The following is a 478,501-nucleotide window of genomic DNA, read 5'->3' on the forward strand; positions in this document are numbered from 1 at the left end:
TTTTTTATTCTAATGGGGTATTCAAGCTTCTGAATATGGCGGGTCACAGTGACTTCATAATTTAAAGGTAGACTCAGTGAGATTACTTTGCCATGAGCAGAACAGAAGATATTGGGCGTGTATGAGTGCTAAGGCAAAAGCAGCCGACTGGAGACAAAAGTTAAAGAATGAAGTCTGGGGAGGTGCATCTGTGAGAGCTGAAAGTTGGACATTAATGTGGTTTTCTAACACCAAGGCTCAGATCAAATGGCAGTGTTGCCATTCTTTACACAAGGTTTTCTTTTTAATGTTGACTTCTTAAGGGTAGGGGGCAGTATTTTGACGTCCGGATGAAAAGCGTGCCCAAAGTAAACTGCCTGTTACTCAGGGCCAGAAGCTAGGATATGCATATAATTGGTCTATTTGGATAGAAAAAACTCCAAAGGTTTCAAATGTCTGTGAGTATAACAGAACTGAATTGGCACGCAAAAACCTGAGGACAAACCATCCAGGGAAAAAAACATTGAGGTCATAGGATTTCCCAAAGGGTTTCTATGGGAAGCCCTATTTATGAAGAACCTGGTTGCAGTTCCTATGGCTTCCACTAGATGTCAACAGTCTTTAGAAATTGTTCAATGTTTTTATTTTGAGAAAGGAAGAAGTAGGGCTATTCATTCCATGTGTCACTCTGAAGGTCCCTACTATTTTGGTGTGCGTGAACAGGAACGCTCTTCACATTGTTTTTATCCGGTACTAGGAACAGTTTATTCCGTCTTAAATTTGATCGATTATTGACATTTTAGGATAGCTGAGGTTGGATTAGGAACGTTGTTTGAAATGTTTGGACCAAGTTTACAGGTAACTTATTAAATACTTTGTAGTCATGTTGGGCGAGTTGGAAACGGTGTAATTCTGAATCAAACGCACCAAATAAATGGACATTTTGGGGATATAAAGAAGGAATTTATTGAACAAAATTACCATTCATTGTGTCACTGAGACATTTGGGATTGCAAAAAGAAGATCTTCGAAGGTAAGGCATTTATTATATGGCTATTTCTGACTTTTGTGTCGCACCTGCCTGGTTGAAAAATGATTTTCATGTGTTTGTATGCGGGACGCTGTCCTCAGATAGTCACATGGTCTGCTTTTGCCGTAAAACCTTTTTGAAATTTGACACAGTGGCTCGATTAACAAGAAGTTAAGCTTTATTTTGATCTATTACACATATATTTTCGTGAATGTTTAATTTTGATATTCCTGCATTTTGAATTTGGCGCTCTGCAATTTCACTGGATGTTGTCAAATCGATCCTGCTAAAGGGATTGGCGCGCGAAGGGATCCATAAGTTAATGTTGAAATAGACATGTTTCTAACCCCCGTATCACATACTCACAAACTGAAATCATAATATAATGTGTGTACACATTTTAAAATCAATCAGTGAGAGAGCCTCAAATGTATTTGTATATATCCACTGTACACACAAATCACGGCAAATTGGTTCCTGTTTCAGTCATGTCTTTGGTCACGTTTGGGTGGGTCAAACACCCTGATTATTTGTTGACAAAAGATTCCCCCACAATGCAGGCGATGGCTGCAGGATGAAGTCATTGAGGAGCAACTGCAGAAACTTGCAGTCAACTGCAGTCAAAACTTCATGACCTTTGATCACATAATTTTTGTAAAGTTCATGCAGTCGACAAGTCTGAAAATGTTTATCCTCAGAATGCTACAGACTTTGAAAGGCGGTGACCATAAACTTGACAAAAGGGGTCTGCTTGAACGCACCCATTGAGACGAGCATGATGCAATACTTTGCTGTCACACAGAGTACCTGTGCATGTGCACGAGAGCGCTTCACTCTGCTACAACGTGGTAGCTACAGGACCAAAATAATGAAGAAGTTTAGCCTCTTGAGCCTTATACTACAAATGTAGTTTGAGTAGTTAGTGAGGTAAATTTGATCAACTTTTAGTTCAACTAGGGATAACTGGTACCACAAATGTGGTTCACCTTTTAGCCAGAGGGTTATACTATGAATCAAGCTAGATCTACATTGGGTTTTCCAATAATCCTATATTATTTTTGTGTGTTAAAAAATAGTTGTGTTAAAATACACATATTTTGTAATGACAAAATGCAGTTGAAACACTTTTTTATGTGTAAATACAATTATTTTATTGATAGGAGTGGGAGAAAGGGTGCATTTACTCGCCCATGGATTGATGTTGCAGCATTGTCTCAGTGAAGAATTTGCCATTAGACTAGCCACTCTAGCAGTTACAAGCCTGCTAGTGTTAGCGGCAGGCAGACTGGAAATATCACCGGAATAATATAGATGAAGCCTAAGCTGGAATGTGAAGCTAACTTTAGTTGGCTAGCTTTAGAAAATGGAAATGAACCCACTACTGTTTACTTTGCATCCAAGTAATCCCGCTGAGTCTACCTTTAAACATAACTCATGACCTGACTCATCACCGTATGCATTACTGCCCCATTATGACAACCCCCCCCAAAAAAACTAAAACACATAAATGGCTTCTAGCCTCCCACACATAGACTTCTTTCTGTCACTAACACTCAAATTGAATTGACATAACATAAAAACAAAATGTAAATGTTTTGATATCTAAAAACTAACAAACTAAACTTGAAATAAAAACCTAACAGAAAACAAACAAACGTATAATAAGACACACATGTTTAGTAACTGATAATGGAATTTTTATGTTTAAATTAATGATTAGAATATTCCACCCTGAAACCATATAATTGTATGAAATTGATTAGAATCATAAAATTATTATTAATGATGTGTGTAGTTTTAGTCAGTAAAAGTAGAATTAATGATGTGTGTAGTTTTAGTCAGAATTAGGGTGAAACAATATATCTGTACAATATATCTTTATAGTATCGTAAACACAGACTGAGCAAAATTCGGTGCCGACCTGGCCAGGCTGGGAGATTTGGGCGGGCAGGGAGTGCTTCTCACGGTCTCCCTAATCTTTGTCGGCTGGGTAGTGATACAATATGTGCGTAGGATACCTGCTGTTTGTATGTGAAGGTATGTGCGTAAGGAGCCAGTATAAAATGGATGGGTTTGTCCAACGGACTAGGACGTCCTCGTTAATAAACATTTTGACTATTGTAGCTGGGACTCTGTCTGTTTCATTCAACCATAATCTTACAAATTATGGGTTGCAGACTGAGCAGTTTAATTGAAGTTCAGTTTATGAACATTGATAACAGTAACAGTAACCTAGCCTCTTGAGGAACTCATACACCTCTAAGCATCATTGGCACTACAAAATTATAAATGTTCAAACATTTAACATGGCAACACAACAGATTAACAGGAATGACATTTACTATCATGGGTGGCCTAAAAAGTGCTATCTGATTGCCACGCCCATACTAAGCCACACCTATAGACGAGGGTTCTTCCAGGAACCCTCTGCTACATTGAAACATTTTAAGGTTCATCCATGAACCCCTCAACTGACCAAAGGTGCAAACATGAACCATTTCAAAATGAGTTCCTTTAGGATCTCCAGGGATTTCTTGAGTCACCACTAATTCTAACAGTGTACCTACAGTGCCTTCAGAAAGTACTCACACTCCTTGACTTTTCCACATTTTGTTGTGTTGCAACCTGAATATACAGTACATGTCACGTTTTAGGGAAGACCCAGAGGCAGGCAGTGTCGAAGTAACAAGAGGCGGCAGGCAGAAGTCGGCAATCCAGATCAGAGTCCAAAGGTACCAAAGGTACAGGCAGGCAGAATGGTCAAAACCAGGAAAACTAGAAAACAGGAACTAGAAACAGACAGGGAGCAAGGGGAAAAATGCTGGTAGGCATGACAAACGAAAATAACTGGCAACAGACAGAACACAGGTATTGTCATGCCCTGATCTGTTTCACCTGTCCTTGTGATTGTCTCCATCCCCTCCATCCCCTCCAGGTGTCGCTTATTGTCCCAGTGTATTTATCCCTGTGTTTCCTGTCTCTCTGTGCCACTTTGTCTTGTCAAACAGCGTTTTTCCCGTTCTGCTTTTTGCATTCTCCTTTTTCTAGTCCTCCCGGTTTTGACCTTTGCCTGCCTGACCACGAGCCTGTCTGCCACCTCCTGGTTTAGACCTTTTTGCCTGTCCACGACCATTCTCTTGCCTACCCCTTTGGATTAATAAATATTGTAAGACTCCAACCATCTGCCTCCTGTGTCTGCATTTGACTTTCGCCTTGATAGGTATAAATACACTGGGGATAACAGGGAAGATGGGCAACACCTGGAGGGGGGTGGAGACAAGCACAAAGACAGGTGAAACAGATCCTGGTGTGACAGTACCCCCCCTTCTCTACCTAGGTGCATACCTGGTTGATCGGCATGCTGGAGTTGGTAATCTTCAATGAGGTCTGGGTCTAGGATGTCCCTAGTGGGGACCCAGCACCGCTCCTCCGGGACATAACCGTCCCAGTCAACCACATACTGGAATCCCCTGGCCCGAGGTTGAACCTACAAGGAGACGCCTCACTGTGTATGCCCGTTGGGCGTTGATGAGATGAGGGAGAGGAGTGGGCTGTGAGACATGAATTTGGTTCTAGACACATGAAAAGTGGGATGCATATGGGGCAACAGAAGACGAACAGCAGAAGGGCTGATGACCTTGGAGATGCGGAACGGGCCGATAAACTTGGGGAAAAGTTTGTGGGACTCCACCTGGTGGACAGCCATACTCTCTGACGATACCGGGGGGCCAGGTCTGGTGGCGGTCCGCTTGTCGCCAATACCTGGAGGTGATCTTGAAAAGGGCCGACAGGGCTCTCTTCCAGGTACAATGACAGCGGCGGACAAACATCTGGGCCGAAGGTATGCCGACCTCTTGCTTAGGAAACCTCTAGTGACTCCCCATCCCGCGTGCGGGAGCCTAATCATCGACTGACACTAATTAGCATAACGGAACGGACATAAATGTTCCTAGAAAATATTCTTATTCATGAAAATCACAAGTCAAATATATTGAGACACAGCTTAGCCTTTTGTTAATCACCCTGTCATCTCAGATTTTCAAAATATGCTTTACAGCCAAAGCTAGACAAGCATTTGTGTAAGTTTATCGATAGCCTAGAATAGCATTTTGTCCAGCTAGCTGCAGGTAACTTGGTCACGGAAATCAGAAAAGCAATCAAATTAAATCGTTTACCTTTGATGAGCTTCGGATGTTTTCACTCACGAGACTCCCAGTTAGATAGCCAATGTTCCTTTTTTCCAAAAATATTATTTTTGTAGGCGAAATAGCTCCGTTTGTTCTTCACGTTTGGCTGAGAAATCGCCCGGAAATTGCAGTCACGAAAACTCTGAAAAATATTCCAAGTGAGCTCCATAATATTGACAGAAACATGGCAAACGTTGTTTATAATCAATCCTCAAGGTGTTTTTCAAATATCTATTCGATAATATATCCACCGGGACAATTGGTTTTTCAGTAGGACCGTTTGGAATAATGGCTACCTTTGTATTTTACGCGAGAATCACTCTGGGAGCCATCAGGTGACCAGTTGCGCATTGTAGCCGCTTACGGGTATTCTTCAACACAAATGCGTAAAACTACGTCACAATGCTGTAGACACCTTGGGGAATAAGGAGAAAAAGTAATCTGGTTGATAGCCCATTCACTGCTCAATAGGGACGCATTGGAACGCAGAGCTTTCAAAAGATGAGTCACTTCCGGATTGGATTTTTCTCAGGCTTTCGCCTGCAATATCAGTTCTGTTATACTCACAGACAATATTTTTACAGTTTTGGAAACTTTAGAGTGTTTTCTATCCTAAGCTGTCAATTATATGCATATTCTAGCATCTTGTCCTGACAAAATATCCCGTTTACTACGGGAACGTTATTTTTCAAAAAATGAAAATACTGCCCCCTAGTCACAAAAGGTTAGGAAAGAGCAGGTGCTGAAAACCCAGGAAACACTCAAAGGGCGAGAGAACCGTGGCAGAGCAAGGAAGGGTGTTGCGGGCGTATTTGACCCACACTAGTTGCTGGCTCCAGATGGTGTTGGCGGAGACCAGGCGTCATCTCCAGGTCTTGTTTGACTCGCTCCGACTGGCCATTGGACTGGGGATGGAACCCAGAGGACAGGCTGGGTGATGACCAGAGTGTGCAGAATGACTTCCAGAACCTGGATGAGAACTGAGGACCCTGGCCGGAGACCATGTCCACTGGGAGTCCATGGATCCTGATGCTGCACCATGAGCTGGGCAGTCTCTTTGGCAGAGGGTAGCTTGGGGAGAGGAATCTACTGTCAGGATGGTGGTGTTGCCATTAGATGGGGGGAGACCCATGACAAAGTCCAGGGATATGTGAGAACAGGGATGGTGAGGGACAGGCAGAGGTTGAAGGAGACCAGTCAGAGCTTGCAGAGGAGTCTTGTTCTGCGCACAGATCATGCATGCGGCAACGAACGCAGAGATGTCAGGAACCATGGTAGGCCACCAAAAGCGTTGTTGCACAAAGGCCAGGGTCGGACAGGAGCCCGGGTGGCAGGCAAGTCTGGAGGAGCGGACCGCATCAGGAACAAATATCTGGTTATCTGGGCCCCCCCGGGGTTCGGCTGGAAATGCTGTGCCTCACGAACCTGCTTCCCTATTCCCCAGCTGAGTGCCGTCGCCAGGCACAAGGTGGGAAGGATGGTCTCGGGTTCTGGGGTAGTAGCCATGGGGCTATAGCGATGTGACAGCACATCCAGGCTTGACATTCTTGGATCCCGGTCAGTATGAGAGGGAGAAGTTGAACCAGGTGAAAAGCAGGGCCCAGATAGCTTGCCTGGAATTGAGAAGCTTGGCAGTGCAAAGATATTCCAAGTTCTTGTGGTCGGTCCACATAATGAAAGGATGTTCTGCCCCCTCCAGCCAGTGTCTCCTCTCCTCCAACGCCATCTTCACCATGAGAAGCTCATGATTCTCCACATCGTAGTTCCTTTCCTTGGTGTTGAGGCGATGGGAAAAGAACGCGCAGGGATGTAGCTTGAGGTTCATGGCAGAATGCTGGGACAGGACAGCCCCCACTCCGACATCCGAAGCATCGGCCTCCACCAGGAACTGGCGGGACGGTTCAGGATGAACCAAGATGGGAGCTGTGGTGAAAGGATGTTTGAGATCCCGGAACACCCGGTCAGCAGCTGGGGACCATGTGAACGGAACCTTGGGAGAGGTGAATGCAGACAGGAGGGAAGCCAGGGCTGTAACCCCAGATAAATCAGCGATAAAATTAGGCTAATTCCAGGAATGTTGCAGCTTTCACCTTCCCGGGATCCATCTATACACTCCCTGCAGTGATGATGTAACCCAGGAAGGTGATAGTGGAGCGTTGGGATTCACATTTCTCTGCTTACACAAAAAGCTGGTTCTCCAGGACGCATTGGAGAATATGTCGGACTTGGAGCACGTTTATTTGGGCAGAGCGGGAGAAGATGAGGTATGCGTTGGATGCGGAGACCATCCTTAACCAGAGCCTGGAACACAGATGGCGCGTTGGCCAAATGGCATGGCCAGATACTCGTGGTGACTGCTGGCCGTGTTGAAGGAAGTCTTCCACTCGTCCCCTTCCTGTGTCTGCACCAGGTGGTAGGAGATCAGTAGGTCCAGCTTGGAGAACACAGTGGCCTCCTGGAGGTGCTCGAAGGCCGAGGAGATGAGTGGTAGCGGGTAGCGGTTCTTCACCATTGTCGTGTCCTTGGCTATGCCGGATTAAGTGATATGACATGCTATTCTATAAAATAATTTCTCCGCAATTAATATCACCTGATTGAGCTAATCATGTAAATGTAATTAACCAGAGATTCGGGCACCACAAAATAATATTTATAGAGCTGTTATCTTCCGAATAAACTCTTAAAGACCTAGTAATATTTTACATCAATAGCAGTCAATATCAATCGTCATCTTAATTCAGTCTCATCTGAAAGTTGTAAATTCTTGGTTATCTGCACGAACCCTGGCTAACAATTGGAATCAGCAATACAAAATTGGCTTTAATTATTTATTTACTAAATACCTAACTAATCACAAAGAATTACACATACACATAATTAAATCGTAACTTGATTACAAATTATGTCATAAAGGAAAATGTCCCAAGCAGGCGGAACAGATTTGACAGCTTGTTACACAAAAGAAAAGGGGATGGGTTTGAGTGAAAGAGCGGGAAGACTGAGGAAAAAGGGGAAGAAGCTGTGCTATCGTAAATACAGTATCTTATGCATTCTAAATTACCGCCCATTTGGAAGAGGAAAATACAATAAATATTTACTCTGACCTGCGCTTCGGTAGGTTGGTCGTAGATGGGTTAGGGTTAGTCCTTTGAAGAATGTCTCTGGTTGTCAATTGGATAGGTTGTATTAACGTCGTTGGGTGATAGACGGGATACTCTGTCTGTTCCTTCCTAACCTGCGTTTGCAGCTGCTGTTGCGAACTCAACGGCTAGGAGGTATCACTTCTGTAGTGAATAAGAGTTCAAAGTTCATACCATTCGCAACCAAAGCTCACGCTGATGTTGGCTTCATTCTGTAGTTATTATCTGAACCATTCTGACATCGGACCGTCGTCCTACGTCCGGAACAGGAAGTTCTATTGTCGTCAAGGATTATATAGGAAGGGAGAGGATGGCGTGTTTGAAAAGTTTTATAGCCCACGTCCCTTCACAGGGCGGGCCACTGATTGAGCAGCCCTATCTTATGAAAACCCACATCTCACATTTTAGAAGCTAAAATAAAATTTCATCCCATCACAGTTAATTCCATATTCAAACATTGAAATTGAACAACAATTCCACGTGAATCCGATAACTCTGATGTGTAGACTTTCCAATGTAGACTTTATGTCATCTTATCATTGATGAGAATGTCTCAGATGACAACCGAACTGACATCATATTCATTAAGTACCACCGCATATGTTCAATTGTTCGGATTACCAGAATATAGTTCATTTCCCCCCACCTACTGATGTTCCCAGAATCTCTATGTTAACCAAGGTTTTTGCAAATGTAACATCAGTAGGGTAGAGAGAGAAAAGAACAAACCTGAGCATGCTGGGGAGACAGAAGGACGGATGAACCCTGCCGCTAGGGAGTCCTCAATTTAGGTCTCCATAGCCTTGGTCTCCGGACCCGACAGAGAGTACAGTCATTCCCGGGGAGGAGTGGTGCCTGGGAGATGGTAAATCCCACAGTCATAGGGTCGGTGCGGTGGAAGTGAAGTGGCCCGGGCCTTACTGAACACCTCCCGGAGGTCCTGGTACTCCGCAGGAATGGCAGAGAGGTCCGTGGCAACTTTCGAGCCCCCAGGAAGATGTCCCGGGGTAAGCTGAGCTGACTTCAGGCAATGAGCGTTGCAGAACGGGTTCCAGCCCATGATCGCACCAGCTGACCTGTCAATAAGGGGATTGTGTTGCTGGAGCCAAGAGAATCACAATACCACGGGAACCTGAAGAGACTTAATGAGCAGGAATTGGATCGTCTCATTGTGGTTCCCTGACACACGTCGGTGGATGGGGGTGGTATTGTGGGTGACCCAGCCTATAGAGCGCCCGTCCAGCGCTCTAACGTCCATGGGAATGGAGAGGGGCTGAGTGGGCATGCCCAGCTCATATGCCAGGAAAGCATCCATAAAGCTCTCATTGGCCCCAGAGTCAGTGAGTACCCAGAAAGATTTTGATTGGTTCCCCCACAGCAAAAAGGCATGAAAATGGGTGTGAGTAAGGGGAGAGGAAAAGTTATCCGTATGGCCCACCAGTGCACTCGCTCCTATCGGTGAGCCTGGTCTTTTAGTGGATAGGTGGAGGCGAAATGACCAGTAGTCCTGCAATACAGGCAACTCTTAGTGTGAAGCCTGTATAGCCATTCGGCTGGGGACAGCCTAGCTCTGCCAAGTTGCATTTGTTTGGGAAGAAGTAAATCGGCAGTCTTCAGAGACTCTCGGGGGAACTCGGGTAGCCTCGGGTTCTTTTGGCAATAGAGTTGTCGGGGACTTCCGGGATGCCTCGGAGGCGAGGTGGAATCCTTGGGCGGGCGAATTAAATCTAATCTCCTCTCCTTCCTTCATTCCTTTAGTTGCCCATCAATCCGAATGGTCAAATGGCATGAGGGAGTCGAGATCCGTCAGTAGTTCCTGGGCTGCAAGCTCATCCTTTACTTCCTCCGACATTCCGTGCAGGAACATGTCGAATAGCGCTTCCAGGTTCCAGGCACTCTCAGCTGCCAACATGCAGAAATCCACCGCAGTCTGCCACACTGCAGGGGTCTTGCTGAAGCAACTTCTAGGTGGCCTCTCTCCTGGACAATGGAACATCAAAAACATTCCTTACCTCCTCCACAAACTCCTCCAGCCTAAAGCATATGGCCAACTATTGTTCCCATAATTCCGTAACCCAGACGAGACCCTTCCCAGACATTAGCGTGATGAGGTACGCTATCTTAGAGCAGTCCGAGGGGAAGATGGAGGGCTGCAGCTAGATGATGAGGGAACACGGAGCGAGAAACACCCGGCACGTGCCCAACTCTCCATCGAAGTGTTCCGGGGGAGGTAAGTGGGTTCCCTGGAAACCGAGGTGGCTGGGGAGGCAGTGCTGCTAACAGTCGGCTTACTGAGGGTCTGGGAGGTTACCATCATGGTAGGCTGCCTAACAGACAACCCGTGGAATTGCTCCAGCAATGCGTTCAATGCTTGGTCATGGCGTTCGGCCAAGGTCTGGAATCCTTCGATCAGACCACGAAGGGGCAGACGAAGCGGTCTTCTGGTCAGGCTCCTGAGATGGGCACATCGTGCACCACTCCCGAGCATACTACTTGCCAATGTCCAGTCTCTTGACAACAAGGTAGATGAAATCCGAGCAAGGGTAGCATTCCAGAGAGACATAAGAGACTGTAACGTTCTTTGCTTCACGAAAACATGGCTCACTCGAGACACGCTATCGAAGTCGGTACAGCCAGCTGGTTTCTTCTCGCATCGCGCCGACAGAAACAAGCATCTTTCTGGTAAGAAGAGGGGTGGGGGGGTATGCCTTATGATTACCTCTCTGGGATATGTGGAACGGTAGCGTCCCAAATGGCCAACATCCAGTGAAAATGCAAAGCGCCAAATTCAAATAAATTACTATAAAAGTTAAACACCCATGAAATCACACATTCAACACATTCAACATACCAAATTAAAGGTACACTTGTGTACCATCTACTGCATCTTGCCATCTTTATGTAATACATGTATCACTAGCCACTTTAAACAATGCCACTTTTATATGTTTAGATACCCTGCATTACTCATCTCATATGTATATACTGTACTCTATACCATCTACTGCATCTTGCCTATGCCGTTCTGTACCATCACTCATTCATATATTTTTACGTACATATTCTTCATCCCTTTACACTTGTGTGAATTAGGTAGTTGTTGTGAAATTGTTAGGTTAGATTACTCGTTGGTTATTACTGCATTGTCGGAACTAGAAAATCACAAGCATTTCGCTACACTCGCATTAACATCTGCTAACCATGTGTATGTGACAAATAAAATGTGATTTGATTTGATTTGAAGCAACCCCTCGTGCATTCCAATGGTGGCTCATTGGGAGGAAATGGCGTTGCGAAGCTGGTCCGAGTCTACTGGGTCAATCATGGCCAGTTCGTACCATCACGTTTTAGGGAAGACCCAGATGCCGTGTTGAAGTAACATAAGTGTATTACTTGAGCAGGGGGCAGGCAAAACGACAGGTCAAGGACAGACAAAGGTCAGTAATCCAGTGTCATGTGACAAGGTACAGAACGGCAGGCAGGCTCAGGGCAGGCAGAATGGTAAAAACCGGGAAAACTTAAAAACAGGAACTAGAAACAGACAGGCGCAAGGGGGAAACCGCTGGTAAGCTTGACGAACAAAACAAACTGGCAACAGACAAACAGAGAACACAGGTATAAATACACTGGGGATAATGTGGAAGATGGACGACACCTGGAGGGGGGTGGAGACAAGCACAAAGACAGGTTATAAATATCAGGGGGTGACAGTAAAATTGATTACGTTTAGATTGTTTGTCACTGGCCTGCACACAATACCCCATAATGTGGAAATTAATAACACATTTGTTCAGGAGTAGAAATATGCTAAACAAGTCCCACAATCATTTGCTTGGACTCACTCTCTGTACAATAATGGTGTTTAACATAATTTTATAATGACTACCTCATCTCTGTACCCCACACATACAATTATCTGTAAGGTCCCTCAGTCGAGCAGTGAATTTCAAACACTGATTCAACCACAAAGTCCATGGAGGTTTTCAATTGGGTCTCAAACAAAGAGCATGGTGAAGTTATTATTTACACAATGAATGGTGTGTCAATACACCCAGTCACTACAAAGATACAGGCACAGATAGAAGGGGTGACACAGACATGTCACACAGGCTATAAAGCTGAAGCATCAATTTAGAATCTTTTCTCACTACCAACTATGGTAGTGAGAGGAAGTCCAGTTGCAGGCAGTGGGAGAGGATGGAACTAGGTGAAACGGTGCCAACATTCTGCACATTTTCTCATTGGGGAAACATCTGATGTCAATACATTTTTCTGTTTCCAAAACTATAATATGCTACGAACACTGCACTGGGTTTAATAGGAGTGCAAGATTTAATTGTGTACGCAGAGGAGGCGTTCCCTAACAGAAATGTGCAAATACATGAAACAATGCGCCAATGGATCTCACTAATTTGTGCTTGGCTTTGCCCACCACTTTGCTTGTTCTGCCCACTGTGTTTAATAATTTAATCCCGCTGTAAACGACACAGATTAACTATTTTGGGTTAGTTATAAATACACTATATGACGAATAGTATGTGGACACCTGCTTGTTGAACATCTCATTCCAAAATCATGGGCATTAATATGGAGTTGGTCCCCCCTTTGCTGCTATAACAGCCTCCACTATTCTTGGAAGGCTTTGCATTAGATGTTGGAATATTTCTGCGGGGACTTGCTTTCATTTAGCCACAATAGCATTTGTGAGGTCGGGTACTGACGTTGGGCGATTAGGCTTGGCTCACAGTCGGCGTTCCAATTCAGAGAGGTCCATCAAAAGGTGTTAGATGGAGTTGAGGTCAGGGCTCTGTGCTGGCCAGTCATGTTCTTCTACACCGATCTCGACAAACCATTTCTGTATGGACCTCACTTTGTGCATGGGGGCATTTTCTGGCCGAAACAGGAAAGGACCTTCCCCAAACTGGACTTCCCCCAAACTGTTGCCACAGTGTTGGAAGCACAGAATCATCTACGATGTTATTGTATGCTGTAGCATTAAGATTTCCCTTCACTGGAACTAAAGGGCCTAGCCTGAACCAAGAAAAATAGCCCCAGACCATTATTTGTTTTTTACCATCATCTTTGAAATTCAAGAGAAAGGCCATAATGTATTATTCCAGCCCAGGTGTAGTTTGGCCACTCGATGGCAGCAGTGTAAGGGCAAAGTGTTCGACTGATCCTATGAGCCATTGCATTTCTGTTCAAAATGTTGTATCAAGACTGCCCAAATGTGCCTAATTTGTTAATTAATAACTTTTCGTGTTCAAAATGGTGCACTCTCCTCAAACAATAGCATGGTATTCATTCACTGTAATAGCTACTGTAAATTGGACAGTGTAGTTGGATTAACAAGAATTGAAGCTTTCTGCCAATATCAGATGTGTCTATGTCCTGGGAAATATTCTTGTTACTTACAACCCCATGCTAATCGCATTAGCCTACATTAGCTCAATCTGTGTCCCGTGGAAGGGACACAGATCCCGAATAAGTTTGGATCAACAACATTGTAGTTACTCTACGATACGAACCTAATTGACTGAGTGAAAAGAAGGAAGCCTGTACAGAATAAAACATTACAAAACATGCAATACTAAAGTAATAATGAAAAAAAGCATTTAACTGTTCTGAGTACCACTCTCCGTATTTTCAAGCATAGTGGTGGCTGCATCATGTTATGGGTATGCTTGTAATCATTAAGCACTGTGGAGTTTTTCAAGCTAAAAAATAAACATAATGGAGCTAAACGCATGCAAAGTCCTAGAGTGCAAAATCCTAAAAATGCACTTTGAGATAAATTCCCCTTTCAGCATGACAATAACCAAAGGCCAAATCTACACTGGAGTTGCTTACCAAGAAGACAGTGAATGTTTTTAGTAAAAAAATAAATAAATGGACTGTTTTGACTTAAAAATCTACTTGAAAATCTATGGCAAGGCCTGTAAATGGTTGTCTATCAATGATCAACAACCAATTTGACAAAGCTTGAAGAAATCTGAAAAGAATAATGGGCAAATGTTGCATAATTCAGGCGACTTACTAAGAAAGACTCATAGCTGTCATCGCTGCCAAAGGTACTTCTACAAAGTATTGATGTGAATACTGTTTTTAAAGATATTTCTGTATTTAATTTCCAAATATATGTACAAACATTTCTAAAAACATGTTTTCACTTTGTTATTGTGGGTAGATGGGTGAGAATTTAAATTAAAATGTAATCATTTTGAATTTAGGCTGTAACACAACAAAATGTGGAATAAGGCAAGGGGTATTAGGCACTACCACTCAGGGGAATTAGGAGAGTCCATTAGCAAGGGTGAGAAACTAAAATACCTCTTTCTTCTTCCAGACGTGAAATGAGTCAAAACATATTTTTTTCAATTGTTGAACAACCTTCCTGACAATGATTGAACATGAGAGCTTTTACACCTGTATTCACCATGATTTGACCAAACAAAGAGTAGAAAACCCTCTCACCCTCATGTGCCTCTCTCTCTTTATCTTAGAAATTATAGTGAAACCCTTATTGCCAATCTGACACTCCTTAGAGAGTGACATGAGTGACTCATTCAAATGTGTGGTGCTCTTCTACGTAATAGAATGTAACTCAGGTCAGGTTTCAACATGGAAATATATTGACTAACGTGTCTCTGTAATCTTTTGTGGAATGAGATTAGCTTGATTAAGTGTGCGCACACACGCACGGCTATGATAACCCAGGTGGGTTGTTGCTGTTGTGGGGCCACAGGACGAGGAGATATGAGGCAATGGAAATGAGAGATAACTTTCAGGTTAGTGTGACTTTTCTATCCTGGTGATGTTGATGACATGTAGCACACATACTGTACTGAAGTTAACTATGATTATTTGAACACACATACTGTACTGTAGTTAACTGGGATTATCTGAACAACACACAGAGTACCATAGTCAACTGGTATTATCGGAACAAGACACAAACTGTACTGCAGTTAACTGGGATTATCTGCCTGTGGCCAAAAATGCCTAAAGTTAGCTGGGCCGCTGTCTGGACATTGTGAGAATAATACTCTATACTAGAATTGAATGATTATTTATGTAATATTGCAATAGAAGTAGCTAGTTAGCCTTCACAATAGTCCTTTGTGCCTCTGCACATAGTGACAAATATCGTTTCATATAATTTGACGTCCTCATTTGAACACCTCCTCCTCAGAGGGTGTAGTCATGAATACGGAATGGACTTTAGTCCACATTGTAAATTGTTTAGTCCACACAGTTCCTAATAGAAAGCATAGCTACATGTGCACAAAGTAGAGAGACTGACCTGTGGTTTTTACTTCATGATCATTTTGTGGCCACATATAGCTGTAGGAAGCCTTCGTGTCTGACTATGTTTCTCATAACCTTAGAGATTATAGGCCTACAATTGGTATGGTAAGACTGTCTAGTAACATCAACTGTTGATTTTTCATTGTGGAATAGAAACACACACACTTTCTACCCAGGTCTGGTATGCAGATGGTGAGCATAATAAAATGCTTCATGAATGTGAACAAAAGTTCAGCGGCTTAGTGGCTATAATGTCAGTGTTCTTAATCATTCAAGCATTAGTTTTGTAAGACATGGATCCTACACTAAAACTACCATGATTGAGTTGTTTCAGTGGAATGCTCTATTTGCCAAGTTCCGCAATTCTCGTAGACAAAACAGGCTTTCCACAGCACGATATGCAGCAACAGTAGACAGTAGTTTTCAAACAATTGGATTGGTCTTGGTGATAAAATTCTATCAAGGTACACTCTACAAAACAGATTTGTTGCTCTTTTCAATTCCGTGCTGAAAAATATTTTTGTTTTAGTGATATCACGCTCTGGGTTTTGGTTGTGTCATTGTGACTTAGATTTTGTGATGAAAAAGAAAACTTAATGCTGACGTTATGCCAATTTTCCATAACACATCCCACACATTCAGACAAACCTGAGTCAAAGCTGCAAACATATATTTTAAATTTGTAAAATCATTTTTAGTTATCTATCTATAGTTACAGGGTTGACGTGTTATGCTTGAAACGCTGAGTTTTCCAACACAAAACACCAGAGGAGTATCCTACAAAGCAGGTTTGAGGAGTTAGCGAGGCAACTTTGGTCAACTCTGAGTTCAACTCGAGATTACTGGTCACTCCAAGATCGCATAGCAGTTCAGACGTCTTTTGTCCTCGTCTTGTCGTGTCCTGTATATATATATATATATTTACAACTTTTTTCACATACATTTTATTTTTATTTTCCATCAACTCATCTTCTAAACACTCTCCTGCAACCAGCCTCACCAATTTATATTTATAAAAAAGTAATCCTCCAAGAAGCTAGCCAGAAACTCCAAGAAGCTAGCCAGAAACTAGCCAGAAGCTAGCCAGGAGCTAATCCAGAAGCTAATCAGAAGCTAGTTAGCTTCTTTACTGGCAAATCGTTAGTATTCAGCTAACCACGGTTTGTGGTCATCAGCTATCCTTTAGCTCGAAAATCTATCGAAAATCTATCGCCAGTTTTGTACGGCGCAGCGCGGCTCGGAACGGAACATACCGGACCAATTTTTCTCTCCATGTCCCTGGATTTCAACTGCTCTCTGGACATTCATACCCGGATCTCACAGCTAGCTAGCTGCTATCCGTGTGACAGTCGGCTTTCGTCAATTCCGGAGCAAACATCGATTGTTCCGGTGCTAGCCAGCTCCGTCAATCACTCCCGAGTTCCATCATTCACTCCTGGGCTGCAGTCACCTATCCGGACGTGTTTTACTGCCTACGCGGAGCCCCACCGGGCCTTCACAACTGGACTGCCGACGTTATCTACCTGAAGGAGATCCGGCTGGCTCCTCCGTCACGACGTTACCTGAACGCCCATCTGCGGCCCGCTAACCGTTAGCTGTCTTACCGGCTGCTATCTGAATAGACAATCGGACAATTTATTTATTTTTATTATTATTATGTTTTCTTCTCGGGCCTCTATAACTATATCTATTGTTCTTATTTTTGTTGTTGTTGTGTGATTTGGATTAATCCCCTCTACCACACGGAACCCCACTAATCTACTGACCAAACGCAAGAGGTGGCTAACAACAGACCTCCATCCTATGCTAGCTTGCTACCGATGGCCTGGCTAGCTGTCTAAATCGCCGTGACCCTCAACCAACCTCTCCACTCACTGGACCCTTTTGATCACTCGACTAAGCATGCTTCTCCTTAATGTCAATACGTCTTGTCCATTGCTGTTCTGGTTAGTGTTTATTGGCTTATTTCACTGTAGAGCCTCTAGTCCTGCTCACTATACCTTATCCAACCTATTAGTTCCACCACCCACACATGCAATGACATCTCCTGGTTTCAATTATGTTTCTAGAGACAATATCTCTCTCTTCATCACTCAATACCTAGGTTTACCTCCACTGTATTCACATCCTACCTTACCTTTGTCTGTACATTATACCTTGATGCTATTTTATCACCCCCAGAAACCTCCTTTTACTCTCTGTTCCAGACGTTCTAGACGACCAATTCTTATTGCTTTTAGCCGCACCCTTATTCTACTCCTCCTATGTTCCTCTGGCGATGTAGAGGTGAATCCAGGCCCTGCAGTGCCTAGCTCCACTCCTATTCCCCAGGCACTCTCTTTTGACGACTTCTGTAACCGTAATAGCCTTGGTTTCATGCATGTTAACATTAGAAGCCTCCTCCCTAAGTTTGTTCTATTCACTGCTTTAGCACACTCTGCCAACCCGGATGTTCTAGCTGTGTCTAAATCCTGGCTTAGGAAGACAACCAAAAATTCAGACATTTTAATTCCAAACTACAACATTTTCAGACAAGATAGAACTGCCAAAGGGGGCGGTGTTGCAATCTACTGCAAAGATAGCCTGCAGAGTTCTGTCCAACTATCCGGGTCTGTACCCAAACAATTTGAACTTCTACTTTTAAAAATCCACCTCTCTAAAAACAAGTCTCTCACCGTTGCCGCCTGCTATAGACCACCCTCTGCCCCCAGCTGTGCTCTGGACACCATATGTGAACTGATTGCCCCCCATCTATCTTCAGAGCTCGTGCTGCTAGGCGACCTAAACTGGAACATGCTTAACACCCCAGCCATCCTACAATCTAAACTTGATGCCCTCAATCTCACACAAATTATCAATGAACCTACCAGGTACCTCCCCAAAGCCTTAAACACGGGCACCCTCATAGATATCATCCTAACCAACTTCCCCTCTAAATACACCTCTGCTGTCTTCAACCAAGATCTCAGCGATCACTGCCTCATTGCCTGCATCCGTAATGGGTCAGCGGTCAAACGACCTCCTCTCATCACTGTAAAACGCTCCCTGAAACACTTCAGCGAGCAGGCCTTTCTAATCGACCTGGCCGGGGTATCCTGGAAGGATATTGACCTCATCCCGTCAGTAGAGGATGCCTGGATATTTTTTTTAAATGCCTTCCTAACCATCTTAAATAAACATGCCCCATTCAATAAATTTAGAACCAGGAACAGATATAGCCCTTGGTTCTCCCCAGACCTGACTGCCCTTAACCAACACAAAAACATCCTATGGCGTTCTGCATTAGCATCGAACAGCCCCCGTGATATGCAGCTGTTCAGGGAAGCTAGAAACCATTATACACAGGCAGTTAGAAAAGCCAAGGCTAGCTTTTTCAAGCAGAAATTTGCTTCTTGCAACACTAACTCAAAAAAGTTCTGGGACACTGTAAAGTCCATGGAGAATAAGAACACCTCCTCCCAGCTGCCCACTGCACTGAAGATAGGAAACACTGTCACCACTGATAAATCCACCATAATTGAAAATTTCAATAAGCAATTTTCTACTGCTGGCCATGCTTTCCACCTGGCTACTCCTACCCCTGTCAACAGCACTGCACCCCCAACAGCAACTCGCCCAAGCCTTCCCCATTTCTCCTTCTCCCAAATCCATTCAGCTGATGTTCTGAAAGAGCTGCAAAATCTGGACCCCTACAAATCAGCCGGGCTAGACAATCTGGACCCTTTCTTTCTAAAATTATCTGCCGAAATTGTTGCCACCCCTATTACTAGCCTGTTCAATCTCTCTTTCGTGTCGTCTGAGATTCCCAAAGATTGGAAAGCAGCTGCGGTCATCCCCCTCTTCAAAGGGGGGGACACTCTTGACCCAAACTGCTACAGACCTATATCTATCCTACCATGCCTTTCTAAGGTCTTCGAAAGCCAAGTCAACAAACAGATTACCGACCATTTCGAATCTCACCATACCTTCTCTGCTATGCAATCTGGTTTCAGAGCTGGTCATGGGTGCACCTCAGCCACGCTCAAGGTCCTAAACGATATCTTAACCGCCATCGATAAGAAACATTACTGTGCAGCCGTATTCATTGATCTGGCCAAGGCTTTCGACTCTGTCAATCACCACATCCTCATCGGCAGACTCAACAGCCTTGGTTTCTCAAATGATTGCCTCGCCTGGTTCACCAACTACTTCTCTGATAGAGTTCAGTGTGTCAAATCGGAGGGTCTGTTGTTCGGACCTCTGGCAGTCTCTATGGGGGTGCCACAGGGTTCAATTCTTGGACCGACTCTCTTCTCTGTATACATCAATGAGGTCGCTCTTGCTGCTGGTGAGTCTCTGATCCACCTCTACGCAGACGACACCATTCTGTATACTTCCGGCCCTTCTTTGGACACTGTGTTAACAACCCTCCAGGCAAGCTTCAATGCCATACAACTCTCCTTCCGTGGCCTCCAATTGCTCTTAAATACAAGTAAAACTAAATGCATGCTCTTCAACCGATCGCTACCTGCACCTACCCGCCTGTCCAACATCACTACTCTGGACGGCTCTGACTTAGAATACGTGGACAACTACAAATACTTAGGTGTCTGGTTAGACTGTAAACTCTCCATCCAGACCCATATCAAACATCTCCAATCCAAAGTTAAATCTAGAATTGGCTTCCTATTTCGCAACAAAGCATCCTTCACTCATGCTGCCAAACATACCCTTGTAAAACTGACCATCCTACCAATCCTCGACTTTGGCGATGTCATTTACAAAATAGCCTCCAATACCCTACTCAACAAATTGGATGCAGTCTATCACAGTGCAATCCGTTTTGTCACCAAAGCCCCATATACTACCCACCATTGCGACCTGTACGCTCTCGTTGGCTGGCCCTCGCTTCATACTCATCGCCAAACCCACTGGCTCCATGTCATCTACAAGACCCTGCTAGGTAAAGTCCCCCCTTATCTCAGCTCGCTGGTCACCATAGCATCTCCCACCTGTAGCACACGCTCCAGCAGGTATATCTCTCTAGTCACCCCCAAAACCAATTCTTTCTTTGGCCGCCTCTCTTTCCAGTTCTCTGCTGCCAATGACTGGAACGAACTACAAAAATCTCTGAAACTGGAAACACTTATCTCCCTCACTAGCTTTAAGCACCAGCTGTCAGAGCAGCTCACAGATTACTGCACCTGTACATAGCCCACCTATAATTTAGCCCAAACAACTACCTCTTTCCCAACTGTATTTAATTAATTAATTTATTTTGCTCCTTTGTACCCCATTATTTTTATTTCTACTTTGCACATTCTTCCATTGCAAAACTACCATTCCAGTGTTTTACTTGCTATATTGTATTTACTTTGCCACCATGGCCTTTTTTGCCTTTACCTCCCTTCTCACCTCATTTGCTGACATTGTATATAGACTTGTTTATACTGTATTATTGACTGTATGTTTGTTTTACTCCATGTGTAACTCTGTGTCGTTGTATCTGTCGAACTGCTTTGCTTTATATTGGCCAGGTCGCAATTGTAAATGAGAACTTGTTCTCAACTTGCCTACCTGGTTAAATAAAGGTAAAATAAAATAAAATAAAATACGAAAGTGACTCACATTTTAGCCAGGTAAATTTCTATAGCATCAAATCCATCAACTCACAGCTAACTCCACTTACCCTGAATGAAATGATTGAGCCACGCGTTGAGAACCAATGTAATCAGATTCCCTCCCTCTAAGCAAAAATGACATCATCATCCCAATCATCTGAGGAAGACAACTGATAAAAGATTTTATTAATCAAATGTTTATTTGTGTGTGAAAACATTGCAATGTTTAAATGTATCACATTTAAGATTTTGTAATAACAAAATGCATTTTAAACTTCATGCACAGTAAAATATTTTTATGACTTAATACAATTATTTTATCAAAAAGAGTGGGGAAAAAAGTTGCTTGTGGTTTCCAGTCACAAACTCCTGTTAACGAACTTGGATACCTCCTGCGCCTTGACCTGTTGTTTCGGCCTGTTGTTTCCCAAGTTGTACTTTTATTTTGTTCATAACAGTTTGTGTCAACGCCTGCTAGCAACTAGTCAGCTAGCTAGGTTGCAATGGAGCCCGTTTTGCCTGGAATAGCTAACAAATGTTTCCAGCGCTCTTGTCCGGGACAATATTGACAATCCGGAGTTCCAATGCCGCAATTTTTAGCTTGCGGAGGATTACAGGAATGAGATGGCTATCCTTAGCAAGTACATTTCAATTCTGTAAATTGGAACTTTCTTGTTCTCAACTTTTGTGGCTGGACGTCACTAAGGCTTGATGGATATATCCCGGCCTTGTCATCTATCCCTATCTGAATGGCCTGTGATACCTGTAACTTACCTGCCAAGGATGTCATCTCTATCTGCTTCTCCTACTCCATCCTGTAGTGGATTAGACGGAGAATAGCAAGAGGAGGGTTCCAATCAGTGCTGGTCCCATGCAACTAGTCGTGGAAACCGAAGACAGCGGTATGCTGCTAAGTGGACTGGAGTGTCTGTGAGAGGTCCAGAGACGATTGTCATGAGAAATAGTGTTGCAGCCCTGGTGGCTGATCTACCTATGCCTTCATCGCTGGGACTGCCTGTGTCTGCGTCGTCTGTGCTGACTCCAACTACGCTGAATCCAGCAGCAGCAGCTTTGTCTTCGGAGTTCAGTTCCTTTCCCTCTCTCTGGATCTGATGGGGCACTGCCTGCTGTGGGAGGTCTGGACCTATTGCTGGGAGCAGCCATCGTATGCTATCCTGCTTCTCATGAGTCCATGAAAGGTGTGAGGGGAAGGAATGGGCGGATTTATCCATCCTCTTCTCCGGCCGTGGTACTGGGCAGTTCAATGGTGAGAAATGTCTCAGTCCCTGGAGCAAAAAACGTTGTGTTATCCATGTCACAATGTATAAATGATTGGAGATAGGCGCTGGAATATGTAATAGGGGTTTTTAATACTCTATCCAAAAATACAACATGCCATGAAATGCACAGGGACAAAGCCCAAAACCAACATGTATTCAAAAACACAGAGATGTGACCAAAACAAAAGAGTGAGGTTAAACCTCTAATAAATACATGGGACGAGACCCATAATAACAATACATGGGACAAGACTCGTAATAACAAGTCACGGGACGAGACCCGTAATAACGAGTACACAATACACACAGAGCCGAAACAACAAAGCACAAGTAAATCAAATCAAATCAAATCAAATTTTATTTGTCACATACACATGGTTAGCAGATGTTAATGCGAGTGTAGCGAAATGCTTGTGCTTCTAGTTCCGACAATGCAGTAATAACAAGTAATCTAGCTAACAATTCCAAAACTACTGTCTTGTACACAGTGTAAGGGGATAAAGAATATGTACATAAGGATATATGAATGAGTGATGGTACGGAGCAGCATAGGCAAGATACAGTAGATGGTATCGAGTACAGTATATACATATGAGATGAGTATGTAAACAAAGTGGCATAGTTAAAGTGGCTAGTGATACATGTATTACATAAGGATACAGTCGATGATATAGAGTACAGTATATACGTATGCATATGAGATGAATAATGTAGGGTAAGTAACATTATATAAGGTAGCATTGTTTAAAGTGGCTAGTGATATATTTACATCATTTCCCATCAATTCCCATTATTAAAGTGGCTGGAGTTGAGTCAGTGTCAGTGTGTTGGCAGCAGCCACTCAGTGTTAGTGGTGGCTGTTTAACAGTCTGATGGCCTTGAGATATAAGTTTTTTTTCAGGCTCTCGGTCCCAGCTTTGATGCACCTGTACTGACCTCGCCTTCTGGATGATAGCGGGGTGAACAGGCAGTGGCTCGGGTGGTTGATGTCCTTGATGATCTTTATGGCCTTCCTGTGACATCGGGTGGTGTAGGTGTCCTGGAGGGCAGGTAGTTTGCCCCCGGTGATGCGTTGTGCAGACCTCATTACCCTCTGGAGAGCCTTACGGTTGAGGGTGGAGCAGTTGCCGTACCAGGCGGTGATACAGCCCGCCAGGATGCTCTCGATTGTGCATCTGTAGAAGTTTGTGAGTGCTTTTGGTGACAAGCCGAATTTCTTCAGCCTCCTGAGGTTGAAGAGGCGCTGCTGCGCCTTCTTCACAATGCTGTCTGTGTGAGTGGACCAATTCAGTTTGTCTGTGATGTGTATGCCGAGGAACTTGCTACCCTCTCCACTACTGTTCCATCGATGTGGATAGGGGGGTGTTCCCTCTGCTGTTTCCTGAAGTCCACAATCATCTCCTTAGTTTTGTTGACGTTGAGTGTGAGGTTATTTTCCTGACACCACACTCCGAGGGCCCTCACCTCCTCCCTGTAGGCCGTCTCGTCGTTGTTGGTAATCAAGCCTACCACTGTTGTGTCGTCCGCAAACTTGATGATTGAGTTGGAGGCGTGCGTGGCCACGCAGTCGTGGGTGAACAGGGAGTACAGGAGAGGGCTCAGAACGCACCCTTGTGGGGCCCCAGTGTTGAGGATCAGCGGGGAGGAGATGTTGTTGCCTACCCTCACCACCTGGGGGCGGCCCGTCAGGAAGTCCAGTACCCAGTTGCACAGGGCGGGGTCGAGACCCAGGGTCTCGAGCTTGATGACGAGCTTGGAGGGTACTATGGTGTTGAATGCCGAGCTGTAGTCAATGAACAGCATTCTCACATAGGTATTCCTCTTGTCCAGATGGGTTAGGGCAGTGTGCAGTGTGGTTGAGATTGCATCGTCTGTGGACCTATTTGGGCGGTAAGCAAATTGGAGTGGGTCTAGGGTGTCAGGCAGGGTGGAGGTGATATGGTCCTTGACTAGTCTCTCAAAGCACTTCATGATGACGGAAGTGAGTGCTACGGGGCGGTAGTCGTTTAGCTCAGTTACCTTAGCTTTCTTGGGAACAGGAACAATGGTGGCCCTGTTGAAGCATGTGGGAACAGCAGACTGGTATAGGGATTGATTGAATATGTCCGTAAACACACCGGCCAGCTGGTCTGCGCATGCTCTGAGGGCGCGGCTGGGGATGCCGTCTGGTCCTGCAGCCTTGCGAGGGTTAACACGTTTAAATGTCTTACTCACCTCGGCTGCAGTGAAGGAGAGACCGCATGTTTTCGTTGCAGGCCGTGTCAGTGGCACTGTATTGTCCTCAAAGCGGGCAAAAAAGTTATTTAGTCTGCCTGGGAGCAGGACATCCTGGTCCGTGACTGGGCTGGATTTCTTCCTGTAGTCCGTGATTGACTGTAGACCCTGCCACATGCCTCTTGTGTCTGAGCCGTTGAATTGAGATTCTACTTTGTCTCTGTACTGACGCTTAGCTTGTTTGATAGCCTTGCGGAGGGAATAGCTGCACTGTTTGTATTCGGTCATGTTACCAGACACCTTGCCCTGATTAAAAGCAGTGGTTTGCGCTTTCAGTTTCACGCGAATGCTGCCATCAATCCACGGTTTTTGGTTAGGGAATGTTTTAATCGTTGCTATGGGAATGACATATTCAACTCACGTTCTAATGAACTCGCACACCGAATCAGCGTATTTGTCAATGTTGTTGTCTGACGCAATACGAAACATGTCCCAGTCCACGTGATGGAAGCAGTCTCGGAGTGTGGAGTCAGCTTGGTCGGACCAGCGTTGGACAGACCTCAGCGTGGGAGCCTCTTGTTTTAGTTTCTGTCTGTAGGCAGGGATCAACAAAATGGAGTCGTGGTCAGCTTTTCCGAAAGGGGGGCGGGGCAGGGCCTTATATGCGTCGCGGAAGTTAGAGTAACAATGATCCAAGGTCTTTCCACCCCTGGTTGCGCAATCGATATGCTGATAAAATTTAGGGAGTCTTGTTTTCAGATTAGCCTTGTTAAAATCCCCAGCTACAATGAATGCAGCCTCCGGATAAATGGTTTCCAGTTTGCAAAGAGTCAAATAAAGTTCATTCAGAGCCATCAATGTGTCTGCTTGGGGGGTGGGGGATATATACGGCTGTGATTATAATCGAAGAGATTTCTCTTGGTTGATAATGCGGTCTACATTTGATTGTGAGGAATTCTAAATCAGGTGAACAGAAGGATTTGAGTTCCTGTATGTTTCTTTCATCACACCATGTCACGTTAGCCATAAGTCATACGCCCCCGACCCTCTTCTTACCAGAAAGATGTTTGTTTCTGTCTGCGCGATGCGTGGAGAAACCCGTTGGCTGCACCGCCTCAGATAGTACTCACAAGACCAACGGACATGGGAACAATAACCGACAAGACAATGGTGAACAGAGGGCACATATATAAAATAACCAGTCAGGGGAAATGGGAACCAGGTGTGCGTAATTAAACAGTTCAGTGACACCTAGGCCGGTGATGTAGACCTCCGGAACTGGTGCACGGAATGAGCAGCAGTACCGGGGGAATCCGTGATAGTATCCCCCGATGTGGTTTCGAGGACGACCACAGGGACGCTGTGAGTGTCAGTCAGGGCCAGTTACAGCTGCCAAAGTTGTGTCGTCATCAGACGGGCCAGTTGCAGCTGATGAAGTTACGGCAGCATTGGTTGGACCAGTTGCAACAGCGTCGGATGGGCCAGTTGCAGCAGTATCGGACGGGCCAGTTGCAGCTGCCAATGTTGCCAGTGGCGTCGGATGGGCCATTGTTGATGTCTCCATTTAGGGTCGGTTATTCTGTCACGTTGTATAAATGATTGAAGACAGGTGCAGGAATACGTAATACGGGGTTTTAATACACTACCCAAAAATACAATATGCCCAAAACAAACACGCATACAAAAACACAGGGATGTAACCCAAACAAAAGAGTGAGGTTAAACCTCTAATAAATACACGGGACAAGACCCGTAATAACAATACACGGGACGAGACCTGTAATAACAAGTCATGGGACGAGACCTGTAATAACAAGTGCACAACAATGCACGGGACGAGACTCGTAATAACGAGTACACAATACACACAGCACGAAAGCCGAAACAACAAAGCACAGATATTCACAAGACCAACAGACATGGGAACAATAACCAACAAAGACAATGGTGAACAGAGGGCACACATATACAATTACCAATCAGGGGAAATGGGAACCAGGTGTGTGTAATGAAACAGTTCAGTGACACCTACAGGCCGGTGATGCAGACCCCCGGAGCTGTTGCACGGAATGAGCAGCAGTACCAGGGGAATCCATGACAATCCAGGAGCACAAGAACAGGACATCAATAAGCTGCATCAGGAAATTGAGTCTATCATAGTTCTTATTGGATTCAATTACATTATGAAGGGCAACTCAGAACAGCTGAAGATGGATTTAAAATAACTGATTGGCTCTCTGCTTGACACTAACAAACGCCCCATAATATCTGTCCCTGTGCCCTCCCTAAATCGTGGCATTAAACATGTCAGCAGACTTTTAGCCCTCTATAACTGTCTAAGTGACTATTGTAGCTCTGTGGGTGTAACATTTATTGATAGTTTTGATACCTTCTGGAAACAAAGCTTGTTTTATAAGGAGGATGGGGTCCACCCAAATCATTTGGGTTCCTGGATCCTGTAACATGGTTATTAGGCTGCGTTGAGAAAATGACTACTCTATGACCCAAGCCCAGCTCAGTTTATCCCTATCATTGTGTCACTGAGTTATCATAATGCTTCAGCAAATGTACATTATCCCAGGGACGTTGGAAGACACAATGTAAGTTACTTAATTTATGTCCCTCTAATTGGCCTGAATCCCTCTGCTGATCCTACAGCTATTGCATGCAGTAATCATGCACCTTTGAACCAGAGTTATACTGTTTTCACTGAGGCAGTGGGCCCTAGTAGGAAGTCCACTGTGTGCAGCTCACTCTGAACTAACATAAATAACATGAGCATGTCTACTTCTGATAAGCTTCCCAGTAAAGCAATGAAAACAATCAATAATCCCAGAAAAGTGCTACAAATAGGCCACGTTTAACATGTGTAGCTAAAGAAACAAGGTTAATGAAATAAGTAATATGCTAGTAGCATATGATATTCATATTCTGACAATCTCTGAAACTCAAATTTCACAAATTTCTTGTTAACAAACTACAGTTTTGGCAAGTCGGTTAGGACATCTACTTTGTGCATGACACAAGTAATCTTTCCAACAATTGTTTACAGACAGATTATTTCACTTATAATTCACAGTATCACAATTCCAGTGGGTCAGAGGTTTACATACACCAAGTTGACTGTGCCTTTAAACCGCTTGGACAAGTCCAGAAAATTATGTCATGGCTTTAGAAGCTTCTGATAGGCTAATTGACATAATTTGAGTCCATTGGAGGTGTACCTGTGAATGTATTTCAAGGCCTACCTTCAAACTCAGTGCCTCTTTGCTTGACATCATGGGAATATCGAAAAAATCAGCCAAGACCTCCACGAGTCTGGTTCATCCTTTGGAGCAATTTCCAAATACCTGAATGTACCACGTTCATCTGTACAAACAATAGTACGCACGTATAAACACCATGCGACGACGCAGCCGGCATACCGCTCAGGAAGGAGACGTGGTCTGTCTCCTAGAGATGAACGTACAGTGAGGGAAAAAAGTATTTGAGCCTCTGCTGATTTGATCAGTCTATAAAATAAATGATCAGTCTATAATTTTGATGGTAGGTTTATTTGAACAGTACAAAAACAGTACAAAAACGCATGTCAAAAATGTTATAAATTGATTTGCATTTTAATAAGGGAAATAAGTATTTGACCCCCTCTCAATCAGAAAGATTTCTGGCTCCTAGGTTTCTTTTATAGAGGCAACGAACTGAGATTAGGAGCACACTCTTAAAGGGAGTGCTCCTAATCTCAGTTTGTTACCTGTATAAAAGACACCTGTCCACAGAAGCAATCAATCAGATTCCAAACTCTCTACCATGGCCAAGAACAAAGAGCTCTCCAAGGATGTCAGGGACAAGATTGTAGACCTACACAAGGCTGGAATGGGCTACAAGACCATCGCCAAGCAGCTTGGTGAGAAGGTGACAACAGTTGGTACGATTATTCGCAAATGGAAGAAACACAAAATAACTGTCAATCTCCCTCGGCCTGGGGCTCCATGCAAGATCTCATCTCGTGGAGTTGCAATGATCATGAGAACGGTGAGAAATCAGCCCAGAACTACATGGGAGGATCTTGTCAATGATCTCAAGGCAGCTGGGACCATAGTCACCAAGAAAACAATTGGTAAAACACTACGCAAATGTACTGCAAATTGTACTGAAACTAATCTATGAAACAAAGATGAATGATAGTAAAAAGCTTTGGAGCACCTTAAATAAATAATTTTGGGCAAAAAGGCTAACTCAGCTCCATCATTCATTGAATCAGATGGCTCATTCATCACATAACTCACTGATGTTGCCAGTTACTTTAATTATTGTTTCATTGGCAAGATTAACAACCAGGCATGACATGCCAGTGCGGCTTTTGACATTATCGACCATAGTCTGCTGATGGAAAAACGTATGGTTTACGGCTTTATACCCACTGCTATATTGTGGATAAATATTTTCCAGAGGGTGTTCTTTGATGGAAGACTCTCATACATAATCCAGGTAGAATCAGGAACTCCCCAGGGCAGCTGTCTATACCCCTTACTTTTTTCAGTCTTTATTAATGATATGCCACTGGCCTTGAGTAAAACCAGTGTGTCTATGAATGCGGATGACTCAACACTATACAGCTCAACAACTACAGTGAGTGAAATCACTGCAACACTTAACAAAGAGCTGCAGATAGTTTCAGAATGGGTGGCAAAGAATTAGTTAGTCCTAAATATTTAAAAAACTAAAAGCCTTGTATTTGGGACAAATCATTCACTAAACCCTAAACCTCAACTAAATATTGTAATAAATAATGTGGAAATTGAGCAAGTTTGAGGTGACGGAACTGCTTGGAGTAACCCTGGATTGTAAACTGTTATGGTCCAAACATGTTGATACAACAGTAGCTAAGATTTTGAGAAGTATATCCATAATAAAGAGCTGCTCTGCCATTTTAACAACACAATCAACAAGGCAGGTCCTACAGGCTCTAGTGTTGTCATACCTGGACTACTGTCTTGTGGTCAGGTGCCACAAAGAAGGACCTCGGAAAATTACAATTGGCTCAGAACAGGGCAGCATGCCTGAACCTTAAATGTACACGGAGAGCTAACATTAATAGTATGCATGTAAATCTCTCATGGCTCAAAGTGGAGGAGAGATTAAGTCTCCAGCTTCAGTGATTTTTGCAGTTCGTTCCAGTAATTGGAAGCAGAGAACTGGAAGAAAGGAAGCCAAAGGAAGAATTGGCTTTGGGGGTAACCAGTGAGATATGCCTGTTGGTGCGCATGCTACGGGTGGGTGCTGCTATGGTGACCAGTGAGCTGAGATAAGGCGCCGCTTTACCTAGCAGAGACTTGTAGATGACCTGGAGCCAGTGGGTTTGGAGACGAGTATGAAGTGAGGGCCAGCCAACGAGAGTGTACAGGTCGCAGCGGTGGGTAGTATGTGGGGCTTTGGTAACAAAATGGATGGCACTGTGATCGACTGCATCCAATTTGTTGAGTAGAGTGTTGGAGGCTATTTTATAAATGAAATTGTCGAAGTCGAGGATCGGTAGGATGGTCAGTTTTACGAGGGTATGTTTGGCAACATGGGTGAAGGATGCTTTGTTTGCGAAATAGGAAGCCAATTCTAGATTTCATTTTGGATTGGAGATGCTTAATGTAAGTCTGGAAGGAGAGTTTACAGTCTAAACAGACACCTAGGTATTTGTAGTTGTCCATATATTCTAAGTCAGAACCGTCCAGAACCGGATGCTGGACGGGCAGGCAGGTGCGGGCAGCAATCCGTTGAAGAGCATGCACGGCCATGGAAGGAGAGTTGTATGGCATTGAAGCTCGTCTGGAGGTTTGTTAACACAGTGTCCAAAGAAGGGCCAGAGGTATACAGGAGGGTGTCGTCTGCGTAGAGGTGGATCAGAGAATCACCAGCAGGAAGAGCGACATCATTGATGTATACAGAGAAGAGAATCGAATCCTGTGGCACCCCCATAGAGACTGCCAGAGGTCCGGACAACAGGCCCTCCGATTTGACACACTGAACTCTATCAGAGAAGTAGTTGGTGAACCAGTTGGTGAACCAGGCGAGGCAATCATTTGAGAAACCAAGGCTGTTGAGTCTGCCGATAAGAATGTGTTGATTGACAGAGTCGAAAGCCTTGGCCAGGTCAATGAATACGGCTACACAGTAATGTCTCTTATCCATGACGGTTATGATATCGTTTAGGACCTTGAACGTGGTTGAAGAGTTTGTCATTCAACTAGCCATGTGCGACAAGCACTTGTAGTTATAACCCTGCTAGAGTTAGCGGTAGGCTGACGAGCAATATCGAACGTGGTATGGTTAGCTGAAGCTGGTTAGCTTTAGAAATCCCTGAGTACATGTTGCTTGCTACATAGGATACCCCTCGGGTGCCTAATTTCTTAATAATGCGTATGTACAAACTATACCCTAAAACATGCGTGTACCAGTTTTCACACAAAAAGTTGTCATTTATAAAAACTGAACTTGATGTGAGAATGTGCTTAGCTTCCCATGCGCACGCACAGTTTTTAGTGGTTGAATTATTGCATTGCCAGTAGCCTAGTATTTTGTGCAAATGGGGGATATCATGACACGTATTCACAGCAAAACAACAAGTAGGTCTAAATATAATAAGATGCAATCATTTGCCATTAGTAGGAAGAGTGAAAATACAGTATTTCCTATTATTTATTTAATTCCCATGATCATTGCAGAATTACATTCCTCACTTTTTCTGACTGTGATATTTTCATACTGGCGAAGTAGCTTGCAGCCTACAACATCTCATCTCTGATTTAATTGGACTCACTTCACAGTAGTAAATAGATAAGCTATTTCAACTATTTGACTCCATGTGATCTGATACAGAGAGCAGTTTATCGCTAAAACAGATGGTTCACCTTAGCCTACTGTAATGTCAAATGTCTAAAGTAAACAATATTCAATTTATTAACATAAGGCATATTTTTATAACTCATTGCAGACTAAATTCAGCCCACCTTTTCTGGCCATGGTGGGTTCATTTTATAAGGGAGCGCAGTTTATAATATACATTCAAATTTAACAGCTGATATTTAGCCTTGAAGTGCAGAGGCTACCACTGTAGTTTTAATTTGTTTGAGTAGACATATTAAACAATGTATAAAAATGTGCAGGCAGTGCAGCATATTTAGGTTCAGGAAAAAGATAATGCAAAACATTACTGAATTCAAATTATCTGTTTACAGGTTTCGTTCAGAAACAGTCAGATACAGTAAATGTCACTGTAAAAGTTTAATATGGTTGTGGGCCACCAAGAGCTGCCAGAACAGGTTCAATGCGCCTTGCTCTGGAACTCTATTGGAGGAATGTGGTGTTTCAGGTGCCAGAATTTCCTATAAGTGTTCAGTTGGGTCGACGCGCAAGCGCACATGAGACCTCTCTTTCAAAGTCACTGAGATCTCTTCTTCTAGCCATGGTAGCCAAAATAATCGGCAACTGGGCATTTTTATACATGACCCTAAGCATGATGGGATGTTACTTGCTTAATTCACTCAGGAACCACACCAGTGTGGACTTTGTATCCCTCATTTACTCCAGTGTTTTGTTTATTTTGTCAGTTACCTATACGTGATTAAACTGTTCTATGTAGTGTTTTATGAAAATGCACACACAATGTCACAAGGACATAAAATGCACTCTATTAGTGGAACGACCCAAGTATTGGCTTGGTTGCTGTGGTCGACATAGGAAATGGATTTCAATGGTCACCAGAATCTGACACCCATTTTCACCCCAGTTGTATAGAGGATAAGAACAACAGGATCTCATTGCAATGCCTTAGAGACATGGATGGGACACTTTTTGTCAATGGCCCCCGTGGGAGGCCACTGAGGTTTAAGGTGAGCTTGGTGGGGGAATTGAATGAGTTTAGCCAAGTAATATAATTCCATGTGCTCGCTTAAAAGGGAGAGACAAACAAAGCTGCACAAGTTGTTTAACACCTCTTGAAAACATTTGAGAAGAGAAAAGCGAGACATATCATGTTTCTCTGTACATGATTAGTTGTTTTATTTCCCTTGTTGTAACTCAGTAGAAGGCCCTCAGACAGATTCCTGTGGGTGTCTGTCTGAGAATATGTGTCTGTGTAACACTGCCATTTTTTTGGGCATGATTTCATATTCTGAGAGACGAAGTGTCTGTGTGTGCGAGCATAAATTTGTGTGCGTTCGCAGGGGGGTCTGAAGAACAATTTTTAAAAATCACCTAATTTCCAGGAAAGTAGAAATAATTTGTTTTCAATAAAAGAGATTCACAGAACTACATGAATAGCAGACTGCTGAGTGCTAAGCTCCTCCCCCTCCTCCCCTTTCCTCCCTCTTCTCCCCTCTCCTCCCTCTCATCCACTCTCCTGTAACTCTCCATGCAAAACATAGACCTACAGTATGTATATATTGTGTTTTTTTTGTGTATTGGTCTAGATTGCATAAAGAAGTTGTTATGATTTTTAATGTAGTAATATTGGATTTATGCTACTAAATAATGTGGACCTCCATTCAACTCCTCTACTTTATACCACGCACCACAATATACAACATTTTGTTAGCTTTAATATATGTAGTAGAGTTTCATATTCCATGACGTGGTTTCATAAAATGTGCATTTTGTTCAGTCTAAAGGCAATATCTCTCTCACCCTTTTTACAATGTTTGTACTCAAAACCACTATACTGTCTCCTCTGTTGCATCTCCTACAGACCTCTTTTCAAGCCACCAGTTTAATTCCATCTATTTGCGTCTATAGAATTTATTGTATGGTTTTATTATTATTTGTTCTTATTTTTATTTTCCTATGACGAACCATAGCTAAAAGAGTGTGTGTCCAAAAAGGTTTGCTGCTAGATGTTCATTTTGCCTGTAGATAGGTTTTTGAAAGAGTCTTGTGGTCTCATAATTCACTTTCCCCCACTCTATTTGTCTTCAACAAGTGGGTGTGTCTTCAACGGGTGGGTGTGTCTTCAACAATTGGGTGTTTCTTGAACAGGTGTCTGTTGGGTGTTCAACTAGTGTGTGGGTGTTCAACAGGTGGATGTGTTTCAACAGGTGGGTGGGTGTTCAACAGGTGGGTGTCGTCAAGGTATTTGGTCTGTAATGACTCAGAAAGAACCCCCATTTCTAAGAACCTGAACAATCAAACAAACAAAGAAACACAAAAACAAACATGCCTGGTTGTAGCAGGAGGCTTGTCGGCCACCCTCACTAATGTTTACACTGTCTGTACTAGTTCTGGTTCACTGCAGGTCACTAGCTTTACCCATGTGTTAAACATTAGGAGAGAAAGAAGTTTGCCTATGCCTCCCGTTGATGTCCTTTGCTTCTGAGGACGTACACTATCTCTGTGTTCTCTTTGATCTGCATGATGTTGAGGTGTTCTCTACGACTGTATGTGCTGTAAAAAGGCTGTGGCCCAGTCAGTATGATAATATTCTCTCCTCTTGCTGGCACATCACTGGCTCCATCAAGGCTGTTCTCTGGAGTACATTACACTGCATGCCAACATAAATAATTGACACCCAAGATCTCTGTGTTGTTTTTATACATACAGATGTTTTGCTTCACACACACACACACACACACACACACACACACACACACACACACACACACACACACACACACACACACACACACACACACACACATGAGCAGACACACAAAAAATCAAATCAAATCAAATGTTATTGGTCACATACACATGGTTAGCAGATGTTAATAAGAGTGTAGCGAAATGCTTGTGCTTCTAGTTCTGACAGTGCAGTAATATCTAACAAGTAATCTAACAATTTCCCAACAACTACCTAATACACACAAAACTAAAGGGGTGAATGAGAATATGTACAAAAAATATCTGGATGAGCAATGGCCGAGTGACATAGGCAAGGTGCAATAAGATGGTATATACATATTAATACATATGATATCAGTAATCTAATATATGTAAACATTATTAAAGTGGCATTATTTAAAGTGGCATTGTTGAAAGTGACTGGTGATCCATTTTCGAAATTGGCCAGTGATTGGTTCTCAATATAGGCAGCAGCCTCCCGGAGTTAGTGATTGCTGTTTAGCAGTCTGATGGCCTTGAGATTGAAAACAGCTTCTGTGTCTCGGTCCCAGCTTTGATGAACCTGTCCTGACCTCACCTTCTGGATGGTAGCTGTGTGAACAGGCAGTGGCTTGGGTGGTTGTTGTCCTTGATTATCTTTTTGGCCTTCCTGTGACATAGGGTGCTGTAGGTGTCATAGAGGGCAGGTAGATTTCCCCTGGTGATGTGTTGTGCAGTCCACACCACCATCTGGAGAGCCTTGTGGTTGAGGGCGGTGCAGTTTCCGTACCTGGCCATGATACAGCCCAACAGGATGATCTCGATTGTGCGTCTGTAAAAGTGTGTCAGCGTTTTGGGTGACAAGACAAATGTCTTCTGCCTCCTGAGGTTGAAGAGGCGTTGTTGCACCTTCTTCACCACACTGTCTGTGTGTGTGGACCATTTCAGTTTGTCTGTGATGTGTACACCGAGGAACTTGAAGCTTTTCACCTTCTCCACAGCTGTCCCTTCGATGTGGATAGGGGGGTGCTCCCTCTGCTGTTTCCTGAAGTCCACGATCATCTCATTGAGTGAGAGGTTGTTTTCCTGACACCACACTCTGTGTGCTCTCACCTCCTCCCTGTAGGCTGTCTTGTCGTTGTTGGTAATCAAGCCCACTACTGTTGTGTTGTCTGCAAACTTGATGATTGAGTTGGAGGCGTGCATGGCCATACAGTTGTGGGTGAACAGGGAATACAGGAGGGGGCTGAGCATGCACCCTTGTGGGGCCCCAGTGTTGAGGGTCATGGAAGTGGAGATGTTGTTTCCTACCTTCACCAAATGGGGGCAGCCAGTCAAAAAGTCCAGGACCCAATTGCAAAGTGCGGGGTTGAGACCCAGGGCCTCCAGCTTGATGATGAGCTTGGAGGGAACTATGGTGTTGAATGCTGAGCTGTAGTCAATGAACAGCATTTTTACTTACAGTTGAAGTCGTAAGTTTACATACACTTAGGTTGGAGTCATTAAAACTAGTTTTCAACCACTCAACAATTGTCTTGATAACAAACTACAGTTTTGGCAAGTCTGTTAGCACATCTACTTTGTGCATGACACAAGTCATTTTTCCAACAATTGTTTACAGACAGATTATTTCACTTATAATTCACTGTATCACAATTCCAATAAGTCAGAAGTTTACATACACTAAGTTGACTGTGCCTTTAAACAGCTTGAAAAATTCCAGAAAATGATGTCATGGCTTTAGAAGCTTCTGATAGGCTAATTGACATAATTTGTCAATTGGAGGTGTACCTGTGGATGTATTTCAGGGCCTACCTTTAAACTCAGTGCCTTTTTGCTTGACATCATGGGAAAATCAAAATAAATCAGCCAAGACCTCAGAAAACAATTGTAGACCTCCACAAGTCTGGTTCATCCTTGGGAGCAATTTCCAAATGCCTGAAGGTACCACGTTCATCTGTACAAACAATAGTACCCAAGTATAAACACCATGGGACCACGCAGCCGTCATACCGCTCAGGAAGGAGACGCCTTCTGTCTCCTAGAGATGAACGTACTTTGGTGCGAAAAGTGAAAATCAATCCCAGAACAACCTTGTGAAGGACCTTGTGAAGATGCTGGAGGAAACAGGTACAAAAGTATCTATATCCACAGTAAAACAAGTCCTACATCGACGTTACCCGAAAGGCCGCTCAGCAAGGAAGAAGCCACTGCTCCAAAACCGCCATAAAAAATCAGACTACGGTACAAGATCATACTTTTTGGAGAAATGTCCTCTGGTCTGATGAAACAAAAATAGAACTGTGGCCACAATGACCATCGTTATGCTTGGAGGAAAATGGGGTGGCTTTCAAGCCGAAGAACACCAGCCCAACCGTGAAGCACGGGGGTGGCAGCGTCAAGCTGTGGGGGTGCTCTGCTGCAGGAGGGACTGGGGCACTTCACAAAATAGGTAGCATCATGAGGGAGGAAAATTATGTGGATGTATTGAAGCAACATCTCAAGACATCAGCCAGGAAGGTAAAGATTGTTTGCAAATGGTTCTTCCAAATGGACAATGACCGCAAGCAAACATCCAAAGTTGTGGCAAAATGGCTTAAGGACAATAAAGTCAAAGTATTGGAGTGACCATCACAAAGCCCTGACCTCAAACCTATATAAAATGTGTGAGCAGAACTGAAAAAGCGTGTGCGAGCAAGGAGGCCTACAAACCTGACTCAGTTACACCAGCTCTGTCAGGAGGAATGGGCCAAAATCTACCCAACTTATTGTGGGAAGCTTGTGGAAGGCTACCTGAAATGTTTGACCTAAGTTAAACAATTTAAAGGCAATGCTACCACATACTAATTGAGTTTATGTAAACTTCTGAGCCACTGGGAATGTGATGAAAGAAACAAAAGCTGAAATCAATCATTCTCTCTACTATTATTCTGATATTTAACATTCTTAAAATAAAGTGGTGATCCTAACTGACCTAAGACAGGGAGTGTTTAAGTGGATTAAATGTCAGGAATTGTGAAAAACTGAGTTTAAATGTATTTGGCTAAGGTGTATGTAAACTTCTGACTTCATCTGTAGGTATTCCTCTTGTCCAGATAGGATAGGGCAGTATGCAGTGTGATGGTGATTGCATCGTCTGTGGACCTTTTGCGGTGGTATGCAAACTGAGGTGGGTCTAGGGTGGTCGGTAAGGAGGAGGTGATTTTATCCTTGAAAAGTCTATCAAAGCACTCCATGATCACAGAAGTGAGTGCTAAGGGGCGGTAGTCATTTAGTTCAGTTATCTTTGCCTTTTGGGTACAAGAACAATGGTGGCCATCTTGAAGCATGTGGGGACAGCAGACTGGGATAGGGAGCGATTTAATATATCCGTAAACACACAAGCCAGCTGGTCTGCGCATGTTCTGAGGACGCGGCTATGGATGCGGTCCGGGCCAGCAGCCTTGCGAGGGTTAACACGTTTAAATGTTTTGCTCACGTGGCCAGGGAGAAGGAGAGGAGGGGCGCAGTCCTTAGCGGCCCACGACGGTGGCACTGTATTATCCTCAAAGCGGGCAAAGAAGGTGTTAAGTTTGTCTGGAAGCGTGATGTCGGTGTCCGTGACGTGGCTGTTTTTTTTTTATAGTCTGTGATTTCCTGTGGCCCCACATCTCGTGTGTGAGCCGTTGAAATGCTACTCCACTTTATCTGTGTACTGGCATTTAGCTTGTTTGATTTCCTTGTTGAGGGAATAACTACACCTTTTATGTTCAGCCATATTGCCAGACCTCTTTTCATGGTTAAATGCGGTGGATCGGCATTTCAGTTTTGCACAAATGCCGCTATCCATCTACAGTTACTGGTTAGGCTAGGTTCTAATAGTCACAGTGGCTACAACGTGTCCAATGCACTTCTTTATCAACTCACTCACCAAGTCAGCATATAGATCGATGTTGCTCCTTGAGGTTGACCGGAAACATATCCCAGTCTGTGTGGTCAAAACAATCTTTAAGCGTGGATTCCGATTGGTTAGTCCAGCGTTGAATTGTTCTAGTCACTGGTACATCCTGTTTGAGTTTCTGCCTATAAGATGGTAGGAGCAAGATGGCATCGTGTTCGGATTTGCAGAAGGGAGGGCGGGGGAGGGATTTGTATGCATCGCGTAAGATGATAACAGTGATCGAGTGTATTAACCCCAAGCGTAGTGCAATCAATATGCTGATAGAATTTAGGCAACCTTGTTCTCAAATTTCCTTTGTTAAAATCCTCAGCTACAATAAATGCAGCCTCAGGATATATGGTTTCCAGTTTAGATTGAGTCCAGTGAAGTTCCTTGAGGGCCGCCTTGGTGTCTGCTTGATGAGGAATGTACACAGCTGTGACGATAACTGACGAGAATTCTCTTGGGGGTAATACGGCCAGCATTTGATTGTAAAGAATGCTAGGTTGGGTGAGCAAAATTACTTTTTTTCACCTTTATTTAACCAGGCAGGCCAGTTGAGAACAAGTTCTCATTTACAACTGCGATCTGGCCAAGATAGAGCAAAGCAGTGCAACACAAACAACACAGTGTTACACATGGGATAAACAAACATACAGTCGATAACACAATAGAAAAGTCTATATACAGTGTGTGCAAATGTAGTAAGATTAGGGAGGTAAGGCAATAATAGGCCATAGTGGTGAAATAATTACAATTTAGCAATTAAAAACTGGAGTGAGAGGGGGCGGAGCTAGCATGTTGGAGTGAACAGCTGTGCGTGAGAGGCTCCTGCAAAATTTTTGCGAAATAATCTAATTTAACCTACTTTATGGCACTTTTTACAACAAACGTTTCTTTCTAATACAAGATTGCAACTTTTTATATGAAAATGCCGAGGCCTACTCCCCACTAAACAACGAGACAGACATGGCGGGAGGCACATGCAACAACCTGACACTTACAGAACTTACCCGGGCTTTGGGGGAGCTACGTGTTGCTATAGCTGAGGATCTCAAGGCCACTATTGCTGAACTGGACATCAAAATCGAGAGCATAATTCGAACGGTCGCTTCGCATGGCCAGAGTATTGTGGAAGCTATGCACGTTAGAGAAGTTAGAGTTAGAGAAGCTATGCACATCATTGCAGGATAGTGTGCAGAGGCTTTCTGTGAAAGTGGTGGACTTGGAGGGCCGATCCAGACGTAATAACCTTCGCGTCTGGCAGAGGGGGTAGAGGCGGGCTCTCGCCCCACCGACTTAATCACCAAACATTTGAAGGATGCAATGGGATCGGATGTTTTGGCTTCGGATCCCCAGCTGGACCGTGCACATCGCTCTCTTGTCCCAGTGCATGGACCGGGCCAACGTCCTCGCCCAGTAATCATCTGCTTTCACAGTTTCAAGACCAAGGATCTTATCCTGCGTGAAGCTCGAATGAGGGGCAACCTGTCACATAAAGGGCACCCATTCCGCGTCTATGAGGATTATGCGCCCGATGTGGCAAAGCATCGCACCGTCTACAGAAATGTCATGACCAAACTCTACAAACTCCATCTTCGCCCAGCCTTGCTCTTCCCTGCAAGACTAAGAATTACCCCGCCTTCCGGTGAGAAGATTTGGCTCTCCTCGGTTTTGGACGCAGAGAAGTTTATCCGGGGATATACGCCAATCCCCGGTACAGGTTAGAGTGCCTTGTCATTGTGTGTTAGGGTCTGCTCATGGACTCGAATCCGTACTATACCATATTGGGTGAAACCGTATTAAACGGGCTCAACAAGGACTACCGAACATGTAAGACGCTGAGCCGACCAATGGATGGCGGTCAGAGCTCTCACTTAACGTTAAATTCACTTTCATCCCGACTGTGTTCAGAGCGATGCATATTTTTACTTCCAGGTTTGATCACTGACACCTTCGGATGGATATACTTATATTCCCCCATTTTTGTTTTGTTTTGTTATTTATTTTACATTCCTTACATTATTCTTATTACCATACCATTTATTTACTGCTTGCAAGGGACTGGGGGTGATGGTTGGGCAGACGCAGACACCTGGTTAGCAAGTTGATGATTTGTGCCGTTCTGCCTTTGTCTAGCCGTGGGCCGCTCGCCCGACTAGATTCCCACCAGCCCTCTGTAGTGCTTGTGCCTGTGTAGGTGTGCGTACATATAATTACTATTTGTACTCTATTACTATTTTCTCTTAGCATTTTAGTATTATGCATGTGTATATTTTAAATCAGTGTAGATTGTTATTCTGGGGTATGAATGTTTGTATGTGTATATGTGCATATGGATGTATATACATATTTTTTAAATATATATTTTTATATATGCATTTTTTGTGTGGGTGTGAATGTATGTGTGTGTGTATCTATGTGTGGGTGTGTATGTATGTATGTATGTATGTATGTATGTGTGCATGTGTGTGTATATATATATGTATGTGTGTATATATGAATATATATATATATATATATATATATATATGTATGTATGTATGTATGTATGTATGTGTGTGTGTATGTATGTATATGTATGTATATATGTACACATGTATGTATAATCTATATGTATATTAATATGTATATATGTATATATGTATGTATGTATTAAAAATATATTTTATTTTATTTATTTAATCTTAAAAAGGAAAAAAAATCTGTGTGTGTATGTATGTATGTGTGTGTATGTACATGTGTATGTATGTGTAGGTATATGTGTATATATATATATATATATATTATTGGGGGGTACGTTTAATTTAGCAAATCCTTGTTCCGATCTCCTGACCCATAGTATGTAAAGGTACGGCTGACTATGTCGGTTGCGGATGGTTTATGTTTTGACCGGCAGTGCTTAGCAATATAATCTTGTGAGGCTATATCTTGCTTATCTCTGGGATTGACCCAGGATGATGCTTAAATGCGCAATATGTTTAAATTGCATCTTATTCTGTTTAGGTTTATTAGATGCTAACTGAACACTTTATTCGCGGGAGCCTCCTCAGTTCATATGTTAGTAGAAGTTCTAGGATAGTGAGAGGTGAATGTATATTTGGGATTTTATTTTTGTTTTACCTCGTTCGTGACCGAATGATTCACAAAGTTAAATCTGCATCTGGGGAATTACTCTCTTCCCCCAAAGACATCATTGACAGATTCCGGTAGCTTTATGAGACTCTATTTATTTTTTTTATTTTTTTATTTCACCTTTATTTAACCAGGTAGGCTAGTTGAGAACAAGTTCTCATTTGCAACTGCGACCTGGCCAAGATAAAGCATAGCAGTATGAGCAGACAACACAGAGTTACACATGGAGTAAACAATTAACAAGTCAATAACACAGTAGAAAACAAAGGGGGGGTCTATATACAATGTGTGCAAAAGGCATGAGGTAGGCGAATAATTACAATTTTGCAGATTAACACTGGAGTGATAAATGATCAGATGGTCGTGTACAGGTAGAGATATTGGTGTGCAAAAGAGCAGAAAAATAAATAAATAAAAACAGTATGGGGATGAGGTAGGTGAAAATGGGTGGGCTATTTACCAATAGACTATGTACAGCTGCAGCGATCGGTTAGCTGCTCAGATAGCTGATGTTTGAAGTTGGTGAGGGAGATAAAAGTCTCCAACTTCAGCGATTTTTGCAATTCGTTCCAGTCACAGGCAGCAGAGTACTGGAACGAAAGGCGGCCAAATGAGGTGTTGGCTTTAGGGATGATCAGTGAGATACACCTGCTGGAGCGCGGATGGGTGTTGCCATCGTGACCAGTGAGCTGAGATAAGGCGGAGCTTTACCTAGCATGGACTTGTAGATGACCTGGAGCCAGTGGGTCTGGCGACGAATATGTAGCGAGGGCCAGCCGACTAGAGCATACAAGTCGCAGTGGTGGGTGGTATAAGGTGCTTTAGTGACAAAACGGATGGCACTGTGATAGACTGCATCCAGTTTGCTGAGTAGAGTGTTGGAAGCCATTTTGTAGATGACATCGCCGAAGTCGAGGATCGGTAGGATAGTCAGTTTTACTAGGGTAAGCTTGGCGGCGTGAGTGAAGGAGGCTTTGTTGCGGAATAGAAAGCCGACTCTTGATTTGATTTTCGATTGGAGATGTTTGATATGAGTCTGGAAGGAGAGTTTGCAGTCTAGCCAGACACCTAGGTACTTATAGATGTCCACATATTCTAGGTCGGAACCATCCAGGGTGGTGATGCTAGGCGGGGATGCGGGTGCAGGCAGCGATCGGTTGAAAAGCATGCATTTGGTTTTACTAGCGTTTAAGAGCAGTCGGAGGCCACGGAAGGAGTGTTGTATGGCATTGAAGCTTGTTTGGAGGTTAGATAGCACAGTGTCCAATGATGGGCCGAAAGTATATAGAATGGTGTCGTCTGCGTAGAGGTGGATCAGGGAATCGCCCGCAGCAAGAGCAACATCATTGATGTATACAGAGAAAAGAGTCGGCCCGAGAATTGAACCCTGTGGCACCCCCATAGAGACTGCCAGAGGACCGGACAGCATGCCCTCCGATTTGACACACTGAACTCTGTCTGCAAAGTAATTGGTGAACCAGGCAAGGCAGTCATCCGAAAAACCGAGGCTACTGAGTCTGCCGATAAGAATATGGTGATTGACAGAGTCGAAAGCCTTGGCAAGGTCGATGAAGACGGCTGCACAGTACTGTCTTTTATCAATGGCGGTTATGATATCGTTTAGTACCTTGAGTGTGGCTGAGGTGCACCCGTGACCGGCTCGGAAACCAGATTGCACAGCGGAGAAGCTACAGTGGGATTCGAGATGGTCAGTGACCTGTTTGTTGTCTTGGCTTTCGAAGACCTTAGATAGGCAGGGCAGGATGGATATAGGTCTGTAACAGTTTGGGTCCAGGGTGTCTCCCCCTTTGAAGAGGGGGATAACTGCGGCAGCTTTCCAATCCTTGGGGATCTCAGACGATATGAAAGAGAGATTGAACAGGCTGGTAATAGGGGTTGCGACAATGGTGGCGGATAGTTTCAGAAATAGAGGGTCCAGATTGTCAAGCCCAGCTGATTTGTACGGGTCCAGGTTTTGCAGCTCTTTCAGAACATCTGCTATCTGGATTTGGGTAAAGGAGAACCTGGAGAGGCTTGGGCGAGGAGCAGCGGGGGGGGGTGGGGCTGTTGGCCGAGGTTGAAGTAGCCAGGCGGAAGGCATGGCCAGCCGTTGAGAAATGCTCATTGAAGTTTTCGATAATCATGGATTTATCGGTGGTGACCGTGTTACCTAGCCTCAGTGCAGTGGGCAGCTGGGAGGAGGTGCTCTTGTTCTCCATTGACTTCACAGTGTCCCAGAACTTTTTGGAGTTGGAGCTACAGGATGCAAACTTCTGCCTGAAGAAGCTGGCCTTAGCTTTCCTGACTGACTGCGTGTATTGGTTCCGGACTTCCCTGAACAGTTGCATATCACGGGGACTATTCGATGCTATTGCAGTCCGCCACAGGATGTTTTTGTGCTGGTCGAGGGCAGTCAGGTCTGGGGTGAACCAAGGGCTGTATCTGTTCTTAGTTCTGCATTTTTTGAACGGAGCATGCTTATCTAAAATGGTGAGGAAGTTACTTTTAAAGAATGACCAGGCATCCTCAACTGACGGGATGAGGTCAATGTCCTTCCAGGATACCCGGGCCAGGTCGATTAGGAAGGCCTGCTCACAGAAGTGTTTTAGGGAGCGTTTGACAGTGATGAGGGGTGGTCGTTTGACTGCGGCTCCGTAGCGGATACAGGCAATGAGGCAGTGATCGCTGAGATCCTGGTTGAAGACAGCGGAGGTGTATTTGGAGGGCCAGTTGGTCAGGATGACGTCTATGAGGGTGCCCTTGTTTACAGAGTTAGGGTTGTACCTGGTGGGTTCCTTGATGATTTGTGTGAGATTGAGGGCATCTAGCTTAGATTGTAGGACTGCCGGGGTGTTAAGCATATCCCAGTTTAGGTCACCTAACAGAACAAACTCTGAAGCTAGATGGGGGGCGATCAATTCACAAATGGTGTCCAGGGCACAGCTGGGAGCTGAGGGAGGTCGGTAGCAGGCGGCAACAGTGAGAGACTTATTTCTGGAGAGAGTAATTTTCAAAATTAGTAGTTCGAACTGTTTGGGTATGGACCTGGAAAGTATGACATTACTTTGCAGGCTATCTCTGCAGTAGACTGCAACTCCTCCCCCTTTGGCAGTTCTATCTTGACGGAAGATGTTATAGTTGGGTATGGAAATCTCTGAATTTTTGGTGGCCTTCCTGAGCCAGGATTCAGACACAGCAAGGACATCAGGGTTAGCAGAGTGTGCTAGAGCAGTGAGTAAAACAAACTTAGGGAGGAGGCTTCTGATGTTGACATGCATGAAACCAAGGCTTTTTCGATCACAGAAGTCAACAAATGAGGGTGCCTGGGGACATGCAGGGCCTGGGTTTACCTCCACATCACCCGCGGAACAGAGAAGGAGTAGTATGAGAGTGCGGCTAAAGGCTATCAAAACTGGTCGCCTAGAGCGTTGGGGACAGAGAATAAGAGGAGCAGGTTTCTGGGCATGGTAGAATATATTCAGGGCATAATGCGCAGACAGGGGTATGGTGGGGTGCGGGTACAGCGGAGGTAAGCCCAGGCACTGGGTGATGATGAGAGAGGTTGTATCTCTGGACATGCTGGTTGTAATGGGTGAGGTCACCGCATGTGTGGGAGGTGGGACAAAGGAGTTATCAGGGGTATGACGAGTGGAACTAGGGGCTCCATTGTGAACTAAAACAATGATAACTAACCTGAACAACAGTATACAAGGCATATTGACACTTGAGAGAGACATACAGCGAGGCATACAGTAATCACAGGTGTTGAGTTGGGAAAGCTAGCTAGACAGTAGGTGAGACAACAGCTAATCAGCTAGCACAACAACAGCAGGTAAAATGGCGTTGACTAGGCAACGGGGCCAACAGATGAAACAAACAAGCAGAATAGAGTACCGTGATTAATGGACAGTCCAGCGTGCATCAGCTATGTAGCCAAGAGATCAGTGTCCAGGGGGCAGCGGTGGATGGGGCAGGGAAGCTGGACTGGCGAGTGTTATCCAGGTTAAAAAAACTAACAATGACTAAATAGCTTGTAGCTAGTTAGCTGGTTAGCTTCTGGGGGTTCTTGAGTGTGTACTAAAAATTACAAATAATAGCGATTCCGTATCACATTGGGTGAGGCAGGTTTCCGGAAGGTATAAACAAGTTAAAAATCAAAAAGAGATAGAAAGTAAATATGGATCCAGTGAGTGTTTGGGATATATATATATATACATCTAAAGCGGATCCTAACATTTTTGGAGGACTGTAATCTTCCTGCCCTGAACCAGGAAGATTCTAACTTCCTGAATAAGGAAATATCTCTTGATGAAATTCGAGAAACAATTAGATCTCTAAAGAGTGGCAAGACCCCGGGCCCAGATGGATACCCTGGTGAATTCTATAAAACATTCAGCAACATGCTCTCTCCCTACCTGCACAAAATGTTGGTTCAGGCCAATGAGGATGGAGCTCTCCCTTCTACTTTGGACGAAGCGTTCATTACAGTTATACATAAGAAGGGTAAAGATCCAGAAGAGGTAGCGTCATACAGACCAATATCTCTCCTTAATACAGACCAAAAGATTTTAGCAAAAACTCGGCGATTTAATTAATCACTAACCTTTGATGATCTTCATCAGATGGCACTCACATGACTTCATGTTACACAATAAATGTGTGTTTTGTTCGATAAAGTTAATCTTTATGTCCAAAAACCTCATTTGAAATTGGTGTGTTATGATCAGAAATGCATTGTCTCAAACAAACATCCGGTGAAAGTGCAGAGAGCCACATCAAATTACAGAAATACTCATAATAAACATTGATAAAAGATACAAGTCTTATGTATGGAAATATAGATAAACTTCTCCTTAATGCAACCGCTGTGTCAGATTTCAAAAAGGCTTTACGGCGAAAGCACACCTTGCAATTATGTTAGGTCAGCGCGAGTCACAGAAAAACATCCAGCCATTTTCCAAAGAAGGAGAGGTGTCAGAAAAGTCAGAAATAGCGTTATAAATATTCACTAACCTTTGATGACCTTGATCGGAATGCACTCCCAGGAATCCCAGTTCCACAATAATTGTTTGTTTTGTTCGATAAAGTCCATCATTTATGTCCAAATACCTCCTTTTTGTTCACGCGTTTAACCCAGTAATCCAAATGCATAATGCGCGATCACTTGTTCAGACGAAATGTCAAAAAAGTTATATTACAGTTCGTAGAAACATTTCAAACGATGTAGAGAATCAATCTTTAGGATGTTTTTAACATAAATTCAATAATGTTCCAACCGGAGAATTCCTTTGTCTTTAGAAATGCAATGGAACGCAGCTACCTCTCACAGGCGCACCCGTGATCAGCTCATGGCACTCTGCCAGACACCTGGCTCAAACAGCTCTCTTTCTCTCCCCCTTCACAGTAGAAGCCTCAAACAAGGTTCTAAAGACGGTTTACATCTAGTGGAAGCCATAGGAAGTGCAATATGACCCCATAGACACTGTATATTCCACAGTCAATGACTTGAAAAACTACAAACCTCAGATTTCCCACTTCATGGTTTCTCAGATATTTACCTGCCATATAAGGTCTGTTATACTCACAGACATCATTCAAACAGTTTTAGAAACTTCAGTGTTTTTTTATCCAAATCTACTAATAATGTGCATATTCTAGCTTTTAGGCCTGAGTAGCAGGCAGTTTACTCTGGGCACCTTTTTATCCAAGCTACTCAATACTGCCCCCCAGTCCCAAAGAAGATCATCTGAATAATTTTAAAAAATGCACAGCTCCCTAAACAAATCTTGGTTGACTCACAGGTGGTAACTAAAATTACCTACATTCTGAACTCTTTTAATCACATTTTCTTGATGGAGGCGGATAATTTAATTGGCTTGGAGGTCAACATGATCTTCCTTTGAAATTGCCTGACACTCCCTAGAATTCCTCCAGGTTCTCCTTCTTGCCCTTTTATGTCTCAGAGTTGCGTAGAGCCCTGAAATCAATTAATGTTTAAAAAATCCGTGGCCCTGATGAGCTAGACCCCTGCCTAACACAATTAGCTGTAGACACCATTGCTCCCCCTGTAACATGCACTTTAAACCTCACCCTAGAATGCATTGTAATCCCCAGGTTGTAGAAATCAGCATTTGTCCTACCTCTTTTGCAAGGAGATCCCACTCTACTGTATAACTATCGGCCCATATCTAAGTTGTCTGTTCTGACAAAAGTATTGGAGTCCCTAATCAATAAGCAGTTTAAGGCCTACCTCCAGGAAAACAATTTGAGTGGTATACAATTAGGTTTCAAGTCTTGCCATAGCCCTGTCACAGCAATGTTGAAGGTTTTGAATGATGTTCACTGTGCCCTGGATAGGAAGTTGCATTGTGTGTCTGTATTCATAGACTCGCCAAAGGTGTTTGACAATGTGGACTATACAGTCTTGGTGTAGAGATTAAAGTGTGTTGAGATTACTGGTCATGCTCTGGAGTGGTTTGTGAACTACATGTCAAATCAAACACAGTGTGTTAAGCTGGTTGTAAGTTGGACACCGTAGAGTTGTTCTCAGGTGTGCCACAAGGATCCATTTTAGGTCCCCTGTTGTTTGTTCTCTTTATTAACAACATTGGGAGACATATTGAGACAGCTGATGTACTTTTTCTCAGTAAAAGCACATGGATGCATGTTAAACGGATAAGCAAAACATTTTAGTGATATATGCGAACACGAGATTTGTCTTAAGATTACCTAAAGGATGCAATGATCACGCAATATTGGCACTCTGCACTTGAGACAGACCAAGTAAAGTGGAACAAAAGTAAACCTTGAATTTGGAGGTTTAAATATATATTCCTCTGGTGGCTGAGTTGACCCATCTTATGAAATTACATTGGTTTGGTGATAAAAAGGTTTAAGATCTTTGACAGGTTGATGGAGAATTTTTACAGGAAATAATCAATGCCACTTGATGAGGTTAGGATAGGGCTAAATGTGCCAGGTGTGAACTAATGTGAACAGCTAAACATGTATCCTTTGACCATGTGCAATTACGTGCAACTACGTCAACAAAGGGGCTACATTCGAAAAAGTTTACATTTAAGCGTCAGCTTCTGAGGCTTCTGTTTTCTTTTGTGTTCTGTTGCGTTTCACATCTCGTACCTGCTGTTTTGTTCTTCTATTACTTCTTGCTTCCATTGTTTTGTTTTCTGTTTCTTGTCTGTATTTATTCCATCCAACAACAACCATCAATAACATTGATTGTAACCATATGATTCATTATGTAATAGTATTGTAAAATGTAGGCCAAATACTTTACATCACCAGGTGAATTAAGTCATTAATGTATGCCTAACAGCGCTCATTTCAAAGCCTCTTGGTTAACAGTGCATTTAATAAACAACAATTAAACAAACAACTTAAACTATATTAACCTATTTAACTCTAATCACAAATTATGTGTTTTAAAAGGTTTGTAAACACTTGACTTTATGGGTGCCACCCTTAAGAGTTTGAACCTATAAAATCTAAGTGCCTGCAATTGACCAACAAAACACTATTTCCTAGATCCATTTGCACTGCTGTTTACTGGCTGTTGGATATAGGTATAAAGAGCTTCTTCTGCATCTCAATAAAAGACTAGGGCATGTGTTGTCACAGTTATTGAAATTGAATTGAAAAGGCCGGCCTGCTCTTGGGTTCAAACTTGTCTCTTGAGTTTGTCTAATTTCGTTTTACATTTTCTTTCCATCTTGTTTTTTTTACACATATTACATCATTGAGTAGTTATTATTCTTAGAATGTCGTGTGAAGAAATATGATCAACATTTTCATATCCTGATCTTTCATCTGTGCATAATGTTTGTGTAAACGGTTTGGTTGCAGCGGGCGAAAATAGTTTCACCACTTTTTTTTCTCTCTCCCTCTCTCTATTTTGGAAATACTTTAATTGAACTGATCTGATTCCAGACCCAGCTGTACTAAAAATACCATTCACTCTAAGTGTCTCTGTGGCTTTGGAGTGTACCAGCTTGGTTTAGACAAATTGGAACGACCCCTAAGTATATGACCCAAATTGCACTCTATTCTCTATATAGTGCACTACTTATGACCAGGGCCCAAATGAAATATATCAGGAAATAAGGTGCCATTTGGGACAGAGCCCTAATCAGCAGATTCACAAAACACTTTGAAAAAGTATGCTACGTAATTTAGCATGAACTAGAAATTCTTCATGAGATTGTTATGATGAGAGAGAGAGCTTTCCATCCATGCAGTTAAGTCAGAGCAGAGCTCAGGGTATTGTTTTCATTTATGTGGTGGTGGATGAGAATACTCATTAATAACACACCAGACCTGGGTTCAAATAGTATTCCAAATCATTTCAAATACTGTATCTGGGCTTGATTGAGCTTGCCTGGTGCAATGGAACTAATATAATGGTTGCAGAAGAGCAGGTAGGCTAAAGCAAACATTGAATGTATTTATTATGATTATTATTTATTAAAACTCATTTTTACCAGGTAAGTTGACTGAGAAAATATGATCTTTTATCAAATCAAACCAAATATTATGTGCCGTATACAACCTTTCCGTGAAATGGTTAGTTACGAGCCCTTAACCAACAATATGGTCAAAGAAATAGAGTTAAGAAAATATTTATAAAAAAATGTAAGTCAATTTTTTAAATAATATGTAACACAAAATAATGATAATGAGACTATATACAGTGTACCGAGTCAATGTGTACACTGCTGCTCCTCACTGTTTATTATCTATGCATAGTCACTTCACCCCCACCTACATATACAAATGACCTCGACTAACCTGTACCGAGTCAATGTGTGGGGGTACAGGTTAGTCGGGGTAATTTGTATATGTAGGTGGGGGTGAAGTGACTATGCATAGATAATAAACAGTGAGTAGCAGCAGTATACAAAAGGGAGGGGGTCAATATAAATAGTCCAGGTGGCCATTTGATTAATTGTTCAGCAGTCTTATGGCTTCGGGTTAGAACCTGTTAAGGAGCCTTTTGGCCCTAGACTTGGCGCTCTGGTACCTCTTTCCGTGCGGAACAGAGAGAATAGTCTTGGGTGACTGGAGTCTTTGGATGTCAAGAAGCTTGGCCCCAGTGACGTACTGGGCCGTACGCACTACCCTCTGTAGCGCCTTACGGTCGGATGCCGAGCAGTTGCAATACCATCGGTGATGCAACCGGTCAGGATGCTCTCGATGGTGCAGCAGTATAACTTTTTGAGGATCTGGGGACCCATGACAAATCTTTTCAGTCTCTTGAGGGGGAAAATTTGTTGTCATGCCCTCTTCACCACTGTCTTGGTGTGTTTGGACCATCATAGTTTGGAACTTGAAACACTCGACCCGCTCCTCTACAGCCCATCGATGTGAATGGGGGCATGTTCGGCTCTCCTTTTCCTGTAGTCCACGATCAGCTCATGTTGAGGGAGAGGTTGTTGTCATGGCACCACACTGCCAGGTCTCTGACCTCCTCCCTATAGGTGTCTCATCGTTGATCAGATCTACCACGCTTGTGTCTTCAGTAAACTTAATTATGGTGTTAGAGATGTGCTTGGCATGCAGTCGTGGGTGAACAGAGAGTACAGGATGGGACTAAGCACGCACCCCTGAGGGGCCCCCATGTTGGGGATCAGCATGGCAGATGTGTTGTTGCCTACCCTTACCACCTGGGGGCAGCCTGTCAGGAAGTCCAGGATCCAGTTGCAAAGTGAAGTGTTTATTCCAAGGGTCCTTGTCTTAGTGATGAGCTTTGTTGGCACTACGGTGTTGAACGCTGAGGTTAGTCAATGAACAGCATTCTCACATAGTTGTTCCTTTTGTCCAGGTGGGAAAAGGCCGTGTGGAGCACAATTTGACAGCAAGAACTTGGGAAAGAGTTACAGGAGGGAGGAGAGAGGATGAATGTGTCAATTGGAAGTCGGGGATGTTTAGGTGGCCATGATGGTATGCGGGCCAGATTGGAAATTTAGTCAGGACACCAGGTTTAAAACCCCTACTCTTACGATAAGTGTCATGGGGTCTCTAGTGACCACAGGGAGTCACATCCATTTTAACGTCCTATCCAAAAAAACAGCACCCTACACAATGTCCCCTTCACTGGGGTGTTGCTATATCCTTTAAGCAGTGCTCTCTACTGGCCCCCATCACCACTTCCAGCAGCATCTGGTCTCCCATTCAGGCACTGACCAGGACCCACTCTGCTTAGCTTCAGAAGCAAGCCATCAGTGGGATGCAGGGTGATATGTTACTGGAAATAGTATTCAAAGGTCTGTGACACGCAGCCAACACAGTGATCAGTTAGGAACGCAGCGCTGTGCGGCGTTGTTTAGACTGCCTGATGAGGCATGACGCTCACCCTGTTGCTCATTCACAAACAATGTTTTTTTTTAAATATGGAGAGACAGCGCAAGAGAGAGAAAGACAGAACACATGCCCTACAAATGATCTATTAGTGGCATATCAATGAAAAGTTATTCTAAAGTGCAACCAAGACAGTCAGACTGGTGACAGTGTCACAAACAGTGATGTCTACAGATGTATCAGAGCAAGGGAGGCAAACATGAGACTATGCTCATCGATGTCTGTCAATTTGCATGTGAGTGCCCGGAAATTACTCCAGAAATTACTCTCTTTGGAGAGTAAATAGTATTGACTAGTTTTTTACACCCAAAACTGCAAAGAGCCCCTTGAAACATTTTTAGGCTGCAATGTCTCTAGATATGTACTTTCATAGTTTACTCATCCTACTCCACCACCACAGCCAGCACTGTAAATGCCCAGACTGTAAAGATAATTTCAACAAAGAAAGAGATGATAAACTGTACCACGTACTGTTCATCGTCTGGGCCAGTGAACTGCTAGGTTGAGACTATAGTCCAGTAGCCACACAGACAACTATTTTCCGGAGATGACTGAAAGTGCAATACTGATGGAAACACTCGTAGTACATTAAAAGTCACTTCAACAATGACTGATCTGAGGGCATATTTGGGTTTAAAGTCCAACTCCGTGTGACTGGTGTCCCCTTCAAGGGATATTTTTTATGTACCCAGAGTTGGGCAGTATTTTTGATACATTTGAAATACACTATTGGGTCAAAGGTTTTAGAACACCTACTCATTCAAGGCTTTTTCTTTATTTTTACCATTTTCTACATTTTAGAATAGTAGTGAAGACATCAAAACTATGAAATAACACATGCAATCATGTAGTAACCAAAAAAGTGATAAACAAATCAAAATAAGTATTATATTTGAGATTCTTCAAATAGCCACTCTTTGCCTTGATGACAGCTTTGCACACTCTTGGCATTCTCGCAACCAGCTTCATGAGGTATTCACCTGGAATGTATTTAAATGAACTGGAGTGCCTTTTTAAAAGTTAATTTGTGGAAATTCTTTCTTTCTTAATGCGTTTGAGCCAATAAGTTGTGCTGTGAAAAGGTAGGGGGGTATACAGAAGATTTGGTAAAAGATCAAGTCCATAATGTCACGGCTGGCTGAAGGACTGGACCAAGGTGCAGCATGGTAAGCATTCATTTTCTCTTTATTAAAAATGACACCGACAAAACAAAGAACAAAACCAAACTGTAAAGCTTTGGGCTATGTGCCCTGAACAAAGTCAAAGTTAACTTCCCACAAAACAGGTGGGGAAAAGGGTACCTGAGTATGGTTCTCAATCAGAGACAATGATAGACAGCTGCCTCTGATTGAGAACCACACCCGGCCAAACACATAGAAAAACATAGACTGCCCACCCAAATCACACCCTGACCAAACCAAAATAGATACAGTGCCTTGCGAAAGTATTCGGCCCTCTTGAACTTTTCGACCTTTTGCCACATTTCAGGCTTCAAACATAAAGATATAAAACTGTATTTTTTTGTGAAGAATCAACAACAAGTGGGACATAATCATGAAGTGGAACGAAATTTATTGGATATTTCAAACTTTTTTAACAAATCAAAAACTGAAAAATTGGGCGTGCAAAATTATTCAGCCCCTTTACTTTCAGTGCAGCAAACTCTCTCCAGAAGTTCAGTGAGGATCTCTGAATGATCCAATGTTGACCTAAATGACTAATGATGATAAATACAATCCACATGTGTGTAATCAAGTCTCCGTATAAATGCACCTGCACTGTGATAGTCTCAGAGGTCCGTCAAAAGCGCAGAGAGCATCATGAAGAACAAGGAACACACCAGGCAGGTCCGAGATACTGTTGTGAAGAAGTTTAAAGCCGGATTTGGATACAAAAAGATTTCCCAAGCTTTAAACATCCCAAGGAGCACTGTGCAAACGATAATATTGAAATGGAAGGAGTATCAGACCACTGCAAATCTACCAAGACCTGGCCGTCCCTCTAAACTTTCAGCTCATACAAGGAGAAGACTGATCAGAGATGCAGCCAAGAGGCCCATGATCACTCTGGATGAACTGCAGAGATCTACAGCTGAGGTGGGAGACTCTGTCCATAGGACAACAATCAGTCGTATATTGCACAAATCTGGCCTTTTTGGAAGAGTGGCAAGAAGAAAGCCATTTCTTAAAGATATCCATAAAAAGTGTCGTTTAAAGTTTGCCACAAGCCACCTGGGAGACACACCAAACATGTGGAAGAAGGTGCTCTGGTCAGATGAAACCAAAATTGAACTTTTTGGCAACAATGCAAAACGTTATGTTTGGCGTAAAAGCAACACAGCTCATCACCCTGAACACACCATCCCCACTGTCAAACATGGTGGTGGCAGCATCATGGTTTGGGCCTGCTTTTCTTCAGCAGGGACAGGGAAGATGGATAAAATTGATGGGAAGATGGATGGAGCCAAATACAGGACCATTCTGGAAGAAAACCTGATGGAGTCTGCAAAAGACCTGAGACTGGGATGGAGATTTGTCTTCCAACAAGACAATGATCCAAAACATAAAGCAAAATCTACAATGGAATGGTTAAAAAATAAACATATCCAGGTGTTAGAATGGCCAAGTCTAAGTCCAGACCTGAATCCAATCGAGAATCTGTGGAAAGAACTGAAAACTGCTGTTTACAAATGCTCTCCATCCAACCTCACTGAGCTCGAGCTGTTTTTCAAGGAGGAATGGGAAAAAATGTCAGTCTCTCGATGTGCAAAACTGATAGAGACATACCCCAAGCGACTTACAGCTGTAATCGCAGCAAAAGGTGGCGCTACAAAGTATTAGCTGAATAATTTTGCACGCCCAATTCTTCAGTTTTTGATTTGTTAAAAAAGTTTGAAATATCCAATAAATGTCGTTCCTCTTCATGATTGTGTCCCACTTGTTGTTGATTCTTCACAAAAAAATACAGTTTTATATCTTTATGTTTGAAGCCTGAAATGTGGCAAAAGGTCGCAAAGTTCAAGGGGGCCGAATACTTTCGCAAGGCACTGTACATGAAACGCTCTCTACGGTCATGGCGTGACACATATTATGACAAGAACAGCTGAAATAAGCAAAGAGAAATAACAGTCCAGCATTACTGTAAGACATGACGTTCAGTCGATCCGGAAAATGTCAAGAACTTTGAAAGTTTCATCCAGTGCAGTCACAAAAACAATCATAATGGTGATACTGGCTCTCATAAGGACCGCCACAGGAATGGAAGACCCAATATAACCTCTGCTGCAGAGGATAAGTTCCTTAGTTAATGGTGATACTGGCTCTCATAAGGACCGCCACAGGAATGGAAGACCCTGAGTTACCTCTGCAGAGTACAAGTTCATTAGAGTTACGAGCCTCAGAAATTGCAGCCCAAATAAAAGCTTCACAGAGTTCAAGTAACAGACACATCTCAACATAAACTGTTCAGAGGATACTGCGTGAATCAGGCCTTCATGGCCGAATTGCTGCAAAGAAACCACTACTAAAGGACACCAATAAGGAGAAGAGACATGCTTTGGTCAAGAAACATGAGCAATGGACATTAGACGGGTGGAAATTTGTCCTTTGGTCTGGTGTCCAAATTGGAGATTTTTGTTTCCAACCCGTTGGGTCTTCATGAGACAAGGTGTGGGTGAACGGATGATCTCTGCATGTGTATTTCCCACCGTAGAGCATAGAGGAGGAGGTGTTATGCTGTGGGGGTGCTTTGCTGGTGACACTGTCTGTGATTTATTTGGAACTCAAGTCATGCTTAACCAGCATGGCTACCACAGCATTCTGCAGCAATACTCCATCCCGTCTGGTTTGGGATTAGTGGGACAACAGGACAGTGACCCAACATACCTCCAGGCTGTGTAAGGGCTATTTTACCAAGAAGGAGAGTGATGGAGTGCTGCATCAGATGACCTGACCTCCACAATCCCCTGACTACAATCAAATTGAGATGGTTTGGGAAGAGTCGGACCACCGAGTGAAGGAAAAGCAGCCAACAAGTCCCCAGCATATGAGGAAACTCCTTCAAGACTGTTGGAAAATCATTCCAGGTGAAGTCGGTTGAGAGAATGCCAAGAGTGTTCAAATCTGTCATCAAGGCAAAGGGTGGCTGCTTGAAGATTCTCAAATATAAAAATATTTTGATTTGTTTAACACTTTTTTGGTTACTACATGATTCCATACGTGTTATTTCATAGTTTTGATGTCTTCACTATTATTCTACAATGTTGAAAATAGTAAAAAATAAAGAAAAACCCTTGAATGAGTAGGTGCTCTAAAACTTTTGACCGGTAGTGTACGCATTTAATTACTTTTGAATTACCTTTTAGTATTTTGGAATATGTGTTACACTGGCCTGAACTATAATCAAATGTAATTTGTAACAAGATATTTCAAGAAATGTAATTTGTATTTTCAAAATACAAAATACTTTTCTACACCATTTTTTTAGAGTATTTTAGTTTGATATATTGGATACATTGGATACATTTGTTTTTAGAGTATCTTATATTTGCATCAAGACACATTTTGATGTATATTTTCCCCATCTCCCAGTATACCCATGGAAAATTAGGAAAGGTACACCAACATTAAAACGTGAGCAGGCTGATGCATTATGTCAGTGGCCAAACAAAGTAGACGTAATTTCTGACCCAAACTCAGCAACGTTTCTGACCCAAACCCAGCCTGAGAATGCAGGTTGTATTGGACCTCTAGTCTCAGGCACCCCTTTAATTTATTTGTCAGCCGGTTTAAAATTGCTCTCTGCCTGATGGTGGCCGTTGTCATTAGTGGGATTTATTTCCCTGTGTTCTTCTCTGGACTTGTCCATATGAAATTATGTAATCAGTTGTAACCCATCATTCAGTGCAGGTGGGGCAAAGCTTGTTTAGCATGTTATTTTGGCATTAATACGTGACACATATCAGTTTGCAAACAATGTTAAAAAATAAAGAAGCAGTCTCTTTCTTGTATTCTTGAGTAAGGCAGCTCCTAAATGTAGGTGTTTCAGCCTAGCTCAGTGCTTTCTGTGATGGTGTGGCAGCCAGAGGGAAATACAGAGCGTAGGGATTGGTAATATTCTCCAGTTGCGCCAGGATTGGCTCAGTGTTCTGTCACTCATGGGACACTACGTCACTGCAGAAATCTACAGAGAGACCTAGAATGTTCAAGCCCCTTGAGTGCTGCCATAGATTTACATCAAAAGTGCCCATCCGAGAAGGCTCAAGGTAATTGGCCACAGATAAAAAGATGTCAAATCACGTCATATCTACCATAGCTTGATTGGACAAAAACTGGCAAATCCTTTTCAATAATTTTCATATGACGACAAATTATAGATAAAACTATATTATAGATAAAACTAAATTATAGACATAAACTTTACACAACAAGTTTGAAATCGCAAATTAAACAATGAATGGTTTGGAAGGAATCAGTGGCGAACTGCAAGCATTGCAAAGCAATCACTAGCCTGCTATTCATTGGAGAGGGTGTGTGGTCCAAATCTGGGTTTAAGGGTCTCTTTTCCAAACTTAAAAGGATAAACATTAATTTGCAACACCATGGGCCAGAAAATGTTGAATAAATTGGCCATGCTGTCAATCCAGCATGACTTCTGCCGGGTTCAAGACAACTGAGAACTCTGAATTCCAAGTCGGGAACTCAGGCCTCTTTCTAGAGCTGAAAATATCTGAAGTCATGATTCAACCTTGTTTTTCTTCAAGTTCCCAGTTGTCTTGGAAGCACCATAATCCAGAGAATGCCTGACTTTGATGACAAATTTTGATGACAAAATTTGCCCGCAAGAAAGACCACCATGCCACCTTCCTGTTCATGTGAGCACAGCATAACAAGAGCAAAAATATATTGTATGGGGCTGCAAAAATGATGTAATATGCCAGGGAGATACAGTATGTATAATGTAGCTAAGAAAGTAATACTAAGTGTATGTTGTGTAGTAAGCTGTTAGTAGTCCATGTGCCTCACCCTAATCATTCGTTCCCTTTCCCCTCATATCTTAGCCCACTGTTCTGAGTCGGTGGCACACATGTAGCCTATAGCCCGTTTTAGAGAAATGTCATATGAGCTTTCATCGTCTGCTTATATGCCACCATTATTTATCCTACGGTTCTGAGTTGGTGTACAGGGAGAATATTGTAAGAACGGTCCATGTTCTGAATTCTGTCGCTGTACATTTCAAAAGTGCTGAATAAATAGTTATATTAACTACGTCAATCTTAGATCACTCATTAATGTCTTAATCTAAATTACGGATTGCCTCTTATCTGCTCATCGTTCCCTTATAGAATAGTTTGTACATCTAAATTGTCAGTAGAAACCACATTTGTTAAAGCAAGTCAGCCATATCATCTGAATCAGTCTGAATTAACTGTTTCACTGCTAGACACTGCTAGACATATGTGTTTAAAACAATATAATTCAGCACAATAAACAAAGGCAATCACATTCAACTACATAGAGGTCTGCAATCAATTATTTATACTGCCAGATTTTCCCAAATCTGTGGAGACTGGAGGGATCTCTAGTGTTATCCATTCCTGTGAACTGGTAAGTTAACTTATGATTCTTAATTAATGATGTTACATATAGAGGGAGTTTCTGAAAGATTGCTTTGTAAATTAATGAAAGAGAACGCAGCTCTTTTCTTACAGACTGAGGTCCATCCCATATTTTTATACAGACCACAATAATGAATTTTAAAATGGTCCCCTGTGATAAAACTTATTGCGGAATGGTAGACTTTGTCCAAGGGTTTTAAAACAGAGGTTGCCGCATGCATGTAAACAATATCTCCCAAATCCAATACAAATCGTTGTTTGAACAATCTTTCTCCTATTTTTAATACTAAGGCATCATTTATTTCTATGTTTAAAAAAATATCTTGGATCTTAACTTTTTAGTCAGATTTTCTATGTGTTTCAAAGGACAACTTGTCATCAATCCAGACACCCAGATACTTATTTTGAGAGACAAGCTCAATTTGGGTCAATATTTTGTGACCTAGAGAACAGCATGAGCTTGGTTGTACTTGTATTTAACACGAATGTAAGATTTGTAAGTGATTTCGGAATTGAATCAGTCATGCTGAAGTTCACGAATGGCCTGCTGCACTGAGGTGACACAGGAATACAAAACTGTGTCATCTGCATAGAGATGAATGTTACACAGTAATAACAGTGTTTCATGTCATTAATATACAAAGTGAACAATAATGGACCCAAATTCGAACCCTGAGGAACACCTTTTTGAATCGCAAGAAATTCAGATTTAACCCCATCAAGATGGCCTGAGTTCTGTCGCTAAGATAATTCTGAAACTATAAACAGGCTGTAAATCCCAGGCCTACTCTTGATAATTTCTTCAGCAAAACAGAATGATCAACGGTGTCGAATGCCTTTGACAGGTCAATAAACAAGGCACCACAGCTCTTTTTAGCATCCAAGGCATTGACAAGATCATTAACAACAAGCGTGGTTGCTGTGATAGTACTATGCCCAGGCCTAAACCCTGATTGGTTTATATTAAGAATACCATTTATTCGATAAAAAGGAACAAAGTTGTACATTAACCAATGATTCAAGAATCTTAGCTAAACAAGGTAGTCTTGAAATGGGGCGATAGTTGTCAAGATCATTTGTATCCCCACACGTATGGATTGGCAGCACATATGTAGATTTCTATGCTTTTGGAATACTTCCTTATAACAACATTAAATAAAAAATGTGGGCTACTGAGCCAGCAATAAAGGGAGTTGCACACTTAAGCAGACCAGGCTCCACATTATCAGATTATTTTTGTCTAATGTTAACAAAGCATCCAGGACTTCTTTATCGGTAAATATTTGAAAAGAAACCCCCTGACCAGCATTTTCAGTATCATTCAATAGATTTTCTCCATCTACATCCAAACTACTTTTTTCAAATACATTCAAATATAAAGCCCACATAGATAAAGTGGTGATTAAATGCATTAATGACATCAATTCTGTCAGTAATAGGGCCAGAATCTAAATCAATTTATTGGGGGAGAGAAGAGGAGACACAACCCAGTGATTTAATAGCCTTCCAAAATGTAGCTGGATTCCCTGTACATTCAGATAGTGTATTAACATAATAATCTGATTTAGCTTTTTTTACTAGTTTTACACACAGTTTTCTCAATCGCCTGAAGACTGCCAGTCCGGCCCGAATCTGTGAATCTAGCTTTGACCCAGGCAGCATCTCTGTTTTGAATGTCTTCAGATAGCTCTAGACTGAACCAAGGGAAAAATCGATTTTTAATTCTCAGTTTTTTAAATGGAGCATGTTTATCTACAATACAATTGAAAACATTTGAGAAGTGGTTCAGAGCCAACTCTGGGTCGGGTATAGATGCAACACAGTCAAAGTCACCAAAATAAAGGTCACAAAAATGTTCATTGAAATATTTAAAATTCCTCTTGTTGATAAAACACGGTTTGGATCAAGGCATCCATTTATCCCTGACACAAACAATGGTCCTGTGGTCACTAATATCCAAAGAAAAAGCCCCACTCCCAGCATATTTCTCTGGAGTATCTGTAAATATGAGGTCAATGAAAGTAGATTTCATGGGGGCCTTTAAGTTTGAAGGAGTGGTCTTTGTAATCTGCTGGGTCAAATTTAGATGTTTGTACTAATCATTTAAACAGTAGGCATCCTACATTCCCCATGCAAGATTTTAAAAAATCCAGCGATCCACACCTCTGGAGTAGTAAAAACAGCAATTAAATCAGTGAGTTCGTTTAGTACACACTTCTTGGTGGAGGGTGGACGATAGATTCCTATAACTGTTATTTTGAGTTTGAACCCAACTGAAGACTTAAAGCCAACAATTCAAATTGTTTAGGAATGGAGGTAGCCTTTAACAGACACAGAAATAATATTATTTGTGTAATTACCAACACCACCACCTTTGCCTTTCCTATCAGCCCCAAACACATTGTAACCATCCATAGTAACCTCAGAGTCCAGGGTTTTATAAGTTAACCAGGTCTCAGATACAATAAAAATATCAGGGTCTGCCTGAGAGAACCAGATCTTGACATGGTCCATTTTAGGTAATAAACTACGACTATTAAGAAGTAAAATTGTCAAACCTTTTCTGCATTTAAATTCATATGGAGTTTCAATACAAATCAGGTAACTTTAAGTTTTCAGAACATCAGGAGACTCAAAGATGGATTATACCTATTAGGAAAAGCAAATACAGTAGGAATACTGTCACCACTTTCAGATACAACATTTAATTTTTTTATTTCACCTTTATTTAACCAGGTAGGCTAGTTGAGAACAAGTTCTCATTTACAACTGCGACCTGGCCAAGATAAAGCATAGCAGTGTGAACAGACAACAACACATGGAGTAAACAATAAACAAGTCAATAACATAGTCAAAAGAAAAAAATAGTCTATATACATTGTGTGCAAAAGGCATGAGGAGGTAGGCGGATAATTACAATTTTGCAGATTAACACTGGAGTGATGAATGATCAGATGGTCATGTGCAGGTAGAGATTTAGGTAGAACATGTGGAACTCTCACAGTGACCAAAGAGGAGATGGTAAAAACTGATGTACATGCAATGCTAATATTGTCCTCACATCCATTTAGTTGACCAAGAACCTTTCCGATGTTTGATGAAAACAGCCGGGAGCTATTTTCACCCAGGTGAATTCCGTCTTCCACAAAGTAGCCAGGCCCATTCCAAAAGTAGTCAAAATTGTCGACGGAGGACATGGCCAAGTGGTGTTAAGGATTCACTCCATGGTGCTGAAAAGAAAGCTCTGCTGTTGGGACAGCTTCATGTAGGCCCTAACATGTGCAAACTTCAAAAGAGTCGTCATGTCAATCATTTGAGAATTCCTGTGGGTTGAATTCTCTAATATACCGTCTACTTGATTAGTTTGATCTTTACGTTGATGTGAACTAAAGTAACCTGGTTTGGTTTAGCCAATCAGAAGCCCTATTACGTTTTTGGGCCAATTGTGTGAACTTTGGGTTCGCTGTTGACGGTGACTCGGACTCATGACAGCTCGAGATGTGAGGAGAGAAAAGAGATGAACACCATTGTTGAGCTGGAACTTTTACATCTGTGAAAATACAAATTGCATTTAGCAAAAAGACTGTTGCTTCATTTTACTCACTTGTTTCAAGTGTAGAGAAAGTAAAGTTTCATATCTATCTGTCAAACTTACCTGTACTGCTGTGGAGAATATAACCAGCGATCATCGAGAGCTCGAGAGGACAGCTTTGTTCCAAGACAACCTGATGACTTCTATTGTGACACTGGACATATTTTCTGTTGCATGCAGGGCATTTTTCACCATGGATTACAAATAGGCATCAGCCTTGGAATTATTGTTTCAGGGGGTTTTCTACGGTACCGTGGGTAACATTCGGTTTCCATTCATTTGCTGAATCATTTAATCACACATGAATTGAGCTTCAATGTGCGCCAAAGTTAGACTGAGCTTAAAGAGCGCACTCTAGTACCCGGTGGGGGGGGGGGGGGGGGTTCTGTTTTTAATAACTACATTGTGAATAATTGTATTTGTGTAACTGATCCTTTTTTATTCATAATATATTCAAGTCAAATTGTATTCAGTGTGTGGTTGTATTTTCTTTGAGTCAATCATTCATAAGCCTTAATATATCTATTATTAATTACCCTAGCCTTTTGTTTTTCAACTAACAAGTCAATATCATACAAGTTCATTTACTGAGATGTTCTTTTCACAGATAATCCCATGCTGATTCATCTGAGCCTTGTGGTGAGAGGGGTTACATATATCTTTGACATCTTTAATTGAGCTGCCGTAGCTCTTACAGTACCAGTGCAGAGACATGATGCTTATCATTAAAAACCCACATCAGATACTTATCTCCAGTTGAGTATCAAAAAGGTATCTGTCACAAAGTTGCTGCCTGGACCAGAGGAACGAGTGGAACATTATGGAAAAACCAACTGGCTGGAAACACTCACAGGACCACTCTCCTCCTTCTCTGTGTCTACAACTACAAATAATCTCCAGAATGTGCCTTTTCTCATGCTAAGTACATTTGCTTTAGATGCACAAGTCATACTGTACAGTAGTATGACGTTGAGCTTATTCATGACTTTGAGAGGTATGGCCGGGACAAGTGAAGCAACGGTTTGGTCATTTGGTCAGTCTGGTCATGCAACTTGGTGAGCGTAGAGAGGAATGTACAGTAGCCACAGTTAGACCTGTATGACTTCACTTTAATACGGTATTAGTGTTGTAGTGGTAGGAACTGCCAGAAAAAGACAGTAACAGCAAACTCTGGATCATTCATAAAGACACTGAAGCATAGCCCTGCATCCAACCCTGCTGTGGTTCAGGAATTACATAATAGTAATTAAGACTATCCGCTTGGTCTAAGTACCTCTGGTAAACTGGGTTACTCAGCACTGGGATGGAGTGAGATGAGATCCTCTGAGCTCTCATCTCAAGACATTCACTCCTAATTTTAATAAGACCCATAATGACCCATAGCAAGGTCAGAGGTCACCAGAGGCAGGGCAAGACTGGATGCAGGCCAGGCCAAAGTAGGGGAGAGGAAGGGAGGGCAGGCTCCAAGCCAGGCTGGTATTGACTGACCGCAGACTGGTGAATAGGTCAGAAATACAGTGGTTAAAAAGTAAATGGAGAAGAAAATATACCCTGCTGTCTTGAACTCAGTCTTGGAAGCCCTGAACTGCAGTGCTGAGTCAATGAACTGAGAAGAGGATGAGGACATGTGGAGAAGCCATGGCTGTGGGAGTGAGATGTGTGTCGAGGGAAAGGCAATAAAGAGACTGTGCTGAAAGGCTATGAGATTTATGGGCCTTGGATCTATCTGCTACACAGGGATGTTTAGCTGGCAGGAGCTGAAAGGGGGGGGCGAAGAAGGGACTGAGAGAGAGAGAGAGAGAGAGAGAGAGAGAGAGAGAGAGAGAGAGAGAGGGAGAAAAGGAGAGGGAAAGTGAGAGTATTGTTGAGCGAGAGCGAGAGTAAGCGAGGGAGAAAGGTAGAGGCATAGATCGTGTGGAAACAAGCCAATACAGCGACTGGTCCCTGTAGACATAATGACTGTAACATTGTAACGCTGTAATACTTTATAGTCACAGTCTGCCAGAGTGTGGTGGTCTGGCCAGAATCAGAACGATCTGGGACGAGCCATGAAGAACACTCAAAAAAAATGCTGGGTTAAAACAACTCGATTTGGGTTATTTGGTAACCTAGCAAGGGGTAAATATTGGACAGGACACACACTAGGTTATTTTGACACAGCCAGTTGGATGCGTGAATAACCCAACAAGTTGGTTATTTTCAGGAGGTGTGGCTTATTATGGGTGTGGCTTTCAGATAGCACTTATTGGCCACCTGTGAGAGTAAATGTAATTCCTGTTCATGTTAAGTTTACACTGCAAATTGAAAAGTTTATTAATTATTTTTACATGCTCTTCTATAATATTAAGATGATTTATTACACATTATAATAATGTATAACACCTTATTGTATCCCAACAATCCGATTTACCTAGGCTTTTAAGGAACCCAGACACTCAGACAAGCTACAAAAATGTCAATCTTTGACAGTAACGTGATAACTATTCAACATAATATGATGAACAGGAATGACATTTACTCTCATGAGTGGCTAAAAATAACTATCTGAATGCCACGCCCCTACTAAACTATGCCTCCAGTCTTCTGATCTGACCTGCTGGGTCATATGTCAATAACCCAGCACCAACAACCCAGCACCCAGCATCAATAACCCAGCACCAATAACCCAGCACCCAGCATCAATAACCCAGCAGTTTTTAAAGAAAATAACCCAACTAAGTGACCCAACGCCTGCAACCCAGAAATTGGGTCAACCAAACGACCCAGCATTTTTTAGAGTGAAGAACCACTTGACAGTGTCACAGGGGAAGAGAGAAGAAAGCGGCTGTCAAATGGAAAATTGAATGTACTCTGTCAGGCCAACACAGACCACCACACCAAACCAAGCATTCTGGCTGCCTCTTTTCCTGTCACTTTCTTACCTTCGCCTGCCTCTGATTGAAAATGTTTCATTCTCTCTTTACCACCCTCTTCAGGCACAATGAATCATCTATGTCAGGGCTCTCCAACTCTGTTCCTGGAGAACTACCATCCTGTAGGTTTTTGCTTCAACTCTAACGTTAACTCTAGCAGGCTTGTTACTGCGCGTGCATGTCGCACATGATTAGTTGAAAGCCAAACTCTTCATTGAGACAATGCCGCAACATCACTTCATGGGTGAGTCAGTGTCACCTTTTAATTGATGCTGAAATCAAAATGAAAGAAAAGTTATCTTGCAAATTCAGCAGGCTATAGTTTGAAATAGACTTTTACAAGTGTTGTCTTTATTTGATTACTTACCGTTAACACAGTCTTTGGTGTGCTTATCCAATGTTCCAGTACGAGCACCATTTTTACACTCCTAAATAATGTATTAGGTTATACAAGCATTTTACTTCGCGTGAAGTTTAAAATGCATTGTCATTACTTAATGTGATATATTGAAAAAGTCTATAGGTATTATTATTGTGTTAATTGACAAGTTGAATCAAGTGAACTACCTCTGGAACAGCTGGGGGTCCCTGAGGAGAGAAAGGAGAAACACTGACTGTTTTAATCAAAGGTTTGCAATTGACACAAGGCCAGGCAAATCTTTCACAAAACAGTCCAGGCCATATTCTTCTTTAAGAAGGCATAACACAGCACATTAGATAAACTGGAATGACACTCTTACTCACGGTTGCACAAAAAGCATGGTGCACAAACCCCAGCCCAAAATATTCTAATGAGCCACCTCCTCCACACTTGAATTATCACTAAATGAGCAAATAACCCTTTTGTGAACTGTAAAGAACCATTGAAACGCTTACAGTTCTTTGAGTCATGATGGTTGTACATAGAACCATCACTCTTCCCAAAGTACCTTCGAGGAACCCTCATTTTGTAGTTTTTACATGTAGCCTGTGTATAAGAGGTCCTGGTTGCCAACCACCTCCAGTTCTTCCAGGGCAGTGTAGTGTAACATAGGCCTCTGTAGGTTAAAGAGTGTTAAGGAGCCACACACATGGTTTTCCTAAACTGTAAATTTTATGGATAATTTCTGATGTGGTTACAGATTTATACCCCCCAACTAAGCACTGCAGCTGCATGTAATTACTAGCTCTCTCACCCTACTGCCATTCTCTCTGTCTCTCACTTTCCTTTTATTTCCTCTCTTTCTTTCTCTCTCTCGCGCGCTCTCTCTCACACACTTTTTTGTATTTTTCTTCCTCTCCCTCCTTCTCTCACTCTCCACCTTGGCTTCTGATACCCTGAGGCAGCCATATTATATGGCAGTTGCAGAGAGACAGACATAAATATAGAGAGAGAGAGACAAACAGAAATACAGAGAGAGAAATAGAGAGAGTAGAAATACAGAGAGAGAGAGAAAGAGACTTCTGACCTGTGATCCTGGGTGTGTTCCATGACCCAGACTGTGGCCACGCGGTCACCTCTGTCCCATCAAACAAACCTGGATGAATGACACTGTAAATCACTGAGCCCTGGAGCCGTTGGTGCTGGGCTGGGCACACACACACACACACACACACACACACACACACACACACACACACACACACACACACACACACACACACACACACACACACACACACACACACACACACACACACACACACACACACACAGACACACACACACACACACACCCATACAGGCACACACGCACACACACAGTTGGGGCTGGGCTGGGCATGCTCTCTCTGGGGTGAAGTCCCAGTGTGCGCTCATGCCTGTAACTTAACTCCAGCCAAACCAACTCATTAGGACAAAATGTGTGTGTGTGTGTTTGTGTGGTTTATGCGGTGAGATTTCATGATTTCATGTTTTTCTGGACGTGTTGTCATCACGAGTGCAATATATTCTAACAATATCTCTCGGATTCCAACTACCTGTAATATTTTCCATGATATTTTCCCACAATTGCACCCATTACTCCCACACATTATATCATTTAATTACCCTGTCTTAGCTTGCACAATATTTATTAAAATCACACGATACACTCCTAAATCAGTTCCCCTATTTAATGTGCTGCTGATTATAAAGCCTGTATAAAAATGATCACATACCTCATCAGCAAACACCTCACTACAGACTGAGACTTTGATAAGAGATGTTGGCCTCCGGTGAGTTGTTTTGTAAAATCGTAGGCTATCTATAAAACATTTATAAACATTTGCTTTGTTGTCCAGTGACTTCAGTCCACTGTTTAAATCATTAAAACGTGTTGATATAATAAAACTAAACATTGAGTAACAAAATGTTTATTATCATATTCTGCTGGTCCATATGCTCCAGCAGTATCGTCACAATCTTTGTCCGGGAAGTTCAGAGTTACAGTCATATTGTAGTCCATGATAAATGGCACTCATGGAAATTACATTAAGTTGCATTTAAATAGCTATTTCATGTCATGGAAAAAGTGTATCTCTTGCAGTGTGACCAGTGTTGATTCACCATGAGCTGGTGACTGGTTTTGAAGATCTGGGGTGCTGCTAGTTAGACAAAGTTTTAGTTGAGTTTAGCTACAATATATTGGTCGTTTTAGGTATAGTTGAGATCATGTCCCTGGTTAGATTTGCTATGACTTGGGTGATAGGATAGGATAGTCAGCACACCTACCAAACCAACCCTCCCTCTGTGCCCCCAGGAGCTCCAAAAAGCCCTTTAGCTATAACCTTAGCTTTTTATAAACAAACCATCATCATATTTTTCTTTCTTCATGGTAAGTTTAGCAAGAAGTCAGACCAGAACAGTCAAGGCCGAGCTTTGAGGGTGTTCCAGTGCTTGTCTTATTAATCCGTCTGAAGCCATAAAAGAAACAGAAAAATAAACATTTCAGCTCTGTAACAAGGAAGTTCACTTCACCTTCTTGTCCTTTTTCTAAATGAAGAATTTACGACTGTGGCTTTGAACTCACCACCAAAACAGTAAATCTAACCCATTAGAACAAAGCAGTAGAAAGCCATGGTGGGTTAGGAATAAAGCATTCTGACTCATTAGAGAGAATGAAAGAGCTTATTTGGTTGTGTTTCTTGTTAGGCCGCAGACACATGATTTGGTGGTGGAATATTAGGCATGCTGGGGGTATTGTAACTGAATCCTTGCCTTCCGTTCAGGCTTTGATAGGGGTTGTTGCAATGATTACAGATACTTCATTGTGTAAATCAATTCAACTGTCTCGCTAAAACACACATATATGCACGCACACGCACGCACACACACACACACACAGGACTGGAGTCAATTATTGGGCACAATGGGTTTTGTTTTTGATTGTTGAACAAGCAAATGAGACATGACATAGAAAAACATATCCCTTTTTATATGAACCTGAAACTGCTTTAAGTGTGAGTCTGTCTGCCCACTGGACGTGATGCATTCCATGGGAAATCAATACTACATTTTTATGAAAGCCTCTCTCTCACACTCGCACTCAGTCTGTCTCGCTTTCTCTCTCATTCTCTCTCGCTCTCTCTCTCGCTCATCGCTCTCTCTCTCTCCCTATTCATTGTTATGTATTTCTTGGCTTGGTAAGAGCCTAACACAATACAAGATGCATTTCATAAGGCCTTATTTTGAGGGCCTAGTTTTACCCTAATACAGAAGGCCTGAAACTCATACACATCACTAATGAACCAATAGCACATTCATCATTATCTTGTTATCCTATTTCCCATTATGCTCTCTTTCAGGTTGATTTTTAAGAATTGTTTTTTCAATATCTATGTTTGTGCATGTACATGTATTGATTAATTAATCTTACGCTACTGAATAATAAATTACAAGCATTTTCTGAACTAATCCAATATGTTACTTGGATTTAGTGCACCAATTACTGAAATTGTGTCACGTTCATCGTAACGAGGAGACCAAGGCGTAGCGTGATGAGAATACATTCCTCTTTATTAAATAAAGAATACTTAAACAAACAAAACAATAAAACGAACGTGAAGCTATAAACACTAGTGCTGACACAGACAATAACCCACGAAATGCCCAAGGAATATGGCTACCTAAATATGGTCCCCATATTGAGAACCAATCTAGGCAACCATAGACATAAAAACACCTAGACTAGAGACAACCCCATAAACAGACAAAAACACTAGACAGGACAAAACACATATATCACCCTCGTCACACCCTGACCAAACCAAAATAATAAAGAAAACAAAGAATACTAAGGTCAGGGCATGACAGTACAGGTGTGGACTCCCAGCCGCAAACCAAACCTATATGGGAGGGTCTGGGTGGGCATCTAACCTTGATGGCGGCTTAGGTTCTGGACGCCGCCCCCCTTCTTTACACTGAGGGCTGGGGACCCTCGATGGGGACCCCGGGCTGGGGACCGTCGTTGGGCTGGGGACCGTCGTGGGAGATTCCAGACCGGGAACCGTCGTGGGAGATTCCGGACTGTGGCCCGCCGTGGGAGGTTCCGGACTGTGGCCCGTAGTGGGAGGTTCCGGACTGTGGCCCGTCGTGGGAGGTTCCAGACTGTGGCCCGTCGTGGGAGGTTCCGGTCTGTGGCCCGTCATGGGAGGTTCCAGACTGTGGCCCATCGTTGGAGGTTCCGGACTGTGGCCCGTCGTTGGAGGTTCCGGACTGTGGACCGTCGTTGGAGGTTCCGGACTGTGTCCCATCACTGGAGGTTCCGGTCTGTGGCCCATCGTTGGAGGTTCCGGTCTGTGGCCCATCGTTGGAGGTTCCGGACTGTGGCCCGTCGTTGGAGGTTCCGGACTGTGTCCCATCATTGGAGGTTCCGGTCTGTGGCCCATCGTTGGAGGTTCCGGTCTGTGGCCCGTCGTTGGAGGTTCCGGTCTGTGGCCCGTCAGAGAGAATAAAGTAGACGGCACACGTCAAAAGTTTGATTGATGGCCCTATGTCCGGATGACTTGTGCATGCCCATATTTGGGCATCCGGTCAGGACATCCTGGAGGCAATTTATCACATGCTCTAGGGAGTGCCCATATTTGGGCATCCTGTCAGGACATCCTAGCGGGAACTTATCACGTGCTTATGCCCATATATGGGCATCCTGTTCTCACGCGTTAGAGGGTGTGCTAATTTCTGCATATTTGCATCTATTCCTTTGAAGTTGTCAGGATGATTGATGTCTAGGGCCCTCTTTGAACTGAGGGGATGTGTTTGAACATTTCAAAGAGTATGGCCCCCTCAACCCCTATTTTATTGACCTTAGGGCTGTTGTCTATGAAACAGGAATGTCTGGGGTTATTGGGTGTGGCAGACGCGTTATAAATAAAGCCCAGAAAAAGACATGCGGCCCCAGAACACTAAACAATATTAAAAATAAACATGGATTTTGTGATCAGTGGCAAAACAGTGATGACTGTAACAACGGAAGCAGGACCGTGGCTGAAACATAGAGAAAGGGCCAAGTATAAAGCCACAATATACGATGCGCCAAAAAAGCGGTTTCTAAGTGTGTATAGAACACACATACCACCCACAACTGCGCTGAAAGATCAAGTGCTGATGTCTAATGGACAGCATTGGGGGTATCAATTTGATTACCGGGCCTGTAGAGTGAACCTCTATACGGTAGCCGAAGGAGAAGAATATACCGGATAGACTGGACAGTTTTTCGCAAGGTTGTGTGTCCCGAACTTATCACCAATAGGCATAGCTTGTTCATGGGCTACGAGACCTGTTGGGAAGGTGCCCCTGACTATTTCACAGGGTGAAAATACAAAGAAAGAATGGACTTCAATGTGGCTGCGGGGAGTTTTATATCAGCAACGAGGAAACCCGCAACCAAAACATTTGTGATGGTGGCCTGACTGGGGATTTTAGGTTGCGCATGCTTATTCCTTTTAAAAGTTGGGATCTAATGGAATTGAAAATGTTAGAGTTGTTGGACGCTCTTTTTGTACAGAGCCAACAGCAGCAGAGCATTGTTCATGTAAGGAAGTGCATAATATATACGAATCCTGAGGATTATGATTCAAAGGAGCCCCAAGAAGGTACATCTTCAGAAGGGTCATCCCCGGAAGAAAACTAAGTACGGGCTGCATTAACCATAACCTGATACCCAAAGGACTGGTTCTGCAATAAAATGAGGGCCCTTAAAGCCTCCAGTTCTTCATTTCAGCCTATACCATGGATATTCATACAACATACCAGGACTCAGAAACGTCATGGGGGCCAGACCCTAAGGACTCTATGCCCCGCAGCCCAACATTCTACTCCCCCCTGGCAAGACCCTTGACACCCCCTACATGTACACAGCCTGAGGATGTGTTTGATGGGGTGGTCACTGCTATTTTTGTGGACACCATCAAGGCCTCTGTAGCCACACTTTTAGACGTGGTGATTGGAGAGTATATAAGAGAAAAATGCAACGGTTGTGAGATCAATCACCCCAGCCAGCGTCGTCATCCGTGCCTATACGACATCCCAAGATACTACTTTTTCAACCATTTTGAGGCGCTGGTGAAAATACTTTGGTCCTGCAGGTTTATACCAGCGTTGGTCAGAGCCCTGGAGTCTATGGGTCTTGTATCGTCTATTCCCAGAGTTTACGGGGTAACCGAGCCTTTCCTACATGAACTGAAGGAGGCAATCTACATGCACGAGAAACTCAAAGAGATCCGACACACCCTGGTGGGCGACAACAAATACAGGGAAGCTGTGGTGGCTGACGTGATGACTTTCTGGCTCAATAAACCCCAAGAGACCGAGTGACAATTTGTTATTTAGATGTAAAGCAAATTGTATATGTTGTTAGAGAGAATAAATAAATACAAATATTTTGAGAGAACTTACAAATGTTATGCATCAAATTATTGAAAATAAAGAGAGCAGTGTATCGTTCAACACAACCCATAATGCCTCGGCTAATGTAGAGCGTGTGTTGAAAATGGAACAAATCATGTACGACATATGGGCGAGAGTCTACAAAGGACACAACTGGTCTTGTGGATGATTCTGAAGAACTAGAAACAACTTTGTCTAAGATTTTACTTTATTTGTTTGAAACACCATTTAACTGTAACATGTATCATATTTGTTGTTAATATACTTATATAGCGGATGTGTGTGTTTTAAAAATTCAGCGACACAAGCCTGTAAATCTAAACCAAATATACAGGGTCTTGCATGCTGGGATCGTTGAGAAAACGGGGACATGTATCCTGCAACGAATCCTGAATTGTCTGTACACATAATACTTGATGTTTGCTTAAAATAAAAGTTCAAAAATTAAAATTAAATGTTGTCGTTATTTGAAAGTGGCTCATTAACGTTATTGTACCTCAGAGAGACAAGAAGGATGGCGGAGCAGATGTTGAAAAACATTTATTATAATCCCTCTAACCCCGGGTCTTATGGGGGTAAGGAGCGTTTACAGAGAGCTATAGCCGAAGAAACAGGTAGCCGGTTAAGCGCTGCTAAAGTGAATGAGTGGTTATCAGAGCAGGATGCACGTACTCTACATAAACCTGTAAGAAAACAATTTCCAAGAAATATAGTTTTTTCTACTCAACCCTTGTCCCAATTTCAGGCGGATCTATGTGACATGCGGAGGAGGAGATTCTAGATCAAAAGAGAGAAAAGGGTAAAAATGGGTGCTGGCCCCAAAAGTTCAACAGTTGGGTATTAGAGCACGATGTGGTGGAGGCATCGGGGGTTAACTTAAACCCTCATGCATGATAAATACAACATAATTTGCGTGTACACAGGAGTGCATTATGGAAGACAGCGGCTTCTACCTGGCTCTCCCCAGTAATGCTTCTGCACATATATATCGCAATAATCAGAGTTCGGATTATACAACCAATTTTCCAAAACCTATAGAGTTATCAGAGGCCTGGGAAGTAGGTCTCAGCGAGATTACATACCCCCATAGTTGGTATAATATCAAAGATAAGAACCGTGATTTTTATTGCAAAAGGATATCGGAACCTGCAAAATGTATTAAGCTTAAAAAAGGGTTCTATAGAACCGTCGACAAGATCGTCTCAGAGTTGAATGAACTCCTAACCCTGAACAATATGGAAATACTCCTGATATACAACCCTATACATAAACCTGTACAAATCTCAGGGGATGCTGACGGGGGTATAAAGACCAGCGGTAATTTAGCCTACATGCTGGGGATGGGTCCCAATAAATGGACGTATGTGAAAGATAAATTATTCCCATTCCCTGCGGATATACATGCAGGATTTTACCACATATTGTGTATACCGACATCATATCCTATCAAAGGGTCGGAGACAGCTGTGTGCCCCTCCTGAGAACAGTTCATATAGACGGAAAGGACTGGGACATAGTTACTGTCACCTACGACAAGCCACACTACGTACATGTAAGCAAGAAATATATTGAAATCATTCTGGTTGAGCTTAAAACGGATCAGAACAAAAACATAGAATTTACTTATGGTAAAACGATTGTAAAACTCCACTTTAGACCCACCAAACCCTCTCTACATATATAATATTAGTATTATATATTTTATAAACATAATACAAATAAATTAAAAAGGGCTATGGACCACCAACATCTCGACCCTAACCGCTATGTCTCATACTATGTTGCTCAAGTGGGTAATGGGTTACCCGGCTATTATATTTCGTAACCTCTTTAGGATGGTTTTACCGTTTATGAAAAGAGGCCTCAGCATAGCCAAACCACATTTAAAATCAGCGGCTAAAAATATAGTAAGTGAGGTTGTCGCCAATGCTATGACCAGAAGGGCGTCACCAGATGCCGAGCATCAAGAAGGCTCGGGGCTTATGTTGTTGTCTTGAGGACCAAAAAAGAGGCCTCTGGGTATAAGGTGCAGGCTTGCCCCTAAAAAGCGGAGGTTAACAATTAAAAGGTTCAAAGAAACTCAGGAAGTCAAAGACGTGGTAAAGTGAGGAGGTCTGGACCAAAAACGACAAAAATAATTACTCGGAAGTATTTTCTAAAAGAACAAGCAACATGGCTCTTTTACACAGCATGTCCTCTGAAGCTATAAAGACAGAGCTCGATCTTTTCACGGCCCCCTTAACACAGCATTCAATAGCAAGGTCCAGTTATGTGGAGATAGCCCCACTCTCTGTCATTACCGACAACGGTCCTATACGATTTTTTATACCAGGCCACGTTAACAACTATCTGGACCTCAACAACACCTTGGTGCATTTGCGTCTAAAAGTGACCAAAAGAGATGGTACTAATATTGCAAACGATGTCAAAGTGAGTCTCATTAACTATCCAATGGCCACCATCTTCTCCCAAGTGGATGTGACTTTGGGTGAACGCCTAATCAGTCAAAGCAGTAACCCCTCAAGACACAATTCAGCGCCGGGCTGTTTAGCAAGGATACTGCAGGAGTCTCTATGGAATCGACATACCCTTCCACCGGTGCAAACAAAGGACTGGAGGCACGCGCTCGCTACTGTGCCGAATCTCGAGAGTTTCATCTGCTAGGGCCTATACACTCTGACATTTTCTTTCAAGAACGTTTACTCTTAAATTCGGTTGATTTAAGACTAAAATTAACCAGGGCCAAGGATGAGTTTTCCCTGATGTTTGCCCAGGACGGGGACTTTAGATTAAAAGTGTTGGGGGCAACGCTTTTTATTTAAAAAGTGTCTGTATCTCCGGCAGTTTGTCTGGGTCACTCACAGGCTTTGATGAAAGGAAATGCCCTTTACCCTCTCCAAAGAATTACCATCAAAACATTTAGCATACCTGTGGGCAGTAGAATCTGCAATCAAGAAAACCTATTTCTAGGCTCTTTACCCCTCTAATACGGGCAGCTTACATAAAAACCCATTTAATTTTCAACACTTCAATGCAGAGTATGTATGTCCCTGCTAAGGCTTTCCAACCGCAATTTAATAACAACATATCTGTGCGAGAATTTTACGATCTATTCCTGGCTACCCGGAGGCATCTGAAAGATCCCTCTTTACCTATTGACCGAAATGATTTTGCAGAGGGTTTTGGTTTTTGCATGCTTTCAATGTATCACCTGATGATGACACCTCAGGATATCTTTCCGTGGTGTCCCAAGGTAACCTCAGGCTGGAAATGCGTTTCCGTACACCTTTAGCCTGTACCGTTAGCATGATTGTTTATGCATGCTCTGATTCAATCTTGGAAAGTAAATGCCCGAAGACAGGTCTTTGTGGATTATTATTAAGGATCGTTGAGCAAAGACATGAATACCCAAGAGTTGGAAGGGCTCATGAGCCGACTGATTGGAAAACAATTTTGTGGAGTGTTTGCTTGAGATTAATTACCTTTTGAGAAATGGCCGGAGCAGCCTGCCATGTTTATTGTCAATACCCATCCTAAACACATGCTGGGTGAACATTGGCTAGCTGTGACATTAGAAGAGGAAGGAGGAAGAAAAATCTAAACTTTTTTTGATTCCTACGGCTTTCCCCCCCGGTTTTTCACATTTCCCCAAATCTATTAAAGAATTTTTGACCAAAAACGAATCAAAGATATACTACAGCATCAAACAAGTGCAAGATAACCTTTCCACTACATGCGGTCACCACTGTGTTTTCTACCTATGCCAAAGAGCCTGGAGAGTTTCTTTTGAAGATGTTATGTCTCTTTATAAGGATGATTTTAAGAAGTAATGATAACGTTGTAGCTTGTTTTGCTAGAAAATATCAAAAGTGTTCAAATATGTGTCCTTTAAGACCGTGTAATCAAGGTGTATGTTCACGTCAAATGTTTCAAGAATGCCACGAATGTTAAATTGCTTAATTTTTCTAATAAAATGTATTGAATTGAATCATAGTCATTCAAAAGTCATTCAAAAGTCTAACCACCCTGAGAGATCGGGATTAGGAAAAGGTCCGGAGACGTTCAGGGGGGTTAATGAGTTATCATCAGTCCTTTCATAGGGGGGAGGAGTTGTTGGGGCATCTTTAGGGGTGCTGTAGCTCGTTGAAGGTTTTTGTTTTAAAGCTTGAATCTGTTGACGAAGCTTATAGTTGGGTACACCTGAGAAGAGAATGTTGAGCATTGCCAGGGCCTTCAGAAACTGAAGCCACCCGGGTGGTCTTCTGTCATCACAACCTTGTGGGCAGCTGTGGTGCTTTTGAGCAAGTCAAGCATATGTGAACCCCAGACAATAGCGCCCTGAAGGATAAACTCTCCTTGGTCATTCCAAGTAGCGGTCCCCTTCGAGTCTTTTATCTTGTTTGTAATGTATCTAACATTTTTCCTGTTATGTGCCGAAACATGGGTCAACATGTCCTGCATAACTTTATCTTCAACAGGCATTTGATCTTCAGCCGGTAAGCTTGCAGGTACAGGCATCACATACAGTGCCTTGCGAAAGTATTCGGCCCCCTTGAACTTTGCAACCTTTTGCCACATTTCAGGCTTCAAACATAAAGATATAAAACTGTATTTTTTGTGAAGAATCAACAACAAGTGGGACACAATCATGAAGTGGAACGACATTTATTGGATATTTCAAACTAGAGCCTCTTAAGGCTAGGCAGAAACTGCCCCCTTTGGAGGAATTGCGTGCCCATAGTAAACTGAAAAAAAATCTGTCAAAAATTGCTAATATATGCATATAATAATTATTATTGGATAGAAAACACTCTAAAGCTTCTAAAACCGTTGGAATTATGTCTGTAAGTATAGCGGAACTCACAGGGCAGGCATTCTTCCAAACTAGTTTTGTGGTCATGAAAGTTGGGGCAACTTTGACGTGATCGCCCCCACCCTTCCCAACCAGCTATGGATCTGGGGACACTTTCTATGTCTTCCACTAGATGTCCTCATTCAGTAGAGCGTTTAATCGTTCAAATCCCGCGAGTTTTGGCCCTATGGGAGTGAATTGAGTGAGTGCCGCGAGAAAATACCTGTGCGTTAGGGCGCGAATTGGTCCCAGCCATTCCTTTGTTCCAGCACTCCGGAGGAGAACTAACAATGACCGGTTAAATTTGAAAATTGTTTTGTACGTTTTGAACATCCTAAAGCTTGATTCTGCACTTAGTTTGACCTGTTTAGTCGACATATAATATGTAATTTTGAAGTTTTGATGCACAACTTTTCCGGACCAGAGGACATTTTGGGTGCATTTCAGCTGATATTGTTAGCAGATGCTAATACAAAGACACAAGACTTGAAACCAAACTATGTTTTGGGTAAGTATGAACCCTTCCAGTACATTCTGAACGAAGACCATCAAAGGTAAGGGAATATTTATGCTGAAATTGTGTGTTTCTGTTGACTCCAACATAGCGGAGAAATATTGCTTATATCTAAGCGACGTCTCAGAATATTGAATAGTGAGCGATTTCTGTAACGTTAAAAAGAAATGTAACAAAGCGATTGCATTAAGAAGCAGTGTATCTTTCTAACTATATGTAGAACATGTATATTTAGTCAAAGTTTATGATGTCTATTTACGTTATCTTGCGGCGCTACCTATATTTTCTGCTGACATTTTTGAGTATTTTCTGAACATATATAAATGGCATATTATCGAAGAAAAAAAGAAAAGAGGAAAAAAATGTACCGTGTAACATGTCCTATTACTGTCATCTGATGAAGATTTTCAAAAGGTTAGTGAATTATTTATGTTTTAATCCTGCTTTTATAATTTTATATTTTCTGGGACAAAATGGCTGCCTCTTGTCTTCGTTTTGGTGGTGGTCTAATATAAATATGTGGTGTGTTTTCGCCGTAAAACATTTAAAAAATCTGACATGCTGGGCAGATGAACAAGGTGTTTATCTTTCATTTGAGGTATTGGACTTGTTAAGGTTAAATATTTCTAAGAATATTTTTGCGTTCCATGTGCCACGTTCCAGCTGAATGTGGGAGGGGTCGTTCCCAAAAGGGAACCCTAACCCGTCATCAGGATAATTATCAAATCAAAAACTGAAAAATTGGGCGTGCAAAATTATTCAGCCCCTTTACTTTCAGTGCAGCAAACTCTCTCCAGAAGTTCAGTGAGGATCTCTGAATGATCCAATGTTGACCTAAATGACTAATGATGACAAATACAATCCACCTGTGTGTAATCAAGTCTCCGTATAAATGCACCTGCACTGTGATAGTCTCAGAGGTCCGTCAAAAGCGCAGAGAGCATCATGAAGAACAAGGAACACACCAGGCAGGTCCGAGATACTGTTGTGAAGAAGTTTAAAGCCGGATTTGGATACAAAAAGATTTCCCAAGCTTTAAACATCCCAAGGAGCACTGTGCAAGCGATAATATTGAAATGGAAGGAGTATCAGACCACTGCAAATCTACCAAGACCTGGCCGTCCCTCTATACTTTCAGCTCATACAAGGAGAAGACTGATCAGAGATGCAGCCAAGAGGCCCATGATCACTCTGGATGAACTGCAGAGATCTACAGCTGAGGTGGGAGACTCTGTCCATAGGACAACAATCGTAACAGTCGTATATTGCACAAATCTGGCCTTTATGGAAGAGTGGCAAGAAGAAAGCCATTTCTTAAAGATATCCATAAAAAGTGTTGTTTAAAGTTTGCCACAAGCCACCTGGGAGACACACCAAACATGTGGAAGAAGGTGCTCTGGTCAGATGAAACCAAAATTGAACTTTTTGGCAACAATGCAAAATGTTATGTTTGGCGTAAAAGCAACACAGCTCATCACCCTGAACATACCATCCCCACTGTCAAACATGGTGGTGGCAGCTTCATGGTTTGGGCCTGCTTTTCTTCAGCAGGGACAGGGAAGATTGTTAAAATTGATGGGAAGATGGATTGAGCAAAATACAGGACCATTCTGGAAGAAAACACCCAATTTTTCAGTTTTTGATTTGTTAAAAAAGTTTGAAATATCCAATAAATGTCGTTCCACTTCATGATTGTGTCCCACTTGTTGTTGATTCTTCACAAAAAAATACAGTTTTATATCTTTATGTTTGAAGCCTGAAATGTGGCAAAAGGTCGCAAAGTTCAAGGGGGCCGAATACTTTCGCAAGGCACTGTATCCTGGTTGGGATATCCAACAATTGTTTTTTTTATTAACCTGCAACCAGAATGACTGGCAGGGTTAGGATCATTGTGAGTAGACTACGTAATAATTTTAAACTTGAACAACCATTTTATTAAAAATCATACTAACTGATTGGATTAGTTTACGCTGTTCTGGTGTCTATATGCATCCATAGACGCATAAATCAACAGAGTGTTGATTTAACACTGCATGTACATTTATTCGTTTTTTTTACACTGGAACATTTGCTGTAAAATAATGTAGTGCCATACTTATGGCCCTGAAATGGTTTCAATAGTTATTAGCAGGTAGGTTGATACCTAAGTGTGTGTCAGTGTTTCATGGTTCAGGGTAGGTTGATACCTAAGTGTGTGTCAGTGTTTCATGGTTCAGGGTAGGTTGATATCTAAGTGTGTGTCAGTGTTTCATGGTTCAGGGTAGGTTGATACCTAAGTGTGTGTCAGTGTTTCATGGTTCAGGGTAGGTTGATACCCAAGTGTGTGTCAGTGTTTCATGGTTTAGGACAAGTTGATACCTCAGTGTGTGGTATCAAGCAAGTCTATTCTTAGACTGGAGTTATTGATTAGCCTCTGTCAGAGAAGAGGGTCTGAAGGGATCTGTTACTGTATGTTTTGTGTGTGTGTGTGTGTGTGTGTGCGCGTGCGTGCGTGTGTTTGTGTGTGTGCGCGTGCGTGTGTGCGTGCGTGTGTGTGTGTGTGCATTCTTCTCTGGGTGTTTCTATGTGAGACGGGAGAGAGAGAGAGAGAGATAGAGAGAATATATTAGAACTGTGAGAACATGAATGAAATAGAAGAGACAGCTGCTACAATTTACTCCATAAAGTTGGAGTATAATTTCCTTGTCAAAACACCAGCCGAAGAGCTGTGTGCTGTCAAACTTACCTTCTCAGCACAAACTTCCTGTTATAATATGTGCAGTGTGAGAAAATGGAGACAGAAAGAGAACGAAGGAACATTACTATGATGTGTGTGAGAGAGAGAGCGAGAGAGCGAGAGAAAGACAGAGAGAGAGAGCACTAAGGAAAATTCATGTGATGTAACTGACCAATAAATGTTGAAAGTGTTCAAAACAAGAGCGAGAAAGAGACAGGGTTTCAGAGATAAGGAAAGTGGGATGAAGCAAGGAGCTCTTCCTTCACTGTGTTAGGGAGTAAAATGTATAGAGTGGTACAGGGGCACATGGTAACAACACATCTTGGCTCCCCTCTCACAATTTATAAAGCTAGGGAAACCAGACATGCAACCAGCTCTCGTATAGCTTATCCTGTGTATCCCATGTTTACTGTGTGTGTGTGTGTGTGTGTGTGTGTGTGTGTGTGTGTGTGTGTGTGTGTGTGTGTGTGTGTGTGTGTGTGTGTGTGTGTGTGTGTGTGTGTGTGTGTGTGTGTGTCTGTGTGTGTGTGTGTGTGTGTCTGTGTGTTTCTGTAAGTGGCTGCTGTTCTGTATTTAATTTCTCAACGTTAGTCCGCCCGCTGCGTGGCCTCTGAGGTCCGGGCGGCTCATGTCCGTCTCATAGAGCAGCAGATGTATGCTAACTAGTAGCAGAACCTCTCTATTCTCTCCTCCCTTTGAATGGCCCTGTCAGGCCCCGGCCCCATACCAAAGGGTGTGCATCACCCCTGCCTGCTCTGTTTGGAAAGAATGAACACATTGCTGCTGCTTCCTTACGTTTTCTGAATCTATTTTACATTTACATTGACGTTTAAGTAATTTAGCAGATGCTCTTATCCAAAGTGACTTGCATTTGATGAGTTTACCAAATAAGATAGCTAGGTGGGACAACTGCAGGTACAATGCCTTTGGAAAGTATTCAGATCCTTTGACTTTTTCCAAATTTTGTTACATTACAGCTTTATTTTAAAATTGTTCCTCATCAATCTACACACAATATCCCACAAAGCAAAAACAGGTTTTTAGACATTTTTAGCAAGTTTATAAAAATATGTAATACACGAAAATATCGCATTTACATAAGTATTCAGACCCTCTACTCAGTACTTTGTTGAAGCACCATTGGCAGTGACTACAGCCTCGAGTCTTCTTGGTATGACCCTACAAGCTTGGCACAACTGTATTTGGGGAGTATCTTCCATTCATCTCTGCAGATCCTTTCTAGCCCTGTCAGGTTGGATGGGGGGGGGGGGAGGGGGGGGGGGGGGGGGGGGGGGTGTTGCTGCACAGCTATTTTCAGGTCTCTCCAGAGATGTTCGATCGGGTTCTAGTCCGGGCTCTGGCTGGGCCACTCAAGGACATTCAGACTTGTCCCGAAGCCACTCCTGCATTGTCTTGGCTGTGTGCTTATGGATCATTGTCCTGTTGGAAGGTGAACCTTCGCACCAGTCTGAGGTCCTGAGCGCTCTGGAGCAGGTTTTCATCAAGGATCTCTCTGTACTTTGCTCTGTTCATCTTTCCCTTGATCCTGACTAGTCTCCCAGTCCCTGATGCTGAAAAACATCCCCACAGCATGATGCTGCCATCACCATGCTTCACCGTAGGGATGGCTCCAGGTTTCCTCCAGACATGACGTTTTGCTTTCAGGCCAAAGAGTTCAATCTTGGTTTCATCAGACCAGAGAATCTTGTTTATCATGGTCTGAGCGTCAGTTTAGTAACTTGTGGCAAACTCCAAGTCGGCTGTCATGTTTATTTTACTGAGGAGTGTCTTCCGTCTGGCCACTCTACCATAAAGGCCTGATTGGTGGAGTGCTGCAGGTTGTCCTTCTGGAAGGTTTTCCCATATCCACAGAGGAACTCTAGAGCACTCTCAGATTGACCATCACATCCCTAACCAAGTCCCTTCTCACCCGATTTCTCAGTTTGGCCATGTGGTCAGCTCTATGAAGAGTCTTGGTGGTTCCAAACGTCTTCCATTTAAGAATCATGGAGGGTACTGTGTTCTTGGGGTCCTTCGATGCTGCAGAAATTATTCTGTACCCTTCTCCAGATCTGTGCCTCCACACAATCCTGTCTAAAGCTCTACGGACAATTGCTTCAACATCATTGTTTGGTTTTTGCTTTGACATGCACGGTCAACTTTGGAACCTTATATAGACAGTTATGTGCCTTTCCAAACCATGTCCAATCAATTAGAATTTATTACAGGTGGACTCCAAACAAGATGTAGAAACATCTCAAGGAGGATCAATGGAAACAGGATGCACCTGAGCTCAATTTCGAGTTTTATAGCAAATGGTCTGAATACATTCTGTTTTTTGCAAACATTTCTAAAAACCTGTTTAAAAAAAAAAGTTTTACTAGGCAAGTCAGTTAAGAACAAATTCTTATTTACAATGACAGCCTAGGAACAGTGAGTTAACTGCCTTGTTCAGGGGCAGAATGACATATTTGTACCTTGTTAGCTCAGGGATTTGATTTGATGTGGAAAAAGTCAAGGGGTCTGAATACTTTCCGAAGGCACTGTATATGTGATTGAGAGAGAGTTGAGTGCACTTGCGAACCCCTCCCTAGCTCCCTAATTGGTTCTTTGCAGTAAGTAGTCCATGATGCTCTCTCACAACAGACCCTCGGCCTATGGACTGATATGACAGCTGCACAGTATGCAGCAGAAGAGAGATAACAGTAGTTATAAAACAGCTGGCCAGCTGTGGCCTAAAATCAATATTCATATGAAATAATAAACAATAATAGAAAGTGTAAACATTGATCTCACCAAATAAAAAAAGAGAACAGATGTAAGAAATGTAGTCCTCCAACGATGAAAGGCATACCCTGGCCTAGTCGCTGCATTATGTGACGGTATACAGTAACTGTTAAATGTTTTGTTTTTACTCCAAAACTGGAACTATCTAGTCCATTGGACTCCAGTGCAACAACAGGGTTAGAGTGTGTTTCTCTCTTATCACAGAGAGTGATCTGACCTGATGGTTCTTCTCAATTATGGTCCTGCTGAGATCAGAGAAGAAGCCATCAGGACCACTCACCACTCCTAACTGACAACATCCCCTTTAATTATTATTCTAACAGAATAGAAAGAGTGAGTGGAAACTATATGCATTCCAGACTCTTGGTGGGGGAGCGGACTGGGGCTCTTAGCTCTTAGCTGGTAGGGTAGGCTGCATTTCCTCTTCATGGGGTCTAGCCTGTTCTGTTAGGAGGGCAGCATCAGGATGAGGTATGGACAATAGGACACGATAAACACTCCCAATACATATTAAGAAAAAAGGGTTTCTCAAGGGTTCTTTGGTAAAGGTGATGGTTCTAAGTGGAAACATAATGACTCAAAGAACCCTTTGAGCCCTTCAATTGTTCGATGCAGTTCACAAAGAGTTCTTTCCTCTTATAGAGATAATTAAAAAGTAGGGGCAGCAGTTCATTCTAATATTTTGAGGCTTGGTTCGCGCACATCTGATTTTGTGCAACTGTGAGAGTGTCATTCCATTTGATCTAATCAGTTGTGTCCTGCCATTTCATATTAAATGTTTTTTAGAATGTAACCATTTTTTGAAGGTTCGATAAAGAACCATGTTCATACAATTCTAAATGGAAGCTTTACTATGCTATAAATAACCCTTTCCTAATGTTCTATAAAGCACCAACAAGGGTTCTGCTACTGTTACAACCCTTTTTTGTGCTGTGCTTTTTAATTGTTCTTTATGGAACCTTGATGGAGAATGGCTGTATAAAGAACCATTCTCAATGTCAAATGTAAAAAAAAAAAAAGGGTTTTGAATAACTGGTTATCCATATTGTATTGTTAAAATTCCATTGGTTTTATTATTGTGTTAATTAACAAGTTGAATCAGGTGTGGTAGCTAGTAACGTTGCATTTGATAGCAGAGCTCCGAGGCATGCGTCGAAATCGCTAAGAAGTATACTTCAAAGTAGTGTGTCGATGCCTGTATCACTTTATCAGAAGCATGTGAACAATTACGTCCAAAGCTTTGTTTAGTCGAACAGCTGCCTGATTGGTTCGGTATTGCTTTGGTAGAAGAGAAAAAGGCTACTCTTTACACGCGCTATGGCATGTGGGACGTCATCTATAATCATTTGGCTGCTCTAAATTCTTTTGACCAGCAGATGCCACTAGTGTACACTGTGTTGATCCAAGCCTCGAGTAATTAACCTATTTCCGACACAACTGACTAGAAAGTCTCAATACTTCAAGAAGCTTCCTTTCCCCATCACTCGTGGTAGCATCTCAATTGGCACAAGTCATCTCAATTGGCACAAAATCACATATAATGTGTAATGGCATAACACAACAGATTAGGTAAACTAGAATGGCACTCTCACTCAGTTGCACTAAAAGAGCTGTGCGCAAACCACTCCCCATAATATTCTAATGGCATAACGTCCCTAAATTTAGATTATAACTCAAATAAAAAATAGCCCTTTACTGAAATTCATAGAACTATTGAAGAGCTCAAAGGACTCTTTGGATCAGTATGGTTCCACAAAGAACCATCATCCTTTCCAAAGAATCCTTAAAAAACCCATAACCCTTCTTTTTTTAGTGTGTATCTGCTTCTCTCTACTTTCTCTCTCCTTCCCTCCATCGTTACATCATGATGGAGGTATGTACATATTCTCATTCACCCCTTTAGATTTGTGTGTATTATGTAGTTGTTGGGAAATTGTTAGATTATATACACTGCTCAAAAAAATAAAGGGAACACTAACAACACAATGTAACTCCAAGTCAAAAACACTTCTGTGAAATCAAACTGTCCACTTAGGAAGCAACACTGATTGACAATAAATTTCACATGCTGTTGTGCAAATGGAATAGACAACAGCTGGAAATTATAGGCATTTAGCAAGACACCCCCAATAAAGGAGTGGTTCTGCAGGTGGGGACAACAGACCCCTTCACAGTACCTATGCTTCCTGGCTGATGTTTTGGTCACTTTTGAATGCTGGCGGTGCTTTCACTCTAGTGGTAGCATGAGACGGAGTCTACATGCTGCCTGCAACATCCTCCAGCATGACCGGTTTGGCGGTGGGTCAGTCATGGTGTGGGGTGGCATTTCTTTGGGGGGCCGCACAGCCCTCCATGTGCTCGTCAGAGGTAGCCTGACTGCCATTAGGTACCGAGATGAGATCCTCAGACCACTTTTTAGACCATATGCTGGTGCGGTTGGCCCTGGGTTCCTCCTAATGCAAGACAATGCTAGACCTCATGTGGCTGGAGTGTGTCAGCAGTTCCTGCAAGAGGAAGGCATTGATGCTATGGACTGGCCCGCCTGTTCCCGAGACCTGAATCCAATTGAGCACATCTGGGACATCATGTGGCGTTGCACCACAGACTGTCCAGGAGTTGGCGGATGCTTTAGTCCAGGTCTGGGTGGAGATCCCTCAGGAGACCATCCGCCACCTCATCAGGAGCATGCATAGACATTGTAGGGAGGTCATACAGGCACGTGGAGGCCACACACACTACTGAGCCTCATTTTGACTTGTTTTAAGGACATTACATCAAAGTTGGATCAGCCTGTAGTGTGGTTTTCCACTTTAATTTTGAGTGTGACTCCAAATCCAGACCTCCATGGGTTGATAAATTTGATTTCCATTGATACTTTTTGTGTGATTTTGTTGTCAACACATTCAACTATGTAAAGCAAAAATTATTTAATAAGAATATTTCATTCATTCAGATCTAGGATGTGTTATTTTAGTGTTCCCTTCATTTTTTTGAGCAGTGTATTATATTATAAATATTACTGCACTGTCGGAACTAGAAGCACAAGCATTTTGCTACACTCGCATTAACATCTGCTAACCATGTGTATGTGACCAATAAAATTTGATTTTGACTATAATGTGGCCTGTTTCTAACCCTGCAGTGTCCTCTGTCCTCTGCGCCAATGACCATTACTGTCCCTCTCTCTTCCCTCTCCTTCGCTTTATCCCTCAATTCTTCATCCTTTCCGCCCCACACCATGTCCCGGTCAGCCTTTCATTACATTCACCCACCAGAATGTGGAACCTCTCCACTTTATGTGAGTAGAAAACCGCAGTGTAGTTCTGGCTATAGAGTTGGGCTGCTTCCAAGCCAGAGAACTGCTGCTGTGCTTGAGAGTAGCTTCGGTGTGCAGTCTACCTGACTTCTCTCTATTCTAACAAACAGACACAAAAAACACAGCAACCCACTCGTCGGTGACTACTCTACTTCCCTCCATGTCTGCTGCATTGCTCTCAGGATGCTGACACTCGTCCATCGTATTATGAACTGCTTCCTCACAGGGCTGCCAAAAAGCCCCAAGTAAATATACAGTATTGACTAACCAGAACTTTAGAAACTGTATGAACTATTTATGCATCAGCGAGTTCAAGAAAATAGGCAGTCTCATAACAAGGTGTATCAATTGGTAAGCAGTCAGAGACGACTCAAATAACACAAAGGAAAGGAAAAGGGGATACCTAGTCAGTTGTACAACTGAATGCATTCAACAGAAATGTGTCTTACGCATTTAACCCAACCCCTCTTAACTTGGGTCAATAGAATGAGATTCTTCTATTGGGACAAAAGTGTGACATCACCACTTCCCTCTCACTGGGTGACAGACTTGGGTTCAATACAGTATTTAAGGTATTTCAATTACTTTCACATAGATTTTGAAGTAAGTCTTTATAAAGTTTTTGAAAATACAAGTAGTTCATTATTTAGTAATGCATTGGTAAATACACTTGGAAAGTATTTGCATATATTTGAAAAGCGTTTTTTTTAAATACAAATATTAAAATACTCCCATGCGTTGGAACCCAGCATCACAAAGCATCTCAGGGTAGAAAAAATGCCATTAAGTCTCTTAAGTCATAAGAGTCCCACCTAGTCGACAGATAATTAGGAGACCTCCTAACCAGTTAAGAGTTAACAGCAGGTGTCTTGATAATAGAAAAAGGCAGTGGTTCCTGCACCACATGCAATTGCTTTGTAGATGTTGAAAGAATATTTTGATATTTCTATGTTATCAATCCATAGACCTACATGGAACAGCCTATCTCTTGCAATTTTGACAATGATTTCATGGGGCCTATTTCACATGATATGCCTAAACACAAAATAATCACACATTTTCCGTTTGCTTATTGAAATAACATGCATAATGATTAAAGTTATACAATATCACATTGTTACACTCAACTAAAATAGAATCGCAACATGTAAAGTGTTGGTCCCATGTTTCATGAGCTGAAATAAAAATCCCAGAAAGGTTCCATATACACAAAAAGCTTATTTCTCTCAAATTTTGTGCACAAATTTGTTTACATCCCTGTTAGTGAGCATTTCACTTTTCCATCCACCTGACAGGTGTGGCATAAAAATAATCTGATTAAACAGCATGATCATCACCTTGTGCTGGACACAATAAAAGGCCACTCTAAAATGTGCAGTTTTGTCACTCAACACAATGCCACAGATGTCTCAAGTTTTGAGGGAGTGTGTAATTTGCATGCTGACTACAGGAATGTCCACCAGAGCAGTTGCCAGATAATTTAATGTTCATTTCTCTATCATAAGCCCCACCCAACATTGTTTTAGAGAATTTGGCAGTACATCCAACTGGCCTCACAATCGCAGACCACATGTAACCACCACAGTGTTGTGGTTTCTTGCAAGGGTTTATTAGGGTTGTGGTTGATTGTGAGGGTTTATTAGTGTGGTTGATAGTTGTGATGGTTTATTAGTATTTGGGGGGTTTATTAGTGTTGTGGTTGATTGTGATGGTTTATTTGTGTTGGTGGAATTTGGGGGTTTATTAGTGTTGCGGTTGATCGTGATGGTTTATTAGTGTTGTGGTTGATTGAAAGGGTTTATTAGTGTTGTGGTTGCTTGTGAGGGTTTATTAGTGTTGTGGTTGATTGTGATGGTTTATTTGTGTTGTTGAGATGTGGTGTGCCTGTATCTGCTATACCTTGCAGTTTGTTATTTATTTTCTGAGTTGTTTATTCTCAGGGCTCCATTGTCAATGAGACCCCGGTCTCAATTGGGTTCCCCTGAATATTTAAAAAATAATAATAATATTTGTAAGTCAGTGCATTCAACCAAGGTTGATACAAATAATTTATTGAATTACAGACATTTCTCTTTACATAAGAGTTCATCACCACTGAGTCAATGCAAGTTAAAATCACCTTTGGGAGCAATGAGTGAGTCTCTGAGAGCTTTCTGGGTAAGTCTCTAAGAGCTTTGCACACTTGGATTGTACAATATTTGCACATTGTTTTTTCAATTCTTCAAGCTCTGTCAAGTTGGTTTTCAAACTGGGTAACACCTTACTTGACACTCAACCGTTCGTTGCCTGCACCCGCACGCACGCCCGACTAAAAAAATTATATTGTGTTATTGACTTGTTTATTCTTTACTCCATGTGTAACTGTGTTGCTGTCTGTATCTTGGCCAGGTCGCAGTTGTAAATGAGAACTTGTTCTCAACTAGCCTACCTGGTTAAATAAAGGTGAAATAAATAAATAAAATAAAAAAGTGTCATAACAATGTCATAATATTCTATAATAGCTGACATAACTTGACATAACAAGCCAAAATATGGTCATAACACAGTCATGACCCATAGATTTACACCTGATTTGACATATATTGAGTTATTTTATGACACTGGGTGTCAAGTAAAGTGTTACTCAAAACGGTAACTAGGCCACTCAGGAATATTCAATGTAGCTTTGGTAAGCAACTCCAGTTTATATTTGGCCTTGTGTTGTAGGTTATTGTCCTGCTGAAAGGTGAATTTGTCTCCAAGTGTCTGTTGGAAAGCAAACTGAACTAGGTTTTCCTCTATGATTTTTTTTGCCTGTGCTTACCTGTGTTCCATTTCTTTTGACCCTAAAAAACTCCCTAGTCCTTGCCGATGACAAGCATACCAATAACATGATGCAGCCACAAACATGCTTGAAAATATTGAGAGTGGTACTCCGTGATGTGTTGTGTTGGATTTGGTCCAAACATAATGCTTTGTATATAGGACATAAAGTTAATTTCTTTGCAATTTTTTTGCAGTTTTACTTTAGTGCCTTATTGCAAACAGGATGCAGGATGTTTTGGAATATTTATATTCTGTATAGGCTTCCTTCTTTTCGCTCTGTCAGTTAGGTTAGTATTGTGGAGTAACTACAATATTGTTGATCAAACCTCAGTTTTCTTCTATCACAGGCATTCAACTCTGTAACTGTTTTAAAGTCAACATTGGCCTCATGGTGAAATCCCTGAACTGTTTCCTTCCTCTCTGACAGCTGAGTTAGGAAGGACGCCTGTATCTTTTTAGTGACTGGGAGTAGTGATACACCATCCAAAGTCTAATTAGTGCCTTCACCATGCTCAAAGGGATATTTAATGTCTGCTTTTTTACATTTTTACTCATCTACCAATATGTGCCCTTCTTTGCGAGGCATTGCAAAACCTCCCTGGTCTCTGTGGTTGAATCTGTGTTTGAAATTAACTGCTCGACTGAGGGATCTTACAGATAATTGTGTGGGTGGGGTACAGAGATGAGGTAGTCATTCAAAAATCATGTTAAACACTGTTATTACACACAGAGCGAGTCCATGCAATTTATTATGTGAATTGTTAAGCACATTTTTACTCCTGAACTTATTTAGGCTTTCCTTACAAACAGGTTGAATACTTATTGACTCAAGACATTTCAGTTTTTCATTTTTATAAATTAATTTTTTACATTAAAATGTATAAAAGCATAATTCCACTTTGACATTATGGGGTATTGTGTGTAGGCCATTGACCAAAAATCTAAATTTAATACATTTTAAGTTCAGGCTGTAACACAACAACATGTAGAAAAAGTCAAGGGATGTGAATTCTGTCTTTAGGTACTGTACATGAAAGTGATGTCAATATTTAGCCTATTAAGCTATTAGCTATTATATAATGCAGTTATCTCGGTTTTTATACTTGTTTTTTTATCCTTGCTTTGCTTGTTTATAGCATTGCTAACTCTTAAGGCTATTTATATATAACTATTAAGTTGTCGGTGGTCACAAAGAGACAGATAAACATCTACCATTCTATGTTTTGCGTAGATGTTCTGTGTGTAAAGTGATGCAGGAGGGCAAACTGTGATCTAACAAAGCACTTAGCTGTTCTACGAGTGGTCCGAGGCAGACTTCAGATTAAGAACGATTTCAAGTGCAACGTTAATACAGACAGTTTTGGGAAACGGCTTGGAAATTAAGATCTTGCATAGGTTCTAACAATGAACTTAGCCTCAAGATGCCTTTGGGAAACCGGGCCCAGGTCTGTTTAGCCCAAGGAGTATTTGAAATGTATTTGAAAATAGTTTTAAATAGTGTATATATAGATTTTTCTATTTATTTTTTAAATCAAATACTTCAAATAGAAAATTCGGCAACATTATTTGAAAAATAATGAGAAAGAAACAGAGAAAATGTGTATTTAGAATACAAATACTTAAATAATGATGTATTTGAACCCAGGTCTGCTGGGTTGTTCTGGCAGAGCTGGCTTAGCAGTTTTTACTGGATGTGCTTCTTGTGAAGGTCACACAGGGGTTCATGTTCCATTCGATTCGGACCATACCGTGCAGCCCATAAAAACCCTGTCCAGACGCCTCCTGCTATCAGGCAGGGGATTGAGGTGGCGGGCCAGGACCAAGAGGATGGAGAGACCCAGATCCGTCCCATTCTGCAATCCTCCCAACATACACACACTCACACACCCAGACTCAGACCCGACCCATGCTGCAACATTACCGACCCACCACACACAATTAATGCCTGTACCTTGGACCTGTGAGTTATAGGCTGTCTGCCTAACATGAAGCATGGACAGATACATAGTGTAAGAGATGTCCCAGTGTCAGTCCACTGTGAACTTCAATAGGTCAAAGAACCGTCCACACTAGAGCCTTCAGTTCTATATTTTCACAGACTATATGGCCACACAACCAGGCCCTCTGTAGTTCACTGCTGATTATATCCAGATGCCTTATACACACTCACTCACACACACACATGCACACACACACACACACACAGGTCTAGTTTTTCCATCACACTGCTCATGTTATCGCAGTGGCATACTGTAGCCCCTTCATGCTGGAAAATCCAGATCGGACCGCTCTGGGCTCCAACGTTTCAAGGGTCGCTTGACATCCCACCACCCTCTGGAAAACCACCTCCTGAAGCCAAGTCATTGACTAGAATAGATCTTTATTAGTCCATTGTATAATTTCATATTTCATGGTGTAACACGCTACAGTATAATAATAACAAAATCACAGACGTAAAGAAGTACAGCTTCATAATCTTGATTCATCAACAATTATGTTTTTCAAACTGTTGGCACGGTTGATGTGGTTTTAAAAGCAGGTTGGTTTGTTTGCCGGTGCTTTAGGTAAAAAGGTTGAGTTATTTTTCCCCCAGCCAGCCTCGGAACCCAGTGCTACTGGGAGTCAGTGAGGTGTGTTTATGTGTGTGTACGTGGTTGGTACAGGTGTATTTGAAAGTGTGTGTGTGTGTGTGTGTGTGTGTGTGTTTGCATGTGCAGTGCATTGTAGTGCAGTGCAGCCTTGGAAAGTGTGAGAGATATAAATGGAATACACATCAGTGGAGAATTGTCTTTAAGCTATACATATTTCAATAGCTGTGCTGTCTCATTGTGTGTGTGTGTGTGTGTGTGTGTGTGTGTGTGCGTGCGTGTGTGTGTGTGTGTGTGTGTGTGTGTGTGTGTGTGCGTGCGTGCGTGCGTGCGTGCGTGCATGCGTGTTAGTTTTTTGGGGTTGATATCTTTAGCTTAGTCTTGGAATTCGTAGACTTTTGAGCAACAGCACAAGGTCTGGGTAGGATTTTGTATTCTCTCAAAAGAAGGCGAGCTCAGAGTTTGGGCAGGATTTGTGCTCATGTTTAGCTAGGGCAACCCATCTGTCTAGAGATTTTCCTTAGCTACACTGTAAAAAAATAAAAAATAAAATGAAACTTTGATTTAACAGTACATTACAACCAAATATGTTTACAGTGTACTATAGATACCCTATCGAAAGTCTGCACTCAAATCAAAAATTTCCCTCATAATAAGTTAAAATGTATTTAAAATGTGAGAATTTTTACTAGGATTAAATGTCAGGAATGTATTAGTATACAGTAGATCTCAATATATAAACACTTCCCAGACAGTGGCCTGGTTGCTCCTGGAGATGTATAATAGGCTCTTCTTTAGTCTTTTCTAATTACATTACTATTATTTCAGACAGTTATATCACTGTAATTAGAGTCTTAGCGCTGCAGTACATCGTCATGACGTGGGAGTCTGCCAGAGTCTAGAACCTGATCCATGTCAGCAGCTGGAACTCCATTTTGACTGGCAGGGACATTGATTTCCTCTTTGTTGTGAGCAGGCTTATTTTAGAGCTCAGGACTTTGCATGACTGAAGAATTTGCTGCTAACTTCTCCAAATAAATCAAATATTTCCAACAGTGCAACACCAACCAAAGCTGGCATTTCAGAAGGGTTTAGTATCAAAGCTGAATTTCACAGTATAAGAATAGAATAATTCAACTACTGTAATGATGGCAAGACATGGAATGAGTTCTATGACAAATTCTATGAACTTGTATTCATAGAATGGAATAGTATTACATTGTATTTCTACCCAACACGTGTTGGAGGCCCTGCAGTTGCACTTTACTGTTGTGTCCAGTTCACCTGTGGTCCTCTCATCTCTGGTCTGGTCAGGTTGGACCACACGTACAGTCTCTCAGCCATTGTTTTAGGTCAGGCTGGGCTTGTAAGGACTGGGGAGGCTGTTTTCACAGCTGTCCGGTGCAGCGGCTCCTCTACAGTGTATACTACAGCCCCCAACTCCCACCACCCCCTTGATATGAGGGCCGTGCCAAAGACTCCAAACATGCACGGCAAATTAGAGAGAAGGGCCTCATGGATGCTCATACACTCGCAGAACCATTGTGCTAAGCACCATCACATACAAGGGAAACATGATGTGTGTGTACACACCTGACATTACTTACGACCTCTTGAAGGTCATGAAATTGCCTTTACTGGACTTGTGTGATGACCTGTCCTGTTGTTTGTGTTACCTATAACCCCTGGTGAAAAACATAAAGCTGAATTTTTGGTGGAGAGGCAGACGGTCTAATTTGGGATATTTACATGCAATCTGATTCAGAGCGATGAGGAATGAGAACGGAAGAGGGACATTGTGTCCTGGCCATGCGAGTCGTATTTGTCACAGTGTTATTTTCATGCTCCTGACTGGAATAATCCACAACATGGCTTTGATGTCTTTGACCAATTGGACCCAGTGTTTTTATGCACTGTTAGGGCTGCCGGGCCGGGTGAGGGTAACCAAAGCGTTAAGACTGGGTGACCAAAGGAACTCTGCAGGGAAAAACTTAATATAAACATGGTGATGATTCACAACCTCAGAAATGCACACAAACATACAATACGCCCAAAATAACTTATGCATGACTTTTTTCAGTTTTGACAATGGAAAGAGAGATCAGAATCGTATTTTGTTTATTTGGAAACACACATCCTCCTGTTAGAACGAGAAATGCTGCCATCATTGTCCAAGTTAGTGCTACTGTGTATTTTCCTCACATGCAGGTACAGTACCACCACAGCTCCCAATGATATCGCAGTCGGTGTGTGTGGGTGCTGGGTGCATACGTGTGTAGCATACGGAATCGAGTGTGGGTACAGCCATGGAATGTGTCTTAAATTAGGCCCCAATGAGGTAGGCCTACACTGTAAAAACATACTCTTTGGATCAACCTAAAAAATATCTACTTCAAGTGATTACAAGTAAATTAGTTAGGTTTTCTTAATTGAAACTACTACATTTGTTGAAACCAAATATGTGATTCAATGCCAAACAGGGGTTGGAACCGAAATGATTGTCCACTCATTTAGTTCTGAACAGAACCATTATTTTTTTTGTTCCATTCCACTGTCTCGACCAGCAAAATAAAGGTCTGAACCGGTTCGAACCCCCAAAAAGCACTGATTTATATCGTTCCTTTCTGTTCATTTTTTAACCTCTGAAATAGATTTTTATTTGTTATTTAGCTTGACATTAAATTCCTTCACCAATCAGTGAGGATAAAGCAGCTTGCTATGAAGCAGGTAAGCAATTTAATTGGTAGGATTAAATCTATAGGAAAGTCATTGAGAGCTAATTGTATTTTGCCGAAACAGCATGGTTTATTCATACTGAAAGACAAACACACACATTGTGCTACCAGTCACAGTCCAGAGCGCAAGATGCAACTGAAATTTTGCCAGTGAGAAGAGAGCAAAAGGATGGAGGAAACTTGCCTTGAAACGCTGGGCATCTTGTTCTGACATGCATAATTTGAATTAGGCCCACAGAAATATACAGTTGAAGTCGGAAGTTTACATACACTAAGGTTGTAGTCATTAAAACAAATTTTTCAACCACTCCACAAATGTTTTAACAAACTATAGTTTTGGCAAGTCGGTTAGGACATCTACTTTGTGCATGACACAAGTCATTTTTCCAACAATTGTTTACAGACAGATTATTTCACTTATCATTGTTCATTGAATGTGATGAGCGGCAGGGTAGCCTAGTGGTTAGAACATTGGACTGGAAGGTTGCATGTTCAAATCCCCGAGCTGACAAGGTACAAATCTGTCGTTCTGCCCCTGAACAGGCAGGTAACCCACTGTTCCTAGGCCGTCATTGAAAATAAGAATTTGTTCTTAAATGACTTGCCTAGTTAAATAAAGGTAAAATAAAAATGCCAGTGGGTCAGAAGTTTACATACACTAAGTTGACTGTGCCTTTAAACAGCTTGGGAAATTATGTCATGGCTTTAGAAGCTTCTGATAGGCTAATTGACATCATTTGAGTCAATTGGAGGTGTACCTGTGGATGTATTTCAAGGCCTACCTTCAAAAACAGTGCCTCTTTGCTTGACATCATGGGAAAATCAAAATAAATCAGCCAAGACCTCAGAAAAAAACTGTAGAGCTCCACAAGTCTGGTTCATCTTTGGGCGCAATTTCCAAACTCCTGAAGGTACCATGTTCATCTGTACAAACAATAGTACACAAGTATAAACACAATGGGACCACACAGCCGTCATACCGCTCAGGAAAGAGACAGCTTCTGTCTCCTAGAGATGAACGTACTTTGGTGCAAAAAGTGGAAATCAATCCCAGAACAACCGTGTGAAGGACCTTGTAAAGATGCTGGAGGAAACAGGTACAAAAGTATCTATAGCCACAGTAAAAGTCCTATTTCGACAAAACCCGAAAGGCAGCTCAGCAAGGAAGAAGCCACTGCTCCAAAACCGCCATAAAAAGCCAGACTATGATAACCTATGCTTCTGATGGGAGGGGCAGGCAGCCTACAGTCGTGGCCAAAAGTTTTGAGAATGACACAAATAATAATTTTCACAAGTCTGCTGCCTCACTTTGTATGATGGCAATTTGCATATCCTCCAGAATGTTATGAAGAGTGATCAGATGAATTGCAATTAATTTCAAAATCCCTCTTTGCCATGCAAATGAACTGAATCCCCCAAAAACATTTACACTGCATTTCAGCCCTGCCACAAAAGGACCAGCTGACATCATATCAGTGATTCTCTAGTTAACACAGGTGTGAGTGTTGATGAGGACAAGGCTGGAGAGCACTCTGTCATGCTGATTGAGTTCAAATAACAGACTGGAAGCTTCAAAAGGAGGGTGGTGATTGGAATCATTGTCCTTCCTCTGTCAACCATGGTTACTTGCAAGGAAACACATGCAATCATCCTTGCTTTGCACAAAAGGGGCTTCACAGGCAAGGATATTGCTGCCATTAAGATTGCACCTAAACCAACCATTTATCGGACCATCAAGAACTTCAAGGAGTGTTGTTCAATTGTTGTGAATAAGGCTTCAGGGCACCCAAGAAAGTCCAGCAAGTGCCAGGACCGTCTCCTAAAGTTGATTCTGCAGCGGGATTGGTGCACCACCAGTACAGAGCTTGCTCAGGAATGGCAGCAGGCAGGTGTGAGTGCATCTGCATGCACAGTGAGGAGAAGACTATTGGAGATGGCCTGGTTTCAAGAAAGGCAGAAAAGAAGCCACTTCTCTCCAGGAAAAACATCAGGGACAGACTGATATTCTGCAAAAGGCACAGGGATTTGACTGCTGAGGACTGGGGTAAAGTCATTTTCTCTGATGAATCCCCTTTCCGATTGTTTGGGGCATCCGGAAAAAAGCTTGTCCGGGGAAGACAAGGTGAGCACTACCATCAGTCCTGTGTCATGCCAACAGTAAAGCATCCTGAGACCATTCATGTGTGCGGTTGCTTTTCAGCCAGGTTCACTCACAATTTTGCCTAAGAACACAAAAATGAATAAAGAAATTCTGACCAACTCCAAGCATTGATTATGCAAGAATGGGCTGCCATCAGTCAGGATGTGGCCCAGAAGTTAATTGACAGCATGCCAGGGCGGATTGCAGAGGTCTTGAAAAAGAAGGGTCAACACTGCAAATATTGACTCTTTGCATCAACTTCATGTAATTGTCAATAAAAAGCCTTTGACACTTATGAAATGCTTGTTATATTTCAGTATTCCATAGTAAAATTTGACAAAAATATCTAAAGACACTGAAGCAGCAAACTTGATGAAAATTAATATTTGTGTTATTCTCAAAACTTTTGGCCACGACTGTACACACACACACATCCACCACTTGGCATAGATTTCCAGCTGGCAGGCAGACACTGGAATAAGTTTGAGAGACAAAGTGAGGGCTTTGCAAAAGCACTTTTTTTCAATTTTTGTGGGACTTGAACGCTACCATTCAGCCACAAGAGCATTAGTGAGGTCAGGGACTGATATTGGGGCGATTACGCCTGTCTCACAGTCGGCGTTCCAACTCATCCCAAAGGTGTTCAATGGGTTTGAGGTCAGGGCTCTGTGCAGGCCAGTCAAGTTCTTACACACACATAGCAGGATGTCTTATAACGGCTGGGTTAGAGTCCCACTCCTTGAAAGCGGCAGCTCTACCCTTTAGCTCAGTTCAGATGTTTCCTGTAATCCATAGGTTCTGGTTGGGGTATGTGCGGTCACTGTGGGGACGACGTCATCGATGCACTTATTGATGAAGCCATTGATTGATGTGGTGTACTCCTCAATGCCACCGGAAGAATCCCAGAACATATTCTAGTCTGTGCTAGCACAACCGTCCTGTAGCTTGCATCTGCTTCATCTGACCACTTCCGTATTGAGCGAGTCACTGGTACTTACTGCTTTAGTTTTTGCTTGTAAGCAGGAATCAGGAGGATAGTTATGGTCAGATTTGCCAAATGGAGGGCAAGGGAGAGCTTTGTACATTTTTCTGTGTGTGGAGTAAAGGTGGTCTAGAGTTTTTTTCCCACCAGGTCGCACATGTAGCATGCAGGGAGAAATTTGGTAGAACAGATTTAAGTTTCCCTGCATTAAAGTCCGTGGCCACTAGGAGCACCGCCTCTGGATGAGCATTTTCTTGTTTGCTTATGCCTTATTCAGCTCAATGAGTGCGGTTTTAGTGCCGGCATCGGTTTGTGGTGGTAAATAGACATTTATGAAAAATATAGATGGCAAATATCTTGGTAAATAGTGTGGTCTACAGCTTATCATGAGATACTCTACCTCAGGTGATCAAAACCTTGAGACTTCCTTAATATTATATTTTGTGCGGCAGCTGTTACAAATCGACACACACCGACACCCCTTGTCTTAACGGAGGCAGCTGTTCTATCTTGCCGGTGTATGGAAAACCCAGCCAGCTGTATGTTATCCATGTCTTCGTTCAGCCACGACTCTGTGAAACATAAGATATTACAGTATTTAATGTCCAGTTGGTAGGATAGTCTAGATCAGAGCTCATCCAGTTTATTTTCCAATGATTGCACGTTGGCTAATAGGACTGATGGTAGAGGCGGATTACCCACTCGGATCCTTACAAGGCACCCCGACCTATGTCCCCGATATCTCTGTCTCTTCTTCATGCGAATGACAGGGATTTGGGCCTTGTCTGGTGTCTGAAGTAAATCCTTTGCATCCGACTCATTAACTAAATAATCTTTGTCCAGTACGAGGTGAGTAATCGCTGACCTCAAATCCAGAAGATCTTTTCGGTCATTAGAGACACTGGCAGAAACATTATGTACAAAATATGTTACAAATAACACAAAAAACACAATAGCACAATTGGTTAGGATCCTGTAAAATGGCAGCCATCTCCTCCGGCGCCATACTGGGGTCTTTAAACTATTTACCCATTTAATAACCAGACCTTCATACAAACTTGCTATGCTGAATTATTGAGGCACAATCAAACATCTGCATTATGCTGCCAGGCAATTTACTGCCTACTGATGTACATCTACTGTAAGGCTCGCCTTGGTAGCTCTCGAATCACCTCAAGGCATGCAGTCCGTCATCTCCTCCTCAGGCAGCTGGTCCGGTGCTGGTTCTGGATGCTCAGGGGTTCCGGGTGGGCTGTGGACTCAGGTCAGGGGTTCTCAGCTATTTCCACTGGACCAGAAAGTCAGCGCCAGCCACGGTCAAACCACTTTTGGTGGTCCATCCAAAGAAAAGGATAGGAGAGAGAAGTGAACGCTCCACCACTTAGGACTGTGCGTAATGAAGAGAAACTGGAATTTTATTCAACCATCAAAGGTTTCAGACCCACTGTCACTCTAATATGGCTCAAAACGACATTAAATTGTTAAGGAACTACTACCACATATCAGTCCAATTGCTACAGCATTCTCACTAACAGGTGTAACAAATATTAACAGTGAAAATGTAATTATGTTACAGCATACCAATTCATATTTGGTGTTTTATATCACTTGCACTTGTTGAGGCCTTAAAAAATATATATTAACTTTCTGTGGCACAGTCAATAAATCACTCAATGTACATGCAAAAACATTGATATTAAAAACAATTCCAGTAGAGCAGGCTGGCTATTTTTTTATATATTTTTTTATAATAACTTAAACATTTTGAGGTGATGGGACTTTTCATTTAGCTTTGAGTCAGTACCACATACATTTAAAGTAATAATGACTTCTCATTGACATTGAGTTGAACTTACTAGAAGCATTTAAGTTAAAAATGCCTTGGGGTTTACAGTGTGGGGTTTATAGTGTATAGGGTCACAGTGACTATCAGTTTGAGTAATGACTACGAAATCACTTTAAGTAACTTTACTCAATTTTATTTGGTTATGCACAAGTCATACGTACTGTAATTAAAATGGTATTCAAGTTCAAAAGTTTCAAGAAAGGTATTAAATCAATTCAATAAATGTTACAGTGGGGCAAAAAAGTATTTCGTCAGCCACCAATTGTGCAAGTTCTCCCACTTAAAAAGATGAGAGAGGCCTGTAATTTTCATCATAGGTACACTTCAACTATGTTGCTGGGCAACAGCCCCAAAACATCACTGCTCTAGAGGAGATCTGCATGGAGGAATGGGCCAAAATACCAGCAACAGTGTGTGAATACCTTGTGAAGAATTACAGAAAACGTTTGACCTCTGTCATTGCCAACAAAGGGTATATAACAAAGTATTGAGATAAACTTTTGTTATTGAACAAATACTTATTTTCCACCATAATTTGTGATTTTCTTGAATTTTTTTTCTCATTTTGTCTGTCATAATTGAAGTGTACCTATGATGAAAATGACAGGCCTCTCTCATCTTTTTAAGTGGGAGAACTTGCACAATTGGTGGCTGACTAAATACTTTTTTGCCCCACTGTAGGTCCATAAATCATAAGCAACCAATCAGTTATTCAAGGAAAAATCAACAAGAACAAACAATTTGACTACAAAAGAAAATAAATATAATCAAAATTACTGCTTGTTTGTTTGAAAGTATTTGTTAGAGAATATTTGGAGTTTGGAGTTATTCCTTGTGTGGTTGGTCTGGTGGAGTGGTTGACGGCCTGTCTGTGTCCTTTTTTGGGGGAAGTGGAAGGGGTGGGGTCTGGGCTTTCAGCGGTTAGATGGGGTGGCAGTTGTGTGGCCACTGCTGTATCCAGGGTTGGTGGAGGGGTTGGTGCTCGGACTGGAAACTGGAAATTGTGCTGCTGCTGGGGCTAGGACTGGAATCCATGGGTTGGTGCTGGGTACCAGGAACCAGGACACTGGGGCTACTGCAGGTGCTGGGTCGAGATCTGGTTCTGTAGAGGGGAGGAAGGACAACCTCAGGAGCAAGCAGACACACACTCAGCTACATTAAGTGCAATGGGTTTCTTCAAAAGTTTTGAGTAATGACAGCACATTGGGGTTTACAGTGTGGGAGTCTGGAACCAGGGCCTTCGACTAACCTCGTCTCCCGTGGCAATCCATCCTCAGAACTGATTGAATCCATTTACCTCACAGCAACGCGATGAGAAGTCAAATGCACCAAGACATGAGAGAGTTCTGAAAATAAAATTACCTAATGATCTTCCCCTCCCTAATCCTTCATAAGAAGATATGAAGAAATGCAGCTAATTTGCCCAAAGGCAGAAGGATAAAAAACAATCACAGAGTGGTGGAGTCCTCGTCTTCAAAAAAATCATACTCCATTTACATTTCCTATATCCAAACATCAACAATGCACGACAGACCAACCAATGAGCTCTCAATGGCAACAGCCCAAGTGTGCATACTATGTGCATACACAAGTCGGCACCTTATCCCTTATGTAGTGCACTACTTTTGACCAGTTCCAAAGCAGTGAACAAATGAAAATAATAGGGTATCTTTTCAGATGCAACCTCGGACCTCTGAATGATCGCTGCACTCTATGCTCGGAGCTCATTGTCTGTCTGGTTTGCATGCAAAAATGGCTGTCTCTCCACTATATGCTAATCCCGCACAGCTGAAACCAGTCACCAGAAAAACTGTGGTAGTAACGACACAGAAAAAAGACACATCTAGTGTCTAGCCAGAGCAAAAAATATCATGTTAAGGTTAAAGCTCTGATCGAAACCAATACAGTCAAGGAGAAAAGTGTATGTGCATGCGTGTTAGTTTTTTGGGGTTGATATCTTTAGCTTAGTCTTGGAATTCGCAGACTTTTGAGCAACAGCACAAGGTCTGGGTAGGATTTTGTATTCTCTCAAAAGAAGGTGAGCTTAGAGTTTGGGCAGGATTTGTGCTCATGTTTAGCTAGGGGAACCCATCTGTCTAGAGATTATCCTTAGATACACTGTGCGTGTGTGTGTGTGTGTGTGTGTGTGTGTGTGTGTGTGTGTGTGTGTGTGTGTGTGTGTGTGTGTGTGTGTGTGTGCGTGTGTAAGCATCTCTCTCCCCTGTCCAGTCCGTGACTCCTACCTTCCTTTTTTAAATAGCTTTAGTTAAAGGTCGCAAAGAGTCAAAATCATGTTTTTCATTAAATGTAATGACATTTTGATGCATCCAGATGAAAGTCGGACTACCAACGTATTAAAAATGACTGTTGCTTCTACATTGATCAACTTTGGTCATAAAGTTACTGGTCTCACCACCATGTCAAACACTTGGACTCAGGAGACATCACCAAAAGCCACATTTTAATACACCAATGGTAATATTTTATTCTCTTACATAATTTAATTAAGTACTGTCTCATAAGCAACATCGCAAGAAGCGCGTTCGCAGTGGGCATTGTCCAAAATTTGACAACAGTGTGTCACTAAATATTATCAGAGATTTTCCTTACATACAGGCCAAATATATTTGGTAAAGCCAAATAGCCAATTTGTATTTGAAAAAATAACCAGAGAATTATTAGTGTGAAGCCATTATCTGAGATGAATACCCCCCTTGCGGCTGAGGGAGAAAGTCGGGCCTATGAGGAGGAGTCTTGGTTAGACGGGGGAGCGGTATAGTTTTTGACCGCACTTGCTCGCACTTACTCACATGATATCTTGAATTCACTGCACACAATAGCACTGCACATTGTAGCCTGCACATTGAGACCATTCTGAATTCAAGATGGTTGGCAGGACCAGAGTTTTTCGAGAAACCAGAAACACAATGACCAAAGAATCCACAGCTGGGCTCTATCCCTCAGGACGACCCCGAGGTAAGGAAGAATGTCACTATAAATAGTGTGAGAGCGTGACAGAGTAGAGTCCAATTAGCAAGCTGATTGAGCACTATTCAACATGGAACAGCCTCAAGACAGCCGTTGCTTGACTGCTGAAGCTAAGAGGACTGCTGCTCCGATCAAGCCAGAACAGAAAGGTTTGAATTACCTGCTCAACCCAGCTCAAGCTGTCTGTCAAGATACAAAACATCACTATGGAGGAAGCTGAGGAAGCAATTATCTGCTACGAGCAGAAGCAGCACCTGAAGATAGAGGAAGGGAGACAATGTGCTAAAGGAATCAGTAAGATGGACCCAATCATGGATAAATGCCTGCTGAGATTAGGATGTTGGATTAGTAAAGGATCCATGCCTATGGAGCTGAAGAACCCCATGATATTGACAAAAGATTCCCACATCTCCAAACTGATCCTACGACAGATTCATGAGCAGGTTGGTCATTGTGGGAGGGGACATATGCTGTCCAGACTTAGCCAACGCTTTTGGATGCCCTGTACCAATTCATTGGCAAGAAAGATCATCAAGAGCTGTGTCTTCTGTAGGCGTATGCAGGCCAAAGCTGGAGAACAAAAGATGGCTGACCTTCCACATCACTGTGTGACCCCCTAACCTGCCACACTTTACCCATGGGGGTATGGACTACTTTGGTCCTATACAGGCCAAGTGAGGCCACTCTCTTGTGAAGCGATAGGGTGTGATTTTTACCTGCCTTATTTGTCGTGCCATCCATCTAGAAGTTGCTAGCTACTTAGACACAGCTTCCTGCATTCATGCTTTGCGTAGATTTATCTCCTGAAGAGGCCATGTGTCTAGTATTAGGACTGATAATGGCACACACTTTGTGGGTGCACAAAGGGAGCTGGCAGAGGCTCTAAACGGACTAGATCACAATAAGATCCACAACACGTTACGGAACGTTGGAGTAAAATGGTCATTCAACCCTCCCTCAGGAGCCCACCATGGAGGAGTATGGGAAAGGCTGATTTGACTACTGAAGGATATTCTTGCATCAATCCTCAAAGAAGAAGCACCAGATGACGAAGCGTTGCAAACAGCTCTGTGTGAGGTTGAGGCAATCAGTACATACACTCTTCTGGGAGAGGTGGGTTAGGGAATATCTCCCATTGATGCAGGAAAGGAGCAAGTGGAATAACCATAGGAGAATCATTCTAATTCTCCGTTTGGAACGTTATTTAAGATATATGTAAACAACATTCTAAAGATTGATTCAGTACATCGTTTGACATGTTTCTACTGACTGTTACGGGATTTTTGGACATTTCGTCACGTTATAGTGGACGCGCTTTGTGACTTTGGAATTGTTTACCAAATGCGCTAACCAAAGTAACTAATTGGACATAAATAATGGACATTTTTGAACGAATCGTGCATTTATTGTGGACCTGGGATTCCTAGGACTGCATTCTGATGAAGTTCATCAAAGGTAAGCAAACATTTATCTTGTATTTTCTGGTTTCTGTTGACTACAACATGGCGGCTAATTTGCCTACTGTTCTGAGCTCCGTCTCAGATTATTGCATGGGTTGCTTTTTCCGTAAACTTTTTGGGAAATCTGACCCAGCGGTTGCATTAAGGAGAGATATATCTATAATTCCACGTGTATAACTTGTATTATCATCTACATTTATGATGAGTATTTCTGTTGAAACGATGTGGCTATGCAAAATCACTTGATGTTTTTGGAACTAGTGAATCTAATAAGCCAATGTAAATTCAGATTTTTTTATATAAATATCTGATTAAGATAATTCTAGGTTAGTGATTAATTGTATCTCTATTTCTGCTTTGTGTGAATGCTATATTTCACTGGAAAATGGCTGGGCTTATTGTGGTTTGGTGGAGACCTAACATAATCGTTTGTAGTGCTTTTGCTGAAAAGCATATTTGAAATCGGACACTGGTGGGATTAACAACAATATTAACTTTAAAATGATATAAGACACATGTATGTTCTAGGAATTGTAATTATGAGATTTCTGTGGTTTGAATTTGGCGCCCTCTATTTTCACTGGTAGTTGTCATATCGATCCCGTTAGCGGGATTGCAGCCATAACAAGTTAAGACAAAGACTAGCATTTTATCCAGGCCCATCACCAAGCTCTGTCTGCTCATTGTGGCTGACTAAGCCTATGAAAAAAGCAACAGGTCAGGGTTTCATAGCAGCAGGCAGAACAGTTGAAACTGGAGCAGCAGCACTGCCAGGTGGACTGGGGACAGCAAGGAGTCATCATGCCAGGTGGTCCTGTAGCATGGTCCTAGGGGTCAAGTCCTCTGAGAGAGAGAAAGAAAGAAAGAAAGAAAGAAAGAAAGAAAGAAAGAAAGAAAGAGAGAAAGAGAGAAAGAGAGAAAGAGAGAAAGAAAGAGAGAAAGAGAGAATTAGAGAGAATACTTACATTCACACAGGACACCGGATAAGACAGGAGAAGTACTCCAGATATAACAGACTGACCCTATCCCCCTGATACATAAACTACTGCAGCATAAATATTGGAGGCTGAGACAGGAGGGGTCAGGAGACAATGTGGCCTCATCCGATGAGACCCCGGACAGGGCCAAACAGGCAGGATACCCCCGGACAGGGACAAACAGGCAGAACACTATTCCTGGAGTGATTGATGCATGTCGGAATGATCATGTGGTGAATGAAGAAAAAGTGAAGAGTCCATCTGTTCTTTTATTTTTTTTCCTACTCAAGGGCAGTTAGGGTATATTAACTACAGAGTCATAACATGTATCCCAAGACCAATGCAGTGTGATCATTGTAAAGCTTTTGGTCATGTTTCAAATGTTTGAGGAAGGGAGAAGCCGAGATGTCCAAGTTGTGGAAAAAATCATATTATGTGTTATAAAATGATGAAACATGACATGTTGCAATTGTGGTGGGAACCATGAAGCCACATCGTTTGAATGCCCCACAAGGGTGAAAGAGAATGAGGTGGCTAAAGTCAGGGCTATCCAGAAGCAGGAGCTGTTAAAAGGGTTGAGGGTTTGAATGGTGCACTTAAAGAGTCCATGGTGGTGGATAGGCCTTCACTGCAAGCTGCAGGGGTTGCCTTTCACCAGCAGGATCCTGACATTTTAAAGTAAAGGTTAAGAAGGTGAACTTTGTGGCCTTTATAGCTATGATAATAAATGGCACTGCCAAGGTGGAGAGAAGGTTCAGGAAGATATAAATCATTGTGGAAGCGGCGGAACGGTTCCTGGGGCTGAAAGATTTTTCGGCAAAGGAGTTACATGGAATATTGTTACAAGCCGTACCACCCTCTCAGGCCATAGAGCCTGAGAAGGGAGATATGGATAATTGAAAGAAGGAAGAAGTGGGAGTTTTGTTTTGTCAATGTACTATTTTTATTTGGGTGGATTAAGTCAGTTTCCATATCACGTAAGGATTTTCTTTTTACCTTGTTTTGGTTTCATCCTGTCCATTTGGTGACAGCAATACTACACCTTTTTGGGTTGTAGTCCGCCATAAAACCAACAGAAGAAGAATGGCAGTGTTTGCTTTAGCAATCTCACTGGAATAAAGACCTCCTACATTCCTGTCATTATTGAAAGAGATTGTGATATCACACTTCTCAAAATAGGGTTACGTAATGTTAGGTTCCTCACTTCCAAGGCAGTCATAGTCAATGAACCAATTACTGATCATACTCTTGATGTGATAGGCCTGACTGAAACATGGCTAAAGCCTGATGAATTTACTGTGTTAAATGAGGCCTCTCCTCCTGGTTACACTAGTGACTATATCCCGCAAATGTGGAGGTGTTTTATGACAGCAAATTTCAATTTACCCCCCAATAATGACTGCGTTTTCATCTTTTGAGCTTCTAGTCATGAAATCTATACAGCCTAATCAATCACTTTTTATAGGAACTGTTTACAGGCCTCCTGGGCCATATACATCATTCCTCACTGAGTTCCCTGAATTCCTATCGGACCTTGTAATCATGGCAGATAATACTCACATTTTTGGTGACTGTAATATTCACATGGAAAAATCCACAGACACACTCCAAAAAGCTTTTGGAGCCGCCAAAAACTCAGTGGGTTTTGTCCAACATGTCTCCAGACCTACTCATCGCGACAGTCATACCCTGGATGTAGTTTTGTATCGTGGAATAAATATTGTGAATCTAAATGTTTTTCCCCATAATCCTGGACTATCGGACCACCATCTTATTACATTAGCAATCGCTACAAATAATCTGCTCAGACCCCAACCAAGGATCATCAAAAGCCGTGCTATAAATTCTTAGACAACCCATCCACCTACCCAAGGATGTCAGAGTACAAAAATAGGTTAACCACCTAACTGAGGATCTAAATTGAACCTTGCTTGACTTTTTTGGGATAGGGGGCAGCATTTTCACTTTTGGATGAATAGCGTGCCCAGAGTGAACTGCCTCCTACTCTGTCCCAGATGTCAATATATGCATATTATTATTAGTATTGGATAGAAAACACTCTGACGTTTCTAAAACTGTTTGAATGATGTATGTGACTATAACAGAACTCATATGGCAGGCAAACACCTGAGAACAATTCCAACCAGGGAGTGGGAAATCTAGGGTTGGTAGTTTTTCAACTCAGCCCCCATTGAAGATACAGGGTGATATTAGTTATGTTTCACTTCCCAAGGCTTCCAAAAGATGTCAACAGTATTTAGAACTTGTTTTGAGGATTCTACTCTAAAGGAGGGGCTCATAAGGGCTCTTTGAGTGAGTGGTCTGGCAGAGTGCCACAGCCTCGGTCTGGCGCACTCACGTGAAAGGTAGCTATGTTCCACTTCATTTGTACAGACAAAGGAATTGTCCGGTTGGAACATTAACGAAGTTTTATGTTAAAAACATCCTAAAGATGGATTCCATACTTAGTTTGGCATGTTTCTACAGGCTGTAACGGAACTTTTTTAACTTTTTAGTCCGACGTTCGGCGCGACCTGAACGCGCTTTTGGATTTGTTTACCAAACGCCCTAAGAAAAGAAGATATTTGGACATAACTGATGGACATTATAGAACAAATCAAACATTTATGGTGGAGCTGGGAGTGCATTCTGATGAAGATCATCAAAGATAAGTGAATATTTAAAATGCTATTTCTGAGTAATGTTGACTGCCCAATATGGTGGGTATCTTTTTGGCTGCTTTGTTATCTAAAGGCTGTACTCAGATTATTGCATGGTTTGCTTTCTCCGTAAAGTTTTTTTTAAATCTGATACAGCAGTTGCATTAAGGAGATGTTCATCTAAAGTTCCATGTATAATAGTCATATCTTTATCAATGTTTATAATGAGTATTTATGTAAATTGATATGGCTCTCTGCACAATCACCGCATGTTTTAACACTACTGAACGTAACGCGCCAATGTAAACTCAGATTTTTTTATATTAATATGAACTTTATCAAACAAATCATACATGTATTGTGTAACATGAAGTCATATGAGTGTCATCTGATGAAGATCATCAAAGGTTAGTGATTAATTTTATCTCTATTTCTGCTTTTTGTGACTTCCTCTCTTTGGCTGGAAAAATGGCTGTGTGTTTCTGTGGTTTGGTGGTGACCTAACATAATAATTTGTGGTGCTTTCGCTGTAAATCCTTTTTGAAATCAAAGACTGTGGCTGGATTAACGAGAATGTTATCTTTAAAATGGTGTAAAATACTTGTATGCTTGAGGAATTTTAATTATGAGATTTTTTTTGTTTTGAATTTGGCCCCCTGCACTTTCACTGGCTGTTGCGGGGAGGTTCCGCTAGCGGAACGGGGTTAATACTCTAGACAGGTTAATACCCTAAATGCAGTAGCACCCCTAAAAACAAAAAGCATTGGTCACAAGAAATTTGCTCCCTGGTAGACAGAAAATAACCGAGCCCTGAAGCAGGCTTCGAATAAATTGGAACGGAAATGGCACTCCACCAAACTGGAAGTCTTCCGACAAACTTGGAAAGACAGTACCGTGCAATATCGAAGAGCCCTCACTGCTGCTCGATCATCCTATATTTCCAACCTAATTGAGGAGAATAAGAACAATCCAAAAGGTATTTTTTGATACTGTCGCAAAGCTAACCAAAAAGCAGCATTCAACAAGAGAGGATAGCTTTCACTTGAGCAGTGAAAAATTCACAAACTTCTTCAATGAAAAGATCATGGTCATTAGAAAGCAAATTACGGACTCCTCTTTGAATCTGCATATTTCTCCAAAGCTCAGTTGTCCTGAGTCTGCACAGAACTGTAGGATCAATGGAGACACTAAAGTTTTTTAAATCCTGTGTCTCTTGACACATTCATGAAAATAGTCATGGCCACTAAACCGTCAAGCTGCATACTGGACCCTATTCCAACCAAACTACTGAAAAAGTTACTTCCTGTGCTTGGCCCTCCTATGTTGAACATAATAAACGGCTCCTGGTATTTGCTGGTATTTTGGCCCATTCCTCCATGCAGATCTCCTCTAGAGCAGTGATGTTTTGGGGCTGTTGCTGGGCAACACAGACTTTCAACTCCCTCTAAAGATTTTCTATGGGGTTGAGATCTGGAGACTGGCTAGGCCACTCCAGGACCTTGAAATGCTTCGTACGAAGCCACTCCTTCGTTGCCCGGGCGGTGTGTTTGGGATCATTGTCATGCTGACAGACCCAGCCACGTTTCATCTTCAATGCCCTTGCTGATGGAAGGAGGTTTTCACTCAAAATCTCACGATACATGGCCCTATTCATTCTTTCCTTTACACGGATCAGTTGTCGTGGTCCCTTTGCAGAAAAACAGCCCCAAAGCATGATGTTTCCACCCCCATGCTTTACAGTAGGAATGGTGTTCTTTGGATGCAACTCAGCATTCTAAGTCCTCCAAACACAACGAGTTGAGTTTTTACCAAAAAGTTATATTTTGGTTTCATCTGACCATATGACATTCTCTCAATCTTCTTCTGGATCATCCAAATGCTCTCTAGCAAACTTCAGACGGGCCTGGACATGTACTGGCTTAAGCAGGGGGACACGTCTGGCACTGCAGGATTTGAGTCCCTGGCGGCGTGGTGTGTTACTGATGGTAGGCTTTGTTACTTTGGTCCCAGCTCTCTGCAGGTCATTCACTAGGTCTGACCTGTGGTTCTGTGTGGTTCTGGGATTTTTGCTCACCGTTCTTGTGATCATTTTGACCCCATAGGGTGAGATCTTGCGTGGAGCCCCAGATCGAGGGAGATTATCAGTGGCCTTGTATATCTTCCATTTCCTAATAATTGCTCCCACAGTTGATTTATTCAAACCAAGCTGCTTACCTATTGCAGATTCAGTCTTCCCAGCCTGGTGCAGGTCTACAATTTTGTTTCTGGTGTCCTTTGACAGCTCTTTGGTCTTGGCCATAGTGGAGTTTGGAGTGTGACTGTTTGAGGTTGTGGACAGGTGTCTTTTATACTGATAACATGTTCAAACAGGTGCCAATAATACAGGTAACGAGTGGAGGACAGAGGAGCCTCTTAAAGAAGAAGTTACAGGTCTGTGAGAGCCAGAAATCTTGCTTGTTTGTAGGGGAGCAAATACTTATTTTCCACCATAATTTGCAAATAAATTCATAAAGAATCCAACAATGTGATTTTCTGGATTTTTTTTCTCATTTTGTCTGTCATAGTTGAAGTGTACCTATGATGAAAATAACAGGCCTCTCTCATCTTTTTAGGTGGGAAAACCTGCACAATTGGTGGCTGACTAAATACTTTTTTGCCCCACTGTACTCTACGGTCACATGACGCAGGCCTCCTTATTGTCCCTAGAATTTCTAAGCAAACAGCTGGAGATAGGGCACTCTCCTATAGAGCTACATTTTTATGGAATGGTCTGCCTATCCATGTGAGCGACGCAGACTTGGCCTCGACCTTTAACCTCTTGAAGCTCGGGGGCACTATTTTTATTTTTGGAAAAATTACGTTCCCAAAGTAAACAGCCTATTTCTCAGGACCAGATGCTAGAATATGCATGTAATTGACAGCATAGGATAGAAAAGACTTTACCGTTTCCAAAACGGTACAAATATTGTCTGTGAGTATAACATAACTCATATTGCAGGCGAAAGCCTGAGAAAAGTCCAATCAGGAAGTGACTCTTATTTTGAAAGCTCTGTGTTCCTATGCATCCCTATTTGATGCCATTGAAAGGGATATCAACCAGATTCCTTTTTTTATGGCTTCCCTAAGGTGTCTACAGCCTTTAGACGTAGTTTCAGGCCTTTGTTTTGAAGAATGAGCGTGAACGACCACATTACGTAAGTGCTCAGAGTGATTCTTGCGCAAAAGAGAGAGGCAGCCATTGTTCCTTCCGGTCCTAGTGAAAAGCCAACTGTCCCGGTTTATATATTATTGAATAGATATTTGAAAAACACCTTGAGGATTGATTATAAAAAACGTTTGCCATGTTTCTGTCGACATTATGGATATAATTTGTAATTTTTGTCTGCGTTGCCGTGACTATTTCCGGTGGATTCCTGGGCATAACGCACCAAACTGATGGAGTTATTTGGATATAAAAAAATATCTTTATGGAACAAAAGGAATATTTGCTGTCCAACTGGGAGTCTCGTGAGTGGAAACATCCGAAGATCATCAAAGATAAACGGTTAATTTGATTGCTTTTCTGATTTTCGTGACCAAGCTTCCTGATGCTAAGTGGAAATAATGCTATGCTAGGCTATCTATAAACTTACACAAACGCTTATATTGCTTTCGCTGTAAAGCATAATTTCAAAATCTGAGATGACAGGCTGATTAACAAAAGGCTAAGCTGTGTTTCAAAATATTTCACTTGTGATTTCATGAATATGAATATTTTCTAGTAATATTTTTTGACTGTTGCGCTATGCTATTCAGCAGTTGCTTATGACAATTCTCCCGGAGCCGGGAGAGGTAGTTTTAATTAAGACATTACTGGAGACTCATCTCTTCAGTAGATCAAATGATTGAGTGTAGTCTGGCCCACCAGTGCGAAGGTGAACAGCAAGGCAATGGAGCGGCGAACCACCCTTGCTGTCTTTGCCTGTCCGGCTTCCCTCTCTCCACTGGGATTCTCTGCCTCTGACCCTATTACGGGTGCTGCGTCACTGGCTTACTTGTGCTCCGCCATGCTGCCCCTAGGAGGGTTGCGTTACTTGAGTGGGTTGAGTCACAGACAGGATCTTCCTGTCCAGTTTTGCTCCCCCTTGGGCTCGTGCAGTGGAGGAGATCTTTGTGGGCTATACTCAGTCTTGTCTCAGGGTAGTAAGTTGGTGGTCTGTTGATATCCCTCTATTGGTGTGGGGGCTGTGCTTTGGCAAAGTGGGTGGGGTTATATCCTGCCTTATTGGCCCTTTCCGGGGGCATCGTGTCTCCCGACTCACCACTGTCTCCGTCTCCAGTATTTATGTTGCAATAGTCTATGTGCCAGGGGCCTAGGGTCAGGCTGTTATATTTCGTTTAATTTTCCTATCTTATCTGGTGTCCTGTGTGAATTTAAGTATGCTCCCTCTAATTTTCTCTCTCTCCCGCTCTCTCTCCCCTCCATACGGACATGAGCCCAAGGATCATGCCTCGGGACTACCTGGCCTGATGACTCCTGGCTGTCCCCAGTCCACCTGGTCATGCTGCTGCTCCAGTTTCAACTGTTCTGCCTGTGGCTAGGGAACCCTGACCTGTTCACCGGACGTGCTACCTTGTCCCGGACCTGCAGTTTTTGACTCTCTCTACCGCACCTGCTGTCTCGTCCTCTGAATCCTCGGCCATGAAAATCCAACTAACATTTACTCCTGAGGTACTGACCTGTTGCACCCTCTACAACCACTGATTATTATTTGACCCTACTGGTCATCTATCTTGAAGCACAATCTGGTCATAAATAGCCATGTACTCTTATAACCTCCACCCGGCAAATCCAGAAGAGGTCTGGCCACCCCTCAGAGCCTGCTTCCTCTCTGGGTTTCTAACTAGGTTCCTGCCTTTCTAGGGAATCTTTCCTAGCCACTGTGCTTCTACATCTGCATTGCTTGCTGTTTGGGGTTTTAGGCTGGGTTTCTGTATAGGAATGTGTGACATCTACTGATGTAAAAAGGGCTTTATAAATAAATTGGATTGATTGATGGATGGATCGTAAGTCACAGAAAATTGAGGTTGTAGTGAATGATGCAGAAAAGAATTTGGGGGTACGAAGTGTAACGTGAAAAGAGTTACAGTGTCTTTTGAGTAGGGTGGTGCATTTTTTATTTGTGTAGAGAGTTATACACTAGTCTAGTAACAAACTCTGTTTCACGGAAACATGGCTCTCTCGGTATATACTGTCTGAATCGGTCCAGCCATCTTCATTCTCAGTTCATCGCACCGACAGGACTAAACATCTTTCCGGGAAGAAGAAGGGTGGGGGTGTATGTCTAATGATTAACGACTCATGGTGTTATTGTGATAACATACAGGAACTCAAGTCCTTTTGTTCACATGACCTAGAATACCTCACAATCAAATGCTGACCGTATTATCTCCCAAGATAATTTTCTTTGGTTATAGTCATGGCCGATACTACGACAGCCCTCAAAGAACTTCATTGGACTTTATGCAAACTGGAAACCACATTTCCTTAGGCTACATTTTTTGGAGCTAAGGAATTTAATGAAGCAAATTTGAAGAAAAGGCTGCCTGAATTCTATCAACAACCCCTTGGGTTGTGCCGTGGCGGAGATCTTTGTGGGCCTCTAGTGGTGTGGGGGCTGTGCTTTGTCAAAGTGGGTGGGGTTATATCCTTCCTGTTTGGCCCTGTCCGGGGGTGTCCTCGGATGGGGCCACAGTGTCTCCTGACCCCTCCTGTCTCAGCCTCCAGTATTTATGCTGCAGTAGTTTATGTGTCGGGGGGCTAGGGTCAGTTTGTTATATCTGGAGTACTTCTCCTGTCCTATCCGGTGTCCTGTGTGAATTTAAGTATGCTTTCTCTAATTCTCTCGTTCTTTCTTTCTTGACTCCTTGCTGTCCCCAGTCCACCTGGCCGTGCTGCTGCTCCAGTTTCAACTGTTCTGCCTGTGATTATTATTATTTGACCATGCTGGTCATTTATGAACATTTGAACATCTTGGCCATGTTCTGTTATAATCTCCACCCGGCACAGCCAGAAGAGGACTGGCCACCCCACATAGCCTGGTTCCTCTCTAGGTTTCTTCCTAGGTTTTGGCCTTTCTAGGGAGTTTTTCATAGCCACCGTGCTTCTACACCTGCATTGCTTGCTGTTTGGGGTTTTAGGCTGGGTTTCGGTACAGCACTTTGAGATATCAGCTGATGTATGAAGGGCTATATAAATACATTTGATTTGATATCGACTGTAGTACTCCGGGATGCATACAAGGCCCGCCCTCCCTTCTTTCTGCAAATCTGACCACGACCCAATTTTTCTCCTCCCTTCATATAGGCAGAAACTCAAACAGGAAGTACCCGTGCTAAGGACTATTCAACACTGGACTGTCCAATCGGAATCCACGCTTCAAGATTGTTTTGATTACGCGGACCGGGTAGCGTACGAAAATAATATTGACGAATATACTGAGACGGTGATCTACCCTAACCAGAAATCGTGGATAGATGGCAGCATTTGCGCAAAACTGAAAGTGCGAACCACCGCATTTAACCATGGCAAGGTGACTGGGAATGTGGCAGAATACAAACAGAGTAGTCATTGCAAGGCAATCAAACAGGCAAAATGTCAGTATAGAGACAAAGTGGAGTTGCAATTCAACGGCTCAGACACAAGACCTTTGTGGCAGGGTCGACAAACAATCTCTGACTACAAAAGGAAAACCAGCCACGTCGCGGACACCGATGTCTTGCTTCCAGACAGGCTTAAACACCTTATTTGCCTGCTTTGAGGATAACACAGTACCACCGGCGCGGCCCTCTACCAAGGACTGTGGGCTCTCCTTCACTGTGGCTGACATGAGTAAGACATTTAATCGTGCTAACCCTCGCAAGACGGCCCAGATGGCGTCCCTATCCGCGTCCCCAGAGCATGCGCAGACCAGCTGGATGCTGTGTTTACGGACATATTCAATCTCTCCCTATCCCAGTCTACTGTCTCCAAATGCTTCAAGATGGCCACCATTTTTCCTATACCCATGAATGCAAAGGTAACTGAACTGAATGACTATCGACCCGTTGCACTCACTTCTGTCATCATGAAGTGCTTAAAGAGACTAGTCAAGAATCATATCACCTCTTCCTTACCTATCACCCTAGACCCACTTTTTATGTTTTCCACCCCAATAGGTCCACAGACAATGCAATTGCCATCACACTGCCTTATCCCATCTGGACAAGAGGAATACTGATGGAAGAATGCTGTTTTTATTTAACTAGGCAAGTCAATTAAGAACAAATTCTCATTTTCAAGGATGGGCCTAGGAACAGTGGGTTAACTTCCTTGTTTAGGAACAGAACAACATATTTTTACCTTGTCAGCTTGGGGATTCGATCTTGCAACCTTTCGGTTACTAGTCCAACGCTCTAACCACTAGGCAACCTGCCACCCCCTGTTGATTGACTATAGCTCAGCATTCAACACCATAGTACCCTCCAAGCTCATCATTAAGCTCAAGGCCCTGGGTCTGAACACCGCCCTGTGCAATTTGGTCCTGGACTTCCTGACGGGCTGCCCCAGGTGGTGAAGGAAGGAAACAACACCTCCACTTCACTGATCCCCAACACTGGGGCCCCACAAGGGTGCGTGCTTAGCCCCCTCCTGTACTCCCTGTTCACCCATGACTGCATGGCCAAGCACGCCTCCAACTCAATCATCAAGTTTGCAGACAACACAACAATAGTAGGCTTGATTACCAACAATGACGAGACAGCCTACAGGGGGAGATGAGGGCTCTGAGAGTGTGGTGCCAGGAAAATAACTTCTCACTCAACCTCAACAAAATGAAGGAGATGATCGTGGACTTCAGGAAACAGCAGAGGGTGCACCCCCCTATCCACAACGACGGGGCCGCAGTGGAAAAGTTCCTCAGAGTACACATCATTGACAAACTGAAATGGTCCACCCACAGAGACATTGTGATGAAGAAGGCACAACAGTGCCTCTTCAACCTCAGGAGGCTGAAGTAATTTGGCTTTTCACCTAAACCCTTCACAAACTTTTACAGATGCACAATTGAGAGCATACTGTCAGGCTGTATCCCCGCCTGGTACGGCAACTGCAACGCACACAATCACAATGCTCTCCAGAGGGAGGTGTGGTCTGCCGAACGCATCACCGGGAGCAAACTACCTGACCTCCAGGACACCTACAGCACCTAATGTCACTGGAAAACCAAAAAGATCACTAAGGACAACATCCACCCAAGCCACTGCCTGTTCTTCCCGCTATTTTTTTAATTTTTAATTTTATTTTATTTCACCTTTATTTAACCAGGTAGGCTAGTTGAGGACAAGTTATCATTTGCAACTGCGACCTGGCCAATATAAGGCATAGCAGTGTGAACAGACAACACAGAGTTACACATGGAGTAAAAAATTAACAAGTCAATAACACAGTAGAAAAAAGGGGAGTCTATATACATTGTGTGCAAAAGGCATGAGAAGGTAGGTGAATAATTACAATTATGCAGATTAACACTGGAGTGATAAATGATCAGACGGTTATGTACAGGTGTGCAAAAGAGCAGAAAAATAAATAAACAAAAACAGTATGGGGATGAGGTAGGTGAAAATGGGTGGGCTATTTACCAATAGACTATGTACAGCTGCAGCGATCGGTTAGCTGATCAGATAGCAGATGTTTGAAGTTGGTGAGGGAGATAAAAGTCTCCAACTTCAGCGATTTTTGCAATTCGTTCCAGTCACAGGCAGCAGAGAACTGGAATGAAAGGCGGCCAAATGAGGTGTTGGCTTTAGGGATGATCAGTGAGATACACCTGCTGGAGCGCGTGCTACGGATGGGTGTTGCCATCGTAACCAGTGAACTGAGATAAGGCGGAGCTTTACCTAGCATGGACTTGTAGATGACCTGGAGCCAGTGGGTCTGGCGACGAATATGTAGCGAGGGCCAGCCGACTAGAGCATTCAAGTCGCAGTGGTGGGTGGTATAAGGTGCTTTAGTGACAAAACGGATGGCACTGTGATAAACTGCATCCAGTTTGCTGAGTAGAGTGTTGGAAGCAATTTTGTAGATGACATCGCCGAAGTCGAGGATCGGTAGGACAGTCAGTTTTACAAGGGTAAGTTTGGCGGCGTGAGTGAAGGAGGCTTTGTTGCGGAATAGAAAGCCGACTCTTGATTTGATTTTCGATTGGAGATGTTTGATATGGGTCTGGAAGGAGAGTTTATGCTATCATCCAGAAGGCGAGGTCAGTGCATCAAAGGTGGGACCGAGAGACTGAAAAACAGTTTCTATCTCAAGGCCATCAGACTGTCAAATAGCCATCACTAGCACAGAGAGGCTGCTTCCTATACACAGACTGGCCACTTCAATAAATGGAACACTAGTCACTTTAACAATATTCTATACTATTCTACTGTATCAGTCTATGCCGCTCTGACATTGCTCGTCCATATATTTATATATATATATATATATATATATATATATATATATATATTTTTTTTTTATTATTATTATTTTTTTAAATTTTAAATTCCATTCCTTTACTTAGATTTGTGTGTATTGGGTATATGTTGTGAAATTGTTAGATATTACTGCACTGTTGGAGTTAGAAACACAAGCCGCAATAACATCCGCTAAACACGTGTATGTGACCAATAAAATGTGATTTGATTTAGTTGGTGGCGGTAATGCAATTGGGTGTCTACTCGTCAGTATGCTGTGGTCATTTCATCCTTGAGAACTTCCACGGCTATCAACAATGGAAGTAGTGCTTCAGCAAGAAGTTGCTTCTCAAAGTGGATGCTGTCCCTACCATAAATGTGACTTCTAAAGCATCTCAAACAGCCAGCAGCACCAGCAAAAGTCAAGTATTACCATGGGCTACAGTGAGAGTGGAAGTCAACCAGGTAAGTGAAAGAACTAGTTTGCTATCTCTATGCTAACGTTAGCTAGCTATAGCGCATTTAGCTCACGTCTAACATCTAAATAACACGGATAAAACTAACCAAATGTATAAATGTCTGCCAGTTGTTCGTAACTAACTGCTGATGCTGTCATGCTATAGCTAGTACAAGCCTATGGGAAATAGTCATTTTGGCCACGACAGAGATAACTGAGATAGAGCTAGTTTTCAAGGTATTTGTGGGGGCTGGGCGTTGAGGTTATTCAGCCATTCTATGGCCCCAGGGTAGTTTTTTAAATCTTAGGATAAAGTTGCTTCCTTGTCACATTTGCTTCCTTTTAAAGAGGCAGCTGCTAATGTTAGCTTGCTATAGCTAGCTATCCTCTTCCTCCATTCCTGAATGAATTTGTGGCGAGTTCATCCTAGCTAGCAAAATAATTGAGCTAGATTTTGTTTGTGTACTGCCATATAATGATGACATAGCTTAGTTTGTTGGTATGGACTAGGAAATATCCTAAACCTAGCTAGCTAGACAGCAAGCTAAAACCAGGGAGAGAGGGAGGAGATAATGTACTTAGTGATTCATCTGCTGCAGGCTTGCTAATGTTCACTCAAATATGTATTTACACATGTAATTGATGAAATGAAATGTTTATTCTATAAAGATTGTAATTGTGTTATATGTTGTGAATATTGTAGAAAAATCCTCACAGCTATTTTCCATAGTAAAAACTGAAGTGACACTCACAGCTTACCATTACAGTTGGCTGCAGGCAATATGTTCCTCCACCATGTAAGTCATAGAAATTCCAATCTTGTGTTCTGGGCTTTCCAGGAGTCTTTGTGGTTTTTATATGCAGAGACTTTCTTTAGTGAAGCACCCCGCTCACCCTGTCTTTTCAGACTTCCTAGTAGTTTGATATGAGAGAAAGATTTTATCATTTTGTTAATTGCATTTTTATAGGGAAAAATTATTATGGGTGATGTTTTAGTCACTCAAAAGGCTTTTACATGGGAATCAGAATTACTTTTCTGGACCTTTTAAAACAAACACTGGTGTGAAGTTTAAACTTCAAGGGTGCATTTTTTGGCCTCCCCTTTCATGTCTCGATCCTCTCACCTTTTCCCCCTTTCCTCTCATTCCATTCTTCTTGCTTAATCTGAATAATGTCTCCCATTTATTTTTCCTGTTTGGATCTCTGGCCTGCTGTACTGACCACTAACAATTATTCAAGAGTGTTGTTCGAAATGGAGATGTGTTGGATAAAGGTTAGTGGGTGGGAGGAGGGAGGGAGGAAGGGAGGGAAGGGGTGAAGCTGTTAGCACTACAGAGGTGAGTAGGTAGACAGTTATGTTGCCTGGCTAAGATGCAAAAAATATAATTTGTTTGGAAAATGCTTTTTGTCTGCTGACACAAACAAAAATATTTATTCCACCCAGGCATCAACAGAGAAGTGTTCTAGTCTATGACAAAGGTGCAAAAAAGTACATTTCTCTTTCCCCTGTTAAAAATAATGTTTAGTGGAAAGAAAGTGAAAATGGCCATTTTTCCACTGAGCTATCACACCTGATTTATTTGAGATATTCCTGGAAGGAGTGCCCATCCCCGCAGTCTTAACCTACCCATGCAAAAGCCGAGCAGCTAGACTCCCCAGTCTCCCTTAATCAAAGACCACGCAAACATTTCGGACGGATCTGTGGCCGCCGCAGTGTATTTCCAGATATTAACATAACCGGCAGAGGAATAATTTATGATTAAGAATAATAATACAATAGAAGAGAAAAAACTGTCAAAGTAGAGTCCGATGGAAGTTCAGTGGCATGTTCCACTAGTAGCCACGGCAGGCAACAGTGACAAGGGACTGGTTAAAATGACAGGGGTTATTTACTGTCTGCCTTATGTTCCTTTTTTTTCTCCGGGTCAATTTGTTTTACAGTATGTGATCCTTTCGCTATTCCCTTCAAAGCATTGTAGTTGCATTCTACTGCTGGAATATATACAGTGCATTCTGAAAGTATTCAGACCCCTTGACTTTTTCCAGATTTTGTTACGTTAATTAAAGCCATATTCTAAAATGTATTAAATAAAAAAAAATATTCATCAATCTACACACAATACCCCATAATGACAAAGAAAAAACAGATTTACCTTATTTGCATAAGTATTCAGACCCTTTGCTATGAGACTCGAAATTCAGCTCAGGTATACCCTGTTTCCATTGATCATCCTTGAGATGTTACTACAACTTGATTGGAGTCCACCTGTGGTAAATTAAATTGATTGGACATGATTTATAAAGGCACACAGCTGTCTATATAAGGTCCCACAGTTGACAGTGTATGTCAGCGCAAAATCCAAGTCATGAGGTCGAAGGAATTGTCCGTAGAGCTCCGAGACAGGATAGTGTCGAGGCACAGAGCTGGGGAAGGGTACCAAAACATTTATCCTGTCACTGTAGAGATCCTTTTATTCTCTATGTTTGTTTGGTCAGGGTGTGACTCGGGTGGGAAAGTCTATGCTTTCTGATTCTTTGTTTTTGGCCGGGTATGATTCTCAATCAGGGACAGCTGCCTATCGTTGTCTCTGATTGGGAATCATACTTAGGCAGCCTTTGTTCCTTTTCTCATTTGTGGGTTGTTGTCTTTGTTAGTGGCATGTATAGCCTTACAGAGCTTCACATTTGTTTTGTTGTTTATTGTTTTGTTGGCGACATTTAAAATAAAAGAATGTACGCTTACTACGCCGCACATTGGTCCGGTCATTTCCTTGAAGACGATCGTGATAGAACAACCCACCACAAGTGGACCAAGCAGCATGGCCAGGAGGGGCAGACAGAGTGGAGGACATCATGGACCTGGGAGGAGGTGATGTCAGGACACGAGAGCCTGCTGTGGAAGCAGGCAGAGGCAGCGAGGAAGGCCGAAGCAGAGAGAAAAGGGGACCAGCGTTACACAGGGTCACGGCTGGCAAGGAAGACCGGGAAGGGAGCGTGGTACTGGTCAGGCACCGTGTTATGCGGTGAAGCGCAAGGTGTCTCCAGTACGCATTCACAGTCCGGTGCGCTCTGAGCCAGCTCTCCAAATGTGTCGTGCTTGAGTGGGCATTCAGCCATGACGGATTGTGCCAGCACAGCGCTCCTGGTCTCCGGTGCGCCTCTTCGGCCCAGGGTATCCTGCACGGGCTCTGCGCACTGTGTCTCCGGTGCACTATCACAGCCCAGTGCGTCCTGTGCCTGCGCTCCGCACGTGCCGGGCCAAAGTGGACATTCAGCCAGGACGAGTGGTGCCAGCTTTAAGCCAGCCTGGTGAGTCCTGTGCCTGCTCCCAGAACCAGGCCTCTAGTATGTCTCTCCAGCCTGGTGAGTCCTGTGCCTGCTCCAAGAACCAGGCCTCCAGTAGGTCTCCCCAGCCTGGTGAGTCCTGTGCCTGCTCCACGGGCCAGTCCTGGGTCTGCAGCGAGCGTTCCCAGTCCGGGGCCTGCAGCGAGAGTTCCCAGTCCGGGGCCTGCAGCGAGGGTCCCCAGTCCAGGGCCTGCAGCGAAGGTCCTCAGTCCGGGGCCTGCAACGAGGGTCCCCAGTCCGGGGCCTGCAGAGAGGGTCCCCAGTCCGGGGTCTGCGGAGAGGGTCCCCAGTCCGGGGCCTGCGGCGAGAGTCTCCAGTCCGGGGCCTGCGGCGAGGGTCCCCGCACCAGAGGCGCCACCAAAGTGGGGGGAGCCAGAGGTGGAGCGGGGTCTGCGTCCCGCACCGGAGCCGCCACCAAGATAGATGCCCACCCGGACCCTCCCCTGTAGTGTCAGGTTTGCGGCCGGAGTCCGCACCGTAGGGGGTGGGGGTACTGTCACGCCCTGACCGTAGAAATCCTTTTATTCTCTATGTTTGTTTGGTCAGGGTATGACTCGGGTGGGAAAGTCTATGCTTTCTGGTTCTTTGTTTTTGGCCGGGTATGATTCTCAATCAGGGACACCTGTCTATTGTTGTGTCTAATTGGGAATCATACTTAGGCAGCCTTTGTTCCTTTTCTCATTTGTGGGTTGTTGTCTTTGTTAGTGGCATGTATAGCCTTACAGAGCTTCATGTTCGTTTTGTTGTTTAATTGTTTTGTTGGCGACATTTAAAATAAAAGAATGTACGCTTACCACGCTGCACCTTGGTCCGGTCATTTCCTTGACGATATGCAGCATTGAAAGTCCCCAAGAACACAATAGCCTCCATTATTCTTAAACGGAAGAAGTTTAGAACCACCAAGACTCTTCCTAGAGCTGTCGGCCCGGGCCAAACTGAGCAAACGAGGGAGAAGGACTCCAGAGACAGAGCTCCAGAGTTCCTCTGTTGAGATGGGAGAATCATCCCTGCAGCACTCCACCAATCAGGCCTTTGGTAGAGTGGCCAGACGAAAGTCACTCCTCAGTAAAAGGCACGACAGCCCGCTTGGAGTTAGCCGAAAGGTACCTAAAAACTCTCAGACCATGAGAAGCAAGATTCTCTGGTCTGATGAAAACCAAGATTGAACTCTTGAATGCGTTTCATGAATGAGTGTTTCATCTGGAGGAAACTTTGCATCATTCCTAAGGTGAAGCATGGTGGTGGCAGCATCATGCTGTGGGGATGTTTTTCAGTAGCAGGGACTGGGAGACTTGTCAGGTTAGAGGGAAAGATGACAAGATGAACATAGCAAAGTACAGATCTCCTTATTTATTTTTATTTTCTCCTCAATTGGAAGTTACAGTCTTGTCCCATCACTGCAACTCCCGTACGGACTCAGGAGGGGCGAAGGTTGAGAGCCGCGCGTCCTCCGAAACACGACGCTGCCAAGCCACACTGATTTTTGACACACTGCTCGCTTTAACCCGGAAGCAAGCCGCACCAATGTGTCGGAGGAAACACTGTTTAACTGTCGACTGTGTCAGTGTCCATGCTCCCGGCCCGCCACAGGAGTCACTAGAGCGTGATGGGACAAGGACATCCCCGTCTGCCAAACCCTACCCTAACTTGGACAACGCTGAGCCAATTGTGCGCCGCTTCATCGGTCTACCAGATCCGGGATCAAACCCAGGTCTGTAGTGACGCCTCAAGCACTGCGATGCAGTGTCTTAGACTGCTGCACCACTCGGGAGACCAGAACAGAGAGAACCTTGATGAAAACCTGCTCCTGAGAGCTCAAGACTAAGGCGAATGTTCACCTTCTAACAGGACAACAACCCGAAGCATACAGCCAAGACAACACAAGAGTGACTTTGGGACAACTCTTTGAATGTCCTTGACTGGCCCAGCCAGAGCCCGGACTTGAACTCGATTGAACATCTCTGGAGAGACCTGAAAATAGCTATGCAGCGACGCTCCCCATCCATCCTGACAGAGCTTGAGAGGATCTGCAGAGAAGAATGGGAGAAACTCCCCAAATACAGGTGTTCCAAGCTTGTAGCCTCATGCCCAAGAAGACTCGAGGCTATAACTGCTGCCAAAGGTGCTTCAACAAAGTACTGAGTAAAGGGTCTGAATACTTATGTAAATGTTTTATTATTATTTTTTTACATTTCTAAAAATATATTTTTGCTTTGTCATTATTGGGTATGGTGTGTAGATTGATGAGGAAAATAACACATTTAATCAATTTTAGAATAAGGCTGTAATGTAACAAAATGAGGAAAAATCAAGGGGTCTGAATTCACTGTATTTTCTCAATCCAGGGGCAAGACAGCTCATTATCGTTCAATATCATCACAATGCAGTAGCCTATGTAAATGTAGTGATGATGATAAATGGCATTTGTACGAACTTGTTTTTACGCAGACTGGTCAGTCAGAGTCAGAAGTAGGACAGGTCTATCTGGTTGGGTCATGAAGTTCTCAACACCTCTATTTAAAGAATATTTTCTGTGACCTGAGTAATGTTCTATGCTAATCCAGCTCAGACGTTATCAATCTCTTCAGTCACACGAACTGAGGTGTTAAAAAACTTGTGTCCTGTCATAACACAAAATTTTTCTCTGTTGTTTTGCCGCCATTTTATTTGGGTAACGAAACGCAATGTTACAAGAATGAAAATAAAAGGGAACAAGAAGGGCCGCTTCCCGAAATGTGTTGTCATCGTTTGATATTCACAATCTACAGTAATCCCTCCGTCTAGAAGTTACAACAATCACTGAACTGAAGATAGTTTACATCTGGGAAGAGTGTGAGAGTCCTGTTTCTCCCATCTCCTCTGATTTTGAAATGTGTCATTACTAATCCATCTTTGACCTCATCTGCCATTTTAGAAGTGGGTTGAGCCAGTACACACAACTTCAACCGAAGACTATGTGAGAATACACCTGCTCCAGCATGCAAATAACCTTGTGTTTGGTCCCACTATTGTACCACCCCTCTCAGTGTCTGTCCATGCCGTCTCTGTCTCTGAGTGAGTTGTGAGAATGTTCCATGGGCCTCCTTGCAACTGACCCCACCCCCTCACTTCTGTTTCATATCAGCACAGCTCTGCAAATATTAGAGATTTGAATTCCATAGCTAGGACTGGGCCCGCCCCTAATATACCATCAAATTCCTGCCTGCCTTGTGGTTAACTCACAGAAAATATTGGTAATCAAGTGTCGTTGCTCTTCCCATCTTCCCAATTGCCCTGGTTTCTCCCCACTCTCTCTGCTCTCCCCAAACAGTGTTTCGTTTCGGTGTGACCCACCGGCTGTGGGTTGGTCCTGTGATCCTCGGGACCCGGCCCAGCAATATCTGGCATGATGTTTGCTGTGCTCTCCTCTTACCTTACCTCCTTAATTTCAAACTGGCCCATTCAATAATGCCTTCCTTTATTCATTTCCATGGTTTTGGCTTTTGTTATTTTTTTATGAGACACTTGAAAATGTAAAGCCCCTGTTCCGTTTTACAGAGATCTTCCATGATGTCACCCAGGGCCAGGAGCAGAGGTGAGGGACACAAGGAAATGGAACGTCACTGGCTCCTTCTCTCAATATTAAATAGTGTCCAACTTCCACTTGTGCTCTGTGGCAGTGTTCCTTGTCTTAGAAGGAGAGAGTTCCTGGTATAGAGGGTATTCTTTGCAAGCTAGACCATTACCCAGCTCCATGGTAAGACTATAGCTGTGTTCTTACACCATCACCCAGCTCCATGGTAAGACTATAACTGTGTTCTGTTCAGTTGTGTTTTGCTGTGCTCTGCTCTGCTCTGCTTTGCTGTTCTGTGTTGTTGTGTCAAATTGTGTTTGGTTTTCTGAGAAAGGTATTCAAACCATCCCATTTCAATAACTGCATTCAAATGTGTCCCGGGTCAGTGGTGGTGTCTCGACCAAAAAATGCTTTCAGGGAAAGCAGTGGCACGTGAGGTACAGTAATCCTAATCCTGTGCACGTTTTAGATTCTGTATTCACTGCATCATTGTTTTCACCCTAACCCACAGTCATGAAATATTATTATATATTATTCAATATTATTATTAGCTCAAAACAATATTGTAATATTACAACTCCAGGAAAGAACCTGTTCGTTATCTTTGTTCTTTTTGGGTGTTACCTTCTTTGTTAATTTCCCATTAGCACACAATCGCCAGCAAGCACAGGGAAGTAGTTGAAAGCTATCAGTTGGCCAGCTTTAACACTCTGGGTATGGTAGGAAATACATGTGAAATACAGAGAAAGTTAGGGTTAATTCCCATGGTTCTGATTGGTGCGACTCAGCGTTGCACCCTGGGATTTTTGCTGCGGTCCATTGTCCTGATTGATGACTGGGTTCCTGAAAAACATGACCTCATTACATAGACACACACCATACACGCACAGAGACATACACACTGAGACACACACACACACTGAGACACACTCACAAAAGAGGTCTAACTAACCACAGGGGCAGGATGTCAAAAAGACTCTCCTTTTGTTTGTGTGGGTACCAAAAATGGGCCTTTGCACGTCATAGATTGTGTCTAATAGTGTGATGACCCATGTCAACACCTTTGCAAGATGTTCCCCCTCTCTGATGCTCTTCCATTCAAATTTTGTAGCTCTCAATGACTGCCTTCACCAAATGAGCGACGTCAATAAATGGCAGCCAGCAACCAATGAAAGGGGAACGCACCACCAGAGCAGAGCATTCTCTCTCTCTCTCTTTCTCTTACTCTAATCTCCCAGAGACTGGGTCATTAATCTGATTGTGTTTTCCAAACGTGGAGTTCATCCTGTGTCACCGTCTTCAAGTCTCCTCAGGAGAGGGCGTACCTGTGACAGCACAGCACACATTAGTGTCGTATGTTAGAGGAATATCTGTTCTGCACCAGTCTTGTTTTGGGGCATATATCAGCTAACTATGTCAACCAAAGTGCCTCTGTCAGGTCAGGCATTTTACTAGGCCCCAAAACACAAATTAATCAAAACAAAATACTACTGTATGCATAAACATAACCTGCAGAGTGGTTTATTTTTATCAGAAGTAAAGGTCTGCAAGCAAAAGGTACAAATTCAGTTGATTGACAGCCATTCAATTTAAATATGATTTTTCTCCTCAATCAACATACGGAAAATAAGAGGTTCACATCTGGGACTGGGTTCTCATGAGACAACACTCCCAGATATATGAAACATACTCTCTTGGGTGCTGTTTTTAATATATTTGAAAGGAAAAAGTTTTACTGCATTGAATCCGACTGGGCCCCCCTGTTTAAAAAATATGATTCATGTTGTCCATAAGCGCACTGACTGAACAACAGACGCACACTTATATGCACACGCGCGCACACACACACACACACACACACACACACACACACACACACACACACACACACACACACACACACACACACACACACACACACACACACACACACACACACACACACACACACACACACACACACACACACACACACAGCAGCGTAGTGGAAAAAGCTGCCCTCCTTTTCCACCCAGACAATAGGAAATTGATTTATGACCTTTAATAGTAGTGGGGAAGGAAAGAAAGAAGGGAGGAGAGGAATAACACAAAATAATAAACAAAGCAACAATTGTCTCAACAGTGATATAATGATATGTGATGTCATTATGTAAGCTCTAGCATTCAAGCGAAGAGAGAATAAGCCTTCATCATCAGTAGGAATGATGTTGGCGTTTCAGTGTGGTCCTCTGTCACGTATTTATTAGAGCATGGTGCTTGCAGCGCCAGGATAGTGGGTTTGATTCCCGGGACCACCCACCCGTACATGCACACATGACTGCAATTGACTTTGGATCAAAGTGTCTGCTAAATTATATATTATACACTGAGTGTACAGAACATTAAGAACACCTTCCTAAAATTGAGTTGCACCCCCTTTTGCCCTCAGAACAGCCTTAATGCCCATGTTCATTCCAGTGCTTCCCCACAGTTGTGTCAAGTTGGCTGGATGTCCTTTGGGTGATGGACCATTCTTGATACACACGGGAAACTGTTGAGTGTGAGAAACCCAGCCATGTTGCAGTTCTTGACACAAACCGGTGCGCCTGGCACCTACTACCATACCCCGTTCAAAGAAGTTTCCGTGTGTGATCTATGGGTCAAGATTTTAAATTAAACAATCAATGTCTCACTTGTTTCAAGGCTTAAAAATCCTTCTTTAACCTCTCCCCCCCTTCATCTACACTGATTGAAGTGAATTTAACAGGTGACATCAATAAGGGATCATAGCTTTCACCTGGTCAGTCTACATCATAGAAAGAGCCAGTGTTCCTAATGTTTTGTTCACTCAGTGCATTATCTACTACGTATTATCAGGATATCTGGATGCATGTCCCCCCTATTTCATGAGGAAGTTTCCTGGTGTGATCTATGGGTCAAGTTTTAAATTTATCGAATTGAAACAGTGTTGAAATCTCAAACAAACGCAGCTATTTGAATTTGAAAGTTGTATATGAAACAATTGCCACATTCAGGCGTATCAGTTTCAGTGCAATCAGCATGGAACAACCAGTGTTCTTGAATCTACCATAAATACACAAAAGTCTACTTTTAAACTTGACTAGGTTACCAAGTTCGAGTCCATATTCACCACAGAATGCAAGGCAGGGCACGGGGCTGAGCTGGCTCCTTCCTTAATTCTGAATGTGAATGAGTGGAAATAGTAGCTGGTGTCTGATGGGGGTGCATGTGGAGAATAAGGAGAATGAAGGGGCTGATGTGGAAAATGTTCAAATACCGTGACTGAGTGCTTAATTTCAGGTACGCGTCGCACCCACTGCCACAGTTTTTATTTCACTGGTGGTAAAAAGCAAGATGGTGTGAAATCTCTACAGACATGCTTTGTTGTTGAGTCTGAGTCAGACATTATAATAATAAATGCATATCATTCGTTGTTATCTTGAACTAGAAACAAATGTATGTACAGTTTATATATGAAACAAATTAGATCTGTGCTTTTCTTTTACATCTAGGCTATTTGCTGTCTGAACAGCGTTTAGAGTGATTTTCTTAGCCATATTCTTATTTTGGCCATTGGGTTAGTTCTCTATAGGGGTCAGGATTGAAATGGTTTATACTACTGATCTGACCTGGCTGGCTGGAGGCTATTGCCCCAGGTCTAGAATACCTCTGTTGTTTAGTTTGATGTGGTGCCCGCCCTTATTCCCCTTGGCTGGTTGAAGTTACAACATTGAATAAACTAACTCTGAAAATTTAATAAACGAACTGAGAAAAAAAAAATCTTCAAAACCGTAGGTATGCACTTAAACTTTGATCTGATTCCAAACAGGTTATTGGAAGTGCGTCATGATTCAAATATTTCTTCCTTTGTAAAACATCTTTCACCCCCACAAGTGACGAAAGTAAAAAGTCAATGGTGGGCTATTTTTGTGTTATGTAAATTACTTTGTTAAAAAAAACACATTATGTGGTATTGGATTGAATATGGAATGAACCTCTCTGCCAAACAAGTCTGACTTGAGTAATACAAGCTCCGCATTAGCTATCCAAGACTGGGGGCGTACTGTAAACCCACAATCCAACAGAAGACAAGTGTGAGCCGAAAGCCGAGGCAAACTGTCTGACCCCCACTCGTCTGAATGTATTATTTCATGATTGTTTGAGCCTCTCCCTCCCTCTCTGACATCCGGGGGTTGATACAGGGACAACAGGGAAACTATGAAGCAGGTAAATAATCAGAGGACATTCAGAGAATACAAGCCAGAGGCCAGTATTACTAAGAATGGACCAAGGGCTTAGCTGTGAGGGCTGTGTCCCCCCAGTCAAAGGGGGTCGACTGGGGAAGAGGGCCCAAAGCCAGGGGCTCTGGCCCCTCTCCTTAGGTGATGTTGTCAAGCCTCAGGACAGGCAACTGTATCAACACTGTGTAACTGTGTCTCTGTGTGGTCCCTTCTCTCTAACCCAGACACTTGTGACCAGTCACTAGGGCCCACTGTGCACATCAGGCAAACATCAGGGAAAAACAGCAAACGTTGAACAACTACTGTCTCTTGGAAGCGATTTTTGGGGGTTTGAGGATGGGGTGATTTTGATGTCAGTTGTCAAAGAAGAATGCCTTTAAATTAACATTTTGACATACCTATTGCTTACTTATTGTTTTGGTAGTTCTCTGAACTGGATTTTGCAGTATGTTTTCGCCAACTAAACGTTCACAGAGCCATGCAGTCTACACAATGAGAGCCTAACAGGGCTCACTATTCCACAACGTCACCTTTCTTCCACATCGTCTAGCTTTAAATACAATCTAATTTGTGTGCTTTTTTTTTTTTTTACTTTAACATGACCATTAAGGCATTCAAGAATAGAAGCTATAAAAGTAGTGCCCGAGATTAACTTAATGAAATACTGTGATACCTGCAGTTATTTTTGGATGAACATCTAGGCATTAGCGTTAGAAGGTAATAACTCTCATGGTATTTTTCCTATAGGTTTTATGTGTTCTCCTTTGCGACATTTAAGTGTGCATTGAGACGAGACCTGAGCACTCTCACTCAGTTTCCATTCAAACTGTCTGGGTGCCCAACTGGCAAAAAGCTTTTTTATTTTTTTTAATGAGTTGGATAGTGTAATGAGTTATTTCCAGTGTTCTGTACCTGCAGATACACGCTCGTAACTCCTAAACGCTACAAACCCATGCCCCCTGTGACTCACTCACTTGATACCACTACACTGGAGACTGGACCTCAGTTGAGTTTTAAGCTAGGGTCCATTAGGTGGTGTGGTGTTTAGGCAAAGTACCGTATGTGTGTAAAGGACTGCTTTGAATGAGTTTCATAATTTTTTTTAAAGTATTAAATAGTGGGCCAATGTTGTAACCTGCCCTACTGTATCAGGTAGCTCTAACATTTGTATGTTCGGTATACTCTGTCTGGTTCTTTCCCCCGACGGGGAGTCTACAATCTGTCAATGCTAACACTGCGATGAAAATATGGTCTTTGCAGTCAGATACAGGACAGTCTAGCATCTGTTGTGGCAACAGAAAAGGCAACCTACAACACTGTCACCTTCAGGTACACACATGTTTTGGAAACCGTCATACAGGTCTATGGGTAATCTCTACTAAATAAAATGTGTGTACTGTACCTCCAGCCAAGTGTCAAAACAGCAAGCCTATGCCATCTAAACTAGAGGTTGCCCTTCACTGCATTCACAATGCTATGTATCAACAGATTGGAGTACCTCTACATAATATTGACTACTATTGTCTCAGAACTCAGGTCTCAAAGTCTTGAGGCGATCCTTTACACAGAAACAACTGTAGCCGTTTCTCAATTGTTATAATTGTTTTAAAGGATTACTAACTTACTTTCTCTTCGACTGCTTCTCAAGACACATTAAGCGGAAGAAGGAGAGAGGAAATATTAATTGGGAGGTGAGGTTTCTCTCCTCAGACCTTCTTGTCCTACGTGTTTCGAGAAGGAGGCGAGGAGACAGGACATGTTAAATCAATTAAAGGAGCCTTTCTCCACCAGTAGCTCCCAGGTTTGACAGTGTCTCCTTGCCATCAGACTCAGACCTCTGTAAGAACCAGACCCAGCTTGAGACCTGTTTTGACATCAGGAAATGCAGCACAAGTCGTTGGAAAGAATGAAGGAGTTTTGGCAAGCCCCTGGTTCCCGTGCAGCAATCTACTAATGACCTGCACAGCTGTGAGATGAGGATGAAAAGTACTGAATAACGAATGCAACAAGGCAGGCAAGCCACAGACTTTCCCTTCCTTTCTCACTACTAAGGAGTTCTGTGGGTTGGCTCATCCTCCAGTCAAGGTGGTCAGCAGTTTGACAGAGCAGTTTGGTGCATTTCTATACTTTCATGACAGCTTGTTCCTCCCACTTCCTTTGCTCCAACAGTGTTAATGTCTTGAAACATGCACTTACCTTCTCCCATTAGTTAACTGAGCCCATTCTGTTCTAAAAGGAATACAAGGTTCCACAAATACCTACAGTACTAATGTCAATAGTGCAACAATATTTGAGAATTGTGTTTAGTTGAATTCTGACTTAGACAAACAAAGAACCAAAATAAGCAGTTTATGAACGTCCAACATTGTTGTATGGACAACCGTGCTTTGTGTGAACTGAATAACTTTATTGAAAAACTTTATTGAAGGTGATCAATAAAGTTATTCAGTTCAATTCAAGACCGCCTTGAACTCCACTGAGGTAAGGTTTGGACAACTGGTGTTTTTTGATATGGTTGGCCTGAAATGATCTTCCAGTCAAATGAATTATACAGTGAATAAAATACAGATTTAAAAAACACCAAGTTCTCAGAGAAAACAAATTCTAACAATAATATGAATATCTCGACTCTGAACTGGAGCCAAAGGAACATTGTTATTTTTGTAATATTTTTGGCATGCAGGGTAGACCGACGCTTGGTTTGTAGGGGGAAGGAAGAAAATACTTCTTCTTTAGTTAAACGTTTCAACACACGCAGTGGCAGTAGGTGGTTGATGCCTGTCAAAACTGTCATTGTAACTTTGAAGGTACTGTATGTGGTTGAGGAAATGGTAGTGGCTTTGGCCAAGTGGCAATATCATAAATCGGCTATTTCTGGAGGTTCACACAGTCAGATCTTAAAGGGACAGTTAAAAATGTGATTTCCTTTTATTGAATTTCCTTTTATTGATTTTTTTTCCCACACTGAGGTCAAAATAACACTGAAATTGTGAAAATGTCATTTTTGTGTAAGAGCTGAAAAAAATGCCTGGAGTTTATACCTGTTCAGGTAGGATGACATTTTGGCCCACATCATAACATCACAATGTGATCTGATTATAATAGACCAATGACTGTTCATCTGGGTAAGGGGGTGGGCTCTAGATGATCCTATCAGCCAATCAGGGCTGTGTATGAAAATATCTTCAAAATTATTTCCTTACTCCCACACGATCAGACTGAGCATTTCAAGAGCCAAAGGAGGCTCAGGGAAATAAATTATAAAAAATATATTTGAGTTATTTTCATTAAATAAACACACACAGTGATTTACAAAGACTGCATGGGGGCTTTAATTGAGCATTTTTACTGGCCTTGCTGGCAGGTCCACGCACGCACGCACGCACAAACCAACAGTATGAGAAGACTGGCCTGGGTGCCTAGACACAACGGCTGGATGTTTAACCTGTGCTGTCTCTGCCACTCTTGGCCTCCTGTATTGACCAGGGCCTCTGAGGGAATCGGATGGAAACAGAAAAACTTTGTCTGCAAAGAAATCATTAAATATTACTATGCAATCATTTCATACTATAAAATTATGGTCTGCATTTGTTTTTGATTATTTCCTATAAAAAATAAAATGAGAAGCCTTAAAAAAGAACAAGTAAAATAAATAAGTCATTTATTTTGGGAAGTTATGAGAAACTGAGAAAGGGTTCGGTGTACTGAGGTGAATAGGATAGAAACAGGAAATAGCACTTGTCTCACTTCTTTTCAACGATCGCTATAGCATCTTGATTACATTATGTTGCTGTTGTTGTTTTGTCTATCTGCACAAGAACAAAGGTCTGAGATTGAAATAATACAAGGTCTGCACACAATTTTATACAAGTCTGGCCCCACACAGACTGGACACGACAGGATGAAGAAAGAATGCAAGACACAGTCAAAGGGTCAGCCTGAAGATTAAGGGCACAAACAGGTGCAGTCGCTGTTCATCCCTGTTTTGTAAATAGTGAAATCAAATCTTTTGCTTTTCCTGTTCCTCAGTCTGTTTGAGGATAAATACCACCATGTGGCTCCTGGAATAAACACAGAAATGACAGAACCACACTGGGTTCAAATATTATTTGAAATCTTTCAAATACATTGAGTGTTTGATTCAGGCTGGCCTTACAGAGGAAAAAATTATAATTTCACGTGATCACGTGACTTAATGTAAAGTTAATGTGATAACGTGACAACTTGTGAAGCAACATGTGAGCACACGTGAAAACACAATCTCATATGAAATCAATGTGATAACATGAGGATGCAAAATTTCAACGTGTGATAGCATGACACTACACATGTGACGTGAAAATATGATCTCAAGTGAAAAATGTTTTATAACATGGGGATGCAACATTTCAACATGTGATACCATGAAATTACGTGACAACATTTGAGCACATGTGAAAGCCGAGAGGTCAAACGTAATTTAGAAAACTTTACTTTAAAAAGGCATAGTTGACATGAATTCAGTTTAAACAGTCATGGTCCCCTGCAGGTTTAGACTAGATCTCTAGTTCCATGGATGTTCCAAGGATGTTTTTAGGATATTCTCAAAATGTGTTGTCATGGTCCCCTGGAGGTTTTTGTCTAGTTGCAGTGAAAATAGGATAAATCTACAACTAGTGTCTGTATTTTGACAACTAAATTAAGATTTTAATAGGCAGTATGCTGCTTACTTGGGACAACCTCACAACCTCTTGGTTGCTAGCCAGCTGAAGTTCTTGCAGAGCCACCAGGTCTATGGACATAATGGAGATTGGCAAAATATTTATTGCCAATAATAAATATCTGCACTTTGCCTAAAGTTTCAGAAAAAATCTAATGAATAATGATGAATTTCTATAAAATGACACTATGCTGCTGTATTCTGATTTCAATTGGTGTAAAATTGGGATTCAGCCTTAAAAGAGATTTAAACTAATAACCCATTGCTCGCTACCAACCTATAATGTCCTAATGAAGTGCAGCTACACCACCAGATCTGTAAGCGTGAAGGAGATATGGCCACAAACTTATTGGCAAGAACGCATTTCTGCACTTTGCTAAAAGATGCACAGAATCAAGTTAATAATTGAACAATAATGACCCCCAATGTCAAACTGGCAGTGCTCAAAGACACTTGACGTAGAATAATTCTTAGAGGATTTGAACATGCAACCTCTTGGTAGGGAGTGCATCGATTTTTCTGAAGTGCCACCAGATTCATACTTATTGTGTGGAACATATATTAACACTCAAGAAATCTAATCAAATCAAATGTGTCACCTGCGCCGCATACAACAGGTGTAGGTAGACCTTACAATGAAATGCATATTTACAAGCCCTTAACCTGTTAGAGCTCTAGGGGCGCTATTTCATTTTTGGATAAAAAACGTTCCCGTTTTAAGCGCGATATTTTGTCACGAAAAGATGCTCGACTATGCAAGAAAACACTCTGAAGTTTCAGAATCTGCAAAGATTTTGTCTGTAAGTGCCCCAGAACTCATTCTACAGGCGAAACCAAGATGATGCATCACCCAGGAATTAGCAGAATTTCTGAAGCTCTGTTTTCCATTCTCTCCTTATATGGCTGTGATTGCGCAACGAATGAGCCTACACTTTCTGTCGTTCGCCCAAGGTCTTAGCAGCATTGTGACGTATTTGTAGGCATATCATTGGAAGATTGACCATAAGAGACTACATTTCCCAAGTGTCCGCCTGGTGTCCTGCGTCGAATTCGGTGCGCAATTGCCAGCTGCTTCCACTTTACCATTTGATTCAGGGGAGAAAGCATGTGTCCAAGAACGATGTATCAATGAAGAGATATGTGAAAAACACCTTGATGATTGATTCTAAACAACGTTTGCCATGTTTTCAGTCGATATTATGGAGTTAATTTGGAAAAAAGTTTGCGTTTTGAGGACTGAATTTATGGATTTTTTTTGGTGGCCAAATGTGATGTATAAAACGGAGCTATTTCTAATACACAAGGAATCTTTTTGGAAAAACTGAGCATCTGCTATCTAACTGAGAGTATCCTCATTGAAAACATCAGAAGTTCTTCAAAGGTAAATGATTTTATTTGAAGGCTTTTATGTTTTTGTTAATGTTGCGTGCTGGATGCTAACGCTAATGCTAACGCTAAATGCTAACGCGAAATGCTAACTCTAGCTAGCTACTTTTACACAAATTATTGTTTTCCTATGGTTGAGAAGCATATTTTGAAAATCTGAGATGACAGTGTTGTTTACAAAAGGCTAAGCTTGAGAGATGGCATATTTATTTCATTTCATTTGCGATTTTCATAAATAGTTAACGTTGTGTTATGCTAATGAGCTTGCTGATAGATTTACACAATCCTGGATACAGGGTTTTTTTCATAGCTAAACGTGACGCAGAAAACGGAGCGATTTGTCCTAAACAAATAATCTTTCAGGAAAAACTGAACATTTGCTATCTGAGAGTCTCCTCATTGAAAACATCTGAAGTTCTTCAAAGGTAAATGATTTTTTTGAATGCTTTTCTGTTTTTTTGTGTAAATGTTGCCAGCTGAATGTTAATGCTAAATGCTACGTTAGCCATCAATACTGTTACACAAATGCTTGTTTTGCAATGGTTGAGAAGCATATTTTGAAAATCTGAGATGACAGTGTTGTTAACAAAAGGCTAAGCTTGAGAGCTAGCATATTTATTTCATTTCATTTGCGATTTTCATGAATAGTTAACGTTGCGTTATGGTAATGAGCTTGAGTCTGTATTCACGAACCCGGATCCGGGATGGGGAGATCAGAAAGGTTAACCAAAAATGCAGATTTAAGAAAAATACCCCAACAAATAAGAAATAAAGTAAAAAATAATTAAAGAGCAGCAGTGACATAGCAATAGCGAAGCTATATACAGCGGGTACCAGTACAGAGTCTGTGAGGAAGCACCGGTTAGTCGAGGTAATTGAGGTAATATAGACACTATCGTTCAAAAGTTTGGGGTCACTTAGAAATGTCCTTGTTTTTGAAAGAAAAATACATTTTTGTCCATTAAAATAACATCAAATTGATCAGAAATACAGTGTAGACATTGTTAATGTTTTAAATGACTATTGTAGCTGGAAACAGCAGATTTGTAATGGAATATCTACATAGGCGTACAGAGGCCCATTGTCAGCAACCATCACAACTGTGTTCCAATGGCACGTTGTGTTATCTAATCCAAGTTTATAATTTTAAAAGGCTAATTGATCATTAGAAAACCATTTTGAAATGATGTTAGCACAGCTGAACACTGTTGTTCTGATTAAAGAAGCAATAAAACTGGCCATCTTTAAACTAGTTTAGTATCTGGAGCATCAGCATTTGTGGGTTGCAAAGAAAAAGACATATCTCAGACCGGCAGTAGGAAGGCCTTCCTGAAGAGCCCAGTGGCTTTCAGTGTGGCACCGTCATAGGATGCCACCTTTCCAACAAGTCAGTTCGCCAGATTTCTGCCTTCATAGAGCTGCCCCGGTCAACTGTAAGTGCTGTTATTGTAAAGTAGAAACATCTAGGAGCAACAATAGCCCAGCTGCGAAGTAAGCCACACAAGCTCACAGAATGGGACCGCTGAGTGCGTGTAGCGCGTAAAAATCATCTTTCCTCGGTTGCAACAGTTCCAATCTGCCTATGGAAGCAACGTCAGCACAATAACTATTTCATCGGGAGCTACATGAAATGGGTTTCCATGGCCAAGCAGCCGAACACAAGCATAAGATCACCATGCGCAATGCCAATCTTCGGCTGGAGTGGTGTAAAGCTTGTCATGTAGTGTCTCTCCGTCATAGTAATTCATTTTTCAATATAAGGTACGATCATCACTGCTCATTAAGAAAAGGTTGGGCAAATATATGTGTATTTGTGCCAACCATTAGTGGAGGTGTAGGAGCAGTTAAAGTTTTTGATGGCTATGCTGATGAGAGTTGAGCAACTCCCTTGACACAGTTCTGATAACTTCGCAAGAGAATGTGTCAGTAATGAGATAGAAGCAGTAGAAGAGTAGAAGTAGAGTAGAGTAGAAGCATGGTGGCTAGGAAAAAATCCATAGAAAGGCCAAAACCTACGAAGAAACCTAGAGAGGAACCAGGCTATGAGGGGTGGCCAGTCCTCCTCTGGCTGTGCCGGGTGGAGATTATAACAGAACATGGCATGGTCAAATAATAATAATCACAGTAGTTGTCGAGGTTGCAGGAAGTCAGCACCTCAGGAGAAAATGTCAGTTGGCTTTTCATAGCCGATCATTAAGAGTATCTCTACCGCTCCTGCTATCTCTAGAGAGTTGAAAACAGCAGGTCTGGGACAGGTAGCACGTCCGGTGAACAGGTCAGGGTTCCATAGCCGCAGGCAGAACAGTTGAAACTGGAGCAGCACGGCCAGGTGGACTGGGGACAGCAAGGAGTCATCATGCCAGGTTGTCCTGAGGCATGGTCCTAGGGCTCAGGTCCTCAGAGAGAGAGACAGAAAGAAAGAGAGAAAGAGAAATAGAGAGAGCATACTTAAATTCACACAGGAAACCAGATAAGACAGGAGAAGTACTCCAGATATAACAGACTGACCCTAGCCCCCCAACACAAACTACTGCAGCATAAATACTGGAGGCTGAGACAGGAGGGGTCAGGAGACACTGTGGCCCCATCCGATGATACCCCCGGACAGGGCCAAACAGGCAGGATATAAACCCACCCACTTTGCCAAAGTACAGCCCCCACACCACTAGAGGGATATCTTCAACCATCCTGAGACAAGGCCGAGTATAGCCAACAAAGATCTCCGCCACGGCACAACCCAAGGGGGGGCGCCAACCCAGACAGGAAGATCATGTCATTGACTCAACCCACTCAAGTGACGCACTCCTCCTAGGGACGGCATGGAAGAGCACCAGTAAGTCAGAGAATCAGCCCCTGTAATAGGGTTAGAGGCAGAGAATCCCAGTGGAGAGAGGGGAACCGGCCAGGCAGAGACAGCAAGGGCGGTTCGTTGCTCCAGAGCCTTTCCGTTCACCTTCACACTCCTGGGCCAGACTACACTCAATCATATGATCCACTGAAGACATGAGTCTTCAGTAAAGACTTAAAGGTTGCGACCGAGTCTGCATCTCTCACATGGGTAGGCAGACCATTCCATAAAAATGGAGCTCTGTAGGAGAAAGCCCTGCCTCCAGCTGTTTGCTTAGAAATTCTAGGGACAATTAGGAGGCCTGCGTCTTGTGACCGTCTTGTGAGCACGTGTAGGGATGTACGGCAGGACCAAATCAGAAAGATAGGTAGGAGCAAGCCCATGTAATTCTTTGTAGGTTAGCAGTAAAACCTTGAAATCAGTCCTTGCCTTAAAACCTCTGTTGACTCCCCATCCCGCATGAGGGAGCGTAATCATCACCTGACACTAATTAGCATAACGCAACGGACATAAATATTCCTAGAAAATATTCCTATTCATAAAAATCACAAATGAAATATATTGAGACACAGCTTAGCCTTTGTTAATCATCCTGTCATCTCAGATTTTCAAAATATGCTTTACAGCCAAAGCTAGACAAGCATTTGTGTAAGTTTATCGATAGCCTAGCATAGCATTTTGTCCAGCTAGCAGCAGGTAACTTGGTCACGGAAATCAGAAAAGCAATCAAATTAAATCGTTTACCTTTGATGAGCTTCGGATGTTTTCACTCACGAGACTCCCAGTTAGATAGCCAATGTTCCTTTTTTCCAAAAATATTATTTTTGTAGGCGAAATAGCTCCGTTCGTTCTTCACGTTTGGCTGAGAAATCGCCCAGAAATTGCAGTCACGAAAACGGCGAAAAATATTCCAAAATAGCTCCATAATATCGACAGAAACATGGCAAACATCTGTTTATAATCAATCCTCAAGGTGTTTTTCAAATATCTATTCGATAATATATCCATCGGGACAATTCGTTTTTCAGTAGGACCGATTGAAGTAATGGCTACCTCTGTATTTTACGCAAGAATCTCTCTGGGAGCATCAGGTGACCACTTGCGCAATGTAGCTGCTTACGGGTATTCTTCAACATAAATGCGTAAAACTACGTCACAATGCTGTAGACACCTTCGGGAATACGGAGAAAGAGTAATCTGGTTCATAGCCCATTCACTGCTCAATAGGGACTCATTGGAACGCAGCGCTTTCAAAACATGAGGCACTTCCGGATTTAATTTTTCTCAGGCTTTCACCTGCAACATCAGTTCTGTTATACTAACAGACAATATTTTTACAGTTTTGGAAACTTTAGAGTGTTTTCTATCCTAAGCTGTCAATTACATGCATATTCTAGCATCTTGTCCTGACAAAATGAAAATACTGCCCCCTAGTCACAACAGCTTTTAACAGGAAGCTAGTGTAGGGAGGCTAGCACTGTAGTAATATGATCACATTTTTGGGTTCTAGTCAGGATTCTAGCAGCCGTATTTAGCACTAACTGAAGTTTATTTCGTGCTTTATCCAGGTAGCCGGAAAGTAGAACATTGCAGTAGTCTAACCTATAACCTAATTTTCTGCATCATTTTTGGACAGAAAGTTTCTGATTTTTGCAATGTTACATAGATGGAAAAAAATCTGCCCTTGAAATAGTCTTGATATGTTTGTCAAAAGAGAGATCAGGGTCCAGAGTAACGCCAAGGTCCTTCACAGTTTTATTTGAGACGACTGTACAACCATCAAGATTGTGAGATTCAACAGAAGATCTCTTTGTTTCTTAGGGCCTAGAACAAGCATCTCTGTTTTGTCCGAGTTTAAAAGTAGAAAGTTTGCAGCCAGCCACTTCCTTATGTCTGAAACACAGGCTTCTAGCGAGGGCAATTTTGGGGCTTCACCATGTTTCATTGAAATGTACAGCTGTGTGTCATCCGCATAGCAGTGAAAGTTAACATGTTTTCGAATGACATCCCCAAGAGGTAAAATATATAGTGAAAACAATAGTGGTCCTAAAATGGGACCTTGAGGAACACCGAAATTTACAGTTGATTTGTCAGAGGACAAACCATTCACAGAGACAAACTGATATCTTTCCGACAGATAAGATCTAAACCAGGTCAGAATTTGGGCTTCCAATCTCTCCAAAATAATGTGGTGATAGATGGTATCAAAAGCAGCACGAGGACAGATGCAGAGCCTCGGTCTGACAGCATTAAAAGGTAATTTACCACCTTCACAAGTGCAGTCTCGGTGCTATGATGGGGTCTAAAACCAGACCGAAGCATTTCGTATACATTGTCTTCAGGAAGGCAGTGAGTTGCTGCGCAGCAGCTAATTCTAAACATTTTGAGAGGAATGGAAGATTCGATATAGGCCGATAGTTTTTTATATTTTCTGGGTCAAGGTTTGTCTTTTTCAAGAGAGGCTTTTTTACTGCCACTCTTAGTGAGTTTGGTACACATCCGGTGGATAGAGAGACGTTTATTATGTTCAACATAGGAGGGCCAAGCACAGGAAGCAGCTCTTTCAGTAGTTTAGTTGGAATAGGGTCCAGTATGCAGCTTGAAGGTTTAGAGGCCATGATTATTTTCATCATTGTGTCAAGAGATATAGTACTAAAACACTTGAGTGTCTCTCTTGATCCTAGGTCCTGGCAGAGTTGTGCAGACTCAGGACAACTGAGCTAAGGAGAAATACGTAGATTTAAAGAGGAGTCCGTAATGTGCTTTCTAATGATCATGATCTTTTCCTCAAAGAAGTTCATTAATTTATTACTGCTGAAGTGAAAGCCACCCTCTCTTGGGGAATGCTGCTTTTTAGTTAGCTTTGTGACAGTATCCAAAATAAATGTAGGATTGTTCTTATTTTCCTCAATTAAGTTGGAAAAATAGGATGATCGAGTAGCAGTGAGGGCTCTTCGATACATTTGCATTCATATTACATTTTTCCTGCAGGAATATCGTAAGATTTGTATACTTGGACATTGATTCAGCTTTTCCAGTATTAGTAGCCATATTATATGTTCAACATTTGCAAAACAACCAGTTTTCATAACTCTGAATATTCTTATAATTTTTGTCCAGAAGGAAAAGGCATGCTGTCGCAAAAGGTGAATTGATTAAACCTATCGCGGTGATAAAAAGTGTATTGTTAGGAGCTCTCCCCAAACAATAGCATGGCATTTTTTCACAGTAATAGCTACTAGAAATTGGACAGTGCAGTTATATTAACAAGAATTTAAGCTTTCAGCTGATATAAGACACTATGTACGGCCATTTGTTGTCTCTCTAAAATAAGTGATCATGACACAAGGCACTGCATGATTTACAACTGTCCCGTTGACGGGACACCGATCCCTATTAATTAAAGGCTGATATAAATCCATGTGATATTACATTCATAGCTAGTCACATGTTATTGTGATACTCACAACATGCCAGATTAGCTACAGTTACCCACTTACAACTAGTTGATAGACACTGAAATGTAATGTTCCCTTTCTGTGAATCAGCTGCCATTAAGAATTCAGAAGAAGCACAGAAATCTCCTGTCAGTGCAGCTCTTGATTTTCACAAGGTCTAACAAAAAAAATTCAAAATTGACAGCATCATAAGAGGTGCGTAACTTTGGGCAAAATAACATTTAAACCCTATAAAATGGTACATTTCCATTAACGGTAGGCACAAATACAATATATTTTAGACCATGCCCCCAAATATGCTATTGAGCCCCCACCAGCACATTGCCCCACCTACATTTCAAAGTGCAGCAATGATTGTACCTAGTCCTACGTTCGTAACCAAGTGCAATGTGGGAATTTAACACATACGCCTGGGAAAAACCCACTTGATCGGCCCTCCAACCGATAATTAGTAGTGGGAAATACATCTATTATCCCTGAGCACCAACTTCTGACATCACCTAATAAGGAAATTACCTCAATAATAGCATTTGGCAGTTAAATGTAACAAACCATTATTTATAAAAAGCAATCTATTAATATGGTTTTTGAACTCTAAACTTTGTTTACAAGCATGATAGTTGTACTTTAAGTTTGTTTGACGCAGCTTGTTGGCCAATTGGCGTTTTTCAATTACTTCAAAGCACATGAATGCTCTCAACTGGGTTTTACGACTTCACAACTGGTAAATTCCCACCGCCCACAATATATATTGAATATATTGAGTCATAAAATGTACCCTTATACTAGATTAGTACAATGTGAGTTCCTACGTGTACCTGTGAAGGTACCTTATGTGTACCTTATACCTTTTTATACACGAGGGAATAAAACTGTACTGTAACCATACTCTTATTTGAGATTTTGTGGATATACAGAAACTATACACGCCCCTTTAGATTTGAGTCAGTATGTTGGCAGCAGCCTCTCAATATTAGTGGTGGCTGTTTAACAGTCTGATGGCCTTGAGATAAAAGCTGTTTTTCAGTCTCTCAGTTCCAGCTTTAATGCACCTGTACTGACCTCACCTTCTGATGATAGCGGGGTGAACAGGCAGTGGATGCCGCGATTTGCCTCATATGAAGCCAAAGGCACCATAAGGTGATGATTTTTTAATTTGCTTTAAGGAAAATGCAAAGGTAGAATGGTTAGTCAGGCTGGATGGGTTAGCATATAACGCCAACGTCTAGCAGCCCAGCAGTTGTGAGTTCAAATCCCATCACTGACTAATTAGCAACTTTTCAACTACTTAGAATGTTAGCTAACGCTTTTAGCTAATCATTCCCCTAACCTTAATCATTTAACCTAATTCCTAAACTTAACCCTAACCCTTAATTCAGTTAGCTAATTTTAATGACCTAGCAAGAATTCATAACATATACTACATTTTGCAAATACGTAATATATTGTATATTTTTCTAATTTGTAACATATTGTACATTTGGCGAATTGTAGTTCAAATCAAATAAAATGTTATTTGTCACATACACATGGTTAGCAGATGTTAATGCGAGTGTAGCAAAATGCTTGTGCTTCTAGTTCCGACAATGCAGTATTAACCAACGAGTAATCTAACCTAACAATTCCACAACTACTACCTTATACACACAAGTGTAAAGGGATAAAGAATATGTATATAAAGATATATGAATGAGTGATGGTACAGAACGGCATAGGCAAGATGCAGTAGATGGTATCGAGTACAGTATTTACATATGAGATGAGTAATGTAGGGTATGTAAACATTATTTTAAGTGGCATTGTTTAAAGTGGCTAGTGATACATTTTTTACATCAATTTCCATCATTGAAGTGAGCTGGAGTTGAGTCAGTATGTTGGCAGCAGCCACTCAATGTTAGTGGTGTCTGTTTAACAGTCTGATGGCCTTGAGATAGAAGCTGTTTTTCAGTCTCTCGGTCCCTGCTTTGATGCACCTGTACTGACCTTGCCTTCTGGATGATAGCGGGGTGAACAGGCAGTGGCTCGGGTGGTTGTTGTACTTGATGATCATAACATATAATACGAAATTGGTGATGGACATCCACAAATTAATACCTACCCAATGAAATGTTATCAAATCAAATGTATTTATATAGCCCTTCGTACATCAGCTGATATCTCAATGTGCTGTACAGAAACCCAGCCTAAAACAGCAAGCAATGCAGGTGTAGAAGCACAGTGGCTAGGAAAAACTCCCTAGAAAGGCCAAAACCTAGGAAGAAACCTAGAGAGGAACCAGGCTATGTGGGGTGGCCAGTCCCCTTCTGGATGTGCCGGGTGGAGATTATAACAGAACATGGCCAAGATGTTAAAATGTTCATAAATGACCAGCATGGTCCAATAATAATAAGGCAGAACAGTTGAAACTGGAGCAGCAGCACAGCCAGGTGGACTGGGGACAGCAAGGAGTCATCATGTCAGGTAGTCCTGAGGCATGGTCCTAGGGCTCAGGTCCTCCGAGAGAGAGAAAGAAAGAGAGAAAGAGAGAATTAGAGAGAGCACACTTAAATTCACACAGGACACCGAATAGGACAGGAGAAGTACTCCAGATATAACAAACTGACCCTAGCCCCCCGACACATAAACGACTGCAGCATAAATACTGGAGGCTGAGACAGGAGGGGTTATATCATCTCTAATCTGGATTTGGGTACAGAATAATACAAAATGCTATGAGACCAGATTGTTCCAACAGACTGTTGTGTGCAAGACGTGGAAATGTCACACGTAAAATCATGTGGTTTTCCACATGTGAAATCATGTGGTTTTCTGTAAGGATAGTGCCGGATGGGCAGGGTTTGCAACATTTGGGACATGTCTATTGGTTCCATTGCAAGAGGCAAGTTCAATCAGGCAAAGCTAAAGTATTTGAAATAGTCCAAATAGTGTTTGAACCCAGGTCTGGACCAAACGCTAGACTATAGCCTGGGGAATAGGACTACTGTTATAATAACAATCTTTAATTTAGGTATCCAGATACTCTACTATGTATGAATAAATGGACCATCTACCATCTATTTAAAGTTGCATGTGTGCTCTGTTCCTCAATAGGGTGTGCATCCAGGGCCCATAGGGCTCTACTACAAAAGTAGTGCACTATATAGGGAATTGGGTGCCATTTGGGACACATCCTGTGTTTTTTCCTCCCTCAATAGGTCAATCTGTCATCGTACCTCATTATGGAGAAATGCAAACAAACTGTGAGCTTGCTCTGATGTTTGGACCTTTTACACCACAGATTTCAGTGCTCCGTTGCATGCAAAGTGACATAACGGTTGACAGCACATGCTCTTGTGTTATTGTGTGTGTGTGGTTGGAGGGGAGAAGATTACACTAACTTTCCATGCTGCTCATCTCCTCTGATGTACTAGGTCGACTTTGCTTTGTTTTAGAAGACAGGTGGTATGGATGGCCTAAACCAAGCCAATTTACAGTACCTAAAGTGTCCACAAAAAACACAAAGTCTGTGAGATGTACATTATACCTGGAGTGTATCTAATTCTAAAAGGTCTCTACACGCATCTGGCAGTGAGGTGAGTGTTTTAGTGACAACAACAACAAAACACAAACACACACACACTCGCGCACACACACAGCCACACACAGACAGCCTACACAGAGGGGTTGGGTTAAATGCGGAAGACACATTTCAGTTGAATGCATTCAGTTCTACAATTGACTAGGTATCCCCCTTTCCCTTTTCACAGTAAGGGGACAAGAGTGTTTTAGCGACAACAGAGAACAAACATGGGACAACTACTAACAACCCTGCAACTGATTTAGAGCTGCCAAGGAAACATTGTGCCTTTCATTAAGGTGATTGGCTCATAATCATGCTCCATAATTTTCCTTAGAGTACAAGGGGCAGCGCAGGATTTGGGTAAGGATGCTTAATTCATCTCCACGGGAAGTTTGTTTGGGATGTGAACTCGTAGAACCTCCAGGAGACTCTGAATCAAATAAACTATTCAGGCGTCATGCTGAACATGGAAGAAGTGGTGAAACAGCCAGTGGTGAAAGTAAGACCTGGGTTCAAATACTATTTGATATAATTTCAAATATTTTAGTTGGGCTTGATTGAGCTTGTCTGGTAGAGTGGAACCAAATTAAAAGTTGCAGAAGTGTAAACCCCTGTCCATCAGGCAGGCTAGAGAAAACACAACGTATTTGAAAGACTTCAAATACTATTTGAACTCAGGTCTGGTGATGTTGACAACAGAAGGAGTGGTGAAGCCATAGAAATAGAGTTGTAGGGGGAAGCAGTGGTGAGTAGAGGCCCGAGACCTCATTTCTGTCCAAACTTAAATACACAGGATATGTAGAAAGCACCTGAAGTATCACTGAATCATGTAGCGCTACAGTAATATGACACTTTTATGTTCGCATTGAGGTTGCATCACATCCGGCTGTGATTGGGAGTCCCATAGGGCGACGCACAATTGGCCCAGCGTCGTTCGGGTTTGGCCAGGGTAGGCAGTCATTGTAAATAAGAATTTGTTCTTAACTGACATGCCTTTATTTAACTGACATGCCTAGTTAAATAAAGGTTACATTTATTTATATTTTTTTAAATGTATATCAGATGCTTGCATTGCATTTTCTTTACTAACACTTTCTGACTTTCCAAAAGTTCCCCACTAACCTCAGTCTGGTATTTACACACACTTTTATATTGTCCTTCTCTTTGGCCTGCTTCCGGTTTCTGTCACGACTTTTCCCTCCTCCACCAAGTCAGTGTTGAAAAACAGGGGTTGCGTCCCAAATGGCACCCTTTTCCCTATATAGTGCAATTGTTTCGGGCCCTCATCAAACGTAATGCACTATACAGGGAATAGGGTGCCATTTGGGACATACAGAGGAAGTAAATGGTGAGCAGCAGGTTATCCTGTGGGGAGGTAGATAGACAAGAATAATTAGGGGGTTGCATTCCTCCCGGTTCTATAAATACACTCTACGTTTCCTCTCCTCCTGTCTGCGATTCTCATTAAAACCTTGCTGGAAAATCAGCCGGCTGCCTTCGGGGTGATGGTGGGACTGGGACTGTCTCCCAAATTGCACCTTATTACTCTCCTAGGACAGGGCATGCATGTAGGCCTATCAAGTGGCAGGGGAGTATAACCTTCAGTAAGTTACTAATGCAGTATTCCTGTCAAAGTGCGATGGACACCTCCACAATGGAACTCTCCCTAAGAGGGGACAGTAATGATGCAGTAACAGGAAGAAATAGATAAACATAGAACTGACTCCCAGGATCATTACGTTGAATGTATCTGTGACTCCCCTGTGGTTTAACTCACCTTGGTTCGTTCCATTTTCCCTTGTGTAACCTATCAGCTCAGTTCATATGGGTCTAAATGTGGGGGGGGGGGGGGATGTGTGTGTGATGTTAGTGTTGGTTAGTCGTGTATAGGCTAAGCGATGCAGAATTATAATTGTGAAAACACTTTCTATTTTATTCTGTTTTATTGTTTTCCTCTCTCAGGGAAGATTATGGTTGAGACAGCTTTAAAACACAGATTTCCATTATGTTTTAATAAGTGATTTGATAAATACAGTATATTATTTCCTCTAGACCCATTAGTGAGACACAGGCCTACAGGAAAGACAGCCAACAACAATTCCACTTTATATGTTTCAGTAATTGGTAAAGAGGGAGAGAAGCAATGTAGAATGCCATGTTTTAATAAACTAGAAGTGTTCATGAGTCTACAAATGTGTGTCTGATTGGGGATATATATAACTTTATTGATCCCCAAGGAGATAATTAAGATGTCTTAGGCTTACAAGAGCACAACATGGCGGGTAGAAGCAGGTAGCCTATTGGTTAAGAGAGTTGGGCCAGTAACCAAAAAGTTGCTGGTTTGAATTCCTGAGCTGACTAGGTGAGAAATCTGTCGATGTATCCTTGAGCAAGGCACTTAACCCTAATTGCTCTGGATAAGAGCGTTGCCTAAATTACTAACGTGTAATAAAGTGCATTAAACCTTTTTTGGTATTACGCAAAACTCAGCCAATATCAGTCACATGGACACGGAAGCATGAGACAGCAAATATCATGTGTATCCATATCAAGAAGTCCTGGTGAACTGTAACACTTCACTGAATAGTAGAAGATGGGATGATGATAATGATGAGATGGTGAGAGATGTACACAAAACATTAAGAACGCTTGCTTTTTCCATGATGCAGAATGATCAGGTGAATCCAGGTGAAAGCTATGATCCCTTATTGGTGTCACTTGTTAAATCCACTTGAATCAGTGTAGATGAAGGGGAGGAGACAGGCTAAAGAAGGATGTTTAAGCCTTGAGACAATTGAGACTGAGATTGTGTATGTGTGCCATTCAGAGGGTGAATAGGAAAAACTAAATATTCAAGTACTTTTGAACGGGGTATGGAAGTAGGTGCCAGGCACACTGGTTTGTCAAGAACTGCAATGCTGCTGGATTTTACACACTCAACAGTTTCCTTTGAGCATGAAGAATGGTCAAACACCCAAAGGACATCCAGCCAACTTGACACAACTGTGGGAAGCATTGTAGTCAACATGGGCCAGCATCGCTGTGGAACGCTTTTCGACATCTTGTAAAGTCCATGCCCGGACGAATTGAGGCTGTTCTGAGGGCAAAAGGGAGGGGTGCATCTCAATATTAGGAAGGTGTTCCTAATGTTCTGTACACTCAGTGTATAGTAATCCACTTTACTGACTGCTGATAGACGTGGTTCAGTGCTTGCAGCTCTGATGTTAGACAAAAAGAGAAAGAAAGGGAAGAGTGAAGGAGAAGAGAGAGAGAGAGAGAGAGAGAGAGGAAAGGCTGAGTTTTATTGATGCTCTACAGGTTCTGTGGTTAGGTTACGTGAGGAGGATGTCGTACAGTCTACACGCAGCTACAGGAAAGAAAGCTTATAGCAGTGTGTCCCAAATGGCATCCTATTTACCATATAGTGCACTACTTTTGACCAGGACCCATAGGACTCTACTACAAAAGTAGTGTACTATATAGGTAATAGGATGCCATTTGAGATTTGACCAGTGATTGTTGTTACTCTGCTTCTGGTAATCGTCTCTCCAGCCGAGCTGGGCTGAACTCTATTGAACCTTTTGCTGCTTTGGATATTGAAGACAAGAATTATAGTAACTGAACTGTATACTGTGCCACCACGTAGGGTGAATTTTTCAATTAAAACTTAAACTCTGTTCCGATATTAAAGCACTTTGGTTTGAGAGTCTCAGATTCCAGAATCTGAGGGTTCTAGTAAAAATAACATTCTTTCCATATCTTACACATAATTCCTAAAGCTCTCGTCCTTTCACACATTATTTCCATTAACAGGCCTGCTTCATTAGCAGACAGTGAACAGCTAAGGTCTCGCTCACCCAGGGTCCAGGGACCACACTGCCTGGTGCCTGCTACACTGCTGGAACCTCTGAAGCTGAGCCCACCTGTTACCGCTGCTACCATGAGGACTCGAGCAGATGCCCCCCGAGGAGGAAATGACATCACACGGTTGTTGTGTCCACCCTGGACAGGCAGCAGTGTTCAAGGGTTTAAAGTGAAGCAACCTGGGTGAGAGAGGAGTCACAGACGCAAACAAAAGCACACACACACGCACACATACAGACACACACACGCACCCACCCACACAAACAAATAGACAGACACACAGACAGAGACACACACACAGACACGCGCTCAGATGCAGACAGACAGAGACACGCTGAGACACAGAGAAACACACACACACAGACAGACACACCGCCCACACATGCACACTCACACAGCCCCATGGGTGAAAGATTGAGCATGGTAACCAGACCCGGCAGAGTGATCATGCGTCCAGGCCGGGCCGGCGGCGGCCACACAAAATAATATTTTAGACCTCCAATCTGTAGAAATAATTTAAGTGTGTGGACTGGGACCATGCCGGTGGAGGCTATAGTGGTGGCAAGGGACAGAAATATGTATTCACATTAATGCATAACATAATGAATAGAATACACTGCTAAAAAAAAATAGGCTTGCTTGAATGCTTAAATGGAGTGGGTTCTTAGGGGGTTCATCAGCCCACGCACGCTAAACCCCACCCAAGTATGAATCCATAAATAACTTAGTCGCTTGGAAGATACTCAATTTCTGGAGGATAAACTTGTCCAACCTGGGGCTCAGTCCTCACAGTCATTGACTCAAAACTTAGCTCACATCCAAGCTTCCCATTTTGAAGAGGTGTAGATTGACTAATACTAATTCTAGTTATAGTTAATTGAATAATGGGTCATCAGAGTGTGGACTTAACCTCTCAGAGCAGAAACAGAATGCATTATTTAATCACCAACCAGTTTGTATTGTGTGGACGTAGGCCAAAGCATGAATGGCAATGGCACCACAACACATCATGACTCCCTCATTAAGTATGACTGCAGCCCACAAGTGTCAACACCAGCCGAGAGAACGGCTGATCGAAATGAAGCAATGACCTCAAAACATCTGCTCTTTACAACAGCAGTCAGAGTCAGAGAGTGAAGCCTCGTACTCATCCACTAAAACGTGATATTTTTAAAAAAAAATTAAACCTGCGACAAAATCTACACAGCAGTAACCAAGGCAGATAAAGACATTGGTAACAGGGGTTTATTTTGGAGTGATTTCTCTCTCTACATCTTCCCAACCAGCCTCAACACCCCTCACTGCCCTCCACTCCCTGCCCTCTCTCCCATCCACGCCATCAACGCCCTTCCCTCCCCTCTCCACTACCCTCCCTCCCCTCTCCACTACCCTCCCTCCCCTCTCCATTCCCCGTCCTCCCCTTCCACTCCCCCCACACTCTCTCCCCTCCCCCTCCACTCCCCCCCCCCTCCCACCCTCTCTCTGATAGTCACACACGTTATAAAAAGCGTGCACTTTTAATATGCGCGTGTGTCCAGCGGATAACGTCAGCGCTTTGGGAGAACGGCTCAAGGAGTGTTTCATTATAAACCAGTACCATTAAAAACTTGCTGGCTGGATCTGGCTTTTGGCTTAGACGTCCTTCTCAAGGCTTTTTATGAGACTATTTTTGATCCTAAATCGATGCGGGAGAAAGAAAAGGGGATGGAGGAGACAGCCTGGGGTAGGTAAGGGGTAGTGGCATGACCTCACCAATAAAAGGTAGTGTGGGTGAATGTAGTGGTTGTTTGCACACCATCAGATTTCATATTGCTCAAATGAACGGTTCAGGACTGACTTCAGTATCTGTCTGTCTGGCATGCTCAGATGACCAAACCAAGATCACATTCATCATAGTCACCAAATGGAAGAAAAAAGACTGAAACAGGGTGGATCTACAAAGACTGTCCAACAAGAAACAACATTTTTAGTTTTCCACTGTATGCCCTAATGAACATACAGAGGGGATAAGTGGCTGTGTGCGTGCAGGTGCTTCAGGAAGTTGTGGGGGGGCAGAAGAAGAAATCACAATCACGCAAGCTGCTGCATGTGGTTTAGTTCTCCTTGCCAATACCTCTCACACTCCCCTTCCCAGACTTTCTCCCAGGGCTATCCAGTCCCCCCACTATCTCCTCTCAACTACCTGCCCCCCTGCGTCCCCTTAACCCTCCGCCCCTCACTCCTGACCGCACACAAATGGTTTGAATAAGAGGCCTGCATGACTGGGCCATGGGCTGCAGATGAAATCCCGAAGAGTGATAGTTTACTTAGCCTAAATACCCCCGATTAGACAAAATGAAACATTGTTGTTATGCGGTGGAAACTCAAGGACCTATTGGCCGAGCCTGCTCGGCCTGTTCCGGAAAGGCTGTGCTGCAGACTTTTGTCATGCGAAAACTGTAAGATCTGGCATGGTTGGAAATGAAGCCAAATAACAATATCACCAGAAGTCTCCCCTAAAACAAAACAGTGAAACAGAATATGAAAATCATCAAACACAGATTTACAGAGCGAAGGAGGCGGCACACGCGAGTCAGGCTTCCGTAACTACTGAAAAACACATCAGACCACAAACGTTCTGTCCTGCCTTATGGAATGCTTCATGATGTCACATTTTCCCCTTCACACGTACAGCCTCTCCATGACTTCTAGTTCTAGGCTACTGCTGTAGGCTCTAGAGCTAGGCTACTACTACTCACAGTCAATACTTCAAGTGTGTCACTGTGCTAGGTAAAGGAAGGGCTGCTCACATTATATGATACAAGTCAAATTCAATGCAACTTTATTTGTCATCTTGGGAAATTATTTTTGAAATCCATTATGAATATTTCCCACCAACTGAATATTTAGGCTTGAACTCCAAGAGCAGAGGTAAAAATGAACAGGACTCCTGTTCAATGTCACCAGATGTTAGATCAGTCTGACTGTCTCCCTTATCCATTCTCACCAGTACTACTCAATCATAAGTCAATAAAGAGGTAATTCACTTATCACACCCTGATCTGGTTCACCTGTCCTTGCAATTGTCTACACCCCCCCAGGTGTCTCTTATTATCCCTGGTGTATATATCCCTGTGTTTCCTGTCTCTCTGTGCCAGTTCGTCTTGTTTGCGAAGTCAACCAGCAATTTTCCTTGCACCTATTTTTCCCCAATCTCTGTTTCTAGTCCTCCTCGTTTCGACCCTTGCCTGTCCTGGCTCCGAGCCCGCCTGCCTGACCACCAGTCTGCCTATCCCCTTGTACTGTTTTGGACTTGGGTCTGGTTTCTGATCCCTGCCTGGCCTGACCTTGAGACTGCCTATCTTCTGGTACTGTTTGGACTCTGACCTGGTTTATGAACTCTCGCCTGTCCCCGACCTGCCTTTGCCTACTCCCTTTCCTATAATAAATATCGGAGCTCTACCATCTGCCTCCTGTGTCTGCATTTGGGTCTCGCCTTGTGCCCTTATATTACTGTTCCTAGGCCTACTTTAACATGTGCAGAACACACACACACACACCGACTGACTGACACACTGTAACAATATAACAAGATTAGACAGAGATCCAGATGAGGAATAAAGCAGCAGTGGAGACTCATAAAAAGGAACAGCAGCTAAGAGAGCAGTGAGGCCTGTGCCCCACAGTAGCCATACTACTGGTGAATCCCACACCACAGAAACACTCCTGTTAATGTTTTTATTTAATCTAACTGCATGTAACTCAGGCCATGAAGCAAGGATGTGCATATTCTTGGTACCATTTGAATTTTAGACTGATCCAATGAACCATTGCATTTATATAAAAATGGTTCTCTCAAGACTGCCCAAATGTGCCTAATTTGTTTACTAATAACTTGTCATGTTCAAAACTGTGCACTCTCCTCAAACAATAACATGGTATTATTTCACTGTAATAGCTACTGTAAATTGAACAGTGCAGTTAGATTAACAAGACTAAGATTTCTGCCAAAATCAGATATGTCCATGTCCTGGGAAATGTTCTTGTTACTTACAACCTCATGCTAAACGCATTAGCCTACGTTAGCTCAACCGTCCGGTGGACACCGATCCCAAAGAAGTTAATTAAGAACAAATTTTAATTTACAATGACGACCTACCCCCAAACATGGACGACACTGGGCCAAATGTGCACCGCCCTAATGGGCTCCCAATAACGGCCAGAAGTGATGCAGCCTGGATTCAAACCAGGGACTACAGTGACACCTCTTGCACTGAGATGCAGTGCTTTAGACCGCTGCACACCTCGGGAGTACATCCAGCTCTGTAATGCACAGGCTATATTCCATTTTGCAAATACTTATATCCAAAGCCACGTAATACCATGCATGTACAGTGCCTTGCGAAAGTATTCGGCCCCCTTGAACTTTGCGACCTTTTGCCACATTTCAGGCTTCAAACATAAAGATATAAAACTGTATTTTTGTGTGAAGAATCAACAACTAGTGGGACACAATTATGAAGTGGAACGACATTTATTGGATATTTCAAACTTTTTTAACAAATCAAAAACTGAAAAATTGGGCGTGCAAAATTATTCAGCCCCCTTAAGTTAATACTTTGTAGCGCCACCTTTTGCTGCGATTACAGCTGTAAGTCGCTTGGGGTATGTCTCTATCAGTTTTGCACATCGAGAGACTGACATTTTTTCCCATTCCTCCTTGCAAAACAGCTCGAGCTCAGTGAGGTTGGATGGAGAGCATTTGTGAACAGCAGTTTTCAGTTCTTTCCACAGATTCTCGATTGGATTCAGGTCTGGACTTTGACTTGGCCATTCTAACACCTGGATATGTTTATTTTTGAACCATTCCATTGTAGATTTTGCTTTATGTTTTGGATCATTGTCTTGTTGGAAGACAAATCTCCGTCCCAGTCTCAGGTCTTTTGCAGACTCCATCAGGTTTTCTTCCAGAATGGTCCTGTATTTGGCTCCATCCATCTTCCCATCAATTTTAACCATCTTCCCTGTCCCTGCTGAAGAAAAGCAGGCCCAAACCATGATGCTGCCACCACCATGTTTGACAGTGGGGATGGTGTGTTCAGCTGTGTTGCTTTTACGCCAAACATAACGTTTTGCATTGTTGCCAAAAAGTTCAATTTTGGTTTCATCTGACCAGAGCACCTTCTTCCACATGTTTGGTGTGTCTCCCAGGTGGCTTGTGGCAAACTTTAAACAACACTTTTTATGGATATCTTTAAGAAATGGCTTTCTTCTTGCCACTCTTACATAAAGGCCAGATTTGTGCAATACACGACTGATTGTTGTCCTATGGACAGAGTCTCCCACCTCAGCTGTAGATCTCTGCAGTTCATCCAGAGTGATCATGGGCCTCTTGGCTGCATCTCTGATCAGTCTTCTCCTTGTATGAGCTGAAGGGACTTAGAGGGACAGCCAGGTCTTGGTAGATTTGCAGTGGTCTGATACTCCTTCCATTTCAATATTATCGCTTGCACAGTGCTCCTTGGGATGTTTAAAGCTTGGGAAATCTTTTTGTATCCAAATCCGGCTTTAAACTTCTTCACAACAGTATCTCGGACCTGCCTGGTGTGTTCCTTGTTCTTCATGATGCTCTCTGCGCTTTTAACGGACCTCTGAGACTATCACAGTGCAGGTGCATTTATACGGAGACTTGATTACACACAGGTGGATTGTATTTATCATCATTAGTCATTTAGGTCAACATTGGATCATTCAGAGATCCTCACTGAACTTCTGGAGAGAGTTTGCTGCACTGAAAGTAAAGGGGCTGAATAATTTTGCACGCCCAATTTTTCAGTTTTTGATTTGTTAAAAAAGTTTGAAATATCCAATAAATGTCGTTCCACTTCATGATTGTGTCCCACTTGTTGTTGATTCTTCACAAAAAAATAAAGTTTTATATCTTTATGTTTGAAGCCTGAAATGTGGCAAAAGGTCGCAAAGTTCAAGGGGGCCGAATACTTTCGCAAGGCACTGTATAGAGAGATTTTTTTTTTATCCCAGCCCTTGTCCCCACAGGAGGTCTTTTGCCTTTTGGTAGGCCGTCATTGTAAATAAGTATTTGTTCTTAACTGACTTGCCTAGTTAAATAAAGGTGAAATAAAAAATAAAACATTTAAAAAATAAAGGATGTTGTATTTGTAACAAGATACACTTTGATGTATATTTGACCCATCTCTGATAGTATTATGTGATCAACAGTTAAGCCTTGTTTACACTGCAGACCACAATGCTCAAATCAGTTTTGTTTTTCAAATCCGTGTTGGAATATTGACTGTCCAAACAGCAAGTTACAAGTGACCAAATAAGATGTGTGTGTGTGTTCAGACAGCAGTCATTTGCTGACATGGCCATGCTAGTTGTCATAGTAACAACAGGTGAGTGCGCAGTGGTGTAGGCTGATTGGTTGTGGATATTGTGCTTCCTATCACTTTTGCCACAAGCTAAGGTCAACAATGCCTGCCGTGGACGTTTCCCAGTTGTTTTGAATGTTCAAAATCATGGTGTAAGAAATACTTTCAAGCCTCAAAGGATAAGATGATCTTATTTTCAAAACAAGTCCTTTCTGGCTAACCACAACAGCCAACTAGCTACTGTATGTAGCTGTTTAGGTTTCTAGCACATTCACTAATTTGTTTATAAACAATTAACAAGCTAGTTAGCTGCCACCTGTTATTGTCTACCTGTCAACTGAGTAGCAGGCAACAAGATATGCCAAATAACAGTCTAAAAACCACTTGAGTGCAATAAAAAAACACTTAAGGGTGACTTGTGTTCAAACACAAGTCGCCTGGCCAATAAACATATTTGTATCTGATTTCAAGCCACCTACGAAGCTGGTTTGAAATGTGGCTTCAAATATCCGACATGTGATTTTTGGCTGTTCAGACTGCAGGAGAAAGTACAGATTCGAATTGGATATGCCCCAAAAATTGGATTTGAGTCACTTCAAACTGCCAATGTGAACAAGGCTTTAGTGCTCCTGCTCCTATCCCAAAGTGATTTGGCTACAGGTTACCATCAGAAGACCCTCTCCGTCCCTCCGTCTGAACAGCTGCACATTGCTCAGACAAGAAACCATTTTCTCCCCAATCAAGGTGATTGGAGCTCCATTTCCAGTCTGTCTGTCCTTTGAACTCGGGATGCCATGGCCTGAGGGTGTGGGAGGAGGGGGTTATGGGGGGATTGGGGTGGTGCTTGGCAGGCACTTACTATGTTATACAAATGCTTGCTTGCACGGATATGGCAGCAAAGCACCCCACTCCCAAGATCTACACCACACCACTGCATCTCATCCATGGTTGTGATGTTGATGCACACCTGCACACGTCTTCAAGACCTGGAAAGGCTCACTCGCACGACAGGACTTTTTGTTCATTAACTACCCTTATTCCAAGCTCCTCACACACACACACAAAATGGTTTAAAATAGTACTAGATTGGAGTTACCTGGCTTGTAATTATAGAGGAACCCTTATTGGTGCTCTATAGAACCCTTTTTTGAAGGTTCCATAAAGAACCATGCTCATAAGGTTCAAAATGAAAAAGGTTCTATTTAGCACCAAAAAAAGGATTCCGCTGTGGTTATAACCCTTTTTGGGCCAATATAGAACCCTTTTCTTTGGTTCTTTATAACACCTTTATGAAGAATTGTTCTATAAACAACCTTTCATAATTTACTTTTTACTGTGTCAGCCATATTATATTGTAAAAATGATATAGGTGTTATTTTTGTGTTGTATAAGTGTTATTATCAATATGGTACCACATAGAACAGAGGCATTATTGTGCCTTCTTCACGACTGTGTTGGTGTGTTTGGACCATGTTAACTCCTTAGTGATGTGGACACCGGGGAACTTGAATCTCTTTACTTGCTCCACTACAGCCCTGTCGATGTAGAAGAGGGTGTGCTTGGCCCTCTGTTTACTATAGTCTATGATCAGATTATTGGTCTTGATGACATTGATGGAGAGGTTGTTGTCCTAGCACCACACTGCTGACACTGTAATTGGGCCTAAATCAAGGCAGTGCAGTTGCAGCTTTCCTGAAGTCTCCCAGAGGTGTGTTGATTGTTAACCTAACGTAGCAGGCATAAAAGAAACTACTGAGCAGTGTTTCTTTATTTCTGGTCCTGATTAGGGGGGAAAAAACTGTTGGGAGAGGTTCTCTTCTGCACTGTTCAACCAATCCAGTAAATGTGGAGGAGTTAAGATGGAGTGTCACCATATTAACGTCCAAAAGCGGAAGTTGTGTCACAGGCTCACTTTCCATTTCCCCTGAAAACCAGATGCCATCCGACCCCACAGTGGGCGGTTGACTGTTGACTTCAACAGGGGGTGTGTAGAGAGAGGTGACGTGCTGGCTGGCTGGGTGCGTGTGTATGTGCATGTGTGTGTGTGTGTGTGTGTGTGTACAAAACTGCCAGTGCCCCTCAGGTGATGCTAATCGTACTACTCATTATCATACCTCTTACATTGATCACTTCCAGGGGATCCCAGAATCCAGACATTGGGATGAAAGTGCAGGGCAGTTCTCTCTCATTGACTTTATGTTTCTGACCTGTGGAAAAGAGAAGATTGCTGGAAAACTCAAGTCTGTTGCCATTGCATTTGTCCACAGTCACACAAAAAACAACAGAGGTTTTAATCAGGCAACATAATCAAACCATATACACACACAAACCAACACAGATATACATACACACACACTTAAATACAATTGATTCTCTGGTCTCAATCACAAGCCATACTAAGTGTTTCAGTGGAGCCCACATCTATGGTCATTTTCACAAGTGGCAATATTGACACATAAGATACAACACACCTGAAGCACAATGGGCTTTTCCATGACAGTGTTAAAGCAGACTATGCATTTTAGCCTTTCCAAAACCAGTTGCCTACATTACCATCTTGTTTCTAAACATATAAAGACAGATGGTGGGCTCTGGACAGCCCAGCTCCACCTGTGGATGATCCTGAGGTATTCCCAGAAGACCCACCAATGAGCAGCAGATACCCCACATTCCACCCTATTTCCTATATAGTGCACTTATTTTGTACAGGGCCCATTTAGGGAATAGGGTGCCATTTGGGATGAAGCTAATGTGTCAGTACAGACTGCAGAGGCATTCACAAAACATGGGTTGTATTCACTATAGTGTTGCTGCCCTCTGCTGGTATGTAAACATTTCAGCTCTTCAAAGGTGCCTAATCAAATCAAACAAATGGGACCCTATTCACTACATAGTGCACTACTTTTGACCAGAGCCCTATGGGCCAGGCACTTCCGCCATGGATACCCTAACCCCTATTTTACTAAACATGTAGAAATCAGGAGGGAGGCAATGAGATAGAGCACCCATTGAAATATAAATCTATATATAACTAAGTAGCCATGTGCTTTGTTGCACTTACACATGTGTAAGACCCTAGAAGTGTCATCGCCTGTACTTTAGGTAGCCCTTACTGCACATTTATACACTTTTTATGTCAAATTAAAATGTTTCAAAAAGTATTAATAATACCAACAATCTTTTGACAAACAAAGTTGATTCGGTCTACACATTTCAACATCGGTTTGGTGTTTGTAGCTCAAGAGCAGGTGCGAATCTAGCTCTGGTCAGGGGCTTCAGTGCAGCTAACGTTAGTGAGCTTGCTAACGCTAAACCTTTGTTCATCAACGCTGAAACTCTTGACTGGTTTAGTGGCATGATATAATATTATTTTGTTACTCACCAGCACCACTTGTAATTTCTCCAAAATACAAAAAAAATAAAAATGTTTTGAAGCATGCGCATCCAACGCTAATGACGTATACTATTTCACATTTGAAACAATGAGATTGGATTGGTTGAAATCGGGAACGTCATGAATCGGGGAATATTAGAAGAAAGAAAAAATTGTAGAAAATCACATTTGGAATCTTCAGCTGAGGACAGAGGAACAAGCTGGATGAAGCACTCAGGGCTCCCGAGTGGCACAGTGGTCTGAGGCACTGCATCTCAGTGCTAGAAGTGTCACTACAGACCCTGTTTATTTTATTTTATTTCACCTTTATTTAACCAGGTAGGCAAGTTGAGAACAAGTTCTCATTTACAATTGTGACCTGGCCAAGATAAAGCAAAGCAGTTCGACACACAACTACAGAGTTACACATGGAGTAAAACAAACATGCAGTCAATAATACAATAGAAAAATAAGTCCATATACAATGTGAGCAAATGAGGTGAGATAAGGGAGGTAAAGGCAAAAAAAGAAGGCCATGGTGGTGAAGTAAATACAATATAGAAAGTAAAACACTGGAATTGTAGATTTGCAGTGGAAGAATGTGCAAAGTAGAAATAATGGGGTGCAAAGGAGCAAAATAAATACAGTAGGGGAAGAGGTAGTTGTTTGGGCTAAATTATAGATGGACTATGTACAGGTGCAGTAATCTGTGAGCTGCTCTGACAGCTGGTGCTTAAAGCTAGTGAGGGAGATAAGTGCTTCCAGTTTCAGAGATTCTTGTAGTTTGTTCCAGTCATTGGCAGCAGAGAACTGGAAGGAGAGGCGGCCAAAGGAGGAATTGGTTTTGGGGGTGACCAGAGAGTAATACCTGCTGGAGCGCGTGCTACAGGTGGGTGCTGCTATGGTGACCAGCGAGCTGAGATAAGGGGGGACTTTACCTAGCAGGGTATTGTAGATGACCTGGAGCCAGTGGGTTTGGCAACGAGTAGGAAGTGAGGGTCAGCCAACTGGTTCGATTCCAGTCTGTATCACAACTGGCTGTGGTTGGGTTTCCCATAGGGCGGCACACAATTGGCCCAGCATCGTCCGGTTTAGGGTTTGGCTGGGTTAGGCCGTCATTGTAAATAAACATTTGTTCTTAACTGACATGCCTAGTTAAATAAAAGTGGTGTTGGAAGATGTTGATATCCCTCTGTAGGTGGGTGGTGTGCTTTGACAGGTGATTGTTAATTTACTTTACGACCTCGAGCTAAGAATTTAACTCGAGAAGAGATAACAAATAAATCAGATTGTAAAAAAGCTTTTCTTTTTAGTCATCACATGGCTAACGGCAGCATACTTTCTGAATGTGATACTACTGGCCAACTTAGAAAGAAAACACAATATAGCTAGCTAGTTAATCGCTAAACTTCCAGCAGCCTTTTCTAGCCTAGGCCCATCTGTTTTCTAGCTAGCTAACTAAGTTTTGTCTAGCTAGCTAGCACCTTACTTACAAACAATTCTAGATCAAACTGATTGTCTTGCAGATGGAAAGAACAGGCTGTTGTAGCCTCCCAACAGGTCGATGCATTGGCGAACCTGAGTCACCTGGGCCGAAACTGACTGGGCATTCCTAACTTACTGTTCCTAACTCTGGTAAGGTTGGGGCCTGGGTCGATGTACAGAGGCCTCCTCAGCTGCTCCTTCAAGTAGGTGAATGTGCTTTCAACTCTCCCTGTCTCTGTTACTTGCTTTACTTGTTTGCAATCTTTTCTCCTAATTTTCTCCCTCTGCTCCTTGAAGTTTATTTGTGTGATGATTGTGTTCCAATGTATAGGATGTGTAGAGCTTGTATTTTGTAATGGTATGGTTGCCTGTCAACTCTCTCCCCCTCCATCCCTTATAGAAAATGTTTTCTATAAACCTACCTCATCTGGTGACTTGACAACATGTGTTGTGGGAAACGGGTTATCTGTGAAGGATGACTTCCTTCTAGCATCCCACTCAGATTCTAGGCATACTCTACATCTATGACTTCTCCAAACCAACACTAGAGGGCAGCCAGCTATTACATCATAACCACAAAGTTGATGTGAGAAATTGAGAATCTTAGCATTGCATAGCCAAGCAGGCCTACTAATTTCTGATTTGACAAGCAATGTATTCTATTGCTAGAGTTCAGTGGTACTGCCCTGGTTGAGCCTCTGGTCTGATCCCCAGCATAAGTGCGTGTTGCTTCACAGGAATGCTTTAGAGAAAACACAGGGTACCTGGCACAGGTGAAATGGGGTCATCAAACAGACACTGCCTTGTGTGTATCTCAACAATCCACATCCTTGCATCTTTTCTCACATCTGCACTCATCTGATAAAACAGTATAGGTGAAAGTCATATGTAAACAGCCACCTAAGGGGACGTGCATTGACTTATCCTTGACAATAAAGGTTTGCTGTCTGGCCCCATGTGTTTGTTGAACTGAAGTAGATAGGCAGGCATTAGGCTAGTACAAAATGTTTGCAATGTAGCGGTAATATTAATCAAGTGCTTAATAGACAGTAGCTAAGAACATTTCTTTGCATGAAAACAAACTGATACTTGCCAGTAATGTAATTAAATCCTCCAAGACCTTCATTGACTCCCCATGAATGAGAGGATAGACTTCAAGGTGATACTTCTCACTTTCAAGGCCCTATGACCCTGCCCCCTCCTACCTCTCACAGCTCCCCCAGCCCCACTGCCCTGACTTTCAAACCAGACCAACTTGTTTACAGAGGCATGTTAAAGGAAAATTCCACCCCAAAACTATATTTTGGTATTTGTTTCATTAGTCTATTGTTAATATTCAGTCAGGCACCAGATTTCAATAACACATGATGTGTGGTTAGCTGATATGCAAAATACCTATCCAGGTGTTGTAAAATCTGCCATGTGTCAGTAACGTCTGAGCAGGGTAACACAACCAAGGTCAACAAGGCAGCATGATGCGTCGTTCAGAAACATGCATTTCTCTTCCATAAAATGTTTGCGGTTTCAAACTAGTTTCCATTGGGAAACAGAATCCTACTTATTATTCCATATGATCAAGCTATGTCACTTTTATTTTGAGCCGACATCGCCCCCGGTTCCAAAACAAATCACTTTTCATCTGGTAATTCAGGCACTACTCTCACTATAAACCAGGGAGTTTCAAACTGGGATCCGTGGAGGTACAGCAGAGGTCCGCGATTACTATTTTATTTAGAAAAACATTTGTGGAATTTGTGTGAATATCGCTTGCTATAACAGAATGCCATTGTGGATACCATTTGTATGTCTCTACGTCCAGTCTGAAGGAAGTTCTAAGTAATTTCACAAGTCAATGCTAACTAGCATTACTTCAATGACTGGAAGTCTACAGGAACAGTATTATTATTCATTTATTTGTTTGGGGGAGAGGGGGTAGATCAGTTTTAATATTGCAGATTGTGGCTTCTATCAATGTAATTGTCTGCATCATTTCCAATCCCCCAAAATTATTGGGGTAAATATACAGTACCAGTCAAAAGTTTGGACACACCTACTCATTCAACGGTTTTTCTTTATTTAGACTATTTTCTACATTGTAGAATATGAGTGAAGACATCAAAATTATGAAATAACACATATGGAATCATGTAGTAACCAAAAAAGTTTTAAACAAATCAAAATATATTTTATTTGAGATTCTTCAAAGTAGCCACCCTTTGCCTTGATGACAGCTTTGCACACTCTTGGCATTCTCTCAATCAGCTCCATGAGGTAGTCACCTGGAATGCATTTCAATTAACAGGTGTGTCTTCTTAAAGTTAATTTGTGGAATTTCTTTCCTTCTTAATGCTTTTGAGCCAATCAGTTGTGGTGACAAGTTAAGGGTTGTATACAGAAGATAGTCCTATTTGGTTAAAGACCAAGTCCATATTATGGCAAGAACAGCTCAAATAAGCCAAAAGACATGAAGGTCAGGCAATCTGGAAAATGTAATGTTTCTTCAAGTGCAGTCGCAAAAACCATCAAGCGTTATGATGAAACTGCCTCTCATGAGGACCGCCACAGGAAAGGAAGACACAGAGTTACCTCTGCTGCAGAGGGTAAGTTCATTAGAGTTACCAACCTCAGAAATTGCAGCCCAAATAAATGTTTCACAGAGTTCAAGTAACAGACACATCTCAAATTCAACTGTTCAGAGGAGACTGTGTGAATGAGGCTGGTGGAAATCTGTCCTTTGGTCTGATGAGTCCAAATTTGAGATTTTTGGTTCAAACCACTGTTTTTGTGAGACGCCGAGTAAGTGAACGGATGATCTCCACATGTGTGGTTCCCACCGTGAAGCATGGGGGAGGAGGTGTGATTGTGTGGGGGTGCGTTGCTGGTGACACTGTCGGTATGAGAACATTAACTACCCCTACACTCTGTATTTTCCTCTGGCTGCCCTACCACAGATAGCACTGAGCTAGCCTGAAACACCAGCATTTTGGATCTGCCTTACTCAAGAAAGTGTGTGGCTTTATTAACTCAATGATTAATTTTTACATTGTTTGCAAACTGATATGTGACACGTATTAATGCCAATGTAACATGGCAAAATCTGCCCTTAATGACGGGTCGCCACTGCTAACGATGTGTTCCTCTGATCAAACATTACAACAAAATAAATGGGCATGTGCCCTGAATCCCCAGTTTTGGGAATTTTATTCTCCCTGACTGAGGGATGGGAATGTGGCTTGATTGTTAGTTCTCAACGATGGTATTATTAGTTCAATATCTGTCACGTCCTGACCTTAGTTCCTTATTTATGTCTCTGTTTTAGTTTGGTTAGGGCGTGAGTTGGGGTGGGCATTCTATGTTTTGTAGTCTGTGTTTGGCCTGGTATTGTTCCCAATCAGAGGCAGCTGGCAATCGTTGTCTGATTGTGAACCATACTTAGGCAGCCTGTTTTCCCACTATGGGTGTGGGTAGTTATTTTCTGTTTAGTGTTTCGTCATCACCTTACAGGACTGTTCGTTTGTCGTTTTTGTTGTTTTGTTCAGTGTTAAGTTGTTTTATTAAAATAATGGACACTTACCACGCTGCGCATTGGTCCTCCTCTCTTTCTCCAGACGACAACCGTTACAATGTCTTTCCTGCATGCTTTCTATCTGGTTTTAGCCGTTTAAGGCATGATTTCCCAAAGTCGGTTCTGGGGACACACCTGATTCAAATAATAAAAGCTTGATGAGCCACCCTTTGCCTTGATGACAGCTTTGTACACACTTGTCATTTTCTCAACCAGGTTCACCTGGAATGCATTTACAACAGTCTTGAAGGAGTTCCCACGTATGCTTTTCCTTCACTCATCCCAAACCAACTCAATTGGGTTGATGTTGGGTGATTGTGGAGGCCAGGTCATCTGATGCAGCACTCCATCACTCTCCTTTTGGTCAAATAGTCCTTACTCATCCTGGAGGTGTGTTTTAGGTCATTGTCCTGTTGAAAAACAAATTATAGTCCCACTGAGCGCAAGCCAGATGGGATATCGCTGCAGAATGCTGTGGTAACTATACTGGTTAAGTGTGCCTTGAATTCTAAATAAATCACTGACAGTGTCACCAGCAAAGCACCCTCACACCATCACCTTCTCCTCCATGCTTCACGATGGGAACCACACATGGGGAGATCATCCGTTTACCTACTCTGCGTCTCACAAATACACGGCGGTTTGAACCAAAAATCTAAAATTTGGACTCATCAGACCAAAGGACCGATTTTCACCTGTCTAATGTCCATTGCTCGTGTTTCTTGGCCCAAGAAAGTATCTTCTTCTTATTGGTGTCCTTTAGTAGTGGTTTCTTTGCAGCAACTTGACCATGAAGGCCTGATTCACACAGTCTCCTCTGAACAGTTGACATTGAATTGTGTCTGTTACTTGAACCCCGTGAGGTGCAGTCTGAGGTATTTTTTTGCTGATTTCTGAGGCTGGTAATGAACTCATCCTCTGCAGCAGAGGTAACTCTGGGTCTTCTTTTCCTGTGGCGGTCCTCATGAGACAGTTTCACCATAGAGCTTGATGGTTTTTGTGACTGCACTTGAAGAAACTTTCAAATTTCTTGAAATGTTCCATATTGACTTACCTTCATGTCTTCAAGTAATTATGTACTGTCATTTATCTTTGCTTATTTGAGCTGTTCTTGCCTTAATATGGACTTGGTCTTTTACCAAATAGGGCAATCTTCTGTATTCCACCCAGACCTTGTCACAACACAACTGATTGGCTCAAATGCATTAAGAAGGAAAGAAATTCCAAATTGGTCCTTTTAACAGGGCACACGTTAATTGAAATGCATGTCATGAAACTGGTTGAGAGAATGCCAAGAGTGTGCAAAGCTGTCATCAAGGCAAAGGGTGGCTTTTTAAATGTAACCTTAATTTAACTGGGTAAGTCAGTTAAGAACACATTCTTATTTACAATGATGGCCTACTACAGACGATGCTGGGACAATTATGTACTGCCCTATGGGACTCCCAATCACAGCCCGATGTGATGCAGCCTGGATTCAAACCAGGAACTATTGCGCTGGGATGCAGTGCCTTAGACCACTGCATCCCACTCAGGAGCTCAGGAGTCTAACACTTTTTTGGTTACTACATGATTCCATATGTGTTATTTCATAGTTTTGATGTCTTCACTATTATTCTACATTGTAGAAAATAGTTTTAAAAAATAAAGAAAAACCCATGAATGAGTTGGTGTGTCCAAACTTTTGACTGATACTCTGTCTCCTTCCTAGTCTGACTACGGTTGGGTACACAACAGCCCCAAGTTTCTGTGCAAAGCTCCTCCCACCACTAAAGGAACCTCCAGCATGAGCACCATTTTGGAGGCACTACCAGACGTTGGCTCAACTGCCAGTGACATGGCTTTCGAATGGTCGCTCAACAAGAAACACTCAGACTTTATCCCCAATGATTTACATATACATTTAGTCATTCCGCAGACGGTCTTATCCAGAGCGACTTACAGGTAGTGCATTCATCTTAAGGTAGCTGGGTGAGATGACCACCAGTTTTAATATTAAAGTGGAATAATGTTGTCTTCCTCAGATTCTCCTTGGTACATACCTAAATTAATACTTTGAGACGGCCCCCAAGTAGATGATGAAGTACTTGCAGGCAGTTGTCCTTCCCCAGCCAGTCAATCATGGAGGGGAAGACCAAGCTTCCACTGCCCTATAACTACCTGAACCCTGCTGAGATGGAGAATAGTGTGACCATATGAGATCTACGGTTCCACAGAGAATGTTTATCACAATGTACCCAGGTTGCACCCAGAGCTATGCAATTAATAATAGTAGTAATAATAATAGCAATAATAGTAGTAATAATAGTAGTAATAATAGTAATAATAATAATAGTAATACTAATAATAGTAGAAGTTGTAATAACAATAATGACCTTTTTGGAGAGATAAGGAATCTAAAATGACACAATTTTGCCATCTTGCCATGGCTTCAGTAATACCAATGACCATGTTTTCTTGCCCTTCCTCTTATGCTGAAATGAAGGAGAGAAGTAGAAGGTTCTCAACCAAAGTGAGACGAGGTGCAACCAAAAACTTATGACTGTTTTTTTATGACACACACTTCTGCAAATTTTGTCTGATTCAATGACCACAATAAGCAGTGTCTATCCTCAGTAATTGTTTTATTAAATGTATGTAAAGTTGTCTCCGGTTGGAGCAGCATAAAATCTGTATTTTAATGGAAAATAAATTCGATAAAGCAATCAATGAAGCTTTATTGTTATGAGAAAATAAGAAAAAACAGACAACATCCACAGAAAGAGCTGGATGAAAACAAGAAAGGCATATGGCTCTGATAAAAAGTAATGGACTATATAGTTTGGGAAACAGCCATAAATCTACATCATTTTGATAGTAACCCCATAATGTACTGTACATGGGCAGATAAAAAAATGTATACTCTAGGAATTATACAGAAGATGGGAAGGATGTGAATGTGGCTTGATATTGATAATACGCAGGAGTGAAAATGCAAGACGGTGAAAAGAGATGTTATCGTAGGCTGTGTGTGACTGAGAGAGAAAGAGAAAGGACACCCCTCTTAGCCCAGCCAGAGACAGAAAACACTATCCTCCTTTTGTCCGAGATAGGAGGACTAGACTAGACAGGGGGTGGATGCTTAAACGTTCCACCTCTTTGAACAACCAAGTATTTCTCGATGCTTAGAACATGTGCGCGTTACGCAGCATCTGAAAATGAACAATGCGTTTATGAGATTCACTAAATAAAGGATTTAAAATACCGAAACCTCAGATTTATGAAGGAGTTTAATAACAAATAACAATGAATAACTCTGTGCAGAACCAAACTGTTGCGAACTGGAGAACGGAATCGGTTATCATTTCTCTGGTCTTCTCGCTCATCTTCTTCGTCGGTACCTTGGGGAACGGATTGGTCCTCACTGTCCTCCTCTGGAACGGACAGATGAACACCAAAACAACAAACCTATTTATTCTGAACCTCGGCGTGGCAGACGTGTGCTTTATAGTGTTCTGCGTACCTTTTCAAGCCACTATCTACACTATGGATGAATGGGTATTTGGACCGGTCTTGTGCAAAGTCGTACACTTTATCATCTACCTTACCATGTATGCCAGCATCTTTACGCTCACCGCTGTGTCGTTGGACAGGTGCGTTTCACTTACCGTTAACAACTGTTTTTTATATATATTTATATATATATTTTCAGCAAAAATGTATATTGACAATATAACAATAAAATCATTAAACTCCAACTATATATATATATATATATAGTTGAAATGGGTCATGATAGTTTAAATGGGTCGTATGTTGTGAAAGATAACATTTTAAGTAGTTTAATGATTTTATTGTTATATTGTCAATATACATTTTTGCAGAAAAATACTTGTTCATTGCGGAAGATCAGTCTTGTTACCCCATGTATATACAGTACTGTAATGGTATGAAGATGGTCTATAGGCAAATAGCCTAAAGAGGGAAAGTGAGAAAGGGTGAATGTTAGTCATTCTAGATCATTTTGTTCAGGGACACTCTCCGACATAACTCTCCGGCACAACTCCGATAGAACATATACAATTTGCCGAAATGCAACGTCTTCCACGTAGTCAAAAGTTTGGAAACACCGACTCATTCAAGGGTTTTTCTTTATTTTACTATTTTCTACATTGTAGAATTACAGTGAAGACATCAAAACTATGAAATAACACATATGGAATCATGTAGTAACCAAAAAAGTGTTCAACAAATCAAAATACACTACCGTGTAAAATAACATCAAATTGGTCAGAAATACAGTGTAGACATTGTTAATTTTGTAAATGACTATTGTAGCTGGAAACGGGTGTTTTTTATTGAATATCTATATAGGTGCGCAGAGGCCCATTATCAGCAACCATCACACCTGTGTTCCAATGGCACGTTGTGTTAGCTAATCGAAGTTTGGCATTTTTAAAGGCTAATTGATCATTAGAAAATCCTTTTGCAATTATGTTAGCACAGCTGAAAACTGTTGTCCTGATTAAAGAAGCAATAAATGGGCCTTCTTTAGGCTGGTTGGGTATCTGGAGCATCAGCATTTGTGGGTAATATTACAGGCTCAAAATGGCTAAAAACAAAGAACTCTCTTATGAAACTCGTCAGCCTATTCTTGTTCTGAGAAATGAAAGCTATTACATGTGAGAAATTGCCAAGAAACTGAAGATCTCGTACAATGCTGTGTACTACTCCTTGAACAGAACTAACACATTGTGCCATTGGAACACAGGAGTGATAATTGCTGATAATGGGCCTCTGTACGCCTATGTAGATATCCCATTAAAAATAGCAGTTTCCTGCTACAATAGTCATTTACAACATTATCAAAGTCTAAACTGTATTTCTGATCAATTTGATGTTATTTTAATAGACAAAAAATGTGATTTTCTTTCAAAAACAAGGACATTTCTATGTGACCCCAAACTTTTGAACGGTAGTGTATATTTTATATTCTAGATTCTTCAAAGTAGCCACCCTTTGCCTTGATGACAGCTTTGCAAAAACTTTGCATTCTCTCAACCAGCTTAACCTGGAATGCTTTTCCAACAGTGTTGAAAGAGTTCTCACATATGCTGAGCACTTGTTGGCTGCTTTTCCTTCACTATGCGGTCCAACTCCTCCCAAACCATGGGTTGAGGTCGGGTGATTGTGGAGGCCAAGTCATCTGATGCAGCACTCCATCAATCTCCTTCTTGGTCAAATAGCCCTTACACAGCCTGGAGATGTTATTGTCCTGTTGACAAATAAATGATTGTCCCACCAAACGCAAAACAGATGGGCATATCGCTGCAGAATGCTGTGGTAGCCATGCTGGTTAAGTGTGCCTTTGAATTCTAAGTACATCACTGACAATGTCACCAGAAAAGCACCCCCACACCACAAAACCTCCTCCTCCATGCTTCACGGTGGGAACCACACATGGGGAGATCATCCGTTCACCTACTCTGCGTCTCACAAAGACACAGCGTTTTGAACCAAAAATCTAAAATTTGGACTCATCAGACCGAAGGACAGATTTACACATGTCTAATGTCTATTGCTTGTGCTTCTTGGCCCAGCAAGTCTCTTCTTAGTATTGGTGTCCTTTGGTAGTGGTTTCTTTGAAGCAATTCGACCATGAAGGCCTGATTCACGCGGTCCCCTCTGAACAGTTGATGTTGAGATGTGTCTGTTACTTTAACTCTGTGAAGCATTTATTTGGGCTGCAATTTCTGAGGCTTGTAACTCTAAGTAACTTATCAGAGGTAACTCTGGGTCTTCCTTTCCTGTGGTGGTCCTCATGAGAGCCAGTTTCATCATAGAGCTTATGGTTTTTGCGACTGCACTTAAAGAATCTTTCAAAGTTCTTAATGTTCCGTATTGCCTGACCTTCATGTCTCTTAAGGATCTGACCCCCTTTTTTTTTGCCTAAATGTCATACCCATATCTAATTGCCTGTTGCTCAGGACTTGAAGCAAGGATATGCATATTCTGATACCATTTGAAAGGAAACACTTTGAAGTTTGTGGAAATGTGAAATTAATGAGAATATGAAACATTAGGTCTGGTAAAAGATATACAAACAAAAAAACATGTTTTCAAAAAACAATTGTTCCGTCATCTTTGAAATGCAAGAGAAAGGCCATCATAAAATTTTAGGCGCAATTTAGATTTTGGCCACTTGGTTTTAGATTAACTGTCTTCAAAGTAATGACTCGGGACGTCGGGTTTGATATGAAAGCTTCTTTTAGTAATAATACTTGTTCACATTACAATTAACAACTTTAGATTGTACAGAGCAATGCAAACAAGATGCTAGTGAAAAAGTCAGCTTAATTAAGTAATGATGGACTGTCATTTCGCTTTCCTTATTTGAGCTGTTCTTGCCATAATATGGACTTGATCTTTAACCAGATAGGGCTATCTTCTGTATACAACCCTTACCTAATCACTACACAAACAATTGGCTCTAATGCATTAAGAAGGAATGAAATTCCACAAATTATTTTTTTTATTGAAATGCATTTCAGGTGACTACCTCATGAAGCTGGTTGAGAGAATGCCAAGAGTGTGCAAAGCTGTCATCGAGGCAAAGTATGGCTACTTTGAAGAATCTCAAATATAAAATATATTTTGATTTGTTTAACACTTTTTTTGGTTACTACATGATTCCATATGTGTTATTTCATAGTTTTGATGTCTTCACTATTATTCTACAATGTAGAAAATAGTGAAAATAAAGAAAAACCCTTGAATGAGTAAGTGTGGTACTGTATATCACTGCATTGGTTACAACCTGACCATTAGGAAACTTCAAGCATCAGTTGTTCTGGACGGCTGTCTGATAACGCTCTCGGTAGCTGATGTGCGCAAGACCTTTAAACAGGTCAACGTTCACAAAGCCGCAGGGCCAGGCGGATTACCAGGACGTGTACTCCAAGCATGCGCGGATCAACTGGCAAGTGTCTTCACTGACATTTTCAATCTCTCCCTGACCAAGTCTGTAATACCTGCATGTCTCTTGCAGACCACCAAGGAAGCGAAGGTAACCTGCCTAAATTATTATCGCCCCGTAGCACTCATGTCGGTAGCCATGAAGTGCTTTGAAAGGCTGGTCATGGCTCACATCAACAGCATCCTCCCGGATACCCTAGACCCACACTGCCCTCTCCCACCTAGACAAAAGGAACACCTATGAAAGAATGCTGTTCAAAAAACATCACAGTGCCCACATACCTCATCTCTAAGCAAAGGGCCCTGGGACTAAACACCTCCCTCTGCTACTGGATCCTGGACTTATTGATGGGCCACCCCCAGGTGGTAAGGGTAAGCAACAACATGTCTGCTACGCTGATCATCAACACTGGGGCCCCTCAGCCGTGTGTGCTTAGTCCCCTCTTGTACTCCCTGTTCACCCACTACTGCATGGCCAAACACGACTCCAACACCATCATTAAGTATGATGACACAACAGTGATATGCCTGATCACTGACAACGATGAGACAGCCTATTGGGAGGAGGTCGAAGACCTGGCAGTGTGGTGCCAGAACAACAACCTCTCCCTCAATGTGAGCAAGACAAAGGAGCTGATGGTGGACTACAGGAAAATACGGGCCGAACAAGCCCCCATTAATATCGAAGGGGCTGTAGTGGAGCAGGTCGAGAGAGGTTGAGATCTTCAAGTTTGTTGGTGTCCACATCACCAATGAACTACCATGGTCCAAACACACCAGACAGTAGTGACGAGGGCATGACAAAATCTTTTCCCCCTCAGGAGACTGAAAATATGTGGCATGGGTCCCCAGTTTCTCAAAACGTTGTACAGCTGCAGGTGACAAGTAAAGTTTGCTTTGATTAGATGAGCCTCAAATCAGCAATTTTTTGTTAACCAAATTCAATACTCTCTCGTTGATCTCCATACAAAAATACCGCACTTCGTGGTCTTGTTTTTGTGGACAGATTTCAGGCAGAGTAAACCCTCTCGCTTAGTTTCTTCCTCTCTAATACAGTCTAACGTCAGTGTTTAGGGTACAATCAGGGCAGGGCAAAGACCTTCTGAGGGGCAGGTGCTCAAAGTGAAAAGAAATAGGGATTGTGTGACATCACAAAATCTCAAATTTGAATACACCAATGGTAACACCTTATTCTTATTGGGGCGGCCGGTAGCCTAGTGGTTACAGCATTGGGCCAGTAACCAAAAGATTGCTAGATTGAATCCCTGAGCTGACAAGGTAAAAATATGTTGTTCTGCCCCTGAACAAGGCAATTAACCCACTGTTCCTAGGCTGTCATTTTAAATAAGAATTTGTTCTTAACTGACTTGCCTAGTTTAATAAAGGTAAAAAAATCTTATCTAATTAAAATATATACCACAGAAGTCTTATTCAGAGGGGTGTGGTTTACATAACTAGGTAGTGTCAAAACTGCAGCGTGTCAGCAAATATCATTTGAGATTTAAGGCAAAGATACTTATAGATTTCTGCTTTCATTTGTGTCTGGTGCTAGCTAGTAATTGGGCAGATTCAATTATGCTGACCCGAGGGAAACCGGGCAAAGGCCTGTTAATGTGATCTGGTAAAAACGTGGAGGGAGAAGCATGAGTGCCCTTCTCAAATCATGACAGTAATCTATACAGAGTCATTTTTGTCAACAAGGCAGCAGGGTGCATCATTCAGAAACATACATCTCTTTTCCATAATATCTATTTTTAAATGTTCTCACTTGTTTTCATTGGGATGGCAGATAAAGCTCAAAAGCAATCCCTGTTGCATGTGAAAACACAGAACCCCGCTAACTAGCTAGCCATTTCACATCGGTTACATCCGCAAATTTGCTTGAGATAATATCACTACAACACTGCTCACTGAGTCCATGGTTTCAGTTTCTTTCCATTTGTCAAATGGCAGATGCACAGAGCAGAATTTGGCTGCTGGAATTAATTTGTGTGTGGACGAACCTGCACAGGGCAATCAGATGAAAACATTGTGACTGGTTGTTTTTATGCCACATTAAAAGGTAATACATTTTTCTTAAGTTAATTGACATGTGTTCTACTAGGCCTACACATCTTATGAAATTAAAAGGGATTTTATATGTAATTCTAAGATTAGGTCCATAGTGCACACAAGCACACAAAAAAACAGTGGTTCTCAATAGTAACAAATAGGGGTTATTTGGCTTGTAACCATAGCATAAACCTTTTTGTTGTTATACCTTTTTTGAAGGTTCTACAAATAACCATGCACATAATGTTTTAAAAGGAATCTGTATGGTGCTATAAAGAGAATTTTTCGAAGGTTTGCCTCATGCAAGGCTATGCGAAGTTGCTGGATATTGGTGGGAACTGGAACACACTGTCGTACACGTCGATCCAGAGCATCCCAAGCATGCTTAATGGCTGAAATGTCATGCAGGCCATGGAAGAATGGGACATTTTCAGCTTCCAAGAATTGTGTACAGATCCTTGCAACATAGGTCCGTGCATTATCATGCTGAAACATGAGGTGATGGCGGCGGATGAATGGCACGACAACGGGCCTTAGAGATACCATGACGAGATCCTGTGTACTGAAATTGCCATCGATAAAATGCAATTGTGTACGTTGTCCGTAGCTTATGCCTCCCAACATTGAAATCAGAAAACCACTTGGCCACACAACGCCAAACGTCTGCCCGGTACTGTTGAAACCCGGGATTCATTTGTGAAGAGCACACTTCTCCAGCGTGTCAGCAGCAATTGCAAGTGATAATTTGCCCACTGAAGTCCGTTACAACGTCGGATTGCAGTCAGGTCAAGACCCTGGGGAAGATGACGAACACACAGATGAGCTTCCGTGAGACGGTTTCTGACAGTTTGTGCATAAATTCTTCGGTTGTGCAATCCCACATGTTCATCAGCTGTCCGTGTGGCTGGTCTCAGATGATCTCGCAAGTGAAGAAGCCTGGATGGGCATGGTTTTGACTAAGTGTTTTACTACAGAGTAAAAATGACACAATCACACTCAACTCTGGTTATTAACACCAACAGGTTATTTTACAAACTGGGTGTTAATTTAACTCCTGAATAAATAAACATCTCATTCATTTTATGGAGAGTGGAGTTTTACTGTACCTTTAGTATTTTTCTTTATTTAGACAGATACATGGCATGAAAGAAGGAGATGGGAATAACATACATATGTAACATTTACAAATGTTGTCAAGTGCTTAAATGCATAGTTTGAAAGAAGATTCATGTTAGAAATGAGAGGATCGTCCAGAGCCGTGGGCATGTGGGCAACACTCCCAGCAACAAGCTAATGTGTGCTTCCCCACCGGAGACCAAGGTTCAATTGTAGGATATGTTACATAAAGGGGTTTGTTTGAATATAAAAAAATGTATGATCTTTTTTTTTAGGTGTTTCCCAATCTCATTAAATCTCACATTTTTTGTTTGTTGAGCATTGGGCTTTGTTCCACAGTGTGCCAAACAAATTGGGGAAAACTGTATAATGTAATATTGAATAATACAGTAGCCACTACTGAATGGAATAGAGTATTTAGCATTTTCGGCATTATTTAATGCTGTTCCTTTTAAACAGCTTTAACTTATCAATGATATTCACTAATTGGATGGGTTATATTTAGGACAATGTTTTACATCTTTATGATTGTATGTTTAAATTTGAAAAGCATCTTATTGTGTTATTTAATATATTTTGCATGCTAAGCTTCCTGAAACTTTTCAGAATTAAGGGGACATTTTGAGGTTTACCAGGAATATTCCCTCTTAGTTCGTGAAGGGGTTAATTGATGTCATTTATAGGGAAAGGGAATTGAATTGGAATTGAATTTGACCCCAACCCTGCTGGAGTTTTGACTTTAATTGACAGAATTTATAGGGAGAGATAGTTGCATTGGAATTTAATTTGGGGAATTGACCCCAATCCTGCAACCCTCCCCTAATTTGGACCCCCACTCCAGTAAGTTTCTAACTGTCCCTAAATTCAAAATTGCACCTTGAGAAATGTACTATTCAAACTCTCAACCGTAAGTTGAAAGCCCAACTGTTTTCCTAGAGATCGAGGCCCCAGGGCACGTGCCATGCGTCCCCCATCAGTAATCAGGCCCTAAGTGGAAGGCCCAGAGCTAAGGATAAGCTCTGGGCCAAGACAAGGAATGACAATAGTACCAAGAGAAAGAGCCTACTGAACAATGGCTAAATTAACTTCAGGGTGACAAACTCTTGAACACACACTCGCACCTGTGTGGTTGAATAAAAATAGCATTGGGCAAACTCTGACCCTAAACATTGGCGCATGTCGTAAGCATGTGGTCTCTGTAGCTGCAGACAGTCACTATAAGGTAGCAAGGCGTACACTGATTACATTCTACACATACTCTGTCATTGACTTATGAGGATAGTTGGCTGGTGTCTCCTGAAGTATCTTTCTTGGAAACTACACTTATTCAGTTTCACTTGTAAATATCTGTTACTGTCTGTAGTTATTTGTTTTGTATGTGTGATTTCAACTAGCTCTCAACTAGCTCTCACAGTCTCATATCAGAATTAGATGTTCATCCATGTTTCTTAAAAATGTCAAAGTTGTTGCAAACGTGTTTAAGGTTAAGTTTAGAAATTAACTTCACATTTTTAAGGTGAGGGTTAAGTTTAGGCATTAACTCTGAAATCTTAAGGTTTGGCATTAACTCTGAATGCTTATGGTAAGGGTTAAGGTTTGGGACAGGGTTAAAAAAAACCTCTCAAAAGCAACTTTGTATTGCTGGATTTGAACTCACAACCTTTGGAATCAGAGGCTGATGTTCCCCTCCACCATCCCTGTCCACAATGCCCTAGCAAAACTCAAATCTACTTGAAGGTAACAGCGCCCACTGTTGCCCCTAGTGGCTGGTTTCCACGTCATCTCCCGACATCCTCAGATATGGATGGACGTTGAATACTGACTTGTATCAAGGGTGACCTGGTTGGTATGTATTGTGTTGCTGCAAAATGAATTGCCTCATTGAGGACTTAAAGTTTTCAGTTTCTGAATCTGAAACACAGCACCACTGGCCTGAATGGAATTTACTGTAGAAACAAGGACCCAGAGATCATACGTTTTGACACACACATACACACTCTTAAGTGTATATAATCAAATAAGGGCTCAATTAAACCTTTATAGTGGAAGATCCTCTGTATAGGGCGATTTAAATTTAAAGTCCCACTCCAGCAATTTTTGTATTTTTCCTGTTAAAAAACTATATTCCAGGTATAAATACATATTTTGATCAAAATTGTGTTTTTAGACACAATTGCGAAATTTAAGGGTTTGGCAATTCAAGGAATTTGATGGTGCACTCTGATGTCATCGGCCTCCCCCCCTGCTTGCAGGAACAATAGAGAACCAATTGAAGACCAAAGGCCAACCCCCCTACTTGTGCCAGAGGACACCTGGACCACCTATCAGGTGATCAATTAAGTTTTAGGGAGGCTGGAGTGGGTCTTTAAAGGCAATGTTCACTAGTTTGCGGAGACTACATTCACTGTTAATGCTGCATACACTGCATATGTCCGCTCAATCAGAAATTAGCTTTACATTTAAATTGCGCAATACCGCATAACTTTTGCGATAAGGTCGGAATCATGCCCTAAACCTTTGAAGTTATGTTTGGTTTTAATTGGGACCATATTTCACATCCCATCCTGTACAGAGAGGCACAAGAGGATCTTAACTTAATGTAAGCAAATGTGGGTGTCTTTGAACTTCAGTTCTAACCCAACCATTATGCAATATGCATGCCAACCAAATGTACTCTTACTCCTGTTTTTACTTGTAGTAGGCATAGTACCTTCTGGTCTGCCTTGAGAGCTCTCACGTCACTTTGGAAGTTACTAAAGGAATACATTGTGCGAGCCAAACCAAGATGTACTCTTAAATTACCGCTGTATATACTTCTAGTAGTACCCACTGATCCGCCATGACAGCTCTCATACATGTCTCTGTACGAGACCAAGCTGTTGCCTACCTGTTGCCTGGTGTCAGGGGCCATTAAAATGATGAGCTGGGTGATCTTGTGCTGTCAGTGGAAAAAAGTGTGTTGCAGGCTCATCTGTGGTGCTTCAGCGTTGTGTAGGTGAGTGTGACAGTGTCATTGTAACAGCTTGTGCCACAGAGTCGTGTGGTGGGGTTTTCTCTATCATGGTTGCTGCATATTTAAAGTAATGTCCTCTGTTGTTCAAAATCATTGTGCACTGTATGAAAAATACCACTAATACTAATTCAAATATATCTGTTTAATATGCATTGAATAGTATCATGCTTGCAGTGTGTCGCGTTTTACACCGCATCTCAACTGTTTTGAAAATAAATGTATGTGGTTGTTCAATAACCCAGTTTGTGAATTAATATGTTTTACAGAGTTTCACAGCACAGCAGGATTAACAGGTATTTTATGAATGCAGGCATAGCAAGCATTTAATTCATGTTACATAGACCCATGACATTACTAAAAACATGTAATAGTTTAGGATACGTGAGATAGTTTATATTTTCACTAATGAATGGCTCATCAGTCCATTGGGACTTCCTTTATTTCTCTCCGTCACCATGAAGATTATCTTGAGCAAGTGTCTCTCTATACATCACATAGTGACCCTTCAATTTACAAAAAAAATTTGGGCCCAAGTTATTCAGCACAAATGCAGACAAAAATGTATGAGCCCTGCGAAATCAAATCAAATCAATTGTTACTTAAATCAAATCAAATTGCATTTGTCACACACACATCAATAGCAGATGTTAATGTGAGTGGAGCGAAATGCTTGTGCCTCTAGTTCCGACTGTGCAGTAATATCTAACAAGTAATCTAACAATTTCACGACAACTACCTTATAGACACAAGTGTAAAGGAATGAATAAGAATATGTACATAAAAATATATGGATGAGCGATGGCGGAACGGCATAGGCAAGATGCAGTAGATGGTTTAGAGTACAGTATATACATATGAGATGAGTAATGTAGGGTATGTAAACATTATATAAAGTAGCATTGTTTAAAGTGGCTAGTGATACATTTATTACATCCAATTTTTAATTATTAAAGTAGCTAGAGATTTGAGTCAGTATGTTGGCAGCAGTCACTCAATGTTAGTGATGGCTGTTAACAGTCTGATGGCCTTGAGATAGAAACTGTTTTTCAGTCTCTCGGTCCCAGCTTTGATGCACCTGTACTGACCTCGCCTTCTGCGAGCGGGGTGAACAGGCAGTGGCTCGGGTGGTTGTTTTCCTTGATTATCTTATTGGCCTTCCTGTGACATCGGGAGGTGTAGGTGTCCTGGAGGGCAGGTTGTTTGCCCCCGGTGAAGCGTTGTGCAGACCTCACTACCCTCTGGAGAGACTTACGGTTGTGGGCGGAGCATTTGCCATACCAGGCGGTGATACAGCTCGACAGGATGCTCTCGATTGTGTATCTGTAAAAGTGTTTTTGGTGACAAGCCAAATTTCCTCAGCCTCCTGAAGTTGAAGAGGCGCTGCTGCGCCTTCTTCACCAAGCTGTCTGTGTGGGTGGACCATTTCAGTTTATCCGTGATGTGTACGCCGAGGAACTTAAAACTTTCCACCTTCTTCACTACTGTCCAGTCGATGTGGATAGGGGGCTGCTCCCTCTGCTGTTTCCTGAAGTAACCTCCTTTGTTTTGTTGACATTGAGTGTGAGGTTATTTTCCTGATACCACACTCCGAGGGCCCTCGCCTCCTCCCTGTAGGCCGTCTCATCGTTGTTGCTAATCAAGCCTAACACTGTAATGTTGTCTGCAAACTTGATGATTGAGTTGGAGGCGTGCATGGCCACGCAGTCATGGGTAAACAGGGAGTACAGGAGAGAGCTGAGCATGCACCCTTGTGGGGCCCCAGTGTTGAGGATCAGCGGGGTGGAGATGTTGTTTCCTACCCTCACCACCTGGGGGCCGCCCGTCAGGAAGTCCAGGACCCAGTTGCACAGGGCAGGGTCAAGACCCAGGGTCTCAAGCTTAATGACGTGTTTGGAGGGTACTATGGTGTTAAATGCTGAGCTGTAGTCGGTGAACAGCATTCTTACATAGGTATTCCTCTTGTCCAGATGGGTTAGGGCAGTGTGCAGTGTGATTGCGATTGCATCGTCTGTGGACCTATTGGGGTGGTAAGCAAATTGGAGTGGGTCTAGGGTGTCGGGTAGGGTGGAGGTTGTATGGTCCTTGACTAGTCTCTCAAAGCACTTCATGATGACGGAAGTGAGTGCTACGGGGCGATAGTCATTTAGCCCAGTTACCTTAGCTTTCTTGGGAACAGAAACAATGGTGGCCCTCCTGAAGCATGTGGGAACAGCAGACTGGGATAAGGATTGATTGAATATGTCCATAAACACACCAGCCAGCTGGTCTGCGCATGCTCTGAGGACGTGGCCAGGGATGCCGTCTGGGCTGGCAGCCTTGCGAGGGTTAACACGTTTAAATGTTTTACTCACGTTGGCTGCAGTGAAGGAGAGCTACCAGTTTTTGGTACTGTATTGTTCTCAAAGCACGCAAAAAAGTTGTTTAGTTTGTCTGGGAGCAAGACATCGTGGTCCGCGACGGGGCTGGTTTTCTTTTTGTAATTTGTGATTGACTGTAGACCCTGCCACATACCTCTCGTGTCTGAGCCGTTGAATTGCGACTCTACTTTGTCTCTATACTGTAGCTTAGCTTGTTTGATTGCCTTGCGGAGGGAATAGCTACACTGTTTGTATTCGGTCATGTTTCCGGTTGCCTTGCCCTGATTAAAAGCAGTGGTACGCGCTTTCAGTTTTGCGCGAATGCTGCCATCAATCCACGGTTTCTGGCTGGGGAAGGTTTCAATAGTTGCTGTGGGTACAACATCACCGATGCACTTGCCAATAAACTCGCTCACCGAATCAGCGTATTCATCAATGTTATTATCCGACACTGTGGGGAACATATCCCAGTCCACGTGATCGAAGCAATCTTGAAGAATGGAATCCGATTGGTCGGACCAGCGTTGAATAGACCTGAGCACGGGCGTTTCCTGTTTAGTTTCTGTCTATAGGCTGGGAGAAACAAAATGGAGTAGTGGTCAGATTTTCCAAAAGGAGGGCGGGGGAGTGCTTTGTATGCGTCGAGGAAGTTAGAGTAACAATGATCCAGAGTTTTGCCAGCCCGGGTCGCGCATTCGATATGCTGATAACATTTAGGGAGCCTTGTTTTCAGATTAGCCTTGTTAAAATCCCCAGCTACAATAAATGCAGCCTCAGGATATGTGGTTTCCAGTTTACATAGAGTTCAATGAAGTTCTTTCAGGGCCATCGATGTGTCTCCTTGGGGGGGATATACACGACTGTGATTATAATCGAAGAGAATTCTCTCGGTAGATAATGCGGTCGGCATTTGATTGTAAGGAATTCTAGGTCAGGTGAACAAAAGGACTTGAGTTCCTGTATGTTGTTATGATCACACCACGTCTCGTTAATCATAAGTCATACACACTCGCCCTTCTTTTTACCAGAGAGATTTCTGTTTCTGTCGGCGCAATGCGTGAAGAAACCAGGTGGCTGTACCGACTCTGATAACGTATCCCGAGTGAGCCATGTTTCCGTGAAACAAAGAATGTTACAATCTCTGATGTCTCTCTGGAAGGCAACCCTTGCTCGGATTTCGTCTTCCTTGTTGTCAAGAGACTGGACATTGGCGAGTAGTATACTCGGGAGCGGTACGCGATGTGCCCATCTACGGAGCCTGACCAGAAGACCTCTCCGTCTGCCCCATCTGCGGCGCCGTTGTTTTGGGTCGCTGGGATCCGATCCATTGTCCTGGGTGGTGGAACAAACAGAGGATCCGCTTCGGGAAAGTCGTGTTCCTGGTCGTAATGTTGGTAAGTTGATGTTGCTCTTATATTCAATAGTTCCTCCCGGCTGTATGTAATAAAACTTAAGATTTCTTGGGGTAACAATGTCAGAAATAATACATAAAAAAAAAAAAAATGTTTCCTAGGAATGCAAAGCAAGGCAGCCATCTCTGTCGGCGCCGGAAGTGTCAGAGTTATGCTGAAGGTGTTCTAAAGGAGGATACTTGGCTATATATATATTTCTCCTGATGAGCTGTGTGTGAGAGAAGAAGAGTATAAACAAGAATGGGGAATCAAAAAAGGTGATATCAACCATATTGAACAGAGGCCTACAAAATACTCAGTACTGTCTATATTTATTCATATAGATAGTATATATATAAGTATTATTGATGTGTTGCTTTACTAACCCTCCCGCCTGTCTTTTAATTCAGTAAGTTATGACAAAAACAAAATCAAACATATCCTTTGACATCCTTCAAAGCGATACAAATGCCGTATTTACACAGGCAGCCCAATTCTGATCTTTTGCAACTAATTGGTCTTTTGACTAATCAGATTCAATATTTTGTCATTAATTGGGAAAAATATCAGAATTGGGCTGTCTATGTAAACGCAGCCATGGTCTCACACATATGCCGCCATAGAGTGCCTTTGGAAAGTATTCAGAGCCATTGACTTTTTCCACATTTTGTTAGGTTACAGCCTTATTCTAAAACGGATAAAAAAACATATTTAAATCCTCTGCAGTCTACACACAATACTTCAGAATGACAAAGCAAAAACAGGCTTTTAGAAAAAATTAAAACCAGATATACATTTTACATGAGTATTCAGACCCTTTGCTATGAGACCCAAACATGATTTGTTTGGACATGGACATGATTTGGAAAACACACACCTGTCTATATAAGATCTCACAGTTTACAGTGCATGTCAGAGTAAAAACAAAGCCATGAGGTCGAAGGAATTGTCCATAGAGCTCAGAGACAGGATTGTGTCGAGACACAAATCTTAGGATGGGTACCAAAACATTTAGTACTTAGTGAATACTTATGTAAATGTGTTTCAGTTTTTATTTTTTAAATATTTGCAAAACTGTCTATTAACCTGTTTTTGCTTTGTCATTATGAGGCATTGTGTGTAGATTGATGAGGGGAAAAAATATTGAATACATTTTAGAATAAGGCTGTAACATTACAAAATGTAGAAAACGTGAAGTGGTCTGAATACTTTCCGAATTAACTGTATATTAGCTCTGATCATAACATATTAATCACAATGTCAGACAGCACTGACAGACCCATAGAGATGTTATATCTCTAAGGACAAACTTTGTGGTGAAAGACCCATACGGTTCACAATGGTGCACTTTAATGTCTCCCTCCATGCAGGAATATTGGATGTAAATAAAATCATTACGCACAATTAGACTACATGGATCAGTCGCGTAAAATAATAATCCCTTTGCACAAAGACTTTGTACTCTGAACAATATAACTGCTTAGTCTTTCTCTGTGCCAATCTGATTATAGAATATGGGAGAGAAAACAGAGGACCAGAAGAATACAGAGACAAATCACTGTGACTGTACTGGAGAGAAACCTCAACTCCTGTTATGTCATACACATTGTCCTCGGCGTCCTCTGCAACAATGGAAATATGGCCTCCTTAATATGGTTATAATTAAAGGTACAATCAGCAATATTGCCCCATCCCTCTGCTTTACAGCCAACCAAGTGGCACAGCTGCCATTTGGCTGCACTGTAAAAAGTGGGACGGCACTGTTGTTCATCTAAGTGCTTTTTCTGATTAGTATGATCCAAAATTACGCTTTGGTTCATTCAACCTATTCTATTCAATTTGTCTGAAATTAAATAACGAATTTGACAGATACAGTACATTCCATTTTTTTACTGAATGAAAGCTTTTAAATTGCTTTCAATACCTCATGCACATTCACATTGCATAGCGGGGGTGCGATGTAGCTGCGGCAGCATATCAGAAGAGTTGGAGGCGTGGACTATTGGGAGCTGGATTTCAGTTTATTTTTGGCTACCAGTGACAGTGGATGTCATATTCCAGGTAATGTGGTCAGTTTTTCTTTCTGTTTTTTTTTTGCATTACCTGTTCACTGCCAGCACTGAATCTTAAATTATATCTGTGCAAGTATTGGGATATTAAAGAGGAATAGCAATAGTGACCATTAATTAGATGGTCACTATTTAGTTACAATGTTGTAACCAGTTAATGTGAAAGTCTTATGAAAATAAAGTCTTTGGAGTCATTATTTCATATTATGTAACCAATTTAGGGTTAGGGTTAGGGTTAGGGTTAAAATGTATTTAGGCCTAAATTCAAACGCTAACCGGTGATAGACACCCGCATGGCTGATGTTTTGGCCGTGTCTCATGTACTGTAGCCTCGCACGAACCATCCTGATCTTGCGAGCTTACATTCTGTTTCTCTATACAGATACAGACTGGCCACGACCATAGTCAAACCATTTGAGCCCCGCCCTCTCCCTCCACCGTATGGCCGGACTAATCAGCATCCTATGATAATCTGAGGGCGTGGTTTAGTTCATGGTGACAACGAGAAGGGCCTGTACTGGGTGCTGAAGTCGAAAATCATAACAATGACATGACCGCTCTTGAGGAGGTTGGTTGCTATAGAAGCAGTTATAGCAGAACTGGAGGGCATAACTTGATTGAATGAATAGCAAATAACTGCGTTGAAGGCTTTTCTCAGGGGAGAAGATGCTTTCACTCTTCTCCCAACTGGATTCGGCAAGAGCTTGATTTACCAGCTAGCTCCGCTGGGATGGATCGAGAACCCAATTCTCACTGTTGTGTTGCTGTTGGACGCCTTCATGGAGGACCGGACTGGCTGCAAAGCTGGGGATCAATCAAATCAAATTTTATTTGTCACATGTTGGAGTTGTGCTTGGCCACGCAGTCATGGGTGAACAGGGAGTACAGGAGGGGACTAAGCATGCACCCTTGAGGGGCCCCAGTGTTGAGGATCAGACCCTTACCACCTGGGGACGGCCCATCAGGAAGTACAAGGATCCAGTTGCAGAGGGAGATGTTTAGTCCCAGGGTCCTTAGCTTAAAACCTGTTATGGATGATGTGAATTTTCGCAGCTTTTTGTTAAAAATCGCGCAACATTTCAAAGTCCTGCTACTCATGCCAGGAATATAGTATATGCATATGATAAGTATGTGTGGATAGAAAACACTCTGAAGGCTCTAAAACTGGTTAAATCGGGTCTGTGGCTATAACAGAACGTGTTTAGGAGTAAAAATCCCTGGTAAAACTGTTTACCAAAAACAAAAACAAAAATATTCGTCCGCCATTCAATGTATTGTTTAAGGCGACCTAAAATAAATGAGGACCCGCCTACAGCTTCCACACGATGTCGCCATTGCTGTCATTTTCTGATTTATTTATCCTTGGTTACAACACGAATAAGCCCCTCCTTTCTTGAGGATTGTGATGTTGTGAAACTGAAAAAATGGACGATGATTTCCAGACTTGCTGCTATCGAATACAGATCGCCCCGTGATCAATTTGATACATCATTAACGTTTATTAATACCTAAAGTTGGTTTAGAAAAGTCATTTGAAGTGATTTGTAAAAGTTTATAGGCGACTTTTGTAATTTTAAAAAGTGACGTTGCGTCTTGTAAATGGGCTTTTTGCAGCATCAGACTGGCCTTCAGCAAATTACATTTTGGGTATACAATGACGGATTTAATCGGGAAAAATACCCAATTGTGATGTTTATGGGACATATAGGAGTGCCAACAAAGAAGCTCGTCCAAGGTAATGAATGTTTTATATTTTATTTCTGCGTTTTGGGTAGCGCCGGCTACCGCAAAATCTGTTGTTTACGTGTCGTGCTGGTATTTTGGGGGGGTGCATGCTATCAGATAATAGCTTCTCATGCTTTCGCCGAAAAGCATTTTACAAATCTGACTTGGTGGCTAGATTCACAACGAGTGTAGCTTTAATTCAGTACCTTGCATGTGTAATTTTATGAAAGTTTGAGATTTATCGAGTACTATACTCGAGTACTATAGGTGGTGCTCTGAAATTTCCGCTGAGCTGTCCCTGTGCAGGGACCACCTCCGTAACAAGTTAATGATGAGCTTTGTGGGCACTATGGAGTTGAACGCTGAGCTGTAGTCAATGAACAGCATTCTCACATACAGTGAGGGAAAAAAGTATTTGATCCCCTGCTGATTTTGTACGTTTGCCCACTAACAAAGAAATGATCCGTCTATAATTTTAATGGTAGGTTTATTTGAACAGTGTGTGACAGAACAACAATAACAAAATCCACAAAAACGCATGTCAAAAATTTTGTAAATTGATTTGCATTTTAATGAGGGAAATAAGTATTTGACCCCTCTGCAAAACATGACTTAGTACTTGGTGGCAAAACCCTTGCTCGCAATCACAGAGGTCAGATATTTCTTGTAGTTGGCCACCAGGTTTGCACACATCTCAGGAGGGATTTTGTCCCACTCCTCTTTGCAGATCTTCTCCAAGTCATTAAGGTTAAAGGCTGATGTTTGGCAACCTTCAGCTCCATCCACAGATTTTCTATGGGATTAAGTTCTGGAAACTGGCTAGGCCACTCCAGGACTTTAATGTGCTTCTTCTTGAGTCACTCCTTTGTTGCCTTGACCATGTGTTTTGGGTCATTGTCATGCTGGAATACCCATCCACGACCCATTTTTAATGCCCTGGCTGATGGTACATGGCCCCAACGATCGTTCCTTTGATGCGGTGAAGTTGTCCTGTCTCCTTAGCAGAAAAACACCCCCAAAGCATAATGTTTCCACCTCCATGTTTGACTGTGGGGATGGTGTTCTTGGGGTCATAGGCAGCATTCCTCCTCCTCCAAACATGGCGAGTTGAGTTGATGCCAAAGAGCTCCATTTTGGTCTCATCTGACCACAACACTTTCACCCAGTTGTCCTCTGAATCATTCAGATGTTCATTGGCAAACTTCAGAAGGGCATGTATATGTGCTTTCTTGAGGAGGGGGACCTTGCGGGCGCTGCAGGATTTCAGTCCTTCATGGCGTAGTGTGTTACCAATCGTTTTCTTGTTGACTATGGTCCCAGCTGCCTTGAGATCATTGACAAGATCCTCCCGTGTAGTTCTGGGCTGATTCCTCACCGCTGTGAGGAGGCAGAGTCATTAGATCATTTATTTTGGTATTGTCCATATGTAGCTCATTTTTGGTAACAGGTCCAGGAATGGCTGAAGAATTGCAACATTTGCCTAGAACTAACACTACAGATAGCAATAGTGGGTGATTTGAAAAGCCATAGTCAATCAATCAATAATATAATTGTTATTTTAGCAAAAAAAATAATAATTAAATTTACAATCTGTAGAAGCTATGAGAATAGGAAGGTTCAATTATTTTGTGAAGCATCACAGCACAGTTGAAAAATATATGGCAAGTAGAAATCCGAAATGGATGATGTTGAGAGACAGATGGGAGGGGTTGAGGGGAGCTGAAGGGTGGGACTAATAACAAGATAAACAATGTAGGGCATAAGGGATCTGTAGAATGTATATAGGTTTGGAGCTTTTGCGAAATAGCATAGTTACAAATAGAAATCAAACTGGATGGACATCAGATATAGAGGAAGGACTAAGAACAAACAAGAGATAACTATTGTAAAGTAGACTATGTCTGTAGAGTGTGTATAAGATGTATGGATTGAAGGTAGAAGCAGAAGTGTTTATTAGTTTACTCCAATTGGGGGATCGGCGGAAGGGTTTACAGGGAATAATAATAAAGGTATATTCTTTAAAAAAGTATGTATGTCTATATAGGTATGTGTATTGTTGGGGAATAATCAGAATAGTTGGGTAACATAGATAAGATGTTTTATTTTCATTATATGCTTGTGAGTTACTTCTCATCAGAATTGATCTTGTTGTACTATAGTGGTGGCCATTTGCAGTTATCTGTTCTCTGTCAGGTTTCAGTTACTTGGGGCGCAGAGAGGGGAGAGGTCAAGCTTGTCTTCATATGTAAACATATATTTTAAACCAATTATCTCTTGGCTCCACGATGTCTGTGTGCCAGTCACTGTGTATCTGTGATCTTGTCCAGGAGGGGTGTATTTGATATATGCCTGTTGATGAGGTTTTGTTTTATGGTCCTGAGAGCGAGATAAGAACATAGTTTAGGAGACAAAGCTGAACGATAATTTATAGCCAATGCTGTCTGGCTATGTGTGTCTTTGCTATAAAGGATCTCAGTTGCAATGTGTAAGGACTCTCAGAAAATTCATTTATAGACACTGAATTGATCTGAGGGTCACAGGGTTGTGATGGAGCTCATATAATTAAAGATGGACATTATGATAACTCTGACTTGTGTGTGGTTTGCTCTCATGATTTGGTAAATACAGGAAATTTCCACTACATTATGTATATATGTGTATATATATGCATGCGTGTATGGATATATATATTTACCCCAAAAATATGGGGGATTGGAAATGATGAAGACAATTACATTGGAAGCAACATTCTTTCCGCAATATTAACCTGTTGCATCTCTAGGGGCGCTATTTCATTTTTGGATAAAAAACGTTCCCGTTTTAAGCGCGATATTTTGTCACGAAAATATGCTCGACTATGCATATTCTTGACAGTTTTGGAAAGAAAACACTCTGAAGTTTCAGAATCTGCAAAGATTTTGTCTGTAAGTGCCCCAGAACTCATTCTACAGGCGAAACCAAGATGAAACGTCAAACAGGAAATGAGCAGAATTTCTGAAGCTCGGTTTTCTAATGTCTCCTTATATGGCTATGAATGCGACAGGAATAAGCTTAGACCTTCTGCCGTTTCCCCAAGATGTCGGCAGCATTGTGACGTATTTGTAGGCATATCATTGGAAGATTGACCATAAGAGACTACATTTTCCAAGTGTCCGCCTGGTGTCCTGCGTCGAAACTAGTGCGCAAAGCCAGGTGCAAGTATTTTTCCATTTGATTGAGAGGAGAAACCATGCTTCCACGAACGATATATCATCGAAGAGATATGTGAAAACACCTTGAGGATTGATTCTAAACAACGTTTGCTATGTTTTCAGTCGATATTATGGAGTTAATTTGGAAAAAAGTTCGCGTTTTGAGGACTGAATTTTCAGTTTTTTTTGGTAGCCAAATGTGATGGACAAAACGGAGCTATTTCCAATACACAAAGAATCTTTTTGGAAAAACTGAGCATTTGCTATCTAACTGAGAGTCTCCTCATTGAAAACATCCGAAGTTCTTCAAAGGTAAATTATTTTATTTGAAGGCTTTTATGTTTTTGTTGAAATGTTGCGTGCTGGATGCTAACGCTAATGCTGACGCTAAATGCTACGCTAGCTAGCTACTTTTACACAAATTATTGTTTTCCTATGGTTGAGAAGCATATTTTGAAAATCTGAGATGACAGTGTTGTTTACAAAAGGCTAAGCTTGAGAGATGGCATATTTATTTCATTTCATTTGCGATTTTCATGAATAGTTAACGTTGCGTTATGGTAATGAGCTTGAGTCTGTATTCACGATCCCGGATCCGGGATGGGGAGATCAGAAAGGTTAAGCTGATCCACCCTCCACAAAAAAAAAAACAAAAAAAAAGAAGTAAAACCACAAGTCCAAATCTGTATCTCCATCCATGGCTAATTTAGGAAAGGGACAATTTTAGCAAGCTAGCCAGCTACCAGAGGACAATGACACAACGAGATGCAACAAATCATGTTTATTTCTGTTGATGTTTGCATTTGATGTGATTGGTGTGAAGCCAAATCCAAACTGGCTTCCCCTGACACTTGTTTTGGGTGAGCCAGGACCATTCACAGTTGACCTCACTTATTTGAGCTCAACCCCGTTTAGCAATTATTTTAGATTATTTTTATCGAGGGACGCCAAATGCTCGCTCGCTTCCCTTGCTATGGAATTCTGTGCTATGGGCGGCAACAATGCCATACACTTTTAGGCCAGACAGCATCAGATACATGGGCTACATGTACCCTGACTGTACAAAACATTAGGAACACCTGCTCTTTTCATGACATAGACTGACCAGGTCAAAGCTATGATCCCTTATTGATGTCACCTGCTAAATCTACTTCAATCAGTGTAGATGAAGGGGAGGAGACAGGTTAAAGAAGTATTTGTAAGCCTTGAGACAATTGAGACATGATTGTGTGTGCCATTCAGAGTGTGAATGTGCAAGACAAAATATTTAAGTGCCATTGAACATGGTATGGTTGTTAGGCTCACCGATTTGAATGTGTCAAAAATTGCAATGCTGCTGGATATTTTAAAGCTCAACAGTTTCCCATGTGTATCAAGAATGGTCCACCACCCAAAGGACATCGAGCCAGCTTGACACAACTGTGGAGTCAACTTGGCCAGTATCCATGTGGTACACTTTTGACACCTTGTAGAGTCCATGCCCTGATGAATTGAGGCTGTTCTGAGGGCAAAAGGAGGTGCAACTAAATATAATATTTAGGAAGGTGTTCCTAAATGGTTTGTGCACTCAGAGTACTGAGCCAGAGGGTCGTTGTTTCGCTCGCTCTGATGCTTTCTCCGGTGAGAGACATTCAGCCTCTTGTAAACTGAAGAAATATTTTGAAACAGAGAGATGATAGCTAAATTATTTTAGATGTTTTTTTCTTTTTTTCTTGGTACATTTTTGGGGGAAGCCTGGCTTCCATTGGCATCCACTAATACACGTCACTGCTTGAGATCATTGTCACGATCACTGATCATTGTCATGAAACCACACCTGCCCCACTCATGTTAGATGTTCAGATTGAGAAATTTAGGATATAAATAAATAATTGCACTCAAATTGAAAAATCATTCAAATAAATAAGGAGGACTTCTATCATCGTATCAATGACATTCCAGTGTTCGAACATGGGATTTCTGTTAATGCGACTCCGTGCAGCCAATGCCAATGTCTGCCACATTGAATACTAATGCTAGTCATTGCTGGCTTGCCTTAGTGGCTGTCACTGGTATAGTAAAAACACAATTCATTATTAAATGAATTACGGTGAATTATGAATTAATGAATTACTGTTAATTATTTGTATTACTATTAATATCACACATTAGGTTTACTACACTTTTTCAGAAATAAAATGCAAGCACCACTATAAGGTTTTTTCCAGCACCCCACAACATTGCTACACTAAAATATATCTTAGTTCCTTGAATAAAACACACAAATCCACTTAATCACTTCTTGAATGAATTTCAGTAGAGCATGAGAAAGCAAGTAATAGTATTTGCATTTAGGCTAAGCAGGGCCTGAAACTAAAGTAACCCCCATGGAAGCTGGTCCTGGGCCAAGCTGGGTGACTCTTGCTAGTACTCTGCCTAAATCTTCTGAAAACACTTTCTTGAAATTTCAAATGTGGCGCTTACCTGCTTACATGGGTTGAATGGGGGGTATACGTGCATGTCAATCTCTCCTGGCTCAAAGTAGAGAGATAGACTGCATCACAACTTGCCTTTGTGAGAGGTATTGACATGTTGAGTAGCTGTCTGTTAAAACGACCAGCACACAGCTCAGACATCCATGCAAACCCATGCATACCCGACAAGACACATTCAAAAGACAGGGGTCTCTTCACAATCCCTGAGTCTAAAAGAGAGGCTAGAAAACACACAGTACTACATAGAGCCATGACTACATGGAAGTCTATTCCACATTAAGTAACTCAAGGAAGCAGTAAAATCAGATTTAAATCAGATAAAACTACACCTTATGGAACAACATGGACAGTGAAGACACACACACACACACAGGCACACATACACACGCATAAGCACACGCATGCAATCTACAGACACGTATATTCTAATGATGTAATATTGTTGTAATGTAGATATGTGGTAGTAGAGTAGTGGTGTAATAATATGTTGATTGATGTACTGTTGTTTTTGTTTGTGTGTGTGTGTGTGTGTGTGTGTGTGTGTGTGTGTGCGTGCGTGCGTGCGTGCGTGTGCGTGTGTGTGTGTGTTTGATGTAATTGCCTTGATCTTGTTCGGACCACAGGAAGAGTAGCTGCTGCCTTGGAAGGAACTAATGGTAATACAGACAAAAAATACCTCAGACGGAGGAATATGATCGAGCCTAAAAATAAGGGTTCCTCAAGGGTTCTTTGGGAAGGGTGATGGTTCTATGTGGAACCATAAAGACTAAAATAACCATTTGAGCTCTTCAAGGGTTATTTGCTATTCACAAAAGGGTTCTTTGCTCTTTTAGTGATATTTCTAGATCATTTCTAGCTAGCTATTAATGGGTTTTTGTTACATTTAATACACAGTTCTCTTCTATAATGTGTGTGTACAATTAGCACTGTATACATAGAGTGAATGTGTATTTAGTGGTTAAAAAGTAGCCTGCTAAAAGTAGCTAGCTAGAAGGGCGAAATGGCAGACTAGATAACGCCTAGCGCTGAGCTATAGAACATTAGCTGTTAGCAATTAGCATGTGGCCATTAGATACAAATGTAATAAAAAGTAAACTTCTAAAATAGATATCATTAGCGTGGTTCATATGTACATGTGTAAATCCAATGTATGAGCCATAATTTGTAAAATATATATACATACACTACCATTGAAAAGTTTGGGGTCACATAGAAATGTCCTTGTTTTGGAAAGAAAGTTTAAAAAATTGTCCATTAAAATAACATCAAATTGATGAGAAATACAGTGTAGACATTGGTAGTGTTGTATTGTGGCTGGAAACGGCAGATTTTTTACGGAATATCTGCATAAGCGTACAGAGGCCCATTATCTGCAACCATCCTGTGTTCCAATGGCAAGTTGTGTTTGCTAATCCAAGTTTATAATTTTAAAAGGCTAATTGATCATTAGAAACCCCTTTTGCGGGGGAGCATGTGATGCCGCGGAGCTGAGCAGACGTTGACAAAAGGAGCTCTTCAAAGTTATTCTATTTTTACCTAAATAACAACGTTGAAACAATATTCTAACATCGGCTGATAAATTGTCAAGTACTTACCTTCCCAAAGCGCCATGGACCTCCGACCGAGAGGCAAGAAGGACGACCAAAACGTTGTTGATTCCCAAGATAACGATAACGCTACAGCTAGCAAGATTAGCATTAGCCCTCATAACTCAGATGACAGTTCCAGACTGTTGCTCTCAGCAGCCTCTTGCGAGCCTGCCGACATGCTGAGAGGTCTTTCTATGAAAATTGATAAGAAATCGGCTGAACTCCATTCTTCCATTGACAACCTGAAATCCTCCATGAATGATCTCCTTTTGAGAATGAATGAGGCAGAGTTGTGCATTAGCACAGTTGAAGATACCATCGCTCGACATGACCAGGTCTTGATACAACTGCAAAAGGACAATGCCTACCTCAAAAACAAGGTAGATCAGATGGAGAACCAGAGTAGACATAGTAATATCCGCGTGGTGGGATTGAAAGAGGACAGCGAGGGCCGTGACCCGGTCAGTTTCTTCACTCAATGGATCCCGGAGGTCCTAGGCATAATCAACTTCACCAAGCCGCTGGAAATCGAACGTGCCCACAGAACATCAGCGCTTTTCCCAGATATGAGCGCGGATCTCGCCAGACGTCGCAAGCAGTTCAGACCTGCCGCCAAAGCACTGAAGGAAAAGAACATCACCTCATCCACCCTGCGTGGATGAAAGTTCAGTACAAAGGCCGAAGCCATCTCTTCAACACACCGGGAGAAGTGCAAACTTTTCTCAAAGAACTGAGCAACGTCTGAGCCAGGACGGTCTCTCTGGGGGATAAAATTCAGTTTGTTTGTTTTCTCTTATCCGGACTGAACTGCTGGTATCTCCCGGTCACTATAATTGATTTGTACATTTTCAACTAACCGTATCTTTCCGGGGTGAGTTCTATTACATTTACAGGAGAGTATATTTTGGTTTAGTCCATATCTACTGGGCGAAGCAATAAGTGGGCTTAGGCCCACTGCTTTCCCCCTCATTTATGTTAATCTTTCGAAAAGAGACTCAAGCAGCCCTTACCGTGGGCAGTAAATATTCAGCCATAAATATCTATTCACAACGTTTGATTTCAACTTAGAGAGCTCGCAGGTTTTAGTTTACGCCAAGGTTTAGCTAGTAAGAGCAAGATGGAAAGCGAGCAGCAACGTATCTCTACAAGTGTATTCATGTTTGATTGTTGGGATTGTTGTTTTAGTCTGACAATCGGGGTGGGTGGGATTTTTCTTTTTTTTCTTTTTTCTATGTTTATTGTTTCCTTCCTAAAGAGACACATAGGTCACTTTTATGCTCAAACCAAAGTTGAAACATTTCCTAATTATCTGCATAGGATAGATTTCCATTCAGTTACATATTTGAAACCCAACCTATGCTTAATCCACTAAAATATGTCACATTCAACGTAAAAGCTTTTTTTACGTGTTATTTCTTACATTAGTACCCCAGGTCATCGTAGGTTTCATTACATACAGTCGAGAAGAACTACTGAATATAAGATCAGCGTCAACTCACCATCAGTATGACCAAGAATATGTTTTTCGCAACGCGGATCCTGTGTTCTGCCTTTCACCCAGGACAACGGAATGGATCCCATGCAGCGACCCAAAAAAACGACTCCGAAAAAGAGGGAAACGAGGCGGTCTTCTGGTCAGACTCCGGAGACGGGCACATTGTGCACCACTCCCTAGCATTCTTCTCGCCAATGTCCAGTCTTTTGACAACAAGGTTGATGAAATCCAAGCAAGGGTAGCATTCCAGAGGGACATCAGAGACTGTAACGTTCTTTGCTTCACGGAAACATGGCTCACTGGAGAGACGCTATCGGAGGCGGTGCAGCCAGCGGGTTTCTCCACGCATCGCGCCGACAGAAACAAACATCTTTCTGGTAAGAAGAGGGCCGGGGGCGTATGCCTTATGGCTAACGAGACATGGTGTGATGAAAGAAACATACAGGAACTCAAATCCTTCTGTTCACCTGATTTAGAATTCCTCACAATCAAATGTAGACCGCATTATCTACCAAGAGAATTCTCTTCGATTATAATCACAGCCGTATATATCCCCCCCAAGCAGACACATCGATGGCTCTGAACGAACTTTATTTGACTCTTTGCAAACTGGAATCCATTTATCCGGAGGCTGCATTCATTGTAGCTGGGGATTTTAACAAGGCTAATCTGAAAACAAGACTCCCTAAATTTTATCAGCATATCGATTGCGCAACCAGGGGTGGAAAAACCTTGGATCATTGTTACTCTAACTTCCGCGACGCATATAAGGCCCTGCCCCACCCTCCTTTCGGAAAAGCTGACCACGACTCCATTTTGTTGATCCCTGCCTACAGACAGAAACTAAAACAAGAGGCTCCCACGCTGACGTCTGTCCAACGCTGGTCCGACCAAGCTGACTCCACACTCCAAGACTGCTTCCATCACGTGGACTGGGACATGTTTCGTATTGCGTCAGATAACAATATTGACGAATACGCTGATTCGGTGTGCGAGTTCATTAGAACGTGCGTTGAAGATGTCGTTCCCATAGCAACGATTAAAACATTCCCTAACCAGAAACCGTGGATTGATGGCAGCATTCACGTGAAACTGAAAGCGCGAACCACTGCTTTAAATCAGGGCAAGGTGACTGGTAACATGACCGAATACAAACAGTGCAGCTATTCCCTCCGCAAGGCTATCAAACAAGCTAAGCGTCAGTACAGAGACAAAGTAGAATCTCAATTCAACGTCTCAGACACAAGAGGCATGTGGCAGGGTCTACAGTCAATCACGGACTACAAGAAGAAATCCAGCCCAGTCACGGACCAGGATGTCCTGCTCCCAGGCAGACTAAATTACTTTTTTGCCCGCTTTGAGGACAATACAGTGCCACTGACACGGCCTGCAACGAAAACATGCGGACTCTCCTTCACTGCAGCCGAGGTGAGTAAGACATTTTAACGTGTTAACCCTCGCAAGGCTGCAGGCCCAGACGGCATCCCCAGCCGCGCACTCAGAGCATGCGCAGACCAGCTGGCCGGTGTGTTTACGGACATATTCAATCAATCCCTATACCAGTCTGCTGTTCCCACCTGCTTCAAGAGGGCCACCATTGTTCCTGTTCCCAAGAAAGCTAAGGTAACGGAGCTAAACGACTACCGCCCCCTAGCACTCACTTCCGTCATCATGAAGTGCTTTGAGAGACTAGTCAAGGACCATATCACCTCCACCCTACCCGACACCCTAGACCCACTCCAATTTGCTTACCGCCCAAATAGGTCCACAGACGATGCAATCTCAACCACACTGCACACTGCCCTAACCCATCTGGACAAGAGGAATACCTATGTGAGAATGCTGTTCATCGACTACAGCTCGGCATTCAACACCATAGCACCCTCCAAGCTCGTCATCAAGCTCGAGACCCTGGGTCTCGACCCCGCCCTGTGCAACTGGGTACTGGACTTCCTGACGGGCCGCCCCCAGGTGGTGAGGGTAGGCAACAACATCTCCACCCCGCTGATCCTCAACACTGGGGCCCCACAAGGGTGCGTTCTGAGCCCTCTCCTGTACTCCCTGTTCACCCACGACTGCGTGGCCACGCACGCCTCCAACTCAATCATCAAGTTCGGATTGTCACCAAAAGCACTCACAAACTTCTACAGATGCACAATCGAGAGCATCCTGGCGGGCTGTATCACCGCCTGATACGGCAACTGCTCCGCCCACAACCGTAAGGCTCTCCAGAGGGTAGTGAGGTCTGCACAACGCATCACCGGGGGCAAACTACCTGCCCTCCAGGACACCTACACCACCCGATGTTACAGGAAGGCCATAAAGATCATCAAGGACATCAACCACCCGAGCCACTGCCTGTTCACCCCGCTATCATCCAGAAGGCGAGGTCAGTACAGGTGCATCAAAGCTGGGACCGAGAGACTGAAAAACAGCTTCTATCTCAAGGCCATCAGACTGTTAAACAGCCACCACTAACATTGAGTGGCTGCTGCCAACACACTGACACTGACACTGACTCAACTCCAGCCACTTTAATAATGAGAATTGATGGGAAATGATGTAAATATATCACTAGCCACTTTAAACAATGCTACCTTATATAATGTTACTTACCCTATATTATTAATCTCATATGCATACGTATATACTGTACTCTATATCATCGACTGCATCCTTATGTAATACATGTATCACTAGCCACTTTAACTATGCCACTTTGTTTACATACTCACCTCATGTATATACTGTACTCGATACCATCTACTGTATCCTGCCTATGCTGCTCTGTACCATCACTCATTTATATATCCTTATGTACATATTCTTTATCCCCTTACACTGTGTATAAGACAGTAGTTTTGGAATTGTTAGTTAGATTACTTGTTGGTTATTACTGCATTGTCGGAACTAGAAGCACAAGCATTTCGCTACACTCGCATTAACATCTGCTAACCATGTGTATGTGACAAATAAAATTTGATTTGATTTGATTTGAAAAGGAAAAGAGTCTATACATACCTTAAGAAATTAAAGGCTGACATTGTGTTTTTACAAGAAACACATCTTACAGCCAGTGAACACTTGAAGAGGGAATGGGTAGGACAAGTTTTTGCTTCCTCTTTTAACTCCAAGCAAGAGGAACTGCAATTTTGATAAGTAGACACATCCCCTTCTGCGTCAACAACACCATCTCTGATCCCTCTGGCAGGTTTGTTTTGGTGCGGGGGCATATGTTTTCAGAGTCTAGTACCCTATTGAATATTTATGCTCCTAACTTCGATGACCATATGTTTATTCAGAATGTCTTCCTTCAGGTTGCTCAAGCACCACCAGGATGGCAACTGGTTGGAGGAGATGTTAATTTTTTGCTTAGATACAATTCTTGATAGGTCTTCTGATAAACCCTCACTTCTTACCAAAGCCGGCAAGCTCACCATGTCATTCATGAAAGATCTTAATTTACTAGACATCTGGAGACAGTTGCACCCACAGGATAGGGACTACTCTTTTTATTCACACCCACACAAGACACACACACGTATAGATAACTTTTTACTTTCGACAGAACTGTTTCATAGAGTGTTAGATGTCGAGTATCTCCCCAGATTGCTTAGTGACCATTCTCCTCTGGTATTATCAATCTCCATTCCTACCAAGGTAAATGGAGCATATAGATGGAGACTAAATTCTACACTCCTAAAGCAACCTGAATTTTGTGCATTCATCAAAGAGCAGATCAATATTTTTACTTTGACAAACAAACCCTCTGCTCCTGACAGCTTCATTCTTTGGGACACATTGAAGGCCTATCTGAGGGGACAGATTATTTCCTATACTAAAGGGCTGAAGAGAAAACACGGTGCGGAACTGAGTGCCCTTGAATCTGAAATCTCAGAGCTAGAGAAAACCTACCAAAGAGGCCCGACTAAAGATCTATACAGGCTTTTGGTAAATAAAAAACTGAAATATAATATTCTGAACACATATCAAGCTGAGAGGGCCATCACTAAATCAAAACAGCATTATTACGTGCTTGGACAGAAAGCTCACAAAGTATTGGCATGACAACTGAAAGCAGAGGAAAGTAAGAGGACAATTAATGCCATAGAAACTCTTACTAATGAGATCTTTCGACCCTACTGAAATCAATAATACTTTTAAGAAATACTATGAAGACCTCTACATTTCCCAATCAAGCGATGATCTATCAGAGATTGACTCCTTTCTCTCCTCTCTCAACCTCCCATGCCTGTCAGGGGAAGACAGCGAGCGCCTGAGTGAACACTTCTCAGTTTCTGAATTGTTGGAGGCCATTAAATCCTTACCTTCTAATAAATCTCCTGAGGAGGATGGCTTCCCTCCAGAGTTCTATAAATAATTTAGGGAGCTGTTGGTCCCCTACCTTATGGAGGTACTTAAGAAAGCCAGAGAAGACAACTGCTTTCCAGAGCCCATCTCTCAAGCAGTGATTACTGTAATCCAAAAGAAAGGGAAAAACCCGCTAATGTGCGCCTCCTATAGGCCAATCTCTCTCCTTAACACAGATTGTAAACTGGTCACCAAGATGCTATCTAAGAGACTGGAGTCATGTCTTCCCCTGTTGGTCAACCCAGATCAGACTGGCTTCCTAATTAATAGATTGTCCTCCAATAATCTCAGAAGGTTCTTTGATATAATTCATCTTGCTAACAAAAACAAAATACCTAGTGTCGCAGTCTCCCTCGACGCTGAAAAGGCCTTTGATAGGGTTGAATGGCCATACCTTTTTCGCGTCTTGGAAAAGTTCGGTTTAGGCACAGTGTTTGTAAATTTGATAAAATCACTCTACAAATCTCCTAAAGCTAGGATTGCTACCAATGGGATTACTTCCTCCTCTTTCCCTCTTTATAGGGGGAGCAGACAAGGTTGCCCAATTAGCCCCCACCTCTTTGCCCTCGCCTGAGGCTATTAGAACGTGCCCTGACATACATGGCTTTGAGGTGGGCCCCCATACCCATAAATTATCACTCTTTGCGGATGACCTTATCTTATTTCTAACAAACCCAGAACACTCCCTCTCTCACTTGCAGAACCTACTACAGTCTTATAGTTCTTTCTCTGGATATAAGGTCAATTTTGATAAAAGCGAAATCTTACCGTTGTCTGTCTTTGACCATCATACCATCAAGCACAAGTTTCCTTTTAGATGGTCACCTATGGGCTTCACATATTTGGGCATAATGGTGGATGGTAATCTGAACAACCTCTATAAACTCAATCTGGCCAGTTTGTTGCAAAAGGTGGAGGTTGACCTTTGTAAATGGATGGACTTACCTCTCACTCTACTGGGTAGAATCAATGTAATTAAAATGAATGTCCTGCCCAGATTTCTATATCTGATTCAATCTCTCCCTATCCCTGTTCCTGCAGCATTTTTTTCCTCTCTCGACAAGCTGACCAGACGGTTTATCTGGCACGGCAAAACCCCTAGGGTTGGCCTGGATAAACTGACCCTTGACAGTCAAGGGGGCTTAAACCTCCCCAATTTTAGAATGTACTACTGGGCTGCACAGTCTAGGTTTCTGGCTCAGAGGTTTGACAATGGTCCCTCTCCCTCATGGTCGAACATTGAAAAGCTTGAGGTAAATGATGACACTGGGGCAGAATTGTTTTACAAATGGGACAGAAAATCTATAAAAACCATCACAGACAACCCTTTAATCATACATTCTGTCCTGGCATGGTGCAAAATGCATGAGCTGTTTGGACGAGAGGGATTCCTTTCCCCTAAAACCCATTTATGGAACAATAGATTGATCCCTATGTTTTTCCAGAATAGTAACTTTAGACCATGGTCTGATAAGGGGATCACTCTTCTGGAACATTGTCACGAGGAGGGAGTTCTTATATCTTTTGATCAGCTGAAACAGAAATACCACTTGCCTAACAGGGACTTCTTTAGCTACCTACAACTACAAAACTTTATTAGGGTGACTCTCAAGGGACAATGTAACCTACCTAAGATGTCACCTATTGAACAACCCTGCCACGCAGACCAACCACTGTTCAAGACCATTTCCCATGTATACGATGCTCTTATGTCAAGACTAACACTGCCTGGGCTAGATAAACCCCGACTTAGATCGGAAAAAGATCTGGGTATTGATCTTGATGAGGATCTATGGAGTGACCTATGCAGGGATGGTGTTACATCCACATTGACCTCCAGATACAGACTGATCCAGTTTAATTTCCTCCATCAGCTCTATATCACCCCATCTAGATTGCACAAGTTCTACCCAGATATCTCCTCCCTATGTTTTAGATGTGGCTCAGATGAAGGAACATTCCTCCATTCCACTTGGCAGTGTTCAAAACTACACGGTTTCTGGCAGGGGATATGCGATACCATATCCTCAATTCACGGGGTTGCATTCCCTTTAGACCCGGAGGTCTGTCTACTGGGTAACTCTACTAACACCAATCTTAGGCAAAGCCATACTATAAAGCTAACAGAAATATTGCTAGCGATTGCCAAGAAATGTATTGCCTTGAAATGGAAATTGGATTCCTCCCTGCCAGTTGCAATGTGGCTATCGGAAGTTAATAGTTGTATCCCTTTGGAGAAAATCACTTACTGCTTGAGGAATAAGTTAAAGACATTTTACAGAATTTGGCAACCTTTTATTGACTATATGGAGAATCACCCCCCACATCTCATTGATTGAATCTATATATAATCCTCACATAATGTTTCACACGTAATGTATAATATGTAGCCTACGTCAGGTGATCCAATATCTCGTTATTGTTTTTTTCTTATTGTATGTTTGTATATATAATTATAATTCTTATTATTTTTTTGTTATGCTCGTCTGTTACTGTCACTTTGTCCTATCGTTGTCTAATATCTTTTCACTTTTGTTTTTAATGTTTTTAAAAGGAAATTGCAAAAAATAAAAAAAAATAAAAAAAAAAATATATATATATATATATATATATATATATATATATATATATATATATATATATATATATATATATATATATATATATATATATATATATATATATATATATATATATTAAAGAAGCAAAAAAACTGTCCTTCTTTAGACTAGTAGAGTATATGGAGCATCAATATTTTGTGGGTTTGATTACAGGCTCAAAATGGCCAGAAACAAATCGCTTTCTTCTGAAACTCGTCAGTCTATTCTTGTTCTGAGAAATTAAGGCTATTCCATGTTAGAAATTGCCAAGAAACTGAAGATCTTGTACAAGGCCCATTCCTCCTGACAGAGCTGGTGTAACTGAGTCAGGTTTGTAGGCCTCCTTGTTCGCACACGCTTTTTCAGTTCTGCCCTCAAATTGTCTATGGGATTGAGGTCAGGGCTTTGTGATGGCCAATCCAATACCTTACTTTGTTGTCCTTAAGCCATTTTGCCACAACTTTGGAAGTATGCTTGGGGTCATTGTCCATTTGGAAGATCCATTTGCGACCAAGCTTTAAATTCCTAACAGATATCTTGAGATGTTGCTTCAATATATCCACATAATTTTTCTGCCTCATGATGCCATCTATTTTGTGAAGTGAACCGGTCCCTCCTGCAGCAAAACACCCACACAACATGATGCTGCCACCCACGTGCTTCACGGTTGGGATGGTGTTCTTCGACTTGCAAGCCTCCCCCTTTTTCCTCCAAACATAACGATGGTCATTATGGCCAAACAGTTCTATTTTTGTTTCATCAGACCAGAGGACATTTCTCCAAAAAATAAAATTTTTGTGCCCATGTGCGGTTACAAATGGTAGTCTGGCTTTTTATGTCTGTTTTGGAGCAGTGGCTTCTTCCTTGCTGAGTGGCCTTTCAGGTTATGTCGATATAGGACTTGTTTTACTGTGGATATAGATACTTTTTTCCTCCAGCATCTTCTGGTTATAATAGAAAAATAAAAATAAAAAACATCTGAGACGCCATCTTGTTCTCATTCATTTACAAACAAAGTTAGCTAGCTTAGCTTGGCTACAATCATATAAATTGGAAAATGTCACACATTTTTCACTCGGTCAAAACACTTAAATTATACATAAACATAACCAGAAAAGTTTAGATATACATGTTGTCTATACATTTTGAAAAGGAATCAATGCTTATAAATGTTACAAAGCTGAAAACAGGATAAATAAGGAGACACAGAGTGTTGGCTGTTCCCTGGGCTTCTCTTCCAACACATGAAGAAGTAGAGGCACGCACCTGCAGCCGTTGAGAGTTTACGTGACATGCACAGTCTGGAAATTTCTAGAAACTTTTTAATGCATAATCAGGAATTTCCTATCCCAGAAATATCCGTATCACACAAGTGTTCTTGGATGCGCAGGAGTGTGCAGGAATCCACACACTCACATGGGAAAATACCACTCAGGACCTTGTGAGTATAGCAGTTCGAATATCACCCAGAAACTGCTTTCATGCAGTGAGATGTTTATCTACAAATCTACTTTTAAAAGTTTGGAAGGTTATAACCAGAAGTATTTAACTTGACTTGAGTCTGCCTGGAGTCTGAAGAATAAGGGGTCACCAAAGTTCCTTTCTTTCTGTATGTTCACTTTGTGAAGCTTCACCCTTCTTATTCACAGTCTTCCTGAGTTCACCGATTAAAGCCTTGTTGATTCCGTTTCTCAGCATGGTAATGTAGTTACCAGTATGACAGGAATGACCTTCTCCAGTATCCATCAACAAGCTGAGTCATTGTCACTTGTTTCCAGGAGTTACAATGAGGAATAATACTTTTTGTCTAATAGAAGAGTCTCAAAAAAAGTACCAGTAATTGTGTTTATGGAGTGTTTACTTCCAGGAGCAGGGCTGGTGTTACCTTTGATTATAAGTTGAGACCTTTGACTTTTTGTTGGGACAGAATCCGGCTCGACTTCTGCTCTTTAACGTGTTTTTGTTGTTGTTGTCATTGTTGTCTCAAGATTTTCCTCATTGCGTACATTTCATCTGATTGAAGACACTTTCAGAAAAGTACTGCTTGCAAGTAGCAAGCCGTACCCAATTTAGTCGTCAATAGGGTGCCATTGCGTAATGAATAATGATGTGAGTTGATCAGCGTGTTTAGAGTTTTTGCATGCATGAGCTTACATCTTTACAGCATGTGTGTGTTGTGAACATGGATGTTGTTCAGCTCTCTCCAGTAGCCTGCTGATGTGTTCAAAGAAGGTGAAGAGACCTAATAATGGTACATTGAGTTAGGAATGATTCTGATAACACAATAAGGCATAATGGAGAGTTGTGTTGTTGTAGAACAATTGCATGATAAAGACTGAGGACATCCTGCTGAGACTCATTATACCCAGGTCTCTCCATTCTCCATCATAGAGGGGGGTAGTGAACTGAGGGTTCTGACTATGTCCAAATCGCACCCTATTCCCTAGTGCACTACTTTTGACCAGAGCCCTATGGTCCCTTTGTAGGTAATAGGGTGCCATGTGGGATTCAGCCTTTGTTTCAGACAGGGGTAGTGAATGCGGTGTTGTGCCTCAGAACGGAATTAACGGAGGGTTCTACCTACCTTCAGTGTCAGGCCCCCCTTGGCCTGATTATCCTAATATGGTCTGATAGAGGAGCCGTGATCAGGGCCCATATTCGCAAAATAGTCTCAGAGTAGTAGTGCCCTCTGTAAAATGGGTCAGATGAGGCACACTTTAGTTTCTGAATTAGAGAGCCCAAAATAACGTTGAAAATAAATATTTTCCAGACGTTGACATCGTGCATTTCAGGCGCTGATTGAAAGGCTAGAAGACGTCTTATCCGGACATCAAAAATACGTATTTTCCGGACATTGAAAATATGTCTTATACGGACGTCGAAAATGCGTCTTAAATGTCTGTTGAAAATACATATTTTACGGACATCGAAGAGATGTCTTATACAGACGTTGAAAATACCTCGTCAAATATTTGTATTTTTCGGTTATTGATTTAATGGACAAATTTCAACTGCACATACATTCTCAATAAAGTAAATGTTATATCACAATAATAATTTTTCATGTCTCTTAATATAGAAAAGAGGAGCCAAATGAAGAGTGCAACAGAATATTTATGATTGCTCCCATCTGTCACATGCACTTATGTTAGATTTCTCATAAGCTTTAAAACTGGCATTGAATTAACCAACAGACTACTTTAACTACAATAATAATCTTAGTAACGATTACAGATTTTTTTATGATCTTGCTATGACTGTATATGTTGTTCTTTTGTCTGCGTTGGTTGAATGCACTGATTGTCAGGCGATATGGATAAGAGCGGCTGCTGAATGACCAAAATGTAAATGTCGGAAAAACAAACACTTGCAAAGCATGCTGGGTAAACAAGTTCAAATTTTGGTCAGTGTGGACCAGATCCAAATCTGAACGAATCATGGTACAGTATGGTACAGTACATCACAGTACAGTAGAGTTAAATTCAGTAGAGTACAGTAGAGTACAGTACAGTAAAGTTTAATTCAGTAGAGTTTAATTCAGAGTACAGTATTACAGTACAGTAAAGAAAAGTAGAGTATAGTACAGTAGAGTTTAGTTCAGTAGAGTAGAGTACATTAGAGTAAAGTAGGGTACAATACAGTCACTATACTTACATTTTATTTACTGTACAGTACAGCATGGTACAGTAGAGTTTAATTTAGTTGAGTTTAATTCAGTAGAGTATAGTATTATAGTACACAGTACAGTAAATAAAAGTAGAGTATAGAACAGTAGAGTTTAGTTCAGTAGAGTAAAGTACATTAAAGTAAAGTAGGGTAGATTACACTATACTTTAATTTTGTTTACTGTACTGTGTACAGTAATGTACTGTACTCTGTTGTGCTCTACTGTATTGTACTGTGCTTTCCAAACTTGTGAAACATAGCAATCTATGATTTGTTCAGATTTGGTCCGAACCAAATCGATCCAAAAAAATATGACCATGGAAGTGGAAATCAAGGCCGGTCCGGAATGCACCAAAAAAAAAAAAAAAAGACATCCGGACCAAAATAAGACGTCACCGTCAGTAAATGCTTAGTGGGTAGTGTAGGCCTATACTCGTTCACTAAAGTACTTCCCACAAATCTAAAACAGGATCCGTGGAATTCTGGGCTAGTAGAAGGAAATTCCACCATATTGCTTAGGCTAACAGCCATGATGTTTCACGGTCATGGCTGCCATCACATTTCTGACACCAACGTGATGAACAACAAACCCAGGTCATGGCGTGAAAGGCAAACACCCTTCTGGACCAGTTTTGACGTCTATATTTGGGCCAAATCATGCCCAGTCAAGAACAGACCAAATCTGAACCAAATATAGACGTCTATGATTGGTTCAGATTTGGTCCAGTCCGAAATGAAGGCACCAAAAAATAATAATAATAAAGACAGCCGGTCCGGACAGGACCAAATGCCTAGTGGGAGAACAATGACAAGAACACCCAAGATAGGTTGAGTCCTTTATGCTGTGCTGCCACCTCTACATTTCTACACTATATATACACAAATGTATGTGGACACTCCTTCAAATTAGTGAAATTGGCTATTTCATGCACGCTATTTCATTGCTGACAGGTGTTTAAAATCAAGCACACCGCAATCTCCATAGACAAACATTGGCAGTAGAATGGCCTTACTGAAGAGCTCAGTGACTTTCAACGTCGGACCGCCATAGGATGCCACCTTTCCAACAAGTCAGTTCGTCAAATTTCTGCCCTGATAGAGCTGCCCCGGTCAACTGTAAGTGATTTTATTGTGAAGTGGAAACGTCTAGGAGTAACAGTGGCTCAGCCGATGTGGTAGGCCCCACAATCTCACAGAACGGGACCGCCGAATGCTGAAGCACTTACTGCGCAAAAATATCTATAATTGGTTGGAACACTCACTACCAAGTTCCAAACTGCCTCTTTTAAGCAACTTCAGCACAACAACTGTTTGTCGGGAGCTTCATGAAACATGTTTCCATGGCATAGCAGCCGCACATAAACCTAAGATCACCATGCACAATGCCAAGCATTGACTGGAGGGGTGTAAAGCTCGCCACCATTGGACTCTGGAGCAGTGCAAACGCCTTCTCTGGAATGATGAATCTGACGGACGGATCTGGGTTTGGCTGATGCCAGGAGAACGCTACCTGCCCGAATGCATAGTGCCAACTGTAAAGGTTGGTGGAGGAGGAACAATTGTCTGGAGCTGTTTTCATGGTTTGTGCTAGGCCCCTTAGTTCCAGTGAAGGGAAATCTTAACACTGCAGCATACAATGACATTCTAGACGATTCTGGGCTTCCAACTTTGTGGCAACAGCTTGGGGAAGGCCTTTGGGATAAATTGGAGCGCTGACTGTGAGCCAGGCCTAAACGCCCAACATCAGTGCCCGACCTCACTAATACTCTTGTAGCTTAAATGGAAGCAAGTCCCTGCAATGTTCCAACATCTAGATGAAAACCTTCCCATAGGAGTGGAAACTGTCATAGCAGCAAAGGGGGTTCCAACTCCATATTAATGCCCATGATTTTGGAATGAGATGTTTGACGAGCAGGGGTCCACATACGTTTTGTCATGTAGTGTACATCTGTGCTTTCTGTAAAAAGAAGAGTCAGAAGAACTTGGTGTGAAATGCACCTTTAACAAAAAGCTACTCACTGAAACATTCTGTTGTTGGCCCCTTAGAAATCCTATAATTAATCACAAATGTGGGGATAGAGAGATAGAATCTCTATACTTCCGCACAGTATTAGTTTCCAAGGCAACTTCTAATGAAATGCTTCAATCAGTGCATAATTTTTTTAGGATTTTTTGAACAAGATGCTCCCTTTCTGAAAACTCTTCAATCAAGACCGAATTTAAAAACACATCCATGCCCTGGTTGGCTTCAATATGTAAAACAATGTCAAATATAAATGTGGGACATCAAGTGCATAGCTGTTATTTACAGTGCATTCGGAAAGTAGTCAGACACCTTGACTTTTTCAACATTTTTTTATGTTACAACCTTATTCTAAAATTGATTCAATTGTTTTTTTCCCTCATCAATCTACACATAATGAAAAAGCAAAAACTGATTTTTAGAAACTTTAGCAAATGTATTAAAAATATAAAACTTGAATATAAGATTTACATAAGTATTCAGACACTTTACTCCGTACGTTTTTGACACACTTTTGGCAGCGATTACAGCCTCGAGTCTTCTTGGGTATGACGCTATAAGCTTGGCACACCTGAATTCGGGACGTTTCACCATTCTTCTCTGCAGATTCTCTCAAGCTCTGTCAGGTTGGATGGGGAGCGTTACTGCACAGCTATTGTCAGGTCTCTCCAAAGATGTTAGATCGGGTTCAAGTCTGGGCTCTGGCTGGGCCACTCAAAGACATTCAGAGACTTGTCCCAAAGCCACTCCTGCGTTGTCTTGGCTGTGTGCTTAGGATCGTTGTCCTGTTGGAAGGTAAACCTTCGCCCCAGTCTGAGGTCCTGAGTACTCCTGAGCATGTTTTCATCAAGGATCTCTCTGTACTTTAATTAATCTTTCCCTCAATCCTGACTAGGCTCCCAGTCCCTGTCGCTGAAAAACATCCCCACAGCATGATGCTGCCACTAACATGCTTCACCGTAGGGACGGTGCCAGGTTTCCTCCAGATGTGACGCTTGGCATTCAGGCCCAAGTGTTCAATCTTGGTTTCATCAGACCAGAGAATATTGTTTCTCATGGTCTGAGAGTCCTTTTGGTGCATTTTGGCAAACTCCAAGAGGTCTGTCATGTGCCTTTTACTGAGAAGTGACTTCCGTCTGGTCACTCTACCATAAAGGCCTGATTGGTGGAGTGCTGCAGAGATGGTTGTCCTTCTGGAAATTTCTCCCATCTCCACAGAGGAACTCTGGAGCTCTGTCAGAGTGACCATCGGGCTCTTGGTCACCTCCCTGACCAACTCCCTTCTCCCCCAATTGCTCCATTTGGCTATGTGGCCAGCTCTAAGAAGAGTCTTGGTTGTTCCAAACTTCTTCCATTTAAGAATGATGGAGGCCACTGTGTTCTTGGGGACATTCAATGCTGCATTTTTTGGTACCTTTCCCCAGATCTGTGTCTCGTAGCTCTACGGACAATTCCTTCGACCTAATGGCCTGTTTTTTTCTCTAACATGCACTGTCATGTGTGTGACCTTATATAGACAGGTGTGTGCCTTTCCAAATCATGTCCAATGAATCTAATTTACCACAGGTGGACTCCAATCAAGGTGTAGAAAAAAACTAGAAAATAGGATGCACCTGAGCTCAATTTCAAGTCTCATAGCAAAGGGTCTGAATACGTATGTATGTAAATAAGGTTTTTCACTTAATTTTAATACATTTGCAAAAATGTCAAAAAAACAGTTTTTGCTTTGTCATTATGAGGTACGGTATGGTGTGTAGATTGGTGTGTAGATTGATGTCCCAAAAAATTCAGACATTTTACAATAAGGCTGTGACATAACAAAATGTGGAAAAAGTCAAGGGGTCTGAATTAGAGGTCGACCGATTATGATTTTTCAACGCCGATACCGATACCGATTATGGAGGACTGAAAAAAGCCAATACCGATTGATCGGACAATTTTTATATAAATATTTTGTAATAATGACAATTACAACAATACTGAATGAACACTTACTTTAACTTAATATAATACATCAATAAATCAATTTAGGCTCAAATAAATGATGAAACATGTTCAATTTGGTTTAAGTAATGCAAAAACAAAGTGTTGGAGAAGAAAGTAAAAGTGCAATATGTGCCATGTAATAAAGCTAACGTTTAAGTTCCTTGCTCAGAACATGAGAACATATGAAAGCTCGTGGTTCCTTTTAACATGAGTCTTCAATATTCCCAGGTAAGAAATTTTAGGTTGTAGTTACTATGACTATTACTCTCTATACCATTTTCATTTCATATACCTTTGACTATTGGATGTTCTAATAGGTACTTTAGTATTGACAGCCTAATCTCGGGAGTTGATAGGCTTGAAGTAATGAACAGCGCAATGCTTGAAGCACAGCGAAGAGCTGCTGGCAAATGCAGGAAAGTGCTGTTTGAATGAATGCTTACGAGCCTGCTGCTGCCTACCACCGCTCAGTCAGACTGCTCTATCAAGTCATAGACTTAATTATAATATAATAACACACAGAAATACGAGCCTTAGATCATTAATATGGTCAATTTCGGAAACTATAATTTCGAAAACAAAATGTTTATTCTTTCAGTCAAAATATTGCAACACAACCTTTAATGTTATGTCATAATTATGTAAAATTCTGGCAAATTAATTACAGCCTTTGTTAGGAAGAAATGGTCTTCACACAGTTCACAACGAGCCAGGCAGGCCAAACTGTTGCTTATACCCCGACTCTGCTTGCACAGAACGCAAGAGAAGTGACACAATTTCCCTAGTTAAAATAAATGCATGTTAGCAGGCAATATTAACTAAATATGCAGGTTTAAAAATATATAGTTGTGTATTGATTTTAAGAAAGGCATTGATGTTTATGGTCAGGTACACATTGATGCAACGACAGTGTTTTTTTGTGAATGTGCTAGTTAAATCACCCGTTTAGCGAAGAAGGCTGTGATTCAATGATAAATTAACAGGCACCGCATCGATTATATGCAACGCAGGACAAGCTAGATAAACTAGTAATATCATCAACCATGTGTAGTTCACTAGTGATTATGTTAAGATTGATTGTTTTTTATAAGATAAGTTTAATTCTAGCTAGCACCTTACCTTGGCTCCTTGCTGCACTCGCATAACAGCTAGTCAGCCTGCCACGTAGTCTCCTCGTGGGGTGCAATGTAATCGGCCATAATCGGTGTCCAAAAATGCAGATTACCGATTGTTATGAAAACTTGAAATCGACCCTAATTAATCGGCCATTCCGATTAATCGGTCGACCTCTAGTCTGAATACTTTCCGAATGCACTGTATGTTCATTAGGGAATCTATTAGACCTATTGCCTACTCTGCTGTCACAAACTCCCCTATAGAACTGACATAAAACATTTTTAACAAGAACTTTTCCCATTAGCACTGACTTTGCTGATAAATACTTTGCTGGGGGAAAATGTACTTGATACGATTGTGATCTCTTACCAAGCTATTTTAAGATGAATGCACTAATTGTATGTTGCTCTGGATATATGACTAAAACGTAAATAGAAACACTTGCAAACAATGCTGGGTATTAGTATTAATGTGGAGGAGCTGAATAATAAGGCCAAGTTTCCAGCAATAATCCTACTCCTCAACCTTCCTATTGCATCTACCTTTCAAACAATAATCCTACTCCTCAACCTTCCTATTGCATCTACCTTTCAAACAATAATCCTACTCCTCAACCTTCCTATTGCATCTACCTTTCAAACAATAATCCTACTCAACCTTCCAGCAATAATCCTACTCCTCAACCTTCCTATTGCATCTACCTTTCAAACAATAATCCTATTGCATCTACCTTTCAAACAATAATCCTATTGCATCTACCTTTCAAACAATAATCCTACTCCTCAACCTTCCTATTGCATCTACCTTTCAAACAATAATCCTACTCAACCTTCCAGCAATAATCCTACTCCTCAACCTTCCTATTGCATCTACCTTTCAAACAATAATCCTACTCCTCAACCTTCCTATTGCATCTACCTTTCAAACAATAATCCTACTCAACCTTCCTATTGCATCTACCTTTCAAACAATAATCCTACTCAACCTTCCTATTGCATCTACCTTTCAAACAATAATCCTACTCAACCTTCCAGCAATAATCCTACTCCTCAACCTTCCTATTGCATCTACCTTTCAAACAATAATCCTATTGCATCTACCTTTCAAACAATAATCCTACTCCTCAACCTTCCTATTGCATCTATCTCTCCAATGCCCATCTCCAAGTTCTACAACTGATGTGTCGACTCAATCCAAACATTAGCTATCTCTCGACATTATTAGCATTTTGATGATTTCAGGATTTGGTGTGGTCGGAGAGTAGTATCTTATAAAATGTACAGATCCGGCCACGCAATACTTGTCATGCATTATTGCTGTATTCATCCAATCTGAACATATATTCTAGATTAAGCTAATACCTTGAAACAAATGGTTTCAAAGATGAAACTAATAGTTTCACCAGAATAACCATAATTTGGAATAAATGACAACAATAAGTGACAACTGGTAATTCTATTCTATTCACATCTGATACCTTTTCAATTAGATTAGTTATTAGTACACAACACACTGACTGGACAAGTATATGTAGCTACTGTGCTGTTATGTAATTGCATTACCCACCACCAACAAAACAATAACAACATCATCGCAAATCACAGACTTTGCTTTATTAGATTCAGATGCTCATTGATTGGAGAACAAGAAAATTACATATAAATACTTTACTATATAAAAAAGAGCATAAAGTATGAGACACCCATAGGGCAATGGGTGTCTCAGGGGAGGCAGGAGCTCTGGGGTTTATTCAGTAAAACTTTCCAAATGTTGCAGATATAAATAGAATGAATAGAGGTGACACAATTCCCTATTTTATCTGACAGACAATCATATCTGTTCTACACAATGCATTTCTATGTGAACGTTACATCCTCCTGAACAGGCCTGAGTCGTAGGGGACCCAGGAGGTTGAGCTGAGTGTTATGAGGGTTGGGGGTATGGTTACTTTGCGGGTGTGGTCAATGGGCGTGGCTTAGGCTGAGGTATCAAAAAGCCTCTCGATCATCTCCTCCACCTGCTCTGGACGATACTTGTGGTATTTCTCAGGATTTTTGGTGAACGAAATGTTGGCGTATCTGTGAAGGAATTCAACATTCATGAGTAACAATGTTTTGTGTAAACTTACAGCCGTCCTTAACTGAGCTGCGGAGAGAAAGGAAACCCTTTTAGCGAGGTTCTGACTAACAGAAGACAAACCCAGAAAATAAATACATTTCCTACAAGTTACAATGGTTACCATCCTTTACAAAATGTGAGAGAGGAGGAATAACACAGATGTCACAGTAGTGGTGGTGCTTAAGACTCACCTCTGTAGGAATGCCCTGTAGGCCTCGGATACCACTCTCCTCTGGGCGTGGCGGATGGCGTCTCTCTGCTCCTTGTCTGGGATGGCCCACACCTTCTGGATCTTACACAGCTCCTCCAGACCGTCGTTGAATCCCTACAGAGAGCAAGGGATCAGTCCATAAGGATACGTTTAAACCATACGTTCATGGAGCTTGAGATTAAATTGAAGGCATTTTAACTGATATGTTGGCACATTTAAAAAGTATCCAATTCATCACTCTTGAATCCTCAGTATATCCTTGGTAGGGATTGAATGTGTTTTGTGTTACCTGTATGCTGTTGGTTATCTTACCTTAAACTTGTCTTTGATCACCTGACGCTCTTTGTCTTTCAGCTGGTTAGAGGGAACATATGAAAGGCCATTTACTTCACATGTACAGATACAATAGCAAATGTGCACAGCAAGCTAAGCATCGCAAACAAGGCTGTATGCTTTGTATACACACCGAGTGTACATCCTTCCTTGCATTGAGTTGTCTTCAAAACAGCCTCAATTCGTCGGGGCATGGATTCTACAAGGTGTTGAAAGCATTCCACAGGAATGCTGGCCCATGTTGACTCTAATGCTTCCCAGAGATGTGTCAAGTTGGCAGCTACTACCATACCCCTCTGACTGGCACACATACACAATCCATGTCTCAATTGTTTTAACGCTTATAAATCCTTCTTTAGCCTCCATCCTCCCCTTCATCTACACTGATCGAAGTGGATTTAACAAGTGACATCAATAAGGGCAATCATAGCTTTCACCTGGACTCAGTCTATCATGGAAAGAGCAGCTGTTCATGTTTTGTACACTCAGTGTACATACGCATATCAAGTAAACAGTCACACCTTGGTTCCTGGTTGGAAGGCAGGCATGTTCCGGTCCGTAATATGCTCTGTGACCTTGTACCAGCTAAAGAAAAGCAAGACAAACAGAATAGTATGTTATGTAAGATCACAGGAGATAGTTTACGTAGTGCAGGTACTAGCTAGTGACTCAGGAACATGCTGTAGCTACATCTAAATGAGAGTGTACCCAGATGCCCTTCAGCCCATTATGTATTTACCTGCGCTGGTATATCTGTTTCTGCTGTTCTATCAGCTCTCTGTATGAACTCTCAGCCTTCTTCTGAGTCACTGTCACTAACTGGATCAGCTCAGACCTGAGGGAGGGACCGACACACGGACACACACATGGACACACACAGGGTAATATGGTTAAAATAACATGTGACTTTGACTAAGTATATTCTTGCTTTATGGTATATCAATTCTCTGCCTGAGCATCTGCATTAGAAAAGGTGTTTGGCTCCGTGGCAATTCGTTTGTTGATTAGTGTTTACTGTATGTATGTATGTATGTATGTATGTATATATATATATATTTATTTGAGTAGCTGATATCAATAGGGTTACTAGTAGTTTCGAAAGATATCAATGGAAATGGTTTGTGTGTGAGGTCGTGCAGGCACGTTGGTGGGATAATAAGGGGATATCGGGGCCTACTTCTCCAGGGACTTGAGGATGTAGTTGTAGTTGTTGTGGAGGAAGATGGCACTCAGAGCAGAGTCCTCGTACACCTTGGATTTACTGAGAAGATTCAGCTGCAAGTTCCCCAACACTTTACCTGAGAGAGAAGCAAACCAGATTCAGAATCAGAGCCAAGGACATTCGTAAACTGTGCTTGGTTGGTTCCAACTGTATGCACATTTGAATCATCTAGTTATATAAGATATATAGGATCAACTTTATTGTCATTGAGGGGATGTTTGTGTTGGAGAAAAGTTATATAATGTGACCAAAACAATTCAAAGGTCTGTCCTTTATATAGCTACTGTACAAATGGATTACATACAGCGTGTATCTTTACTTAAAGGTAGACTCAGCGAGATGACGTAGATGCAATGTAAACAGCAGCAGTTCATTTCCGCAACAACTAAGAGCGTTGAAGGGTGAAGGTTAAACTTCTCCCCTGTTTTGGTCCTGTCGCAACCACCCTGTAACAGCGTGAAGCGAACCTTTGCACATGCGCAGATACTCTGTGTGACAGCAAAATCTTGCATTGCGTTAATCGCAATATCAGCAGTGCTGCTCGTGGCAACATTAAAACGCCAAGTCTACCTTTAATTAAGCTCTTGATTTTCTTTATAACATGCAACGTTTTAACATACACATCTTCACTTCCTAAACTTACATATGTAGGTGCTGAGAAGTCTCCTACTGAACTCGGAGCTGCTGGCTGACGAACTGGTCTCTGCAGATTGTAAAACAGTGTTAACATATCTATAACCGCTGAGTTACATAATCCACTGTGTCACTGCTAATCCCTCAACTGGGATATAATATCATATCATCTTTCTGTTAGTCTCCCATGATCTCTTTTGGGATTTGAATTATAGTCATTTTTATTCCTGTTCGAATAACTTAATTCATTAGAGGCGAAAGCTTAATTACAATTTAAATGTAAAATATATGGGAGAGTGTGACTGGCTGGAAAAACGCAATTTCCATAATACTGTAAGCACCTCAGTAGCATGATCCATGTTCCACAGTCTTTACAATCATATAAGGATGCAATACTACTACCCATACATACTATCAATGTATTTCTGTTCATGGGTTTTGTGTAACATTACTCATCCATTAACTCAATCCTAAACAACATGTTGATAAAAACCTGAGACCATTCATAAAGTCAGAAACGTATTAATGGCGCTGTCCTTCCCTACTCCTCTGGTAGTGAAGCACCTGTCTTGTATTGGCTTACCTCGGGGGTCTAAAGGGATATTGTACGTGTCCCCCAGTACTTTAGGGCAGAGGCAAGGCAAAAAAGAGAAAGACAGAAAAGATGAGAGAAGCAAAGTGCAAAAGGTTAGAAAAGATATGTTAGTGCAGAGTAAGCAAAGTACTGTTAACAGCCAGACAGCGATAGGTAGAGAGTATGGTGGTTTATGGGTAAGGGGCATGGGGTGAGTGTATAGGGTCACGGTACTGGGATGCAGGAGGGACTAACCCGAACAGTGGGGGCCCCTTTTCATCCTTATTGCTAGTATGATTGGTCTTGTTATGACGGTCCATATCTTTCCCTCTCAAAGGGTTCAAAGGCTGATATGTGTGGTCATTGATGTTAGAAATGGTCACCCAGATAGTCCCTAGAAAGGGAACAGCATGTCCATAGTACAGTATATGGAGTGTCTAGGGGCTCCCTCTAGAGGCAGAGAAAGGCAGTGCAGCAGCGATGGTGAGGAAGAGGTGAAGAAGAGATGAGTTCAAGTCAGCAACACATTAGAGGAAGTTATAGACACAGACAGAGGAAGAAGGGCCAGAAAGAACTCTGGAGGAGAGAAATGCTGATGTGACGTAACTGGAGATAAGGAGGACGTTTAGTTTCTATTACAAACATCAGTTGGTGGATACATGGGACTTCTCAGACAAAGATGGGATGGTCTACTACTACCGTTTCAGAACAGACAAACAATGGACAGACAGAAGCTGGTGGACACTAACAGCAGACCCGGAGTCCGTCCCAAATGGCACCCTATTCCCTATATAGTGCGCTACTCTTGAACAGAGCCATATGGGCCCTGGTCAAAAGCAGTGGACCTTATTAGGGAATAGGATGCCTGGACAGGACAGTCCACTCAGCCCTCCCTACCTTGAGAAGCCAGCATAGCTCCGGCTGTCTCCTGAAAGTCCAGCAGCTGCTGAAGGAACAGGATGGCCTGGGGAAGAGAGAGAGAGGAATAATGTAAGGGATGACGGTATGTGACATGGAGAGGCTAACAGCAACATATGCCACTATATAAACTGCAGACTGTATGTCAAGAGGGAGGGTGCTGGCTTACATTGCTGGTGAGCTCATGGACAGTTCCATCCTTAGGCATGTTGTACTCCTTGTCAGGGTCATTCTGTCATAGAAAAGAGAGACACAAATTTGTCTTCAATATTTTTTCTCTCTTACAAGAACACTAGGAGATGCTGGTCCTAATAAAATGTCCATACATATTATACTGTAAATAGTTTAGGAATAGTTTGTTAATGGGTTCAAGCTGTGTATAGTATGGTTGAAAGAGCTAAGGAGTGATCGGTGGAGTGTAGTTACCTTGATGCTGTCTGCAAACTCCTCCAGGGCTTTGGCTCCGATAGTCTCCATGGATGTGATGAGGGTAGGCAGCTTGTTCTTGGTACTGGCAGCTGTGCCCTGTAGATACATACCATGAAGGGAAAAGGGAAATTAGATCATAATGCAATTTAATTCAAAAAGCTTTCTGTTGTCCAACGTAAAATTGGCTTTGGCATTACATTTCAGATAGTTTATTGTTAATTCATACATCTGCTTAAGTGAGGCCTGTAGGTTACATTACCTGGAGCGTGGAGTCAAAGTCTGGCTTGGTCTGTTTAAGGTGCCTGAGGATGGGGAAGATGGTGAGGACAGCAGAGTAGTCGTGTCTCATGATGGCCCGCCGTGCTGCCGCCACTATGTTGTCACCCTCCAGCATCAGGTTGTCCAGGGCTTCCTAAGACACAAGCGATCAGACAGAGTAACAGGAGGAGTCAGCTTCACTGTACATTATATCAGAGAGCCAATATCAGAGCTGGTACTTCACGTCTCTGTCAACATTCCTATTTTACTACTTTTTATTACTTATTTCTTTACCATTTTGATAACGTGTATTGTACTGCTGAGGAGAGCTTGCAAGTAAGTATTTCACCGTTCCATTTACACCCTGTATCCTCTGCATAAGGCCAATAAACTTTGATTTGACAACATTCTCTTTGAAAACAATCTTGTTATTTGCACAGACACAGTAAACTCAGGAGACCATTGATCATGTTATATTAGTCTTCTTCTGGGTAAGAAATACCTATTGTTCGCCTGTCTTTGGTTGAGACATGATCATACAGTGAGCTATGATATTACTGTCCTCATCTGACATGAAAAAAAGAGGCAACCGAAACGATAAAGGCCTGTGGCTTGCCTGTCTAAGGCCTGACCTGTATGAGGGAGTCATAAAGGCCTGTGGCCTGCCTGTCTAAGGCCTGACCTGTATGAGGGAGTCATAAAGGCCTGTGGCTTGCCTGTCTAAGGCCTGACCTGTATGAGGGAGTCATAAAAGCCTGTGGCTTGCCTGTCTGAGGCCTGACCTGTATGAGGGAGTCATAAAGGCCTGTGGCTTGCCTGTCTGAGGCCTGACCTGTATGAGGGAGTCATAAAGGCCTGTGGCTTGCCTGTCTGAGGCCTGACCTGTATGAGGGAGTCATAAAGGCCTGTGGCTTGCCTGTCTAAGGCCTGACCTGTATGAGGGAGTCATAAAAGCCTGTGGCTTGCCTGTCTGAGGCCTGACCTGTATGAGGGAGTCATAAAGGCCTGTGGCTTGCCTGTCTAAGGCCTGACCTGTATGAGGGAGTCATAAAGGCCTGTGGCTTGGCTGACTGAGGCCTGACCTGTATGAGGGAGTCAAAGGTCTTCTTCTGGTGGTGTTCAGGGATGATCTCTGTGAGCAGGACGTATTCACTCTGGGCCAGCTTCACAAAGGCACTGATGCAGTGGATGTAAGAGTCAATCTCTATGTCCAGGACATCATCCTTCCCTGAGGGGCACATGGTGAGGTCAGTTAGTGGACAGGATGGAGATGAGACTTGGTGGACCAGAGGCATTGGGCAGGTTGCAATAATACCAACAATCCTGACTGAGAATTATGACTGTTTAGATATGTGTATTTACAGCATGCTTACTTGATGTGCTACTTCCATGAATGGTGTTTTTTCCCCGAAGGGAGATAAATATTGGGCATGTATTTGTTCAAAATTATATTCACTGTATTTTAAAAGCAAAATGGAGAATGCCAGTAGGGGAGAATTTACTTCACATTTATATAATGACATTACCTGACCAGTATATAAGCTGAAAATAACCACTGACTACTATTTGATGAGGTTTTTAAAACAATAATAGCTAACTTTTTAACTGTCAGCACATATCCACTGGCTTCCATAGCTGTCAATGGATGTGTGCTGAACCTGGTATCACATCCCACGGGCTTGAATACTGGTGGGTGTCTTGTTCCCCATATGGACATTTTGGAGCAAACTTCCCCCTTACTCACCTGCTGCTGCCCCATGCTTGTCGGTCAGGGCGTCTGACTGGTGTTTGACCCGCTGGTCATGATCGTGACCTGATGGGTGGGGGGAGGGGGGGTATAGTCATGGAACCAGGCTCACTCCTGGGGCCTATAGGCCAAGTGGTAAGCCTGGGACTCGCCTAGAAACATATACTGACCACCAAGCACCCAGCGGGGAAAGCAGAGAACACCCTTGTTGGGGGGCAGGGGGAGGTCAGGGGGACCAATGGGTTTGTGAGTTTGTTTGACCTGTGTCTGAGATAGTTAGTGGATGTTATAGCTTTTACAGGAACCAGATTTACATTACTTTGAAAGCCAGAAGTCACACCAGTTTAGACCTGCTGCAGTTCTAACACGTGTTGCAAGTAAACTTCTATTACCAAATACTACATTTCAATGTGGTATATTTCAGGCTAGCTAAAAAGGAGTTATAACATTCACCTTACACTGAAGATGAAACATTTGAATTACAACTATATTTTGTATTCATTAAACAACATAGCTTTTAAATTATTTGCAGCGTCTAACAGCCAGTGTGTCTGTTGTTTAACAAAAACAACAAGTTAACCTGGACAAGAGCAACAGACCAGTAACCCCAGTACACTGGCATAGTGATAGAAAGAGAAAGACACCGAAGAGAAGACAACAAAGCCAGGGTGCGTTACCTTCCAAAGGAGTGAGGTTAGAGCCCCCCTTTTTCCCATCCAGACCATGCTGAGAGTACTGTTTGAGAAGGTTCTGAGCCTTGCGAATGGTCCCTGCTCCCACAGAGTGACACACAGACACAATCCAGGGGTCCACAGAGAAGAAAAGAAGATAGAGAAACGAAGTAGGAACGGGGGAAGAGAGATGAGAGGAAGAGAGCTAGGTAGTGTGATGAAGATACACCAACACCACATCCCTTCACCACCACCAATCATGAGTGAGAAGAGATGGGGGGGCAATGGGAACCGTGGCCTAGCACCGCTACTACACAACACAGAAATACAACTACAAGGTAGAACTACAGCACAGCTAGATAAACACACTATGACGGGGTGCGCCGAAGCACACTCCACCAGCAAGGTAACAAAAAGAAAATGTAAAGGTTAGGTTCATTATACAAACACAAACAAAACAGCCATCAGAATTAACAATACATTCATTTCAGCATTGTTATTATGGACATTCACTCACACTACTACTGTTATAACATTAACGTAGCATTGGTAGGTAAAATTGTTACATGGTTATATGTTTTACATCTTATAGACGTAGATTCATACAAAAGCCTGAGTTAATGCAAACAAATAGAGAGCAAGTAAAACAGTACACGATTCCGACTTGGGTTTGTGTGTTAGTAAGCAATTGATGCATTATTAGAAATATCAATGAAGTGGGAGACAGAATAGAAATAATGATGCAGAAATAGATCTACGTAGAAATGTCTGAAACAATCCTTATTCCTCAACTTATGCTTTGCCTATGATGTTTTCAATTCTAGCAACGTAAGCTATTACTGAGCAACTTTTTTGATCAATTATAATAGAATATAAGCCATGTAGCAAATGCATTGTTATAGCATAGGAGCATTTAGTTATCGGATGTTGTAGGCCATGTGGTTAAATTACTTCTAAATCAAGCGGTATAAATATGTTCATGTTCTGCAATTGGCTGATTTTGATGGAGAAAATGTTAGCTTTCAGGTCAGTCAATATAAACCATCTATAAACTACCTTAAAATACTTTATAACTTTTTATATTGGTTGCAGAGCAGTCACAATACAGACAAAACCCCAAACACTCCTGGCAAACACCAAAGAAACCACAAAACTGGGAGGTCAAAATAAAGACATGCAAGATGCTTCTGTCAAGTCTGCCTCTTCCTCCTGTATCCAACTACATCAAGAAACCCCACTGGAGGTGACCAACTAACCTAAGTGACAAAAACAACAAACTATCAATCACGCTGAATAGGGGAGTGGTAGCATAACTGTTTCCACGTCAGATGGCATGATTCTACTTCACGGTGTTCTGGTCACTGACTACGGCACCCTCGTTTGTGGTGAAATGTGGCGTCCAGTTAACAGAAGCAAGAGATGGTAACGAGACGATAGAGAGACACACTAAAGCTTTTCTCTTTACCTGGGATGTAGACTGTCATCACCATCATCACAATACACATGAGGATTATAAAACAAGAGGAAAGCAGAGGGGTTAGTTGGGGTCATGACAAGGAGAGAGAAGGCAAAATCACAGGAACATATAGTCTACGTCCCAAATGGCACGCTATTCCTTACATACAGTAGCACACTACTTTTGACCAGGGACCTATGGACCCTGGTCAAAAGCAGTGTACTATATAGGGAATAGGGTTCCATTTGGAATGTAATCATAGAAGGGGTGGTGAGGGACACTGTCGTCCATTAATAAGGCTGAAGATGCTAGAGAAGCTCGGTAGTCGTGACGACAATGATGAATCATGCTCTCAGTGATTTGGAGGACACTTGAAACAGAATAGAATTACGCAAGAGGGGGAACTACAACCAATCATCTGACTCAGAATGTTCAGACCAGAGGGACATTCTTAAGTGTGTGAGCTGTCTGAAATTGTATTACAGTGTATGATAAGATTATTTTGATATCTACACTGAGTGTACAAAACATTAGGAACACATTCATAATATTGAGTTGCACCTTCTTTTGCCCTCAGAAGAGCCTCAATTCATTGTGGCATGGACTCTACAATGTGTCAAAAGCGTTCCACAGGGATGCACAGGGATGTTGACTCCAATGCTTCCCACAGTTGTGTCAAGTTGGCTAGATGACCTTTGGGTGGTGGACCATTCTTTATATACACAGGAAACTGTTAAAGAAAAGAAAAACCCAGCAATGCTGCAGTTCTTGACACACTCAAACCGGTGCGCCTGGAACTTACTTCCATACACTGTTCAAAAGGCACTTCAATCTTTTGTCTTGCCCATTCACCCTCTGAATGGCACACACACATTCCATGTCTCAAGGTTTAAAACTCCTTATTTCACCTGTCTCCCCTCCCCCATCTACACTTACCACGGTGGATTTAACAGGTGACATCAATAAGGGACAATAGCTTTCACCTGGATTCACCTGGTCAGTCTGTCATGGAAAGAGCCGGTGTTCATAATGTTTTGTACACTCAGAGTGTATATTCCTGTTTGTGGTGACTGTGATGAAGTAATGCATTCTGTGAACTTGTGGTAGATATGAACCTGTTTGTGGTGGGTATGATTTTAGCATACGGATGAGAGTGATAGTGACACTATAGCTATAGTTGAATCATCATGGAGGCACAGCAGAGTGTAATGTTACCGGGCCGCAGCAGGGCACTGACCTGGTCTCTTGGGTGCCTTCTTAGTGGGAGTGTCCTTGCGTTTGGTCTGAACGGCTGGTGAGTAGAGGATGCCAGAAGAGGCAGAACTCTTCCGGAAGTGGTCTTTCAAACCCTTGATGGAGCGGTCCAACTGATTGGAGCGGATCTGGAAGTAAACGTTCATAAAGTCTGCAGAGCAGAGAGGAGATGTGGTCAAGAGGAGAGGACAACTATCATACATAAATATGGTTATGAAATCTACATCTGTGTTAAGAGCAGGTTTTGAGTACAACTGTTGAACATAATCATGAAGTCTGCAGAGGTAGAGAAGAAGTGGTCAAAACTGGACGATAACCACCATAAAACCCATAATTATGGAATTGACAAGGGTGTGGTAGGTTCTGAGTACACCAATGCAAGGAAAAGGTTTTCAACTTATCATGTAGTGTGCTGAACGGGATCCTTGGGACGTCCTAACTCTGACCTCACCCCTCTGAAGTTGAAAACGGTTAGGGTTAAGTTAGGGGTATGGTTAGGTTTATGGTAGGGGTGTCCCAAGGATCCCGGATAGCACTAACCATGAGAGAAGGGGCAGCTAGTCTGTTTCTGCCACTTACGGTTCCTGAGGGTGAGATGGGTTGATGCTGTTAGGGATCTCATCTGACCCTATCCACAGTCCTGCTACTGCTCTTCCTGTTGGCTGACTGAATCCTCATCCTCCTCATTGACACTGGCTTCATCTGAGTGACCTGTACTGCAATCTCCTATTGCCGTGTTATCTCTCCTCAACACGTAATCCACATAACATATATATAATAGTATTAAGTCTACACGTAATGGAGCAGGTTGAGAGTTTCAAGTTCCTTGGTGTCCACATCACCAACAAACTGACATTGTGCAAGCAGACCAAGACAGTCCTGAAGAGGGCACGACAAAACCTATTCCCACTCAGGAGACTGAAAAGATTTGTCATGGGTCCCCAGATCCTCAAAAGGTTCTACAGCGGCACCATCGAGAGCATCCTGACTGGTTGCATCACTGCCTGGTATGGCAAATGCTCAGCCTCCGACCGCAAGGCACTACAGAGGGTCATGCATAAGGCCCAGTACATCACTGGGGCCAAGCTTCCTGCCACCCAGGACCTCTATACCAGGCGGTGTCAGAGGAAGGCCCTATAAATTGTCAAAGACTCCAGCCACCCTAGTCATAGTCTGTTCTCTCTGCTACTGCACAGCAAGCGGTAACGGAGCACCAAGTCTAGGTCCAAGAGGCTTCTAAACAGCTTCTACCCCAAAGCCACAAGACTCCTGAATAATCAAATGGCTACCCAGACTATTTACATTCCTCCCCCCCGCCACACGACTCTGTACCGGTACCCCCTGTATATAGCCTCGCTATTGTTATGTTACTGCTGCTCTTTAATTATTTGTTACTTTCATTTCTTATTGGCGCATGTGACCAATAACATTTTATTTGATTTATGTACTATAAAATAGAATCAGCATCCTTTGAAAAGAAACCGATGACACCTTCAAACATGAAATGGACATCAATGGAAGAGTGAGTGCATTTCATGTACAGTACAAGTACCCTGGGTGAGTCCATACTCCAAGGGACTATGCTAAAGGAGAAATGACTGGGGACAGAGATCAGTGACAATGTATAAAGTGTGGGTGATCTACCCTGGTTGCGTCCGTACTCCACCAGCCAGCCAGAGATACAGATGATATCCTGTAGCACGGCTTCAGGGAGGTGTTCTAGAGTCACCTCCTCCTGAACCTCCAGCTCCTCATCTACAGTGATGGCATCCAGGATCAATATGGGAGGAACAGGCTTACTGTAGCGGGTCAGCAGACCACGGAACTCAGCCTCCAGGAGCTCCTTACCCTTCTCAAATCGTGCTTTCTGTAGATAGTAAAAAGTACAGCGAAGTAAGTATTTAATGTTGAGAATGTATTGTTATTGATAACAAGATGTGAGGAAGGAGATTAGAGGGAGTGAGAGAGAGTGACAGAGACAGGGGATGAGAGAGAGAGGGGGGAATGAAAGAGAGAAAGAAGAGAGAAAGAGAGAGAGCAAGAAAACAAGAGCGAGTGAGAGAGACCGATATTTGAGTACTGTACCACTGTATTGAGCTCAGGGCTATCTGGGTTGTTGTCCTGAAAGTACTCAACAGCTTTCTGGATCTTGGCAATGCAGGCCAGGTACTCATCTAGTCTACCCGTTGGCCTGGAACATAGAAACATAGCACCAGGTATCAGCTTTGGTCTGTTATCCCAAGCTAAGACATTTTGCCTGGACTGTTAGCTAGTAGTTAAAAGCTAGTAGTTAACAGCACTGCTTACAGTACTCTCTACTCCAACACAGGAAGCAATAAGACAGTGCTGAATAAAATATGATGACTGTCATATCATGGAAGATTAAATCCAAGGATAGCAGGATAATAGTTAAGTAGAGCGCGATAATGCAAAAATAGCCTTACGCCGACTTTTGGGTCAAAACGTTACACTCAATAAAACTGCGTGAACATTTTATTTATTTACATTTTATTTAACAGCGTGCAGCTGTCTATATAAATAGATGCCAGTCTCTCTCTCCGTCTGTCTGTCTGCCCTGTCTGACTCTCACCCCTCTCTGATGATCTTGTCGGTGTCCTTGGCTACATGGTAATAACTGATGACATGGTCCATGCAGGACAGGGTCTTATCCACATTCTCCTGAAGCCTCTGTAGGTTCTCTGTCTGCTTGTGTACTGGGATGATGGAGTTCTCCAGCTGCATCAGACGACTCTCAAACGATGACAAGATGGACACCTGCATGGGAGCAGTGGTGGGTTGCAGAAAGAGTCAGCAGTAAAATAACAGTTTATGTGGAATTACTAGGCCCAGGTTTCAAGTGTACAGTACAGATTATGAGAATGTCAAAAAATAGTTGAAAGGAACCATTGACTTTTGTATTCACCAACTATATGAAATATATTTCTATGAGTATTGAGTGGGAAAAGAGTGTCAACCTGCAACATACCATCCCTTTAGTCAGCTGATCACTCTTCTCCATATTCTCTCGGATGAAGGACAGGGTTTCCTGTTCCTGTTACTCATAGAGGGAATGAACGAATTATGACAACAGCGGCCCGAGACGCAGGATAGTGACAGGGATGTCTACAATACAGCATAGCTTGGTTCTGTTGGAACATCTGCTTATCAACCATTCCTAGTGTAACGTTAAAGGTCTGAGAACGCTGATCAAAGAAAAACGCCTCTGTGTGGCTGTGTTACGACAGGTCAAGTCGGGTATGACTGTGCAGTGTACACTTGTAAACTCATTTGAACAAATTACACTTATAACATGCATAGAGAGGACAACATTTAGTAGCCAAAGTCAAATATCGCTTTGCTAGTAAATAATGCTAGCTATCTAACGTTAGCTAGCTAGAGATTTCTCCCATTTCCTTCCCTTCCCATTTCCTGAAACCGACCTGCTTTAGTTTCTCCTCTATCTCCCTCTTCCTCGCGGACGCATCCTCGGTCGGAATCATCCTAGGTGTTTTTGGCAAACGTAGATACAGAAGAAAGGCCACCAATATTGAAAATATAATAGCAAAAGCTATTCAACAAAATAATAACAATGACCCCCAGATTCTCATCAGCTGGGGCGGGGCAATCAAAACGAGTTCGCTTCCGTATCCGTCTTCTTCACATCAGTCATGAACAGTGGCCATCTTTGTTGTGTCAGAAAACGTTGCAATAATGTTCCACAAGTTGACGCTGTCGATCCTAACATTAATTGCGCACTGAACCTAACATGACCAACGCACCACTGACGTATGTAGGCTTATGAGTTACTTTAAAATACTGATTCAATTATGCCACATCATTTAATTTTATGAAAATACCTTCCCATCAAGTTCCCATGAGTAAAACTATGAAACAGAGGGGTGTAATCAAATAACATTTTATTAATCACATGCGCCAAATACAACAGGTGTAAACCTTAACCATGAAATGTTTACTTACAAGCCCTTAACCAACAATGCAGTTAAGAAAAAGAGTCGAGAAAACATTTACAAAATAAATAAAAAATAAATAAGTAACACAATAAAATAACAATAATACAGGGGGTGCCGGTACCGAGTCAATGTGCGGGGCACAAGTTAGTCGAGGTCATTTGTATTTGTAGGTAGGGGTAAAGTGACTATGCATATATAATAAACATCGAGTAGCATCAGTGTAAAAACAAAGGGGTCCTGTGTGTACTCTTTGACCCCACACATCAAATTAAAATGAAAGATTTTAGATTCCTAAAAGTTTAGTAATGCACTTCATGAAGGAAATCCAGAAAAACTCAAAAACACACAGCTCATTTTGGAAACGTTATAAATGTATCTCCGCAAAAATATGCCTCACATTTCTTTATTTTTTTACATAAATATACTATTTACACATGAACTTGATCTTCTATATTGCTTTACAACCATCAGTTTTATACATGCAACATGTTTGTATAATACAAGTCAGAAACAACATTTCACTGTATTGTATAAAGTCTAGGGATAAAATGCAAAACAACAAATAAAACAGATAAGGCCTTGAGTCTGTATAGCTACAGTGGAAAAGCACAGACTAATCTAGAAATGATCATTTTTCTCACTTTAAATGGTATTATAATGTGAAAACTCTTGTTACAAAATGTTTCTATTTTGCATTAGGTTCTAGTAAAACTCTAGGTATACTGTAGCATTCAAAATAATGCAAACATAAGCTAAAATCTGAGAGCAGTCACCCTTCTCTATGATTCTTCTTGTTCAGACATTGCCTGTCAGAGAGAAAACACACAAAACAAAAACACAACATTAGATACGCACACAAAATCCTGATTTAAATAAATACAGACAGTTCTTGTCCATTTCAGTAAGGCCGACACGTTGCATCCCAATTCTCCATCCGTCTCCCAAAGTATGTCAGGGAGCCTTCAAGTGCACACTTCTGGAAATGGATGGAGAATCAGGACTTTTATTTATTTATTCATTTATTTATTTTATTTCACCTTTATATAACTAGGTAAGCTAGTTGAGAACAAGTTCTCATTTGCAACTGCGACCTGGCCAAGATAAAGGAAAGCAGTTCGACACATACAACAACACAGAGTTACACATGAAATAAACAAACATACAATCAATAATACAGTAGAAAAATCTATATACAGCATGTGCAAATGAGGTAAGAGAAGAGAGGTAAGGCAATAAGTAGGCCATGGTGGCGAAGTAATTACATTATAGCAATTAAACCCTGGAATGGTAGGATGTGCAGAAGATGAATGTGCAAGTAGAGATACTGGGGTGCAAAGGAGCAAGATAAATAAATAAATACTGTATGGGGATGAGGTAGATTGGATGGGCTAATTTACAGATGAGCTATGTACAGGTGCAGTGATCTGTGAGCTGCTCTAACAGCTGGTGCTTAAAGCTAGTGAGGGAGGTAAGAGTCTCCAGCTTTATTGGCAGCAGAGAACTGTAAGGAGAGGAGGTAGCCAAAGGAAGAATTGGCTTTGGGGGTGACCAGTGAGATGTACCTGCTGGAGCACGTGCTACGAGTGGGTGATGCTATGACCAGTGAGCTGAGATAAGGCGGGGCTTTACCTAGCAGAGACTTGTAGATGACCTGGAGCCAGTGGGTTTGGCGACGAGTATGAAGCGAGGGCCAGCCAACGAGAGCGTACAGGTCGCAGTGGTGGGTAGTATATGGGGCCTTGGTGACAAAACCAATGCCACATATACTATTTGTTGAGTAGAGTGTTGGAGGCTGTTTTGTAAATGACATCGCCGAAGTCGAGGATCGGTAGGATGGTCAGTTTTACGAGGGTATGTTTGGCAGCATGAGTGAAGGATGCTTTGTTGTGAAATAGGAAGACGATTCTAGATTTAATTTTGGATTGGAGATGTTTAATGTGAGTCTGGAAGGAGAGTTTACAGTCTAACCAGACACCTAGGTATTTGTAGCTGTCCACATATTCTAAGTCAGAACTGTCCAGAGTAGTGATGCTGGACGGGCGGGCAGGTGCGGGCAGTGATCAGTAGAAGAACATGCATTTAGTTTTACTTGCATTTAAGAGCAGTTGGAGGCCACAGAAGGAGCGTTCTATGGCATTGAAGCTCATCTGGAGGTTAGTTAACACAGTGTCCAAAGAAGGGCCAGAGGTATACAGAATGTTGTCGTCTGCGTAGAGGTGAATCAAAGAATCACCCGCAGCAAGAGCGGCATCATTGATGTGTACAGAGAAGAGAATCGGCCCGAGAATTGAACCCTGTGGCACCCCCATAGAGACTGCTAGAGGTGCGGACAACAGGTCCTCCGATTTGTCATACTAAACTCTATCAGAGAAGTAGTTGGTAAACCGGGCAAGGCAGTCATTTCAGAAACCAAGGCTGTTGAGTCTGCCAATAAGAATGTTGTGATTCGAGAGTCGAAAGCCTTAGCCAGGTCGATGAATACGGGTGCATAGTAATGTCTCTTATCGATGTCGGTTATGATATCGTTTAGGACCTTGAACGTGGCTCAGGTGCACCCATGACCAGCTCTGAAACCAGATTGCATAGCGGAGAAGGTATGGTAGGTTTCGAAATGGTTGGTAATCTGTTTGTTAACTTGGCTTTCGAAGACCTTAGAAAGGCAGGGTAGAATAGATATAGCAGTTTGGGTCTAGAGCAGTTTGGGTCTAGAGTGTCTCCCCCTTGAAGAGGGGGATGACCGTGGCAGCTTTCCAATCTATGGGAATCTCAGATGATACGAAAGAGAGTTTGAACAGGCTAGTAATAGGGGTTGCAACAATTTCGGAAGATATTTTTTATAATTTCTGCTTGAAAAAGCTAGCCTTAGCTTTCCTAACTGTGTATATTTGTTCCCAACTTCCCTGAAAAGTTGCATATCACGGGGGCTGTTCGATGCTAATGCAGAACGCCACAGGATGTTTTTGTGCTGGTCAAGGGCTGTCAGGTCTGGAGAGAACCAAGGACTATATCTGTTTTTTTTTTTAACGGAGCATGTTTATTTAAGATGGTGAGGAAGGCATTTTTAAAGAACAACCAGGCATCTTCTACTGAAGGGATGAGGTCAATATCCTTCCAGGATACCCGGGTCAGGTCGATTAGAAAGGCCTGCTCGCTGAAGTGTTTTAGGGAGCGTTTGACAGTGATGAGGGGTGGTCGTTTGGCCGCAGACCCATTACGGATGCAGGCAATGAGGCAGTGATCGCTGAGATCTTGGTTGAAAACAGCAGAGGTGTATTTGGAGGGCAAGTTGGTTAGGATGATATCTATGAGGGTGCCCGTGTTAACGGATTTTGGGTTGTACCTGGTGGGTTCATTGATAATTTGTGTGAGATCAAGCTTAGATTGTAGGATGGCCAGGGTGTTAAGCATGTCACAGTTGTCAGACTATGCATTCAAAAAGTTACCCGTCCAAAATAGTTAGTAGCCATGTTCTTCAAACTGGTCCTACCACCCACTTTACAGCGAACATATCCGTACAGGTTAGCCTCCTGTAGCACCACGCCCATGATGACCATGGCCTGGGTGGAGGAGAGAGGTGCGAGATTATAAGAACTGGTCATTTATGGCTGACATCGGAGCAACATCCTCATAGTGAGAGAAACCTGGCAAGGCTAAAAAATAACTAGCCCACTTCATTTTGAAAGAGACGATGGTGCTGATGAGTAATGTCAGCAGTGACGCCTTACACAGTATGTCTGACAATGAAGCAATCTCCACAAATTGAGAGAGCACTGGCAAAGCTAAGAAATAACACTTAACTCAGCTGTGTTGACACCCATGTGATATTCACTTTAAAATATAATGGACTAGATTTGACTAACCAGACATTTGATCTTGAAGGAGAAGAGTGTGCTGAAGACAAAGTAGACCCAGATGACTGGACACATGACCAGGCCCAACCAGAAGATCCTCGACTTGGATCTGACACCAGCTGCTTTGAATTCCCACCAGGCTGATAGGAAAGAGAAGACCTTCTCACATCTGTGGATGCCAACTAGCTTGTTGACCAAGTAAGTATTTTGCAATACAAAGTGCTGGTTAAATTCTAGGATTGAGGGTTATAATGCTTTGAGTGTATCCAAAGAAAGTACACCTCAAGATTGGGAGAGACCACATGTATATACAGTAATAGGCTTTGTTATGACATCACAATCCAGAGTCGATACAGGTTCTATGGAACTAGGTTTTACCCCTACAGAAGAAGGTAATTCAGTGGAGGGCAGTTAGTTACTATCTGCCCCGAAAAGATTGGGATGTGTGTGACCTACCTTTCTGGACTCAAACAACCCAGTGGCTTTTTCTATTGTCCATCCACCTTGTTCTACCACCTCAGGCCCACCATCAACCACCCAGTGATGTTCTGAAATATGGTAGAGGAGTCAATACATCATTAGGCTACTTAGTTAAACAAAAGAGACAGAAGGTTGACAATATTTACACATGTTATATTGATATTTTATTGGTTCTATTGCGGTTCTATTGGAGTTATATTACTATTCTATTCTATTAGTATTCTATTACTATTCTATTGCTGTTTTGTTCTACAGTATTACTGTTTAGGGCCTACCTTAACGGTCCAGAAGTCAGCTGACAGGAAGAGGATGACGGTGACCATGCAGACAATGAAGCTACTGCTGAGGAGCTCACAGAGTAGGTACATCAAGATAGCACTATGAGCACCCTGAGGAACAGGTGGAAGGAGGAGACCATTGGATGCCTGTAAAATATGATATGAATGGGACTGTGGCTTGTATTCAGGGCTGAAAGCCATTGAGTTATACTGTTTTCTGGCTGAGCCACTGAGTGCAATGCTGAATCAAATTTCTTGATTTTAGTCGTCTTTGACTACCCTACTCTGCATCAAACAGGGAGACGCCATCATCATCATCATCATCATCGTTGTCATCCTACAAACATAGGGAAGAAAACATTAATGGAAACATTCAGAAAACATGTAATGTATGTACATGTACTTACCTAGAGTGCCTGTGCTGTTACTAATTACTACAGGTGATCATCTGTACTTGCACTTGACCCATGGCATCTGACAAACATTGTTCTTTTACCCGCATCCCTGCCTCATTGTGCTAAGATATTACAATAACTCCAGACATGTGTAACTGCTTTAATCTGCATAGCTCATCCACTGATATTACAGTAACATGTGTTAGCCAGCTAGCTCGCTAGACATCCAACTTTTTTTTTAAAAATGTTTACTTTTTCTCCCCAATTGGTAGTTACAGTCCTGTCCCATCGCTGCAACTCCCATACAGACTCAGGAGAGGCGAAGGTCGAGAGCCATGCGTCCTCCGAAACACAACCCAGCCAAGCCACACTGCTTCTTGACACAACCGCCACTCAACCCAGAAGCCAGCCACACCAATGTGTCAGAGGAAACACCAGACACCTGGCGACTGTGTCAGCGTGCATTGCATCCAGCCCTCCACAGGAGTCACCAGTGCGCTATGGAACAGGAACGTCCCTGCCGGTCAAACCCTCCCCTAACCGGTACGATGCTGGGCCAATTGTGCGCTACCCCATGGATCTCCCGGGCGCGGCCAGCTGCGACAGAGACTGGACTTGAACCAGGTTCTCTAGTGGCACTGCGATAAAGTGCCTTAGACCACTGCACCATTCGGAGGCCCATTCGGGAGGCTAGAGCGCACACTGCGCCCGGCACGCCACAGGAGTCGCTAGTGTGCAATGAGACAAGGATATCCCTACCGGCCAAACGCTCCCTAACCCGGACGACGCTAGGCCAATTGTGCGTCACCCCATTGACCTCCCGGTCGCGGCCGGCTGCGACAGAGCCTGGGCGCGAACCCAGAGTCTCTGGTGGCACAGCTACACATTGTGGATTTTGACATTATCAATCATAGTCTGTTGCTGGAAAAATGTATGTGTTATGGCTTTACACCCCCTGCTATATTGTGGATGAAGAGCTAACTGTGGACCCTGTGCAACTGGGTCCTGGACTTCCTGACGGACTGCCCCCAGGTGGTGAAGGTAGGAAACAACACCTCCACTTCACTGATCCCCAAGACAGGGGCCCCACAAGGGTGCGTTCTCAGCCCACCCATGACTGTGTGGCCACGCACGCCTCCAACTCAATCATCAAGTTTGCAGACGACACAACAATAGTAGGACTGATTACCAACAATGACGAGACAGCCTACAGGGAGGAAGTGACGGCCCTGGGAGTGTGGTGCCAGAAAAATAACCTCTCATTCAACATCAACAAAACAAAGGAGCTGATCGCGGACTTCAGAAAACAGCAGCGGGAGCACCCCCCTATCCACATCGATTGGGCCGCAGTGGAGAAGGTGGAAAGCTTCAAGTTCCTCGGTGTACACTACTATTTAGTCAGCCACCAATTGTGCCAGTTCTCGCACTTAAAAAGATGAGAGAGGCCTGTAATTTTCATCATAGCTACACTTAAACTATGACAGACAAAATGAGAAAAAAAATCCAGAAAATCACATTGTAGGATTTTTTATTAATTAATTTGCAAATTATGGTGGAAAATAAGTATTTGGTCACCTACAAACAAGCAAGATTTCTGGCTCTCACAGACCTGTAACTTCTTCTTTAAGAGGCTCCACTGTCCTCCACTCATTATCTGTATTAATGGCACCTGTTTGAACTTGTTATCAGTATAAAAGACACCTGTCCACAACCTCAAACAGTCACACTCCAAACTCCACTATGGCCAAGACCAAAGAGATGTCAAAGGACACCAGAAACAAAATTGTAGACCTGCACCAGGCTGGGAAGACTGAATCTGCAATAGGTAAGCAGCTTGGTTTGAAAAAATCAACTGTGGGAGCAATTATTAGGAAATGGAAGACATACAAGACCACTGATAATCTCCCTCGATCTGGGGCTCCACGCAAGATCTCACCCCGTGGGGTCAAAATGATCACAAGAACGGTGAGCAAAAATCCCAGAACCACACGGGGGGACCTAGTGAATGACCTGCAGAGAGCTGGGACCAAAGTAACAAAGCCTACCATCAGTAACACACTACGCCGCCAGGGACTCAAATCCTGCAGTGCCAGACGTGTCCTCCTGCTTAAGCCAGTACATGTCCAGGCCCATCTGAAGTTTGCTAGAGAGCATTTGGATGATCCAGAAGAAGATTGAGAGAATGTCATATGGTCAGATGAAACCAAAATATAACTTTTTGGTAAAAACTCAACTCGTCGGGTGGAAATCATGGGTCGGGTGGAAATAATGCTTTGGGGCTGTTTTTCTGCAAAGGGACCGGGACGACTGATCCGTGTAAAGGAAAGAATGAATGGAGCCTTGTATCGTGAGATTTTGAGTGAAAACCTCCTTCCATCAGCAAGGGCATTGAAGATGAAACGTGGCTGGGTCTTTCAGCATGACAATGATCCCAAACACACTGCCCGGGCAACGAAGGAGTGGCTTCGTAAGAAGCATTTCAAGGCCCTGGAGTGGCCTAGCCAGTCTCCAGATCTCAACCCCATAGAAAATCTTTGGAGGGAGTTGAAAGTCTGTGTTGCCCAGCAATAGCCCCAAAACATCACTGCTCTAGAAGAGATCTGCATGGAGGAATGGGCCAAAATACCAGCAACAGTGTGTGAAAACCTTGTGAAGACTTACAGAAAACGTTTTACCTCTGTCATTGCCAACAAAGGGTGTATAACAAAGTATTGAGATAAACTTTTGTTATTGACCAAATACTTATTTTCCACCATAATTTGCAAATAAATTCATTAAAAATCCTACAATGTGATTTTCTGGATTTTTTTTCCTCATTTTGTCTGTCATAGTTGAAGTGTACCTCTCTCATCTTTTTAAGTGGGAGAACTTGCACAATTGGTGGCTGACTAAATACTTTTTTGCCCCACTGTACATACCCCTGTAATCACTGGACACTTTAACAATGTTACATATATTTCACTACTCTTCTCATATGTATATACTGTATTATATTATATTCTACTGGATCTTAGTCTATACCGCTCTGACATTGCTCGTCCATATATTTATATATTCTCAATTCCATTCCTTTACTTAGATTTGTGTCTATTATGAAATTGTATGATATAACCTGTTAGATATTACTGCACTGTTGGAGCAAGAAACAAGCATTTCTCTACATAACATCTGCTACAGTGGCTTGCGAAATTATTCACCCCCTTGGCATTTTTCCTATTTTCTTGCATTTCAACCTGGAATTAAAATGCATTTTTGGGGGGTTTGTATCATTTGATTTACACAACCTACCACTTTGAAGAAGCAAAATATGTTTTATTGTGAAACAAACACTAAATAAGACGAAAAAAAAAAACTTGAGCATGCATAACTCAGGCTTTTTTATGGCGGTTTTGGAGCAGTGGCAGGTTATGTCGATATAGGACTCATTTAACTGTGGATATAGATACTTTTGTACATGTTTCCTCCAGCATCTTCACAAGGTCCTTTGCTGTTGTTCTGGGATTGATTTGCACTTTTCGCACCAAAGTAAGGTCATCTCCAGGAGACAGGAGACTTCCTGAGCGGTATGACAACTGTGTGGTCCCATGGTGTGTATACTTGTGTAATATTGTTTGTACAGATGAATGTGGTACCTCCAAGGATGAACCAGACTTGTGGAGGCCTACAATATTTTTTCTGTGCATTATATAAAACCCAAATAAAATGAATTTAAATTACAGGGTGTAATGCAACAAAATATGAAAAACATCACAATGAATTATTAGAATTATTAGATTATTTTGCAAGGCACTGTAAACATGTGTATGTGACCAACAACATTTTATTTGATTTGAAGACACCTTTTATTTGTATACAGTGGTATCTGTCAAACACAGTACATTGCAAAGTCACAGTAAATAGTGAACAGCAAAAGCAGTCCCAAAGTTTACCGAAAAAGTCCACCATTTAAACAGAGTCATGGTATCACAACTCCTTAGCATTATATTTAAACAAAAAAACTGAAATAAAAAGTCACCCATCACATTAGAAGTAACCTAAACATTGCCATTATACCAAGATTACCCATGCATAATAACACAGCAAGAATAAGAAAAAACAATATATATATATAAAGTGGGGTCCAAAATTGACACCCTTGATAAAGATGAGCAAGAATGACTATAAAATAAATAATTCAAATACTGAACTATACTGTATGCTTCCCCCAAAAATCATACCGTCAAGACATAACCTCTGTTATTGTTAGTGGTGAGAGGTTAGCATGTCTTGGTGGTACGATCTTTGAACCTCTCTAACTTTCTCACTCATCATTATTCACGATTCATTCAGGAATATCCATAATCATGGTAGCATCCACATATTTCATTCTTATTTATAATAAAAGTGACAAAAAAAAAATTACAATATATTATTTAACATTAATTTCTGTTGGGCACAAAATAATCTGAAATACAATCCAAATGAACTGCAAATGCATCCAACAAGTTTGTAGAGTCACAAGCTTGATGTAGTCATTGCGTGATAGGAATATGGCATGAAATACTCTTGACAACTTTATTTATGAGAATCTTTAAGGGTGTAAATTGTTTTGAGAGGAGAATATATTACTTGTTAAACAAAATCTCATTCTCTAACCAATTGAATTAGTAGAAAATTATACAATTCCCCATAAAATGTAGCGTACAATATAGCTCAGTATTTGAATAAATTATTTTATAGAGTAATTATTGCTCATCTTTATCAAGGGTGTCAATAATTTCAGACCACACTGAGTATATATAACACTAGCACCATTCCTACAGTGAAACATGGTGGTGGCAGCAACATCCTGTGGGGATGTTTTTCAGCGGCATGGACTGGGAGAATAGTCAGGATCGAGGGAAAGATGGACAGAACAAAGTACAGAGCGCTCAGGACATCAGAATGAGGCGACAGTTCACCTCCCAACAGTACAAGGACCTTAAGCATACAACCAAGACAAAGCAGAAGTGGCTCCGGGGCAATTATCTGAATATCCTTGAGTGGCCCAGCTAGAGCCCGGACTTGAACCCAATCAAACATCTCTGGAGAGACCTGAAAATAGCTGTGCTACGACGCTTCCCATCCAACCTGACAGAACTTGAGAGGATCTGCACAGAAGAATGGGAGAAACTCCCCAAATACAGGTGTGCCAAGCTTGTAGCGTCATACCCAGGAAGACTTGAGGCTGTAATCGCTGCCAAAGGTGCTTCAACAAAGTACAGAGTAAAGAATTTCAATAGTTTTGTAAATTTGATATTTCTCTTTTTAATTTTTTATGCATTTGCGAAAATGTGTAAAAACGTGTTATTGCTTTATCATTGTGGGGTATTGTGTGTACTTTCCAAATGCACTGTGTATATACAGTTGAAGTCGGACGTTTACATACACTTGGGATGGAGTCAGTAAAACTCGTTTTCAACCACTCCACAAATTTCTTGTTTACAAACTATAGTTTTGGCAAGTCGTTTAGGACATCTACTTTGTGCATGACACAAGTCATTTTTCCAACAATTGTTTACAGACAGATTATTTCACATATAATTCACTGTATCACAAATCCAGTGGGTAAGAAGTTTACATACACTAAGTTGACTGTGCCTTTAAACAGCTTGGAAAATTCCAGAAAATTATGGCAGAAGCTTCTGATAGGCTAATTGACATCATTTGAGTTAATTGTACGTGTACCTGTGGATGTATTTCAGTGCCTCTTTGCTTGACATCATAGGAAAATCAAAAGAAATCAGCCAATACCTCAGAAAAAAAATTCAGTCATCCACAAGTCTGGTTCATCCTTGGGAGCAATTTCCAAACGCCTGAAGGTACCACATTCATCTGTACAAACAATAGTATGCAAGTATAAACACCATGGGAACACGCAGCCCTCATACCGCTCAGTAAGGAGACACATTCTGTCTCCTAGAGATGAACGTACTTTGGCGCAAAAAGTGCAAATCAATCCTAGAACAACAGCAAAGGACCTTGTGAAGATGCTGGAGGAAACAGATACAAAAGTATCTATATCCACAGTAAAACGAGTCCTATATCGACATAACCTGAAAGGCCGCTCAGCAAGGAAGAAGCCACTGCTCCTAAACCGCCATAAAAAAGGCAGACTACAGTTTGCAACTGCACATGGGGACAAAGATCATAGTTTTTGGAGAAATGTCCTCTGGTCTGATGAAACAAAAATAGAACTGTTTGGCCATAATCATTATGTTTGGAGGAAAAAGGGGGAGGCTTTTTGAAAAACGTGTGCGAGCAAGGAGGTCTACATTACCTGACTCAGTTACACAAGCTCTGTCAGGAGCAATGGGCCAGAATTCATCCAACATATTGTGGGAAGTTTGTGGAAGGCTATCCTGAAACGTTTGACCCAAGTTAAACAATTTAAAGGCCATGCTATCAAATACTAATGGAATGCATGTAAACTTCTGACCCACTGGGAATGTGATGATTTTGTATTTTCTACATTGTATAATAATAGTGAGGACATCAAAACTAAATAACACATATGGAATCATGTAGTAACCAAAGACGTTTTAAACAAATAAAAATATATTTCATATTTTATATTCTTCAATGTAGCCACCCCTTGCTTTTGACAACTTTGCATGCTCTTGGCATTCTCTCAAACAGCTTCACCTGGAATGCTTTTACAACAGTCTTCAAGGAGTTCCCACATATGCTGAGCACTTTGTTGTTAGTGTGCCTTGAATTCTAAATGAATTACTGACAGTGTCACAAGCAAATTACCCACAAACCATCACACCTCCTCCGCCATGCTTCATGCTGAGGTCCTCCGTTCACCTACTCTGCATCTCACAAAGACACAACGGTTGGAACTAAAAATAAAAAATGTGTACTCCTCAGACCAAAAGACAGATTTTCACAGGTTTAAAGTCCATTGCTCATGTTTTTTGGCCCAAGCAATTCTCTTTTTTCTTATTGGTGACCTTAAGTAGTTGTTTCTTTGCAGGAATTTGACCATGAATGCCTGATTCACGCAGTCTCCACTGAACAGTTGATGTTGAGATGTGTCTGTTACTTTAACTCTGTGAAGCGTTTATTTGAGCTACAATTTCTGAGGCTGGTAACTTTAATGAACTCATCCTCTGCAGCAGAGGTAACTCTGGGTCTTCCTTTCCTGTGGCGTGCCTCATGAGAGCCAGTTTCATCATAGTACTTGATGGTTTTTGCGATTGCACTTGAAGAAACACTCAAAGTTCTTGAAATGTTCTATATTGACTGACCTTCATGTCTTAAAGTATTGATGGACTGTTGTTTCTCTTTGCTTATTTGAGCGGTTCTTGCCATAATATGGACTTGGTCTTTTACCAAATAGGGCTATCTTCTGTATACCACCTCTACCTAGTCACAACACAACTGACTGGCTCAAACGAATTAAGAAGGAAAGCAATTCCACAAATGAATTTATAAAAAGGCACACCTATTAATTTAAATGCATTCCAGGTGACTACCTCATTAAGCTGGTTGAGAGAATGCCAAGAGTGTGCAAAGCTGTAATCAAGGCTGTCACGACTTCCGCCAAAGTCGGCTCCTCTCCTTGTTCGGGCGGCGTTCGGCGATCGACGTCACCGGCTTTCTAGCCATCACCGCTCCATTTTTCATATATCCATTTGTATTGTCTTGTTTCCATACACACCTGGTTTTCATTTCCCCAATCAATCTACTTGTATTTAACCCTCTGTTTCCCATCATGTTTTGTGTGTAATTGTGTCATGTTATGTGGTGTTAGTTTAAGCGCTTTACTTTTATGTTCCGTTTTTTGAGCGTGTTTGATTTATGTAGTGCTCTTGTTTTTGGAACTTTAATAAAAGTGCGCCTGTTCATTATACTCTGCTCTCCTGCACCTGACTTTGCCTCCAATATACCATTGACAAAGGCAAATGGTATGTAGAAAAGAATTTACAAATCTAGTGAGGTTTATTGTCACCTTATTGGGATATACAGTGCATTCGGAAAGTATTCAGACCCCTTTTTCCACATTTTGTAACGTTACAGCCTTATTCTGAAATGGATTAAATGAAAAATTCCCCTCATCAATCTACACACAATACCCCATAATGACAAAGTGGAAAACAGGTTTTGGAAATCTTTGCAAATGTATTAAAAATAAAAACAGAAATATTTACATAAGTATATGTACAAGTATGGGGCCGGCTGATGTGTTTCCTTTTCCTTTTCCATTTCTTTTTAGGGTTGACGGGAAATTTACCACTGACAAATGAATCATTGATCAACAACAGAAGATACTGTGAAACGGCTGGGGGGTGCAACATCAGTGTTTGGGGGTGAGTTAGGAGGAGAGGGGCTTTTCAGTGTCAGCGACTCCCCAGGTCCAACAAGCTCTATCACGTTCTCCTTCTTCGACAGCCAGAAGGCTGGGTAAAGAGGCTCCAGAAAGTCAGCCTTGTATTTGTGAATGAGGGTCATGCCGACAGCATTATCCACCCCATAGAAGGCCAGTAGGCCACAGCTGAATTCCACATAGACCCCAATACGTGTGAACTTCCCCACTTTCAGAGGCGTCTCCACATCACTGTGCCAGGCAGAGAAGCTGCGGCCGTTCCATTGTAGACACCATGAGAAGTCATTGCCGGTAATGCAGCTGTTGTTCTTTGGGCCCTTGCGATCGATGCTCTTGTAGGTGAGTCCGACGTACGTGCCCTCACCGCTCACGTCCACCTCGAAGTAGTGTCGACCAACATAGAAGCTCTCTGTGGCCAGTACCTGGCGCCAGTTCTCAAAGCGCTCAGGGACATCGGGGTACGGGTGTTGCCAGGGTGTGGTGTTGGTCACCTTCCTGTTTTCCTCAGTCAGACGCAGGAACTTATGGGCCGTGTCTGCGTCAAAACTCACAGGCGCGGCATCTGCAAAGCGTGAGAGAGAATAACAACATAACAGTAATGAGAAAGAATAGCAAAACAGGATCAACAACTTAGGCAAGGCTAACTTTACACATCCAAAACAACAATACTGCAATAATACATGAACGTTCAAGTGATTTGAAGGATTGTTTTGCTTCTGTAAGGACCTGAATGGTATAGAAGAGACTTACACTTTAGGAAGTCATCCCGCGTCTTTGGGTCTGGCAAAGTCATGTTCTGTTTGGCTGCGATTGTTTCATGGACTGTGGTTTTTATCCCCATCTTGTCTGAAGAGTAGAGAGAGAGAAAAATAACATGTTTTAGTGTAAAGAAATCACATGGCCAACTTCACTTTTTAACTCCCAGGCATGAATTTTCCATTTGAATGTAGTTATTTTTTCTGCAAGGACAAATATGACATTGTGCATGAAAGAACACATAGTCACTGTAATACTAATCTCCTTCAGGCAACCTTTTTTGTCCTTGATGTCTCAAATGTGGTGACTCACACAGCTCACAGCTGGGCTTCACTCTAGTGACAGACAGTCCAAGATTAGACGCTCTCAACTGTTTTTATCTTTCTGAGACTTCAGTCAACCTGTTGTTACCAGAGCACTACACCTACTGTATGATACACTGTCTGAAGGATTGATCAGGTCTGCAGAGAAGTATGAACACATATGATCTCTCTGGCTATCTGGAGCACAAAGCTGAAGTGTTATTCTTTCGCTTGTAACACTGTCACTTCCTGTTTATTTACTCCTTTCTGTATGACCAGGGTGAGGGATGCTGTGGTGTGTTGACCACAGGAGGTTTGTGGTACCTTAATTGGGGAGAACGTGCTCGTAGTAATGACTGGTGCAGAATCAGTGGAATAGTAGCAAATACATCAAATACATGGTTTCCAGGTGTTTGATGCCATTCCATTCACTCAGTTCTGGACATTATTATGAGCCGTTCTCCCCTCAGCAGCCTCCTGTGGTGCTGACCCTTCCCAGCAAATAAACATAGATCGGGACTTGCTGAGGCTTGCCGCCAGCCACTATTGCAGTTTTTTCCTTTGCTCGCCAAACGGTGACTGCACTCACCATTTTTGCAGGTCTCTTTGAGTGTCTCTATGTAATTGGACAGCAGCTTCTCACACAGCTCCTGTGTGGAGGTAACAATTATTCTGCTGAAGGAGTTGAGCCGGTCTATGAGGCCGATGTAGAACCCAGGTAGGGTAATGTCAGGGCTGTCCTTCTTCCATTTAGAGTACTCCTGTAAAACACACAACACAGCTTCGTTCGCTATTTTGGACCTCGTTGGCAATTAATGATGAACTGTCATTAATGTTGCCATGTCCATGGGATGTACTTGTACATCAAGCTGCCTTGCACTACAGAAACAGGAGATAGGTGCCTGCCCCTATGGGCCATTCTGGGTTGTCTAAAGCTTACTTATTTACTTACGCAGCACATACAGTACGACAGTTCAAGTTTGTGAATGACTACTGAGTCATTTGGCATTGTCAACACAACAATCTCAGAATCCACCAGACCAGAGAAAACCACCTTACCTGTAGGAAGTCCACCTGAGTCATGGTTCATGATTAAAGTGAATACGCATGATAGCAGCGCTGTGGCTTGAGTTAAGGTTAATGAATAACACTGCTGAGTCACAGCACTCCATCACCACAACCTTCTCAGTGTTCATGATTAACCCCCAAAGAGCTCTTGGCCCCAGCAAGTAATTGTATGTGCAGCCACTACTTCAAAGCTAACCACCATGAGAACCACGAATGAGTGAATAACACTACAGACTCCCATGGCACTACCTCCATGTCAGTCTCCACCATAAACCATCATAAATCACCAGGCCATGTGAGAACCACCTTACTTGTAGGAAGTCCACGTCGTTCTTGTTCTTCGAGAGCTTTTTCAACTGCTCTTGTGTCTTCTTCAGCTCAGTGCACTTCTGCTCCAGGTGTACCTTGATCCCCTCGGTCTGTCTGAGAGCCTGCTTGTCCTCTCCCTCCAGGATCTCTGTCACCTTTAAGTTTAGGTTCAGGTTTAGGTTTATTTGAAAATCTTGGTTCATATGAAAAAACATACATAACATATGATGTCATACTATATATTTTTAAAAAGCAGGTAAAAAGAATAGATCAGCCTACATATATGCACATTGCATACAACATATAGACATATCACTTAATCAATATACAGGGTTACCTCTCTCTTGGCCCGCTCCACCGCAGCCTGCAGCTCCATAAACTGGCTGTCAATCACCTCACGGACCACCATCACTGAATTCTAGATGGGGATATGCCAAAGGTGTTTTCGGGTCAGTTTCACAATTGTGTATGTATTATCAGGTATATGGACATAGGGGATAAGGTGACGGCTGATTAGTGTTAGATAGATAGAGATAATAGATTCAATCATAGCCACAGGAAGTACGGGCACCCCCTGAAAAATCTGAATAATGTATATATATATATATATATAGTACCAATCAAAAGTTTGGACACACCTACTCCTTCAAGGGTTTTTCTTTATTAATGTTCTGTGTTGTAGAATAATAGTGAAGACATCAAAACTATGAAATAACACATATGGAATCAAGTAGTAAGCAAAAAAGTGTTAAACAAATCAAAATATATTTTAGCCTTTAGATTCTTCAAAGTAGCCACCCTTTGCCTTGATGACAGCTTTACACACTCTTCACATTCTCTCAACCAGCTTCACCTGGAATGCTTTCCCAACAGTCTTGAAGGAGTTCCTGCATATACTGAGCACTTGTTGGCTGGTTTTCCTTCACTCTGTGGTCCAACTCATCCCAAACCATCTGAGTTGGGTTGAGGTCAGGTGATTGTGGATGCCAGGTCATCTAATGCAGCACTCCATCACTCTCCTTCTTGGTCAAATTGCCCTTACACAGCCTGGAGGTGTTTTTGGTCATTGTCATATTAAAAAATGAAAGATAATCCCACTAAGCGCAAACCAGATGGGATGACGTATCAACAGTGTCACCAGCAAAGCACCCCCACACCATCACACCTCCTCCTTCATGTTTCACGGTTGGAACCTGTCTAATGTCCATTGCTCGTGTTTCTTGATCAAAGCAAGTCTATTCTTATTATTGCTGTCCTTTAGAAGTGGTTTCTTTGCAGCAATTCGACCATGAAGGCCTGATTGACGCAGTCTTCTCTGAACGGATGATGTTGAGATGTGTCTGTTACTTGATCTATGTGAAGCATTTATTTGGGCTGCAATATGAGGTGCAGTTAACTCTAATGAACTTATCATCTGCAGCAGAGGTCATTCTGGGTCTTCCTTTCCTGTGGCAGTCCTCATGAGAGCCAGATACAGTATTTAAAGAAACTGGAACACATATATCAAGCAAGTATTTCTAGAAACTGGAAAACATATATCGAGCAAGTATTTTTATATTCCACAAGTATATCAGATTAACTGTTTCTTAAAGATAATTATCAGACTCAAGTTGCATTTGCAAAGTATTTCAAGAAACTGGAAACATATATCAAGCAAGTATTTCAAGAAACTGGAAAACATATATCAAGCAAGTATTTTTATATTCCACAAGTATTATCAGAGTTGTAAATACCCATCCCGGATCCGGGAGAATTGTCATCAACTGACACTAAGTAGCATAACGCAACGGACAAAAAATCTTACTAGAAAATGTTCATATTCATGAAATCACAAGTGAAATATATTCAAACACAGATTTTGAAAATATGCTTTACAGCCAAAGCAAGACAAGCATTTGTGTAAGTTTATCGATAGCCTAGCATAGCATTGTACCTAGCTAGCAGCAAGCAATCTGGTCACGAAAATCAGAAAATCAATCAAATTAAATAGTTTACCTTTGATGAGCTTCGGATGTTTTCACTCACGAGACTCCCAGTTAGATAGCAAATGTTCCTTTTTTCCAGAAAAATTATTTTTGTAGCCAAAAATAGCTCCGTTAGTTCTTCACGTTTGGCTGAGAAAACGACCGGAAATTGCGGTCACAACAACACCGAATTAGCTCCATAATAGCTACAAAAAAATGGTTACCCCGAGAAATACACAAAGAGCCATCAGGTGGACACTGACGCAATGTTGTCGCTCAGGCTCATTTCTCAAAATAAAAGCCTGAAACTATGTATTGTGATACTAGACACATTAAGGAAGCCATAGAAAAAGGAATCTCGTTGATATCCCATTCACTGCTCAATAGGGAAGCACAGGAATGGACTCTTAGGCCATCACTCATTCATATATCCTTATGTACATATTCTTTATCCCCTTACACTGTACAAGACAGTAGTTTTGGAATTGTTAGTTAGATTACTTGTTATTACTGCATTGTCGGAACTAGAAGCACAAGCATTTCGCTACACTCGCATTAACATCTGCTAACCATGTGTATGTGACAAATAAAATTTGATTTGATTTGATTTGATTTAGAAACCGCTGCGTTCCTGATTGGATTTTTCTCATTCTTTTGCCTGCAATATCAGTTCTGTTATACTCACAGACAATATCTTTACAGTTTTGGAAACTTTAGAGTGTTTTCTATTCTAAGTTGTCAATTATATGCATATTCTATTTTTCGGTCCTGAAAAATAGCCTGTTTACTTTGGGAACGTTATTTTTCCAAAAATAAAAGAAATGACCCCTAGATTCAACAAGTTAACTGGGCAATCTTCATCCCCCCCACTGGAGGGCCTTGCGGTCATGGACAGAGCAATTCCCGTACCAGGCTGTGACGCAACCGATCAGAATGCTCTCGATGGTGCAGCGGTAGTATTTGCAGAGGACACAGGGCGTCCTCAGTCCTCAGTGATGTGGACACAGAGGAACTGTGACTCACTCTACTGCAGTCCCATTGATGTGGATCGGGGCATGTTCCCTCCTCTGCTTCCTGAAGTCAACAATCAACTCCTTTGTTTAGCTGATGTTGAGGTTGATGTCATGACACCACAATGCCAGTTCACTTACCTCCTCCCTATACAGTAGTCTGACTCGTCATTGTTGGTTATCAGGCCTACAACCATGGTGTCATCAGCAAACTTGATGATGGAGTTGGTGTCGTGCAAAGCCATGCAGTCGTGGGTGAACAGAGAGTACAGCAGAGGACTGAGGACACACCCCTGGGGGCCCCTGTGTTAAGAGTCAGTGTGGAGGAGGTGTTCTTGCCAATTCTTACAGCCTGTGGTCTTCCCGTCAGGAAGTCCAGGAACCGGTTGCAAAGGGTGGTGTCCAGACTCAGAGCTCTATGCTTGGTGTCGAGGTTGGAGGGCACAGTGTTGAATTCTGAACTGTAGTCAAGGAACAGTATTCTCACATAGGTATTCCTCTTGTCCAGATGTGTTATGGTCGTGTGAATAGCGATGGAATTGGCATCGTCCGTGAATCTGTTGGCGTGGTATGCAAATTGGAGTGGGTCCAGTGTACCTAGCTTGCTGGCCTTGACATGGGCCACACAAACCAGTAGATTCCATTTACTACACATGGGTAAACTTGTTGGGGTGGGTGGATCCTATAACTGGGGACTTATAGATCAGAGGTTTCAATAGTGTTTACTGTCCGTGAAGACAGCCTGTGAGAAATTGTGACATGCCTCTGTTTTTGTGTCACTGACTGTGTGGGTTACCTGGAATCTGCAAACACAATGCTACATAGCACTTTGTTGACAAGACAACAGTCAAATCTATCAGCAGGATTGTCAGGGGTCGTCATAGTCTTAGCCTTTGACATCATCCTTTAAACAGGTAACAAGGACACTGCAGCATACTGTACCTCAAAGGAAACCGTGTTGAGTTGGAGTTGGTTGATGGCATTCTCTGCTGCCGCCACTGTCTTCACCATCTCTGTTTGTTTATCTCGTAATTCCCTCTGGCAGGAAAAGGGAGAGGAAGACAAAGAGAGGAAAATTCAGTGACTGCACACATAGCCACAGCAGTGTTATCACCCTGCAGATATGTCCAATTGTTATGTGACTCTTATCAGCACCTCACAATCCTTTCAAGTTGCACCCACCACTCGCCATTATGCGATCTGTTTATCATGTTATGTAAATAAGTGGCAAGAGAAATTATGAAGAACGACAACAGCTTTTAATTTCATCTGTTTTCTTTATTTACTTTCAACATCAGAAAACATTCCAAAATGTGTCATTCAAGAGTCTTTACTCATTAGAAGAAGAAAAAAAAGTAAAACATGGTGAAATATACGCTGTGATGATACTGAAGATTATACCATGGGCCTCAGACTCGGAGGCCTAACACAGCTTAATATTACTTACTGTGTTTGACCTCTGAGACGCAGAGGCCTATAGTCTGCCCTGTAGATAATCTTGGCATTCTGCAATGAATAAACTGCAGACAGGGTCTAGGCTAGGATCATCCAACAAGCAAACAGGCTGTGCTGGTCTTGCATCTTCTGGTGGCCTACTGCCTCTTCTAGTGACCTATTGAAAACAGTACAATAATGATATACCAAATTAAGATGTGTGTTGTATGCCTTTTGTTTTGATGACAAAACAAAAGTAACCTACACACCTGTGGAAGTTTGTTGCTTTCAGGGTCCAGCCCCAACTGACAGGTTGAATACCATGTGCCTTTGTTGTTGTTTTTTTAAGGGATAAGGGGCTGAGCTCTAGATGATTCTAACAGGCAATCAGGGCTGTATGTAAATATATAAACATTTGTATCTCCACGCCCACAAAGTCGGACTGAGAATTTCAGTGGCTCAAGACGGCTCAGGGAAATAAATGATTTTTACAAAAATATAGTGATTTATTAGACATAAACTGATGATTTTAAAATTAAATTAAAAAGACTGCATTGGAGGCAGTTAATAAATATATATTAAAAAGTTTAATGAAAAAAGTTTAATAGCTTTGTTGCTCTATTTGTGCTAGTAGTTATTGAACTGTGTACAGTCTATTCATTACCTCTGTTTCTGTCCATTACAGAACCACCACCATTCTACATCCCCATGCATCCTTTCATGTGTGAATAAAGATTCCCTGACCAACAAAACACGTCAAGCCGGGTCTCTCTCTTTCATGGTTGTTCGAGCTGGATTTGTGACTTGTCTGACACCACGACACTATGGCGGCCCACAGAGACCACACAGGATACTTGCCACACAGCCCATCTGCGGTCCAATTGAGTAAGGCTCTGGGGTATCCAGTGGACTACCACCATTTGGATTATGCCCCCAACCTGGGACCTGTGGGAGCCCCACACCTGATGACAGGACTTATATGGCCCCTCTCCTTTATATGGCCCCTCTCCAGATTGCAGGACTCAGACGTCAATCGGCTGTTGCAGGAGTTGGGGGCATAGGGTGCTTCTTCTCCAAACCGTGAAGGCGGGAAGCCATGATGCATTTTCCACCTGCCGTACTCTTGCAGGAGTTCCTGCTACACTACCACCCTGAATTGTTGGACTTGTCCCCGTCCCTGAGACACAAATGGGCGGCCTCAATTTTGGCGGAACTGGTGACAGCACGCAGAGAGACTTGCAGCCACCCAGGTTCTGCATTGCAGAGCAGCATGCTCTGCCACCCCTCCCAGCTCTAGAGGTGACCCTGCAGTTCTCCTGCCAGCTTGTAGTCCAGTGGTCACCTGTGCAGGAGCAAGCTCAGCCAGCATCAGTACCAGCTCCTCTACCATGGCCGCTGTTGGCAGCACCAAGGCCAGTCTAGCGACCCCCAGGACTACAGACAGTCCAGACGCCTGGGCTGGATCATCGGCCCCCGGGACTACAGCAAGTCCTTTCGTTCTTGGTGCTCCAGCCAATACTGCAGCCGACGAGAGATATTGCACTCCAACCGCTGCCACAACCAGAAACCCAGCCTGTCCCTGATCTAGGGGCCATCCAGCAGCACCTGACTTGCCTGCTGCAACCTACGATGACCGGCCACACCACTGTCACCAGCTACTGACAGCAAAGCCCCACCAGACCCAGCCACAGCTCTGGGTCCCATTGGGATGTCCAGGATACCCCTGCCCAGCATGCACCACCTGACCCAGCTCCAGTCCTGGTCAGACCGCCGCTTGTCTTTCTGGACGTACCACCACTGAGTCCTCACCCAGCCTTAACCTTGGGTCTACCACCAGGGCCTGCTCCAGACCATCCTTCAGTTCCTGCACCTCCACCGTGCCTGGGTGTGTAACTTCTGTGAGGCTGTCTTATAACCGGGGTGGTGTCAGTGGGTCACTGATCAGGAAAACATGTAGAACAGGTCGCTCTCTTTCACCAATCTTAATAATTCAGTTCAATTGATTTATTTGACCAATTTATTGAAACATTTACTATGCTGCTGCGTCCCATAAAGAATGTGTTTTCCTCTCTGTTTCTCTACTATCAGATTATGTTATTTTTTAAATGAAGCTTCCAGACATTTACAAACATGTACCTACAGTTGCTTACAGCCATGAGAAGTATTGTGAGATTTCTAGACAACTTACAGAGGCAATTATTAGGCCATTATGTCACGCCCTGACCTTAGAGAGCCATTTTATTTCTCTATTTGGTTAGGTCAGGGTGTGATGTGGGTTGGGCATTCTATGTTTTGTTTTCTATGTTTCTTTATTTCTATGTTTTGGCCGGGTATGGTTCTCAATCAGGGACAGCTGTCTATCGTTGTCTCTGATTGGGAATCATACTTAGGTAGCTCTTTTTCACTCCTTTCAGCGTGGGTAGTTAGCCCTGATAAGCTTCACGGTTGTTTTGTTATTTCTTGTTTTGTTGGCAACATTTTATATAAATAAAAGAAAATGTACGCTCACCACGCTGCACCTTGGTCTCCTTCCAACAATGCCCATGGCAGAACTACCCACCACCAAGGGACCAAGCAGCGTGGCCAAGAGGAGCAGGGATCCTGGGCCCGGGAGAAGAGAGAATGGAGGACACCTTGGACATGGGAGGAGGTTATGGCAGGGGACAAGACCCTGCCATGGAAACAGGCTGAAGTAGCGAGGGAGGAACGACTTCGCTACCAGGACTCACGGCAATGGAGCAGGCATGAGAGGCAGCCCCCCCAAACATTTTTTGGGGGAGGGCACACGGGGACTTTGGCTGAGTCAGGTTGGAGACCTGAGCCAACTCCCCGCGCTTACTGTGGCGAGCGCCGTACTGGTCAGGCACCGTGTTATGCGGTGGAGCGCACGGTGTCTCCAGTGCGCGTTCACTGCCCGGTGTGCTACCATCCAGCTCCCCGAATCGGCCGGGCTGGAGCGGGCATCCAGTCAGGTCAGGGGGTGCCGGCTCAGCGCATCTGGCCGCCAGTACGTCTCTACGGCCCAGGATGTCCTGCGCCGGCTCTGCGCACTGTGTCTCCGGTGTGTCTGCACAGCCCAGTGCGTCCTGTGCCTGCGCCCCGCACGTGCCAAAGTAACCATCCAGCCAGGATGGGTTGTGCAGGCTCTACGCTTGAGACCTCCAGTGCGCCTCCACGGCCCAGTGTATCCTGGGCCCGCTCCCAGAACCAGGCCTCCTGTATGTCTTCCCAGCCTGGTGAGTCCTGTGCCTGCTCCCAGAGCCAGGCCTCCTATGTGTCTCTCCAGCCCAGTGATGATCCATGGCAAGAAGCCTCCAGTGATGATCCATGGCAAGAAGCCTCCAGTGATGATCCATGGCACGAAGCCTCCAGTGATGATCCATGGCACGAAGCCTCCAGTGATGATCCATGGCACGAAGCCTCCAGTGATGATCCATTGCAAGAGGCCTCCAGTGATGATCCATGGCACGAAGCCTCCAGTGATGATCCATGGCAAGACGCCTCCAGTGATGATCCATGGCAAGAAGCCTCCAGTGATGATCCATGGCAAGAAGCCTCCAGTGATGATCCATGGCAAGAAGCCTCCAGTGATGATCCATGGCACGAAGCCTCCAGTGAGGAGTCATGGCACGAAGCCTCCAGCGACGGCCTCCAGTCCAGAGCCTTCAGCGACGTCCTTCAGTCCGGAGCCTCCAGCGACGTCCTTCAGTCCGGAGCCTCCAGCGACGTCCTTCAGTCCGGAGCCTCCAGCGACGTCCTTCAGTCCGGAGCCTCCAGCGACGTCCTCCAGTCCGGAGCCTCCAGCGACGTCCTCCAGTCCGGAGCCTCCAGCGACGTCCTCCAGTCCGGAGCCTCCAGCGACGTCCTCCAGTCCGGAGCCTCCAGCGACGTCCTCCAGTCCGGAGCCTCCAGCGACGTCCTCCTGTCCGGAGCTTCCAGCAACGTCCTCCAGTCCGGAGCCTCCAGCGACGTCCTCCAGTCCGGAGCCTCCAGCGACGTCCTCCAGTGCGGAGCCTCCAGCGACGTCCTCCAGTGCGGAGCCTCCAGCGACGGCCTCCAGTCCGGAGCCTCCAGCGACGGCCTCCAGTCCGGAGCCTCCAGCGACGGCCTCCAGTCTGGAGCCTCCAGAGACGGCCTCCAGTCCGGGGCCCGCAGCGAGGGTGCCCAGTCCGGGGCCCGCAGCGAGGGTGCCCAGTCCGGGGTCGACGGCGAGGGTCCCCATACCAAAGCGGGGTGAGCCAGAGGTGGAGCGGGGTCTACGTCCCGCACCAGAGCCACCACCGTGGATAGATGCCCACCCGGACCCTCCCCTATAGGTTCAGGTTTTGTGGCCAGAGTCCGCACCTTTGGGGCGGGGGGGGGGGGGGGGGGGGGGGGGGTGGTACTGTCACGCCCTGACCTTAGAGAGACGTTTTATTTCTCTATTTGGTTAGGTCAGGGTGTGATGTGGGGTGGGCATTCTATGTTTTGTTTTCTATGTTTCTTTATTTCTATTGTTGTTTCTGATTGGGAATCATACTTAGGTAGCCCTTTTTCCCTCCTTTCAGTGTGGGTAGTTGACTTGTGTTAGTGGCACGTAGCCCTGATAAGCTTCACGGTTGTTTTGTTATTTCTTGTTTTGTTGGCAACATTTTATATAAATAAAAGAAAATGTACACTCACAACACTGCACCGTGGTCTCCTTGCAACAACGCCCGTGACATATTATCAGACCATAGATGGGCTAAATGCACATTTCAGATGAGTGTGTTTGTGTCAATGCACATTTTCACGAGACTCACTTCTCATCCTTCTAGAAACCTGTGCTGCTGTGCTGTATGCAGGGTTGGGTAGGTTACTTTCTAAATGTAATCCGTCACAGTTGCTAGTTACCTGTCCAAAATTGTAATCAGTAACATAACCTTTGGATTACCCAAACTCAGTAACGTAATGTGATTACTTTCAGTTACTTTTAGATTACTTTCCCCTTAAGAGGCATTAAAAGAACACAAAAATACATAATACCAATTAAAATACAATGTTAGAGTTTACATAATTGGCCATTAATGGATGTTGCATTTTACTTTATGGGTTAGTTATGTATGCTTCTCCTAACCAATTGTCACGTTCTGACCTTTATTTTCGTTGTTTTGTATTTATTTAGTATGGTCAGGGCGTGAGTTGGGTGGGCAGTCTATGTTTGTTTTTCTATGTTTAGGGGCATTTCTATGTTTTCGGCCTAGTATGGTTCTCAATCAGAGGCAGGTGTCATTAGTTGTCTCTGATTAAGAATCATACTTAGGTAGCCTGGGTTTCACTGTGTGTTTGTGGGTGATTGTTCCTGTCACTGTGTTTGTTGTCACAGGATAGGACTGTTTTGCGTTTTCACATTTCTTGTTTTTGTTAGTTTGTTCATGTGAAGTTATTTATTAAAACATGAATCAAAACAACCACGCTGCGCTTTGGTCCGCCTCTCGTACAGACGAACGTCATTACACCAATTGCTTTTTACTACAAAATAATATGATTAGGCTATATCTTTACAATAAAAACCCTTGATCTTCAAGAATAGGACTTGGAAATATAGATTAGCCAAAATGGTGTTCTTAAATGAAACTATTTTTTTGTTTACAGTATGAAGCACAATACCACGGAGGAGTTTACCATAGGCTGGGATCCGCACTATGCAGCTGTTGCAAGAGCACATTTTTCACTGGCCACATAAACAATGATTGATAGGCAGCTCAAGCTTTTTCACAAATTATATTGAGCAATAAAAGCCCCACTCGTGATCTTCTTAAATTAAACTTGTTTTTGAGAGTATGAAGCACAACGCCGGAGGAATTTAGAAGGGAACTCCCTCAAACGTTTATTTCCATAGGCTGTCATCCACTATGCAACTGTTGCAAGAGCACATATTTTCACTGGTCCACAAAAACAATGATTGATAAGCAGCTTAAGCTTCTTCAATTTAACCATTATTGGGTTAAAATACACATATACGTTTGTGAACAGCCATCCACAACAACCACACTCCGTAAATCGCAAATAGCTACACGAGAGAGCAGCAGTGTGATTCACATCAACGCGCTATGTAGATACCAATAATACGTTATATCCGTATATACACCACTGCTGTCGTCCTTACCGCCAAGCTTTTATTTAAGTTGGATAATTGTGGGATGCCGGCAGTAGTCACATTATTAGCTTGGACTGTAGCCTACAAAAACATATTCCTGCTCTTCTTTTATTATTTGTATTACTTTTCCCGCCATCCATCAAACGCATTTGGTGTGTCATCATAGTGGTCTCTGACTTGTGGTCAGACTTGCTACGGTGGAACAAACTTAAACTTGCATCACTGAATATAATAAATGGCTCTCTATCCACCGGATGTGTACCTCTCCCATCTCCCATTCCTCTCAAAAATTTTTTGAAAAAGCTGTTGCGCACCAACTCCCTGTCTTCCTGAAGACAAATAATGTATACAAAATGCTTCTCTCTGGTTTTAGACCACATCATAGCACTGAGACTGGACTCGTGAAGGTGGTAAATTACATTGTAATGGCATCAGACCAAGGCTCTGCATCTGTCCTCGTGCTCTTGGACCTTAGTGCTGCTTTGACACCATCGATCATCATATTCTTTTGGAGAGATTAGAAACCCTAATTGGTTTACACCATGGGTTCTTAAACTTGTTCAGCCTGTGACCCAAATTAGAAATTCTGTGCTTTCCTGGGACCCAAGTTTAGGAAAATATGCAACTATATGTGAATATCAGTACATTTCATTGCCCTTATGCCTAAAGAAATGCAATTTAGACAAAAACAAATAATTAATTTACAATTAATTCTAAACTGGAATAAACAGATTGATCACATCACACAGATGTATAACAGAACACACACACAGGCTTTTTGATCCTACAATCCTAAGTAACAGTACATATCAATTATCAGGCCTACTGTACATATTACTGTAGACATTATTGTTGATAGAAAGTCTAGGTTGGAACTGTTGCTGTTAAAATACAACACATATATTTTATTCTGAACTTGAATAAACTGATTGATCACATCACACAGTCCTAAAAAGAGGTTTTTGACAATGCAATTGTCACGCCCTGACCATAGTAAGCTGTTTATTCTCTATGTTGGTTGGGGTGTGATAGTGACTAGGGTGGGTCATCTAGGTTTTTTGTATGTCTATGTTGGCCTGATATGGTTCCCAATCAGAGACAGCTGTTTATCGGGGAAAATGGCGGAGTCAGGGTTTAGACCTGAGCCAACTCCCCGTGCTTACCGTGGGGAGCGTGTGACTGGTCAAGCACTGTGTTCTGCGGTGATGCGCACTGTGTCTCCAGTGGGCATTCATAGCCCGGTGCGTTCTGTGCCAACTTGCAGTGCGAAAGGGAGCATCCAGCCAGGATGGGTTGTGCCGGCTCAGCGCTCCTGGTCTCCAGTACATCTCCTCGGTCTAGGATATCCTGTGCCGGCTCTACGCACTGTATCGCCAGTACGGCTTCACAGCCCAGTGCGTCCTGTGCCAGGGCCCCGCACTTGTCGGGCTAAAGTGAGCATCCAGCCAGGACGCATTGTGCCAGCTCTACGCTCCAGACCTCCAGTCCTGACCTCCAGGACCAGACGTCCAGACCTCCATTCCAGTACATCCTGTGCCTGCTCCCCGCACTCGCCCTGAGGTGCGTGTCACCAGCCCGGTACCACCAGTGCCGGCACCACGCATCAGACCTCCAGTGCGCCTCCACAGTCCAGTACATCCTGTGCCTCCTCCCCGCACTCTCCCTGAGGTGCATGTCATCAGCCCGGTACAACCAATGCCGGCACCACGCATCAGGCCTCCAGTGCACCTCCACAGTCCAGAGCTTCTGGCGATTGTTCCCGGTCCGGAGCTTCCCGTGACGGTTCCCGGTCCGGAGCTTCCGGCGACGGTTCCCGGTCCGGAACCTCCAATGACGGTTTGCAGTCCGGAACCTCCTGAGCCGGTCTGCGGTCCGGAACCACCAGCGACGGTCGGCGGTCCGGAACCACCAGCGACGGTCCGGAACCACCAGCGACGGTCGGTGGTCCGGAGCCAACAGCAGGGGTTCTCAGTCCAGAGCCTACAACGACGATCCACGGTCCGGTGCCTCCAGCAACGACACACGTTCCGGTTCCTCCTGCGACGATCCCAGCACCAGAGCAACCATGGAGGAAGACATCGGATCTGCGAGTGGAGTGTTTATTATCTATGTTGGTTGGAGCGTGACTAGGGTGGGTCATCTAGGTTTTTTTGTATGTCTATGTTGGCCTGATATGGTTCCCAATCAGAGACAGCTGTTTATCGTTGTCTCTGATTGGGGATCATATTTAGGTAGCCATTTCCTCATTTGTGTTTGTGGGATCTTGTCTACGGATAGTTGCCTGTGTGCACAAGTAGCTTCACGGTTTGTTTGTGCTTGTTTGTTTTGCTGAGTTTCGGTATATTAAAAATATGTGGAACTCTACTCACGCTGTGCCTTGGTCTATTCATTATGATGAGCGTGACATCAATAATAAGGTCATGTTCAGCATTGACACTGTTTATGTACTTGAGAACCCTGACTGGATCAGAACATTTACTGCTTTCTCAGTCAGGCAGGAGACCACGCCCTGCTGTAGATGAGCAACCCAGAACTGTGAGTGTTTGCCTCAAAAAGCATCTTGCTTCAATCAGTTTATTCCAGTTCAGAATAAGAATTATTACTTGTATTTTAACATCAACACTTCCAACCTAGACTTGTTTTTAACAATTTATACAGTAAAATGTACAGTAGGCCTGAATTTTTCACCTTCATCTGTACTGTTTCCTAGGGTTGCATCAGTAGCTAGCTAGCTTGCTTCGGCTAACGGTAGCTATTAGCTGTGTAACTTTACAAGGCCAGGGGATTGTTTGAAAGAGAATCTCACATCTACTACGAGAGATAGTACTCCCTTATTTCTGCTCATCATCGCCTGTTATAAAGTGACAACTATGCTTTGCTAGTTCACTTTTCCAATTTCGAAGCACTGTTTCCTGAAGCATTCTGCTCTGTTCTGAAAGAGCTCCCTGGCTTTAACGTCATGTTGTGGATGTTTGGTCTGGACATGTCGTTTTATTCATTTTTTAATTTTGAGAGACTCATTACTAAGTACTTCCCACATAAAACACATTGTGGGTGCTCGTCGTTATTTCTCAAAGTGTGTATGAAAGAGACAAAGTCATCACTGTATTTGCGTTTCATGACGATTGAGCTCAGTCAGAACTTGTGGCTAGCATGAATCCATTTCATGACAGTGGTGGGTGATGTCGAGTGGGAATGACAAGTCAGTGGCGCATCGTCTGCTGCTGAACAACAGCACTGCAGCGTGTGGATCGCAGAGTGATCTTCAAGAAAACTACAGAAAAGATCCGGGAAAACCACGAAGCACATGGGCATCACCCTCTATCTCTCCCACTCCCGCAGCTACCAAATTGAGCATTAATGAAATAATCATACATTTACGTTGCGACCCATACTTTAATGAATGCTGGTCTACACGGACAAGTTCTTACCTGATTTAGATCGTATCTGTTGGAAAGATATAAGTTAGTCTCCGTGGATGGTTTGTCCAATTGACAAATCAATTGTAAGTTTCAGCGTTTCTCAAGGTTCCGTTTTTGGACCACTATTGTTTTCACTATATATTCTGCCTCTTGGTGATGTCATTCGGAAAGACAATGTCAACTTTCACTGCTATGCGGATGACACACAGCTGTACATTTCAATGAAACATGGTGAAGCCCCAAAATTGCCCTCCCTGGAAGCCTGTATTTCAGACACAAGGAAGTGGATGGCGGCAAATGTTTTACTTTTAAACTTGGACAAAACAGATATGATAGTTCTAGGTCCCCAAGAAACAAAGATATCTGCAATTGGATCTGACATTTAATCTTGATGGTTGTACAGTCATCTTAAATAAAACTGAAGGACCTCGGCGTTACTCTGGACCCTGATCTCTTTTGATGAACATGAACTTGAACATGAACTTGAAATATTTCAAGGACAGGTTTTTTCCATCTTCATAATATTGCATAAATCAGAAACTTTTTGTCAAAAAATTATGCAGAAAAGCTAATCCATGCTTTGTCACTTCTAGATTGGACTACTGCAATGCACTACTCTCCGGCTACACAGATAAAGCACTAAATAAACTTCCGTTAGTACTAAACACGGCTGCTAGAATCCTGACTAGAACCAAAAAATGTGATCATATTACACCAGTGCTAGCCTCTCTCCTGTTAAGGCTAGGGCTGATTTCAAGGTTTACGACTAACCTACTCATCATTACATGGGCTTGCTCCTACCTATCTCTCTGACTTAGTCCTGCCGTACATACCTACACGTACGCTACGGTCACAAGATGCAGGCCTCCTTATTGTCCCTAGAATTTCAAAGCAAACAGCTGGAGGCAGGGCTTTCTCCTATAGAGCTCAATTTTTGTGGAATGATCTGCCTATCCATGTGAGAGACGTAGACTCGGTCTCGACCTTTAAGTCATTACTGAAGACTCATCTCTTCACTAGGTCCTATGATTGAGTGTAGTCTGGCCCAGGGGTGCAAAGGTGAACGGCAAGGCATTGGAGCGACAAACTGCCCTTGCTGTCTCTGCCTGGCCGGCTTCCCTTTCTCCACTGGGATTCTCTGCCTCTGACCCTATTACGGGGGCTGAGTCACTGGTTTACTAGTGCTCTTCCATGTCGTCTGTAGGAGGGTTGTGTCACTTGAGTGGGTTGAGTTACATACGTGATCTTCATGTCCAGTTTTGCGCCCCCTCATGTCGTGGAAGAGATCTAGCTTGTCCCGGACATCTCTGTTCCTCACCTGCTGTCTCGACCTCTGAATGCTCGGCCATGAAAAGCCAACTGGCATTTATTCCTGAGGTACTGACATGATGCACCCTGTACAACCACTGTGATTATTATTTGACTCTGCTGGTCGTCAATGAACGTTTGAACATCTTGAAGAACAATCTGGCCTTAAATGGCCATGCACTCTTATAATCTCCACCCAGCACAGCCAGAAGAAGACTGACTGGCCACCCCTCAGAGCCTGGTTCCTCTCTAGGTTTCTTCCTAGGTTCCTGCCTTTCGAGTTTTTCCTAGCCACCGTGCTTCTACATCTGCATTGCGTGCTGTTTTGGGTTTTAGGCTGGGTTTCTGTATAGCACTTTGTGACATCTGCTAATGTAAATAGGGCTTTATAAATACATTTAATTCAGAAAACAATGAAAGTAATCCTAGAAGTAAACGTCTATTTTTCAAAAGTATCTCATCTGAGTGAAATATTTTTGCTGGTAAAAGTATGTCTATTGGTATGTTATCCTCCTCACTTACCCAATATTTTAGTTCTCAATGTTTATTATGATTTTATTGGCAAAGCAGAATAAAAAAATCTAAATATGAGGTAAACTCCCAGCAGAGCCCCAAGTCCAATGGGTATATCCTCTGGCGTGTTGATGTTAATGTGTTGATGTTCTCAGAATCCATAGCCAGAATGATTTTGCAGTGCATGGTGATGAAACAGGTTTCCTGTTATATTCATCAGAGGTGTAGGGAGGGTGAAGACTGTGAATCCCAAAAATAGTATTAATACAGACGATTAACAAAACTTGCACATGGTGGTTTTTGTGGTGAATGTGAATGAAAAAAACTATTTTGATAATGGTTTTCATACACATACCATGTCCATAATGTAGATGCCTATGGGATATTACAGTAATTGAAGAGGTAAGGGAGGAGGATGGTAAATGTGATCTGCATAACATACCAATACCAATTGACATACCTTTGCATGCCTCCTTATAAGTATACCTGCAGACACAGGCACAAAAGTGTGCAGTTCATCTGCACGCAATACAGCTAGCCTCCAACATATTCTTATAACCTATTATATTCTGACCTCTTTGTTGATTGATATCCATTGAATTGTGTCCATTTTCTGTTTTTAGAAAGATTGGTGTAACAGGGTTATATTGGTGATTCCACTTGCCACTTTATTGTTAAGCCAATGGGTTTTTGGTTTGAGTTTGTTTTGCCTTCACCTACTCAACATGGCATCTTATTGGCTGGTTTGCGTAGCTTGCTTACGAGGGGGGATGTTCCAGTTAGAATCGTCCCAGTGAACAAGCACCAAACCAGCGGTAAGTTGTTGGTTGCAAAGCACTGTACATCAAAAGTGATTTTTATACTCTCAAGTGATAATTTAAATGTACAATTTATATTCAATTGTTTGTAAATGTTATTCGATAAGATGCAGCGGTTTTTGGAGAATATTTGTTGTGCATTTTGTTGTAGAGAATTCCCGCCAGTATTAGCTAGCAACTTACTGTGTCTGGTGGGGGGTTCATATATTTTGTACAGTGCGTGAGTGCAGAGTTGGATGGTGAGACGTGCATTGCATGACGTGCAATTTTGTGTCGTTCTTATCAGGTACATTGTTAAAGATATTATATTGTATATTGTAATTGTATTATTTTGGTAACTAGCCCAGTGAACAAGCACCAAACCAGCGTGCGTGAGTGCAGAGTTGGATGGTGAGACGTGCATTGCATGACGTGCAATTTTGTGTCGTTCTTATCAGAATAAAGCTACATGTTGGAGTTCCGTGTCGATGACTGATTGTACACAACGCAAGACGAGTACTGTTACATTGGCACAAATATGAAAATATAAATGGTATCATCATAAACATCAATTTAGATCATACAAGGGACAAACCTTACCTTAAATTGAGAAGATTTAAAGTGGCTGAGTTAACTAAAGTGCCTCAGTTAAATGCCTGCATCTGCTGTCCTTTCAAATCGAAATGTTTCAGTTGGGCAGTTACATTCCTGCAAGAACCCCCACCAACTAAGGAGGTTCCTCGATGAACCCCCACCTCCTATGTGGTTCTTGGAAGAACCTTTTGTGGGCCATTTACAGTGTCAAGAGCCCTAAGGTTCTTCAAAGAACTTTGAGGATCTTAGTTGAACCCTTGTCGAAACCTACATTTTTACAGCTAGTTTTTTTTGTAATCCGTTAATCCTTTACTCCCCAACCTTGGCTGTGGATGAGATGTGTGATCATTATGAGCACCCTATTGAAAGGCAACACTTTGAAAACCTCCCAGTCAGCCCAGTGTGTGACTTTCAATGTTGCATTTCCACATTCTAGCATGGTGCCAGATCTGATTGTGCTGTCTTGCCAATTACCTATGGTCCTTGTCAAGGATGGAGTTAGTAAAACAGCACAAACAGATCTGGGACCAGGTTACTCAACATCTGCACTTGTGTCTTTCCCTCTCCCTTCCCCTCAGTAGATTCCTGTTCAGGTCTGAACATGCTCTCATTGCTCTGAAAAGACCCATACCTTGTTCTAAAAACAGGAACAGAAAAGCCACTCGACCTCTTTGAGTTTAAACCATTTGTAGATGATGTGTAAATTTGAATTATGTCATCGTTCAGTCCAGAATGTCGACACCTTCTCCTGAAGGGAATTATATTGTCCTATATTGTCTCATAATTTGGCACAGAGACGCATATCTCACGTCACAAAACATTACTTACAGCTATTCATCTGTTGTGTCTTGTTATGTTGCGAGACAACAGTTAGAACTCTTGAAGGGACACTGAGTCCAAAATCTCTGAGTCTCTGAGTCTCAAATGTTACCGAAATATCTTGTTTTGATGTTCCCTGAGCCAGCATTAAACAGTAACTCAACAAAGATAATTAGATACATCTAGATAAATGGCACAAACTGTTGTATAATGTTATGGGTCAGCACAGACAGAAGACTCTGCCTCCTGTTCAATCCCACCCTTATTCCATTGAGTTATGTAATTCCTCAAAATAGATATTTGCTCAGGATGATACAAGAAGAACATGAGGAATGAGCTGTTGACGAAGAGGAGCTTTCTCTCCTCAGTCATACTTTGAGTTTAGTTCAGAATATGAGCTTATTGCAGCTACATTGCATGTAAATTACCAAGGATTCAGCTAGTAATTGAGTTGTTGCATGACTATTGTCAAATATTGACTTCTTGGATTGTCATACATTCCTATGTTTACTTAAGGAATGGCATTATTCCAAGTTTTGCAACAACTCACTGTGCAAATAACAGGTGTGAGCTACACTGTAAAGCCCAACGTGCTGTCATTACTCAGAACTTTTGAGGAAATCCATTGCACATACTATGCATTATCTCCGTACAGTTAATTAAAGTGATTTTCTATTTTTACTCAAATAGAGAGTTATTGTTTTGAGTTGAATTTTTGAGTAACGCACCCACTTGCAGGTAGGGTTGCAAAATTCCCAGGTTTTCCAGAAATCCTGGTTGGAAGTTTGCTCGAAAAGGAAGCAGAAAATATTGGAAATTTGTGAAAGTCACAGGAATTTTGCAACCCTACTTCCATGCCTGATGTAGCCTGAGGTATGAACTGGGGTACAATTATGCACTTATAACTAAAGGGTACCACTACAGTGACGACCAACCAGTGCTCCCTCACATTGGCTAACCGGACTATCTGCATTGTGTCCCGCCACCCACCACCCGCTGTTCATCATATATGCATAGTCACTTTAACCATATCTACATGTACATACTACCTCAATCAGCCTGACTAACCGGTGTCTGTATGTAGCCTCGTTACTTTAATAGCCTCGCTACTGTATATATCCTGTCTTTTTACTGTTGTCAAACTTCTTTACCTACCTATTGTTCACCTAATACTTTTTTTGCACTATTGGTTAGAGCCTGTAAGTAAGCATTTCACTGTAAGGTCTACACCTGTTGTATTCGGCGCAAGTGACAAATAAACTTTGATTTGAAGTGTTTGTACCCCTTTAGGAACAAATCTAAACCTTTTTGCCTGAGAGTGTAATATAATGGCCTGAAACACATGGTTTACAGGCCACATCAGGCCTACAAGTCACATTATGCTAGCTTGCAAGGTGATGTGTAATGCCTATTTGAATCCAGCTTTTGTGGTGAAATTGTCTGATGTGGCATGTAAACCAGGAGATTCAGGCTGCAGTATTAGGGTAAAACTATGCCCTCAAAATAAGGCAATATGAAATATGTATCCTATTGACTTAAATATATACATTTTAATGATAATATATATTTGCTTTGGATCTCACTTGGTGAAGGCTATAGGACAAAAACATGTATGACTGCAACAACCATGTCTCTGTCATTAATCAATACAGCCATGGGTAGTAACTCTACAATCCACTCGAAAGGCAAGACAACCTGGGAAATATACAATTAAGGTTTTACACTAAGCAATGTGTTAATTTAACACTGAAAAGTATAGACCCGTATAGACATTGGAACAGTGTTACATTTAACACTCTCAGTGTTGATTTAACACGGGATAATTTGCTGTGTTGTACCAGCAGGGGTTGAAGCTCTCTCTGTGACAGAATGCACTAAGAATGTCAGTCAATATATTATTTTGGTCAGATTTTCCATTCTGTTTTCTTGATTTGCTGTCTCCTTGTGGTGTTTTTGTTTGAGTGCTAAACTGTATATGTTAGTCCAGAGTTTCCAGAATGTACTACTGTACTGTGAAACTTGGACAATAATCACACGGTGATATAGGACAACCTTTATATGGGAATGTCCCTGTAATTGAATTAAAAGTAATCCTGTCGTCTTTGCAGTCGATATGAAAAGTCAACTTTATTAAAAAGGCAGTGTGTCCTTACAGTGACTATAGACTGAGACCAAAACGACAGTGGGACTCCATCCTTCTCCATGTCCTGGCTGACAGAAGTGCTAACATAACCCCCACTGTTAAGACCTACAACCAGTCAGACACTACTATATATAGCCTAGCTGTTGTCAAATGTGTGAAGGCTCTAGTTGATACAAGTTCATTATTACTTTAAATAAGAGCAGCTGCCTTTGATGCAAGCCAAATTCATTATGGCATAAGACTTGGGTAAGAACATGTGGACTGATGAAGGACATCTTCTTTATATACCATGGACAAATTATGAAGTTTGCCATATTATCATTAAGGATACTAATACAAGCTCAGTGCAGGCTACCATGACAATAGCCAATGTATTCCTACACGTGCTCATGCTGGTGAAATGTTCCTGGATGTTTTAGACTTCCACACCTGTTGTAAGGCTTTGGATGAGTTTGTGAACAAAACATCTTGTTTAGAGAGAAGTGAGTTTTTATTCCACTCTAAACTGAGAATAAGAGAGAGGGTGAAAGATTGCATGCAGAAGAGAAAGTGCAATACCTCTATGGTTCTGCGCGCCTCTAACACAGGAACAGTGTTATGTCCCCTATGGTCTTCTGTCACACAGTCCTGACAGACACACACAGCATCAGAACAGCAGAACAGCTCCAGGGACCATTTGTGAATCTCACAGGTCCGTCTCTCGATGTCCCTCAGCGGCTCCACCAGACGGTGGTTCTGGAACTTGGGGTTCTCCAAATGGGGCCTGAGGTGGGCCTCGCAGTAGGACACAAGGCAGGTGTGGCACGACTTTAGGGCCATGCACGGGCTCGTCTCCATACATGAGTCACACACAACATCATCGAGTCCCAACGACTCTACTTTCACCTCTTCCTTGACCTCTTCTTCGTTTGCCTTGTCTTCTTCCTTTGCGTTCTCTTCTTTTGCTTTCTCTTCCTTTGATTTCTTGTTCACCCCATCCTCATTCACTTCCTCTGCAGGCTGTGGAGGGTCACTCTCTTTCTCTTTCCTTTTCTCTTCCTCTGTTTTTTTAGGGTCCTCTGGTTCCTTCAGGTCTTCCTTTATCATTGTTTCCTCTGCGGTCTTTGAATCCTGGGCTTCTATGTCCTTTTCATATTTTTCTTTGGGTTTGATCACCGGTGGAGACTCAGCCACCATTCCATTCAACGTTCCATTCTGTTCCACAGGTGCAGTTTCAGGCTTGCCAGAGCTCTGTAGACACTCAGGACAGCCTTTACCTTTCTTCCCCAAGCAGGAGGCACAGACTGAGTGGCCACAGGTAGCGAGCTTATCCTTATTGAGAGCACTGGAACACACAGTGCAGCAGAGTTTCTGGTCTGGTTTGGATTTTGACTCGTTTTCTGTGTCTGCCATGTCTCTCTCTACAGTAGTTTCCTCTGCTCTCTTACTCTCTCTGAGACTAACTTCCTCAGCCGCTCCTGTTCCGTTCTGCATCTGCCTCTGGCTAACCCGTGTCAGTTTCTTCCTGGATCCCTCTGGAGTCTCCCAAGCCACACCTCAACTATGTGAATTCTATAGTAAGTAGGGTAGTATTCTATAGTAAACTGATGTATTTTTTTCATGTGGGAGCCCTCCCCTTTTACTTCCTTGTGTGTCAGATCACAGAGAAAAAGAAGCAACATGGGTGGAACTCATGTTACACATTGTACACAGAGGTGTAGTACTGCTCTCGTCTGTGTGTAATGGTTTTAATGCTGGAGTTGATCACGACTTGATAATTGACGATAACACTATCAGATGATTATACAAAGGTGTCTATCAAGCCTTTAATTATTAATTGATTCCCCATATTTTCTGATAAGAAAAACTAGGGTATCCTACAAGAGGAATAGGCTTGTCCTTCATATTTCCAAGCGGTTGGTCAATTTCAAAAATAAAAGCTATGCACAAAGCCTCTTTAGTCATAAGCATCACACCTAGTCGGCAGATATTATGGAGACTTCAAGGCCTGTCCTAAGCAGTTACCACCAGGTGTCTTGACAATAGAAAAAGGCAGTGAGTCAGTGGTTCCTGCACAATAGACAGGCAATTGGTTTGGAGTTGTTGAAAGAATGTTTTGATATTTCTACATTATCAACCCATAAATTATAGACCTATATGCGACAAAATATTTTGTGCGTTTGACAATGATTTCACATCAGGCCAAATTCACATGATATGCCTAAATACTTATAACAACTAGGCTAATAAATACTTTTATTTTGATTATTTAATTAACCTACATCATGTTATTTCAAGTTATCCCTTCTGAGCGCAAAATCATGTTGTTCAAAAATATGCCTAAGCTTATAAGTTAGGCAATTGAAAGCGTCTACGGCCTATGATAACTTGGATCGTGTTCAGTAAAAATGATAGACCTTTCAAACGTTTATGCAACATTACCGGCAAGTAACTTGATGCCTACTGTGCCACATTTTTAAAGTTGTTGAACGGGAGTGACGAGCGTGTTGATACAATGGTAAAATTATCAACATTCAGCTTTTAACCACCATCATTGAGTGGTGAGTGGTGTAAGTTGAGCCATTCAGCAGTGGGACAGGCTAAGTTAACCCGGCTACCAATTTCTGTACTGAATTAAATATTATACTACCTTTTTTAAAACCATGTCTATCTTTATTTCCATAACACAATCACAATCGCTTGTTTGTGTTTTAATCATTTAAACATATTTTAACACAGACTTACAGTAACACCAAACAAACACGTTGTACTTTTTTAAACACTTTGAACATAGGCCAGGCCCTGTTGTTACCTCATATCCCAGCGATAATGCCTTGCATTGCACCTGGGAAGAAAACAATTTGTTCAACTTGCCATTGGCTCAACCATTAACTCAACTTACCTCATGGCCATTGACTCAACTTACCCCAAGGCAAACTATTTTTCTGCAACAAGGATGTACTTTCATGCTAGGTCTAGGACCTCATATTGCAGCCAACTGATGTATAGAGAAATCTTAAAAATAATTTACTTTGGATTTGATAAAAGCATCATAAAACAATCAATTATTTTGACCTTGTCAAAATCCTTTTTTTCTGAGAACAGAAGTGAACATTTCAACCTGTTCTTGGAATAGTAACTTTTTGTTTTTACAGTGTTTCCCTGAAAATTTTCCTGGGAGACGTTATTAACGCTCTGAGAATGGAAATTATAGATTATTTGAAGGTAATTAAATAAAATTCTAAGAAATGATCTAAATGTGAATGTTTGATAGTTGAATGTTTTCTTAACACTCTAAGAACAAAATGTAAAGGTTATTTAGAGGTTTTTGAATAACTTATTGAAAAAGTTTCAATAAGAATGTTGAAAACACTGCTAGCTTATTTTGGGTTCACTTTTGTCTTGAGATGTTGCTTCAATATATCCACATAATTTTCTTCACTCATGATGCCATCTATTTTGTGAAGAGCACCAGTCCCTCCTGCAGAAAAGCACCCACACAACATGATGCTGCCACCCCCATGCTTCACAGCTGGGATGGTGTTCTTCGGCTTGCAAGCATCCCCCTTTTCCCTCCAAACATAACGATGGTCATTATGGCCAAACAGTTCTATTTTTGTTTCATCAGACCAGAGGACATTTCTCCAAAAAGTACAATTTTTCTACCCATGTGCAGTTGCAAACCGTAGTCTGGCTTTTTTTATGGCAGTTTTGGAGCAGTGGCTTCTTCCTTGCTGAGCGGCCTAACAGGTTATGTTAGCATCTTCACAAGGTCCTTCACAAGGTTGTTCTGGGATTGATTTCCACTTTTCGCACCAAAGTACGTTCATCTCTAGGAGACAGAGCGTGTCTCCTTCCTGAGCGGTATGACGGCTCCGTGGTCCCATGGTGTTTATACTTGCATACTATTGTTTTTACAGGTGAACATGGTACCTTCAGGTATTTGGAAATTGCTCCCAAGGATGGTCTTGGCTGATTTCTTTTGATTTTCCCATGATGTCAAGCAAAGAGGCGCTGAGTTTGAAGGTAGGCCTTGGAATACATCCACAGGTACACATCCATTTGACTCAAATGGATGTCAATTAGCCTATCAGAAGATTCTAAAGTCACAACATAATTTTCTGGAATTGTCCAAGCTGTTTAAAGGCACAGTCAACTTAGTGTATGTAAACTTCTGACCCACTGGAATTGTGACACAGAATTATAATAGAAATATTCTGTCTGTAAACAATTGTTGGAAAAATGCCATGTGTCATGCACAAAGATGTCCTAACCGACTTGCCAAAACTATAGTTTGTTGACAAGAAATTTGTGAAGTGGTTGAAAAACGAGTTTTAATGACTCCAACCTAAGTGTATTTTAACTTCCGACTTCAACTGTATAACTTATTTCCAGATGTTGTGAATCCCTGGAACTAATCAGAATTCATGTACAGTATATTCAGAAAGTATTCAGTCCCCTTGACTTTTTCCACATTTTGTAACTTTACAGCCTTATTCTAAAATTGATTAAAGTGTTTTTTTCCTCATCAATCTACCCCATACCACATAAAAACAAAACAAAAACAGTTGTTTTTAGATTTTTTTGCCAATGTATAATTTTAAAAACCCTGGAAATATTACATTTACATAAGTATTCAGACCTTTTACTCAGTACTTTGTTGAAGCATCTTTGGCAGCGATTACATCCTTGTCCTCTTGGGTATGACACTACAATCTTGACACACCTGTATTAAGGGGGGGTTTCTCCCATTCTTCTCTGCAGATCTTCTCAAGCTCAGTGAGGTTGGATGGAGAGCATCACTGTACAGCTATTTTCAGGTCTCTCCAGAGATGTTTGGTTGGTTCAAGTCCGGGCTCTAGCTGGACCAATCAAGGACATTCAGAGACTTAACCCGAAGCCACTCCTGCGTTGTCTTGGTTGTGTGCTTGTCCTGTTGGAAGATGAACCTTCGCCCCCAGTTTGAGGTCCTGAGCGCTCTGGAGCAGGTTTTCATCAAGGACCTCTCCGTACTTTGCTCTGTTCATCTTTCCTTCGATCCTGACTAGTCTCTCAGTCCCTGCCGCTGAATAACATATCCACAGCATGATGCTGCCACCACCGTGCTTCACCGTAGGGATGGTGCCAGGTTTCCTACAAACGTGACATTTGGCATTCATCCCAAAGAGTTAAATCTTGGTTTTATCAGACCAGATAATCTTGTTCCTCATGATCAGGGACTTTAGGTGCCTTTTGGCAAACTCCAAGCGGGCTGTCATGTGCCTTTTACTGAGGAGTGGCTTCCGTCTGCCCACTTTACCATGAAGGCCTGATTGGTGGAGTGCTGCAGAGATGGTTGCCCTTCTGGAAGGTTCTCCCATCTCCACAGAAGAACTCTGGAGCTCTGTCACCTCCTTGACCAAGGCCCTTCTCCCTCGATTAATCAGTTTGGCTGGGCAGCCAGCACTAGGAAGAGTCTTGGTGGTTCCAAACTTCTTCCATTTAAGAATGATGGAGGCTACTGTGTTCTTCGGGGACCTTCAATGCTGCAGACATTTTTTGGTACCCTTCCCCAAATCTGTGCCTCGACACAATGTCTCAGAGCTCTACGCACAATTCCTTCGACCTCATGGCTTGGTTTTAGCACTGACATGCACTGTCAACTGTGGGACCTTATATAGACAAGTGTGTACCTTTCCAAATCATGTCCAATTAATTGAATGTACCACAGGTGGACTCTAATCAAGTCGTAGAAACATCTCAAGGATGATCAATGGCAACAGGATGCACCTGAGCTCAATTTCGAGTCTCATAGCAAAGTGCCTGAATACTTATGTAAATAAGGGATTTCTGTTTTTTACTTTTAATACATTTGCAAACCTTTCTAAAACACAGTTTCGCTTTGTCATTATGGGGTATTGTGTGTAGATTGAGGAACATTTCTATTTCATCCATTTCAGAATAAGGCTGTAGCGTTAAAAAAACGTGGAAAAAGTCAAGGGGTCTGAATGCTTCCGAATGCACTGTCAACGTAGCAGTTTTGAAAACATAGCTTGTCCATAGGGTAAGTTGGGGTAAGTTGCGCATAGGGACAGGGTAAGTTGAGCAGACTTGGGGTAAGTGGGTGAGGGTGCTGGTAGGTCAAAGTTTAATTCATGGAATGTGGGTGTGGTATATTGTATCTCTTAAAGTTATGCCTACATTCAGATAGCTCTGTTCAAATCACTTACCCTTCCATTTGTTGACCACCTGTCTGGGACAGGGATGATGTTTTGATGTGCCAATTCGTAGGCAAGTTCCCTGCATTTAAGGCTATTACTCCTATGAAACTGGTCTTGATATAGATTCTTGATATATTTAGCAAGCTCAGACTATGACTCCAGCCACCCTAGTCATAGACTGTTCTCTCTGCTACCTCACGGCAAGCGGTACTGGAGCACCAAGTCTAGGTCAAAAAGGATTCTTAACAGCTTCTACCCCTAAGCCATAAGACTCCTGAACAGCTAATCAAATGGCTATTTGATGCTGCTGCTACTCTCTGTTTATTAACCATGCATAGTCACTTTACCTCTACCTGCACATATTACCTCAATTACCTCAACTAACCTGTGCCCCCGCACATGGACTCTATACTGGTACCCCCTGTATATAGCCTCGGTACTGTTATTTTATTGTTGCTTCTTAATTATTTGTTTTTATTTTTTATTTAAATGTTTTATTTCATTTATTATGTTTTACTTCAGTTTATTTTAGTAAATACTTTCTTAACACTTTTTCTTTTCTTTCTTTTCTTTCTTTTCTTTTCTTGGGCTTGTAAGTAAGCATTTCACTGTTAGGTACCTGTTGAATTCGGCATTTGATGTCATCAGATAAGAACTGGTGTGCCTCTGCTACTCTATCATTTCCTCTCTTTAGAACAGGTACCCCAGCTAGCATGTGTTTCTTGGTGAGATCATGGTTATTTTGCATACAACCTTCCCACAACATTCTGGGAATGGTACAAGATACCCAGCTAGCACATACAATTCTGAGAACCATATGTTTCTTAGGTGGGAATTTCAGTACGTAAGTAAAATGTTTTCTACGGGAATTCTCATGGTTCTATGTAAAGTCATGTTCTCAGAACATTAAGACAACTTTCCATGAAAACCACAAGAAAACATTACTAATGTTCTAAGAATGTGATTTAAAAACATATACATTCCGTTCTTAGTGTCAACAAAACTTTATCAATCCTCTATCTTGTGTGTTCAGGTATGTTGGCCATGCCCACTAATTGGCCACACCTGATCTTAATGAGTGCTTGTTTCCTTTGAAATGGGGTCTGTTTGAAGAGACTGAAAGTAACTGCTTTGTATGATGGCGCATTGTACTAATTCCATGGATAGAAAACAGAAGATCATACGTAGGATCAAATCTCACTGATGCTGTGCCACAATAAAAAAATAAAAAAATGATTTGCATGATTAATGTCTAAGCAAATTCATTTCCATGTGTCCTATCTGTGCTTGAATGTTTAACCGACGCTAGCAGTGTTTTTTAAAGTCTTATTGAAACATGTACAAGGAAACGCTATTTAATTTCCTTCAAACAACCTATAATTTTCAGGGAACCATAGTAAAACGTTCTCAGAACCTCCCTGCAACCTACAAAGGAACTTTCCCAGAACAGGCTACATTTTCACTTCTGATCTCAGAAAAAAAACATTTTAGTTTTACTGGTCAGGAAATGTATGGCTTCATTGCCAGATCAATGGGAAACCGAAAATGTATTGTTCCCACAACTTCAAATGAACCAAAAATGCTAGCTGGGACATGTATATTGACAAAAAAGAAAACAAACCTCTTCAGTGTCATTCAGTCATTATTTTTTATCCCTTACTACTTCTCGAATGTACTTCTACGTTTATATACACGCTGCATGATGATATCTGCTCTGTAACAAGAAAATTCATTATTTTTATTACACATTGCAAAAATACTATGCATATTATGCATATTATGCATTAAACTGACAAAATAACATAATTTGTATGGTGGCCATTGGCTAAACTTAACCCATGGCCATTGGATCAACTTACTCCAACGTGAACATCTTTACAATATTAGCCCACACCGCTACAAGGATGCACTTTCATGCTAGGTTTAGGACCTCATATTGTAGCTTATAGAGACCCCAACGGATATATAAAACAATCTACTTTGGTTTAGATACACGCATAATAAAACCTGTAACACAATACATTAATCTGACTTTGTGAAAATCCATTTTTTTGGATTTAACTTGCATACCAGACTGACTCCATGAAATGATGATCTCTTCCTAAATATTTGGTCACATGATTAATTTTGTGTTTCCTAGAAACAACTAACCATTGGGTCAATATACCCCACTATTCCCTACCGGTATTTAGCATTTCTAATCTAAACCCCATGTAGTATTTACTTGCAATAAAAACTGGTATTTTATGTAACTACAACGTCTCAGCTGGTAGGCTAGAACTTGTTTTGCCTTGTAATTTCTTTAAAAGTAAACATGGCACACTTGAATGGACATTATTACATTATTTATTTCATATAGAATGTAATTAGTGCAAACAAGGATGTGCTTTTGAATTAAAGACACTGCAATATAATCGGCACTCACATAACTCAACAACATCTGTCTATGGTAAAAAGAGGTCAATTCAGAGGTCTTGACTAATCTCCTTATCGTCAATTAAAGCAGCATTTAGGTTACATCCTAAATGGCAACCTATTCCCTATATTGTGCACTACTTTTGACCAGAGCCTTATTGGCTATAGAGTGATGAATAGGGTGCCATTTGTGACGCAATCTCAGTCATTTCGTTTATTCAAGTCACAGCTCTTGGCAGAGTAATCATCAAACACAAACTGTCTATAATTCCATGAAGTTCGAAAGAAATCTGTGTACAATTAATTCCATTCCCCACCCCCAAGAACCCCCCCCCCCCAAAGCACCAACAACCAAGAGAATGAACTAAAGAGAAAAAAGAAAAAGACAGAAAACTGCAAACAACAATGCAAAAAAAGAATTAAACAAATAAATACATTTAAAACAAAGGACATCAAGGACAACTAAAATCATAACAGCAATGCCAACTGTATATGTTTGTGTGCATGTCTGGCACTATTACATGTATGTGTGTGTTCTTGTATGTGTTTATTTGAATGAGTGTGTGTGTGTATATGCATGTGTACAAACACCTGCACGACATCAGTCTCAGACAAACCGGCATTAGTTGTAAAAACACTGCCCCTCAGTGTCATTCAACATTTTTCATGCGGAAGAATTACCTGACACATAAAAAGGTCATGACAGGGTTTATAGAAACAGGAAATGTCCATACAATTTCATAAATGTCAACAGACAGTTTCGTTCGACATGGTGGGATCTTTTTGTGTCTGTAAAATGAATTATGTTAGGAACGACCATGGAAACGCCTTTATGCTGAAAATATTGATTTAATAACTATCATATCGAAGTAAACTTTGAGTCACGCGATATGGGCCTACCACCACATAGTGGAAAAGCATTAAAAGTTTATAGGCAGATAAAATAAGTAATGATGAACTTCACATGGTGGTTAAGTGCACGGTGATCATGCAAATGTCCAATTGGTTAAATATCGAGGGAAGGCTATAATTTGAATGCTCGTGACATGATGATCGGTTCTTGGCTGCCAATTATTAAATTAAATTACATTCTATCCATATCTCATCACATAACCCCCTATCCAGTTTATCAGTGAGGTCTTGTCTAGAGAGTATGCACCAAAATCAGAGTGTGCAAGAGTGTTTGTAACAAAACCATCGGTAGAGTTGAAATTGCGATGGAAACTCATTTGACTTGTGTTTGTTATTTGGTACATGGGAACTTAACCACAAAAGTCATTTTTTATGTGCACTATGTAATCACGCACAGCCTTTTTTATCCGCAACTAGTCTGTTTGATGGAAACACACCTCTGGTGGTAAACCTAGTTTATGTTATGTTTTATTGCTATGTTAGATCATAAACTGGCCAGTTGGTAGAGTATGGCGCTTGCAACGGGTTCGATTCCCACGGGCACCTGTATGAAAATGTATGCACCCACGCGCCCGGTGTTTTGCAGGTAATATTTAATGAAGCTGCCAGTTGAGGACTTGTGACGCTTCTGTTTCTCAAACTAGACACTCTAATGTACTTGTCCTCTTGCTTAGTTGTGCACCAGGGCCCCCCACACCTCTTTTTATTCTGGTTAGAGACAGTTTGCGCTGTTCTGTGAAGGGAGTAGTACACAGCGTTGTACGAGATCTTCAGTTTCTTGGCAGTTTCTCCCATGGAATAGCCTTTATTTCTCAGAACAAGAATAGACTGACGAGTTTCAGAAGGAAGGTCTTTGCTTCTGGCCATTTTGAGCCTGTAATAAAACCCACAAATGCTGATGCTCCAGATACTCAACTAGTCTAAAGAAGGCCAGTTTTATTGCTTCTTTAATCAGGCCAACAGATTTAAGCGGTGATAACATAATTGCAAAAGGGTTTTCTAATGATCCTTTTAAAATTATCAAATTGGAATAGCTAACTGTTAAAATATTGTATGAAGGTTTAAGATACACATGATTAAATAATTCTGCCCGGAAACTTAACCATTAGGGATCAGAGGTTATGTAGCATGAACAAGGAGTAATTAAAAATAATAAACACAGCTCCATCTAGGTTGGAGGGGGGAAGAGAGGAATGTATGTGTGTGCCTAACGAAAACAAAGAGGATCCTTAACCTATGTTTGAACCGACCCAGCTATAACTCTGGGGAGATAAGAGGACAGGGAGAGCCCCTCCAAGTTTCCCGTATCTGAGGGGGACTGGAACTGTCAGCTGAGTGGTAATAAACTGTGGTGAGACTTCAGGAGAAAAGGAGAGAATCCAAATGTTAGTGTGTATGTATGTGCGTAGGTTAGAACGTCATAAAAGGAAAGTCTTTGTGTATGCATGAGAGAGCTCTCGCAAATAAACTTGGATTTGATTAATTGTGAACTGGGAATTCTGTCTGTTTCATTTCAAGCAGAACTTTACAAACTCTGGGTTTCAGACTAATTAAGATGATTGAAATTAATGAACATTGATTACAAAATTACACATCACTAACACAATGTGTCATTGGAACACAGGAGTTATGGTTGCTGATAATCGACCTCTGTACACCTATGTAGATATTCCATAAAACAATCTGCCATTTCCAGCTACAATAGTCATTTACAACATTAACAATGTCTACACTGTATTTCTGATCAATTTGATGTAATTTTAATGGACACTTTTTTTTTCAAAAACAAGGACATTTCTAAGTGACCCCAAACTTTTGAATGGTAGTGTATGTATCCCAGAAAGTGCCTTATTATTGTTCCCAATGGGCACAGACATCAATTAGTCTATTCTACTTGGGTTCAACATAGTTTCATTAAAATGACGTGTAAACAACATTGATTCAACAGTATGTGCACAGTGGGTTGTTGTTAACTACACATTGTCTTGAGTAAAGATCATTGGTATAGCCTATCATGTTAGTGTTAGATCGTGCAGATAAATTTACAATGTATTTGTTTCATGTAATTGTTCATGTAATTGTTTTTCGACAGAAATAATTTATTAATATTGCAGTGTGTGTATATATATATATATATATATATATATATATATATATATATATATATTGCTATGTTAATGTCAGTGAGTTGGAGTTTGTGCACTTAAAGAATTATCCTCCTAGATACAGTAGGACAGTGGTAGCAGTCTCTTAATTCAGTGACTGCACATAGCAGCATGGGTTAGTAGATGGTATATTCCCTGTTTCCTGTCCTCCGCCTCATCCTCGACCTCTCTGCTCCATCACTGCACCCCCACCAGCTCCGTGATGGGTGGGGCGAAAACCATGAGCTCCTGGTACTTGTGAAAGAAGAGCTGCAGACGGGAGAGGTAGCTATCCTCCTGGTATGGGAGCTCCTTCTCCTTCAGATACTGGGACACGATGGGCTTTACCTGAGAGGAGAGGAGGGATGAAAGGGTTCATATTAATCAACAACATTGATTTTATAAAGCCATTTTCGACATCAACAGTTCTTACAAAGATCCACATAATTTAGAGGTGAAAGTGAATGTCATTTTCTTGAAAAATGCGTCTGTAACCAGGTTTCCATCCAACCTTTTTATGCGAGTAAAGTATATGTCAGATAAACTTTCCGAATGTTGACAAAACAAAATACTTTAAACAAGGTGGGATCTTTTTGTTTCGGTAAAATGAATTATGTGAGAAATGTCAGTGGAAATGCTTTTATGCTCAAATATTGATATAATAACCATAATATTGAAGTAAACTTGGAGTCACGCAATGACATGTTGTGTGGTCCTCACACTACGACTCATAGCATACAGTTTATTAGGCTACAGATGAAATAAGTTATGATGAACTTCACAGGGTGGTCAATGTGCAAGGTGACTTGCTTGATGCTCCATTCCAATAACTAACAAAGGTCTTATTCTGGTGACGTGAACATAGATTTGATATACTAGGATCCCCATTAGCCAACGCCAATTGCGACAGCTAGTCTTACTGGGGTCCGACGCATAACAAAAAAGACATTACAGACAAAAATACTTTACAATTTACTTACATTAACGTGTGTGTGTGTGTGTGTGGATCTATCAGTTACACGTACATCCAGTTGAAGTTGGAAGTTTACATACACCTTAGCCAAATACATTTAAACTCAGTTTTCAAAATTCCTGACATTTAATCCTAGTTAAAATTGGGTTCACCACTTTATTTTAAGAATGCGAAATGTCAGAATAATAGTAGAGAGAATGATTTATTTCTGATTTTATTTCTTTCATCACATACCCAGTGGGTCAGAAGTTTACATACACTTAATAAGTATTTGGTAGCATTGCCTTTAAATTGTTTAACTTGGGTCAAACGTTTCTGGTAGCCTTCCATAAGCTTCTTACAAAGAGTTGGGTGAATTCTGGCCCATTCCTTGATTGCCAAATCGAAAACCCATTTGGCGACCAAGCTTTAACTTCCTGACTGATGTCTTGAGGTGTTGCTTCAATATATCCACATCATTTCCCTCCCTCATGATGCCATCTATTTTGTGAAGTGCACCAGTCCCTCCTGCAGCAAACCACCAACACAACATGATGCTGCCACCCCTGTGCTTCATGGTTGGGATGGTGTTCTTCGGCTTGCAAGCCTCCCCTTTTTCATCCAAACATAACGATGGTCATTATGGCCAAACAGTTCTATTTTTGTTTCATCAGACCAGAGGACATTTCTCCAAAAAGTACGATCTTTGTCATCATGTGCAGTTTTAAAATGTAGTCTGGCATTTTTATGGCGGTTTTGGAGCAGTGGCTTCTTCCTTGCTGAGCGGCCTAACAGGTTATGTTGATATATGACTCGTTTTATTGTGGATATAGATACATTTGTACCCGTTTCCTCCAGCATCTTCACAAGGGTTTTTGCTGTTGTTCTGGGATTGATTTTCCCTTTTCGCATCAAAGTATGTTCATCTCTAGGAGACAGAACGCGTCTCCTTCCTGAGTGGTATGATGGCTGCGTGGTCCCATGGTATTTATACTTGCGTACTATTGTTTGTACAGATGAACGTGATACTTTCAGAAGTTTGGAAATTGCTCCCGAAGATGAACCAGACTCGTGGAGGTCTACAATTATCTTTTCGAGGTCTTGGCTGAGTAATTTTGATTTTCCTATGATGTCAAGCTTCTAAAGCCATGACATAATTTTCTGGAATTTTCATAGCTGTTTAAAGCACAGTCAATTTAGTGTATTTAATCTTCTGACCCACTGGAATTGTGATACAGTGAATTACATGTGAAATAATCTGTCTGTAAACAATTGTTGGAAAAATGACTTGTGTCATGCACAAAGTAGATGTCTTAACCGACTTGCCAAAACTATAGTTTGTTAATAACAAGACATTTGTGAAGTGGTTGAAAAACGAGTTTCAATGACTCCAACCTAAGTGTATGTAAACTTCCGACTTCAACTGTACATACAACGAGTAGGTCACATGGGGGAGAGGCGTTGTGCCGTGAGGTGTTGCTTTATTAGTTATTTTTAAACCAGGTTTGTTGTTCACTTGTCCTATATAAGATGGAAGGGAGTTTCATGCACTCTTGGCTCTGTATAATACTATACATTTCCTTGAAATTGGTCAAGACGTGCTGCTCTGTTCTGGGCCAGCTGCAGCTTAACTTAGTCTTTCTTTGCAGCACTTGACCATATGACTGGACAATAATCAAGATAAGATAAAACTAGAGCATGCAGGACAAGCTTTGTTGTGTCAAATACCTTTATTACTGACTGACCTCTCCTGACCTTTACAACCATTGAATGTTTTGACTAGACAGTTTACATTGTAAGGTAACACCAAGTAATTTAGTCTCCTCAACTTGTTCAACAGCCACACCATTCATTGCCCGATTCAGCTGAATTCTAGAACTTAGGGAATGATTTGTAGCAAATACAATGCTTAGTTTTAGAAATGTTCAGGACCAGTTTATTACTGGCCACCCATTCCAAAACAGACTGCAACTCTTTGTTAAGGGTTTCAGGGACTTCATTAGATGTGGTTGCTGATGTGTATATGGTTGAATCATCAGCATACATGGACACACATGCTTTGTTTAATGCCAGGTGCAGGTCATTGGTAAAAATAGAAAAGAGTAGAGGGCTTAGGGAGCTGCCCTGCGCTACACCACACTTTACATGTTTGACATTAGACAAGCTTTCATTAAAGACATCCCGCTTAGTTCTATTAGATAGAGTGCCATTTTGTAGATTCAGAGCTGAGGTTAAAACACGTTTTCTCAACAACAGGTTATGGTCAATTATATTGAAGGCTGCACTGAAATCTAACAAAAGTCAGACAATCTTATTATCAATATCTTTCAACCATTCATCAGTCATTTGTGTCAGTCACATGTTGAGTGCCCTTCTCTATAAGCATGCTGAAAGTCTGAAAGTTTATTTGTTTACAGAGAAACAGCATTGTATTTGGTTAAACACCATTTTTTCCAACAGTTTTCTAAGAGCTGGCAGCAAGCTGATAGTTACGCTGTTTGAACCAGTTTACCACTCTTGGGTAGCGGAATTACTTTGGCTTCCCTCCAGACCTGAGGACAAAGACTTTCCTCTAGACTCAGATTAAAGATATGACAGATAGGTGTGGCTATAGAGTCAACTACCATCCTCAGTAGCTTTCCATCTAAGTAATCAATGCCAGGAGGTTTGTTATTATTAATCCATTTTTTAAAAATCTTTTAAATTTTAAATTTTAAAATCCCACACTAACTTTACAAAATTCAAACTTAAAATACTTTTCTTTCTGTTGCTCGGCTGCCATTTGACAAATAAATGTCAAGGGTGTGTACGGGAGGCGAAGTCAGGTGCAGGAGAGCAGAGTGTCGTGAACAGGCGCACTTTAATTCCGTACTACAAAATACAGCACATAAAAACAATAACGTGCCAAAAACACGGCAACATGGCAAAAGTAAAGTGCCCGACAATAATCCACAACACAAACAAACAATTACACACAAAGACATAATGGGGAAACAGAGGGCTAAATACATGTAAATTGATTGAATGAAAACCAGGTGTGTATGGGACAAGACAAAGCAAAAATGGAGCGGCGATGGCTAGAAAGCCGGTGACGTCGATCGCCGAATGCCGCCCGAACAAGGAGAGGAGCCGAAGTCGCGGATCCAGCGGTGCGCCGACACCGGCCTCGGGGATGACCCGGAGGGCGAGGAGCAGGGTGATCCGACTGGCGACGGTGAAACTCCCACGCAGTTCAGGATCCAAAACATCCGCAACCGGAACCCAGTACCTCTCGTCTGGGCCGTACCCCTCCTACTCTACAAGGTACTGAAGGTCCCCCGCCCGACTCCTCGAATCCAGGATCGAACGAACGATGTAGGCCGGGCCCCCTCGATGTCCAAAGGGGGCGGAGGGACCTCCCGCACCTCAGATTCTTGGAGCGGACCAGCCACCACCGGCCTGAGCAGAGACACATGGAACGAGGGGTTAATACAGAGGGTAGCTGTTTTCTGTAACATACCTCGTTCACCCTCCTCAGGACTTTAAATGGCCCCACAAACCACGGACCCAGCTTCCGGCAGGGCAGGCGGAGGGGCAGGTTACGGGTCGAAAGCCAGACCCGGTCCCCCGTTGCGAACACCGGGGTCTCACTGCGATGACGGTCCGCGCTGGTTTTCTGGTGACGAGCGATTCGCTGGAGGTCTACACGGGCGACCTCCCATGTCTCCTCCGCGCACCTAAACCAGTCATCCACCGCAAGAGCCTCGGTCTGACCCTGATGCCACGGCGCCAGAACCGGCTGGTACCCCAATACGCACTGAAAGGGGGAGAGGTTAGTGGAGGAGTGGCGAAGTGCGTTATGTGCCATCTCAGCCCAGGGCACGAACGCTGCCCACTCCCCTGGCCGGTCCTGGCAATAGGACCGCAGAAACCTGCCCACATCTTGGTTAACTCTCTCTACCTGCCCGTTACTCTCAGGGTGAAAACCTGAGGTAAGGCTGATCGAGACCCCCAGACATTCCATGAACGCCTTCCAAACTCTCGACGTGAACTGGGGACCCCGATCTGACACTATATCCTCAGGCACCCCATAGTGCTGGAAGACATGAGTAAACAGGGCTTCCGCAGTCTGTAGTTCCATAGGAAGACCAGGCAGAGGGAGGAGATGACAGGACTTAGAAAAACGATCCACAACGACCAGGATCGTAGTGTTTCCCTGTGAAAGAGGAAGATCTGTTCGGAAATCCACTGACAGATGTGACCAAGGTCATTGTGGAACTGGTAAGGGATGTCTTGGCAGGTGTCTCGGAGCCTTACACTTACACACCAAGCAGGATGAAACATAAACCCTCAAGTCCTTAGCCAAGCTGGAACACCGATCGATCCCCGGATGACCAGAGGTGGGAGACGTGTGGGCCCAATAGATCAACAGGTCACAGACAGCAGACAGAACGTACATACGCCCAACGGGACACTGGAGGGGAGCAGGCTCTGTACGCAACGCCTGCCCAATGTTCGCATCCAGCTCCCACACGACCAGTGCTACCAGGCAGGAGGCCGGGAGTATGGGAGTCTGATCCATGGGCCGCTCCTCTGTGTCATACAGCCGGGACAGTGCATCTGCCTTCTTATTCTGGGAACCTGGGCTGTAGGATAGGGTAAACACAAAACAGGTAAAGAACATGGCCCACCTAGCCTGACGAGGATTCAGTCTCCTTGCTGCCCGGATGTACTCCAGGTTACGGTGGTCAGTCCAGATAAGGAAAGGGTGTTTAGCCCCCTCAAGCCAATGTCTCCATGCCTTCAACGCTTTAACCACAGCCAACAACTCCCGGTACCCCACATCATAGTTACGCTCCGCTGGGCTGAGCTTCTTCGAGAAGACAGTGCAGGGGTGGAGTTTCGGTGGCGTACCCGAGTGCTGTGAGAGCACGGCTCCTATCCCAGCCTCAGATGCGTCCACCTCCACTATGAATGCCAAAGATGGATCCGGATGCGCCAGCACGGGAGTCGAAAGTAAACAGAGCTCTTAGCTGCCCAAAAGCCCTGTCCGCCTCAGCCGACCACTGCAACCTTACAGGACCCCCCTTCTACAATGAGGTAATGGGAGCAGCAACCTGGCCAAAACCCGGATAAATCTCCGGGAGTAATTGGCAAATCCTAAATAGAGCTGCACCTCCAAAACAGGCATTTCTCAGCCTTGACATACAGGTCATGCTCTAACAGTCGTCCAAGTACCTTGCGCACCAAGGGCACATGCTCGGCGTGTGTAGCGGAGTATATCAGAATGTCATCGATATATACCACTACACCGTGCCGTGCAGGTCCCTGAAAATCTCATCTACAAAGGATTGGAAAACTTACGGAGCATTCATCAACCCGTACGGCATGACGAGGTACTTATAATGCACTGTGGTGGTACTGAACACTGTCTTCCAATCGTCTCCATCCCGGAAATGCACCAGGTTATACGCACTACTGAGATCCAGTTTCATGAAGAAGTAGCGGGTAACTGTACCTCACCGTGATTTGATTGAGACCTCTATAGTCACTTCACAGGCGTAAACCTCCATCCTTTTTCTTCACAAAAAAGAAACTCGAGGAGGCGGGTGAAGTATAGGGCCGAATGTACACCTGACGCAGGGAAACAGACATACAGTGGGGCAAAAAACTATTTAGTCAGCCACCAATTGTGCAAGTTCTCCCACTTAAAAAGATGAGAGAGGCCTGTAATTTTCATCATAGGTACACTTCAACTATGACCAGACAAAATGAGAAAACAAATCCATAAAATCATATTGTAGGATTTTTTATGAATTTATTTGCAAATTATGGTGGAAGATACGTATTTAGTCAATAACAAAAGTTTATCTCAATACTTTGTTATATACCCTTTGTTGGCAATGACAGAGGTCAAACGTTTTCTGTAAGTCTTCACAAGGTTTTCACACACTGTTGCTGGTATTTTGGCCAATTCCTCCATGCAGATCTCCTCTAGAGCAGTGATGTTTTGGGGCTGTTGCTGGGCAACACGGACTTTCAACTCCCTCCAAAGATTTTCTATGGGGTTGAGATCTGGAGACTGGCTAGGCCACTACAGGACCTTGAAATGCTTCTTACTAAGCCACTCCTTCGTTGCCCGGGCGGTGTGTTTGGGATCATTGTCATGCTGAAAGACCCAGCCACGTTTCATCTTCAATGCCTTTGCTGATGGAAGGAGGTTTTCACTCAAAATCTCAAATACATGGCCCCATTTAATTCTTTCCTTTACACGGATCAGTCGTCCTGGTCCCTTTGCAGAAAAACAGCCCCAAAGCATGATGTTTCCACCCACATGCTTCACAGTAGGTATGGTGTTCTTTGGATGCAACTCAGCATTCTTTGTCCTCCAAACACGACGAGTTGAGTTTTTACCAAAAAGTTATATTTTGGTTTCATCTGACCATATGACATTCTCCCAATCTTCTGCAGGATCACCCAAATGCTCTCTAGCAAACTTCAAACGGGCCTGGACATGTACTGTCTTAAGCAGGGGGACACATCCGGCACTGCAGGATTTGAGTCCCTGGCGGCGTAGTGTGTTACTGATGTTAGGCTTTGTTACTTTGGTCCCAGCTCTCTGCAGGTCATTCACTAGGTCCCCCCCGTGTGGCTTTGGGATTTTTGCTCACCGTTCTTGTTATCATTTTGACCCCACGGGGTGAGATCTTGCGTGGAGCCCCAGATCGAGGGAGATTATCAGTGGTCTTGTATGTCTTCCATTTCCTAATAATTACTCCCACAGTTGATTTCTTCAAACCAAGCTGCTTACCTATTGCAGATTCAGTCTTCCCAGCCTGGTGCAGGTCTACAATTTTGTTTCTGGTGTCCTTTGACAACTCTTTGGTCTTGGCCATAGTGGAGTTTGGAGTGTGACTGTTCGAGGTTGTGGACAGGTGTCTTTTATACTGATAACAAGTTCAAACAGGTGCCATTAATACAGGTAACGAGTGGAGGACAGAGGAGCCTCTTAAAGAAGAAGGTACAGGTCTGTGAGAGCCAGAAATCTTGCTTGTTTGTAGGTGACCAATACTTATTTTCCACCATAATTTGCAAATAAATTGATTAAAAATCCTACAATGTGATTTTCTGGATTTTTATTTCTCATTTTGTCTGTCATAGTTGAAGTGTACCTATGATGAAAACTACAGGCCTCTCTCATCTTTTTAAGTGGCAGAACTTGCACAATTGGTGGCTGACTAAATACTTTTTTTGCCCCACTGTATGTATCAATAGCCACGGTCTCCTCTTACGACAAGGGATACACGTGACTCCTGGGAAGCGCAGCGTCTGCCAGGAGATGTATTTTACAATCCCCCAGTCGATGAGGTGGTATTAGGGAATGAAATCCAGGTGTGTATGGGACAAGACAAAACAAATGGACATATGAAAAATGGGGCGGCGATGGCTAGAAAGCCGGTGACGTCGATCGCCGAACGTCGCCGAACAACGAGAGGAGCCGACTTCGAAGGAAGTCGTGACAATAAAAATAAAAACAATCTTGCTCTTTTCTCTTTTGTCCAAAATAATCTCATGTAGGCTATTTCTGCACTGTATCTGCAAGCTGTTGGCTAGAGCGCATGTGCCAATACCAAAGTGGGCACATTCGCTATATAACACAACATTTTTGGTGAGAAAACCATCAGTAGAGTTGAAAATGTCATTGAAACCCATTTAACTTGTATATTATTTTTAACTGGCTTGCCCAGTTAAATAAAGGTTAAAAAAATGTTGTATAGTACCTTGAGACACGTTGTATTGTATCTTGAGACGCATGTTGTCTGTACCCACATGTCTACAGGTTTGGTGTCAATTCCAAAAATGTAATTCCATCAATCTCAATTCACAATTCCAGAGCAAAATTCTCAAATTCCAATTTTAAGTCAATTCGAAACTATTATTTCATAATTCAATTCCCTCTCTAGACCAATTCCCTGGATTTGAATTCCTTCACTTCTTTCAACTCAACTCAAGCCAAACTCAACCCAACAATGAGTGGTTTGGACGGAATCAGTGGCTAACTACAAGCAATGCAAAGCAATCACTATCCTGCTATTCAGTGGAGTGGATGTGTCGTCCATATCTGAGTTTAAGGGTCTCTTTACCAAATTTAAAGTGATAAACATTAAACATTGGCCATGCTGTCAATCCAGTATGACTTATGTCGCTTTCAAAACAACTGGAAACTGGGAAATCTCAGACCTTCCTGTTCAAGTGAGCACAGCATAACAAATTGAGTCCAAAAATGTATTGTATGCTGCTGCATAAATTATGTAATATGCCAGGGAGATATGTATACTGTAGCTAAGAAAGTAATACTAAGTGTATGTTGTGTAGTAAGTTGTTAGTAGCCTATGTGCCTCACACTAATCATTGAGTCAATTTTCCACTCATAATTTATCCTACTATTCTGACTTGGTGGTGAAACAAAAAACAGTAACTGTAATATTGTAATCAGATTACAGATACTTTTGAAAAACTAGTGTGGTGGTTCATTACTATACAATCAAATTAGAAGAGACAAACTTATCACACAAGTCAGAGTTATACTTAAACTAAATTTTTAATCACTTATTAATTAATAATTAATAAACACACATATATAAAGTGAATCGATTGAGTGCTCTACGATAATGATGGCTGGTAGACGAATCACACTCAGATGATTCGCTGAGAGCCCCGGGACAAAAGTACACAGGTATTTTATAGCCAAGATACACCCCTTTCAACCTACATGACAAACAGATGTATAGAACGGGTCATAAGGTTAACATTTGTATGAAAGATACTTATAATTCACAGCAGACAGTATCTGCTTTGTCAACAATTATCTGTCATTGTACAGACCAGGGTCTGGCCCTGGGGTCATCTCTCCTTGTTACCATATAGGACAGAAACATTAACTTATGCTCTGGATTGCAGTCTCTTTAGGTTTTATCACCCTAAATACAGCATAAATCTCCTGTCAGTGTTATCTCCCAGAGGCCCATCCTCAGTAGAACACACACAAATGAGCGTTCTAACAACCCCTTATTCTGTTGCATAAAACAACCATTTGATGCAATAATAGCATTATAACATCATCTTGCAAATTTCCACCATACTAGATGATTACTTCGAGGATTACTTTTAAAAGGATGTTAGCTAGAATTTTTTTTGTACACTTCTCTGTTTACTCAATGTCATTCAAATCAGCATTGAAAAAAAGGAGCACGTTTAAGTTCGTTCCACCTGAGCGAGTCTGACCTCAAGTCAGAGACTACTATGATGACACACCAAATGTGTTTGATGGATTGTGGGAAAAGAGCAGGAATAGGCTTTTATAGGCTACAGTCCAAGCTACTGTATGTCTTCCAATAGTGCAACTGCGGTTGGCATCCAAAGATGATCCAACTTGAATAAACGCTTGGAGGTAAGGATGACAGCAGTGGTGTAGACTACGATGATGCGGATATCACTTATTATTGATATCTACATAGCGCATTGATGTGAATCTCTCTCATTTAGCTACTTGTGCCTTAACGATTGTGGTTGTTGTGGATGGCTGTTCACAAATCTAAATGTGTATTTGAACCCAATAATGTTTGAAATCAAGAATCTTAAGCTACCTATCAATCATTGTTTTTGAAACCACTGGACAGCCAGTAAAAAATGTGGTCTTGTAACAGCTGCATAGTGCAGATCCAAGTCCATAGAATAAACGTGGGGTATTTATTGCTCAATCTAATTAATTAATTAATTAATTAATTAATACATCCTCAAACTTGATCACTTTTGATAGACATAAAGGGGCAATCTGTAGTTGCTACATCTATTTTTGGATTTATAAATGATACATACATACATACGTACTTACATACATACATACATACATACATGCAGTTGAAGTCGTATGTTTACATACACTTAGGTTGGAGTCATTAAAACCCATTTTTCAACCACTACAACAAATTCCTTGTTAACAAACTATAGTTTTGGCAAGTCGTTTAGGACATCTACTTTGTGCATGACAAATTCAGTGCCTCTATGCTTGACATCATGTGAAAATCAAAAGAAATCAGCCAAGACCTCAGAAAAAAATTGTAGACCTCCACAAGACTGGTTCATCTGTGGGAGCAATTTCCAAACACCTGAAGGTACCACATTCGTCTGTACAAACAATAGTATGCAGGTATAAACACCAATGAGACCACGCAGCCCTCATACCACTCAGGAAAGAGATGCGTTCTGTCTCCTAGAGATGAACGTACTTTGGTGCGAAAAGTGCAAATCAATCCCAGAATAACAGCAAAGGACATTGTGAAGATGCTGGAGAAAACAGGTACAAAGTATCTATATCCACAGTAAAACGAGTCCTATATCGACATAACCTATTAGGCCGCTCAGCAAGGAAGAAACCACTGCTCCAAAACCACCACAAAAAAGCCAGACTACATTTTGCAACTGCACTTGGGGACAAAGATCGTACTTTTTGGAGAAATGTCCTCTGGTCTGATGAAACAAAAATATTTTGACTATTGACTATTTGGTCAAAATGACCATTGTTATGTTTGGAGGAAAAAGGGGGTGGCTTGCAAGCCGAAGAACACCATCCCAACCGTGAAGCACGGGGGTGGCAGCATCATGTTGTGTTGGTGCTTTGCTGCAGGAGGGAATGGTGCACTTCACAAAATAGATGGCGTATGTAAACTTCAGATTTCAACTGTATACAGTGAGGAGAACAAGTATTTGACCCGCTGCCGATTTTACAGGTTTTCCTACTTACAAAGCATGTAGAGGTCTGTAATTTTTATCATAGGTACATTTCAACTGTGAGAGACTGAATCTAAAAAAAATCCAGAAAATCACATTGTATGATTTTTAAGTAATTAATTAGCATTTTATTGCATGACATAAGTATTTGATACATCAGAAAAGCAGAACTTAATATTTGGTACAGAAATCTTTGTTTGCAATTACAGAGATCATACGTTTCCTGAGGTTCTTGACCAGGTTTGCACACACTGCAGCAGGGATTTTGGCCCACTCCTCCATATAGACCTTCTCCAGATCCTTTAGGTTTTGGGGCTGTCGCTGGGCAATACAGACTTTCAGCTCCCTCCAAAGATTTTCTATTGGGTTCAGGTCTGGAGACTGGCTAGGACACTCCAGGACCTTGAGATGCTTCTTACGGAGCCACTCCTTAGTTGCCCTGGCTGTGTGTTTCGGGTCATTGTCATGCTGGAAGACCCAGCCATGACCCATCTTCAATGCTCTTACTGAGGGAAGGAGGTTGTTGGCCAAGATCTCGCGATACATGGCCCCATCCATCCTCCCTTCAATACGGTGCAGTCGTCCTGTCCCCTTTGCAGAAAAGCATCCCCAAAGATTGATGTTTCCAACTCCATGCTTCACGGTTGGGATGGTGTTCTTGGGGTTGTACTCACCCTTCTTCTTCCTCCAAACACGGCGAGTGGAGTTTAGACCACCGTGCGCTGCAGAATTTTAATCCATGACGGCGTAGTGTGTAACTAATGGTTTTCTTTGAGACTGTGGTCCCAGCTCTCTTCAGGTCATTGACCAGGTCCTGCCATGTAGTTCTGGGCTGATCCCTCACCTTCCTCATGATCATTGATGCCCCACGAGGTGAGATCTTGCATGGAGCCCCAGACCGAGGGTGATTGACCGTCATCTTGAACTTCTTCCATTTTCTAATAATTGCGCTAAACAGTTGTTGCCTTCTCACCAAGCTGCTTGCTTATTGTCCTGTAGCCCATCCCAGCCTTGTGCAGGTCTACAATTTTAACCCTGATGTCCTTACACAGCTCTCTGGTCTTGGCCATTGTGGAGAGGTTGGAGTCTGTTTGATTGAGTGTGTGGACAGGTGTCTTTTATACAGGTACCGAGTTCAAACAGGTGCAGTTAATACAGGTAATGAGTGGAGAACAGGAGGGCTTCTTAAAGAAAAACTAACAGGTCTTTGAGAGCCGGAATTCTTACTGGTTGGTAGGTGATCAAATACTTCTGTCATGCAAATTAATGACTTAAAAATCATGCAATGTGATTTTCTGGATTTAATATTCCGTCTCTCACAGTTGAAGTGTACCTATGATAAAAATTACAGACCTCTACATGCTTTGTAAGTAGGAAAACCTGCAAAAGCGGCAGTGTGTCAAATACTTGTTCTCCCCACTGTACATACACTACCGTTTAAAAGTTTTACAACACTTACTCATTCAAGGGTTTTTCTTCATTTTTATATTTTCTAAATTGTAGAATAATAATGAAGACATCAGAGCTATAAATTAACACATATTGAATCATGTAGAAAACCAAAGAAGTGTTAAACAAAGCAAAATATATTTTATATTTGAGATTCTTTAAATAGCCACCCTTTGCCTTGATAACAGCTTTGTACACTCTTGGCATTCTCTCAACCAGCTTCACCTGGGATGCTTTTCCAACAGTCTTGAAGGAGTTCCCACATATGCTGAGCACTTGTTGGCTGCTTTTCCTTCACTCTGTGTCCAACTCATCCCAAACCCTCTAAATTCGGTTGAGCGATTGTGGAGGCCTGGTCATCTGATGCAGCACTCCATCCATTCTTGTTCAAATAGTACTCACACAGCCTGGAGGTGTGTTGGGTCATTGTCCTGTTAAAAAACAAATGATAGTCCCACTAAGCCCAAACCAGAAGGGATGGCATATCACTGCAGAATGCTGTGGTAGCCGTGCTGGTTAAGTATGCCTTGAATTGTAAATGAACCACAGACAGTGTCACAAAGAAAGCACCCCCACACCATAACACCTCCTCCTCCATGCTTTACGGTGGGAACTACACATACAGAGCTCATCTGTTCACCCACGTCTTTGTGAGACACGGCGGTTAGAACCAAAAATCTCCAATTTGGACTCCAGACCAAAGGACAAATTTCCATCGGTCTAATGTCCATTGCTCGTGTTTCTTGGCCCAAGCAAGTCTCTTCTTATTATTGGTGTCCTTTAGTAGTGGTTTCTTTGCAGCAATTCAACCATGAAGGCCTGATTCGCACAGTTTCATCTGAACAGTTGATGTTGAGATGTGTCTGTTACTTGAACTCTGTGAAGCATTTATTTGGGCTGCAATTTCTGAGGCTGGTAACTCTAATTAACTTTTCAAATCAAACTTTATTTGTCACATGCACCGAATTCAACAAGTGACCGCTCCACTACAGCCCCGTTGATGTTAATGAGGGCCTATTCGGCCCGTCTTTTCCTGTAGTCCACAATCAGCTCCTCTGTCTTGCTCACATTGAGGGAGAGGTTGTGGTCTTGGCACCACACTAACAGTTCTCTGACCTCCTCCCTATCGGTTGTCTCATTGTTGTCGGAGATCAGGCCTACCGCTGTTGTGTCGTCAGCAAACTTAATGATGGTGTTGGAGTCCTGTTTGGCCACGCAGTCATGGGTGAACAAAGAGTACAGCAGGGGACTAAGTACACACCCCTGAGGGGTCCCAGTGTTGAGGATCAGCATGGCAGACATGTTGTTGCTGACCCTTACCACCTGGAGGCGGCCCGTCAGGAAGTCCAGCATCCAGTTTCAGAGGGAGGTGTTTAGTCCCAGGGTCCTTAGCTTAGTAATGAGCTTCGTGGGCACTATGGTGTTGAACGCTGAGCTGTGGTCAATGAACAGCATTCTCACATAGGTGTTCGTTTTGTCCAGGTGGGAAAGGGCAGTGTGAGTGCGATTAAGATTGCGTCATCTGTGGATCTGTTGGGGGCAGTATGCGAATTGGAGTGGGTCTAGGGTATCCTGGAAGATGCTGTTGATGTGAGCCATGACCAGCCTTTCAAAGCAATTCATTGCTACCAACGTGGGTGCTACGGGGCAGTAATCATTTAGGGAGGTTATACTTATTTTCCACCATAATTTGCAAATAAATTCATTAAAAATCCTACAATGTAATTTTCTGGATTTTTTTTTCTCATTTTGTCTGTCATAGTTGAAGTGTACCTATGATGAAAATTACAGGCCTCTCATCTTTTTAAGTGGGAGAACTTGCACAATTGGTGGCTGACTAAATACTTTTTTGCCCCACTGTACATGCTAAAATCGCCACTGTGCAGCACCCCCTGAAAAAAATAAAAAAGTTTAGAGATTTTTTCACAAAGTAGTGCACTGGGCCTTTCATAGTCCTATATTAGTAGACCTACAGTATATAGCCGTCTGCATCTGGGGGAAAACATTTTTTCCTGCACCCCCACCCCAAACTACTTAACATGGCTATGTCGCTGTCAGCTGGCTACTGTAAAAAAAAAAATCCAATCTAATGAAACATTTGTTACATAAAATAGACTTTTAGCCGATATACTGTGTTATCCTATGAAGTGGACATTATGTTGCACACACACTCGTCTTTCTCTCTCATTTGAGTAAATATATTTTGCCATAATTATCTGATCACACGATGCAACGAGAATACAGTCAGAGGGAAGATGGATAATGTTGATTGGCAGGTGAAATTATGTCCAATGGGGTTGCAGTGGCAGGCGGGATTAGGTTGGCTCCTTTCCTCCTTGCTTGGCAGAGGTTTCATAAAAGGTACAATTGTGAACCCGCGACCCAAATGTATCATATAAAATGTATATGCCATATCTCACAATCAATTGAACTTCCGGAACTTACACTAAACAAAAATATAAATACAACATGTAAAGTGTTAGTCCCATGTTTCATACGCTGAAATAAAAGATCCCCAACATTTTCCATACGTACAATATTTTGGCACAAATTTGTTTATATCCCTGTTAGTGAGCATTTCTACTTTGTCAAGATAATCCATCCACCTGACAGGTGCGGCATATCAAGAAGTTGATTAAACAGCATGATCATTACACAGGTGCATCTTGTGCTGGGGACAAATAAAGGCCACTCTAAAATGTGCAGTTTTGTCACATAACACAATGCCACAGATGTCTCAAGTTTTGAGGGAGAGTGCAATTGGCATGCAATTGGCATGCTGACTGCAGGAATGTGGGGACGTGGTTTACTGATGTCGCTGTTGTGAACAGAGTGCCCCATTGTGGCGATGGGGTTATGGTATGGCCAGGCATCAGTTACAGACAACAAACACAATTGCATTTTATCTATGGCAATTTAAATTCACAGAAATAACGTGACGAGATCCTGAGGCCCATTGTCGTACCATTCATCCACTGCCAACCCCTCATGTTTAAGCATGACAATGCACGGCACCATGACGCAAGGATCTGTACACAAATCCTGGAAGCTGACAAGTCTGGTGAGCATCCCATTGGGTCCTTCATGAACAGTGCCCGACAGGCAGGGACGAAGGACACTGTCTACCGACGTACGGTTGGCTAGCTACCGTTGTCTATCTGCGGCTAGCTACTGCTTTCTATCTGCGGCTAGCTACCGCTAGCTATCGGTGGCTGGCATCCACAATATTGTGCATTAACGCCACCTACTGTACTGAAGCGCCCCTCCCGCCTGTCCTAGCTTAAATACTGACAAATGGAAGTATCAAGTGGGGTTCTACATGCAGGAATGCCCCAAATTGCAGGCCGCAATTGCTCCCTTCTCCACATTTTTACATTTTCCATTATTCACCTTTAAGCTCACCCAAATTACAAAATTACAATGTCATAGTTCATAGACTGCTTAAGTGTAAGGAAACCAATATGTAATTAGGGTGAACTATCCCTTTAAATGGATCAAAATAACCTAACCAGAAATATATTGCATGTCAACTCCTCATTGGTAAACATTAAAAAAAAGATATAATTATATAGATATTATGTATATTTTAGTAATGTGCGTATACAATTATAATTACTTGATCGATTGAAATCAAAGTTTGCATTCAATTTTAATGCATCACCTCCAGTAACTGGAATTTGAACAATTACAACACAATTCCAGTTTTAAAATTCTAAATGTAAAATTCCACTCCGGGGATGTTTTTATTTTCCAATTAAAATTCAGTCTAAATTCCAAATCAATTTCAATTCCATTCCAATGATGGTTTTCTTCTTCAATTCCAATTCAATAAATATTCAGACAATTGAAATTCCAATTCCATTCCAAGGATGGTTCGTTCTTGTTCAATTCAAATGTACAATTTTAAATCAAATTAAGACAGTCTAAATTCTTTATTAAATTCAACAAAAAAAAGTAGATTGCTGAAATTCCAATTCAATTCTAATAAAATGTTCCACTTCCTGCTTGAATTATAGAATTTAATTTGGAATTAGAAATATAATTGGAATTAACCCCAACCCTGGTTGTCTGCATTGTACCTTAAGACACGTTGTACGTTGAGATACACATTGTCTGCATTGTACCTTGAGATACATGTTGTATTGTATTGAGGTGCACGTTGTCTGCATTGTACGTTGAGATACACGTTGTCTGCATTGTACCTTGAGACACATGTTGTCGGAGAGGAAGGGGAACAGGTGGTGTTCCACGTGACAGTTGATGAGGGAGTGTCCGAAGATCCAGTCCAGCAGGGGGTTCCGAGGAAGGTTCAGAACCCCGTGGGTCATCTGGTAAATCCTCTTGGGCCGTCGGGTCGGGGAGAACATAGGCAGGCCAATGTGCTGTACAGAACAGGAGAGAACGGTTTAATGGAAAGGTATGTGTGTGTGTGTGTGTGTGAGCCCCCGCTGATTCACTGAACGGAAAGATACCCAGAGAGAAACTGTTGGCATGATTTTGCTGCCCTGGACACTTTTACAATTAGTAGAAGATGAGATGCAGAGTCGAGCATAATCTGTCTGCAGGAGGTCTACCCAAAGACAGATGTTATTCTATCTCTATGGACCCACCATTCAGTTAAATGCCTCTACAATGGTCTTAACAGTACAGGGTCAAATTCACATGTGCATTAATACACACTTGTATATATGTGAAATAGGACCAAATACAAGCAGGCACCCACAGTGGGAGTACCGGGGAGGATGGAGACAAGACTGCTGCCATCAATAGTAACACAATTGGAGAAACAACATATTGGAGATGTTTTTTCCTTCATAACTGGTGCTCCCTACTAGCCAAATAATACCAGCCAAATCGTCAGTTACCCATTGATTATATACTTTGCTGAGGGTGCGTGTGTGTGCTTGCCTAAATCAATGTGTGTATATGCTTTCTCACTTGGAAGATGTTAACGTGTATGTAGGGCAGGGAGAACATAGCCCTGCAGAGCAGCATACAGAGGAGGGTGCTGTAAAGACACTGGAACCCAGAGACATGGATCAACAGCCAGTACTGAGCGTACAACCCCAGGAACACCATCAGGACTGTCCTCAGGGCCTGGCCCATTGAGTGCTCTTTCAGCTGACCTATAACAGAGGGACACAGACAACTCAGTTAGATACAGTCACAGTCGGGGACAGACACAGTCAGTTACAACACACCACAGGAGGTGTGTGTGGCACCTTAATTGGGGAGGACGAGCTCATGGTAAAGACTGGAGCGGTATTAGTGGAATGGTATCAAATACATTAAACCCATGGTCTCCCGGTGTTTAATGCCATTCCATGTATTTAATTGTTTGTAATCCAATTGAAGACATTTGGGATAGGTAATTCCTAAGTGAAGAAAACAACATGAAAAAAAGGGTTGCATATACACTGTGTACAAAACATTAAGAACACCTGCTCTTTTCCATGACATAGATTGACCAGGTGAATCCAGGTGGAATATTTGGTCCCTTATTGATGTCACTTGTTAAATACACTTCCATCAGTGTAGATTTTGTATTTGTATTTATTATGGATCCCCATTAGCTGCTGCCAAAACAGAAGCTACTCTTCCTGGGGTCAAACAATATTAAGTTTCTACAAATTTAAAGACATTACAATTTCACAACTCACTGTGTACCCTCAGGCGCCTCCACCACTACCACATATCTACTGTGTGTCTGTGTGTGTGTGTGTGTGTGTGTGGGTGTGTCTGTGCCAATGTTTGTGTTGCTTCACAGTCCCCGCTGTTCCATAAGGTGTGTTTTATCTGTTTTTTAAATCTAATTTTACTGCTTGCGTCAGTTACTTGATGTGGAATAGAGCTCCATGTAGTCATGGCTCTATGTAGTACTGTGTGCCTCCCAAAATCTGTTCTGGACTTGGGGACTGTGAAGAGACCTCTTGTGGCATGTCTTGTGGGGTATGCATGGGTGTCCGAGCTGTGTGCCAGTAGTTCAGACAGACCGCCTAGTGCATTCAACATGTCAATACCTCTCATAAATAAAAGTAGAAGAGGTCTCTTCTAAAATGGCGCCGAAAGAAGTGGGAGCAGTTTTACGGGCGCCTAACCAATTGTGCTATTATGTGGGGGGGGGTTTTGTGTTATTTGTAACTTATTTTGTACATAATGTTTATGCAACCGTATCTTATGGCAAAAAAGAGCTTCTGGATACTGGACAGCGATCACTCACCTCGGATTGGACAAGGATTTTTTCTTCAACAAGCAGGACATTATCCGAACACCCGACAAGGCCAACGTCCCAGTTATTTGCAAGAGGAAGAGACGCAGGTACAGAGTACACAGAGCTGGATGCATTGTAAGGATCCGCAGAAGGCGAGTGGGAAAACTGCCGTTACCGTCAATATTACTCGCCAACATGCAATCATTGGACAATAAACTAGACGAGGTACGATCACGAATATCCTACCAATGGGACATCAAAAACTGAAATATCTTATGTTTCACGGAATAGTGGCTGAATGATGACATGGATATTCAGCTAGCGGGATATACGCAGCACACTCCGGTAACACGAGTGGGGGCGGTCTGTGCATATTTGTAAACAACTGCTGGTGCATGAAATGTAAGGAAGTCTCTAGATTTTGCTTGCCTGAGGTAGAGTGTCTTGTGATAAACTGCAGACCACACTACTTGCCTACAGAGTTTTCATCTATACTTTTAGTGGCTGTTTATTTACCACCACAGACGGATGCCAGCACTAAGACCGCATTTAGTCAGCTGTATAAGGAAATAAGCAAACAGGAAACCACTCAGCCAGAGGCGGCACTCCTAGTGGCCGAAGACTTTAATACAGAGAAACTTAAATCAGTTCTACCTAATTTCCATCAACATGTTAAATGTGCAACCAGAAAGAAAAAAAATCTAGATCACCTGTACTCCACACACAGACCCGTACAAAGCTCTCCCTCCGTTTGGTAAATCCGAACACAATTATATCCTCCTGATTCCTGCTTACAAGCAAACATTAAAGCAGGAAGCACCAGTGACTATAAAAAAAAAATGGTCAGATGAAGCAGATGCTAAACTACAGGACTGTTTTGCTATCACAGACTGGAACATGTTCCGGGATTCTTCCGATGGCATTGAGGAGTACACCACATCAGTCACTGGCTTTATCAATAAGCGCATCGAGGACGTCGTCCCCACTGTGAGTGTACGTACATACCCGAACCAGAAGCCATGGATTAAAGGCAACATTCACACTGAGCTAAAGGGTAGAGCTGCCGCATTCAAGGTGCGGGATTCTAACCCGGAAGCTTATAAAATATCCTGCTATGCCCTCCGGCCAACCATCAAACAGGCAAAGGGTCAATACAGGACTACACCGGCTCCGACGCTCGTCTTACGTGGCAGGGCTTGCAAACTATTACAGACTACAAAGGGAAGCACAGCCGCGAGCTGCCTAGTGACACGAGCCTATCAGACGAGCTAAATCACTTCTATGCTCACTAAATAACTTCTATGCTCAAGCTAAACTGAGGCATTCATGAGAGTATCAGCTGTTCCGGACGACTGTGTGATCACGCTCTCCATAGCCAATGTGAGTAAGACCTTTAAATAGGTCAACATTCACAAGGCTGCGGGGCCAGATGGATTACCAGGGCATGTGCTCTGGGCATGTGCTGACCAACTGGCAGGTGTCTTCACTGACATTTTCAACATGTCCCTGATTGAGTCTGTAATACCAACATGTTTCAAGCAGACCACCATAGTCCCTGTGCCCAACACGAAGGCAACCTGCCTAAATGACTACAGACCCGTAGCACTCACGTCCGTAGCCATGAAGTGCTTTGAAAGGCTGGTAAATGGCTCACATCAACACCATTATTCCAGGAACCTTAGACCCACTCCAATTTGCATACCGCCCAAACAGATCCACAAATGATGTAATCTGATGCAATCTGATGCAATTGCACTCCACACTGCCCTTTCCCACCTGGACAAAATAAACACTTATGTGAGAATGCTATTCATTGACTACAGCTCAGCGTTCAACACCATAGTACCCTCAAAGCTCAAATCAAATAAAATGTTATTGGTCACATACAAATGGTAAGCAGATGTTAATGCGAGTGTAATGAAATGCTTGTGCTTCTTGTTCTGACCATGCAGTAATATCTAACAAGTAATCTAACAGTTTCACAACAACTGCCTTATACACACAAGTGTAAAGGAATGAATAAGAATATGTACATATAAATATATGGATGAGCGATGGCCGAACGGCATAGGCAAGATGCAGTAGATGGTATAGAGTACAGTATATACATATGAGATGAGTAATGTAGGGTATGTAAACATTGTATAAAGTGACATTGTTTAAAGTAACTAGTGATACATTTATTACATCCAATTTTTAATTATTAAAGTGGCTAGAGATTTGAGTCAGTATGTTGGCAGAAGCCACTCAATGTTAGTGATAGCTGTTAACAGTCTAATGGCCTTGAGATAGAAGCTGTTTTTCAGTCTCTCGGTCCCAGCTTTGATGCACCTGTACTGACCTCGCCTTCTGGATGATAGCGGGGTGAACAGGCAGTGGCTCCGGTGGTTGTTGTCCTTGATTATCTTTTATGCCTTCCTGTGACATCGGGTGGTTTAGGTGTCTTGGAGGGCAGGTCCTTAGATCATCACTAGCTAAGGATCCTGGGACTAAACACCTCCCTCTGTAACTGGATCCTGGACTTCCTGACGGGCCATCCCCAGGTGGTGAAGGAAGGTAGCAACACATCTGTCACTCTGATCCTCAACACTGGATCCCCCCAGGGGTGCATGCTCAGTCCCCTCCTGTACTCTTAGTTCACCCACGACTGCATGGCCAGGCATGACTCCAACACAATCATTAAGTTTGCAGATGACACAACAGTGGTAGGCCTGATCACCGATCACGAGTCAGCCTATAGAGAGGAGGTCAGAGACCGGGCCGGGTGGTGTCAGAACAACAACCTATCCCTCAACGTAACCAAGACTAAGGAGACGATTGTGCAATACAGGAAAAGGAGGACCGAGCACATCCCCATTCTCATCGACGGGGCTGTAATGGAGCAGGTTGAGAGCTTCAAGTTCCTTGGTGTCCACATCACCAACAAACTAGAATGGTCCCAACACACCAAGACAGTCATGAAGAGGGCACAACAAAGCCTATTCCCCATCAGGAAACTAAAAAGATTTGGCATGGGTCCTCAGATCCTCAAAAGGTTCTACAGCTGCATCACTGCCTGGTGCGGCAATTGCTCCGACTCCGACCGTAAGGCACTACAGAGGGTAGTGCGTACAGCCCAGTACATCACTGGGGCTAAGCTGCCTGCCATCCAGGACCTCTACACCAGGCGGTGTCAGAGGAAGGCCCTAAAAATGGTCAAAGACCCCAGCCACCCCAGTCATAGACTGTTCTCTCTACTACCGCATGGCAAGCGGTACCAGAGTGCCAAGTCTAGGACAAAAAGGCTTCTCAACAGTTTTTACCCCCAAGCCATAAGACTCCTGAACAGGTAATCAATCATTAGCCTGACCAACCAGAGCTCCCGCACATTGGCTAACCGGGCTATCTGCATTGTGTCCCGCCACCCACCACCCGCCAACCCCTCTTTTACGCTACTGCTACTCTCTGTTTATCATATATGCATAGTCATTTTAATCATATCTATATGTACATACTACCTCAATCAGCCTGTCTAACCGGTGCCTGTATGTAGCCTTGCTACTGTTATAGCCTCGCTACTGTATATAGCCTCGCTACTGTTATTTTTCACTGTCTTTTAACTTTTTATTTCTTTACTTACCTATTGTTCACATAATACCTTTTTTTGCCCTGTTGGCTAGAGCCTGTAAGCAAGCATTTCACTGTAAGATCTATACCGGTTGTATTCGGCGCACGTGACAGAAACTTTGATTTGATTTGATGAAGTCAATCTCTCCTCCACGTTCAGAAGGATTTTTGAGCCTTGAGACAATTGAGACATGGATTGTGTATGTGTGCCATTCAGAGGGTGAATGGCAAGACAAAATATTTAAGTGCCTTTGAACGGGGTACACCGGTTTGTGTCAAAAACTGCAACATTGTTGGGTTTTTCATGCTCAACAGTTCCCCGTATGTATAAAGAATGGTCCACCACCGAAAGGACATCCAGCCAGCTTGACACAACAGTGGGAAGCATTGGAGTCAACAAGCGTGAGCATCCCTGTGAAATGCTTTCAACACCTTGAGTCCATGCCCAGACAAATTGAGGCTGTTCTGAGGGCAAAAGATGGGGGTGCAACTCCATATTACAAAGGTGTTCCTAATGTTTTGTACACTTAGTGTATTAGTTTATATGTTCTTTATTAGGTTTAACGAAAGGGGAAAAGTAAGTTGAGTGTTGAAAGAAATATGGGTTGCAACTTGAAGTAACTGCCAAAATAATAAACACTTGAGTAAATGAGGAATACAAAGTATATTGAATGTAGATGCTTCCACAAAGTTTTGGTTCTTGAATTAATTAAGCAATAAACATCCAATCATGCTTAGGGTTATGTATAAAAATGCTGGACACACCATTATTTTGGCCATTAATTTTGCTTCCGTAGCTAAGCCCCCATAGGATGACAGGACACAAATGGTCACTGAATATTTTGATGAGCATGGAAACGATGTAAGCCATATGCCATGGGCGTCTCAGTCACCAGATCTCAACCCAATTGAACACTGACAGGTAGTTATGGGGAAATTAAGCTTCCTGAAGCATTGAGTGTTTCCTGCCAATTGTGTCTGACATTGGTTCATTACTGCATGCCTTGATCAACATGTTGTACACTAGAGGCACCTGCTGGTCAAAATAATTTAGAACAGGAAAGTTATTATAGATGACGTTGCACACGCAGGAGCACCTGCGCAGGGTAGCCTTTTTATCTTCTACCAAAACCAACACCAACCTCAATCACACACAGCGTCATTGCATTATGGTACATCAGAAGTACAGTGCCTTGCGAAAGTATTCGGCCCCCTTGAACTTTGCGACCTTTTGCCACATTTCAGGCTTCAAACATAAAGATATAAAACTGTATTTTTTTGTGAAGAATCAACAACAAGTGGGACACAATCATGAAGTGGAACGACATTTATTGGATATTTCAAACTTTTTTAACAAATCAAAAACTGAAAAATTGGGCGTGCAAAATTATTCAGCCCCCTTACGTTAATACTTTGTAGCGCCACCTTTTGCTGTGATTACAGCTGTAAGTCGCTTGGGGTATGTCTCTATCAGTTTTGCACATCGAGAGACTGACATTTTTTCCCATTCTTCCTTGCAAAACAGCTCGAGCTCAGTGAGGTTGGATGGAGAACATTTGTGAACAGCAGTTTTCAGTTCTTTCCACAGATTCTCGATTGGATTCAGGTCTGGACTTTGACTTGGCCATTCTAACACCTGGATATGTTTATTTTTGAACCATTCCATTGTAGATTTTGCTTTATGTTTTGGATCATTGTCTTGTTGGAAGACAAATCTCCGTCCCAGTCTCAGGTCTTTTGCAGACTCCATCAGGTTTTCTTCCAGAATGGTCCTGTATTTTGCTCAATCCATCTTCCCATCAATTTTAACCATCTTCCCTGTCCCTGCTGAAGAAAAGCAGGCCCAAACCATGAAGCTGCCACCACCATGTTTGACAGTGAGGATGGTGTGTTCAGGGTGATGAGCTGTGTTGCTTTTATGCCAAACATAACATTTTGCATTGTTGCCAAAAAGTTCAATTTTGGTTTCATCTGACCAGAGCACCTTCTTCCACATGTTTGGTGTGTCTCCCAGGTGGCTTGTGGCAAACTTTAAACGGCACTTTTTATGGATATCTTTAAGAAATGGCTTTCTTCTTGCCACTCTTCCATAAAGGCCAGATTTGTGCAATATACGACTGATTGTTGTCCTATGGACAGAGTCTCCCACCTCAGCTGTAGATCTCTGCAGTTCATCCAGAGTGATCATGGGCCTCTTGGCTGCATCTCTGATCAGTCTTCTCCTTGTATGAGCTGAAAGTTTAGAGGGACGGCCAGGTCTTGGTAGATTTGCAGTGGTCTGATACTCCTTCCATTTCAATATTATCGCTTGCACAGTGCTCCTTGGGATGTTTAAAGCTTGGGAAATCTTTTTGTATCCAAATCCGGCTTTAAACTTCTTCACAACAGTATCTCGGACCTGCCTGGTGTGTTCCTTGTTCTTCATGATGCTCTCTGCGCTTTTAACGGACCTCTGAGACTATCACAGTGCAGGTGCATTTATACGGAGACTTGATTACACACAGGTGGATTGTATTTATCATCATTAGTCATTTAGGTCAACATTGGATCATTCAGAGATCCTCACTGAACTTCTGGAGAGAGTTTGCTGCACTGAAAGTAAAGGGGCTGAATAATTTTGCACGCCCAATTTTTCAGTTTTTGATTTGTTAAAAAAGTTTGAAATATCCAATAAATGTCGTTCCACTTCATGATTGTGTCCCACTTGTTGTTGATTCTTCACAAAAAAATACAGTTTTATATCTTTATGTTTGAAGCCTGAAATGTGGCAAAAGGTCGCAAAGTTCAAGGGGGCCGAATACCTTCGCAAGGCACTGTATATTCATTTCTAATGGAATGCTGCGTTTGCCTTGCAGTAATGCATTGCAGAGGCAGTTGTAGCATGTTCTGTGCAGCGGCATGTATTCATGGATGCCAAGCGAAGCCAGGCTTCTTCAAAAAATTGACCAAGAAAAAAAGAAAAAAATGATTTATTTAATCTCTGAATGTATCACACCGGAGAAAGAAAAACAGCACCCCTTTGTCTCTGGATGTGTAGGCCATCTATCTGATGCGGTCTGGTCATAAAGAGTATGACATTTTTGCCTCATAGGTAATGAATGCAAGGAAAGCCAGTGAGCATTTGGCCTCCCATGAAATACATTTTTCAAATAAAATAATAGCCAATCTGCGTTGAGCTAAACTGAGTGAGCTCAACTGTGAATGGTCCTGGTGCATCAAAAAAAAGTGTTCAGGAAAGCTTCAGAGAAATACGTCATCAATAGAAACATCTTGTTGTTTTGTTGTCCTCTGGTAGCTAGCTAGCTAAAATTGGCCCTATCCTAAATTAGCCACGGATGGAGGCAGGGATTTGGACTTGTGGTTTTACTTACATTTGAAGTCAGAGGTTTACATACACTTAGGTTGGAGTCATTAAAACTCATTTTTAACCACTCCACAAATTCCTTGTTAACAAACTATAGTATTGGCAAGTCGGTTAGGACATCTACTTTGTGCATGACACAAGTCATTTTTCCAACAATTGTTTACAGACAGATTATTTAACTTATAATTCACTGTATCACAATTCCAGTGGGTCAGAAGTTTACATACACTAAGTTGACTGTGCCTTTAAACAGCTTGGAAAATTCCAGAAAATGACGTCCTGGCTTTAGAAGCTTCTGATAGGCTAATTGACATCATTTGAGTCAATTGTACCTGTGGATGTATTTCAAGGCCTACCTTCAAACTCAGTGCCTCTTTGCTTGACGTCATGGGCGAATCAAAAGAAATCAGCCAAGGCCTCCGAAAAAAAATTGCAGACCTCCACAAGTCTGCTTCATCCTTGGGAGCAATTTCCAAACACCTGAAGGTACCAAGTTCATCTGTACAAACAATAGTACGCAAGTATAAACACCATGGGACCATGCAGCCGTCATACCGCTCAGGAAGGAGACGTGTTCTGTTACCTAGAGATGAACGTACTTTGCTGGAGGAAACAGGTACAAAAGTATCTATATCCACAGTAAAACGAGTCCTATATCGACATAACCTGTTTAGGCCGCTCAGCAAGTAAGAAGCCACTCCTCCAAAACCGCCATAAAAAAGCCAGACTACATGGGGACAAAGATCATAGTTTTTGGAGAAATTTCCTCTGGTCTGATGAAACAAAAAATAGAACTGTTTGGCCATAATGACCATTGTTATGTTTTGAGGAAAAAGGGGGAGGCTTGCAAGCCGAAGAACACCATCCCAACCGTGAAGCACGGGGGTGGCAGCATCATGTTGTGTGGTTGCTTTGCTGCAGGAGGGACTTGTGCACTTCACAAAATAGATGGCATCATGAGGGAGGGAAATTATGGGCATATATTGAAGCAACATCTCAAGACATCAGTCAGGAAGTTAAATCTTGGTCGCAAATGGGTCTTCCAAATGGACAATGACCCCAATCATACTTCCAAAGTTGTGGCAAAATGGCTTAAGGACAACAAAGTCAAGTTAAAGCCCTGTCCTCAATCCTGTAGAAAATTTGTGGGCAGAACTGAAAAAGCTTGTGCGAGCAAGGAGGCCTACAAACCTGACTCAGTTACACCAGCTCTGTCAGGAGGAATGGGCCAAAATTCATCCAACTTATTGTGGGAAAGTTGTGGAAGGTTACCAGAAACATTTGACCCAAGTTAAGCAATGTAAAGGCAATGCTACCAAATGCTAATTGAGTGTATGTAAACCTCTGACCCACTGGGAATGTGATGAAAGAAATAAATGCTGAAAAAAATAATTCTCTCTACTATTATTCTGACATTTCACATTCTTAAAATAAAGTGGTGATCCTAACTGACCTAAGACAGGAAATGTATACTAGGATTAAATGGCAGGAATTGTGAAAAACTGAGTTTAAACGTATTTGGCTAAGGTGTATGTTAACTTCCGACTTCAACTGTAATTTTCCGTACTGGCCAATGATTATAATGGCGATTCTGATCCAACCATAAAATACATTGTGCCTCTGGACTGAGAGGCTGCAAGTTCAATATGTAGCAAGATGTAGAAGGCTAATGTTAATAAGTAGATAACATTTCCCATGAAAGGAAATTAGGCTAGCGAGCAAGCATTTTATCAACGTAGCCTAGGACAACTAAAAATAAAAGTTATAGTCCGTTTCTTCAACATGAAGTAGAGCAGGATGGCATTGGCGATTCTATACAAGTAGGGTGAGTCAACATGTTTTTTCTACTTGGAAAAATGCATACACACACACAAATCTGAACCATGGACAGTATATTTACTGTAGCTTACGTTGATTGGACTAAATCATTTTTGGTATCATTTAGTTGTCGCTGTATTAGAGCATAGGTCATTTGATTATTTTGGAATGTTGAAGTTGAAATGGTGCTGGAATAGTGGAGGCAGATCCTGCTTTCTTTGCAACTTGCAGTAACTCTCCATGGTTGTTTAATAGTCTGAAAATGTTGGAAACATTCACTTTCTTGACCATGCTGTAGGTCATGTAACTGTTTCTTACATGCAATATGCATTGTGGACTTCACCGGACAGATGTTGCTCTCCGGTTTTGTGATGAAACAAATGTGTAGTTAATTGTATTCTGCCACTGTCTTCTTATTGTCTAGGCCTTAGGCATATGTCACGGTTGCAATTCATATGAACTAACAGTTTATAGAGCAAACAACACAATTATCACAACACATGTTTTTTTCTGCCTTGGCTTCCCCAGTGATTTTACCCACGCACCGCTACTGGTTCTGTGTGGTGCATGTGTTGGATTTATCAAACAAATTGTATGTGTAGACAGCTTGACAGAAACGTCAGCAGAAGGTGAATGTTTAGCTTTTGTTGCACACATATTCAGATAAGGCTGCGTACCATTTTGCACAATGACCTTGTAGGTGTGATCGAGACGTTAGCGATTTCGATGTAGGCCTCGGAGCTCCAGTATAAAACGTAACATCACTACTTATGGGAGATTCTGGAGCGGCGCCTGAGACAGCGTTTTCCAACACCATCAACAAAACACCAAATGATTTCTATGTGGAAGAATAGTGCTGCATCCCTACAATAAAGTTTCAGAGTCTTGTAGAATCTACAGTATGCTAAGGAATATAGAAGCTGGTCTGGTTCGTGGTGGCCCAATGCCCTATTAAAACACTTTATGTTGGTGTTCCAACAGAAATGTTTCATTTGTTTTGTAATTTACCTGTAGGTTTGTTAATAATCAAATCTAACATTTGGCGTTGAATCATATATTTGCTTTCAACAAATGTAATTTTTTTCAATTGATAAAACCTAACTAATTTATTTGTAACCAGTTGGAAGTATTTTTAAAGATGATCCTGAGAGTAATTTTTTACAGTGCAGTAAGATACAGTTATGGACAGGGACAGAGACGGAGAAACAAAAACACATACAGAAACAAGAGAGAGAAAGAAAGAGGAACAGATACAGACAGACAGTTACACCATCACAGCTTGGAGTGAAGATATCAATCCAAATTAGAAGGTGCCATACGTCTGAACAACAACCACGTTATTTTGTCAGCCATGTACACATGATTAGCTAACGCAAACACATGTACTGTATACAGTACCTTCAGAAAGTATTTAGACCCCTTGACTGTTTACACATTTTGTTACATTACAGCTTTATTCAAAAATGATTAAATAAAAAAAATCCTCAGCAATCTACACACAATACGCCATAATGACAAAGCGAAAACAGGTTTTTAGAAACTTTTGCAAATGTATTAAAAACAAAAGAAGACCTTATTTACGTAATTATTCAGACCCTTCGCTATGAGACTCGGAATTGAACTCAGGTGCATCCTGTTTCTATTGATCATCCCTGAGATGTTTCTACAACTTGATTGTAGTCCACCTGTGGTAAATTCAGTTTATTGGACATGATTTGGAAAGGAACACACCTGTCTATATAATGTCCCACAGTTGACAGTGAATGTCGGAGCAAAAACCAAGTCATGAGGTCGAAGGAATTGTCCGTAGAGCTCTGAGACAGGATTGTGTCGAGGCACAGATCTGGGAAAGGGTACCAAAAAATGTCTGTAGCATTGAAGGTCCCCAAGAACACAGTGGCTTCCATCATTCATAAATGGAAGAAGTTTGGAACCACCAAGACTCTTCCTTGAGCTGGCCGCCCTGCCAAACTGAGCAATCTGGGAAGAAGGGCCTTGGTCAGGGAGGTGGTCAGGGAGGAGTTCCTCCGTGGAGATGGGAGAACCTTCCAGAAGGACAACCATCTCTGCAGCACTCCACCAATCAGGCCTTTATGGTAAAGTGACCAGAAGGAAACCACTCCTCAGTAAAAGGCACATGACAGCCCGCATGGAGTTTGCCAAAAGGCACCTAAAGACTCAGACCATGAGAAACAGGATTCTCTGGTCTGATGAAACCAAGATTGAACTCTTTGGCCTGAATGCCATGCGTAACGTCTGGAGGAAACCTGGCACCATCACTACGGTGAAGCATGTTGGTGGAAGCATCATGCTGTGGGGGTGTTTTTCAGCGTCAGGGACTGGGCGACTAGTCAGGATTGAGGCAAAGATGAACGGAGCAAAGTACAGAGAGATCCTTGATGAAAACAGGCTCCAGAGTGCTCAAGACCTCAGACTGGGCCAAGGTTCACCTTCCAACAGGACAACAACCCTAAGTACACAGCCAAGACAACGCAGGAGTGGCTTCGGGACAAGTCTATGAATGTCCTTGATTGACCCAATCAGAGCCTAGGCTTGAACCCGAACGCACATCTCTGGAGAGACCTGAAAATAGCTGTGCAGCAACACTCTCTATCCAACCTGACTGAGCTAGAGAGGATCTGCAGAAAATAATGGGAGAAACAAATACAGGTGTGCCAAGCTTGTAGCGTCATACCTAATAAGACTCAAACCTGTAATCGCTGCCAAAGGAGCTTCAACAAAGTACTGAGTAAGGGTCTGAATAGTTATGTAAATGTAACATTTAAGGTTTTTTTATTTGATAAATTAGCAAAAAAAATGCTTTGTCATTATAGGATATTGTTTGTAGATTGATAACCTGAAAAAAATTGGAAAACGTCAAGGGGTCTGAATACTTTCCGAAAGCACTGTATCAACATGTTCCTGTTTAAAAACAACAGCAACATAACAGAGACAGAGCATTATGTGTCTTAGATAGTGAACAGGTAGACACTACCCCTGGAAAAACATACACACAGACCCTGGCTGTGCCTCACCTAGTGCCACCAGAGGAGTGATAACAGGTACAGCCAGGGGGGCAATGAACAGGTATACACCCCGGGGCAGGTAGGGTATCTTCCAGGTGCTGGAGTCACCCAGGCCGATCACGTTGGTGTGGGCATGGTGCATCTTAATGTGGCTTGTTACACCTGCCCTTGCTGTGAAAGACCCACACACCTGTACACAGACAGACACAGACACAGACACAGACACAGACACAGACACAGACAGACAGACAGACAGACAGACAGACAGACAGACAGACAGACAGACAGACAGACAGACAGACAGACAGACAGACAGACAGACAGACAGACAGACAGACTTGTGATCAAGATGTGTGATGAAACAACACTAGAAAATGCAAAGACAAACATGTTTATATTTTCATAGAGCACTATGAAAGAGAATGGCACAGACATGGGGATCGATATCCAGACAAGCGTGTCATGAACATAGATACTTGACACATGAGTGACTGATAGCTGAATGACTAGCTTGAAAAAACAGGCCAAATTAAGGACAAAGTCCGGCAGTTATGTTATTATATTTTAGTAGACACTCTTATCCAGAGCGATTTACAGGGGCAATTGGAGTTAAGTGCCTAGCTCAGGGGCATATTGACAGATTTTTCACGTGGTTGTCAAGGGGAATCAATCCAGCGACCATTTTGTTTCTGGCCCAGCGCTCCTAAACGCTAGGCTACCTGCCTCCCTCATCTGTAATATAATGTCTGGTGAAAGGATAAAATGTTGGGTCAATGAACAAAAGTAACCAAAATTCAAGAGAGATTAAACCCAGCGTGATGTGGCTGAATTCATTGATGAAGCTTTGGCTAACAGGAAAATCTCTCTCTCCGTCCCTCAACAATCCACTCTCTCTCTCTCAATCTCTCTCTTACCTCTATGAAAAACACAGCCCAGACATCGGCCCAGGTAGGGGACTCGCTCAGCGATCCGTGACTTGCCAGATGGGTGCCCTTGATGGTGATGACAGCATGGGACACGCCCATCAGCACCATGCCCAGGACAAACACCAGGGCCTGGGACGAACCAAGCAGCAGGAATGCTGGAGGAGAGAGGGAGAGGGGAGATGGGGTTAAGGAGAGGGGGAGATGGGGTTGAGGAAACAAGGAGATGAGGAGAGAGGGATAAGGGCAAGGGGAGGGAATAGGAGTCAAACAATGGATAGCAAGTTTACATGTTGTTCTAAATGCAAATATTCCACAATATGGAGAGTAGCTTAGATCTGTAGAATACATATGTTAGCATAAATATGTTAGCATTTGCCTGGTCCCAGATCTGTTTGTGCGGTCTTGCCAACTCCTATGGTCATTGTCTTGCCAAACAATAGACAATGTTCCACTCTACTCTACACCTGCCATTTGAAACACATTCTAGAACAGATTCCTTGAACATTCTGTTCTGCAGTCAAGCAAGTGGATGTTCCTGATCTCTCTCCTGTGGTGGACCTTGCTTGGCCAGAGTACTGACATCTGCAAATTTTCAAGGAAGTTAGGAACCAATATACACAGGCAGTTAGGAAAGCTAGCTTTTTCACACAAAAATGTGCATCCTGTAGCACAAACTCCAAAAAGTTCTGGGACACTGTAAAATTCATGGAGAATAAGAGTACCTCCTCCCAGCTGCCCACTGACTGAGGCTAGGAAACACTGTCACCACCGATAAATCCATGATACTTGATAATTTCAATAAGCATTTTTCTACGGCTGGCCATGCTTTCCACCTGGCTACCCTATCCGGGTCAACAGCCCTGCACCCCCCAAGCCTCCCCCGTTTTGGCATTACCCAAATCCAGATAGCTGATGTTCTGAAAAATCTGGACCCCTACAAATCAGCCGGGCTAGACAATCTGGACCCTCTCTTTCTAAAATGATCCTCTGAAAATGTTGCAAGCCCATATTACTACTATTACTAGCCTGTTCAAACTCTTTCGTATCGTCTGAGATCCCCAAAGATTGTAAAGCTGCTCTGGTCATCCTCGTCTTCAAAGGGGGAGACACTCTAGACCCAAACTGCTACAGTCCTATATCTATCCTACTCTGCCTTTCTAAGGTCTTCGAAAGCCAAGTTAACAAACAGATCATCGACCATTTTGAATCTTTACCTTCTCCGCTATGCAAATAAATTCATAAAAAATCCTACAATGTGATTTTCTGGATTTTTTTCCTCATTTTGTCTGTCATAGTTGAAGTGTACCTATGATGAAAATTACAGGCCTCTCTCATCTTTTTAAGTGGGAGAACTTGCATAATTGGTGGCTGACTAAATACTTTTTTGCCCCACTGTATATCACCCACTACTGCGACATGTATGCTTTCGTTGGCTGGCCCTCGCTTCAAATTCGTTGCCAAACCCATTGGCTCCAGGTCATCTATAAATCTTTGCTAGGTAAAGCCCCGCCTTATCTCAGCTCACTCATCACCATAGCAGCACCCACCCGTAGCACCCGCTCCAGCAGGTATATCTCACTGGTCACCCCCAAAGCCAATTCCTCTTTTGGCCACCTTTCCTTCCAGTTCCCTGCTGCCAATGATTGGAACAAACTGCAAAAATCACTGAAGCTGGAGACTCATATCTCCCTCACTAACTTTGAGCACCAGCTGTCAGAGCAGCTCACAGATCACTGCACCTGTACATAGCCCATCTGTAAATAGCCCATCCAACTACCTCATCCCTCATATTGTTATTTATTTTATTTATTTTGCTCCTATGCACCCCATTATCTCTACTTGCACACTCATCTTCTGCACATCAATCACTCCGGTGTTTAATTGCTATATGGTAATTATTTCGCTACTATGGCCTATTTATTGCCTTACCTCCCTTATCCTACCTCTTTTGCACATGCTATATATAAACCTTTTCTATTGTATTATTGACTGCATGTTTGTTTATTCCATGTGACAACTCTGTGTTGTTGTTTGTGTCGCACTGCTTTGCTTTATCTTGGCCAGGTCGCAGTTGTAAATGAGAACTTGTTCTCAACTAGCCTACCTGGTTAAATAAAGGTTAAAAAATAAAAAATCTGGGATTAATTTACAGCCATAAAACAGAAACAGAAACAGAAATGTGGCCCTTTACTGGCTGATCTTTGTGTTTTGAGCTAAGTGTTTTTATTGAGCTGCCCTCTTGTCCAGGTCTCTATTGTTAAATAGGTAGTCTGACCCCAATGGGACCTCCTGGATGAATAAAGGTTCAATAAAAAATCTGAAATAGGTATTGGAGAGCATGTAAAGCAATTTTCTAATCGTAAATATAACAGCATTTTGAATCTAAAGACTTTGATTTCCAAAGATAATCAAACAATGAACCTTGATAGGTGTGTTAACAAGCTGCCAATTTAAGCATAGCCTCTGGTGACATACCAGTCACACTGACCTAGAAAGAGGTCACAGACTCAGATAGGACAAGGGAGTATCAGACATCAAGCATGTGTGTGGTGTGTGTGCAGCCTTGTTGAAATCAGTATTTAATTGAGGCCATGTACTGGTCTACTTATACATTAGAACATGTATATTTCTGCTCTGTCCCTGTCTCAACATCAAGTTCCAGGTTAGTGCTCAAGATCTAATACTGGCACAATAGATTAATAACATAATGTCCTGTGTGTTTAGAACAAATCTGCATGTTACACGTTATGTGGTAAAGCTATACAAACATATTCTTCAGACTAAATCCTGCTCTCATTATTGATCCCATCGTTCAATCTGGTTTAACCAGAATAATACCCAGTGAGAAAAACTGGTTTAACCAGGCTAATACCAAGTGAGAAAGACTGGTTTAACCAGGCTAATCCCCAGTGAGAAAACTGGTTAAACCAGGCTAATCCCCAGTGAGAAAACTGGTTTAAACAGGCTAATACCAAGTGAGAAAGACTGGTTTAACCAGGCTAATCCCCAGTGAGAAAACTGGTTTAACCAGGCTAATACCCAGTGAGAAAAACTGGTTTAACCAGGCTAATCCCCAGTGAGAAAAACTGGTTTAACCAGGCTAATCCCCAGTGACAAAGACTGGTTTAACCAGGCTAATCCCCAGTGAGAAACTGGTTTAACCAGGCTAATACCCAGTGAGAGAAACTGGTTGAAAATACTTAATTTCAACCAATTTTGCCGTTGTTAGACAGGTGTCTTACCTGGGGGTAGGGTGAACTGAATGTGTTAAAACCTCACTTTATAAACATATAATAACATATATACTGTATTACCTACCTTTAAAACAACATAATATAATACTATTATGCCATTTAGCAGACACTTTTATCGAAAGCGACTTAGTCATGGATATATTTTTCAAATGGGCGGCCTCAGCGACAATTGAAACCCATGATTCTGGCGTTGCCAGCGCCAAGCTCTACCATCTGAGCTACAGAGGACCACTATAAAGTGTGAGACAGGTGTATGTATTGTGGTGTGCAGGTAGTGGAGGTAGGATGAACTGAATGTGGTAAACCTACACTATATAAACATGTAATAGCATACCATATGTTGGCCTTGATAAGGACTATAAGGTGTGTGAAACGTGTGTATGAAGTGTGTGAGACGGGTGTATGAAGTGTGTGAGAAGAGTGTATGAAGTGTGTGTGAGACGAGTTTATGAAGTGTGTGAGACAGGTTTATGAAGTGTGTGAGGCGGGTTTATGAAGTGTATGATATGGGTGTATGAAGTGTGTGAGGCGGGTTTATGAAGTGTGTGATATGGGTGTATGAAGTGTGTGAGGCGGGTTTATGAAGTGTGTGATATGGGTGTATGAAGTGTGTAAGACGGGTGTATAGATTACCTGGGGGTAGCAGGAGAAAGGAGAGGGCCAGAATAGTGATGTCGATGCCTCTCCGCTCCCACCAACTACTCTCCTTCACTGTCTTCTGAACCAGACGGGTCAGCTCCATCATCAGCGACTCTTTATCCGTCCCCTCCATCCCCTTTCCCCCTCCGTTCATCATCTCTCCATTCTTCTTCTCTTTCCCTGTGGACATGTCCTGTTTGGAGTTACCAGTGTTATTTTGGAACAAGGCCTCTCTACCCTCCCACGGTTTAACATCTTTGTCTCTTGCTCCTCCCACGCTCTGTTCTTCCCTCCACTCCTTTGGTACATTCTGCATGTCAGCTCCTTTTGTGCCTCCCTCCTGACCGACAACAAACTAAAATAAAAGTGACTGCTCGGTGTGTCCAGCGGCTGTACGGACAGACTCATAGGCAGCGTCCAGACTCTGAGGAAATCAGCCTGCACATTGTACCCTGAACACAAAGGGTCTGGACTGATGTTAGCATGGCAGGGTGCAAAGTTTTATTGGCAGTTTTATCCAGTTGCTCAGCTGGAGAAGCAATTCTGCTGATATGTCTCTCTCCTCAACGGAGCCTCTCATGCATACCTCATGTCCCTCCCCTGCTGTCCTTGTTGTCCCTCACTTCTCCCATCGCTGTTGTAACCTTGGCAGAGGTCCTGGGAATGGAGGAGTGGGGGAAAGGAGGAGGAGTGCGGGGAAAGGGGGTCTAAGTCAGGAGAGGATTTGCAGCCCCGGCTTAGTACTCACTGTGTCAGTTATTTATTGTTGCTAAGGGAGAGATACACACTAAAGAGAGGTGGGTAAGTTCAGAAAGAAAGAAAGAAAGAAAGAAAGAGTAGACAAGTGTTTTAATGGGCTGTTGGCCAGAGTTTTGGGCGGGCCAAGTGCCATGTTGGCTGCAGTGCTCTTAATGAGGTAGGCGAAATAGAAGGACTGGATGTATCTTGAGTGGACTGGACTACCACTACAACTGTTCAGCAGTGTTGCAGGGTAGTGTTCAATTGGGCCCACCAGCAAAACTTTTTGTAACTGAAAAGTAAAATATCGGTTTTCTAATTGGACAGGTATGACCTCTCCATTTTAAAATGTTTTCACTCTATTAAAACATGACCCAGGGGACATAGGAGCACAAGGCTATCAGACAGACCTTCATTTGTCTACCCAGGGGAAATGTTTATTTATTTAACTAGGCAAGTCAGTTAAGAACTAATTCTTATTTACAATGACGGCCTACACCAGCCAAACCCAGATGACACTGGACCAATTGTGCGCTGCCCTATGGGATTCCCAATCACATCCAATTGTGATACAGCTTGGATTCGAACCAGGGTGTCTGTAGTGACACCTCAAGCACTGACTGGTCTAAGACACTCAAGCAGTGTCTTAGCCTAGTGCAACGGTGGTGCAACGGTCTATCAGACAGACCTTAATACGTCCCTCTAGACTACAGTCGTGGCCAAAAGCTTTGAGAATGACACAAATATTAATTTCCACAAAGTTTGCTGCTTCAGTGTCTTTAGATATTTTTGTCAGATGCTACTATGGAATACTGACGTATAATTACAAGCATTTCATAAGTGTCAAAGGCTTTAATTGACAATTTCATGAAGTAGATGCAGAGCTAATATTTGCAGTGTTGACCCTTCTTTTTCAAGACCTCTGCAATCCGCCCTGGCATGCTGTCAATTAACTTCTGGGCCGCATCCTGACTGATGGCAGCCCATTCTTGCATAATCAAAGCATGGAGGTTGTCAGAATTTGTGCAGTTTTGTTTGTCCACCCTCCTCTTGAGGATTGACCACAAGTTTTCAATGGAATTAAGGTCTTTCCTGACCCAAAATATTGAACCCAAAATATTGATGTTTTGTTCCCCGAGCCACTTAGTTATGGCAAGGTGCTCCATCATGCTGGAAAAGGCATTGTTCATCACCAAACTGTACCTGGACGGGAGGGAGAAGTTGCTCTCGGAGGATGTGTTGGTACCATTCTTCATTCATGGCTGTGTTCTTAGGCAAAATTGTGAGAGAGCCCACTCCCTTGGCTGAGAAGCAACCCCACACATGAATGGTCTCTGTTAGCATGACACAGGACTGATGGTAGGGCTCACCTTGTCTCCTCCGGACAAGCTTTTTTCCGGATGACCCAAACAATCGGAAAGGGGATTCATCAGAGAAAATCCCTGTACCTTTTGCAGAATATCAGCCTGTCAGACTGCCCCTGTTGTTTTTCCTGTAGAAGTGGCTTCCTTGCTGCCCTTCTTGACACCAGGCCATTCTCCAAAAGTCTTCGCCTCACTGTGCATGCAGATGCACTCACACCTGCCTGCTGGCATTCCTGAGCAAGCTCTGCACTGGTGGTACCCCAATCCCTCAGCTGAATCAACTTTAGGAGACGGACCTGGCGCTTGCTGGACTATCTTGGGCGCCCTGAAGCCTTCTTCACAACAATTGAACCGCTCTCCTTGAAGTTCTTGATGATCTGATAAATGGTTGATTTAGGTGCAATCTTACTGGTAGCAATATCCTTGCCTGTGAAGCACTTTTTGTGCAAAGCAATGATGACGGAACATGTTTCCTTGCAGATAACCATGGTTGAGAGAGGAAGAACAATGATTCCAAGCACCACCCTCCTTTTGAAGCTTCCAGTCTATTATTCAAACTCAATCAGCATGACAGAGTGATCTCCAGCCTTGTCCTCGTCAACACTCACACCTGTGTTAACGAGAGAATCACTGACATGTCAGCTGGTCCTTTTGTGGCAGGGCTGAAATGCAGTGCAAATGTTTTTTGGATGGCAAAGATGGATGGCAAAAATTTGCATGGCAAAGATGGACTTTGCAATTAATTGCAATTTATCTGATCACTCATAACATTCTGGAGTATATGCATTTTGCCATCATACAGACTGAGGTAGCTGACTGTGAACATTAATATTTGTGTCATTCTCAAAACTTTTGGCCACGACTGTACATACAGGACCCAGGGGACATAGAAGCAATAGGCTATCAGACAGACTTTCATCCATCCCTCTAGACTACACACATGACCCAGGGGACATAAGAGCACTAGGCTATCAGACAGACCTTCATTCATCCCTCTAGTCTACATCAACTCTGTGTTATTCTATTCCTAACAGGAGCTGTCAGTCATGTTATCACAATGTAACACTAGTGACAGAAACAGCAGGGAAGACCTATCCAGCTGAACCATCGTTGCAGTTGTAGTTGCAATTACCAAGATATTAACAATCAGTGTCAAAGTAACTTTCATTAATTGTAATAAAGGTTTTATTATAACTGTTATGTGTGAGAGTACATCCAAACATGACTTATTTTGTTTCCCAAAGTTTGTATTCATACATAATCATTGAAGTTACATTCATGCACAGTCATACACATCAGTCCACAGGCAGTCCTCTTGTGAAACACTATACCCCGGGGTTGGAGCCCCTCAGCAAACCCCAGATAACAGTTACCTTAGCACAGACAGAATGCATTCCAAATAGCACCCTGTTCACTATATAGTGCATAAGAAACCCTAAGGGCACTGGTCAAAATAAGTGCACAACATAAGGGATAGGGTACTTTTGGGATGAAGACACAGACAGACTGACTGACGGATAATCTCACGGAACCATGTTCCAGTATATTCATTAAAAACACAAACTGTCCTTAAAAACAGAAATGTGGATATGTCTCAAATGGCACCCTATTCCCTGGTCAAAAGTAGTGCACTATGTAGGGAATAGGGTGCCATTTGGGACACACCCACGTTTCTGTTTTTAAGGACACTGTATTGGGAATAGGGTGCCTTTTAAGACATTGTAGTCTGGGCATGGGCATCCTAGCGTCTTAGCTAACTGTAGTACCATTATTATACACAGTAAAGTAACAAAACTGTACAATAACGTCTGTAATAAACAATAAATGAAACATTTTCTATAAATAATAAATAACATTACACGTTTGCACAAATATACAGACAAAACATTATGAAATGTTCACTTGCAAATGGAATACAACATTACATATGGGCAATGTGAGTGCATCAGTGAGTGGAGAGAATAATTCCTAATCACAAGGTTGTGTGCCAGTGATAGCATGTGTGTGGGCACAGTCCCATGGCACCCGTGGCCCTACCAGACCATTTGGCCATGTGACTAAAGATGTCCTCTCATGCACAGCACCAGAACACTGGGGACTCTACCAGACCCAGTGTAATCTTCTCTATGTCCCAAGGCAGGGAGCAACGTCCCTGGGTATACAGGCATCAGAACCAGGCTCTGTGGATCATAACACCATCTCATAACTAGAACTGATCCAGACAGAGCAGGACCACATTCACTGCCAAGTCTAGGTCTCCTGTGTCATCTTGAATGACAGTAAAGGATCTTTGCTCTGTGACTGAAACAAAAGAAAACATATACAGTATTATATAATCAATGTAGAAATCGTAGTAGAAATCATAGAAGACTTCTACTATAATAGCTTATGCCTATTTCAATAGTAAGTATTCGGCGCATGTGACAAATCAAATTTGATTTGAGCTGAAGTCCTAAATGATATAATTTTGCCATGTTGTGGTGTAGTTTTACTGCTCTCCACTAGATGGGCCCATTCATCTACATCATTTACATCCACACACATAGGTAGGAATTGTGCTAGTACTGACCCAAGAGTAAAGAATAGATACAAATCAATTCACTTGCTGTACTGTCAGTCTGTAGTGTCTGCTAAGTGGCCTATATTATATTATTATAATGTGTTGTATATATATATATATATATATATATATATATATATATATATATAGCGATATACATATATACAGTATATCACAAAAGTGAGTACACCCCTCACATTTTAGTAAATATTTGAGTATATCTTTTCATGTGACAACACTGAAGAAATGACGCTCTGCTACAATGTAAAGTAGTGAGTGTACAGCTTGTATAACCGTGTAAATTTGCTGTCCCCTCAAAATAACTCAACACACAGCCATTAATGTCTAAACCGCTGGCAACAAAAGTGAGTACACCCCTAAGTGAAAATGTCCAAATTGGGCCCAATTAGCCATTTCCCCTCCCGGTGTCATGTGACTTGTTCATGTTACAAGGTCTCAGGTGTGAATGGGGAGCAGGTGTGTTAAATGTGGTGTCATCGCTCTCACACTCCCTCATACTGACTGGTCACTGGAAGTTCAACATGGCACCTCATGGCAAAGAACTCTCTGAGGATCTGAAAAAAAGTATTGTTGCTCTACATAAAGATGGCCTGGGCTATAAGAAGATTGCTAAGACCCTGAAACTGAGCTGCAGCACGGTGGCCAAGACCATATAGCGGTTTAACTGGATAGTTTCCACTCAGAACAGGCCTCGCCATGGTCGACCAAAGAAGGTGAGTGCACGTGCTCAGCGTCATATCCAGAGGTTGTCTTTGGGAAATGGACGTATGAGTGCTGACAGCATTGCTGCAGAGGTTGAAGGGGTGGGGGGTCAGCCTGTCAGTGCTCAGACCATACGCCGTACACTGCATCAAGTTGGTCTGCATGGCTGTCGTCCCAGAAGGAAGCCTCTTCTAAAGATGATGCACAAGAAAGCCCGCATACAGTTTGCTGAAGACAAGCAGACTAAGGACATGGATTACTGGAATCATGTCCTGTGGTCTGATGAGACCAAGATAAACTTATTTGGTTCAGATGGTGTCAAGCGTGTGTGGCGGCAACCAGGTGAGGACTACAAAGACAAGTGTGTCTTGCCTACAGTCAAGCATGGTGGTGGGAGTGTCATGGTCTGGGGCTGCATGAGTGCTGCCGGCACTGGGGAGCTACAGTTCATTGAGGGAACCATGAATGCCAACATGTACTGTGAAGCAGAGCATGATCCCCTCCCTTCGGAGACTGGGCCGCAGGGCAGTATTCCAACATGATAATGACCCCAAACACACCTCCAAGACGACCACTGCCTTGCGAAAGAAGCTGAGGCTCAAGGTGATGGACTGGCCAAGCATGTCTCCAGACCTAAACACTAGTGAGCATCTGTGGGGCATCCTCAAATGGAAGGTGGAGGAGTGCAAGGTCTCTAACATCCACCAGCTCCGTGATGTCGTCATGGAGGAGTGGAAGAGGACTCCAGTGGCTACCTGTGAAGCTCTGGTGAAAATGGTGGCCACACAAAATATTGACACTTTGGGCCCAATTTGGACATTTTCACTTAGGGGTGTACTCACTTTTGTTGCCAGCGGTTTAGACATTAATGGCTGTGTGTTGAGTTATTTTGAGGGGACAGCAAATTTACACTGTTATACAAGCTGTACACTCACTACTTTACATTGTAGCAAAGTGTAATTTCTTCAATGTTGTCACATGAAAAGATATACTCAAATATTTTCAAAAATGTGAGGGGTGTACTCACTTTTGTGATATACATATATATATATATATCCACAATATGAGGTTGGAATAATACTGTGAAATTGTGAAAATGTCCTGTTAGTGTAAAGGTGTCCGCATACTAGGCTTGGTTTGCTCTTCACAGAACTCGGCAAGGCGAAGTTAAAATACCATAGCTTGAAAAACGAGTAATAGTACTATTTGTCTATCTTGACATGCCATAACCAGTATACACTTCCTCAAGATAACTCAAGAAATCTGTCATTAATTTTGACATTTTTGCAGAGGAGATCTTTTAAATTTTCCATCTAACTAAGATGTTTGAGTATACTTCAAGTGAAAAAATGTGCAGGAAAACGAGTCGTCTCTCATTGAATGACAACAAACACTTAATTGAAGAATCCCTACTGTTGACCAATCCCGATGAAGGGGTGTAAACTTCGGCTACAAAACTTCAGCTTGCCTTGAGAAAATGTTTTGTGTGCACAAACAGCCCAAAAAAACCTTGCCGTAGAACAAAACCAACAAAATCGTCACAAAATGTTGTCATAATATATGCATGAACGGTTTCGGCTGGGAAGCATGCGGACGCCTTAAGAGCTGTTTGAAATGTCAGCCTGTTTTGGTGGCATCGCTAATAGACCAATAAGAAAGAGAGTTCTAAACCTCTCTGCCAATTAGCTAGTTTTCAGACTTCCTCTTCCCACTCCCAGACAGTCCCAACAAAATTCTTGCTTGAGAAATTGCTCTTGCTAAATATCTATTTGTTTTCTTTTTGACCATTTGATTGAAAACAATCACAGTAAGGTACTTAATTTTTTAAACTGAAATTATTTTATATTGAGATTTTAAAAAAAGGCATTAGGCCTTTAAAGAATCTACTGTACAGACCTTCAAAGCTCAGTGTTCTTGATTCCCTCTATTGTTTGAGGCATGTGTAGGCTATCAAAGTAAGGTGCTTTGCCTGTCATAGAATTCATGAAGTAATACTGACCTTCAGAGATCAGTGTCCTCGATGCCCTCTGGTTCCTCCAGGGTGTCCAACCGTCTCTTACAGGCCTCTAGTAGCTTCTTCCTGGGTCCCAGGGGGATGTGTATGGAGGTCAGGTCCTGGTCCGAGCAGAGCAGTAGGGCCTCCAGGTCAATTTTCTCCTTCCTGAAGATGGGCATGAACTCCCCCAGGCCCTGGGAGGCCAGGAAGGTCTCCAGTGGGCCGTTTTTAGGCTCCAGCTCCTCGTCCAGGCCCACATCAGCCTCCTCCCAGGGCAGCTCCTGTAGGTGCCTCTCCTGGAGGCTCAGGGCACTGCCGATGCTGCCTATCTCTATTGCATCGTCCAGGCTGGGCTGGCGACGTGGGAGGTGGCCACGGAGACGAACGTTAGGGGCCCGGCCTATGGGTTCACTGCCAGCCACAAAACCCTTGTCCCGGGCTCCGATTCCGAAGAGACCGCCGGATACGTAGTTCCGTCGGAACACCATGGTTCCGAGACCTGGCCGGGTGAACAAAGAGTCGCGGCCTGAGTCGGCGCTGATCTCAGAGTAGGCTGTCTCGTGAAGGCCCGGGTCGCTTATGGAACGGGAAATGTGGGAGATGGTGTCCACATGGTCGTCATCATAATCGTCATGGTCATCGTCATGGTAATCGTGGTTGTTGCCGTGGTGAGGGAACATGTCCCGGATGTTGAGACGCGAGCGATCCTTGGAGTTGGCATAGGTGCCCTGTTGAAGGAACATTAATGAATAGGAACCCATTTTATTTTTTCTATTTCACCTTTATTTAACCAGGTAAGCTAGTTGAGAACAATTTTAATGGCGCGAACCCAGGTTTCCTCACTAAGCCTGTGGAAAATGTAATGGTTTCTCCCATTTAATGTTTAGGAGCATAGAGTGTTTATTTTTCTAAATTGTATTTTCCGTTAGTCAGAACCTCACCAACTGCTTTGGGTGTTGTGTCTCTACCTTGCTACTTATTTTACCTGCTTGAGGAACATGACGTCCTGGCCAAGCTGAAGGCCAGACAGCGAGCGTACACTTTTCCTCCCATCCTCGTATATCTTGAAGGTGCCGTCCACCTGTTTCTTCTTCTCTAGCTTCTTCTTAATCTTGGTCCTACCCTTGGCTGTGGAGTGAAGAGTGGCCTATAGAGAGAGAGGATTGCACAGATCGAAATGTGGACTCAGAAGAGGACATTAACACAGATCATTTACAAAATGTAAAGCAAGACATTTGAATAATGCTGACACTTCCAGAGCTTACTCAGGAACGAAAAACAATATCAAATAATTTACTCAAACTGCCGTTGACTATCAAAATAATAGGAAATGCATTAATGAGAAATTGACAGTGAAGTAGCAAGGAAGAAATGCTTTTGACCTGTGAGTATGGCATATTGGAAGTGAGAGTGTTGAACTGAGGAAGTTTGCGGTTTAGCGTGCTGCTGCTGTTATAACTAGTGAAGCTCATGGCATCTGAGTTATCCGACGCTACACTCTCCTTCAAGAACTTCCTCTCCATCCGCTGGTGGTGTTTCTGCTGCATCTTCACACAGTCCTTTATCCTCCTCTCCGCCATGCGGAATGCTCTGTCTTTCAGCTTGCTCACCAGCTTATAGGAAAGGTAGATTTATTTATTCACAATTTAAAATTCCACAAATACCACCATAGCAGTTTGCATGCAAATTGACTACAATTTAAAAAACTATTTAAATATAATATATTTTTTAACAACCTACTGATTCAAAATATGCATTTAGTAGTCTCAATAAAGATGGAATAGGACTCTTCCTGCATATGTTCCTTCACAGCTAATTCTCCAGTGTTAAAAATGAACAATGTTAAATCAACACTGAAAGTCTGTGGATCCATATAGACCCCGTAAGAGTGTTTCACACTGCTTAGTGTAAAGCCTTATTCAAATACTTCCCAGAGTGCATTGCCTTTCAAGTAAATTGTAAGGATGACTGTTGCATTCATTCATTCACCTTTAGTCCTATGGACTTCACCAGGTGAGATCCTAAGCTAATATGTTAATGTAATTTTAAAAAATTCTATAACACAATACCATAAGTGTTTCATAAGGCCTTATTTTGAGGACCTAGTTTTTGCCTAATACAGGGGAATGAAACTCATAGCATCACTTTCAACAAAAACCACGCCCTTTAATATCATATTTCCCAGCATTCTCTTTTGCAGGTATATTTTTTGAATTGTTTTTTGAATGTCTATGTTTGTGCATGTACCAATGTACCAATTGATTGATTGGTTAATTAATTAATTGATCGTATGCTACTCAAATATAAATTACCCAGAAAATAATCTAAACTAATCCAATATGTTACGTGGATTTATTTTACCCGTTACTGAAACAGTTGTTCCAGTTTATATGGTTTAGGTAGTCTCATAGCTTAGTCTATAAAACAGAGTGCATGACAAGAAGGGAATGACATACAGTTGAAGTCAGAAGTTTACATACACCTTTACCTTCAATATATCCACTTAATTTTCCTCTCATGATGCCATCTATTTTGTGAAGTGCTTACCTATTGCAGATTCAGTCTTCCCAGCCTGGTGCAGGTCTACAATTTTGTTTCTGGTGTCCTTTGACAGCTCTTTGGTCTTGGCCATAGTGGAGTTTGGAGTGTGACTGTTTGAGGTTGTGGACAGGTGTCTTTTATACTGATAACAAGTTCAAACAGGTGCCATTAATACAGGTAACGAGTGGAGGACAGTGGAGCCTCTTAAAGAAGAAGTTACAGGTCTGTGAGAGCCAGAAATCTTGCTTGTTTGTAGGTGACCAAATACTTATTTTCCACCATAATTTGCAAATAAATTCATTAAACATCCTACAATGTGATTTTCCAGATTTTTTTTCTCATTTTGTCTGTCATGGTTGAAGTGTACCTATGATGAAAATTACAGGCCTCTCTCATTTTTTTAAGTGGAAGAACTTGCACAATTGGTGGCTGACTAAATACTTTTTTGCCCCACTGTATATGGAGTGGGGGATTGCATAAGGCTTCTGGAAGATCTGATGAAGGAGAGGATGGTGGACATGAAAAAAAAGGAGGGAAGTGGAATATGTTGTGAGTGAATATGGAATGGAGAATAACACAGAACTTTTGGAAGGGCTACAGTAGGAAATTGAACATGACAAGAGTGAGGTTGAATTAAATGCGGTGGCAGGTACAGTGATGACCGCCGAGAAGGACCTGAGTGTAGAGGGAAGCGGTGTGGTGAGGAAGGTTGGCATCAAGTGCAAAAAGAGTTACGCGCTCCAGTAGCTCAGAGATGGAACCCGACGAGAGTGACGACCGGCGAGTTTGGACATGATAATGAAACATCTGGTCCAGTAGGAGTGATTTTTTTGGAGGAAGTGGACCCTTGCCTTTTGGCGGATCCATTTGTGGTTTCAGGGTGGGTGAGAAAGGAGTTGGGTGAAGTTGAATCAGTGAAGCTAACCTGTCGTGGAATTGTGATATTTGTTTGTGTTTCTTTTGATCAGAGGGAGCAGGCGCTCCATGTCGCACGACTTCAATATTCGTCAATATTTGTTTCTTAATTTGCTCTTAGGAACAGGGCACCATTGAAAATAGTGATTTTTGGGGTAGGGTTAAGTATGGAGAATTGAAGTTGAAGATTTCCTGATATTTGTGGCGCCCGCCGTTTGGTGTGTCGCAGACTTGGTGGTGAAAAAGAGGAGTCACTGTCATTCCTTTTTTTATATATAAATATTTTATTTTATCATTTTCCAATTAAGAACATTCAAAACAAACGTGAAAAAATATTAGACAACAATAGGATAAAGTGACAGTAACAGACAAGCGTAACAAAACCCCCCCAAAAATGATAATTATATATACAAACATACAATAAATAAGTCATAATAAAGAGTAAAATAAAAAATAATAATAATAATGAAACATTGGATCATATAAGCTACATACTATACTATACATTACATGTGAAACATTATATAAGGGTTATATAGAGATTCAATCAATGTGGAGAGATTCTCCATATAGTCAATAAAAGGTTGCCAAATTCTGTCAAATGTCTTTAACTTATTCCTCAAGCAGTAAGTGATTTTCTCTAGTGGGATACAACTATTAACCTCTGATAGCCACATTGCAACTGGCAGGGAGGAATCCAATTTCCATTTCAAGGCAATACATTTCTTGGCAATCACTAGCAATATTTCTGTTAGCTTTATAGTATGGCTTTGCCTAAGATTGGTGTTAGTAAAGTTACCCAGTAGACAGACCTCCGGATCTAAAGGGAATGCAACCCCGTGAATTGAGGATATGGTATCGCATATCCCCTGCCAGAAACCGTGTAGTTTTGAACACTGCCAAGTGGAATGGAGGAATGTTCCTTCATCTGAGCCACATCTAAAACATAGGGAGGAGATATCAGAGTTGAACATGTGCAGTCTAGACGGGGTGATATAGAGCTGATGGAGGAAATTAAACTGGATCAGTCTGTATCTGGAGTTCAATGTGGATGTAACACCATCCCTGCATAGGTCACTCCATAGATCCTCATCAAGATCAATACCCAGATCTTTTCCCCATCTAAGTCGGGGTTTATCTAGCCCAGGCAGTGTTAGTCCTGACATAAGAGCACCGTAAACACAGGAAATGGTCTTGAACAGTGGTTGGTCTGAGTGGTAGAGTTGTTCAATAGGTGACATCTTAGGTAGGTTCCATTGTCCCTTGAGAGTCACCCTAATAACGTTTCGTAGTTGTAGGTAGCTAAAGAAGTCCCTGTTAGGCAAGTGGTATTTCTGTTTCAGCTGACCAAAAGACATAAGAACTGCCTCCTCATAACAATGTTCCAGAAGAGTGGTACCCTTATCAGACCATGGTCTAAAGTTACTACTGGAAAAACATAGGGATCGATCTATTGTTCCATAAAGGGTTTTTAGGGGAAAGGAATCCCCCTCGTCTGAACAGCTCATGCATTTTGCACCATGACAGGACAGAATGTAGAATTAAAGGGTTGTCTGTGATGGTTTTTATAGATTTTCTGTCCCATTTGTAAAACAATTCTGCCCCAGTGTCATCATTTACCTCAAGCTTTTCAATGTTCAACCATGAGGGAGAGGGACCATTGTCAAACCTCTGAGCCAGAAACCTAGACTGTGCAGCCCAGTAGTACATTCTAAAATTGGGGAGGTTTAAGCCCCCTTGACCGTAATGAAGGGTCAGTTTATCCAGGCTAACCCTAGGGGTTTTGCCGTGCCAGATAAACCGTCTGGTCAGCTTGTCGAGAGAGGAAAAAAATGCTGCGGGAACAAGGATAGGGAGAGATTGAAACAAATATAGAAATCTGGACAGGACATTCATTTTAATTACATTGATTCTACCCAGTAGTGCGAGGTGAGTCCATCCATTTACAAAGGTCACCCTCCACCTTTTGCAACAAACTGGCCAGGTTGAGTTTATAGAGGTTGTTCAGATTACCATCCACCATTATGCCCAAATATGTGAAGCCCATAGGTGACCATCTAAAAGGAAACTTGTGCTTGATGGTATGATGGTCAAAGACAGACAACGGTAAGATTTCGCTTTTATCAAAATTGACCTTATATCCAGAGAAAGAACTATAAGACTGTAGTAGGACATGCAAGTGAGAGAGGGAGTGTTCCGGGTTGGTTAGAAATAAGATAAGGTCGTCCGCAAAGAGTGATAATTTATGGGTATGGGGGCCCACCTCAAAGCCATGTATGTCAGGGCATGTTCTAATAGCCTCAGCCAACGGTTCGATGGTGAGGGCAAAGAGGTGGGGGCTAATTGGGCAACCTTGTCCGTTCCCCCTATAGAGAGGGAAAGAGGAGGAAGTAATCCCATTGGTAGCAATCCTAGCTTTAGGAGATTTGTAGAGTGATTTTATCAAATTTACAAACACGATACCTAAACCATACTTTTCCAAGACACGAAAGAGGTACGGCCATTCAACCCTATCAAAGGCCTATTCAGCGTCGAGGGAGACTGCGACACTAGGTATTTTGTTTTTGTTAGCAAGATGAATTATATCAAAGAACCTTCTGAGATTATTGGAGGACAATCTATTAATTAGGAAGCCAGTCTGATCTGGGTTGACCAACAGGGGAAGACATGACTCCAGTCTCTTAGATAGCATCTTGGTGACCAGTTTACAATCTGTGTTAAGGAGAGATATTGGTCTATATGAGGCGCACTTTAGCGGATTTATTAGAAGGTAAGGATTTAATAGCCTCCAACAATTCAGGAACTGAGAAGCGTTCACTCAGGCGCTCTCTGTCTTCCTCTGACAGGCATAGGAGGTTGAGAGAGAAGAGAAAGGAGTCGATCTCTGATAAATCATCGCTTGAATGGGAAGTGTAGAGGTCTTCATAGGATTTCTTACAAGTATTTCAGTAGGGTCATTAGTAAGAGTTTCTATAGCATTAATTGTCCTCTTACTTTCCTCTGCTTTCAGTTGCCATGCCAATACTTTGTGAGCTTTCTCTAAAAGCTCATAATACCGCTGTTTTGATTTAGTGATGGCCCTTTCAGCTTGATATGTGTTCAGAATATTATATTTCAGTTTTTTATTTACCAAAAGCCTGTATAGATCTTTAGTCGGGCCTCTTTGGTAGGTTTTCTCTAGCTCTGAGATTTCAGATTCAAGGGCACTCAGTTCCGCACCGTGTTTTCTCTTCAGCCCTTTAGTATAGGAAATAATCTGTCCCCTCAGATAGGCCTTCAATGTGTCCCAAAGAATGAAGCTGTCAGGAGCAGAGGGTTTGTTTGTCAAAGTAAAAATATTGATCTGCTCTTTGATGAATGCACAAAATTCAGGTTGCTTTAGGAGTGTAGAATTTAGTCTCCAACTATATGCTCCATTTACCTTGGTAGGAATAGAGATTGATAATACCAGAGGAGAATGGTCACTAAGCAATCTGAGGAGATACTCGATATCTAACACTCTATGAAACAGTTGGGTCGATAGTAAAACGTTATCTATGCGTGTGTGTGTCTTGTTGTTTCAACTTTGGTTTGAAAACAGAAGTGACCTATGTGTCTCTTTAGGAAGGAAACAACAATAAACATAGAAAAAAATATATAATAATAATCCCACCCACCCCGATTGTCAGACTAAAACAACAATCCCAACAATCAAACATGAATACACTTGTAGAGATACGTTGCTGCTCGGTTTCCATCTTGCTCTTACTAGCTAAACCTTGGCGTAAACTAAAACCTGCAAGCTCTCTAAGTTGAAAACAAACGTTGTGAATAGACATTTATGGCTGAATATTTACTGCCCTCTGTAAGGGCTGCTTGAGTCTCTTTTCTGAAGAGAAACATAAATGAGGGGGAAAGCAGTGGGCCTAAGCCCACTTATTTGCTTCGCCCAGTGGATATTGACTAAACCAAAATATACTCTCCTGTAAATGTAATAGAACTCACCCCGGAAAGATACAGTTAGTTGAAAATGTACAAATCAATTATAGCGACCGGATAGCGGGGTAAAAGGATCCAAATTCCAAGAAGATATCAGCAGTTCAGTCCGGATAAGAGAAAACAAACAAACGGCATCTTATCCCTCAGAGAGACCGCCCTGGTTCAGACACGGTTCAGTTATTTGAGAAAAGTGAATACTTCTCCCGGTGTGTTGAAGAGATGGCTTCGGCCGATGTACTGAACTTTCATCCGCGCAGGGTGGATGAGGTATCCGGTGATGTTCCTCTTCTTCAGTGCTTTGGCGGCAGGTCTGAACTGCTTGTGACGTCTGGCGAGATCCGCGCTCATATCCGGGAAAAGGCCGACCCTCTTGCCATCGATAGTGATTTCCCCTTTGGCTCTTGCGAGTTGCAGTATCTTCTCTCTGTCTTGGAAACGGAGGAACCTGATCAGGACGGCCCGAGGGGGCTCATCTGGCCGGGGTTTCGGGCGCTGATGTTCTGTGGGTGCGTTCGATTACCAGCGGCTTGGTGAGGTTGATTATGCCTAGGACATCTGGGATCCAATGAGTGAAGAAACGGACCGGGTCACGGCCCTCGCTGTCCTCTTTCAATCCCACCACACGGATATTACTACGTCTGCTCTGGTTCTCCATCTGGTGTACCTTGTTTTTCAGGTAGGCTTTGTCCTTCTGCAGTTGTATCAGAACCTGGTCATGTCGAGCGACGGTATCTTCAACTGTGCTAATGTGCAACTCAGCCTCAGTCGTTCTCAAGGAGATCATTCATGGAGGATTTCAGGTCGTCAATGGAAAAATGGAGTTCAGTTGATTTCTTGTCAATTTTCATAGAAAGACCTTTGTTACCATCATGAATTTCCCGGAGGAGAGCAGCCAGCATGTCGGCAGGCTCGCAAGAGGCTGAGAGCAACAGTCTGGAACTGTCGTCTGAGTTATGAGGGCTAATGCTAATCTTGCTAGCTGTAGCGTTATCGTTATCTTGGGAATCAACGTTTTGGTCGTCCTTCTTGCTTCTCGGTCGGAGGTCCATGGCTCTTTGGGAAGGTAAGTACTTGACAATTTATCAGCCGATGTTAGAATATTGTTTCAATTTTGTTATTTAGGTAATAATAGAAGAACTTTGAAGAGCTCGGTTTGTCAACGTCTGCTCAGCTCTGCGGCATCATGTGCTCCCTACTGTTATTCCTTTTGAGTCAGAATCTCCACCCTACAAAGTCATGTTAGGATATATCAGTTATCCTGTTAGAGCTTTTGTGCGAAATCTACTGCGTTGTTTCACGTGCAACATTTTTTAAATGTTTTATTTATTTCACCTTTATTTAACCAGGTAGGCTAGTTGAGAACAAGTTCTCATTTACAACTGCGACCTGGCCAAGATAAAGCATAGCAGTGTGAACAGACAGCAACACAGAGTTACGCATGGAGTAAACAATAAACAAGTCAATAATGAAAAAAAGAGTCTATACACATTGTGCGCAAAAGGCATGAGGAGGTAGGCGAATAATTACAATTTAGCAGGTTAACACTGGAGTGATAAATGATCAGATGGTCATGTGCAGGTAGAGATACTGGTGTGCAAAAGAGCAGAAAAGTAAATAAATAAAAACAGTATGGGGATGAGGTAGGTAAATTGCGTGGGCTATTTACTGATGGACTATGTACAGCTGCAGTGAACGGTTAGCTGCTCAGATAGCAGATGTTTAAAGTTGGTGAAGGAGATAAAAGTCTCCAACTTCAACGATTTTTGCAATTCGTTCCAGTCACAGGCAGCAGAGAACTGAAAGGAAAGGCGGCCAAATGAGGTGTAGGCTTTAGGGATGATCAGTGAGATACACCTGCTGGAGCGCTTGCTACGGGTGGGTGTTGCCATCGTGACCAGTGAACTGAGATAAGGCGGACCTTTACCTAGAATGGACTTGTAGATGACCTGGAGCCAGTGGGTCTGGCGACGAATATGTAGCGAGGGCCGGCCGACTAGGGTATACAGGTCGCAGTGGTGGGTGGTATAAGGTGCTTTAGTAACAAAGCGGATGGCACCGTGATAAACTGCATCCAGTTTGCTGAGTAGAGTATTGGAAGCCATTTTGTAGATGACATCGCCGAAGTCGAGGATCGGTAGGATAGTCAGTTTTACTAGGGTAAGTTTGGCGGCGTGAGTGAAGGAGGCTTTGTTGCGAAATAGAAAGCCGATTCTAGATTTGATTTTGGATTGGAGATGTTTGATATGAGTCTGGAAGGAGAGTTTATAATCTAGCCAGACACCTAGGTACTTATAGATGTCCACATATTCTAGGTCGGAACCATCCAGGGTGGTGATGCTAGTCGGGCGTGCGGGTGCAGGCAGCGAACGGTTGAAAAGCATGCATTTGTTTTTACTAAGAGCAGTTGGAGGCCACGGAAGGAGTGTTGTATGGCATTGAAGCTTGTTTGGTCATTCATGGTCATGTTGCATCAAATCAAATTGTATTAGTCAGATGTGCCGAATACAACCTTACAGTGAAATGCTTACTTATACGCCCTTAACCAACAATGCAGTTTAAAGAAAAATAAGTGTTAAGTAAAAAATAGATAAGTAAAAAATAAAAAATAAAAATAATTAAAGAGCAGCAGTAAAATAACAGTAGCAAGGCTATATACAGAGGGCAGCGGTACAGAGTCAATGTGCAGGGGCACAGGATAGTTGAGGTAATATGTACATGTAGGTAGAGTTAAAGTGACTATGCATAGATAATAAACAGAGTAGTAGCAGCGTAAAAAGAGAGGGGGGGAGCAATGCAAATACTCTGGGTAGCCATTTGATTAGCTGTTCAGGATTCTTATGGCTTGGGGGTAGAAGCAGTGTGTAGGAGGGAGATTCCTAGATGTGGGAAGTGTGTAGGAGGACAAGGACAGAGAATTGTGTAGTTTTGGTGGATACAGTTGTGTGTGTTACCTGAAGGGGTGCCCATGTTGCTGGCAATCGGAAGTGTCCGGTGCAAGAGATGCAGGTTGAAATGGCCACAGTCAGAGTAGTGCATTAAATGACGTATGCTGAGACAAAAGTAGAGGATGGTTCAAGGGTTCTGAGAGAATCCCTGTGAGTAGACCGAGGCCTATGAGTGATTTATGCTTCAGTAAGGTTGGCTTCTTAGCGTTCATAGCAATGGTTATCAACTGTACCGCAGAGATGGAACGTAAATCACAGAAAGTAGATGTGGTGGCAGCAGCAGATTAAAGTTTTTGAAATATACCCACATTGGCTGTATTCCAATAGGAATTACACATGACCTTGCAGGCCAGATGTGGCCTGTAAACCATGAGTTTCAGGCCATTGTATTAAACTTAGAAAAAAATATTTACATTTGTAAAAGTGGTACAAACACTTGTCACTGTAGTGGTACCCTGTAAGGTCATCCTGTTTACATTCCGTTATAAGTGCATACTTGTACCCCAGTTCATACACCAGGCCTGGAAGTAAGTTTCCCAAAACCGAAAAAGGATTTCAGATTTCCTGCTTCCATTTACAGAAAAAGCCCCCCAAAAAATGTGCAACCTTGCCTGTAAATCACATTATGTTGGTTTTCAAAGTGATGTGTAATTTCTATTGGAATAAGACAGAGTTAGGATGTCCAACAGTTGGAATTTTTTATTGACCTTCAACCTTCATTTAGAATGACTACCAAGGGTAGGGTTATGATGAGACAACCTAAACATTTAAACTGGAGCAAAAAATCTAACTAACATTGAATTAGTTTAAAAAAATATGTATTATTTTTCTTTGTGTAGCATAAGATTAATCAATGTATATGAACAAACATAGATAATGAAAGAAACCATTTTTCTAAAAATCTACCTGCAATAGAACATGCTGTGAAATATGATAATGATGAGTGTGGTTTGATTCAAAGTGATGGTATGAGTTTCAGGTCCCTCTATTAGGGTAAAACTAGGCCCTCAAAATAAGGCCTTAATTATGCTGTACGTATGGTATTATGGTATCTCTCCACCAGCTTCATGAGGTAGTCACCTGGAATGCTTTTCAATTAACAATTATGCCTTGTTAAAGTTCATTTGTGGAATTCCTTTCCTTCTTAATGTGTTTAAGCCAGTCAGTTGTGTTGTGACAATGTAGGGGTGGTATACAGAAGATAGCCCTATTTGGTAAAAGACCAAGTCCATATTATGCCAAAAACAGCTCAAATTAGCAAAGAGAAACGACAGTCCATCATTACTTTAAGACATGCAGGTCAGTCAATGGGGAAAATGTCAAGAACTTTGAAAGTTTCTTCAAGTGCAGTAGCAAAAACCATCAAGCACTATGATGAAACTGGCTCTCATGAGGACCGCCATAGGAAAGGAAGACCCAGAGTTACCTCTGCTGCAGAGGATAAGTTCATTAAAAAGTTACCAGCATCAGTAATTACAGCCCAAATAAATGCTTCACAGAGTTCAAGTAACAGACACATCTCAACATCAACTGTTCAGAGGAGAATGTGTGAATCAGGCATTCATGGTCAAATTGCTGCAAAGAAACCACTACTAAAGGACACCAATAAGAAGAGACTTGCTTGGGCCAAGAAACACGAGCAATGGACATTAGATCGGTGTAAATCTGTCCTTTGGGCTGAGTCCAAATTTTAGATTTTTGGTTTTGAGAGTAGGTGAACAGATGATCTCCACAAGTGTGGTTCCCACCGTGAAGTATGGAGGAGGAGATATGATGGTGTTATGATGGTGTGGAGGTGCTTTGCTGGTGACACTGTCAATGATTTATTTAGAATTCAAGGCACACTTAGCCAGCATGGCTACCACAGCATTCTGCAGCGATATGTCATCCTATCTGGTTTGCGCTTAGTGGGAATATAATTTGTTTTTCAACAGGACAATGACCCAACACACATCCAGGCTGTGTAAGGGCTATTTGACCAAGAATGAGATTGATGGAGTGCTGCATCAGATGACCTGGCCTCCACAATCATCCAACCTCAACCCAATTGAGATGGTTTGGGATGAGTTGGACCGCAGAGTGAAGGAAAAGCAGCCAACAAGTGCTCAGCATATGTGGGAACTCCTTCAAGACTGTTGGAAAAGCCTTCCAGGTGAAGCTGGTTGTAAGAATGCCAAGATTGTGCAAAGCTGCCATCAAGGCAAAGGGTGACTACTTTGAAGAATCTAAAATGTAAATATATATATATTTGTTTAACACTTTTTTGGTTACTACATGATTCCATATGTGTTATTTCATAGTTTTGACATCTTCACTATTATTCTATAATGTAGAATATAGTACTAAATAAAGAAAAACCCATGAATGCATAAGTGTGTGTGTGTGTGTGTGTGTGTGTGTGTGTGTGTGTGTGTGTGTGTGTGTGTGTGTGTGTGTGTGTGTGTGTGTGTGTGTGTGTGTGTGTGTGTGTGTGTGTGTGTGTGTGCGCATATTTATTTTAGGATCTCACTTGGTGAAGTCCACAGTACCGAGAATGGATGAATGCAACAACTATGTCTCTGTCACTAACAAATACAGTCATGGGTGGTAATGCTACAACTTACTGGAAAGGCAACACACTCTGGGAAATATTTGAATAAGGCTTTACACTAAGCAGTGTCTTAATTTAACATTGTTCGGTGTCTATATGGATCCATTGACTCAACACTTTCTGTGTTATTTAGTTATTTTTTGACACTGGAGAATTTGCTGTCACCTTGGGGTTGAGGGCCGACTGCTTGGCGGCGATGGAGTCCAGGTACCGGACACAGTCCATGTGGCTCTTGGTGGCGGCCATGTCGAGGGGCGTGTGGTAGTCATTGTCCAGGCACCACACGTTGGCTCCGAACGACACCAGGAAGGATAGGCAGTTGTGATGGCCGTTGGCGGCGGCCAGGTGGAGCGGAGTGTTCCCCCAGATATCACACTTGTCCTGGTCACCTCTGGGAGAGGGAGAGAGGGAAAAGGAACAGAGGGATTAAGAGCATATGTTACAGAGTACACAATAAAACATACATAGGCCTTTTACTCCTACTGCAGCATCGGCCATCAATAACAGCTGTCAACAGAATAAGTACTCAAATTATTGCATGTTTATGGAGAACATTTAATTCTACGAATAGGTGTAACCTATATGTACTTATGTGTGACACACTTATGGGTTTGCACAGAGAGTTATATTTCACTTCCGGCTTTGCGGGTCAGGGTCCCTCCCCTTCCTGTGTTCCCCCCGTTGTGGTGTGATCAATAATTGACTGGGTGCAGGTAAAACATTACAGTGGTGTTACCATGTATTATTCAACACATGGGCCGAGAGTCTTTTTTTCTCACAGACACCCAGAGAAGCTGTGACTACACAGAGCCACAAGGTCAACACCTGTGCCATGTCCAGATGCCAAACGTTGTCGAACGTGATTCCTTGTTCTACATGCCAGCGAGGCATGTTTGTTTTACATAGCATACAGTGACTTCGGAAAGTAATCAGATCCCTTGACTTTTTTCACATTTACAGCCCTACTCTAAAAAATACATATTTTTATTTTATTTAACTAGGCAAGTCCGTTAACAACAAATTCTTATTTACAATGACGGCTTACCAAAAGGCAAAAGGCCTCCTGCGGGGACAGGGGCTGGGATAATTTGTTTTTATTTATTTAATATATAAACTCAGCAAAAAAAAGAAATGGAACTTCTTCAAGATCCTGTCTTTCAAAGATAATTAGTAAAAATCCAAATAACTTCACAGATCTTCATTGTAAAGTGTCACATGCATGACGCTGGAGAGATGAAGCAGGTACGGGGAGTCAAACATTTAATACAGAACAGACATGGAAGGAGACAGAAACAGCATCAGCAAACGAGTAATACAGACAAAAAAACAATTAATGCAGCAGCAGGGAACAGAGCAAGGGAACTGATAAATATAGGGGAGGAAATAAACAGGTGATTACTGAGTCCAGGTGAGTCCAGTATCGCTGATGGGTGTGACGAGGGAAGGCAGGTGTGCGTAATAGATGTCAGGAGTGCGTGATGCAGGGCAGTAAAGGGTATAAACACTGTTTCCTATGCTTGTTCAATGAACCATAAACAATTCATGAACATGAACCTGTGGACACTAACAGCTTACAGACGGTAGGCAATTAAGGTCACAGTTATGAAAACTTAGGACACTAAAGAGGCCTTTCTACTGACTGAAAAACACCAAAAGAAAGATGCCCAGGGTCCCTGCTCATCTGCGTGAACGTGGCTGCTTAGGCATGCTTCAAGGAGGCATGAGGACTGCAGATGTGGCCAGGGCAATAAATTGCAATGTCTGTACTGTGAGACGCATAAGACAGAGCTACAGGGAGACAGCATGGATAGTTGTGGCAGACCACGTGTAACAACAACTGCACAGGATTGGTACATCCGAACATCACACCTGCGGGACAGGTACAGGATGGCAACAACAACTGCCCAAGTTACACCAGGAAAGCACAATCACTCCATCAGTGCTCAGACTGCCCGCAATAGGCTGAGATGCTGGACTGAGGGCTTGTAGGCCTGTTGTAAGGCAGGTCCTCACCAGACACCAGACAGGACTGGCAAAAAGTGCTCTTCACTGACGAGTCGCGGATTTGTCTCACCAGGGGTGATGATAGGATTTGCGGTTATCGTCGAAGGAATGAGCATTACACCGAGGCCTGTACTCTGGAGCGGGAAGGATTTGGAGGTGGAGCGTCCGTCATGGTCTGGGGCGGTGAGTCACAGCATCATCAGACTGAGCTTGTTGTCATTGCAGGCAATCTCAACGCTGTGCGTTACAGGGAAGACTTCCTCCTCCCTCATGTGGTACCATTCCTGCAGGCTCATCCTGACATGACCTTCCAGCATGACAATGCCACCAGCCATACTGCGTGATTTCCTGCAAGACAGGAATGTCAGTGTTCTGCCATGTCCAGCGGGGATTCCGAATCTCAATGCCATTGAGCACCCCTGTTGGATTGGAGGGGGAGGGCTAGGGCCATTCCCCCCAGAAATGTCTGGGAACTTGCAGGTGCCTTGGTGGAGGAGTGGGGTAACAACTCACAGCAAGAACTGGCAAATCTGCTGCAGTCCATGAGGAGGAGATGCACTGCAGTACTTAATAAAGCTGGTGGACACACCAGATACTGACTGTTACTTTTGATTTTGACCCCCCTTTTTTCAGGGACATATTCTTCCATTTATGTTAGTCACATGTCTGTGGAACTTGTTCAGTTCATGTCTGTCTCAGTTGTTGAATCTTGTTAAGTTCATACAAGTATTTACATATGTTAAGTTTGCTAACAATAAACACAGTTGACAGTGAGAGGACGTTTATTTATTTGCTGAGTTGTGTGTGTGTATATATATATATATATATATATATATATATATATATATATATATAGATACAGTTGATGTCTGAAGTTTACATACACCAAATACATTTAAAATACATTTTTGCTCTGATATTACAGTAGCTTGCAAGAAGCTGGTGGCAAGTTACTTTGAATATTACAGAAACATACTTGGCACTATTCAGAGATAGATGAAGATACAGTTGAAGTCTGAAGTTTACATACACCTTAGCCAAATATATTTAAACTCAGTTTTTCAGAATTCCTGACGTTTAATCCTCGTAAAAATTCCCTGTTTTAGGTCAGTTAGGATCACCACTGTATTTTAAGAATGTGAAAAGTCAGAATAATAGTAGAGAGAATGATTGGTTTCAGCTTTTATTTATTTCATCACATTCCCAGTGGGTCAGAAGTTTACATGCACTCAATTAGTATTTGGCAGCATTGCCTTTAAATTGTTTCACTTCGGTCAAACGTTTCAGGTAGCCCGCCACAACCTTCCCACAATAAGTTGGGTGAATTTTGGCCCATTCCTCCTGACAGAGCTGGTGTAACTGAGTCAGGTTTGTAGGCCTCCTTGCTTGTACACACTTTTTCAGTTCTACCCACCAATTTCCTATAGGATTGAGGTCAGGGCTTTGTGATGGCCACTCCAATACCTTGACTTTGTTGTCCTTAAGCCATTTTGCCACAACTTTGGAAGTATGCTTGGGGTCATTCTCCATTTGGAAGACCCATTTGCGACCAAGCTTTAAATTCCTGACATGTCTTGAGATGTTGCTACAATATATCCACATCATTTTCCTTCCTCATTAAGCCATCTATTTTGTGAAGTGCACCAGTCCCTCCTGCAGCAAAGCAGCCACATAACATGATGCTGCCACCCCCATGCTTCACGGTTGGGATGGTGTTCTTCGGCTTGCAAGCATCCCCTTTTTTCCTCCAAGCATAACGATGGTCATTATGGCCAAACAGTTCTGTTTTTGTTTCATCAGACCAGAGGACATTTCTCCAAAAAGTACGATCTTTGTCCCTATGTGCAATTGCAAACCGTAGTCTGGGTTTTTTATGGCGGTTTTGGAGCAGTAGCTTCTTCCTTGCTGAACGGCCTAACAGGTTATGTTGATATTGGACTCGTTTCACTGTGGATATAGATACATTTGTACCCCTTTCCTCCAGCATCTTAACAGGGTCCTTTGCTGTTGTTCTGGGATTGATTTGCACCTTTCGCACCAAAGTACGTTCATCTCTAGGAGACAGAACGCGTCTCCTTCCTGAGCGGTATGACGGCTGCGTGGTCCCATGGTGTTTATACTTGCGTACTATTGTTTGTACAGATGAACATGGTACCTTCAGGCATTTGGAAATTGCTCCCAAGGATGAACCTGACTTTTTTTTCTGAGGTCTTGGCCAATTTCTTTTGATTTTCCCTTAATGTCAAGCAAAGAGACACTGAGTTTGAAGGTAGGCCTTGAAATACATCCACAGGTACACCTCCAATTGACTCAAATAATGTAAATTAGCCTATCAGAAGCTTCTAAAGCCATGACATCATTTTATGGAATTTTCCAAGCTGTTTAAAGGCACAGTCAAGTTAGTGCATGTACACTTCTGACCCACTGGAATTGTGATACAGTGAGTAATAAGTGAAATAATCAGTCTGCAAACAATTGTTGGAAAATTACTTGTGTCATGCACAAAGTAGTGTATGTAAGTGTATGTAAACTTCCGACTTCAACTTTAAATATAGGACAAAACACACATCACGACAAGAGAGACAACACTACATAAGGAGAGACCTAAGACAACAATCTAGCAAGGCAGCAACACATGATAACACAGGACAATAACATGGTAGCAGCACAAAACATGGTACAAACCTTATTGGGCACAGACAACAGCACGAAGGGCAAGAAGGTAGAGACAACAATACATCACGCAAAGCAGCCACAATGGTCAGTAAGTGTCCATGATTGAGTCTTTGAATGAAGAGATTTGTATAAAACTGTCAGTTTGAGTGTTTGTTGCAGCTCGTTCCAGTCGCTAGCTGCAGCGAACTGAAAAGAGGAGCGACCCAGGGATATGTGTGTGCATTGGGGACCTTTAACAGAAAGTGACTGGCAGAACGGATGTTGTATGTGGAGGGTGAGGGCTGCAGTAGATATCTCAGATAGGGGGGAGTGAGGGCTAAGAGGGTTTTTATAAATAAGCATCATCCAGTGGGTCTTGCAACGGATATAAAGATTACCAGTTTACAGAGGAGTATAGAGTGCAGTGATGTGTCCTATAAGGAGCATTGGTGGAAAATCTGATGGCCGAATAGTAAAGAACATCTAGCTGCTCGAGAGCACCCTTTCCGATCTATAAATGATGTCTCCGTAATCTAGCATGGTCATCTGAATAAGGTTTAGTTTGGCAGCTGGGGTGAAAGAGGAGCGATTATGATAGAGGAAACCAAGTCTAGATTTAACTTTAGCCTGCAGCTGTGATATGTGCTGAGAGACGGGCAGTGTACCGTCTAGCCATACTCCCAAGTACTTGTACGAGGTGACAACCTCAAGCTCCAGGCTGTATCACAACCGCCTGTGATTGGGAGTCCCATAGGGCGGCGCACAATTTTCCCAGTGTCGTCCAGGTTTGGCCGGTGTAGGCCGTCATTGCAAATAAGAATTTGTTCTTAATTGACTTGCGTAGTTAAATAAAGTTTAATTAAAATTAAAAAATTAAAAAGCTCTAAACCCTCAGAGGTAGTTGAAGAGGGTTAATAAATGATGTTATGATAAACTGTAAGGTCTTCAGGAGACCTCTGTGTGTGTGTTAAAACCTGTTTTTGAGTGTTGTGACCTTCAGACACTCTCAGAAGGCTTTTAACATTCAGACTCCTCCTGTCTGGATCCCACCGTGGTTATCTGGTTTTCTGAGAACACAAAGCTGCCACAGACTTGATGAAAGCAGCCACCTGTCAGAAGATGCTTACACTCGTTCACATTTTTATGACTATACTTGTGATGAAAGGTCAAGTTTCAGTCAATCCCACTTCTGAGCTTTAATTGCTGATAAGATGGTTACTGCTGTCAAGGGAGGTTAGATTTATTAAAATCTTGTTGCCAGGGAAACTCACACAAGGAGGACTGAGAGAGGCTATATGAGTTACAGGATGTCTTAGACATTTTGCAGAACTTGGGGACCTATCATATACTGTTATACTGTACTCTGTACCATCTTCTGCCTACAATTGTATTACTAAAATGAGTATTTTAATACTTAAACAAAGAGTCTGTGTTTTCTTTCCATTACTAATGTATGTTTGATAAGACCTGATCATTTGTTGAAGAAATTGTAGTAATCACACCTAGTAATCACACCTGTGGGGAGAGGGGCATTCTTCTTACCAAACTACATGACCTTTGTTTTGGAGGTGTTCAGGACAAGGTTAAGGGTAGATAAAGCTTGTTGGACACTAAGAAAGCTTTGTTGTAGAGCATTTAACACAAAATCCAGGGAGGGGCCAACTGTGTATAATACTGTATAATCTGCACATAAATGGATGAGAGAGCTATGTTGTTGATGTAAATTGAGAAGAGCATGGGTCCTAGGATCGAGCCTTGGGGTACTCCCTTGGTGACAGGCAGTAGCTGAGATAAACTCCAAACTGGCTGTCATGTGCCTTTTACTGAGGACTGGCCACTCTACCATAAAGGCCTGATTGGTGCAGAGCTGCAGAGATGGTTGTCCTTCTGTAAGATTCTCCCATCTCCACAGAGGAACTATAGAGCTCTGTCAGAATGACCATCAAGTTTTTAGTCACCTCCTTGACCAAGGACCTTCTCAATTGCTCAGTTTGGCCCTGCGGACAGCTCTAGGAAGAGTCTTGGTGGTTCTTCTTCCATTTAAGCATGATGGAGGCCACTGTGTTCTTGGGGACCTTCAGTTCCGCAGACATTTTTTGGTACCCTTCCCCAGATCTGTGCCTTGACACAATCCAGTCTCAGAGTTCTACAGACAATTCCTTCAACCTCGTGGCTCGGTTTTTGCTCTGACATGCACTGTCAACTGTGGGACCTTAAACAGACAGGTGTGTGCCTTTCCAAATCATGTCCAATCAATTGAATTTACCACAGGTGGACTCCAATCAAGTTGTAGAAACATCTCAAGGATGGTCAATGGAAACAGGATGCACCTGAGCTCAATTTCGAGTCTCATAGCAAAGGGTCTGAATACTCATGTAAATAAATTATTTCTGGGGGGTTTTAAAAATACATTTCCAAACGTTTCTAAAAACCTGTTTCACTTTGTCATTATGGGGTATTGTGTGTAGATTGCTGAACAATTTTTATTTTTATTTATCCTTTTTAGAATAAGGCTGTAACGTAACAAAATGTGGAAAAAGTGAAGGGGTCTGAATACTTTCCAAATGCCCTGTATTTCTATCAAAATGTTGCAAAATGTGCCCCCTCTGGTTGCTAATCTCTACCCTAACTTCTACATGTCTGTAAAAACTGATATTGGATCAGGTCCCCCTCTGCCCATATAATCATATTCATTATGATCTGAAAGGCCAAACTGTTCCTGAATTACTACTCTGAAAATCTACATATGGGCCCATATCCTGGCATACGGTAGTCAATACAGCTGGGCTGCCCAACCCTCTTCCTGGAGATCTACTCTCCTGTAGGTTTTCAGCCCAGCACTAATTTAGCAGTTCTGATTCAGCTAGTTAGGCAGTTAATTAGTAGAATCAGGTGTGTTAAATTAGGGTTGTGCTGAAAACCCACAGGACAGTAGATCTCCAGGAAGAGGGTTGGGCAGTCATGTAATACAGTATCAATTAGTAAAACAATTAGTAAGACAGATCAAATAAAATTTGATTTGATCTGTTTTACTAATTGTGAATATTCTGATACCTCCTACTAACACATTTGATCCTTCATGCATTTATAAATTCGATGTGCATCATCATGTTTTGATTCTCCACCTACAGATTACATCTCATGGTCAATTGTGCTTGACTATCAACAAGACAAACAAGGGATCTGACCCAACAGTCAGCCAACCCTACCCTATGGCCCAGTTACAGACCAAAACAATGGTGGTTGTTACGTAATTAAAACACAGCCTCGTCACTTTTTTGTTTTATGTATAATTTTTTAGAAAATAGGCTACAGCTTCTGATATCCAAATCTGTTTGCTCAATCTCTAATCTCTGTGGAATAGACACAGCTGGAATGCAGTTTTAACCAATCAGCATTCAGGATTAGACCCACCCATTGTATAACGAAAAATAATAATACACAAATAGAAAAAGCATAATTTGTATGAAATATGTTACACAGTCAGAGCATCTCCATTCAGTGCTTATTAGTCCAAGATTAAGCAATATGGATCTGGGAAACCACCCAGACCTACATGTACAGCCCCATTATTTTCTTTTTACCTTCTAGATAAGAAAACAAAGAGGCCTGTAAAATGCAGAAAAGAGGTAGGACCAGATCAGCATAGTTCAATTACAGCAAACTGCTTTTACCTTCTAGCAGGCCCTCTGACCTTCACCACAGCTCTGGTCCTGTCCATCCTTAGCTCATCCACCTCCAGCTTGGCCCTGTGGTGTAGCATCAGTCCCCTGGGAGTGTTGTTAGAGGACCAGTCTGCCCAATTAGTCCTATCTGTCACCCTGACCTTTCCTCTTCAGCTAATATCTGTGCTGTTAATATCTATGCTACACCTCTGCCACTGCAGCTTCTCTCAGGCATCAGCCTCTACTGCTCTCTCCACACTTAATTACCTCCATGTCTTATACACCTGTCACTAAGGTCTTGACATATCCCTCAAGTCTCGACCCTACCATCCCCCTTTCCTCCTCTACTGTCTCTCCTCCACGTCTCTATTCCTTGAGTCTCGACCCTACCCTCCTCCTCTGCCCTCTCTACCTACCCTCCTCCTCTGCCCTCTCTCCCTACCCTCCTCCTCTGCCCTCTCTCCCTATCCTCTTCCTCCTAATCTCTTCTGCTCTCCTGGGTGCTGTGTCAACCATAGTGGGTTGTCATAGGACAGGGCTCTCTTAAATAGGGAGTAAATACTATACCCTTTCCATCCAAACCTGCTTTGTCCAGCACTTAAACCTTCAACAAAAGAGAGGGCTTTTTGCCTATACTGTACACAAAGGTGCTTCAGTAGCTGAAAGAGTAGCTGATTTATCGAATGATAATATAGCCTTACTCCTAAATCCTGAGTCTCTCTTGTTTCCCATTGAAAGTCAGAAAGCACCATTGATAGACCACTGAGGGTGTACAGTGACATACAGTATACAGTAGGTCCTAATTAGGTGATGTATGCCTAGTGGTTTTTTGTGGGCAACAAAGAGTTTAGCTGTTATCTGGCTGTAGTACTCTGCTACTGTAGCTCACAAGTATAGTCCATGGTAGCCTGCTAGCGGACAATATGGTAAAAGGAGTGGGCCCTTTTAAAAGTTGATCTGATTGAAAACATCATTTTCATATGTAATTCAACTGGATGTATTACATAGGGAGGAAGGCCCTGTGATACAGAACGTGATACATTAATTCAACTCATAATCAAAGCTACCATCAATGAATATGGGTCCACTCCACCCCTTCACTTCTACTACTTATAGTCGCGGGAACTAGGGGTGCTGAGGGTGCTGCAGCACCCCCTGATATATTGAAATTAAATAAATAAATAAAATATATATTTTTAAAAAGTGTTCACGGGTGCAATAAATCTAACTAACTGATTGGCTTAGTTCAGAAAAATGCATGTTTATCTTTGAAGCATACGATTAATCAATCAATCAATCAATGTACAAACACAGATATTAACAACCTTTTTTTATCAACCTGCAGTAGAGTATGCTGGGAAATATGATAATAATGAGTGTGGTTTCGATGGGACTGTTTTACCCTCAACAGTGTAAAACAATAACTCTGGTTATTAACACCAACAAATGGGAGTTATTTTTAGGGATGCACGATATATCTGTGAAGATATCGGAATCGGACGATATTAGCTAAAAATACCAACATCGACATCGGCCCAATGTCTAGCGTAACGTCGATGTGCAAAACCGATGTCAAAGTTGACGTGCATACCTATATAACGTAGGTACATACCTATATAACGTAGGTACATGACGTAATGACGCCACGTCAAATGTTGCGCTACACGTGCAACACAGCATTCCTAACCTAGCCCACAATGTCTGCTGTGTGGATCGAGCAGTCAACAAGTTGAGCAGAAAGAGTAAAACAAATTCAGCGAGACAACTCAATGGCAAAATCCATTAACGCCAAGATAATGGCATTCATTGCCCTTGATAATCAACTGTTCTCTGTCCTGGGTGATGTTGGCTTTCGCCGACTGGTCGAGCACCGGTACACAATATCAAGTGAGCTATTTTTCAGATGTTGCCCTACCGGAGTTACACAGTAATAGCTTCACTGCTATTAGCTTCACAACTGACATTTGGACCAGCGATATCAGCCCCATAAACATGCTGAGTCTGACAGCACAGTGGGTTGTCAAGGATTTCGTACTGAGGAAAGTCGTATTTCATGCACATGAATGTGCTCGTTGTCATACCGCTGCTGCCATTTCAATGGCATTAGAGAACACATTTGAAACTTGGAAACACTAGCTATCTCCATTCAGACTCAAGAAATTAGCTCATCAACTGCACCTGCAGCAGACGTGATTCCCTCTGTCATGCATTGAAACACTTGCTCAACAAAACTGCCGACACAGGCTGTGAACAAGCGATTCAGTGGCATTCTCTCTTTACTGTGTCGCCATCATGCCCGATGCTATGTACAAGGACCACTACTTCAATCCAGACAAGAAACAGGGTTTACGTGAAATGTTACATATGAAGCTGGACAAGATGGAAACGGACACAGTGACAGCGCGCACCGAGGAAGAGAGGCCACAGACAGACAGAGCTGAAACTTGAAGCCTGACATGTATGATGAAATCCTAGTTGAGAATGAAACGACTGAACAAATGAACAACGAAACAGCACAGCAAGTAAGTGAAAGAAATAGGTTTTGATTATGTTTTACTGGTAATGGGGACATCCGTAAAGGCCAACAAAATAACTTTTTGGTCCGTGTGGTGTGTGTGTAACCTTTATTTAACTAGGCAAGTCAGTTAAAAAACAATTCTTATTTACAATGACGGCCTACCCCGGCCAAACCCGGAACACGTTGAGCCAGTTGTGCGCCGCCCTATGGGACTCCCAATCACGGCCGGATGTGATAAAGCCTGGATTTGAACCAGGGACTGTAGTGTTGCCTCTTGTGCTGAGATGCAGTGCCTTAGACCGCTGCATCCATGTGTGTGTGTGTTAACTATTTAACTGTACTAGAATGATTAAAAGGCCGCTAATATTTTTTGGGCAAGGAAAACATTGGTTATCGGTATCGGCCAAAAATGTAATATTGGTGCATCACTAGTTATTTTACACCACTAAGTGTTAATGCCACTCTTACAGAGCGAAAAATCAACACTGGCAGAAATAAGGTAGAATACAATCTCAAGTTGAATTGCATGTTCAGTCAAGCTAAACTTCTAAACTGAGTTAACATACATTCTCAAGTGTAATTGTATGTTGGATCAGATATGCCCAAATGTTAAGCAAACTCACAATCTTATTGCAGCTAGTTGCCTTACAATTGTAAATTGAAGCAACATATTTTTTTCAAGTGTGTGTCTGTGAAGGTGCTTGCGTGTGTGCGTGCATGCATGTATAAGTATTCACGCCACATGGTTGTGAATGGGTATGTGAGAGAATGTTGGGTTGGCCATCCTCCTGCCAGTGACCTTTGCCTTTAATTAGGCTGTTAAAATGGAGGCAAAGAGCTGTCCATCACATCAACAGCACTGTTGGATGGGGTGAGGAGGGTGAAACCAGCCTACATAAATCCTGAGCACTAACAGTCATTTGAATGTACATTTTGTTCCTAGACAGTAATCAGGGCTTCAACCAGCTGACTGGAGGTTTTAGTAGTCTTTTGTAGCTCAACTTCAGGATGGTGGTTTCGATTCCAGTGACCACCTATAGGTAAAATGAGCTATATATCAGAGATAAGATCTTATATATATACATACTAGTCACCTCTCTAGCCTATATATGGCTCTGTCTACTGACTTTTCAGATGGAAGGAAGTGAGATATGCACATTGCCATGTGACAGTGACACCTCCACACCTGTTTGTTGATAGTTCAACAGGTAGACCGATTTGCAAAGGGGAAAGCTGAGCAAAATGTTAAGTTAGTTGTCTTGGTGCTGAGTTGCAATTGGAGCTATTGTCTGTGCTATAGGCTGCTTAGGAAACTTAGCGACACTTACCCTCTTCCCACAATAAGCCGGAGCGCGTCAAGGTTGCCGTGGTACGCAGCCCATAAAGTCGGTGTCATTCCATCTTCATCAGGCGCATTCAGCTCCTTCCGAGTGGCCTCTCTGAGTAGGTCCAGGTAGCCATCCCGGGCCGCCCGGTGGTACTTGTCGTTCATGGTGCCTATGGCTCCGGTAGCCTGGCTCACGGTCGCTTATTTGGCATCAAGGCGAAGAGCTTGCCCTCCGAAGGGGCAGGTTTGTCCTAAAGGAAGGGGGGTCGTTGGGTCTTCGGTTGTTGCTTCCCTCCGGAAGGAGGTAGTGACTACCGGGGACTGTGGAGAGAAAGAAGCCGGAGCGGTTGCCAGGGACACACTAAGCAGTTGTCAAACAGGGAGGGGTTGTCGCCTCCTAGACCTGTGCAGATCCTCGAGATCTCACTGTAACCATTTGTTTTTGTTTGAACCTACTTAGCACAATTAATTTTGAATGCATTTATTCATTAAACATATTCAACTCAGTCTGAGTTTGGCAAGTAACCAAAAGATTGCAGGTTCGAATCCCTGAGCCTGTGTTGTGCCGAAAATCCCCCCCACCCTTTTTAACATTTTGTGGCTGGTCAAGAACTTTCTATAGAACAAACTTCACAACCGAAAGGCAACCGAAATTAATAATTAATGTATGTGTGTTATATTAAAGCAATAAACGTTTCAGAACAACTATGCCTGAATTATTATCCCCACACTTTCAAAAACACTAGTCAAATAAGACATAGGAGAGATGACGAATTTTGGATGAGAAATGTATTTATAGACCAATACAAATCGGTAGATTTTGGTACGGGCGACAAATGCATCCGCACAGGGTGGCATCTTGCCGGGGGCGGCACTGGCGCCCCCTGGTGCGGGCGGGGCGAATGAGGGGGTTTAAGTAGGGGGGTTCGCACAGTGCGCTATACAAGCCAGAACCACAACATACAGTCGTGGCCAAAGTTTTGAGAATGACACAAATATTAAATTCCACAACGTTTGCTGCAAGTAAAACGTTTCTGTACCCATTACTGAGAATGTTGCTGTAGTTAAGGATAAATTGGTCTTCAAGGTATGTTATATTTGTAACATACATACACTAAGTTGACTGTGCCTTTAAACAGCTTGGAAAATTCCAGAAATTATGGCATGCCTTTAGAAGCTTATGTTAGGCTAATTGACATAATTTGAGTCATTTGGAGGTGTACCTGTGGATGTATTTCAAGGCCTACCTTCAAACTCAGTGCCTCTTTGCTTGACATCATGGGAAAATTAAAAGAAATCAGCCAAGACCTCAGGAAAATAATTGTAGACCTCCACAAGTCTGGTTCATCCTTGGGAGCAATTTCCAAACGCCTGAAGGTACCACGTTCATCTGTACAAACAATAATACGCAAGTATAAACAGCATGGGACCACGCAGCCGTCATACTGCTCAGGAAAGAGAAGCGTTCTGTCTCCTAGAGATTAATGTACTTTGGTGCAGAAAAGTGCAAATCAATCCCAAAACAACAGCAAAGGACCTTGTGAAGATGCTGGAGGAAACAGGTACAGAAGTATCTATATCCACAGTAAAATGAGTCCTATATCGACATAACCTGAAAGACCACTAAGCAAGGAAGAAGCCACTGCTCAAAAAACGCCAAAAAAAGCCAGACTACGGTTTACAACTGCACATGGGGACAAAGATCATACTTTTTGGACAAATGTCCTCTGGTCTGATGAAACAAAAATAGACCTGGTTGGCCATTATGACCATTGTTATGTTTGGTGGAAAAAGGGGGACGCTTGCAAGCCGAAGAACACCATCCCAACCGTGAAGCACGGGGGTGGCAGCATCATGTTGTTGTGGGTGCTTTGCTGCAGGGGGGACTGGTACACTTCACAAAATAGATGGCATCATGAGGGTGGGAAATTATGTGGATACAGCTCAAGACATCATTCATGAAGTTAAAGCTTGGTCGCAAATGGGTCTTCCAAATGGACAATGACCCCACGCATACTTCCAAAGCTGTGGCAAAATGGCTTAAGGACAACAAAGTCAAGTTAAAGCCCTGACCTCAATCCTATAGAAAATATGTGGGCAGAACTGAAAAAGTGTGTGTGAGCAAGGAGGCCAACAAACTGACTCAGTTACACCAGCTCTGTCAGGAGGAATGGGCCAAAATTCCCCCAACTTATTGTGGGAAGTGTGTGGAAGGCTACCTGAAACGTTTGACCCAAGTTAAACAATTTAAAGGCAATGCTGCCAAATACTAATTGAGTGTATGTAAACCTCTGACCCACTGGGAATGTGATGAAAGAAATAAAAGCTGAAATAAATCATTCTCTCTGCTATTATTCTGACATTTCACATTCTTAAAATAAAGTGGTGATCCTAACTGACCTAAGACAGGGAATTTATACTAGGATTAAATGTCAGGATTTGCGAAAAACTGAGTTTAAATATATTTGGCTAAGGTGTATGTAAACTTTAGACTTCAACTGTATCTTCGTCTATCTCTGAATAGTGCCAAGTATGTTTCTGTAATATTCAAAGTAACTTGCCACCAGCTTCTTGCAAGCTACTGTAATATCAGAGCAACAACACAGGACTGTAAAATGTGCCTACTATACTGTAAGAAAGCAAATTCTACTGTAATCATCATATTGGGGCAGCAGGTAGCCTACGGGTTAGAGCGTTGGGCCAGTTGCTGGATCGAATCCCCGAGCTCACATGGTACAAATCTGTCTTTCTGCCCCTGAACAAGGCAGTTAACCTACTGTTCCCCATGTAGGCCGTCATTGTAAATAAGAATTTGTTCTTAACTTACTTGCCTTGTTAATTAAAAATACATCGTTTTTTAACAGTATTTTATTGTAGTTACATAGAATTGGTGAAAGCAGGTTGGCATTTGTACAGTGCCTAGCAAAAGTATTCGGCCTCCTTGAACTTTGCAACCTTTTGCCACATTTCAGGCATCAAACATAAAGATATAAAACTGTATTTTTTGTGAAGAATCAACAACAAGTGGGACACAATCATGAAGTGGAACGACATTTATTGGATATTTCAAACTTTTTTAACAAATCAAAAACTGAAAAATTGAAAAACAGCCCCCTTAAGTTAATACTTTGTAGCGCCACCTTTTGCTGCGATTACAGCTGTAAGTCGCTTGGGGTATGTCTCTATCAGTTTTGCACATCGAGAGACTGAAATTTTTTCCCATTCCTCCTTGCAAAACAGCTCGAGCTCAGTGAAGTTGGATGGAGAGCATTTGTGAACAGCAGTTTTCAGTTCTTTCCACAGATTCTCGATTGGATTCAGGTCTGGACTTTGACTTGGCCATTCTAACACCTGGATATGTTTATTTTTGAACCATTCCATTGTAGATTTTGCTTTATGTTTTGGATCATTGTCTTGTTGGTAGACAAATCTCCGTCCCAGTCTCAGGTCTTTTGCAGACTCCATCAGGTTTTCTTCCAGAATGGTCCTGTATTTGGCTCCATCCATCTTCCCATCAATTTTAACCATCTTCCCTGTCCCTGCTGAAGAAAAGCAGGCCCAAACCATGATGCTGCCACCACCATGTTTGACAGTGGAGATGGTGTGTTCAGGGTGATGAGCTGTGTTGCTTTTACGCCAAACATAATGTTTTGCATTGTTGCCAAAAAGTTCAATTTTGGTTTAATCTGACCAGAGCACCTTCTTCCACATGTTTGGTGTGTCTCCCAGGTGGCTTGTGGCAAACTTTAAACGACACTTTTTATGGATATCTTTAAGAAATGGCTTTCTTCTTGCCACTCTTCCATAAAGGCCAGATTTGTGCAATATACGACTGATTGTTGTCCTATGGACAGAGTCTCCCACCCCAGCTGTAGATCTCTGCAGTTCATCCAGAGTGATCATGGGCCTCTTGGCTGCATCTCTGATCAGTCTTCTCCTTGTATGAGCTGAAAGTTTAGAGGGACGGCCAGGTCTTGGTAGATTTGCAGTGGTCTGATACTCCTTCCATTTCAATATTATCGCTTGCACAGTGCTCCTTGGGATGTTTAAAGCTTGGGAAATCTTGTTGTATCCAAATCCGGCTTTAAACTTCTTCACAACAGTATCTCGGACCTGCCTGGTGTGTTTCTTGTTCTTCATGATGCTCTCTGCGCTTTTAACGGACCTCTGAGACTATCACAGTGCAGGTGCATTTATACGGAGACTTGATTACACACAGGTGGATTGTATTTATCATCATTAGTCATTTAGGTCAACATTGGATCATTCAGAGATCCTCACTGAACTTCTGGAGAGAGTTTGCTGCACTGAAAGTAAAGGGGCTGAATAATTTTGCACGCCCAATTTTTCAGTTTTTGATTTGTTAAAAAAGTTTTAAATATCCAATAAATGTCGTTCCACCTCATGATTGTGTCCCACTTGTTGTTGATTCTTCACAAAAAAATACAGTTTTATATCTTTATGTTTGAGGCCTGAAATGTGGCAAAAGGTTGCAAAGTTCAAGGGGGCCGAATACTTTCGTAAGGCACTGTATATAACAGAATATGAATGAATATTTGGTGTTTTATATCACTTAGAGTCCTAAACAACGGCTTCCAAACTGGCTGCGATTACAGGGCAAAACAGACCAAAAGGACTTAGAAAAATAGTCAAACAGTAAAGGATTAAGACTTGTTGACACTCTTACCAGTTCACTATATACAATATATTGTTAATAGAACCACTACCATATAGCAGTTCAATTGGTGCAGCTTTTTCACTTATGATTACTAACTTGAATGTTCATTTCTCTACCATAAGCCGCCTCCAACAACGTTTTAGAGTATTTGTCAGTTAGTCCAACCAGACTCAGAACCGTCGACCACGTGTAACCATGCCAGCCCAGGACTTCCACATCCGGCTTCTTCACCTGTGGGATCGTCTGAGACCAGCTACCTGGACAGCTGATGAAACTGTGGGTTTGCACAACTGAATAATTTTTGCACAAACTGTCAGAAACAATCTCAGGGAAGCTCATCTGTGTGCTCATTGTCCTCACCAGGGTCTTGACCTGACTGCTGTTCGGCATCATAACCGACTTCAGTGGGAAAATGCTCTCCTTCGATGGCCACTGGAGAAGTGTGCTCTTCACAGATTAATCCAGGTTTCAACTTTACTTAGCAGATGTGTCGCTCTGCATATGGCGCGTGTGGGTGAGCATTTTGCTGATGTCACTGTTGAGAACAGAGTGGCCCATGGTACGGTGGGGTTATGGTATGGGCCGGTATGAGTTACGGACAATGAACACAATTGCATTTTATCAATGGCAATTTGAATGCATAGATACCGTGACGAGATCCTGAGACCCGTTGTCGTACCATTCATCCGCCACCACCACCTCATGTTTCTGTATTATAATGCACGGCCCCATGTCACAGTGATCTGTACACAATTTCTGGAAGCTGAAAATGTCCCAGTTCATTCATCCATGGCCTGCATACTCACCAGACAGGTCACCCTTTGAGCTTGTTTGGGATGCTCTGGATTGACATGTTTGACAACGTGTTCCAGTTCCCGCAATATCCAGCAACTTCTTACAGCCATTGAAGAGGAGTGGGACAACATTCCACAGGCCACAATCAACAACCTGATCAACTCTATGCGAAGGAGATGTCGCTCTGCATGACGTTTTCTGATCCATGCCCCTACCTTTTTAAAAAAGGTATCTGTGACCAACAGATGCATATATGTATTCCCAGTCATGTGAAATCCATAGATCAGGGCCTAAGGAACCTATTTCAATTGAATGATTCCCTTATATAAACTGTAACTCTGTAAAATCTTTGAAATTGTTGCATGTATATTTTTTTAAGTGTGTATACACTACCGTTCAAAAGTTTGGGGTCACTTAGAAATGTCCTTGTTTTTTAAAGAAAAGCCATTTTTCTTTCATTAAAATAACATCAAATTTATAGAAATTACAGTGTAGACATTGTTCATGTTGTAAATTTGTATTTATTTTTATTTCACCATAGGTAGACTAGTTGAGAACAAGTTCTCATTTACAACTGCGACCTGGCCAAGAATAAAGCAAAGCAGTTCGACACATACAACAACACAGAGTTACACATGGAATAAACAAAACAGTCAATAATAAAGTTGAAGAAATTCTATACACAGTGTGTGCAAATGAGGTAAGATTTGGGAGGTAAGGCAATAACTAGGCCATGGTGTCAAAGTAATTACAATATACCAAATAGACACTGGAATAATTGATGTGCAGAAGATGAATGTGTATGTAGAGATACTGGGGTGCAAAGGAGCAAGATAAATAAATAAATACAGTATGGGGATGAGTAGTTGGATGATTTGCAGATGGGCTATGTACAGGTGCAGTGATCTGTGAGCTGCTCTGACAGCTGGTTCTTAAAGCTAGCGAGGGAGATATGAGTCTCCAGCTTCAGTGATTTTTGCAGTTTGTTCCAGTCATTGGCAGTGTAACGGATGTGAAACGGCTAGCTTAGTTAGCGGTGGTGCGCGCTAAATAGCGTTTCAATCGGTGACGTCACTTGCTCTGAGACCTTGAAGTAGTAGTTCCCCTTGCTCTGCAAGGGCCGCGGCTTTTGTGGAGCGATGGGTAACGATGCTTCGTGGGTGACTGTTGTTGATGTGTGCAGATGTTGATGTTCGCGCCAGGGTATAGGCGAGGGGACGGTCTAAAGTTATACTGTTACAGCAGCAGAGAACTGGAAGGAGGAAAGGAGGAATTGGCTTTGGGGGTGACCAGTGAGATACAGTGCCTTGCGAAAGTATTCAGCCCCCTTGAACTTTGCGACCTTTTGCCACATTTCAGGCTTCAAACATAAAGATATAAAACTGTATTTTTTTGTGAAGAATCAACAACAAGTGGGACACAATCATGAAGTGGAACGACATTTATTGGATATTTCTAACTTTTTTAATTAATCAAAAACTGAAAAATTGGGCGTGCAAAATTATTCAGCCCCTTTACTTTCAGTGCAGCAAACTCTCTCCAGAAGTTCAGTGAGGATCTCTGAATGATCCAATGTTGACCTAAATGACTAATGATGATAAATACAATCCACCTGTGTGTAATCAAGTCTCCGTATAAATGCACCTGCACTGTGATAGTCTCAGAGGTCCGTCAAAAGCGCAGAGAGCATCATGAAGAACAAGGAACACACCAGGCAGGTCCGAGATACTGTTGTGAAGAAGTTTAAAGCCGGATTTGGATGCAAAAAGATTTCCCAAGCTTTAAACATCCCAAGGAGCACTGTGCAAGCGATAATATTGAAATGGAAGGAGTATCAGACCACTGCAAATCTACCAAGACCTGGCCGTCCCTCTAAACTTTCAGCTCATACAAGGAGAAGACTGATCAGAGATGCAGCCAAGAGGCCCATGATCACTCTGGTTGAACTGCAGAGATCTACAGCTGAGGTGGGAGACTCTGTCCATAGGACAACAATCAGTCGTATATTGCACAAATCTGGCCTTTATTGAAGAGTGGCAAGAAGAAAGCCATTTCTTAAAGATATCCATAAAAAGTGCCGTTTAAAGTTTGCCACAAGCCACCTGGGAGACACAGCAAACATGTGGAAGAAGGTGCTCTGGTCAGATGAAACCAAAATTGAACTTTTTGGCAACAATGCAAAACGTTACGTTTGGCGTAAAAGCAACACAGCTCATCACCCTGAACACACCATCCCCACTGTCAAACATGGTGGTGGCAGCATCATGGTCTGAATCCAATCGAGAATCTGTGGAAAGAACTGAAAACTGCTGTTCACAAATGCTCTCCATCCAACCTCACTGAGCTCGAGCTGACTTACAGCTGTAATCACAGCAAAAGGTGGCGCTACAAAGTATTAACTTAAGGGGGCTGAATAATTTTGCACGCCCAATTTTTCAGTTTTTGATTTGTTAAAAAAGTTTGAAATATCCAATAAATGTCGTTCCACTTCATGATTGTGTCCCACTTGTTGTTGATTCTTCACAAAAAAATACAGTTTTATATCTTTATGTTTGAAGCCTGAAATGTGGCAAAAGGTCGCAAAGTTCAAGGGGGACGAATACTTTCGCAAAGCACTGTATACCTGCTGGAGCGCATGCTACGGGTGGGTGCTGCTATGGTGACCAGTGAGCTGAGATAAGCCTGGGCTTTACCTAGCAGAGACTTGTAGATGACATGGAGTCATTGGGTTTGGCGATGAGTATGAAGCGAGGGCCAGCCAACGAGAGAGTACAGGTCACAGTGGTGGGTAGTATATGGGGCTTTGGTAACAAAATGGATGGCACTGTGATAGACTGCATCCAATTTGTTGAGTAGAGTGTTGGAGGCTATTTTATAGATGACATCGCCGAAGTCGAGGATCAGTAGGATGGTCAGTTTTACGAGGGTATGTTTGGCAGCATGAGTGAAGGAGGCTTTGTTGCAAAATAGGAAGCCGATTCTACATTTAATTTATGATTGGAGATGCTTAATGTGAGTCTGGAAGGAGAGTTTACAGTCTAGCCAGACACCTAGGTATTTGTAGTTGTCCACATATTCTAAGTCAGACCCGTCCAGAGTAGTGATGCTGGACGGGCGGGCAGGTGTGGGCAATGACTGGTTGAAGAGCATGCATTTAGTTTTACTTGCATTTAATATGGCATTGAAGCTCGTCTGGGGGTTAGTTAACACAGTGTCCAAAGATGGGCCAGAAGTATACAGAATGGTGTAGTCTGCGTAGAGGTGGATCAGAGAATCACCAGCAGCAAGAGCGACATTGTTGATGTATACAGAGAAGAGAGTCGGCCCGAGAATTGAACCCTTTGGCACCCCTATAGAGACTGCCAGAGGTCCGGACAAAAGGCCCTCCGATTTCACACACTGAACTATCAGAGAAGAAGTTGGTGAACCAGGCGAGGCAGTCATTTAAGGATCCAAGGCTGTTTAGTCTGCCGATAACAATGTGGTGATTGACAGAGTCGAAAGCATTGGCCAGGTCGATGAATACGGCTGCACAGTAATGTCTCTTATCAATGTTATGATTATGGTTATGATATCGTTTAGGACCTTGAGCGTGGCTGAGGTGAACCCATGACCAGCTCTGAAACCAGATTGCATAGCGGAGAAGGTACGGTGAATGAAGGAGAAAAGAAGGATGAAGGAGAAATGGTCGAGGCTTGGGCGAGTTGCTGTGGGGGGTGCCGGGCAGTTGACCGGGGTAGGGGTAGCCAGATGGATTGCCAGCCGTAAATTTCTATTTTAGCTGGAAACGGCAGATTTTTTATGAAATATCTACATATGCAAACAGAGGCCCAAACTGTTGTTTCTGATTAAAGAAGAAATAAAATGTGTTGTTGCACCAGATACTCAACTAGTCTAAAAAAGGCCAGTTATATTACTTCTTTAATCATAACAACAGTTTTCAGCTGTGCGAACATAATTGCAAAAGATCATTTCAAAAGGTTTTTCTAATGATCAATTAGCCTTTTAAAATGATCAACTTGGATTAGCTAACACAACGTGACATTGGAACAAAGGAGTGATGGTTGCTGATAATTGGGCCTCTGTACGCCTATGTAGATATTCTTTTTAAAAATCTGTCGTTTCCAGCTACAATAGGTATTTACAACATTAACAATGTCTACTCTATATTTCTTATACATTTTATGTTACTTTAATGGACAAAAAAATAGCTTTTCTTTCAAAAACAAGGACATTTCTAAGTGACCCCAAACTTTTGAACGGTAGTTTATGTCGTTATTTCTCAGTCAAGGTTGCTCATGATCACCTTGCGGCCTGCCTGATCTTGCAAGCTAAAATGAATGGTTTGGAACAAGCTGTAATCAGCCTGGTAATTACGAGGCTTCTCATCACATGGATGGATCACCTAACCACCTCGGATGTACTATCATTTAATGGGATGCACAGATTCATCTGCTTTTGTTTGCCACAGAACGTTTTGTTGTGCAGTAGGCCTGATTTCGAACCCAGTCAGTTATATAGGAGCTGTGATCTCTGAGTAGGAGGTCAAAGGTGGGTGAAAGGTAACCGAGGTGGTTTGATGAACCTTGCTGGAGACTTGAAGACTTGTGTTAGCTTCCTGAACTAATCTCTATGGGCATTATCTAAGTGGGCAAAGACAGTCTTGTGACATGCAGTCGTGTGGTGTGGAGTGCCCGCTTCCTCTGGGTTCTTTACTGAGACTGGGTTAAAAGGGAGCTATATTTATGGTGCTTATTGTCACGTTCTGACCTTTATTTCCTTTGTTTTGTATTTAGTTAGTATGGTCAGGGCGTGAGTTGGGTGGGCAGTCTATGTTTGATTTTCTATGATTTGGGGATTTCTATGTTTCGGCCTAGTATGGTTCTCAATCAGAGGCAGGTGTCACTAGTTGTCTCTGATTGAGAATCATACTTAGGTAGCCTGGGTTGCACTGTTTGTTTGTGGGTGATTGTCTATGTTAGTGGCTTGTGTCAGCACAGGTCTCATTTGTAGCGTCACGGTCGTATTTGGTTTATTGTTTTTTGTTACTCTTTTGTATAGTGTTCAGTGTTCTCTTTATTAAAATTCACTATGAACACATACCACGCCGCATTTTGGTCCTCTGATCCTTCTCGCCTCTCCTCTTCAGATGAAGAGGAGGAAGAGGTTTCTTTAGGGTTTATTGGAATACAGATCCAATCACAAGTCATGCATTATGACCTATAGGCTACTTATTATTTTTTGAATAGGAAATTGGGAGAAATTGTCTCCTGTTGTTAAAGTATGTTTTTCCCCCTCGTCATTTCTCGTCAACAGATAGTGCCGCGATCCGCTCACTAGTTTTTCTTGATGGAAGAATGGATAGAAATGTAGCATTATCCCCATAGAGGAGATCTCAGGAGACATAAGAAATGTCACTAAATTGTCAAGTGACACTCGAATCACAGAAAAAATTACATATCTTTAGTGCCTTCTGTTTGAATATCTGAAAAAGGTCGTGTTGATGTAAACTTTTATTAATTCTCTATATTTTCCAGCAAATAATTAGGGAAAGCTAACTAATTACATGGGGGCGAACAGGCTAGTAATTAGTTTTTGTTGAAGGAGAAACACAAAAAGATTGACAACTAGTATTACAGATCATACAGTCTCATTCAAAGTGAGAATAAAGCAGCTCATGATTGGATATCTATTTGATCTCAGGGCTGTGGCATCATTCTCCTGTCTTGACTACTTGGCACCGTTAGTAACCAGCAGATAGCAGCACAAGTTACTAGCTAGCTAGCTTCATAATGTTAATATTCTGACATTGACGTTAAATATATATTTTGTAAAATTCTCATCCATATTCACAATTGAATTTAAGCCAGGATGCTTTAATTGTATATGTCAAATGAATTGGGAGAAATTGTCTCCTGTTGTTAAAGTATGTTTTTCCCCCTCGTCATTTCTCGTCAACAGATAGTGCCGCGATCCGCTCACTAGTTTTTCTTGATGGAAGAATGGATAGAAATGTAGCATTATCCCCATAGAGGAGATCTCAGGAGACATAAGAAATGTCACTAAATTGTCAAGTGACACTCGAATCACAGAAAAAATTACATATCTTTAGTGCCTTCTGTTTGAATATCTGAAAAAGGTCGTGTTGATGTAAACTTTTATTAATTCTCTATATTTTCCAGCAAATAATTAGGGAAAGCTAACTAATTACATGGGGGCGAACAGGCTAGTAATTAGTTTTTGTTGAAGGAGAAACACAAAAAGATTGACAACTAGTATTACAGATCATACAGTCTCATTCAAAGTGAGAATAAAGCAGCTCATGATTGGATATCTATTTGATCTCAGGGCTGTGGCATCATTCTCCTGTCTTGACTACTTGGCACCGTTAGTAACCAGCAGATAGCAGCACAAGTTACTAGCTAGCTAGCTTCATAATGTTAATATTCTGACATTGACGTTAAATATATATTTTGTAAAATTCTCATCCATATTCACAATTGAATTTAAGCCAGGATGCTTTAATTGTATATGTCAAATGACTTCATATGAAGAGTATGAAGTTCACTAATCCTCTTAGTAGAAGTAATTGCCAACAGGAATGCCACCTGCATGGATAGGTGCTTCAAAGACTAACCCCAGGGGCTCAAAGGGTGGCCTAGCAAGTGCTGACAGCACTACGTCAAGGTCCCAGTTTGGCACCGAACTGGCCTTCCCTGGACACAGACGTCTAACTCCCTTCATAAACTTGGAGAGTAATGGGTGGCCACCCATGGGTCCCTCTGGGCCATCGTCATGGCAAGCCGTATGCCAAATATACTCTCAAAGTAGATGCCCTGCATCAAACAGTGATCAAAAAGTTTAAAACAGTTTATACATCACACAACTCTGGGGCAACATTATGACCCTCGCACCAAGTACAGAATATGCCCCACCGCATTTGATATGACACGTTGTTGGAGGAAGCCCTGGCGTTCTGCAATGTGTTCACCACATTGTCCTGAATGCCTAGACATGCCCATTTACCAAAAGCTGGAGGCGACGTGAGACCGGATGCCAGAACGTCCCCCGAGCCTGAGAGAGCAGGTCGGGTGTCAGTGGCAGCTGCCATGGGGTCCCAGAGAGGAGGGAGTGGCCTGAGGTATAAAAAAATTCCCAGTAACATCAACCGAGAAGCCGATGTGAGAAGGCTGAGTAACTTCTGCCACTTTAATATGAACAAAGCTCGTCCAAGCCGGAAACTGTCTAGTTAGACCTGTATCTTCTCTAATCTCACCTGAGGGAGACGTGCTCTCATAAGAGTTGAGTAAATAAACATCCCCAGGAAGACCACCGTCTGTGAGGGAGTCAGGTTGCTCTTCTCCCTGTTTAGAGTGAGGCCCAGGTCATGAATGTGCTTCAAGATTATCTGTGTGTCTGCTGTAGCTTGCTCTCTTGATTAAGCCTACACCAGCCAGTCGCCCAGGTAGTTTAGCACTAGAATGCCCTGGGACATGATAGGCGCTAGGACTGCACCCATGCCAGTGAGTGGTCGAATGGGAGGACTTTAAATTTGTAAGCCACTCCTTCAACTGCAAACTGGAGGTACTTCCAGTGATCTCGATGAAAAGGAACGTAGAAGTACGCATCCTTCAGGTCGAGCGTGATGAACTTTCTTAGCCGCGTGATGCTGCTTGTGAGGGTGGTCATGATGCCTGTCCTTCTACTGTTAGGTTATGTAAAATGCCAGTTCCCATTTCCTTGCGTCTTGGTGGGGGAGAAGGGGGGCCAAGATGTTGCTGGAGCGCCCTCGAAACATCCTGCCCTGTCTTCCTGCTCCTCTGAGGGGCAGCAGTAGGGCACGCAGTTGCCAAGAACTCCTGCAGTCTCTCTGTTTTTGCTCAGTTTTGGAGTATTCTGTATGATGTCTACCCCTGGCCCAAAGGTGGAACCTGGCGTGAAGGGGAGCTCCAACAATGTTTTCTGAACTGGCGGTGGCAGTTTAGACTGTGCCAGCCAAAGCCAAAGCCTTGCCATTGGCACGTGTCATGTCCGTCTGGAGCATAGTGAGTAGCCTTGACACTTCGTTTGCCTCCTTAAGAAGCTTGTCACCAATCCCTGGGAGGCGAGGGATCAGCAGGGTGAGGGAGCATCGTAGCTGTGTTTATGAGTTGCGTCATGCTGGTGAGGGTCCCAGAAGTTCTTTGCAGCTGTTCATCGCTTACTCTTTCAGGTCCTGGTTTGAGGCGAGGCACCTTGCCAACAATCTTCTTGTCAGGGAGGATCATGGCAGCCACCATGCCATCCATCACCGGATAGTGGTCTAGACCCAAGGTCTCTGCATCCATTAGGAGTGTCTACGGCCTGGTCTGGTTGTTGCAATGTAAGCACCCTCCCATCTTGCTACAATATTTGCGGAGAGCCAAAGCAAACGTGGGGCACTGCTCAGATGGTGTTTTATTCCAGCTTGATATCAAGGGCGGTATCCAATCTTCCATCAACGCCGGGGTTCCTCCGTAGTGGTGTTGCCAGCTACAGATGGCGCTGTGGACTGGATCGATCCCTGATGTGCTTGGAACACTGAAGCACTGTCACCCAACTCCAACGTCTCCAGCGTGGAGAGCGAGGGAGGCTTTGCCGTCATCCCCCCTCAACTCCTCAGCCGTACTGAGTTTGGGGGGGCCGAAGGGGTGGTGCCGTGACAACGCATCACCCCAGAGGGCGGAAAACGGTTATCAGAAGGGGAGGATTGTACTGTGGTCCTCATCCCCTCCAGACATGCTAAGCGCATGCGTTCTCCAAGGGTGGTGCAGGCCTAAGACCAATTGATTTCGGCAAGACAGATCATCCAAAGGTGGGGAGTGGCAATATTTACCAAGGATCACCTTTAGTGCTCAGTTGTCTCCACCAAGTCTGTCCCCAAACCATTAGATTTTCTGGTTTTAAGCATAAACTTTCAAATAGCTCTTTGTTGACTGTTGTTGTGTTATTGTCCTCCATCAGCACCGGCCTGTACCCTACCTGCCCTAAGCTCTCTCCTGGACCCTTACACTAATTCTGAATTTGTCCTGCTAGGTGACCTAAACTGGGACGTGCTTAAACCACCTGACCAAGTCCTAAAGCAATGGGACTCCCTAAATATTTTTCAGATTATTAGCAATCCCACAAGGTATGACTCCAAACACCCAGAAAAGGCTACTCTCCTCGATGCTATCCTCACAAATAATCCTGATAGGTACCAGTCTGATGTTTTCTGTAATGACATTAGTGATCATTGTTTTACAGCCTGTATTCGTAATGGCTACTCAGTGAAACGTCCTGTCCTGATTTGTCATAGACGCTTGCTAAAAAACTTTAATGAGCAACCCTTCCTTCATGACCTGGCCTCTGTTAATTGGTATAGAATCAGCTTGATACCTACCCTCTGTCGAACAAGCTTGGACCTTATTTTTTGATATCTTCAGTGATATTGTTCACTATTACGCCCCATAAAGAAAATGAGAATTAAAAACAGGTTCAGCCCCTGGTTCGACCGTGATCTTGCAGAGTTACTCCACCTCAAGAATCGCATTTGGCGGAAGGCTCGGCACACGCATACTCAGGCTGACTGGTTCTCGTTCAGGCAAATGAGAATAAGTGCACTCAGGCTATCCGGAAGGCCAAAGTTAGTTACTTTTAGGAGCAGTTCTCTCTCTGGGTCTAACTCCACAAGTTCTGGAAAATGGTTAAAGACCTGGAGAATAAACCCTCCTCCTCACAGCTGCCCATGTCCCTTAATGTTGATGATGTGGTTGTTACTGACAAGAAACACATGGCTGAGGTCTTTAATCACCACTTCATTAAGGCATAGACAAAATAAATCGTTCAGCTTTGTCTCCTTACTCAAACCCAGAACCATAAACCAATCCTCCATATCAACAGGCATATATATCAAATTGTCATTTAGATACAACCAATTCTAAATACAACCAATCTTGGACAAGCTCACGGGGAGCATAGAATGATTCCAGACACTGCCATCCTCCTCTCCCTGATGGGAAAAGTAGGGAGTGACTGGCACAGACACATGTTTACACATGATGACACCTTGACCTCTCCCCTCTCCCCCCATATCATGAAAATAAAACATCTTATCTATGTTACCCACCAATTCTGATTATTCCCCAACAATTCCCAGTCATATGACATCCATATATGAGGGCCTAATGAATGTAATTAAATTGACCGATTTCCTTATATGAACTGTAACTCAGAAACATCTTTAAAATTGGTGCATGTTTTATATTTTTATTCAGTATACATTAATGGGGTATACCTCCTCTAAGAATATGTATTAGGGAATTAGGCTGTTTGAGAGAAGGTTTGAATTCTTATCAACCCATCCAATGTGAGTACATCTGTTGTTGAAGTACAGTAGATCAATAAAACTACAGTACTCTAGCAGTAGTCAAGCTGTGTATGCTGAAAAGCCTTGTTAGTGCATAGATCCAATGTCAATAAAGCCACAGTACTATAGCATTAGTCAAGTTGCGGATGCTGAAAAGCCTTGTTAGTGCATACACCCAATTTCAATAAAGCTACAGTACTCTAGCAGTAGTGAAGCTGCTCATGCTGAAAAGCCTTGTTAGTGGGTAGGTCCAATTTCAATAAAGCTGCAGTAGTCAAGCTGCTAATGCGGAAAAGCCTTGTTAGTGCACAGGTCCAATTTCAATAAAGCTACAATACTCAAGCAGTAGTCAAGCTGCTGATGCTGAAAAGCCTTGTTAGTCCATAGGTCCAATTTAGATTTAGAATTTCCCGTCTTTTTTGGCCTCAGGCGAAAGTTAACATTTCCCTTAACATGAATACAGTATAGATGTGATCTTGTGTCCCCCTTATTGTATTCTACGATTCTACCAGGCTGTATGTCTACAGAGGGACGGATACAAACACATTGATGTATAGCTATACTTCCAACATCCATTTCTAAATGTATTATAAAGTGGTTGAGTGCAGGGTGGGCCTCAGTAATTCAATAGGGACAATCAGTATATTGTGACAATGTGTAGTTAGGATAAATATCAGATCACAATCCATTATTTGAAATGCTTCAACAAAATATGTCTCAAATGGCACCCTGTTTCAATAGGGCTCTATTCAAAAGTAGTACACTTTAAAGCGAATTTGATACCATGTGGGATGCAATCTAAACTAAAACTTGTTTTTGGTTGCCCCCTGTCTCCCTGCCCTGCCAGTGGTCCTGATTCTGTTTGGTGTCTCCATGAAATGTCCTTGTATTACTGTTTTAATTAATGTATTTTCTATCAATCAATCAATCAATCAAACAAATGTATTTATGAAGCCCTTTTTACATCAGCCGATGTTACAAAGTGCTTTACAGAAACCCAACCAAAAACCACAAACAGCAAGCAATGCAGATGTGGAAGCACTAGACCTATTTGCTCTGGGCTCATTCCAAAGACTGCATTTACAAGCACAAGATCATCACCAGGTGCATGCCTCTCAATTTCATTTGGCTTAAGAAACACATTTATCATCGTATTATAGGTCTTCAGAATTTGCATTGTCTATAGGGACCTACAAAGCAAACAAGGAAAAACAATGTGATTGTTTGTGTGTGTTGGTGTTGTTCTGCTAGGTCTAGGCTGATGGTCACTCTCAGTGGGGATCTGTCCAACAGCTCGGACAGTTCTGACACAGGTATATAGTGTATTCTTACACAACTAAAACACATTCAGTGTTGGACCAGTTATTATAAAAATCCACCAAAAGCACTCGCACATCTGAGTTATCTCATTGCAGGTGCATGGGAATAAATCAATAACTTCAAAAAAGAGAAACCTGCACACTGCTCGTGCTCACATCACTTATTGTATTAAAGCTTATGCGTCGGCCTCTTGGCCTTCATCATGGTTTCTCTTTTCTTTGATGTACTGTATTATCACAAGGAACGTAGTTCCACTGGGCTGGGCCTGAGTCAGATGATTTGGGAGGTGCTATACCTGAATTACTAACTAATATACATACTGAACAAAATGTAAAGGTAAACATTAACCAACAGTGCAGTTCAAGAAAGAGTTAAGAAAATATTTTTGAAATAAACTAAAGTAAAAGATTATAAAAGTATCACAATAAGATAACAATAACGAGGCTATATACAGGGGGCACCGGTACAGAATCAATGTGTAGGGGTACAGGTTAGTCAAAGTAATTTGTACATGTATGTAGGGGTGAAGTGACTGTGCATGTATAATAAACAGTGAGTAGCATCAGTGTACAAAACAAATGGAGGGGGGGGTGTCAATGTAAATAGTCTGGTGGCGATTTGATCAATTGTTCAGCAGTCTTATGGGGTGGGGGTAGAAGCTGTTAAGGAGCCTTTTGGTCCTAGACTCCGTTACCACTTGCCGTACGGTAGCAGAGAAAGCAGGCTGTCTTCATCCTGTACCATCCTGTACCAAGTCTGGGTGAACCAGCTCCAGCACCGGCACTGTGTTTCTGATGTTCTACGGCTACCATCTAGCTGTGATGCCAATCATGTCCCTCTGCTCCCTGGCTGGATAGGAGGTAAAAGGAGGGGGGACATAATCACACATGTAGCCTGGATGTGTCCCTCTTGGTTGGTACAGCCCTGGGTCAGCTGGCCCTGTCCAATTTCTCTCTGGTGGCTGCTCTGCCGGTGGGGCCTAGCGGGCCCCTGGGAAGCCTGGATCTTTCCTACTCCCTTCTCAGCCTGTTGGAGCACCTGCTGCAGAACATCATCTCCGAGGGCCTCCACCGATACCCCAGCCTGGCCCTCGCCAAGAAGAAAGGAGAGGAGCATCATATTCAAGGCGAGTCTTCTTTGTCTTCTTCATGGTTTACGTAATGTTGAGTACTCCAACTGCCCCTGGACAAGATTTGCTAACTAATTGCTTATTTAAAATATAAAAGAGATGAACAAGCATATATTCATCGAGCCATCATTACTCAAAATGTGCACTCAGGTAGCAGCATACTCATATCATAACTCATAGATCATTACTAACTAAACTATAGTTACACATGTATTTATAGTTACACACTGAAAATATGACCCTTCTCTTGTCCCAAAGCAGAAGACGAAGACCATAGAGAAAAATAAAGACATGGATTAAGCAGGAGGTATAGCTCTACTGGAGAGGAAAGGCAGCATCTGCACAACCTGGTGAACATGTATGGGAAATTACCTGGTACATGAGAGCCACACAGGAGATCTGTGCCATCCTCATTCTCTCCAATATCATTGTAATGAGTAATGCTGAGGCTATTATGTCTCTGGGCTTATAGTGTCATGTTACATAGTATTTACCTAGCCTGATCCCAGATCTGTTTGTGTTTTCTTGCCAACTCCTATGCTTTCTCTTTGGCATAGGAATTGGCAAGAAAGTGCATACAGATCTGGGATCAGGCTCGTATTTACACCCTATTCCTTTTTCAATTTAATTGAATTTAAATTTGTCTCCTTACCTTTTCTCTCCCCTCAGCTATGGGTGATCCCAGGGTTTGGAGCCCAGACCCAGTTTGAGAACTGCCTGGGGAAGCAGTTCTCATGGCTTCTCAGCCTGGTTTGTCCTGGTCAACATGGGACAGACTCTTGGAGTCTTCTACAGGATGCACTCTGTGGAAGCCCTAAATGGAGCTACCCATCACCGCATGATGGATAGGGCTGACTACAGTGCCATTTTCCCCCTCTCCTCTCCCGTTCTCTCTTCTGCTGGAACAAACTGACTTACATTTATTCTGGGACATAAGGCCACAATGAGATCCCTCCACATTTCCTTGTCCTTGGTGAAAAGTTGTGCAGACTGACTACTAAGGACTAGCTAAATATCAAATAACTGTAAAGATGATCTAAACATTTCCTTTATGGAAAAACTGGGAACATTTTAAAACTGTCAATGTTTAAAATACTGTTAGGAATTTTATGAATAATGACTAAACCATATCTACATTTTAAATATAACTATAACTAATTAAACTACTGTTTTATTATATCTGATTAATAAATACCATTCCAGCTAGGTTGGGGAGGAAATGGATTGTGGGTTTTAAGTAAGCAGAACCTATGGTTGAACCGACGTAACTTAGCTCTGGGATGTTTAGATAATGCATTGAGTGTTTTCCTAGGTTTTCCATTAGCTGGAACTCTCTGCTGAATAGTAATAGATGAAGACTTCAGAAGTTTAATCATGATTTAACTGTGTGTCTGGAGTGAGTGAGCGAGCGAGGGGGTGGGAATACACTTTTGAACCTGTTGGGTCCTGGTCGATTAGGAGGAAGCACATTTTATAACCTATGACGTCATATTTTGTATATAAACTGTTCGTGGTTTCATGGCAGCGCGCTCCGAGAATAAATGCTATTATCTAATTTTGATAAGACTGGTCTCTGTCTATTTTATGCAAATAATAATCTTACAAATTCTCATAAAATAGACTAAGTGAATTCAATTAATGAACACATATGGGAATTATGAAATTACACAAACAAATACTTGACTTGTTTCATATGATATCCTGTAGAAGTTACTTTATGAAAATATTGACATTATGAAATCAGACACAGAATGCAATTTGCCTGCAGTTCAAAAGCCAATGCATTCCATAAAGATATCCCTCCCTGTCTCCGTCTGTCAGTGCACCTATGGTGAACTGCAAACCAGCCACTCGCCCCTACCAACTCGCTTGGAAGGCAATCCATTGTCATGTGTTTCTGGTGAAACAGAGGGGGACTTCAAGAGTGGCGAGGGGATCGAAGAAACCCATCAACTTCAGGACACTTGTGACTTGAATGATGCAATTCATGTTCCACGTTTCAATAAGAAAACAAGCATTACATTCAAATGAGAAAAATCCCTGTCATTTTACAAGATATAAACATTGGTAACATAAGCATTTAATGTGGGAAGTATTTCATGTTACATGTGTAAAGCCTCAACATTAGACACAAACAAATACAGGTGGCTCATAACAAGCCACACCGCATTTATTTTGTGTGAAATTACACAAACTCAAAAATAACGCAGTGAGTTATGGGATACCACATCACTCTGAAGCGGAGAGCATAGCTGACTCGGTCAAAGTGGCTATCGGGGGATCTAATTAGCCATCCATTATTTTCACACCCTCAGCACAACGTGTGCATATGGCGAATGGGGCACGTGAACACGGAATTGGAGGGGCAATTTGGGATTCAGCACTAGTCTGCCTTTTTAAATCAGACGTGACAGGTTTCTTAAAGCTGCATCCTTTAGTGAGGCTCACGCTAGCCTAAGTCTATTTCAAACCAAAATAAAAAATACATTTTACAGCGATAATAGGGGAAAAATGAAGCTCCCTGAAAAAGGAGATAGTGAAAATAATACATAATCTAAAACATACAAAAACTTAAATAGCAGATTACCTAACGTACGTAGGTAACATACGGTAGTGTATACATGGTTTTTGTTTGGAAAAAAAAGTTACATCAAGGTTGAAGAAGTGAAGGAATATACTGACATAGAAAATACACACCAGTAGAGGGTTGATATGGCAGATCTTTTGGCAGTTGTAGTAGCAGACAGCTTGTAGGAAAAGTGGTTTATTACATGATGATTTACGGGTTTGGCAAGAAACAAAATGCAGGAAAAAAAACTGTAAATTCTTGTTTTCTAGAGCAGGTATGACCGTTTAATCCTCATCTGTCCTCTTCCTCATCCAGACTTCTGTTCAGGTTTGAAGATGGCAGTTGGTAGGAGACGGTTATGAGTTTGTGGTTCTGAGGGGAAACCAGCCAGACAACCCAGTTCCAGAGAGACGCAGTGTGCTTCTTTTGACAAGGGTCCATAGGGCTCCTGTCAAAAGCTATGCACTATATAGGGGACAGGGTGCTATTTCAGACGCAGTCGTATAGAGACCTCTTCACCTCCTCCAGTTAGATCCTCTGGATCTCAAACAGTCTGACGTCGGTGTCGTACCAGATTGGAGGATCCACGTTACTACGGTAACAAAAGCCCAGGGGAAAGGAGTTAATAAAGATCAGATTCAATTTGAGAGAATCACTCACAATCACATGTGAGTCATGGAATAAGTGACTCGGCAAGTAGATGTGACAAACACACTGACTGACCACCAGCTGGTACACTTTATTCCTAGACCTGGGAGCTGGTAAAGATAGCTGGATCAAAAATAGTTAGCCAGATGACCAAAATTGCTTGAAATCATCTTGAGAAATATAATAATGTTTAACTGACTTGACAACAACCAATATACAAATGTTGATTTCTTTATCAACCAGAAAATCAAGTTGTGGCTATTATTCAAAGTTAGCTGGCCAATTTAATAATCCTGCTTTCGGGATTCGGCAATTCGGTAATACCCTGCACTGCTCTTTTGTAATTACTCCAAAGTAGATCTTAACTTAATCATATTCATTCTGTACATGGATTGGGTCTTATACTACAAGTATTTACTGTCATCACCATCAAATATTTTAATCTTTCCCTCTTCATTTGACCCATGTTGCTTACCGTAGGTAAATGACACCCCACGTGTATGTGCGTAACCACATGGCAGTGCCCGCGTTAGCCTGGTACTTCCTGATGAGGATGGGGTGTGGCACAGGCAGCAGGCCCACCAGGGTACCATGCTGCAGGAACTTCAGGATCTCTGACTCATCTGTCAGGCCCCTGGAAGAGAAAAGCATATACTTTAGTTTTACTGGGTCAGTGCACATTAATCAACAATACTGTCAAAGTGCCAGTTTTAGCCAAATTGCTCATTTTTAACTGTAGTCCCTGGGCAGGTTAGATTAAAAGGATTGGTATATCTCATCCATGCTAATCCAGTTCTGGGGAATGATATTGATCACTCTGTGTTCTGATCAGTTATGGGTTCCACAATCAAAATCAAATGATCCTACAAATGCTCTGTCATACTCTCTTGAATTGAAAAGTAACCCCCTCCCCCCCGCCCATTTTACATTGTTGGAAAGATTATAGGATCCTTCTCCCTTACTTGTCTATGCAGATCTTCTCCACCTGAGGAACCAGGACTTGTAGCAGCCTCATGATCGTCTGGAGAGGAAGCTTACTCTTCCAGGAGAGGACCTGACGGAGAACAGTACAGAGAAAGGAGAGCAGGTCACCATCTATCGGGAGGGAGAGAAGGAAAGATCTTACCAATGATGTACATAACACCCCAGCTGTGAATGTACTCTATGTTTAGGGTTAGATGGAAAGGGGAGGGAGTTCTCTTACCCAGTCTGGAGTAGGGTCCCAGTATGTAGCTGATGCTGACACTCTGGACAAACAACCCCTGGCTGGGTCTGACACTGGTGGAAAAGCCTCCTGACAGGAATAAGAATAACCATTGTGGTCGTCACTAGGCTCAACAGCATTTTCTTTACAAAATCATGTCACTGAGAAGTTGCATTCTGTATATATTTTGTCCTGATACATGTTCGTAATTCACTAAATCATTCCCCCATGGATTGATTTCCAGTGAGCTGGGTTCATGAGTCTCCCCAATCAGAGCTCTTACCTCATTGTCTCTCCCAGAGTTGGACTCTGTGTTGCTGGCTCCTGCTATACCACTGGTGTTGGTGTCAGAGGACTGTGGAGAGTGTTTGTGCTGGTCACCAGCCGTTTGAGGCTGCAGGCTGTGTGTATGCTGGTCAGCGGTCATCTGTGGAGAGTGTGTGTTGCGCTGGAGACAGACCATGGTGCCATCCTCAGAGACCTGAGCCTTCTTTGTCAGCTTGTCAATAGCTACAGTGACAGCAGACTCTTAGAGAATTGTTCAATGGTTTCTAACAATGGAACAAAACTGATGTGAAATAAGGGATTGCTATGATATTTGGTGAAAATGACTAAACCAAATCAACTGCTGTTTTTGTTTTATAAAAAGGGCTGAGAGAATTCCAATATCTGTGATGAACTGAGTTGTAGAGTGATAGGTTATAAGTTAGTGAAGCTTAGTGGACAACCGGCAAAGCCAAGTTAATAAAAAACATTAGCATACCATAGGGAAATGTGCTTTGCAAAATACATGCATGCATGGAGAGCTCCAAAGAGGAGAGGGGGTACCTGGTATTGCCACGAGGCTGGCTTTGAGGGTCCCTGGCTCAGCTGGGACGGCCGGTCGGGACCCATCCATGGAGATGCTCTCCTGGGAGTTGGTACGGGAGATACGAGCCAATGTCGTCTTCTTCATCTCTAGGGCCTTGTTATGTGGATGGAGAAGAAAATGATCAATAAAAGCTTCAATGATTCAACTGCAACTGTGTCAAGTGAGTGCTGGCCCCTTTTTCATTTTAAGATCCACTGTTTGCTGTAACATGGACAAAGTTGTATGGTATAGACCTTGTGGATAGTGACCGGGTCAGAGGTCAGATTGGCCAGCTGATGGAAGATGTTGCGCTTGCGGATGAGGGTGTACACCAGGTTACAGTTACCTGGAGGGGGGAGGAACAAACAGCGGGCAGGTTTATAATGTAAAGAAAAGTGCTCTTAAATAGTGTCAGTGTGGCAGTTTATGTTCTGGTCATTTAAAGTCAACCATGTTGAAACAATTCCAATATCCACCAAGAGATGGTGTAGTTCCCATACTGCTCAGTCAGTGCTTGGTAAAATCTTTGGAGGAGTGAGCCAACCTAGCCTCATGACCCCAGGTTTGCTCTACTACTTTGTGACGACTGACAACGTGAGACTATAGAGCCTGGGTCCCAGATCACTTTGTGCTGTCATGCCAACTCCTTGTCACTCATTGCCATGTTTGGCAAGATAGCACAATCAGATATGGGACCCGAGCTAGCTACAGCCAGGCCTTACCATCAAACTGATACTGTATGAGGTTGTTAAAGACCTCGAGCAGGAAGAAGATCAGATGATGGTTCTGGGAGGCAGAGAACAGGAACCAGTTGGTGGAGAAGGCTTCCAGGAGGTGGAGCAGCTTGTTGGCTGCTACCATGGACAGACTCTTCAGGTAGGGAGACACTGTGGAGGATGGTGGAGTACTGGTGTCAAGAAACTGTAATACCCAGATGCTGCCAACAGGTGGTGACCATTTCACTGACAGTCAGACACTCACCCACAGATTTAAATAGAATAGGAGCGCTCACCATTCACTATGATGGTAAGCAGGCAGTCAAAGAGAGGCTTCAGGTGCTGGTGTCCACCTGTGATGATTTTGTGGAAAATCTAGACAATCACAAATGAACTAACATAAGGCAACTGTGCACAGTTACCTTAATAGTGTACTATGAATAGTCTCCACACACTTGAATCAGTGGTAGTTTCAGTTTATGTGCCAGGCTTTTCGGTCAACAAAGACTTTCATCAGACCATGTAAAATATATAATTCCCTCACCCCACTCCCATCCAGGGAAGCACTGAGAAATCTCCCATCCAGACAGACAGTAGCACTACTCACCATGATGAGCAGATCAGCATGTGTTCCAGTGAACACAGGGATGTCCATGGGGACCCGTACCGAGTAGGTTTTATTCAGACGCACACCAAAGTTCCTCTCTCCACTCAGCAGCAGCAGGATAAAGACACCAATGTGTATCAGGCCCACACAAGCTGCACACACACACACACACACAGTGCATGTCACACAAACACACACTATAAACTAAGACAGAGTGCATGCACACCTAGTACCCAACAATCCCAAAACATACAGACTGCATTCGGAACATGCACACAAATCACATTTTATTGGCCACATACACATATTTAGCAGATGTTATTCCGGGTGTAGCGAAATGCTTGTAACTGCAAAGTTGCTTAGGAGCAAGAAGCAGAGCTGCCATATCTCTCAGTGCCACCTACTCAGACAGTTCTATGTGACTCACACTGGTCAGCTCGTGCATCATTCAGGTAGAACAGGATAGGCACCAGGACATCCAGAACATCACTGCTCTTTAACACGAAGAACAGAAACTTCTGAAACACAAAAAATAAAAATGTTTTTTTATTTGGATCCCTTTTAGCCCACAAAGGGGCTAAGAGATTGAGCTTCAATAGTATATGACTAGTCTCCCCTGTACGGTGTGCAACAGGAACAGCAGTACTGTACTTAAAAATGTCACAGACCCAGAGGTTAGACACAAACACTTTAGACAAGACTTGTCAAAGTTAAAACTAAACTATTATCAGAATCGTTAAGACCGTTAAGATCGTTAAGTTTGCAGCTAGTTTACATTTATTTAGAGAAACACTTTAAAAAGGCACCTCATCTCCTCAGTGCATACCCAATGAGAGAGCGAGGAGTATGTAAACATTTAATCAACGTGCGACGCAATGAGGCATGTACCAGGTAGCACAGACCGACAGATGGCACAGTGTTGAGGGAAGAACGGTAGAGAAACAGGATGCAGAAAGTGTTGAGAAGTGAATGGATGTGAGAGGCAGTGTGCAGCACAGAGCTCCAAAGACCGTGGCACCTAACAAACAGATGTGCCACTTTACCCTACTCTCTAGACACCCCTCAGTGTTCTTAATGAACCGAAATTAGATGCAAAATTATTATTATTCAATGAACTGTAAATATATGACTAAGGACCACTAATGTTGGGAACAGCTGTGAAGAGTGAGGCTAGATGGGGGAACACCTGTGAAGAGTGAGGCTAGATGGGGGAACAGCTGTGTAGAGTGAGGCTAGATGGGGGAACAGCTGTGTAGAGTGAGGCTAGAAGAGGGAACAGCTGTGAAGAGTGAGGCTAGAAGAGGGAACAGCTGTGAAAAGTGAGGCTAGAAGAGGGAACAGCTGTGAAGAGTGAGGCTAGAAGAGGGAACAGCTGTGAAGAGTGAGGCTAGAAGAGGGAACAGCTGTGAAGAGTGAGGCTAGAAGAGGGAACAGCTGTGAAGAGTGAGGCTAGAAGGAGAAACAGCTGTGTAGAGTGAGGCTAGAAGGGAAAACAGCTGTGTAGAGTGAGGCTAGAAGAGGGAACAGCTGTGAAGAGTGAGGCTAGAAGGGGAAACAGCTGTGTAGAGTGAGGCTAGATGGGGGAACAGCTGTGAAGAGTGAGGCTAGAAGGAGAAACAGCTGTGTAGAGTGAGGCTAGAAGGGAAAACAGCTGTGTAGAGTGAGGCTAGAAGAGGGAACAGCTGTGAAGAGTGAGGCTAGAACAGAAACTAAGAACCATATGACCTAGGATGGTCTTAGGGCAGAATAACTCTGTGTGCTCCGAAACCTTGTTGAAGTCCCAAACAGATCTGGGACCAGGCTAGAAGTGATGGGGTGAGACTACTAGTCCATCTAGGACAGTATTAAGGCTACTACAGCACTGTTGTATCCTTCAATATAGGAATGAGGGGATGCCGGTGATAGGGCTCCAGTCCAAACCTTGTTGAAGTCACAGAGCTTCCAGAAGAGCACCAGGAGTTCCTGGTGGAACTGGATCTTCTTGGTAGAGTTGGGCAGGTAGTTTTGGATCAGAGGGTTGGTCATCAGTCTGGCCAGGCCCTTCAGGATGAAGCTGAAGTCCTGGGGAAAGACAGGAAGGAAAAACAACAATCTATCAATTTACGGTGACTTGAAGGGTTAAAAAAAGGACCTCTGATTGACCCATTGAGTCATATGGCTCTGGTTTGACCTTGAACAGTGTACATTAGTCTCCTACCTCCTCCCTATGGATCCTGGACAGGTAGTTAACAAACAGGTTGTCTGGTCCCACAAGCTGAGAACACAAGGAAGAGAAATGTTATCAGATGATACAACAACTAACAATTCCACGTGGCCAGAAGCAAGCTGGAGCTACCACCATGTTGCTTATTCCTATCCAGTTCTCCACAAGTAGCTGAGATGTAAAGCAGGGGTGTCAAACTCATACCATAGAGGGCCTAGTCGCTGCTGGTTTTATTTTGTTCCTTTCAATTATGACCTAGAAAACTAGATGAGGGGAGTTCCTTACTAATTAGTGACTTTAATTCATCAATCGTGTACAAGGGAGGAGTGAAAACCGCCCTCCGTGGAAGGAGTTTGATTTCTGTTGGGGAAGCTATTCAGGTTCTCTTACCTCCTTGTCTTCCATCGCAGAGGCGGAGAGGGAGTGTAAGTGGTCCAGGTTGTGTTGAGCTGTGTCTGCAGCTGCCCCGGCCTCGTGCTCCAGAGTCACTATGAGGATCTGGACAGCATGCTCCACCAGCACCTCTCGGTAGTCAGAGAACATCAAGTAGTTGTAGGGGATTCCGTACCCCACTGGGTCATAGGCGCACACCACGTTTAGGAGAGATGTGAAGAGAGGCAGGGCATGTCTGGGAGGGAGAGGAAGAAGTTAGGATGAGTGTAACACACACACACGCTTCAAACCAAATCAGTCATAAAGTGTGTGTGTGTTACCTGTTGTCTGTAGAGCTGAAGAAGGTAACCCAGCGGTTGAGGATGTTGTTCTCAGCAGAGGGGGGCAGGTACATGGCGTCAGAGAAACAGGTCAGAAGCAGCTTCAGCAGCTCCGTCCTGACCAGGACAGTGGAGAGAAAGATGGACACATCTTGTAAATCCCAAATCAACCCCTTGCCCCTACCCTCTAGGCCAGAGGTAGGCACCTAGATTTAACCACGGGGCTGATTTAGTTTATCCCAGCAAACGGTCAGGTTTCAGAAAATAATTATAATAATTTGTACATCGCAAATTTACCACAAGTAAGCACAAAAAGAGATTGAAATGATAGTTCAAATACATACTGTACCTTGCTTACATTGAGACATGATCATGTGAATTTATATTTGTTGGAATACTTGGGAACAGAATTTCTGAATACATTTGTATTATTATTCTTATTATTCCTGGTCATTTTACATTATGTTTGACCACCAACTGAAACCCAACTGCTCTAATCAATTGTGTAGATCTGAGAGGGTTGGATGTGTGTAAGCATTGTAGTGGGAGTTCCATCTTGCCCCCCGATAAGCCAAGTGGAATTGTCGCCGTACAAATGATATCTATCCAATCCTCTCATATCTACACAAGTAGATCTAGGAATTCAGAGATGCCCTCTCTCCATCCTCCCTGGTGCTGTGATCTCACCTGTTGAGGTCGTGGATGTAGTCGAGAGGGGGTGACTGAGCGAACCCCACCCCTGCCTCCCAGATGTACTCACAACTGTCTATTGACTGCATGTCCTCCTCTGCGTCCTTGGAAACAAGAGAACACTGATGTGACCTTCAAACCTAATCAAGCAGGGTTTTTTTCAGGGTTTTTTTCTTCATGAAATCCTACAAAATTTGAATAAATGTTGTTACAATAATGTAGAACAATGATTGTTTCGTTTACTATAAAACATGGTTTACTGCACAATGTGTAAAGTCAATAATTAATGAATGTCAAATGGGATATCGGTTATTGCCACCCTACAGTGCAGAGATCACAAAGGACATGGTGGACCGTGATTTACTCATATCAACAGAGGGACGGGGGTGCTGCGACTGTGAGATAAATCATGAACTGAATGCATCGGGGCTTGTCGGTAATGAATGGGTGACTGGCAAGATGGCCTGATCGACAGGGGGATACATAGTCATGTGCAAAAGGCAGAGTGACTGTGGCTGGGAATCAGCACAGTCACCCTACCCCTTATAGTCCCCCCCCTTATGGCGCCCTACCCCTTATATCAGGGATGGGCAACTGGCAGACCTTTTGTTTGTGTGGGGGGGGGGGGACGGACGGACTCAGTCGGGGACTCAAGTTACTGTTGAGCATTATAATACAAAAGGAGCTATTTCAAAATATGGTTGTGCATCAGCAGTTTCTCTCTTGTTATGTCAGTCACTGACTGTCACTCAATTAGCCAATGTCAGTTTGAAAACTGGTAAGTTACTCTAGCGGCCAGCTATCTAAAAAATATTTTAAATGGACCTTTATTTAACTAGGCAATAAGAACACATTCTTATTTTCAATGACCGCCTAGGAACAGTGGGTTAACTGCCTTGTTCAGGGTCAGAACGACAGATTTGTACCTTGTCAGCTCGGGGATTCAATCTTGCAACCTTTCGGTTACTGGTCCAACGCGCTAACCACTAGGCTACCTGTCGATTACTTGTAGTAATCATGGTTGAATAACCGTCCGTCCGCCACAACTGATATTTTTTATCCACTCTCATTCAGATATCATAGTAAAAACTGCAAATATTTCTCTCCACCCAATGGCAAAATGTGTAGAATTTCAGCAAACTTGCTTTAAAACTGGACATTTTCTCAATGCCCAACAACAAAATGTAGAATTGCAGGAAATAAACTCTAAAATTCTCTCCACTGCCAAGAGGGGGGCCGCTGAAATGTTTTGCTTGCAAGGTGGGGGGGTTTGGGGCCCAACAAAATGTTGCTTATGCCCCCCCCAAAAGGACAGGGCTGGCTCTGACTACATGTGTGGGTACAGATCTGGGTACGCAGACCTGCGCTCATGTTGAGTTCCAATTTTTGATGGCTCCCATCCCCATCAAAGTTGCCCATCCCTGCTTTATATAGATTACTATTCCTGACCAGGGCCTATAGGGCTTTGGTCAAAAGTAGTGCACTATATAGGGAATGGGGTGTCATTTGGGACACAACCTTTGTTTACACTTCTGTCCACCTTGTGATTTTACAAGTGGCCTGAGCTGAGCATTCATCTGACTTTGCCCACCTATTGTCCAACACCTCTGCAGAGAGAGATTTTAACTGCCTAGAAGGAGTGTCAGCAGCAGCCCCATTTTTAATCTTCATAGATTACTATAGTAAGTTCAGTTGTGTAGGAACTCTGTCATGATATTATTCACTCTAATCAATAGTTAGACTCCAACCTTGGTAGTGATAGACGTTGCGTGTGTGTGTCTGTGCATGTTCCTCAGGCAAGCAAATTAGCCTTTCCAAATAGTTAGCAGTCATTCAGCCTTAACTGCCTGTGTGTGACTGCCTGGATCCTTGAATCGATAGGGATACACAGAATACAGAGCCCCTGGCTATTCTCCATCTCCACTCTGCTCCACACAACTCTGCTGTCCATTTTTTTCCTCACACCATCAAGTGCTCGACTGAGTGTGACATTTCCGTGTGCATGCACGTGTGTATGTTGAGTAGCTGTGAGTGAGTGGTCAGCTGGAGGATAGGGAGGGTGACCATTTTATTTTCACGGCCCTGTCAAACACCATTGGGCCCTGTGTGGCCGGAAACAACAGCATAGAGGTGTTTGCACAGTGGAAAAGGAGTGTCCACCACCCTCCTCCTCCTCAGCCCAGTTGACAAACATGGCCCAGGGTCACACCTCACCTCACACTCAGGACTTGAGTCACTCATTAACCCTGGAGCCTAGTCTGCACAGGGGAGCTAACGGAGCTAACAGGTGCATTACACACAGCATGGAAGCACAACAGGGGTCTAATGGGACATTCTGTTCACTTAGGAACCAATCTTAATTTGAGATTAATGCAAACGTCTGCATAATCTCGTTTTTGTGAGCAGATCTTGAGTTACAATTTTCCCCCGCAAAATTAAATACAAACTTTAAATTAAACAGTTGGACGGACCCTATAGCCTTCTTAGACTCAACAACTCTGAAGCGATTATCAGCAGACAAAAAAATAAATCACTAAAAACAGATCACCCAAGAAGAAATATTAATGCAGAGAAAAGCACAAGGAATGGATGGCATTCCCATAAAATTCGATTCAACATTTTAGGACAAAGTAGCGCCTCTATTTACACAAATGACAGCACACGTCACACAATTCAGTACTTCCTAGTTCCATGTATCAAACCATTATTTCAGTTATATTAAAACCAGGAAAATCTGGAGAGTCTCTTACTGATTATAGACCCAAGTTTAAGTTTATTAAATTGTGCCAAATAATAACAAATCTTATAAGCAATAGAATGGCAAAAGTCTTACCAGATGTGATACATATCAAACGGTATTTATTCAAATTTGACACTGACAAACAAATACAATAAAATGTTCCAGTGAAATACAATACTCAAAAAACAAGCTATAGGTTTATCAATAATGACTGTTGATATGGAAAAGACTCTTATAAAAAAAACTATAATATACACAAATAATACTGTACATTATCTGATTCAATTTCTTTAGAAAGGGTCAGGGTCACAAGACAGATGTCCCCTCTCCCCCTCCTGTTTGCACTGGCAATTGAACCAGACCCAAACATAACAGGTATCAGTAATGGTAAACATGAATATAAACTAAACTTATTCGCAGATAACCTCCTGTGATACCTGACCAATATACTACAATCAAGATATAAAATTAACGTGGGGAAAAAATATGGCAATAGGAAAATAAAAAGAATCATTCAAGATCTGCAGCAATCCTTTAAATACTTAGGATGCTTACTAAGTGACAACAAACAATCAATATATAAAGATAACTTTATTCCATTACTCAACAATATGAAAGCAGATTGAATAGGTTTATTTAATTCAGAGTGGCATGGCCAATTACCTAACCGAAGACATTCTTTAAAAAAAATATACTCAGTCATAACAGACTTTATATGGCCAATTAAAAATGTATTGAATAAAAAAGGAACGTTTTATATCTTTCTAAGTCTGAGGGTGGTTTTAACCTTCCAGACGTGGGATTGTATGAACTAGCTACCCAAGGCTTTTTCTTAATAAATATAGTTAAATGCACTAGAAGAACAAATGGGTACAATTGAAGATGCGAATGCTCATCAAATCAAATCAAATCAAATCGAATGCTCATCCCCAGAATAACTTCATAGTTTATAACAATACGGAAGAAAATGAAATGTATTCAACAAGAACCAATATCACTCCCTAAAAACACAACATTATGGAACAATCCTTGGATAGCTTATCAGAATTCACTGATAAATTGGTCTACATGGAAAACTAAAGGCATAGAAACTGTAAATTACTTGGTAATAGGATTATTTATTTTTTTCAATGACAGCTTTAAAAAGCCATTTTGGATTGACCAATGTAGACAAAATTCAATGGAAAGGGCAAATGCTTTATTAGCAATTTTGGGGGGCTACGGAGAGAAACAAAATGGTGCAGTTTGAGGCCATGTGGCGGAGAGTAATGCGGGCATGTGCTAGTGGGTCTGGGAAGGTGTGATGTAGTTGATGATATTATGTTTTCGTTTGTATGCATGGGTTTTGTATTGTTTATAAAATATCAAATAAAAAATAAACTGGTCAAGTAGTTTCTGGTTTTTCCAGAAACACTAATTATCATGGTGTTTCATATTTATTATAATATTTATTTTTTTCTCACCAATTTCGTGATATCCAATTGGTAGTTACAGTCTCATCGCTGCAACTCCCATACGGACTCGGGAGAGGCGAAGGTCGAGAGCCATGCGTCCTCCGAAAGCAGTGTGGCTCTTGACCAAGCCACACTGCTTCTTGACACAATGCCCACTTAACCCAGAAGCCAGCTCCACCAACGTGTCGGAGGAAACACTGTACACCTGGTGAACGTGTCAGCATGCACTGTGCCTGGCCTGTCACAGGAGTCGCTAGTGCAAGGACATTCCTGTCGGCAAAACCCTCCCCTAACCCGGATGACGCTGGCCCAAATTGTGCCCCGCCCCACGGCTGCGACACTCGAACCCAGAATCTCTAGTGGCACAGCGATGCAGTGCCTTAGACCATTGCGCCACTCAGGAGGCCCCCTCTCATAGCGTTTCTGTATGAGGTTACTCACCGGGCCGGCTCTCTTGTGGCTCTGAACGGTGAAGTCTGGACAGAAGAGCAGGTCAGATACAGCCAGGAGGAGAGACTCAGCCAGGGGCCTCGCTCCATCATCATTACCTTCATCCTGCTAGGAGACAGACATCATCATCATCGTGCTCATCCTAGGACACAATCCTCCTCCTCGCCTTCATCCTGCTAGGAGACAGACAATCATCCTGCTAGGACAAAATAATAATAATTATCCTGCTGAGAGACAGACATCATCATCATCATGCTCAACCTCCTCCTCATAACCTTTATCTTGCTAGGAAACAGACAAAGAGTTCGGCCACAGGAAAGAACAAGTATTTTAGATACTAATAGTGCATGTATACAGTACCAGTCAAAAGTTTGGACACACCTACTCATTCCAGGGTTTTTCTTAATTTTTTACTATTTTCTACATTGTAGAATAATAGTGAAGACATCAAAACTATGAAATAACACATGGAATTATGTAGTAACAAAAAAGTGTTAAACAAATCAAAATATATTTCATTTGAGATTCTTCAAAGTAGCCACCCTTTGCCTTGATGACAGCTTTGCACACTCTTGGCATTCTCTCAACAAGCTTCATGAGTTGTAGCGATGAGACAAGACAGTAACTACTAACAATTGGATACCACGAAATTGTGGAGAAAAAGTTAATTTGTGGAATTAATGCTTTTGAGCCAATCAGTTGTGTTGTGACAAGGTAGGGGTGGACGACAGAAGATAGCCCTTTTTGGTAAAAGACCAAGTCCATATTATAGCAAGAACAGCTGAAATAAGCAAAGAGAAACGACATTCCATCATTACTTTAAGACATGAGGTCAGTCAATTCGAAACATTTCAAGAACTTTGAAAGTTTCTTCAAGTGCAGTCACAAAAACCATCAAGTGCTATGATGAAACTGGCTCTCGTGAGAAACGCCACAGGAAAGGATGACCCAAACTTACCTCTGCTGCAGAGGATAAGTTCATTATCCCAAATAAATGCTTCACAGAGTTCAAGTAAGACACATCTCAACATCAACTGTTCAGAGGAGACTACGTAAATCAGGCCTTCATGGTCGAACTGCTGCAAAGAAACCACGACTAAAGGTCACCAATACTAAGAAGAGACTTGCTTGGGCCAAGAAACATGAGAAATGGACAACAGACCGGTGAAAATCTGTCCTTTGGTCAGATGATTCCAAATTTGAGATTTTGGGTTCCAACCGTCATGGCTTTGTGAGATGCAGAGTAGGTGGAATGCAAGGTACACTTAACCAGCATGGCTACTACAGCATTCTGCAGCGATACCCCATCCCATCTGGTTTGTGCTTAGTGGGAATATCATTTGTTTTTCAACAGGACAATGACTCAACACACCTCCAGACTGTGTAAAGGCTATTTGACCAAGAAGGAGAGTGATGGAGTGCTGCATCAGATGACCTGGCCTCCACAATCACCAGACCTCAACCCAATTGAGATGGTTTGAGATGAGTTGAACCGCAGAGTGAAGGAAAAGCAATCAACAAGTGCTTAGCACATGTGGGAATTCCTTCAAGACTGTTGGAAAAGCATTCCAGGTGAAGCTGGTTGAGAGAATGCCAAGAGTTTGCAAAGCTGTCATCAAGGCAAAGAGGGTTACTTTGAAAAATCTCAAATATAAAAATATAATTTTGATTTGTTTAACACTTTTGGTTACTGCATGATTCCATGTGTTATTTCTAAGTTTGACTTTCTTTACTATTATTTGACCATGTAGAAAATAGTAAAAACAAAAGAAAACCCTTTGAATGCGTAGGTGTCCAATCTTTTGACTGGTACTGTATCTTACATTGTAGTATAAAATGGGTTAAGGATTATCAATAACGAGCATGACAAAAACATATCAAACTCAATTGTGTTTCGAGACCATAGTACTACCCTTTCCAAATACTTAGCACGTCTTCAGGCCACTTTCACCTTAACTGCCTGACTGTGTGTGACTGCCTGGGTCCTTGAAGCTATCGGGAAAAACATAGTACCCCAACCAGTTCAGTCTGTAGTAATGAATGCCTCACCGATTGCTACAACCGTTCCGCATTCACACCGACTCCCATAATAGTTTGGCATTCACCCATCCAGCCTCTCATTTTAATTAAAGGCTATCCAATACCTACCCAATTCAACCACTGGCCAGGAGGGAGGGATGGGGGAGGGCGACACAATAGGAACAGTGTTCAGGCAGGCTGAGATGCTCTACAGGCCAGGTTACAGGAGACCCAGCTGGTCCAACAATTAGCAGACATGGAGGGAGAAGGAAAGCCCCACCTCAAAAGAGTTCTCTCTGCCTTGGATAGTGACCTGACTCAACACCAGGTCCGTGTTCATAAGGCGAAAAACCCTGGAAGAAGATGGACTGTAACGGGGAGGTTCTACTAGGGCTATAGCGGTCACGACATTCCATCAGCTGGTGAGAGTCAAGCAAATAACTGTCGGTCTCACGGTAATGGACATACATTTAGCATCTCCTGGCTTCCACACGTAGCCTATAAGCCACTGATGCAGATCTTTGGAACATCTACTTAAAAAATATATATATTATAAATCCATGTAATATAGCCTACACCTTCACAATAAATCCATTATTTATTTTAAACAGGTTTAAAGGAGCATGATATGAATAAAATAGTATATTTCAGAATAACAGAATAGCATACTCTGATTTGACTTTATGTTATGTCCTGATCTGGCTATGCCAAATGGCTGTGGGCTACACTAGTTCCTTTAGCAGACAAGATTTGCTTAGAAATCTGTGGCATTATTTTATAGTATGAAGAAAACAATTGAACAAACGATGAGGGTGCAACATGTGGCTATTATGTGTTGAGCAGTTAACAAAGAAATATGTATTCCTATATGCTTAATTTAGAGTTATTAATGTAACTTTAGTTCTACAAACATTGGGTTATATGTTTTGATTTTGAATACATTGTAAGGCTGTATGATGCGACGAATGATGATTTTAAAAAAGTTTATTGAAAAAGGCATGAGCTCTGCTTTGTTTTTTGCACAGGCTGTACACACTACATCAGTTACTCATTTACAATTTGACAAGCACTAGATAATGCCTAGAATTTCAAGGAGGCATCCCCTTTGTTTGGCTGTAATGCACCCTAAAATAAATCCATGCCTTTTGTGGCCAGTGGCCTTTGTGCCCTTCTCCCTGAGTGTTGAGCGAGCCGAATACCTTCTCACTCACATGGCTATCCATCATGGGAATGGGTCTTTCTCACAGGCTACAAGTGAAGAGAGCCACATCGGGGACGCAACTGCGTGCGACCTTATCCAATTCTGAGGTGCATATTGAAGATATTGGAAGATCTGTCCACATTTACTTGTCGTCAGCCAACAAGATGAGTAGCCTTAACGAACAGCAAAAACACCAACTATCCTCCATAGTACGAAAGTCGACCTATTGTATTCTCTGAAATAAATAAATATTCCAAACATAGACTGGGACAATTGTGGGATGCAAAAGACCCCAAATTAATACAAGCACTAGCAACAACAAAAACGTTTTTACGCAATGTGGCTGACGCAACAGATCAGAACGTTTAGTTTAAAACGTTGATAAACTATTAGGCCATTTCTTCACATTATAAGCGTAGTAGGCTATAAGCGCAAATGTTCCATTAGTGGAAAACACCATTATCAAAAGTGACCGCGGGGCCTCCCGGGTGGCGCGGGGCCTCCCGGGTGCCATCAGAGACCCTGGATTCGCGCCCAGGCTCTGTCGTAACCGGCCGCGACCGGGAGGTCCGTGGGGCGACGCACAATTGGCCTAGCGTCGTCCGGGTTAGGGAGGGATTGGTCGGTAGGGATCTCCTTGTCTCATCGCGCACCAGCGACTCCTGTGGCGGGCCGGGCGCAGTGCGCGCTAGCCAAGGTTGCCAGGTGCACGGTGTAGCCTCCGACACATTGGTGCGGCTGGCTTCCGGGTTGGATGCGCGCTGTGTTAAGAAGCAGTACGGCTGGTTTGGTTGTGTATCGGAGGACGCATGACATTCAGCCTTCGTCTCTCCCGAGCCCGTACGGGAGTTGTAGCGATGAGACAAGATAGTAGCTACTACAACAATTGGATACCACAAAATTGGGGAGAAAAAAGGGGTAAAAAAATAAAATAAAATACAAATAAAAAAGTGACCGCAAATGCAATTATACATGTAATATTTTTATTAAAAAAGGTGCATTTTTATGGTGAAAATTATCTTCCCCAAACTTGAAACTCATGCGCTGATAATGTATGCAGGTTAGGCTCTACACCCCTTGCAAAGCAGATTAATTATTTGGCCACTTTAGTTGTGAATCAAACCTTTTAAAAAAATATAGCAGTCCCTCCAGGATTCCGCGATCGCATAATTCAATGCAAAATCAACCAATCAGCGCATATTATGCAAGACCTCACATTTTTTACCAATTCCAGCACTTTTAGAGCATAAAAGGGTCCAATCAAAGCGGGTTAGTAATTTTGACCAATTACTGCACTGTTACCGTGGAAAATGGCCCAATCAAACCACAAGTCAACAACGTTTTTTCCCCCCTGGCCTGTCAGCTTATTCACATGCGTAGATGATGGGTGATTGTTGATGGCTGACAGGCAGTACAATGAACAGAAATCAATCTAATTTGCCAACAAAATAACAGCTAACGACCGTGCAAAACAATTAACAGTCACTTGGAATCCGCAAAGCATTTGAGAATGTCAGAACAGTTCCCACAGCAGAGGTAGATCACATTGACTGAAGTGGTAGCAGGGAAGACTGTGGCAAGCCCTGAAAGCATCAAGGTGAGTGGCGTTTTACTCAACTTTGACTCTGCTAACCTTCGATTTAATAGGGTGCTCAACACTCTGCTCTTCCCAGTCTGTCTATGGAGAGCGCTGCTCAAAGCACCGAGTGCAATTTGTCAGCATTGCCGTGTTAAACTCTAAAACTCTAAAATACGGATCACAAAAGCACAACTCTATTTTTACATATTCTGTTCTTTATCTCCCTTACGACCCTTTTCAGAAAAAAAATCACAATATCAAGAATTTTGAAGACAACTTATTAGAAAGGAAAATCAATCCTCAAATTGAAAGTGATTGATCAGCTTTTAATCTATTAGTTTTTTTTTAAGAGATGGAGAGAGAGAGAGTAGGAATGGGAGGTGCATCACGTGTTGATAGCAAGCCCCAAGCCTGATGGAGAGGTGTGTGAGAGTGAATGTGAGTGAATTATGACAGAGCTGTTTGTTCAGGAAAATAAACAGAATTGAGCACTTTAGATGTTTCTAATTGTTTTTGTATTTCGTATTCTGCTTAAAATCGTCCTAAAACTGAGCACATATGACTTTGCTTTATATGAAATTAACGTGTAAAAAAACAAACATTGTATAGGCTAGGCTACATGCGACTATGATTCGAAAAAGTCACAAAAAAGTCATTATTTCTTATGCTGGGCATGATTCACAAGTGATAATATATAATTCATACTTGATAGGCCAATATTGTCACCCATCAGACTATTCTTGATTTAATCTTATCTTTACATATACTAAATAATATATGTGTGACATTTGTTTTGATTTACAATGGACCATTATCATGCACCTGTATCGAAACAGGGGCAGCGGGAAAAATACATGTAATCTATGCACTTAAATAGCGAATGGAGAATGCTTTTCCCCATGGTTTATTTTCATGCCAGCCAGGTAGGCTATAATCCTGTTGTAAATATAACCAATGTGCTAAATATTAGGGAAGTTGAGAAATAAATATAGTAGGCCTAGCCTATAGAAAGCTGATGGGATCCTGTTCTTTTTAATAGAGGCCATCACTCTGTTTTCTCCTGCAATTGCATAGCATATAGAAATGTTGCGCAACATGAGCTCATGGGCTCTCATGAAGTGATTGATTAGAGTTTCGTACATTTGCATTGATGGCAGAGTGATTATAGGGACAATAGAGTGCTGAGTATCAGCAAGTTAGCAAGCTGCATCAGAGTTTGGAGAAGTCTAATTACTATGACTAAACGGTCATGTGGAATTTGACAGCCTTAATGACCGCCGGTGTGACGGTAATATGGTCATCGCAACAGCCCTAGGTACTACCTGATCTTGTCTAATAAGAAATGCACATTTTTATTTTGCGTTACACAAAGTTGTTAAACATTTGGCGAAAGGCTCGGCACACGCATACTCAGGCTAACTGGCTGTTGTTCAGGAGAAATAAGTGCACTCAGGCTATCTAGAAAACCAAAGTTACAGTAGATACCTCAATTTCTTGATGCACCCATCCCGTTAGCGAGATCATTTTCGTCAACATCCGCTGAATTGTGGAGCGCCAAATTCAAAATTTCATGAAATTACATTTTCATGAAATCACAAGTGCAATATAGCAAAACACAGCTTAGCTTGTTGTTAATCCACCTGGCATGTCAGATTTCAAAAAAGCTTTTCGGCGAAAGCTATGCAAGCATTTATGTGAGGATAGCTCTCAGTAGACAAAACATTACAAACAGCTAGCAGCAAAGTATATTGGTCACAAAAGTCAGAAAAGCAATAAAATGAATTGCTTACCTTTGATGATCTTCAGATGTTTGCACTCACGAGACTCCCAGTTACACAATAAATGTTCCTTTTGTTCCATAAAGACTCTTTTTAAATCCAAAAACCTCCATTTGGTTGGCGTGTTATGTTCAGAAATCCACAGGCTCGAGCGGTCACGACGGGGCAGACGAAAATTATAAATAGTATCCATAAAGTTCGTAGAACCATGTCAAGCATTTTTTTTTATAATCAATCCTCAGGTTGTTTTTACAATAAATAATCGAGAATATTTCAACTGGGCCGTAGCTTTTTCAATAGGAGTGAGAGAAAATGTCAGCTCTAAGCTGCTCACGCATGCAAAACTCTGCTGGCACCCAGCCATCCAATGACGCGATGTGATCTTTCTCGCTCATTTTTCAGAATAAAATCCTGAAACTATGTCTAAAGACTCTTCACACCATGTGGAAGCTATAGGAAAAGGAATCTGGTTGATATCCCTTTAAATGGAGGGAAGGCATGCAATGGAACAGAGAGGTTTCAGGAAAAACAGCACTTCCTGGTTGGATTTTCCTCAAGTTTTCACCTGCAATACCAGTGCTGTTATACTCACAGACAATATTTTGACAGTTTTGGAAACTTGAGTGTTTTCTATCCTAATCTGACAATTATATGCATATTCTAGATTCTGGGCCTTAAAAATAGGCAGTTTCATTTGGGTACGTTTTTTATCTAAACATCAAAATACTGCCCTCTACACTCAAGAGGTTAAGGAGTTCTCTCTCTGTGGGTCGAACCCAAAGAAGTTCTGGAAAACAATGAAAGACCTGGAGAATAAACCCTCCTCCTCACAGCTGCCCATGTCCCTTAATGCTGATGATGTGGTTGTTACTGACAAGGAGCGTATGGCTGAGCCACTTCATTAATTTGACTCAGCCATGCCTCCTTGCCGGTCCAACACTTCCTCATCTCCCAGCCCTTCTAATGCAACTAGCCCCGATGCTCCTTCCTTTTTCTCCCTTGCCCCGCCACACAGCTTCTTCCTGCAAGTGGTCACTGAGTCTGAGGTGCTAAAGACAAGTGGAGAGCGAGACTGGCATCCTTGGCAGCATGTGATAGAGAATGCATCCCTCTTAATTCCCAAATAATAAAGGAACACAGAAGTGAGTCTCACCTAATTAAAATGACCCTGACCACTGATAAACTGATATGCAAATTGCATATATAATGAAATCACAACTTCAAAGGGTTACATGTCCAATGGGCTAGGATAGCACAGAACACTTCTGGGACACAGCATTTTTTTATCTATATTGGATGGTGCCGTTGATGAGTAGTACAGTATTCTCACCCGAGCTCCAGGCACGGTAGACCAGAAGAACCCTCTCCAGTCTGCATCCTCAAAGATGTATGGTAGGATACGTGTGAGCAGACGGGTGCAGTTCAGGACTATCTGTCTCTCCTTCTCTGAGGGACAACCAGATTCAGCCGCCTGGACTAGCTTCTCCACCGCCTGGAATGAACACATGAACATGTACAGTTAGTCAAATACAACACACCCGCTCACACACTGCTTCATTTCTTGCTTATGCAAGCGTTTCCATTTGAGGGCTTATACAGTAGACCCTTGAGGCTCAACACAGGCATACAATTCCATTTACAATGGTGTTTGCTGCAACAAACACTAGCATTCCTTTAACACCACCTGTATCCAAGGTACCCAATAGAATCTGCTTAAATACAGAAAAGGATGAAACACACCATTTAAAAACAACTAGAGACATATTGGAAGCAAACCCAGGTGGAACACCTGCCCGATACTGCAGTACAGCAGCACTTAACACACTCAGAACACACCTGTTACTACATTACAGAACCACTTAACACACTCAGCATACGCCTGTTACTACATTACAGCACTACTTAACACACTCAGAATACACCTGTTACTAGGGCCGGGAGAATGCAAGTATTGCAATACTCATTAGTATCGTGGCAAGGAAACAAAACACGAGGCGGATTGAACTTATTTAGGAAAACGGCCCTAATGTTGGAAACAAACATCATTATCATTGTCATCCTGAGTCCCATTTATTTATCTTCCAAGCTATAGTACACAATATTTTACATACAGCAGGTTTTTAAATGACCAAAGAGTGGTCTGGTTCGTGTTCTGATTTTTGCCATAGAATTTTTTTGCGATACTAATATCATCCCAGCCCTACCTGTTACTGTACACCGTCTTGCATTCCTATTACACCAATTGTATCCAAGGTAGAAAAAATAAAGGTTAAGCACACATACACACACAGAGGATGTACTGTATCCTACCCTACATTACCTTGTAGCAGAGGGTTGCTAGATTGGAGGGAGATTCCTCCCTGACAGCTCGTATCTCCGCTGCCGGCACCAGAGCGAACACATCCTGGATGGTCGTGGCAGTATCCGCCCAGAACTGGTCCCAGAAAGCATCGTCTGTAGTCTCCACAGGCTGGGGAAGATGAGGCAACAAACAGGGATTAGATATATTCCCCATCCCAAAACCCTATCTGATGATAGCCAAAATATTAGTCAAATAAATCCACAGCAAATAAAAAAATTAAATGAGTGCAACTTTTTCTTTAGTCTGTTCTGTAGACATTTCCCTTGAAAATAAGGGAGAGCCGCACACTCTAGGAGCTCAGATGCAAAAAACGTAATTACCAACGTTTCGACAGCCAAGCTGTCTTCATCAGGGTATAATCACAAACACTGCGGGATGACTCGTTTTTATAGTGTCAAAAGGCACACAGGTGTCTGTGATCATGGCCAAGTGTGGCCTAATATCATTGGTTAATTCTCAAATATTCAAATGGCATACAAACAGCATACAAAAAACAAATAGAAAGCATACGATCATCGATTCATTTTAGACTACTTAAGCTTATAAACAATTACAACGGCAAAGTCACAATAAACACAAGAATGGCTTCAGATCAAAGTCTACGTTGAGACAGAAGGGAGCAAGGGTCTTTAAATTAAAGATCCAGGCAGCCTCTCGTTTTAACAATAAATTATCAAGGTCACCCCCTCTCCTAGGGAGGATGACATGTTCGATGCCAATATAACGCAGAGATGAAATTGAGTAGTTTGCTTCCAAAAAGTGGGCCGCAACTGGGCAAGTCGAGTTTTTGCACCTAGTGGTGCTACGATGCTCTGAGATACGTACATTGAATTCTGTAGACATTTCCCTCCATGTGAGCATGGTAAAGAGAGCCTCCTCAGTCTGCACACTGCAGTCTATGCTCCCATGTGGTGGTAATGGTGACAGTGTTGCGACCACAAATTCAGGTCTTCGTATCCTTTATATTCCCCATGATGGCCAGTAGCTAGCAATGCACTGTGGCAGTCTGACGCTCTGACCAGAACAGTGAGTCAGAGGAAACGATCTCCATTCTGCACACCATCGCACAGATAGAACCAGACGTCACTCCACTCTCAGACACACAGAGCCAGGCCCCATCTAAACCCAGTCCCAGACGTCACTCCACTCTACATCATGTGAGTGTGCTCTTATTGATGAGCACAGACGGTTGGGATGCTGCCATTTCCCTTCTCTATTAACTCATACATTAATTCAGAGACCTGCCTTTTGACACTATAAAAACGAGTCATCCCGCAGTGTTTGTGATTATACCCTGATGAAGACAGCTTGGCTGTCGAAACGTTGGTAATTACGTTTTTTGCATCTGAGCTCCTAGAGTGTGCGGCTCTCCCTTATTTTCAAGGGAAATGTCTACAGAACAGACTAAAGAAAAAGTTGCACTCATTTAATTTTTTTATTTGCTGTGGATTTATTTGACTAAAATTAGCCTTCAGGAGTAGAGCAGATAAATATAGACATAATAAACTTAGTCATGGACTAAAAATCACTTTTGATGGAGATTCTTCATTGAGCATTGCTTTTTAGTCCAGGAAACCATCATATTTTTTTATTTTACCTTTATTTAACTAGGCAAGTCAGTGAAGAACAAATTCTTATTTTCAATGACAGCCTAGGAACAGTGGGTTAACTGCCTTGTTCAGGGTCAGAACAACAGATTTTTAACTTGTCAGCTCTGGGATTTGATCTTGCAACCTTTTGGCTACTAGTCCAACGCTCTAACCACTAGACTACCTGCCACCCCAATGAAGAACACATATGATGAAATGTACTTTTGTTTTGTTGTACAGACAATGTATTCAGCTACTTTTTTTTGCCTTGATGACAGAGTAAATGTCACCCAAACAGTGCACTTTAGACTAATGCTTATTTAACTAACTTTCATCCCACCTTAAATCAGCCACATTGTCTGAGTGTTATGATTCATTCAACAACCATGTCATCATAAATGTAGCTGGAAATGGTTTCTAGGCTACCTTTATTCTATTTTTATTTTTTTAAATCAAAGGAAGAATAAAGCAGGAGAATGATTGATTCAAATACAGCCCGAATGTACAGTATTCATATTCACATCTCATCATAGCTCTGTGAATAGGATACACCTTAGAACGACTGTTTGCACCTGATATGAGGCTCTTGGTTGTGTTTATTATAACTACAGAAGTATGACTACAATGTTACATTTGATTACAACATAGATACATTGTTGCCGATAGTATGAGTCCACTATTTGATGACACAAATTCGCAGTATTTATAATAGTACCCTACAATTAATCTAATTGTCAGTTTATAGCCAATAACAAAATATAAATATCCTAGTCCTACATTTTAATTAAAAGTTTACATTTAACCAGTAAACTCTGCTTTTGGACTGATGGTAACCATTACTGTATTTCTCTAGCACCCAATCATCCATGGCATGGCCATGTGTGTCAAATACAACTTGTAGGCAGACAACCATCTGGCCCACTTGAATTGCTATTTTTATCTTGAAAAACAGAACTGTTTATAAATATTTAAATGCTGCATTGGCCTATACAAAAGAGTGTTATTATGTTAACAAACCTGTGTTTTGGTTGTTAGTCGTATCACAGCTTTCCTGAAGTTGAGTTTGGAGTCAGCGTTACCCATGTTGTACTAGGCAGCCACCTGTTTGCTTCGCCTGAAGCGCCTGAATACTGATCCGTTCGTCGGTCGCTCGTGCGTCGTCTTCCTCGTGGATAGTCTCCCTCATCCGTCACATCCTCCTCCAGTTGTCCTGAGCCTTCGCGACGCACAGTCTGGAGGAATTGAACTAAGCAGAATCCAGGCATGGCGACTTCCGGGATAAAAATGTACATATTTGTTTTAGTTCACATCTTTAATGTGAATTGACTCCTTGACAATTTACCTAAACACCTGATGAATCAGCTCATCTACAGCCAGCGACCTGTAACAGCATGTACGAATAACAGGCCTACGAATTATAAATTATAAATAATTAATTACATGTGGTTTACCTTTCCTCGATAACAACACTGCACAATGTAGACTAATTATTAGCAATACATTTTGATAGACTGATACTTAAAATGCAAACTTATATTTAATACGATGCAGTCAATAGTTTATGTGGTTGCTGGTTAGCTGTGTTTTATGCTGGTTAGCTGTGTTTTATTCCTTCTCATAATGGCTTTGCTTATTAGTAGTACAACAGGGACTCTCAGTGGCATCCACGGGTACAATTGTAAAATACATGAGGTGCCCATTTATTCAGAGAACTATCAACCCTGCCCTATGGCTGCAGGAAATTATTTTGTGGCGAGGGTGCTGTCCATGGGTGGGGGGTTTGATTTTCCCTATCAAAGAAGATCAGGTACATCAAGCTCAATCAAGCTCTTTGCCACCGAAAATGCAACAAAAACAAATCAAGTATATCTTCATCACATGTACTCAGAGCTTATCACTCTCTTGTTTTTCATTCGTTACTGTTTCTAGGTGACTTCTGCTTTCCCTGTGACACCTCATTCCCCTCACTGTCTGTTAGAACCCATATTCTGCCTATGCGCAGATGATTATGGTGGCAAATACTGTGAGTTAGGTAAGGAACTATCTAAATTCAGGGGCGCAACTTTCACTGGGGATGGTAAAGAGGGACGGAGGGGGAGGCAATTTTTGTCCGCAATGATCTCTGTCAGGATCGTAGGTCCTATGGAGCACAGGTGAATTTTGCAGTGTATTCAATGAATGATACAGGGTTTAATCCTGAATTGATGAGTAGACCAACAGTACCGCAGTTTAAACTTAAAGCTACAGTCTGGGATCTGGGAATAATGGTAATTTCAGTTATTGAACCATTGATTATATTCTTGCATAATCAAATCAAATGTATTTATATAGCCCTTCTTACAACAGCTGATATTTCAAAGTGCTGTACAGAAACCCAGCCTAAAACCCCAAACAGCAAGCAATGCAGGTGTATAAGCGCCTGAACCACCTATATAATGTATAAATGTACACCAAGGTAATTCTTTGTCATGCCTCAATTTAGGCGGATTCGATGGTGACAGGGGCCTCAACAGGGTCATGCAGCCAGGGAAGACCAGTCTGTGACAGAGGTGAGGTGAAGTTTTGCAGACACAACACTTTATTCTCTCTGTCCAGCAAACACTGGACAAGCCAGATGTTATTTTAAGGCAGTCTGACAAACCTCCAAAGATGATTTCCAAACTGTATCAAGGGTTGATAGAGGCTTTTCCCAATGTGTGAGAAAGACCTGTGAGACTTTATTGATAATGATGAATGGATCCAGATATGTTAAAATGCCCAGTCATGTTCACAGAATCTCAGACATAAAAGACCATCCATAGAACGTACCTAATGCCAGTGAAACTGAATATCATGCACTCAGAAGTTGTATTCTGCTGGAGGTGTAAAGCACAAAAGGGGACATATTTGCATATGTTGTGGTCTTGTGAAGGCTGGCTGAATTCTGACAAAGAGTATGTACTTTTATCTAAGTATGTCTACAGGTTCTCCCTTCTCCCTGTTTTTGTTTGCTTGAAAAGGCTGATACTGGAGACTGTTATCAGAAGAAACTGTGTAACCTAGAATTTATAGTGGCAAATAAATGCATTGCCATTCATTGCAAGGTTGGTTATCCTCCCACAATGTTTGGAAGAAATGTCAAGTTATGTACAGTATCACTAGATTTTGTTTTAAGATTAAGGGTATACTGTGCAACTTTGAAAAGGTCTGGCTGGATGCCTTATATGGAATACTGTACAACAAAGGGAGTCTGTATTGAACACATGCCTACGTCAGAGGAGACATCTGTTTAGGCAATCACTTGCTACTGGGCTGCTCAGTCCTGGCCGTGTGGGTCTGGTGTACTGTGGTCACTCTGGCCTTGGTCTAACACACCTGAAAACAATGAATGTTTCACTAAGATCCTAAAGCTGAGTCGGGTGTGTTGGGTTGGGGCGTTACAGGGCCATGGATCCCTAGGGGCAGGATGTGGTGACCCAGCTATATTGTGTGTAAGTAAAAAGAACTCTATAGTACTATTAGGCCTATGATATTTGTATTTGTATTTATTAGGGATCCCCATTCCTAGGGTCCAAACATATTAAAGCACTTACATTACATATACAACAAAATATAAAAAAGTACATCATATAACCTTATTACACCACTACATATCTACAGTACAACATTTTTAATATCACCATACAACAATGTCACAATGTATGCGTATATGAATTATATGGAGGTTGTACTGTTGTACTGTTTCTGTGTGTTAATGTGTAGGTGTACAGTATGTGTGTTTTCCAAACCTTTCTATGCAGTGCATTCAGAAAGTATTCAGACCCCTTGACTTTTTCCACATTTTGTTACGTTAGAGCCTTATTCTAAAATGGATGAAAAAAATATATACTCATCTACACACAATACCCCATAAAGACACAGCGAAAATAGTTTTTTAGAATTTCTTGCAAATATATTACAAGTCAAAAACATAAATACCTTATTTACACAAGTATTCAGAGCCTTTGCTATGAGACTCGAAATTGAGCTCAGGTGCATTAAGTAGATATTTTGACCCCTACTCTTGTCCACGGTGGTCTGCGAACCCACAACCTTCTCGCCCGCAGCCCTGTGTGCTATAAAAATTCCTGTGAGAATGCTTACAGGATAAAGATCAGTTTCTAAAACTGCAGATCTAGGGCTCTGGTCTGTCCAAGAAGTGAGAGTAAATGGTAGAAATGTTCACTGCTATCCAACTTATGTTTTAATTATTATGTTGGGTATAGGGGAGGGTCACTTTTATTTCAAGCATTCAAGGGAGGGTTTAGGCAAAATATATTTTCCTGAAGGGAGGGCCATCCATTTTCCTTTCAGAGAGGTCCGATTTTGTAAACCTTATTATAAATAATCTTCACTTCCTAAACTAAAACTCATAAAGAACTACCTAATAAGCATTAGTCTCTCAGTCTGATATGCGCTTTTGAACACCTTAGTAAGCTCCACTCTTCGTGCTGGTGCCGTCGTAGCCTTGACCACAGCATTTGTTCACCTATATCCCTTTCTCATTCCTGAAGCCCAGGAAACAAACACTTCGCTTCCTAGAACATATGGAAATGAAAAAGGTTCATATGAGTGACTTTTTAGAGGTTTACTGTCAAATTTATTTATTAAATTAAAGAAAATAGACATTGATGACAGGCGCATGGGCCCCCAAGCCTTGCAGGGGCTGCAGGGGTTTCCGGTACGCCAGTTCTCAGGCCCTGGTGTAACCTCAAATCCCAGCGATAAAGCCTTGCATTACGCCTGGGAAGAAACGCTTCAATTGTGGCCTAGATGGGGGCGAACCCACCTGATGAAGGCATTTTTCATAATTTGAAATTGACTAATCACACAAATACGAGGTGTCTTCAAAATACTATGCATATTATGCATAAAACTGACTAAATAGAATCATCATTTTATGGGGTATATTGATTAGCCAAATGGCACAATTTACCCAAAGCAACCATTTTAACTATATTAGCCCACGCAGCTATGAGGATGCACTTTCATGCTAGGTTTAGGACCTCGTATTGTAGTTTATAGAGATGTACAAAACAATCTTAAAATGGTCTACTTTGGTTTCAAGCATCATGAAACCTATAACACAATAAATTCATTTGACTTTGTGATAATCTGTTTTTTGGACCTAACTTGCTTACCACTTTTTCCATGTGGTTTCTTCCTTCACAGACTGCACGAAGTGATGACCTCTTCCTAAATATTTGGTCACATGATTCATTTTGTGTATGGTTTGCTAGAAACAAGGGGGGGCTCAACTAACCCTTTGGCACAACTTATCTCACTCTCCCCTACAGTATGAACACGGTTTTCCTTGTAATGCTGAGAGATTGAAAGAGACACAGAGGAGAACGAACTCGTAAAAGCACAGCCTCCTTCATTATCGACGCATTGTGGCGATAACATCAAAGCGGATTCCCAGACTCTGGAGTCAGCCAGAGGCTGTCGCTTCAGCCAGGCAATAAAACATTCCTAGCCTGGTTCCAAATTTGTTTGTGCTGTCTTGCCAACTCCTCTGGTCATTGGAGGGACCCACCAGGCTATTAAATTCTAATCTCACTGGTATTGATTTTTTTGTTTGTATGCTGTGTGAAGGTCAAGAGTAAAACGTTAGTGCATGTGTCATGGGACTTGAGACTCTAATCATAATAATGTGGATCGGAGTGGTTAATTTATGTTTCCCATACAACCCTACTGAAGCTAAAGGCTATAGATGGTCAGTGTGCAGAGGAGAGCAGCTCTGTGAGGACTGTCTGTCTACCCCAGGCACGCCAGGCCATTGACACGAGATCCTGCTGTGAGATAGCTGTTTACAGCAAAGAGAAGGATCGTCTACAACATACAGAACCAGGGCAAGGTATTCATAAAGTATCTCAGAGAGGAGTGCTGATCTAGGATTCAGGGGCTATATGCCTTATTGTCCATTATCTTACAGAGAAGAGAAATGTGTCTTTGTGCTCACAACCCAATGGGCTAGAAGCAATGGGTCAGCCACAGTGCAGCACTTGAAGGTGGTTAAGTGCCATGCACAAGGGCACACAATGGCACAAGATTTTCCCATCTGAGTTGGGATTTGAACTGGCAACCAGCCATTCTCCAGTTGCATGGCCTGCTTCTCTAACTTCTCAGCTACCTGCCACCCCAGAATAGGGGTTGATCTACGATCAGGTCCTTCCTGTCCATTTATTATAATCTAAAAGGCAACTGAGTCTGAGACACTTTTTAAATACGACCCAGACCTCTAAATGTATCAAACAATCACTTGATATCTATTCCCATTCCCTTCCAATGATAATTTCACTAGTTTTCATGCCAATGCAATATTTATACTTTTCCTTACCTGTTGAGTGCTTTGTTATACAGCATGTGTGTCCTCTCTTCATTAAGGTTTATGGTACAATTCACAGTACCAGGAGGCAAAGGTGAATGTTTTGGCCCATGAGTACTAAGGAAACATGAGCACAGAAAACATGTTATGTGCTGGAAAACCGGACTGGAGTCAAGATGCGTGCGTGCGTGCGTGCAAGGTATGACACGCAGGAGTGACTTGAGATTACCATTTTTATTCAGCAGTTAATATGTATTTGGAAAATAATGGCCTTCAAAGTTATTGAAAACACAGACATGTAAAGACGATATCAGGACAGTCTTTCTCCATGATAAATATTCTGTATATTACTATAGTATTCTTCTTTTCTCCACAGGGTGATTCGAGAGGGCCCATGGTGTGTGAAGTGGACAATTGGATGTTCCTCTTTGGAATCGTCAGTTGGGGCGAGGGGTGTTCTAGAGCATTACGACCAGACCTGTACACAACAGTGACCAAGTACTACAAGTGGATAGAAGAGAATAGTCCTATCCTCCCTTGCGTCAGGGTCCATGTACCCACAGAAATTACCGCCTTAGACTCGTAATATGATGTATATCATGTTGTATAATTGTACATATAGGAATATAAGTATTTTAACTCCTGACGTTTAAACATAATATTTCATTTTTATTCTATGTCTTTGCAAACAGGGCGACAATAAAGCATTTTTATATTACTCACAATCCAAGGTTTTTCCAAAATGGTCCAACTTCCAACCTTGAAAATATACTGTAGCAAATCTGTGAAGATCTCCTTTCAGTGACTCACCAGTGACAGCTTGTTTTATGGTTATCCCCCTATACAACATGCATCCCTCACCGCCCACACAACCACACCACCCAGGAGCCTCGACCTAGTCATGCCTCTGGAATCTCTCTTGATCAGGGCTCAACCTTAAACCACAAGGCTTCAGATCTTTTACCCAATGGTCATGTAAATGTAATTAAGGTTAGACTTGCCTTTCAAATTAGTAATCTGGATGAATGGAATACTTCATACCTCCAATTACGCTGGAAGGCCTGTTGGCGACTGATGATTAATGTGGGTTTGTAGGAGTCAGTCAGTTGATGGTCTCGTCCACCAGTCGGCTCTCTTTCTGTTGAACCCATACTTATGTGGTAGCAATTAGCCCGTGGACGAGGTTAGTCAGTTAATGGCAAAACATGTAGCCTATGTTTTTGAAATCCTTCAGTGTTATTAGTGCCTGATGAGAGTCTTGAGTTTTTCAACAAATTTCTGTCCATAAAAGGAGACAGTGTTGAATTGCAGCTGTTGAAAGATACATTCCTTCTCTATTGGCAAGAAATATTATCTGTGACTGAATCTTCATCTTACTTTGTCACCCTTGTTCACACCATTAATTACAAGCCCCATAAACACATTAACAATACAATAGTTGTTTTAGGTTATGAACCTAATGTCACGCTCTGACCTTAGAGATCCTTTTTATTCTCTATTTTGGTTAGGTCAGGGTGTAACTAGGGTGGGTAGTCTAGTTTTTTCATTTCTATGTTGGCCTGGTATTGATCCCAATCAGAGGCAGCTGTCTATCGTTGTCTCTGATTGGGGATCATATTTAGGCAGCCTTTTCCCACTGGGTTTTTGTGGGATCTTGTTTATGTATTGTTGCTTGTGAGCACGCCATAGCGTCACGTTCCTTTCTTCTGTACTGTTTTGGTGAGTTTCTTAAATTAAACAAGTGGAACGCTACGCACGCTGTCCCTTGGTCCATTCAATATAATGTTTGTGACACCTAACATATAACTTTATTACAAATGTGTGATATATGTCCACATAACTCACTCACTGCATATATACGTACACTTTCCTCCTTATGTATTTGGACAGTGAAAATAAAATGTTTCATTTGTTTCTATACTCCAGCATTTTGGATTTGAGTTCAAATGTTTCATGTGAGGAGACAGTACAGAATGTCAAATATCTGTTTTACATTATTACAAATGTACTTAGTGAATTAAAGTACTCAAAAGTTTTGTCTTTTGTCCGATATTCCTTGCACATAGCATGTTTTGTTGTTGCCTCTGTTACTTTATCAATCATCACCATTCATGATTCATTCATTAATTTTCTTAATCATGGTATTATCAGGTCTCCACCGAACTAGGTAAATCCGCTTTTAGTTTTAAAGCACCTCATTGCTGGAACCAACTACAAAATGCATTTCAGTTGGATGTTCTGGTGCAGCACGGGCAATTACAAATATTGATTGGGGACCTTCTTATTGAAGAATGTAATTGTTTTTCTTGAATATTTGTGATGTATTTTTTTTATTTTTTTATTTTATTTTGAAATAGTATATATATATATATATGCAGGTCTCCCCTGTGAAAAAGACCCTGGTCTCAATGGTGACTACCTGCTTAAATAAAATAAACACATTTTTTAGATGTGTTCATAAACATCTTATCTACTACTGTACAGATGTAGGATCTTAATTTGATCACTCTTTTGTTGCTGCAAATTTTCTACACAGCAGAAAATGCTAAAGTTAGAAGCCTTTATTTTGCCTTGATGAAAAATGTATAATCCATGTAATAATTAACATTTCCTGTTGCTGCAGGATTATTTTCCTGCGGTATAAAACTGTCTCAAATTAACATCCCACATCTGTACTGTGTGTGTGTGTGCGTGCGTGCATGTGTCAGTGTGTGTGAGTTAGTGGACTTGACACGCATCGCATGGATTAGTGGAAGCCCCCTCACATGAAGCCACTAGGAGCGCCACTGCAGCTGGCCCTGACCCACAGTGTTATTTTTGTTTTGACGGCTAGCTATGAGACTATGTCATAGAGGGTTGGGAAAGAAGGGGTATAGTAGAACTTATCAGCCACGGCAAGAATTAGACTTAGAGCTGGGGTCCCCACGGTTACGGTAACCTCCGGTACCTCGTCCGGTTCTGTATTTCACCAGAAAACTTGAGATGGGATGAGTAACAAACATGAACCAAATCCAATTTTAAAGACATGCAGTGATACATACAGAGATATCATATCATGCCAACTCTGTACAGTGCCAAGTATACAAAGGTGATTTTAGTTTAGTTAAGGTAGGTTGGATAGTTGAGGTCAAATGACACATTGGTTTCACTTATGAAGCTCTTAAGATTTACATTTCATATAAAACAGCATTTGAAAGTCCTGTAGTCATTTTCCAGTATAACAATTTCCTCAATTATTTGAACCTGTTGTATTTACTACATTTCACCACTAGAGGGTGTCAGGTGTTAACTATCTATAGCATCGCAGGGCCTTTGTACAGAGTAGTGCTGTTGATGCATAACTGAACCGAGGGTTCAAAATAGTATTTTCTCTCAAAGCACCTAAAGAATACTTTCAGCAATATCAGAACAATTACTACTACATAAAATGATAGCATGGCATCATAGGAGCACATTATGGATTTGTTTACTTCACAATAATTATAAAAATAACAATGGAATGTGCGAACACTTAACACTTAACCTCTATGGGATCAGTGTTGGATCCTTATTAAGTGTGCCACCATTACACTTTGAGGAAGAACTAAATACAAACTACCAACAATTCTATTTCAGTTTTGTGTGGACAGACAGTATCATTAAATTATTCTATCAGACATAGAGCGTAAGAAGGCGACCAGGGGCTGTGTCTCAAATTGCACCCTATTCCTTACAATCCCACAGTCCCCTGGTCAAAAGTAGTGCACTACATAGGGAAAAGGGTGCCATTTGGAACGCATCCCAGACCACCCATCTTGACCGGCAGGCAGCCCCACGTGCATTCCAGACTGTACACAGGGGAGGGCCCTGGGAGCAACCCGAGACTTCAGAGAACTACAGCCTGCTGCCTTCCCTTTGATTTCTATATCTAGAACGGACTCTTCTGTTTGGTTATCCTCTGAAGGCATGGATTTTTAGAGAGAGGGAAGGGCCTTCTTGTGTACTGTCATTGAGGCCTATTCTATGGCATTATTCTATAGCATCTTCTTGGGCCTTTTGGGTTATCACGTTATTATGGATCCATCTAAGTAAGAGTGGTATTATGGAAAGATACTGCAAAAATTGTGAACTGCAGTTGCTTGCAACTCAAATAAATGGTATAAGACTAAACAACAGAACTATATCATCCGATTTTCAGGCATTCTAAAATAAGGGAAATAGGCCTAGGCTACAGAGCCTGAATGTGCTTTTCAGTATTTACAAACACCACTCTGCTTCCTTAAAAAAATACTAATTTGGGTCGGTGAAATTAGGAATAGGTGATTATGAGGTAAGAGCATCTGAAATGGACTGCATTGAGCTATATGGCAGTAACCCTGGAGTGAGTAGTGATTATGTGGTGTTAGTGTGGTGTGCTACTAGGGATGCAGTGCACTCTTTAACCCCATGTATTTACACTACATGGAACTAACTGCATGCTGAGTGTGTACTTCAAAGACGTGTCAGGCATCCAAGCCTAAATGAGAGATTAAAAAACCTTGAAGAAGATTATATTAAACCTTGTGTATTTCAGGATCTTATATTTAATCATCTTTGGTATAGGCCAGGGTTAGGTTTTTGGAACTCAGTTTGGGTCTCAACTTACTGTTGAGAGTTAGAATAGTAGAATACACAAGGTGCATTTTCAAATGTTTGTTGTCCATTAGCAGTTTTTCTCTTATGTCTGTCACTCAATTAGCCCATGTAAATGTATATGTTAGTATAACGGCTAGCTATCTCAACTTGTAGAAATCATGTTAAAATTACCAACCTGAGGGCCCCCGTAATATGATATCTCACTCAGATATCATATTAAAATGGCAAACATTTGTCTCCACCCATGCATGACAAAATGTGTAGAATTACAGAAAATTTGCTGTAAAACTGGTCATCTTTCTCTCTCCCCTGGCAAAATGAGTAGAATTGTATGAAATTAGTTATAAAATTGCAACATTTTCTCTATGCCCCATGGAAAAATGTGTAGTATCGCAGGAAAATTAACTCTAAAATATTGTTTCTCTCCGCTGTCAAGAAGGGGGGCTGCTAAAATGTTTTGCTCATAAGGAGTGTGAGTCAGGGGGTTTGGAAAGTGCCTGATGGATAGCTGTGAATCTAAGCTTTCCATTGTTATGTGATTAAAGGGTATAAGTGAGCAACAACTTGTTGTATACTAACATTATTTGTGACAGTGTAAAATCCCTATGGGAAAAATGTATGGGACGGAGGGATGAACGAAAGAGTGATAACACAGAGAAAGCTACGATTGCTGCACTGCTACCACACATTTTACAACTTTAGTGACATAGTGTTCAAGAAAATATCTATGAGACATTGTCACCCCAAGTGAGCCCGAAGGCCCAAAAATCGGAGTTACCCATCCTTGGTATAGGCACTAGTGGTGTAAAGTACTTAAGTTAAAATACTTTAATGCTTTTTAGGGGTATCTTTACTTTACTTTACTGTTTATATTTTTTACAACTTATACTTTTACTTCACTATATTCCTAAAAAATAATGTAGTTTTTATTCCATACATTTTTCCTGACACCCAGAAGAACTAGTTATATTTTGAATGCTTAGAAGGACAGGAAAATGGTCCAGTTCATGCACTTATCAAGAGAACATCCCTGGCCCTCTACTGCCACTGATCTGATGGACTCACTAAACACAAATGCTTTGTTTGTAAATGATGCCTGAGTGTTGGAGTATGCCCCTGGCTATTCGTAAATAAATTAAAATATATATATATATATATAAAATGCTGCCTTTTGGTTTGAAATGGTTTATACTTTTACTTTTGATACTTAAGTATATTTTAGCAATTACATTTACTTTTGAAATTTAAGTATATTTAAAACCAAATACTTGTAGACTTTCACTCAAGTAATATTTTACTGGGTGACTTTCACTTTTACTTGAGTCATTTTCTATTAAGGTATCTGTACTTTTACTCAAGTATGACAATTGGGTACTTTTTCCACCACTGATAGGCACCAAAACACTGCAAGATAGAAACAGAAACAGAGCATGAGAGCAGCAGCTGCAGGTTCATCAATCCCTTGAATGTTTACATGATGTCTCAAACAGAGCAACTTCCTTGATTCTTTATTTTTAAGACTCTTCCTTTTTAGGAAGTAGGCTGCTGCCTTGCAGCCTCCTCTTGGGAATCTGTGTGAATTCCTTTGCTGGTTTGGCTGGCAGTGGATTTTCAACCCTCCAGTATTGTTATTTAATGTTGTAAAGGGGAGATGGAATTTGAAAAATGTGTTATGCTACACTCAAGTTGCCAGAACGAGAATAAATAATTTTGATCTGAGTTCGAAGCTTATGCAAAAGTACACATGGTTGACACTATACTTCAGTAGGGAAATTGTTTTCCTACATTTACATAATTTAGCAGATGCCCTTATCGAGAGCAATTAGGATTAAGTGCCTTGGCCAACCAACAGATTGTTCACCTAGTTGGCTCGGGGATCCAAACTGGCAACGTTTCGGTTACTGGCCCAACGGTCATAACCGCCTGCTAAAGTCTGAAAGTGAAAACAATGTGATGAACTTGTTGGAGGTTGATCCCATTTCACAGGATACAGAACTTGAAAAACTTGTAGGATCAACTGTGATTATGTGGATGTAGGAAGAAAATCTCTGAATACACTGTGATCAATTGTTGCTGGCAGTGGATAGGACCCATACTTGAATTTGGGCTCATAAAATCAAACCTTGGGATGGATTTAGCCTATTCAGTTTAGGTCTTATGACTGTCCTGTTAGACAAACATGTTACCTATAAGGATTCAAATTAGTTGTAGGTTACCGGTATGCTTAAATATGATTTGAATTACTTAATCACTGTAGTCTTTCAGGTAATGTGTTATGATAACTATGCAGAAGGCTAATGGAATATTTATCGAATCAATATCTGGGAATTTTATTCACCTAATCAAACCTAATTTTTATTTGGGATATTCTAACTTTCTATTCTATGCTAAAATTATATTATACTTTACAATTGTTCATTCTACCTTTATATAGAAACTGCACAGAGCAGGTACAGCCTACATCCCAAAGCAACTAGACTATATTTCAGTCCCTTCTGCCAGCAATTTGTCACTAGAATTTACACTGTCTATGTCCTTACTGGTTGGAATTTGCTCCTCTCAACAGAAGACGCACATTTCCCTTTTTAGGGCATGATAATGTATTACGTAATTTTGGGAGAACTCGAGCAAACGCGAATGTGTGGAATAGGCGGGGGCAAATCGGGAAAGATTGGCATCCACTTGCGCCAATCGCGTTGGCGGTCACATTATGCTATTTATCTTATTGGTCGGAGGGTGGACATTACGTTCACTATGGTAAAGGTTGCAATTACTTTTCGCGAGGTACGGTTGGGTATTCTCACGTTGATGGTTGCAAGGGGAGTAGTTCGTGTTCCTAGAGAGTGAAACTGTTCTAGGGAAGGAAAGTGTTGGAGTAACCAAATTAGATTTCATAAAGGCGCAAACAAGAGAGGGAAGTTTTGAAACACATAACGGGTCTGCCTTCTTCTCTTGGATAGGAGAGCTGACTTAAATTTTCATAATGCCGGTTTTTCACACAAAGACGATAGAAAGTATCCTAGAGCCGGTGGCTCAGCAGATATCCCACCTGGTGATAATGCACGAAGAAGGTGAGGTGGACGGGAAAGCTATCCCGGATCTCACCGGACCCGTGGCTGCAGTGCAGGCGGCTGTCAGCAACCTGGTCCGGGTAAGTGAACAGTCCACACAATACGCTGGCGTAGGGTTGTTTACCTGTTGCTTGCTGTCTGTGTAGTGCTACATTGTACCAGCCCGCCGCGATTCGAGTCAATTGTCATTTTATGTGAGAAGTTACGGCTGTGGTTACATTGTTTCTTTTCATCGCTACATCGGTTGGCAACGTAATGCTTTTAGAACCCGAGAGTTTTAGCTACAATGTATATATTACATTTAGTTGAAGTTCCCTTTCACTTGGGTCGTAGGGCAGTGACGCCCTTTTCCCCTTGAGAATATGCTCTGGGCCTGTCCCCCGGAGCTATGTATAAATCCCCCCGTTGATTTATACGCTATTCTTATGCCAGAGTATTTCAATTGAAAAACAATTGTTAACTGTCATCAACTCAAGTGTTCTCTAAACAATTATTGATATCTTCAGCAGAATTTGTATTGTAGCCTTTTGTAAATGCCAACATTTAATTGCATGGGACCACATTGTTTCCTACTCAATTTTGTGCCAGTAGATGTTTTTTATGAGAATTAATGGAAGTGATGCCGTTATAGTGTAGGCTATTTGACTGGTAAAGGCAACCCCAGTGTATGACAGAGTAATAAGCATTTCTTCACCATATGATCTGCTAATGACAGACAAATCTGTTAGTTAATCTTCTTCACGTTTGGCTCTGAATAGAGCCTATGTATACTGTTTGTTTGCATTTTACTATGAGACACTGGGCATATGGTTGTAAAAATAGGCAAAAAAAATTCACACAGTATAAGTGTTCTTAACAGTTTTGAATGTAATTAACTACAGTCTGAGCTGTGACTTAGTTGGACAAGTGTAAATCAAATCAAAAGCAGTTAAAACCCCAGTGGGAGTGGAAGTGTGCTCCACACAACAACTTCCAACAGTGGGTGACTGACTGAACTCCATGGCAGCCAGCAAGCAAGCTAGACCCACAGTCTATGTCCTTATTTGTTAAATGGCAGTTTAGTACAGAATGCAATAGCAATCCAATGGTTTCCTCCCTAATACCGATATTAAGAAGTAGTTGTCTTCTGCAGTCTAAACGTGACCATATTACACAGGACATGACCAATGGGCAAATTATCCATAATGGCATTTCCTCTTATTTACAAGAGCATAGCTGAGATTATCACTTTCTAAGCGAGGAAGCTAACAAAAAAAGAAAAAGGTGTAATTATCAGTGTCCTCACAGAAATGGTGGTTTCCAAAAAAAGGGAATAAATTAATATTTCATCCAAGTACTGTAGCATCTTAGCTACTCAAAGGTGCTCGTATAAGCAGGATGATCCAGGCACGCTGTATTCAATTTCAGTATTAGACTCAGTCTTTATTATCAGATTGCTAAACAACCAGAAGTTGTGAAACATAAGTACATTTCACAATACATTTCTCACACTAATACTAGGCTGTATGACATTTACTGTAAGTTAGGCCTATTTCTGCATCACTCTGTGAAGCTAGGAGTCCTTGGCAGTTGTCTGGAGTATACATTTGGACAATTAGACTGGCATCTCCTAGCCTCTCCTCCCAGCAAAGTGATACTCAGTGTAGGAGTATTGGAGGTAGAGTGTTGTTTACTTGTAGGACTCACCCTGGACTGGCCAGGCCAGGCTGGCAGTTAAAGGGAAACTTCACCGCTCAACATTATTTGGGGTGTTTTTCCAGTCTCCCTACATAATCATGAGTGCTGAGAGGGTATTTCAGACATAATTATTCACTATAGTTGTATTTCATTTTTATTTTTTTTGCACTGGGAGAGCTCAACCAATGATATCATTGCTTGATTTGAGCCTGCTGTCTGATCTAAAAAAATAAATGCAGTCATGTTTTGTAGCAATTATTGTGTCCTTTGGGTTTGCGTAGTCACGCTAGCAGCAAGTAGATATGGTTGCCATTGTTCAATTAGAGCCATTGGACTTGTCTCTACGATGTTGCAATCTGCCAGGACATTGCAGGATATTCAGGTTGACACATTTTCCCTGGCTTTGTAAAAAATTACAGTCTGACGGGATCCCTACTTCCTTGTTCAGACCCTCGAAGGCAGGATTTCCAAAACAGGGGCGGTACTGGTTTACAGGTTCATGGAAGCCATGTTGCCATGCACTGTCCAGCTGAGATTGCTAAATAATTAGCTACAATGGCTGTTTCTAATTCCTATTTCCAAGAAGAGCTGGACGACAAAACATTTTTTGATCAAATCAAATTTGATTGATCACATACACATGGTTAGCAGATGTTAATGCGAGTGTAGTGAAATGCTTGTGCTTCTAGTTCTGACAGTGCTGTAATATCGAAACAAGTAATCTAACAATTCCCCAACAACTACCTAATACACACAAATCTAAAGGAATGAATAAGAATATGTACATACAAATATATGGATGAGTGATGGCCGAGCTGCATAGGCAAGATGCAATAGATGGTATAAGATACAGTATTAGAGGTTGACCGATTAATTGGAATGGCCGATTAATTAGGGCCGATTTCAAGTTTTCATAACAATCGGTAATCGTCATTTTTGGATACCGATCATGGCCAATTACATTGCACTCCACGAGGAGACTGCGTGGCAGGCTAACTACCTGTTAAGCGAGTGCAGCAAGGAGCCACGGTAAGGTGCTAGCTAGCATTAAACATATCTTAGAAAAAACAATAAATCTTAACATAATCACTAGTTAACTACACATGGTTGATAGTTTATCTAGCTTGTCCTGCGTTGCATATAATCGATGCGGTGCCTGTTAATTTATCATTGAATCATAGCCTACTTCGCCAAACAGGTGATTTAACTAGCTCATTCGCGAAAAAAGCACTGCCGTTGCACCAATGTGTATATAACCATAAACAAACTCCTTTCTTAAAATCAATACTCAAGTATATATTTTTAAACCTGCATATTTAGTAAATATTGCCTGCTAACATGAATTTCTTTTAACTAGGGAAATTGTGTCACTTCTCTTGCGTTCTGTGCAACAGAGTCAGGGTATATGCAGCAGTTTGGGCTGCCTGGCTCATTGCGAACTGTGTGAAGACTATTTCTTCCTAACAAAGACTGCCAACTTCGCCAAACGGTGGATGATTTAACAAAAGCGCATTTGCGAAAAATAAACCATAAACATCAATGCCTTTCTTAAAATCAATACACAGTAGTATATTTTTTAAAACTTGCATATTTAGTTAAAATAAATCTGGGTTAGCAGGCAATATTAAACTAGGGAAATTGTCACTTCTCTTGCGTTCATTGCATGCAGAGTCAGGGTATAAGCAACAGTTTGGGCCGCCTGGCTCGTTGCGAACTAATTTGCCAGAATTTTACATAATTATGACATAACATTGAAGGTTGTGCAATGTAACAGGAATATTTAGACTTATGGATGCCACCCGTTAGATAAAATATGGAACGGTTCTGTCACGGTTGTCGTAAGAACGGGACCAAGGAGCAGCGGATATTGATTTCCACATATTTATTCCAAAGCCAAAAACAAATAAATCAAATACACGAACAACGGAACGTGACTACGTGGTGCACATGCACAAACACAAAATAATATCCCACAAACACAGGTGGAGAAATAGCTACTTAAATAAGACAAATAGCTACTTAAATATGATCCCTAATTAGAGACAACGATTACCAGCTGCCTCTAATTGGGAATCATACGAAACACCTACATAGAAAAATAAACTAGAACACAACATAGAAATAATAAACTAGAATACCCCTAGTCACGCCCTGACCTACTACACCATAGATAAACAATGGCTCTCTATGGTCAGGGCGTGACAGGTTCCGTATTTCACTGAAAGAATAAACATTTTGTTTTCGAAATGATAGTTTCCGGATTTGACCATATTAATGACCTAAGGCTCATATATCTGTGTGTTATTAGATTATAATTACGTCTATGATTTGATAGAGCAGTCTGACTGAGCGGTGGTAGGCAGCAGCAGGCTCGTAAGCATTCTTTAAAACTGTAACGGTCGTTGGCGGTGGAAGAAAGTGAGGACCAATGTGCAGCGTGGGAAGTGTCCATATTTTTAATAACGTAATAGAACACTGAACAAAAACAACAAAGTGAACGAACGAAACAGTTCTGTCTGGTGCAGATACAAACACTCAAAAGAAAACAATCACCCCCCACCACACAGGTGGGAAAAGGCTACCTAAGTATGATTCTCAATCAGAGACAACTAACGACACCTGCCTCTGATTGAGAACCATACCAGGCCAAACACAAAAACACCACATAGAAAAAGAACAAATTGATCAGAAATACAGTGTAGACATTGTTAAAATTGTAAATTACTATTGTAGCTAGACAACCCATAGACAACCCACCCAACTAACGCCCTGACCATACTAAAACAAAGACCTAACAAAAGAACTAAGGTCAGAACGTGACACAAACAGCACTTTACTGCTTTTGCCAGCAGCTCTTCGCTGTACTTCAAGCATTGCACTGTTTATGACTTCAAGCCTATCAACTCCCAGGCTGGCAATATTAAAGTACCTTTTAGAACATCCAATAGTCAAAGGTATATGAAATACAAATGGCATAGAGAGAAATAGTCCTATAATAACTACAACCTAAAACTTCTTACCTGGGTGTCAGGCGTGTGCGTACTTGTGGTGAAGTCAGGTGCAGGTGGCAGAGAATTGTGAACAGGCGCACACTTTATTTTGGCAGGAGAAAGATTACAGACTGCAGCTGTGTCAAAAACCTCCAGCCAACAATGTAAAGTGTAAAGCGTGCAAAAACAGTCACAAAACATGAATGTTTAACAATTCAAACAAGCTTCGTGAAATAACACGGAAATAACAACCGCCAGCCTGGAGCGTTACAAAAACACGTAACACACAAACAATATCACACAAAAACATGAGGGGGAACAGAGGAATAAATACATTCAGTGTAATTGGGGAATGTAAATCAGATGTGCAAAACAAGACAATACAAATGGATGAATGAAAAATGGAGCGGCGATGGCTAGAAAGCCGGTGACGTCGCCCGCCGAACGCCACCCGAACAAGGAGAGGAGCCGACTTCGGCGAAAGTCGTGACACTGGGAATATTGAAGACTCATGTTGAAAGGAACCGCCAGCTTTCATATGTTCTCATGTTCTGAGCAAGGAACTGAAACGTTAGCTTTTTTACATGGAACATATTGCGCTTTTACTTTCTTCTCCAACACTTTGTTTTTGCATTATTTAAACCAAATTGAACATGTTTCAATATTTATTTGAGACTAAATAGATTTTATTGATGTATTATATTAAGTTAAAATAAAAGTGTTCATTGTTCATTCAGTATTGTTGTAATTGTCATCAATACAAATATATATATAAAAATTGTCCGATTAATTGGTATCGGCTGTTTTTGGTCCTCCAATAATCGGTATCGGCGTTAAAAAATCAATCGGTCAACCTCTATACAGTATATACACTACATTTCAAAAGTTTGGTGTCACTTAGAATGTCCTTGTTTTTGAAAGAAAAGAAGAAAAAAAAATGTGTCTATTAAAATAACAACAAATTGATCAGAAATACAGTGTAGACATTGTTAAAATTGTAAATTACTATTGTAGCTGGAAGCAGCAGATTTAAAAAAAAATGTTTGAATATCTACAAAGGTGTACAGAGGCCCACTATCCGCAACCATCACTCCTGTGTTCCAATGGAATGTTGTGTTAGCTAACCCAAGTTTATAATTTTAAAAGGCTAATTGATCATTAGAAAACCCTTTTGCAATTATGTTAGCACAGCTGAAAAGTGTTGTTCTGATTAAAGAAGCAAGAAAACTGTCCTTCTTTAGACAAGGTGAGTATCTGGAGCATCAGCATTTGTGGGTTCGATTACAGGCTCAAAATGGCCAGAAACAAATAACTCTTCTGAAACTCTTGTTCTGAGAAAAGAAGGCTATTCCATGCAGGAAATTGCCAAGAAACTGAAGGTCTTGTACAACGCTGTGTACTACTCCCTTCACAAAACAGAGCAAACTGGCTCTAACCAGAATAGAAAGAGGAGTGGGAAGCCCCGGTGCACAACTGAGCAAGAGGACAAGTATATTAGAGTATCTAGTTTGAGAAACAGATGCCTCACAAGTCCTCAACTGGCAGTTTCATTAAATAGTACCCGCAAAACACCAGTCTCAATGTCAACAGTGAAGAGGAGACTCCGGGATGCTGGCCTTCTAGGCAGAGTTGCAAAGAAAAAGCCATATCTCAGACTGGCCAATAAAAAGAAAAGATTAAGATGGGCAAAAGAACACAGACACTGGATAGAGGAACCATGACTAGAAGGCCAGCATCCCGGAGTCACCTGTTCACCTTGTTTTTTGAGTGCTCTATCTTCTTAGCTCTTTATTCCATGATCTTCTTTGTGTGTCAGAAACAGAAATGTTGAATTCTAAGCACAATTCTGGCCATATGCCTTGGGTGGTTGTGTAGAAGAAATCAGCCATGATGGCCTGAATGCATCCCTAAAGAAAGACACGTCCCACTATAAATAAGAGTAAGTAGCCTGGCATTTGAGCCTTGGCTTGTGCATGCCGGGATGACTCATTTCCCACTATAGCAAGTGTTATTTAGGCAGGCATACTAGTCAGCAGGCATAGTTTTGAGATGACTAAAAGGGTGATTTTCAAACGAAGCCTGCTGTACTTAATCATTTCTGCAGTTCCTTTTTATGGTCTTTTAAGAAGTGCCATTGACGTTCTACTCAGTCACAGGGTCTTGGCACAGACTGGGAACTGAATGTTTGTCAGCCTGCTTATACAGCCAAGTCTCTCCAAGGCAAGGTCTGAAGACTGGAGACTTCATGCACAATTAAACAAACCTTCAGCACTGTGGTGTAGATGGTGCTTAACTGTACTTTGATTGGCCTTGCTAAGTCCTGGGCTAAGGGAAGGGAGCACTGCTGCTACTTTGCTCTTTTGGGATTTGCATTATGACACAGCTTTGATGCGTAGCTACACATCTTTACTCAACAAATAACTACATAATAAAGTATTTTATGTTAAGATATGGATTTAGCCTTTTTTGCCATCTAACTAATTGATTCAGAGGAACCGCCGCTTCCCAAATAGAACTCTATTCCTTATATAGTGCACTACTCTTGACCGGAGCCCTATTGGGAATAGGGAATAGGGTGCCATTTTGGCCTCTGTTTTTCTCATTGATCACATGAAGATGGGCTTTTGAGAATAGGTGGAAGGAGAGGTGAGATGAGAGGCAGGGTGAGGTATAGTGAGAATGGAAGTGCAGTTAGTCAAGTCAGGAAGCCTTGGATAAAGGCTGTGGATCTGAATCCACCAGCAGTAGTAGTCCAGTGCTGCAACAACAGCTGTTTAGTACAACATAGGAAGGGAGGGAAATAAATCAACTTCAACTCTGCTGGGCACTGATGAGCTATCCTCCCACCCTTCCCTCCTCCCCAGCGATGATACATTGCTGGCCCTAAAGACCACAACAGCCATGGGGAAATAGTGTGTAGTCAGATGTGTCAGGAAACCACCAGAGGTTTTGTGTTCCATCGAGCCACCTCAGCTGCTGTGGTTGTGTGGTGTAAGCTGCATCCCAAATGGCACCCTTTATCCTATATACAGGGCATTCGGAAAGTTTTCAGACCCCTTGACATTTCCACATTTTGTTATGTTACAGCATTATTCAAAAATGTATTTAAAAAAAATCCTCATCAATATACACAATACCCCATAATTCATTAAAAGTTAACTGAAATATCACATTTACATAAGTATTCAGACCCTAAACTCAGAACTTTGTTGAAGCACAGTTGGCAGTGATTACAGCCGAGTCTTCTAGGGTATGACACTGCAAGCTTGGCACACCTGTATTTGGGGAGTTTCTCCCATTCTTCTCTGGAGATCCTCTCAAGTTTTGTCAGGTTAGATGGGGAGCGTCGCTGCACAGCTATTTTAAGGTCTCTCCAGAGATGTTTGATCGGATTCAAGTCCGGGCTCTGGCTGGACCACTCAAGGACATTCAGAGACTGGTCCTGAAGCCACTCCTGCATTGTCTTGGCTTTGTGCTTAGGTTCGTTGTCCTGTTGAAAGGTGAACCTTCATCCCAGTCTGAGGCCCTGAGCACTCTGGAGCAGGTTTTCATCAAGGTCCTCTCTGTACTTTGCTCCATTCCTCATTCCTAACTAGTCTCCTAGTCCCTACCTCTGAAAAACATCCCCACAGCATGATGCTGCCACCACCATGCTTCACCGTAGGGATGGTGTCAGTTTTAATTTTTTAATTTTTATAAATTGGCTAAAATGTCTAAACCTGTTTTTTCTTTGTCATTATGAGGTATTGTGTGTCGATTGTTAAGGATTTTAACGTAACAAAATGTGTAAAAAGGGAAGGGTTCTCAATACTTTCTGAATGCACTGTTGTGTACTACTTTTGACCAGGGCCCATAGGGCACTGCTCAAAGGTAGTGCTCTATGTAGGGAATAGGGTGCCATTTGGGACGCAAACGTGGTGTACGGTGTGGCTGTCAGTGTCACCTCAGGGGTTTGAAAAGAAAAAGATTGAAAAGATTACTCTTAAGACTCGGATGGTAAATTCATGCTAGAAAACGTATGCTTATGTTGGCCGGAAGTTGTTCTCAATGAATTATGACCAAAAATATCTGCTCAATGAATCTTGTGAAAGCTTATGAATAGGAATATTGTCATGAGAAAGACTCATGATAGACTATTACTCTGTATCATGAGAGATGGCCAAGAAGTGTGTCTGATGCATGCTTCCTTGCTGTATGGTTTCTTTTGGCGCACAGGCCTAGTGAGGCATTTGATTTGTGTCTGTCACCACCTTGGCTACACTCTGTGCACTTCCTGAACTATATTAATAACCCCTGCTTGACGTGACTAGACAGTTGCGGGATAAACCTACACTATATATAAAAAGGTGTGTGGACAACCCTTTCAAATGTGTGGATTCGGCTATTTCTGCCACACCCGTTGCTGACAGGTGTATAAAATCAAGCACACAGCCATGCGATCTTCATAGACAAACTTTGGCACTAGGAAGAGCTCAGTGACTTTCAAAGTTGATGATATTACTAGTGTATCTAGCGTGTCCTGCGTTGCATATAATCGATGCGGTGCGTATTCGCGAAAAAGGACTGTCCTTGTTCCAACGTGTACCTAACCATAAACATCAATGCCTTTCTTAAAATCAATACACATAAGTATATATTTTTAAACCTGCATATTTAGCTAAAGGAAATCCAGGTTAGCAGGCAATATTAACCAGGTGAAATGGTGTCACTTCTCTTGCGTTCTTTGCAAGCAGAGTCAAATCAAATCAAATTTATTTATATAGCCCTTCGTACATCAGCTGATATCTCAAAGTGCTGTACAGAAACCCAGCCTAAAACCCCAAACAGCAAGCAATGCAGGTGTAGAAGCACGGTGGCTAGGAAAAACTCCCTAGAAAGGCCAAAACCTAGGAAGAAACCTAGAGAGGAACCAGGCTATGTGGGGTGGCCAGTCCTCTTCTGGCTGTGCCGGGTGGAGATTATAACAGAACATGGCCAAGATGTTCAAATGTTCATAAATGACCAGCATGGTCAAATAATAATAATCACAGGCAGAACAGTTGAAACTGGAGCAGCAGCACGGCCAGGTGGACTGGGGACAGCAAGGAGTCATCATGTCAGGTAGTCCTGAGGCATGGTCCTAGGGCTCAGGTCCTTCGAGAGAGAGAAAGAAAGAGAGAAAGAGAGAATTAGAGAGAGCACACTTAAATTCACACAGGACACCGAATAGGACAGGAGAAGTACTCCAGATATAACAAACTGACCCTAGCCCCCTGACACAAACTGCTGCAGCATAAATACTGGAGGCTGAGACAGGAGGGGTCAGGAGACACTGTGGCCCCATCCGAGGACACCCCCGGACAGGGCCAAACAGGAAGGATATAGTCAGTGTATATGCAACAGTTTGGGCCACCTAATTTGCCAGAATTTTACGTAATAATGACATAACATTGAAGGTTGTGCAATGTAACAGGAATATTTAGACTTATGGATGCCACCCATTAGATATAAATTTCACTGAGAGAATAAACGTCTTGTTTTCGAGATGATAGTTTCCGGTTTTCGACCATATTAATGACCTAAGGCTCATATTTCTGTGTGTTATCATGTTTTAACTAAGTCTATGATTTGATAGAGCAGTCTGACTGAGCGATGGTAGGCACCAGCAGGCTCGTAAGCATTCATTCAAACAGCAATTTTGTGTGTTTGCCAGCAGCTGTTTATGACTTCAAGCCTATCAACTCCCGATATTAGGCTTGTGTAACCGATGTGAAATGGCTAGCTAGTTAGCGGGGTGCGCGCTAATAGCGTTTCAAACGTCACTCGCTCTGAGACTTGGAGTGGTTGTTCCCCTTGCACTGCAAGGGCTGCGGCTTTTGTGGAGCAATGGGTAACGCTGCTTCGAGGGTGGCTGTTGACGATGTGTTCCTGGTTCGAGCCCAGGGAGTAGCGAGGAGAGGGACGGAAGCTATAATGTTACACTGGCAATACTAAAGTGCCTATAAGAATATCCAATAGTCAAAGGTTAATGAAATACAAATGGTATAGAGAAAAATAGTCCTATAATTCCTAACTACAACCTAAAACTTCTTACCTGGGAATATTGAAGACTCATGTTAAAAGGAACCACCAGCTTTCATATGTTCTCATGTTCTGAGCAAGGAACTTAAACGTTAGCTTTCTTACATGGCACATATTGCACTTTTACTTTCTGCTCCAACACTTTGTTTTTGCATTATTTAAACCAAATTGAACATGGTTCATTATTTATTTGAGGCTAAATTGATTTTATTGATGTATTATATTAAGTTAAAATAAGTGTTAATTCATTATCATTGTAATTGTCATTATTACAAATAAATAAATAAAAATTGTCCGATTAATCGGTAGCGGCTTTTTTTTGGGTCCTCCAATAATCGGTATCGGTATCGGCATGGAAAAATCATAATCGGTCGACCTCTAATGACAACAACATGGTACTGTAGAAACACATGGCAGCAGCACAACAGGGTAGCAGCACAAAACATGGTACAAACATTATTAGGCACAGACAACAGCACAAAGGGTAAGAAGGTAGAGACAACAATACATTATGCGAAGCAGCCACAACTGTTAGTAAGAGTGTCCACGATTGAGTCTTTGAATGAAGAGATTGAGATAAAACTGTCTAGTTTGAGTGTTTGTTGCAGCTCGTTCCAGTCGCTAGCTGCAGTGAACTTAAAGGACGAGCGACCCAGGGATGTGTGTGCTTTGGAGAACTTTATCAGAATGTGACTGGCAGAATGGGTGCTCTATGTGGAGGATGAGGGCTGCAGTAGATATCTCAGATAGGGGGGAGTTAGACCTTAGAGGGTTTTTATAAATAAGCATCAACCAATGGGACTTGCAACGGGTATACAGAGATGACCAGTTTACAGAGGAGTATAGAGTGCAGTAATGTGTCCTATAAGGAGCATTGGTGGCAAATCTGATGTTCGAATGGTAAAGAACATCTAGCCGCTCGAGAGCACACTTACCTGCCGATCTATAGAGTACGTCTCCGTAATCTAGCATGTGTAGGATGGTCATCTGAATCAGGATTAGTTTGGCAGCTGTGGTGAAAGAGGAGCGATTATGACAGAGGTAACCAAGTCTAGATTTAACCTTAGCCTGCAGCTTTGATATGTGCTGAGAGGACAGTGTACTGTCTAACCATACTCCCAAGTATTTGTATGAGGTGACTACATCAAGCTCTAAATCCTCAGAGGTAGTAATCACACCGGTGGGGAGGGGGGCATTCTTCTTACCAAACCACATTACCTTTGTTTTGAAGGTGTTCAAGACAAGGTTAAGGGCAGAGAAAGCTTGTTGGGACACTAATAAAGATTTGTTGAAGAGCGTTAAACACAAAATCCGGGGAAGGGCCAGCTGAGTATGACTATCATCTGCTTATACAGTAAATGGACGAGAGAGTATCCTATTGCTTGAGCTATGTTGATATAAATTGTGAAGAGCGTGGGTTCTAGGATCAAACATTGGAGTACTCCCTTGGTGACAGGCAGTAGCTAAGACAGCAGATGTTCTGACATTACACACTCTCTTTGAGAGAGGTAGTTAGAAAATAAGGTAAAAGACCACTCAGAGACACTAATACTCCTTATTCGGCCCACAAGAATGGAATGGTCTACCGTATCAAGTCAATAAAAAGTAAATAAAAAAAGCAGCAGAACATTGCTTAGAATCAAGGGCAATGGTGACATCATTGAGGACCTATTTCTTTTAGTGTTTTAATTGTATTTTTTTACCAAATATTCTTTTTCTCCACAATTTTGTGGTATCCAATTGGGAGTTAGTCTTGTCCCATCGCTGCAACTCCCATACAGACTCGGGAGAGGCGAAGATCAAGAGCAGTGCATCCTCCGAAACACGACCCAGCTAAACCGCACTGCTTCTTACCACAATGCCTGCTTAACCCAGAAGTCAGCTGCACCAATATGTCGGAGGTGCCTGGCCGGCCACAGGAGTCGCTAGAGCGCGATGGGACAAGCCGGCCGGCCAAACCATCCCCTAACCCGAACAATGCTAGGCCAATTGTGTGTCGCACCTTGTGTCTCCCAGTTACGGCCGGCTGCAACAGAGCCTGGACTCGAACCAAGATCTCTAGTGGCACAGCTAGCACTGCGATGCAGTGCCTTAGACCACTGTGCCACTCAGGAGGCCATTGAGGACCTTTAAGGATGCAGTGACACATCCATAACCTGAGTGGAAACCAGATTGCATACCAGAGAGAATACTATGGACATCAAGAAAGCCAGTCAGTTGATTATTGACAAGTTTTCAACACTTTTGATAAACAGGGCAAAATATAATTTGGCCTATAACAGTTAGGATCATGTTGATCTCTCCCTTTTAAATAAAGGATGCACCTTGGCTGCCTTCCAAACAATGGGAACCTCCTCAGAGAGGAGAGACAGGCTTGGCGATGATAGGGGCAACAACCTAATTTTTTTGGGGGTCAAGTTTAAGGAGCTCCTTTAGCACCTTGGACTCAGTGACCGGCCTGCAGGGAGGAACTTTGTAGCGGGGCAGGGGAAAAAGAGGGAGGAGCATTGGGAATAGTCACATTAGAAGGGTTGGGAAATGAGGAAATGTTGGACGGGCAAGCATGCATGGCAGAGTCAAATAGGAATCCTGACTTAATGAAGTGATGATTAAAGAGCTCAGTCGTGCTCATTGTCAGAAACAACCACATCAACATTAAGGGACATGGGCAGGTCTTTAACTGTTTTACAGAACTTCTTGGGGTTAAACCCACAGAGAAAGAGCTGCTCCTTAACTTCTTTCGGATCATTGGGACGCTAGCGTCCCACCTCAACAACATCCAGTGAAATTGCAGAGCACGAAATTCAAAAAACAAAAGTAGTAATAATAAACATTCATAAAAATACAAGTGTTATACACCGTTCTTTAGCTTAGAATCTTGGTAATTGAACCACTTTGTCTGATTTACAATAGGCTTTACGGCGAAAGCATAGCATTTGATCGTCTGAGGACAGCGCCTCACCCACTTCCTGCATTAACATGAATTCATAACCTGCACAGGTGTCACAAAACTAAAAAAAATAGCGATAAAATAAATCCATTACCTTTGAAGATCTTCATCTTTTTGCATTCCAGAGGGTCCCAGTTACACAATGAATGGTCGTTTTGTTCGATAAAGTTTTGTTCGATAAAGTCCTTCTTTATATCCCCAAAAGGTCAGTTTAGTTGGCATGCTTCATTCAATAATCCACCAGTTTCCCCTCGTTGAAAATGCATACAAAATGAATCCCAAACATTACCAATATACTTCATCCAATCCAAGTCAAACAACATTCCTAATCAATCCTCAGGTATCCTAATATGTAAATAAATGATAAAATGTAAGATGGAAATAGTCTGTTCATTCCCGGAGATAAATAACAATGTGCGTGCCCTCACCGGAGCACGCCACAAACATTTTCCAACCAAGCAGAGGCATAACGAAAGTCAGAAATAGCGATAAAATAAATCACTTACCTTAGAAGATATTCATATTTTTGCAATCCAAAGGGTCCCAGTTACACAACGAATGGTTGTTTTGTTCGATAAAGTTATTCTTTATATCCCAAAAATGTCAGTTTATTTGGCGCGTTTGATTCAGAAATACACCTGTTCCAACTCGCCAAACATGCTTACAAAGGAATCTAAATCGTTACCTGTAAACTTCGTCCAAACTGTTCAAACAATGTTTCTAATCCAACCTCAGGTACCCTAATATGTAAATAATCGATCAAATTTAAGATGGAGTAAACTGTGTTCAATACCGGAGAAAAAGAATAAGGAGTGTACACTCATTTACGCGCGACAAAAGACTAGAGTCCTTCTGAGGGATACTTCAAAAGAATACGAATACTTCTTCATTTTTCAAAAAACAAGCATGAAACAATTTCTAAAGACTGTTGACATCTTGTGGAAGCCATAGGAACTGCAATCTGGGTCCTAATTATTAGATTTTCCCATAGAAAAACATTAAAAAGTCCAATGACCTCAAAAGAAATCCTGGATGGATTGTCCTTGTGGTTTCGCCTGACAAATCAGTTCTGTTATACTCGCAGACATTATTGTAACAGTTTCAGAAACTTTTGAGTGTTTTTGCATATGCTAGCTTCTGGGCCTGAGTAACAGGCAGTTTACTTTGGGCACCTCAGTCATCCAAACTTCCGAATACTGCCCCCTAGCCTTAAAAAATTTAAGTAACTAACTTTGGTTTTCCGGATAGCCTGAGTGCACTTATTTCTAATTTGCCTGAACAAGAGCCAGTCAGCCTGAGTTATCCTGAGATTTGCCAAATTGAATTCTTGAGGTGGAGTAACTCTGCCAGATCACGGTCGAACCAGGGTCTGAACCTGTTTTTTAATTCTAATTTTCTTTATGGGCGCGTATTTGTTAACGATACCACTAAAAACATTTTAAAAAGAAGGTCCAAGCGTCTTCAACAGAGGGGGATCAAGCTGATTCTATACCAATTTACAGAGGCCAGATAATGAAGGAACGCTTGCTCATTAAAGTTTTTTTGCAAGCGTCTATGACAAGTCAGGACAGGTTGATGTTACCGAGTCTAGTTGACAGGTAATCGACTAGCCGGACTGTTCCCTGGACTCCGTGTGTAGGGATTTGTACAATGCATGAACAAGGCTATTGAACTTGACATTGGTGTCTGTCCTTTTTCCTTTATCCAACATATCATACTGAAACAGCTGCATTTAGAATGCATAAGATTCTGTATTTACGATAGCATCGCCCTTTGTTCCTCAGTCTTCCCGCTCTTTCACTCAAACCCAGCCCTTTTCTTTTGTGTAACAAGCTGTCATATCTGTTCCGCCCGCCAGGGACGTTTTCCTTTATAACGTAATTTGTAATCAAGTTATGATTTAATTATGTGTATGTGTAATTCTGTGTGATTAGTTAGGTATTTAGTAAATAAATAATTAAACACCATTTTCTATTGCTGATTCAACTTGTTAGCCAGGGTTCGTGCTGATAACCAAGAATTTACAACTTTCAGAATGAGACTGAATTAAGATGACGATTAATATTGACTGCTATTTATGTAAAATATTACTAGGTCTTTAAGAATTTATTCGGAAGATAACAGCTCTATAAATATTATTTTGTGGTGCCCCAACTCTCTAGTTAATTACATTTACATGATTAGCTCAATCAGGTAATATTAATTATACAATTATTTTATAGAATAGCATGTCATATCACTTAATCCGGAATAGCCAAAGACACGACAACATCATGCCGACACTAGAGGATGTCCTCTACAAGCTTCCCAATGCCAGGATTTTCATCTCATCAGTTTTGCAAACTATCTTGCAAAGTTCAAGCCACACCTATCAGCAGTCTGTGAGCCTCTGCGCTGGTTGCTGGACAAAGACACACCACGGCACTGGCTACCCAAGCACGAGGCCGCAGTGCAGTAGATGAAATCTCTGGCTTCATCCATGCTAGTGTTGCGCTAATTACGACGTCACAAAGCCTGTCACAATTCAGAGCGACTCCAGCCAAAGGGGACTTGGATGCTGCCTTATGCAGGAAGGCCAGGCTGTTGCGTTTGCCTCAAGAGTGCTCACCCCCACCGAACAAAACTATGCACAAATTGAGAAATAGTGCCTCAGCATGGTCTTCTCCTGCCAGCGATTCCATCAATACTTATATGGTCGAGAGCTGGTCACCGCTGAAACTGACCACAAACCACTCATTGCCATATTCAGTAAACCTCTCTTCCACGTGCCCAAGAGGCTTCAAAGCATGCTCCTGCCTCTGAAAAACTACAGCCCAAAGGTAATTTACAAGCCAGCACCAGAGATGTACATCAGCAACACACTGAGCAGGGCAACAGCACAATGTACAGGCATAGGCACTGCCTATCAGCGGCAGGCCATCTGTTCGCTACCACAGGAACAACAAGATGTTCTACAGATCAATCAGGAAGACTACTTAAACATCACAGATCCCCGCCTAGCCTAGATCAGGAAACACACTGACAAGGACGAACACCTACAGTCACTGAAGTCCATGGCTCTCGCAGGTTGGCCATACCTGAAAGAGGAGACACCTTTCACAGTGAGAGAATACTGGACCTTTCGAAATGAGATCAGTGTGCAAAATGGCATCTTGTTCAGAGGTCAGCAGGTCATTATTCCCAAATCATTACGTCCAGAGATGCTTACCCGCATACACTCCAGTCACGTTGGAGGTGACGCCAGGCTCGTGAAACATTATACTGGCCAAACATGCAAGCAGAAATTAAAGACTTTGTCAGCAACTGTACCACATGCAACGAGTATGCTCATGAACAGCAAAAGGAAACCATGATGTCACATGAACTGCACACAAGGGCCTGGCAAATCGTCAGCATGGACTTATTGAGCCACAGACAAAAGGACTATCTTCTCATCGTTGATCACTACTGTGACTTTTGGGAAATTGAACTGCTCCCTGACTTGTCTGCAGAGACGGTCCTAAAGCACTGCAAGGCGTAGTTTGCAAGGCAAGGTCAGCCTGACAAGGTAATCACGGGCAATGGCCCACAATTCACTGCACAGTTCAAGCGTTTCACCTCAGAATGGGAGTTTGACCACATGACACTCAAAAGCAAATGGCAAGGCAGAATCAGCTGTCAATATTGCAAAAAACCTGTTAAGCAGGGCCTTGCGCGACAGCAACGACCCATGAAAAGCGATCTTACAGGGGAGGAACACACCCACATCACAGAAAGCAGCTCGCTAAGTGCTTCTACAACCGGACTGCTCGAGACCTACCAGAGCTGGAGGTGGGTGAAATGATAAGGATGAAACCTCTGCTGGGAGACCACACAGGACTTTGGAAGCTGGGCACGTGCCTACAGAGAGTTGCACCACGTTCTTACCTGGTGGATGTTGGTGGTTCCCTCTAACGTCGCAATCGGGTGGATCAGTGCCAAGCAGAGCAGACAAACCAGAACACGCCATACACTCACCTAGATGAGCTGGATCATAGTCCAGGCCTAAGGGTAAAGGGCGCAGAATTGAGACATGAGCCAACTGAAGGTGAGGCTTCTACCTCACCAAGCTCTCCAGCTCGTGACCCTAATCCTACCCCTGTCAGAGCCAATACTTACTCATGGGTGGGTCGGCTGTGCAAGCCACAGGACAGACTGTGTTAACTTGTCCTCTGTTAGTAAAAAGAAAAAGAAAAACAAGGAAGATGACAACTGAAGTAAAAAATAAAATGTCACGCTTTTTTCTATTGAAAAGGATGATGTTACGGAGTCAAGTTGATAGGTAATCGACTAGCCGGACTGTTCCGCGGACTCTGCGTGTAGGGATTTGTACAATGCATGAACAAGGCTATTGAACTTGACATTGGTGTCTGTCCTTATTGCTTTATCCAACATATCATACTGAAACAGTTGTTTCACTGAGCAGCCGTTACGAACACAGGCTGTAAAACAATGATCACTAAAGTCATTATAGAAAACACAATACTGATACCTATCAGGATTATTTGTAAGGATAACATCAAGGACAGTAGTCTTTTCTGGGTGATTGGAGTAGGGATGCACAATATATCGGTAAGCATATCAGAATCGGCCGATATTAGCTAAAAATGCCAACATCGGCATCGGCCCGATGTCTAGTTTAACACCAATGTCAAAGCTGACGCGCGTATCTACAGTGAGGGGGAAAAGTATTCTCTGTCGTGGGTTATGTTGGCTTACGCCGACTGGTCGAGCGCCAGTACACACTAAGTGAGCTATTTTTAAGATTTTGCTCTACCCGAGTTACACAGTAATAGCGTCACTGCTATTAGCTTCACAACTGACATTTGGACCAGCGATATCAGCCCCACAAGCATGCTGAGTCTGACAGCACAGTGGGTTGTCAAGGACTTCGTGCTGAGGAAAGTCATGCACATGAATGTGCTCATTGTCATACCGCTGCTGCCATTTCAATGGCATTAGAGAACACATTTGAAATGTGGAAACATGGTCACACTAGCTATCTCCAATCGAACAACAGACTCGAGAAATGAGCTCATCAATTGCGCCTGCATCAGACGTGATACCTTCTGTCATGTAATTGAAACGCCTGCTCTTGAAACTGAGGACACAGGCTGTGAACAAGTGATTTGGTGGCATTCTCTCTTTGCTGTGTCGCCACCATGCTCGATGCTATGTACAAGGATCGCTACTTCGATGCAGACAAGGAACAGGGTTTACGTGAAATGTTATATACATAGCTGGACAAGATGGAAACGGACACAGTGACACTGTGCACCGAAGAAGAGAGGCCACGGACAGACAGAGCTGATACTTCACTGCTTGACATGTACGATGAAATCCTGGTTGAGAATGAAACAACTGAACAAATGAACAACGAAACAGCACAGCAAGTAAGTGAAAGAAATAGGTTTTTGTTTTACTGATAATGGGGACATCCGTAATAGCTGCAAAATCTGGACCTCTACAAATCAGCCGGGCTATACAATCTGGACCCTCTCTTTCTAAAATGATCTGCCAAAATTGTTGCAACCCCTATCACTAGACTGTTCAACCTCTCTTTCATACCGTCTGAGATTCCCAAAGATTGGAAAGCTGCCGCAATTATCCCCCTCTTCAAAAGGGGGAGATACTCTAGACCCAAACTGCAACAGACCTATATCTATCCTACCCTGCCTTTCTAAGGTCTTCGAAAGCCAAGTTAACAAACAGATTACCGACCATTTCGAATCCCACCATACCTCCTCCGGTATGCAATCTGGTTTCAGAGCTGGTCATGGGTGCACCTCAGCCCCGCTCAAGGTCCTAAACGATATCATAACCGCCATCGATAAGAGACATTACTGTGCAGGCGTATTCATCGGCCTGGCCAAGGCTTTCGACTCTGTCAATCACCACATTCTTATTGGCAGACTCAATAGCCTTGGTTTCTCAAATGACTGTCTTGCCTGGTTCATCAACTACATCTTTGATAGAGTCCGGTGTGTGAAATCGGACGGCCTGTTGACCTCTGGCAGTCTCTATGGGGGTGCCACAGGGTTCAATTCTTGGGCCGACTCTCTTCTCTGAATACATAAATGATGTCGCTCTTGCTGCTTGTGATTCTCTGATCCAACTCTACGCAGACGACACCATTCTGTATACTTCCTGCCCTTCTTTGGACACTGTGATAACCAACCTCCAGATGAGCTTCAATGCCATACAACTCTCCTTCTGTGGCGACCAACTCTTAAATGCAAGTGAAACTAATAGCATGATCTTCAACCGATCACTGTCCGCACCTGCCCGCACATCCAGCATCACTACTGACTTAGAATATGTGGACAACTACAAGTACCTAGGCGTCTGGCTAGACTGTAAACTCTCCTTCCAGACTCACATTAAGCATCTCCAATCCAAAATTAGATTTAGAATCGGCGTCCTATTTCGCAACAAAGCATCCTTCACTCATGCTGCCAAACATACCCTCGTAAAACTGACCATACTACCGATCCTCGACTTCGGCGATGTCATTTATAAAATAGCCTCCTACACTCTACTCAACAAATTGGATGCAGTCTATCACAGTGCCATCCATTTTTGTCACCAAAGCCCCATACACTACCCACCATTGCGACCTGTACGCTCTCGTTGGCTGGCCCTCGCTTCGTACTCGTCGCCAAACCCACTGGCTCCAGGTCATCTACAAGTCTTTGCTAGGTAAAGCTCCGCCTTATCTCAGCTCACTGGACACCATAGAAGCACCCACCAGAAGCACACACTCCAGCAGGTATATCTCACTGGTCACCCCCAAAGCCAATTCCCCCTTTGGCCGCCTCTCCTTCCAGTTCTCTGCTGCCAATGACTGGAACGAACTGCAAAACTCACTGAAGCTGGAGACTCATATCTCCCTCACTAGCTTTAAGCACCAGCTGTCAGAGCAGCTCACAGATCAGTGCACCTGCACATAGCCCATCTGTTAAACTACCTCATCCCCATACTGTATTTATTTATTTATCTTGCTCCTTTGCACCCCAGTATCTCTACTTGCACATTCATCTTCTGCACATCTATCTATCACTCTTTTATTTATTTATTTTATTTCACCTTTATTTAACCAGGTAGGCTAGTTGAGAACAAGTCCCCATTTGCAACTGCGACCTAATTGGTATATTAGGTATACTTTAATTGGTATATTGTAATTACCTTGCCACCATGGCCTATGTATTGCCTTACCTCCCTTATCTTACCACATTTGCACACACTGTATATCAACTTTTTCTACTGTATTATTGATTGTATGTTTGTTTATTCCATGTGTAACTCTGTGTTGTTGTATGTGTCAAACTGCTTTTCTTTATCTTGGCTAGGTCGCAGTTGTAAATAAGAACTTGTTCTCAACTAGCCTACCCGGTTAACTTCTTATGGTTATAGGGGACGCTTGCGTTCCCACTTGGCCAAAAGCCAGGGAAAATTCAAATAAAATGATATAAAAATCAAACTTTTCATTAAATCACACATGTAAGATATTAAATTAAAGCTACACTCGTTGTGAATCCAGCCAACATGTCAGATTTTAAAAAGGCTTTTCGGCGACAGCATAAGAAGCTATTATCTGATGATAGCACAACAGTAAACAAAGAGGGTAGCATATTTCAACCCTACAAAACGCAGAAATAAAATATAAAACATGCCTTACCGTTGACGAGCTTCTTTTGTTTATGTCCCATAAACATCACAATTGGTCCTTTTGTTCAATTAATTCCATCCATATATATCCAAAATGTCAATTTATTTGGCGCGTTTGATCCAGAAAGAAACAGCTTCCAAATTGCGCAACGTCACTACAAAATATTTCAAAAGTTGCCTGTAAACTTTGCCAAAACATTTCAAACTACTTTTGTAATACAACTTTAGGTATGTTTAAACGTTAATAATCGATCAAATTGAAGAGGGGTCTATCTGTGTTCAATACAGGAAGACAACAAACCAAGCTACTTTTCAAGTCTTGCGCAACTCTCAACAGTGTTACGCAGTTCCTAGATGGCCGTACTTCTTCATTGCACAAATGAATAACCTCAACCAAATTCCAAGACTGGTGACATCCAGTGTAAGCGGTAGGAACTGAAAACAAGTTCCTAAGAAATATAATTTCCCATAGAGACCTCAAAAAATAAAATCTGAATGGTTAGTCCTCAGGGTTTTTGCCTGCTAGATAAGTTCTGTTATACTCACAGACATGATTCAAACAGTTTTAGAAACTTAATAATCTGCATATCTTATATTCGTGGCATGAGTAGCAGGAGGTTGAAATTGGGCACGCTATTTATCCAAAAGTGAAAATGCTGCCCCCTATACCTTAAGAAGTTAAATAAAGGTGAAATAAAAAAAAATAAAAAGAGGGGACCAGCTCCATATTAATGCCCATGATTTTGGATTGAGATTTTCGACGAGCAGGTGTGTAAACATTATTTTGGTCATGTGCACCCCCCTATCGTGTTGCCCAAAGTGGTAACACACATTTTTTAATTCATATATCAATTTCTCCTTTATCATGCCTTAATTGGGCAAAAGTAAATATAATAAGAATAAAGTGAGAGAGAGCCAGCAACGAAAATAACAGTGCATTGTGTTTACAATTTCAGCGTCTTAGGCTGTAAAACATTTGATCTCTCCCAGTCTTTTTTTCACGTGGGACATTTAAATTCTTCCCGTTTACTTAGGCCTTTATAGCCTGTCGGCTGGGGAGCATTCAAATAGAATTGTCCAGATCATAGCAAGCTTCCCTTTTCAGTTTGTTTCTTAAACAAAACAGATCATGGCTATAGCCTGACAATTAATGAGTTGTCATTTAGGCTGCATGGCCAATAGTCATTAAAGTGTTATTCATTTGGACAGATCACCTAAGTGGTGCTGTAATTGTCTTTTCAATAGGCGTGTGATTTGAACATTTTAGTCATTTAGCAGACGCTCTTATCCAAAGAAGCTTACAGGAGTGATTAGGGTTAGGTGCCTTGCTCAAGGGCACAGACAGATTTTTCACCTAGTCGGTTCGGGGAAACTGTCAGTTAATGGCTCAATGCTCTTAAATCGCAGGGCTAACTGCCGCCCCAGGAGAAGCCATTAACAGCACATACCTTCCTCTTTTGTTTATTTTGATGTGGTGGGGTGTACTGTAATAGTCCATCGTTCACCTAAATTCAGTAGCCTAAACGGTTCAATAGGCCCATGCCCCATCTGTCGTACATCGTTGGTTGGAAGGCTGTCCTGTAGTCTATACAGTTCATCCAATGCCATTTCCACCGTTTTCCTTGTCCAGGTTATCCAGGAATCGGGTAGCTTATTTTGCTGATTTCAGTGTTATGTCTCTTTCCTTCCATTTGACCCGTAGTTGTGCGGGGTTCTCTCTGTTTCATGTGGAGATTTCTGCTCATGTCAGTGTTGATGTAGCTAGATCCGATGGCCCTCATACATCAAAGGTCCGACTCCTTTTTTGGGGGGCATTGATGGCCAGTGTTAGAACTTTAGCTTTGTCCCTATAGCTAAGGAACTTTGCGATGATGCCCCTTGGTTTGGTGCTCGTGTCCCCTCACGGCTGCCTGTTTGATGTGCTCCTTCGATTGTGGGAGCCCTTGTGAAGTTCTCCTGGCCCAGTAGTTATAGTATTACCTTTTCCAGTAATTCTTCCATTCCAGTTGTTCCACAGCATTCGGGGGAAACCTACGAAATGAAGATTTGAACAACGACTGAAGTCCTCCGTCCCGTTTAATCTTTAGTAAGCCTGTAATTACGTATTTTTGTTCAGCCATGGTTTTCTGCCGATTTTCTTGTACGTTTTTCTCCAGGGTTAAGACAATTTCGGCCTCCTCCAAGTGTTTGCCTAGTTCAGTCATATCAGGGATTCCCACCTTGATTTCTTTATTTTCTTTACATCATCGAATATTTTCTTAATCCGCTTAGACAGTTTCTCATTGCCAGTGCAAATTTCTGTTAGTAGTGTCTCTAAACTCACTTCAGTCGAATCGCCAGCTACAGGACTTGGTCAATGGTCGCATTGTTTGTCTCTATTTCTCAATTTAGTATTTGCCCTAATGTGCAGTTGCCAACATAACGTTTCAGTTATTTCTTAACTTTATTTAACTTTGCTTTCCTATTTAAGAGGGATATTTTAGTAAAGAAAGGAAAAGCTAAACGGATCACCTTCACCTGACTACCTCATGGTCGCCCTAATGAGGAGTTGTTAGTGCTGAAGCCTCTGCAGATTGTTACAGAAAATTAATCTCTTTGCTTCTTCGCTTCACGTGTCACACATGCTTCCTGTGATTAGGAACATGTTTGGATACTACATCCTTTTGCTATTACACAGTTAATGGCAAATACGTTCCTTCTATAACACGTTCAGAGCGAGCGATTTTTCTAGATGTCAATGAGGACACTTACTTAGGCCTAATAGAATGTTACCATATAAAGAACCAGCCTAGCATCTGGTGCTAGCGCCCCCTCTGAAAACCAGGCTGTGTCACTGCCTCAGTCCTCCAGGCTTTGAGAGTGGCATTTCTTCTCTCTGTCTTCTCTGTGAGTGCATGTCAACAAGGCCTTGTCTGTTCCCTCGGCCCGGCCACTTTATCTAGCTCATTCACAATGCAAGGGTTTAGTCCTCACATCACTGCACTGGTCTGTTATGTTCTATTGGCAGTTGGAAATAGGGCCCTGGCTGGTTAGTAGGCCAGCTTGACATCAGGTTGTTTGGTGTGACATCATACTGCCACAATGACCGTCTGGGTCAGTCGAATGACTTAGTCTGAATATAATTTATTTTGCAGTGTGCGGGCAGAACCCCTCTCTTGAAATGAAGAATTTCCAACCATTACATAACCACCGCTGCTCTTTTTTCACTTTATAAAAGTTATATTCAAAGAGTAGCCTACCTCGGACCTGAAGGCCTGTGTGTGTTGTGGTTCAGGAAACGGGTATGTTGCCTATTCCCTCCTAGGCTTAGTATTGAAGTCAAGGTACCCAGAGGAGGATGGAAGCTAGCTGTCCTCCGGCTACACTATGGTGCTACCTTAGAGTGCTGCTACTGTAAGACCTTCTTAGTGAAACACATCTTAGCCTTTTGTTAATCACCCTGTCATCTCAGATTTTTAGATTTTGCCAAAGCAAGACAAGCGTTTGTGTTAGTTTATCGATAGCCTAGCATAGCATTATGTCCAGCTAGCAGCAGGAAGCTTGGTCACGAAAATCAGAAAAGCAATCAAATTAAATCGTTTACCTTTGATGAGCTTCGGATGTTTTCACTCACGAGACTCCCAGTTAGACAGCAAATGTTCCTTTTGTTCCATAAAGATTATTTTTATAGCCGAAATACCTCAGTTTCTTGTCCACGTTTTTTTGCGAAATCCACCGGAAATTGTGGTCACGACAACGCCGAAAAAAAATCGAAATTAGATCCATAATATCGACAGAAACATGGCAAACGTTTTTTATAATCAATCCTCAAGGTGTTTTTCAAATATCTAATATATCAACCGGGACAATTGGCTTTTCAGTAGGAGAGAGAGGAAAAATGACTTCCTCTGTCTTTTACGCAAGAATCACTCTGAGAGCCCTCAGCTGGCCACTTACGCAATGTAGTCGTTTACGCTCATTCTTCAACATAAAGGCGTGAAACTACGTCACAATGCTGTAGACACCTTAGGGAATACGTAGAAAAGGAATCTGGTTGATATCCCTTTCAGTGGCCAATAGGGGTACATAGGAAGACAACGGTTTCAAAAAATGAGTCACTTCCTGATTGGATTTTTCTTAGGCTTTCACCTGCAATATCAGTTATGTTACAGTGCCTTGCGAAAGTATTCGGCACCCTTGAACTTTGCGACCTTTTGCCACATTTCAGGCTTCAAACATAAAGATATAAAACTGTATTTTTTTGTGAAGAATCAACAACAAGTGGGACACAATCATGAAGTGGAACGACATTTATTGGATATTTCAAACTTTTTTAACAAATCAAAAACTGAAAAATTGGGCGTGCAAAATGATTCAGCCCCCTTAAGTTAATACTTTGTAGCGCCACCTTTTGCTGCGATTACAGCTGTAAGTCGCTTGGGGTATGTCTCTATCAGTTTTGCACATCGAGAGACTGAATTTTTTTCCCATTCCTCCTTGCAAAACAGCTCGAGCTCAGTGAGGTTGGATGGAGAGCATTTGTGAACAGCAGTTTTCAGTTCTTTCCACAGATTCTCGATTGGATTCAGGTCTGGACTTTGACTTGGCCATTCTAACACCTGGATATGTTTATTTTTGAACCATTCCATTGTAGATTTTGCTTTATGTTTTGGATCATTGTCTTGTTGGAAGACAAATCTCTGTCCCAGTCTCAGGTCTTTTGCAGACTCCATCAGGTTTTCTTCCAGAATGGTCCTGTATTTGGCTCTATCCATCTTCCCATCAATTTTAACCATCTTCCCTGTCCCTGCTGAAGAAAAGCAGGCCCAAACCATGATGCTGCCACCACCATGTTTGACAGTGGGGATGGTGTGTTCAGCTGTGTTGCTTTTACGCCAAACATAACGTTTTGCATTGTTGCCAAAAAGTTCAATTTTGGTTTCATCTGACCAGAGCACCTTCTTCCACATGTTTGGTGTGTCTCCCAGGTGGCTTTTGGCAAATTTTAAACGACACTTTTTATGGATATCTTTAAGAAATGGCTTTCTTCTTGCCACTCTTCCATAAAGGCCAGATTTGTGCAATATACAACTGATTGTTGTCCTATGGACAGAGGATTGTATTTATAATCATTAGTCATTTAGGTCAACATTGGATCATTCAGAGATCCTCACTGAACTTCTGGAGAGAGTTTGCTGCACTGAAAGTAAAGGGGCTGAATAATTTTGCACGCCCAATTTTTCAGTTTTTGATTTGTTAAAAAAGTTTGAAATATCCAATAAATGTCGTTCCACTTCATGATTGTGTCCCACTTGTTGTTGATTCTTCACAAAAAAATACAGTTTTATATCTTTATGTTTGAAGCCTGAAATGTGGCAAAAGGACGCAAAGTTCAAGGGGGCCGAATACTTTCGCAAGGCACTGTATACTCACAGACAATATTTTTACAGTTTTGGAGTGTTTTCTATCCTAAGTTGCCAATTAGATGCATATTCTAGCATCTGGTCCTGAGGAAATAGGCGGTTTACTTTGGGAACGTTATTTTTCCAAAAATGAAAATACACCTCCTTTTTGTTTGCGTTTTTTTCTCCAGTAATCTGAATGCTTAAGGCACGTGCACTAATAAGTCCAGACTAAAAGTTTTTTAAAAGTACAATACAAGTTAGTAGAAACATGCCTGTTACTCAGGCCCAGAAGCTAGGATATGCATTTAATTGGAATATTTGGATAGAAAACACTCTAAAGTTTCTGCAACTGTTAAAATAATGCCTGTGAGTATAACAGAACTGATATGGCAGGCAAAAACCCGAGAACAAAGCTTCCAAAAAAATATATAATTCAGCCTACCACTGTTTACAATGGCTGTCATGTTTAATATGAGGCGAAAATCTCCAAGATTGCAGTTCCTAGCGTTTCCACTAGATGTCAACAGTCTTTAGAAAGAGTTTCAGGCTTGTTTTTAGAAACATTTTCTAGAATTTGTAGTTTTTCTAAGTGGCTGTAGTGTTTTCATGCATGTGGATGAGAGCGCATTCTTTGTTGTTTGATAACAGACAACTGCAAGCAAACTGGTCACACCATAGGTACCAGAGCGGTGGGGCAATTTTTTACCCCCTGGGGTCTGGAATTTTTCCTTATATGTTAACCTAACTAGGAAAACTCTGGACCTTTTTATAAGGTATGACAATGATTAATCAGTCGTTAAAAGGTTTTATATGGTCTATGATGGGACCAGTTTTTCCCTAATCAGGTCACATGGTTTAAAAAAAACTCCTGGCCCTGGGTTGGATGAAAACCTGTTAAACTGCAGCTACCTGATTTGTTCATATAAATTATATTTAAAGTAGATTAGGAGGGGGATTTCCTCTACCCAGACACATAGACAACAACTGACAGACAATAGAACCCACAGGGCTGAGCTTGCTTTATGCATGTTTGCATCATGCAGGCTGTAGCAACTGTAGGCTTTATAAAAAATGTACTCACATCTGTCATCACTATTATGTTGATGAATTGTTTCCAGTTAATCATTTTGGACCCAACCAGCCCAATTTGGAATATACAGAAAATTTGATCACATTCACATTTTCCCCTGACACACAAATTGACTATAAATACATTACATTACCAATTAGTTTACACTGACCAGATGGACAGAGCGCATAGGCTGTATGCAGCTGCTCTTATTAATTATCAGACTGAAAAATAATCTTGTTTTCATCCCATACAGCATGTCAGATTTCTAATGTTTAGGTGTATTCTAGGTTCCTGCAACATTTATGTCATGAGTGTTTGCTTGTCTGTCCAGACTAATTATGTGTTATCATCTTTATTAAATTAACACTGGAGGAAAGTGGAAAGTATACTTGAGCGCCCAAGAAAAAATGTGCTGTGTTAACCTCTCTCTTTAATCTAACTTTTAATGGATGATGCGATGGAAGCTATCAAATCATTCTGAATTATTTTCAACATCCCAGAAAAGACAGTAGAAATGTCCATATGTTCAGCAAGTAAAGCATTGTAACGTGCAATTACCTCTGCAAGCTCCTTGTAGTTACCCTTGTTGGCGGAACTTTCCCTCTCCTCGTGTCCTCTAAAAGCAAATTATTACATGCCCAAAAACGCAGTGGTGTTGATAAGCAGCTTAATAACAATCCTGTTTCTTCTTACTTTCTCATTGTGTTGCGTAGTTGAATATGCAGACCTTCGTCATAATCGATGTAGCTTTTTCCCAGAATCTTGAATCCGATGTGGGCATTTGTATGCTCCCTGCTTTTGTTTTGCCATTTAGCTAAACTATCGATGTTCTTCAGATTACTGTACCCACCTTTCGACCAAGGCTCAGACTTTCCAAAAATAGGCAAGGCCAGCAATACAGGCGGCTTGATGAATGGCTCCCTGTTAACCAGCTATACTTTTGATACCAGTTGGTATTGAACGCCCTCACCTTTTCATCCTTCTTCATGAAACTGATCTCAGGCAGAGGTCGAACCTCACTTTTAATTTAGATATTTTCCGTGTACCCCAGAGAATGAAAGGGGTTCTTCAACAAAAAGTCCACAGCATTTTCTGGAATGTTGGACATTCTACCATTCTGGCGGAGAAAACTGCCCTCTCCCGCTGCTAGCTACTGAAATTAGCAAGGCAAATTTCAATTAATTGCACTAACTGGACAAAAAAATGAAGTTCTAAAACCAAGAAAACAATTTATAATATACCTCCTCCGTCTCCTGTAATTTTAATTGAATAATATCCCCAAAATGCTAAACTATCACTCTTAATCTCTATCCAACAATGACACCGTTCTATGATTGGATGGATAACATGTCAGTTTATACTGCAAAAGCTTTGATTGATTGGAGGACGTCCTCCGGAAGTGGTCATAATTATCATGTATGTCTGTGGAAGGGGGAGGCCTACGAGCCTCCAAAGTTTTGTATTGAAGTCAATGTAGCCAGAGGAGGGCGGAAGCTAGATGTCCTCTGGCTACACCATGGTGCTATCAAAAACAGTGCTGTTGAAGTTACTGTAGACCTTCATTGCAAAACAGTATTTTAATCAATTATTTGGTGACATACGAATATATTTAGTCTAGTTTTTATCTAAAAAGGATAACATATTTGAATCTTTTACAATTTTTATTTTTTTTTTACATTTTATTCACTGAGGAGGATGGTCCTCCCCTTCCTCTTTTGAGGAACCTCCACTGTCCCACACACACCAAGCGCCGCCCCTATCACACAAGCACCACAATTCCGCCTCCTCGCTGTTAGAGTCACAAAAAGTTTTCATGCTTTTCTGTTAGGTCAATTGTTCTAAACAAGAACCATGCTGCTTTCCAATTTGTTTCATAATATAAGTAATTCCATTTCAAACCCCTTGACTTTTTATGTTACAGCCTTATTCTGAAGTGGTGTAATAAAAAATAAATCTACACACAATACCCCATAAGGACAAAGCAAAAACAGGTTATTTATTTTTGGGGATGTTTAAAAAATAAAAATAAAAAATACTTTATTTACACAAGTATTCAGACCCTTTGCTGTGTGACTCAAAATTGAGCTCAGGTGCATCCTGTTTCCATTGATCATCCTTGAGATGTTTCTACAACTTGATTGGAGTCCACCTGCGGTAAATTACATTGATCGGACATGATTTAAGGTCCCAGAGTTGACAGTGCATGTCAGAGCAAAAACCAAGCCATGAGGTTGAAGGACTTGTCCGTAGAGCTCCGAGACAGGATTGTGTCGAGGCACAGATCTGGGGAAGGATACCAAAACATTTCTGCAACATTTAAGGTCCCCAAGAACACAATGGCTTCCATCATTCTTAAATGGAAGACGTTTAGAACCACCAAGACTCTTCCTTCCAAACTGAGCACTCGAAGGAGAAGGACCTTGGTCAGGGAGGTGACCAATAAGATGGGAGAAACTTCTAAGGGGACAACCATCTCTGCAGCACTCCACCAATCAGGCATTTATGGTAGAGTGGCCAGATGGAAGCCACTCCTCAGTAAAAGGCACATGACAGCCCGCTTGGAGTTTGCCAAAAGGCAGCACTCCACCAATCAGGCATTTATGGTAGAGTGGCCAGATGGAAGCCACTCCTCAGTAAAAGGCACATGACAGCCCGCTTGGAGTTTGCCAAAAGGCACCTAAAGGACTGACCTTGAGAAACAAGAATTTTGATCTGATGAAAGCAAGATTGAACTCTTTAGCCTGAATGCCAAGTGTCACGTCTGGAGGAAACCTGGCGCCATCCCAACAGTGAAGCATGGTGGTGGCAGCATCATGCTGTGGGCATGTTTTTCAGCGGCAGGGACTGGGAGACTAGTCAGGATTGAGGGAAAGATGAACGGATCACTGAGCAATCCTTGATGAAAACCTGCTCCAGAGCGCTCAGGACCTCAGACTGGGGTGTATGTTCACCTTCCAACAGGACAATGACCCTAAGCGCACAGCCAAGAAAATGAAGGAGTGGCTTCGGGACAAGTCTCTGAATGTCCTTGAGTGGTCCAGCCATTGCCTGGACTTAAACCTGATCAAACATCTCTGGAGAGACCTGACAATAGCTGTGCAGCAACACTCCCCATCCAACCTGGCAGGGCTTGAGAGGATCTGCAGAGAAGAATGGGAAAAATTCCCCAAATACATGTGTGCCAAGCTTGTAGCGTCATACACAAGAAGACTCAAGGCTGTAATTGCTGCCAAAGGTGCTTCAACAAAGTACTGAGTAAAGGGTCTTAATACTTAGGTACATTTGATATTTCCGTTTTTGTTTTAAAGGAGACACATTTAATCCATTTTAGAATAAGACTGTAACGTCACAAAATGTGGAAAAATGAAGGGGTCTGATTACTTTCTGAATACACTGTATATCATCACAAAGTAGTCGCAATTCAACGGCTCAAACACATACGTGGCAGGGTCTACAGTCAACCACGGATTACAAAAAGAAATCCAGCCCCTCACGAACATCGACGTCTTGCTCCCAGACAAATTAAACAACTTCTTTGCTTGCTTTGCGGACAATACAGTGACACCGACACGGCCCGCTACCAAAGCCTGTGGCCTCTCCTTCACCATGGCCAACATGAGTAAAACATTTAAATGTGTTAACCCTCGCAAGGCTGCTGGGCCAGACGGCATCCCTAGCCACGTCCTCAGAGCATTTCCAGACCAGCTGGCCGGTGAAGTTAGGAAACAACACCTCCGCCCCGCTGATCCTCAACACTGGGGCCCCACAAGGGTGCGTTCTAAGCCCTCTCCTGTACTTCCTGTTCACCCATGACTGCATGGCCATGCACACCTCCAACTCCGTCATCAAGTTTGCAGACGACACTACAGTGGTAGGCTTGTTTACCAACAATGACGAGACGGCCTACAGGGAGGAGGTGAGGGCCCTCAGAGTATGGTGTCAGGAAAATAACCTCTTACTCAACGTCAACAAAACAAAGGAGACCGCAAAGGGAGCATCCAAGGGCTCTACACTAACTTTTTTCCCAAGGAGTACATGTGCTCCCAAATGAAAAAATGTAGGAGCACACAAAGAAATGTAGGAGCACAGTGAAACTTGTTCAAGTAACACAGAGTTTATTAACAAACATTTTATTACATACATATTTATACTGCGTGTGTTATTGTGTGTGCGTGTACTCAGGGACACACATATATGCAGCAGCACATACCACTAAAATCACACATTGACCCATGCCTACTGGACCCAAAGGATATCAGTTATTCAGCTGCTTTTGTATGTTTGCCGTCTGGCACGCTTGGCACGCTTAGAGGTCAGCCAGCGGTCCACGGCAGGAGTGGGATCGAACTCCTCGACAGAAGGCCCCTCCAGGCTGATCCTCATCAGGTCTTCGGTGGTGGAGACCACAAGGCAGCTTCTTGTCGAATTCTTAATCCAGTTCTGCGCCTACCTGTTAGCCTACCTTGTAATCGTCCCTGTAGGGGTCCTTTGTCAACATGGTCTTACACAGGCCACTGTAGAACTTGTCCTTGAAACTGTGGCTGACCAGGATTTTCAGCCCCTGCCACTCATCCTGGATTGCAGCCATGTTGCACCCCAATCTGCAGGATTGAACAGAGCAAGTGAGTTTGCAAATATGCAAACATAACATGTGTCTCATATGGCCATGTAGTGTCAAATAAATTCTTACCTCTCTAGAGGCTCCTTGAATGTCTCATCAGGTCTGCCACACCATCATCGCCAAAGGTGAGAAGGCTGGCCTGGTCTTCTGGCCATGTGTCAGGGTTTAGCACTCTGAAAGATTCCACTGGGGTCTGGACACTCTTATCCTTCAGCATAACGCAATACTGGGGGCAAACTACCTGCCTTCCAGGACACCTACAGCACCGATGTCACAGGAAGGCCAAAAAGATCATCAAGGACAACAACCACCTGAGCCACTGCCTGTTCACCCCGCTTCCATCCAGAAGGCGAGATCAGTATGGGTGCATCAAAGCAGGGACCGAGAGACTGAAAAACAGCTTCTATCTAAAGGCCATCAGACTGTTAAACAGCCATCACTAACATAGAGTGGCTGTTGGCAACACACAGACTCAAATCTCTGGCCACTTTAATAAATTGATTTAATAAAGGTATCACTAGTCACTTTAAATACTGCCACTTTAATAATATCTACATATCCTACATTACTCATCTCATATTTGTATATACTGTATTCTATACCACCTACTGCATCTTGCCTATGCCGCACGGCCATCGCTCATCTATATATCTATACTTACCTATTCATCCCTTTACTGTGTATAAGGTAGTCATTTTGAATTTGTTAGATAACTCGTTAGATATTACTGCACAGTCGGAACTAGAAGCACAAGCATTTAGCTACACTCGCATTAACATCTGCTAACCATTTGTATGTGGCCAATAAGATTTGATTTGATCAAATTGCAATATTTGGCGCAGCCCTATACTGGTACTGTAACTTTTGTCCACTGAGCATTTATAAATTAAACAAAGATTGATGCCAAGCTAAAACTAAAGTAACTGCTCAGCTCTCTCTGTGAGGTGGCAGCTAGCATAAAAACAAATATCCAGTGTCCCAGGGTAGTTACAGGGCCGTTCAACTAAAGGTTAGGGGAACAGGGGAGATTCCTTTTTAGATGTAGGACACACAAACCAACTGAGTGGATTTGAACTAAAGGGCAGGAGAGAGTCCTGTTCAGTAACTTACTTCCAATTGACCGATGAAACCAATGTGCTTCGGTCCAACTCGGACCACACTATAGTACATCAGCTTTCTGGTATGTCTGTGCTACTCACGGTCTCGAGCTGAGCTGGTTACTGTTGAAGCATCCTTGAGCTTTCACCTTACATTCCTAATAACTACTAGGGTCAGGAGTTTTTTGTTTGTAACTTTATGACATGACCTGGAAGAGTCCTGGGGCCCATTCTCTCTCAACCTCTCTCCACTTTTAGCCTGGCATCAACCTTTGTGTTTAATTGACGAACGGTGGTGTTGGACGCTCTACTTCCACAGTCCCACTGGACCAATGAGAAGACAGTAATGTGCTTCTGGCACTGCCCCATGCAGACTCCATGACGTCAGCTTCCATGGCCACTGACTGTGATGAACTGGTGGAGCAGTTAAGAGTAGAGTCTCACCACCTCACCACTAATGTCCCATTCCTAATAACCAGGTTCAGGATTTTTTTGTGTGGACTTTGTGACCTGGCCTGAAACAACCCTACTAGTTGTAGCCCCATAGGCTATTGACGTGGTCAGGAAATACTCATGAACATACTACAAATTGTAGAACATAATTTTGTTAAGTTTATTATGCAACTTCATTATAATTTCCCTTTGTATCAAAGTTCCCAAAGTTCCTTACTTTTAGATACACCAGTGTAGCTGTGGTCGTAGTATCAAGTTGAAGTCGTGGTGCTTGTTAACCGGAGTTGTAGTGGGCATGTTAACATTTTGTTGAATATGATCCTCTGTGTGTGTGTGTGTGTGTGTGTGTGAGTGAGAGAGACGGGATCAGTCAGCCAACAAGCCCCATCTGAATCAGACATTAACAGCCTCGCTTGCAGAGCGAGCTCGAAGCTCAGGGCTCAGTTGTCTATCGGGTCGGGGAGAGACTAATAGACAATAACTGACACCGAGGCATTCCCTCCCTGTCCGTCGGTTTGAACATCTGCAATAAGAAACTACTCCTCTCTGTAATTGACAAATAGATTTTCCTCTGTCTTCTATGAATGGTTTTGATCATTCCTTGTGTGAGTGTGAGGTCATACTGGGAGAAATGAGTCATAGTAGCCATGTGTGAGAGAGAAGAGGCATTCAGCTGTTTTACACATTACTTTGTGTGTGTGTGTTGCCCTGGCTCTCCTCCAGTGACCTGCTTGTTGAGACAATTGTTTATATCATCGTTGACTAACAAGATGTGACAATACATGATTAAAGACAACAAGGAAGATCAAAGGTTCTGGGATTATCGGACCGAGATGCTCAATGAAGACACTCCATTATTAACTAATATAAAAGTGATTACTTAGTCTATAGGAGTGTCCAGGAAACTGGCCCTACAGCATGTGGTAATGTGCTCTTCCTGTGTTTCTGTTCTAGGTGGGGAAAGACACTGTCCAGACTACAGAGGACCAGATAATGAAGAGAGATATGCCTCCAGCTTTCATCAAGTAAGTACACAAAGAACAACTCTCCTCGATTCTCAGCCCTCAAACTTTTTCACCTTATTTATTATTTACCAATCTATCCAATTTAGTCATTAGTTAACGATGATGAGTATGAACTTCTGTACTCTCTCTTTGTCCTGTTCTCTCCCTCTCTGCTATCTGCTGCAGACAGTAATGGCTGCTTGCACCCAGGCCAGCACGCAAAGGTCAGAGATGGCATGTTAAGTGCCTCAGAGTCACAGCCCTGCCCTCCCTGGTCTATTATAAATACTGTCTTAGATTGTGTCCCAAATGGCACCCTACTCCCTATATAGTGCACTTTTGACCAGGGGTGCTGCCTGCTACTGCTAGTGAGTTGCTGGCTGCCTCATAGGCTACTATTTTCCCATGGAGGGACTCTAGTGAAACAGGAAGGAACACTGTTAGGTTTCTATATGGTCTTCCTTCCTGGACAGCTGCTCTTGCACAACCTCGACCAAAGCTAAGCCCCTAGTGAAGACATGCTGTTAAAATGTATTTTCAGACAGTAGTTTTCTTTGGACGTATTGATTCAATCTACGCTCAGTGGCCAGTTTATTAGGTCCACCACCCCGTTCACGAAAATGGTTCACTCCTATTGACAGTGAGTCACGTGGGCATCAATGCGTTTGATTGAATGGTAGAATGGGCAAAACGAGTGACCTAAGCAACATTGAGGGTGGTATGATCGTTCGTGCCAGGCGCACCAGTTCCAGTATCTCACAAATGGCCCGCCTCCTGGGCTTTACATGCACGACAGTGTCTAGAGTTTACTGAGAATGGTGCAACAAACAAAAAACATCCAGTCAGTGGCAGTCCTATGTGTGAAAACAGCTCGTTGATGAGAGGTTGAAGGAGAATGGCAACAGGCGGGCCACAAACTGACAAATATCGGCACAGTACAACAGTGGTGTGCAGAATGTTGGCTGGGTGTTTTGGGTGGTTTGATCTGGTACCTAATAAACTGGCCACTGAGTCTATATTACCTTTTTATCATTTTAAACAGTAATCTAACGATAAGTCACTCCCTGAATAAATTAATAAAGAAGGATATTAATCTTTCCTCCTCCAGTATCTCCCTCCTGAGATCTCTTCCTACTCCACTCGATCTAGCAATAATCTGTAGCCCAGCTGCTTTGCTGTGACTCTGCGATCCCTTCTTAGCCTTTACACCCTCGCCCCCTCCGTCTATAACTCAGTAATACAATAGGGGCTGACTGGGTCACGACGGGGTCACGGGACGCCCAACAAGTTCACGTATGAAAAGCAATTGGCAGGCGTAGGTCATAGAGGTCACGGAGGCGCCCTGGACCCATTTGGCACCTTGAAGTCACATCGTCACCATGTCTTCATCCATCAGATACAAATGCTGGAATGTGTCTCCTTAACTATATATATCTCCTTCACTATAATTAGCGTGTGCATTGATCCTGGTCTGGTCCAGTAATGTAGCATAGCATGGGGTTGGCTGCTGAAGGACAGTGCTGGCTGCACTAACGTAACATACATAATATTATACTGAACAAATATAAACGCAACATGTAAAGTGTTGGTCCCATCATTCATGAGCTGAAATAAAAGATCACAGAAATGTTCCATTCCAAAAAGCTTATTTCTCTCAAATTTCGTGCACAAATTTTGAGCATTTTTTCCTTTGCCAAGATAATCCATCCACCTGACAGGTGTGGAATATCAAGGAGCTGATTAAACAGCATGATCATTACACAGATTCCCCTTGTGCTGCGGACAATAAAAGGCCGCTCTTAAATGTGCTTTTTTTGTCACACAACACAATGCCAAGTTTTAAGGGAGCGTGCAATTGGCATGCTGACTGCAGGAATGTCCACGAGAGCTGTTGCCAGAGAATTGAATGTTAATTTCTCTACCATAAGCCGGCAGTACGTCCAACCGACCTCACAACTGCAGATCACGTTTAACCACGCCAGCCTAGGACCTCCACATCCGGCTTCTTCACCTTCAGGATCGTTTGAGACCAGCCACCCTGACAACCGATGAAACTGAGGAGTATTTCTGTCTGTAATAACGCCCTTTTGTGGTGAAAAACTCATTGCAATTGGCTGGGCCTGGCTCCTAGTGGGTGGGCTTGTCTCCCAAGTGGGTGGGCCTATGCCCAGTCGTGTGAAATCCATAGATTAGGACCTAATCAATTGACTGATTCCCTTATATAAACTGTAACTCAGTAAAACTGTTGAAATGGATGCATGTTGCGTTGAAATTTTTGTTCAGTGTCGATGCATTAATAAAACATAATATATGCTTTGATCTAAAGTGACTTACAGTTGAGTGCATACATTTTATATGTGACCCCAGTGGGAATCGAACACATGGCCCTGGCGTTGCCTACACTACAAACTACACACAGACACCGCCAGCATGCAAGTGTCACTTCCCAGCACTCTTCCTGTTTTAATATGCACATACATTACCAGTTACCACAGGCTTTAAGAGACCAGCGACAATTCTGCCTCAGCTATAATGGAAACTCAAACTGAACTTCTCTAGTCTGGCCCTTCCTGCAAACACAGTGCCTTGCCTTCCAGCACTGTGGGGGGGACGAATAATGCTAGTTCCCTATTAAACAGAGGAGAAGAGTGTTTGGCCCGCAGGCTTTAGTGGGAAGTCGGGATTCTGTGGGAATTGGAACATGTCTGTCTTTGGCTTGTTGCCTGTTTCTGTGCATCGTACCGTGGGGTTGGAGGTTCGATGATATATATGAGGCTTGAGCTATGATATCGAGCCTGCCTGTGTTTCGCTAACTAAAAGGTTTCTTAAATATACTGCATCTCCTCTGCAGCAGCAGTACACACCCGAGGCCATTTTCATGAAACCTGCTCAGGGATGCTATAGTGTGAGATATATTGTGAGACTAATAGAAGCTCTTCATATTGACAACAGGCTTCATCTGCTTGCCTTGCAATATATGACTGGAGGCGGTATACTGATTTAGAACGTGAGAAAGTAGTTGTGTTTAAAACATGAAAGAGCGTTTCGTTTTTCTTTGTCGTCAAGTCAGCAGTTCCACCTAGACACACTGCTGCTATGTATATACACTTTTATCCATGGTCACTTTTAACAACAGGAGATTGGCCCTACTGCCCTGGTGCCCTACTGGCTTTTGGAGACCCTAAATGATCTATGTTACATTATTGTTTAGTGGTATTGTTTTCCACTGTTCCTCTTTCCCTCTCTCAGGGTGGAGACTGCATGCACCAAGCTGGTGCAGGCAGCATCTATGTTGAAAACAGACCCTTACTCCGTTCCCGCTCGAGATTACCTCATCGACGGCTCCCGGGGCATCCTCTCTGGCACATCGGACCTGCTGCTGACCTTCGACGAGGCTGAGGTACCGTCAAGTACAGCACCATAGGTTCTGGGAGCAGTTTAATCTCACCCTCAAACTGAACTTCTTCTAAACCCCATTAATTACACACAGGCATAACCTGCCGCCCATCCTTGGCCATGCTCAAAATGTATTCCGGGACGAATGTGTGTTATTACAACACAGCACAGCTCAGCTGAGAAGGCTAGAGCTAGTGTCTTAAACCAGGTAGCCGTAACATCCATCCAACCCCATCCATACTCTCTCCCCGGGGGTGAAAATCACCAGCCATCAGCTCTCATCAGGCGGTAGCAGCAGCCAGGGCGACTCGGCAGTCAGCACAGACAAGCTGTTTTATCTGTTCATGCGGCTGAAACTCAGGGACAGTAGCACAATCCAGTGTAGAGACATAGAATCGGGTGCATTTTGGGACTGAGCCAGGTAAGTTGTTCATAAAGCAGCACTGGGACTAGATCAGGAGAGCCGTACAGTAACCACACACACACACACACACACACACACACACACACACACACACACACACACAACAACACACAGCTGGTCTGGAGCTGAATGAGCAGGACAAAGAGACAGGAATGTCAGTAGCACAGCATTAATATCCAGTCTAAATAGCTAGACAAAATACTGTACCAACAAATAATTAGGGTTTACTTTATTGTCCTGAGGGGAAATTTGTCTTGGACATTTAAGTCCAAGATAGCGTTTATGTAATATGACGTTAGCATAATCACTCTGAAAGAATCACCTTCACCTTCAGAATCACATCATAATAAGAAGTCTTTAGTCAATGAAGATGGAGTTTAGAGTCCAAGAATGAAAGGTCTTGCTTGAAACACTAGTCTAAAAAGTTGAATCTGACTTCAAATCAGATTTCCAAATCTAATTTCCACACCAAACTGGGTTACCAAGACAATGCAGATTATTGATCCTGTTTCGTGTTGTTCTGATCAATTGCAGGTTCGTAAAATCATTCGCGTCTGCAAAGGTATCCTGGAGTACCTAACCGTGGCAGAGGTGGTGGAATCTATGGAGGACCTGATCACATACACAAAGAACCTGGGTCCAGGTCAGTCCCTTCATAGTTACATTTGCATAGGTGTTACAATCAAAACCACATACTTTAGTTACCAATACCTGGCTACTGAGATGATATAATGCATAATAACAATAATATATGCTTTATCCATAAATGTTTGACATTACTTTTTAAATTGTATTTTGCATTTTAAAATGTATACAGACAAACAGGTAGAGGGAAAAACACAAGCTGATCCTGCATCAATCACACCTCAACACCCTATGCTCCTGACATGATGACCTGATGTTGACTTGAAGTTCTCTGTATGGATGGCATGTTGACAGGAAGTGGAAATTACGCGAGAGAAACACGTTATATAACCAACCGATCCTTTGTTGTTGTTCCTGTCCAGGGATGACAAAGATGGCAAAGATGATTGACGAGCGACAGCAGGAGCTGACCCACCAGGAACACCGCGTGATGCTGGTCAACTCCATGAACACAGTCAAAGAGCTGCTCCCTGTACTCATCTCAGGTGAGCCTCTATTCTACTCTTCCACTGAACACATTCAAAGAGCTGCTCCCTGTACTCATCTCAGGTGAGCCTCTATTCTACTCTTCCACTGAACACATTCAAAGAGCTGCTGCCTGTACTCATCTCAGGTGAGCTTCTACTCTATTCTATTGAACACAAAGAGCTGCTGCCTGTACTCATCTCAGGTGAGCTTCTATTCTACTCTTCTATTGAACACAGTCAAAGAGCTGCTCCCTGTACTCATCTCAGGTGAGCCTCTATTCTACTCTTCCACTGAACACATTCAAAGAGCTGCTGCCTGTACTCATCTCAGGTGAGCCTCTATTCTACTATATCTATTGAACACATTCAAAGAGCTGCTCCCTGTACTCATCTCAGGTGAGCTTCTACTCTATTCTATTGAACACAAAGAGCTGCTCCCTGTACTCATCTCAGGTGAGCTTCTACTCTATTCTATTGAACACAAAGAGCTGCTCCCTGTACTCATCTCAGGTGAGCTTCTATTCTACTATATCTATTGAACACATTCAAAGAGCTGCTCCCTGTACTCATCTCAGGTGAGCTTCTACTCTATTCTATTGAACACAAAGAGCTGCTCCCTGTACTCATCTCAGGTGAGCTTCTATTCTACTCTTCCACTGAACACATTCAAAGAGCTGCTCCCTGTACTCATCTCAGGTGAGCTTCTACTCTATTCTATTGAACACAAAGAGCTGCTCCCTGTACTCATCTCAGGTGAGCTTCTATTCTACTCTTCCACTGAACACATTCAAAGAGCTGCTCCCTGTACTCATCTCAGGTGAGCTTCTACTCTATTCTATTGAACACAAAGAGCTGCTCCCTGTACTCATCTCAGGTGAGCTTCTATTCTACTCTTCTATTGAACACATTCAAAGAGCTGCTCCCTGTACTCATCTCAGGTGAGATTCTATTCTACTCTATTCTATTGCACACAAGGAGCTGCTGCCTGTACTCATCTCAGGTGAGATTCTATTCTACTCTATTCTATTGCACACAAGGAGCTGCTGCCTGTACTCCTCTCAGGTGAGCTTATTTTCTATTGAACACATTCAAAGAGCTGCTCCCTGTACTCATCTCAGGAGCGCTTCTATTCTACTCTATTCTTTTGAACACAAAGAATTGCTACCTGTACTCCTCTCAGGTGAGCTTCTATTCAACTATGTTCTATTGAACACAGTCAAAGAGCTGCTCCCTGTACTCATCTCAGATGAGCTTCTATTCTACTCTATTCTGTTGAACACAAAGAGCTGCTGCCTGTACTGTATGATAGTAATGCACACATCTTTACTGTGTGTGTGTGTGTGTGTGTGTGTATATACAGTTGAAGTCGGAAGTTTACATAAACTGGTTTTAATGAGTCCAACCTAAGTGTTTCAACCACTCCACAAATTTCTTGTTAACAAACTATAGTTTTGGCAAGTCAGTTAGGACATCTACTTTGTGCAATTGTTAACAGACAGATCATTTACTTATAAATCACTGTATCACATTTCAAGTGGGTCAGAAGTTTACATACACTAAGTTGACTGTGCTTTTAAACAGCTTAGAAAATTCCCCAAAATGATGTCATGGCTTCAGAAGCTTCTGATAGGCTATTTGACATAATTTGAGTTAATTGGAGGTGTACCTGTGGATGTATTTCAAGGCCTACCTTCAAACTCAGTGCCTCTTTGCTTGACATCATGGGAAAATCAAAAGAAATCAGCCGAGACCTTAGAAAAAAAATTGTAGACCTCCACAAGTCTGGTTCATCCTTGGGAGCAATTTCCAAACGCCTGAAGGTACCACGTTCATCTGTACAAACAATAGTACGCAAGTATAAACACCATGGGACCACGCAGACGTCATACCGCTCAGGAAGGAGACGCGTTCTGTCTCCTAGAGATGAATGTACTTTGGTGCGAAAAGTTCAAATCAATCCCAGAACAACAGCAAAGGACCTTGTGAAAATGCTGGAGGAAACAGGTGCAAAGGTATCTATATCCACAGTAAAACGAGTCCTATATCGACATAACCTGAAAGGCCGCTCAGCAAGGAAGAAGCCACAGCTCCAAAACCGCCATAAAAAAAAGCCAGACTACGGTTTGCAACTGCACATGGGGACAAAGATCATACTTTTTGGAGAAATGTCCTTTGGTCTGATGAAACAAAAAAATAACTGTTTGGCCATAATGACCATTGTAATGTTTGGATGAAAAATACAAAACATAGAAACTGAACATAAGAATGCCTCCCCCCCCCCCCCTTGTCACACCGTGGCCTAACCAAAATAGAGAATTAAAGCCTCTCTATGGCCAGGGCGTGACAGTGCTTTGCTGCAGGAGGGACTGGTGCACTTCACAAAATAGATGGCATCATGAGGAGGACAATTATGTGGATATCTTGAAGCAACATCTCATCATCAGTCAGGAAGTTAAAGCTTGGTCGCAAATGGGTCTTCCAAATGGACAATGACCCCAAGCATACTTTCAAAGTTGTGGCAAAAAAGGTCAACAAAGTCAAGGTATTGGAGTGGCCATCACAATGCCCTGACCTCAATCCTACAGAACATTTGTGGGCAGAACTGAAAAAGAGTGTGCGAGCAAGAAGGCCTACAAACCTGACTCAGTTACACCAGCTCTTTCAGGAGGAATGGGCCAAAATTCATCTAACTTATTGTGGGAAGCTTGTGGAAGGCTATCCGAAACGTTTGACCCAAGTTAAACAGTTTAAAGGCAATGCTACCAAATACTAATTGAGTGTTTGTAAACTTCTGACCCACTGGGAATATGATGAAAGAAATAAAACCTGAAATAAATCATTCTCTCTACTATTATTCTGACATTTCACATTCTTAAAATAAAGTGGTGATCCTAACTGACATTAGACATGGAATGTTTACTTGGATTAAATGTCAAGATTTGTGAAAAACTGAGTTTAAATGTACTTGGCTAAGGTGTATGTAAACCTCCGACTTCAACTGTATATATAAGGACAAGAAGGCCTAGTCCTATAGAGACAGAGAGAGATATCCCGGTGGCATGTTTCCAACACCGAGATGCATTTCTTTATCCTTGTCAGATAGGCTACTACTGCTATACAGATTTAGGCTAATTTGTTCATTTCGAACATATAAAGAGGAGCGTTATATTGTTAGATTAAAGGAATAACTCTGGTAGGCCTAAAACATTCTTCCTCACCTCAAGTTCAATTGTCGGAGGCCGTTGGAGCGCCAATGCGCACTGCTTTCATAGTCCTGCAGTAGCTAAAGCGTATAATAGCCACAACACACCAAACCTTCACAACATTTTCTAAACTTTATTAGGGTAATGTCAAAAGTAAAACAAGCCATTGCTTATAGGGAAAAGACAAAGAGGTTATTAAATTGCGGCATAACAATACGTTTATTTTTACATCTCGGCCTGATTTTGTTTTTTCATAGTTTGAATGTAACATAGTAATTATATTATATTGCGGCAAACATGCAGTTTGTAACTTAATTTGGCCAATGAAAATGTCTCAACAGAATGAAGCAAAATACTTTTACAAACACTACATGACCAAAAGTATGTGGACACTCATCGAACAACTCGAACATCGTCTAACATCTTATTCCATAATCATGGAACAAATCTACTAATTTGAGCAGGTGTCCACATACTTTTGGTGATGTAGTGTATTTAAAAAGCTGGTTTAAACCCACAAGTTTTGAACAGGCTATATTGAAGCAATTAGACCTCTCAACAAAGGTTAGTCCCTATACCGTAGGCTACTGAACAAATGACACCAATAAGCTAATGATCTTTCTTTTACAACATACCTACTTATAACCTATCTTAAACGAAATACCGAGCAAAATATTTTAAAAACAGTTTGAACTTAATTTAGCCATTCAAAAATGTCTCAACAGAATGAAACCAAACACTTTTTGCATATGTAGAGAACTGGTTTGGATTCATATAAAAGCTTAAAATAATGATAAATCAAATTATATATTAATAAATAGGAAAATAAATAAAATACAAGTTTGAAAATTGCGTCAAACCTGAAGAGTTGGCCGCACAATTGTTCTTATCATCTTTGCCCATTACAATATTAAAACTTGTCCCCATGGAAATTCCCCTTCTCGGCTTCTTTTCATTATACTCTTTCTCTAACTTTCATTTTACTTCAATGAAAAATGCATCCATCTTCACAATCAACAGTAGACTAGGCCAAGGCTTCTCTCACTCACTCTCTCGCTCTCCTTAGCAGCAGGTGCATGTTAGGTGAGAGGCCAGAATCAGTTTCAGCTGGCTGACACAGATAACAAGCTCACGCAGTTCTCATCAACCACCTTTAAATTTACAGAGTTCCTATCGGTAAATCAATTTCAATTGTACATACCCGAGAGCCATGGCAATTATATCATCTCGAACCCGATCCGAGACAAAATTTAGGACCCGGACCCGCTCAGGTCAGATCTCGGAATATCAAGGACTGTTGGACCTGTGAAGACCTCAAGTTCAGTTCCCTATACTTTCGACTATACTGCAAGTAACTAAGTGCTTGTTACTGATGGTCATTGTTGTGGTGTTACTATAGGTATCAAGATCTTTGTGACGACCAAGACGTCCGGCAGCCAGGGAGTAGAGGAGTCTCTGAAGAACAGGAACTTCACCTTCGAGAAGATGAGCGCTGAGATCAACGAGATAATTAGGGTGCTGCAGCTCACTTCCTGGGACGAAGACTCCTGGGCCAATAAGGTATGTAGCTAGCTAGAACCACACCCTCAGGGTTGTCTTGGCCACTAGTGGGTGAAGTTGCTCCTAGGTACTGATCTTGGGTCAGTTGTGCATTGTCCCCCCTAACAGTTAATGTTAGAATTGGGGGAAAGATGCTGTACCTGGGAGAAACTTCACCCCAGAGCTTGTTTTTGGCCCGGTCTCTCCCACACGCACACACCTCGACCCTCGAGAGCTGCTTGTCTTAGGCAGTGAAATCGCTTTGCCCAGTCACTCGCTCATTGCACCGGCTAAAGAAAGCTATGTTTTTTTTGTCCAGTATGAGTTCGTATGAATCTAGACTCAAATGAAAGGCTTAAAGCAAAGCAGTGACTGTCTGGGCCAAAGCTTGGTCTGCTCAACACCCACGTGCGCTCACATGCACTATACGCTGTGCGCTCGCGTACATGTAGAGACTCCCAGAATGTTGTGGGAGTAGAGTGCACCGCAGCCTGGACAGGTTTAAGTGTGATGCCCATTTACTGTTCATTGTTAGTAAAACAAAAAAAAAAAAAGGTTAATTTTGGATAAGCCTATTTTGAGGTGGTTGATTGTCTAAAATGGCCATTTGTTACATTGCTATTTTAAGATTGCTTGAGGAAACAGGCACAGGGTCCTAATTTCCATTTAAGCAGGCTCTCTCTCTCTATCTATATCTCTCTCTCTCTTTTTCTATCTATGTCTCTCTCTTATATATATATATATATATATATAGTGCCTTGCGAAAGTATTCGGCCCCCTTGAACTAGAGACATACCCCAAGCGACTTACAGCTGTAATCGCAGCAAAAGGTGGCGCTACAAAGTATTAACTTAAGGGAGCTGAATAATTTTGCACGCCCAATTTTTCAGTTTTTGATATGTTAAAAAAGTTTGAAATATCCAATACATGTCGTTCCACTTCATGATTGTGTCCCACTTGTTGTTGATTCTTCACAAAAAAATACAGTTTTATATCTTTATGTTTGAAGCCTGAAATGTGGCAAAAGGTGGCAAAGTTCAAGGGGGCCGAATACTTTCGCAAGGCACTGTATATATATGGTCCAGACAACTTTTGGGGTATTTCACATTTTTGAGAATCTTACCCCAAACAGCAAATCACTTCCTCATCCTTGTTGTATGGGGGCCCCGAAAAAACATGAAAAAAGGCTCCAAAATCACCCAAAAACATATTTTTAGAAACGTCAAAGCTCTTTGTATAGTGATGCAGGTCTTTAGATATTGTACACATGAAATTGTGTAATTCTGAATCAATGTCATATTCTGTTTTGCGCGACTCTTGAATTTTCCCCTATCCAGCTGTTCCATTCTCTGTGTAGCCTGCTGCTACAGGTAACTGACAAAATAAAGGAAACACCCGTATAAGATTAAGGCAGCCCCCCCGTACCTCTCTGATTCAGTGGGGTTGGGTTAAATCGAAAGACACGTTTCATTCAGTTATACAACTGACTAGGTATCCCCCAAAGTGTCTTAATAGGGCATTTGTCTACCAGAACAGCTTCAACGCTCCTTAGCATAGATTCTACAAGTGTCTGGAACTTCCTGTGTGGAAGCACCCCATGCTTTCAATATACTTTGTATCCCTCATTTATTCAAGTGTTTCCTTTATTTTGGCAGTTAACATTAGAATGGACAGGGAGGTGCGAATATATTTCAGAATGACACGATTTCATCTAAAGACGTGCATCACTATACTGAGAGCATATCTGTTTCTGAAAGGAAGTATTTGGGTGTTTTTGGAGTCTTTGTTCTTGTTTTTTCAGGGCCCCCAAAACAAGTGAAATTACAAAAATGTGTCTAAACCCTTCTACAACAAAAAATTGAGATTTGGTTGTAAAAAAATAACTTCTCCTTTAACTCTTTCTGACCACCACTCTGCCTGCTTAGCATGCCCAGTCAGTCTCAACAGACTGTATTTCTTTCCCATGTCACCCCACTCTCCACTCTGAATGACTTCTTCTTTACTAAGCTTCTTACTATTTTTACGTTGCCCCTTTTTTCCCGTTGGTCTTGGTCGGTATGTCTGGTTAAACATTTGTATTTGTTTTGTTCTTCCTTTCTTTTTACCACCCCCCCCCCCCCCCCCCCCTTCCTCCCTGTAGAAGGTAAGCCTACCTTTTTCGCCCCCTACCTACCTTGTTGTGCATTCGGACGCAGCATGTTTCATAGCTAGAGTTGCAAGATTCCTGGAACTTTCTCGAAATTCCCTGGTTTTCCCGAAATCTCAGTTGGAGGATTCCTGGAATCAGCAGGGAAACAGCAGGAAAGCCGAAATCCTCCAAACAGGATTTCTTGAAAACCAAGGAATTTATTGAACTGTCCAGGAATTTTGCAACCTTACTGATAGCTCTCAGTTTGTGTGCTGACATGATGATGATGATGATGACGATGACAGTTTGTGCCATGTGGTTGTCCATGTGTGCTTTTGTGTAGTAGATCCGTGCTAAGGTAAAACTATGAGTGCTACTGTAGTAGATACGCTATCTAGGTGAGTGTGAGAGATGTTGCCTTATGCTAGATGCAGCATAAGCAATGCTAATGGAATGGAATTACACATATGGGAAAAATGTGCAGCAAGTTCTAAAAATGTTCGCAGTTGTTTTACTTTTCTTTAAAGGGATACTTCAGGATTTTGGCAATGAGGCCCTTCGTCTACTTTCCCAGAGTCAGGTGAACTCGTGGATATCATTTTTATGTCTCTGCATGCAGTTTGAAGGTAGTGGCTAGCTAGCTCTAGCACAATTGCTGACTAGCATTAGCGCAATGACTAGCATGCTAGCAGATACCTATAGACTTCCAGTCATTGTGCTAATGCTAGTTAGCATTGGCTCGCAAAACTACCTTGTAACTTCCTTCATACTGGACACAGAAACAAAATTGGTATCCACAAGTTCTTCTGACTCTGGGGAAGTAGATAAAGGGCCTCATTGCAAAAATCCCTAAAATATCTCTTGAACTTGTTAAAGATGTTTTTCTTGATTTTCTTGGGGGGGGGGGGGGGGGGGGGGGGGTTGTTTTTGCAAGTTTGACATAACACATAAACAGCTGACCTGAGTGCCCTTCTCCTATAGATGCCAGTAGTAGGATGTGCTTTAGGTGTCTTATTGATCCATAGCACTATGGAGTCATGTAAAACAGATATTTTATTCAACGTTCAAGTCAGATTAGGGGCCAGTTTCTGGAACACAGGTTAAGACTATTCCTGGACTTACAAGTACTTTCAAATGAGATTCTTCATTGAACATGCTTTTTAGTCCAGGTTTATTTTGGGCTTAGTCAGGCTATGGGAAACTGTCCTTAGGCAGTGTAAATTAATCCTGATCTGTGTAGTAATGGTGTACATATCTTGCACTATATTTTTACCCATGGGAGAATGGCACTCAAATCATCAAGTGGTCAAAAGAATTGACTGATTACAGGACTACGCTAGTGTCAGTGTGTAAAAACAGTGGTCCTTTGCTCACATATCTAGCTAGCTAGGTTCCTTAAATGATCTAATGTCCTCTCACCTTACATGATCCCCAATACTAATAATCCCCAACGCAAGGAACTCTCACTGGATGGATGGAGTGTACTGTTAGAGAGTGTGTGTTTTCTTGTGTTGTGAAAGAATTGGTTTGTCATACCACCTGTCCACTTCTCAGGCTGGCTTCATCACTTGGTAAAGTAAACCTTGGATGCATTCCAAATTGCACACTATTCCCTATATAGTGCCCTACTTTTGACCTGGGAATATAGGGAAGCTAGGGTGCCATTTGCGACATAGTCATAGGGACATCATTCCTCACCTTATTGTTTAACTTCATGGTTTTTTAAAAATCTATTTGTTTTTATTTCACCATTTGAGTGACTTCTTGACTTTGCTCATTATTCCGTTTTTAAAGGTAGACTCAGCAAAAATGACTTCGCCACTAGCAGCACCAGAGATATTGAGATGCAACACTTTGCTCTCACATAGCCACACACAATACCGGCGCATGTGCACGGGCTCGCTTCACACTGTATACAGCGTGGTAGCCAGGGCACCAAAACAGCAGAGAAGTTGAGTCTCGCGCACTCAGGGAGCAGTTGTTGTTCTTGTTCAAGGGCAGAACACACAATTATGTGTTAGAACCATCGACCTTTCGGTTACTAGCCCAACTCTCTAAACCGCTAGGCTAATATTAGTTCAGTGATGCAGTAGAGACTAGACAGTAGATGTACAGTATTAATATAGCATAGATCTGTATTGTTCCTGAAGGACAAATGCCAAGGCTTTAATCTCATGGGTGGTGGTATCAGAGAGAACAGTCACTTGTGGATGTCCTTTATGGAGTAAAACATAATAATAAACTGAAGGCCATTCAAAGGATATACAAGAACACTAGCCTATCACTCAACCAATGTCCTGTGTGGCTCAGTTGATAGAGCATGGTGCTTGTAATGCCAGGGTTGTGGGTTTGATTCTCATGGGAAAGCAGTATGAAAATATATGCACTCACCTCTGGAAGTCACTCTGGATAAGCGCATTGGCTAAAAAGTCAAATGTAACCATCACCCTTTGTCTCTCACTCTGCCACATGATGTGTAGAATTTCAACGCCATCTCTTGACTTGGACAAATTGTTATATTTCCTCCGATTGAGGTACAATGTCACAGTCAATTTGGCTTTTTATGATGTGAAACAACACCCCACACCCATATTGACGGTTGTGTCCCATATGACACCCTAGTACACTGAACGTACTAAACATTAAGAACGCCTGCTCTTTCCAGCCCCTGCTCAAACATCTTTTTATGCTTTGTTTTACTATTGACAGTTACAGCTGATTTCGGGATTGTATACCGATTCACTTCAGTCTCTGAATTGTTTAATCTAACTTTTTGCCGACAACTCCTGATATCAGGGCATAAAAACAACAATTTGTGACCTGCATTAGCCTAGTTAGTGCGCATGTACGCCCAGCTATGTCCTGTCCCGAGCTTGTTTTCCCTGGCTAAACTATCTGAACTATGCAAGGTTTCGTTTTCATTGTCAGGCTTCATAAATACTGCACCCTTAAATTCAAAACTCCTTTGCTAGTTATACAAGCATGCAACTAAGAAATAAGCTGGAAAGAAACTTGAAAATGATTTATTGTTTTGTTGAATAGTCATGCCTGGTTTGAGCCATCTGTCGTGTCGTAAGACTAAGGTGGCGAAGGATATCATTGCTACTTAACGCGGATCTAAGTTCAGTTTTGAGATCCACCGACGACATTGGCATAGGTGGACGTTTCTGACTGGTCTTGGAACTGTGATAACAGGCAGCCTTGCCCCGCTTGGGTCAATGACATACGTAGTGATTTTGCCAACACAGCCAGATATGTAAACAGTCTTGTACCCTTAACCTTTTTTAAAATTGACTATAGTATTTGTTGACTAAATCTGATTTTGTTAGTGTAATGAGTAATCCAGGACTGTCACGAGTTAATTGACACAAGAAAACAATACAGAGTGCCAGTGGCTACAATGAATGGCTAAATGACTCATCCTCAGCACTGTGGCTCTGGTCAAAAGTAGTGCACTATATAGGGATAAGGTTCCATTTGGGACTCGACAAAAGAATGGAAAGTGATTTGATTTGAACAGCATGTGCACTTTTACAGTTCTGTCTTGCTGTCAGAGGTTAACCTTGCATTTGAGGTACAGATGTGTGTGTGTGACAGCTTTTTGCAGGTTTGTTGTGTGTACTGTAATGGTAGTAATCATGAAGATGACATGTCTTTTCCCTATGTAACTATGTAACGTCATGATCCGTGTGTTCATCTGTGTGAATGTCGAGCTCATCAGTCATCATCACATTAATGAATTCCCCAAGCAGGCAAATGCTGTTACTGTATGAGATCACTATTCCAACCCTGTTCAAACTCCAAACACATGCTGGAATATCTGGCTCATTGACAGATAAACCATTAGCTGACTCAGAAGACATACAGTAAACTACAGAGGGGTTACCCTAAAAAGGAATTATCATTAGGGACATTACCTAATTTTAGACATTGCACAAATTATTTGAACAAATCTTTGTGTATGTGAAATTGTGACCTTGGAACTATAAGTTTCTGTCTGAAGTTTTGGTCAAAAATGTGTTATTCACAGAGTTGCTCTTTAGATGGTCCTTTTAAATGTATTTATTTTTGTCAAGTTACTATAAGAAAAATGACATCTGAAAGTTCTATCTGCGCAAACACCTTTTAACTTTGTGCTGTAAGGTTCTATCTGCAATCCAATCACACAATGCTGAGCTGTCAATCACAAATAATTGTATGTAAGATTATATACTTATTAAGTCATGAAAAAGGAAGACCTCACAAAACAGTTCTGAGATCTGGGACTTCAAAAATATTAATTATCTCAAAACTATACATTTTGCATATAGAACCTTATAGCCCAAAGTTCTTGATTATTCATATAAGTTCTGGTCTTCTTTTTCAATTACTTTGATTTTTTTCACCACTTTTTCAGAAGAATGGCCATAATGTAACCTCTTTATGGTAAAAATAATTAAATACAGGTGCCTTAAAATAGGGTTTTCCAAATGCGGTCCTGGGGCCACCCTGAGTGCACATTATGTTTTTTCCCCCTAGCACTACACAGCTGATTCAAATAATCAACGGTTGATGATGAGTTGGGTTATTTGAATCAGCTGTGTAGTGCTAGAACAAAAAAAACATAGACCTGGGGGGGACTGAGTTTTGGAAACCCAGTCTTAGAGCATGTTTTAGGCCCTTAGTGGAGACATTGCTGTTTTTGTCTTTTCATCTTGTTCTATATAAATATGAAAACCTCCATGGAAAGGGTATTTCCCAAAAAGTACAAACTTAACACATTTTATCGATTAATTCCAAGTAGTTTACCGACTTTGGGTGTCAGAGACCAGAAAATTATATCAGTTTACTCATCGAGTGCTAAGCTTCAGCAATGTTGCTAGTTCTCCATAGAATATAGCGTATTTGCCATTTGAGAGAACTATTGCTTTAACAAATGTGTGATGACCATAAGAAAGAAGGAAGGGTACTTTTATTTATTTAATCATTAAATGTTTATACTTTTCTATTGAAATATAAATAATTTTAACATTCTCTGCCAGATAAAATCTTATGGCTGATCCCAGATTGGCATTTCAGAGCCATAAGGTTCTATCTGCGATTGCACTCCCCTAAAATAACTGATTTACAAATGTCTTAGGAATTTGATACTCTGTACTTTATGTATCTTTAAGCTGAGTGTCTTAATGGTTTATGGAAGAACAATTCACTACAAGACAGTTCTGAGATCTGGGATATGAAAACTTTGATGCTCAATATCTCAGAACTATGCTTTGCACAGATAGAACCTTATAGTCCCAAGGTCTCAAAATGCTGTAATACAAAGTCTTAATTGTAGTCAATCAATCTTTTTCAAATGTGTATTTTTGGGGAGGTTCTAGACTGGAAGGTTCTTTGTTATTCATCCATGTTATCTATTTAACCCTGTTGTTGACACTAAAGGATACAGAGGCCATGAAGAGAGCTCTGGCACTCATCGACTCTAAGATGACCCAGGCCAAGAGCTGGCTGAGGGATCCCAATGCCCAACAAGGTAAAAGAGACTGGTCTTTCCAGTGGCTTAATGTACCAGGGCCGTGTTCATTAGGGCAGTGGTTTTCAAACCTCTCCTTGAGGACCCCCAGACATGAAACTATTTTGTTGTAGTGTGAACTAGCTCACCATATTCATGTAATCAAGGGCTTGATTATTAATTAACAAGTAGAATTAGGTGTGCTAGTTCTGGAATAATTCATATATACAGTTGAAGTCGGAAGTTTACATACACTTAGGTTGGAGTCATTAAAACTCGTTTTTCAACCACTCCACAAATTTCTTGTTAACAAACTATAGTTTTGGCAAGTTCGGTTAGGACATCTACTTTGTGCATGACAAGTCATTTTTCCAACAATTGTTTACAAACAGATTATTTCACTTATAATTCACTGCATCACAATTCCAGTGGATCAGAATTTTACATACACTAAGTTGACTTTTAAGTTGGCTTTTAAACAGCTTGGAAAATTCCAGAAAATGCTGTTATGGCTTTAGAAGCTTCTGATAGGCTAATTGACATAATTTGAGTCAATTGGAGGTGTACCTGTGGATGTATTTCAAGGCCTACCTTCAATCTCAGTGCCTCTTTGCTTGACATCATGGGAAAATCAAAATAAATCAGCTAAGACCTCAGGAAAAAAATGTGTAGACCTCCACAAGTCTGGTTTATCATTGGGAGCAATTTCCAAACGCCTGAAGGTACCATGTTCATCTGTACAAACAATAGTACGCAAGTATAAACACCATGGGACCACGCAGCTGTCACACCTCTCAGGAGGAGACACGTTCTTTCTCCTAGAGATGAATGTACTCTGTGGCAAAAGTGCAAATCAATCCCAGAACAACAGCAAAGGACCTTGTGAAGATGCTGGAGGATACAGGTACAAAAGTATCTATATACACAGTAAAACGAGTGCTATATTGACATAACCTAAAAGGCCGCTCAGCAAGGAAGAAGCCACTGCTCCAAAACCGCCATAAAAAGCCAGACTATGGTTTGCAACTGCACATGGGGACAAAGATCGTACTTGTTGGAGAAATGTCCTCTGGTCTGTTGAAACAAAAATATAACTGTTTGGCCATAATGACCATCGTTATGTTTGGAGGAAAAAGAGGGAGGCTTGCAAGCCGAAGAACACCATCCCAACCGTGACACACTGGGGTGGCAGCATCATGTTGTGGTGGTGCTTTGCTGCAGGTGGGACTGGTGCACTTCACAAAATAGATGGCGTCATGAGGAAAGAAACTTATTTGGATATACTGAAGCAACATCTCAAGACATCAGTCAGGAAGTTAAATCTTGGTCGCAAATGGGTCTTCCAAATGGACAATGACCCCAAGCATACTTCCAAAGTTGTGGCAAAATGGCTTAAGAACAACAAAGTCAAGGTATTGGAGTGGCCATCACAAAACCCTGACCTCAATCCTATAGAACATTTGTGGGAAGAACTGAAAAAGAGTGTGCGAGCAAGGAGGCCTACAAACCTGACTCAGTTACAGCAGCTCTGTCAGGAGGAATGGACCAAAATTCACCCAACTTATTGTGGGAAGCTTGTGGAAGGCTACCAGAAACGTTTGACCCAAGTTAATCAATTTAAAGGCAATGTTACCAAATACTAATTGAGTGTATGTAAACTTCTGAACCACTGTGAATGTGGTGAAAGAAAATACATCTGAAATAATTAATTCTCTCTACATGTCACATTCTAACAAGAATATAGTGGTGATCCAAACTGACCTAAGACAGGGCATTATTACTGGGATTAAATGTCAGGAATTGTGAAAAACTGAGTTTAAATGTATTTGGTATGGTGTATGTAAACTTCCGACTTCAACTGTATATGGAACGGCTGGGGGTCCCCGAGGAGACGGTTGAAAACCTCTGCATTTGTGCAGTCTGTAGCGCAATGTTTTTTAATAAAAAAATAAAACAATCTGTTTTATTGGAGTGTATGTAGTTCCTCCCTGTATCAGTCTGTTTTCTTCTGATTGACGCCAATTGAACAATGCAGTTGTCCTTTTTCTCTATGTTGTAAGTAACATTTGTCTTGCCGTGGTCTCTGTCTCCTGGTGATCAGGGGATGCAGGAGAACAGGCCATCCGTCAGATCCTGGATGAGGCTGGAAAGGTGGGAGAGCTGTGTGCTGGGAAGGAGCGGAGGGATATCCTGGGCACTGCCAAAACTCTGGGCCAGATCACTGACCTGGTGTCTGAGATGAGGGCCAGGTACAGTACATATACAGTAATAATATATGCCGTTTATCAGATGCTTTTATCCAAGGCGGCATACAGTCATGCGTGCATACATTTTATTTATGGGTGACCCCGGGAACCAAACCCACAATCCTAGCATTGCAAGTGCCATGCTCTACCAATTAACCACATTCTTCACATTTTGCTGCCTTAAAGTTAATTTAAATAAATGATTACATTTGATATTTTTCCTATCCACAAGCTATTCCACATTTCCAAAATGTAAGAAAAACTATTGGGAAAAAATGACGAAAAAATACAAATTGAGGATGCATTGATTGTGTATGACTGCACACCCAATAGTTAATACTTGGTGGAAGCACCTTTAGCAGCCATAACAGTTATGAATAATTTTGAATACGATTTTACCAACCTTGCACAACTCTTAGGGCAACGTATCCATTGTTTTTGTAAACATTTCTCAAGCTCATGTAAATGGTGTGAAATGGCTAGCTATTTAGCAGTGCAAGCTAGTTTGCGTTTCAATCGGTAATGTCACTGGCTCTGAGAACTTGAAGTAGTTGTTTCCCTTGCTCTGCAAGGGCTGTGGCTTGGTTGCTGAAGAGAAGGAGTTCAAAGGGGGGTGAGTGTATCTGGTGTAAAATGGCTAGCTAGTTAGTGGTGTGTGCTAATTTACCCAGTGACTACAAAGCTACAGGCGTCCTTCCTGACTCAGTTGCCGGAGAGGAAGAAAACCGCTCAGTGAATTCACCAAGAAGCCAATCATGACTTTAAAACAGAGTTTAATGGCTGTGATAGGAGAAACTGAGGATGGATCAACGACATTTGTAGTCACTCCACAATACTAACCTAAATGACAGAGTGAAAAGAAGGAAGCCTGTACAGAATAAAAAATATTCCAAAACATGCATCCTGTTTGTAATAAGGCACTAAAGTAAATCTGCAGAAAAATATATATAGGGAATGGGATACCATTTGAAACACAGCCTGTGATCAATCAGTGGGAAAAAGTAACCTACAAGGTGGTAAGCTTATTACAGGGGATTATAGTGTGTTAGACTGTAACTGATTCCCCTCCGATCAGATCTCACAGTGGCTGGGGACATGCACTGAGTCATGCTGCCAGATTAAAAGCAGCTTTCCTCACTTAATGCATAATCTGGTTAAACTCCCGGCCTGAATGAGTTACTGTCTGCTGTTAACTGGAAAGGCCTCTGGAAGTGGAGACACTAAGATCGGAAAAAATGACATTATTGTTCAAGTATTTCATCCCATATGAGATAGTGAACAGGAAGTTAAACAGCAGGAGGGCAAGAGGTACAGAACATGTTAGTCAATTAAATATTTCCTCAGTCAGTTTTGTTGAGTTTTCTGTCTTTCCATCAGAATGAAGATTTCCTTTTCCACATGCAGGTATAGTTCCCTAAGCAGGTTGATGTTTATTGTCATCAGCTGCAAAGTCTAAATGTGCTATATTGTAAAAATTCATGAAAAAACTAAAATTAGTTTTTAATTTAATTTAAGGTTAGGCATTAGAGTTAGCAGTATGGTTAAGGCTGGGGTTAAGAATAGTAAAACAACACATTTCATTGCACTTATTTGGATTGTATGACTTTGTGGCTGTGCTAGCTAGTGACCACTGCAGAGCTGACTCCAGTTCCAGATTCATGACGATGAATGCCAACCTGCTTTCCACACATTAACCCAGTTATTCCAGGAATCAGTAGGGAATAAGCAGGGATTGCTCGGGCTGGGATTCCTGAAAAACCTGTCGTGTTTTTAGTATCATTAAATGTGAAGAATCAAGGGATATCCTTGTCTCATCGCACACTAGCGACTCCTGTGGTGGGCTGGGCACAGTGCACGCTGACCAGGTCGCTAGAGGCACGGTGTTTCCTCTGACACATTGGTGCGGCTGGCTTCCGGGTTGGATGCACGCTGTGTTAAGAAGCCCGTACGGGAGTTGTAGCAATGAGACACGATAGTAACTACTAAAAACAATTGGGTACTATGAAATTGGGGCGAAAAAAGGAGGAAATATTTAAAATAAAATAGAAATGTTCTCATAGACTAGATGCTTTGTCGATATGCTTGTTCTAGGTTTACGTAATTTCTTGCTGCTGTTGATAATGGGATATGTAGGAGGGTGAGCCGGTCAAGGATCGATTCAGACAAGGTGGTCTATTGTATGACAAGTGACAGTTTAATTATGAGTAAAGATATCTGGTACAACGTATACGGGCCCATTTCATTCGGTTCTTAAGGAACCAGCAGAAAAGAAGCCCCGATAACAGAGTGCATGTATGTTATATACAGTACAGAAAGTAGGTTGAGTCTAGAAGTTCTGGTCTTCTGGTTGGTCCTGTTGGGCCGTCCGTCATCCCTCTGAGTCTTGTCGTCCCGTTCCTTGTCACACAATGTTCAGCTAAGAAGGAGATTAGGTGTGTGCGCTGTCCTCAGTCACACAATGTTCGGCTAGAAAGGAGATTAGGTGTGTGCGCTGGTTTCTGCAAGTCAAGGCTGTCTCTTCCTCCCAATGTGTGGGTGTATGTCTTATCTGTGTGTCCTCGGCAGTTAGTGTGTGTGCTGTGTGTGTGGGTGTGGGAGCTATCCTGTATGGGACCTAACATGTTTTACTGTGAAAATACGTTGTCTCAGTTATAGCAATGTAATAGCAGTAGGCTGGTCACCTGCATAAGAAATAGCACTTCCTTACACTGCAGACAAGTAATTATACGTCTAAGATTTGCTCTTATTCTGTAGGGATCGATAGTCTCAGAGTTGAACCATTTCCAGCCGTCTAGCCAATGTTCCACGTGGTATAGTCTTGTCCTTTGGTAGAGTTGTAGTTTAAACCACTTCACATACCAGCGTCACCCGGCATGTTTTGGTCTCAGAAATTCAACCATTTGCAACCTTAGCTTACACCCGGGTTTGCGTGGTCTGGTGTGAATTTCATCAGGAGTGGGTTTTATACGTTTCAATCAAAAATGGCAGTCCATGACGCCTAATGTGATGTCTGGGCTCACGGGGGTGTTGCCACTGACTAGTTAATCTTTATATGAAAATCCATACTCTCATTTAGAAGGTCACATTACATCTTTTCACAAATTGTCATATTTAATCACATACTTTTCACAATATTTTGATGTAAACCTGACAGCTGGGAAATGTACACTTTAAGAGATACCTTTTATTTATGTTTCCTGTCTTTCATGAGATCACCAAATGAAACACACTCCTCATAACTGTCCCTTAAGTGTCCACGGACCATTCCCACATTCTCAAAAGTATAAATGGTTTAATTCTCACATTTTGGTGATTTAGGAGTTTGGCCAAGTGAAGGCCTTTGTTCTCTCTTTGTGCTCTCTCCCTCTCTTTCTGAATGACCAGGGTCTCTTCCAGGAATTTATGACCTGAGATAACAAAACCTGGGTTTAGGAGAGTGAGTGAGGGGGGAGGGGGGCACGATCTACCCCCAGAAAGTGCCACGTCATGACACCTGTGAACTTTGTGAACGTTTCTGGAATTTTACAACCAACTGATGTTCTGTGTTGTCATTCTCTCCAGGGGTCAGGGGGCATCTCCTGCAGCCATGCAGAAGGCCCAACAGGTCTCCCAGGGCCTGGACATTCTCACTGGAAAGGTGGAGAACGCAGCCCGGAAATTGGAGGCCATGACCAACTCCAAACAGGTCATCGCCAAGAAGATCGACGCTGCTCAGGTAGGATATCTGATTGATTCGATAATTGATTGATGATAGGATAAAAGTAAAACACAAAACCCAGAGGGTCGCACACAAAAGCATTAAACAGAAATGTGTCTTCCATGTTGTTGGGCAGGTTGTCTTATGTTGACCACTAACCCTGTGCCCCTGCAGAACTGGCTCGCAGACCCCAACGGTGGTCCTGAGGGAGAGGAGAACATCCGAGCCATCCTGACTGAGGCCAAGAAGATCGCTGACATGTGTGAAGACCCCAAGGAGAGAGATGACATCCTAAGGTCCATCGGAGAGATGGCTGCTCTCACCGCCAAGCTCTCTGAGCTCCGGAGACAGTAAGTCACACATTGGATATGCTATGGAAATAGTTGTTGGTTGCATTCCTTAAAAAATTAACAATGCAGAATTCAGAAGACTTCAAAGAAGAGTGTTCAAAACACTTCCAATGTAAAATATTGAGTTCCGCAGGGTTCGGTTCTTGGGCAATTATTGTTCTCACTGTACATGTATCCCTTGGTGATGTAATTCTTTAGAGGTTGAATCACATTTTGTTTTCATGATAGATAGAAGTCCACAAATCGTAATCAACGTCATTTCATTTTTATTTAGCTTTCCCTAAAATAACTCAAATTAAAATCAAAGTTTATTTGTCACGTGCGCCGAATACAACAGGTGTAAACCTTTTGTGAAATGCTTACTTACAGGCTCTAACCAATGGTGCCAAAAAAAGGTATGTGTGTGTGTGTGTGTGGGTGTGTGTGTGTGTGTGTAGGTAAGTAAGTAAAGAAATAAAACAACAGTAGAAAGACATGTGAAAAAGGAGTAGCAAGGCTTTATACAGACACCTGTTAGTCAGGCCTATTATGGTAATATATACATGTAGGTATCGTTAAAGTGACATATATGACATATATGTGCATATATGATGAACAGAGAGTAGGAGAAGCTTAAAAAGAGGGGTTGGCGGGTGGTGGGACACAATGCAGATAGCCCGGTTAGCCAATGTGCGGGAGCACTGGTTGGTCGGGCCAATTTAGGTAGTATGTACATGAATGTATAGTTAAAGTGACTAAGCATATAAGATTAACAGAGAGTAGCAGCAGCGTAAAAGAGAGGTTGGGGGGGCACACAATGCAAATAGTCTGGGTAACCAATTGATTACCTGTTCAGGAGTCTTATGGCTTGGGGGTAAAAACTGTTGAGAAGCCTTTTTGTCCTAGACTTGGCACTCCAGTACCGTTTGCCATGCGGTAGTAGAGAGAACAGTCTATGACTGGGGTGGCTGGGGTCTTTGACAATTTTTAGGGCCTTCCTCTGACACCGCCTGATGTAGAGGTCTTGGATGGCAGGCAGCTTTGCCCAAGTGATGTAATGGGCTGTACGCACTACCCTCTGAAGTGCCTTGCGGTTGAAGGCCGAGCAATTGCCATACCAGGCAGTGATGCAACCGGTCAGGATGCTCTCGATGTTGCAGCTGTAGAACTTTTTGAGGATCATGCCAAATCTTTTTAGTTTCCTGAGGGGGAATAGGCTTTGTTGGGCCCTCTTCACGACTGTCTTGGTGTGTTTGGACCAATCTAGTTTGTTGTTGATGTGGACACCAAGGTATTTGAAGCTCTCAACCTGCTCCACTACAGCCCCGTCGATGAGAATGGGGACGTGATCGGTGCTCCTTTTCCTGTAGTCTACAATCATCTCATTAGTCTTGGTTAGATTGAGAGATAAATTGTTATTCTGGCAACACCCGGCCAGGTCTCTGACCTCCTCCCTATAGGCAGTCTCGTCATTGTCGGTGATCAGGCGACACTGTTGTGTCGTCAGCAAACTTAATGATGGTGTTGGAGTCGTGCCTGGCCATGCAGTCGTGGGTGAACAGGGAGTACGGGAGGGGATTGAGCACGCACCCCTGGGGAGCTCCAATGTTGAGGATCAGCGTAACGGATGTGTTGCTACCTACCCTCACCACCTGGGGGCGGCCTGTCAGGAAGTCCAGGATCCAGTTGCAGAGGGAGGTGTTTAGTCCCAGGATCCTTAGCTTGGTGATGAACTTTGAGGGTACTATGGTGTTGAACGCTAGGCTGTAGTCAATGAACAGCATTCTCACATAGGTGTTCCTTTTGTCCAGGTGGGAAAGGGCAGTGTCGAGTGCAATGGAGATTGCGTCATCTGTGGATCTGTTTGGGCGGTATGCAAATTGGAGTGGGATTTCTGGGATAATGGTGTTGATGTGAGCCATTACTAGCCTTTCAAAGCACTTCATGGCTACGGACGTGAGTGCTACGGGTCTGTAGTCATTTAGGCAGGTTGCCTTTGTGTTCTTGGGCACAGGGACTATGGTGGTCTGCTTGAAGCATGTTGGTATTACAGACTCAATTAGGGACATGTCAGTGAAGACACCTGCCAGTTGGTCAGCACATGCCCGGAGCACACGTCCTGGTAATCCGTCTGTCCCCACAGCCTTGTGTATGTTGACCTGTTTAATGGTCTTGCTCACGTCGGCTACGGAGAGCGTGATCACACGGTCGTCCGGAACAGCTGATGCTCTAATGCATGCCTCAGTGTTGCTTGCCTCGAAGCGAGCATAGAAGTGATTTAGCTCGTCTGGTAGGCTTGTGTCACTGGGCAGCTCGCGGCTGTGCTTCTCTTTGTAGTCTGTAATAGTTTGCAAGCCCTGCCACATCCGACGAGCGTCGGAGCCGGTGTAGTATGAATCCATCTTAGCCCTGTATTGACGCTTTGCCTGTTTGATGGTTCGTCGCAGGGCATAGTGGGATTTCTTGTAAGCTTCCGGGTTAGAGTCCCGCGCCTTGAAAGTGGCAGCTCTACCCTTTAGCTCAGTGCGAATGTTGCCTGTAATCTATGGATACTGGTTGTGGTATGTACGTACAGTCACTGTGGGGACGACGTCCTCAATGCACTTATTGATAAAGCTTAAACAACACAATGTAACTCCAAGTCAATCACACTTCTGTGAAATCAAACTGCCCACTTAGGAAGAAACACTGATTGACAATAAATTTCACATGCTGTTGTGCAAATGGAATAGATGTAGTGTATTCCTCAATGTCATCGGAAGAATCCCGGAACATGTTCCAGTCTGTGATAGCAAAGCAGTCCTGTATTTTAGCATCTGCTTCATCAGACCATTTTTTTATAGACCAAGTCACTGGTGCTTCCTGCTTTAATTTTTGCTTGTAAGCAGGATTCAGGAGGATGGAGTTGTGGTTGGATTTACCAAATTTTTCCTCTGGTTGCACATTTAACATTGGTAGATTTGGTAGAATTGGTAGAACTGATTTAAGTTTCCCTGCATTAAAGTCTCCGGCCACTAAGAGCGCCGCCTCTGGGTGAGTGGTTTCTTGTTTGCTTGTTTCCTTATACAGCTGACTGAGTGCTGTCTCAGTGCCAGCATCTGTCTGTGGTGGTAAATAAACAGCCACGAAAAGTATAGCTGAGAACTCTCTAGGCAAGTAGTGTGGCCTGCAGTTTATCACAGTATACTCAACTTCAAGCGAGCAAAATCTAGAGACTCCTTAGATTCTGTGCACCAGCTGTTGTTTACAAATATGCACAGACTGCTCCCCTCTCGTGCTGTTCTATCCTGCCTGTGCAGTGTGTATCCCGCTAGCTGAATATCCATGTCGTCATTCAGCCACGATTCTGTGAAACATAGGATATTACAGTTTTTGATGTCCCGTTGGTAGGATATTCGTGATCTTACCTCATCTAGTTTATTGTCCAATGATTGCACGTTGGCAAATAATATTGACGGTAACGGCAGCTTTCCAAGTTGTCTTCTGCGAGTCCGAACGAGGCATCCGACTCTTCATCCTCTGCATCGCTTCCTCTTACGAATAATTGGGATGTCTGCCCTGTGGGTTGTTTGGAGAATATCGTGTGAGTCCTGCTTGCTGCTGTTGTTGTTGTTGAAGAAATCTTTGTCTAATCCGAGGTGAGTGATCGCTGTCCTGATATCCAGAAGATCTTTTCTGCCGTAAGATATGGTTGCAGAAACATTATGTACAAAGTAATTTACAAATATCGCGAAAAAATACACATAATAGCACAATTGGTTAGGAGACCGTAATGTGGCGGCCATCTCCTCCGGCGCCATCATCAACTACACTGCTCAAAAAAATAAAGGGAACACTTAACAACACAATGTAACTCCAAGTCAATCACACTTCTGTGAAATCAAACTGTCCACTTAGGAAGAAACACTGATTGTCAATACATTTCACATGCTGTTGTGCAAATGGAATAGACAACAGGTGGAAATTATAGGCAGTTAGCAAGACACCCCCAATAAAGGAGTGGTTCTGCAGGTGGTGAACACAGAACACTTCTCAGTTCATATGCTTCCTGGCTGATGTTTTGGTCAATTTTGAATGCTGGTGGTGCTTTCACTCTAGTGGTAGCATGAGACGGAGTCTACAACCCACACAAGTGGCTCAGGTAGTGCAGCTCATCCAGGATGGCACATCAATGTGAGCTGTGGCAAGAAGGTTTGCTGTGTCTCTCAGTGTAGTGTCCAGAGCATGGAGGCGCTACCATGAGACAGGCTCCATGTGCTCGCCAGAGGTAGCCTGACTGCCATTAGGTACCGAGATGAGATCCTCAGACCCCTTGTGAGACCATATGCTGGTGCGGTTGGCCCTGGGTTCCTCCTAATGCAAGACAATGCTAGACCTCATGTGGCTGGAGTGGGGCAGCAGTTCCTGCAAGAGGAAGGCATTGATGCTATGGACTGGCCCGCCCGTTCCCCAGACCTGAATCCAATTGAGCAAATCTGGGACGTCATGTCTCGCTCCATCCACCAACGCCACGTTGCACCACAGACTGTCCAGGAGTTGGCAGATGTTTTAGTCCAGGTCTGGGAGGAGATCCCTCAGGAGACCATCCGCCACCTCATCAATCAGGAGCATGCCCAGGCGTTGTAGGGAGGTCATACAGGCACGTGGAGGCCACACACACTACTGAGCCTCATTTTGACTTGTTTTAATAAGGACATTACATCAAAGTTGGATCAGCCTGTAGTGTGGTTTTCCACTTTAATTTTGAGTGTGACTCCAAATCCAGACCTCCATGGGTTGATAGATTTGATTTCCATTGATCATTTTTGTGTGATTTTGTTGTTAGCACATTCAACTATGTAAAGAAAAAAGTATTTAAAAAGAATATTTCATTCATTCAGATCTAGGATGTGTTATTTTAGTGTTCCCTTTTTTTTGAGCAGTGTATATAATGCTTTAGGGAGCCTATGAGAAAGGTCCTTTCCAGTATGTCATTATTCTCTCCCATTCACAGGGGTAGAGGAGATACTCCGGAGGCCAGGGCATTGGCCAAACAGATAGCCACGGCTCTGCAGAACCTGCAGTCGAAGACCACCAAGGCTGTAGCCAACAGCAGGCCTGCTAAGGCAGCAGTCCACCTGGAAGGGAAGATAGAACAGGCCCAGAGCTGGATGGAGAACCCTACCATTGATGACGGTGGAGTGGGTGAGTCTAAATAGCCTGGTCTCTCTCTCGCTCTCTTTATATCTCTGGTTTTCTCTCTCTCTCTCTCCATCCCTGCTTCTTGATTTATTTCTCTTTCATCCAATCTATCTATCTCCCTCCCTCGCTGTGTTATTTTTCTCTGTGCACTACATTCCACTACTCTCACCCAACCTCATAATGCTCTCTTTGGCTTGTCGGCTCAGAAGCCTGGATACACTCTCACATGTCATGCATTGTTTACACTGGCTCTGGACTGTATGACACCGTCTACTAGAGAATGTTCAGAGTAAGCATAACCACAACAATATATGGAATAATAAGCCACCTAGACTGCTGCTTCTGTGTCTGACTCCATCTATGTCTCTCCACAGGCCAGGCAGCTATCCGGGGTCTGGTGGCGGAGGGTCGTCGTCTGGCTAACGCCCTGCCAGGTCCCTATAGACAGGAGCTGCTGGGGAAGTGTGAGCAGGTAGAACAGTTGATGGCCCAGCTAGCCAACCTGGCCGCCAGGGGCGAGGGAGAGTCGCCACAAGCACGTGCCGTGGCTCAGCAGCTCCAGGAGACCCTGAAGGTGAGACAGCTGACATTCACTCTCACAAGTCATTAGCCACACAAGTCATCCAAACCAGCTGGAGTTCACACTGACACAGGCATGGTGAAGGGATCCCCCTCCTGGCAGGATACACCAGCTGCAGTCAATGACAGATCCACTATTTTTTTATTTAACCTTTATTTAACTAGGCAAGTCCGTTAAGAACAAATTCTTATTTACAATGACGGCCAACCCCAGCCAAACCCTAACCCATACGATTCTGGGCCAATTGTGCGCCACCCTATGGGACTTCCAATTACGGCCGGTTGTGATACAGCCTAGAATCGAACCAGGGTTTGTAGTGACTCCTCTAGCACTGAGATGCAGTGCCTTAGACCGCTGCGCTACTCAGGAGCCCTATGACTATGATAGTAAAAATACATGTGGGTAACACTTTATTTGGATAGTCTATCTGTAGTTGCTAACCATAAACTAACCCTAGCTTTATCTCTTATCCTTAACCCTTACCCAAACCCTTATCGCAAACCTACAGTTTGATGATAGTATGACCATCGTTTGAGTGTCTACAGATAGAAAATCCTGACTATCAAAAGAAAGTGTGACCTAAATGTGTTTTAGTTTATTAAGAAGTAAGAATTCCCCTTTGAAATCAACTGTTGAATGTCACACACATGTAGTAATATTTACATAGATCAGAGCAGCAATGTAAAGCACTTGACAAAAGAGTTCTAAGAGCCTATTGTTAACATGTAATGCTTCTAAAGCTGGTCTAACGCTTACTAACTCATGTGTGTGGACTTGTCTTCTCAGGACCTCAAAGAAAAGATGCAGGAAGCTATGACTCACGAAGTGTCGGACATCTTCAGCGACACGACCACTCCCATCAAACTACTCGCTGTGGCTTCCACCGCCCCGTCCGATGCCCCTAACAGGGACGAGGTGGGTGGTTTATCTTTCTCTCTCCCCCTTCCTCTCTTACTCCCTCTCCCTCTCCCTCTCTCTCTTGTCTCCCTACAGTACCTCTATCATGGCTCATTCATTCACTCAACCTATGAACAGAACAGTATAATGAGCTCTAAAGTGTGTACGGCGGCAGATAGCCTAGTTGGGCCAGTAACTGAAAGGTCGCTGGTTCTAATCCCGAGCCGACTAGGTGAAAAATCGGTCTGTGCCCTTGAGCCAGGCACTTAAACCCTAATTGCTCCTGTAAGACACTCTGGATAAGAGCGTCTGCTAAATGACTAAAATGTGAAATGTAAGTGTACCGTGTATGCATATAATATGGCTCTACAATATGGTGACTTATTTGGCAGATTCATATCATGATACACATATGGATGACTTATTGATTTGTTTCCAATCATTTACAGTGCCTTGCGAAAGTATTCAGCCCCCTTGAACTTTGCGACCTTTTGCCACATTTCAGGCTTCAAACATAAAGATATAAAACTTTATTTTTTTGTGAAGAATCAACAAGTGGGACACAATCATGAAGTGGAACGACATTTATTGGATATTTCAAACTTTTTTAACAAATCAAAAACTGAAAAATTGGGCGTGCAAAATTATTCAGCCCCTTTACTTTCAGTGCAGCAAACTCTCTCCAGAAGTTCAGTGAGGATCTCTGAATGATCCAATGTTGACCTAAATGACTAATGATGATAAATACAATCCACCTGTGGGTAATCAAGTCTCCGTATAAATGCACCTGCACTGTGATAGTCGCAGAGGTCCGTTAAAAGCGCAGAGAGCATCATGAAGAACAAGGAACACACCAGGCAGGTCCGAGATACTGTTGTGAAGAAGTTTAAAGCCGGATTTGGATACAAAAATATTTCCCAAGCTTTAAACATCCCAAGGAGCACTGTGCAAGCGATAATATTGAAATGGAAGGAGTATCAGACCACTGCAAATCTACCAAGACCTGGCCGTCCCTCTAAACTTTCAGCTCATACAAGGAGAAGACTGATCAGAGATGCAGCCAAGAGGCCCATGATCACTCTGGATGAACTGCAGAGATCTACAGCTGAGGTGGGAGACTCTGTCCATAGTACAACAATCAGTCGTATATTGCACAAATCTGGCCTTTATGGAAGAGTGGCAAGAAGAAAGCCATTTCTTAAAGATATCCATAAAAAGTGTCGTTTAAAGTTTGCCACAAGCCACCTGGGAGACACACCAAAGGTGCTCTGGTCAGATGAAACCAAAATGTAACTTTTTGGCAACAATGCAAACGTTATGTTTGGCGTAAAAGCAACACAGCTCATCACCCTGAACACACCATCTCCACTGTCAAACATGGTGGTGGCAGCATCATGGTTTGGGCCTGCTTTTCTTCAGCAGGGACAGAGAAGATGGTTAAAATTGATGGGAAGATGGATGGAGCCAAATACAGGACCATTCTGGAAGACCTGAGACTGGGACGGAGATTTGTCTTCCAACAAGACAACGATCCAAAACATAAAGCAAAATCTACAATGGAATGGTTCAAAAATAAACATATCAAGGTGTTAGAATGGCCAAGTCAAAGTCCAGACCTGAATCCAATTGAGAATCTGGAAAGAACTGAAAACTGCTGTTCACAAATGCTCTCCATCCAACCTCACTGAGCTCGAGCTGTTTTGCAAGGAGGAATGGGAAAAATTTTCAGTTTCTCGATGTGCAAAACTGATAGAGACATACCCCAAGCGACTTACAGCTGTAATCGCAGCAAAAGGTGGCGCTACAAAGTATTAACTTAAGGGGGCTGAATAATTTTGCACGCCCAATTTTTCAGTTTTTGATTTGTTAAAAAAGTTTGAAATATCCAATAAATGTCGTTCCACTTCATGATTGTGTCCCACTTGTTGTTGATTCTTCACAAAAAAATACAGTTTTATATCTTTATGTTTGAAGCCTGAAATGTGGCAAAAGGTAACAAAGTTCAAGGGGGCCGAATACTTTCGCAAGGCACTGTATGTACTTGTCACTCAATAATACTTAGACAACATTTCCAGAGGGAAGTCTTACCATAAGTAATCATGCGAGATTAATATTTAATCATATGTTTTATCATTCTAATGTTTTGTCGCTGTAAGCATTTGCTAAGTGGCATATAGTATACTATATTTAAGCAATAAGTCCCGAGGGGGTGTGGTATGTGGCCAATATATATAAGTGCCTGGGTACAGCCCTTAGCCATGGTATATTGGCCATATACCACAAACCCGAGTTGCCTTATTGCTATTATAAACTGGTTACACACCTAATAAATGTTTTCATACCCGTAGTATACGGTCTCATTTGCAACGGCATTCAGCGAATTAGCAGTCAGTGCTCGAACCACCCAGTGTATATTGTGTTATGTTTCATGATTCTATGATTTGTCACTTATGTTAGGTGTTTGACGAGAGGGCGGCCAACTTTGAGAACCATGCCAACAAGCTGGGTGCCACGGCAGAAAAGGCTGCCGCTGTAGGAACAGCTAACAAGAGCACTGTAGAGGGGATCCAAGCTGCCGTCAAGTCTACAAGGGACCTGACACCACAGGTATGGGATAGTGTGCTTGTATGAGTGTGCGAGTGTGTCACTGGTGTAGCGTAAATCCCCGTAGTCCCTGCAAGGTGAGAGGACCCATATGCTCTAATTTACAAATGTAGCAAGCAAAGTGTTTGTGTTGTTCAATCTACATGGGTAGTAGGTGAGTCAGACAGTCAATGTAGTTTTCATGCAGCTAATTAGCCTATTTCAGCCTCCTCATCTAATTGCCTATTAAGTTTTTAAAAAGTTAAGTGAATCAGGTGGGACTTGGATGGAGAGTGAATGGGTGAATCAGGTTGGACTCGGATGGAGAGTGGGTGAATCAGGTAGAACGCGGATGGAGAGTGAGTTGGTGAATCAGGTGGGACTCGGATGGAGAGTGAGTGGGTGAATCAGGTAGAACGCGGATGGAGAGTGAGTTGGTGAATCAGGTGGGACTCGGATGGAGAGTGAGTGGGTGAATCAGGGGGGACTCGGATGGAGAGTGAGTTGGTGAATCAGGATGGATAAACATAAGGGAAGACCAAGCGGCCCACAAAAACAGGTTTTATCTGATCAAGCTCGTGCCAAATTACCGAAGATAACTACAACAGCCAAGCTACCACCTTGTGATAGTCTCTCCTCCTCCTCTCCAGAATAGTGTCAGTTCATATAGTGAGTCCATCCTCCTCCTCCTCTCCAGAATAGTGTCAGTTCCTCTAGTGAGAATCTCTCCTCCTTCTTCTCTCCAGAATAGTGTCAGTTCCTCTAGTGAGGCCATCCTCCTCCTTCTCTCCAGAATAGTGTCCCTCTAGTGAGTCTCTCCTCCTCCTCTCCAGAATAGTGTCAGTTCCTCTAGTGAGTCCCTCCTCTCCAGAATAGTGTCAGTTCCTCAAGTGAGTCCCTCCTCCTCTCCAGAATCATGTCAGTTCCTCTAGTGAGAGTCTCTCCTTCTCTCCAGAATCGTGTCAGTTCTTCTAGTGAGTCCCTCCTCCTCCTCCTCTCCAGAATAGTGTCAGTTCCTCTAATGAGTCTCTCCTCCTCCTCTCCAGAATAGTCAGTTCCTCTAGTGAGAGTCTCTCCTCCTCCTCCTCTCCAGAATAGTGTCAGTTTCTCTAGTGAGAGTCCCGCCTCCTCCTACTCTCCAGAATAGTGTCAGTTCCTCTAGTGAGACTGTCGGCCATCCTTCTCCTCCTTTTCCAGAAAGGCCTACTGGACAATTGTATATTCCAAAAAATATATTTTGGTTACTGATTAGTATGCTGTTGCATCGTTAGTTCATTTTACAACCTGCAATATTTGAATTTCCCACTTTAATTACATTATTGCCTCCAGCCAGCATTCTAAATAACAGCGTTGTGACACTGTAGGCCTATAGCTTCATGAAACATAAACGTTAGGATTAACGTGACAAAATTACGAGCAAATACAAATGAACATGTATCCATTAAAGCAAAGCTATAGCCAAGCATTAGCACCACTGCATCTGATAGCCTATCGATAGGCAGCAGCGCAAACGTTGCAATTTCAGAACCACAGACAGCGATTGGTAGTCTATACATTTAGTTGTTTTTTTTAGGAAGGGGAGGGGTCCAAACTCTGACTTTGCAGGGGTCCAGAGAAACTGTGCTACACCAGTGGAGTAGGTGTGTTTGTGTTTTGTGCAACATGGTGCTTATGCCGTAGTGACATAGGGACGATTAATTTGGCCTTGGTCAGTTGAGCCCTATTTCCTATATATTTTTTCCTGATGGGAATGTTCTTTTCTAGGTGGTCTCTGCAGCCCGTATCCTGCTGAGAAACCCAGGCAACCAGGCTGCATACGAGCACTTTGAGACCATGAAGAACCAGTGGATTGACAACGTGGAGAAAATGACAGGTAGTGCCAGACCATCTTGTGTCATTTGTCGTTGATTACAAAAAGTGGGCGTTGTGGTCACTTCGTTATAAGCACTAAGAATGATTTCTTCTCCGTCTCTAGGTTTGGTGGACGAGGCCATAGACACCAAGTCTCTGTTGAATGCCTCTGAGGAGGCCATTAAGAAAGACCTGGATAAGTGTCGTGTGGCCATGGCTAACCACCAGCCCCAGATGTTAGTGGCAGGGGCAACTAGCATCGCCCGGCGGGCCAACCGGATCCTCCTGGTGGCGAAACGGGAGGTATAGATCATTTTTATTTACACTGCTCAAACACTTAAACAACACAATGTAACTCCAAGTCAATCACACTTCTGTGAAATCAAACTGTCCACTTAGGAAGCAACACTGATTGACAATACATTTCACATGCTGTTGTGCAAATGGAATAGATAACAGGTGGAAATTATAGGCAATTAGCTAGAGGAGTGGTTCTGCAGGTGGGGACCACAGACCACTTCTCAGTTCCTATGCTTCCTGGCTGCTGTTTTGGTCACTTTTGAATGCTGGCGGTGCTTTCACTCTAGTGGTATCATGAGACGGAGTCTACAACCCACACAAGTGGCTCAGGTAGTGCAGCTCATCCAGGATGGCACATCAATGCGAGCTGTGGCAAGAAGGTTTGCTGTGTCTGTCAGCGTAGTGTCCAGAGCATGGAGGCGCTACCAGGAGACAGGACAGTACATCAGGAGACGTGGAGGAGGCCGTAGGAGGGCAACAACCCAGCACCAGGACCGCTACCTCCGCCTTTGTGCAAGGAGGAGCACTGCCAGAGCCCTGCAAAATGACCTCCAACAGGCCACAAATGTGCATGTGTCTGCTCAAATTGTCAGAAACAGACTCCATGAGGGTGGTATGAGGGCCCGATGTCCACAGGTGGGGGTTGTGCTTACAGCCCAACACCGTGCAGGACGTTTGGCATTTGCCAGAGAACACCAAGATTGGCAAATTCGCCACTGGCGCCCTGTGCTCTTCACAGATAAAAGCAGGTTCACACTGAGCACGTGACAGACGTGACAGAGTCTGGAGACGCCGTGGAGAATGTTCTGCTGCCTGCAACATCCTCCAGCATGACCGGTTTGGCGGTGGGTCAGTCATGGTGTGGGGTGGCATTTCTTTGGGGGGCCGCACAGCCCTCTATGTGATCGCCAGAGGTATTCTGACTGCCATTAGGTACCGAGATGAGATCCTCAGACCCCTTGTGAGACCATATGCTGGTGCGGTTGGCCCTGGGTTCCTCCTAATGCAAGACAATGCTAGACCTCATGTGGCTGGAGTGTGTCAGCAGTTCCTGCAAATGAAGGCATTGATGCTATGGACTGGCCCACCCGTTCCCCAGACCTGAATCCAATTGAGCACATCTGGGACATCATGTCTCGCTCCATCCACCAACGCCACGTTGCACCACAGACTGTCCAGGAGTTGGTGGATGCTTTAGTCCAGGTCTGGGAGGAGATCCCTCAGGAGACCATCCGCCACCTCATCAGAAGCATGCCCAGGCGTTGTAGGGAGGTCATACAGGCACGTGGAGGCCACACACACTACTGAGCCTCATTTTGACTTGTTTTAAGGACATTACATCAAAGTTGGATCAGCCTGTAGTGTGGTTTTCCACTTTAATTTTGAGTGTGACTCCAAATCCAGACCTCCATGGGTTGATAGATTTGATTTCCATTGATCATTTTTGTGTGATTTTGTTGTCAGCACATTCAACTACGTAAAGAAAAAAGTATTTAATAAGAATATTTCATTCATTCAGATCTAGGATGTGTTATTTTAGTGTTCCCTTTATTTTTTTGAGCAGTGTACAATCACATTTATTTTAAAGCCCTTTTTACACCTGCAGTTGGCACAAAGTGATTTACAGATACCCAGCCTAAAACACCAAAGAGCAACCAATGCAGATGCCCAAGCATACAAACACGTGCCACAATGATGCACTTTAGCAGATTAGAATACAGACAAGTGAATTGCAGTTCAGCTTAAAATACATACTATGAAAAGGATTCAAAATAGAAATGCATGAGTACACTTTCTTTCCTAGGTGGAGAACTCTGAGGATCCTAAGTTCAGGGAGATAGTGAAGGCTGCATCTGATGAGCTCAGCCGGACCATCTCTCCCATGGTGATGGACGCCAAGGCTGTGGCTGGGAACATCACAGATCCAAGTATGTTCCAAGGCAGTTACCAGACATTTAGGATGCGTTTGATCATTATACTGTATAACCTGCTGTACCCGTGTACAGCTTTCCAACATGACCTAATACTAAATATAAAGATTCATTCTGTCAATCTCTGAATCTGTGATTGTCAAAAGTTAAGGTTCAGTCGATGGTGTTATGGTTTTGGGGTCTGTCAATGTGTTACTGCTGCCACACAGCAGCTTTTGCGGCCTTTATCTAATATCCTGTTTCTAAGGCCTATATGTATCTCCTTCTTCCTCCGTGGTGTCCAGGTCTGCAGAAGGGCTTCCTGGACTCAGGCTATCGAATCCTGGGTGCCGTTGCCATTGTGAGAGATGCCTTCCAGCCACAGGAACCAGACTTCCCACCACCACCACCTCCTGATCTGCATCAGCTGCACGTAAGTCGATCAATCAAATTAATTTCTAAAGCTCTTTTCACATCAGCATCTGTCATAAAATACTTTATAGTCCTGCACTGTCAACACCAGGGTTTTGTTCAGTGGCGTAGAAATGGGGTTTCAGAACGTTCATATAAAAAATATATATATTTGTTAGAACGGATATGATTATCTGCCATGTAGAGTAGAGGGATTCATTTCTATCTGCAACATTCTGAGCGTTTCACCTATCTGAATACACGCCAGGTCAGCGACGAGCCCGCCCCACCCAAACCCCCTCTCCCCGAGGGTGAGGTTCCTCCCCCCAGACCCCCTCCCCCAGAGGAGAAGGACGAGGACTTCCCAGAGCAGGTATTGGGAGAGATGGTGAGCGAGCCCATGATGATGGCCGCTAGGCAGCTCCACGAGGAGGCCCGCAAGTGGTCTAGCAAGGTGAGCTAACAGCACATACAGTTAGTTACATGTTGATGTTCAAAGTTAAGTTTATTGCGACCAGAAAACCATAGCGGAGCAGATTCAGACTAGCCATAATTCGGTGCCATTTAGGAAGTGTGACATGTACATATACATGTATACTGCACAATTACACTGGACAGGGAATCCACCCCAGATGTGTTGTCATATTGGGGCGGCAGGGTAGCCTAGTGGTTAGAACATTGGACTAGTAATTGAAAGGTTGCAAGTTCAAATCCTTAAGCTGACAAGGTACAAATCTGTCATTCTGCTCCTGAATACGGCAGTTAACCCACTGTTCCTAGGCCGTCAATGAAAATAAGAATTCGTTCTTAACTGACCTGCCTAGTTAGATAAAGATAAAATATGTCCAATTTAATGCCTTGGTTTTTGTCATATTTTCAGGGTAACGATATCATCGGTGCAGCCAAGAGAATGGCCCTGCTCATGGCTGAGATGTCCCGTCTGGTGCGCGGTGGCAGTGGGAACAAGCGTGCCCTCATCCAGTGTGCCAAAGACATCGCCAAGGCCTCAGATGAGGTCACAAGGCTGGCCAAGGAGGTGGCCAAGCAGTGCACAGACAAACGCATCCGGACTAACCTGCTCCAGGTCAGCTGACCGACTGGTTCCTGGTCCACTCTTCAAAATGCTAACTCTCATGGCTACGATGCAATACATTGAATAAATACCTAAGTTTCGATAGCTATGCTGCCTTTATCAGGGTTTCATCTGGTCCAATATTCTGCTAATGGATGAATTGAGCAAACAAGGACGGAAGAAGCAAGATTTTCAGACTGCTCTCTTCAGGTTTTTCTTGAGGAGCAGCAGCTGCTCTGGAAAGACCATAGAAAGGACAACATTATATTCATGTTGGAGTTGTAGGACTAAAGATAATTGAATATCCACCCTGTCCTCGTGATTTGATTTAGGGTAGATCATTTGAAATAAATTACACTGTTTTCTGTTTTTATCTTCATGTCTCTGACTGGTTTCTCGGAACTTGAACTTAAATAAACTTCTCTGTGTTCCAGGTGTGTGAGCGTATCCCCACCATTAGCACACAGCTCAAGATCCTCTCCACAGTCAAGGCCACCATGTTGGGTCGTACCAACATCAGTGAAGAGGAGTCAGAGCAGGTCAGTACACTGGAGATCATTGGATAACACACATCAGAAACCACTAAACTCCATTACAATGTAATTCCAAATGCAAAAATTACAGAAAAACACTCGAACATTTCAACTTTAAATTTACTACGAAATGCACTAAAGTACAATGTAACAGTAATGTTACAATGTACAGTGTTTCCCCTAGGATTTCTTTCAGCAGTGGTGGCAAGGGTGGTGGCGCAATGACATGCTAGCTGTTCCCATAGACTTCCAGTCATTGAGCCTACAGCTATCCATTTAAAAGTGTATATCAGCAGAGATATGTATTTTTGTTTTATTACATTTTTTGCAGTGCTGGCAACAATTTATCATCTGTGGGCCATTGCTGCTAAATGAATATAGGGGAAACACTGATATAAATATAATGTTGTTACTAGTGTAATTACAGTGTTACTACACAAGAGCAACGTCATGTAAAATGTGACCAACATTTTTCTTTCCTTCCCCCTCACCCAGGCCACAGAGATGTTGGTTCACAATGCCCAGAACCTGATGCAGTCTGTGAAGGAGACAGTAAGAGAGGCTGAGGCTGCCTCCATCAAGATCCGGACAGATGCAGGCTTCACTCTCCACTGGATCCGTAAGACACCCTGGTACCAATGAGAAGATACGGGCCAACTGTCCGTTCAACAATGTCCCAAATGGCACTCTATTCCCTATGTAGGGCATTACTTTTGACTTGGGCTCATGTCTGGTTAAAAGTAGTGTACTAAATAGGGAATACAGTAGGTTGCCATTTGGGACACGGATTATTATGTTCCTCTGCTCAAGGCTCAGCTTGTTAAGAAGAAAAAACACCCAGACCCTTTGAGCAATAGATTTGATGGACACATACATACTAATTCCAAGCTACAATGAATGAAAACTGCCTGGTTGGGGTAAAAAGAGTGAGTTAATACTGAATACACTATTTATCAGTCAATGTCAATCCCATACCTGCCTGTAAAGTGTTTTTAGACTTCCTAGGTGTGTGTGTGTGTTAGAGGTTTGCTTTTCTTATCCAGTAAGATTAAAGGAGTACTATTATCAGTCTCATTTAAACATACAGTAGCCCCAAATCTAAGTAAAAATTTGAACATTATTAAGATTTGTCTTGGAAGACGTTTGTATATCTTTATACTGGTTCTTTATATCACTATCTGCATTGTGCAGTCGTTCACTGTTGCTAGGACAAAGCACATCCAACTCAATGGGAGTTGGTTCGAGCATATCGTTATGCTGAGCTCTACACGCAAATATATATGATTCAGTGGTTATTATGTCTGTTTACACTATGTTCTAGAAACGGAAAAATAAACACTATTCCCTGTTGCATATTTGTATTATAGTTGAAGTCGGAAGTTTACATACACTTAGGTTGGAGACATTAAAACTTGTTTTTTAACCACTCTACAAATTTCTTGTTAACGAACTATAGTTTTGGCAAGTCGGTTAGGACATCAACTTTGCATGATACAAGTCATTTTTTCAACAATTGTTTACAGACAGATTATTTCACTTATAAGTCACCGTATCACAATTCCAGTGGGTCAGAAATTTACATGCAGTCAAATCACTGTGCCTTTTAAACAGCTTGGCAAATTCCAGAAAATTATGTCATGGCTTTAAAAGCTTCTGATAGGCTAATTGACATCCATTTGAGTCAATTTGAGGTGTACCTGTGGATGTATTTCAAGGCCTACCTTCAAATTCAGTGCCTCTTTGCTTGACATCATGGGAAAATCAGCCAAGACCTCAGAAAATACATTGTACACCTCCACAAGTCTGGTTCATCCTTGGGAGCAATTTTCAAATGCCTGAAGGTACCACGTTCATCTGTACAAACAATAGTACGCAAGTATAAACACCATGGGACCATGCAGCCGTCATACCACTCAGGAAGGAGACTCGTTCTGTCTCCTAGAGATGAACATACTTTGGTGCGAAAAGTGCAAATCAATCCCAGAACAGCAGCAAAGGACTTTGTGAAGATGCTGGAGGAAACCGGTACAAAAGTTTCTATATCCACAGTAAAACGAGTCCTATATCGATATATCCTGAAAGGCTGCTCAACAAGGAAGAAGCCACTGCTCCAAAACCGCCATGAAAAAGCCAGACTACAATTTGCAACTGCACATTGGGACAAAGATCGTACTTTTTGTAGAGTTGTCCTCTGGTCTGATGAAACAAAAATAGAACTGTTTGGCCATAATGACCATTGTTATGTTTGGAGGAAAAAGGGGGAGGCTTGCAAGCCGAAGAACATCATCCCAACCGTGAAGCACGGGGGTGGCAGCATCATGTTGTGGAGGTGCTTTGCTGCAGGAGGGACTGGTGCACTTCACAAAAATAAATGGCATCATGAGGAAGGACAATTATGTGGATATATTGAAGCAAAGACATAAAGACATAAATCAGGAAGTTAAAGCTTGGTTGCAAATGGGACTTCCAAATGGACAATGACCCCAAACATACTTCCAAAGTTGTGGCAAAATGGCTTAAGGACAACAAAGTCAAGATATTGGAGTGGCCATCACAAAGCCCTGACCTCAATACAATAGAAGGTTTGTGGGCAGAACTGAAAAATCGTGTGCGAGCAAGGAGGCCTACAAACCTGACTCAGTTACACCAGTTCTGTTAGGGGAAATGGGCCAAAATTCACCCAACTTATTGTGGGAAGCTTGTGGAAGGCTACCCAAGTTTAACAATTGAAAGGCAATGCTACCAAATAGTAATTGGGTGTATGTAAACTTCTGACCCACTGGAAATGTGATGAAAGAAATAAATCATTCTCTCTACCATTATTCTGATATTTCACATTCTTAAAATAAAGTAGTGATCCTAACTGACCTAAGACAGGGAATTTTTACTAGGATTAAATGTCAGGAATTGTGAGACTGAGTTGAAATGTATTTGTCTACGGTGTATGTAAACTTCTGACTTCAACTGTAGATAGTGAGTTGGTTTTTGTAGCAATGTTTTTTTTTTAAAGTATTGTCAAGACTGTCAGAGTTGATTCTAGCCTGGTCCCAAATCTGTTTGTGCTCTTTGCACCGGAGTTGGCGTGATAGCACTAAACAGACTTGCACTCAGGCTAAATTTGTTCCACCATTAACTTTTTAAATATATTTTTTTATGTTTTGAGGTTTATTATATCTGCGCTGTTGGAAAACACAAGGGCTCGATCTTCAGACACATTGCATAGAGAATGTCTTATTAACTTATAATGTTTACAACCATTTAGCGTACAAAAGAGTTGACGATTGAAATTCAATATCCATTAAGATGACATGTATTCAACTATGTCAGTTTCTGGACTAGCTTGATTTTTCACCATGTTGCGTTTAGATTACATGTAGACCTTAGGTCTCCTTCTGGTCTGGCCCTCTATACTTTGTACTTCTCAGAGAAACTATAGCAAGCCAGTCTCCGTGTTTTAGCCTGACTAGAGGCCAACTGTACTGTAATGTTTAAACTGTGTCTTGACATAACGTGGTGTGCGCTGCACAGCCAATTTTGTGAAACATTAATGAATGATCAGTCAAATACTTTGAAGATTAGGTTTGGGTATGGGGGATAAAGACGGTGTGGACAGTTTTTGGGCTAGCTTCTGATTACTGTAATTAAGCCGAGTACTTGACTAAGCTGACACTATGTCCAGGTAGTCTCACGGAAGAGAGTGTGTTTAAGTGTGTTTAAGTTCAATGCATCACATGAAACTGGTGTTGAAATATCAGCCTTCTCTTCCTCTTATATCTTTGAACTACACTAAACTAACCGTTACAGTTGCTAACACAGCTGGTACAAACGGTTGGACGTTTTTAATTTTATTTTTTTTGTGTGTCTGAATAAGACCAGCGCAGTTTGAATGTGTAGATGAAGTTACTGAGACCCTACAAAACCATCTGAAGTGCCTTGTAATAAAAAATACTGATTGCAATAAAAAAACAATTCATTTACAGGAAATTATGTTTGTATCTACTTTGTAGTAAGCGCTACTCAAGGCATTATACTTCTGTTCAGACACATTTTTGTGATATTTATAAGATGCGTACAAAGTGAGATAAGATATTAGAGTCAAGTACTGCTTTTTGGTATTGTTCACATTATTTTGTAATAAAACATTTAAGACTCCCAACAGCAATTCCTCTCTTATTTATAACACGATAGTGCCGTAGGTTTATAACACAGTAATCCTTGTTATAACTGTAGTGATACATTTGTAGGCTCGGCCCTAATTGATGTCTTCTTTGCCACCTGGAGCTGTATGGCAAATGGTCCAGGAACACAAGGAAAGGACAATACCCAAGGACTATTCAGCCCTTCCCCCTCTGATGGGACTAAAGGTCTACAAGTTAAGAATACTACGGTATTCTTAACTTGTATAACTTTTAACCGACAACCTCCGCTTATTGACTGAGGGAAGAACCCACATTCCATCTCTCCCTATCCCAGTCTGCTGTCCCCACATGCTTTTCAAGATATCCACCATTGTTCCTGTACCAAAGAAAGAAAAGGTAACTGAACTAGATGACAATTAGCATAGTAGCACTCGCTTCTGTCATCATAAAGTACTTTGATAGACTTGTCAAGGATCATATCACCTCTACCTTACCTGACACCCTAGACCCACTTCAATGTGCTTATCGCCCCAATAGATCCACAGAAGATGTCATCGCACTGCACAAGGCCCTATCCCATATGGACAAAAGGAATACCTATGTAAGAATGCTGTTCATTGACTATAGCTCATTATTCAACACCATAGTACCCTCCAAGCTCATCATTAAGCCTGGGGCCCTGGGTCTGAACCCTGATGGTGCAGGTAGGAAACATCACCTCTATATCACTGATCCGCAACACAGGGGCCCACAAGTGTGTGTGCTCAGACCCTTGCCTGTTCTGGACACTGTACCCGCCTGCCTGACCATTCTTCCTGCCCTGACCTTGAGCCTGCCTGCCACTCTGTACCTCCTGGACTCTGATCTGGTTATGACATTTTGCCTGTCCATGACCATTCTCTTGCCTATTCTCTTGCCTATTCCCTTTGGATTTATTAAACATCTTAAACTCCAACCATCTGCCTCCTGTGTCTGCATTTGGGTCTCGCCTAGTGTCATGACAGTGCAAACTGGCCATGACAGACCCAGCAGACTTGGGCCATGTCTTTCTCCCTACATGGAGCCACCATTGGGAGACATCAGGAGTTGCTACAGGGCCTTCTGGAAGGGCTCAGTTCCTTGACGGAATGCCACAACCATGGGTTAAAGGCTAGCAAATCAGGGAGTTAGCTCAGAGGCTACCTGCCACCTCTGGAAATAACCCAATCACCCAGTATTTTTTTCCCCTATTTGTGATGAGTTTGTACAGCCTATTCCGACTCCCAGTGAACCCCGCTTACCTCCTCCAGAGCGATATTCGGGGTGACCTGGTACCTGCCGGGGTTTTCTTTCTCAGTGCTCGCTTATTTTTGAGCTACAGCCATCTTCGTTTTCCTCAGACCGATCAAAGATAGCGTATATAATTAAGCTAATGTCGGGAAGGGCGCTCTCCTGGGCTACGGCAGTTTGGGAACAACAATCTGCCATTTGCAGACATTTGGAGGAATTCCTGGCAGAGGTGAGGTTTTTGAGTCTCCGGTATCCGGGAGAAAGGCGGCCAGAAAACTGCTTTGACATACGTCAAAACTCCCGTAGTGTGGCAGACTACGCGGTGGTCTTTCGTATGTTGGCCACCGAGAGTGCCTGGAATCCGGAGTATCGTTTTCTGCACGGATTATCTGAGGAGGTTAAGGATGAGCTAGCTGCTCGGGAACTGCCGGTGGACCTCGACTCCCTAATTGCTTTAACCATTAAAATTGATGGACGTCAAAGGGAACGCAAGAGTGAGAGGAGGTCTGGTCCAGTGTTGCCAACTCCCCAGTAAGGAAAGTAGCTATTGGCTGTCCTAAAAGTTGCTAGAAGTCGCTAAATGACGTCCTCATCTAATTTGCATAATTGTTTATGTAATTGTGATGGACGCTGTAGGAGAGGAATAACGTTGTGGGAGAGACAAAAAGTGAGTAAAAACACCCTGAATATGTTTAGAACTACAAATGAACTTTCTTCTGTCGATTCTTGTTTTTTTTAAATGCCACAATTCCAACCCTCTTCCTTTATCCTGGCTTGGGACCGGCAAAAGTGACCCAAAAGAGACACTCTGGCAGAGTTACTTAGTTTTTTATTATTATTATTATTATTATTATTATTTATTTTTTAATTACATTTTCTTAATTTGGTTTGGTTTTTAACCTTATGGTCCACTTAGTAGCCTACAACAAGTCACAGTAAAACATGAACATTTTTAACCATAACATGTTTTACATTTTTTTTTGTATGCAATCTACATTAACAATCTAAATGGACCAAAAAGAGACAATAGAAACAACTGTCAATGGCAATGTGAGAAAATTATGGTAAATAGTCTGGCCCTAATTCAGGTTAATAGTTTTTTTTCCAGACCCCCTCCACACACACACAGGCTGTGCTGTCTCACAGAAAAAGTGGGTCATCGTCATTTTGGTCAAGGCTCTCTATGGCAGGTTTAGCAACTGAGGGAGCTGACTTAAATGAGTAAGCAGCTGATGTGCCAAAAAGCGGCAAAACATTCTCAGGCAGCTGGTGCTCATAGCAAGCCTCACCAGACAGCTTCAGTCCATATCGAATCTACAGGATGGAGTTAAGGGTCTGCAAGGACATCTGATTTCTACATTTGCTGTTTACCACACTCATCTGGCTGAATACTCTCTCGACTTCAGCATTCGAGTGTGGCAAGGACAACACAGACACAGCAGCCATGGCAAGTTCTTGAAACGGGTTGATATCAGCTGTGAAGCCAGGTGTGGTTTTTGTCTCATTCCATTTACTAAGATGGATGGCACGCCATTGCTGGACAATCTTGTCTATCTCTGCAGAGGAGTAGCCAAGGAGCTTGGCTATTTTTTCTATTTCTCCAGGGCTCTTATTGTGCTTTAGAGTTTCCTCCACATTGAACACTGACATGTACTACAATGCTTCGATGTTGTCCGGCAGTC

General features: G+C 42.3%; 6 protein-coding genes and 3 long non-coding RNA genes across 28 annotated transcripts; 2 read left to right on the plus strand and 7 right to left on the minus strand.

Moving 5' to 3' along the window:
* Positions 1-131,801: 131,801 nt before the first annotated feature.
* Positions 131,802-136,852, minus strand: LOC149972572 (uncharacterized). Its single transcript, XR_016491088.1, has 2 exons — positions 134,970-136,852; positions 131,802-133,519 (listed from the first exon to the last, which is right to left on the minus strand). It is a non-coding gene; the product is annotated as an uncharacterized LOC149972572 (long non-coding RNA).
* A 7,072-nt stretch (positions 136,853-143,924) lies between these two features.
* LOC118943900 (uncharacterized) lies at positions 143,925-157,803 on the minus strand. The gene is made up of 4 exons (XR_005039248.2): positions 157,725-157,803; positions 156,457-156,549; positions 145,230-145,472; positions 143,925-144,024 (listed from the first exon to the last, which is right to left on the minus strand). It is a non-coding gene; the product is annotated as an uncharacterized LOC118943900 (long non-coding RNA).
* A 51,741-nt stretch (positions 157,804-209,544) lies between these two features.
* Positions 209,545-223,560, minus strand: exoc7 (exocyst complex component 7). Of its 13 annotated transcripts, XM_036960502.2 has the most exons (22): positions 223,218-223,560; positions 222,764-222,829; positions 222,368-222,552; positions 221,863-221,968; positions 221,422-221,644; positions 219,761-219,928; positions 218,533-218,544; positions 217,074-217,166; positions 216,394-216,462; positions 215,732-215,877; positions 214,651-214,803; positions 214,389-214,487; positions 214,132-214,194; positions 213,942-214,008; positions 213,054-213,092; positions 212,481-212,540; positions 211,793-211,913; positions 211,355-211,450; positions 211,137-211,200; positions 210,595-210,636; positions 210,263-210,396; positions 209,545-210,031 (listed from the first exon to the last, which is right to left on the minus strand). In XM_036960502.2, exons 1-22 carry the CDS (start codon positions 223,275-223,277, stop codon positions 209,929-209,931), a joined length of 2,169 nt encoding a protein of 722 aa, XP_036816397.1. In that variant the 5' UTR covers positions 223,278-223,560; the 3' UTR covers positions 209,545-209,928. The 13 variants fall into 13 exon arrangements, with proteins under 13 accessions (XP_036816397.1, XP_036816398.1, XP_021436760.1 ...); XM_036960503.2 differs by lacking the exon at positions 218,533-218,544; XM_021581085.3 differs by lacking the exon at positions 217,074-217,166.
* A 9,010-nt stretch (positions 223,561-232,570) lies between these two features.
* Positions 232,571-261,217, minus strand: LOC110502801 (tripartite motif-containing protein 16-like protein). 5 transcript variants are annotated; one of them, XM_021581094.3, is made up of 7 exons: positions 260,218-261,217; positions 243,454-243,549; positions 239,875-239,955; positions 239,540-239,692; positions 238,750-238,921; positions 237,853-237,948; positions 232,571-237,664 (listed from the first exon to the last, which is right to left on the minus strand). In XM_021581094.3, exons 1-7 carry the CDS (start codon positions 261,130-261,132, stop codon positions 237,024-237,026), a joined length of 2,154 nt encoding a protein of 717 aa, XP_021436769.3. In that variant the 5' UTR covers positions 261,133-261,217; the 3' UTR covers positions 232,571-237,023. The 5 variants fall into 5 exon arrangements, 2 of the variants coding, with proteins under 2 accessions (XP_021436769.3, XP_021436770.3); XM_021581095.3 differs by lacking the exon at positions 260,218-261,217 and adding an exon at positions 256,704-257,071; XR_016491089.1 differs by having other exon boundaries at positions 236,699-237,664; positions 238,134-238,921.
* A 9,685-nt stretch (positions 261,218-270,902) lies between these two features.
* LOC110502802 (fatty acid desaturase 6) lies at positions 270,903-308,086 on the minus strand. Its single transcript, XM_021581096.3, has 6 exons — positions 307,319-308,086; positions 303,420-303,586; positions 302,515-302,695; positions 289,419-289,606; positions 288,683-288,862; positions 270,903-271,657 (listed from the first exon to the last, which is right to left on the minus strand). Exons 1-6 carry the CDS (start codon positions 307,638-307,640, stop codon positions 271,508-271,510), a joined length of 1,188 nt encoding a protein of 395 aa, XP_021436771.3. The 5' UTR covers positions 307,641-308,086; the 3' UTR covers positions 270,903-271,507.
* A 2,511-nt stretch (positions 308,087-310,597) lies between these two features.
* On the minus strand, positions 310,598-340,032 carry LOC110502803 (pre-mRNA splicing regulator USH1G-like). The gene is made up of 6 exons (XM_021581097.3): positions 339,845-340,032; positions 327,840-328,065; positions 316,088-316,318; positions 315,691-315,852; positions 314,709-315,433; positions 310,598-311,727 (listed from the first exon to the last, which is right to left on the minus strand). Exons 1-5 carry the CDS (start codon positions 340,006-340,008, stop codon positions 314,711-314,713), a joined length of 1,506 nt encoding a protein of 501 aa, XP_021436772.3. The 5' UTR covers positions 340,009-340,032; the 3' UTR covers positions 310,598-311,727; positions 314,709-314,710.
* Positions 340,033-360,195: 20,163 nt separating this feature from the next.
* LOC110502805 (protein HID1) lies at positions 360,196-384,904 on the minus strand. 4 transcript variants are annotated; one of them, XR_016491092.1, is made up of 20 exons: positions 384,521-384,773; positions 381,873-382,022; positions 380,883-381,044; positions 372,967-373,083; positions 368,329-368,435; positions 367,642-367,758; positions 367,319-367,556; positions 366,923-366,979; positions 366,646-366,786; positions 365,153-365,243; positions 364,726-364,877; positions 364,415-364,493; positions 364,125-364,289; positions 363,657-363,748; positions 363,381-363,516; positions 362,836-363,062; positions 362,553-362,642; positions 362,311-362,443; positions 361,824-361,982; positions 360,196-361,292 (listed from the first exon to the last, which is right to left on the minus strand). XR_016491092.1 is itself a non-coding variant. In XM_021581098.3 (20 exons), exons 1-20 carry the CDS (start codon positions 384,584-384,586, stop codon positions 361,229-361,231), a joined length of 2,502 nt encoding a protein of 833 aa, XP_021436773.1. In that variant the 5' UTR covers positions 384,587-384,904; the 3' UTR covers positions 360,196-361,228. The 4 variants fall into 4 exon arrangements, 2 of the variants coding, with proteins under 2 accessions (XP_021436773.1, XP_021436774.1); XR_016491093.1 differs by having other exon boundaries at positions 372,967-373,080; positions 384,521-384,725; XM_021581098.3 differs by having other exon boundaries at positions 362,311-362,402; positions 384,521-384,904.
* Positions 384,905-385,430: 526 nt separating this feature from the next.
* LOC110502806 (uncharacterized) lies at positions 385,431-390,048 on the plus strand. The gene is made up of 5 exons (XR_016491094.1): positions 385,431-385,535; positions 385,986-386,052; positions 386,926-386,973; positions 388,819-389,378; positions 389,909-390,048. It is a non-coding gene; the product is annotated as an uncharacterized LOC110502806 (long non-coding RNA).
* Positions 390,049-397,102: 7,054 nt separating this feature from the next.
* Positions 397,103-475,576, plus strand: LOC110503119 (vinculin). Its single transcript, XM_036960509.2, has 22 exons — positions 397,103-397,614; positions 432,479-432,549; positions 435,778-435,928; positions 436,883-436,991; positions 437,356-437,478; positions 442,063-442,223; positions 449,752-449,842; positions 451,923-452,070; positions 455,629-455,782; positions 455,939-456,114; positions 461,087-461,277; positions 461,649-461,848; positions 462,641-462,769; positions 465,209-465,358; positions 467,099-467,207; positions 467,310-467,488; positions 469,290-469,413; positions 469,701-469,828; positions 470,075-470,260; positions 470,687-470,890; positions 471,313-471,417; positions 471,907-475,576. Exons 1-22 carry the CDS (start codon positions 397,447-397,449, stop codon positions 472,051-472,053), a joined length of 3,204 nt encoding a protein of 1,067 aa, XP_036816404.2. The 5' UTR covers positions 397,103-397,446; the 3' UTR covers positions 472,054-475,576.
* Positions 475,577-478,501: the final 2,925 nt, after the last annotated feature.

This window comes from Oncorhynchus mykiss, chromosome 23 (genome assembly GCF_057628025.1).
Source record: "Oncorhynchus mykiss isolate SJ-2025 chromosome 23, ASM5762802v1, whole genome shotgun sequence".
Lineage (NCBI taxonomy): Eukaryota > Metazoa > Chordata > Actinopteri > Salmoniformes > Salmonidae > Oncorhynchus > Oncorhynchus mykiss.

Coding starts and splice junctions, on each gene's coding strand:
- exoc7 (XM_036960502.2), bottom strand. CDS start 223,277: ATGATTCCGACCGAGGATGCGTCCGCGAGGAAGAGGGAGATAGAGGAG. Junction 212,541..213,053: donor TATCCCTTTAGACCCCCGAG/GTAAGCCAATAC, acceptor TACAATCTGCAG/AGACCAGTTCGTCAGCCAGC. Junction 211,914..212,480: donor ACTTCTCAGCACCTACATAT/GTAAGTTTAGGA, acceptor CTTCTCTCTCAG/GTAAAGTGTTGGGGAACTTG.
- LOC110502801 (XM_021581094.3), bottom strand. CDS start 261,132: ATGCAGAACGGAACAGGAGCGGCTGAGGAAGTTAGTCTCAGAGAGAGT. Junction 239,956..243,453: donor TCAACACGGTTTCCTTTGAG/GTACAGTATGCT, acceptor ATCCCCATCTAG/AATTCAGTGATGGTGGTCCG. Junction 239,693..239,874: donor TGGAGCGGGCCAAGAGAGAG/GTAACCCTGTAT, acceptor CTAAACTTAAAG/GTGACAGAGATCCTGGAGGG.
- LOC110502802 (XM_021581096.3), bottom strand. CDS start 307,640: ATGCAGAATGTACCAAAGGAGTGGAGGGAAGAACAGAGCGTGGGAGGA. Junction 302,696..303,419: donor GGGCTGTGTTTTTCATAGAG/GTAAGAGAGAGA, acceptor GTCTGTGTACAG/GTGTGTGGGTCTTTCACAGC. Junction 288,863..289,418: donor TACACGTTAACATCTTCCAA/GTGAGAAAGCAT, acceptor TGTTCTGTACAG/CACATTGGCCTGCCTATGTT.
- LOC110502803 (XM_021581097.3), bottom strand. CDS start 340,008: ATGAACGACAAGTACCACCGGGCGGCCCGGGATGGCTACCTGGACCTA. Junction 316,319..327,839: donor AGTCGGCCCTCAACCCCAAG/GTGACAGCAAAT, acceptor CTTTCCTATAAG/CTGGTGAGCAAGCTGAAAGA. Junction 315,853..316,087: donor CCAATATGCCATACTCACAG/GTCAAAAGCATT, acceptor CTCTCTCTATAG/GCCACTCTTCACTCCACAGC.
- LOC110502805 (XM_021581098.3), bottom strand. CDS start 384,586: ATGGGTAACGCTGACTCCAAACTCAACTTCAGGAAAGCTGTGATACGA. Junction 364,494..364,725: donor ATGCTGATCTGCTCATCATG/GTGAGTAGTGCT, acceptor GTGATTGTCTAG/ATTTTCCACAAAATCATCAC. Junction 362,643..362,835: donor ACTCTGGGAGAGACAATGAG/GTAAGAGCTCTG, acceptor TATTCCTGTCAG/GAGGCTTTTCCACCAGTGTC.
- LOC110503119 (XM_036960509.2), top strand. CDS start 397,447: ATGCCGGTTTTTCACACAAAGACGATAGAAAGTATCCTAGAGCCGGTG. Junction 442,224..449,751: donor AAGACTCCTGGGCCAATAAG/GTATGTAGCTAG, acceptor TTGACACTAAAG/GATACAGAGGCCATGAAGAG. Junction 461,278..461,648: donor CATTGATGACGGTGGAGTGG/GTGAGTCTAAAT, acceptor GTCTCTCCACAG/GCCAGGCAGCTATCCGGGGT.